This window comes from Vulpes vulpes, chromosome 12 (genome assembly GCF_048418805.1).
Source record: "Vulpes vulpes isolate BD-2025 chromosome 12, VulVul3, whole genome shotgun sequence".
Lineage (NCBI taxonomy): Eukaryota > Metazoa > Chordata > Mammalia > Carnivora > Canidae > Vulpes > Vulpes vulpes.
Window position 1 is genome coordinate 163,243,351 of NC_132791.1, and position 560,272 is coordinate 163,803,622.

A 560,272-nucleotide genomic window follows, 5' to 3' on the forward strand; every position below is an offset into this window, starting at 1 on the left:
TGCCTCCTGTCCGCCTGCACCAAGGAGCTCGCGTCAGCGTCACGAAATGCACTGCTTAGTTTGGTTGCCTTTTTTTTCTCTTGGTAGTAAGACTTCCGGATGAGGAAGCAGTGCGTTGATGTAAGTCTGGGGCCATCTCCACATCTGGCAGCATCTGGACACGCCAAGCAGCCCTGCTGTGCATCTCCTTGGCTCACCTGGGTTCACCGGTAGCTCAGCAGGCAGCTCCCAGCTCCAGCTGCTGGGATTTCCCTAGCACCCTGAGGACTTGCTCTTCCTCCGAACCCTGCGACCACAACGCAGAGCGGTTAATGCCTCCAACCAGAGATCCCTCAGACAGAGGGGACAGGGAGCTGCTAGATAAATGTCCCAGCTGCCATCCTCCTGTAGGACATCATCGGGCTTCTCAGAGGCCCGACAGGACTGAGCCCCCGTGGCCCACGTGGGTGACCTACTTGGGTCATTTACATCTGCATTATTAGTTCTTCTCCTCCCCCTATGTCATTCCTGCTTCCTGGGACCACCTTCCCAGTAAACTAGCAGCTTTTGCAGGCAACAAAACGGACTCACGTGTGGATGTTACAGCGACAGAAAAAACCAGAAAGCAATGGATATAAAGGTCAAAATGGTGATTACGTCTTGGCAGGGGTTGAGAGAAGGGGTAGTGACAGAAGGCACGAAGGGGATTTCTAGGGAACTGGAGAGTCTGCTCCAGACCTGCCTGTGGTAACTCGTGAGTGATAAATCCCTGAGCTGTTAACTTTGTCACATGCGCTTTTCTGTTAGATTTCATGATAAAGTTTACTTTATAAAAATTTACTAATTTGGGACACCTGGGTGGCTCAGTGGTTGAGCGCCTGCCTTCAGCCCAGGCCGTGATCCTGGAGTCCCAAGATCGAGGCCCGCATCAGGCTCCCTGCATGGAGTCTGCTTCCCCCTCTGCCTGTGTCTCTGCCTCTCTCTCTGCGTCTCTCATGAATAAATAAATACACTCTTTTTTTCTTAATTTTCTTTTTTTTTAAATTTTATTTACTTATGATAGTCATCCAGAGAGAGAGAGGCAGAGACACAGGCAGAGGGAGAAGCAGGCTCCATGCACCGGGAGCCCGATGTGGGATTTGATCCCGGGTCTCGAGGATCGCACCCTGGGCCAAAGGCAGGTGCCAAACCGCCGCGCCACCCAGGGATCCCTAAATACACTCTTTAAAAAAAAAAAGTTTACTAATCAATGGACATTCTTAAAATAAAAGATTAAAATAATTTGAAATTTTTATGTTTTAAATGTATTAATTGTATATACAGTGGTTACGTGTTAGAAATTTCCATTCAGGGCAGCCCGGCTGGCTCAGCGGTTTAGCGCCACCTTCGGCCCAGGGCGTGATCCTGGAGTCCCAGGATCAAGTCCCACTTTGGGCTCCCTGCATGGAGCCTGCTTCTCCCTCTACCTGTGTCTCTGCCTCTCTCTCTCTTTCTGTATGTCTCTCATGAATAAATAAATAAAATCATAAAAAAAAAGAAATTTCTATTCAGTAGATTCAAATTTTTAATAAATTGGACAAGCAAATAAGAGATAAAGCACAAAAGCCACTGGAACTTTAAAGATCCCAGAGATGTACTCTCCAGAAGTTTCTTTTCTCAACACCCACCCAGCGGCCGGCTGAGGCTCCTCTGTGAATGCTGGGCTCGCTCTTCTCTCAGGGGAACCACAGCAAACGGAGTTGAGCTTGGCAGAGGAAGGCGTCCAGGCCCCAGAAAGCAACCAGAGCCTTGGGGTCCTGACCGCCTGGCAGCTTCATCGGCCCAGACCCGGGGCTCCCAGAGGTGGCTTCCTCTGCCAGGTGCCCAAAACTGTCCCACCAGGGCTGTGGATGGAACTGAAGTTCAGGGTGCCAAATATTGCCTGGAACACATTTCTGTGTAAAAATTACTATTTACCTGAATTTCAAATTTAACTGGGCATCCTGCATTTTCTCTGGCAACCCTGTGTCCAGATGAGACTCACAGCCACCCTGGGTGCCACTGCCTGGGTCTTGGTTCTGGAGCCTGAGTCCAACACCCTTTGACTCTAGCATGGCCTGGTATCCAGACCCTGGGGTCCTGCTCTGGCTCAGCTCAGACTCTAATTGCAACCCTAGAGTTCTAACACCCCTTTGTCCCGCAGTTTGGACGGTCCCGAACTGGGTTGGGTTCCGAAGGCTCTATAAGGAGGGCGTATCATTTTCCTGCAGAAACAGTAATGATCAAGTTCCCAAGGCAGCCCATAACTGTTTTAACCCATAACATACCGTGTGGACACAGGTTCAACAACACAACTTCCAACTGCCTCCATTGTATGTAGATCAAGTAAATGCATTCAAAGTTCTGCGTGTGGCCCTTTACCAGATGCTTCCGGACTGGACAAAAAGGAATGGGGTTATTCCTAGCATTTGCTTTGCCTTGTAATTAGAGGATGGTCATTTTGTGACTTTTTCTTGATGGAGACAGACCTTCGGAGTTCAAATGCAGTCTCAGGGTGGCTGTTGCCCTCCCGGCAGGAGGAGCTATGGCAACAGGAACTGTGTGTGCACACGCACGTGTGTTCGCCCCTACATGTGTCTTATCAGCATACTTAGCGTGCATACATAGGAGTGTGCATGCACGCAGGCGGTGTAGGTGTTCATGTGCTTGTGTGCAGGCAAGTATGAATCCCTGAGCTTTGTCACATGCACTTTTCTGTTAGATTTCATGATAAAGTTTACTTTATAAAAGTCTACTAATTCGGGACACCTGGGTGGCTAGGCGGTTTAGCACCGCCTTCCGCCCAGGGGGTGATCCTGGAGCCCGGGGATCTAGTTCCCCATCGGGCTCCCTGCATGGAGCCTGCTTCTCCCTCTGCCTGTGTCTCTGCCTCTCTCTTTCCGTGTCTCTCATAAATAAGTAAAATATTTTTTAAAAAAATTAGGATAAGCAGATGAGGTTCAAAATGCACAAAATCCTTAGCGCAGGGCCCGGCACAAGATGTTATTAAAAACAATGATATTCATTTAAAAAAACAAAACAAAACACGTGGCTGTGTGCTCTGCAAGACAAATGCATCACAAAGTAAAAAAGAACAGTTCAGTCTCGGAACCACGAATCCTTGCAAGGTCAGAAAATGCTGGAAAAGACCCATGCATGGCCTCTTCTGTCCACCCGTCCACCCGGTGCGGAGGAGCGCAGGACGCACAGGAGCGCAGGACGGCCGCGGCGGGCTCGTGCCCAGGCCCGCAAAGGTGAGGCTCTTCCACCACCTGGTGGACGCCCGGGGATGGCAGGTGCGCCGCGGGCCGTCGCTGCCCCGAGGCCGGCTCGGGAGCCTCCTCTACCGGCCGCGCCGCAGGCTCGCTCCGCGGGCCCAACCGCCTCGGGGCTGCAGAGGGGCTGGGGTCCCCTCGGTTCTCTCTTCCTGACCTGAGCCCTCTCAAAAGCCGTCACCGACTGTGCGCCGTGAGCAGGGGGGCCAGGGAGGCACCAAGCCGGTGGGACCTGGGGTAACATCGAGTCCAGTGGGCTCCTGTGAACAGTCCCTTTGGGCCTGACCCGGTCACTTGATATGACAGCCCTTGGCGTTGTCCTCACCCGGACCAGGATGCTGATGCTGTTTGGGAAGGGGCGGGGCTCCGTGACCTCCTAGGATGGTGTCCCCACCCCAGACAGTCCCCGGATTTCCCCGTTCAGCTGTGAGGTCCATGGGTGCCCTGCCTGGGCCAGGGGATCCCCTGGGTCTCTCCACTGGTCCCCACCCGCTGCTGGGCGGGCGACCTTCCGCACCGACGTGAAGGGTCGCCCCCTCCGTGGGGACGTTGCCACTTTCAGCTCTGAGCAGAGTGACTGCGCCGCAGCCAGGCTGCTGCCACTGCCGTGCATGGGCCAGCTTGGCCCAGAACAAAATCCTCCAGGACGGGGTGGGGCCCAGCCTTGACCCGCAGGGGGCCCCTGGACCCAAGGCCTCCTGGCTCTGTGCAGGGCCCAGGCGGGTGGGCTTCTCTTGTGCCCCCTCCAAAGATCCCTCCCTCTCCTTCCCTGCAGGCCTCCTGTCTCCACCTCTGACAAGACGGGACATCTCATCCACAGGCAAGAAGACATGCCACCCTGCCATCAGGCCCTGGAGGGTTCTAATCTTGGAAGGTTCTAACTTTGGAAGGTTAAAGATGGTCAAAGGAATCTTTTTAAAGTCCTTTCTTTCTCCACAATGCCTAGATTTCAAGCCTTTTCTCTTGCTGTAAAATCCAATTTTGAACGCCAGAAATGAGCCATTAGCTTTTGTTCTCTTAGGGTCCCTCCCTCCCCTCCCCCACCCCCAGACTGATGGGAGCTAGAGAAGCAGCTGCCCAGCTGCTATCCACACCCACTTCCTCCTCCTCCCTGCAGGGACCACCCATCCTGGCCTCCCTTGCTTGCCGGGTGTGTCACGTCCTGAGTACCCAGACGGTGGCCTGTGAGCGAGCAGAATGTGGGCCTCTGCAAGCCTGTCTCAGGCAGAGCCGACGTAGAAGGAGCCTGGGTCCCTGAGTGACTGCGTGGAGGCCCCCACTCCACCCGGCAGGAGCACCCCTTTGGACCTCCCAGGAGTCCCAGCTAAGCATCTATGGTGCGAAGCCCCTGAGATGTTGAGGGTTTTCAGTGAGGGCTGTGAGCTTTCTGCTAAGGAGCACGTCATTTGGGTATAAAAGCAAAATAGAAAAACACATTGGTATTTTCCCAAACTGTGTCTCCTACTTAGAGGAAAAAATAAGATAGAACCAGATATCTGATGGTTCATTCTCCTCTGCCTGGCTGGAGACTGCTGAGACTCCTCCAGGCCTCAGGGGGACTCTCTCCCCTCCATCTCTCCTGCCCATGGCACCATCCACAGCTTGGCTGCAATTTGCCCCCGTGGGCAGCTGATGCTCCAAGGATCATCTCTGAGCTCCAGACCCCTACCTCTAGTGGCCTGGATGCCTCCTTCTGTCTCAAAACCAACCTGCAACTCTCACCCCATAGGCCAGCCTGCTGTTTTCCCAGTGAGTCAACATTCCTTCATCTGGGTGTTGAGCTGAAAACTTCTTGGCACCTCCCTCCCCCCTTCCCACACCTCCTACCCTCCATCTATCAAGTCCTCTTGCTTTTACCTCCTAGATGCCTAACCAATCTGCATCTCGGTCCCTCCACCATCACTCCCATCTTCTCCCACCTAGACCATTCTATAAGCTCCTACCTGGGGCACCCACTGGTCTCCTGGTCCCCTCCAACCCATTTTCCACTCTGAGCTCCATGATCTTTGCAAAATATGAATACGGTTTATGCCATCCAGTTCCCTGCACCAAACACTTCTAAGCTTCTCCTTGTTCTTAAAATATGACAGCAGCCCACGAGGCCTGCAGGCTGGGCCCAGTCTGCCTCTCCAGCCTCCCCGGCCCCCACTCACCCTGGCCTCTGCATCCCAACCCCACTGGTTCCTCAGTCCTGCGCCCACCATGCCCTCTCCTGTCACAAGAGCTCAGCCCAAGTTGACGCCTGTGCCTGGAACACACTGCCCTCCTCACTCAGCTTTAGTGTGCTTCCCAAATGTCCCTTGTCCTCAACGGACACCTGACCAAGGTGGCCAAATTCTCCCTACTATAAACTTTCATAGGGCCACATGCTTCCCCTTGAAATACTTTCCATACTTTCACTACATGCTATTTGCTCCATCATTATTTGATTCAGCCCACCTCACTTCCACCCCAGGCCCTTTGTTTTGTTTTTTTTAAAGACTTTATTTATTCATGAGAGACACAGAGAGAGAGGCAGAGGGAGACGCAGCCTCCATGCAGGGAACCTAGGACTGGACTCGATCCTGGGACTCTAGGATCACGCCCTGAGCCTGAGGCAGATCCTCAACCGCTGAGCCACTCAGGCATCCCTACCCCAGGCCCTTTGCACTTGCTCTTTCCTCTGCCTGGTATGACTTTCCCCCAGATATCAGCACGACTAGCCCCCTGGCCTCCCAGTCTTTCTTCAAATGTCGCCTTCTCAGTAAGGACTCTTGAACAACCCTATTTAACACTGCAGCCCTAGCTCCTTCTCTGGGGAGCTACTATCTTCAGGCACATCACTAAATCCATGTTATTTGTCTTGTTCAGTGTGCCTCTCCCTCTCTGCTATGCTGTGCCTCCGCGGCAGGAACTTCTGTCTGGTTTGCCCGTGGCTGTACACGCGGTCCCTAACACAGTGACGGGCACAGAGTAGGCCCGGGTACAGGTTAGGGAATACGCGGAGGCAGTAGAAGCGTTCTAGGCAGGGCCAACTTATCCGGACGGTGGGCTCAGGGCCTGGGGCACCCGGTGCTTGCAGCCATTGCCAGAACCTAGCGCATCTCTTGGAATCAGAGGGGAAGGTGAGAACCCTTAGGCCAAGGAAAAGCCTCGAATACGTGGTGCCCTCGCAGTCATCCCTAACCAGCGCGTTCGGAAACCAGCACGGTAGTCTTGGTGGGGTGGGGGGTGCGCCTGGGCCCGGCCGGGGAGGGGCCCTGGCGGCCGCGGGGCGGCGGGGCGGTGCCGCTTTAAGGCCGCGCTGCGGGACCGCCGCGGGCTGCGCGGGATGCAGCGTGACGTCACGGCCCCGCCCCGCGGGGTGATGCTGCAGCCGCAGCGGCGGGCCGGGGGCTGCCGGGCGGGGACCCGGGCTGCGCGCGGGCCAGGCGGGAGCCCGGCCTCGGAAAGGGATGCCTGCTGTCTCGAACCACAGGTACCGCCGTTCTCCGCGCTGGGGCGCCGCGGCTAGGCCCCCGGGAATCCGAGTCCGGGATCCGGACCGAGGCTGGCCCGGAGACCTTTGTTCTTCCCTGATGATGTCTAATTCTGACCCGTACAGGGAGCCCCGGTGGCGCCCCCGGAGTGCGGGACCCTTGGCCCAGGGCCCGGAGGCCGGGAGCGGCGGGGCTGGAATGTGCCCGAGGCCTGGTCCCGGTCACCTGGGCAGGTGTCATCAGCTTCCGGTTCGCCTCCCGCCCGAGGCCGACCCTCCTGGCGGCGGGGGCTCCTCGTAGGACCCCGTGGGCGTCCCAGGATGAAGTTTAGGGTGACTTCATGGCCAGGGCTCCGGCAGGGCTCCTGCAGCAGGAGGCTGTAGCGGTCGGTGCATTCCGACCTCATCAGCCAACACGGAACTTCGCAGGTGGTTTCTGAGGTCACCTGCTGTGCTATGCCATTTGTGTTTCCAGCTTCTTCGGGAAGCAGAGTCAGGGGCTCGCGAAACCCAAGTACACTGTGTGCCTGATTAGGGCTTTCGGGGTCACCCGGTTGTCAGAGAGGGACAGGATTCCGGACAGCAGAAGTGAGGACCCGGCCACAGTCGGTGACCAGCGCATCAAGCTCGCCCCTCGGGCCCTCACGGGCCTCCCCGGCTTGGGACGGTTTCCTCGAAGTAGTGGCTCTGAGCGTTGGTGGCAGCAAGAGTAGGGGAGCCCTGTGGCCTCCCCGGCCGCCAGGTGTAAAGCCCATGTCATGTAAAGAGGAGGAGAGACAAATGAGGAAATGATTCTGCTCATAAAAGGGCCATTTTCAGCATTCAAATTGCATGGGCATTGTTTATTTTTATTGATAATTTGCAGTTTAATCTTCCCATACTAGAGTTGGAGGGATTCGTTACTTGGAACAGCCTCTGTATTCAAGAAACACAGTGGGCACAGCACAGAACCTTTGTGGGGCCAGGGATATATAATAATATAATATAACATAATATAATATAATATAATTTATATTATATATATTTTTTGGACTGAATTAATGCTCATAGAGTGTGATCAGGATGGCCAGATGGTCTGGTAAATATTTGTATTTGTGTATTAAAATTCTATTTCATTATTCTAAATTTCACTTTCATGTTTTCACTCTTCATTTTCACTTTAAATTTCACTTTCATTTTTTTTATAACATTCAAAAATGACTTTTAAGCATTCTTCTTAGAATAACCTTTCATGGATAGCTTTTAATAAATGTGTTCTTGAAATGAAAATAGTAACAATGATCCCCCGATTTGAAAATGAACCCTCAGGGAAGACTTTTTCAAGTCCAGGTTTCATTTCTGGTTTAGCTGCTAGAGGTAAGGCAGCGGTCTGGTCTCATTTTTGCTAGGACAGGCCGCAGGCTGTGTTCTAAAGCCAGGGGGTGGTGGGCAGGTGACAAAGTGAAGCGATCACATCGTAGGCAGAGATATGAGCTATCCACATAATTCATTTTAAGTAAGGTCGAAAAGATTCCCCTTTTCAAAAATATGCTTCCACCATGTGCTGTTTAAATCTGAAATTCATCCAAAGTGGGCCATGGTTCTTCATTACAAAATGAAAGGCAAGGTTTCTAGCGCCCGTGCACTTAGGTTCACGTTATGGGGGTAGAATGGGATAGGAAAAGGTGGCGCCCTGGGCTGCTGGGCTGGAAGAGGGCAAGTAGCAGGGAGTGGGGGTGGGGTTGTGACCGGACAGGTGAGGTCAGGTCAAGCTCTCTCACAGACCTGTGCTAAAGGTCCGCCCTTTAAGGAGATGGTCTTATGCGGTGTTCCAACGGGCACTTTATTTCTGTAGTTTTAATGAATGAGTGAAGATCCAGGGAATGCTAACAGCCACTTGGGTTTTGGGGTTTTGTTCTTGTTTTTTTAAGATTTTATTTATTTGAGAAAGAGAGAGCACAAGCAGGGGGAGTGGCAGAGGGACCAGGAGAAGCAGACTCCCCTCTGAGCAGGGAGCCCGATGTGGGGCTCAATCCCAGGATCCTGGGAGCATGATCCGAGCTAAAGGCAGATGCTTAACCAACTGAGCCACCCAGGTGCCCTCACCTGGGTTTTTAAAGACAAGACTGGCCAAAGGACAGTTTTTTCTGGAGTATTTACTATGGGCTGAGCTAACACAGGAGGGAGAGAATCAAGAAGTTTAGCTTTTAAAAAAAAATAAGTTTCACTTAATCTTCATAAATGAATTCTTAAAAAATTATTTACTTTAGAGAGAGAGCATGGTGGGGTGCAGAGGGAGAGGGAGAGAGAGAATCTTAAGCAGATTCCCTACTGAACATAGACCTCCCCCAACGAGGGACTCTTTTTTTCAAGATTTATTTATTTGTTTATTTATTTTAAAGAGAAAGGGAGCAGGGGAGGGGCAGAAGGAGAGGGAGAGAGAAACTCAAGCAGACTCCTGAGCATGGAGCCCAAGGTGGGGCCCAATCTCATGACCCTGAGATCATGATCTGGGCTGAAATCAAGATTCAGAAGCTTAACCAACTAAGTCAACCCAGTGGTTATGTTTTTAATGAAGTGTTATTTGCCTACACAATTCTTGGGTATCTCTGTTCCTGTTTTAGAGATAGCATGATAGTTTTCTAAAGTCACAAGATAAGTTACAGAAATAAGAGCAGACTGGGTCTCTGGGTATGTCCTTCCCTGGCATCTCCGTATGAAATCCATCTCTCAGCAGGGCCACAGGCCCTTCTTGGTCAGCTAATTCCTTCCTGATGGCTTCCTCTCTCACCTCGCTGACCTGGTGCCCAACTGTTGCACATACAGCTCCTTTACACAGGTAGTTCCCCCTGTGTAGGACACCTTCCCTCTACTTCCCACCCAACTTGGGGGCAGGAACTTTGTCTTTCCTTTATCTTTATGACCTCAGAGACTTGGTACTTAGTGCTCAGCCAAATGGGAGGATAGGTGGACAGGTGGACGGCTGGATGCATGGATGTTTGGAAAGGTGGATGGGTAGACAAGTAGATTAGAAGATGAGTGGGTGGATATGTGTTATGGGTGTGGTTGGATGGGTGGATAAGTAGGTGGAAGGGAGAATGGATGGATAGATGGATGGGTTGGTGGGTTAACACAGTGCTCTGAATCCTGCTAGAGTGTCTCTAAAGAAAATCACTTCCACCACTGGTGTCTTGCAAACAGAAGGAAGACAATCCTTGTGTAGGGTGGGGGGGGGGGGGGGGAATTTAGGATACAAATCTGGAGTGATGAAGCATTTCCTGAGTGCTTCATAAAGAAGTTATGGACTTGTGATAGCGTGATGGAAGGCAGTAAGTTAATATCAGGGATAAGGGCCTCATTTTTAAAGCTTAAAAGTAATTTTGAAAAAAAAAATCCTGTATTATTGATCTTGGTAAATAACAAATGTCCTTATCAGGAAGCCCATCAATGTTGGGCATGTTGTCTTGGGTTTGGGGCCTACTTCTCACGCAGGACTTCAAAGGAAATGTAGGCAATTACTGTTTTGTGAGGCGAATGAGGTGAGCTGTCAGAGGCCAGACTGAATCCTAGAAGGCTCCCCTCTGATGATTTTATCTGCCTCTTTACCTCTGATCTTGGTGGCCTTCCTCTCTCTATGCTTAATAAAATTGACATTGGTTAAAATGCACAGGTCAACATACTAGAATCTGTTCTTTTAATAGTTACAATCTCGATTAATTCCAAAGCAGCGAGAACCAGTTGCACCTGGGGCAGGACTCTGTGTGGCCAATTGCAAACCCCAGGGGGTCTGGGGGCCTGAGGGAGACTAATTCCCCACCCAGGGCCCGGGCATTATGAAAATTGCTCTAAAAAATGATTTGAGGATGGAAGATATCTATTTCTCACCCTCCGTGGTTCTTTTTGTCTCCCTCACTTGTGTGTGTGTGTGTGGAGTGTAAGTGTGTGTGTGTGTGTACAGTATCCCTATTCAGGGAGTCATCTATGGCATGTGGGATTCAAGGTGTTTGGTTTATCTCTTTAAAAGAGAGCATTTTCAAACACAATAAGTCTCAGTTCTCCTGATGACTAAAAAATGTCATTCATCCGTTGGTGCTGTAAGGAAAGGCTTGGAACTAAATGCACGCATCTGCTTTTAGACCAGGGCCCCAGCCTCCCAGGAAGAGGAGACACAAGTTTTAGGCAAGGTGACCGCTGTGACTTTCCATCCCATGAAAGAAGGGTTGTCCCACAGCTGTGCACAGGCGCTCAGGGTACCTGTAGGTGGGTCCTGCCGCAAGCCTGGGCTCCCCACCACTCTGCTCCCCTGAGACCTGAAGGCCAGGGCAGAGTTTGTCCTGAAATGAGCTGTGGGCCCTAAAATAGGCTGGCACCCCCTCAGAACCATGGGGTTCCTGGCCTCCCTCAGTTCCTAGGAGGCTCCTTGCTTGGCCCTCCTCATGGAGCCTCTTTAGGGGAAGGTCCCCTTGAGTTTTAGTGCAGGGACCTGCAGGACCGGGCTCCTCCCTCTGAGCAGGGACAGGGCCCCAGCTGTGGTCTCCTGAGCCACGTCGGACACGGGCCCTGGCGACATCTTCCGCCAGCAGTAGGCCTCCTCTCTGGGGGCACAGCAGTCGCCTCTAAGAACTCACCCCTCCTCATATGAAAAGGAGGAGCAGGTGCCACCAGTCGGGAGGGGGTGGAGGGAGCCACCTGGAAAAGCTGATTCTCACCGTGGAGGCTCCAGTGAGTAACTGCCGCCCCCGGACGGGCTTTCCCCACAGGAACACCCACCGGCCCCCCCTACGATGATCCCCCCGGCGAGCAGCACCCCTCCAGGAGAGGCCCTGTTCCCCAGTTTGGCTCCTCAGGACTTCTGGAGGTCTCAGGTCTCAGGCTACTCGGGGTCCGTTACCCGGCACATCAGCCATCGAGCCAACAACTTCAAACGGCACCCCAAGAGGAGGAAGTGCATTCGTCCTTCCCCGCCCCCGCCCCCCAACACCCCGTGTCCCATCGAGCTGGTGGACTTTGGGGACCTGCACCCCCAGAGGTCCTTCCGGGAGCTGCTCTTCAACGGCTGCATTCTCTTTGGCATCGAGTTCAGCTATGCCATGGAGACAGCGTACGTGACCCCCGTGCTCCTGCAGATGGGCTTGCCTGACCAGCTCTACAGTCTGGTGTGGTTCATCAGCCCCATCCTTGGTGAGCCCCAGCTCAGCCCCGCTGGTGGATGGCCTCCGGAAACCTATGGAAGCTTCCAGAAGCCCGAGTTGAAGCAGCTAGAGGGTCAAGGGAGGAGCAAGAGTTAAGTTCCACTCATTAGTTTGGGGTTGTGGGAAAACACAGGAAGGGTCACCACACCCCGTGTTTTAAGTGACTCCCTCTAAACAGGCCGTAGACCAGGAATTTCACAGACCCCAAGGATCACCACCATCCTCACAGAGCTGTCACTGGAGGATCCAAGCAATGAATTTAGCTTGATGTGGTTTGAGTCTGGGCGGCCCTGGAATTTCTTGGATTGCCAAGGGAGCTCACGGCTGTTTAGTACCTTGTAGGGGCCTAGGTAGAAGATCTGAGCTGTTCCAAGAGTCTGTCTTTTGTTTTTCTAGCTTAGGGTTGTGTGCTCCAAGTTTCATCATCTATTCGTTTGACGCCCTGGGACCTTCCGGTGCAGGTGTTTGAGGGCTGGGACCAGGCTGTCTCTGTCCAGCCAGGTGTGCCCAGGGGACCCCAGCGATGACCTCTGAACTGCTCTCTTTCAGGATTCCTACTGCAGCCACTGTTGGGTGCTTGGAGTGACCGGTGTACCTCAAGGTTTGGAAGGAGACGCCCTTTCATTCTTGTCCTGGCTATAGGTCTGTTGTTTTGGAATTGAAATAAAGTGGAAAAAAAAAAAAAAAAGAAAGAAAGAAAGAAAGAAAGAAAGGCCCCAGCTGCTTCCTCTTAGCAAAATCTGACAGTGTTGACCCAGGTAGTGATGCAGATAATTTCACAGGCGAGGTGGCAGGGAGTGTCCAAAACCTGGCCTGAGTTAACTGCAGCAAGTTATCACTGATTTTTTTAAGAAACAAGTTAATAAAGTTTATGTCATTCCCGCCCTGCTTGACAAAATAAAAACCCTGATCCAAGTGGGGAAAAAAACTCATGGTGAGTCTGCAGGTGACTTTTCCAAAGGGCTCTGCTCGGTGTTTGGTGAAAAAGGCATCCTTGGGGCCTAGAGACTCCCCACTGAAGCGGCGGGTGCAGGGGCAGAGCTGCTCGGCGTTTCCTGGCGGCGTGACTCTGCTTCTCTGTCCGCAGGGGCATTGCTGGGCCTCTCGCTCCTGCTCAACGGCCGGGACCTGGGCACGGCGCTGGCCGACTCGGCCGACGACCACAAGTGGGGCCTCCTCCTGACCGTGTGCGGGGTGGTGCTGATGGACTTCAGCGCTGACTCCGCGGACAACCCCAGCCACGCCTACATGATGGATGTGTGCAGCCCCGCCGACCAGGACCGCGGCCTCAACATCCACGCCCTGCTGGCAGGTAGGTCTCCGGGCCGCGTGTGCACTCCCGCACGCCCTGGTGCAAAAAACAAGTCGATACAACTCCAATATATGGAAGAACGTGGCGTGCTTGAACATATGTATTTCAAACAATATTGTTCAGCAACACTATGGAGTGCTGATCTATGCATGTACGTGTACGAACTATACGTGTAGCCACATATGTGATGTGTAAGTATCCGTGCATGTGGTTATATGCGCGCTTTATCCTCATTGTTCGAGGAGTTAGGTTCTGTAGTCACCATGAGCCCTGAATTAGCCAGTCCTGAGTCACTGCCCCTAGGGAAACTACAGGGTCAGCTTCCTGTGAACCTCTGGTCACATATTCCGTCCCAAGCAACTGGTCCGTACCTAAACTTGTCTTATATGTTTCAGTTTAAAGACACCTTTTGGACGTACACCATAGACTCACTAACAAGGAGCGCATGGCAACAGCACCATAACGCATGCCTAAACAAGGCTTGCCAGACACACGTATTTGCTTCGTAAGACACATCACAGCCTTCTTGGACTTACGAACAAGAGACAGCTGTGCAGGGGCACCTGAGAGGGCTCAGTTGGCTAAGCGTCGGCCTCTGGCTCAGGTGATGATCTCAGTCAGGGTCTTGGGATCAAGCCCCGTGTCAGGCGCCCTGCTCAGTGGAGAGTCTGCTTCTCCCTCTCCCTCTGCCCTTCCCCCTGCTTGTGCTCTCTCTCTCTGTCTCAAATAAATAAATAAAATCTAAAGAGAGAGAGAGAGAGAGAGAGAGAGAGAGAGAGCAGTACATCAGTATTACACGTGGGGGCTGTTTTAAACAGTGATGTCACCAAAAAGGGGGGGGGGCAAAAAATCTGCAGAAACGTGGCACCATATAGACTACAAAAAAGGTTGCTTATTCCCAGTCTTGATGGTTGAAATAGGAAAGCAGAGCATCACCTTGTTTGGCCTCCTCTGGGACCTTGTGTGTCGGGCAACTCGGTTTTCGCTGCTCTGCACGTATCTGAGAGTGATTGTGTATGGAGTGTGGATTGACTAGAGTCACAGGTACATTTTAGTGAGCAGGTAAATTGGCAAATACAGATTCTGCACGTGATGAGGAGTCGCAAACACATGCGTGCCGCGTGCAACGGTGTGTGCTTGAGGCAAACGGGAGAAGGGTGCCCGCGGAGGTCAGGTAGGAGGCGGAATGACCAGGGAGCCCCAGGGCCTGTGCAATTAGAAGGGCTAGGATTAACCTCAGTGACTGCGCAGCACAGAAACCTTCAGGAGAACTGACTGCAGGACACTCCGAGAGTTCAGTGTGATGTCTGCCCGTCAAAGTTTCCTATAAAATTCAGTACTTCCAGCGTTCTTACATAAAACACGTACCTTGTTCAAAATAAAATGCAATAAAGCAATCCCTTTTAAAATAGCATTTGAGAGTATTTCTAAAGGTCAAGGGAAAGATGTAACAAGACCGGGTCTTGGAGGACCTGGGTGCGGAGGCAGGAGGCCCGCACGCGGCTGGAGGCCGGTTCCAGAACCTGGAAGCCTGAATCCATTCTGGGCTTTGCCTCCTGTTCATTGTGTGACATTGGGCAAACTGCTCGGTCTGTCCAGTCCCAGTTGGTTCTTCTAGCAAATGCCACTACCTGCCTCTACTTACACACATGCGTACATCAGGGTCCGGGGAACTTCTGCAGGGGTCTCAGCTGGGCCAGTGCTGGGGTGTGGAGGGTAGCAAGAAGGGTTCTGCTTTTAACCTTATAGTCTTCTGTATTGTGTCTTTTCTTTAAAGATTTCTTTATTTTGGAGAGAGAGAGAGAACACACACAGGTGCCCGGGGGTGGGGGAAGAAGGGAGGGAGAGGGAAGAAGAAGGGAAGAGGGAGGGAGACTCTCCAGCAGACCCCATGCCCAGCACAGAGCCTGACATGGGGCTTGATCTCAGGACCCTGAGATCATAACATGAGCCGAAATCAAGAGTTGCTGCTTAACCAACGGAGCCACTCGGGAGCCCCTCTTTTCTTTTTTTATTGTGCTAAAATACACATAATCTAAAATGTACCATCTTAACCAATTTTAAGTGTACAGTTCGGTGGCATCCAGCACATTCACACTGCGGTGCAGCCATCGCCACCATCCACTCCCACACCTTTCTCATCCTGTAAAACTGAAACTCTGTCCGCTCTGAACCCTGACTCCCCATTCCCCACCTCCAGCCCCCAGGATCCCATCATATACTCTCTCTGTCTCTGTAACTTTGGCAACCTTGAGCACCTTACATGGATGGCATCACACAGTACTTCTCTTTTTGTGACTGGCTGATTTCACTTGGGGTGATCGTCATCCCCGCCGCAGCAGGTGTCAGCATGTCCTTCATATATAAGGCTGAATAACACTCTACTGTGTGTCCAGATCCTATCTTGTTATCCTTTCACCTGCTGGTGGACGCCAGTGGCTCCCACGTTTCAGCTGTTGTGACTCGTGCTGCTACGAATAGGGGTGTGCAGATGTCTCTTCAAGACCCTGCTTTCAGTTCTTTTGGCTAGAAACCCAGAAGTGAAATTACTGGATCATATGGTAATTCTATTCTGTATTTTCTGAGGAGCCTCCCTACTGCGTTCCGTGGCAGCTGCCCCGTCTTACACCCCACCAGCAGTGCACCGGGCTCCTATTTCTCTACATCTTTGCCAACGCTTGTTACGGTTTTTGCTACAACCCATCCTCATGAGTTGAGGTGGGATCTCCTCGTGGTTTGGATTTGCATTTCCCCGCAGGCTAGGGATGCCCTCTGTGTGCTTCTTGGCCCTCGGTATGTCTTCTTTGGAAAAATAGACACTAAATAGATATGTAAGTTCTTTGCCTTGTTTGAATCAGGCCGTTTGTTTTATCGCGGCTGAGTTGTTCACACGATTTCTTTCCTGTGAGAATACATTTGCTTCAGTCATTGTTTTTTATTATTATTTTTTAAACAAGTAATCCTTGTTTTTTCTTTTTCTAAGACCCCATTGATTTATTCATGAGAGACACAGAGCGAGAGAGACAGAGGGAGAAGCAGGCTCCATGCAGGGAGCCCGACATGGGACTCGACTCTGGGTCTCCAGGATCACAACCCCGGCCGAAAGTGGCGCTAAACTGCTGAGCCACCTGGGCTGCCCCAGTCATTGTTTTTTAAAAAGTGATTAATAAAGGTCATCTCACAGCTGATGTTATTTAAGGGCCACAAAATAGCAATTATGTCTTCAAAAGAGGTGGGAAGAAGCTAACTGGGACCATGAACACGGGAAGGTAAGAATAAGAAGAGTCGGGGGCAGCATGAAATTCAAAGGCCCATAAGGACAGCTGGGGACAGATGAAAGGGCCATAGGAGGAAACCATTAAGAAGTAGATTCAGGGCCACATGCCATCTTTAGGGACCTGGAGAAGGATGAGTTTTTCCGTAGAAGTCACAGCTTAAAAGTGGCTGGTTCTCCCCGGAGCAGAAGGTGACCAGATCGCAGCAGCCGGTTGAAGACAGGTTCCTCTCCAGGAGCAGAGTTAAATGGAGAGAACTTGGCCCCCAACCAGGAGACAGGCTCAGAACGTTGCTGAACTCAAAATAAAACAACACACCAGATCCCTGGTGTAGCAGGGAAGGGGGCTGGAGGTGCTGGGGACGTGGGAACTTGGGAGCCGGCGGCGGCGGGGAGACCACACTTCCTGAGCTCAGTAGATGGGGTGCTGCTGGTGGGGTGCGAGGAGGCACCACCCGCGTCTTTACGCGGTGCCGCATGCATCCGTGTGCCGTGCACCTGCTCCCCGAGGCCGAGGCCGTGGGAGGCAGCAAGCAGGAGCAGAGGAAGGGCCCAGATCCCTGCAGCCCTGTTGCTCCCTGATGGCTTGCCGACCTGGAGGGCTAGTCACCGGGGTGGCCATCCTTGGTCACCAGTAGGATGCCGGCATCAGGAGAGTAAGACCGGGGTGGCCACGTGAATCCCCTCTGCCCAACTGTGTCAGAGACCAGATCTTCCATATTTGCCTCCCCCAAGGGGAATGTGACCCAGTGTAGAGACCTTCAGTGTTCCAGCAAGGCCACGTGTAAGTGGGACAGAGGTAGACAGGCAGTCACTGTGCCCCTTGCTCTGGAGCCAGGCAGGCCCAGTAGGTGGCCCTCGAGCGGGAGAGCGGGCACCCCGAGGGGGTCCTCCTGGGAATCCCATTCTCACTCTCCCTTGTGCTGGGGTTTAGGAGGGACCGATGCTGTATCTGGATCCTCGCAGGGATTTGGCCACTTGAGTGAGACTCAGAACCACGACTCTCAAGGGCCCCCCACCGAGGGTCTCCTGCCCCCGCACCACCTGCAGGGGGTCAGCCAGGGGGACTTAATCCTGCTTCTGTCCTCAGGCCTCGGAGGAGGATTCGGCTACGTGGTTGGGGGCATCCACTGGGACAAAACTAGCTTCGGGAGAGCCCTGGGCGGGCAGCTGAGGGTGATCTACATCTTCACCGCGGTCACCCTGAGCGTCACCACCGTCCTGACCCTGCTCAGCATCCCTGAGAGACCCCTGCGGCCCCCTGGCGAGAAGAAGGCCACCATGAAGAGCCCCAGCCTCCCGCTGCCACCGTCCCCGCCCGCGCTGTGCGAGGAAGGCGCGGGCGAGCCCCTGCCTTGTCCCCCGGCCCCCGGCCTGTACGCCGGCCTGTCCAGCCCCATCTCCCCGCTCAGCCCCCTCACGCCCAAGTACGGCAGCTTCACCAGCCGCGACGGCTCCATGACGGGGATCAACGAGTTCGCCTCATCCTTTGCCACGTCCAACATAGACAGCGTGCTCATTGACTGCTTCACGGGCGCCCCCGACAGCGCCCCGCGGCAGGCCCTGAGCGTCAGCTTCCCCCGGGCCCCCGACGGCTTCTACCGCCAGGACCTCGGGGACAGGCGGGAGGCAGCCCTGGTTGGGGGCCCCGACGGGGACGTGCTGAGGGTGGGCTCCCTGGACACCCCCAAGCCCCGCTCGGCCGGGATCCTGAAGAGACCCCAGACCTTGGCCCTCCCGGACGCAGCCGGAGGGGGGGGCCCCGACACCAGCCGCCGGAGGAACGTGACCTTCAGTCAGCAGGTAAAAGCGAGGGTGGGGGTAGGGGCATGGGACGGAGGGCACTGCGTGTTGTCCCCCCTCAGCAGTTAGAGGGAGGGGGATTGTGGCTCTGGAAAGACCCCCCACCCCGAGCTCCTCCCCCGCTGGAGGCGTTGGAAGGTCGGTGGAACTAAGCCAACAAGGCCTGGGCGTGAGGGGTGGTGAGACTGGGCCCACCGCGTCAGAGGGACACTCGTTTGAAACGTGGTCATGTCTGCCCAAAGGCAGGTCAGGCCAGGAGGTTCCCGGGGTGACTCTGTCAGGAGCATCCTTAGTGTCGTCCCCAGTGTCCATGCGCTTGGGCTGTGGTGTCTGGTGCCAGCAGATCTAAGTCTCCCCCAGGGGTGGGCTCCGAACAGAACGTCTGGCAGACGATCCTGGGTCCTCCTGGGCTCCTGGAGGCTGTCAAAGCTCTGGATTCTACAAGGTAGTGCGTGGCACAGTCAGTGCAGGTGAAGAACCTTCCAGAAGGCTGTTGGTGTCGTATTTAGTGTAGGTCAGATGGGCTGAAAGGCCACCAACTGACAGGTGGGCTTTTAAGCAGCATCAGAGTCAGGAGGTCACCTCAAACAAAAGGAAGGTTACCCTGACGCTTGAAGTGGACGTAATGGTCCTGGGGCCCGCCTGCCCTCAGGGGAGTCACAGGGTGAGAGAGGATTCCAGGAGGAATTCGGAGTTTCTTGAAAGGGAGTTCGACCTGCGGGGCCGAGGGAGGCAGCCTGGAGGCCGGGGAGCTCGGAAGCGCGGCCTGCTGACCTGACCCGACCCGACTGGCGGGCGGCGTGGGGCCATGTCTCCCGTGGAGCCGAGCCACGCGGCTGGGCGGGGGCTGGGAGGGCCTCTCCTCGCCGGGGTCTGTGCTCCGGGAAGGGCTGCCTCCCGGGGGGCAGCTGCATTTTCTGTCCCCGGGTCAACCTCAAGCACCTGTGTCTGGTTTGCTCTCCTGTGGGGCGCTGGCGGCTGGCTGGTCGTCATGCCACCTCCACAGCCCCAGGGAGGAACCGTCCTCCTGCGGAGGCACGTGGCATCCTTGTGGGGAAAGCTCGAGAACGCCTCTGGAGCTCAGGACTGGAAAAGGCCTGAAGAAGCGAAAATCGCTGGAAGGCTGGGGGGTCGCTTATGGCCGGAACAGAGGTTCCTCTCAGGCCTCGAACCTCACCCTCCCTCACTGATGACAGGAGGGCTCTCGACCAGGCCTCTTGGCAGCCCTGCGTCATCCAGAGCCGCTTCACCACATCCCACCTGGCTTCGGGATCCAGTTCTGTAGTTGTGGTCGGGGCTGTCGTCGGAATCCTCTCTTCGGGTTCCTTCCCCAGGGGGGCACCATGTAGGAGGCAGCTCCTTGAGGAGAGTCAGTCATGGGCCACAGGCAACGCGGCCGGCCTCGGGCGGGCACAGCGGTGGCCTTTTAGCCTCCTCCTCCTCCGCCGGCAGCCACGGGGACGAGCTCCTGGGTCGTGGCTGCCTGGGGACCCCGTGCCGTGGGCTCTTAGCTGCCCTGCGTGCCCCCGCTGGTGACAGCAGCCCCAGTGCCCCTGTGGAGCCAGGGCAGCGCCGCCCCCCGCCCCCGCCGCTTGCAGAACCGTAGGTCACCTGGCTGGGGTCTGCACCAGCGACCCAGGCGAGCGACCCCGGAGCGGCGCCCCCTTGTCCTGGGGCAGTGAGCAAAGCAAATCAGTGAGCGGGTGTGTGTGTGGGGGGCTCCCGGGCCCCAAAGCAAGCAGCCCCGCGCCCAGGGCCGAGGTAAGTGTGTCTGCTGCCTGCACCTGCTCAGGGCCGCCGCGGCCTCTGTGGGGGTCGGGCCCCCCGGGGGAATTCTGAGCAGATCCCCCAGCCGCCCCCGGGCAGCCCTCTGCGCCTTACTCCGAGCGGGCGGGGCTCTTGGGACATCCAGGTTCGGACTGGCCCTTACTTCCTGTGTTTCCAGTGTCTTTCATGTTCGAGCAGGTAGTCACTGGCGCTCGGCGGCACCCATCTCTCATGCCACCAAAGGGTGGGCGCGTCCTCGGGTGCCCCGTGGCCCAGGGTGCCGCTCGGCGCTGGGCGTTCAGCTGGCACCAGCAGGAGCGCGAGCCCGGCGGGATCTGTGCGGCTTCCTTTTCAGGTGGCCAATATTTTACTGAACGGCGTGAAGTACGAGAGTGAGCTGGCGGGCTCCGGCGAGCCGGCGGGGCAGCCTCTGTCCATGAGGCACCTGTGCTTCACCATCTGCCACATGCCCAAGGCCCTCCGCAATCTCTGCGTCAACCACTTCCTGGGTGAGCTCTCGGCAAACCTCGCCGTGCTCTGCGTGTCCCCACCCCACCCCCGGCTCACGCTTTGCCATGGGGACATGCCGGGGACACGGCTCCCCGACCCCGGGCTCCCTCCCCAGCCGGCCTCCCGGGAAGCCCCGGAGCCCGTCCCGTCCTGGGGTGGGGGCGACATCGCCCATGCGGGTAGACTCCCTAGGTCCCATCGAGGGGAGGACGTGGTGTCGGGTGCCCCGGGGGGCTTCTCTGCAGGGGGCCAGACCGGTAGGTGCCCGGGGCCGCCCGAATGACGCCAGGTGCTCGGGCCGGAGGCACACCCCTTCCCCCGGCCGACACCTGGTCTCCGCAGAGCCCGAATTCTGCTTACCAAGAGCTCTTCGGACAGCTCGCACCTCAGTGACGGACGCCACCGGTGGGGCCTGTACCTTGAGCCCGTCTGGGCCTCACTAGTGTGTTAGAGCCGAGGCGGCCGCACATACAGACACTCGCACGTGCCTGCCCGTGCCCGGCTCTGGCCTCGAGCCCCAGGCCTGACATTCCGATTGCCATTTCATTCCCTTCGGGATCTCCCTGCCGTCAGGTTGTTGAACCTCTGAGGATGATTAGGAATTTGAGATACTCTCGGGCTCTCCAGTACTGTGGGATATAAATCAGGATGTCTTTCTGGAAGGCCATCTGGCAACAGGCAAGAATCTTAAAAATGTCCATAACCTTTATTCCAGTGACCCTACTCGATATTCCATGCAAGGCCATAAACAGAAATGTTATCAAGAATCTATGTGCCAGGTATTAGTCACAGCAGGATGGATAACAGCCAGACGCTGGGAAGCAGGGGTGCGGGGGGGGTGCAGGCCCAACAGCGGGAGAAGGGGTTCAATGTATTAATGTTGTGCCCACTTTGTGCAGCCTCGTGCTGCCGTTAACACGGGCTGTTTGAGAATACTCGCTGGCTTAGGAAGTCGTGCATGGTAACGATTGGGGTTCAAGAGGTCCCACAAGTGCCGTCCTCCCTTCCTCTACCGACGATGGAACTGACGCAGGAGCCCCGCGGTTCCTTCCTCCGAGAAGCCTGTGGGCCTCTGGCACCATTTGCACTTCCTAGCCTGCCGCTCTCGGCTAAGTGCCACCCTGTCATGCCAGCGGCTGCGGCTCCACTGGCATTTTCTTGTCCCCTTGCAGAGAGGCGAGTGGGAGCAGGATGAGGCGGTTAGAAGGAGTGAGGGCTTCGCTCCCTCCGGGCCATAGTGTTCAGAGAAAGAGCAGAACACGATCTCAGGCAACAGAGCCTGTGTTTATGAGGATACACATTTGCTTTAAAAAAGACTGGTAGGGGCCCTGCAACGGTTTAACAGAGGTAAAGTGATCTCTGGGTGTGAGGCTGTAGGTAATTTCTTCGTTAGGTTTTGAAGCCATAAAAACCGTGTATTACTCTGTATTTGGTAAAACCACCTATTGGTGAAAGAAGAGGTGGTGGCAGCGTCTTTGCCGGTGGTCACCAGCCCTTTCCCCTCCCAGGGTGGCTCTCATTTGAGGGGATGCTGCTCTTCTACACGGACTTCATGGGTGAGGTGGTATTTCAGGGAGACCCCAAAGCCCCGCACACGTCAGAAGAATATCGGAAATACAACAGCGGCGTCACCATGGGCTGCTGGGGGATGTGCATCTATGCCTTCAGCGCTGCCTTCTACTCAGGTACCCGCGCCCCAGGGAACAGGTGGGGGTGGGGGGCCCCTTGTGGGAATGACAGCTTTAGTGGGGTCCTTGGAATACTTTGAGTGGAGGGAGGTTTGTGACTTCACGATCGCAGGCAGAGCATCCCAATTTGGGGGACACTGTCATGGGACCACCTGTTGGGGCCAGTGGGGTGGTACTGCCCTGTGCTGGGCGATGGGGACGGGTGTCTATCCAGACCTGAGTAAGCCGGCAGGCAGAAAGGCCAGGCCCATAACTGAGGGCAAAGGGGAGCCCTAGGGACAAACACCGAGGTCACCCCCAGGCCGGTGGGCTGTCTGCCCACCCCCTCCACCCTTCCCACATTGGTTCGTGTGGCAAGTGGTCCAGAAGGAGGGGAGGAGCAGGTGAGAACGGGGTGGGGGGGGGCAGATGGGAGGGCATGTGGGGAGAGCCCAGGCCAGAGGCTGAGCTGACCTCGAGGTCTGTAGGGGGGAGCACAGGGGACACAGGAGGCTGAGCTGGATCCCTGCAGGGTGCCAGCGACCATCCCAGTGGGGACCTGGGTGATGGTGCCACCAGCAACTGTCATCTCAGGGTCAGCCCGCATGTTCCGTCAAGGGCCAGAGAAGGGGCGCTTTCGGCCTCGCAGGCCACATGGCCTCTGGGGAACCCCTGGACCCTGCCCCAGTGGCTCAGAGGCCACCACGGACAAGATGTTTCTGTCTAACAAGTGTGTGCGGTCAAGTCCCAGTAAAACCTCCTTTACGTTCAATAGAAATTGGAATTTCATATAATCTTCATGTGACACAAAATACTTGTCTTCTTTTGATTTTTCAAAACCATCTAAGAATATAAAAACCATCCTTAGCTCCGGGCGGTGTCCAGGCAGTGCTCCGGCCTGCTGGATTTTGCCTCCTGCCCTGTGTCCTGCCCCCCAAGCCTGTTTGGTGTTTTGGACCAAGATCCCTTCACCTGCACCCCTGGGGCCTGCCGTCCCCTGGACCACGCTGGCCTGGGCACCCCTGGAACTGATGCCCCCCGCTCCCTCTCTGCAGGCTTTCTAGTGTGGGGCGAGCCACCTGCCAGACGTAGGCCCAGTCCTGGGGAGGTGGCCCAGGGAAACAGAGTGCCTGGGGCCACCGGGCAGAGCGTGACGCTCACCTTTTCCGGCCCGCAGCTATTCTTGAGAAGCTAGAAGAATACCTCAGCATCCGCACACTGTACTTTATCGCCTACCTGGCCTTTGGCCTGGGGACTGGGCTCGCCACCCTGTCCCGGAACCTCTACGTGGTCCTGTCACTCTGCATCACCTATGGGATTTTATTTTCCACCTTGTGCACCCTGCCCTACTCACTTCTGTGCGATTACTACCAGAACAAAAAGGTAAGTGCTTCCATTTCTCTGCCTCGGGTCCTGAAAAGGCTGGCCAGGACCTGGCCTCCACCCTCCCAGCTGCCTGGAGGAACCCTACCTGAGAAATGGCCCTGGGAGCAGCTCCACGACGGGAATGAGGGGCCCGATCACACACTAAGAATGTCCAAGCTGGGGCCCGCGGAGCAGAAACCCGAGTGGGTTGCTACCTCCGTTGGTGCCCCATTTGTTGGGGAAGTTGGGTGGCGAGGAGGGAGCAAGGGGAGGCTCACCCCTTCGTGTCCCCTGCTGTCAGGCTTCAGGGCCACCTGTTAGCCTCGGGCGAGGTGAGCGAGCCACTCACCTGGGACGCAAAAAAACTCAGTGATCAAGGTCAAGAATAGGTTAGCACAGTATTTCTAAAAAAGAGAATTAGTGCCAAAACTCCGTGCTGAACAAAATATCAGAACTTCAAGACAAGGTTAAATCACATCTCCGTGCCACACCACAGTGCAGATGGAGGCAAAAGGAAAAATCAGGAAAATCCATCCTGTCCTTATACAAAATTTTGACATTTTGCTCAGCATGGATCCTCCTCTGACAGCTTTGCTGAGATAGGAGTCACGGTACAACATCGTACGGTTCACCCATTTCAGGTGTGCAGTGTACTCTGAGTTGTGCGATCACCGCCACAATCGATACAGGACACTTTCGTCACTCCCAAAAGAAACCCCGTACCCATGAGCCATCGCCCTCCCCGTCCTTCCAGCCCAGGCCCCACCACCCCCGCTCCTCTGCACTTGTCTGTCATGGAGACACGTCATGGAGACAAAATCATGCCACATGTGGCCTCCGTGTCTGGCTTCTGTCATGGGTGACCTGTTTCCAAGGAGCATCCACATCGTAGCGTGTCAGGCCTTTGTTCCTTCTTGTGGCCAGTAGTGCTCCTGTCAAAGATTTTTTGCAGTAACTTGGAGATTTAAAGTACTGTATTAAAAGATCACCTTGACACCTGGGTTTCTTGCACCCCCTTTTAATTTGGGGCTCCTGTCGCCTCCCCCAGGCCTGGCCCCAGAGGCATCCTGAGTTGTTTTAGGGGGTTTGGAGTGTCTGATGACTTCAGCAGGGGCCAGCTTGGAGCACAGCATTTTTTTGTGAGATGTCAAATTGGCCTGGAGCCCCTGGGTCCCTGGGTGGTAGCTGTAGCAGTCCCTCCAGACCCTTCTCTGCCAGCAGCTGGACTCCTGGCCCCACGTCAGGCAGGGGTCACGAGGACCGCACTTCCCCCTGGAGGGGACGGGGGACAGAACTATGACTGCTGCACCCCAGGGACCAAGAAGGGGAGGGGACATGAGCAGTGCTACCCCTGCTGGCTGGTGCTGTCTCCCTGTCAGTCCCCTGCAGCCCCAGAAACCCCTCGACTGGGAAGAACAGATGGGCCAGTTCTTGGTAGGAAGGGCCACCCTAACTGAATGTGGTCAGGCCCCTGGAAGCCTTGGGCCTCTTGCTCATAGAGTCTTCTAGACACTCACACTCCTGTGAGTCTCTGTTCAGCTGCAGGCTCAGGGCTGACCTGTGACCACCCCATCACAGCGGCCTTGCTGACTGTGTGCAGACGCAGGGATGGAAGGGGAGGCCAGTCTCTCTGGGACACATGAGGTGTGCATCCACAGAGCCGTCCCCGGGGTGGGGGCCGCACCGGTGTCTGCTGGCCCCCAGGTGGAGAACACACTGTACTTTGTGGGGGTGGCGCCAGCCATAGCTTCGGTGGGTGAGGGGGTCCTGTGCTGGGGAACAGAGTGAGGGGACCCACCCCGCCTCCTGCCACCATTGCTCCTGCAGCCCCGGTGGGGTGTGTGCGTGGCAGGGAGGGAGGGTGATGTGTCCACCCCTCGGGAAAATGGGCCAAGAGACTGTGAGGATATTTCAGAGTGTGTGTGGGCATCGTAGCTGTCAGAGGTCAGGAAAGGGGACGAGCCGGGACGCAGAGTGCCAGCCAGCCTGGCAGGTTGCCTGTCTTTCAGGGGAGAAGGCAGAGAAGTCCAGGCTCCCTAAGCCAGAGAGAGCCTTTGTGCCGCCGAGGCCTGTGGGAACATGGCCCTTCCGCTCCTGTTAGTCATGGATTCTTTTCAGGGCCATCATCTCTCTGAACACAAATATTATTAAACTCTTGGCTGAACTCCCTGCACATGTCAGTGCCGGAGAATGTGAGCCTGCTGCACGCGGGCCTCGTGGGTCCCCAGGCCTGCAGGAAATGTGGGGCTTGGTGGGCACCTTGCTGCCCAGGTGTCCCGCTGATGTGTTTCTCCTTCTGGATCAGTTTGCAGGGTCCAATGCAGACGGCACCAGGCGGGGCATGGGCGTGGACATCTCCCTGCTGAGCTGCCAGTACTTCCTGGCCCAGATTCTGGTCTCCCTGGTGCTGGGGCCTCTGACCTCGGCCGTGGGCAGCGCCAATGGGGTCATGTATTTCTCCAGCCTGGTGTCCTTCCTGGGCTGCTTGTACTCCTCCTTATTTGTCGTTTATGAAATCCCTCCCAGCGATGCCACCGAGGAGGAGCACCGGCCCCTCCTGCTGAACGTCTGACACCCTGGAACCTCAGCTTTGGCCTCGAGCCTGTGCCTGGGGGTCTGGAGCCGTCCAGCCAGTGGGAAACCCAGGGCCTTGGTGGACGCAGGACAGGTCTCCTGTGGAATGTACATATGTGATAAAACAATAAACAGCAGCAGCGAAGCCTATGGTTTCTGGTTGGGGCTCTCCCGAGGGTGGAGAGGTCACCTGGGGAGCGGGCTGCTCTCTATGGGGCCTTGGGGAGGGGGCTGTGAGAATCACTCATTGACAGTAGACGTGTGACTCAATCGTTCTCAACTGGCGGCGATTTTGCAACCCCCTCCCCCCACCGAACCGGAGAAGACACTTGGCAATGTCTGGGATCGTCACAACCTGGGTGGGTGCCTGCTGTCCACAGATGCCTTAAACCTTGTACAGTGCACAGGACAGTCCCCACAATGTAGACTGTTCCAGCCCCTGACGTCAATCGCACTGAGGTGCAGAGAACCTGATCTAACTGTGCGTTGCATCCCAGAATGGAGTTAGAGTATATGATGTGTTTGGGTCAGAAGGCCTTGTATTCATTCACTCATCCATTCTCCCACCCACCCACCCACTCATCCATATATCCATCCATCCATCCACCCACCCACCCACCCACCCTACAGATACCCATCGAGTGCCCTGGGTGTGCAGGCAGTGGTAGGTGCTGGGGTCCAACTGTGAGCAAGTCTCTGCCCTCGTGGAGCTGATGTAGGAAGAGGCAGACAGTACACTGAGGTCTGTGCCTGAAGATGGCGGTAAGTGCTATGAAGGTCACAAGCAGGGCAGGAGGATGGGGTGACGGGCCTGGGGAGTGGGCTCTGCTAGGGAAAAGGGGGCATCCTTTTTGGAGAGATGCTGTTTGAGCAATGCCCTGGTGGAGAGGGGAAGATATTGGAGAACTGAAGTGGGAGTGTGCTTGGTGTGTTCGAGGGATCGTAGGCTCCAAAATGCTTGGGCCATAGTATGCCCAGTAAGGTGAGAACCTCCAGATGGAGATGCCTGGGTGAACGCATACCTACCCTCTGACTTGACCCACTGCCTGCACCCACCATCTTCCGGTGGATGGAACTGGATGAATCTCTGACTTCCTGTGAGTGTCAAGGTCCTTCGCCGGGTGGTTTCTCACCATCTTCCATCACTTGAGGCCCCTTCCCCGTGCCGCCGGGTGGGCTCCTGTCCCCAGACTGTTGAGTGCTGGCTGTGTGGACCGTGAGGGGTGGGTCATGGCCTGTCACTGTTGTGCCTGCCCGTGGCACTGGAACTGGGCCCAGCCCCTGGCACCTTCACTGCATGGTCCCTATATTTTGGGGATATATAGGAGAAACTGATCACAACCCCTCCCCCAAAAGCAATGGGGGTCCTAGGGCCATGGCCAGCCTCTGAGGAGAATCTGGGGTTTATGGGCAATTGACATGTCCCATCATTTTTTTGACAGGTCAGGGACAGTGGGTGTAAAGCCTCCAACCCTCTGCAGAGCACCTTACCTACCTCCCCACGTGGGCCATGGTCTCCCCCAGTGCCATTGCCTGCTGTCCTCCTGGAGCTAAGGTGGCTCCTGCGAGGTCCCTGGAGCCCAGGCACCTCCTCTCTGCCCTCACATCTGGCCAAGGATCTCTGCCCACTTGCCTCCAGTCGACCCTCCCTGTCCAGCCTCCACTCTGCAGCCGGGGGAGCTATGCACGTGCCTGAGCACATCCCTTCCCCTTAACACTTTCTGGGGGCTTCTCAGAGCCTGAGGAACTGGGTCTAAACTCCTCATGCCCATCCCAGGCCCTGCCTGTCTTCCCGAGCCCATGGCCTTCTGCACAGCTCCAGCCTCCAGGACCACAGCCACAGAGCCCCTTCTACCCTGGAAGATGCCCTTCGTGCCTGTGCTCATGCTCTTCCCGCAGATGAAGTCTTTCTACCTCTTCACTGCCCAGCGACTTAGATCCGTCCAAATGCCACATCCTCTGTGCAGCTCGCCCTGGTTGGAACCAGTGAGTCCTCTTTCTGTGCCTTCGTGTCATGCCGTTTTACCCTTGGTGGTTACAAGCTAAGTGAGGCAGGTCTCATCTTCCCTGCTCCACGTGTAGGTGAAGTAGAGAGAATTTAGGTAACTTTTCAAAGTCACACAATTCCTTTGGGCCTCCTGTTAGTCCCATGCTTTTCCTGGGACTGCAGACTACTCCTCCTTGCATTTATATCGTTCACAAGAGCTTTAGATGTTTTAGAAAATGTGGCGTCAGATGGCTGTCACCTGGTCTGGGATGCTTTAGCCCAAAATGGTCAAATCTTTGAGCAGATAAAAGGAGCAGGGAAGCTCCCCTCTCACTCCTGGCTTGCCAAACCTTGGGCCTTCTTCCTAGAACTTTCTAATAAGTAAACAAAGATTGCTCTTACATGTGGGAATCTGCACAGAGTCAGTGGCTGAGCAGAGCCCTGGCCGCCCTCGGGCCTGCACCCAAACGCTGCTCTTGACCTTCATTCAGGTCTGTTCTCAGCAGATGGCAGTGGGAGCAACCACTGGATCCGAAACCGTGAGGCCTGGGACTTGCTGAGAGCCATGCCCGCTTGACTTCCAGATCTCAGAGAATCAGTCTCTTAACAATGGAGCTGTGATGATGATGAGGATGGTGACCACTGCTTGCAGGTCCCCAAGTCCTAGGACAGGCCCTGCAGTGAGCTACATGCCTGTGTAGTCTTCTGGCTTCATCCTCCCGACTAGGAGGAGGAGCCACTATGGCAGGCAGACCTGGATCCCGACACAAGCATACTAAGTGCCTGGCCTAGGTCACACAGGGTCGCACCCTTGAACCAGGGAATCTGACTCCAGACCTCACCCCGCTTAATGTTTCTGGGCAAATGCTGAGCGGCAGGTGTCCTTCCCTGCAACCTGTCTCCACCTGGCCACAATGAGGAAAGGTAAAGGAAGCCTTTGCTTCGTGGGCCCGTGAGGAGGCGGACACTCCCCAAGCCACTAAAACCAGACACTCCTCACGGATGCCACTCCATACTTTCCGCTCAGTAAACCTGGAAAATCAACTCTCGTCCCTTGACGCTGTCTGGGAATGTATACACCACTGCCTCTGCCCGCAGCCCACAGCATCTAGAGCAGACACTGAACATGGCGCCAAGGGGGCCAATCATGAAACCACAGCCTTCGCCGTCTGATTCCTTCTTCCCAGACTGTTAGACTAACACTGGACCCTGGTCTGGGATACAGAGTGGGCAAGGTGGTGTTCTGGACCACAGGTATTGAAGGAATGGAGGTGGCTTCCCTGGAATGTGCCAGAACTGGCAACTGCTAGGGCCCACTGTGTGGTGACATGCTTGGCTTCATATTACGTTCAAGTCATGTTTGCAGGGTCTGTAGGTGTATGCTGTACCCTGTCATAGCTGTGAGCAGGTTGGAGATCACCCGAGGACCCTCTTCCTGGAACTCGGGGGAGGAGAGGAACAGATATCCTGAGATGGAGGCACACTTGGGGCACAGGACCCTTAAGGCAGCGGCAGCTCAGGAGACTCTCCGGGGGGCTTCTGTGGCCAGCATGCTGGACATCATCACTGCTGAGGGGCTCATGGGTGATTGCTACTCAGCAAATGTTTACTGAGCACCTATAATATATGGCCCAGCATGGGGGGATGCAGCTGAAAACAAAAGAGGGGCACCTCCTGTCCTCCCAACAGCCTTTCCCTGCCATAATATCCATGCTGGGCCCTGCCAGTGCCCCTGCAGCCCCCAGGTCCCCCCTTTCCTGCCATCTCTCACCCACACTCCTGCTGTGACCTGTTCCAGTGGCCCTTTGCTCCAAACACTCCACCTCTCATCTCTGGCTGCTTGTGCCCAGGAAACATCTGTTCTTTTACAAAATACATAGCATCAGTCCCACATGCCTCTCCCTTCGTCGCTTGGGTGGGGACTTGGGTCCCTGCACGTGGAGAAGAGTGATGCCAAGACTTTGCAGACACTGCCACCTGGTGGTCAGGACAAGAGTGGTAGCGAGGACCAAGTTCCAAATCTATTCTGTGCCATGACTTGAAACAGAGCTCATGCAAATAAGGGGAGCAGAGGGGACCTGGGAGTGACAACTGATGGACACAGAAGACGCCAGCTCTTAAACACTCTGCCCTCCCCAGGCTGGAAGGGTCTTCTGAGAAGTGCCTTAATGTTCTGTTTTTAATCTAATTCACTACATTGGGTGTCCACGCCCTAGGGGTTTCAACAGAGGCCACCACTGTGATGCAGATCTCCTCTCCCTGCCCAAATATTGAAGAAGAGGGCAGACTAGGGATGGAGCCAGAGGGGCTGTTGAGATCCTAGGGCAGACACAAGTGGTCAGGGGAGGCGGGATTGAAAGTTGAGGGAGAAAGGGGGGATCACTTCAGGTGCCCCAGTAGTGACCAGCTCCCTGGATGGAGCCAGAGGCCCTTCTAGCTGGTCCCCTGTGCCGACGGCTCAACAGCACATCCGGAGGATCCTTCCTCTGCGGGGGCCTGTTCAGTCAGTTAGCAAGTATTTGCAAAGCAAGTGCCTTCCGCACACTGGAACCTGGCACTCAAGGTAGGCAGTCAGGACGCCCACGCAGGTGCAGAGCTGGGTCGGGGTGTGGGGGGGTCAAGGGTACAGCCTCTGCAGCCTGGGTCCTTAATTTTCCAGAAGAAAACAATTACACAAGACTTGGAAGCTGTTCCTGGCAGAGACAGCTACCAGAGGAGCTGCCTTGGGTCAGAGAATCAGAGCCCGAAATGTGGGCTGCAGGCCCCCCCATGGCAGCTGGGAACCCTGTGAGGATCCAGGGAAAGGACACCCCAGATACTGAGTCTTCCAGGGGCCAAGAACACAGGACAGAGAACCCGGTGAGGGTGGGCAAGGCCGGTGGGAAAGCCCGTGCTGCTCCTGGGCCATGGGCTTCACCATGATAGACACCGTAGCTCCGACAGCCCGGCGCCTGCCAGGCTCTGCCTTCCACCGGGAGCTCCAGGACCCCAGAGCTCGCTTTATGCTGCAGCCTGAGGGGTCCAACTGGACAGCCAACCCTGTGGGCTGCCTCCCCCGCGGGCATCTGGCCGATTCTCCCTGGGAGGGGGGAGGAGGGCTGAGGGTCCCTCTGCCTCTTGCTGTCTCCACAGCTCAGGGGACAAGTGCAGGACTGATACTTCTGCTGGTATTGGGGCCTGTAGCTTGACCCCAGGTATCTGGAGTAACTGGTCCTATTCGGATTCCACAGCTTTTGAGTCCAGGAGCCGACTGGCTTGGCCGGGAGAGGGTGATAGCTGAAGTCCGTTTTGGTGCCAGGCCAAAGTGCTCAAGGTGCCACCTTGTGGCTGCCAGGGACTGGCAAGGGGGCGTCTCCCCAAATGTCCCGTGCACTTCCGCAATGAAGTACTCCAGCCGCACTCCAGCCGTCATAGTCATTCATTAGCCCCAGCGTCCGAAACTGGCTCAGCATTCTTGGTATTTGAGTGTCTTCTGTGTCCACGTGGGAGGTCACTGCTGATCGCTCTGTCGTGCATCCTCACCCTGTGGGTAAGGGGCCTCGATTTACACCCGTGGGGCCTGAGGGAGCTGCCCTGACCCCCTGGACTTACCAGACATATGTATCAACACACCAATTCATGCACCAGGCCTGTGAGGGATGTTTTCTTAGCTCATGTTGCAGCAGAACCAGAGGGGCTGCTGGCCAAGCCAGGGATCCATTCACAAGGACTCTAGGGGCAAGAGGCAAGGAGGGCCTGGCTACGGCACCATGGCTGGACAGCAGATGCTTCACCCTCCTCTCCTCATGAATCCAGCCACTGTCTGCTGCTGCAGGCGCTCCACTCAGGAAGGGTGATGGCACTGTGGGGACAGCAGCCACAGTTGTCCACACCTGAGAAACCATCACAGCCTGGATGGCTCTGGGGGGGTCCCTTCTGCAGCAAAGATCTATGTATCTTTTCAGACACTGATGTCTTATCATTCAACCTACTTGGAATTTGTAGTTCAGACATTTGTGCCCACAAAACACTATTTCATAAAAAGCACAGTCTAAGAGACCAGCCAAGAAGGCACCTGGGTTCTGATGGCTCCTCCTTTCCCTCCCTCCCCCTGCCTCTTCCGTCCTGCCTTTTCATCCAAGACCCAGAAGGTCAACTACTTGTACCCCGCCCCCCATGCCTACTCTGCAGACCCCTCAGGTTCGTCTCCCCCAGCTACCCCCAGTCGCTGGACCCATGTCAGAGGACACGGGAACTGTCTCTAGGGCATCTATGTATATGCCACTTGGGACTCTGGTTGGCGAAGCCTTCTCATCCTCAATCAGGTAGTGTTGACACGAGCAGGTCCCCAGCAGGCAGAGTTGGCCTGGTCTGTTTTCCAATAGGGTTGCTTTTGCCCAATCTCCCAGGGCATCTAGAAACCCCTATTCCGGATGGAATGGGATGGTATTGGAATTTTACGAAAATGCCGTGGACAGTCTCTGAGAGCACAGTCTGAACCCGCTGACTGCTGCCCCCTCACAGCCACACCCATATCCCACAGGCCATCTGCTGCACCGCTTGGCCCTCGGGAGCTAGAATGCATCCCCAACACTGGAGGGCGACTCTGAGGGCTGGTTAGCACACTGGCAGGCTTCAGGGAGGTGGCAGAGAGGAACAAATGTAGGAGCCCACTGCAGGGGGTGGGGGGCGACTAAAGACCTCTCCTCTAAGCGGGGAAGGATGTATATGCTCCTTCACCTTGGAGGGGGTCTACAGATTTGAAGTGTGGGTGAGTGGCAGGGGAAGAAAGGAACCTTGAGTGAGGAGAGGGTGTCCCTGGTTCCAGTGTTATCATCCCCCAGGCCCATTCTGCTGCTTGGGTAAGCTCACCACAGGTCCTGATTATCTCAAGCCAGCAGGTTGGGAGCATCCCTGAGAGCATTCACTAGAGAAATCCTTCTTACCAGACATGGCAAAGAAGAATCATTCTGGAAGTTGCTTTGGAAGTTAGGCAAGTGGTGTGCCAGAAACAGCTGAGAACTGAACTCTCCCCTCTGCTCTTTCCCCAACCCCGGGAGACCCAAGTAGAGGTAACTGCCAAGATCCCCACCCACTCCCAGGAATGAGACACAGTCCACTGGTCCACACCCAGCTGCTGTAGTGTAGCTTGGTTTTATTTATGTCCACAAATATTTCAAAAAAATTACAAAATACTCAAATGGAGAGAACACAGAAGTCACGATTTCTGGGTGTCTACTCTGTTTACACTGTGTTATCTCATGGCAAACTACTCATATATACATTTAGCTTCAAGATATATATAAACGTAGCAAATCAGAATGTACACTCTGCTCTGCTGCTGCAGTGAAATGTGAAGCTCAATCTTGACAACATTCAACAAGATACGTACAAAACACAGAAAAGCAAAACCAAACTTCAAACAAAAGGAAGGAAAATCCAAAAGGAAACCAAGGGGTCGGGCTTCAAAGACACTGTGAAGGTCTGGGGCCTCCTAAACACACCGTAGCTGACCAGTGAGGGTTTCAGGTCTTAGGTTCTTAAATGGAAGAATCTCAGTGCTTCACCTTGGGATATGGGGGAAAACCAAAACGTTAAAGAGCAAACACCTTCAGACAGTCTTCAAGTAGAGACTTCCAAGTACTTCACTATGTCTCTTCTTTGGAAAAATGGATACACAGAGAGGCGATCAAGAAGGTCTAACTGAATGGCAGACACTGTGTTCCACCCAAAGGAAAACAAAGATGCAGAGGAGGGGCCTCGGGCAGGAGGGCCACCTGCCTCCAGGGGAGACAAGTGCCTCCTGCCCTTGAGGCCTGGCCCGAGTCTGGACACACGGCTCCTTTGAGTTTGCCTCTCTCTAAGGAGCTAGAGTTAAGGCAGAAATGAACGGGAGAAAATTAAAGAGAAAAACGACAAACATATCCAGAGGATTCCCAGCAGACAAAACAATCCTGTCTGTCCCATCTGAAACCAAACATAGTTTTAATAGAAATGGAAATACCCCTGATGCAAGTGTGAGTCCAGAACCTGAATCTGAGCTAATGCCTGCTGGCTTCTGGCTCAATGTGCGGGCCTCTGGTCCTGGCCACACTGCCGCACCCACTGACCCTTGGGCGCTCTGCCTCATGTTGTAGCAGCTCTCAGATGGGACTTACAACAGCAGGGGTGGCCCTCAAGAGTCTGAGGGGGGAGAAGCAGGAAAGATCACACCCTGACAGAAGGACTGATCTCCAGGTGCACACATCCCCAGGTCCCCCCATCCCTCCACCCTGGAGAAAGCACACCATGCCCTTGGCTTAGAAAGGAGAGGTGGGTCTTCTGCAGAATGGCCAGAGCCCTAGAGTGGCAGCTCCCAGGTGGAAGGAAGCTTGCCTTCTCATCCCACGTCGGCAGCTGCAACTCTCATTCCTACACCCAGAAGGAACAGTGGGACTTAAATGGTATCCCTGTCTGATGTGGGTCACCATGCACGGACCTGTTCCTGGGGGAGATGCACAGGCCACCACCCACAACCATGCCAACTCCTGGGCCTCCCTCGCTCTAAAGTGGCTTCCAGCTATGTGGCCAGGATGGCCTGGCCTTCCCACAGGAAGATCCCGACGATAACACACACAAAAGGGCAGGTTTTTTTGTTTTTGTTTTTGTTTTTTAAACAGATTCCTTTGGCAAGTGTGTGTGCTGTGAATTTTTTTGTAGGGAATCATGTTTTCTTGAATTTTCTAGAATGTTCATGAAATCATAAGAGTACTTAAAAAGGCAGTTCATCCAGAACAACCAAATGTGTGTGCATAGAAATCTGTAAGGAAATCTACAATCAGACACACAGAAACATGTGCTTTCTATCATGCAGAAACAGAACAAAGTGGACATTTAACTCTTGCACTCCTGGTACAAAATAAAAAAGGTTTCATCTAACAGATATCTGGACCTCTGGCAAAGCACAAGCTAGGAAGAGACAGAAGTGAAAATCAAGGCAGCAAATCAAAGAAATGGTCTGTAACATTGTCCCTGCAGACCCCTGGATGCTCACTGCTGTGACCACACCGTGTCCCAAGCCTCTGCCCGTTTGCAATTAGTAACGCCCATCTGTTCCCTTTAATTAAAGGGATAATTATATATAACTTTTTATTAAAAAATCAACTCTGTATTCTGTCAATAGCTGGTAGGAATTCACAATTAGTGACATGGCTGGAAAAAATAGATCAGAATAGTTTGTGGAAGAAAAAAAATGCCATTCTAAAATTATTTATTTACAGACGTAAAAAGCCATGCTGCAGAACTTTCTCAAATTATGAAGATCTCCTACAATGTATTAAAATAAAAGTTTTTTTTTTTTTTTTTTTTTAAAAATTATAGCTCTTGGATTCCAAACTCATATGCCACCTATCTGCAAACCTCGTGGGTTCTGGAACACACATAACTGAGTGTGTCTGCACGCACAGTGAAGGGTGTGAACTGGATTCTAGCACCTACCAAGAAATCAAGGAAGGAAAAGAAAACTAAAGCCAAACCCCAAGATTGCAGGGAAAGTTTTCTGAATGTTCAGTCCAGTCCAGGACTAAGTTTCTGGGGGACTGTCATGCAGGGAGACCCAAACCAGTCTCAAGGAATCCTCTCTACAAACAAACACTATTATGCTGATAACATTTTTAGTTGTGGGGTTTTTAAATATATAAAGAAATCTTTAGAAGATATTCTTTTTCTTTTGTAGCTCATATCGTATGTAAAAAGTCCTGTTTCTCCCCCCAAGAACTGGGGTTTCCACAGCCAGCACTAACAAATAAATAACTTATAACTGCTTGTCACCTTCTTTCTTCAGTCGACTAGAAAGAAAACAAAAGGAGAAAGTATTCAGCACCAGACCTGGGCAGGTGGGACCAGGCATGCAGCTCAAGGGTGCAGATGACCAGAGTGGCCTCCCATGCAGGTGACCCTCCCTTCCTCTCCCTCCCACCAATATGGCTCTGTGGGAGAATCCTCCAGTGCCAAGAGGTCAGGGCCTGCAGAGCCATAGGGAGGAGTCTGGCACTTGCTGATATGGGAGGAGCACTGTGGGCATGGCTAGGAGGGGAGACCATTAGGCAGGGTTAGTGGCCCACAGGTGGGGTCAGACAGCGAGCCCACTCCCTTCTGGACTCTCCCCACCTCACCTGTAATAATCTTCCTGACTTGGTAGGTGGCCACCATGCATGTGGGGGTGTCCATGCAGCCATTGCTGTTCCATGGCCAGTCTCTGCAGCTCTGCCGACTGGGCATGCATGGCCTGCAGCTGGTGGGCTGCAGACATGGGGGGTGGGATGGCCCCGGGCAGGTCTCGGGGGTAGGGAGTACCTGCCAAACACAAAACAGCCTTCGATACAGAAAGGCCAGGGAGTGGCCAGGACGAGGCCGGCAAGAGGTCAGGTCAGGAGATAACCTCCTGAGGGGAGGAGCAAGAGACTACTTACTCTGTAGGGACCCATGGAGCAGAGCCCCCCAGGAGAGAAAGAAGGCCCAAGGTACTGCCCCGTGGATCTCCTGAGCCTGGGGTGGAGGTCAGGGGAAGATAGAATATGCATTCCCTCATCCTCAGGCTCTTCTTCATGGAGGCCCACCCTGAACCCTCAGTGTAAATTCACTGCCTCTGTCACTCCTTTACATCGCATTGTCTTGATCCTGCTCTTATTAGGCATTCAGACCCATCCAGCCCCAGCTCTCTGAGGGCAGGGGTTTGCCTGCCTTGCTCCCCAGTGGACTCCTGGCACACAGGAGGTATTTGCTGAACACATGGATGAATGAATGAATGAACAGACATCAGATACCAAACCCAACTCTCACACTGGAACCCTCCGTCCCCAGGTGCATGCTTACCAAAAACTGGATGACGAAGCATCTCGTGCTCATGGGGGGGCTGTCCAAGCAGAGGGTTGGGGAGGGTGCCAGGGGGATAGGGAAAGCGAGCCAGGTGAGGGCCAGCGGTCAGGGGGTCGACCAGCGGGTGCACTGGGCCTGCTGAACCTAAGAGAGGGGCAGAAGTCCAGATGCAAGTGGTGCAGAGCTCTGGGGTTCTCTGCGTCTGCCCTTGTTGGCCGTTAACTACCAGTGACTTCCTCACCACAGCCAGCTCCTGGCCACCAGGGCCACCAAAAATCCTGACCCCAAGTGGCTGCCCCCACTCCAACCTATAGTAAAGTTCCAGAAAGTAACAGAGAGATAAAGGTACATACTATTTCCTCCTCTTGTTCTTGAGTACCCCTACAGGCAGCATCTTCCCTATGCTGTTTTGTTGATGATGCTTGATCATTAGAACCTGCCTGGCCAAAGCCCTAGACCTTAGACCTGCCCTGTACCTGTCAGCTCCAGAAGGACCCTGGGGCCACTCCAGTCCTGCCATAGACAGTGTTCCTCAACCCAGTTGCTGGCTGGATTGGCAACGCTCCCCAGAGCTGCTTCCCTGGCCCTTCACCCACAGAACCCACAGGAGGGGTTCAGCAGATTGGGGGATGCCAGATGCTGCATGCTGTTGGCAGGGTGCCACTGGCAGGGACAAGGCTTACCAAACCCTGCTCTCTCCTCTCAGCCCCTGTGCCCCAGCCACCCTCCCTCCCTGCACATGTCTCTTCCCACCTTCAAGCCTGCTCCAAAGTTACCTTCTTGATGAGGCTTTCTCATGGCTTTCTAACTGCAACCTTGTGCCCAGCTCCCCTGTTCCCTTTCCCTTGCTAGCTGTCCTCCAGAACACTGACTGCTTTGCTCTCTCCAAGACACACCGACTTCCTGCCTCCAGATTGGGAAGGTGGACAGGGCTGTTGTCATCATCTACTGCTGTGCCTGACACATCACAGATGCTCCATAACTATTTATCAAATGGATGAATGTTGTATGAACGAATAACTCCCTGTCCCCATACAGCATTAAGACATTAAGCATGAAGACACATCCACTGGTTATACTGGGGCTTAGACAGCCCATGCTGGGGGGCATCAAAGCTCCAGGTGTCAAGACCATGGGTGAAAGTGACAGCTCCTTGGCTTCCCCAGAACCAACTGCCTGTATAGAGTCCAGGCTCCCCACATCAGGGTTGGGGGCACAGGTAGGGAGCCAGATGCTGCCTTCTCCACTTCTGGGCCCTGCTCTGTCCCCCTCCTTCCCTGCATGGAGAGAGGTTTGCCCTCAGAAGTCCTGCATGCAGCGTGGGCTGTGCCATGGGGCTCCACGGCAGGCCTGGGTCCCAGGGTGCAGGTACAGCTCCTCCCACCCCTTCTAGCAGGGCTACAGAGCTACAGACAGAGGAGAAACTGTGTCTGTGTCTGCCTTCAGCCTGGTTGGCCAGTCAGCAGGGCTGCGGGAACTCCCATTCTTGGAGTGGACAGGCCAGGGTGGTCCTGTTCCCCAATGGGAATGGGAGGACTGTTGGTTTCTATCACTGGGAGATGCTCTAGAGCCTCCTGGGTGTCCCACTAGCCTCCATTGGGTTCCTTGCCCCTCAGGCCCCACCTTCCACCTTTAACCCAATTCAGTGAGCACAGGCTGCTTCCCACCATCCCCAGCACTGGAGGCACAGGGCCAGGAACACAAGCTTCATCCAGCAAACTGCAAGCAGAGGGCCCCAGGGTGACTCAGCATTCTGGGGACTGGCAGCTCTGGAGGACTGGGGGGCTGGGCAAAGACAGAGGCAGCGGGTGAGTAAAGAAGTGAGAGGATTTCCAGACAGATGTAGACTATTCTCAGATCAAGGATGAGGGATTCCTTTAGGAAAGAACCGTCTCTGCTATTGGATAGTGGCTCTGTCTCTGGCCTGCACCTTATCATAACCAGAGCTCAACCCACAGTGCCCCCTCATAGCCCAGCCTGGAGGGCGGGCACCCACCTTGGTGGAGGGGGTCCTGCTGGTGGAGGTGGAGGTGCGAGTGGATGTGTGAGTGCTGGTGATGGTGCGGAGTCACGTTGAACATCTGCAGGCGGGCCAGAGGGTCGCTGGTCAGCGAGGCCATGCGCTCAGCGTGGATCCGCTCGGCTGCCAGTCTATCAGGGTAGCTCATCTCAGGCCGCAGCTGGGGGCCCGCCAGGGCCAGTCTCTCCCTCTCCAGGGGGTTCAGGCCCGGGTGGAAAGAAGCAAAAGGGTGGGGGCCCGCAGTGGGGGGGATGGTGAGGGCGCTGTGCCGGGCGAAGTGCTCCATGGGGTTGGTGGCTGGGTGCAGGGGGTCCAGCTCTGGGGGCTTCACCTCGAAGCCTGGCTTCATCCTCTCCCGTAGCTCCCGCTCCCGGATCTCCCGCTCCCGGATCTCCCGCTCCCGGAGCTCCCGCTCACGGATGGTGGGGTCCACGTTGTAGAGGCCAGGCATGTGGTAGGCCAGCAGGGGATCAGTGGGGTTGAGGGGCATGTAGAAGGGGTGGTTGCGATTAGTGGGTGACATGACGTGGGGCCGAGCGTACTCGCTCAGAGTCCGAAGGGCAGGTGTGTCGGGCCCGATGTATGGAGGCACCGCAGCAATGGTGGTTGGTGGCGGCTCGAAGGATGGCCGCATGTGGCCAGGACCACTGAGCTGGGGGTCGCTGAGGCGGCCCTCATGGGCTGAGCTGGACGCCTTCTGCTGAAGGAAAGGAAGATGTGAGGGGCATATTCCTAGCTGTCCAGGGGTCTGAGCCTGGCCCTGCTGCCATCCTGCACTGACCAGCAGGAGGACCAGTTGATCCCTCCACCTCGACACCAAGAGCAGGCCCCAACCATGGCCTGGGACAGGCTTGAGCTGCAAGGACTGGTCCAGACCCTGCTAGGACAATCTGCTTTGTGCCTATGACTTCCCCTGTGCCCTAGATAGGGCCGTGTATCTGAGAGACAAAAAGAACACCCACAAGCGTGTGAGTGTGTATCTGAGAGAGTAAGCCACAGTACAGAGCTATAGAGGGACCACCCCCCCACCCCCCGTGGCCTGGCTGACCCCCAACTCACAGCTGCTCTCTCTGCCTCCCGCTCCCGCTCTCGTTCCCGCTCGCGCTCTTTCTCCTTCTCCTTCTCACGTTCCCGTTCCTCTCGTGCTTTCTGCTCAGCCTCCCGTTTGGCCTTTTCGATGGCCTCCTCCCTCTTCTTGGCCAGTTTGGATCCCGCCAGAGGCATGAAATACAGGTCCGTCCGCGCACATGAGTTGTAACCACGGTCCAGGTGTTTGTAGAACCTAAGGAAGGCCACATCTCTCACTGGGGCCCTGCCAGGACTGCAGCCTGCCCCTGATGCCCAGCCTGTCCCTGCCCTGGCCATGTCCACATTCCTGGGAAGCCAGTACCTGGCTGACTGGCTGGCATGGCTGGGGGTATCCACCACGGTAGGCTCAGGGGACGGGCTCCTAGGTGGTGGAGGTGGGCTCTCGGGCTCCTCTGCATCATCCAGAGCCTCTTCCTTGATCTGGACAGTGGGGAGCGGGCAGGCTGTCCCCCCGGGTATGCTGCCTCCCGAAGAAACAGCAGCAGAGCACGGAGGCTGGGCTGAAGGGCCGGGTCCCGCAGGTGGCGTGGAGGTGGAAGAGCAGGTTGGAGGGGTGATGGGTGTCCCCCCAGGGACAAAGGGGTGCTGAGCAAATGAGGGCTGGGGGGGCACCTGGTGGAGGCCTGCTGGGGGGTGAGCAGCAGCAGCAGGGGGCAGGCTCTGGCTCTGGGTCAGCACTGGGGGCTGTGCAGGGGAGGAGGGCAGGGGCTGGCTCTGAGGCATGAGCTGTAGGGGAGGGGGATGGGCAGAAGGGGGATGGTGTGTGGACAGGGAGCTCAGGGGTTTCAGTGCTGGAGGGGGTGGGAGGTTGGCGTTCATGGAGAAGGGTGAGGGCCCCGAGAGATGAGGTGGGTGCTTGTGGGCTTGCGGGGCCGGCAGCTGGGGGATGGGCGTGGTGGGTGGGGGCTTGATGTGAGGCATGGCCAAGGGGGCTGGTGGCAGCGGCTGCTCCCTTGGGGGCTGCTGGGGCTGCAGTGCTGACTGTGAGGCTGTGGGCTGCAGGGAGGCATGAGGGAGAGTTGATGCCTGAGAGGCCTGGGGAGGGAGACTAAAGGGCTGAGGGGGGCCTGGGTGCTGTAGCAGGGGCCCGGCCTGGAGGCTATGAGGGCCACTTGGGCCCTGGCTATGCAGCGGGGGCTGGCTGTGAGGTGGGGCGGAGGTCTGCCCAGCTGGCACGGTCAGAGGTTGGAGTGGGGGATGTGGTGAGGGCAGCCTCTGGGGGTGCAGGGTGGGTGCCTGCTGGATATGAGCGTGGGGACCAGGAGCCGCTGGAGCCTGTGGCTGGCTTGGGGGCTGGGAGGCTGAGGGGGAGCCCTGTGGGGGGCCTGCAGTGGCAGAGGGTGTGGGACCTGGCGTGGGGAGCTGAGAGGTTCCTGGTGGGGCGGTGGAGGGAGCCGGAGGGACCACACTGGAAGCCTGCAAGGCTGGGGGCTGAGCCTGCAGCATCTGCTGCTGGGCCGAAGAGTCCGAGTCACTCTCGTTGTCCTGGGGGCTGGGGATGCTGGGGGACGTGCTGCGATTGTCCTGGTCAATGTCTTTGGGGTCGCTGCTGCCCTCATCGTTGACACTGCGGCTGTCCGAACTCTCTCCCTCGCCTTCCGATGGGGAGTTGGGCCGGCTGATCTCCTAGGGCCAGAGATGGGAGGGATAAAGCTCTAGCAGAGCAGGGGCTCTGGCTGCCCTGCGCGGCTAGCACCTGACACACGACAAAGGTCTGTGCAAATGAGGCATGAGCCTGGCCCCAGGGACTGCAGGTACTCCTTTGACCCTCCTCTGACTCTAGCCACTCCAAGTCCCTCCAGACTGCTGGGCCCCAGAGAGAATCTGGGCTCAGGGCCTCTCAAGGAGCATTAGCTGCCAGCTCCAGTCACAGTGGCTCAGCTGCGCATCTCACCTGGGTTTTTGTCTTCTTGGAGCTGGTCCTGTCAGCCTCCTCTGTATCAGAGGCCACCTTCTCCCGCTGGCGTTTGGTGCTCTTAAGGGGGGATGAGGCTTCCTCCTTCACCTTCTGCAGTGGAAAAGCCCACAAGGGGCATCAGGCCAAGGGAGGGTGTTCCATTAGCCTCAGGGGGTAAATGATGATGGTTTGCTAACACCTTACTCCTGAATTCTGAGCTGCATCTCCAGAAGCAAGAAAGCTCTGGAAGGGACCAGCTGATGCCAGGAAAAAACAAGTATCTGGAGGTGGAAATAACGTGGCTTTGTGGGGAAGGAGCCTTCCCAATCACACCCTAACCTTTGCCCCCGAGCCCTTGGGAAACTCAAGGCAGAGATGGCCCCCAAAGGTCAGTGCTGGAAGCTGCACTGGATCCCCTCTCTCCAGGCCACACTCTGCAGGCCTAGTCCAGGGCAACACTAATACCCAGGGAAGCTCACAGGAATAATGTGCAGCCCTGTGTGTGAGGGAGGTGAACATCAAGTCCACAAACCTGGGGTTTAAGAGGGCAGGGCAAAGCAGGCCTCACTACTTTGGGGGATGGGCACCTCACCTTGGCCGACTTCTTTTTTTTTTTAAATTTAATTTTATTTATTTATGATAGGCACACAGTGAGAGAGAGAGAGAGAGGCAGAGACATAGGCAGAGGGAGAAGCAGGCTCCATGCACCGGGAGCCTGACGTGGGATTCGATCCTGAGTCTCCAGGATCGCGCCCTGGGCCAAAGGCAGGCGCCAAACCGCTGCGCCACCCAGGGATCCCTTATTTTTTATTTTTTTAATTTTATTTTACCTTGGCCGACTTCTTCACTGTCTCTGCTTTACTGTCATTGCTGGAGGTGCTGGCAGCACTGGGCGAGTTCCGGCCACTAGAGCGGATGTCTTCATTGATGGGCGAGGTACGACCATCAGGGCTGGCTGGCTGCTTCTTTCGACCACTGCGCAATGTAGACATCTGCCCACCCAAACCGGATGCTGGTGAGACTAGACCCCACACACACGCAGGAGCCTTAGGAGCAAACCCCACCGCCAGCATTATGGCAAATCCCCGGCCCTGGCCAGCATCAGGCACCTCTGGCTCTTCCTTGCTGTGTGGGAGTCAACATGGAGCTAGGGGAGGAGGGGGTGAATGGGTGGGTTCACATGGAAAAGACAGCAATTCTTAAACTGAAAGCACTCATTTCCAGGGACTGTCTTGGATGTTGTGTGGTAGAAATGAGCGAGACTTTCTGAGCGGCAGAAATCGGCCAGGACCACCTACCTGCGAAGTTCTCTGGAATGACAATCATACACTCTGCTTCAAATCACCTCACCCTTTCTGTTTAAACCACCCACTTCCTCACCCAAACCTAAATCAAACCCCTGCTGATTTCATCTGACAGGATGAGAAGTGACCCAAAGCGAGAAGCTGTCAAATAATATAGCTCAGCTCCTAAAACCACCAAGCACTTAAGCATGTTTCTGCAAAGCCATGGGGCTTAGAAGAGATGGGGGGGACAATGATTCACACTGGTCCACCTGCTGGGTGGCCAGGGCACCGACAGCCTTGACAAAATCACAGAAAGGCGTACAGTACCATCCACATGCCTGAAAGGGCCACTGGGGAGGCCAGCTACAAGGAAGGACGTTGGTGGCATCCCTAGCTCCCAGCCTGGGAAAACCCTTGCTCCTAAAGGTCCCTGCTGCCACATTTGCAACCTGGAAAACAAAACCTCTTTATGAAAAGGGCTATACAGTGAGGAGAAAAATTTACCACAAGTTTCCAAAAACACCTGCAAGTTTTAAGCAGCAGAGAGATGCCACAGTACAGGTGGTGGGCCTAGGGGCCAGAGGAAGGTTGGGGGACTTGGAGAGCCTGCACTGAACCAGACACTGGTACTGAAGAGCTCTCTATAAAAGCAAACTCAAAACATGCATCCCACTGACTCCCCGGGACAACACGAGGGAGGGAGAAAGCAAAGGCTCTTCCCAGATGCACAGACAAAACTAAGTATCTTTGGACCAATCATTCCTTTAAGGGGGCTGGTTCTCTACCTAAAATGAATCACTTCCCAGCCTCCTGGAAGGCACAAGCCTTAGCCTCCTAGAAACCTGCAGTGGCCTCGGTCGCCTGTCCTGGGGACTCACCGAGCCACGACTGCGCCTCGTCCTCATGCTATGCTTCCCACTGAGCCCATCGTCTTCCTCTTTGACAGGTTTGAACATGAATGGGGGAGGGTCCACAGGCTTCTCAATGGGGGGGAGCTCGCCGTATTTCTTGAAGTGGATGCGGCAGTCTGTGCAGAGTAGGATGTTCTCCCTGCCCCCGTGGTGCCAGTCTTTGGAGGCTGTGTGAGAGAAGAGGAGTGCAGGTGGGGAGCCTGGCCCTTCTGTGGCCTTGGACAGACACCCATTACTCACTCTGCTGCTGCCTGCTCTCTTCCAGGGTGGGAGAGGATTTCAGGACCACCTACTCCCTCCCCAATCTAACAGTATCCAGGAGGAGTTGGCAACAGGTTTCCCAGAAACACAGGTGTCCCCACTCCACCACACTGACTGTAATTGGGGGAGTGACAAAATATACAGATTCCATGCAACCAATGACACCCTGGCAGGTCTTCAATTGGATTCAGGAAATGTTCAGAACCTGAAAGTGCCTGAGCCTGTCCTGTCCCAGTGAGTGTCCCCACTGCTCCCTCCTCCCCCCATCCCTACTTACTGGTGGTAAAGCAGTGGCGGCAGGCGTACCCCTTCAGTTCCTGCTCGCTGTCCTCACTGTCAAAGTCATCCTCGCTGGCTGAACTCAGGTCCACTGGGCATGGCGGGAACACAACAGGGGTGGGGGAGACACCATCATGCTTGGGCAAGACTAGGGCCACCTGTGACCTGCCCCATGCTCTGAGCCACCAGTAAGAGTGGCCTGGAAGGCTGAAGTGGAGCAGTGCTCACAAAGGACCACTCTGAATTCCTCAGGGCCAGGGATCAGAATGAAGGACTCGTGTGAGGGATGGTACCCAAGGGGCTGCCCTACCATATTTTGGGGGACTGACATCACACCTATATCCTGGAGTGGCAAGCACTGATGGGAATGTGAACACAGGGGGAATGTGTGGGAATTCACAGCTGGGAATGTGAACAGGTGAAGTACATCCCTATGAATTCCCTGACAGATCCAGAAATCCTGAGGAGCTCCCTCTCCACCAAGTCCTACCCATGCTCCACTCTAGCACTAATGGATTATTTCTTGTTTGCACGTGCAACATAAGCAACCCTCAGGCTGAGTGCACTGAGCTAGGACAGAACCACAAGGCCCACTGCTGTATGCCAGCTTTTAAGGGTTAAGAAGGTATCATATTAGACTGCACATCATGCTGGGATCAAGAAGAGGATCTTGGCAAAGCAGGAGGAAAAAGAAGAAAATATTAATCTGATCTTACTGCTAACACAAAACCAATGCAATGAGAACTCAAACAGTATATCATCCACTAAGTGGACTTCCTCTGAAGTTACTGATAATACCCCAGGGCAGGGCCAAGACTTACATTTTCATGAAAGTTAAAATGATGCTGAGTTTATTTTAAAAATTTAAATGCATGAATAATTAGCATGTAAAACTCTCCTACCAAATCCCCCAAGTCAAGCTACCTTTGGGTGCAGGCTTTGCACAGATGGATTAACACACACAACATCCCCAACCAGCACAGTGATAAGGATGCCTGTGAGGGCAGGCTCAGAGCTTGGACAATGAGTGTTTGGCTACATGGGAGAAGTCCCTCACTTACGGAATTCACTGGAGGGGGGTCTGGAGGGTGTGCTGACGGGTGTGGATGCAGTGCGAGTCTTGATCCTCCTGAACACGGCCTGCCTGCGGTGCCTACGATGGGCCCTGGAGCTGGCTGCTTCGGGGGTTTTCTTCCAGTAGTAATAGAAGGTGATCAGCTCCCCCTGCAGGAGAGAAGGGCTGATGGTGACGGAAACGCTCAGAGGGGCTTGCTTCTCCTTTTCCCCCCAGCACGCCAGCTCTCTTCTGCCAGGAGCAGAAGCTGGTTCCTAACAGCCAGTGCTAGAGATGAGCACAAAGGGCAGTCATGAGAGGAAGAGGGCTTGCTCGAGACATACCCGTGAGCCGCCCACTAACTGGATGAAGGGGCTTGTCTCTTCAGTCCAGCAGAGTAGAATTTCTAGATATCAAGAACATTCGTTCATTCCACAAGTATCTGCTGAGCACCCACCATGTGCTACCATGGAAGTACACCAATGAACAATCAAAAAGAAGGAAAATCTGTGTGTGTGCACAGATGTTTTCTTCACAGCATTCACTGAAATCATACAGGTGTGATTAGACAGACTACTTCAGAAACAAGTAAATGAAACAACTTAGACGGTGGGGAACTGGGGTTAGGAAAAACAGAGACCCCCAAACCCAGGAAAACTGCTCCACAGCCTCTACCCCAATCTCTGAGTGCCCACATTGGGACAAGTTGGTACAGCATCATGAAGGTGAAGACTGGGGCTTGATAGACGAAGATCCTGGGGGACAAACACAGAGGTCCTGATGCAAAGGGGAAGTGCCACAGTTACAAGGCCAGCCTTTACAGGAGAAGGAGCTATTCTTTTCATGGCCCAGCAGAAAGGAAAGCAAGAAATCCTCAAAAAACAAAACAAAACAGCAAGGGGGGTTATGAGCCCCAGGGAAACTTTTAAAAAGGGGCAATTCTGGGGTGCCTAGGTGGCTCAGTCAGTTGAGCATCTGACTCTTGATTCTGGCTCAGGGTTGTGGGACCCAGCTCTGTGATGGGCTCTGAGCTCAGCAGGGAGTCTGCTTGAGAGTCTCTCCCTATGCATTATTCCTACATGCACACGTGTGCTCACACACACACACTCTCTCTCAAACAAAAAAATAAACCTTTAAAAATAAGAAAGAGGCACTTTTGCTACCCTCCCACTCTGGCCCTGGAGCTCAGTAGGCACAGCATACATGCCAACAGGTGAATGACATGTTCAGCTAATCCTGGTTGACCTAAGACAAATTTCTTAAGAAACATCCCAAGATAAAGTTTCTTTACCTGGAATTAAAAAAAAAGGGAGGGGGGAGAGTGCAGAGAAAGCACCTACTTCACATTGATCTTCTCGAACTGAATCAACCTTGTGGACAATCAATTAACATGGCTGAGTACCGTATCCTGGGAAGCCACCCTGTGGGCAACTCGCACCCCAAGGTGGGAGCCACTTGGCCAGAGCACCACACAGCCTCATGAATGGAGGAGCCAAGAGAGAAACAAAGATTTTGTTTTTCAGTGACCTCAGATCTGGCCAGTGCTGGGAAGCTCGAGTGGCCAGTCAGAGGGGTTCCACCAAAACACACGTCAGAAAGCAGTGCCCCCAGAACAAGGAGAAGTGAGTTTGGAGAGAAGTGGACAGATGTTCGGTGGGGAAGTAGCTTCTGCAAAGCAGATGTACTTGTGTGTTGAGTGCTCACTATTCAGAGTTGGATTCTATGCCTGTACGTTTTCTAAGAAGGGGGACCATAGCTGTCGTCAGATCCTTAAAGGTACCTATGATTCAAGAGGAGCTTCTGACCAGCTTCCATGAGCCTATAGCATGTATCTCTTGGAACTGTGACTATGTTTCAGTCTTTCCAAGTGCCACTTAACAAAATGCTAGTGACTGCCAATATTTAACAGATGAAGCATGACTCCAGGCCAAGGAGGAGAGGAGCCAGGCACCAAGAACGAGCACATGCAAGTCTGCAAGTTCACCCCACCCTTTTCAGTTCCATGAGATAGTAACTGAATGGTAAGGGAAAATGTAGGAAATGCCCTTGGATTTCTGAGCTGTTTGTCTATCACATGTTATTCTACAGATGTAGGCTACAATTGACCTATAGCCTGCACTTGTGGTGACCGGAGCATCCTGAGCCCCTAGGTCATGATCCAAAAACCTCCTGGCTCCAGCCTCTTTACTTCCTATTTTCCTGACTTGGAAAGTTACTTTTCTGTACTGATCTTTTGGTGTTGGCTGGCTAGAGGGAACAAACTCATAAATCCACTAGGGGATTAAGAGACCTGTGCTGATATAAAACTGATCTGACTCTGGTTTTCCTATGAGAAAATATGGAACAGAAGCCAAGGCAAGTTCACTGTCACCCTTCAATACTTTGTCAGTGACATGCTCTATCAGTTCAAAAGAACAACCAGTGCAGTAAATCATGGCCCAATCCCAAAGCTAGAAGGAAAAATGTGAAGCCCCAAAGCGGTACCCTTCCACTGCCTCCTCTAGCTAAAGTCATTTTAGGGGCCAACAGATGAAGAGGCCTGGGATCTAAGAGGAAACACGAAGCTACAGGAGACAGAAGGAATAAAAAATGGGAGAGAAAATGAGATGGGAAGGTGCTACCAGTGTCTCTGTTCAAACCTCCACCTGATCGGATGGCTGTTAGAAAGCAGCCATCCCATGGGATGCCTAGGTGGTTCAGCGGTTGGGCGTCTGCCTTTGGCTCAGGGCGTGATCCCGGTCCCGGGGACCAAGTCCAACATCGGGCTCCCTGTGGGGAGCCTGCTTTTCCCTCAGCCTGTGTCTCTGCTTCTCTCTCTGTGTCTCTCATGAATAAATAAATAAAATCGAAAGAAAAGAAGAAAAGAGAAAAGAAAAGAAAAGAAAGAAAAGAAAAGGAAGAGAGAGAGAGAGGCCACCCTGACATCTCTATGCTGCATTGGTCTGTGGCACAGTATTGCCTTATGCAGTTACAAGGGACTGGGGATGAGGGGCACTGACACCCTCCACCACTTGCAGTTAAACATCCAGGTACAACTTCTGACTCCCCTAAAACTTAATCGTCTACTGTCAACCAGAAACCTTATCAATGACATAAATAGTTGATTAACACACATTGTGCATGTTATATGTATTACTTATGGTACTCTTACAATAAACTAAAGAAAATGTTACTAATAAAATCATAAAGAGAAAAAAATATATATATACAGTCCTGGACTACCCTGGGGGAAAAAAAATCTGCTATATTGTAAGTGAACCTGAGCTGTTTTAACCTGTGTTAAGGTCAAATGTATTTCTATTTCCCAAATATGAATGCTTGAGTTTCAAATGGTTTTAAAAGATGGCATAACTCATAGATTAAAACAGGAGAAGCCAGAGTTCAATGAGGCTATGGTACTGGCCCAGTATCAGACACCAGACAGAAAAAGGCTCAGTAAAAAAAGCCCAGGTTCCCAACCTTAACTTCCACTCCTGAACTGCGTATTCCTCAAGAATGTGAGAAGATCAGGACATGACATAGAAACTTAATATCGAAATAAACAGTGACTTTTTGTCAACACTTAAGAAATAATAGCTTTTAGGGTAGCCTGGGTGGCTCAGTTGGTTAAATATCTGCCTTCGGCTCAGGTCATGCTCCCAGGGTCCTGGGATCGAGTCCAATGTTGGGCTCCCTTCTAAGTGGGGAGTCTGTTTCTCCCTCTCCCTCTGTCCCTGCCCCCCCCCCAACTCCTGTGTGTATGTGCTCTCTCAAATAAACAAATAAAATCCTAAAAAAAAAAAAAAAAAAAAAAAGGAGACAAAGAAATAGTAGCTTTTAAACAAGGAAAAGGAGTCCAGAACAAATTCTATTGTCTGAGTACCAAGAATCAAACAACCAAGCCAGAAGGAGTCTCCACTAGAAGTCTATAAATTAGATCAGAAAATCAAAATATGTATTTCAGATTTCAGGAAGATAGGGTAGGGACTAGAACTCTTGTACACTGCCAGTGGGAATATAAAATGGTTCAACTAACTCTGTAAAACTTTGGCAGTTCTTACAAAGCTAAACAAACATTTACTGTATGACCCGACAATTGATCCCACTCCTAGGTGTTTACTCAAAAGAAATAAGAACATATGCTCCTGCAAAGACTTTTACAGATGCTCAAAGAAACTTTACTCTTCATAGCCAAAAGCTGGAAACAATCCAAACTCCCTTCAACAGGAGAATGAATAAGTATTACTGCGTACCCATTTACTAGATACTACGTGGCAATAAAAAGGCACAAGCTACTGATCGACTTGACAACATGGATGAATCTCAAAACATCACATTGAACGTGAGTAGCCAGATAAAAAGAGTACAGACGGTATGATTCTATTCTAGATAAGGCAAGTCTATAATCACAAAAAGTAAATGAGTGATTGTCTAGTCTTGAAGACAAGGAAGTAGAGAACTACCTATGAAAGAACATGAGGAAACCTTTGGGGTGAAGGGAATATCTTATGAATCGACTGCGTTGTTGTTTGCATGGAGGTACAGTTGTCAAACTTATGGAGCTGTGCCCTCGCTGCACTTACAGAGGGTGTACCTTTACGGTATAAATGGTACACATGCCAATTACACATCAATGAGGTTGACTTAAAAAAAAAATCCAGGCCAGGTTTTATTAGCTGCCTCTCAACCACTGTCTATGGAGGGATTAAACACTGGAATGGTGCGAATCTAGGAGGATTAGAAACAGCATACTGGTGACTGCATGGGTGGCTAGGTCTTGAGCGCAAACAAAAGAACATGTCGGGAAAAGCTTTGGTTCTACAAATAGGCAATGAGGCAGCCAGCGGCCTCACCAGGAATAAAGTCAATTGAACTTTAATCAAACATGCATAGTGTGTGCTGCAGAGACCCGCTGCACATAAATTCAGGGAACAAAAGCTGTTGCAGAAATCAATAGCTTGCTGAAACATTAACACAGGCAATCATTGATCAAAAGGCAGCTCCACAAAGGCAGCCTTGCAAATTAGCTCCTGCTTCTGCTTGCAAGCACACACAGAGGCATCGCTGTGGACATGAATGGTCGGAGCCGATCGTTTTGTTCCCGGTGCTCTCACCCACCTCACAACAAGGCCTCCCAGTCAGCGTACCTCACATCTCTGTGCTGTAATTGCACACAGCACGAGCAAGTGACTAAACTGGGTTACTGCCTGGGCAAAAAAAGGAAAGGAGAGGGGGTGAAGTCCTCTCCAATCGATAGCACTATGGGCTGCAGTGCTTGCTGAGAGAGGTGCTTAGAGCCAGTAGTCTATATTTAGCAGATTCTCTCTCTCCCCCAATTATTTGCCTTTTCTTTGGTGTAAGGGGTTGGGGGTGCACTGGATTTTCCCAACGGGTCATATGCAGAAAGCCACTAGCAATAAGGGATATGCTCCTGGATTTGAGCACCAGCTTTCCTCCCTGAGGCAGGATCTCTGCACAGCAGGTCTTCTCTGCAGGCAAACGACTCAGGGGTACAGCACCAGGCCCCATTAGGTTTCTCTGATTTTCAAACAAAATGAAAACACGAGTTGGCGAGTGCCTGGCACAGAAGCAGGAGAGAGTTACATGGTGTTCAGGGCTGTGCTCTATCTGGGTGGGTGGGGGCTGAGAGGAGAGACTGAGAGAGAGAGTCAGGTTAACAAAAGGGTCCAGGCACCAGCAGACAGCTCAATCACAGCCACTCCTGTAATACAGAAGCTTCCTGGACTTGCCACTCAAAATTAGCAGAAGGACTGGCTCCTCCTCCACTGTCACCATTGTACTTCTGTGCCTCCTCAGGTTAGACTATGAGTCCATCAAGCTCATTCAACGCAAAACGTCGGGGTAACCTCCATCCATGCCCACTGCCCCAGACCATCTGAACTGAAGCAACTAGGGGAGGGGATGCCTGGGACTGTTTACTACTACTGGTAGCTTTCAGGTATAAACTCATTTCAGGTAAGTTCTGCTGGTATGTCTGGGCCCAGTTCTGCTTCACCTTGGGAGAACAACAGACTGGCGACATGTTCCAGGGCCCAGGGTAAGCATCCCACTGTGTGTGTGTGTGTGTGTGTGTGTGTGTGTAAGAGCCAAAGCAGGGTCGGAGCCTAGAGGTGGGAGTTCACAGCTCGGCCCAGGAGACAACCTGACCAGGTCTCCTTCCTGTCTTACTAGAAGGTTAATTTACCTGCAGCCACTTGGAGAGCTAAAACAATCCCCACAAACATGAGTGCTATTTAATTTCCTCCAGGAAATTCCTCCTCCAGCACTTCCTCCTGCAGTGCTAAAGGAGGGGAACCTGTAACCTGTCCTGCCTGATTAAAAAGTATTTACACACACACACACACACACAATTATATACTATTTTTAAAGAAAAATAAGCTACATGTCTTCTAAGGGTCCCTGGGAAGGAAGGCACTGATGAGACAAGAAGGCACTGTATACACTGCAGGCCTCAACGGTTCACTTGGTGGGCATGGCTATCTCACTGTCCTGCTCTCCTGCCCTGAGCACAGTAGCAAGTTCCCCACTCCCTGGGTTCTCTGATACCTCAGCCCGGCAAGAAGCACCTCTCTGGGAGGCCACTGTGGAGGCAGGAAAAGGTAGGCAATTATTTTTGTCCCAAGGTAGAAACATAAGGGTATACCTAGGACTGAGTCCTCCCAATTTCTGTGATTATAACATACCGTTACTGCCACAACTATGCAAAGTCGTGACATCCCAGGGTGAGGGTAGTGATGCGGGGGTGGTACGTGGCAGAAAGGAGGTCCAGAGACCCCAGATGTAGACCACAGGGCACCTGCAGGCTGCCATCTACTATTAGGCCAAGGAAGGCCTCAGTCTTCTGGAAATAACCCTCTTTTCACACACTCCTTTCATTCAATTCAGTGTACAGAGTTGTGCTACGTTATCTTCCATTCTCACAGTGGTTCTGTGACCCGCAGAAAAAAAGGGGGAACAACTGCTAGCCTTACAGTTATGTCAAGGAAGGCCATGAGAAACCAGTCCTTGGTCCCTGCATGGAGGGGCAGGGAGGACCTAGGAAACAGTTTCAGAAGGTTTCCAGTAGAAGCCACCCACAAATACTTCCTCCACTGGGGAGGGGGAACTGCTACTCACTACTTCTTCTGCACCAAAGCTTCAACAGGCATCCTCTGGAGCCAAGCACTACTTACTGTGAAAGGGGCAGTAGGGGAGGTTGGAGGGGGTGGAGGGGAGGCCTGGAAGCTGCACATGGATAATGGCATTAGAAACAGAGCTGCTCTCTGAAACTACCTTGCAGGCCCCTCAAGCCCACCTGCCACTGTCAGCTGATGTGATGGGACAGGACCCTCCATGTAGCAGAGCTGATATATGCACACCTTTGCACACAGCTGACATACAGCACTGCAGGGGTTAGGAAGTAAGCATTTAGGATAAATTACTCTAATTCTTTAAGCTGTTTCTTTTTTTTTTTTTTTTTAATATTTTTTTTTTTAATTTTTTTTTATTTATTTATGATAGGCACACAGTGAGAGAGAGAGAGGCAGAGACACAGGCAGAGGGAGAAGCAGGCTCCATGCACCGGGAGCCCGACGTGGGATTCGATCCCGGGTCTCCAGGATCGCGCCCTGGGCCAAAGGCAGGCGCCAAACCGCTGCGCCACCCAGGGATCCCTTTTAAGCCCCATTATTAACTGTTCTGATGCTAAATATTTTACCCTGAACAAGAAGAGAGAGTATACTGTCTTCCACCCAATGCCTTTTTCTGCACACCCAGGTACAATTGGTTAGAATCAGGGTGTTGTTTCCCCACAAAAGCTCTGTCTGAAGGATGCACTTCAGTTACCATACGGCCCCTTCTTTGGGGGCCCAGGTACAGAGGAGTGAGTGCCACTTGTTGAATGGAATGGAGAAATCTAAAGCTCCTCTCGTCCCTGCCTTCCCTTTCCTCCCTCCCTTCCTTCCTCTCTTTTCTTTTTTTAAAGGTGTGTTTTTCCAGAGAGAAGTTCCAGCAAGCAATGAATAGTTACAAAACAGGTCCCAAACCCAGGAGGGGTAGGAAGGAGAAGGAAACATGGCACAAAGCTGCTCCTTAGACTTCATTCCCCAACCCAGGGCCCCAACAGTGGTCAAGGCCCCAGGGGAATGTGGCTCTGGCTCTGGGAGCAGGTCCGGGAAAGCCTGCATGGGCCACATCCCCTGGGAAGCACTCTAACCAAAGGGCTGTGACCTTGTAGCTGAGTTTGGCCCCTCTGGCATCCATGACCACCTCTGCCCGGGAATTATAGCTGCATTTCTTGGCAAAAACTACCAACTCAAGGGTAGTGAGGCAAGTCAGTAAAATTTCCTGGCACAGACTCCATGCAAGTCATTCTTTCCTTTCACTCCCTGAGGATTCAAGGGCTGGAGCTGACAACTGTTGCAAACATCTGAGGTGAGAAGCTGGGCACTGGGCTGAACCATCAGCTATGTTTAGGAGCAGCCACCTTTACAGATCTTTTTCCAGCAGGCAACTGGTTGTCTTCCAGCATCGACTCTGGTAATTAAAGCAGTGCTCTCCTGGGCTCCTTCTTTTGTTAACCAACCGAATCCCCTAATCCCTAAAGGAGCCCTGACACTGTCAGACTGCTCTGCTGCTAATTGTTAAATACCAACTCTGTGGTCTCAGAGTGCATCTGACAGAATGATGATCTGCTTGAAGGCACATGGCCGAATCATACCTTCTGCATGTGAGGGGCTACAAGGGCACCTATTTAACACGTCTGACAGAGGAGGCAGCCTGTTTCTGGGCAACACAACCTCTCCTTCCCACCTCCAGGTCCTCTTCTGCAGAAAGGAGGAAGGGAAGGGAAAGGGAGGAAGAAGATGATTCTGGAAATGCATAAAGGTCTCCTGGGTTTAATAGGTTGTAAAGAAAAGGCCACACTATGACACTCCTAGAGAGGTCCCAGAACCTGGCACTCCCCCAACATCTTTTTAAAACATCCTAGTTGAGGGGCCACCTGGGTGGTTTTGGCTCAGGTCATGATCTCCAGGTCATAATATTGAGCCCCACATTGGGCTCTGCACTTGGTGAGTCTCTCTCCCTCTCTGCACCCCCACACCTGCTCACATTCTCTCTCAAATAAATGAATAAATCTTTTTTTTTTAAATCCTAGTTGAGCAGGTTAAAGAATTTTTTTTTTTTTAAATAATGATTACCGCTATTCGTACACTGTGGAAAAACTAAAACAGGGTTTTTTTTTTTTTTTGTGCCAAAATTGTAATGAGATTTCCTAAACTATATGTTGTTTTAGTTGTTGACCTCAGCCACTTATGGATTCTACCTCTGATCCCACACCACCACTCAAACATCCAGACTTGAGGTCGTAGGCTGCCCTGTCCTTTCCCACAAAGACATGCTCAGCCTTCCCAAAGCCCAGCTCTGACCTTGTCGCTCCCCTCTCCAAATCAATAAGGCTCCTCAAGGCCAACAGAACAAAGACCCAGTTAATTTGCTGCCTCTCTCAGGCCTCTCCCTCTGTCTGCACAAGACCCTTCTACTTCATTCCCTAACTGTCACAGCCCTTGGCTTATGCTAAACACGATGGCCAGTTTGTTGCCCCTCAGTGCTTCCCTTCTGCTTGCAGGCTGCAGCCCCGCAGCCCCACAAACCCCTCACCACTGTCTCCTCACTGGATCTATGTCCTTAGACCTTAGACCTGTGGCTCAGGTCATCACAGATGCTGCCAACTTCTCCTAGAAGCCTTACTTACCCTTCAACCCAACCTCCAAGGTCATCAAGGTGTCTGCACACCTATACTTTCCTACACTTGCCTCTTTCCTGGTATACCCAGGCTCTCTTTCGGACCATAACCATGAATGAACCTGTCCAATGTCCCCAAGCCTGTGTCTACTTCTTTTGCAAGTACCCTAAAGGTTTAGGACAATGTCGTAAATATGAGTATTCAGTAAACATTTGATGGAATGAGTATTTTCTGAGCATTAAAATTCACCTAAAATTAATTCCAAAAAATTAACTTCTGAGAAATAGATAACCAGATTACTGATTTTTTATTTTTTAAAGTACAGTCATCAAAAATAACTGCTTCCTGGGGGCACCTGAGTGGCTCAGTCTGTTAAGCCTCTGCCTTCGGCTCAGGTTGTGATCTTAGGGTCTTGAGATGGAGTCCCACTTTGGGCTCCTGGCTACTCAAGTGGTAGTGTGCTTCTCCCTCTCTCTCTGCCCCTCCCCTTGGCTTGTATGCTCTTGCTCTCTCTCACAAATAAATAAATGAAATCTTTAAAAAAAATAACTGCTTTCTGATCTCACCATTATTTCATAAATGACATTTTATCTCTAAAAAAGAAAAAACACACAATATCTAGGTAAGAAGGGTTCCTTAATTTGACATCAAATGTTATGAAAAATGATTACACTGTTCTTATTTTTGTTTCATTTTCCAGGGGCCAGTGGAGACGTAATCCATGGTGGGCTGACAAGAGAGAGAGGGGGGCTGAGGAATCCAATGCCGCCACTTCCTCGTTGAGCAGACTTATGAATCAACCATCACCCTTCACTGGGTTGTGAAAGCTACAATGATGAGAGCTAAGCACTATAAACAATTGTCTTCCATACCTTAATACATTTAATCTTCATAGCTACCCTAGTAAATAAATATCTTCATTATCCTTGGCTTTACAAATGAGAAATCAAAGAACAGGAAGATGAAGTCATGTATTCAAGCTCACACAGCTTCAAGCAGCAGCCCCAGGGGTTTGGTACCAGATCCTCTGCTCTTAACCATTCTGCTATGAATTGAGGGGAAATATGTGCATTTTTTTTAAGCCAGAGGCTCAAATTTGGGTTATCTTTCATTCACAAAGTATCTTAAACCTCTTCCATGGACCTTGAATAGTTTAGACAGAAGAGCAAAAAAGGGCACTGTGCATCCCTGATAACAATGGGTGGCCAGTCCTCTCCCCTCAGGGTGGAGCCAGCCCCCCCATGCCACACCCAAACGTGGCCAAAGCAAGGGTACCAGGTTCAGAAACACACTTGGGAGGCACAAGTGCACAATCAGAATTACACACAAGCCTAGACAAATGTGTTCTGCTTCCTGCACCAAGAACAAACTCCAAAGACTATATTGGACAGACCCTGGGAGCTCACAGCCATGAGCACCCCCTCACAACCTGCTCGCCATGCCTCAAGCCATCCAATGGCTTATGCTATGGGGGAATCCCCCTGGGCCACTTTTGGCTCCAGGCTACATATGTTGAAGAGATGTGCCACGCAAGACTCTTGACCTGAGAAGGTTGAGAGTCTGATCCGGTGGAGGCCCTCAGGAAATGAAGAAATGACTTCTGAACATGCTACAAAGCATTTTTCCAAATTACCTCCAGCAGGAAGCATCTCTTTAAAATGGTGGCTTCTCGAAGTGTGCTCAAAACTGTGAGGATGACTCGAGGGCCACAGGGTGGATCTCCTGTACCTCCTCTTATTGCCACCTCTTCCAGCAACTCCACTAAAAAACCTATCAATCGAGCAACACATAGAAGATTCTTCCATTTAACCAAAAATAACAATAAAAAATAAATGAGAGATATGGAAATGACGTGTTTGAAGACAGAGGTCACAGCCATCACAAATCCTTCTAGAGCTCAGCCTGGAACAAAGGGCCCTGCCCGCACATGGGGGTGGCACTAGTCTATGGCACAGAAGCCTGGGCAGTCCTGAAGCAGCTGCAAGCCTGGTCTTCGCTTAATGCGGGACCCACTCAGGGGCCTTAGTCTCTGATTTTACTGAGCTGCTGAAGACGACATTTGAAGTACAATTATGCCAACACTGGGAATCTTGTGTTCTCTGTAGGGCCCCCAAACAACTAAGAATTCATTCGCTGAAATCAGTTTTCTTTCCTATAAGCTGAATACTTCGTTATTTCCTGAATTCATTTTATTGGAGTTCAGCAACAGGGCAAGTGGGATTTCACCGCCTTCGGTTCTATTACCACATCACCCTTCTTAATGTTTTCTTGTTCCTGTAACAAAACCACAATTCTACCAGCAAAGGGGGAGAAGAGAAGAGAGGAAAACAGAAAACCATAAAACTGTTAAAAGTGCTATTCTCCATCTCGTAAACATTTTTCTATTTATCAGCCTTTCATTATATGTGCAATATTATTATCCCTGCACAGTATCAAAGTGACATCGTCAGGGTCACCCTATAAAATATACATTGGCAATGTAACATTTAATGACGGGAACAGGACAAAAGATGAAGGATGAGAGAGGGTGGCATGCTGCAGGACGTTTTAAAGGGATCATCAGTTATATCTGTGCATTTCCCGAGGTGATAATTGAATGACAGCGGCTGGAGGGAAATCCATTTTTGAGCTCAGAACGGACAGTTAGGAGAAAAATGTTTTTGTATTGGGAGCATGTAATGACTGCCAGGAAATGAGAACAGCTACTCCAGCAACATTGCTTCTTCTATTTTATGGTTTTTATGGACACACAGCAAATTATCAAGTACAATCCATTTCTGCAAGTTGAATTTTAAAATAAAAGACTGGCTTCCTCATCATAAAGAAAGGAGGGAAAGGATATTTAATTTTGTCATTGAATCACATCTGTTTAATAAAAAGAGCAGAAGCAAAGATCACCCTTCAAAGCACACAGACACAATTACAATTCCACACCCTTCTTAGATGCAGACCTGAAACATGTCCTCTCTTTTGCCCAAATTTTGGATTTAACCTAAGGCAAAGATTTTAGAAAAATCCAGACAGGCTTGCAAACCCAATCTGTGCTCATGTCTTCCACATATGGCTAGTAGTTATTTCGTAGTGGCTTTTAGTAGGAAAGAACTCCAGGAAGGAGGGCGAGGGGGCAACAGCTGCCTTCACAGAAGCTGTTAGGGGCTGAGTTGTGTGTCTCTCCCCTCCCCTCAAATCATAGGCTCAAGTCCTAATGCCCCCAGCACCTCAGAATGTGACAAGGTGAAAAATTAAATGAGGTCATGAGGGTAGTCCTAATCCCATCTGACTGGTGTCCTTACAAGAAGAGGAAATTTAGAACACATGGGCACATAGAGGAGATGGTATGAAGACACAGAGAAGAAACCAACCCTGCTGACACCTCCATCCTCAGCTTTTAGCTCCCAGAACTGTGAAAGAATAAATTTCTATTCTTTAAGCCCCACAGCTTGGGGTCCACTGGTAGTATAGCCCTAGTAGACAAATACACAAGCCTAAGGACAGGGCTTCACAGATTGTAGGAAGGAGGTGCAGAGGTGGCAATGCCCACCAAACAACTCCTCCAGGCTTTGAGAAGAGCCTACAAAGCTGGTTGCCAGCAGCGGACAGGGTATGGTCTTTCCCTGCGTGCTCCATGTGTCCTTAAAAGGTCACACTTGAACATCAGCCAACTCTAACAAAAAGTTGCACAAAGGGAGGGACACTGACAGATGAGCTCTGTATTCTTAGTACTCAAATCCCAGAAACAACTCTAAAAAGTCAACAAACTTTTCATTAATTCAACAGCTTTAAAAAGCTTGAGTTTCCAGTTGCAGGAAGCCTCAGAAACTGGCCTTTATCCAGTTCTGCTTCACTTTCCAAAAGAAGTCAAAACCCTTTGCAGTGAAGGAAAATATAAGGGTAGAGATTCCTCTGTGAGGCGATGCTTCAGACTTGGGCCCGCGCCCAAAGAGCCCTACTGTGCCGACAGAGGAGCCCACGTCAGGGCACAGAGCAGGATTCCCAAAGAGATATCCTTCAGAGGCCTGCTCCTACAAAAGCTGCTCTGCCATCTGCCAGGGCCTTGGTAGCCTCCACCTCCTACTGCATTTACCTTTCGAAAAGGAACTGGGGGCTTTCCCATGTGTACTACCTTCTGGCTTGGTGCAGGCTCTTGGAACATCTCTCCTCTGGTTGCTGCTAGCTCACGCCACCAGCACTACTACACATCTACTGCACTCCTCCTAGCCACCTTTTAGGGCACCTAGTCTACATGCCATCTCATATATACTATCTTTGCTGACCCCAGAGAGCAAATTTCTTATGAGCCTCTCTCCATAAATACCATGTTCTCTCTTGCTTAGCTGTGACCCTTTCATGGCTCCTATGTCACTGAATCTGGGAAAATAGTAATTTATGTCTACTCCTCGATCACCTACTTCTCCTTTTCCCAATTGGACTCTAACTGCATGTGAACAGGGATGCACTCACCCTACAGTCTGTATCCCCAGCAATAATTAGCATAGTGGTTGGCTTGAAAGAGGTGCTCAATAAATGCTCAGTGATTTGTACTGAGCTATATCACAGACATATACATATCAGTATTACACTTTAACGAGGAACATGCAAAACAAAAAAGACCAATGTTCATAAAAACTATATATTCTCAATTTTAGAAATAAGAAATTTGGTGATCTTTCATTGAAGGTTTTCAAACTTGAGATAAACATGAGCAAGATGGGAAACTAGTTATGAGGACTTAAACTCAGGATTATTAAGTTACAGGACTTTGTGTATTATAGGACTTTGTGTATTAAAGTAAAACAAAACACAACCCCAAAAGAGTTCTTCAACCCATTTTTAGGCTAACTCAAAAATGAAAATGATTTTCCTGTCCCAAGGGATATTCAAGTGTGAAATGAGAACAAGCATCCCATGGGTGGTGCTGCTTTATGTGCACACCGATGCATACTCAGAATCCCTCATGTGAGGAGCCACATAAGCTTTGGCCTGACACTGGCCCAGGGGCTCAGCCTTAACTTGAATTAACAAAGGTATCAGCCGATACCTATACCCTGGCCCAAATGAACATTCTGATGGATACTAAAATGGTAACTTCCATTTTTTTAAAGGCTGGCTGTTTCCTTGTTTCATGATGTGAGAATGTTTTGGGCCTATCTTAAGTGCACTGAAGGAGATGGTTATAATTAAATCTTCCTCTCAGAGCTAGTGAAAACAGGCCCCAAATTCTGTTTCAATAGCATAACAGTTTATGACAGGTCTTAAAAATCAGACTGTTAAAAGAGGTAGAACAATTCCAGAATAACACAAGATTCTACAGGGGGAGGCAGATGAAATGAGAAAAGTTTTAGTAAGTTATCTGCACATACTACATTTTCAGTACTTTTACAAAGAAAAAAGATCTGTTTAATTTTAACATTTTGATTGGCTGATTCATGCCCTAATGTGGCTTCAATGTCTGAGTCATTCCTGGCTTAAATTAATACTTGTAGTATTTGTATCATAAAAGTGCCATATATTTTGTCCTGATGACTGTGATGCACTGAGAAGTTAGTTTCTTTCTTCTTCTTTCTCTTTCTTTCTTTTCTTTCTTCTTTCTTTCTTTCTTTCTTTCATTTTGTTTTGGTTTTTTGGTTTTCATTTGTTGTCTTGCTCATGTAGTTTGTACAATCTGGTTAGCCACCCTAAAATGATTTAAAACTTTAGAATGCCATGTGTTTCTTATTTGATAATCTTCATCAATTGTACTGCATTTAATGAATATTAAACAGTGCATATGCCATACAAAAATGGAAATTTTTTTTTTTTTTTTTTTTTTTTTTTTTTTGGCTAATGATAGGGAAACAAGAAACTCAGCAGGTGCCTGAATAACAGGAAGCAGGAAGCCAAAATAGCATCACAATCTCTTTATTATGATTTCCACTGTGCCCAGCCTCTGGGAGCATCAGCTCCTTCAGGAGTGAGGGCTGAGCCATGGGGAGGAGCATGCAGCTGTACTGGTGGGAAGACAGGTCTTGGGGATGTTCCCCTCAGCTTACTGTCAAGTTACCTTCTGCAGAAAAGAACAAAGGAAGGGTATAAGGGGCCAGAGGGCATTGGATCCTCTAGTTATGTGTTCTCAGGAACCCCCTCACAAGCCTGTATTTGGCTAGAAGATAGATCACAGGCTGAAAATGAGTACCACACTCCTTTAGGGTGCTCAGGCACACACAGGCTTCCTACAGGCATATACCAAGAGGCCCTGGGATTACAGTTTCAAATTAGAAGTCCTGATACAGTCTTAAGAAAACAAAACGGGGCAGCCCAGGTGGCTCAGCGGTTTAGCGCCACCTTCAGCCCAGGGCCTGATCCTGGAGACCCCGGTCGAGTCCCACATCGGGCTCCCTGCATGGAGCCTGCTTCTCCTTCTGCCTGTGAATCTGTCTCTGTCTCTCTCTGTGACTCTCATGAATAAATAAATATTAAAAAAAAAAAAAAGAAAGAAAACAACACCAAAAAAGAACAGCCTGCTGGGCTATGGCCTAAAGCACCAGTGGTGGCAAATCATGGCCCATGAAAGTGCCTATGCTTACACCAGCTTGGCTGCAATGATCCTAGGTCCACCTCTATGCCCACAGCTATCACAATGTCAGTAGAACAGGGTGACACACAAAGCTCCCTCCATGTGGATTTAAAAAAAAAAAAAATCACTTTCCATTTTAGGCCTTGGTTTTAAAGGCCTTTTGGTTAATTTTGGTCCAAAGGTACCTGTGTGTATGTGCACGTGGCGGAGGGTGGGAGAGAACAGGCTCTTGAAGAAGAAAAGAGGAGGGGAAACAATGAACAGTTATTGGCTGTCTAGCCTTTCTCATCTGGAATTCCTCACTTGAACAACAGAAACTCACAATGAGAAAGGCAGCCACTGGTTATGCCACTTGGACAGTTTACCTAACCCCTCTTGGCTTCTGCTTCTTCATCTTAAAAACAGAGAAAAGTAACAGCATCCACTCACAGAATTGTGATATTAAGAAGAGCTGATACACCCACTACAGAGGCTGGCATACTGTAAAAAAAAAAAAAAAATCCATAAATGTTGACGTTTATGATTACTTGATGTATGACACTGGAACAAACCAAAAGCCCACAGTGGTGGTGGCTGGCTGCAATGCTACCTCTTTTGCCCGACTGGAAAATAACTGCATCCCAAGCCACAAAAAAAAATCTCCCAAGCAGGAGAAAGCAAACAAACTCAGTATTCCTAGAAATAGCAAATGCATTAAATATTTTAAAACTCTGATTCAAAATGCAGAATTAAACCGAACTGGGCGAAGAGAATACAATTATATTTAAAAAGAAGAAGGATCTGAACAGTTCAAATGCTTACACTGGCCTCAGGGATGAACTGGCTGTATCTCTGGGTTGGCTACATCCATCCCTGGGAGTGACAAACACGCAGTTAAGCCTTAGCAATGCCATAAGCAGGGTGGCCAAAGGAGACCTACACATCCCAGGTCAGCTACAAACATCTTCTGCTACAAATAACTGTTTCTCATCTGTATCTATTAACCTATGTTCAGCATAAACCAAAACACCTATAATGAGCCAGAATCTACTTCTGGAGTCTGATAGGACAACACATAAGGCTTTTCCCACCTGCATCCCTATTTCTGTACTGAATTCTTTCCAGTCCTCCACCTACTAGCTATGTGTCTATAGGAAAGTCAACTAAGCTCTCTAAGATTCTATTTTCTCCTTGGGTGAATGAGAGATGGTTTATAGGGTTGTGGGTAGGATGAAAGTGCTTAACAACAGGGGCCTGGCAATTATGCTTGATGAATGACAATATTATTTTTATTGTTTCCATTTGGGAAAAGGACTAGAAACTCAAAACTAACTTCAACCATTTTATTTTATTTTTTAATTTATTTATTTGAGAGAGGGAAGGAGCAAGCAAGCGAGCGAGTGCACATAAGCAGAGCAGTAAGTGCACATAAGCAGAGCACTGGGAGGGAGAAGCAGACTCCCTGCTGAGCAGGGAGCTTGACGTGGGGCTCAATCTCAGGACCCTAGCTGGGATCATGACCCAAGGTGAAGGCAGACACTTAACTGACTAAGCCACTCAGGAGCTCCAAGAATCATTTTAATTAACTGAATTTAAAAAGGAAATCTCTCAAAGAATAGTCTCTGTAACTGACTGAATTCTTCTATCATGTCTCCTGAAAACTACAGGCACTTCACACACAGAATAAGGGAATGCTAGACATTGTGAATAATAATGGTGTTTGGGGCCAAGTTCACAGGAGGAAGATAGCACAGTTCAGTGATCAGCATTCTCCAGAAGATCCCCAAACAGAAACACTGGGACAATATATACCTACCTAAAGGCCTCACTGAGTAAACTTAAAATTAATTAATTAATTAATTAATTAATTAATTAATTATTTATTTATGATAGTTATACAGAGAGAGAGAGAGAGAGAGGCAGAGACACAGGCAGAGGGAGAAGCAGGCTCGATGCACCGAGAGCCCGACGTGGGATTCGATCCCGGGTCTCCAGGATCGCGCCCTGGGCCAAAGGCAGGCGCCAAACCGCTGCGCCACCCAGGAACCCCTGAGTAAACTTAAAAAGTCCTGTCTGCCCAGGCTCAGCTTCCACTCTCAGGTAATCAGCAAGAGAATCAGAACAGATAGTATCATTAAGCCTTTCAGCAGGAATGAGAACAAAACCAAGTTAATGTACCTGCTAATCTTTAGCAGGCTACCTTGGGGTTTACCAGCTATCCCTACACTTCAAAACAGAATTAGCTCTGATGGACAGATTGGAAAGGTACTGCTAGGGGGACTTGCAACATCCCATTATTTAATTTCATGACACCATAAGTCTACTCTTAAAAAGCATCAAAGAACATACACTTATGTTAACAATGATACCTAATTACGATGAGCTCTATTACTGAACTTTAAAAATATTCTTATGATAATGTGGAACATAGTAGAGCAACACGAACCCCAGACTGAAAATTACTGGCTTAGATCACAAACTCTTTAAGCAGAAAGAAAATGCAGATGACTCTTCAAGAGTTTAAGATATACAGAATCTGCATTTCTGATGCTGAGCTAAGGATGGAAAAAATGTACAACTCACTGAATCACCCCCAAACATCCTGGGGCCTGGGTTCTACAATCTAGTCCACTGTGTGGTTGTCCTCCTGCCCCTCTGTTCTGTGTTGTCAGAGGATGGCATGAGCCTGGGCATTTGTAAAGTTCAGTCTACCCCTGAGTTACATGTGTCTTTCCCTGCAGTCCCACTTTTCCCCTCAGGTCACACTGTCGATTTTGTAACGCTTTCCCTACAGGGATTGTGCTGATGTGTCCAGAAAATTAATGTGCTGCTCTGGATGCACCGACATCCTAACATAGTGTTAATAAGAAGAGTAGGGATCCTCCCCTGGGAACTCAAGCAATCATTTCAACAGTAACTCACATATGGCAGCAAATAAAGAGGCAAGTGTTAGCTGCTAAAGGCAAGAGCAGAGATAAGAGGTGGTATACTAACCCCAGATAAGAGGAAAATTGGTCTGATGAGTAGCACTTAAAAATTCTTGTCACATATGTTCTGGATCAAAGGCTCCGATGCCACAACCAGATGCCCTGAAGGGGTTTCCTATGCTCCTTCTAGCCACAGGAAACAGCATGGTTCTGTACGCTTTCACTCAATTGTTCCAGAAAGTAATTCCAGACTGCTGATAAAGAACTCAAGCTACATTTTTTTTAGTCCCATGACTTAAATCCTAAGAAGTCCTACCTATGTCTCACTCCTGTGGGTAGAACTGAAAATCAAAGTAATTAGTGCTTCTGTGAAACAGGTGAACTGTCCTGGCCATCAACACGTGATTCATGGATCTATTTCTCAATGGATGAAATGGCCAAGATCACTTTCTCAAACAATCTAAAAGTGAACCCAAAGCAGTCTCTGACAAGTCAGTCCCTTTTGCCCAATTCTCCTCCAGGGCCTGCCTGCCCAAGAGCAGATCTGCAGGGCTATTTCTACCAGCCACTGGGATATTGGGTCCTCTCACCTTCCGTTCCTGGAATTCTAGCAAAACTAGGTCAAGTGGACCTACGCTGCTCTTTACAAGAAGCAGAGGGGGAGAACGCAGCCACTGAATTGTTCTAACTGCATTTTAAAATTTAATATGCTCATTGTCTAAAATCAAATCAAAATGGATTATATATATAAATTAATAGTTCAATGAATAATACCAATACCTGCCACAGCATAATGACTGAGTTGACTATTAATGTCTTTAATGATGCCTCTTCGCCCCTCCGAGAGTCTCTGGCTGCCTCCTGCCTCCTTTGCCCTTTGCCTAGACAGAGGGTCAGGTCTAGTCAGGAAGTCTTGATTAAAACATAGCCCCTGATAAGTCGCAAATGATCCAAAGAAAACCTGTTCTAATTCCTAAAGATTGAATAGTACTGGGGTAGGCTATAGCAGAGTTCTAAATACTGCTTTATGTTAATTCACAAAGGAAATACAGAATACCCTGGGTGCCAAAAAGACCTTTAAGAATATCAGATAATCTCATACTTGTAGTTCTCGGTGTCAAAAACAACACAATACAAACAAACTCCAGGCCTAAGAAGGCCTGATCAGCTATTTGGTGAGCTTTTATCTCCTTGAAGGGAAGACTTCTCTGTCATCCCTCCCTCTCCCTGCCCGCCCCCCCCCCCCCAACAACCAGGAGGAGTCAAAGAAAGGCAAAGGAGAACCAGTTTCCAAGCAAAGGAAAATAAATTTCACGAATTTAAGGTGCACTTCTGCCTCACTTGGTCAAAGTACTAGTATATTTAAGAGAAGTTGTGATACTGTGGTTAACTAATCTCTCCTTAAAAATTATCCTTGAGTCAGAAAGACAAAAAAAAAAATTTACTGTTGCGTTTGTATAAATCTTAAGGAGAAAAGAGAGCCAAGAAAACTTCTCAGGAACCTCTCTCATTCCAAGCCAAGAAATACTTCCCACATTTGAGCTTTACTAATAATAAGAGCATTTGTGAGTTCCTATTAGCTCGTGCAGCACTGTCCCATAAAGACATTAAAGACACACAAGCGAGGCTTCCCACTCTACAAAATTAGGCTCTGAAACACAGCCAAGGCCGAATCCCAAAGAGCCAGAGTTTCCTTTCTGGAGGCAGCAAATTGAATAGTGGCCCCAAATTCTTACGGTTGGATTTTCAAACAAAGCTTACCTCAAAAACAGAACACAGAAGACAAAGGTTTTGAAATCTATTCTGTATTCTCTCAAGGGAAGACTGCAACTTGGGATGCAGGAAATAGTGTAGAGAAATATTTCATAACGTGACTCGGAGAGGCTGTCCAAGTAGGAACGGAAGGAATAAGGAAAGACCAAAATTCAATGGACTGGATCTAGAGGTGCAATTTAATGCAACTTCACTTAAAATCCCACTGGTTAGTCTGTAGCACAAGATAGATTGCTTCTAAAAATTTTAAAGAGCAAGGGGCCAATAACCAAAATATTCTTGAAAAAGAAAAAATGAGTGGGAAAGTGCTGCACCAAACATCAACTATTATTCTAATGCTAGACAGTAAAGTGCTGACACACGGGCAGATAAACAGACCAGTGGAACAAAAACAGAGCCTGAACATAGATTCATGAATTTCTGGAAATACCATTTTTGACATATCTGGCAATACAAATTAGTGAAAGAAAGGGTAGATTTCTCAAAAGATGGTATTGGGACACCTGGTTACACACACACACACACACACACACACACACACAAAAATGGTCCTCTACCTCATACCACACACAGTAAACTAATTCCAAGAGACTAAAGACTTAAATAAGAAAAGCAAAATTATAAAACTCTTAAAAGACAAAGAGAAGGGATTGCCTTTACAACCATGAAGGTTCCTTAAACAATACAAATTCAAACCATAAAGACTAATAAATTTAACTACATCAAAATTAAGAAAATGCTAATTCCACCATAAAAAACACAAAAGGTAAGCCACGAATCAGAAGTAGATATTTGCAATATTTAAAATAAGGAGCATCTGGAATTTTTACAAATCAAAAAGAAAAGACAATTCAATTGAAAAATGAGCAAAAGATTTACATAAATCCTTCACGAAAGAGGAAACATATGGCCAATAAATGCATTGCAAGATGTCCAATATCCATAGTAATCAAGGAAATACAAATCAAAACTACTGTGAGATACTTCAAACTCACAATGCTGTTAAACATTTTAATGTGTGACTCTATCAGGTGTTGGCAAGGATGTGATATTATTGGAACCTTTATATACATCTGGAAATAACTGCCTTCATTTAGTAAATTAAAAGATGTGTGTGCCTATAGCCTAAGGAATTGCCCTTATACATGCACCAGGAGACATGTACAGGAACATTTACAGAATTGTTTGCACTAGTGAAACAAAAAAACAAACAAAAAACTGAAATGTCCATCAACAGCAGAAATGAGAAGTAAAATGTATTCTGTTCCCATAATGCTGTGAGTGTGGAACTAACTACCCAACTTAGTTAAATCTCAGGATAAAGATGAGTGAAAAGAACAAGGTACAGAAACTTATTCTTCTCTTTGACTCCCACTTCCATGAAATTCAAAAACGTAAAAGTAAACAATATACTGTGGAAGAATACAAATATTTGAGGCAAAACCAAGAAGGAAAGGAAAGGGTTTATAGCAGAGTATTCAGGATAGTGGTTATCTCTAAGTGGAGAGGACAGGGAATTGGCTCGGGAAGGGAACAATGCATGCAATCTTAAACTTGTGGTAGTACAGAAATTCATTGTTATTTTTATATGAAACACGTATTTTATAAAGATTCTTTTATAATTCCTCAATTATTTACTGAAACAACAAGCCAGAGAAGATTGTCAAATATTCCAATTGTGCCATTGAAAAAAGGTTTCTCATCTTTACCAAGATAGTAACAAGCAAGTACTTCCTGTTCAGAAGCCCACAGGGCAAGGGTTTTACTCTGTCCCTGCTTAACTGTTTTTACACCCCAAATAATTCCTCTTCCACCTGCCCTCACTCTTCCCGATCTCTAGCTGCCTGAGCCCCCCTAGCATAGCCACTGCAGGGCCGCTCACATTTTGGTATCCTGCATCTACCTGTGTTCGAGCTCTTGGAATCCAAACACAGGCCTCGGGTCTGAAACCCTTCCTTCTCTTGCCCGCTCAGTGTTAGGACCACTGTTTTCCTGAATATGGTGATATCTTAAGGGAAGCGTGGTGCTTATAAAATGACAATCCCTTAGAAACCATGTATTTCTGAAAGGGGTGACAAGAAGTGCACCCCCCAGGGTAGTTCTCAAAATTATCCAAATGAACTTAAAATAAGCAGAGTTGTGCTTCCAGATAAGGCCAAAGTGACTATTCTATAGATGTGAACAGGTTCCAAATTAATGTGCAGGAGAAGGCAGCTCAAGTGATACAAAGAATATGCCAAGTCAACCCATGTGTATGTTTGTGTAAAACGTGGAAAACGAAGTATGTACATGAGAAAGAAGGTAAAATTCTCACCCTCAAACATCTGCTGGGTGTGCCATGTCACTGTCCTGCTCTTCACTCACAGCTATTTCAGAAAGCCCTGCCATCCCACTTAAAGATTTTTCCCGTTATTTGGCTCAGTGGATACTCTTACTGTGGTGAAGCCAGAGGTGGGACAAACAAGCACACAAAAGCCAAGGTTGCTGCCTGATTTCTCAACTTCCACTCCTGACCTACTTCAACCCATTTTCTACACTGCATCGTGTGTGTGTGTATGTGTGTGTGTGTGTGTGTGTGTGTGTATAAAACAAAACAAATCTGATATAACTTATCCTGCTTGAAAATTCTTTAATGAAAAAAAAAAAAAAAAGAAAATTCTTTAATGGCTTGTTTTATCATATAAAAACATAATGAGGTGTTTTAGAGTATGGATTCTTTTTTTTCAAGATTTTATTTATTTACTTATTTGAGAGAGAGAGCATGAGCAGAGGGGAGGGGCACTGAGAGAGGGAGAAGCAGGCTCTCTGCTGAGCATAGAGCCTGATGTGGGGCTGGATCCCAGGACACTGGGATCATGACCTAAGCTGAAGGCAGACATTTGATTGAGCCACCCAGGTCCCCCAAGGGTATGACTCTGTGGTCAAATCTTGGCTGCACTACTTTATAAACTCGGGCAAGGTACACAGCCTTCTATCTATGACGCCAACGGATCAATGCATGTAAAGCACCTAGAACAGCGCCTGACACAGGAGAGGCCCTCAGGACATGCTACCAGCGTACTGCCGGCGTTTGCAATGTCACCACAATCTGACTCTTTCCCATTACCTCTACTTCACCCTTCACTAGTCTCCTTTTGCTCAATACACCTCCATACGCTTATTTTCTTTTAGTCCCACCTGAGTTCCAAGGTCATCCTATTCCAGGGCCTCTATTCAGGCTGGTCCCCTGGGATCGGTGCTCTTCTGATTCCATCCTTCCTCTTCAATCTCTGGGGTCATAATTTAAATGAAACATCTTCAGACATTCCTTTATTGAAGTTAGGTCCCTCTGTTACTATCCAGTACTTTTCCTTTTATAGTACTTATCAGAATTTATAACTATACATTTAAGAGATTATTCACTTAATTGGTCTTCTTCACAGATTTAAAATTTCCATGAACGAGGGAATCTATTTCTTGTGGAATGATACACTTCTAGCATTTAACACAATGTTTAGCATTATGCAGACTGTAAATAAATATTTGCAAAGTGAATGAGCATAAGCGAATCTAACACCAACTTGACTCATCTTTTAAGAAGTAACCTAAAAAACCACTTACATGTTCTTGAGATTACAAGTTAAACATAATGCCTCATTCTTTTGAGATAAAAAAAAAAAAATCTTACAAAGGACATTGTAAAAAAATAGCAATCAGCAAAATATCATCCAACCAAAAAATAAAAAAAGTCTACTCTAACCAAATCCTTTTATCTTTTAAGTCTGATATTTTTACCTAACCTGGATACTGAATATACGTAATAAGCTTAGAAAGCACCCCCCCTTTCTCTTCTCCCCTGGGTCTCATTTTTCATTTCTAGCTTCCTAAAAATTCAGCAAAGATAAAACATTTGCTCTTCCCTGTCAACACTGAACACCTGCTTTGAACACAGTCCACATCACCTCCATCCTTCCTTTTAGTGGCTTTAATTATGGTGACAAAGTACTCATGATTCACACTAGTGGTGGAGTCCATCTACAAAGGATTCAGAGACCCTAATGGGGTTGGCCAGCATTCGTGAAGCTGGTGCACACTGAGTAAACATCTGCTGAAAGACTGTGGTGAAAACACTTCCATCAATTAGGCGATCTGGTCTGGAAAATTACAAACCCTGGAGGGATATCTGTGATGAAAGTTTCAGCTACTCGTGAAGCAGCACTTTGATCAAAGCAAGTGACCTGAGCAGAAAGACACAGCTGCAGCAGACGCGATGTGTCATCTCAGTGATTGTTTTCAATGGCCTTTCTTTCACAGAAATAATGTAAGAATTCTCAACTATGTAAAGCATGGTCAAGAATACAGTTTATACTATCCAATGAAGATGTGCACTATAGAAGATAATGAAGCTTATCATGAAGTATGAGAAAGAATGTGGTCAGTTTACTTATGATAAGAAGAAATTGGGACGGGCTCACAATTAGTGACTTCCATACAATTAGTGACCAGGCATTCAACTTATTCAAGACAATACTGCTTTGCCACATATTATCCTATGCTTTGCATTACTTTATATCTTATCTTTCCAGACATTTCTGAGGTTTTCAGTCTTAAGTTCTTCTGGGAGGGCTCAAATATAACAGTTCTTATATCCACCTCCAACTAAATGAAATAAATGTCAAGGAAGATGCAGTGTCCTACTTGGTGAGGCCTGAGCCACAGCATCTGCAACTCTGGGGCTCTTCTAATGGGAACCATAGTACGAAAACAGCAAGCACCAGCTTAGTGGACTTTCTTTCTCTTGGTGACACAATCTAAAAACCTGCTATATTGCTCTGGGTGAACACTTCCCCTTCCTCATGTCTCTTCTAGTTGTACTTATAAAATGGGTTTGATTTCTGGCCCTAAAAGATCAACATGCTTTGATAATGATACAGAATGTTCTGTATTACTGACATACTGGGTTCCCTCTTAACAAAGGAACCTGAGCACAAATAAGATTATTTCTGTTATTAACATCACTTGAACAGCATAGGTCACAGAAAACAATAACCCTCAATTCTGATGCATCCAGAATTGGGCAACTAAAGTAAACTAGAGACAATCAATGAAAAGTCTGGGGACATCAAATTACTTATAGATTTACTAGTATCCTGATAAAAATGACAACTATATAATAAACTAGAGCTTAAGATATCTCAAGAAAATATATTAAAGTTTAAGAATATAATTTTTAAATCCCTTGTTTATAATTTGAAGTGCTATAAGAAGCTTTAGCTAACAGGAGCTCAACGCTGGTCTTCCACACGTTTACTTGCTGATTCTGCAGCACAGGCCAAGGAAAGCCCCTGGTTTCTGTACTAAGAAACCCTGAGAGCTTGAAGACAGCAAGGTGGAGGGATGGGACTGATACATTGGGAAGACCAAATCAACTGAATTTCTTAACATTCTGGAATTCCAAATTTCAACTTCTAATTCCAGTACTCTAACTTTGTAGATAGGACAGAGCCAAATCTGGCATAAATTCATACAATTCATCTTTGGGTTCATAATACTGTTATATGAAGTTTCCTTGGTATTGTTTGAGAAGTGCAAGCAGAAATTTGGATTGTAAGTAAGCTCTCCCCACCCCAAAGTAAGCCATAATATGTATGTATGTATGTATGTATGTATGTATGTATGTGTGTGTATATATATAGTGTATGTAAGTATATATGTATAAAATATGCATATACGTAAATAATTTCAAATTGTAAAATTTTGAATAAGATTCTTTTGCTTTTCAAGTCCTCAAAATACTTTAGCTTTCACAACTACATACAGGTAAGACCATTTGGACCCTCAAGTACAGGCATACCTCAGATATCATGGGTTCAGCTACAGAACACCACAATAAAGTGAGTATTACAATAAAGCAAGTCAAATGAATTTTTTGGTTTCCCAGGGCATATGAAGTTATTACACTGAGACTATACTGTTCTATTAAGTGTGCAATAGCATTATGTCTAAGACAACAAAGTATATATACCTTAATTAAAAATACTTCACTCCTAAAAAGTGTTAATTATCATCTGAGCTGTCAACCAGTTGTAACCTTTTTGCTGGTGCGGAGGTCTTGCCTCAATGCAATGGCTGCAGGCTGCTCAGAGTGGTGGGTGCTGAAGGTTGGGGTGGCCATGGAGATTTCTTACAACAAGACAACAATGAAGTTTGCCACGTTGACTGACTCTTTCACGAACAATTTCTCTGTAGCATGTAACGCTGTTTGAGGGCCTTGTAGCCACAGTAGAACTGCTTTCATAATTGGAGTTAATCCTCTCAAACGCTGCTGTTCTCTATCAGCTGAATCTGTCTCCTATTCTCAATCCTTTGTTGTCATTTCAACAGTCTTCACAGCATCTTCATCAGGAGTACATTCCATCTTAAGAGAACACTGTCCTTTGCTCGTCCATAAGAAGCTAAAAGTTTTATCCTGAGGTTGCAGTGATTTGGTCCCATCTTCAGGCTCCACTTCTAATTCTAGTGCTCTAGCTGTTTCCACCACTTCTGCAGTTTCCTTCCTGCACTGAAGTCTTGAACCTTCAATTTGTAAAAAACAGTATCTGCGAAGCACGATAACACAAGGTACGCGTGTACTCAATCCTCACAAATGTCCTAGGATGTAGGTCATATGATCCCCGTTTTATAGATGAGAAGACTAAAACAGAGCAATTGAGTAACTTGTCCAAGGACAGGGAACGCAGAACAAGAACTCATCCACATTTCTTTTTGCCAGCAATTTTATGTAAGAAGGAAGAAGAGGCTACTGCAGAGCTGACAAACTTATCAGTCATGAGATCTCATGCCAGGAAGAGAAAGGTTTAGTTGCACCCAGTGCTTATGGGGGGATGAGCAAATAAGAGTGATGACAAGTCATAGGTCTGCATCCCAGTGCTTAGCCACAGTCACCTAACTGCTTCAGGAGATTGTCATGAAGAAGAAAGAAGATAAAAACGTGAGAAACTGCTCTGTAAACTGGAAAACCCATTAAAGGGGTCTCTGGTACATCCTCAGTATCTATCTAAAAGGTCTTCTACACAGGAACTCAAATGTCTGTGGAGTGACTGGCTGACTGAATAAATACATATAAATAAAATTAAAAAGAAAAAAACCCACACTTTAAGGGCCAGTCAAAAAGCACTCCTCATGAAAAGTTCATTAACTTAGTAATAATGCTTCAGATATGGTGTCTAGTCTGATTTCCCTTAGTAAGACACTGCATTTTATTCCTCTGCTTCCTCCAAAATAAATCAAGTACTAGGAAACTAAAAATAAACTTAATAATACCAAAGAATGAGCAATTTCCTCTTTGGCCTTGTTTGTACGACAAGTTTAGGGAAAAAAGGAACCTTATTTCCTGCTCAGCTGTGCAGGCATCTGAGGACACTTGGGGCTGGAGGAAGAAAAAGGTGGAGGGGTATTTGACTTAGAAGAGTGGTGTATTTGCTAAGGACTGTGAATAAGGTGCTTTGAGGAAACAATGTCAAACTTGTGTGGATCTTTCTGTAAAATAGGTTTATTTCCAAAATTCTTTTGTGGAGATGTAAGACATCTGTGTTTCTAAACAGGGAGAGAAAAAACTTACCAACCTTCTTCACAAGAAGGCTTGCATGAGAGTGCAGTCAGAATGATGAGGGGCTCGACTCGTTTACAGCTGATGAGGCGTGGCCAGAAGCTGGCAGCAAGGGCACAGAGAAAATGGGGACAAAAACCGAGGAAGGAGTGTTCAAAGTATTACTTTAGCACAAATTATTCTGCTCCAACAAGGCACCAGGGACAGCTACCCCTTCTCTCTGTGCGGCCTAAAGGATGGCCATTCCATTAGCTATTCAGTTAGCAAGAGTCTTCAAGCCCGTACTAAGAGCCAGAATGATTCTCAAGAAGGCACAGAACCACCAGGAAGAGAGAGTCTGAGGGACCCTCGACACCCTCACTCCTGTTCTCAGGGATACAACTCCCATCACAACCTCTCAGTGGGGATTGGGGAGGGGGGGAGTCCATTCTGCGATGGTGTGGTTTCTCCGTGGCACAAGCTTGAATCTCAGCTTCTAGATCTGAATTCAATGTTAGGTCTACCGTCCACACTCAAATTCAAAACTGAACTTAGAAGCTCAGTGCACCCCATCCCAGTAGCTTACCAGAGTCCTTGTCTCAACAACTCCTGGACACAAAAGAGTTGTGTACTTATACTTCATCACTGTAAGTTGGCCAAGGAGTCCTACTGTGAATAAAGAATTTCTATGATAATAAAATCTTACTTTCCTCCTATAAGAAGCAAGCATGGCCCCAATTCCACACACTCACACCACAGAGGCTCTGCTTTTGGCTCACCCTCACTTCTGACCTAGATGGTGCTGGTGCAGAGGGCCCCTTCAGTGTCACTGCGCCTCAGTTTCCTTCCCTGAACTTGTACAAGAACCCTGGCATCCTCACAGGATATCAGGAGAAATGATGAAATGTCTGTAAAGTGTTCTCAACTACAAGGATGAAAAGAGCTATAAATACAAAGTCAAAGCAGTATTAGAAAACTTTTTAAAGCTGCAACCACTTCTTTCTTTTGAAATGGAGAACCACAAGAAAGATCAAAGGAGTGTCACTGTTTGTTGACTGCTGCTCTGGAGGCACCTCCACCTCCTCCCACCAGCTGGCAGAAACCTGAGAGAGAGAGAGAGAGAGAGAGAGAGAGAGAGGTCTACCATGATTTCTAACTTCACAACATCTCAAGACACATTGTACAATGGTTTCCTAGAATGCCCTGAGTAGAAGATGCAGGGGCAAGCTACATAGCCGGCAGGGCTGGTTATACCCTTCCATGAAAGCAGGCATGACCAGAAGGCAGCCTCGGTGAGAAGAAATGCAAGGATGTGTGGAAAGTGGCTTCCCCTCATCTATCACAAAGACCTGGCGCAGTGATTCCATAAGCTTGCAGCAGCTTGCGTAATCAAATACATAACCTTGGCTCAGTTAACCTCCTGAGCCATAAAAGAGGGGAGAGGGGGGAGCAAAATTAAGCTTACGGGAAATAAACCTAATCAAAGCTGAACAGTAACAAAGGGCACCAGAAACATTTCTACTGTATCGCATCCCACGGGCTGGCCAAGAGCCCAGAATTCTCATTACAACTTTTCAAAGAGAGGGAGAAGGGAAAAAATATTTCACAAAACCATTATCAAGGCCCCAACCCTGGATGCCCTGCTGTACAACCAAAATTTGTGAGAGGTCAGCCTGTCAGGGAGTCAAAAACCCAGCATGTGGAAACTGGCAGGCCTTTTATATAGTAGGAGGGGTTCTTAAAACGACTACTGTTTTGCACTGAAGTCTCGGAGCTTCACAGACCATTAAAGGTTTCTGAACCACAGAGAAAGGAGGGCAGAGTTAAGGAAATAAATCAAAAGTTCCTCTGGGATGCACAAATGCCTACTTGGAACAGGCTTTCAGCACGAATATCCTCCACATTAAACAACAAGAAGGACTTTTCAAAATAAAAGCAGAAAAGAGATTCATTTTGTTATAAGCAATGTACTTTCTTTTTGGTTTAAAGGTTATGTGTGCTATAAAAAATGACCCTGGCCGGGAGCACTGGGGGAGGCAAGGGTTGGGCCGAGTGCAGGGGCTGGCAGTGAAAGAAATCAAGTGTAAGGAACAATGATCAAACAGAGAAATGCTGGATTTGGGGGCACCCCCAACAAGTTAAAATGTCTTGGAATATTTTAGGGGCAGGATGTGAGGTGGGGGAATGGCACTAGAAGGGACCTCTACACCACATGTACTCCTTGCCATCTCTGCCAGAGAACTCAATTTTCTCACAGCCAGAAAGAGTTCTTTTGTTTTTCTTTGCAGCACACACAGAGGAAGGCTGGGGGAACCGGACCGTATCCTCATGAATGCAGAGCCATGTGGTCTGAAGGAAGCACCAGTAGTCTCAAGACCAGCAGAGGGAGTATAGCATCTGAGAACAGGAAATGGTCAGCCTGATACCTAAGGATATGTGCTTATGCAAGACAGTGGTTGTGAGGCTCAGTTCTAGACCTTCTGACCTTGCCTGTGTGTTCTCCAGTAATGGTAAGCAGAATGAAAAGCTGGACTACCTACTCTGAAACAACCAGGTGAGGCCACAGGGATGCAAGGGAAGTGCCTTACTTCTGGCAGGGTATGTGTATTATCAACTGCGGTGTTGGGGTACTCTCCCCACCAACCTGAAAGGAGTGGGGAGGGCTCTATAGAGAGGAAAAGCTCAGTGAAAGGCAGAAAAATCCAATTTGGAAAACTGACAGCAAGCACTAGAGCCATGATTTCCCTTAAAATCCAGGGCTCCCAGTTTAGTCCATGAATAGCCCATTTCCCCATTTTTTTGTTTCCGAGTGGGAAGGGAGGAGAACTCTGTTACTCAGGCTTTGCTTTCAACAGCTGGTTGAAACAAAAAAAGCAGCCAACAGATGAAGGCACAGGTCTGCTAAATGACTATCTTCATCTTCGGCCACAGTTTACTAAAACATGTAGGAATGGCTGAAAGACTGCTTTGGTGCCAAGATTATAATAAGCATGCACAAGACTCCTGAAGAGGGTCTGGGGTAGAGATTAAAGCTAATGGTCCTTCCCACTAGGAAAGAGCCCATTGTTTCACGTTTGATTATGCTGTGGTTTGGCACTGGAAATCTTTGCTCAAATATACTTCAAGTGTGAAATGCTCTGATAATTAGTCTGAGTATACACTGCTATATCAGGTAATGTCTTTTATTAAATACTTGTTCACTGTGGGAAATGAATTGGGTTAAAAATGCTAACCCCCTTAAGATGTACTAAACTTAACAAAATAAACAAAACCTAAAATGGGACTTTCTCTTATACCAGAAGCGTGCACTGAGTTAATACATGTGCCTGCCTGCTTTTTGAAGGAGAAAGCCAGGGTGAGAGACAGGTGCTACCTTGGCTCTCTGACACTGCTGGTAGGGCCAAATCACAATGGTCCAGAGAAGCTCACCTAGAATGCATGGTGTGGAATGCAGAAGTCCAGGCAGGAGTGCTGACTACCCTGACCCATCTGAAGAGTCTCTATGAAGGAGAGGCATGGCACAAATATTTCTCTATGTCATCAAAGGACTCAATTTGGACAAAACATGGATGATGAAGGGATTCAGATCCCAGCTTAATAAAAGGAGGACATCTAAAGTAATGGAACTGTCCCAAACCACATCGGTCCCATTTAATGGGTTCAATGTTACCAGGTTCTCAGGAATAGCAGGGCAGCCACTCTGAAGGCACGCGACAGAAGGATTCAGGTATTAGGGAATTCCTCAAGGATACTTCAAGGACTTTCTTTGGCAAAGTATTTCTTTAAAATACCTATTCTTTACATAACTTCCAGATATAAGCGCACATCTTCCAGAATGTTCCTTCAGCCCTTATCTTCAGGTGCTCTGATTCCTATTACCACATAGGGTCAGTGCCCCACAGTTTTACCGTCAGGGTCCTGACACTTGCACTGTGGTAACTGAATAGTCGGAGAGATCCTCAGCTAGTGGAGCCACATCTCATCTGCTCGTTAGACTCAATAAACTCTGGAAGTGCTTGCTGATTGATTGGTATTAGGAATAAACCATACATTCTTCTATTCACACTATCTAAACATCCTGCTACTGATTTCTAGGAAAATTTTTTTGCGAAATGGAAGTATTTATAGACATGCCTGGTAAGGCAATTTAGCATTTGGGCAATCAGTAATGAGAACAGAATATAGGACAAAAGAAAACAGTATGCTTTAGCTTCAATCTGAGACATACATACTGGACAAATGGATGCATATTCCAAGGTGTGAACTTGCACATTTTAATATAAATACAAAGTAACTATGTAAGAAGCATTATATAATGTGGTAGACAGAGAAGCACATAGTCTTTTTACCTGAGTCACCTGACAGGCTGACATGGTCAAAAGAATTAAGAGATTCAAGTTTTTCTTTAAGATTTTATTTAATTATTTTAGAGCGAGAGAGAGCGAGCTCGCACATGTGCGAGAGTGTGCATATGAGGCGGGGGGAGAACAGAGGGAGACAGACAAGCAGACTCTGTGTTGAGAGTGGAGCCTGACACAGGGCTTGATCTCACGACCTTGAGATCATGACCTGAGCCAAAATCAAGAGCCAGACATTCAACCAACTGAGCCACCCAGGCGCCCCAAGAGCTTCAAGTTTTGATAAGCAAATTCAATCCACAGGACAAAGCAAATTTAAAACTTCCTTTTTAAAAATCTTGCTTTGCTTTCTATCCCACCTTCTCCAGAATGTCTATAGGGTTTGCCCACTTCATTTGCTGCCTGCTTTACTTTACTGAAGCTGGCCATGTATACAGATTCACTGGGCCTGTTTCCTTTAGATTTAATTACTCCTCCTGTTGTTCAACACATTCCAGATTCTCCTTCCAAAAGTTAAACACTTCCCTTGACAACTGAAGGCCACAAACCTCTGACCTGCTTCCATGTACTTCATTAGCACATTTCCAAAAGAGAGCATCTGTGGGAAGGAGAACGAAGTTCTGATCGTAGTAGGTGTGTGCCTAAATCAATAATCATCGAGTCCCAAGGGCTTTGGACCTATGCTGTTCCGGCCCTCTAAAATAATCAAATACTCAAAAGTCACCATTACTTGCCAAACTCACAGAAAATCCCAACTCCTACACATGGGGACAAAGAGACAATGGCTGCAGCTGAAAATACATCACCAAAGCATCACAGGAGAAACTTTCAACTTGATATTGTTCAGAACATTATCAGTGGGATTTCATTCATACAGCAAAGACACAGGAGAAGAATTCCTGACTGTTTTCAAGATAATAAAATGGCATATGATGGTGACTCATTAACTGACTAAAAGGGGAAAAAAAATCCTTAAACAGTCACAGGAACCTTGAAAAGCTGCAGAGACCTGGCAACCCTGAACCTCGGTCACTTGGCTCTCACCTCCAGTACACACAATACATACAGCACACACACAGAACAGACATACAAACACACAGACACAAACACACAATAGTTTTGAAGCCAGGCTGCAATTGGCTAATGGCTTGCTCTACTGCTTAAATACAATCTTTTATTCTTGACTTGCTCAATAAACCTGCTGAGAAAAATAAACAATGGGTTTCAATCTTATAAATAATCTAGAAAACAGAATTGCTGTGCAAACAGCAAGGTTGATTTACTGCCCACGATAAGCACGAACAGGAAAAGTCCAAACAAGGCACAGTGACCCCCCTAGCCCCAGTCCTAGTCTTACACTGTCTCAAGACAGGAAAGTTAATAAGGATTTTCTATCTGCTACATAGTCCAAGGCCTAGGATGTGCAAGTTTTAGCTGGTCTTTAAAATAGCAGATCTGAAAGCAGATCATGAAAAACACATGAAGAACAAAAAATGAGGAAAATCTTTCCTTACAAATACTGAGATATTTTAATCTTTTAGGACCAATAACTATATATCTATCTATGGTTACAGTGTATTTCCATCCCATTATTCACACATATGAATATATTCCCACACATATACAGGGCTGTACACCTCATTTTAAACAAATATCAAGGAAGAGTCTGTTGGGCACTACAGGAGATATAAAGAGGTATTACAATGAGAATGGCTGCCCAGAAAGCCTTATATTCTGTATAAATACACAGATGCATATACTTGTGCAGAACAGAAATGCATGGAAGAAAAAAGGAAGCAGTGTCCACAGCCTAGGACTAAAACAAAATAAAGAATAATTTTTCAAGGGCAGAAAATACAATTTTTCTGAGAGAGAAGTTGGGCAATTTGTGTAATTGCCACCAGTGCACAGAGAGGAGAGCTTGTGTGGCTCTCATGAGTGTGCAGTCCAAGCCCTGTAACTGGGCTCTGGACAGTCTCAGTGACTGTCACTCAGCACCTTCCAGAGGAGAACACAAGTCCCACTGGCCTCTTTACCAGTGGATTCCACAAGGGTAAGCACCCTCACACCCACCACAGATACCTCAAGGAGAATACACACCTTGGGTACCAAAGGTTCCCCCAAACAGTTCCCAAAACAGTCTCAATTTTGCCAACGGAGAACCATGGCAATGGTTTAGACACCTCCAAGGCCAAATCCTAGAAATTATGACACCATAATTTAGAGGTTTCAGAAGAAATTAAGACATGTGAACAGGGGATCCCTGGGTGGCTCAGCAGTTTAGCGCCTGCCTTTGGTCCAGGGCGCGATCCTGGAGTCCCGGGATCGAGTCCCACGTCCGGCTCCTGGCATGGAGCCTGCTTCTCCCTCCTCCTGTGTTTCGACCTCTCTCTCTATGTCTATCATGAATAAATAAGTAAATAAATCTTTAAAAAAAAAAAAAGACGTGAACAGAACAAAGAATTGTAAAAATAAAAAAATAATGGAGGTTATTAATATTGAAACTGAATTTAAAATGTAAACATCTCGAAAAAAGAAACTCAGCTTAATGGAATTCTAGTGTCCCAAGACAGTTTTCTTCTGCTTGCTTTTCCCACTTCTATAATACAATTAATGTTTTCCAAATTACATCCAACAGAGTAAAAAGAAAGCTTATGATGGGGAGGTGGGGGTAGGGGGAGGAAGACTGCCTGGGAGGCAGCCATGAGTAAGACAGAACTGAAGGCCTTTACTTTTCCAAACAATACATGTAATTTTTACTCTCCATTCCTTAGTACTACTCAAAGACATAACTTCAAATAAGATTAAAATGAACTGGGGCAGCCCCAGTGGCTCAGCGGTTTAGCACCGCCTACAGCCTGGGGCGTGATCCTGGAGACACAGGATCGAGTCCCACGTGGGGCTCCCTGCATGGAGCCTGCTTTTCCCTCTGCCTGAGTCTCTGCCTCTATGTCTCTCATGAATAAATAAACAAAATCTTAAAAAAAAAGATTAAAATAAACCAAAAACACAAGGATTAGGACTTCAGATATATTTTAAAACTTATTTTTGAAACAAGAGCAAACTGGATTTTCAAAGTTAGGACGGGTTCACCGATCTTATGAAGGCTAAAAAAAAAAATCTATGATATAAGATATGAGCTCCAAGTAAATAAACACATTGAATATAACCACAGTAATCACAGCTTATAAGCCTTCTTAAAGATAATTTCAAACCTTTTACTTGTTTAACTGGCTAGTAAAATGGGGGAATCTACTTAGGCTTCAAAGTCATAAATGTCTCCATCTAAAAAGTCACCAGGTAACCAAGACCCAGTCAAATCATAGGAAAAATACAGGTTAGCAAATACCAACAGCAAATAAAGAACTGATTCTTGTAAGCAGCGGTGTGTTCAGTAACTTTAAAGTCCAAGGTAGTTTCATTTGGAAGCAGTATCTACAAGCAATACATCATACACAACTGAAATACTTTTTTGTTTTTAAAGATTTTTATTTATTTATTCATGAGAGACAGAGAGAGAGAGAGAGAGATAGGGAGGCAGAGACACCGGCAGAGGGAGAAGCAGGCTCCATTGCAGGGAGCCTGATGCGGGATTCGATCCCGGTCCCCAGGATCACATCCTGGGCTGAAGGCGGCCCTAAACCTCTGAGCCACCCAGGCTGCCCCACAACTGAAATACTTTCATGCCTTTCCCTTCAGTTCTGATATGCAGAATAAGGCCAAGGGTAGGCCTAAGACAATTTACAGAGAACAGCAAATATTCGAAGCCCCTTGGTTTAAACAGTCACCCAATTTTTAAAGACCTCCTTATTCCCACCAACATCAGCACCAAATATTTCTTACAAATTTTTTAACTGCTTTACTTACACAAGAGAATCTAAGCCAATCTCATTTAGATTACCTTAGTCAAAACTGGACCACTGCCCAGCCAAATATCCACATAGCTTACACTACCAGATGAAAAGATTCAAGCTTCTGCTTCATTTTAATGCGAACAAACCCCCTGCATGGCAATAACCATAGGATCACAGTACTCACTGCTAAAATGTAGTGGCTTTCTATCGGGTAATCACTATTTTTTTAAGGGTTTTATTTATTCATTTGACACAGAGAAAGCGCACAAGCAGACAGAGGGAGAAACAGGCTCCCTGCTGAGCAGAGAGCCCAACATGGGGCTCTATCCTATGACCCGGAGATCATGACCTGAACCAAAAGCAAGACACTCAACCAACTGAGCCACCCAGATGCCCCTCAGGCAATCACTTCTGGTTTGAATGGAAAATTTCAACTTTATCTGCCCCTACCTGAGGACAAGTTATTAAGAAAAGAGGCATGGCACCAGTCTGGGTCTCTCCTTGGATCCAATCTTGCCAACCTCTCAAAATATGTAGACTTCGTTATCGTATATAAGGGGGTGTCAGGGAAAGAAAGTAAGACCTGAAAACACCACAGTATTAAGTATGTAAATTTCATATAAATAAAAGAATATCATCCTTTCAAACAGAAAAGTTTCTCTTAAATACTTAAGATCTAGGCTAGCCTGACTCACATACAATTAACTGCATGTGGCAAGGAAAGAGGAGGACAACAGTTTTTATATAAAATGTGACAGATGTTACAATTGTGTTTCTAGGAAAAAATGAAAGATAGGAAAAGGGAAGCTATATTAAGAAATTCTATTATTGATAATGAAAATAAGCCCAGATACTGTTCTGTGTATGTGGGATACTTTGTAGTAATTCAAAAAACAAAATTAAGCCCTAACAGTGAAGCAATTTATAACGTTAACAGAATAAAAGCAACCTTATTTTAAGAATGAATGTGAGAGGGGGCCTGGGTGGCTCAGCAGTTGAGTGCCTGCCTTCGGCTCAGGGCATGATCCTGGAGTCCCTGGATCAGGTCTCATGTCAGGCTCCCTGCATGGAGCCTGCTTCTCTATCTCTGCCTATGTCTCTGCCTCTCTCTGTGTCTCTCATGAATAAATAAATAAAATCTTTAGAAAAAAAAAAGAATGAATGAATGTAAGATATGGGTTTAGGATTCTGCATATCCGCACTATTGTCAACAGCACTGCTTTTTAAACTATGCATTCAAATCACCTGGAGAGCTGATTAAAATGCAGATTCTGGTTCAACAGGAGCGGTGCCACAGTAAGGTGATGTGAGAATGCTGTCCAGAAGAGCACCCTGTGAGCGGCAAGGATGCCCAGCACTTGCAGCAGAGGTCTCTGGTTGTGTGGCTATAACACAACTGTGTCCTCAATAGTATCAACCTATTCAGGAAGTCCACACTTTGTTATGTAACATTAGATTAGGCATTAATGAGGCTAAAAAATTGTTTATCTAAGGTTTTAATCTGAAATTAAATAAAACTCCATGCTGAAGGCTCATGCCAAATGCTCGAGTCATTCTTAACCTCTTAATATTAACAGAGTTTGATTACTCAGTCTTAAAACCTTTCTCAGTAGTAGTTATTCTTTGCTGGGGAAATGTGCTTTATGCAAAGGATACTTTGCTTGAAGAAATGAACAATTAATATTCAATAGTTATGTACATATTTAACAGAATTCATTTCCAGAAATGTGGCTGAGAGAGGTGGTTGATTTTCATGTTACTTCTCAAATTAAAATCTTAAATCCCTAGTACTTTTCATACTATCATCCAATGTTTAAAAAAAAAAAGACAAAACCTAAAACATCAAAACCAGCTGCCCCTTCATCCTAGTGAAAAAAAAAAAAAAGAGGGGGACACATTTTCACTGGAGAAAATCAAGATAAAAGACTCTTCCAGTTCCACTAATCACTCTCAACTCCAATTTTGGTCTTACTATGAGACCAAATTGTTACCTCCTTTCTGGTCTGCGCATCTTGTTCCTGCTGCTCAAGAATGCTCCCACAGCTCAGGCAAGACCTCTCCTTTCTCTTCCTAGAAGCTTTCAATGGGTCCCCAAATGTCTTCTCTGAAGAAAGTGTCCTCCACATCTACCCCCAGGCCGTAATTTTGGCCTAAGAAGTCTGACAGCAGCACCCCTGGTGACCTCCTCTCCACCCAGGCTGCTGTACGTGCTGGGGACGGTTTGCAATTTCCTGTCTCCATGCCTTTGCTCATGATATTTCCTACAGCTGGAAAGCTGCTTTTCTTCTACCCTCCCAGCCATGGCCTGACCAAAAACATATCCTTCCTTCAGAGTTCTAACACCACACCCTCCAATTAGTCTTCCAGGAGCCCACCCTCCCTTAGCACCCTGTGTTCGCTTTGTGGGGCCTGAGCCTATGCCAGGGCCCTTAGTACATATGGCCAAACATGGAAAGGATGCATATGGTTCACCTTTCTTGCTGCAATCCAGGGCACGGGTGGCTCCTTGATTCTCAAGCTATAGAATGTTTAGCTCTGAAAATGGAAAGTGTTTTTTAGTATAGAAAATATTCATGCCACCAGCAACTGGGATTACAAACAACCTAAGATTAATCCCTACTGGGCTAGGTGTACAATATAGAGATGAGAAAGACAGTCAAGGTACACACCCTTTTCATCCTCTCCTCCTACAGGCTAATAACATGCTGAAGGTACCTCTCCTCTCTACCAAGCTGAAGCAGATCACATGGTCTTCTCTCTAATGTTAGATGTCTCTGAGATAGGTCACTGAGTAAGCACTCCCTGTCTACAATCCGATGCTGGCTGATTCGTCTTGAATAACAGTAGACAGAGCTATACACAAAGGCCAGCCAGGATTCAAGGGACGATCATCTAGGTGTCAGACATGGAAAGTCTTTGATTCAAATAACACAGACATGTGCTCAGTGTGAAAGAAGATAGGTGTCACTGTCATCAGAGTAGTCCTCTCATGATTTTGAAGAAAATTGCAATGTATGGGGGAAAAAAATTGAACAAAAAATTATTTTTGGAATGCCCATGAATTTTGTATTTTTTGCAACATGGGTTCCCTTCTTGATGATTTAAGGTTCAATTCTATTAGGTCTCCTATTTTCTCAAGCATTATCTTAACATCGAAGGTCATGTAATTCATCGATCCTAAGATTATGTAGCAGTGCTTAGTACCCCAAAGGCCTGACTGACTATCACCTCAGAAGCTCAGCCACTGGGCCACTTGCTCTGATTTACACAAACATACTAAAGCCCAAGACTCTGATGTGGATTAGGCCAAACAGTGTCTTGAGAGAGAAGAGGAATTTGAGATGCTCAGCAAAGATCTTTTACCATATCTTACTACTAATTACACATCTTATAAACGTATTGAAGAAAGGAAGAATGGGAGAAAAGTAGTAACTACAGGATATTTGCACAACCATGACACTAAAGTATTTGACTTGCAGTTATTCTCTTGGGTACCAATGAGGTTAATCTGAAATACCCACTCAACTAAACTTTGATATAATAGTTGATTTTTCACAATCACAGCTACTGTTCTCGGAGAAAAGCCAGATTTAGCTGCTGTGTAATAAACACAGAAGCCAAAAGAACTATGGAAAGCTGTTTATGTCCATGCCCACCAGAAACCTGTCTCCAAAACTACACAGAATAATCCAGCAAGGATGGAAGTCTCCTCAACAAAGCTTTAAAAACAGAGGAAAGACATCCTTTAAACTGGGCACCGCCCCTCAACACCTCCCAGTTTTTCAATGAAAAGAGTTCTTCTCAAGACAGGTGATAAGAAACCAGTCATTTCTTTTTACACAGATCTGGTATATTTACAAGCAGAAAATAATTCTGTACCTTCCACAGCACTTAGTTACTTCAGGTAGCTAGGACCCTTGCCTAGCTGAAAGTATTTGGGGTACATGGGAAAAACCGTCATTTCCAAGTGTTTTTATACACGCTTGGCAGATACCATTCTCATTTAAATTCTCAAAACAATTCTAGAGGGTAGAAGGATTGCCCTATTTCACAGACACAGGCAGTTAAGGACAGGGAGGCTAATAATTTGCTGAAGGTCCCATAGCAGGCAAGTGACAGAGGAGACGAGAGCCACTTTGCTCTCAGGCAGAGCAATAACCAAAGGTCTGCAAACATCTTATTAAGACTGTAGCATCTAGGAACACCAAAGAAACACCATTTTAGAATAGATAATTCTCCAGTCCTTATCAGGATATGACCCTGAACTTCCCAATGAACAGCTCAAAGCATACTGCACAGTTAGAAGAGGTCGTCAAGTACTATAGTTACCAGTAAGGCCAGGAATAGAACACAGGTCTGGTGACCTCCACGCCATGCCCAGTTGGGCATGTTCTTTTGGATGCTGACACCCTTCTGAAGTTACAAGTCAGTTGAGAATAGCAAAGAAATGAGTTAATAATTTTAGTAAATAGAAGAGAATGTGGAGAGTATCTAGATTAGAGGGATCTGACCACATGAAGATTTCTACCAAGGAAGCTCTGAACCAAGGACACTAGTACCTGCAAGTTTTCTCATTTTCTGCAGCAAAAATGAAAAATAACCTTTGCCCTCCCCACCCTAGGAGTTGTGAATGATTAGCCTGGCTATGTCGATAACTAAGGAAAATATAAAATGAGTGCCTTTCTCTCAGATGATTAGAATACTTACAGGTTTACTCTTACCACCAAACTCCTCCAGTTCTAGGCAAAAGACAAGAGAACACTAGGAATGTTTAGCCAACGTCAGCCATAATAAACCCTCCAGTGCTGCAAAAACTCTCCTATTAGCACCAAACGATCGTGCCCTGATGAAGAGGCTGGAAACAGGAAGGCTGCTGGGTGCCAAAAGGGAAAGTGAGGAGAGAAGCAACATAGCTGGAAAACAGGGATGGCAGGGAGTAATGGGGAGGAAGCGTCTTAGGACAGAGGTGCCTAGAAAAGACTGGGGAAACAGCTGGAAATGCTGGTGTATGTATACCAGCAACTTCTCTGTGGGTGAGGAAAGACTACTTATCGAGTTGACATCATCAGTAAGTATAAGGGACAGCCAAGAGCAAGAAAAAAAATAAATAAATAAAAAGGAGTGGAAGATCCTTACCTAGGCTAAAAGTTATTCAGATCCACAATCACAGCTACTGTGATATCTCTAAAGAGATAAAACGGCAGATAAAATTGTCTGGTGTTTCCCAAATGCTGGACGGCAGTTTTCAGATTTGATGTTTAATCTTACTATTATAAATTTATTTTTTAAAACAGAAAGATAAAATAATTGTCAAATCATATCTTGTATCAAATTCTTCATGGTTTGCAACTTCTAGCAGAGCACAGGGAGAGATAAAACTGGAGCTGAGAGATTATAATCTGGCCTGTCACATCAGACCACACCTATTCATGGATCTCATTTTCACTCTAATTTGGCCAAGCCAAAATTCCTACACTTGGGTAAAACATTTTAGTTTCAGAAAAGTACATAGCAAGCTTCAAATAATTGAAATTCACAGAAAACTTAAAGGTATTTCCTTCACTGTGTCACATTAAATACCTCTTTCTAAACTGTTCTGGGAAGACCAAAAAGGGAAAAAAAAAAATTTTGGTTACATAGATCAGTTACAACATATATTTCGGTTTAATGTCTATAAACAATTCCCTCTCTTTTTAAACCATTCTCAAAATGACCCCTCTCACATATTTAGATGTATAATAAATATTAAAAGTTCAATGTAAGTATGAGTGGTTGATGCAAAACGATTTATATAAGCCAGTACTTGAAATCTCAGAACCTTTCTTCCCTATGAGTTACTGCTGTTCACACAAGGTACCCTACAGAAAAAGTGTCTAGAAACAGTTTACTAAAGAAAAAAAGAATAAAACTCAGAATAAAAGAAACCAAACTGAGTAAGAGGAAATCAATCAACAACACTCAATTAGAAAACTAAAAACCAAATCAAACCAAAACAACCCAGCCCTCTCCATAATGGATATTCTCCATCTGTCTTTTCCTCCTTCCACTCAGGGAGGGCGGGGGTGGAATGAAAGCAGCTCAAGGTCTAAATATTCACCCTCCATCCCCAAGGCCTGAGAAGCACTTCCGGTAACTTGGCTCTGTGGAGGCCACAGACACTGGGACTTGCCTGGTCCCACTCCACTCCCAGCCTCCCCATTCCCTGGCTTAGCCAAAAAAAGAATTCCCCAGCCCCCTCCAATTCCACCTGGAGGGAATTCAGTTAAAAGAGACTGAATCTCCTGCTAGCATTCTCTTCCTATAACCTCACTCTGAACTTTCCTTAGCAAACTCTCCTACCCCAAGTTTAGCAAGAGATGGGACTCTTGGCTTTGTGAAATACCAAAGGAATTTGCAAAAGGCTCATTTAAGCAATTACTAAGAATCTCTGTGTATCTGTCCAATGAAAAGTATAAATTTTTATTTAACATTATTTACTTAATCTCTAAACCCGGTGTGGGGCTCGAATTCACAACCTTGAGATCAAGAGTCGCATGCTCTTACCGACTGACTCAGCCAGGTGCTTGGAAAGTCCAAACTTTTAAGGCTGGGAAATCAGAGTTAAAACTACTCTTCAAAATATAAGCAACATTAAAGAAAAAGTCTCCATAGAATTCAAAGTATAGCAAGCCACAGATCTCTTCATTCTATTGTTTGGTTGATGATTTCTGTCAATAACCAAATCCAATTGGTGGTAAATGACATTTCCTATTTCAGCCACTGTATTTACTATTAGATGTTAATGGTTCAACACCCCAGACAACAAACTTTCTGTTGTCAAAGACCTTTCTGTTTTTAAAAGGGAAGTCCATCATCTTGGTGGGGGTAAGCACAATCTGTCACTTCACTATCTAAAATCAGGAGCTAAAACTAAAAGTAAAGGAAGTAAAATGAAGAAGATCCTAAGGACCAGCCAGAGATTGAGCACAGCACAGGGTTAAAGGAAACCATTTCATAAGATCAAATGCGGAGAAGGAGCAGGGGCAAAGAGGGAAAAAAAAAAAAAAAATCAAGTTACATAAAGTCCAATTGTACTCACGGTTTCCTTATTGGGAAGCAGTTCCTTTCTAATTCTGAAGAAGTTCTTGCCGTACTGCCTGAGCCCCTTAACGAAGCGTTTCTGTGATAAAAAGAAACAACAAATGGGATGTAAAAACCAAAAACAAAACAGGATGTCAGCAAAGCAAAGATATCTGCAATCAGCAGAATAACCACCGCAAAAAAGTCTGAGCTAGGGAATACTGACGAGGCTGGGAGACCATTTCAGCAGCACCACTGGGCCCCTCCGGCCAGGGCAGGCCCCAGAGAGCCTTTGTCGGAACCCTGATGGCACACACCACACAGGTTTGGGAGGAGGATATCCTGGGTCTGAGGCTAAGAAGCAACGTGTGCCCTCTGTGCCACGGTCTCCACATCAGTCCACGAAGGTAGAAACAAATATGCTCCTGCTTTCAATAACACAGCACAACTGCTTTCCACCCGAGAACGAAGCTTCCCAGAGTGTTGAGCAGAGGGGGGATAATCAAACCTGGAGACTTTTCTCCAAAAGGTCACTCAGGAGGGGTTAAGAGGCCCTTTGGTCAATCTGAGGACGTGGTCAAGGAGGCACCGATACCGCGGAAGCCCACGGGGAGCCGGCACCCCCGCCGGCCTGCCCCGCCATCGCCTTCACCAAGAGCCTTCGGAGGCACCGAATCATCCTTCGCGCCCCCTCCTCCTTCCCCACGCTCTGCACCACAGCCAGCCCCCGGCAGTCTGGAGACTTTCACTTCGTCCCATTCCCCCGCCCCCGCAACCCCGCCCCGGCCCCGTGGGGGGCAGCTCCCAGCTCCCAGCTCCCCGGCCCGGCCCCGGCCCCCACCTCGAGCCCCGGGCCTGGTCCCGCGCGGCCGACCCCCGCCACACTTCCGCAGCCACAGGTACGCGCGCCGGCCGTCCTCGGTCCGGCGGCGAGAGGCCGCGCCTGTCACCCGGCCGGGGCTCCGGCCAGGGCTGCGGCCAGGGCTCCGGCTCCACAAAGCGCAGGGCGGAGGCGGCCGGGGCGGCTCGGCGTGTGACTGCGGCGGGGCCGCGCGGCGCGGGGCGCGGGGGGCGCGGGGCTGGGGCCGCCACCGCTGCCGGGGGAGGAGGCTGGAGCGCGGCGCGCAGAGCCCGGCGCGGCCGCGGGCGGCTGCAAAAGGCGGCCTGGATCGCCTCGCCGCCCGTCGGCCCCGCGCTCCGTCCCCGCGCTCCGTCCCCGCGCGGCGCCCGGCCCCCGGCCCCCGGCCCCCAGCGCCCAGCGCCCCGCCCGCGGCTCCGCGGCTCCGCGGCCCCGCGGCCAGCGCCTCCGGGACCCCGGCGCTGTTTATGTCGGTGTCCTCCCTCTGCACAGCAGGAGTAAATCCAGGCAGCAAAGCGCAGAAACTTCCTCCCTACCACGGCAAGCGTGAGCAGAGGGCACCCGTGCGGCCGGGGCCGGGCCGCCACTCGGGACCCTGCTCAGGCCGCTCCGGCTCCAGTCCTCCTTCTGGGCCGGCAGAGTCAGCAGCGCGACAGCCGCAGGCCGACCGCCCCTGGACTGCGAAATGGGCGGCTGGCCCCTAAGACCCTCGCGGTCCCTTCCGGCCGGGATTGTGGGCGGCAGCTCCACCCGGCCCAGGCATTAGCCTGCACCTCGCAGGGCGCCGTTTCACAACTAAATCACCGCGGAAGCTTCCCAGCCAATAAATCACCTGCCCACCGGGAGAAGAGTCCCTCCCACTCCCGGTGTTTGAGACCAGTCGGGCAAATTCAGTGAAGAGCCAGACTTGGCCTGCAAGACCGATCTGCAACCTCCTACTCCATTCCTGGAGGCTCTGCATTTTCAGATCTCACCCCCTTTCTAAGATATGACTCATCATTGTCAGTTTCCAATATAATTCAAATAGTTCAAAGGAAAAATCTGTCAAGGCACAAAAAAGCTCTCCTCTACTGTGAAGAGTGACCTTTCTGACTTGAATGATCAACATGCATCCTGAGCTCTGTGCAGAGTGTACCCTCTGGGGATGCTGGAAGGCAATGAGACTTCCCTGCCCTCAAGGCCCTCCAGTCTGGCAGGCAGGCAGGCAGGCAGGTGAAGGGATCAATTTCCTGGCCCTCGGAAAAGCAGTAGAGGGACAAAGGGCTATGAGTCGGACTAGGAGAAGGAAGCAATTTACTCTGCTGATGTCTTGGAGGAAGTGACAAGGAAGAACAAGCCTGCCAGGTGGGCTCCAGCAGGGTTTCCGACACAGGAGTCAGCCAGGAAGGGCATACAGAACATTCTGGGAACTGCAAGGACAGGGTATACAGAATGGAGTGCCAGCAGATAAGACTGAAGAGGCAGGAGAGGATCAGGTTGCAGAAGTCTTTAACCCAGGCTGAAGAGTCATGGTAGTAACTGTAAGCCACAAGAGAAGTTAAAGCATGAGTGGTCCATGGAAAGACTGGGTAAGGGCTGCTCCAGTGGCAGTGTGGTTGGCCTGTGTCATGGATAAGGGACAAACTGGCTGTAACGCAGAGATTAGGTAAGGAGGCTGGTGAGGTAACAAACCGAGGTGTGAGAAGAGAATGGCCAGAACTCCACCTCAGCCATAAGAATGAATGCTTCTTTTTTTTTTTTTTTTTAATTTTTTTTTATTTTACTTATGATAGTCACAGAGAGAGAGAGAGAGGCAGAGACACAGGCAGAGGGAGAAGCAGGCTCCATGCACCAGGAGCCCGATGTGGGATTCGATCCCGGGTCTCCAGGATCGCGCCCTGGGCCAAAGGCAGGCGCCAAACCGCTGTGCCACCCAGGGATCCCAGAATGAATGCTTCTTAACCCACTCTTTAAGTATTTACTGAGCATCTAGCACTGGGAGGGATTTTTTTTCTTAAGGGGGCAGCCATGGACCCTTTATTAAAACTATGATTCATTTTTAGCAGGTAAGATAAATGTGTGTGAAGTCATTATAGAACAATCTGAGACTTCATTCAGCTAAGAATAAAGTAGTGAAGTGTAACTCATCAATGCAGCAGGGGCATAGTAGTCCAGGATACCTTCACCAAGGCAGCAAGATGGGTCAGACCACAAAGAACCAACAGCATTTGCAGAGGTGGAGGGGGGTGGGAAGGCCTTCCATGAAACACAGAGGTGGAGATGGAAGTGGGTTATAGGAGAGAGGCTATACAAAGTTGAGGTGGGTGATCTGGCATGAGTCAGATGGTGGAATGCCAGCACTATGCAATCCGAATATAAGCTTGTGCCAAAGGACACACAACAGGCTCACCAGGAGAGACTGGCACAATGAAGGCAGCCGCTGAGAGACCAAATCTGAAACATCAGGGTAATGTGATAGATTTGGGCAAACTTGAATTCAAGTCCTGGTTCTCCTACTTGTAATGATGTAATCACCAAATATTATGCATTTAACTAGTGGTTATTAAATATGCCTGCTATCTGCTAGGAGCCTCACGTATATTAATTTAAAACCTGCACAACCTTGGAGGAAGTACTATTACTATCTACATTTTCCAGACAAGGAAGCTGAGACACAGATGGTTAAGGAACCAGATCAAGGTCACCTAACTCTTCAGGGCAAGGGCAGAATGCAAAGCAGGATCCAAACTCCCATGTCCTGCAGTGGACATGGAGATAAGAGTCTACAGAGGTTGCCGCTTTTGGTCATGGTACCATTCATTACCTGCGACTGCGCTTTCCTGCTGGCCTCAACATCATGTCACCAAGTCCTCAGCATTCTTCCTAAGAAAGGTCTTTCAAAGCCCTCCTGTCTTACCCATTCCAGTGCTAGTCCCAGGCCAAGCCCTGATCTCTCTCTCCTACAAGTTAGGCTAATAGCTCATCCCCCACATCTGGTCATGTATAAGCTTCTACTAATGAATTCTTCAAACCACACATGTCATTGTGAGTCCCATACTGTCTTGCTCCCAGCCCCGACCTAGGAATAGCTCCTTGACCTCTTTAGAATGATATTTACACCCATTATCTCTTAATTCAAAGACCCTCTAGGATCTTGTCTCTGCCTATCTTTCCAACCAGATATCTAGAAATGGCAACTGGCCCACTGCACCTTCTGTTGAACGCTAGACACTGGGGCATCTTTTCTACTATTTCCACAGACAACCCAAGATACTCTCAGTTTACCTCAAACCTAAGCTCAACCCCCACCCCCTTTGGCAAAACTTCTCTGACCATTCTGCCCCAATCACATGGCATTTGTTTATTTGTATAAGGCCTCACTTACACATAGAATCTGTGAGCCCTGAAAAGACAAGAACTGTATCTTCTATCACTTTGTCTCCCGATAGCATTAGGCAGTCAGAGCTCCTCAGTTTTGGATGCAGAAGTGAAACAAACCATGAGATGACAAGGCCTGGGCTTGAGTGGTCAAGGTGGAAAGAGACTGGTAAAAGTCAAAGGATCTGTCCTGAAACCTAACAACAGAGTTGACCTTGGCTCCATGGCACCAAACTCTCCTGGTTTTCTTCCTATCACCTGGCTTGATTTTTCACTCAAGTTTTAAATGTTAGGGCTCTTTCCACAGCTTTGTTCTAGGCTTTCTGCTTTCCAAACCCCCTCCCAATGTGATCACTGCTCCTCTGGCTTTCAATATCACCCAAGATTCTCCCTACTATTTTTAAAAGCTAAATCTATGGTCCAGGTCTAGCAGGAACACCTGCTTGAATGTCTAATACACATTTCAAACGAACTACTTCCAGAAATTTAAGTTCAACATTGGTAGTAAACACAGACCACCACTGTCAATGTGCATCAATGACTGTGTTATCAAGTGCAAAAGTACCATTGGCCCCACTTAAAAAAAAAAAAAAAAAAAAAAAAAAGGAAGTAAAAGCTTCATGTGGCCTGTACTGTTACTTCTCTATGGAAAGCCACAAGGCCTCAAAACTGGCAAAACATCTGCTTCTCAGAGACCAGCCTTTACCTTGTGGTTTACCAGAAATGTAGAGTAGCCTTTAAAATCGAAACAAAGCCAACCCACTCAGAGCAGTCAATGATGAGAATAGGTCAGTATGTTAAGTGGGTTTCTGAGGCCTTAGACTCCTTCCCTCTATTAATTCATCTCTCTTCAAATGAGGACCCTGAAGGTTTTCAAGCTTTAATTTAATAATTAACACTATTGACTTAAAAACAGATACTATACACTCCTAAATGAAAATTCATAGACACAGTCTGTTTCTTAATAGCCTTCTAGTAGTTGAACTGAAATTCAGCATGTCCAGTGCTGAAATTCAAGCCTTCATGAATTATTTCTATGCCCATTAGCTTTTCTGTCCCTGGCAGTGCACAGATATTAGAATGCTAGGATGCTGGGGGTGAAGGAGAAAGAAGACTGTTCATTTAAGAGGCAGTAACTTTGGCTCAGTCACGGCTCCTGGTGCTTAGCAGCCCTGCTTTTGATACTCCCCAGAGGCTTGCCATCCGGCTACGCTCAAATGTATGAGCTCAGGGTCTTGGGGTATTGGCACTTGTTTCTCTGGAGCTGTTTGTTTCCAATCAACCTGTGTGTTCACCAGGAGCACAAAACAAGTCCTTTTCTATTTTTGAACTCCAAAGCCAGATGAGATCCAAATATAAATATAAATTTATTTATGGCAAGGAGACTGTCCTCTGCTTTGTTTTACAACTTAGCTTATAATAGTGTTCCAGGTTTATTTATGTATTGAAATATATTTTGAGGGGCCTGTAGGTAGCTCAATTGGTTAAGTATCTGCCTTCAGTTCAGGTCATGATCTCAGGGTCCTGGGACTGAGCCCCATATTGGGCTCCTTGCTCAGTGGAGCATCTGCTTCTCCCTCTCCCTCTGCCTCTCCTCCCTGATCTTGGTGTTCTCTCTCTCTCTCAAATAAATACAATCTTAAAGAAAAAAAAAAAAGAAACATTTTAACATGCAACACTGTATACATTTAAGGTATACAACATGTTAATTTGATTAATTTATATGACCTTCATTGTAGTGATAATTGGCACCTCTATTCCGTTACATAATTATACTCCAATTTATAGACAAATTGCTATAGTTTTCTGTTACTATGCTGAAACTTTATATCACCATCAGAAGTCACCTAGTTCCTAGTAGAGACCATTTAAGTCCTGGCTTTTAAAAAGTGAGTTACCTGAACATAGCACTCACTGTTAAACTTGGGTTTTAATAGAATCTGCAAGGCAAAACTTTACACTTCTATTCTTAGTAAATGGAAGAGTAGGAGACCTAAACTCCAAAGTCCTAGGATCTAGTCTTCTCCTTTGTTCCATACAGGAAAATTTGATTAACAGGATATAATTAATAAGAATAAGCATAATTGGGCCCATATGCAATAACATTCTCTTACAATGAAGTAGTATGTTCGAAAGTTCCTCATGCCCTTGCCGCACCTGTCCTACATCCAAGCCTCCTGAGCCCTGTGCACTGGCCTTCCCAGATGTTGACCCTTGCCATCCTTGGAGTGGCAGGGGCCAGGGCAAGCAGCTTCATTGTCATGTGTCCATGACAGGAGAACAGTAGGGAAATACCACCCTACATGAAAATGAAAACGGCTCCACTGAGTGCTCCTACCACATGCCAGGCACTGTCTCAAGTGCTCCTGCTGTGTGGACCTATCTAAGTGCCACAGTGGCCTTATGAGGCAGGGGCTTCTAGCATCTCCATTTCACAGATGGGAAAACTAACTACATGTCAGCAAATCCTTGAACCAGGGTGGGAGTGTCAGGGGCGACATATGTGAACAACTGGAGAACCTCAGGGATGGGGTGAGATCTAAGAATGGAGTCAAGCACAGGGTGCTGGTCAGGGATGTGACAACTATCTCTGGCCTGTATTTGTATGTAAACATTTAAATGTTTCCCCTCTTAATCTATAAATGGACAAGTATAGGCTATATTGTTGTAACTTATTTTTGCCTCAATTTGTTCACCTTTTAAATTGGCCTTATAATACTTGTCCTACCTATCTCAAAACCATGACTCTGCATATCAAATTGGATAGCGCACAGCAGTGTACTGGACTGGAGTAAATCTTCCAAAGGACAAGGTGTGCTCATCTCTCTCGTCTACATGTGAAACTCCCAACATGGCTCATCTCAAGTGCTGGCTCTGACCTGTGTCTGCAGCAAAGAAGCAGGAAGAGCGGGCTATGCTACAAGAATGGCTAAAAGATAACTCTGCATTAACCCCTGGCTGAGAGCTTTCAAAATTAACTCCCTCTGGTGAATTTTAACTAGTGTATCACAGTCAGAGACTCACCAGGATTTCGGAGAAGCCATTTCTACTCAGTCCTCTTACATAACTGTTTGGAAAACACTGTAGGTATTAAAATGATTCCCACTGTGAAAATGGCTCCTTCTGCTCTACCCTGTTTTCTGCACAAAATTTTATGTTAATAACTTACTGATTCTCAGGGGACCAAAGAGCAGGCAGATCTGCAAGTAAGCAAACTACAGTTTCCCTCACCAGAGATCCAAACATCTAAGTCCCTATGCCAGGGAAGAAATAAGAGGAGTCTGTCCATGGCCCTTCTGTAGGTATAAAGCAGCAAAAGAGAATCAAAGAGGTGTCCTAAAGGTGGTCCTGTGTAAATGGCAGGGTAGGATGAAAGAAGAGAACGCTGATGGCAAGCAAAAGAAACGAAAGCCTTTCCAAACGTGTATTACATGATACCTACCAGTTCATCAATGGCTCTTGCTGACCAACCGCAAGATGAGAACCTACTACACTTCGTCCATATGATCCTGTATGTTATAGATTTCTACCACCTCGTATCTAAAACACATTTCCTGCTGCAGACATACTACTAATAATGCTTTGCCAAGCATCATTTGGTTTTTGGTTTTAAATATTTATTAACATATTGATGAAATAGTGACCTAAAGTAAGGCACTACTTTTGCAGTAAATAACATCACAATCAATTTGTCTGGGAGGAGACATGCCAGCAAGCCAGGGTGGGCATTTCTAAGGGCTCTAGGATGTGCTCCTGATTTCTGATTCTACTTTGGAAGTACACTTTGAACTTACTAGCATTTTTTTTTTAATTTTTTTAATTTATTTATGATAGTCACACACAGAGAGAGAGAGGCAGAGACACAGGCAGAGGGAGAAGCAGGCTCCATGCACCGGGAGCCCGACGTGGGATTCGATCCCGGGTCTCCAGGATCGCGCCCTGGGCCAAAGGCAGGCGCCAAACCGCTGCGCCACCCAGGGATCCCCTGAACTTACTAGCATTATTCAAGGATAGCTTATAAATTTCATTAAACTAAACAGCTGGGCAGCCCTGGTGGCACAGCCATTTAGCACCGCCTGCAGCCCAGGGCGTGATCCTGGAGACCTGGGATCGAGTCCCATGTCGGGCTCCCTGCATGGAGCCTGCTTCTCCCTCTGCCTGTGTCTCTGCCCCTCTCTGTCTCTGTGTTGCACATGAATAAATAAATAAGATCTTAAGAAAAAAAAAACTAGTTACAGTTGACCCTTGAACAATGTGGGGGTTAGGGCAGTTGGACGCTCCCCAGCAGTTGAAAATACACATATAACTCCTAACTCCCCCCAAAATTAAGTACTAATAGTCTACTGTTGACCAGAAGCCTTACCAATAACAGTCAATTAACACATATTTTGTATGTTACACATACTATTTACTGTATTCTTACAATAAAGAGGAAAGCAAATGTTATTAAGGAAATCATAAGGGGGCACCTGGGTGGCTCAGTTGGTTAAGTGTCTACCTTTGGCTCACATCATGATCTGGGGAGGGGAGGTCCCTGCTCAGTGAGGAGTCTGCTTTTCCTTCTCCCTCTGCCCTTCCCCCAGTTGTGCTTGCTCTCTCTCTCACATAAATAAAATCTTAAAAAAAAAATCTTTTTTTAAAAAAAAGGAAAGAAAAGAAAATCATAAGGAAAGAAAGAAAAAAAGAAAATGATAAGGAAAAAAATACATTTATAGTACTCTATTTATTGAAAAAGCCCATGTGTAAGTGAATTTCAAACCTGTGTTGTTCAAGGGTCAGCTGTATAGTTTAAAAATAGCCAATGTAAAACAATAATCACATTTTCATGATGATTCTTAAATCTCTCTCTACATCTGACATTTTTTCCCATTTCAGGCTTGCACCTACACTTTCTATTCAGAGTAACATCTTCCAAAGACTCAGGACATCACAATCTCAATGTGGACACTGATGTGCCCCATTCCACATTCTCCTCAACAGGTGTCACTGGGGCCACTCTAGAGATGACGCAGCCGAGGGTCAGGTAAATTAAGTATCCTGCCCGAATCCATACTAAGCAGGAAGAGTGGAGGAGTAAATAAAGTTTCAAAATTGGATTAATTGCTTAGAATCTAGATGCAGAAAACATTCTATTGTACCTACTTATGCCAGAGGAATTAGAGTATTGTAACTTAAAACAAACCTCTAAAAGAAATGTTACATATACATACTTGCTTTTTAAGGCAAAAGCACTTGTCTGAGATTATATGCATATGCCGTGTTAAACATTTTCTCACAAAACAACTTAGCTTAGAGTACATAGCTCTGCCACTCGGTAACTTTATGGCTTGTGAAGGTCACCAACTCTCTCTCAAGGCTTCCGAGCATTCCTGTGTAAGAGGAGCCTTTGGGCCTTCTGCCACTTGTAAAGTCTCTATAGTCAGTGCCTCTAGTTCTCTTCCTCTGAGGGCCACAGTGAGGTAGGTAGCCTGTCTCCTATACAGAAATAAGAGGATGGCTATACTCTCCAAATAAGACTCTGTTAATGCAGGACATGTCTTCTCAACTGTCTTACTTGGACATTCAGAAGATTAGTCAAAGATATCCTTATATTAAATAAATTGTAGTTTTAGCGGCACCTGGGTGGCTCATTTGGTTAAGCACCAGACTCTTGGTTTCAGCTCAGGTCATGATCTTAGGGTTGTGAGATCCAGTTCTGTGCTCAGTGGAGAGTCTGCTTGAAGATTCTCTTCCTCTGCCCCTCCCCATTTATGTGCGCATGCTTGCTCTCTCATAAATAAATACTAGTTTTAACAACAAAAAGATCTGTTTCCCTGCCTTGTGCCATATTGATTTGACAGTACTTACATCAAAAACCCACATCCGAGCATGTTCATGTCTCAGAGAAGTCCTCTCTAGGATCAAATATAGCAGCTGCTTAGCTGTTGCAGAGGCATTCTCTTTCTTGTTCCTTTCCTTTCCTTTTTAATCTTCCAAAGAGCCAAAGAGTACAAGAATGAGAATGGGGGAAGGTAGGTCTAACATGATCCTGCCCTGAAGGAAGGTACTTCATTCACCAGTATCATGATCATGGACAGCTCGTGGTTCCAATCCCTGTTTTATATGTCCCTGTCCCCACAAGATTAGCTACAGAAACAGAACACTAAGGGGACTGAAGTGCCAGGCCCAAAGTCATTTGAAGCCAGCAAGAGAAGTCCAGGAGACCCCTACTTCCCCAGCTGACTCCTGCTCACATGCCCCAGACATCTACAAAAGCTGGGCAGCTGTCAAGTCAGCCCTCACTCCCTGTCACATCTGTAAGAATAGCAGAAGAGAATGTCAGAATTGGAAGGAAGCTTTCTTGCCCAGACTTGTGAGTCAAGCAAACTTCAAGATGACTCCAACCCCATCTACCATCTAACTGCAATCTCATGAAAGCCCCCAAGCCAGAACCACACAGATGAGCCATTCCTAAACTTTGATCCCACAGAAACTGTGACAGATAATAAATGATTACTGCTGTCTTAAGTTGAGGTGATTTTTATTGTTGGGGTAATTTGTTATGCAGGAATAGGAAATCACTACAAGATTCACTATAAAACCACAAAAAACTTTAACCTCCATGTTAGTCAACTATTAAGTGAACCAGTAAACAATTTTCCATCAGACTTCCTAAGACAATCTGCATGCCTTATCATGCTGTATAATCTTACTCTGATTTAACACATAGCACTTATTATCATGTGATATGACATGACATGATATGTAAGATACTGAATACGTAAGAAAATTTGTTCATTACTATGTCCCTGGCAACTAGAACAGCACCTGACACAAATAGCAGATGATCCACAACCACTGATTGAATTAATAAATGAGTGTTATCTGCAGGTGAGCTGGTTTGGTCTCCCCACAATACTATTTGACTTACCAGCCATTTGCTCTCCAGCTTGACTCAATACTTCTTGATCAGTGTTCACTGTTTCCAACTCTCTAATTACTACCTACAAAATGATTTGACACCAACTTTCCTGTATGTTCAAATGTGCAGGTCCCACTACAGAAACCACACCATCCCATCCTGTGATGCCAGTTCAGCACCCAGAGTGAAGCCAATGATTATCAACACACCTGTGTTGGTTAAATCCTTCCCAGGTGATCTCAAATGTCATATGTCAAAGTGGAATCAGTATTCCTTCATTCAAAGACCACATGTCCCATGAGAAAATTACCTCATGTTGGATGGTTTACATAGCAACTGGGCCCACTAGCAAAGACCACTGAGCCAGACTATATAGCTTTGTCCATATGCTCCTCTGAGTCTAGATCACTACACTGAGTATGTGGAAGTCCTTTCATTATTTCAGGCCTAACAAAGCACTGCTACTGGGTGAATATTAGAATGCTTCAATGCACTTTCAAGTCAAAGGAGAACTGGCTAGTTAGGCAGCAGCATTAACAGATGTAGAAACACCGCCAGCTAAATACCTCTTGCCAATTATGGCTGCCCAGCTATGCCCAAATTAAAAATAACCCAACACTAATAACAGAACCCAAATGGGCATCAGAGGCTCCTTCTCTCCCTGCAATATCACCATAAAATTTCCACATAAATGTCTCTGTAAAGTGGCTCATAAATAAGTCATTAAAAAAAAGTAGAGCTCAGCACAGGAGGAAGGAAGAGGAAACTCAAAAAAGAAATGTGGCTTGTCTATAAGTTACAAAGGAAAAAAGAAGTAGAAATGTTTAGTGAGAAAGCATTTTGCAAAAATTATAACTAAAAGAGTCTAGATCTGTGGATGCCCAATAGAAACTGAATGTGAGTCAAATTGTGAGCCAAATAGGTAACTTTAATTTTCTAGTAGTCATATTTTAGAAAGAAACAGGTAAAATTAATTTTAGTAATACATTTTAACTTGATATATCCAAAATATTATCATTTCCAACACATAATCAATACAAAAATATTAATGAAATGTTTTACATTCTCTTTATCTTACTCAGTGTGCAAAATCCAGTGTATATTTTACACTTACAGCACATCTCAACTTGGACTAGCACATTTCAGGTGCTCAATAGCCCCATGTGGCTATTGGGTACTATATCGGCATAGGTCTAGAATGATCCTTCTTTTTTGTAAAACATTAAAACACTCAAAACACTGAAAGTTTTCTATTTGGGAGGTAGAAATACATATACTGTCAGAATTATGGACAATAATATATATACAATCCTAAATGAAACACCATTAATAAAGGCTTGTTATTTCAAATTAAGTGAAATCTGTCTTCCTGAAGAACTCAACCAAATCCAGAAGCTGTTATGATCTGCTCGTCTTCCAAAACAGGGGAAACCAAGGCCCTGACCAGCAGGGGCTCACTTCAATTCTTGTCACAGAAGGGGCTCCTGGACTGTTTTCCCATCATGACAACATGACAAGGGCCAGGGCTCCCCATTGAACTTGTTTACTTTAAAAAATCTCCAAAAGGGGAGGGAGATCAATTATTCCTTTAGAAAATGTAGGGGAGTCAGGGGAGGGAAGAGGAGTGTATTTCAATTACAAAAGGCAAACCTTGGTCATAAGGCAGATCTCTGTCTAGCCAGTGGTTATTGTTTTCTATTAACAGGCATCCCTTTTGGTCTCCTGCCATCGCCAAGCAGGATGGCAACCACAGAGAGTCCCTCAAGGGAGGATCCCACATTAGGGCCTGGTAATGGGCCCCACCACAAGGCTGCTCTGGTGGCTTTTGTTTGCAACAATAGTGCTCCCATGATACCTCACTCTTGCACGAAAATATTGGTATTAAGGGAGCATGAAACAGCTGTGTGTAAATTACACAAACAGATTAGATCTGTATATTTATAAGGAATACAAACACACTAATAGCACATTTACATACACAGTTGGATGCACTGGGCTGAATGCAGAGTGGAATTTGAGTCCCAAAGTGCGTCCTGAAAATTTTACAAAAAGAAATGCTCAGGTTCCTTAAAATTTTATAAAAAGAAATGCTTAAGAAATGCTCAGCCAGCTAAGTCAGGCTGAGACCCTTCTACCCTATACAGAATACGTCCCAAAATGAATTCTTCTTCATCTCCACCTGCAATATTAAGAGTATTTGAGGCTCTAGAAAGGAGAAACCTCAAAAAGAACTTTAAAATTTACTTTTACAGCAAAAATAAATCAATATGGGATAATTTTCACAGTTAAAAGGTTATAATTATAAATGAGGGAGGGGCACAAAAAAAGGCAGTGTAGGCGGAAGCAGAAAGTGAGAAGAATCTGGAAGTTCAGAATTAACTTGTCCTAAAATGACAGCTCTCCCGTCACACATGGATGCAGACACATACAAAGAGGAAGGCCTATTTAAGTACCTATTAACACAGCATATAGTAAGACAAGATCTTTGGATTTTTCAGCTAATTTTGAGAAATGGAAAAGCAATCAGTACTTTATGATTACTGCATCAAATCTCGAACAGAAATAGGCATCAGGAAAGTAAGGCTATAGTTCTATGTATGATTCTATCAAGGCTTCATAGATGACACCTCAAGCAAGCCACTAAGATGGCCTGGGCTGAGTTTCTCAGGGAGAGACTGCATCTCAAGGATCCTAATTTAATAAATAAATAAATGGCACTAACTTTTAAGATGTTGAGTGTTCCAGTAAAAAAAAAAAAAAAAAAAAAAAAAATTTTAAGAGTAATGATCCAACTAAGTAAAAATATTAATCTACACATGTACAGAGAGATACATAACAACAAGCACATTATAGGCCCTAATTTTTATTCTTTAAAAAATCTGCAACAAAACCCTCCAACTGATTTTCTTTTTTCTTGATGTGGTTTGTATAAACTCCTGGTTTAAAAAAGAAAAAAAAAAAGGCCCATTTCTGAGGCGTGGGTTTACCATGCTCACAGTTCCACCAATAAATCATCTTCCGATCTGGGCTTGGAAAAGCACTGGCCACGGTTTGATTGCTCCAGCCCCGGGTTGCCAGGCAACCAACACACGGGGGAAGTCTGAGAACCTGAGAACCGCTGACAGATAGCCAAGTGGCTGAAACAACAGACTTCTCTCTGTCAAAAATGTGTTTCAGAGAGCCACTTCCCCACCTCTGCTCTCTGCTAAACACTACATGATTGTAAAATCACAATCAAAAGGCCACTGTAATAAAAACATACTTCCTGCTCAATTACTAATTGTTAAAAAGCTGTGGGGAGGCCCAGATCACACAGTATATGGCAACAGAAATGTGATATTGTAAATGAGATAAAGTCAGCAGCATGTGAGAAAACTGATCTAAATGCTGCTCTACAGCTTCAAGTGCAGGGACCTGTGCATGGAGCAAATCAACTGCCTAAGAAAGCACCAGGAAGAAAGTAATGATCTTGGAGGAGACTTTAAAGAAGCAAAGCAAAGATTAGCTCGAAAGCCACAGGTCTACATTTCTTAATAACAAAACCAAGAACATTCTCAATTGTGTGAAACGCATTCTGGAGATAACCAAAGTTTTCTCCTTCCACTCACTCTGGCGTGTGTGTGTGTTTGGGTGATTCCCTAATGTCTGACTGTAAACTGGTTACAGCAGATACTAATATCCTTGAGATAATGCCTGATGATACATCTGAGGTCTGACAATCTAACATACTGTGTTTTAAGTAACGCTAGGCTTGAACTCAACCTTGAGATCAAAAGTCACACGCTCCACCAACTGAGCCAGCCAGGTGCACCTACTGCAACATTTTAAATTCCTATCCCTACTGTCTATGCCCCAAGCTTGTAATGTTGCACAACACAGTACTATACCAACCATTTGCTCTATGCAGCATCCTTCCATGAAACCACTTCATTGACTGTCATCTGGGACTCCTTGGTATTTGGACTGTCTGTGGTATTTAGAAGAGACCAGTACTCAGAAGAGGGTTCCTCACTTTTTTTGTGCCATGGGCGCTTCTGGCAGTCTGGAAAAGCCTAACCTCTTCTAAAAAAAGATTTTAAATGCCTAAAATAAAATATATGGGATAACAAATAAAACCAGGCATACTGAAATCTACTTATCAAAACATTAAAAAATGTAAATATACATCCTTTATTAGCATGTTAAATAACAAGGTCACAGAAGGCTTTGTTTTTTTTGTTGGTTTGGAGGGTGCTGTTCTGTTTTGTTTTTTGATATAAGCCAAGATTATAAACTCCCAGAGGGCAAGGACAGTGATTTATTCATCACTCTATTGCTATAGCACCATACATCCTGGGTTGTGGCCCACGGCTGGCCCACTTGTACCCTAGAAGATGTCTGCCAAGCTCCCAGGCTGGCCAGCCCTCTCCCCACACTCAGTCCAGATCCTATGGGGCCTGACTTTCCCTGGGCTTTCCCAGTGCCTAGGACTGGGCCTGGTAGGCAAGATTTGTAGGTTCAGAGTCTATAAACTAGGGTGTACAGACATGAAACAGACCCACATGGTTCTAAGGGAATTCATTTCCAAACCTTCCACTTTCATAGGTTTTCTTTCCTAAATTCACCTGATAACATTCACCTCCCTGAGAGTAATTCCTGTGAGGAAGGTGCCCTTCTTTCACCTCCCCACATAGCACAGCATTCTCCCACCTGGAATGCTATGCAGCAGCACTGCCCCTGGTGCAGAAACTTCAGGGCACCAAACAAAGGATGGATTCAAAACCCTGATTTGCTGTTGACACAGTGACTAACTCTAAGGTCAGGATAAGAAAGTCTTATGCAAGTCAGGTACTTTCCAGTTCTTTGCCTTCAACAAAATTGAAGGAGGATCTGATGGAGGTATCATCTGATAGATTATTACAAACCAAGTCTGATGATCAATTATATTTTTGGCACTCTTATGGAAGGAATTCAAATTACTGAGTGACACGGTGTCAAAACTATTATTCCCATCTGCTTATTCATGCAAACAAAGGTTTCTGAGTGCTAATATCTACAAATACATGAAAAATAAGAACAAAAATTGATGCAGAACATGGCCTCATTCTAACAATAAGTAATGTTTATCAAGAATTAATGTGTCTAAAACACTGAATCCCAAAAAAAATAAAAATAAAAATATAAAATAAAACACTGAATCCATCTTATTTCCAATAAATATTAAACAAAAAGTTAAATTTTATCAACATTTATAATATCTTGTTTTGATCAACTGTACACTAATAATTATTATAACATAACTGGAGAGAATTTCTCTTTTAACACTTAGAGCTTTATTGTTAATGGAAATAACAATATGTACATGTCTTTTGACACACATACTTTTTGTTGCAGGGCACAGCGAAGGGGTGATACGACATGGACTCCCAAGCAGGAAATGCTTTCTTTTCCTTTTAGAGATTTATTTATTTTAATTTGAGAGAGAGAAACTGTAGCAGACTTTGACAATGAACCCAATGAGATGCTCAATACCAGGACTCTGAGATCACAATCTGGACTGAAACCAAGAGTCGGACGCTTAACCAACTGAGCTACCCAGGCACCCCAGGAAATGCTTTATATTAATAATAAAGTCTACAGGGAAGTAGATTGAAGAAAAATTACTAGTTACAGAAGTTAAAGAAGGGGAATAAAAGAATGTAAAATTTCACTGTTAAGGACGAGCCCATTCACATATTTTTAGAATAATAATGGGTAAAAAATCGAGATGGTATTCAAAATGCCCTACATAGATTTAAAAGTGATGCAACAGTCTCATATTCAATGTCACTATTTATATGTTAGAAATTACATCCTTATCAGGAAAAGGTATATGCCAATTTAATCTTGGAAGGAAGCATATGGTTTTTAAAACAAAATTCTTTAGGGGCTTCATGGGAAAGTTATTTAATTTTTTTTAACTTTATTCCTACAAGGAAGATGGAGGAATTCTGGAGAACGCCAAGCATGCTTCCACCTCTCAGCTAGATTTATTAAACTCTGGTTTTACCTAACTGAACCAAACCAGGGTCACTACAAACATTTTCCAGGACTAAGATCATACCACTAAAGACCCTGCACTGTGTAACTGCTATTCCACCAAGGTGAAGACCACTCTTTATCTGAATTCTAAAGAACTGATCATGGCACTTCCCTGCCCAAGACAGATGGAGGGAGAGCTCAAACTCTTTGGTGTGTGTATTGAAATATCTAGGATCTCCATTTTACCACTCTAGCCTCAGCACCTACCACCCTCAAGTGTATGGATTAGAAAATGTGTTAAAATGGAGTTTAACGTTTCATTTCAGCTCCTGGGAAGACAGTGCTATGTGAAATGTGCACAATGAACATAAGAAGGCAGGGGCAGCACTTGTGCTGCATACAGATCCCTAAGAACCTACCATGACTGCCTCCATTTACAGCCAGGCTGCTCCCTGACCATGTCCCACACTCCCCACACCTCAGTAGTTCATCACACAATATTGTATCTGGGGACCCTGTGCAATGTCACTTGGCAGCTATTCTTGGGCTGGAAGCTTTGATTCACTTACCACTGGTATGACCCCAAACAAGTTTATTTACTATCTCACATCTATGTTTTGTCATACTTCTCTGTGCTTCTACCTTTCTGCACACTCAAACATGGAACTTCCCACATCCTACCCAGCGCTAGGTTCTAGGCATCCAAGTCCATCACTGCCAATAGGGTGTCTCTCCTTGAGGTCAGGTGGTCCTATCTGGGTGCATCTATCAGAGACCCTTGCACATGTAAGTCAGGCATTTAATAAGCATTTCTTCAAAGACAATTTCTATTACCAGTACCTGAGCCTTTGGGAGGCCAGCAAAGACTAAATTATCTAATTAATACTCTCATTTCTTAGAGAGAGGATCAAAGACTTGCCCAAGGTATAGCAGCTGGTCTAAAGCACAGATTCAACCAGAAACAGGTTTACCAACACTTTTGTTTGCTACAACCAAACTTTAACTACATCACAAGTAGGTGGTTGTCTCCAGACTTACAAGGAGTTATCTGAGAAAAATATAAGTGAAGAGACAGGGTAGAAAAAAAAAGGAGAAGAAACTAGAGATTCTTGTTTTTGAGCAAATCACAAACTGAAAAGTAACAGGTACAATGGTAGCAAACATTTAGAAGAAACCTGAAGTTTCGATCCCCTGGATGACCTGAGAGGAACCCTCATGACTTTCTCCAAGGCAGGCAGAAGATCCAGACTGCTCTGACTACAAGCCACCAGAATTGGTGGGACCTTTTTTTTTTTTTTTTTTTTTTGTGGTGGGACCTTCTCAACACAGTGTAGGATGGCTAACAGTGGAAGAATTCTTGTGGCCTAATAAAGGATGAAAGAAACATTCTTTACAATGAGGAAATGAATCATCTACCCATCAAGTTCCTTCATGTCTTTTTTTTGAGGCTTTCAAGTCTTTTTGGTAAAAGACATTGAAGAAAACAAAATCATAGTGACATCTACAGGGGACTCTACAGGTTAGAAAGAGCCTCCTTTTGGGTTTACCACAGCTTCTTCCGGCTCTCTTCACTACAGACAATATGCACTCAAAGCTGCTTTTAAGATCATCAGCAAAAGTTTTACAAGAACCAGATCCTTCTCTTCTAATCTGTCCCCCAATCTAAAAATAATGACGAAGGTTTATAGAATCTTTTTGGCATTTAGAAATATTCTATTATCCCATACTTGAAAATGTATGAGAAATGAACAGACTTCTAATTAGTTACATGATTTTATTTCTACAGCAAAGTTCCCACCTGTCCTTTCAAGCAAATTCAGTTCGTTCTAAGCTCTCAAAAGTTCCCAAGTCCTGTAGCCATTTATCTGCTCCTAACAAGGAACAGTTTATAGGCAATTGAGACACGATGCAGAAAATCACCAGATGAGGGCTAAGGAAAAATGATTTACATACTACTTTTGATTAAGTGACTTGAATTATCAGAGATCTCATTTGTCCAGACTTACTCAGAAGAACAGTCATATGGAATGAGAAGCTACTGCTACCCAGAAGAAGGTGGCTCCATGACTACACAGCCAATACCCTACTCAGAGTCTCCTAGAGTGTGACTGACTTGAACTCTTCATAGCATCCATCTGGATTACCTTATTTACATTAAATTGTCTGTGCTCCCTATTAGAATGTAAGTTCCATGAAAACCGTATGTCCAATGTTATTTTTATCTCCAAGCCTTGGACAGTATCTGGTACACAGTTAAATGCCTAACACTCGTGGAGTGATGGAGGAAACAAACAGCAAAATATATTCTGGACCCAAAGTTCCCATCTGAAATTTTAAATTCTAAATATTGTTCTATTAACAAAATCCTGTCTCCTCACCACTTGCCTCCATCTTCAACTTCTACATGTTAATCCAATTCAACTAAGCATTTAGTGAGCCATGCCGAGGAGTTGACACTCTAAGAGATAGATTGGCCCTCAAGAAGCACATCATGTAGCAGAGCAGCACAGAGGGGTCTCAGCCACAGGACCTAAAATAATCATCAATAACCACAGATTTCTCTCCTACCCCTTCCCCGTTATCATATCCCAATGCCTACTTCTGCTAGGGACATCTCACCTTAGCAACCCCACACTGGGCCTGCATACTATGTCCTCTAGAGACCTATTGACTTCTCTCTCACTCCTTCCCTGGTCTCTGTTCTCCAGATGCCCTCATGCCCAAAGTCCTCCCCAATCCCTCAGCGTCCTCATATCATGATCCATCCAACAGAACTTCCCAATTCCTCCAATAAGAGCCAGAGGGGTTTAATTCCATGTGCATTCTTTGATTCCAGTGGTGACAATCCTGTCAGACCACATCATCTACCACCTCCAGCAGCTTTTCCTTATCACAGTATCAGCCAGCCATGCCAGTCCCCCTCACCCCTATTCAGTGATCCTACACCTAGTTAAAAGTCCCTTTCTCTTTCCTTTTTTTTTTTAAGATTTATTTATTTATTCATAAGACACACACACACACACACAGAGAGAGAGAGAGAGAGAGAGAGAGAGAGAGGGAGGGGCAGAGACACAGGCAGAGGCAGAAGCAGGCTCCATGCAAGGAGTCTGACATGGAACTTGATCCCGGGTCTCCAAGATCACACCCTGAGCCGAAGGCAGGCATTAAACTGCTGAGCCACCCAGGGATCCCCCTTTCCTATCTTTTGATGGTACTCTCAGGAACATGAAAAACCTTGCCCAGAGCCCTTCTAATATGGTTTGCATCCACAAACCTTAGTGCCCATTATTCCAACATAGCCACCCACTGGTAGCCATCCCTTATGGTTGGGCATCCCTGAAAATACCCAAGATATAAAACTAGAAACTTTCTTATTTACTACCGTACCACCACCATTAATCCCACAAAACCTCTTCTCTGGATTGTGCCCCACAGCCCCTTGGCTCTTCTACCACCTCTACTTGGTTCCCCAAGTTTGGTATGCAGCCTGGGACTCACTATCAATTATTTAAACAGTGTAATCAATACTACTAGACATGCCTCAGTGTCCTGACCTTGTATCAACTTCCTTCCCCAATCTTTCAATGGAGTTATGCCAAAGATAGCCCCAGTCCTATTATTGCCCATACTAAAAAAAAATACAGTTACTCCTCATATCCTATTGAGTTAAATATAATGTTTTACAAATTAAATAATATAGAGTCCAACCCTTTCTCCAGTCTTTTCTGACTTTGTCACTCTGTCCATTCCTATGCCTCTCAACATAAGAATTCCTCTGAGAGTCTCTTCTCACTCTGCACTGCTGTCCCTGGCAACTCATCAGATCTTGGCTCTTCCCCTTACTAGCTGAGATCCTGAGCAAGCTAATTAACCACTTCAAGCCTGGTTTCCTCAAATGTGAGTTTTCTCTGTAGACCAGAAATCTTTCCTATTATTAAAACTTCATTTCTAATGGCTGGATCCACCTGCATCTTCTTCAATCACTGCAAATTAACATAAACTCTCCCATTCTCTCCTAAAGCAAGTACTTCTCCTGATGCCAGATTTTGTTAGTAATACCACCAGCCTCTGCCCTTGCACCAAAACAAAATCTGAGTTCTATTTCTCCACTCTTTTCTCACTTACCACCTCCAATCAGCTAGGTTTCCCCAGAGACACCATGTGGTACAGCAAGGTAGGAGATGGGCTCTGAAGCCAGGGGGTCAGACTCGAAAGCAGGCTCTATAAATCATTCTGTGATACATGAGTAAATGAGTCAGTTCAGGCTGAGTGCTCAGAACAGCACCTGGCACAGAATAAAGGTCTTATGATTGCTCCATAAGTTGAAGTGACTTGAATTATCAGAGATCTCATTTACCACTTCATTCAATATTAGTTGCTCCTCTCACGTCACCCTTCCTCTACCCCCGTTCTTCTCAACCTCAACTGTATATTAGAACTCAATGCCCTGGTCATATCCTAGATGAATCAAGTCAGAATCTTGGGATGGGGCAGCCAGGTAGTTCAGTCAGTTGGGTGCCAGACTCTTTAATTTTGGCTCAGGTCATGATCTCAGGGTCCTGGGATTGAGCCCCGCATAGGGCTCTATGCTGGCCATGGAATCTGATTAGGATTCCCTCTCCTCCTCGTCCCTGACTCCCTCATGCTCTCACACTCAAAAAAAAAAAAAAAAAAAAAAAAAAAAAAAAAAAATCTTGGAGTGTATCCCAAGTCTCTGTTTTGTATGTGTGTGTGCATGCTAAAGCTTCCATATATGATTCCAGTATGCAACCAAAGTTGAGAATTGCTGCTATAAACTCAGAGCTTTCAATATCTCTCACTAGGACCAGAGTCCTTAGCCTAGAACATGGATGCCTGGGTCCCACCCCCAAGATTCTGATCCAGTGGGTCTGGAGTACAGTCTGAACACTGGGGCATTTTAAAGTTTACCAGGTGATCCTAACATATAGTCGGATTTCAGAACCACTGATATCCTTCTCTATTCACTTTACTGTCCACATTACTGCCAGATTAATCTTCAATGATGGCTCCAGTTGTATCATTCCCCACATTAGAAAATGTGTGATTATTCCTTATTTTCTATTAAACATAAACTTCTCTTCCCATAAAGAGTGGGTGCCTTTGAATCAATCAACTATCTTAGGCAGTCCTCTACCTATAACTTCATTCAAACTGGCCAGTTGGCTATTAACCAACCACACACATTGTTTTATGCCTTTGTTCTTTCATTAACCTTGATCCACTGTGCCTGGCAAAATCCTACCCATCCTTCAAGGTAACAACTCTTCCTCAGAGCCCTTCCTGATCTCCCTGTCCATGAGCAGAAAGCTACATGTGCAGCCCTGCATTCCCCATGGACCCCCAGAACAATGTCAGGAGCAGGAGAAGCACTCAGATTTTCGTTTCCAATTGTGTGGCTGCCATCCCCTCTCTAGGTTGCCTGTGGTGATGACATCTAACTCAAGTGCTCATGTACACCCACTGCCAAAATCAGTCAAGGATGTCACTCTGCCAGGCAATTATCAAGGCCAGTGAGGATTCCTGCAGAGATCTTAGTGGTCAAAGAACAAATGTAATTTTCAAGTCAGTAATAAGCTCCCTTCTTTTTGGATGAGGAACTAATACTATTTTCTAATCTTGTTTCTAAAACATGAAGCTAAACTAACAATAGCAGGAAGAGAAGGCTCTAGAGGATGAATTATGACAGTGAGCAGTGGATAAGGGGGTTCCATAAGATCCAGCAGAACCTTGCAAAGAACAGGTATGGAAAGGCAGTGGAGTTAAGTTCAATAGAAGGGGGGAGGGAACTCCCCAACCAATAATATTTTTTTCCAATAATATTTTTTAAGGAAAATCTAAAGTTGGTTATCCAGAAAAAGATAATAATGCTTGGTTTTGAACTATAAAAATCCATTACTCTTTTTGTCAAGGTACTCCTTTGAAGGAGAGTGCCTTCCTTACAAAGTGAATATCTTCCTAGCAATGGAATTCTGCAGTGCCTGAAATTATTTCAAACTAGTGGAGAATAATATGGTACAATGCTTACTGACACCTCTAAATGTGTGAGCAACTGAATGATCCACCTGAAAGTTTGCCTTTTAAAAGCCAGATAATTTAAGTCGATCCTTGGGATGTTTGACATGGGTTTTAGAGACAGTACTGGCTCACAGGAGAGAATGTGAGCAGATTATAAAGTCAGAGAGTTCTAAGGAGGGAGACACACTACCAGGGTCAGGCTGTTCTGGGGTCAAAAACTTTGAAAGATGACAAAGTTGGGCTGTCTAAAAGGATAATCAGAAAAGAATCTCATTTTCATGGACTGGATTGAGAATTTCATTTTCATGGACTGGACTGAGAGAGGATCCCAAATATTCAGAGTCCATCTCAACTTTAAGCTGCTTTGGGAATCTGGAACAGCTCTGTCTGATGAAATAAGAAGTCCCAAGTGGTGTTCTGCTGGGAACACAGGAATAGGAATTACAGACCAAGAGCCCAGGGCCTTCTGAAGCAAAGCTATTTTATTTTTAGATTATTGTTAGATGGGTTTTGGACCCAGGTTAACTGGCTCCCCAAATCTATGCTTAATAACACCTTGTTAAAATTCATTCTCTAAAAATCCTCTTTCAAAAATGGATAACCAAGCCTGCTTAGCTAGTTATGTTATCCTAATTAATTAGAGGTCCTGGATGGAAAAAGAAAATGACTAATTTAGGCTGATTGTAGTCTGTTTAGAAAGTGGCTTATTAGCAAATGGGTTAACGCCTGCACAGACTTCAGGAATAGCGGCTCCCAGACAAGATTCAGGTTCTCAAAAGGAGAAAAGGGACTGAAGTAACACAGAACAGAACCATTGGTGATGGACTGTCCTTCCCTCTGGCTCTGGGATAGACTGGTATGCTTGTTAACATGCATCTCTGCAGTCCAGAAATCTTATCTTATTACAGCTGATGGGAAAAAATAAAACAATTAGAAAAAGATAAGAAAAATAAATAATCAAAACTGACAAATCAGCTGCAAGGGGAAACTAAGAACTCTTAGTTAGCAGTAGGACACATAAGTGTGTGGGCATACATACTTTCAAGTTTCTTAAACAGAGATGATTTCCTTTGCTATAGAGAAGACATCAGCCCAGTTTTATACCAGGGCAGTGAAAGGCAAGGGTGGCCAGCAGGCAGGGACTGGAATCAGATTCAGGTTTCCTGTCAAACACACCCACTGGCTATCGCAAAATTGGTCCTTTCCCATGTCTTCTCCTTCCTTGTCATTTCCTACACAAGATAATTAAGACCTAAGGTGGGGACCCGACTTCCTTGAGGTCCCAAAGGTAGCTGCCAGCATAAGGACCATTGTCCCGGCCTTGCAAGTCTTGGGTGGTCATTCTCTCTGTACCCTGCCCTACCCCAGCAAGTCTTCCAGAGAGAACAGAGAGGGGTGTGATTTATCCTCTTTCATTCCCCTGGAGCTTAAGTGTGCTGCATTTCAGTAGCATTCTTCATGCCCACGGACAGCAGAGCTAGGCAGGACACTGGACAGTGGCAACAAAGCAGAAAATATTCAGCATGTCCCAGACATGCTAGTATTCTCTTCCTAGTATTAGGAAGACACAGATCTTCCTAGTATTCTCTGGGTCATAATTTCTGAACATTTAATAAAAGGATCCAGACTGACAGAGTATACACTTAAAAAAACCAAACAGGGGAATCTGGGTGGCTCAGTCGGTTAAGTGGCTGCCTTAGGTCATGATCCCAGGGACCTGGGATTGAGTCCCACATCAGGCTCCCTGCTCAAAGGGGAGTCTGTTTCTCCCTCTTCCACTCCTCACTGCTCTTGCCCTCCCTCTCTCTCTCAAATCTTAAAAAAAAAAAAAAAGGCTCAAAACATAAACTTTAATACAGTGTTGTTAGCCTTTTTGGCTCTTAAGGCCAAATGGTGTACTATCAGCCATTTTGCTCCATTCTCTATTTGGTTCTTTTTTTAAAAAAGAAAGACTTTATTTATTTGCAAGAAAGAGAGCACCTGAGTGCATGTGTGAGGGGGAGGGGGAGTAGAGGGAGAGGGACAAGCCGACTCTGCCCTGAGCATAGAGCCTTACCTGGGGCTCAATCCCACAACTCTGAGATCATGACCTGAGCTGAAATCAAGAGTTTGATGCTTAACCAACTCAGCCACCCAGGTGCTCCTGTTTGGTTCTTGTTTTACTTGCAACTTTGCTTTGCCCCTTCCTTAGTTCTTTGGTATATTTTTTTGATAGTTCTTCTGTTTCCTATTGCTTGGATAAACTACATGGGATGTAGCTCTTTAAAAGGGAAGAAAATATCCCAAAAGTGACCAAATAAGGGAAGCACACTAGAGGTTTGGAGGCAACCTGAGAGGAAAGGTCTATTAACCACACACCACAGCCACAAAAAAGATGGCCCCAAACAACCAGACAGCCTTAAGAAAGGTTTACAAATAGGTGGTTCTGCTTTCAAACCTGTGATGGGTCATGAGGGAAAGCTGGTTAGACTAACACCAGGCTATCAACTAAGGCTTCTTCCTTCTCTTCATTGCTCACTCTCCCACAGCAGAACACAGTAACCACACACATCAACAAGTATGAAGTGATGCTGGCAAAAAGTGAGCTTTTCTCTATTGGAGTCTAGAAAATAAAACCAATGACACGTAGAAGGGGTTGGCTGCTGCTTCCAAGGGAAGCTACTGAGAAGAAAAGAATAGGGCGGTGTCCAGTCAATTTTTCAGGAGTTAGAATGAGCACTGGCCCGTGCAGGTGGAGGGAGAGCCCCCTGAGGCAGCAGCACATGAGCTCAGCCAAAGGGGCCAGCCAACTCCACTGATGTGATGTGAGGACCTGGGTGAGGAACCAACATTTATTAAGGTTTCTCTTCTATCCACTCAGTCAAAACAGTCTTTTCAGATTATCTACCACACTCCTGGCCCCAGGCTATGTTCTGGAGCTTTAAGAAGAATTAAACTATTGTCCCTGACCTTGAGACTTCCTAGTCTGATGTGGAAGCTCCCAGACCCAACTTGCCATCATAACCCAGCATGCAGACCCCCCCCCCCCCCCCCCACTCTCCAGCACATGGCTAATGCACTGTGTGTGTTACTTGTTTTGATCTGTCTTCTCCATGAGAACGTCGGTTCCAGGAGCACCGGGATCTCTGCCTTTTTTGTGCGATGCTAGACCACCAGTACATAAGAGGTGCCTGGCAGGCAGAATGCTGTGCTGGTGCTCTATGAACATCTGTGGAATGCCTCAATGCCAATTATCTAAAATTAGAAACTGAATAAGTAACCTGGTAAACAACATGAAGGGTCATCCTATGTTCATGTTCACACAGGGTGGACAGTAATGGAGAATGAGCAAGTAGGCTTGTCATCTGCAAGCCCCAACACCAAATGCAAGAAATACAGAGCCGGACAGACAGATATGGGCCTGAACTCTAAGCTGGTGAGGCCAAATGCACAGACTTTTTCCCTTATGACCACCAAACATACTCTGCTTCCTAACACCTCAGCACTTTGCTTTATATATGTGGAAAATGAACTGGAAGTCCCCCATATTTAGTACTTTGGAAAAATGTCTGAAAGCAAGTTCTGAAACATCAGTCAAAAGTGTCACTTAACAGCATGCAGAGTGGTGGGGGATGAAGAATCACAAAACACTACCAGGACATATCCAAACTGTGCTGGCACTCCAGTGAGGAGGGTAGCTGGGGGGCTACTGAAGCCATTCTTACTTCTCTTTAAGAGACTTTGGGTGTTAAGACACAAGTATGCTAAGGAAGAGCAGACAGTTTAAAATGAGTTACTTCCTCTCATTGTACTGTTTGTTTGTTTTTTAACTTCCTGTTTCCTTCCCCTGACAACTGAACTCTAGTTACCCGCTGATACAGAACGTTTCACCTGTGAAAATGTACGGTTCCAAAGTCATCATACACAGAATGTTCCATGCATACACATTAAAATGGACTCCAGCTCTGTTGCTAAGAAACTGCAATAGGAAAGGGTTTTCTATCCTCTTCATTTATAAAATATCCACTTAGTCTATGGGAGAACAAATGCAATCTCTCAAGTTCCCTTGTGTCTTGTTCTCATTTTTTAAACGCACAGAGAAAGATGATGGAGGGCAGCTGAAAGTGTATGCTATCTCCATTTGTTTTACACGCCCTTGAAAATGAGATGGAAAACATGGTTTCAATAACCCACTGCTGTAGTGTTTATTAATCTTTCAAGCTGAAGATTCTCCCCAGTGCTCTCACACTTCAAGCAAAAATGAAAAATGTCCCATAAAAATTGCTCTTTGATTTTAAAAGATTATCCTAAGCAGCAAGGAATAACTCAGGGAATGCCTCTATTCAGTGTGGGGTTACTTCCCAGGTCTCTGCACTGCTCTGCATCGCCCCAAGGCCTGAACATGGACACAAGCATAAACATGGAACCCAAAGAACAGCACAATTTACTGCTAGATTTAAACAAAAATACCTAATATGGGGGCTGGGGGGGGGGTAAGGAACTTGAGAAACATATGGGTTAAAGAAAATGTGAAAAAAGAATGACCTTGTTTAGAAAAACAGGCATACCACCTTCTTTGACCACAGTTTACAGAGGAAGCCTAGAAAGCAATAAAGCCCTGTATGTAAAAGGCAAGGTGACTGCTGAATTTGTAGATTTAACCCAGAGGCAACTTCTATTGATGCGGGACTCGATCTCGAGACTCCAGGATCATGCCCTGAGCAAAGGCAGATGCTCAACCACTGAGTCACTCAGGTGTCCCTACTAAAGGATTTTAAAATATATTTCTCTTTACAGGTTGTTAAACAGTAGAACCTTCTGCAAACTGACAAAATTGATTGTCTGACACCAACTCTCCTGCACATATAATTGATTTTTAATTCACTGTCTCATTGTTGAATGGACTTGACAATAAACTCCACTCTTCACACTATCGATTTGTTTAAAAAAGGGTTTGATTCAAAGGCTGATGGGCGTCGATCATGGGAAAAATAATCCAATTTCATTAATATTTGAAGCATTATACAAATTTATTTGTATCTAAATTTTTCTCTTTTATTTATTTATTCCTCAAGATTTTATTTTTTAAGTAATCTGTACACCCAATGTGGGGCTCGAATTTACAACCCTGAGATCAAAAGTGGCTTGCTCTTCCAACTGAGCCAGCCAGGCACTCCTACATTTTCCTCGCTTCACACTAAGGAGTGATTTTTGCTATGGACCATAAGAACACATGAACGAGTAATATGTGTATTACGTACGTATAAATAACATGCTAACATTTATACGTCTCTTATCTTTCCTTATATCTCAGAATTAGGTTGTTCATAAGGGATGGTACCAATTATATTAAAATGAGAGGAAGGGTAATCAGTTGAGAGAAAAAGCTACTTCAATTCTATTTAAAATTTATTAAATACCTATTATGTGTTGCACTAAATACAGTGTATCTCTATTTCGGGTTCCAGGTGAACTATAAACATTCTCAGATTAAGATCTCTTACAAAAGTGAGAATTTCAATATAATGATTCAATTTACATAAGTTTACAAATACATAAACCAGTGTAGGTATATGAACAAAGACACGAAGAGAGCATGAAACCAGGAACGTGAGATGGTAGTGAGGTTTCAACCACCCTTTAATGTTTTCACAATGATGTTCTAACAAAGAAAATTCACATAAAATTTATAAAAGAAGAAAAAAAAATGAATGGGTTCATATTAGATGACCAACAGGATCTTCCTATTACCCACATTTTTTGAATGACTATATAATATGCTCAATAACTCTGGAAATCTGACCATTCCTAAAAATCAGTATCATACAACTAAAGCTTCCCCTATATTGAAAATATCCAATCTAAACACCAAGATTAAGGGACATCTTAAACTCAAAGGATTGTCACTGCAGGCTGAGGGCAGGGTGGCTGGCTCTCTTCCCCCTTGTCACTGTCCCCATCTGTGCTTTTGCCTCCACAACCTCCTGCTGCTACAGGACCTTAACTTTGGTTTTGCTGTGATTCCACTTTCTACAGCTGCTACACAAACAGTAAATAAAATTCATTGTATTTTTGCCCCACTAAGCAGCTCTGTCTTCTGCCACATCCAGATGCCTGGCTTAAAAAGAGTGAACAATAAAAACAATGTTTTCTCCAGCAGACATTCCAAAAAGGGCCTGACACAAAGGCATGTGAAGATGCTGTTGGGAGAGACACCATGCAGACAGCTGGTGTGTTCTGTGAAAGTAATTCCTTGACCAGCCAAATGGGTTCATTGGTTTACAAATATTCAGAAAATTAGTTTGCCATGTCATGTCAATTTTAAAGAAGGATTTTCATTTATATTTATGATAATGCTGAGCTTTAAATTGAAGGACAGTTTAGATGTTTTAAAATTTATGAATTTGTAAATCCAAATACATGGCCAATTAAAGTTTACCACCATACCACAGATTAACTAGCTATGAATAAAAATTTTAGAGATTATTTGTATCTAGGTTGTTCACTCAAAGTATTACATCAAAATTGGTATGAAATATTTAAAGGGAAGCATATTTCCAGATAAAAGCTACAGTTACCATGAAATGGAATGCTCTGTGGGAATTTCAAAAGCAACAAAACCTTTACCTTTATGGAACACCTGGAATTTTGCTGAAAGCTACTTCAACATGAAAATAATTTCCAAAACAAACAAAGCCAAGTGGATGGGAAGCAAAGGGTAAAGTGCATAGCTCAGTGGAGTACCCAATCTTACAACCTTGCAAGTCAGGCCAAACTCCACAAGGAAAATGCAGGCCCAGAATTTTAAAAAGAATTCAATTAGCATCCCCAGTATTTCCATAATCAACAGCTGAATGCTAATTAAGAGCACAGCATCAAGCAGCAATGGAATCCCAGTGCAATAAGCAACAGCACAGCAGCAGCAAATGCTACTACCTTCAGCTCGCATGCATAAATAAGCAGAATTAATAACTACCCGAGCATGGAAGGGTGACTTAATCTGTTTCGATTAGGTGCAGTTCAGCCTGGGGCCTTTGTGTTATATTTAAATGTGTTCATCATGTTTAATTAAAAACCTAATAATCTAGAGTTTCTTTTTTTCTTTTTTTTTTTTCTTTTAAGTTCTGATCAGTATTTTTCTCTGGTTCTCTTCGTAAGTTCTACTGATTTAAATGGCTTCCTGAAATGGAACAAAATTTTTAGCATAATGTAAGTGAAACTGGTTAACTGTCCATACAACTCCCAAATGTAGCAGCCAGCCATTTACTTTGGCTCCATCCAACTGACCTAGCATTTCTTCCAAACTGCCTCTCTGATCTGACCCAGTTTATTTAGCCTCAGAGACTGCCTTGAGCTAGCTACCAATGTGTTTCTCAGTCATTCAACTAAAGCAGAGTGCAACTGTCATTCTCTGGCCTGGAATTTGACAGAAATTGCCCCAAATCTGGCATCTGTTCCACAAGATTTAAAGTGTCTCAGCCCCAAAGAAATTTCAGTAAGAAATACCATATCTATATATACACAAGTTGTCAAAGGAAGCACGAAAAGAAAATATAAAATGAAAGGCCTCCCACTGTGTAATTTTGAGGCCTAAAATTTCAAGAATTAGTGATTATCTGAAAGACCTAGGATGAAGAAGTTGGATGGTGTTATCATTAATAATATGGAAATGTTTTTCCAAAAGTAAAACTTCTAAGGTTAGCTTTGGGTGCATGTAAAAGTTTTTCTCTAATGCATAATTATTAACTATTACAAGTTTTAAAATGCTAGATTGAGGACAATCTTAATTATGGTAAAGAATCGTTAAAAACAGTAATCTTGAATAAAGAGTTGTCAATATTCTTCAAGCCTCTCTAAGACAAAGACATTCTCTAGCAGACACTATTCTCACCATCAGTAAGTACTCACTCTTAAGAAGTTTACCAACTAGGAGGGCAATCACTTGAAAATAAAGACTGTGAGGAACAGAGATGGTGATGGTGGAAGAAGAAAGTGAGGGGCAAGCTACCAACAAATATGGCAAGCAGGAGAAGCAGCTCAGAAGAAGGTATGATCACGACAGGCTGGGCCCAGGAACTGTTCTAAACCTTGAGGGGTGGTGAGGGTTTGGTTTGGCAATATCAGGAGAGACTCATCTGGTCAGGGAGCAGTGCACCTGCTGGGATCACAGCACACACAGGCTGCCAGCTTGTAGCATGGTGGGGGGTTCACAATGGCAGGTGCTCATTCTACCAACCCTTGCACACACGTGGAGTACTCAGTTCATATAAACGTAATGGAAAATAACTTCATTGACAGTGCTGCAGTTTGATTAAACTGATATACTGGAGGCAATGATGCTTAAAAATAACTAAAATGTCCAAAGACACAGAAAACTGCGGGGGGGGGAGGGGGGTGTAGGCCCATGTACTTATTTTAGTCACTTGCTTTGCTTACTCCTATGATTCCCAGGGTGAGAAAATGTGGGGAATTTAACAGAAGGGGCCGCATACACACAGCAGGTTATGTTCTCACAGCCAAAACCAGAGGCCCTCGAGTTTCTGTGCCTTCTTGCCACATAAAGCTAGTCAAAGAATTGACTTGGGTAAGTTCATGAGAAGCTCCTTTCAGCCTATCAATGATTCAATCCCTCTTTCTCATTCACCTTTGAGGTTTTAGAAAGTGAAGCTGAACTTCCTATAAATAAGGGAACCGTTTGATCCCTGGGTTCTGCAAAGACTGGATGATTGACAGCACTTTTCTCAAAACCTCCTTAAAACAAGAAGCAAAGATGACAAAAATGAGTCCAAACGACAAGGATTCATTCAGCTAAGGATCATGACCATGTACTCAGAATGTGCAGCATTTTGGAGTCGTGTTTCATTTTTCAAAAGAAAGCCAGGCCTTTCCAACATGTGAGCCTCCCCTTTCCGTCCTGCGGTCTGCTACCAGGCCCCAGGCGACGGCAGTAGCAGCAGGGACACAGTCCACACTGTGCCCAAGAGAAGCAAGTGCTGCAGGGAAAGGAAGGCAGCTGTCTTTTAAGTGGGAGTCCTTAAATCCCAGGGGGAAGGCCAGGCTGCAGGAGAAAGCATGGGAGTTCCCTGGTTGCTGAGGAGCCCGGGGTGCAGGTGAGCAAGGGCCCTGGCTGGGAGGCCCCCGGATAAACAGCCTTTCACACACTCTTTCCATCCTTTCCCCCTACTCATCTTTCTTCCACCAAGGCTGTTTGAGGAATCTTGAATTTTTAATCAATCAAAATTCTCCTTTCCTTCTAACAAAAATGGGTCCACAGTGAGAAACAACATCTGACTTGACAAAACAAACAAATCTCACATTTTTACTCTGTGACTATCTGAACAATAACAAATGTTTAAGAGGTTTCTGACCCTTTACTGATCATATAAAGTTTTTAAATATTTAATTTCAAGACAGGAGCACCAATGTCACACACCTGATCAGCCACAGGTGTCAATGGATTCCTGAAAAGGCTCTCCCCTAAGTAAACCCTCAGGGGCCACTTCAGTCCCTCCCTGCGGCCTCCTGCTCCACACTTTGCCCCTCCCACCTGCCACCCACACACAGCCTTTACTCCAGCAAACCCACTGGCTTCTTGCTCTGGCAGTACACACCCAGGATCTCACCACTTTTCTCCCACACTGCTGCCATGGTCTTCAATCACTGGTCTCTGGCCTGGATGCCCGAAATTGCCCTGGAGGCCCACATTTGACTCAGGCCAAAGTGTGCCCCACCAGCAGATCAAGTTAACCCTCTGCTCAGAATCTGCCGGCACAGAGCAAAGAGCAAGGCGCCATGGGTTCACAGGCCACACGTGACCTACCCTCTGCAGTCTCCCTCCCACTCCAGTCACGTTCCTGTCTACTTCTTGACCATACCAGGGGCCAGATTTCTCTTCCTCTCAACTTAGGGCCCCTGTTCCAAAAGGCGTGCCTCTGCACTATGGTCTCTGCTCAAATGGATCTTAATTAGGCTTTTCCTCAGCCCCTTAAGAAAGATAACACCTCACCCAGTCTATCCCCCACCTTCGTTACCTACTCTACTCTCCTCGGCTCATATATGTACCACCACTTGACATTTACTGATTTGGATGGTCTCTCCTCTTAAAACATAAGCCTCAGGAAGAGGGACCTTTTGTTCTTGATAGTGCTCCTAACAAAGCACCTGGCACACAGTAAGTATGTAACAAATACTACCAGCTGAAAAAACGAAAGAGCAAGATCAGGAAAGCACATAAAGTTTCTAAACACTCTTTCTTAACGTATTTTAAAATATCAGCGACGAACTTATAATCAATGTGTCTATCAGCGCCAGCCTTCATCTTAATTTCTTTCAATGTAAAGGGCAAATGTCAAGTAGTAACACTCAAACACAAGACTGTATTTGCAAAAGCACAAGTAATTTGTAAGTCTTTTATGGCAATACCTTTCAGAAGTCACAAGATGGGAATGTAGCTTAATGAGAATTCGGTCTGCTGGGACAGAAATCCATGAGTATTCAAATCTGTACTTGTGGGCACATATTTTATCTCCCCACCTTCTTTGATAGACCATAATGACATAATGAATATGAAAGATTCACTGTATTTATATAATCAGGTCTATGCTTCCTGCAAGTCACTGGCTCCACTCTAGGTTATCACCTGGTTTACAAATGCTTGTGTCTTAAAATAAGGAGGTATTCAAAAGCTGGCTTGCTAAAACCAGCCAAGCAATACTACCAATCTCATCTCTCTTTCCATGAAACCTGAGAAAATCCTTCCCACTAAGCTTACCAAGATCAAGCCTCCCTGTACAATTATGAGGCTTGAAGGCTCCTTCCTTTGACTAACAGATGCCACGGCCAGTCCCCAGAGAAGCAGAGAGGGCACACATTTAAGAAGCAAACACCCTGATGACCCTGGCCACAAGGCTGCTCCCATCCACACTTACCACTTCATCCTCCGTCCAGCACTTTTCAATCAGTTTGGGCACAGGCTTCTTTACCAGGCGCTGCAGGGCTTTGCCAGCATCATAGCCACTTTCATGTAGCTAAAACAACAACAACAATTTTAGTTAGTTAAGTGTGCCAAATAACAGGTCTGGCAGCCAATCAATAAAAGAGAAGTCCTGCATTTGTTCCAGCAGAAGAATCATGGAATGGGCACATTCATCCGCAAGAGAATTCGTTCTTATCCAATCGCCCTCTGATCCCAGTACCAGCTGTTCTGGGAAAGGGAAGCAGGGAAGGCAGAGCTTAATTTTGGCAAGAACAGGAAGAGGATTCAGAACAACAGTAACAAACACTTAGTGAACATCTGGCCAGGCACAGCGGTGAGTGAGCACATTCTGTGTACACATTATCTTTCTTAATCCTATGAGGAAGGTATTCTCTCATTTAAGCTTATGTGTTAGGAACTATAGTCACCCCATTTTATGGATGAGGAAACTGAGGCATAGAAAGGTCAAACAAACAAACAAACAAACAAAAAGAAAGGTCAAACAAAGGTGCTCACCACACTAACCCAGCAGGTGGTAAAACCAGGACTCCAGCCAAGTGTGATTCCCACCCACTGTTGTCCCATATAAAGCGGTTCACAGAATTATGTTATTTCCCTTTAGCATTTCTGAAGTCTTTCAACTGTAGTAACTTCACTAAAAAAAATTCAGGTACCTGAACTATAAAAGCTTTTTAATGAAACTGTATAACAGTATACTAACTGTTCAGCCTGTGAATGAAGATGCTGGTTTAGCTACACATTCCTTCTAGGACCAGACTTCTCTCTCATCAAAAGTAATAAACTTACTCCACTTCATATCCTTTCCAACCCCAGGCAGTGCCTGACACCACTCGCCTTCTCTATCTTGCAAAGACATTCCTTTCTTGGTTCATGTGACCCCAATCTGCTTTTAGTTCCAGAGTTTCAACTTGCAGATGATGGAATCAAGTAGTAGATAGAAAGATCCTCTTGTTTAATCGACCTTCCCCAACTGTGGCTGTCCATTGAAAATTCTCACCGGAAATCTGGCTTTCCTTTACAGATCTTGTTCTCTGCCACAAGAATCCGTTTCGGTTAAGACCTTATTTCCAGTGCCTAATAGTCCGTAGCATATGTAGATCCAAAAGAACTACTGATTAAATTAATAAATGCCTTTAACTATTGTCCCTACGTAAACTTCACCCAAATCTAAATCACAAGTTGATTTGAATTCATTCAGCCATATATTGACTAAGTGCCTATTGCTTTCTAGGGAATGTACTAGACCCTGGGCATACAGCAGTGACCGAAACAGGCAAAGGCATCCCTGCTCTCATGGAGTGGACCTTCCAATCTTCTCACTATGCTTCAATCCTTTATTTGAACAATTTACCACCATCAGCTGCAACTCAATACAAATAAGGTCCTGGGTGGCTCAGCAGTTGAGCATCTGCCTTTGGCTCAGGGCATGGTTCCGGGGTCCTGGGATCTGAGTCCCACATCAGGCTCTCTGCGAGGAACCTGCTTCTCCATCTGTGTCTCTCTGTGTGTCTCTCACAAATAAATAAATAAAATCTTAAAACAAGTAAGTTCCAAACCTTGGTAGCCCGCGGTTTTTATTTTCATGAAACTCTCAAACTCCTAGGGATGTATTATGGGGACACAATACATATGAGATAACAAGATCAAGGAGACAATAGTTAATTGCTACCATGGAGGTGTAAGTAAAGAGCTACAGATCCACAAAAGGAGACAGTGCTGTTTCTCCCCTCTTTAGTAGAAGACTCATAAGAAGGATGTACAGATTGCCTTCCTAATAACTGCTACAGATCCAGGGCTTGGCATATAGTAAACCTGCAGTAAATATCTGTTGAATAAATTAAAATAATATTTGAAATATTAAGTCTCAAGTCTCTCTTCTAACTATTCATTGCTATTGGAAGGGATATTACAAATATCCATTTTCACTGCTCAGAGAAACAGTATTAAAAATGAAAATTTCCGGGTGCCTGGGTGGCCCAGTCAGGTAAACATTTGCCTTTAGCTCAGGTCATGATCTCAGGACCCTGGGATCTCTGCTCAGCAAGGGTGGGCATGGGGGGAGTCTGCTTCTCCCTCTCCTCTTCCCCCTACTTGTGTACTTTCTCTATCAAATAAATAAATAAAATATTTTTTTAAATTAAAATTTCCTGAATATTCTCAAAGTCTGGAAGACCCCAATTTATTTTAAATCCAGGTCCAAGGAAGATATGTGTCTGTATGTTAACTAAAACAGTAAATCTATCTTAAAACAAAACACCTATGGCAACAATCAATGTTGGATTCTGGTTTTTATTTTTAAAGTTTTTTTTTTTTTTTATTTGACAGAAAGCACAAGCAGGGGGAGTGGCAGGCAGAGGGAGAGGGAGAAGCAGACTCTCCGCTGAGCAGGGAGCCCAATGTGGGGCTCAATCCCAGGACCCTGAGATCATGACCTAAACTGAAGGCAGATGTTTAACCAACTGAACCACCCAGGCACTCCTGGATTCTGTTTTGATTCTGTATTTCTGTGTGTGTGTGTGTGTGTGTGTGTGTAGAGAGAGTATATGCACTGTTATGAATGCTAGATACTGACTTACATGTTTTCATAACATTCATCATTAGACTTTAAAAAAATATTATAAATATCATACTAAATAAATGCTAAAATATTTGAAAGCTGCCCAATCTAAACTTCTTTCAGCAGTATAGAAAGATGAAAATAAAGTTAGATTTTCAAACTTTGCTCCAATATCTAAACCAAGCAGATATAGGTCAAGTTCTATAATATAACAAGAATCTATAATATGAGCTTAATGTCATGGACTGTAACTGAATAAAAGGAAAAACTGAATACCTATTTAATTTTTTTAAAGCACATATTATAGTGATAATTTGAAATCAATTCAAGTTGACCAAATCATAAATTCTTAATAAAAAGCTTATGGAGAATTAACATTTCTTAAGCGGTAATTATAGTATATGGGAGTAATTATGAAGAACATGATGAAAATCCACGGATTCTGGAGCTAAACTACCTGGATTCCAATTCTAGCTCTATTACGTACTAGGTGTAGGAGCTCAGGCAAGTTACTTGTCCTCTCTGGGACTTAATATTGTCATCTTTAAAAATGAGTATAACAACGTCTACTTCTTAGGATATTATGAGGATAACGTTAGAAAACACATGTAAATTGCTAAGAACTGCACCTGGCACATCATATGCTAAATGAGTATTAGTAATTTATTTTTAAAAGGAAAGAGAGGGAAAAAAAAAGGAAGCAGTCTCTACTCAATTTTCATCAATTTTCTAGATTAGATAGTAGCCTTTCCACAGAGAGGGGGTAAAAAACTATTAAGCTATAAACAATACCACTTATGTTTCACATACTCATTTCAATAATTTTTGAAATTTGACTAAAACTCTGGTACAGTACACTGAAAAAAAATTTAAAATTTTAAATCTTATACGGCTGGTAGGAAATTACTCATAAGAACACAGGCCTGGGATCCTTGGGTGGCGCAGCGGTTTGGCGCCTGCCTTTGGCCCAGGGCGCGATCCTGGAGACCCAGGATCGAATCCCACGTCAGGCTCCCGGTGCATGGAGCCTGCTTCTCCCTCTGCCTGTGTCTCTGCCTCTCTCTCTCTCTCTCTCTCTCTCTCTCTCTCTCTCTCTCTGTGTGACTATCATAAATAAATAAAAATTAAAAAAAAAAAAAAAGAACATAAGGCCTGTTCCAAAAGTGAACTGCCAATTGAAATTAAATCAATGTCATTAATCCCTGTGCCATTCCTGACTTTTTGGTGAACTAAGGATGGCTTTGAATGAGTGCTGGAAGAAATGTTCTGAATAATTTGTTGAACTTTTGGTTGTTTGGTTTATTAGAAAAGCCATCCAGGGCATGCAGGACACTCTCAGTTAAATTTCTAGTGTAAGCTGCTTCTTTGTCCCCTAAACATATCCCAGCATTCACACTTCCTTCACAAATCTTTATTTCACATCACACTTTCCCCTCAAGAAGCTGTTGCAATGTATGTGTGGTAACCTGTGCTTCCTTCCGCTACTCTGTTCTCTAAATAATGGCTAACTCCCTCTCTTTTCATTTGATCCATTGTCTGCTTGTCCTCTTAAAATATTCTTGTTCCTGACCTTTCCATGGTATCAGCCCAATAAATATTTAGTGTCTATTTCTCCCACCCCTCTACCAAGACATATTTGAAAAGTCAGAGGTATGGGATTATTTACTAACAGTGATGAAATATTTACTGAACAAATGGAGTTAGGGTATTATTGTTGTACTGTCATCAATAATTCATAAAAGCTAGTCCAACAGCCAGGTCAAGGGGTGGCTGTGCTATGCCCTTTTCCTAAGGGAACCCAGCTACACCTCTCCACACCATCACATTCTTCTGAATGTTATAAACATGTATTTCTACTTTCTAGGAATCTTGTCTGAGAACATTCTGAAAGTTTTACATCTTTATAGAAACACTTTAATTATCCTTTATTAAAGATATACTTTTAACATCTAAAAGTTGTTATGGCCCTCGTAGCTACACAAAAATGAAGATTATGTTTTGAGCACTTTGGGAAAATTACTGGAGCTCAGGACATCCTTCGTTCCTTCCACAGATATTTACCGAGTGCTAACCTGTGCCAGATAGTACTCTAAGTGCCAGGAAGATACACAGATAATGGCCATCAGAAATGTAGGAGTGAGAATGGTGTAACCTGTGAGAGGCTCTGTAAAGTACTAGTCTTGTATAACACGTCTATGTAAATCTCACATTCAAACTCCAGGGGTCCTCACAGGGTGGCTACCACCTTCTTCAGTCTATGTATCAAGCAACATGTAAGCCCTTCTAAAAGAAGGATGGTTTTCTAGATGATTATGAAGATTTTCTATCTTCAGACTGGAGCCAAAATAATGTTTGAGGAAGAGCTAAACTGGGTATTTCAACTGTATTCCTTATGTATATTAGAATTAAATTTACCAAAATATTGGTTGCCTTAAATATCTAAAAATTGTCATTAAAAACATTCCTCTCTAATATAGCATCAAGTTCTAACAAAATAATTTCATTTTGTGGAAAACATTATGTGGGTTTCAAATTTTAAACAACCAATCACAACCATAGGACACATCTGTACAGTCAAGAAATTCAGTGCAAGCTTTACCTCATTATCGCTGAGGTAAAAAGGTCCTTTAATGTGAATAAAATTTTCTACCATTTCCCCAGAGAAGCCTGTCCAAAGAAATTACAATGAAGATGGGGGGTGGGGAACCCTCAAAATGACTTACAGCTTCACTTTGTAGTCTTGGAAAAGCAATTAAAGTAAGAAAAGTAAACCCTTTTGTTCATTTTGCAACCAAGCAGGGTTGGTAAAATCTGGGATTAAATGTGATTTTAATGTAGAGTACAGTAAACTGTACTATTTTGGAGTTGACTGGGAAAGATCATCACAAATTGCAGGAACGAAGATACAACATCATTACTCAACCAGCTTCCAATGTTTACAAGCTATTGATGGGAGAAGCATTTAGTTCTCACACCATTCCCATCACCATGCCAGCCACTAAAGCAGGATGTCATTCAGCAGAAACCACTGTTTTCAAATTCATCATCCCAGGGATGTGTGTGCATATAACCCAATGACCATGGAGGCATATACTTCTAAATCTGCTGCTTCCACATCACTGAACTGGAAGTCTACACTTCTACACAAGCAAAATCTGTCTTCCCCTAAACCACAGGTCAATATCCAGGAAATTTGATAACAAAATGGTAATACTTCATCAGTCCCCCAGCCTTTCAAGTCACTGTCAAGGAACCATCTCTGTTTTGCTGTTTTGCTGTTTTTGCACCAGTTTGGTCTTTGGTGCCCTGGGCTTGTGCCATATAATCTTTAGGCTATGTTTTTTCCTTCACTTTTGGTTTGTTCACTGTGAGGTAGCAAGCAGAACTCTTCCCTTATTAGGTGTGTCTAGCACCCCCTACCACACCATCCAGTGCCCATAAGATCCAGTGGGACGTCTCAGCATCAAACACTGTGGCATAAGTGAACCAGCAGAGTGGACTTGGTGGTGCAATTTGGTGCTAAAAACAAGAACAGCTTGGGTAACACAATCTCCTGGTTTGGTACAAATGAAACCGCTACACTGAATCCACTGAGCCAAAGACTATGATACCACATGTAATTGGATGCATTTAGCCAGTTGCACAATGCATATGTGCCCAGCAGCCCCTTCTATATAAACCATCCCACAGTCAATGCCTTCTTGTTAATACCTAGTGAACACAGCACAGGATTTGAGACAGGAGACGGATTTTGTTATCAGGTTTGTCACAAACTGGCTGAGCTGAGGTTTTCATCTATCAAATGGGCCTAAAACCACTATCCCTCAGCTGTGTCAAAAGACAATGGAAGGGATGAAATCAGATACAATGTGACAAGATATGTGAAATGTCAAAAAGCTACAAACTATACTGGCATCATCACAGGGAATCAAATTTTACACACACATCTCTTAGCAAAGACTACTCAACAACTAGAAGTTCCACAGATCATCTACTATACAGTGCTGGTGAGGATACACCCTCTATGGTCTCGTTAAGCTTCTGACCTCTCCCTGATTAGCAGGAAGAAAGGATCATGCCCGAAGAAGAAAAACACATTTCTGCATAATTGCCCAAGTTAAATGTGCTACTCGCACTTTGCCTGACAAATCATTCTCTGCTTATTACTTTCTATAATTTAATATATATAAGTGCTTTACTGGCAAGCTTCTTGAAAGAATAAATAATACTTAATGACTGCCTACAGTTTAATTAACTCATGATTGAACTTCTCATGGATTGCTATAAACATTAAATTATATCCTTCCTCAAAGCTGCCATAGATGGAGATCCAGTTTCAAGCTTTAGCTCTCCTGCCTTAAACAGTTTTGAAATTTCAGCAAATCTGTATATAGGACAGAGGTGAGAGAATAAACCTTACTGCCTAGTTATAAAGTATGTTATTTTATATAGCAAGGACAAGGTCTTAATTTAATAAGACAGAAAATGTGCACATGTCCAAACACCTCATTTATATTACAGCAATCATTAAGCATCTCAGGATCTCAGGCAGTCTTATTAGCACAAACTCTGTGTATAACCACAAGGCTTCAAGTTTCTGCCCTGGCTTCTCATCTCAGCTGCCGTTTTCCGTCTGCGTGATGTTGCAAATAAATTTTCCTTTTGGCATGGCTCAGCTGTCAGGCACCTCTGTTCTATAATGAACCCATGAATTATATCTCCCTGCTCTGACATCTCTGGTCTCACACATCAAAATATTGTTCTTCAATTGTAATTTATAACTTAATTTAAATGTCCCTTTTACTGTGACCTTTTTAGATCAAATGGCATTGCATCTGGCAGTTTCTCCTACCTCAAAGCATCCTTTTGCAATTACAGCCATCATAATAACTGTAAAAAAAGCCTATCTGAGTTAGAGTGCATTCATGCTAAATACTAAATAATTGCAGTCCATTAAGAACAATATTAGATTTAAAAGTCTTTTGCCATATGAAATATGTTTATTTGCAAGAAACTGCCAAAATAGCTTAGAAAGAGGAAAAAAGTGGGATTTGGAAAAGATGTTAAAGTTCTTTATGAAGTTTTAATTATTTCAACTATTAACATAAATGAGAAAGATCTTGAAGAAATCTAAGACAAAACTTTAAAAAATTTCTTATAATCCATAATTTATAGATATCAATATGTTCCGTTCCATCACCAATGAACTAGTCAAGCTCAAATATGGTACATATATGCATTAAAAAACTAGAATTGAAACTAAGGCACAGTATTTATTTTTGTTTGGCCACTATCATTCCAAATGATGCTTTTAAGCACTAAGAAAGCTAAATTTGTATAAATGTTCTTATGGGAACACATTTTAAAGATAACAGCAAATGGGCACCTGGGTGGCTCAGTTTGGTGAAGTGTCTCCTTTGGCTTAGGTCATGATCTCAGGGTCCTTGGATCAAGCCCCATATCAGGCTTCCTGCTCAGCAGGAAGTCTTCTTCTTCCTCTCCCTCTGCTCCCTTCCCCCTGCTTGTGTGTCTCCCCTCTCTTTCTCCTTCTTTTTTCTCTCTTCTCTCTCTCTCTCTCTCTCTCTCTCTCAGCAGGGATAATGAATAAAATCTTTTAAAAAATAAAAAAATTAAGATAACAACAAAAAGGCAGAATGTAGCTGCTTAAAGTAGGGCTGAGGAGCAGATCTGGTTAATTTTCAGAAGGAAAACACACAGTCGCTAAACCAACTCTCCCTGCAACTCTCCCTGCATAACTACGATGTCCCAGGAACTATGCCAGCCCCTGAAGTCACAGAGAACAGAGGGGCGGCCAAAGTTTGCTGAGCATCGTGTATGTGAGGTGCTGTATTAGATCTTCCTGACTTCATCATTCCTCACACCACTATTTGTGGTAAGGCTACTAAAAATGAGGAAGCAAAACTGAGAGGCTTGATATGTTGCTCAAGGCCACTTCCACCGCTGCAAAAGAACATAAGGCCACATCCAGGAGCTCTAAGAGTCCCTTCCCCAGCGTTTGTTGTGCACCAACTTAGGACCTGGGGGCCTGGTGGTGACCATGGGTTCACTAAATCCTCCAGCAGCAGTAGCACAGGAAGCTCGCTATCTTTTCTTCCCTTGAGGGCGGGGTGGGTAGACAGGAGGGGGAATCAGCAGCTCAGAGAAGAGGAAACATACACACACACATAAAGAAAATAATGAAATAAATGCTATCATAAAAACACAAAGACTGCCAGTGAACACTGACTCTGTCTAGAAAAAAACAAGATGACTTCACGGAGCAGGTTTTCAAAATCAATAATCAGTGCACTATGATTGATAACCTTGTCTTGAAGAGCAACAATCAAATTAAAAACGTTCTAGGAACCAGTAAAAATAGGCAGTAATATGTCTAGGTAACATCTCACAACTGAATTTCCCGTGGCTGATATATACTCCCGTATTTCTCACTCATAATTACTTCCCACATAATAATGTGTCTAGAAATTAGAAGGTCTCCATCTCCTGGCCAGGGTGTTTTTGAAGGTATTCAAAACCCACAGAACAGGAGCCTCAACCAGTAAGCTGATCAGAAAGTAGGCATCAAATGCTGGCATCTACTGAGATCAGGGAACTATTTACAAAATACAAAACAAAACCGGGCAGCCGGGGTGGCTGGGCGGTTTAGTTCCACCTTCAGCCCAGGGCCTGATCCTGGAGACCCGGGATCGAGTCCCATGTCGGGCTCCCTGCATGGGGCCTGCTTCTCCCTCTGCCTGTGTCTCTGCCTCTCTCTTTCTGTGTGTGTGTCTCTCATGAATAAATAAACAAAATCTTAAAAAACAAAAAACTCTGAACGTCTTCACCATTTCTGACCACTCAGCTATTCTGAGGCTCTAATCCAACACCATCTTCATAAACACCTGGAAAAAAGAATCTCCAGAGGTCCTGGAACCAACAATGAACGTGTGGGAGTTCTGCAGAGATGAAGCCCAAAGAAAGGGTTCTGAGCTCTGGCATTCATTCAAACCCCCAACTCTGCCACAGCTCTTGCTGTGTGGTAACAGGCAAGGTATCTCTCTTAACCACAGTTTTCTCAACTGCAGAAAAGGAAAATACAGAACCTATTTGGAGAATAGTTTAGGATGAAAAGATGGATGGTAGTCCCTGAGCAGGATTCCTGGAGCATAGGAAATGTTCCATCTGGGATGGCGGGCTAAAAAAGGGACAGACTGCACAACCATTGCGGGGAAACAGCACCAGTGCTGAGGAAAGCCAACAAGCTTCAGAACGCCACAGGAACAAAGTTTATTCTGCGGTGCTTACAAGACAGGACGTAATGTGGGACTGAGAAGGGAAATCAAGAACCAGGTGACTTGTTGGGAACTAGGAGAAAATCTGAGCCTGGGAACCAGGAAAGTAGCAGCAGGGGCAAAGGGGTTCGGGGTGTCCCTCCTTCACACAGTGACGCAGCCCCTTGGCTTCCTCACCTGTAGCAGAGTGGCCGAAGTAGGTCATTTTTGGAACTTCAAAGTTAAAATTTTTCTTTGTACAGAGATTTCTTTTAAAATTAAATACCAGAGGATGCTATTTTTTGAATAAATAAATGGTAATATTAACACATTCAGTTAGAAAAATAGTAGATTAAACAATATAGCCAATGAACTAGGCCAAACTGCCCAGACCAAATCCTGAATAGCTAGCTGATGCAGAGGCTATACTGACATCCACTGGTTAATATCTTAGTTTTTAGGTTTCTGTGAAAACAGGAATAGTTTATGCCACAGGTGTTTAAAGACTTATTTATTTATTTATTTGAGAGACAGAGAGAGAAAGCATACAAGAGTGGGTAGGGGGAGGGGCAAAAGGAGAGGGAAAGAACCTCAAGCAGACTCCTCGCAGAGCATGGAGCCCAACCTGAGGCTCGATCTATGACCCTGAGACCATGAGTTGAGCTGAAATCAAGAGTCAGACACTTAAACAACTGAGCCACCCAGGCATCTCTGTGCCACAGGTTTTTAAATAAAATTACAGATAATCATCTATACAGCAAACATATATATACCTCACTTCCTAGAAACCAAATCTTTCCTTCTGCTTTTTGCGTGAGTCTAGGCAAAGTACATAAAGAAAGCAAGGCTGCTGTGGATCTAAGCTATGAGCCATGTGATCCTGAGGGAAGGCTGACTCCTTAAGACTCAGCAAACCAATCCCCGAAGGATAAGATACAGCTTAAAGATACAGAATTAGTAGAATTCTGGCCACAGAGAGAAAAACTACTGGCAGATGCATAAATCTAGATTGTTTATGCTGCTTTTGTGAACGATAATTATTTGTCAGTTTGGGAAGATCTATGTGTGATCACAAGTGGAAATAGTTCAGGGCCACAAGTGGAAATTAAAACACTTTTTCATTTACTCCTTAGCATCCTCACAGCCTTGAATACGAAAAACAGTATGTGAGGCTCTAACCTAGAGGGTGACAGGAAAAAAATAAAGTTCTATCTATCTCATGGAAATGTAGGCACTAGTGAACCCATTCATAAAAGCTAAATTGACCCAGAAAGTATATGTGAAAGGCCAGCTCTGAGTCAATTTTATCCAGATTCCTTCAGAAAGTTAATTTGAGAAAATAAATAAAAACAAAAACCTCAAGACCAGGGGTGTCTGGCTGGCTCAGTCAGAAGACCATGTGACTCTTCTTGATCTCAGGGTTGTGAATTCAAACCCCATGTTGGGCGTACAGATTACTTAGAAAACACAACCAAAAACAAACTCTCAAGCAGCTGCAAAATATTAAGCAAAAAACATTTACAGGAACTGTTTTAAGTCCCACTAAGTTGAGCTTAGGTGCATAAATGAATCCCAATCCATGAAGCTCATAAATCTTAACCTCAGTGCTTTTTGACAAGTAATTTTAAGGTTGTTTAAAAAAACAGTACACTTATTCTTTTTGATCACAATGATAAGGTAATGGAACAAGTAAAGTCAAAGAGGCATACACTGAAACATGTGTGACTCCAGAGTAGGGAGAACACTTCTGAGTGACTGCTCTTTTATCTGGAAACCTCAATGATGAACAGAGCTAGTGACAAAGAAAGAAACAAAAAGACTCCAGGCAATGATAGTACTGCTCTCAAGCAATAGCCCTGGAGAATTTAAAAGGCCCTTACTCTGGGCCTTAGAAACTTAGCTTCTGAAATTCTGCTTTCCCCAATCAAACATATGGTCTTAGAAGAACAGATAAGATTATATGATTTCAAAGCAGCAGTCATGGCAGACAGCCTAGCCTGACAATGGAAGATCCCCAAACTTGCAAGGTATTATGCAAACCGGAAGTCACAAATTCTAACAGCTGCACATGATTCTGTGTGATGGCCATATAATAATGACTAAGAGGTAGCAAGTAAAGACAAACTTGATTTAAGAACCCATGAAAATGTACAACTCATTTCTGGAAAAAAAAAAAAAGGAGAAAAATGAGGAGCCAACCATCCTAAAAATGCTTGGGTAACTGACACTCCAAAGTCCTGAGGTGAGCTGGAGTACACAGCTGCACACCAGCTCAACACCTACTATGGACAGGGAGAAGGCAGGCCAACAAACAGGTAGAGCAGCAGGCCCGGCAAGGGCAGGAGGTCCTGTGCAATCACCTTAGAAGCCCAGCAAGTGATCAACCACGGGGGACTGTCCACCTCCTGGTTAAAAAAGATGGCCAGGGCAGCAAAATTTGTCAGAGTCTGGCAGGGCTGAGCTCAGGGCAGGGCTGTAGGGCTACACTAGAAACCAGAACAGGGCAATTATTTTAGTGACAAATTATAATATAATAGTAAAATCCAACTGTGGTATGCTGAAAAATAACCGTCAGAAGATACCCACATAAAATCTCTGGAACAGATGAGACCTTAATTGGAAAAAAGGTCTTTGCAGATAGGATGAAATTAATGATCTGAGATGAGGAGATAATATGGACCCAGAGAGTTCAGGAAGGCAGTGTGAAGACAAGCAGAGAAAGATGTGGCCACAAACCAAGGAATGCCAGCAGCCACAGGAAGCTGGAAGAGGAATGATTCTTCTGAGGAGCCAGAGAGAACATGGTGTGGCTGACACCCTAATTTCATACTTCTGGCTGGCAGCACTGGGAGAGAATGCACTTTTATTGTTTTAAGCCAGAAAGTTTGTGGTAATTTGTTACACCAGCCACAGGAAACACCAAATTTCAAAATCTGAGGGGTAAAAAAATTATCTAGGAGAGCTATAAAAAAGTATTCCAAAGTATATTTTTAAACTAGGATAAGAAATATACATACTATCAAATATAAATTTTAGTGTTCTATAGTATATTTTAGAACTAATGGTAACATATGAGCCTTTTAAAAACTCGGGCGTATTTTATTCTACGATTAATTTTTTTCTTTTAATTTTTTTTTATTTATTTATGATAGTCACAGAGAGAGAGAGAGAGAAAGGCAGAGACACAGGCAGAGGGAGAAGCAGGCTCCATGCACCGGGAGCCTGATGTGGGATTCGATCCCGGGTCTCCAGAATCGCGCCCTGGGCCAAAGGCAGGCGCCAAACCGCTGCGCCACCCAGGGATCCCTTATTCTACGATTAAATGCTTACTTAGATTATCAACACTTTCAACAAATGCATTCCCATACTTTCCAAAGAATAGGAAGTGAATAATGTTTATTATTGAATAAGTAAATGAATGAATGATTTTATTAAAGCTTCTTCTTAACTGTAAAAGAGCTCAGAGCTTTTATCCTGATTTGCTAAATACTTACTGTGTTAATATTAATGCTTACTATAGGTTCACAGATGGGTAAAATTCTGATTGATGTTAAGTGGACATTTTTCAAACATCACGTAATTCTCAAAACACTTTACTATGGGGAAAAAAAGTAATTTGAAAGAGAAGTTTCTTAAAAAAAAAAAAAAAAAAGAAAGAGAAGTTTCTTAAATTTATAAAGGAACTTTCTAAATTTGCCAAATACAAGTAAAAGCCAAGTCAAGTCCCCAGCTCCTGCTGGGTGCCTAGGGGAAAGAATGGAGATGTGCCAAGAGGCTAGAGCATGAAGGACTTCTTTATATTTTATTTATTTAATTTTTAAAGTAGGCTTCATGCTCAATCTAGACCCCGTAGAGGGGCTTGAACTCACGACTCTGAAATCAAGACTGGAGCCGAAACCAAGAGTTGGACACTCAACAGAATGAGCCACCCAGGAACCTCAAACATGAAGGATTTCTAATGGGCTTAAGAGCAAAGCCTCAAAACTGCAGATTCTGGACATTTCAAGAAGTCTGCAATAAGGCACTGGCCTCAACTCTGTTCTATTTTCAAGTTTAAATTATTATGTATATAAATATATATGACAGTGTGCTTATTAATCTGTAGTGATAATCATACTTATAGAATTGTTATAAAGATTAAGGGGTGGCTGGATGGTTTAGTTGATTACTCAGCTGGTTCCTGATTTCAGTTCAAGTCATGATCTCAGGGTCCTGAAATCCAGCCCCATATCGGGCTTTACACTCAGCCGGAAGTCTGCCAAAGATTCTTTCTTCCCCTCCCCGGCCCCTCCCCTCTGCTCACTCTAACTCTCTCTAAAATAAATAAATAAATAAATAAATAAATAAATAAATAAATAAATAAATAAATAAATCTTTAAAAAATTATTATGAAGATTGTTTGTTTTTTAAAGATTTTATTTATTTATTCATGAGAGACACAGGCAGAGACACAGGCAGAGGGAGAATCAGGCTCCATGGAGGAAGCCCAATGCAGGACTTGATCCCAGGACTCCGGGATCATGCCCTGAGCCAAAGGTAGACACTCAACTGCTGAGCCACCCAGGCATCCCTATTATGAAGATTAAATAAATTCATTCATGAAAATGCCTCTACATCTTCGCCTAGCATTTGTTACTAATATTACTATTGTTACTAATAGCAGGCAGCTAACTAATAGTTGATATTCAATAAAATGAAAATAGTTATAAGCTTAAGGTCCTGTGATTGGTTCAAAATTCAGTCAAAATGCTGAGAGTGGGATAGAAATGGCTTAGCAAAGGCCATTTCTAAAGAAGTATAATTTCAGAGAGAAATGAAATGATACAAGACAAATACAAGACAAAAAAATGTGGCAAGCACACATTCATAAAAGCTTAGACTACATTGGGAAGATGAGCTTTTAGGAAAACAGAAGTGTTATTTCTTGGCCACCTTATACTGATCGGATCTGGGGGATGGTGCTTCAGTGTCAGTACCACATTTTTAAAAACTAAGACAAAGCTGACCAGAAGAAGAAATAAAATGGTTATATATATATATAATATGGCTAACATTATTACACCATAGACAAAACTCAAAAATGTTACCCTCAGTGAAAGAAGCCAGTAATAAAAGGCCATATACCATATGATCCCATGTATACAAAATGTCCAGAACAGGCGAATCCATAGAGATGGCAGGCAGAATAGTAACTGCCAAGGGGAGGGAAGGGGAAACTGAAGGGTGATTGCTAATGGGTACAGGTTTCTTTCTGGAATAACAAAAACATGATACAACTAACTGTGGTGACAGGTGCACAAATGTGGGAATATAATAAAAGTCATTAAATGGGTACACTCTAAATGGGTGAAATACATATTGTGTGAATTATATCTCAATAAAGCTATTCTAGTAAAAAAGAAGAATAAAGGGACAGCCCAGGTGGCTTAGCGGTTTAGCGCCGCCTTCGGCCCAGGGTGTGATCCTGGAGACCCTGGATCGAGTCCCATGTCAGGCTCCCTGCATGAAGCCTGCTTCTCCCTCTGCCTGTGTCTCTGCCTCTCTCTTTCTCTGTGTCTCTCATGAATAAATAAATAAAATCTTAAAAAAAAAAAAAAAAGAAGAAGAAGAAAAAAGAGAAAAGAAAAAAGAAAAGAAATGGCTAAAGAAAAACATGAGAGTGATTCATGTTGGAGAAGTCAAGCCAGGCCACAATCATGAAGACTGGCAACAGAAGCACAACAAATGAAAAAAATTAGAGCAATACTTTTCTGTTACAACTATCAAAAAGAGGCATCCGGGTGTCTCAGGTCATGATTGATCCCAGGGTCCTGGGACTGAACCCCATGTCAGGCTCCCTGCTCAGACGGGAATCTGCTTCTCCCTCTTGCCCCTGCTCCCTTGCTCGTACTCTCTTCTGAAACAAATAAATAAAACCTTTTAAAAAGCCTATCAAAAATAAAATCACTGCTGCAGTTAAGTCATAAATGTGCCATTACCAGAGGTTAACTTAAGTGGCCTTTCATGTCCCCATCCACCCCTGAGGGACTTTGAGAATGCTCTGTTGTATTTAGTAAAAGAACAGAGCAGGGCATAATATTCAACTTTGACTAAAGCTACAGATCACCTACAAGGAACAAAATATCAAAGCATTAAAGTAAAAATGTCATCTTCATCCAAATGAGACAGAAGGAATAAATTACATAAACTGTGAAAGTGTTGTTGCCTGGAACTTTTGGGTTTTTTTGTTTTGGTTTTTCAGATTCTCTCAAAAAACAAACAAACAAAAACAGAGAATGGGTGAGTGGGGCAAGGGGCAGATGGGGAGGGAGAGGGAAAGGGATAGAATCTCAAGCAGACTCCTCACTGAGTGTGAAGCCCAAACAGGGCTCCATCTCAGGACCCAGAGACCATGACCTGAGCCAAAACCAAGAGTTGGACCGCTCAACCAACTGAGCCACCCAGGTACACCTGCCTGGAACTTTTGGTATAAAAGTGAATTTATGAAGTTCTCAGCCCAAAGGGAGCCACATGGATAAATTTCTAAACACTTAAAGAAATGATTTTCAAAACAAAAGTCCAAAATGTTTCCAATCAGTCAAAGTACAATTAAAAACCCCTCACCTTTATATATTATTATGCTGATAGTTGAAAAGGTCTTGGTTACACCAGAAAACCTCCATTGTATCTTCATTTATGCTATTATTAACAATGTGATATGCAGTAGACTCCAATATCTTGATATAAATAAAATACTAGCAGATGTGCTTGCCAAGGCTGATTTACATAGGGGGCTGCTCTGAAATTTATTGGATTTCCATAATAAGAAATCATACAGCATATAAACTTTTCCCATTTCTCTTTTCAACAACAAATTAAAAGCTTAGAGGAAAAAAAACCCCATCATCCTACAACTATTTAATACTGACTTATCTGAATGGAGAATGGTAAAAAGAATTTAAGTAAGGGGGGTGGCTCAGTCAGTTAAGCTTCTGCCTTTGGCTCAGGTCATGATCTCAGGATTCTGGGATCAAGCCTCTGTTGGTCTCAGTGGGGAATCTGTTTCTCCTTCTCCCTCTGCCCCTCTCCCCATGCATACATGAACTCTCTCTCTCTCTTTCTCATGAATAAATAAAACATTTTAAAAGATTTTATTTTTATTTATTCATGAGAGACACAGAGAGAGGCAGAGACACAGGTAGAGCAAGAAGCAGGCTTCCTGCAAGGAGCCTGATGTGGGACTTGATCCCAGGACCCCGGGATCATGCCCTGAGCCCAAGACAGACAGATGCTCAACTGCTGAGCCACCCAGGGGTCTCCCCCAACAAAAAAAGAATTTAAGTAGGGATGTGAACATAGCATGAACATCACAAGAATCCTGATCCTAAGCTTTAGACAAGTTGTAATAAAAGGGCTTTCCAGTAATGCCTTATTTAGGAGCTGGGAAACACTCAACATTCATTTAAGTCCTAAGTACCGCAAAGCTAACCCAGGGCCAGATGCTTTACTGAAGTTGTCCATTTATAATGAACAAATAGAAAACCTCCAAGAGAAATTCTATAGACTTAATTTTTTAGAATAAGAGAAAGATGAAAACTCTCTACTAGGCATCGAGCTACGGTTCAGAAAACAAAGATGAATTAATACCCAATGGTTAGCAAATAGTGATACTTATAGAACAGAGATTTAAAAAAAAAAACATTAAGCTATTGGAGGGCTTGCATCCTTTGTTGAAGGAAATGTGGGTATGCATAAATAAATAAGCAAACAAATATATACTCTCTTGAATATGTAAAAAGCTTAATCCAAACATCTAAAAGGCATCCATATTTCAAGGAATAAAACTGTCCAGGCAGAAGTGAAATCTTTGTGGTCTCATTATAAATTTTACTTATATATAGTGTGCATATATATGTTTAGTGTTACTGAGAGAAAGTAAACATAAAAATGCAAATAAGTTCTGAGAAAGAAAAGCCAAAAGAATTTGAATTTTATTAGGAAATGGGAAGGATACCTGAGCCCAACAAAATGAAATCCAATATAAACTTAGTAAAAACAAGTCAGCATGGTATTTTCTAGAAAACCATAGTCTCAAACTAAAGGACTCTGTTACAGTTTCTTTCTTCTCTTTCTTCCTCCCTCCCTCTTCCTTTTCCTTTTCCTTTCCTTCCTCCCTTCCTTTTCCTTTTCCTAAGATTTTACTAACTTATTTGATAAAGAGAAACAGAGCACAGGCACAGGGAGCAGCAGGCTCTATCCCAGGACTCTGGGATCACAACCTGAGCCGAACGCAGACTCAACCAACTGAGCCAACCAGGCACCCTCTGTTACAGTTTCTAAGCATAAATACAAAGATGATTTTGTAAAAGGGCAAATAAATGCAAGCACTAAGAATGGCTGAATCCCATTAGAATAATACAGGCCATCTCTATGTTATATAGCATTATGTTTGCAAATTATATATACACTAAAAGTATGCAGACGAACCTCACAGAAACTGCACATGAAGAAACACAAACCTGAAGAGTACACACACAGAAACATTTCTAAGATCTTCTAGAAGGAACACCATTGCTTTGTCATACTATACCATGTTATTTAACATACTATAAAATTACAAATAGAACAATTTTACATTAATAACTGCTCATAATTTAAAATAGTAAAATACAACATCTTTGCCAACATACATTAAGGAGTTTGCTCCCGTCACTAAAAACACCATCCTCTTCCAACAAGAAAGACCAACATATTTATCACATCATCTTCCTCTACATCAATACACATTTTTTAGTTTTTTGTTTTTTACTTATGAAATAAAAAGATAAATACGTTTTTAACATAAATGATATACCTGTGTGGCTAACTATTCTGCAACTTCACCACTGGACCAAAAGTAGTAAGTCATGGCACCAGGAAAATAAGATACATTCACTACTACTGTGATTCTCCAATGAGAGCTATACCATTAAGAATGTATACATGTGGCTCAAGTTTTATATAATCTGAAGACCATCTATATTAGATTAAAATGGACTAAACACTCTAAACAAAAGGTAAAGCTTGCCAGACTAAATAAAAAGCCAGAAACAACTAAAGATTGGATATTCTTTAAATACAAAGAAAAAGCAAGATTCAAAGTAAGAAGCTAGAAGAAGATGTATCATGTGAATAAGCAGAGAAAGCTAGAGTAGTCCTCTTAATATCAAACAACAAAGAGTTCAAGACAAAGAGAGGGTCACTCCAAAAAGGTAAAAGGGGTAATATACAGAGAAAGGTAGGGGCAGCCTGAGTGGCTTAGCGGTTTGGCACCTAACTTTGGCCCAGGGCCTGATCCTGGAGACCGGGGATCGAGTCCGATGTTGGGCTCCCTGCATGGAGCCTGCTTCTCCCTCTGCCTGTGTCTCTGCCTCTCTCTCTGTGTCTCTATGAATAAATAAAATCTTTAAAAAAAATTTTTTTAATTAAAAAACAACAACAAAAAAATAGGTCCATGTAATTAAAAAGTTCTATTAGAGAGATGCCTGGGTGGCTCAGCGGTTGAGTGTCTGCCTTTGGCTCAGGGAGTGATCCTGAAATCCCAGGATCAAGTCCCACATCGGGCTCTCTGCATGGAGTCTGCTTCTCTTCCCTCTTCCCATGTCTCTGCCTCTCTCTGTGTGTCTCTCATGAATAAACAAATAAAAAAAATTTTTAAAGTTCTATTAGAGATGGCAGTTTTAAAGATCGAAATATTTATTTAAATGCATCTAAATTTAAAGAGTCCTACTCAGATGTTTAACATTATAATGTGGCTGTATTATATAGTTTCATACACTTTAAATTTCTGTACTGTCCTGACAAACAGGAAATAGACACAGGTATATTCTAAGTTGAGAAATGCCTAACTTTGTTTTGACTCTAAGAAAAAAATAAATGCTTCTCACATGACAATGTATTTATCTTTTAATTTTATTACTTTTTTTTTTTAAGATTTTTATTCATTTATCCATGAGAGACATAGAGAGAGAGAAGCAGAGACATAAGCTGAGGGAGAAGCAGGCTCCATGCAGGGAGCCCTACGTGGGACTCAATCTTGGGACTGACTCTGGGGTCACGCCCTGAGCCAAAGGCAAATGCTCAATCACTGAGCCACCCACGTGTCCCGGCTTTCTGACTTCCTGAATAACCCTTTTGGTTATTTATTTTTTTTAAAGATTTTATTTATTTATTCATGGGGGGGGGGGGTGCAGAGACATAGGCAGAGAGAGAAGCAGGCTCCATGCAGGGAGCCCGATACAGGACTCAATCCCGGATCCCAGGATCACGCCCTGAACCAAAGGCGGTCATTCAACCGCTGAGCCACCCAGGCATCCCTAAATTTATTACGTAATGCAGCCTGAAACCACCATTACTCCAAGGAAGTTGAAATAAACATTAACTTCTCATAATATTTTCAATTCACCTCACTTTTCATTAAAGGAAGTACCTACAATTAAAACTGAGCCAGTAAAACAATGAAGTAGACTACTGTAACACTCACTAGACCTTTCCATTCATCACAAAATGTACACACAACTCAGTCCTTTGGTGGCTAAATGCACTTAGATTGCATAACCCAAGACATTTGAGCCATCTTGGACATGCCTAGACAGGAAAATTTCAAATGATGGGAAGGCAACAGAAATAAAAACTCATAAAACCAAAAGCCCTCTGGCAATGCTTAAGAAAATTTCAGAAGAACTTGCTACAAAAGACCATGGGCAAAAATAGCCCAAATCATTTCTATATAAAAGTATGTTCTACAGAATCCTTATAGGGGTTAAAATAAGAAAGAGAACAAATTAGATCAATTCAGTAAAGTGACAAAAATAGACATTTAATTAATATGGCAACATCTTCGTTATTCAAAAATTCAACTGATCAGCATGGACATGAAAGGGGAATTTTTTTCATAAAGTTTTTATGCAAAAAATCCACAGAGAACAAGCTCATATCCAAGTTACTCTGAATAAACATAGACTTTTTAGGGTATTTTGAATTTAGCGACATTCACACCACTCCTAACATTCCCACTGTATACAGATTCACACATCTGCGTCTCTAATTCCTCATCAATAAAATACTCTCACAGGTCCCTTCTAGCTCTATCATGTATACTCAGAATAAAGACTTTATAAAAACAAAAACTCTAAGTATGGAAGAAGTGAGAAAGTAAAAGAAATACATGTATGGGGATATAAAAAAAAAAAATCATTCAGTTCTTTAGCACACGGCCCAATCCCAGCAAGATCTCTCCACCTCTAATGTGTGAGAAGACTACTATCATGTCATGTAATCCTCAAGAAACACAACTAGACCAGGAATACACATCAGCCATATCCACGTGCTTCCCTGAAAGCAAGCTGGAAAGTAGAAGAGTCCCTAAGTTGGGAATCTGGGTTATTTTCTGTCCTCCATTATGAACTTTTTGGATTGCTAGCATTCACAACAATCATGTGGACTTTTCGAGCCTTAGATTCTTATTTAGAGACTGAATTAGTCTGTGTGGTTACTAATGTGAAGTCATCAAATTTGATGAAGTAATAATGGACTTTTATGCATTTCTGATATACTAATAAAGTTATATATATTTACATAGGATTACTGAGCATGAGGCTGAGCAACTCCTGATGACTAACTAAATGTTATTTAAGCACCCTTTTTGTTTTTCATTTTTCTTGAGAGGTCATTGTAGTTGGAGGAGACTTCACACACAGAGAAGAATTATTTCAAGAGACTTTATAAAAAAAATTAAAATTAAAATTAAAAATAAAAAATAAAAATAAAAAAATAAATTAAAAAAAAGAGACTTTAAAATACATTAATTTTCCTACAGAGCCTTATATGATGTATTCCAATGTAAAAAAAAAAAAAGTCCAAAAAAAGTAAACTGGCTTCAGTGATCATATTATTTATAGCAATAGCAATTCGAGTTCTGTTCTTCTGAGCTGTGTGCGTGTGTGTGTGTGTGTGTGTGTGTTACAGGATGAGAAAAGATGAGTAAGCCTGCCAGATGTCATACAACCAACTCAGTACAACTCAGTACACATTAGGCTCACTTGTTACATTTTACTCTAGATTTTTTTAGGATTATTATTTTAAAATTCAATTTTGTTATATAATCATGTGAAATATTTATATGACTCCAAAGCCACATCTATAAAAAACAAATTTGTTCCAGGAAGTCTGGCTTCTTCTCTATTCCCTCCACATACTTTCGAATTCAGTCTCAGAAAAGAAGGCAAAAGGTATGGCCTCTAGATTCACATCTTGAGTGTATGACCTTGGCCTGTGACTTACTCACTCCAAACTAATTTCATCACATCTACAATGGTGATAATAATAAAATCTACTTCAGAGGCACATTGTGAGGATTAAATAAGATCATCTGATAACAGTGGTCAGCTTTGCGGGATCTTGGTGCAGATCAACCACTAGCTTCAGGCTCTCATTTGAGGCTCAACAGAATCCTGGGGTACAGACACAGATAGGAAATGAACCTGGAGGCACCATATCACTGGATCGAGGTCATGGGGCCCATAGCCAAGACCGTAGCCCATCTTTCAATCCCAGCACTACACCACAGTACTCATTAAGATTCCAGGCTCCTTTACATTCCACACTCATCAAATACTCCCTACAGCCAGCACAAGGAAAATGAATTTTGTTCCCACCCAGGGCAACTTCAAAAGACTCACTGTATTCAGCGCATTGAGGGTAGTGTCATCCCGAGATGCTGCAACACAGCCATCTTCTGTGGAACCTCCATCACACATCCCTGCGAATGCTGCCATGCTCCTTGGAGGACAGGAAGGAAAAATATCAGCAAAGAAATTTTAACCCTCAGTTTTCAGAGTACATTTTCAGCCCAAATTCCATTACTACATGTGTGACAAGTTAGAGTGTTCAGTCCTATTTTTGCTTTTGTTTAAAAAAAATTTTTTTAGGGGAGATTGGGTGGCTTAGGAGGTTAAGCAGCCAACTCTTGGTTTTGGCTCAGGTCACGATCTCAGAGTCGTGAGAATGAACCCAGGTTCCACAGCAAGCATGGAGTCTGCTTGAGAGTCTCTCTCTCTCCCTCTGCCCCTCCCCTAACTCGTGTGCTCACACCTACCCCCTCTCAAATAAATAAAAATTTAAAAAAAAAATTTTTTTTAGGGGTGCCTAGGTAGCTCAGTCAGTTAAGTGTCTAACTCTTCATTTTAGCTCAGGTCATGATCTCAGGGCCTTGAGAGTTGGACATGGAGCCTGCTTAAAATTCTCTCTCCCTCTGCCCCTCTCTCCAGCACTCACTTGCTCTCTCAAATTAAAAAAAAAAAAAAAAAAAAAAAGTTAAGATCCTCTACAGTTCACCCTTCACTCACTCACAAAGGAAAATGTTTCATTTACTCTGGTCCAGCTGTGTTATTTCTTCCCATGCTTTACCAGTACTCAGATTAGTTTTGAGGGCATGAATAAGCTAAAACTATTTGCCACAACAGCTGGCTAGAGTACAATCTTTTGAAAGAAAGATCATAATCTTTTCGAAAGAAAAATCTTTTGAAAAAAAATTAAATTATTTGAAACTTTGCTTAATTCTTTTCATGCTATACATCAACTAACCTTAGGTGAGTTAAAAGCGGTAAGGCAGAAGAGAAAAATTCTTAGTGGCCCCATACATACTACACTGAGGCAGCCTCATCTCAGGTATGTGCCTCCACACACAGCACAGCCTACCACAGGATTAAAATCCAGTTACCAGGCCTGCCCTAGTGCACACTGCTGATACTTCAGTTAGTCCCAGAGACCACTGCAGGCTAAGGCAGGTTCTCTGCCCAGACTGTAATATGCAGGGGCAGATTTAAACTTATCTTTTATATTTTAGGCATTTGTAGGCTAGCAAGTCCTCATGTAGTAGGTAAGCCACAAAAACACCAAGGTCAGGCATCAATAAACAGCCTAAAGTAGAGATGGAGTGCGATTTTAAAATGGGCTAAATGACCCAATTACTCTATCTGTATTTCGAAGTTTTGATAATTTCATGTATGGCTTAAGATGATTCCGTTCTGAAGAGTTCTACAATCTGATGTGAGGCAAGCATTGGAAAAAACAAAGTGACTTTACCATGGTAAACTTTTTCTCTGGCATTAAAAATCAGAGTTCTGATTACAGAGGGGTATAACAAAATGTAAAGTCAGAGAATGTTCAATGTATAAATTAAATTTCAGGGGAAAGGAGAAAGTTTATTGCCTCCTAATCAATTCAGATGGCCTAATTCAGAGGGTAGAATGGGGATAATTCCTATTACCTTGCTGCTCTTAAGTACATAAGGAGGTCACAGTCATTAACTCCAGGCATCCAGACCAGTTCCTCATGTTGGGTCACAGTGTCACCATCTGGAGAAGGGAACGGTTGCAATTCAGGAAGTTTGGCCTGTAAGACAGGAATGAAAAAGTCACAATCAAGGAGCATTTAAAGAGCTGCCTCAACAGGCAGGCCCTGGGAACAGATGCAGTAGTTACTGAGCCTCTTTCTTCAGGCAGTACAGAAATAACAAAAAAAGCGTGAGTCACTGAAACCAGCCTATAGCATGTTTCAGGATCATTTCACCATAGAAGATTTCACAATGGACTGCTTAATCTCTACTTAAGGAGCAGCAAACAGTATCAAAATAAACCAGTGCCAGCATGATCCAAAAAGTGAAACAGAAATGGATGCACGTGAATAAAAGAAATTAGAAAAAAAAAAACCCAAAACCCCTTAGGACATAACCAAGTGCCTTTATAAGGGAAAATGTACATTTCCAATTTAACAAGTTTACAAAGAGACATATATAAATAATGAAATCTCACCTAAGAGTATCTGCTAAAAAACCAAATGAGCTATCCTATTAAGTTACTCTCAAGAGAGTCAATAACTACAGTATTATCATGGTAAACATAAAAAGAGACACAGAATTGGAGTTAAATTAAAAACACAGTGGAGAGATGCCTGGGTGGCTCAGTCAGTTAAGCATCTGCCTTCAGCTCGGGTCATGATCTCAGGTACTGGGATGGAGCCCCAAATCAGGGTTCCTTGCTCAGTGGGGAGTCTGCTTCTTCCTCTCACCTTCCCCCTGCTTCTACTCTTTGTCAAAGAGATAAATATAATCTTTTAAAAATTATAAAATAAATAAAAACACAGTTGAACTAAATGATGACAGCAATCAGACCAGCAGTGGCTTCAGGAGAAGCGGACTGCTTATAAAGGGACAGGAAGGAGCTTCTGGAGACAAGAGAAATGTCGCACCTTGATATGAACTATTACAGTAGATTCAACAGTCTACATAAGATATGAATAGTTCACTGTACATCAAGTATACCTCAATAAAATTTTTTAAAAAATATTTGAACAACAGTGCTTAACAACCAACAGTCTAAGTCACCTCTGGGTTAGGGCAGAGCAAGAGTCAGCAGGTACTAATGACCAGCACAACCATCAGAGACTTATAAAGTCAACCATCTACAAAATACACATTTCCTATTGTCTCAGATGACAAACACAGACACATCAGTCGAATATTTTAAATTAAGAGCTATAGTTAAAAAGCTCCAATGTCCAGAGAAACTGCAAAAAGATTGAATGAAACAAGGAAGAGGATAAGGCAGCACTATCCAACAGAAATAAAATGAGAGCTACATATTTGATTTTAAACATTCTATTATCCATATGAAACAAAACATTACCTCCTAGTTTGGACTGGCCACATTTCAAGTGCTCACAGCCACCTGTGGCAGAGGCTCCTGTCCTGGGCACACAAATATGAGGTGCTAAGGAGTGAAGAGAACCAGGGTATAATGGAGAGAGGGCTGCCCTGCCCAGGGAAAGCAACCAAGCAGGAATGAGAACCAATACTTGTATATCCCCTGATTTATTTCCAAAGTCCAGAAATTTTGATATTTTATGAGAGCTAGCACTTAAATGTTTAAAACAATTTTGTGGCAAAACGCAACATTAACAGACCATGTGGCTTCAGGGCTACCAGTCTGCCTCACAGGAAGTTTCTGAGACCTCTAAATGTTTATCAAGCATTGACCTTCTCCAAACAAGGACGCTCCTCTTTAATTTACTACTGGTTTTTATAACATTTAATTGGGTGCCTCAATGAGTTCTGCTTAAGACATGGAGAGCACACTGGAATAAAATTTAAAACACAACAGATATTCACATCAAAAGGCATTTTAAAAATTTATTTTATTTTTTATTTTTTAAAAAGATCTTATTTATTTATTCATGAGAAACACAGAGAGAGAGAGGCAGAGACACAGGCAGAGGGAGAAGCAGGCTCCATGCAGGGAGCCTTCATGGGACTCAATCCCAGGTCTCCAGGATCACACACCAGGCTGCAGGCAGCACTAAACTGCTGTGCCAACAGGGCTGCCCCAAAAGGCATTTTTTCTTACATCTTTAGCAAGTTCTGCTTCCCCAGCACCAAGTATGGTACCTGGCACAGTAGCTCTCCAATGACACCATTTCCCATCTATCAAAATGATATAAATCCCAAAGTGTGACCATATACAAAGGCTGTGGTATTAGTACTTGCATGAGCTGCTAGCACAAATGCAAAAATAGTACGATCTCTACAGAGGGGCATTTGGTTATGTCCTACCCTTTCCATGTGCACGTGCCCTTTATGGCAGCCTTTCCCTTTCTGGGAATATATTCCAAAGACATGTTGGCAGAAATATAAAAATCTGTATATGCAAGATTCACTGCAGCATTACTTATAATAGCACATGATTGGAAGCAACCTAAATGTCCAACAATAGGAACTGGAAGAATAAACTGTTCCATTCCCGCAATGGAGTTCTGAGAAGTGGCAGAAGGAAACAAGGAGGCACGCTACATAAATGCTATGGGGGGAACGGCAGGATACGTTGCTAAAAGATAAAAGAAAGCTGATAAAAGTGTATATATCATGCTACCACTTATCTAAGAACAGAGGGTTGGGAATAAAAAGAAATAAATCCAAACCTTAAGTTTAAAAAACAAAAACAACAATTATCCATCATTAAGAGAAAAAACATGCGGAGGGAACAGAGGTAGCAGACTTTCTGAGCACCATTCTTCCTTTATATGTTTGACTTTGGAGCTATGTGACTAACTTTGAATAATTATATTGGAATCTTTGAAAATGGGATTTGAGACATGGGGAAAACATACAGATATAAAGGAAATAAAGATAGGATTAAACATAAAACCCAGATACAAATTTGAATTGGAATTAGAAGTATTAGAAAGAATCTAAAATATATTTTATCTTCAAAAAAAGGGGGAGGCATATTTCTTGATCTGTTCTCTGAAAAGGCCTAGGAATAGTAACCAACCCAGTAACAATGAACACCCCAGCACCCAGTCAAGAAATGTCACTTCCCAATAAAACAAAAAGGGCTCCTATGAGAAAAGTTTAATTCTAGATCGAGGGCAGGGAATATATAAGATGAGACATTAAAATCATGTGATACCAGTTAAGAGAACCCATCTAAAACCCCTGGGGTCCAACCAGTCAAAAGGGCACAGAAGACAGAAGGAAAGAGGCATCCTACTAGCCCAAGATGGATAATTTAATCATCAGTAAGAATAAGGACAACTGGTTAGCAGATAACAAATAGTTTAAAGTCCACTGGTAACTGCTGGGAGATGTTGGGAAACCAAGCTAGTAATTTTGAAAACTGGTGAACAGAAGGAAGGAATTGGGCATTTATCATCTTGCCTTTCCTATGTGATTCTGGTAATCAAATAGCTGGTGTAAAGGGAAAGCTTCATTTACTCACCTAATAAATGAAGGAATGACAGAATTAGAGTATCACCGTTTTAAAGGGTGGATCCAGTAAGCCATGGCTGTAAATCAGCACTACAAGGACATATATACATACATCCATTTATACAAAGACATATATACACAGCATACCTAGGCCAGGGGCAGAGGACTAACCTAGGAAGATATTAAACTTCTAGATTTAACTACTAATTTTCAAGATACGCCAAGGACCAGGGAACAAGTCTAAAGACAAATAAAGATGCAATCAGCCAAATTCAGACAATGGGAAACCTTACTGGACAAAACACTCACCTTCAATACATACACTGAGAGAAGGGGAAAATTAAGAACAATATACAAATGAAGAGAGATTTAAGAGACTTATCAACCAAATGCAATGTATGGCTCTTATTTAGATTCCAATTTGAACTATTAAAAAAAAAAGAGAGATGTATGGGGAAATCTGGACCGAGGGGGTACTCAAGAAAATGCTAATTTTTATTAGGTGTTACATATTGTGATTTTGTTTTTTGAAAGAGCTCTTATCTTTGGGATATTTACAAGTAAAATGGTAGATTTGTGATTCATTTCAAAATAATGGTTGGAGAGGTGTGAAGGAAAATACAGAAGTTTGACCATACTTGGTATGTGTGAAAGCAGAGTAATACAGATAAGGGGATTTACTTTACTATTTCTTGACTTTTAGATATGTTAATGTTGTACCTAATTTTAAAAAGTTAAAATTTGGGCAGCCTGGGTGGCTCAGTGGTTTAGTGCCACCTTCAGCCCAGGGTCTGATCCTGGGATCGAGTCCCAATTTGGCCTCCCTGCATGGAGCCTGCTTCTCCCTCTGCCTGTGTCTCTGCCTCTCTCTCTCTCTCTCTCTCTGTGTCTCTCATGAATAGATAAAATAAAATCTTAAAAAAAATAGTTAAAATTTTAATAAGGAAAATATTGCCAATGCATTTAAAGTCCTGTTATGTTTAGTGCTCCAAAACATTTTTTTTAAAATAAAGCCTAATAAATATATTTAAAACCTGATATAAAATAAGTGAAAGTATACAATAATCTAAGCATAGTAAATCTGTTCCTTTCCAAGATTTTAAGCATCTTTTACCTAAGAACCCCTTTTTTTTATTATGGCAAGGCAAAAAAAAAAAAGTAAAGTAAAACTTTAGTACTAAGATCTCAGGATACTAGAGACTCAAAACGGAAGAAAGAAATGGGTGGAAAACTACAGTGCAAGATGGCAGAGCAGTGCCAGGTGAGTACTGGATTCCCTGGTTAAGCTGTAACTCCTAAGCTTGCAGGCACAGAAAATAGTCGGTGGTAGTCAGATCCACCTACCAGGCCACATGAAGGCAAGGGTATACTTGAGCAAGGCAGGCATTAAGAGGAGTGTCCTCTTGCAACTTCTTTTTGCCTGTCTCAGTTATAATCCTAGTTCTGTGATGAAATGTGCCTTCTAGAAAATAGATGCCTCTGATGGTTTCTGTGTTTTGATTTTAATATTCCTTCACTTCTTAATTTCCTTCTCATTACAAAGTTCAAATGGGTTGTTAAAAATATAAATGGCGAACAAGAAATGCTCAAAATCCAGACAGAAAAATGAACAACTAAAGACTACTAAAACTTCTATATCCTTACGGTTGCCTATCTCTCGCATCCGTACTATGTGATGGCCACATAGCTCACTCTCAGCCTCCATTCCAACTGAAATGACAGCCCATGCCAATCATGCTAAACTCACTTTTCTTACAGCTTAAAAATGGACAATGATTCAATCTGTGGCAATGAGATACAGGAGAATGCTCCTTGCTCTTAAGGGGAAAAGAAGGGTGATCCTTTCTTCTTCTCAACATCTGCTATATCTCATTCACTGGAAGATCCACTATTATTTTAGTGCATTTAGAAAGGAAAAATGCTGCCAATTAAATTATGCTCACACTCTAGAATGTACAATGAAGTCTGATATCAGAACTAATAAAATGTGAAGGAAAGTAGCACATCTTAGAATCAGTAGAATTCAGCTACTGCCTAAGAAAGAAGGCAGCCCTAGGAGATAGCTGGGCAGCAAGAGAATTATACAGAAGCTGAACACAGCCCTGGCTGGTCCTGTCTGACCAGGATGTGATACTACATGAGACCATCAACAACTATGGGCAGCCAGAGTTTTCTGGTCCTGCCTGTCAAAGTGTCCTGATATATAGATATGGGGGTGGGGGTCGGGGGTGGAACGCCAAACAGGACATTAGGGGTCCTAGTAAACTGAATCGAACGAAAGGTCACAGGTCATGGCATAATAAGCTGCTGTCTGACACAGAGCCAAAGGATCCTGAAGCTCTTCTGAAGTTTTTAAAAAGTTACAATGCAAATATATAGGACCAAACGTACACGAATGAATGAATGAATGAATGTGTAAACAAAATGTGGTAGCCTTTAAAAGAAATTAAATTCTGGTATGTGGGGCACCTGGGTGGCTCAGTGGTTGAGTGTCTGCCTTTGGCTTAGGTTGTAATCCCAAGGTCCTGGGATTAAGTCCTACTGCAGGCTCCCCACGGGGAGCCTGCTTCTCCCTCTGCCTATGTCTCTGCCTCTCTCTCTCTGTGTCTCTCATGAATAAATTTTAAAAATCTTTAAAAAAAATTAAATTCTGGTATGTGATACAACATGGCTGCACCCTGAAGGTTTCATGTAAGTAAAACAGGTCAGACAGTAGTACAAATACTGTGCAAATCCACTGATAGGAAAAACCTAGGTGAGTCAGATTCACGGAGACAACGTCTCAGGGGTGGCCACGGGCTTGAGGAGTTAGTGTTTACTGGGGACAGAGCTTCAGTCTGGGAAGGTAAAAAAAGTTCTGGGGGTGGGTGGGGTGATGTTGTGTTGCACAACAATACAAATGTACTTAGAGCCACTGTACACTTTAAAAATGTTTAGAAAAAAAATGTTAGAATGGTAAATTTTACATTATGTGTATCTTACCACAATTTTTAAAAAGTATGCAGTGATCAGGAAAAAAAAATGTGCATTCATATTAAATTCCCTAAAGCATAACGATTCTCAGTTGCTGCTCCACAGACTAAAGGGCTAGCAGCATAATAAGAAATCAAACCCTATTAGAGAAGCGACTAAAATTTGCTTTACCTGATGGCTAGGACCAACACGAATTTCCCCCTGGGTGCTGTTCAGCCTCCTGTCATGAAAAGAGCAGATTAGGTTAGCACCATATAGTTCTGGCATAAACATTCACACATTTTTTTTCAAGGCATATAATTCACTTGAAATAAATGAGGGATAACACAGGAAGAATTTTTCCCACTATTTCTACTGTTGTCCTATACATGTACCCTACTCCAAAACCCCATACACATCTCTAAAATCTCTTTCTTCTAAAATCTCCTGCCTGCAGCTTCCTGTCATGAGTACCCATACCACAGTTCCTTCACACCTCAGAGATATACATTCTTACAGCACAATCCCAGTAGAGGTTTCTTCTTTTCAAAACATTTCATGTGTCTGACTATAAACCTTATTAAAAGATACACAAGAGAACTATAGTTCCTAGTGCACACACACTAGGTCATTCATTGATTCAATAAATATTTATTAAGTACCTACTATACGCTCACAACTGTCCAAGGTGTTGGGGATAAAGCAATCAGAAATACAATGTCCCTGCCTTACCAGAACTTAAATTCTTATCTGGGTATAAAACAAAGAAACAAGTAGTAGGTCAGATATAAAAGTGCCAAAGAATTAAGGAAATGGTGAACAATGAAATATTTTCACGGTTCTTTATACAGGATAGTCAGAAAAGGCCTTTTACGTTTTTTAGGGGGAGGGGGAGGGACAAAGGGAGAAGGAGAAGGATCACAAGCAGAGTCCACACCAAGTTCAGAACCCAATGACGGGCTCCATCTCACGACCCCAAGACCATGACCTGAGCTGAAATCAAGAGTCAGATGCTTAATCGACTGAGTTACCCAGGCATGCCCCAGAAAAGGCCTTCTTAACAAAGCAAAAAAGGCAGAGATGAAAAAGATGTGTGAGAATGAACCCAGGAGGTCTAGGAGGTGGAAGACTTTGTCTCATTTCTATGTCATTCCTACTGCACCTGCAAAGCTTACCCTCTCTTTGCTTCAAATCCTAGCTATCCAGGTTCCTTTTAGAAGCCACTGTATCTGTAAAGCCTTTCCTGATCTCCTTCCCATTTTACCCCACAATTCCCCAAAGTATAGACTGCCTTCCTTTTTCACTCCTTCACAAAACGCTCATTGACAGTCTGTTCTGTCCCAGGTCCTGCACAGGGTACTCATTGGGTATACGCTGATGCATAAAGAAAGTCACTGCCCTGAATGACTTTCCTGGCTCCCAATTACCCTCAGCTCTATTCCCAACCCCCAATTACCCTCAGCTCTGAGTCATGACTAACTGTGGGCGATCTCAGGACACCATTTCCATGCCCAGAGACATGTCTGTGGTGTTGTACAACCACCTTTGCATTTCCAGGAGAGCCAGGGATGAGAGCTGCAGGTGGTGACAGGTGCTGCGGAGCAGAACACAGTAGCAAAGGCCCAAAGAGGCTGCACGGTCTTGTGTTTGCCCTCCCACAGAGTTGATAATCCCACCATGATGTGTAAAGTTGTTAAAATTAATTCTGAAAAATGATTATTTCCTTCAGGTCTAATGCTTTCTTCTTTCGACCCAACAATTTCGCTCACAAAGAGTCTTATTTGGGGAAAGTGGGGAGTAGACACAACAAAGGAAGTGAAAAGACTAACAGAAAGTAAGGGTGTGTGGCCCACTTCCTAAGGAGCTTCTATTCCAATGATCCAGGGAGGTAGCATCTATCCCTAAAATACCAGGACAGGTCCAATCACTACACTGGTAAGCATAAAACATCTCAGGATAAACAGAATACAAAAATGCCAAAGGAAGTGATCAAAGTTAAGCAGACTTCACAGGGAGACAACAGTGCCTGCAGTGGTTAATATTCAAAGAAACCTCTGAAGGGGACCACATCAGCAAGGCAGAACAGAGGTCTTCCCAAGGGGGAATAAAAACCTGCAGAGGCGGGACATGGTGGGAGAAAAGCTTGCATAAATATTGTCTTTAACATACAAGGCACCTTTGTTTCCTCAGTAGGGGAATGGCATGTTGAAAAACAAGCCAGAAGATAGACTGTTCTAGTAGGTTCATGTAGGAATGTCACACTGTTTTAGGAGGTCTGAGAAGAATCAAACAGGCCAGGAGGTGATTTTAATCATGAGTGCTTTAAGACAAGCATGCAGTCAGTGTTACCATTTCTCTTCGAACTCGCCCCTTTCTGTTTCATAAGTAGCTAAGAGCAAAACTAGCTGCCAAAAGCTCTCCCCTATATTTCTAAATACTTTCCAAATGCTCACCTGCCTACAAGCAGGTCTAGCCAAAATGTGTCATCTGAGAAAGTTTTGGCCACAGCCCATCCAGTAACTTGTACCCAGTTCAACTTCCAGGTTCTTCTAGAAGGTCTATGCCAAGGTTCACAAGTGAATGCCTATGAAAGCATTTCCCCCATCACTGCTACACACACACTAAGTCCTTGATAATTCTAGGATAAACATTCCTGGTTTGTTTTTATTTTAATCTTTTCCCTTTTTTATTTCTTCTGTGGCTTATTTTTTGTTTTTTCTTTTAGTACTTTCATAAGCCAATATTATTATATTTAGCTAAAAATGTGCCACAGTAATAAAATAAACACCAAATATCTTATTGGATAGGACTATATCCTACAGGTCTGTATAAAAGAGGTAAATAACTAATAATAATTATACAAGTGAGACAAATAAGTGTATTAAGGATCTTAAGGGCCTAAATTGGAAACTGTTTGAGAGAGAATCTCAAACGGGCTCCTTGCTGAACACAGGGCCTGACTCGGCTTAATCCCATGACCCTGAGATCATGACCTGAGTCAAAAATCAAGAGTCGGACACTTAACTGAGTTACCCAGGTGCCCTGCAATATGTTACTTTAGTTAGAATACAGGTGCCCTGCAATATGTTACTTTAGTTAGAATATAGGAAGAAAACCTAGCCTCACAAAGATAGTAATAGGGAAAGGGAAGAATATTTTAATAGTCTTTTTGGCAGTTATGAATATTATTTTTGATACTACCCCAAAACTCAACAAAATGATCATTTCTTAAAGGTTTTTACACAATGTGAATCTAAAACCTTATCTATGATCTTTCTGAACTCTTTTACATTAAAAATCTGTTAGTCTTTCTTGGCCTTTCAATGGGTCCTTCTACCCAGACATGATATTTTTAATGTCATGCATGAATTAGGTGGAAAATATTAGATGACAGGTTTATCCTTCAATAAGTAACAAAGATGGTTAGCATGTGAGTACTTCCTACGGTTCTGGGTGCTCTACAGTCTCATTTCTATGTATGAACTCATTTAATTCATATTTTGATATTAATGAAAACATTAATAATGACAGTCACCAAAATATAGATCTTATTCTAATCTTATGTGTAAAACAACACAGTTACTAAAGAGGTTTTTACTTGATGTAAGTGTTGCTTAATTAACATAGTACGTCTGGGCAAAAACAGGACGGCCATCAATTAAGGAAAGAAAATCCAGGCCATCGATGGTGTAAATCTCAGTGAGGTCAGATAAAGGATACTACATACAAAATAAGAAACCAAAGATGGAAGTCATGTCCCAGGATAATGCAGGACAAATCTATGTACACCCTTATACTTGCCTCAGGGTTTTCACCCATGTTATCTTAAATTCAGGATATCTGAGTGACATGACAAACACCAGCAAAATAGTAATATTAGTTATCACTTATTAAGTGCTTTTTGCTCCAGGTATGCATTATTTCATTGTTCCTGTGACAACCCTATGAAGCAATATCTGCACTTTATAGATAACAGTGACAGTACTAATTGTAATATTAATGAAGAAATATATATGGTGAACATTTACTATGTACCAGGCATTTTAAGCTAAGCAAATTCTATATATTTTCTTATCTAATCTTAGGATGACCCTATACGGAAGGTGCTACTATTACCTATCCATAGAAGGAAACTGAAGATAAGAAAGAGTTATGAAACTGCCCAAGATTACAAAGCTAACAAGTGGAAAGGGAAAACCAAGATTCAAACTTGTTTAGTTGACTCAAAAGCCAGAGCTCCTACATGGAATAAAGATTAAATTACTGAACCAAAATTACACAATTACAGATAGAACCAGTATAAGAAACAATGTCTTTATCTTCATTTCAAACACCAAAGCAAGACAGAATCATCAGGAAGAGTTTTAGTTTGAAAATCATGTTAAAAGAGAAAACCGATAGGGACGACTGTGTGGCTCAGTCAGTTAAGTGTCCAACTCTTGATTTCATTTGGCTCAGGTCATGATCTCAGGGTTGTGAGATTAAGCCCCAAGTCCGGCTCAGCGCTGAGTGTTGAGCCTGGAGCCTGCTTAAGATTCTCTCTCTACTTCTCCCTCTTCCCCCCCACCCCCTGCACCTCACAAGTGTGTGTTTTCTCTGTCTTAAAAAAAAAAATTAATGAAAAAACCATCAAAGTTAAAGGCCAATTTATATAACATTGTCAAAATAATAAAATTATAGACACAGAGAACAGATTAGTGGTTGCCAGGTGTTAGGAATGGGGGTAAGGTGAGGAGGAGAGGTGAAGTAAGAGGTTTGTATGGTAACAGGACAGACATGACAATGGCAGTGTTACATAAAGCTACACTGACTACAGACACATTTTACTAATTTCATGTCTGGGTTCTGATGTTATGCTAGAGTCATACACAATGGGGGAAGTGAGTGAAGGGTACACAGGAGCAGTCTGCAGTATCTTGCAACTTTCCGTGAATCTAAAAAAATTAAAGTTTTTAAAAAGTCAAAAGAAGTGCTTGGCTGAATTATGTCTTACAGACTGGAGAGAAGCAAGCTAGATGTGAGAAAAGCTTATCAAATGGCCAACAGATTCCCCTAAGATGTACTATAGATAGCTGAAAAGTCACAGAGAAAAGAATGTCACAGTTCAGAAAGGAGATTCAAGGAATTAACTCAAGTCACATAAATTCTTTTTTTCCTTGTGTTTACTAAGTATTCTGGTCTGAGGTCATCCATTTTGAGACACCCCTATGAATCATATTACAGAAAGAAAAAAGAAAAGAAAGAAAAGAAAAGAAAAATCATCCTCACTAGCAAGGACAAATTTCTCTGTAAGGTTAATGTAAATAATATATGTTTTTCAAAACAGCTGAGGTTCAGTCTCCATTATTCTACAAATCTTTGCTTTGGTCTATGAAAATATAGTCCCAGAAGCCAAATTACAAAAATAATGGCAAGTCATCGTGTTTATTCCTTAAGCAGAGAAAGAATGGGAGGGAGGAGGAGGGGGGAGGGAGAGAGAGGGAGAGAGAGGAGGAGGAGGAGGAGGAGAGAGAGAGAGAGACAGAGAGAGACAGAGAGAGAAAGAGAGAAATTCATTGTATATGAAATCCGATACAAAAGAAATCCGTGTAACAAAGCAGTATCCATGGCAACTACAACTTAATATTTCAGTCCTCTTCAGCTGCAGTGGATTAAATAAAATGACAAGATGTTCCCTTTGAAAAGTAACCTGTTACCATGGAAACGTTTTAGTCTAAGAAGTAAACAGGGAATGGACAGAAAGGGCAGGAAGCCTGTAACTGAATATCAAAAAGGGAGAAGCATCCACGCAAAGGAGATGAGATAGCGGCTGGCCAGATGCAGGCTGGGAGAGGCAAGTATCTGTGAAGGAACATACACTCAAGACACTCAAATAGCTCTACAGGAGTGTAGTAATTGCTTATGACAAGGATTTGGGTCTAAAAAGGAACAAGAGCATGGGGTCCAGGGGAGAAGACATGAGCTGTAGAATACAGAGAGCTGGCATGAGTTCCCATTATAAACCCAGACCTGGTCCCAAATATAAGCCCGGAGCATCACAGCATTCCCATTCCCAAAAGGCTGGACTGCAGAACTCTCTAGTTGGACCCCTTCTCTGTGGCTGGTGTCACCCATCAATGAAATCACTATGCAATCTTCCTTTACCCAATCCTTCATATCACAAGGCTCAGAGAAGATATAATTCTTACTTTTTCCACACAGTGTTCGGTTAAGCAGGAAGACTGACATGAAATCAACACAAAGACTCTAGAAATTCTACACTCAGTCAGAAAATGATCACAGAAATGGACTGTAGGTCCAGGACAAATATACCAAATTTTAGGAAAATTGAAAGGCAATTTATCAGAATCACTTTCTTAAGAATGGTTGTGGGCAGGAGTGAAAACAAGGATGATAGTAAGGAAATCTAGAATAGCATGCTGGGTTTCTCAAATTTCTCCAGCATAAACACATTATTTCCAAAATAGTCTTGATTTTTTTTTTCGAGATTTACTTATTTTAGGGACAGAGAGAGAATCCCAAGCAGACTGACGTGAGGCTTGATGTCACAATCCAAAGGCTCATGACCTGGCTGAAATCAAGAGTCGGACACTCAACTAATTGAGCTACCCAGGTGCCCCCCTCCAAAGGAGTCTTTAACAAGTCTGAAATGTCTTTAAAATCTGACACAGTATCTTAAAAACCCAGGTAAATGTTGTATTCTATTCCATAACATACTCCCATTAGTTCTAGGAGAAAAAAAATTCCCTAAACTTGAGTAAAATCACTGAGCTTTGTATACCCCATCAGATGTCCCAAGATTCTGGCAGCCTGCTACGGGAGGGAGGAGATGTTACATACACCGCAGCCTAGATGCTCAGGTGCAAGGGAAGAGCACAGACTTCAGAGTCAAATGAACCCTGGCTAAAGTTTCAGTACCAAAATTTTATTAGCTTAAATGTGACCTTGAGGACACAATTCAATCTCTCTGAGCCTGTTTCCTCATCTATGAAATGAAGTTCATAATGACTAGTTAGCAAAGTTGCTATAAAAATAAAAGATGATCTACAGAGAGAAGCAGCACTGTCCTGCTGCACAGTGCTCACTGCTATTATTAGCTCTAAGCATTTGCAACAGACTACAACAGGAGCTAATTCCTTTACCAGAAGTTCTCAAAGCACCACCTACCTCTTCTCAACCCTATTACAGGCATGGTTTTTTACTTATTTTGCATGATTTTGTATTTATCTTGTGCAATTATTTCTTCAAGGCCTTGCCTTTAGACTGAAAGCACCATGCAGGTAAGGGACCAACTCTGTTTTTACCTCTCCATTATATCCCAGGGCCCACTGGCACTCACTAAATATACTCCAAATGAATAAATGACTATACTATGTTAATTCAACTATTGTGTAGCTATAGATAGCAACTAAGCACTTTGGTGCAAAATTAAATCAAGTCACTGTGATAGAAGGCTAGTCCTCCTGCTCAGGAAGAAGTGCTTTGAATGAATATTTATTTATTTATTTATTGGATATTGATTTATTAAGAAAGAGAGAGAACCCATCAACAGCTCAAAAAGTTAATGTTCCAAGTTCATACACAAATGCTAAGGTCAAGACAGAAACTCATCAAAATCATAATATTCTACATTTTTTATGATGGAAAGTTTCTTAGAAGCCATGTGATCTAATCTTCTAAGCTTAACAGAAGGAACCAAGGCCTGAGGAGATAAAGGTGCTCTTTCAAGGGGTCACCGGGAGTTGACTACAGAGGAGTCCAGGCCACAAGAAGTAGCTCTACTTCCACAGAGTCGTCCCCTCCCCCCAATATAAGTCAGAGTCCAGAACTAAGAATTTAGGCATTGGCTGAGGAATAAGATGAATTTCCATGCTGACAATAAGATGCAGTAAACGTGGCCTCTATACAAAGTATGTAACATCAGGGGAAAAAATGGTAAAAAAAAAAAAAAAATTTAACACATGAGAAAGGATCTCATTTCAAAGTGGTAATCACAGGCCAACGTAAAGCTATACACACAAAAATGATGCTTCAAAAAACAGACTTATTATTTTAATCCCACTGTGGTTGAAATAATTTATAAAAGCAGCAATATTTGAAGATTAAGCCTATCTCCTAACCAAAAGTGTTGTTGGCTTTCTGCACACTGAAATCAAACTTTATAAAAAAGAAACATAGCACCCCCAGAAAAAGAGGGACATTGAACTGTAATTTAAGTATGTCTTCAATGCATCTGTGAATGTCTCTTTGTTCCCAGTGGGGAGTCTTGAGGAAACACTATGAAAAATATGACCATCGCCTTATGCTTCTTCACTGTGGTGGTTTGAGTATGGGGAGGAGGGGGCAGAGAGGAAGGATGCAGCCTTCATAGCATTCGCATTCACACACACACACACACACACACACACACACACACAACATCACAGAAAGAAGGAAAGAATGTTTAATGCTGAACATAGCAAATGTTTTATATGATATGGAAGTAAAGCTTCTTTTTAAATTTTTTTTATTTTTGGAAGTAAAGCTTCCTAAAAATTTTTTTTTCAGCAAGTATAAAGAAAAACATAGAACACTCAAAGGGCAAGAGAAGAAAGGAAATCAGTAAATGGTGGTTAAACATACTGGCCACTAATTAAATTGCCATAATTCCTAACACAACTCCCGACACTGTCTTTAAAAGATTGACCAAAAACTATAGAATCTGTTAAGATAACCATACCTACGTGAGACTGTAGACTTGGTTTTTGAATTATTAACGATAATACACTGAGAAGCTAAGTGTCAAGCAGTTTCAAACTGTTTTTACCCCATTTTATAACAATGTCAAAAATTATATTTATTTTATCGGAGATATGGTCATATATAGATATGACCCATGAGAAAACTGAGATTCAGAGGAGTGAAGAAATTCATCCAATGTTACTAATTAGGTGGCATTTGAACCATACCATCTAGCTCCAAATCTAGTCTCTTCTCTTACAATAAATGCAACCCATTTATTCAACATATTTATGCTGAAGGCCCCTTTGGGAGGCACTCTAAAATAGACTATGGCTACAAGTACAGATGCAGCCCATACACCAGAAGACAATCAAACAGTGACAAATAAATGTATAATTCAAAGAACTTTGATAGAAATAATGTCTAGGGATCCCTGGGTGGCGCAGCGGTTTAGCGCCTGCCTTTGGCCCAGGGCGTGATTCTGGAGACCCAGGATCAAATCCCACGTCGGGCTCCCGGTGCATAGAGCCTGTTTCTCCCTCTGCCTGTGTCTCTGCCTCTCTCGCTCTCTCTGTGTGACTATCATAAATAATTAAAAATTAAAAAAAAAAAGAAAGAATGTCTAATTGTTCCAATGAATTAAAATGAGCTGTTGTAGTTTAGATCCAAAATATCATAGAATGAACAATATAAGAATAGACTAGTTTTCTTTCAAATCTGCTTTAAAGATATGTTCAGGAACCTGTATCCTCCCCTATCACAAACTGCTCAATATAGATGATCACCACTTTGGGAGGAGACTCATGAATGCACACAAATTCATGAATTTCATTATTTCAAATCTTCCTTTAGCCTGTTTTTTTCTATTTTCTCTCTCATTCTGGATGACATTTTTTTTATAGCTTTAGAATAAATGCCTCTCTGGTGGAAAGACAGCTCAGTTCAGTAATGACCAAAAAGTAAAGTGGAAAATGAAAAATGAATTCAGAAAAAGAAAGGATCAGAAACAATGAATTGGACAATCACAGACATGGCAAACATCAGGTCTTAGGTGAACCAGAGTCTTTCAATTCATAGCTAACACACCAGACAAGAACTTAGGAAGTGGTAAAAAATGGAGCTATGTTATTAGCAGATTCACAGGCTCTGCAAAATTTATGTTTTACATAAAAGGAACACTTTAAATGTAAGCCTCAACTTTGGATTCAGATTCAAGATTCTAACACAATGACAAGAAAAGCTAATAACAGGATAATATTTTGGTGAACTTTTATGTTCTCCTGGAAACATAAGCTGTCCATTTTCACTAACATTTCCTGATACTCTGAGGTATAGCAGGAGGGGAGCCATAAGCCAAAATGAAGCTAACAAGCATCTTTCCAATGCCCAAGCTGCACAGACCCTGGACAACTTTACCAACCAAGAGAATAACCTCCCATGTGCTGTTTCTTCACTAAACTACCATGAGACAAGTATAGAAGACCCAAAGCAGGAGATGGTGGGCCAAAAAGTAACATCCCAAAAATATTTACCTAAGATAGGAAAGTATAGAACAAATGCAAACTACACAAGGAACTACTCTTGTGACTTACTTTACCTGATTCCAACACTGAAATTCGGCCCTAAACAGCCAGCAGTGGTAACTGTAAGTCCTCACCGTCTAAACAGGTGGCTGCAGTCAGGCTCACAAATGCACATCTCTATTAGGCCAGGCTGGCCAGCCAGACCAGTGGGAGGAACCTGCCCAGAGCTGATTCACCAGTAGAGCTTCCCAGTCACACTTTGTTTGCTAAATATACAAAAGTTGAAGAAGTAAAGGCCTGAGAAAAGAAAGGGAGTTCCATAACTATTTTCCGGACGAGTAATGTCCTGACTCAAATAAGGATTTTCTGAAACAAGTCTGGGGTGTTAAGTGCCCCTGGGCCCAGATCCTCTTGTCTGGAGAGAGGATAATTTAAGACTTACAGGAGAAAAGCAGAAAGAACATTCTACATGGAGTGAATTAAAACAAGTTCCAGAAGCAACACTACATGGTAAAGGGAAAAACTGCCCAAAACTCCCAAATGTAATGTTCAAATAAATGCAATCCTAATTGGTCAGATAGACCAATCAATGGAAAGATCAATGGAAAACAAGATTAAAAATAGCAATAAATGATTAGTCCTAAAATTATCCCCGTATAATTCATCTCCTTAATCATAATCCTGAGACTAAACCTTCTGGAAGCCAGATGATACTTCAGTAATATTGTCAGTGGCTAGAATTCACCATTAGCCTTCCTTACAACTTTCTGCCAAAATCAGGGTCCTCCTCCAACAAGAGGTGAGCACACACAGCTCCATATTCATATTACACTATGAAGAGCTTACACTCAGAATCTCTCCCTGTATGTATCATCAATGTCTCATGAACTTCCTCACTATCCTATGAGAATTTTTTCAGCTGCATTCTTCCACATCGTGTACTTCCTCCTTTCAACCTCACAAATGCATAAAACTTAAATGTGACTTCAAAATTTTTTTCGCCTTTCATCAGAAGAAAAAAGGGGAGAGGAAACAAAGAGAAACAACTAATGTAATTCACCAACTTCACTTACCGTTTACTTGGTTAAAAATTCAATTTGTCCTAACCTGGAATATTACAAAGAGTTCCCTATGTTAACCATAGTGAGATCCATCTGTCTGAGCCCAGGCTGCAAAAAAGGACACATAAAAAGCACAACTCCCCCTCACAGAAAAGACTAGTGCTGGGCCCATCAAGCAGAGGGCACAGAATCTGACCTGGTCAGTGCCAACATTCTTAAGTATCAACTGCTCTTTTTACTTCTTTCCTGTAGAACATACAAGTCACACAACAAAATACACATATACCACAATTGCCACCTTCTGCTAAAACAAACAAAATAAATAAACAAAATACCTGGAACTCTAACTTCTATCACAAATGTCACTGCAGACTATTTTTTCTTAATTGTCAAGACATTGTCTACAAACTGGAAAGAATGGAGTTTTCTTTTGAAGCCACAGAAAATGTGACATAACCTTTTATTTCTTAAAAAACCTCCATTTTAAGGTGATAATGTTGCAACCATGATCCACAACTGCTTCCTGCATATGTCAAAATGTACATATTATCTTGTTTCAGACTTCAGAAACAGATCACAAGAAATATAATTTGCTCTGGCAAACAGGCTCTCAATCAAAACAAGTTCCACCCACCTTCAAAGCAACCAATAGCTGCCCACCTACCACCCTTCCTAAAACATCCAAACAGAGCTGCTCTTGGGCCCAGGCACTCCCTACCAGCCACACGGCAACAGAGCAGCCGGCAGGTTTCTTCTGCAGGTGCTTGAAGGCAAACAAGCTCACACCAGGCATCCATGCAGGACTCAGGTTAAAGCTGTACCCGGTGAGAAAAGGGTAAGGGAAACGGGAAAGGGACAGGGACAGCAGAACCCACAACGTTCTCCATTTGCTTAATGCATCTCCAGGCAGACCCCATTCTTAGCTCTGATTTCACGCTTCGCAACACCACCTACATGGCCAGCCAGGGTTGAATTAAAGGCTCTCAGGAACATGCACTATGAATGATGAAATGATTCATAAACATCTTCACAAGTGAGAAAGAGCAGCAAAAACCATCACTGTTTTGGGGAGGCCAGAGGAAGATAGCCTACCTGCAGGGGCTGAATGGATCATCCATGACTAACAGAGGCTCTGGTGAGTCTAAGCTGTGTCCCTGAACCTCTACTTACTGTTAAAACTCTGCCCTTTTCTACTCTAACAACTCAAAATGGAGGCACATGCAGTCTGAGAGACCTCATAGAGCTTTCACTGAGCTTGTGCTATGACCTAAGCCTTCACGCAGAACGCAGAAACTTCCCCCTCACACTGACAGGACTGAGCATGTGCTGTGACCCTCCCTCATCCATACACTGTCTCTCAACGCAATCAATCTCAACCCTGCTGTTTCCGTAAATAAAGCCCAGCCAACAGACTGCAGCTTCTCCCTGCATACCAAGCTAGTGTGCAGGGAAGTGGGGCCTTAGAAAGGGGATCTGAGACAGCCAACACCAGGGAACTCGGCAAGCCACACCAGCCATCTAGAGGCTTCAAAGAACTCAGACGAGACAACAGCAAGTTTTGTTTGTCTTTTCTTTTTTTGTTTAATTGTTGTTTTAAAGATCTTCAAGAAGGAATAATACCAAAAGATACAGATACGAATGACCATACATAGGACTAATGAACAGAAACTACAGCATATCTATAAACATAGCAGTAGCTACTTAAGGCGGAACAACCCCACAGATTTCATTTTGAAAACTTTGTAAACATTTGGGAAAAGGCCACACAAACAATCCTGGCAAAACTGTGGAGTTCTGGGTATTGTCACACTACAAATGTAGTACAGACGGTATACCAAGCAGGGGATCTTAAAGAATACTGTGTTTTATGCAAGGAGCTAATCTCTCTTAAATAAGAAGCTCTAAAATTGCCTAAATAATAAAAACATTTTCCAAAAGACATAATAATCCAGTCAGGCATGTCTAACTTGAAGAATGTATTTCTAACACTAAGAAGGGTAGGAAAGTTCAAATCAGAATGTCAAAGAACACCCTGCCACAAATACTCAAGCATCTAAAAAATCTCATTTGAGATCTCCTGATTCAAAGTTCTAGGCAATTCTTTATAGTACTGCCCATGAAGCTAAATCCATTTAAAATTTAATCAGAAAAGATTTCTAAAGCCACATCAGCAAGGCCACATGCCATGCTAGTCATATTGAGTTCTGTGAAGTATATTGTCCACAGCACCAGCCAAGACACTTTCTGTTAAAATCTTTAAAAACACACTTTATGCGGTCTCCCCACAACCTCCACCTCCAACAAAAAGGCAAAGCGGGCTGGCAGCTACATAAGATATCCTGTTCTGGATGTGTATAGAAGCTTCGTTTCTATTTGCAAACTAAAAGATTCTATGTGTGATTACTTAGTTACAATTAAAAAAGAAAAACAAGACTATGAAACTCCAAAAAATATATAAAGGACAAGACAGAGTAGGAAAGAGCAGTGCTGTGTTTCCCGCAAATGTAACAGTGTGAAGAAATTAAGACCCGCTTAACAGAGTACTCCGTGTCCTCAAGATTCCTAAAATAAATGCAAGATCTCTTCCATTTCCTTAGTATTCCTGTTTTTGCTATCAAATAAACTAAATTCTGAGGCTATAATTTAAAAACTCTAATCATACTGAAAATGTCATTTAAACACAAGAAATGCCAAATACACCTAAAATAAGTTTTGCTTTTGACCCAGCACCTGAAGTATCTACTGGTTGGAAGAACACTTTCCATGTTGGTATCTAAGATAAAATGTCCCCAGATGTGTGAGACCAGAAACAGTCTGAAGAAAAAGACTCTCTAATACAAAAGTGAATTGCCTAGAAGCCAAAGAGTACGAATACGACTATCAAAATATTTCTTTCATAGTGCATTTTTTCAAAACTACCAAATCACATGGAAAATGCTCACTTGGAGAAATCAACTAAAATAATAATTTAACAAATTTATCATTATTCTGAAAAACCACAGGAGCTGTTCCATGAAACATAGCATAAAAATGATTATTACGATAGCAATTCAAGAAGTGTAAATTATAACTTTGGTCCCACCAAATACCTTGAGTGACACTCAAAGGCAAGTCATCAAAACCCTATGACCTCTTCTCCAAACACTTGGTACTCAAAATAGCTACCCCCTTCAGCGCCTTCTTGGTCATCTTTCCTGACCCTCAGCTCATAGCTGTCCTCTCACACCACCTGCTACCTCCCACCCAGCAGACCTCCAGCCCTGTCTCACCCCAGGACTCGCCTCACTCTCCAGTTACTCTTCTCTTGTATGTGGAGAAGTCCCTCACTTGCCCACAATCCCAACCAGCTCCTCTATGGAGAGACCTCCTTATTAGGAAAGCTCAGAGAACTTCGTTCTCCTCATGTCAGCTTTTTCTGGGGTGCCTCACCTCTCTTAACAGATGATAAGCTCTTTAGGGCAGGGACAGTACCAAAATCATCTTTACTGGAACCACTCAAATCTCTTATTTTGTACCAAAACAACAACAAAAAAATACATCTGAAGCACTGAGAAGGGCAAAATAACATTTAGATACTCATTCCCTGGCAGAACTTAACAAAACCTAAATCTAATCATGAGGAAACATCAAACAAACCTGAACTGAAGGATATTCGACAAAACTGGCTTCTAGCTCTTCAAAAATGTTGATGCCATGAGAAAACAAAAAAAAGGCTAGAAAACATCTTATGAAAACAAAGAGAAGCAATGGATATTAAAGAGATCAAACAACTAAATGCCGATGCATGATCACGGGCAAAAAGTACTATGAAGGTCAGTATTAGAAAAACTCGCAAAATTTAAATATGGACTATATTAGATTAAACGGTATTATATCAATGTCACCTTTTCTGATTTTGCTAACCATATAATGATTATGTAAGAGAATGTCTTTGTTCTTGAGAAAAACACACTGAAATATTTAGGGAGAAAGATGTTTGATGCTGCCATTCATTCCAAAATAGTTGAGGGAGGGAAAACACAACAGTGAAGCAAAGATAGTTAATAGAGAATAATCCAGCAAAAACAGAAATAATAAAGCACATCTGTAATAAAATTAAAAAGATATGTAATACATAAAATAAAAGAATAAATTAGTAAAGCAAAAATTGCAAAATGTTAGCTGGTGAACTGGGTGAAAGATATATATGTGGGAGTTATATGTAATAACATCATAACTCTTGAGTTATATATATATAAAATATTAAAATTTTAAATATATACATACATATTAAAGACATCTAGTTTTACTAGTTAGTCTTCAATTATCGGTCCTCGTGGAATCTGGAAACTGGACACATGACTGGCAAGGAGTGACGTGCAGGGCTGTTTCCACAGTGCTCTAATCCTCAGACTGAATCACCTTAACACCAGCTCTGAGTGCAATCCAACCTCAGGATATGAGGTGAGTTCTCTGCCTCACAGAAAATTGAGGAGCCCTGAAACCTAGTGGTTTGGTAATTAAGTAAGTCAATGTATTATTTTAACATAAATTCCAATTCTAGAAATGGGCTCCTTTTCCACAAGCAAGCCCTACCTTACACTGAGGACCACCCTGTAATTCTACTCAGTACTTCCAAGCCCCCAACACCTGGACCTTGTTTCTTCCACGGTTGTCTTGACCACTAGATGTCTGCTTACTGCCTGTGACTATGTCTAGACCTCATTCCTGCTGCATTTCCTTGCCACCTGGCTGCTTGCAGGGATATGCCCACAGGCTGCCCAGGTGCTTCCTTTTGTGGTCTACTGCTAGGTCTTCCCAGAAGTCCTGTGATCCCAACTACTTCTACATTGTCTCTGGATCTCAGACCTTCCTCTCTCCTAGAATTAATCCCTTGGCAAACAACAGGTGAAGGATTAACAATTTTGAATAGATTAAAAGGGAGCTGAGAGGGTGAAAAAAATATACTATATTAACGGATTCTTTCTAAAATTAAAAAGGCTTACTACATAAAAACAGACTGAAAAAACAATTTGGCTACCGTAATACTTAGTTTTTCATGAGCAGAAAATTTACGTGTATCAGATGTAAAGCAAGTTTCCTTACTTCCTAATATGGAAGTTTCCTAGGTTTTAAGAGTTCTACTTACCAGAAATAGAAAAATATTTAAAATATTTTATTTACTAACAACAAATTGTAAAGCAAAAGCAGCAACGAAAACATTCAGGCAACTCTAGAGAAAAACACTTAATGGAAAAAAAATTCTATCTGACTTTTAAGATTTTATTTATTCATTCATGAGAAACACAGAGAGAGGCTGGGACATAGGCAGAGGGAGAAGCAGGCTCCCTGTGAGGAGCTCGATGTGGGACTTGATCCCAGGACCCTGGGATCACGCCCTGAGCAGAAGGCAGATGCTCAACCACTAAGCCACCCAGGTGCCCCTTGACTTTTAATTAGTACTAACTTCACATCAAGAGAAGGGAAGCATTTAAAAACAGTATGTTAAAAAATAAATAAATAAATAAATAAATAAATAAATAAATAAATAAATAAATAAAATAAAAACAGTATGTTTACATTTTATTCTCTAATTGTCCCTCCTGTGTAGAAACGGAACTGAGGGAACCCTGGGTGGCGCAGTGGTTTATGGCCTGCCTTTGGCCCAGGGCGCAATCCTGGAGACCCAGGATTGAATCCCACGTCGGGCTCCCGGTGCATGGAGCCTGCTTCTCCCTCTGCCTATGTCTCTGCCTCTCTCTCTCTCTCTGTGTGACTATCATAAATAAATAAAAATTAAAAAAAAAAAAAAGAAACGGAACTGAGCGTTATATATACTGCTTTGATATCCAGCAAACATGCTGGTATATCATATCAGTTCTAACTATGTGTTCACATGCTTTCTCAGAGTCTCTATGGCAAAAACTATTAAACCATATTAGCCAAGGTTCTGACACATTTTCATGTCATAATGGACATAAGACTCCTATTGTTTCTGATTTTAGAGGGATATTTCCCAACACTCTGACTCTGATTTTTGTTTAATTAATCAGTAACAACAAGGAAGTTTGGTTCTACCCTTACTTTGCTAAGCGTCCCCTCCCCCAACATGGACTAGTTGTTGACTTTCAACACGTGTTTTCTCAAGATCAAGATGAGTATATATTTCTTCATCATGTTAAAGTGGTAAGCTATATTAACAGATAATTTTTTTAATTAATTAATTTATTTATGATAGTCACAGAGAGAGAGAGAGAGAGAGAGAGAGAGGGGCAGAGACACAGGCAGAGGGAGAAGCAGGCTCCATGCACCGGGAGCCTGACGTGGGACTTGATCCTGGGTCTCCAGGATTGCGCTCTGGGCCAAAGGCAGGTGCTAAACCACTGCGCCACCCAGGGATCCCTTAACAGATAAATTTTTAAAGTAGTCTTGGGTTCTATAAACCCAACTTGGATAAGGCAGATTTTTCGTGCTTTGCCAGATTCTATTTTCTAATATTTTATTTAAACATCTTACATGCATGTTTCTAGGACTGACCTATAAATTTCACTTTTTTTTAAAGATTTAATTATTTATTCATGAGAGACACAGAGAGAGACAGAGAGACAGAGAGACAGAGACACAGGCAGAGGGAGAAACAGGCTCCATGCAGGAAGCCTGATGCTGGACTCGATCCTGGGTTTCCAGGATCACGTCTTGGACTGAGGGGGTGCTAAACCGCTGAGCCACCAGGGCTGCCCCTAAATTTCACTTTTTAATCTGGTTTTGGTATAAAGATTTTACCAGCTTCTTAAAAAAGCCCCATTCTAATTTTTTTAAATCTTTGGTCTAATGAGAAGAAAAGGAAATGTCCTATACAAATTATGAAAATGCCCTTGAAGAAGGCATGCATTTTTTACCCACTTCTTCCTTCTTCCAGCCTGAGATCTGGATGTCATGGCTACCATTTGATCGACACCTTGAGTATAAGATAAAAGCTGAAGTTAAAGATAGGTCCCTGATGGTTGTAGAGCCCCACAGCCATCTAGGATTGCTTTTTCTCAAACTCAGCTTACATGAGAGGGAAATAAAGGTTCTATTTTGTTTTAGTCTGTTATATAGTCTTTCTCTGATAGTTCTAGTGTTGAAGTTCTCAGGTACACATCTTACCATTTGTTTTATCTGACTCAGGTTGATGTCACATGGTTTCTTCCAACACGTGTAACTTTTAACAGTGCATTTGGCATTCAAAGATACATTATTTGTAGATATCCTACAAGTTCTTGAATGAGAGCATGTCCCTCTAAAAAAAATTTACATATGCTTCTCCCAATGAAGCTCTCTCACTGAGCCTCTTGGAGGCTCATGGTCCAAGATTACTTTTTACATTATCTTCTCATCCTGGAGTTCTCATATTTTTCAAGAATGTAAATCCATGTCCCAACTGGGGGCAAGGCTCAAAGTTATGAACTATAAGGGAAATTCTCCCTCTATTCCTCTTCTTTTCTGTGCTTCGAGTCCCAGTCCCAAACAAGTTTCTCTATCATTTCCCTCTAGTTTTGGATATACAACCTAGCTCACCCTTTCACTGAAGAACAGAACTTTGATGGCCCAACTTGGTGGAGGGCTCTCAGTTCCAACTCCCTTACCCCCTGAGATCAAGACCCCATCTCCTATACCTGGTGGGTGTTAAAGACAAGACCTTTGGTTAAAGAAAGAATAACTAACCCAACCTCCTCTCATCATGGGCTGATGAAGAATCAGCTTACTGCTTTACTTGACAGTTTCTCTTAATTCCTAACAGGCTCAGCTCTGCATTTAAAAGTTCTGTCTAGGGGCACCTGGGTGGCTCAGTCAGTGAAGCATCTGCCTTCAGCTCAGGTCACAATCTCAGGGTCCTGGGATTAGAGCCCCACATCAGGCTCTCTGCTCAGCAGGGAGTCTGCTTCTCCCTTTCCCTCTGCCTCTCCACCACTCGTGCTCTCTCTTAAAGAAATAAAATCTTTTTAAAAATTTAAAAAATAAAAGTTCTATTTTACTCAGAATTGGTAGATGTTTACTGACAAAAGATTTTTGAAATTATCAAATCTAATTTTTGTTCTATCTTATTAGAGTTCTTATATCCTCAGCAGGGCTGTGTTTCCAAATACACACGAACTCTCAACTGTTTCCAAATATGCCATCTGACATAAACATCGTGAGTTCGACCGTGATGGCAGAGACAATCCAAACAAAAAAACCTGTATACCTAGCTCCAGCTTCTTGTCCTCAAAAGCTATACAAACACCAAGAGCTGTGATGAATAGAGAAGACAACAAACAGAAGATTTTGAAATGTCTAAAATCCAAATTAACTGAAATAAAGATCTAGATTGTTACTTTTCAGCTGAAGTATAAAGATTTATGTTGAAAAAAGATGGTCACAATTTTATTTAGAATAACTAAATATTAGAAAACCATAAAGTTCAACAAAATGGGAAGAGAGAAATTATGAGGCATCCACGTGAAGGTAGATAAGGTGCTCATTACAAATGTTTGTGTAAAACATTTAATGACATGGCAGTATGTTCATAATAAAAGAAAATGAGTAAAGGAATGCATGATTATATATATATATTATGTGTAAGCAATATTTTAATTATAATTTTAATACATACACGTGCACACAGATGTAAACCGAAGGGGAAAAATACAAACATGGCTGATACAATTATGTATTTTTTCAGTTTGCTTCTTTAACTTTTGTATTTGTCAAGTTATTCTCTAGTGAGCACATATTTTTCTCTTTATTAGAAAAGCTTCAAGTTATTTTCCAACACAACCAGAAGAAAGTGAGGTTATATATGAGTTAATCTATGATAAAATCATCAATGTTAAGAGCACAGGCTTTGAGTCCAGTAGGCTAGGGGTTTCCTGTTTAGTAACTGTATGCCTTAGGTAGTTATTTAATATAATGCCAATTTTCTCATTTGTAAAATAAAGGTAACATCAACCTCACTGAGCTCTTACAGTAATTAAACAATCAAGCATAGAGCAAGCATTCACTTCTTGCAAGGAGTTGTTCTCCCATGGATCCTGAAAAGAAGATGTTAAAATTTGATTCTTTAGGTCATACTTTCTTAAGAAATACCAAATGTTAAATCTAGTAAAGATACAGTTCAAGATGTCAAAACCCATCCATGTGTGGAAGAGAGCTGAGTCAATGATAGGAAATCAGAAGTAAAGATATTAAGGATGGTGAAATAAGGCTTCTCACTCTCAAAGATGAGAATTACAAATAAGAAAAAACTAGCAGGAACCCTATGGTATTAGATTAGATGTGGAGAATTTGGTATGAATGCATGGATACACACATACTGATACAGAAATATAGATGTAAAAGTCTGTATACCCTCCCTCTCCCTCTCACTTCCCTTCCCTCCCCCACCTGACACACCAGAGCTGTTTACTCAGAGGCCTGCCAGCAGTGACAAAGTAATAACCACACCTAAGTATCATTCTCCAAAATCTAAGGCAATTTGACCTAAGAATCAAAATGATAGTAAGAGATTATATAAACAACTAAATAAAATAGGAAGCCATTAATCCACCTAGCGTAAATAAATGAATAAAATGAAAGTTTCATGAGGAAGAGGCCATTGATACATAGTCTCAAAGCAACTTTCCATAAAATGGTCATTAATTATAAAAGGAAAAAGAGAAATGCTACAATTGCAAAGTCTAGCAGATAGCACCTTATTCAACTGATCGAAGTGAACATTACCAGCCATGAGACAAACTAAAATTATGATAGGATGCAGAAAAAAAGAACACATGACTTCTGTACTATCCCTGTCAAAGAAACATGATCTAAATCTAGTAAGGAAACATCATAAATGTAAACTAAGGGACAGTCTCCAAAGTTTTGGAGATTTTTCCCTACAACCTTCAAAAGTACCAAGGTCATGAAGTGAAAGACTGAGAAACCATTCCAGACTGACCAAACAGTTGTTAAGACAACTAAATCCATCAAACTGGCTCATTCTACTACAAAAGTCTTTATTGGAAAACTGATAAAATCTGAGTGGGGTCTGTGAATTCAATGGCATTATCTGAACATTAATTTCTTGAGCTGGAGGACTGTATTGTGGTCATGTAAGAAAATGCCCTTGCTCATAAGGAACACTCCAAGTATTAAGGTGTGGTACGGCCTCATGGAGACAACACACTTCTAAATAGTTCAGTTAGAAAAGATCTTCTATGATACTTGCAACTATTCTGCTTCAAAACAAAGTGAATGAATTATGCAAGTAAAACTCAGAGTAGTGCTGGGCACCATAGTGCGCACTAACTATAGCTATTATTATTAACATGGCCACTGTCAGTTGGGGAGAGATTATTTATAATTATTTATAAATCCCTGCAAGTGCCTCAGTTTATGATTGCTGCTAAATATAATGGCAATAATCCTTAAGTTTCAATAAGGCTTTAAGAACTCCTTGGAAAAAGAAAAGGAGAGAAGATCACAGACATTCTCTCCTGGATGAGATCTGAACTCTCAACTTGTTTTCCATCTGCATATTAAGAGAAGACTCATTTTCACAAAGCAAAGAACAAAAAATACAATCAGATGTTTCATGCTACAGAGCAAGTCTCAGAAGAGACCAACACTTTTAAAAGATAGTATGTGGTTGGGGGAAGGGAGGAAGCAACAGATCAGTGACCATCAATTAAAGATGCTATGTTTTATATCTTCTCTTCATTATCCCTACATGCAACTTTAGTGACCTGAAGAACTCTTACCTAGCGAGGGGAAACAAATGGCTGGTTCCTGGGAAAATTTATGCTTCAGAATTTAAGGATAAAGGTATCTCCTTTCCAATGGCCATTACTGAATCTTTCATTCTTGCTGAGACTCTATCATTACTCTTGCCCTTTCTCCCATCCTGACTGGCCTAAAGCAAGAAGGTAGGAGAACTTTTCCAAGGAATGAAAAGTATACCCAAAAGGGCCAGAAAGTACAGTAAAAAAAAGGTACTGGCCAATAGTTTAAAGGATGAGAGGATGGGGTATGAGGATGAGGGGATGGGGAAGAGGACATCCAAAAATTCAATAAAACCTATGTACTATATAGGGGGAGTTCATTAACTATAAAAAGCTCAGATCTATTTATTAAGAAAAAATTTTTTCAATTTTCTCTCAAATTTTTCATTGAAATATTCTAACAATAGAAATGTATTGTTTCACATTAATATCACATATTCATTATAAATGTTCTATCAGTTTCATTAGAGGCAAGAAATTTATCTTTCATTCTTAGCAATTGCTATATATTTTTGAAAAGAATTTTTTTTTTGAAAAGAATTTTATAATCAATATTCCAAGCAGAGTCAAAAATCCCCAGTGTTCAGACTTCTGTAAGCACAATCAACCAGATGGTTAATGGTCTACTTGGTAGAATCAAGACATCTTAGGAAGTAGTTTATGTTTTGCTTTTGGACTTAACATTTTATGGGGTTAAAACAAAACAAAACAAAACCAAAAATCCTTTGATATTTTTCAACTTTTTTTTTTCAAAAGAAAATTTATAATTCTTTTGGCAATTCCCAAGAAGCAACAATAACAAAAAAAAAAAAAACAAAAAACTTCACAGTTTACACAAGCAACCTACAGGATAGCTTTGGCACTCCCACTTTATTGAGGTAGAAACAGAGTCCAGAAGTACCAGCTTTAGCCCTAGACACAAAGATGAAGTGACAGCCCAGAACCAGAACCCAGGCTGCCTGGGTCTAAGAGGGGAGTCAGTCTTATCAACAGATCAGATTAAATGGCTATGAGATACTACATAAATAAAGAAGCAACTAAGGACAGTAAGCAGATGAATGCAGCCATGTCCCTAAGATTACAGATTATAATCACCTCTTTTTATAAGCCAAGACCAACCTAATTTAGTTTAGCCAAAAATACTGGTGGTTGTACAAATTCTTTAAGATCTAACTGGCTTTATGTATTAAGACTTGTGATCTGAAATTTACTGGCTTTATTTTCTAACCAGAGTTTGGATTAGAACCTTCAGAAAGAATGAGAACATAATGGCATTATTATTGCAAAGTATGCTGACTGTAGAATTAAGCTTGGGGTGAATCTTGCTCAGGTAGCCAAGGTGCACATTCCCTGAGTGTAGAAATGTCAAACTCCAGAAGCAAAGCCTGATTACTTAAGGATTCCAAATTCAGGCCTCTCTCATTAGTCAGACCCTTGCTGCTTACATCCTATTTGAAACTGGAAATATCTGCCACCCAATTTTTTACTTAACTTTTATTCCTTAAATGTCATGGCTAGCAAGAATATGGTTATTGCCATCCCTTATCAAAGATCTTAAGGGTCAGAGGATTTTCAGAATTCAGAAGTTTTTGGATTTAGAGAGGTACTATAGCCATATACCATATACTATGTGACACCTCAGCAGTGTCTGAGCAATGACCCCCTACTCTATCACACTAGTACTTCTGCAGTAAAAGTTGTGCAAACTCACTCAAAGTGAACTAACTCAAGAATATAAATAGTCACATCTCAGTTCAGGCCAAGTGTGACCATCCAGTGAGCTTCAGCTCATTTATTTTTAAAAATTTTTCAGAGCTTTCAGGTTTCAGAATTAAGTTTAGGATTTCAGAATTAAATACAGTATTTTAGAATGATAAAGATTCCATGTCAATTACCAAGTAATCCGCCCTCCTTGAACTTTAAAGGCAAAGTACCAAAGAATATAGAAAAGTCTGTTTCCTACTGTCCTAGACATGTTCATTAACGTAACCCCATCAAAACCAAGAAGTCTGGAAAGGTCAGGTCTCTGACAAGATGAAACATTCAGAAATATAATAATGAGGTTAAGGGAAACAATTTGTAAGAAGCCAAACACTGGGGCTTAAAAAAAAAACAAACAAAAAAAAAACAACCTTATTCAATAAACGCGAAAACACATTCCAAACTTTCAGTGCAGGTGACTATGCTAAATAAATTATGGAAACTTACATAAATCAACTTTTACTGTCAGAAAATGTGCTATGAGAAAGAAACAATCCCATTTCAAGTTTCAGTTTCAACTGCTCACTTGTTCCTGAGTTATTTAAGGGCAAGGGAGTAGTCACCAAAGTGACTGTTCTGACATTTGCAGTGGTCTCATCCATATATGCTCTCTCTCCCAGACATACAGCAGGTGATGTTTCTGTCCAAATGACTTGGGGCACCAAGAGCACAGAGCACCCTGTGGCCATGATTACATGACTACACGATTACACAGCTACACGACCACACAATTACATGACTACATGCCAGTCCTGCTCATTCAAATGGCAGAGAAATATAGCAGCAGCTCCTAGCACAACCCCATCCCTCACAGACTTGAAACAAAGACACAGACAGAGGTAAATTCTGCAAGAGTGTGAAGCCTGAGTATTCCAAGGATTAGACCATGGGTAAGCCAGGTGGGGAAAGAAGAATTTTTCTACAATCCTAGTAAATTACATACACTCTCGTGACAATCTGAGCAGCTTTGGGAACTGCATACCCAAACCCAAACTTCAGAGTTATAAAGTATTCAAGGTGAAAACACTGGGAGAGAGCAAATTTTTACACTCACTTTGTGAGAAGTGTGAGATTTGCCACAAGCTTTACTTATAAGCAGACATTCAAAGTCTTTTTTACCATTTCACTTCATCCTCATAAACCTACAACATATCATAGTACAAGCTGGACAAGGAGAACACAAGCATAGAAATGAACAAATAGCCACCAGGAAGTCAAAGCAGTAAAAGAAGTGACTCAGGAGGGGATCCCTGGGTGGCTCAGCGGTTTAGCGCCTGCCTTTGGCCCAGGGTGCGATCCTGGAGTCCTGGGATCGAGTCCCACATCAGGCTCCCAGCATGGAGCCTGCTTCTCCCTCCTCCTGTGTCTCTGCCTCTCTCTCTCTCTGTCTCTGTCTATCATAAATAAATAACTCTTAAAAAAAAAAAAAAAAAGAAGTGACTCAGGATGCAAACCTTATAAATGCACTGCCATGGGCATGTCTCAGGGCTGTTTTATCAGATGAGAGACAAATGTCCTTCTGCTGCATACCTAAGCCACACTTTAACATATAACTGATGGGAAGAATCAGTTGACTAGCAGCAGCATCCAATGAAAAATGAGACCAGAACTTGTGTGAGTCTCTACTTACAGTTAAGTTATATAATACCACCTTCAATAAGCATTCAGCAAAAAGACACTTAACCAAAACTAGTAAACAAAATTTATTTGGTTGCTTCTTATGAAACCAAGAGCTAAACATTTAAAACACAAAAGCTATTTAGTCAATTCGTGGATACCATCTAAGTTGTGCAATATGACAACTCCTGATCAAACAGTTAAATCAACGTGGCATCACTGAAATTATGGACTCCTTTGTATCTAGACAGAAATCCAAGATATGACCAGGCAGTCAATAAATCCATACGTAAAATAAATTCTGAAATATAGGACGTTCTTGAAATATGACCACCAATCAACTTCTTTGTCGCTGGAACAGGGCATACTTTAGAAAAAGAAAATAAAAGCTCAAATTTACTGTTTTCTAAAGGAAATAAAGGTAAGTAATAAAAAGGTGACCATTCATTACACCATTACCCCTATAGCTGCTGTCTACAATATATACAGAGACACTAATATGTATGCACCAATAGACCTTTAGGTAGTCTCTTACAATCGTAACAAAGAATATGTTGCCTTTTATTAACCCTGGAGTGACTCACTAAAAGTAACCTTCTAATTTTTACATATAATTTCTCAGCATCTACTAAGAGAAGGTTTTCTCTAAGACAATACCCATCTTGCAATTACACTGAAAGCAGCTCTTCCACTACCTTCCTTTGGCCAAGCAGCTTTTATTTCTAAGTCCTTATATCTGCAGAGTATGTCTCAGATGTCCCGAACACAGACTACCTGATCATTAGCTACCATTCTTTTTCTTTCTAAATCCTTAATCCATTGTAGTTGCACAATGGATACAGAATAAAAATGAATGCACATAACTCTTAAAGAACTTTTTCCATGTGCTGAGTTAAACTACAATCTACTACAAAGAATTTTTTCAGCTAAATTATTTTGGTTCTATTGTTCCTCATTTAAAAAGTAATTCTACCTGTTACATACATCTTACAGAGATGGCTGAGAACTGAATGTATCCATCTCATACCAGTAATCTTAATGAAAATATTTCTATGAGTGTTTCTGGGGTTTTACAAATGAATAAAACAAATGACTAACCAACAAACTTTCCATAATGTCCTAGTGTTTTCAGGGGCACCTGGGTGGTTCAGTTGGTTAAGTGCCTTTGGCTCAGGTCATGACCTGGGGTCCTGGGATCGAGCCCTGAGTAGGGCTCTCTGCTCATCCGAGAGTCTGCTTCTCCCTCTGTCCCTCTCCCTGTTCATTCTTGTGTGCACTCTCACGCTCATTATCTCTCTCAAATAAAATCTTTTTTTTAAAAAGTCCTAATGTTTTCAATATGGTATCATGGAATGCTTGACACAATGTGCAGTAGGGCAGTAATAAACTGCCCATTCATTAAGTTCAAAACACAGATCAATTAAATGTCCATCTTTGCCTTACCCTCTCAAAACCCAAATTTTCTCATTTTCCTTTTCTTAATAAAAATCAAGAGCAAACAATAAGCTGCTTTAGTTGCCAAAAACATTAATTAGAACTCCTTTCAAAGAGGCTTACTTTGGGTTTTGGAGTTGTCTTTTTAAAATCTTACGCATGCATGCGAGAAAAGCAAAAGTTCGCACTGAGTGGGCCCAACTGACTCACTTACCTTGTCTCAGGGTTGTAGCCTAATATGTAGAAAAATGAATCCACCCGAGCTTTAAACTCTCTAGCAGCAAATATGTCAGAAAAATGGGAGATGTTACACTTCCCTCTGAAAATAAACAAGCATAAAAAATATATTAGTATCACCGTCGACTGCTTTGCAAACCAAGACACTATTGGAGGGATGCAGGTAGGGGAAGACATAACTAAATCCACGTTACTCTAAAAACATGTAGAATATGGCTAAAGATCCCATAACTACCAGTTCAAAAAACTGGGAGTTCCCAAAAGAAAGAAGAAAATGTCCAACAACGTATTTTTCTGTTTCAGGACTGCTTTCACCTACAACTTCACAACTTGACTCCATTTACCTCAGCATTTTAGTCATGGAATAGAATTAATTAAACCACAGAGGTAAATTGAGGGCAGGACTGTGATGAAAGGATATTAAACTAGAAATGACAGGAAAATTTTAATTTAAACCACAGTTAAATTACTTTACAAAAATAAATCCGCCTAAAGCCTAGTTTGTAAATCATCAAAACAAAATGGGCCTTTTCTTCCTCTCACTTTATTGCAGGCAGAATGTATAACTGTCAAATATTTTACTTCTCTTTCAATGTGCAAGAAATAAACTGACTTGGAAATTAAAACCAAGAGACTTTAGCTTTTTAAATACATAGACTGGCTCTAATATATAAACACACACTTCCAAATTTTCAGGTAATGTTAAATGACTGTAAGTTGGAAAACACTTTCTCACAGAAATATTGAAATAAAAAGACTTTCAGGTTCATCTACCAACAAAATTTAAAACACATTATAGCTGAAAACTCTATAATCCTACCAAAGTCCTTAAAACACACACACACACACACACCACACACACACACACACAAAGTTGGGAGAATTTCCACAGTTCCCAATGAGGCAGGGAGGTTTTAAGCAACTCCCTTAGTGGTCGCAGAAGGGAACTCTAACACCAAGCAGAAGCCAAGGGTTAGGAGCACAGCAGATGGAATTGGAGAATCAACAGCACATCAACAGCACATGCGGGATGCTTCCAGGGGAATGAATTTCTATCACTTCAACAGGCATTTCATTCTCATGAGGACTCCATGAGTTGGTGCATTAACAACATATACACCAGCTAACGACCAAGGTGTTTGAGAAAAAAAACTAGCTGAAGGATAGCAACCTGGGGTGATATTCATTTGCCTCCTACCAAGAAATTAAAAAGCAATGTCGTCCTCTTCCACGGAGCTTAAGAACTATGACCAAAGCCACAGCAATGCGCAGAAGCTAAGATGGAGCTCAAACAACCTCCATTTTAAAAATTAAACAAAAATGTTTCTGATTTATTGAGGTTGATTTATTGGGAACTACTGATAACATAATGCAGAGCTCCTGAGCACTTGAAATGTGTCTGGTCCAACTGAAGAGAACTGGATTTTAAATTTTATTTAATCTTAATTAATGTAAATTTAAATAGCCACTTGTGGCTGGTGGCTAACATACTGAACATGGATTTATGGAACATTTCCATCACCACAGAAAGTTCCACTGGAAGCACTGATTTGTAAGTAACAGGACATAACTAAAGGGAAATATGGACTAGGCATCAACTTTGCAGGACCAGGACCTATCTCTAGTACATAGCTGGAACTAAAATGAGCTTCTGGAAAGAAAAGAAAGGCAAGATCACTTTTACACATGAACAAACAATGTACACACTCTGAAACTACCCATCAATATGACATGATGTAGTCCCTGAAACCTAGAAAAAATAGGTAAGTTCCTTTATTAGCTGAACAGAGATAAGAACACCTGTTAGACCCATCTTATATTAAGAAGATCAAATAAGAAATCTATGAAATTTTATATACTACTTGGTGCTACACAAAATAAATTATTTCTATCATTGTAACTAAAGGAAAGTGATCTCTCTTACTAGTCTTCATCATTACTCACATTCAAGTATACCCTTTAAATTATTTTTTAAGATTTTATTTATTTGACAGAGAGAAAACACAAGCAGGGGGAGCAGCAGGCAAAGGGAGAGGGAGAAGCAGGACCCTCGCTGAGCAAGGAGCCCAATGTGGGACTCAATCCAAGGACCCTGGTATCATGACCTGAGCTGAAGGCAGATGCTTAACTAACTGAGCCACCCAGGTGCCCCTCAAGTATACACTTTAACTTGAGTACTTAATCAATGTATTCGTTCAAGGTATAGAATCCCTACGAACCCACAATTCTAAACACAAGCACTGGAAATCAGATGTTTTATTTAGGAAAAGGTTTCTCAGGCTCAGAACTACTGACATTTTAGACTGAATAATTTGTTGTCAGGGGCTATACCCCCATCACACTCACAGTGACAATCAAAAATATCTAAAGACATCGCTAAATGTCCCATGGGGACAGCAACACAACTGGTTTAGGGAAAGCCAGAAGCAGCAGGAACAGAAGTATAATGTCTCATAAATGTCCATGAAACTAATCAATGACCTCATCTACGAGAGTATGTCATCAGTTTACTTTCTTTTTGATTATGTGAAAGCTACTGATTTTTGTATGTTAGCTCTATATCCTGCTACTAGACTGAATTCTTTATTATTTGATACAGTTTAATCATTGGTTTTCTGAGTTTTTCCAGGTATGCTGTTACTTGCAAATAAACATGATTTTACTTCTTTTTTACACTTTATCAAGACTCAAATTGCGGGATCCCTGGGTGGCTCAGCAGTTTAGTGCCTGCCTTTGGCCCAGGGTGTGATCCTGGAATCCCGGGATCAAGTCCCACATCAGGCTCCCTGCATGGAGCCTGCTTCACCCTCTGCCTGTGTCTCTCATGAATAAATAAAATCTTTAAAAAAAAAAAAAAAAAGACTCAAATTGCATAGGCCCTCTCACAGAATATGGAAAGTAATGGGTACCCTTGCCTTGTTCCTGACCTCAGTAGAAATGTCTCTCAGGTATTACTGTTTTTTTTTTTTTTTTCTCAGCTATTACTGTTAAATATGATACTAGTTTTACAAAAAATCGGGCAGCCTGGGTGGCTCAGTGGTTTAGCGCCACCTTCAGCCCAGGGCATGATCCTGGAGACCCAGGATCGAGTCCTACTCAGTCTCCCTGCATGAAGCCTGTTCTCTCTCTCTCTCTCTATCTATCTCATGAATAAATTTAAAAAAAAATAAAAATTAAATAAAAAAAAACAAATATCATAGATTTTGAGATATGGGGTTCCCCCCCCTTAAATGTAAGGATATGGTGTACAATATCAGCATAGTCTCTAACAGGGAGCCTACTTCTTGCACTCCTGGAATAAATCCCAATTGGTCATAATATCATTTTTAATGAGATATTAAATTTTTTAAAGGATCTGATTAATTAGATTTAATGTTTCTTCTCATTAACGTCTGTTCCTATTTTCCTTCTGTGTGCTTTTTTGCTGTCGTTCATAATAGCTTTTATTCATACTGGCATAGAAACAATCCAAATATCCATCAGTAAGGAAATGGGTCAAAAATTATTACATATTTGTAAAATGAAATACTTAAACACTTCACAACAGTAACAAGGAAAGAAGTACTGATACATAGCACATCATGGGGGGGAAGTCTCAAATGTTAAATGCTGAGTTGGGATGCCTGGGTAGCTCAGCAGTTGAGCATCAGCCTTTCACTCAGGTCATGATCCTGGATCTAGGATGGAGTCCCACATTGGGCTCCCTGCAGGGAGCCTGCTTCTCTCTCTGCCTGTGTCTCTGCCTCTGTGTGTCTCCCATGAATAAATAAATAAAAATCTTTTTAAAAATAAATACATACATACATACATACATACCGAGTAAAAATAGCCAGGCACACAAGAAGTATGACTCCCATTTATAATGAATGAATTTCTAGGACAGGCAAAATAATTTATGGTAAAAGAAATCAGAAAAATGGTTGCTTCTAGGTAGATAGATTTATGAAGAGGGTGGGTAGCTTAAGAGAACTTTCTGGGATGATGGGAATATTCTATGCCTTGTTCAGGATCAAACAAATTTATCAAAATTCATGAAAATATAAACTTAAAATGTGTTTTATTATATAAATACTTTTAAGTATTAGGAGAAAATAAAACAGCAAGAGTCCTAGCATGTAACAATGGCTAGTTAATGCTGTTCTTGGGGCACCTTGGTGGCTCAGTCACTTAAGCATCTGACACCCGGTTTTGGCTCATGTCTTTAGAGTGAGTCCCATGTCAAGGCTCCATGCTCAGTGTAGCATCTCCTTATCCCTCCCCTCTACAACCCTGTTCTCGTGCTCTCTCCCTTGCTCCTTCCCTCTCTCTCAAATAAACAAACAAAATCTTTAAAAAATAATAATAATGTTGCTGTTCCTGGCAACTAATGAACCATCTGTACAGAGCCCTGAGTACTAAGCAGAGCTGAAGATGGAGTAGGCAAGCCCACTATGGTTGGTATCCATTTCAAAGTATTTTTCACAGCACCTCTTGCTGAAGAGTAGAGCTTAGAATTTAAAGACTAGAGCTTACATTTAAAAAGTGTATAGGTATCATTTTAAGCATTCATTATTTTTGTTCTCCAAAGCACTCTTTTCATCTACTGTCTCAAAAGCAGTACATTATTTGACAGTGTTTGTGGAATGGAGGAGGAGAGACTGTTAAGAGAAAACTGCCATCATTATCACCTTGGTGAAATATGTGGTTTCAGAACCTCCAAGGTCCTATACACCCCATTTCTAATGGGATACTTCACTGTTAAAAGAAACATGACTAAAGATCGGGAAGCCCCCTATTTTAGGGGCCTCTCATTTATCAGAAAAAGAAGGCCTAATGCTGGACTTGTTTGAGTATCCCTTGGTGTGGGGGCCCACAGTTCCACCCTGGGCGCTACACCGGCCAGTGGGAGGAGGCAACTTGAAGCAGATGAAGGAGCAGGAAGAGAATATAAATGGAAATATGGCCCAGGAATTCATTCCATCAGAGCTGTCTGTAACTGGGAAAGTCTCTGTATATTCCCAGGCACATGCAAACCCCAAAGAAACTTGCAAAGAGGCACACAGGCATGCACAGAATGCTTACAGCAGCAGACGTGCCTATGGCTTTGGTCATCACCCTTGCCTGAGCACAAAGGGAAAGAAAGATCTTGAGACAGAGTCAGCATCTTGTCAACTGTGAGCCATTTGATGAATGACAGGCAAATAATTTTTTTTGTTTGTTTTTCATTCTATTTCTCTTCCCTTCCTAAAGGTTATCTGGACACTTTTTACGATTCACCTTGATTCATTTACAGTGTCTTGAGAACATCACTCCAGTTTCCTAAATAGGTACTGTTTGTGTGACAACTGACATCACTTCCACTTCCATGCCTCTGCCTCCCCACTGTCAAATGGAATGTTTTAAGCATCTCTTCTACATATGCTGAGCTCACTAGCAGTCCATCCTTTAGATTTGGTATTCTTTTTATTATTTAAGGTGGGAACTCAATCCTTTAATTTCATTTGAATTTATGTGCTTAGTGTAACTAGCTTTCCTTTGATCAGTGCTTTAAATGCATGCCACAGATTCTAGTACATAGTATCTTTACTTTTGTTTTCAAAAAAATTCTTTAATGTCATGGGGTGCCTGGGTAGCTCGGTTGGTTAAGCATCTGCTTTCAGCTCATTATCCCAGGGCCCTGGGATATAGAGCCCTACATTAGGCTCCCTGGTCACCTCTCTCTCTTTCACATATTCTCTCTCTCAAATCAATAAAATCTTTAAAATTTTTTTTTTAAATTTCAGGTTTTATTTCCCCTTCTACTCAGGAGTTGTTTAATAGGAAACTTTATTTTTTTTCAAGTTTTTAATTTCAATTTAGCATAGTTAACATGCAGTGTTATATTAGTTTCAGGTACACAATATAGTGAGTCCACAGTTTCATACGTTATTCGGTGCTCAACATGATGAGTGTACTCTAAATCCCCATCACCTCCTTCCCCCCTCCCTTTATTCCTCTCCCCTTTGGTGACCATCAGTGTGTTCTCTATAGTTACGAAATAGGAAGTTTTAAATTTCCCGGTGAAAGGGTCTTTCTATGTTTTCGTTTGTAAAGTACAGTTTTATTTCCTTTTAATCAGATATGTTTTCTCTGTGATCTAACATATGATCAATTTGAGAATACGCCATGGTACATAAAAAAAGTGTGTTCTTTATTAGTAGGGTATGAGGTTCAATATACATAAGATTAAATGCATAGAAATAAATGTAACAAGAATGGGAACACCTCTATGAGGAAAATTCTTAAATAGTTCTAAACAACACAAAGTAAACATGAACAAATGGAAAAATATTCCCTGTTCTCAGATAGGAAAACTCAACATGGCATTTCTTCATAGTCTGATCTATAAATTCAATGCTATCAACTAGCTATTTAATAGAATGAAATATTTTACTATGAAGATTTATAGGAAAAGCCAATAACTCAGAAAGGGGAAACTATCAGTATTACAGTAAAAAAAATACTATAATGCCTCTATAATTACAAGAGCATGTTGGACAGAATAACAAGTCCAGAACACATGGAACATAATCTATGACAAAGGTGGCATTGTGGGCCATTGAAGTGAGGACAGGCTTTTTGGTCTATGTCTGCTAAAAGAAGCACAAGATAGGCTTTTTAATAAATGGTGCTAAGACAACTGGGTGGAACTCTTCTGTAAATCGGGTTTATAGAGAGAGGTTTTCTAACTAGAACTCAAAGGCCTGAGGGAATAAATGAAAAGATTGACAAATTTGACTACATAGAAGTAAGTTTTGCAAAACTTTTTTAAAACCATAAAAGAAAACTGACAAATGGGAGCAAATATTTGCAACATATACAAGAGAAAATGTAAAGAACTTTAAAAAAAATTTTTATTTATTTATTCATGAGAGACACAGAGAGAGGCAGAGACATAGGCAGAAGGAGAAACAGGCTCCCCGCAGGAAGCCCAATGTGGGACTCGATCCCAGGACCCTGGGATCACGACCTGAGCCAAAGGCAGATGCTCAACCACTGAGCCACCCAGGCGTCCCATGCAAAAAACTTTTATAGACAAAAAGACAAATTCCAAAGGAAATGACACGAACAGGTAATTCACACACACACAAAAAGACAAAAATATCCTTCAAACATAATGAAAAAAATGCTCAAACTTACTATTAGCAAAATAAAGTAAAAGAATACTTTTACTAAAGTAAAATGTACTATTTCTCACCTAGCAGACTGGCACAATTTTAAAAAATGAAACCACACATTTCTACTGGGGAAACAGAGCAATAGAAACTGGATATGCTTTCTGGAGGAGAATCACATGTACATGAGCCTTTCAACCCAGCCATCTCTCTCCAATGAATCTACCCTGATTCACAGCCAACAAGAAGGAACTACCTCTGCATGAGGACGTTCAATACAGCACCACTTATAACTGAAACATCCTGGAAAAAACCTCAATGCCCATTCAAAAGAGAGCAGATGAATGAACTATGGTCCAGCCACACAATAGACTTTATGCAGCTGTAAAAGAGAACGAGGAAGATCTGAATGAGCTATATGGAACAATTACCAAAACATACCATTAAGTAAAAAATGCAAACACTAAAGAGTTATCTGTAGGATGCTACCCTTCACATAAGAAAGAAGCGATGAAAACATAGACCTGCATTTGCTCATTTGAAATGAAAACATGAAGGAAGGATAAATTAAGAAGCAGGTGGGTAGGAAGGAGGTGGGGGATGGGTCATGATAAGAGAGTCGACAACTTGGTGTCCATCCACAGCCCTGACCCTCAGAAGCATAGCCACAGTCTACACCCTCACAAGTCTAAAACTTAACAACAGTCTACATCAACCAAGAGGAGCTAGAAGTGGAACACAAGGTCCAGCAGATGAACCTAACTCTATTACAAATGGATAACACAGCCACACCATAAGGAGGTGCGGAAGAACAGAACTGATCGAAGCAACATTGGAAAACGCTGTCTTGCTGACACATCTCAAGACTAAAGACAAAAATTATGCAGTAAATCTATTTCTCACAGGGACATGGGTTACAAATTCTGAAACTATGTGTATTCTTGAAGAAGATAAAAATATTATATTTCAACAACAGGAATGGAATCTTTTACTGCTGAAGAAGAAGTTGCAAAAAGAGGCATGATAAAAAAATGAATCTTGTGGTGCTGGACTGGAAGCTTGCGTTCCCTCTCTATTCTAAGCTATGCAAGGATACAAATCGGCAGTCTGCAAACTAGAAGAGCGATCTCACCAGAACTCAAACACACTGGTACTCTGATCTCAGACATCCAGCTTCCAGAACGATGAGAAATAAATTTCTGTTATTTATAAGCCACCCAGCTGATGTTATTTTGTTATAGCAGTTTTGAATGATTAAGACATTAGTGATCTTCAGAATGGTCTTCAGTTCAACTGTATCAAATTAATGCTAATTTCCTAGTTCTGATAACTGCACTACAGTTCTGTCATTCTGTGCTAACAATGAGGAAGACTGGGGGAAACACAGTACTTACAACTTTTCTGTGTGTCACAAGTAGCTCCGATAAAAGAATTTTTACAAGACTGAGAAGTACTCAAGAGCAGAAAGAGTGTATTGTTCAGGTGGGTGCTCCCAGCACCTCTGAGCTCTTCCCCAACTAGCAGCTCAATGGCGTGTTAAATGATGAATGAGCCAATAAATAAAATGACTGTCAGGTTATGGTGTTTAATGAAGTACAAAGCACGTACAGACAACAATAAAAATGCTGAAGGTAGAGGTTATTTCACATATAAAAACAACAGGTGATTAAAGTCAGGAAATAATCTTGGAACTACAAAGCTAAAAGCTCTGAGGCATCATGAGACTCCTCAGGGAGCTCTCAGGAGCTAAAAGGACCAGTATCAGTGCTAAGAATGGTTGGGGAATTGTACAAAGACATAATTAGTCTGTACCAACTACTACACATACGATCCTATACGCCCATAACAAAGTAAAGAGATTGATTAATTCAGAATGAAAAGGAGGGTTTTAGAAGCTCTGCAGAGCCAGTTTAGGGTTTCTTGGCTCAGAAGGCTGCCAGAAAATTCAGACTAAAATATATCTCCATAAGACAAATCCGTAGTTAAGATGATAGCTTGTTACCTGACCTGAGGATATTTTTTTCCTAAGTGATTCCCTGAAGAAACAGATCATCAGAAAGTTGGGAACCAGCCCTTAAATCATGGAGATATTTATGATACTTGGGAATTCATGGTTACAGGTGCACAGTAAAACACAAAAATTCTGCCAGGTCACACGTCCAGTCACAAAGCAATCTCTGTGGATCCTTTCTTTGATCATCAATAAAACATGATCCTTAGAGTGAAAAAAAGTAACAGAGGAAACAAATTGCAAGCGATAATTTTTATTAAGTGTAATAAAATTTATTTGTTTGTTCTCAGAGCAGGTTTATCTCCTCTTTCGCAGAGCATCTAGGGATGGCTCCTCAAGCTAAACTCTTCCTTCCATACCTGAAGTAATCAAAGTATCCAATCAACTCAGTCAAGAGGCAACAGAAAGATAAATGGATGCTGAGTAATTGTGCTGTCAATAACTTGGTACAGAACTACATTTAATTTTACTTTTTTCTTTTCTTCCTTTGATTTTCTTTTTTTTAAAGATTTATTTATTTATTTACTTACTTACTTATTTATGATAGACACACTTACTTACTTACTTATTTATGATAGAGAGAGAGAGAGAGAGAGAGAGAGAGGGGCAGAGACACAGGAGGAGGGAGAAGCAGGCTCCAGGATCACGCCCTGGGCCAAAGGAGGGCACCAAACCGCTGAGCCACCCAGGGATCCCCTCTTTCTTTTATTTTCTAAGTCCCAATTCAGATTCAGTGACTATAAACACTACTCATGCTACTGTGAGGCACTCTGAGAGACTTTTTCACACCTCTTATCTTACTGGATGTAGAACCAAAAGATGTGTGTTTGGTTTGGGGTTCTGTCATTTAATCACATGGCCTTGAGTAAATCTGTCAAATGAATAACTCAAAAGTAACTCAAAAGTTAATGAATTTGACCCTGATCACAAAACTATGTGGCAGAGCCAGGATTCAAACTGAAGTCTTCTCATTTCAGGGTGCCTGGGATGGCTGTCAGTTAACTGCCTGCCTCTTGGTTTCAGCTGAGGTTCTGATCTCAGGGTCATGAGATGGGGAGCCCTGCATTGGGCTCCACACTGGGTGGGAAGTCTGCAAGAGACCCTCTCCCTCTCTCTGCCCCTCCTACCACTTGTGTGCTTGTTCTCTCTCTCTCAAATAAATAAATCTTTAAACAACAACAACAACAAAAACAGGATGCCTGGTTGGCTCAGTGGTTGAGCATCTGCCTTTGGCTCAGGTTCTGATCCTAGGGTCCTGGGACTGAGTCCTGCGGCACCCTTGCAGGGAGCCTGCTTCTCCCTCTGCCTACATCTCTACCTGTCTGTTTCTCTGTCTTTCATGAATAAATAAATAAAGTCTTTAAAAAATAAATTTAAAAAACAACAACAACAACAACAACAACAACAACACCAGAAGTCTTATTTCACTCTGACATATTTTTTCCTATTTTATCAGCATGACCCCAAAACACTTACATACCAGGGAGTAAGGAGAACTCAAAAATACTTCTCTCAAGATACTAACTTTACTATATGGCTACTGATAAATGTAATGAAGAAAAGAAAACAAACAGCAATAGAATCTTAGCTTGAAAGGCAGGGATGAGGGACAGCCAACGCAAGAATTTAAAAACAGCAGCCAAGCAGCAGTGCTGAATCTGAAGGTTTCTGGAACTCATGGTCCCACAATCTCCCCTGGGAGTGAATTTAGTTTGGGGAGAGAAATACTAGAATATCAACACAGAATAAGCTGAAGAGGAAATCTGTCTTCCATATGATTCATGGAATGTGTGCTCTGTCCTCCCTTACTACAATCCTAGCACCAGCTTAGAAGAGAAAGCTGTGCATCATTATCCTCCTGAAGGAATGCAATGGCAGGAGCCCCCCTCGTAGTCACTGAGTCCCATGAAGTCACACAACTAAGCACTTTGATCTTTGACAAGAAGGGTGCTAAGCACTAACATAATCAGTCTTTCTCTTCTCTTCCCCGTTTTTTTTCCACTATGTTCATTTGATCCTTTTTCATGTGTCTATAGACTATTTTGTTGCTTTCAAAAATCATTTTATTTTTGGCAGAACTGCTTTATATCTATAGAGGAAAAAAAATTCTTTCTGTGGATAGATGGTGAAGGAAAAATTGGAGAAAAAAGTTAAAAGTTGGGGCACCTGGTTGGCTCAGTCGGTTGGGGGTCCTGGCTTCAGCTCAGGCTGTGGTCTCAGGGTGATGGTCTCAAGGTTGTGATGTGAGCCCAAATCAAGCTCTCCCTCTTCTCTGCCCCTCCCCCTGGCTCACATTCTCTTTCTCAAATACATAAATAACATATTTTTTTAAGTTAAAATTTAATTCCACTACCACCTCCTGCCATATTTTAAAATTAAAGTAATCCACGGGTACCTGGGTGGCTCGGCCAATTAAGCTTCTGAGTTTAGCTCAAGTCATTATCTCAGGGTGCTGGGCTGGAGCCCTGCCATCATGTTGGGCTCTGTGCTAAGCAGGTAGTTTGCTTGTCCCTCTGCCCCTCCCTCCAGCTCTTACGTTCTCTCTATCTCAAGTAAATATTATACATAAAATCTTAAAAACAAAATAATCAAATCATCCAAATTTGCTAAGAGAAAAGGAACAAATAGAGATGGGGAGGAGGAACCACCATTCAATGCTGCTTTTATAGGAGATGATCTTATAGTGAGCACTCTGCCACTGAGAACCACGCAAGATTACTAAGTAATGGTAAGAGCCATACAGATTAGCTCAGATGCAGACAAATGTCAATACATGTACAAGCATTTACTGAGCACGTACTAGGCCAGATCATTAAATTATTATGTGACTACTATTATCTGATATCTTTAAAAAAAAAGAATCAAATTGTCAGGATGCACAAAGAGCTAACAAAATCAAATTTAAGATGACAGCTATAATGAAACCACCTCATGGCCACTTCAAAGATAATACCATAAGAAGAAAAAAACCTAATCAGTAAGGGTTCTAATCACATCCACAGTGAAAAGCAGACATGGAATTACCATCAGCATTCCAGACCTTCTGTGCCTAGGAAGAGGCAGTGACAACACAGTTATACATCTCCAGAAAGTGTGTGATTATAAACCTAGTTAAGTACATTCACTGGATCCAGCTGGAATTATGTGGGACAACTGGTTCCTCTAAAAAGCTTAAAATAGAGGCTCCTGGGTGGCTCAGTTGGTCAAGTGTCTGACTTCAGCTCACGTCATGATCTCAGGGTTCTGGGACAGAGAGCCGTAAAGGGCTGCTCCCTGCTCAGCAGGGAGTCTACTTGTTCCTCTCCCTTTGCCCCTCTCCCTGCTCAGGCTCCCTCTGTCTCTGTCTCAAATAGGTAAATAAAATTTAAAATGTTTTTTTGATTTTTTTCAAAAAATAAAAAGAGTAAATAAAGTAGTATAAAATGACTCCACAGAATCTGAAGAGCCATTAATATTTAAATATATTCACTTTAAGCAAATATACCAAAACATATTAAATAACCAGAGTTATGTCTCACATATTTATTTATTTTAACTTCAACTCTACTACACACTGCTTAAAATCATGTACCTTAACCAATGACACATAGAAACGGGAGGGAAAAGGACGCCTGGGTGGCTCAGTGGTTGAGCATCTGCCTTCGGCTCAGCGTGTGATGCCGGTGTCCTGGGATCAAGTCCCACATCTGGCTCCTTACAGGGAGCCTGCTTCTCCCTCTGCCTATGTCTCTGCCTCTCTCTCTCTCTCTCTCTCTGTATCTCCCATGAATAAATAAATAAAATCTTTAAAAAAAAAAAAGAAAGAAAGAAACAGGAGGGAAAGAACATATACAGCAAGAAAAGAAAGAATGCCAGGATCAAGACACTTGGTCTTAACAGTTTAATGGCTCAATACATCCATCCAACCTTCCATTAACTTGCTTTGCTCAGCATCTCAAGTTTAAGACTAGAAAGTTATTGCCACAAAGACATAAAGAACTTGTGGGAATTTTGGAAGACCTTATAAAACATCAGAAGAATTCTTGAAATTTATCTAAAGTCCTGTAAGAAGCCAATCTACCACATATATTCCTTCCTATACAGCAGGGATTGGCAAACTATGACCCCTGAGCCACATCTGGTCTACTGCCTGTTTTTATACAGTGGAGAACTAAGAGTAGTTTTTACATTTTTAAATGGCTAAAAAAGAAATCAAAAGAAGAGCAATATCTCCTGTGGAAATTAAATGAAATTCAAATTTTAGTGTCCATAAATAAAGTTTTATTGGCATATACCACCTCATTTATTTACATATTGTCTAGGACTTTTGCACTATAATGGCTGAGCAGAGTAGCTACACATGGGAGACCATATGAAAGATGATCTGGCCCAAACCTGCCCTAAAGGTTGCTACTAATTTGCCTTGAAATAACTGGCTTTAGTTATGTAGCTTTGCACAAGAGACTCCAGATGGTTTTACCGAATACTATCTGAGCAATATAAAAGAGAAATTATTTTATCTCATTATAGCTAAGCTAAAAGCAAGCAAATCCCTATGACTTTTTTTTTTTCCAACTGTATTCTTTAGAAAAAGAAAGTAGTCTTTCTCCATTTACTCTTTCTAGTTGGGAAAGAGTTAAAAGATTATTCCTTGTCTTACTTCCTCTACCACTTAAGAAGCCCAAAGTCAGGGCACCTGGGTGGCTCGGCTCAGTGGTTGAGTGTCTGTCTGCCTTTCACTCAGGTCATGATCCCAGGGTCCTGGGATCAAGTTCCACATCAAGTTCCCCACAGGGAGCCGGCTTCTTTCTGTGTTTCTCATGAATAAATAAATAAAACCATAAAGCGCAAAGCTTGGTCTCATGGTCACTTTTTCACATAATTACCTAAGGCTACCTGCAATATTAACTCCTTACTCAGAATAAAATCTTCAATATATTCTAACTCCAAGCTTTTTGGTAGGAAATTTTTCATACATACAAAAAAATTGAAAGAATCGGTCAATAAAACTTCCTATACACCTGCCTAGGCTCTCACGTACATGCTACTATGTATGTTTCACCAATTTCTCTGTCTTTTCTAGTAGAAGTAACTGATTCTTTAGAAAATAATCTGGAGATCATCGTAACACTTCATCCTAAATACTTTACCAACCAGTGCCAGGATCCTAGTTTTCAATACCAGCATACTAATAAGGGAACTGAGATGCAAAACTTCCAAGAGGAAATAAAAATTTTTTTTAAGTTTTTTCCCCACACACAGATTAATGAAAATACAAGTAACATCTGAAATCCCAATAATCTACAAAGTTAATTAACCCTGGAGTGTTAGCTTACTGAGACCATAAGAGTAGTCTGATTAACAACAGGATTATCAAAAGAAATCAGGATAGCTCAGACTCACTACCTCCCATGCTCGGTGACTGCTCCTTCGCAGGAAAGACCACGTCTCCGGTACTTACCTAAGGGCAGCAGCATGGTATGTGTCAACGTAATCAGAAATGAAGAGCTCTCGGTTCTTGATAACTGGGTCTGTAATGACAAGTTCTCTTCCAGAGTCTGTCAAAATAATTAATTAAGAGTATATTAAAATTGAGCCTCCCAAAAACAATTAGGAAAAGTTTGCAAAACCTTTCTTTCACGTTCACCTGCCACTAAAGAAAGTACAATAAATAACCAGGTCTGGTCAGGAGGAATAACAATAGGAACAAAGTATCCCATTGAGTGTGTTTTATGCCCTTTACTAAAGTCCTCACATTTTGCTAAAATGCTTTAAGCAATAAAAAAAAGAAGAAAGAAGAAAGAAAACAATCACATTTTAACACACTTGTGAAATGAAATAGTGATCCTGTCCATTTTAATTTCTTATTGCTAAATATTCCAGGATGGAGTGAAATCACACTGTTTCTGTTGAAAATATATAACCAAGTTACTATTTTTAATTAGGAACCATAATTTAACTATTTTAACAGAAATTTTTATAGTTTCAAAGAAGGAAAAAACTAGTGATTACAAAAGAACATCATTCTTTAAAACTGTTTTGATTACTGCTTTGTTGACTCAAAACCCATCACCAAAAACAGTGGAGGTGAGTGGGCAGACTACAGACATCAGGGCTGACCAAGCTGAATTCTGGCCGGGCTGGGACCACTTAGTAGACATGTCACCTGGCAACTCCTTGAGCATCTCTACCGCCTCAATTTCCTCACCTGAAAGTGGGCAGTGACAAACTCTAACTCATATGATTAATGGGTAACAAATGTGAATCAGCTAGCATGAGGCCCAGCACTGCTCAAAAAAAAAAAAAAAAATCAATAAAAATGCACGATTATACAACAAATGCAATACACATTTTATGTGCATATCTCACGTGTTGATAAAATTAGGTAGAAACTACAATTGCAGAGCAAGAAAAAAAATAAAAGATGCTCTGAATTACCTTCCTGATTATTGTGAAAGTCAAGATGCAAATTGAATCCCAAGTCCCTCAAGAAAGCTATGCTTTCAAAACTGAAGTTCACAGCCCTGAATGCAGAAATGCAATCATACAGATTATTGAAAAGGAAAAAATAAATAAATAAAATGTAACCCTAGTGTTTTAAGTATTATTAGCTCATCATTCGGGGAGAAAAAGTAATTTAAAAAATGAAATTACCGTTATTTTCAAAGAAGACCTATCTCTATTCCAAGTTTAAGGGGAAGATGTTATTGGCACATCTCTCTGGTTGTTTGGGGTATTTTAAGGCAAAAATAATGAAAGAACTCAGCAAAAGTAAATAAACATTCCTATAATTTCCTTGGTTATGAAAAGCTTTTTTAGAGACAATTTTTCATAGTGGTCATCTCCATTTAATGAATGTTTTCAGAAACAGCCTTGTCCAAAGCTAACAAGAAAATGTAAAAATCAAACCAGGACATATTTACCATTTTCATTATGCCGATCCTGAACCAAATGCTGGTACACAGAATCTGGAACTTCAGACTGACGGTAGTACCATTTCACGTTCATGAGTAGATGGTCCCTCTTACTCTGAAAAGGAAAATCTAACAGCATTAGGAACAGGATTTCGGGTGCCACTGGTGTATACCATACCCATGATCAAAAGCCCCTGTAAACAGGTGGAGAGGCAGAGAGGGAGACTCACAATTACTATCAGGACCACAAAAATACATTAAGTCAATGATGAGGTCAAAGGTGTTTTTAATCCCAGCCAGAGCACCCTCTAACCCTATCACTCAAAATGCTTTATTCCAGGAAACCAAAAGAGACCAAGCTTGAGCCTATAAATCTCCTCAGTTTAAGCAATTCATTCACTACTATATTCTTTATTTAGCATTAACTACACAAAACTACATGAGCACATCCTTCTATTTTAATTCTTAATCATTCTGCTAAAGAGTTATAAATTTTGTCAGCGCAGTATCAAGGCCATTGAGGACATTGTTAGAAAAAACTTACCCTGCAAGGCCTGGCACAAAGTCATCTCTCTGAGATGCGCCAATCTCCCAGACTGAACTACATCCCCCTCCGTGGGACTGCCACCTGACTTGCAGTAATTGCTACATGGTAAACTAACATACAAACTGTGTGTAGCGGTAAAGGTACTAGCAGTCCATGGAGCAGATTCTACTTTATTCATCTTTGAATTTCCAGAGAATGGAACAATGTGTTCATAAATATTTATGAATACTAAAGTTCTATTATGATCACGGGCCCCTAAATGTTAGTGGAACACTTAGTCATGTTATCCCCAGAAGCTAACTTTGCTCCTAGAGCTCATTCAAGAATAAAGGAGGAAATACTGCCTTTCTAGTTGAAGGCTATGGGGCCACAGCCTGAAGGAGATTGTGTCTGTGCACCTGGCTGTGAGATAGCTGAATATGGCAGTGTACTAGGGTTTCCATGGCCTCATAATATAATTTCTAACCCAAGTGAGGGCCTTAAGAGACCTCCCCAAGGATAATGCAATATCATTCATTCCTCTTAGCTGCATCTACCTTCTCATCACAAGTCAGCAGGTGAGTCAGAAATAAATGAGAGCTAAAATTCAAGACCCGCTTTATGTTTATGGAGATGATCAAGTCCTAAAATATGTCAAAGGAGACTTCTTTATGAAGTAAGATGCTTTCTGCTTAAATAAGAGGTATGTATATGGTCTTCACTTAAATACCAGAAAGCCTCCCCCAAAAAAACCAACAAAAAAACCTTCACTGAAATACTTAAGCCATTTAAATGACTAGAAATAAAAGAATCGCCAAAAGTCTTGATAAACTCAAATGTGAAGAAGTGCTATTCCAATGTGAATATCAACACCAGGGTCTGTACTCTATAATTAACTGTGTCAGACAAGCCTACAAAAACAGGGCATCATTACTGGTTTGCATAAAACAGACTGTACACAAAGAATAAACCTACATACTGGGTACTTTTTAGTTTTTATCTGTTTTGCATTTTTATATTCTACACTTTTATACTAAAGATGAGAAAATGAGGATAAATCAGTGTTAACATAAAAAGTATAAATGTTACATGCAAGAGTTTATACACAAGAGCAATTAATTACTCCCTGCAGAGAGAATTGTGAAGAAGGTAACAACTGACCTGGAGCGGGGGGAAAATGGGAAAGACCTGAGGAAGCCACAAAGAGAGAGAAAGGAGAGAGGAAGCACTAGACATTCCTACTGTCCACCTAAAACATGTCTCCACACATTGCCAAATGTTCCAAAGGGGCAAAATTACCACCCAGATGAAAATCAATAATCCAAGAGTTTCCTTTATAAAGAGAGCTAATGAGAATAAAACTTAGTTTAAGCACAATCAGAAGGGAACATGGAATGTAGTAGGTAAGAACATGGTAACATCTGTCAGAAGTTGGGTTTAAACCCAATCTTCACCACTTCCTAGCTACATGACTACCTGTTACGGGCATGTTAATAAGATATTCCATCTCCTCTTTTCTGTAAAATGGGAATATTGAAACCTATATTGACTGACTGAAAGAACGAAGGCTGGAAAAGCATCTGGAACTGAGTCAATAATACTCTAAAGAGTAGTGTCTTCTGTTAGTAGGTGACCATAAACAGTGCTTCACAGAAAAATTTCAGGAACTTTGTTGAGAGTCATAGGAGTTATTTCTTTATGAGAATATGGCTTCTTTCAAGAGATGACAGAGATCTCCAGTTCCTTAACTACTAACGGATGTCTCAGTTCTCACAGTAATGAACTACTTGTAAGTATTTAATGGAGCCCAAAGGAATTCAGATCTACTAGCAGACTTAGCAACAATGCTGTGAAATCTATACTCCTATATATTTTTTAAACACATCTAAGATGTCGGAAAACCTGAGAGGCAACAGAAATAAGCTTTTAAAAGTAGCATAATTGGCAACCATACAATGTCTATTTTTCAGAACCAAGCCAACAATTCTGATGACCTTTAGAGGTTTAATATCTGTGTTAACTTCTGACTCTAGCACACTTAATGATCTCTCTCTCTCTCTCTCTCTCACACACACACACACACACACACACACACACACAGAAAATTACTGCACTGGTTTATTCGTACCTAGATTTATGATTCCTAAGACAAGAAGCAGTTACAAAGGCAGTTGAAAGCCTATCAGATTTCCTAATGCAGTACTACTTAATCACCAGGGAGTGGCAGCATTGCATTGAAAAAAAGCCTCCAGACTTAATTCCGGTTACAAAAGAACAAAAGGTAGGTAGGTTCAAAGTAAACAAAAGTTTTAAACAAGCATAAGAGCTGTAACAAATATAATCTTCCTAAATAGGCCTGGAAATTAAAGATTAAACATCTATAAAAGGAGGCAATGTGCTGTTTCAGAGGGTACCAGACTAAAATAATCTAGCCTCCTAGTCCTGTCTGCAATCACTAGTTAGCTGGGGATAACCTTTGAGGAGTCACCTGGCCATCTGACAAAGAGGAGAACATGATTTCTAGGGTCGCATTCCATTTTGTATGCTTACATCTAGAGTTCTTCCCCAGACAAATCCAGTAGATAAAGTGGAGTCAACATAATATTATCAGCTCACATTACCACTCTAAAGAGGTTTTACAAATCAAAACACCTTCCCTGGAAGCTGCTGTGCACTGAGGAACAGCAAAAGGAAACACAGCATAGCCCTTCTCAGTAAATGCTCCCAATGCCACGTAAGACACACCTGTGCTGCTCAACATTAACCACAGGACAGCTTCATGTTCTTCCCACTACCCATTGGACAAGGATTTCTGTTCAGAATCACAGAAAATTGAAAGCAAAAGTGAACTTTTGATCATTTGATTTAGCCCAAACCACCTAAGTATGAATCAGTTTTGCAACTGATTTGGGCAAATGACTTCTCCAAGTCTCACTTCTCTCATACGTACATAGAGGGGAAATAATATTCTCTACCACATTCAGTTGTGAGGATTAAATAAATGAATATGAGTGGAATGAATTGGCTCTCAATAACTACTAGATATTACTATCACTGTTTTACGGATGCAGACAGGAATCAAGCTATAAGAGCTTTACTTACATATTTTGCTTTTCTGTAGTTTCAAAATTAAACCAGTAAGAGCAATACAAAAACAAATCATATAGCTAAGTAGAGGGTGGGGGTAGGATCCACTTCTGCAACAATTTGAGAAACATATCAAGTATTTTTAACAAATAGGCCTCATTACCGACTAGTGATATAACTGTACAATTCCATAAAGGCCAAAGTGGTTATAAATGACACATTTTAAATAGAATGCTGAATGAAGAGGGAAGTGGTGAAAGTTTCCCATGTGAAGACACTCTGGGGTATATCTCTGGATACAGAGAAGAACCGACTGAGTAGTAAATAATTCCCCACCATTTTACCTTCAGAGAGAGAAAGATCGGACTCTGCAAGTACCGGAAAGCACCAGCACTAAGAAAGAACCACCACACAGGAGCACCTCCAAGTGCACAGAGTAAGGTTTCCCAGGGTGACTGTGCAAACAGGGAGAGCAGCTGATTCTGGGTTTAGGGATTCTTCCACCACCTGGATCTCTCTGAAAGGAGGGATATGTGTAAATTTAAAGAAATAGTTTAATTGAGGACAAAACCCATCCCTACCTGGGTTTAAAGACAAACAGTCTAATATTGGGTGTTTGGGAACAAACAGGAGGATTTACAGAACTATGAGTGTCAGACAATGGACTGAAAATTAATGAACTAAAAAAGTCAGAACTGAAATTAAACATTCATGATGGGACAGGGGAAAGGCAGATGAGGGGAAAGGGAAGGCAAACAGGAGGCTGTCTGTTGAAGGGACTAGAGCTCGACCATCCCAAATAAACATAAGATCCAGGCCAGGGAGTAAATTGCCCTTCCTAGAGATCTTTCATGATTATTAATATAGCACTTCCATTGATTAAACAGCCAATTTGAATCTTTCCTAGGACCAGTCTTGATATCATCTAGGAAAAAAAAATATTAACATGAAAAAATAAATGATGGGCGCGGGGCTTGAGTTCATAAACGACCAATAAACCAACTGCAGATTCTCTCATACAATGTGGAGGAGCCATCTAACCCAGGATGGGAAAAACAGTAATTTTAAGTTCACCAGCATTATACAGGAAAGACCCTCTTTGTCCCATCAATTACCTACCAGCTCCTAGAAAATACCATCAGGGTTCCCAAAGCCCTCCAAACAAGCCCTGCTATCCCTCCACCATTATTAAATAGGACAGAGGGGTCAGGCCAAAGACAACTAAGCAAGATATAAAGAGTGGCACCATCAAATAAAAAAGTTTGCAAAGTCAAAATAATCTGCTACAGATAATGACTGAGGAATTTCCTTCAAATTTTTAACTGTTTAGTTCTTGAGAGCTTGAATTTTAAATAATGGAAGATCTAAATTCAGAGTCCGGTGAAATCAGACCAAAATTCTTGTTTTCTAAAGCCAAAAGAGCCAATCAAGTTTTTCCAGAAATTTGGGAAGTAGGAACTAATATTTTTATACTACTATATGACTTAAGAAAATATCTTTTGAAGAAACTTTTCATACATTTCCACAACATGGTGATAATAAGGTTAAGAGTTACATGCATATTAAAGGTTTACTGTGGGCAGCCCGGGTGGCTCAGTGGTTTAGCGCCGCCTTCAGCCCACAGGCGTGATCCTGGAGCCCCGGGGATGGAGTCCCATGTCGGGCTTCTGGCATGGAGCCTGCTTCTCCCTCTGCCTGTGTCTCTCTGCCTCTCATAAAATAATAATAATAATAATAATAATAATAATAATAATAATAATAATAAAATAAAAAATAAAATAAAATAAAATAAAATAAAATAAAATAAAATAAATAAAATAAATAAAAGGTTTACTGTAGAATTCAGATAGATCCACACAAACTCGGAATTGGTGTTAGGACACTAAGCCTGCAGAGGAGGGGAAAATGGTCCACCAGAGACATAGCGGCCTCTCTTTTGGTGTTCCACAGAGCCAGTTTAAAGTGCCATTTCAATCCTGCTGGGTCCACCACCTCCACCCACAAAAGATGCCGGTTGGGAAGACTGCCCTCTAAAGATCTTGGGGACAGTCTTACTGGCTCCAATCATTGCTGACTATGAAGGAGGGGGAAAGGGACAGACAATGTGGTCAAGGCCTACTATTATTCTCTAAGGCTAAAGATACGTCCAGGTATATGCACAAAAGAATCCAATGTATAGATAAGCTTTCTATATCAGAGGATTACACTGACCTTTGCAGATAAACATCAGGACTGAGATCAATCAATATGAAATTGGGTAGGAAATATAGTATTTCAAGCCACTGCTCTATTTCTAATATGAGACACTATTCCTAACATGAGACATTCCTGAGGAATGTAACAGTTTCTATATTTATATATAAAAGGCTTTATAGACATCACAGCTCAAAATACCATGAAAGAGTTACAGAAAAACATAACAAGCGCTATCAAGGAAGGCTTGGCCACCAAGGTCTATCCATCTCAGAGTTCTGCTCTGCTCTACCATGATTCTGACTCCAGAATCTTGTTCTCAAAGTAGAAGAAAGGGCTTTGAGTATCTCCTCCTATCAGGCAATCATATATAAATCTTCCAAATGTACTAAGAAGCATTTTGTTTTTTTATTTGAGAGGGTAGAGTAAGGGAAAGTATCTTATTGCCATTGAGTAAACAAAGTACCCACTCTTGTTTTGTCTTAAAATGTCCTTCTTCCAACGTTCTTAAGCGTGCAAGTGGGCCTGAAGGGTGTGGACCTGCAGGGGTCATGCTCTAAACCCACTGCCCAATGGAGACTGAGCACATCTCCCTTCTGGTGGCCATACCACCTGAGTTTCATTGTCCTGTTTAGTGGAATAATGGTTATATAATTTTATGTGTCAACTTGACTGTACTGAGAGGGAAGCCCAGATAGCTAACTGGTAATACATTTCTGAGTGTGTCCAGGAGGGTGTTTCTGGAAGAGATTAGAATTTGATTCAGTAGACTAAGTAAACAGAACTGACTTTAATGTGGGCAGGCATCACCCAATTTGCTTGGGGCTGAACAGGACAAAATAGCAAACAAAAGACACATTCCTGAGCTTGGTCATCCATCTTTTCCAGGTATCAGAGCTCCTGGTTCTGATACCAGTGACTCCAGGTTCTCAGACCTTTAGCCTCAACTGGGAGTTACGATACTGGCTCCCCTGGTTATCAGGCCCTTAGACATGGACTGAACTATATACCACCTGCTTTCTTAGTTCTCTATCTTGCAGACAGCAAATTATGGGACTCCTCTGTCTCCATAACCTTGTGAGATAATTCCTATGGTATATAAACTCTCTAGATATCTCTCCAATTGGTTTTGTTTCTCTAGAGAACTCTAATACAAGTGACTATCATTTACTGGCATTTCCAAATGGACATAATCTGGAACTACATAGGGGTCTACTCAGAACTAGCATAATGAATACTCTCTTTAAAGATAAATATAGGAAAGAAACAGAAACAAAGCATATCCATTTGACCAAGGTGCTACCTGGCTATAGTCAACAGAATCAAGATTGCAAGCTCGTTTTCCAAAACTGTGGCACCTCAATCCAAAAGAATGAGCTCATCAGCAGCTGGATCCTGTAAAAGGATTTAAATCCCCTTGTACCAGATGAATCAGGTGTAGCAAGAAGGTGGAACTCCGGGAGCGCAGAGGACTTTTTACAGTGTCACAACTGAGCTGTGCAAAAAACTGGTTACATACAAATCCCCAGAAAGATGATACAACTAAAAATGTGGTGAAATCTAGGCTCTAATGATCAGAAATCATTTCTAAAGTCACTGTTTCTTGATATCTTTTTTTTTTTTTTAAGATTTTATTTATTTATTCATGAGAGACACAGAGAGAGGCAGAGGGAGAAGCAGGCTCCATGTAGGGAGCCCGACGTGGGACTCAATCCCAGGTCTCCAGGATCAGGCCCTGGGCTGAAGGCAGCACGAAACCGCTGAGCCACCCAGGATTCCCAATGATGTCTTATTTATTAAATTTCTGCCTGTAGGGCACCTGGGTGGCTCAGTAGTTGAGCATCTGCCTTTCACTAAGGTCATGATCCCACGTCCTGGGATTGAGTGCCACATCGGGGTCCCCACAGGAAGCCTGCTTCTCCCTCTGCCTATGTCTCTGCCTCTCTGTCTTTCATGAATAAATAAAATCTTTTTTAAAAAATTCTGCCTTTAATTATTTTTACAGTTTAATCTAGACAAAAGTCAATATTTTGGCAGAACCAAAAATGTAGATGAAAATGAAATCATCTCCCACCTGCTAACTATGGAACCCAAGCTTATTGAGGCATTTTCTATCTAGGACTACACTGTGTAGGCACAATATAAGTTTTAGACAACAGATTCCTTTTATTCCTTTATTAGGTGGCTCAACAGACAACAGTGGAGAGACCGAAACTGAGCACAGGTGCCGGCCTGGGAAAATTCCTACTTCTTGGCCTCCCTTGTAAGATAGGAGGCGGGGTTTCCAGGTAGTGTCCACTGGCACTGTGGAAGATTGTCTTTGTCCTCTTAGACTAAATAACAAGTTCATGTCACATACACATGAATAAGCCTACACTTAAATGGAAACTTTGTACACTGAGACAGGTAACATCAAACTATAGGGCATTCTTGTAATTTACCACATATATCCTGTATGTTATCTTGACAAAAATACTGAATGTCAGATTCAGGATTTAAAAGGTCTCAAGTTTGAGTAGATGGATCAAGTCAGGAAGGTGAAATTTCACAGATATATTAGGACTCTATACTTGAATCCCCAAGATCTGCTGCCCAAACTCAAAATAAATTCCCTCTTACAAGCCAGTATTAAAGCTTTCCAGCAGCTATGGTTTTATCAGATACATTTAAAACCACAAATTTTCTATTTGACTCCAAATAGTTGCCCCATGATGGAGGAAAAAAACAGCTGCTCATAGGCAGCACCATAAGAAATGGCCAAACTGCCTTTAATCCATACTAAATGGAATTAAATAGTCCAGTGAATTTCTTTTTTAAAAAGTCCAGCTCAAATACCATAAAGTTTGACATCTTTGCAATACTTTACTTGTTCTCTGTTGATGGTGGTGACAGCAGCAGCAATTTTACTCACTCTGGGGATTTTACTCACTTTTACATGACCTAGCCAGAAAAGTTAGAGAGCTCTATCACAAACCAATAGCGGAATCAGATGGCGTAGTACTGAAAAGGAAGTTAAAGAAAGGGGATAAAACCTAGGCTATAGGCTTCTAAAATTCTCTAGGATTCTAGTTTCACAAATGAAACTGAAATGATCACTTTAACTTTTAAATAAAAGCTACTAACATGATTAAAGAGCTATATCGCACAGATTTTGCTATTAGAAACATAAGCTGAAATATCTTGAAAAGATTTCACTGAGTCAATACATGCTTTACAGAAGTGGTTCTCAAACCACCTGTTAGACTCGGAATTCCTTACTCTCTTCAAAATTATTTAGGCATTCGGGTATCCCTGGGTGGCTCAGCAGTTTAGGCCTGCCTTTGGCCCAGGGCATGATCCTGGAGTCCCGGGATCAGGTCCCACATCAGACTCCCTGCATGGAGCCTGTTTCTCCCTCTGCTTGTGTCTCTGCCCTCTCTCTCTCTCTCTCTCTCTCTCTCTCTCTCTCTCTCTGTGTGTTTCTCATGAATAAATAAATAAAATCTTTAAAAAAAATTAAGCATTCAAAGAACTTTTGGTTTTGTGGGCTATATCTTATCAATACTTTACAATATTGGAAAATTAAAATTAAAAAATTTCAAGGTATTTTTTACTAATCCATTTAATAATAACCTAACTATATGTTAACATAATTATAACAAGTTACTAAAAATTTTAAAACAAAATTTAGGAAACATGTAATACATATTTTAATATATCTCTTATGTATGACTTAAGATAACAGATTCTCATATCAGATACTTGCATTCAATCTATTGAGATATTACAGACCATTTAGCCATTGGAAAACTTACTGTACACTCATGAAAGGAGAATGAAAAAGGCAAATGCTATCCTAGCATAATTGTGAAAACAGTGAAACTGTGAAAACAGTGTGACCCTGCACACCCATGGACCAAACTTGAGAATAGCTGGCTCTATGGGATGAAGCAAACAAGCTGTAGAACTCTGATAGTCTACACAATGGAAGTAAGCAAGCATGCTGGCCAAATGAAACCATGAATGGAGATCTGAAAGCACACATTCATTTAGAAGTAAGATACTACTAAAGAATAGAAGACTGAGGGTACCTGGGTGACTCCATCTGTTAAGTGTCTGTCTTTGGCTCAGGTTGTGATCTCAGGGTCCTGGGATGGAGCCCATGAGCCCCATGTCCAGCTCACTGCCCAGGGGGTAGTATGCTTCTCCCTCTCCCTCCGTCCCCACCCCACCCCCTTGCTAGCCCACTTGTGCTCTCAAATACATAATTTTTTTAAAGATTTTATTTATTTATTCATGAGAGACAGAGAGGCACAGACATAAGCAGAGGGAGAAGCAGGCTCCCCATGGGGAGCCCGATGTGAAATTCGATCCCAGGACCCGGGGATCAACCCAAAGGCAGGCGCTAAACCAACCCAACCAACCCAAAGGGCCAAAGGCAGGCGCTAAACCGCTGAGCCACCCAGGTACCCCCATACATAAAATATTTAAAAAAAAAGATACAAGATTGTATTTTTATTTATATAATCCAACATTCTGATAGTGGGCAAAAAGTTAAACTCTTGTTAAAGGGAAGAAAATCTAGATAAAAAGTCATTTCAATTTAAAGTATTTTTCCTTCTAAAATTTAAGCTCAGGGGCACCTGCGTGGCTCAGCTGGTTAAGCATCTGCCTTAGGCTCAGGTCCTGATCCCAGGGTCCTGGGATTTGCCCCCCACCAAATCTGGTTCCCTGCTCAGCAGGAAGCCTGCTTCTCCCTCTCCCTGATTCTAGCCCTCTCAACCCCCAGCTGGTGCTTTCTCTCTCTCTCTCTCTCTCTCTCTCTCTCTCTCTAATAAACAAATAACATTTTTTGAAAAAAATTGAGCTCATTATAATAATAAAGAAATATTTAAAGCTTGATTCAAACAAGAATACATAGATCTACACTTTAAAAAAAGGTATACTTTAGAACAGTGAACCTATGAGAGTTGAAAGCATGCATGCATAAAACGAATGGTCTGGATAACTATATGTTAACAATCTGAAATTCCAGGCAACTCTGTGACCATTTCAAAAGTGGTGCTGCTTCCTACTCCAGAAAACTAGCAACATGAAACAACATTAACAATTAAAAAAAGAAAAATAAAGGACTTTTAGTTTACAATACTATATTAAAGCAACAGTTTTTAGTTTTTATAACGATGAACACGTTTATTTTATGTGAGTCATTAATAGCCCTCTCTTTCTGGGTAATAACTTTTTTGTACCATCATTTTCTGAATTAAAGTGCAAAACTAGAGAGCTGGCAATGCAGTAAAACACCTTTTAGCAACACAAAGATGTTTAGAAATAGTATTTGTATTCTCAAGGAGCATTGATCTAGGCTTAGAAATCATTATTGATGTAAATAAAGTCAGCCTGTATAATAGGAAAACAATTACAGCTGGGAAATATTTTCAACTTGAAAATAAATTCAAATAGTCTGGTTAAAAAAGGAAAAATCAGTAGGAACCCTGAGAATTTATGTTTTGCCATTTCATTTTATGTGAACTAGTCTGTCTTGTATTAAATATCTTTATTATTCTTTTCTCCTTTTGACTCAAACCTAAACAAAGACTGTAACCTTTAATACCTGTTAGTCTATTTATAACTGTTCCATCTACAACCATTTTTCTAATACAAACATGCCATGATAGCTTATCTCAGGCCACATGCCAGACAACAAAGGCACACTGGCCTGCTGGAGAGGAGAACTGGAAAGCAGGAAATGAGAAGGCTTAGTTAATCCCCAGATAATCGATCAGTGCAGTGAAGTATGAGCTGAGCTGGGGAAATAATGCAGAGAGAGAGAGAGAGAGAGAGAGAGAGAGAGAGATATCAAAGAACACATGACCAGAGAGCCACAGGTTCATTTTAAAATAGGTTAATTTCAGGAAAAAGATTCCCCATCACGTTCAAGCCCTAATACAACGTATATAAATGTTAATATCTTTTGAACTAAGACATTTTTCTTCAAAACCCTTCATCCTCTATCCTTTTTGAGAAACGAGTTTTAACTTTTGGCTTTTGTTTCAATGTTCTGGTTCATCTTTTTTTCTAAGTCAGCCTAACTGAGGCATAATTTATATACAATAAAATTAACATATTTACAATTTCAATTAGTTTGACAAATGTTTTAACAACCACCACAATCAAGATAGGGAATGTTTCCACTACCACAAAAAGACTACCTTCTTTTATAAGTGATGAATCTGAAAAAGCTTTGTGCCCGTGAAAGCTAGAAAAGAAAACATCCTAATCTAAATTCCTTCCTCTATTTTAACTCACAGAGAAGTAAATGTAAGAAAAACAACACTGAGTTAGCTGTTCCCCTAGTTATTGCTGAAGACCACAGACAACAATCCCACGCTCTTTAAAATAAAATAATTTGCTAGATAAAAGTTTTGGCTGAGACTTTATTTATTTATCTCCTAAAATTTCCAGAACATAGATAACAGTTATAGTGATCACAGTTACAAGAATGAAAATAATTTCAAATTAGTTTTACAGTATGCTTTCCTCAAATCATGTAACCAATATTTAATGAGCTTCTATGAGGTAACAGACATTGTTCAAGAGACAGACACTGAATATTCACATGAGATGACCAGATAAAGTCCAGACTTGACAGAGCTTGGGTTACAATGAAGGAACAAGACCCTTTGCCAATGCAACCCTTCCACCACTAAAAACAAGGCTAAAAAAAAAAGAATGGTTAAGTGTTTCAAACAAAGCCAGGGGCAATGAAATCTGCCACTTAGTAACCATATACCCCTAGGCAAGTAATTTTTTAATACTATATATAGTCTATGGGGTTATTATTTTTCCCCCTGAAACTAGCAGTCTTCCCAAAGGCACCTAAGGATGGTAGGAAAACGTGTACTATGACTTGACTGTTTCATATAACCTTGACAAATCTATACATCAATCTCTCCATCCACAGGAACAAAACAAAAACCCAAATGTGTGTATGTCTGTCTCTCAGCTAAGGTTGAACTTTGTTCATTAAAAACTCCCAAAGGCTGGGGATCCCTGGGTGGCTCAGCGGTTTAGCGCCTGCCTTTGGCCCAGGGCGTGATCCTGGAGTCCAGGGATTGAGTCCCACATCGGGCTCCCTGCATGGAGCCTGCTTCTCCCTCTCTCTCTGTGTCTCTCATGAATAAATTAATAAAATCTTTTTAAAAATTCCCAAAGGTTCTTCTATCTTCTTTCTTTTGAAGAATTTATTATGTAACACTTCACAGGCAGAAAGGGATAAAAATAATTTACTATGTACTAAACATTTTAAGGAATAAGACAGTACCAAACCTGAAGAAGCTGCCTGCACGCTCCACCTAAACAAGGTTCTTTTACTTCCCCAGAGGTTACAACTACCTTGAATTTACTGTTGTTCATTCCTGTTCACTCTTTTATGCTTCTACTTCACACATTTATATAACTAAAAATATGTAAGGTATGGTTTTGCAGTTTTTATACTTTACATAAAAGACATCATACTGATTTCTTCTGCAATCTGTTTATTCAGCATTATGCTTGCATGAGTCACCAATGCCCTAGTTCATTCATTTTAAATAATACATACTACCTTCCAAGTACAACACAGAATTTGCTCATAAATTTTCCTGATGATAAATCATAAACTCCTATTCATGTCTGTGCAAGTTTGTCTAAGGTACATGAAACATTTTTTTTTTGTTTAAGTAATCAATACCCCGAATGTGAACTCAAACTCAGGATACCAAGATTAAAAGTTGCATGCTCTGCTGACTAAGCCAGGCAAGTGCCCCTGAAACTTTTCAATTCAAATTATCTAAATTACTCTGAATGTTTGACACCACAGCTAACTGTCCAAACTTATTAGTATAACATTGTTCATAATGTCCTTCTGATACCTTATTAATGCCTATGGGACCTATAGTATTGTTCCAATTTTATTCTTCATATTGGTAATTTGCTATCTTTATTTTCTTTATCATCTTTACAGGAACTTAAGTTTTATCAGTCATTTCAAAAGAGCAACTTTTGATATCGGGTGATTATCTTTGCTCTCCTTATTAATTCAGTAATTTGCATGCTAATCTTCATTATTCCCTTCTTTTCCTTGGGTTTAATCTTTTTTTTTCCCCCCTTGGGTTTAATCTTAAATTCTTTTAAAATTTCTTAATATAGATACTTAGACCATTGCTTTTATTCAACCTTTTTTACTTTCCTATCTATATTTAAAGCTAAAAATTTACCTCTGAGTACAGCTTTACCTATAACCTACAATTGTGATATGTCCTAAATTCAATAATTGTTAAAGCAAAATATTTTCTAATTTCCATCACGATTTCTTATTTGAGCCTTAGAAATGCATTACTATATGGCACACATTTGTGGATTATCTAGGTACTCATTTTGGTTTTGATTCCTAGCTTAATTCCACTGTGGTCACAGAAAATGTTTTCTATGATTTCAATCCTCTGAAATATGTTAAAGACCTGCTTTAAGATCTAACACATTTGGGAAAGATACAAGAAATTGGTAACGATGGTTGCCTCTAAGGAGTAGTCTGGAACAATTAATTATGCAAGAAAGTAAGAAAGTGCTCAAAAAATAACTAGGACATGTGAAAGACACACAAAAACTATCCAGAAAAAGTTCCCACTGGCTAAATCTGAAAAAAATTTAAAAATCAAAATATATAATGATAATAATGGATTATAATCCACTGAATAAAAATAGGAAACTATATGTCCATGCTGATATATATAAATGAATAAACTAAACAATTACTGAGGAACAGGATATTTTCACAGTCACAAAGTACCTTTTCACAAAATACTAATTACAAAGGATTAAAAAATTCACTTTACAGCAGAGAGGCCTGGTAGACCCAACTATAATCAAGTGATCAAAGTGAACACCAATAATAGAACAAACAGAAATGGAATAATGCCTGCAATGAGATGCAATGAGAAGATCCCTAAATCTGAATCTAATAATGAGGGAACACCATACAAATGCAAATGGAGGAATATTATACAAAATAACAGGCCTGTAAATCTTAAAAAATGTCAAGGTCATGAAAGTCAATGAAACACTGAGGAACCACTTCAAATTGTAAAGAACTACAGAAATATGGCAACTAGACCTAACACAAAATGAACAACTACCTAAACAAGCATGGGGTTTGAGTAACAATGTATGGGAGGCCAGTTTTGATGGCTGATTGTTAAATTGTGGGTTATATAAGAAAATATCTTCTTGGGACACCTGGGTGGCTCAGCGGTTGGGCGACTGCCTTCAGCTCAGGTCATGATCCTGGGATCCGGGATCGAGTCCTGCATCAGGCTCGTGCAAAGAGCCTGCTTCTCCCTCTGCCTATGTCTCTGCCTCTTTCTCTCTGTGTCTCTCATGAATAAATAAATAAATCTTAAAAAAAAGGGAAAGAAAGAAAGAAAGAAAGAAAGAAAGAAAGAGAAAGAAAGAAAGAAAGAAAGAAAGAAGAAAGAAAATATCTTCTTTGTAAGAAATGCACACTCAAGTATCAGGGGTTCGTGGAGCATAACTTGATGACATTCTCAAATGACTAAAAAAAGTTTTTTTACATTGCACTTGCAACTTCTCTGTAAGATTGGGTTTGGTTGGATAAAAGATTAGGGAAATAAGTTTTAGTTCCAATTTAACGGTACATCATCACAGGCAGTAGTCTCTGAAAACCATTCTGACCAATCAATAAACTTAAAGTTGGGTGTGATGTGTAAGAATGAAAGGACAAGCAACTGTAGAGAATAATGCATGCCACTGTCAGTCAGTTAAGAATTATTTTCAGGAATTGAGTTTATGATAAAGATGGCATTTCAGAATAGTAGAGAAAGATAAGCTTTTTAATAATTCTGTTGAGATTAGTGGGATGTCATCTGGAAAAAGAAAAAATTAAGTTACATCCGTACCTTATACTTTAACGCCAAAATAAATTCCAAAATAATAGTACAAAGACTGAAATATGAAAAAAACCATAATAAGAAAAATACAAATTAAAGTTACATCAAGAATATATTGCCCAAATTGGCAAATATCTAAGTTGTTAGCCAGACTGTGGGGAAACAGATTCTCATGTACTTCTTACAAAAATATTAATATATACAGTCCTTATGGAGGGCAATTGGGAAATACGTACCAAAATTATAAATATCTTCACCTGTTTCCCCAGCAATAGTACTGGCTGCAATTTCTTCTAAACATATATTTGCATATACACAAAATAACATGAACAAACAAGTTTATTTAGCATAAACAATGTCCGTTAATCCTCATTAAGGGGACTAACACAAGGGAGTACCACATAGAGAATATATATTTTTAAGGGAGCAGGGAGGGGAGAACAATTCTACACACTGATTGGAAAGATCATCAATGTATATTCTTAAGAGCAAGCTACAGAATAGCGTGCATAATTTGATAGCTGTTATATTTGATTGTACATCATAGAGACCCCTAGGAAGCATACATATGGAACATAATAACAATGACTATCTGCACAGGATGAAGTGTGAAGAAAAAGAACTTAGGCAAATAAAAGCCCAAGGACCGGAGGCAGACTTTTCAGTATACCCTTTAATACTTCCTGATTTCTGAATCATAGAAACATATTACCTAGGCAAACAATTTTTTTTAAGTCACCGATTATCTTATGTCACAGGCCTCTCTTTCTTTCTCCACCTCCCACCCCCTCTGTCCACCCTGGAGTGTTTCTGTGGCTCTCCTTTCCAGGATGCTAGCCGTCCTTAGATGACAATGTCTAACTGAGTTGGAATACATACCACCCAGACTGCTAGAGAACAAAACAAACAGGAACAAGCCTAGTTAATTACAGCTGTTCATGCCAACAGTCAGGCACCCAATGTTTTACACCGAAGGATTCTAAGAATGTTAAGGCAAATAAATATAAAGCAGTCATACATGTTCTCAACTGCTTATAGAAGAAACTCACATACTCCCTTGCCCTCCATGCATACCATACCATCCTTACACAGAGCATCTCACCTCAAAAATGGTCACAATGTTGCTGAATTTAATAAAAAGACAGAGTTAAATAAAATTTTAAAAAAGAAAAAAAAGGGCAGCCCAGGTGGCTCTGCGCTCTGCGGCGCAGGGCGTGATCCTGGAGACCTGGGATCGAATCTCACATCAGGCTCCCTCCATGGAGCCTGCTTCTCCTTCTGCCTGTGTCTCTGCCTCTCTCTCTCTCTCTCTCTCTCTCTGTGTTTCATGAATAAATAAATAAAATCTTTAAAAAATAAAAATAAATAAATAAATAAAAATAAAAAGACGCAGGGTCTTTAAATATAAAATCTAGAGTCTACAATTGAATATAAGATACTCCACTCAATGCTGGCTATAAAACCAGCCCTGAAATGAAACAGAATTACCAACTCCTATTCATCCTGTAATAGACCATGGTGGCTGTATACACACTTAAACATGGAAGATGGATGTTATTAATAAGATGTAACTGAAACCCCACCTGAAAGATAGCAATGAGCACTATTTTTTATCATAATATTTTTTGTCTATGTTTGATATTTCCACAAACTCTTTTTTGATTACAGATCATGTCTTTCTAAGAAGACTACTTGGCAGCAAGCTGCTGACAAAGTACTGATGTCCGTCCTCCTTACACACAGCCTTATTAGCATTTCTATTGCTACACTGCACACACTGGCATTATAAATCACACACACTCACTGTCATGCACAATAACCAAACAGTTACCTAACAGTTACCTAACAACTAAGGGTATTATAAATGCTTTGAACTAATCTTTGAATATATGCTCTGATAATTAAATTCCATTAGAATTCCATTGGTACCTTTAAACCAAAACACAGCAACACTGAAATCGGGTGCCATCCACAGCGCCCTCACATTTGCCATGAAATGTCATTTATATTATATAGTTCATATCCAATTACTGAACACAACCAGTGAGAGCATCTATCACTTACATTAAAACAAGCAGAACCCAGCAGTGGGGCTGTCGGAAGCCATCACATGGCTTAAATGGATTTTTCACCTTTCAAATATCAAGGGGTCCTCTTTCCCAGAACATCTCACTAAGGGATTTGGCCTTTTAACAAAGAGAGCTACCCAAGTTGAAAGAAACATTCAAAAGGCAGGACATGTTGCAAAGCCCAGCTCAGAGCTGGAGACATCTGCCCCTTGTGTTAAAATACAAAATAGTAAAAGATCCTTTATATGAAAAATAAATACACATAAAAAGGAGCTTTTGTCAAGGCTACTAACAAAGAAGCTAAGTTATATTAATATCAATAGAGTCCTTGTTTTTGGCCAGTGTCCCACAGAAATTAGGGAGCCCTCCTGGCCTGAAGATCTATTAATTTCCCAGTTTTTAAGAACAAAGAAACCTTTCCTGAAGTCTTTTTGCCTGAGCCCTAAAGCTAAACTGGCCACCAAGCACAAAGCTATGCTCCCCTGTGTTCCTGTTATTCACGTATAGTCAGTAGGATTAGAGCAAGCTAAACTCCAGATTTGTGCAATTACACATTCAAGCACCTATCACCAATGATGATCTTAAAAAGTAGGATCAAAATAACTTCCCTAATCTGAGTTCAGAAAAGCTTTTACTGTCAAAAGAAAACATTAGTAGCTGACTCCTGGCAATTAACACATAATACAGCCACTACTTACCTATTAACAATATTAGCATATTCTGTCATTTGGGGAAGAACATCATTACGGAGGGAATTGCAGGAAATCATTTTCTAGCTCCACCAATGTTATGTCAGATAGAGAAACTGTCAGAGTTCTAATTGGCAATAAATAATTACTAGGACATAAAATGAAACAATGCCCTAGAAAATTTAATCAGAGCATACAGAAAAGATAGGAGAATCAACTGCCCAGAGAACTTAGGCTACTGCCTCTTTGCATTTATAGAGAAATCAATAAGTGGTAACTACACATCAAATCAGGCTCTAGAACAATGGTTCTTAACCTTTGCTGAGACAATCTCTCTCCAAAGAAAAAAAGAAAAAGAAAAAAGTGCATACCATGCAAACTATTGCATAAAATGTCTGAATGCCCAGAGGCTGCCAGTATACTGTTACATTTGCTATGTACTGTTTGTACCCCCACCAAGCACCCCAAAAGAACCTAAGATCCACAAGGGCAGCAATGTCATTTAGTTTTGTTCCTTGCTATTCCCTGGAGCTAAAATAATGCCTTGCTCATAGCAAACCTTCAACTAATTGGAATGAATGAGTGACTAAATGATGACAATAAAAATCACAAAAATATGATTTAATTACCCCAAACAACAAAACATTCATTAAATTGCCCTAGACGAAAAAGACAACACAGAATTTGAAAATCTTCACTGCATCCTAAACTCATGAATAGTAAGATGCTACTTTGTACCAAATAAAGCTGGCTCCTCACTCATCCACCCATTTGTTTTAACATGTGAATAGGGAGGAAAAAGGTCGTCTAGTGCTCTATCAACATGAGGCCCTACTCTCCAAGCACATGATACCCTAAGCAGTCCATGAAACATGTGCTGACTCCCGCAAAGCTGGTTTTAAATAAACAGTAACTTAAAATAAATCCATTTCTAAACAAAAATATTTTAAGATTTTGCATTTGTGTGCATTATGTGTGAATCTCTCAGTCTATGATACCATACAAATCCAGATTCATCTATTGTACAAAAATTCATGAGTGTGCCTACATTACAAAATAGAGGCACAGAAAATAATAACCAATTATTCATTACAAAGAGAAAATACCAGAACTGTCCTCTTAGTCCCCCCTTTCCCCTAAGTGTCGTAAATGGAATTTTAATATACTTTTAGTAGATTCAACCATAATACTCCAGTATGCAATCTACATCTTGATATACCTTTATATTATGCAGATATAAAATAGCCACAGGGCAGCCCGGGTGGCTCAGCGGTTTAGCGCCACCTTCAGCCCAGGGTGCGATCCTGGGGACCCGGGATCAAGTGCCACATCGGGCTCCCTGCATGGAGCCTGCTTCTCCCTCTGCCTGTGTCTCTGCCTCTCTCTCTCTGTCTGTCTCTCTCTGTCTGTCTCTCATGAATAAGTAAATAATATCTTAATAAAATAAAATAAAATAGCCACAATTAGGGAAAAATCAGGAAACACACTTAAAAAGTGCAAAGAATCAAATTTAATAAGGGTTCATAAGAATTATCATGCTATAGTCAAATCCCACCAAAACAGAAGCTTCATACACAGCAGAAATTGTCTTTTAAAAATCTGGTGACATTGATATGAAAAAAAAAAGCATGGAGGAATTCAAACTGAGTTGTATGTGTAGGAGCCAGCATCTTTTAGAGGTTGACTATAATACAACAAGATAAAAGAGGCTAAAAGCTAACCAAATATAAATAGTAAAATGGAAGGACACTTCAAAAATTAACATTATAGACAGTGTCAAGTAACTTGGCAAGATCTCTTTAAAGTTCATCATCACATCTATCACAGGGCCCTATATAAATAGCCCCTTATGGGAAGTAATGGTAGGCAAATTACTACACACTAGAATTAGATATCCTAAACATCTAGAAAAAAAAACTGACACATAATAACTGAGGTGATTCAAACAGTTCACAGCATAACCAAACAGCCTTTAATTATATTTACCACATTAACTGGTCCATTTACTTTGGAATTCATCTCATGCACTACAGTAAAACCAGCTAGACACCAGTGAGTAAAACCAAATGTGAAACCTTTGATATAAGTTCTAGTTTAATGTACTGCAAATGCAAATAAAATTTGGATTAAACCCCAAAACTAAAGTGTTATAAAACAGCATTACAAGATTTACACTTACTTAACTGTATATTTTTAAATCTGCACTGGATTTTAAAAATTGACATATAACTTACACCAGTGAAATACGGGTACTTTAGGTACACCATTCAATTGGTTTTAATAACTATAGATATATAATATATAGTTATATTATATATCTATAGTTATATTTATATACACACACACTCCTTTATAACAATATATAACTTTAATAACAATATATATACACACTCTCCTTTATAAGTTTAATAACTATACACACATACACACACACACACACACACACACTCCTTTATAACTCAAACCCCAAAAAACATTGCTACCAATGTAGAAAGTTCTCTAGAGCATTTTTACACTCAATCCCTCCCCTATCTGTAGAGGGAACCACTATTCTGATTTCTATCATGGGGAGCAGGATATATATATATATAAAATATCCATATATATATATGGATATATATTTAAATTTGTAAGAAACTGTCAAACTATTCATGTGGTTGTACCATTTTCATTCCCACTAGCGAAATATGTCACTTCCTTGCCAACAATCAGGGTTACAGGTCTTTTCCATTTAGCTATCCTAGTGTCTATGTGGTGGTGTTTACTAGAGCTTAATCTGCATCTTCCTGTAACTAATGATACTGAGCGCTTTTTCACAGGCTTACTCCACCATTTGTGCATCTTCTTTTACAAAGTGTCTTGTTCAAATTTTCATCTGTTTTAGAAAAAACGGAGTTGTCTTATTGTATTTTTTTACTTTCAAATGTATTCTGAATTCAATTCCTTTCTCAGATACATGTTGTAAAGAGTTTGTCACAGCCTGGAGCATCCCTATGAACATTCTCAACAATGTCTTTTGATTAATTCCATTTTTTTCTTTTATGGTTGTACTTTCTATCTTCTCTGTAACAAATCTTTGTCTACATCAAGACTGTAAAGATACTCTCCTGTTTTCTTCTTGAAGGTTTATAATTTTTACGTTTTGTTTAGGGCAATGGTCCAACTCAAATGAATTCTTGGGTATGGGGGTACCTGAGTGGCTCAGCCAGTTAAGCATCTGCCTTTGGCTCAGGTCATGATCCCACGGTCCTGGGATCGAGCCCTGTGTCAGGCTCCCTGCTCAGTGGGGAGCCTGCTTCTCCCTCTCCTTCCTGCTCATTCTCTCTGTATCTCTTGCTCTCTCCAATAAAATAAATAAATCTTAAAAAAAAATTCTTGGGTATGGCATAAGGTGGGTTGTGTGTTGTCTTTTATTTTTGCCATATGAATATCCAGTTGTTTCAGCCTATTTGTTGAAAAGACTTTCCTCCTCCCTTTGAAAATAGCTTGATAGTATACATGTGGATTCATTTAAATTTGCATTTAAGAACTAAAAAGTATATTTTAGCCCATGAGACCAATGGCATTTTAATCTCCCTTTAATCTCACTAATGCTGTATCGTTTCCTCTTATTAGTATACTTTATATTTACATAAAATAGTAATACTGACCTAATGGTTACACATTATGAGATTTTTCCCATTTGAATTATGCAATTATACTTCATAAACATATACTTATTTAATATGTGTACATATACACCAAACTACTGACACATGTAATGGCTAGTGTTCATGTTTACAAACATAAAATTTCAGCTATAACTGCTTGCTGACAAATTAAATCACATGAATGTATATGTCAGAAATAATATTCATACAGAACAAAACATTTCCTTAAATCTCCAACCCCACTCACCAATATGGTTGCTCCCTTGGCTGAAATAGTAATATGTTTTAGTGTCTTCTGTAAGGGATACACCAATAGGGAAAACTTGAAGCTCTAAAACATACTATGGGGAGCTCACATAAGTTCACCACAGTGCCCTGCCAGGACAAGGAGCAGTGAGAGGAGAAGCTACAAGGATTGGAACAATTACAAATTGAACAGAAGAGAAGAGGAGGTTCTGTGAAGTTAAGAGAAACTCCAGTGAACCATACTTCCTTTTGAAAGTTCATGAAAAATTAAATTTGCATAAAAATAAGTAATAGAAAAGTACTTGAGGATAAATTTCATACAATGTTACTAACAGGAAAAAAAAAGGAGGAGCTGAATAACATCCCTACAGTCAATGAAAGCACGTGAAAAAATGCTTTCAGGCACCTGCTTGACAGGCACCTGTCATGCGCACACACACACACACAACATACAGCTAAAACTGTAATGAGCCATTACAAAACAAGCTAAAAGATACCATTAAATAAAGATACAAGACATTAGGGAACAATATCAATCAGACTCAGGAAAACTCAGAAATGAAATGTCAGACAAATTATTTAAGAAATGAAGACTAAACCAAAAGGAATACAAGAGTGAATAAATACAGCTAACAATGTCTTTTGAGGAGAAGAAAAAAGTGAAAACTTTTAAAAGTTAAAAAAAGAAAGAAAAAACATAAAAAGGATCCAGGAGAAAGTGACAAATACTAAAGACAGGCAAGGAACAAATAGCATACAGACAGAGGAGCTCCTGAAAAAGAAAACCAAATTTAAATTTAAGAAGAAATACTAAACACTATAATCCAAAAAAATTTCCCTGAAATAAAAAGATTTGAAACTGTATACTTTAAGAGCACACAGTATACTTAAGCATAGTGGTCCAGAAGACCAACATGCATACTGTACACTGAAATTACTTGATTTTAAGATTTTTATTTTTAAGTAATCCCTACACCCAACGTGGGGCTCCAACTCACAATCCTGAGATTAAGAGTCACATGCTTTACCAAATGAGCCAGCCACGCACTCCTGAAATTAGTGGACTTTAAATGAAAAGGAAGTCTTCAAGCATCTAGGCAAAAAGAATACAGGAATTATGAGAAACACAATTAGATTATCAATAAACTCTGACAGCAAAGCTTTACGCATGAAGAAAATATGTCTTATATTTAAGGAATTTGGGATGAGAAAACACCGTGTTGCAGATTTGAAAGTTACTAAGAGAGTGGATCTTTAAAGTTCTCACTACAAGAATAGAACTTCTGTAACTATATAGTGATGGATCCTAACTAGACTTCATGTGGTGATCATTTCCTACTACATACAAATACTGAATCATTATGTCCATACCCAAAACTAATATAATGTCTTGTGTCAACTACACCTCAGTTTAAAAAAACAAAACATGAACCAGCAAATCTGATCTGCAACTGTAAGAGCACAACCTATTCTAAACACTGAAGAAATCAAGAAAATAGCATCCCTACAAGTTCTTTTCTAAGGAAACTACTAGAAAACAAACTCAGACAACTAAAATGACTAGAGAGACATCTATTTAAGAACTAATGTAAAGATTAAATATATAGAAACTTGGAAAATGCAGACAAAGTGCTATCATTTAAAATGTGGGAGAGAATATATAAAATTATTCTAGCTTAGAAATAAAAATGAAATGGCATATTCAAATTTCATAACAGGGAGAGTACAAACAAAACATTTTTTTAAACTCTTTTCAGTGGGACACCTGGGTGGCTCGGTGGTGGAGTATCTGCCTGTGGCTCAGATCATGATCCAGGGATCCTGGGATCCTGGGGTTGAGTTCTGAATCAGTCTCTCCACAGGGAGCCTGCTTCTCCCTCTGCCTATGTCTCTGCCTTTTTTTCTCATGAATTAATAAAAATTTTTAAATAAATAAAGTCTTCAGTAACCGTAATTGGTGGTGGCAATATTAATATTGTTACTCTGAGGCTACTGTATGGGTAGGGTGAGATAAATAAAATAACTGTGGGATATTTTAATTCTGTCACTCCTGTGTCCCTGAGAACCAGGCATTTCTGTACAAAAGAAATCAGGTACAGATGGAATAAAGATTCAGTTAAATAAAAGCTCTGTAATTCTGAATTTGAAATGAAAAATATCAGTATGGGGTGCACCTGGGTGGTGCAGTTGGTTAACCATCTATTGGTTTTGGCTCATGTTGTGATCTCAGGGTCCTGGAATGGAGCCCAGCATCTGGCTCTGTGCTCAGCAGGGAGCCTGCTTGGGTTTCTTTCTCCTTCTCCCTCTACCCTTTGCCCCGCACGTGCATGTGTGTGCGCTCACTAACTCTCTCTCTCATAATACACACACACACACACACACACACACACACACACACACACCCCTTGGGGTGCCTGGGTGGCTCAGTAGGTTTGGTGTCTGACTTATGGTTTCAGCTCAGGTCGTGATCTCATGGGTCATGGGCTCCATGCTTAGAGGGCAGTCCATCTGAGACTCTCCCTTTGCCCCTCCCCCTACTCTCTCCCCTTCTCTCTCTCTTTGTCGCATGTGTGTATGCTCAAATGAATAAATAAATCTCTAAAAAAAAACTGTATCAGTATAAGGTATAATGGGATATTTCCCAGCTCTGATCACTGAAATTTTAGAAATGTTCACATAATATATAAATCAAAAGACTGAGAACTAATGACCATCTTGGTAATGGTAACAAAAAGATCTAAATGGCCCAGACTGTGCTCTTGAAATATCATTTCTCATTAAAAGAAACTAAGGATTCTAGAAGAAATGCTGATTCCAGGTCTGCTGTGGGAAATTAACAAGATGAAGCTGGAGCACCTAGACATAGAGATAAAAATATGATCCACTAGGATCATATGAAAAGCACTCAAAAGCTAACTGGAAGAGCTCCCACTAGCCAACCACGGAGCAATTCGGGCTTCAAAAAGGATTAAGGGTACCTAATGTATTATTTGAAAGTTGGGGAAATAATGAAGAACATTAAGTCTTTATCCTGTCTTTTCCTATATAAATTGCACAAATGGGTAACCAAGTAGATGACAGGAAGCCCTGCCATATAAAATTATTCAAGCTAATAAATGAAAACAAAATGAGAGAATTAGAACCTCACAATTTTGCAGCTCCCAAGGAATTACCAGATATAGGTAATACTATCAAAAATGAACAAAAAAACAGATGAAACATATAACTGATGACAGTGTATTACACCATCTGTAAACCTGCCCAAATAGATCAGACTAAGTCTGACCAAACCTCTGGATCTAGCTACTAATGTGCAGGAAATATAGAGGAAGGGGCACATCTTTAACTGTACTGTATAACCAATAACATCCAGACTGTGGGAGAATCTCCAGGTCAAATGGCTTGGATTCATCAATAGATGAATGAATGTTAAGAAAATAAAGGGATAATGAGGGAGAATCTATAGATTATAACATATTTAAAAGACATTATCGCAGGCAAAACTAAAACTTCAGTGCCCAGAGATCCACACATGGGAGATAAAACTATAAAAGAACATAAGTAACTACTTTAAAATCAAAGCCATGGTTAATATTGAAGGAAAGGAGGGGACTGTGATTGCAAAGGAACTTGGAAGATGGCTGGCAAAGTCCTATTTCTTGACCTGAGAGGGATTTCCTACATTAAAATAATTAATTAAGCTACACATATGCTTTGTATAGTTGTTTGTATGTGTGTTTTACAGTAAGGATTTTTTTTTTTTTAAGAAAACATTAAAAACACACCTCACCTGCATTCTGTGTAAGAAAAGGTACCAAGCAAAGCTCTAGCAACCAGAGAAAGAAACTCAGGAGAAACAGAGTACACCTAAAGGACAAGTCTCTAATAAAGAAAGGTAGGTGAACTTCAGGCCTCAGACAGACTTCAGCTGGAGACCAGATGCCACAGATCCATCACACACAGCAGATAAAAGATGTATTTTACCAATGTTTCACAAATTTACACATCTCATAATTACGTGGTTGCTACTTAAAAGACAAAAACAGAACCAAACTAAAAGAACTAAATTAGAAAATGTCTGTAAGAAAATAGATAAGCATCTGGAATGGTCACAGGATTCTTAAAAAGGAACAAATAGATATTTTGCATATAATGACAATCTCTGCAGCCTATTTGAGCACAGTGACATCCTTAGAGTAAGAATACAGGCCAGAAAACTAAAATTTAAGAACAATTTTGAAATATAAACAAGTAGAGCAAAACTTATGAGAGAACTAGCACTAAATTATTTTCTCAAAACAATTGCCACAGCTTCTGATGGAGCAAATCCCATCCCAGGTTCTGGGTCTCAAACCCTTTATCACAGAATTTCTCATCTTCTCTCACATACCTTCAGCCAGTCAATGATCAGAGAATCCCTGGACATCCTGACCCCAGCGTCTTTCTCATCTGTCCTCTACAGACTGCTTTATAGGAAAAAAGCACAGGATTTAAAATTATGGAGACCTAGGTTCAAAATCTGGCTGTCAATATATGATGTTAGGAAAAATCACTGAACTTCTCTGAATCTCCATTCAAAATCTGCAAAAAACAGAATCATTTCTACCTACCCTTACAAAAAGCCACTACAAGTCCTCAGTGGATATAATACATAAATCAAATTATGAATTGATTGATACTGAATTCTAAGTATTCCCTGCCTGCAATATAAACTGACTGGTAGCAAGGACATTTGTTTTCACTGCACAACAGATAAATGCTGCTTAATAACTTAAGCAAGGTCCTCCCTTCCCCTCCAACTCTCATGAACAGCATCCAAGATCAGACCACTCACTTCGGTTCATCTGAACTATTTAGCAGCTTTCCAGTGAGTTCCTTCTAATTTAAATTTCTCAAAGCACAGTTCTGGTCATGTACTCATTTCCTAAAAAACCATCCATGATTCTCCATCATCTAACAAATGACATCTAGTTTATCAGCACGGCTTCCAGAGCTAGGCATATCTTTTCAGCTCTATCATCAACCACTGCTATCATCAAGCCAAACTAGGCTCCAATATTCAACAAAAATATTCTGCCTCTATCCTTTGTCTTAAAAAAGCTTCAGTTTAAAGCTCTGGTAACCGGAGATTAGCTGGTTATCAGTCAAATCCTTCTAACCCTTTGAGGCCCAGCTCCAAACACCATTGCTCTGGGTCACCCTTGCGGGAAGTCCTAGCCTTGGGGAAAGGAAAACAAGTAAACAAGACAAACCACCAAAGGATTTCAGATGATGATCAGTTTCATAAGAACCATAAAGACATTAAGATTGGGCAATTATCTTTAAAAAAGGACTAAGGACAAAACAGGATGAGACCATGCATAGGGTAGTCAGAAAAGCCTTCCCGAGGAGGTGACACCAGAGTTGAGACCTGCAGGATGAGGAGCCCCTCCTTTGGAGATAGAGAGCAAATCCACCAAATCCAGAAACAAATAGCCTACAATCCACACAAAACAGTACTAGGGACCATAGAGAATATCAAAAATATTCAAAATACAGCTTGTCCCCTCAAGAAATGTAAAATCCATTTAGGGAGGTAAATTAACTCTTGAAATAAATTTCCTGAAGCCATGCAGAAAACTGAGGAGGAAATGTGACCCACTTTGCAGCCTACAGATCATATTGACTCAAAGGCCAAGGTCATCTATTTGGTATTTTGATTCTGATGCTGCTGGAGAAAAGAACACAAACATGCTTTTAAGCTTTCCAAAGTGAAACCTGAAATTTTCTAATCTTAATTAGTTTGACTTAGAAAAGAAATATTAAGTCACTGCTTCCAGGCAACAGGGTAAACACACCATTAATCTGCTAGTCTGGAAAATCTAGTCTTTAGATTGCATTTCTTCCACTTTTACTTGACTGGCCACTCCCAAAGCCTTCTCAGCAATGCAGATTCACAGCTGCTGCTTCTCTGCCACTGGCCACATGCCAGGGCTCACCCAAAATCCTCTAGCAGTTTCTTTCTCTAGAAACAGTTGAAGTACTGCGGAGTAGAAAAAGCTGCCAACCAATTAGTCTCCAAACTATCCTGACTCAACTGTATCGTTCTGTCAGTATCTGGAGCAGTTGAAAGTTATTCAACTATTTCAGACGTTAAGAACTGAGCATGAGCTTCCCAAATGTTTGCTCACTATAAAGGGGAAAGCCAGCAGACCTCTTCCAACTGAGACTCAGAAGAAAAGGCTGCAAGAGAGTCCTGTGGCGTGGCGTTGTCATCAGATGCACTACATCTTGTACCAACTTCCACAGGGCAACCAGAAAGTAAAGATCAAGCTACCTGTGCTGGCAGATAAGGCAAGTTTTTCTCTACGAATAAGCAGGTGGTGAAGAGGTTTTCCTGGGATAAAACAAGAAGGAAAGGTACATATATTCTTCAAATGGAAGGGTCAAGAAAAAGATGGTCTAAGAGCAAGAACAGTCCTGACTCAATCAGCAGTCGCCAAACATTTGTGACCAAAGTAGGTTTTTCTCAGTGACTATGAACAGCAAATGACCATCAGCATTATCTTCACTGATAAGAGGGAAAAAGAATGCCAATGAATGCCTTTAGATGAAAAGCCAAGCACAATCAATGATTTTCACTGCAAAACTGCCTACAGAAGCTAATTAATAGACACTGCCCTTGATCTTCCCACATTCCAAATCTCATCACTATGACTAAAAGTCATCCACATGATGAGAACTACAGAGAACAAACACCACTCGGAACCAACCAGCAGCTGGTGATAAAAGTTTCTTCAAGTTACCAATCTCTCCCTTCCACTGCCCCTTATCTGTAAAAGCCAACTCCAAACCCACTAGTTCAGTTCATTAGGATGCCTCCTCCTCACCTTACAAATGGACAGGTACAATTATTTTGTGCCTCCTCTCTAATGTACAGACACTATAGCAAATACATTGCTTTGGAGCTACCTTAAAGACATCTACTATGTCCTGTACCTCCCACAAATATTTGCATATGTTGAAGGTAAGAACTTGGATTTTCTCTTAAAGATGCAGCCATCATGGGTAGCCTGGGTGGCTCGGCGGTTTAGCGCTGCCTTCAGCCCAGGGCCTGATCCTGGAGACCTGGGATCGAGTCACGTTGGGCTCCCTGTGTGGAGCCTGCTTCTCCCTCTGCCTGTGTCTCTGCCTCTATGTCTCTCATGAATAAATAAACAAAATCTTAAAAAAAAAAAAAAAAGATGCAGCCATTGTTCATAATCCCTTCCTCTATAGATGCCTCATATCAAACACTACATAATAAAAAGGTTTAATATACGCTGGCTTAACAAAGACTTTGATGGGGTGGGGAATGGCAACGCCAACGTGAAATATTACATTCATGGTGAAGACATTTTACTTTACTTCCTAATACTGGCGAACAATGAAATTAAGATTTGAAAGCAAATAAAATTCAACTAAATCACAAGCTACTGCATTCTTGTTAGACGTATCTCTTAAAAACCTCCCTACAGGGGTACCTGGTTGGCTCAGGCATGACCCTGGGGTCCTGGGATGGAGCCCCACATTTGACTCCCTGCTCAGTGGGGAGTCTGCTTCTTCCTTTCCCCCTGCCTCCTCCCCCCCCCTTCACGTTCTCTCTCTCAATAAATAAAACCTTAAAAAAGAAAAAAAAACCTCCCTACAACTTATACCCTACATGTGCTTACACACAATATACCAAAGAGGATCCAAATAGGATGCCAATTCCAAACCAACAAAAAAGTACCTTTTAAAAGTCATATTTTCAAAGAGCTCTACTTCCATACCTCTTTTTAAGTAAGCTCTACACCCAACATGGAACATGAACTCAGAACCCTGAGATCAAGAGTGGCATGCTCTAATGAATGAGCCAGCCAGGTGCCCCTGTTTCCATACCTTATCCTAGGAGAAGCACACTTAAGCATATTTGCATGAAGCCAATCCATCTTGGTTTAAGATAAGGAACTGTAACTAAATTCACAAATTTATTTTCAAGTTATGAAAATACAAATAAATGTAAAATATATTTAAAATGTTCCTTTCGGGATCCCTGGGTGGCGCAGCGGTTTGGCGCCTGCCTTTGGCCCAGGGCGCGATCCTGGAGACCCGGGATCGAATCCCACATCAGGCTCCCCGTGCATGGAGCCTGCTTCTCCCTCCGCCTGTGTCTCTGCCTCTCTCTCTCTCTGTGACTATCATAAATAAAAAAATAAAAATTAAAAAATTAAAATGTTCCTTTCTACGAAAGGTAACTATATATAGTCTCTTATATTTTACTCTGCTCTTGACATTCTCAGTATGTTTTTCCATCTGAGATATACAGTGGTTCTCCTAGTCCCCATAAATAGCTGCTGCCCCTGGGGTCATTACTACTAAAGAACTGGACAGGGGATTCCCTGGGTGGCTCAGCGGTTTAGTGCCTGCCTTCAGCCCAGGGTGTGATCCTGGAGTCCTGGGATCAAGTCCCGCATCAGGCTCCCTGCATGGAGCCTGCTTCTCCCTCTGCCTGTGTGTCTCTGCCCCTCCACGCCTCTCTCGCTCACTCGCTCTCTCTCATGAATAAATAAATAAAATCTTAAAAAAAAAAAAAAAACTGGACAGCCTTTGTGAATTTGATTCTTTGCTGAATGGCTCTGAGGCTTCAGACCTGTCCAACTGGCGCAGAGACTGCTGGCTGCCTACTCTACTGCCATTCTCTCATTTTCCTTAGTAACAGAACCCTTTCTTTACTGGAACACAGCCAAAACAACTGCAGCCTCCTTGGAAAATCTGTGTAAACTGAAGTTGTTACATGGGGCTACTAGAGACACTCTGGAATGGAGATCTTGGCTTTTGCCTATGTGCCCTCCTCCCTCAGCTGTATGGCTGTAATGGAGAACCACTTGCAGAGTAGTACTCTTATAAAACACAAATACGATGCTGCATCAATGTCAGACAGCTATAAAAATCTCTAAATCGCTACTTTCCATTTCTGTATATATCTCATAATAGACTAGTAACAAATAGTTCATGCCCTGGGCCATGATCTGAATAACACTGGCCTAGAGTGTGTATCTGACAGCTGTGGCTGCAAGGGCCATCTGTGGCCACAAGGAAATCCTGAGAATGGAAATCATGCAATAAGGACAATGCAGCCAACAGTAGGAAACTAGATGCCTGGGAATCACGGTCTTCCTACCAACCTGGGATGGCATACCCCAGAAAACACCTTGCTTTACATGAGAATATAGACTTGTTACCACTGTGATTTAGGTTTTTGTTATATATAGCCAAACCCAATAACAACTGATACTCCTACATTTGTAGATCACTGTAAAATTTTCAAAGCACTATTATTACCTCTCTTTATTCTCATGAGAATAATCTTATAAGTAAGCAGGACAAGTATTACCTTGATAAGACAGATAGATGGAAACTAATGTCATAAAAAATTAAATAACTCACCTAAAGTAAAGCTAGAAGTCTTGATAGTAAGAACTGAAAACAAAAGCCAGCTGGCTACTTTTCCACAAGGGCAATCTACCTCTCGGTGAAATGAAATTACTTAATCATAATTTAGTAAAATAGAATATAAATGATCAGGAGTATGTACCCACAATGAATTACCTGATGTGCGTATGCCACTGGATATAAGGGCATACCAGCTCAAAATAATACAGGAAAGGAAAATGCAATTCCCCAGTAACTCTTTTGTTTGGTCAACTTGTGAAGACAGAGTCGGATTTAAAGACTGCAGTGAGATTCTACATTTTACAGTAGTAACAAAGCATTTGTGGAAAGAACACAAAGAGGCAGAAATCCCAAACAATTTTATAATAATTTAGCCAGAAATGTCCCAACTAAACTAAAAGCAAATAATAGGGATCCCTGGGTGGCGCAGCGGTTTGGCGCCTGCCTTTGGCCCAGGGCGCGATCCTGGAGACCCGGGATCGAATCCCACGTCGGGCTCCCGGTGCATGGAGCCTGCTTCTCCCTCTGCCTGTGTCTCTGCCTCTCTCTATCTCTCTGTGACTATCATAAATAAATAAAAAAAAATTAAAAAAAAAATAAAATAAAATAAAAGCAAATAATACATATGTAACACATTAGTTTAGGTTATAACCCTCAAATCCTACTCTCAAAATCTGAAACATTAATACTCTATCTGGATATGAACAGAATCTGTCAATAAGTAATAACGTTTCTTAAAAATTGTTTGGATAAGGACGCCTAAGTGGCTCAGCAGTTTAGTGCCTGCTTTCAGCCTAGGGCATGGTCCTGGAGTTACGCATCGGGCTTCCTGCATGGAGCCTGCTTCTCCCTCTGCCTGTGTCTCTGCCTGTCTCTCTGTGTCTCTCATGAATGAATGAATAAATAAATAATAAAAATCTTTTTAAAAAATTGTTTGGATAATATTGCCTTGGTTATAATAATACTTCATTTAATATAAAGACTTCTAAGAACCACTGTCAATTAGATGAGCTCTGTGCTGTTCTTTCAATGGTGAATAAAGGCTGGCATGGAGCCATCTCCACTCATTCCCCACAATGCCACTGTGAGCAAAAGTCTATTATTAAAAAGCTGATGGTTAAGATCAGCCATGTCATCTGTGACTATGGGCTAATTTTTATTTGAGCATGTTTTCTTTGCCTATGTGGATATCAAATGTTTTATTTCATCAGCAACAAACACTAAATATACTTATCTGTTAAATACTAAATTAAACAGAAAAGTCATACTTTTCATTAAAAACAGATTTTTTAAAAAGACTTCTGCTGTCCTGAATATTTTGTTGCAACATTAAAAAGAAAAAAAACCCACACAGAAAATTAAGACACAAACTTTAATGTTTTTTATTATACACATTTAATCTTTCAAATTTCTTCTATAGATATAAGCTAACTGCCAAAGGAAAAAATGAACTAAAAAAAAAGCACTATCAATTCTTCCTATATGTAAATCCAAACATATTGTAAAAATCCTCAAGAATCATTAGTGAGAATAAATTCTCACAAGGAATACCTACCTATTAGCGCACTATACAAAAACCATAAGGGGGAGGTGGACTGGTTATTATAGAGAAACAGTAGGCATAGCTTTAAGTATAAGCATGAAAAATACTCACCAGCTCAAAGTCATACAGGAAAGGAAAAAGCAATTCCTCAATAACTGCCAACACACAACCCTCTCAGAGGCATGAGGCCAAGTGAAGAAGGAAAGAGAGCTCTGGAGTGACTCTTTCATGGGAATAATCCTCCACAGTTTATACTAGTCAGCAAACCACAGGCCCACAGGCGATATATATCCCACCATATATTTCTGTAAGTAAAGTTTTACTGGAAAACAGCCATGCTGTCACATATTATCTATGACTAAGGTAAGGAGATACCACAGGGAAGACAAAGCTGAAAACATTTACTATCTGGCCTTTTACAGTAAAAGCTTATTACCACTCCTGAGTGCAAAAAGCATCTGTCAATAAGCAATAATGTTACTAATCAGCTACCTGAGCAGCAGCAAAAAAATAAGATAGATGGCATTTCTCTGGAAATTGGCAAGAATGAGCCTAAGTTGCATAAGCACCCTTGTGTATGTATGTATATGCAGTTTTAGTTCGTGAGATGTAAGATTTGCCTAGGAAAAAAGCAGACCCAAAGATAGAATGTCTCCAACCAGTATGCCAAACAGAAAGCAGCCTATGAAATCTAGTGAACCACACGGATATTTTATCTCCCTTAGAGGGAAAACTCAATTTGAGTGATAAAACAGGTTTCTCTAATGAATTAACCTCAGAGATCTATGATCCAGTGTAACATATCTTTGGAAACAATGCTGACACAGAGTGTGTGACAATGCCCCGCAAAACGAACTGAGAGAAATTCCAAGTTCAATACTCCTAAAGGTCAAAAGCATTATTAAACATGACAGATGCCCAGGGCATGCTCCAGTTAAAAGGGAACTTTCACTGGATCTCACCTCTCACCACTTCCTCTGAGAGTTAAAATAGCAAGTGCTTAACCATTTCATTTGCACCAATGCTAATTTTTAAACAAACGTTTGAATTTTTTTTTTTTTAAGATTTTACTTATTTATTCATGAGAGACACAGAGGCACAGACACAGGCAGAGGGAGATGGAGAGGCAGTCTCCATTCCATGCAGGGAGCCCGACATGGGACTCCATCCCAGGTCTTCAGGACCATACCCTGGGCTGAAGGCGGCGCTAAACCGCTGAGCCACCCAGGCTGCCCTGAATTTTTTTTAAAGATTTTACTTATTTATTCATGAGACACACAGAGAGAGAGGCAGAGATATAGGCAGAGGGAGAAGCAGGCTCCCTGTAGGGAGCCCGATGTGGGACTCAATCCCAGGACCCCAAGATCACAACTGAGCCAAAGGCAGATGCTTAACTACTAAGCCACCCAGGCACCCAAGCATTTGAATTTTCAAAGAAATTCATGTTGCTTCTTGCTTAAACTTGATCTCAAAAATGATAACCCAAACAAAAAAAAACAATGGGAAGAAAAAATACACAAGACTAGAAAACTGGGTAATAAGAACTCCGTGACTACAAGATATAGGTACAAAGGAACTGAGCCTGTGAAGTCCCTGTCCCGAGGGCGTGGAGAGAGGCAAGGCAAGGCTACTGCCTGTAGCACACAGTCTGTCAGAGTTAGATTCAGGGCAGAGTGAGAGACTGAAGTGCACTTATGGATGACCTCATTTGATCTGGACAATAATCAAATCTGTGAAGCAGGGGAGTTTCACTATAATTTTGTAAGTAAATATCTCACTGGATTTCTTTTTTTAATGATTAGTCCTTTTGACAATTTTCTAGTCCATCTTCTAAAAGAACTCATTCCTCTGCTCAACAAAATGCCTGGTTCTCAGCAGTCACTGTTAGGTAATTTTATTTCCTCCAGCAATTGCAGGAAGATATCATTTCATCGACAAAGTGAGACCAAACACTAAGTCTCAGTCCTCTGCCCTTCTCCCCATAATATAAAAGGGTAATAAATCTCTTTCTTTCAGATAAAGCAATATACTCAGAATTCCAACTGCTGCACACCGAGACTATGTTCTCCAGATTTTTTTTAAAGGTTTTTATTTTATTTTATTTTTTTAATTTTTTTTATGATAGTCACAGAGAGAGAGAGAGAGAGAGAGAGGCAGAGACATAGGCAGAGGGAGAAGCAGGCTCCATGCACCGGGAGCCCGATGTGGGATTCGATCCTGGGTCTCCAGGATCGCACCCTGGGCCAAAGGCAGGTGCCAAACTGCTGCGCCACCCAGGGATCCCAATGTTCTCCAGATTACTGTGACATCACACGAGTGTGCATTTTAAAGACTCCTCCACTGGGATTATGAAATCAGCCGGATTTCATGCTGGAGTGCCACCCGTCTTTAGCTCCTGGACCGACCACCACACCCAAGTCCTTTACTTACTCACTCAACCAAAATGACTCAGAAAGGAACGGGGAGCTGTGAATCTGGTCAGGGAAATAGGAAACAATACATAAGACACTGCAAAAAGCAGCTGAGAAGAGATCGTCACTATCTATAGAAAGACAGGTGGTGCTCCCAGGGCATTCCTTGTCTCCCTACGCAGTACATACAGAACCAACAGACCTGGTGTGGGCTGCAATGTTCACGAATAGCATCTCTCTCCCCAAAGACTCTCTCACACTAGAACCCAGCCGGCCTGGGCTCCGCTTCTCCCAGGTGAGCTCTCCCACACCAGAGTCTCTGCATGGCAGCTGGGCACCCACTGTGGCTGGACTCCATGCACATAAGCCACTTCTAATACTGTTACTGAAACCAGTCATCAAAAAGAATTCACAAAGACCTCCCCCTTTTTCTACCCTTACTTCATTACTTGCCCTTCCCTCTCGATCCTGCTCCACACTAGATAAAAGGATTTTTAAATTTGATCAGTCTTCCAGAGAAGCAGAAATGTGATTCTACATTATTCATTAGCCTCACCTCATGGTTCTGTTACAGGGACCAATGTTCTCTTAACATGGCTTTGTCCAGCTGACCATGCTCTTCCTGAGGCTGAACCAAAAAAAAAAAAAAATCCTTTATAGGGGTGTCTGGGTAGTTCAGTCAGCAAAGCAACTGACTCTTGATTTTGGCTCAGGTTATTATCTCGATCCCAGTGTCAGGCTCCATGCTGGATGTGAAGCCTACTTAAGATTCTCTCTTTTTCCCTCTGCCCCCTCCCCAAACGAATGAATGAATGATGTTTATAAACAGTACTCTCTCTACCATAAATGTGTCACACCACCAATTTTGAAACACTGAAGCAGAGTCTCCTCTTTTCTTAGATAGACTGTAGAAAAAGAAAGGCAGAAGTCTTCAAACTTCACCCCAAGGGGCGCCTGGGTGGTTCAGCTGGTTAAATGTCTGCTTTCCACTCAGGTCATGATCTTAGGGTCCCGGGATCAAGCCCCACATCAGGCTCTTTGCTCAGCAGCGAGTCTGCTTCTCCCTCTGTGATCTCTTTGGCTCTCACCCTCTCCCAAATAAATAAAATCTTAAAAAAAAAAAAAAAAAAAAAACCTTCACCCAGAATATTCCAACTGTTTTGGTCCAGTGGACAAGTCCAGTTATGCGTCCACATGGCAATGCATCTCAGGCCAGTGGATAACAGCAAAGGACTGACCCAAAGGCTCTTCCTCCCCTAGCCTTTATGTTATACGGGGACTAGTTACACTACCAGCACTGAAAAAAACACAGTGCTGTTTTCTTTTCTCTCTCCTTGACTCCCATGAGATGAGGTTACTTTGTTTTTCAATTGGTTGGCTGAAATCACATCAACTACCTAACAAATTAACACCATTAAGAGTTATACACACACACACACACACACACACACACACACACACACACACACACAAATTAATACAAATGAAGTCAACTTCTTACAGAATTTTCTTCCTAAGGGAAAAATATGAAACTCAGCATGTACTAATTAATCAATGTGTCAGGTGGATGTAATATGCCAAATGCAATTGATGTTTGCTAAGGGTACTGCTAAAATAATCTGTTAACCACCCACCCACAGCTACAAAAGAGAAAACAAACAAATAAGAAAACAAGATTAAAAAAGTATGTGTATATGCCCAACACTGTTTAATAACGCCAAAAGATACAAGGCCACTTGAGCAAAAGTAAATCACACATCTATTCAAGAGCATTGTTAAATGGAAGGAATTATCAAAAGGGCTCCACTGGCCGACTGAATAATTTTAATACAAAATGCCTAGCAAATCTCCCTATGCTGCCGACAAATCACCAGCTGAGGCAAATCCCAGATAATGAAACACTATAAGAAGGGCTCTTTTTAATAATTTAGCCCATCAAGGAGTATGTATCGATTCTTGTTTTCAGCAGAGGAGAGCGAGTTATCTTGAGCTTTCCAGCTCAATGACAACATCAGGGGATTTAATCACAGTGCCTCTCCTGCCACGCAATCCTTCAACTGTCATCTCGGATTCTTTGTCGTTCTTCATCCATTTCTAAAGAAGCCCTGGTCTCCTGGACGTGTCTTCCCTACTTAACCAACAGTAACCACAGCAGCATTTCAAGTTCTACAGATTAAACATATCTGTCAATTATCATTTGCCAGCTGCATTTCTTTTAAATAAGTTTAACAATGCATCAGATATCTTTGTGCATTCCCATCTTGTTTTTTTAATAAAGCTGCTCAATATCTTAAGAGCAGATTGCAGATTGTCATTCAATCATTATGGTGAGTGTGCCAATCTCTGGACATCTGTGGACATTTTTAATATACACAAGAAGGCGCTACTAAAAAAAAATCAGGGGAAGCTATATAGGTATTATGCATCATTTCTTCATCTGAACACGGAAGGTCAGAAAGTCCCCAAACATTAAAAAAAAAAAAAAATTAACCAAATAGCAAATTTAGCCGTAATATTAAATTTAAGAGTATTCCCAAATTTTATATGCTAGAAACACATTCAAAACAAATTTCTTAGACTGAAATGAAGCCAATGGTCTCTGATTCAAGTACAAATCAAATAGCCCTAACCTCTGACAGAATGTTCTGCACTCCAGTTCCACTACCCTAAAACTCCACTAACATCATTCAATTTCCTTTCTGTTGTTGGGGACAAGCAGCCCCACCCTCCACCAAGTGTGCTGGAATAGGACTTGGGGTCAGCCATCTCTGCCACTAATTTGCCTTTGGATACAATTACAAAGCATCCCTCCACAATCCTTTGGATCAAGGTACCTTACTAATTAATCCCAAGGGTTTCTGGTTCAAGGTCACCACACACACCTACTGCAGGACACTAATGGCATTGTACAGCTGCCTTTTTAGTTCCTTCTATCTTTCCATCCAAACTATAAATTGATACAAGGCCCTGGGGCAGTGCAGCAGCATTCTCCATTCGATTCAGCCTCAAGGAGAACTGTCACTTGTCAAGAGGCTGCAACCAAGGGCAGCAGCCTCACAACCAACAATACAACCCCCACTTTCCTGTTTTAAGAGTTCCCTGTAAGAAAAATTCAAGGGGCAAAAACACTAGCATTAGAGACCAAGACAGCAAATAAATGAAGACAAAAACATAATAAACCAGCTTCAAGTTACCTTAGCTGAAAAACTGATATGCACATGTGTGCAAGGCATTTGTTGTATGAGCTCCACAAGCCCAAGAGAATTCCAACAGGTACAGAATCAAATATTTAAAATAAAAAATTTTTTCTGACTCATATACTAATACCTAATCACTGAAACCATAGCCAGGAATACTCTCCAGGTCCCACACCTCTCTTGTTTCTATGGGAGATAGAAAAGAGGGTGGAAAAACACCAGTCACTTTCCTCTAAAGAAACCTAATATACATGCACACTAGGTTTTTCTGGCTGGTACTGGCAGATCTTCCTCTTGACTGTATTGGATGCTATACTTTGTATTGTTGGTCTCATTTGTCATATTTAACATATTCCTTTAAAAAATCCTCCTTTACCTTATTTATTATATATATATATTTATATATTTATATATAATTTTTCCCCCTGTCCTCTAAATGAAAACAACTACTAATTCAATAATTAAGGAGTGACTTTTCAGAATCAGGAAGTATTCCAGGCACTGTAAACAAGAAGATAAAGAATCACAGCCCCTTCATTAATTCTTACCAAAAAGACAGACTTCAGTAGACCCTTGAACAACACAGGTTTAAAATGAGCAGGCCTGCTTATATACAGATCTGTTATGGTATGGTAATGCAGCAAACGTATTTTCCCTTCCTTATGATTTTCTTAGTATCTTTTTTTCTAGCTTACTTTAAGAATATAGTTTATAATACATATAACACAAAAGTATATGGTAAGTGACTATTCATGTTATTAGTAAGACTTCCTTTAGGCTGTCAAAAGTTTTGGGGGAGCCATGAGTTATACAAATTTTCTACTGCAAAGGGGGGTGTCAGTGCCCCTAAACCCCACATTCCTCAAGGGTCAACTGTATATATAAAATAGCCAAAGCACGATGTCAGGGACACTGGCCAGTTGTCTCTCTCAGGTGGGGAAGTGGGAGAAGGAGAAGGTTCATTTTTCTTTTCATTTAGGTGTATATCAGTGTTTTCAATATATTCATTTCTTAGATTGTCTATTTTATAATTTCAATTAACAGAGTTTAGAGCTCCATGATTTAATTCTGAATAAGTTTACATACAAATAACTAAGTAGTACTACTATAGGAATCACAAACTAAGCAAGTAAATAAGATAAACCCAATGTGCCACACATTAAAGCCACATAAGGACAAAGTCACATCATGGCAAGCTATATTTAATACTTACGGAGGTTTCTCAATTACTATAACAAAAATGAAAGCAAAAGAAGAGCTGAATCATCTTGAGGATTCCGCTAGTGTAACTAAACATGCCATACACCACCCTCTAGCCCCCAATAATCTGGGCCATAAGCAATTAGTAACAAGTGGCTCTTTTATTTCAGCAAAACACAATCACCCATTCCATCAAATTGATGTTGGTAGTTAGAATTTGATTGGTTATTTTAGTGTGATTTGAATTTATAAATTGTCTCTTAAAGCTGTATTAGTGATATAGACATGCAGATTATACCTAATTTGTGTGTTGGGGAAGGCAAGAAATTAAAGTGATAAGGGAGAACCAGAGAAACAACTTTTAAAGAGCATAAGATGCTCAGGTTTGAGAAACATAAGAAGTCCTAGAACTAGTCCATATTCTGCAAAGGACATGATCAAATCTGCATTTACAACAGTCACTGAGGTGGAAGACAGAATTCCATTTGCTGGCTGCCCATCAGAATCTCCTTGGGAGTACTTGTAAATACTATGGACTCCTGGGCCTGGCTACAGAACTATTGAAATAATATTCTGGTTTTACAAGTGAGGAAACTGAGGGGCAGAGAGATTAAGTAACTTGATCACTAGTAAATGTTGCCAACATGAATCAAACCAAGACCACAATTTCAACAGTAAAAATGTACTTTTTAACCATGTCCATGATTCTTTCCTTCTAAGCAACTTTTCTCGCCCCTGGAGCTTAAAGAGGAAACAAACTCTATCACAGGGTTTCCCTCTTTCTATAAAAAAAAAAAAAAAAAAAAAAAATCCGAAAACGTATACAGTCCTTGTTGCTAAAAATGTAAAAAATAAAAAACCCTTAGGGTTCAAACAGGCTCTTCCTTCCCCCCCATCCCTGTACCCTTCTTTGACTTTACTCAAAAATCCCACACTTGAATTAATGGTAGCTGAATTGTGATCTACTTTCCAAAGGCAGAGCAATTTAGCTTGAGGTTTTTTTTGTTTTTTTTAAGTGACATTCCACAATCGCCACAGTGACTCAGGCAAATATAATCACAGAGTGTTAATATTAGGGGGTGAAAATTTGATGAAGAACATAATATTTACTCGGTCTCAAAGTTTCTCCCTACAAATTATTCATTAATTACAAAGGAAAAGTTAGTAACTTATCCAAATGATCAAAGTTAACATCGCTAATAATGCAATAAACTGATACCATATTCTCTCTAATGTAAAGACCTCAGGACACAATACCACTATTATAATAGTCTGGCCTAAAATGTATAACCTAAATCTAATAAGCAGGAAACAGCAAACAATAACAAAAAAAAACTGGACTGTAGGCAGCCCCGGTGGCTCAGTGGTTTAGCAATGCCTTCAGCCCAGGGTGTGATCCTGGAGACCTGGGATCGATCCCACATCGGGCTCCCTGCATGAAGCCTGCTTCTCCCTCTGCCTATGTCTCTGCCTCTCTCTCTGTGTCTCTCATGAATAAATAAATAAAAAATCTTAAAAAAAAAAAAAACTGGACTGAACTTTTTAAAAACACGTCAATGTCATGAAAAGACAAAAAAGGCTAAGATACTGTTTCAGACTAGAGGAGAGTTAAGAGACACGGTAACTAGGTACCAGTGTGATGCTGGTCTGGATACTAGGCCCCAAAAACAAATGGCCATGGAAAGCACTATTGGGACACACAGCAAAACTAATGGGACACACAGCAAAACATGGATGTCTATTGATTAGATTAGGATTGTTATACTGTTAAATTTCCCATTTTTGGTAGTTCTATGGTAGCTATATAAATAAATGTCCTTTATAAAATACACACTTCACTATTTAGAAGTAACCAGTCAAGATGTGTGCATTTTACTCTTGGATTCATAACAATAAGAATAGAGAGCCCTGGAACAGACCCACATAAATCCAGTCAACTGACCTCTGACCAAGGAGCAAAGGCAATACAATGGAGTAAAGACAATGTCTCAACTACTGGTGCTAAACAAATGGACACTCCCAAAAAGAAACCTAGACACAGTCTTTAACACCCTGCACAAAAATCAACTCGAAATAGACCACAGACCTAAAACATAAAATTTAAACTATAAAACTCGTAGAAGATAATGTAAGAAAAAAACTAAATGACTTTGAGTTTGGCAAGACTAAGTTCAACACAAAGCACATAATCTACAGCAGAAAGAGTTGATAAACTAGGCTCTATTAAAATTAAAAACTGTTCTGCAAAAGACACTGTCAAGAAAAGAAAAAGATAAGCCTCTGATTGGGAAAAAAACTTACAAAAGACACATGACAAAGGACTGGTGTCCAAAATACGCAAAGAACCTTTAACACTCAACAATAAGAAAATAAAGAACCTGATTAAAAAACTGAACCAGAGGGACACCTGGGTGGCTCAGCAGTTGAGCGTCCGCCTTTGGTTCAGGGCCTAATCCCAGATTCCTGGGATTCAGTCCCACACAGGGCTCTTTGCAAGGAGCCTGCTTCTCCTCCCTCTGCCTGTGTCTCTACCTCTCTTTCTGTGTCTCTCATGAATAAATAAAACCTTTAAAAAAGAAAAAAAACTGAACCAGAGACCTTAACAGACACCTCACCAAGAAGACAGACAGCAAATAAGCATGTAAAAAAACAAAAACAAAAAAACTCTGTATCTTATGTCTGTCATCAGAGAAATCCAAATTAAAACATCAGTTAGATACCCCTACAGACTTATCAGAATGGCCACAATTTAGAACACTGACAATACCAAATGTTGGCAAGAATGTGGAGCAACAGAAACTCTCAATCATTGGTGGGAATGTAACAGGATACAGCTACTCTGGAACCCAGTTTGGTTGTTTTTTTTTAAAAACTAAACATACTCTTACCATACAATCCAGGAGAAGAGCTCCTTGGTACTTACCCAAAGGAGTTGAAAACTTATATCCACACAAAAACCTGCACAGAGAAGTTAGAGCAGCTTTGTTCATAATTGCTAAAAAATGGAAGAATCAAGACATCCTTCAACAGATAAATGGATAAACTATAGTACATCCAAACAATGAAATATTATTCAGCATGAAAACGAAGTAAGAACTTCAAGCCAGAAAAGGCATGGAGAGGCACGAGGTATTTGGGAAATCTTTGCACTTTCTGCTCAATTTTCTGGTGAAACTAAAGCTGCTCTAAGACTAAAGTCTATTTAAAAAAAACAAAAAAACAAAAAAGCAAGAAATGACAAGTACCCAATATTCAATCTAATCACACAACATGAAATTAAAGACAAAAACAGAAAATGCTCACTCCCAGGCATGAGTCATAATAATTTAGTATAATATTTTCTATAGACCCTGAAAATGACTGATTAACCTTAGGTTATTACTTAAACTTTACTCTGGTTCCTAACAAAAATCTGGTACCCTGTTGAAGGCCATGGTATTTGTACAAGCTGCTGTCACCAAAGTACTATAAGACATCCTAAAATGAGGGGTAACACTAAAAAAAGTTGAGCTAAACAAAACTGCAAGTTCTGCTTCCACGTGCTGAAATTTCTTTTGCAATTTATATACTAATATAAATATAAATATACTAATATAAATTAATTCTGGAGAACTTATAGAACCTGAGAACTGCACATATTTGCTTAGATATTTTTCAAACAATATAAAACAGCCCCAAGAAGGCAAGGTTAAAAGACCAACAGTGCATGTAAGTAATAAAGGGTGATGCAGTAGTATCCCTGAAAGAAAAGCAGCTCATGAAACCTACAAGTAATCTTCACCCTTCATATAGACCTATGGTAACAAAAAGACTACTTAAAATAGTAGGCAGTTTTATAAAACCATAAGGTTATTCAAATCTATGTTCTGTAAATGTGGCTCAATGTCCCTTTTGTCAAAAAATAAAAATAAAAAAGGAGCAGATGAACATGACAGCAAGACAGCCCTTAAGAACAAATCAGCTGAAATTTGCTTTATGGAAGAGCAGGATATGAAAACAACTGTTTCAAGTGAAGAAATTTCTCTGGAAGGAGGACAGAGTACCATTCTAATACTGGTCGGTTGAGTATTTTAGAAATTTTTAGACTTGCTTCATTAAAATTCAATAGCTATTAATCGCCTCTCATTTCAGGTAGTTGAATTAATCCTAGGCATTTGTATCAGCTATTTTTTTAAACCTTGTTGTTTTAACACCTTTAATTACAATCAAATATAAAAGACAATAGTATTTTTAGCATTCTTAATGTCAACTGAGGAAGCCACAGGAAATGCTGAAAAAGCAGGATATCCTGAGAAACTCCTGCTTATCTACACAAGCAATCGGATTAGAGTGCTTTATACAAACTAGGTAAGAAACAGAATCAGCATTGAAAACAGCATTTTATAGTAAATGCTCACTTTTAATTATTAATACTGAAGACCCAAGTATGAAAAAGAAGTTTTAGAAATGACACTTAAAAACAATAAATGCCTTACTTACACAGGCAAGAGATACTAATTTTAACACTGCTATGATATTAAGCAAAGCATTCTTATCTTTTAAAAAAGTAAATGACATATCACAGAGGCTGGATGCAAGACATTCCTTATGGGTCGAGGAGGTAGTAAGGAGCAGTGGAAACAGCACTCACTGACCAGATACAGGCAACCCAGATTCTGGCCTAAGCAGCCCCCCATGAAGCAGATATCTGGCGAAAGCCACTGGGCCCTAGCTTCCTGCTCTGTTAGTGGAGCAAGCTTGTGTAGATCAGTGGAGTGGATTTACTCCAAGAGAAATGTAAATTCCATTTCTTACATGCACGAAGTTTTACCTGAAACAAACACACACAGATTAACAAAACAGACTACAGGAATTATTTTTCAAATGTATGTATATACCATTAAGATAAATGAAAAGGGAACTCAAAGAGTAGTGCTTGTTATTACGCATTTTTTTAATGAAATGATACTAAAAATAGGACTACCACAAGAGCTAAAAGGAAAATAAAATAAATGATACTAAGAAGGGTTCTCACACCACTGTGACCACCAGTGTCCATTCAGTCAAGGTGAGGGCCAGCCTGGGACACTCTCAACGGCAGAAGCCGTCTGCTCTACCAAAGCAAGTGAGCAGCATGCCAGCTCAGGGAACTCTTCAAGTAAAGTGGAGACAAAGGTGTACAGGGACCATCCAGGATGTACAGAAGCCAGCCATGAAAATAGCAGAGACTACACAAGGCCAGGGTGAGCTCCTCATTAAACCTCAGTCCTGACTATTCACTCAAGGCAAGATTTTATACAATTGTAAACCTCAAATTTTCTCATCTGCAAAATGAAATAAATATCACAAAGTAAACTATGTGTAAAGAGTAGCACAATGCCTGGGCACAAAGGAAATGCTCAATGTTAGTTTACTTCCTTAACATACAGCTAGCTGATCTGAGATTTTAAATAACCCACTGCAGGGATCCCTGGGTGGCGCAGCGGCTTGGCGCCTGCCTTTGGCCCAGGGCGCGATCCTGGAGACCCGGGATCGAATCCCACGTCGGGCTCCCGGTGCATGGAGCCTGCTTCTCCCTCTGCCTGTGTCTCTGCCTCTCTCTCTGTGACTATCATAAATAAGTAAAGAAGAGCTCCTTTAAAAAAATAAATAAATAAATAAATAAATAAATAAATAACCCACTGCAAAGACTGTATAAAGCCACAGTTCCTAATTTTAATTTAAAAAAATATTTTTTTAAAGATTTTATTTATTTATTCATGACAGACACACACAGAGAGGGGGGGGGGGGGGCAGAGGGAGAAGCAGGCTCCATGCAGGGAGCCCAACGTGGAACTTAATCCCAGGTCTCCAGGATCAGGCCCTGGGCTGAAGGCGGTGCTAAACCACTGAGCCACCCAGGCTGCCCTAATTTAAAATTTTAAAAAATATTTTAGGAATCTACTGATTAGCATCCATGATTGAAAAGAATAAATTCTCTCCAGAAAAATTCACATAAATATAAGACTCTGCAATCAATTTCAGAAGTTCATAGACTCTTAAACTCAAGTAGTCGTAGGGGCCTATGGATCCCAGATCAAGAATGTCTACAACACTAATAAATTATTTAAAACCTGAATTTGTATAATGAAAAACTATGTGGCAACAGATAATCCTTAATAAATGTTTATTATATGCTTACCATGCTAAGCAATTCAATGAATTATTATGCTTTGCAACAACCCTTGAGGTAGAGCATAGTGCTGTGCCATTTTATTAGTGAGAAAACTAAGTGTTAAGGTTAGTTAATGTGTCTCTTGTTACAAAGGAATGCATCATAAGAAAAACATGTTCTCTAATGCACCAAAAACAAAATTTTTTTCAAAAAAAAAAATGACGTAAATAAAATAGTTCAACCCACTATTACGTCCTGTCTTATCTATCTGTGTTAGTCACTCAGCAGAGTTCTTAAAACATGCAAAAAGATGGACTACAAAATAAAAAGACTAAATAACAAATTATTCTAATCCTTGATCTCCTAGTGAGGAAGGGGTTAGGTGCCCCAACAAGAATTCCAGCCTGCAGAACTGCATCCATGACAACAAAAATGAACGTGCATTTTAAGTTTCCTTTAAATATCAGTACCTTTCAGCTTTGGATTGAGTCTCAGTACTGCCATTGGAACCACCCATTATGGGAGCCGCTGGAGGCAGAGAGGATCATCTCTGCCTGGTCTAGGGAGAATCTGGGCAATGTTTTCTTCCCCTTCTCACTTCCCTCACTAGTCCTGAACCGCCAGTAAACACAGTACTTTTTGCTTTAAAAAAAAAAAAAAAAAAATCCAAGCTATTAGATTTTCCGTAGTAAGTACAAAGGCTGCCTTTCCAGCACAAATATTTTAAATATGAACAGTGAAACTTAATTTTATAAAATTTTAACAAATGAGTTGATGTCATCAGTAGTGTAGAAACACAGATCACATATACCTGAATATACGAACAAAGTTACATTATGATGCAGTCAGCACTACCCTATAAAAACTAAATTAACAAAAATAGTCTATTAGGGAAGACATCTGGTGTATCATGGCAAAAACTGTTAATAATATTGTCTGCAACCCTGTAATCAATTTTTTTCTCCCAGCAGCTCTCTCATTGCACTGTATTAGATCTGTGTGCCTGCAGAATTTATGAGAGCTCCACACATGGGGGATAGCTGTGCCAACTGGATCCAATTCAGATCCAGTTCAAACGACTTTGGCAGCATGAAGCGTTGTTAAAGAACAATCAATACAGTTTGCTTTATGCAGCATCGTCTTGACTCAGAGAAGATTCATTATCTTACTACAGAATCTTCACAAACCTATATATAATGGTATCTGAGTATGCCACCAATCATGAACTTATTTAAATGCCCAGTGAATGCAATACTTTTACTGCTAAAATAAATAAATACTGATCATCACTAATGCTAACACAAAAAGTTTACTAAAGGCAATGTTATTATAGGCAAAATTTTAAACCCATTCAACAAATCCTGATTAGTGAATATTGTGGTAAATGAAATAGTCAATAGACTAGTCAATAGACAATGACATTCACACTAAAAGGAGAATAAAATGAGAAAATACCAGCCTAAAAGATAAAATCATTTTCAGAGACATACAGAAATAAGATGGCACTAGTAAAGGCTGAAGTTTTCGAAGGAGGTAGTAAAGGTGGGACTTTGCTAATCTGTCCCTTAATGAGGTCAGTATATCTCTTAGGGATTAAAATTAGACTTTTATCTACCACATTGGGTTTTATCTTCCATTGTGAACAATTATTATATCAAGAATTCCAAGGATTTCACAATGTGAACCTTTTTTCTGGTCTAATTCTTGATAAATCACACCAGCAACTATTTTAACATTAAAGTGTTATGATGATTATTCCTAGTTTTGTTATGATTATTAATATCCTATATCTCCATTGTCCTGGCCCTCCTCAGTTTATGCATGGGTGACAGCCACCTAACTGCAGCTTCCGCAGTCAGCCCTGACTCCACACTGCTACCCAATCAATCTTCTTAATAAGCAGGCATTTGCAAATCAGCTTGCCTGGAATAAAAAAGCCTATGAAGGATTCTCTCTTCCGCCATCACATAAAATCTTCCTTCATCTCACCTTTACAACACTGCTCCCATGACCCACTAACCTGTACTCTCCGTTGATGTCCTGCGGTCGTGTCTCAACTCCCAGCTTCACCAGGCTCACTGCCTACATGGCTTACAGGGACAGGCAGACATGTACACTTGGAAGGCTAATCCAGCCTGCCTGTCCACATGTCATTGACGTACCAAAACCAAATTCACCTCCTCAAAATCTGCCTACCTTCACAAAACTTTCCCAAGTGATAGAGCTGATTTGCAGCACTCTCTTTTTCTATTTTCAAGATACTGTTTTTCTACACTGCAAATGAACAATTCATTATATATTGCCAGTATCTTGTAATATGCACATGCATACATGATGACTATTCTCTGGTGTTATTTTCTAATTGAGTATACATTTGAACCCCACGGTCAGATTACATACAAGAGAAAGTTCTTCAACTTCTTTAGTGATTAACAGCAGTCAATCAGAACAATAAACACCTGTCTTTCTGAAAATGTTATCATTAAATCCTTATGAAGGGGGAAAAAAGAAAGGTATATATACAACTTTCATAAAAGGTGAGATACATGACACAAATAACCCACACGGATCACTAACACCAGGCACTGTGTTCTATGAGTAAAACACCACAGACACTTCATCTTGCTTCACCTCACATACATCATTACCACCAGGTAACAGAGACATTACCCAGGGCACAGCTGAGAGCACTAGATCTACATCCTTACTCAACCCTTTAGAAGGGTTTAATTCTACATCTGGCATTGCAGAAAAGCCTAGCTACTCCTGAGCAATATTCTACACAAAACGTCACCTGAGAGGACAGCATCCAAAATGTTTAGATTCATGGGCCATGAGTCCCAATGATGCTGGGGAGGTGCACATTCCACACTTGGACTCAAACTTACCCCCTTTTTTTCCCCATTTCAGTTGCCAACATCCATACTCGCCGCTGATTGCCAGCTCCTGCTCCTTGCAGCGGCCCAGCATGCTCTCTGCTGGCACCCAAATACCCTATACCACCAAACCCCACTGACTTCTGGAACTGTCCTAGAGGGGTAAGGTAAGTCCCGTATTTTGCTTCCTCTGTGCATGTACTTGTTACTCCTTTAAAAACACATACAATACAGCACATTTTTAAAGGGGCTCTGGGGAGGGAGGTAATATTCCTATTTTATACCCTATGGGATATAAAATATTGATAGCTTTTAAAAACGGGATTCTCCTTACCCCTACAGGCCCTCTCCCGGCTTCAGAAAGATGTTGTGGTGGCTGTGATGCCACCGGCAGAGAGCATGCTGGGGGGTCACACAAAGCAGGAGTTGGAGATCTGCAGCAGGCCTGGGAGTTGTGGACCTAAAAAAGAAAAGAGCTTTCAGTTAGCATGCCCAACGTCCCCTCCGGCCCTGGTTACTAGGGGCACGCAGCACACAAGCAGGTATGTGCACCATCCTTTAGCAGATGGCCTCTCAGATAATTTGTTCTACTGCTGAAGTTAGCCTCTCTGTTTCAATCAGAGCTGATTCTTTATTTCAGCAGGAACAAACCTACAACCCTTCTGGCTCCACACTATAAACTGGGTCCTGTTGTAAAGCAGTATGGTGTGTGCCCCCAAAATAACCAAGTTAAGATGTGACACAGTGCCAAAGCACAGTGACAGTGGCATGCTTTGCTTAGAATGAAAACAAAAAAGCAATGGTATCAGATAAACACAACTGTAAAATGAACCACAAGTGGACAAGCTGAACTTTCAGAACAGTTTCCAATATGAGATGCTAGAGGCATAAGACAGATACTTTAATAAGAAAATATTCAAGGCATTGGGGGGTCAAAGAAAGACCCTATCATTTTCTCAAAGTCCCAGTTTAATTTTGTAAAGCTAAAGGCAAGGTAAAAGACAAAGGCTTAATACCAGAGGAAAAGAAAGACACCATTCAAATGAGCATTTTCTCATAATGCCCACCTGAACAGGTACAAAACATAAAGCTTAAAAGAGAAAGTATTTCTTTTAGAGGCAAACTGAGTTCTCTGGTATGTATCACATGTCTGTATTACTTTTCTTTTGAACTTTGAAAACATTTAAAAGCAGCAGCAGATCAGAGAGCAACTTTTGAAGGCCAGTACCATCCCTTGTAAGCATTTTTTAAAAAAAAAAAAACCTCAAATAACAGTTTGAGTGTGTTCCCTTTCAAATATTCTAGAGAGTACATAACACTTCCAAAAAACTAACCAATCCAATTTCACGTGGTTTTAAATAAACTAATAAAAACTCCATAAAATCCAGATACTTAAGACTCTCCATTCATAAAGTTCTTTAAAAATGACAGATAAGCAAACTTTTTAATATTAAACCATTTTTAGGGAGCCTTATTACATTTAGTTCCTTTTGAATCACTACCAACTTCCTGTGATCCAAGATTTTAATATCCTCCATTAACTACTTATTTTTCTATGTCTCTTTTAAAATAAACAAAAACACGAATCACAAGAAAGTAAGACTATACTCCGTACAGATCACCCTATAGAGTATACACTCGGTGCTACACAGGACACTTCCTGTGTGGCCAGGTCTCTGACTCCCACTGCCTGGGGGACAACACACAATGACACTAAGTGTTGTCAGCAGCATAACCTTCACCACCACACACCCCGCCTTCCCGTACCAGCACTGCAGATTCCAAATCAAAGAGTCAATTATGCACTAGAATGTACAAGATACTTGATATTTTTTTACCATAATCACCCAATAAAAAGGAATTGCTGGTTAATATTTTGCACTAGGAATTCATCAAACAGATCACTCAAATCTTTATTCATTCAAATCAAGAGTCTTAAATGAAGAAGACACCAAATAAAGCATTTCAAAGCATGTTGGCATTATTTTAAATATGCAGTTCAAGTAATTTTTAAGGTATTTTACATATTAAAAAATACATTTCAAAGCATATCACTGTTCTTATTTATGAATCAGAAGTATCTGTTTCTGATTTTCTTTCAATTCTTCTAATGAGTTTTACTTGGACTATTCTGAGTCAGTTCTTAAACACAAACATCCACATATACATACAAATTACAAATGCCCGTTCTAGGGAATCAAGTTTGAATAGTAAGATTTTACCAATATTCTTGCATAGCAGCTCTCTGCAAATACCAAATTGTCTCAAACTTTCTTAGGTTTCTTTTTTAGAAAGATGAGAATGCCTAGTTTTCCACACTGAAAACATTTCTCATAGAATAGGCTTGATAAATAACATTTTTGACACGTATTTTATACAACAGTATAATTAAGCAAAACTCTTTCAGTGCTTTCTTAGTTCTAAAATCCAAATAAACCAGGAGGAAATGAATTACCCAACTTCACAGTAATTGTGAACCATTAAAACTTTAAATCCCACGTGGCCTATAATGACTGTCAGTCATGAGTGAAAACAGCCTGCTGAGAAGCTGAGTAAATGGGGCCAATAAGATGCTCTTAGATTATTTATTCCCAAAGCCTCACTGTGATTTTTCACTTACATGAATACCATCCCTCCATTTATAAGTTGACATTCGTATCATGCAAAAAGGCAATGGTGATTCACAATAACTTTCAACATGATTGCCCCATAACTGGCAGGAGGAGTATCTAAACACCACCTTGTCCATTAAACTTGGGGCTTTCACCCCCTCTTGCTTTGTAAAGGATTAAATAAAATTATAAACTTCAAATTTACATGTGAAAAGGACATTTCGTTTCTGCACATACATTTATTATTGATGACTTACTCCAAACAAATAGCATGGAGTAAGTCTAATACCCCATTATAGTTTATTATCATGCTTATAGATAGCAACTAAGCAACCATGGCCTTTACTTAAAATGAAGGGAGGAAAAAAAGATGTGGCTGCCAAAAGAATACTCTAGCACCAAATCAAGAATGTGCACCTTTTCTTGACTTAGAAATCAGAAGAGTGGTATAACAGTGACACACTATTAGCAGGTGAGAACAACTAAACTAGCAGAAAGGAACAATTCTGTTGGAAGAATGATTTCAGCTGTACATTCCAGCATGTCTCTAAGTAACACCTGATTACAGACTACAAAGAGTTGATAATAAACTTCATGGGCTTCACTTCAGTATCCAACACTCCCAAGTCGCAAGGCTGTAAAAGCATGGTACTGACCTTTTCGTAGGGAATGAACTATGAGAAAAAGGAAGTATGGAAGGTAATGCTCACTTCGGCAGGCCTAACTTGAGGAACTCTAAGAAGATGAGAAAAAAGCCACCTTTCACACAAAAATGAACCATCACATCATAAGGCATTCTTCCTAGCAGCGTGGCCTTCTCAGGAATGTTTACCTGTAGACCAAGCCCTCATTTATCTTTGCTAAAAGTCAGTACTATTGAAAATTCAAAATAGGTTTTAATGCCTTAAAATTAAATGTTATGACTTTGGGATTTTGGCTACACTCATGTAAATTTCCTGAAGGAAATAAGAAATGAAGTTTTAATATATTTAAAGAATAATTATTTAAATATAAAATACTACACACTGCAAGCTAACCAAAATACTACACATTGTAAACTAAAGGTAAAGAAACAAGTCCTTTTGGTTTGTTTAATAAACAGGTTAATTTGTAGTTAATGCATCATATCAAATTACTACTAAAGTTTTTTTTAAACCTTATGCAATGAATTTTTCCAGTAAAATGTTATTTTATTCAATATTCAATAAACATTTATTGTGGATCTTATATGGGCCAGGCAATGAGCTAAGCACACAGTATACATCAATGAATAACACAGGCATGGTGTCTACCAGAACACCAATGAAACATCGATATCACAACCATGTCATTCCATGGCCCAAGCACTATATACCCACTCTGTAGGCTTGATCTTTTCATCTAAAAACCACCTACCTACAAGGAGGTGCTTTATTTATACCCCAACCTCATAGGTATAAAACAAGGTTAAGAGGGTTAAGTGTCTTGCCCAAGGTCATTAAAGACAGCAACTGAAGAACAGACCAGCTGATGTCAAAGTCAAACTCCCAATACATGCACTCTACCATCCCTCCTCTCAGTCCCCCAAGTTAACACCTCAAATTCTGAATTAGCCACACTCACACTAATGTAGACCTCCCGTCCTACCCCCGGAAAAGTTTTTTTTTTTTTTTTCGGAAAAGTTTTTAATACAAGATTTACCTAACATTAAAATGAATGCCCACTTCTGATTATCTATACACCATACATTCTGTGCTAAGTGGTCACAGCAGCTAAGGTGGAATTAAATAATTGTGGCATATGATGCATAAATGACAAACTCATTGTGTGTATACATAGATATGTGCACAGAGTGCATGTTAAATAAGTATCCTGTATCCTCCATCAGTATCTAGGTTTAGGTCTCTAACAAAAATGAAAAGATAAAATTACTTATCCTCAGTAAGTTTTCATTTTAAAGACAGAAAAGCAGCTTCTTGCTTTTAATCTACTTCTAAGAAACTTGATGTGGTGTAGAGAGGGCAACATCAATGATGCGTGGAAGCTGTGCTGAAGCTAATTTCTCTGCAGCCCCTCTATTGTACTGTGGCAATCAAGTTTTAGTGAAGGATTATAGATACAGACCAGAAATCAGAAATTCCAAATGTTCCTCCCCCGACTGCTCACATATGGCAACAAAACAAAGAAGACGGTGTTAAAGCTTGAATGACATGGCCCCCACATTCATTGCAGTTTTGGAGATGAGTCTTCTCCAAGGTAACTAGTGCTATGTAGCCTCAGCTACCCCACATTGACAATGGACACTTAGAATGGATGCCATCAGGGACATAAATGATACAAAAGCGCACTCATCCATGCAGAGTCAATGAGCCTAACTCAATGAGCCTTAAACAGTAGATTAAAAATACCACAATATCCCTAATGACATATCCCCGACTTCAGGGAATCTCTAAACCAGGTTTAATGTCAAGGACAACTTTTCCACTTGTAATAAACCAAATAGGAGTCAAGGTGAATCAATGGTATTTGCTCAAAATAATATTTGTAATAATTACATATGCTACCTGGAAATTCATTTCATACAACAGTTAAAGAATCAATAAGTATATAACTCTAGGAAACCAAAACTCTACTTTTTTTCTATTGTATGAATGATAGGAACTCATCAGGAATCCACACAGAATGCCTACATAGAATATTAAAAGGAATGGCTTCAATTACTTATCTGTGAGTGAAGAATTAAATATGGTCTATCAGAGGCAGACCAGGTACTCCTCGGTGTTCTATTGCAAGAAAATTACTAAACAATCTTATGAAGCATTTTCAGAACTTACAATTATTTCTAGATAGCAAGTTAACTCTATTATGCTAAAGACCTGGATTTCTATAAAAATGGAATTTTATTGTTTTTTAGTAAAAGCAAGAAGGAAATCTTTCTTTGGGGACCAAAGGCAAACAGATTCCTTCACATTAATCCCACTCAGAGTGCTCTCCAGAGAGGACTGGCATCCAGGGCTGCCACAGCTGCCTGTCCAATTCTAAGGTCACTGAGGGAAGAACTTTCTCTCAAAGACTACAGTCTCCTTCAAGGCACTGCACCCACAGAAGCACACAGAGTAGGCTTCTGCTAAATGCCCATCAAAGGCACCAATCACAACTGAAAAAACATTCCTCACTGCACTCAGTATTATCATGCTCCTTGGTGCTACCGACTCACTCAGGAACAAACTCTGAAAGCAAACTAGGTCACACATGACCTAGGAAAGCTAAGGGAGTGCAGCCAAAGGAAGAGTTGAAGATGTTATCCCAGGCTCTTTCAGTTAATTAATGGAGACCCACTCAAGCTGGCCTGAGACAAGAAGCCTTTACTAGCTAAGGCCTCCCAAGAGCTCAGGGGGAAGGCACACTCGTTCCCATTGGCCTTCTACTGCTCTCTGCACAGTTGCTTGGATCCTCTGTTCTCCCTGCCTTCCTGTCCTATCATGTCAGCTTGCTTGTGACCTGTTTACACCTGCCAACCCTCACTGCATTGAGGCGACTCTTGATTCATCCTTCTGGCTTTGCCTCTCAGCTAACTGCTTCAGCCTCTCAATCTTTTCAAGCAAGGCCACAAAGATCATAGATGGCCATTCCACATTACTATTCTTTCAAAGAACTAAAGATTTTGCCAGCTGCCTTATTATATATTAGTTCAAGAAACCTAAAGTGCAAAGCTGCCTTATTTAACTGACGATCCCAGCCTATTCCTACTTCTAAGCATACACTAACCATAATTCCACCTTACCTCTACTGTCTCAAGCCGCTGCTTTTACTACTTGTTTCACAGAAACTTCTGTCATTATAGTCAAACAAATCCAGTTTGGTCTCCTAGTCTATAAATAAGCCCAACCAAATTAACACTCCCCAAGAGGATGAAAGCTTCCTAACAGAACACATAATTTGCTTCCCTTGAAAATGCTACTTTCAAAAGTAGCCTCAGTTCTGCTAAGAACTCAATTACTTTGCACTGTCAATAGCTTCCACCTATCCCTGTGAAAGTGGGGGCTCTAAATAGATCTACCAATATAGGGTGATAGTAACCTTATGCATTTTGATGGTTAAATGTTAACAAAGCAGAAACCATGGATCCCATCCCCATAGGCAAGATGACCACAGAACACATTTGAGACTGAAAGGGGACACTGTTTAACAGTTTGCCGGGTTTAATGTAATCCTGCACATAGAGACAACTATGTTCCATATCACAGACTCCCGGCTCTATGGGATATAGTAGCAGAGCCTAGAAGACAACCCAGGTCCCCACATACAATCCTAAGACCTTGCTTATCTCTCACAGAACTAGTCCCTGAAATGTTACCCAGAGTCCTAAGTTCAACAAATTGGCATTATGCTAGTTTTGGTTACTGGTCACAGATATTTCCTTATGACCACTTCTTAGTTCCTTAACTTCCACTGTGTCTAACACTGTAATCTTACCTAATATGTACCATAAGGTCATTTGCCCAGTTCTTTTAACAGTCCCAAATATACCATATGTTCAAAAAGTCATCATGGTAAAAGAGTTCATTCTAATTCATGGTGTAAACAAAAGAACACATCCTTCAGTTACAACCCCAAACCAAAAAAAGCTTAAAAAGATAAAATACATAATTAATCAACATTTCAAAGCTATTAGGTTTTTGTTTTCCAGTGCTCCACTTGCCATGCATGGTATTTTCTGTGGGCAAAACCAACTCCAATTTCTTCTTTTTAAAATCTTGCAGAGAAACAAAGCATATTTCCTTCTTTTCATCTTTTCCCCTTATAGCCTGGATAAGCTGAAGGAAAAAAGAGCTATGATTATTCTCATCTATTACATTATCTTTTCATAATAGAATTGCAAACCAAGGGAAGAAGAAAGTGGATATCCACACAATAACGACGTTCCTTCTAGGAATAAGTATTTTATCATCTCAGTTATTCTTGCACAACAACTATGAGTATGTGCTGAACATAGAACTCAAAGAAAAACATGAGGCATAGCAGTGTGCAACTTACATACTGTGCCCATTTCCCATACTGTTTTTGCAGACAGCTTTAATGTGTTGTACCAGACCCATACTAACAACAGAAGCTTCAAGCTTTTATTGCTGTTAATACTCTGAGCAATTACTGTAACTCAGCAGGAACCTCTGCCCCAAACAGCAACTATCAGATTGTAATCAGCATTTCATAAGAGACGCTGTTCAAACATGAAGGCACCTGTTAATGTGCTAAAATTGTAAAAAAAAAAAAAAAAAAAAAAAAATGGGGTCTGAATCTAATAAGTTAAAAAAAAACTTTGTAATTTTGTTTCACAACTATATCTTTTCCATGGTGTACTGGTATTACATTTGGTTTAAAAAAAATCACACACAAAGAGGATGAGCAGGGACAGAGCAGTAGCAATGGCCACAAGCAAAAGAAAAATCATCAGGAAATGAGACCACTGCCCAGATTTTCAGATGTCAATACAGCATCTGCACAAAAAAAATCTTTGGAAGGAAATACAGAATAAATAGCAAAGACCTCGAAAAATGGTAAAACTTCATATTGACATAAAATCTGAAAGAAAGCATTTGATTTACAAAATTGAACTGCAAGGCCTCCTTATAAAACAAGCAGGGAAGTTAAAAGAAGCCTACCAAGAAGAAATAAATCTTATAAGTAAAGGGCACATTTGACTTTTTTTAAAAAAAAACAAAACAGTAAGCCTGTGTTACTTATGCAACAAAACTTTAATAAAAAATAAATGACATGCAATTTTTTAACCAGCTAAGTTGGAATTTACTAATTGGGTATTTGGGGTCATCAAAAATATTAAGAAACAAAGGAGACACAGTGTTAAAGATCTCTCCACACTACATTACCTCATTACCTTTCTTTAGACTGAAGTATCACATACAAAGTGTGAGAATATAAATACTGTCAAGTTACAAAAAGTTTTGGAAATAACAGCATTCACAGATACTGAAACATACCTCTACAGAGCTACAGAATTAGGATTTCTCTATACCTAAGAAGGTAGATAGTGGTTCACAACCTTCAAGTACAAGGATCCCTTTTTAATGTTTCAAAAGATCCCCCAATGATAATACTCTGCTAGTATTTCATGTATCAGTTGTTTGAGGAAAATACATAATACACTGATTCTTAACTCTGTATTGTTATTAAATAAAGTGATTTTTAAAAATCACGCCAGCATATTAATATATTTGAAAAGTAGTTGTACAAACACATGTGAGGCATATTTTCAACTGAGAATGTTTATTTTCAGTCCTTTGTAAAATTCTCTATAGATATCCAGGGATCCAAAGCCCCCAGTATGGGAACCATTAGTCTAAAACCTAGAGACTGGCTAATGGGCCATATCAGCACCTCTAAACTTGGGGAAGGTTTGTAATGAGAAAGTACTATAGACATGCCATCCCCATGCCAGAGTCCTTCCCCCAACCTCCACCACCAGATGACCCCCAGATACACTCCATACTCACTAAAACCTCTAAAGAAATGAATAGCTGCCACCAAAAACTAGTCTCTGCTACATTTATATTCTTTTTTTCCAACTCACCACCAATTCCCAAATTTACTTCAGGGTCTTCAAAATGGCTGAGAAGAAACAAACTACTTCAGAAACTCAAGAAAATCTCTAAAATTATTGTCAAAACAGCTACTCAAGAAATGAAAACTTTGGGAACACTGTTCACAGTACAAGCTTTAAAACTCCAAGTGTTACAAAACCAAAAAGATAGAACTGGTAACTGCCTTACACATGCTATGGCTGCCAGGCAGTCAGTATTCAGAGGTGACCTGGTTATCAAGTCCAGAATCATGAAGAAATAATCAAGAGAGACAGCCAATGGAACTGGAAAGAGAGAAGGCACAGAGGAAAATCAAAAGCACATTAAAAAATGCTTACCAGTTTGAAGTCTTGAATGCTACAGATGAAATACGGCGTGTTTGGCCTCCGACTCTCGATATACACACAGTCTTTAAAAGAAAAAGAAATTTTAAAACAATGGTATTTACCATTAAGGGAACAAAGACAGGGCCTATAAAGCCATTGCATAAATAAACAAATGACAAAGCACATATCTTTAATAGAAAAAAATTTTTCAAAGATGTATTATAAAAGTACAATTAATTTTATGCTAGAGAGACAGCCCTTGGGTTCTTACTGACCACTTTTCTGATAATTTAAAGAACCTGATAAAGCCTCAATTATTGCTTCCAGGGTGCCTGAAGACGAGAGAGAAATCCCATGGGATTAACTATATGTTGATGAGGAAATTTCAATTAAGGGAATTATTTGATTGCAGCTACACAAGACAAAATCTTGAATGTCTTATTCAGAGAGAAGCTCCCATGTCTTCACAAAGAGAAATGACTTTGCCAAGTGCTTCTTTATTTTCAGTAATTTGTGAGGAAATAAATGAAAGATGTAAAAGAAGACTAGCTTGAACATGCTATTATAATCACCTTTCCACCTAAGCCAAGAAACAGAAAGAAATCTAATCTGTTGTGGATAACTTACTATTAAACTTCAACCTAAACATGTTTTATTTTCTAATTATAAATAAAACCAAGACATCCAATCAGAAGTGGGATGCAATAAACCAAACTACACTTTCCTCAAGGGAATAAGAGCACTTTCTTAAATTATATTTGACATGGCAATGGTTGGATAATTATTTCTGATGCTCTCAATAGCTGTAGTCTAAAGGGCTGCTCTTTAAAATGGCAGGTTAAGATACCTTTTTTTTTTTTTTTTTTTTTTTTAAAAAGAAGCAATGATTTTAAGGGAAGCAGTGGCTGGCTATAAATGGACTTTAACACTCCCCACAGGGCAACCCAAGATGATTATAAAGTTTAGGATAAGATCCTCTATGTATTATTTACTGAGAACTAAAGGCATCTGCAGTCAATCAAATTTTCAAGGGATAATGAACATAATACCCACATTCAAAATGCCATTTGTTTTATCCCTCCTCATGACCCTTCATAATGAGTGTATCTCAGGATAACTCAGATGCTTAAAAATACAAGCAGATTCCTCTACTGCCTTATGTTACATATGCAGAGCCAAGAAAAAGAAAAGGACAGAAATCTGGAGCCATCCATCCAGTGGACACTCCAGTACCACCACAGGCACTAGCTGACGCACTAAGAGATAGATGATGAAGAAAGCCCTCACCAAGAACACCTCTTTCCAAGAAACTTTCTGAAAAACGTCGGGATTTCTGTAGCCCAAAATCATTCCAGAAAAAGAAGAAATATGAATGCCAATTATCTAGGCATCCAGAATGTCCCAACTGAATTCTCTACTCAGATATAGACTCAACAACAAAGATTCAATCTCTGAATCCATGTACAATAGCAGCTCAAGAATAAACTGCTGACTGGACTTTCTACTTTATTCCAGGGTCCAGGATGCTATATAACTCTACTTAACATTCAGACAACATCCATTAACATGCCAATCATCTTAAGGAACAAGAGAACTCTCCCTAGTTTGGTAGATATTTGTCTTCGTATCCCTAATTTGGTATTCAAGTAAAAATATTCCCTAGATAAAAAACTCCAGTTCCAACTTGCACAATTTTGGAACACAAATTTGCAAATTAAACAAACTTAATTTCTGTGCCCCAATCCCTGAAGTACCCAGTACAAGTATCTCAAATCTCTAGGTATCAATTATTTACCTGTCTCACTCAACCTGCATACAAATCACAGTTGATAGGCCCTCTTCTTCCCGATCACCTCCTATAGAAAACCTTATCTTCTAAATCTCATAACACTGTCATACCGAGCTATACTGACTTCAACACGAATGAGTCACTTCCTAACTTAGGACTTCCACTTCCTTAAAGTTCATGGGACTAAAATGTGGTGCATACAATGGTCTGGTCCTGCATACATCTCAATCTCCACTGGGCTACAGTATCCAAAATTCCACTACATTGTCCATGCCAAGCCCTCTTTACTCCTTCATTCCACTGGCACCTACTTTATAATAAGTTAGCTTCAAGGGCAGTAAATTCTCATGGCTCCTCTGTAAAGAAATGGCAACATCCCCTTTCTTAAAAAAAAAGCTTTACGTGGGACACCTGGCTGGCTCAGCAATTGAGCATCTGCCTTTGGCTCAGGGCATGATCCCGGGATACCAGGATCAAGTCCCATATCGGGCTCCCTGCGTGGAGTCTGCTTCTCCCTCTGCCTGTGTCTCTGTCTCTGTGTGTGTCTCTCATGAATAAATAAAATCTTTTTTTTAAAAAAAGCTTTACGGGCACCCCCGGTGGCACAGCGGTTTAGCGCCGCCTGCAGCCCGGGGTCTGATCCTGGAGACCCAGGATGGAGTCCCGGGTCTGGCTCCCTGCATGGAGCCCGCTTCTCCCTTTGCCTGTGTCTCTGCCTCTCAGTCTCTCTCTCTCTCTCTCTCTCTGAATAAATAAATTTTTTTTTAAAATGCTTATTTAAAAAAAATAAATAAAAATAAAAAAGCTTTACACATACTTTCATAATCCACAAAATCATAACTATGAACCTTCTAACTCAGAGACTTAAAGTAGCTATTAACTTGTATACAAAAAAGCTTTCCAGAAAAGGAAAATCTATACTCTTTCATTTCTCATTACAAAGTTACATTCATCTGCAAATATACAATGGATGTAACTCTCTTAGACAAGGGAAGAAAGGACTATACTGGGATGTGGAGAGCAACTCCTGGTACCCTGGGCCTAAACGCTTCCTGGCAGTCTTGAAGACAGACTCAAATCTGTTGGCCTGAGGAAAGTTGCCATGAGGAATAAGGCAGTGTGAAAAAGATCCTTAAACCTAATAGGTGGCATTAGCACATTTACTTATTAATGTCTTGTTAAGAAATAAAAAGTCAGGGGATCCCTGGGTGGCTCAGGGTTTAGTGCCTGCCTTTGGCCCAGGGCGCAATCCTGGAGTCCCGGGATGGAGTCCCATGTTGGGCTCCCGGCATGGAGCCTGCTTCTCCCTCCTCCTGTGTCTCCGCCTCTCTGCCTCTCTCTCACTCGCTCGCTCGCTCGCTCTATCATAAATAAATAAATAAATCTTTAAAGAAAGAAAAAGTCAGGGGCACTGGGTGGCTCAGTCAATTAAGCATCTGCCTTCAGCTCAGGTCATGATCTCAGGGTCCTGGGATTGAGTCCCACATGGGGTTCCCTACTCAGCAGGGAGTCTGCTTCTACCTCTCCCTCTGCTGCTTCCCACTGTTTGTGTGTGCATGCTCTCTCTCATTCAAATAAATAAAATCAATTTAAAAAATAGATACAAAGTCACCTCTTTTTGTTTAAAAAGCTACAATGCCAAACCAAATTGATCCAAATTGATATGAGACTAATTACATGACTAATTGATATGTGAGACTATTACATAACTAATAATCTGTAAAACAGGTCACTGTATCAAATAATCTCTATCAGTATCTGGAAACTTATACATGAAAAAGATAAGCTCATTTCATAATTAAATGACAAAATTTTTAATTTTTTTTTTAAGTATTTTATTTGGGATGCGTGGGTAGCTCAGCGGTTGAGAGCATGTGCCTTCGGCTCAGGACATGATCCCAGAGTCCAAGGATGGAATCTCACATCGGACTCCCTGCATGGAGCCTGTTTCTCCTTCTGCCTATGCCTCTGCCTCTCTCTGTGTGTCTCTCATGAATAAATAAATAAAAATAAAATCTTTAAAATAACATCTTTTCTTAAAAAAATTAGGGTGATCCAATTGAAAGAGACTACATCCTAAGGAACAATTTGTAATTCAAGTCTCACAGGAAAAAAATCTACTTATCATTATTCTTAATGATTTTCAAAACAAGGTTAAATAAGGCCAAAAACTCATAGAAAATATTTCCCTCTTGTCTCATTAATTAAACAGCTATTTAAGAAAATAACTTCATATAGATGTTTAAGTGAGCACAAAAATAAAGTGGTTTAATTTGGCAATGGAAAGATGAACACACATAAGTAAAGACCAATGTTAAAATCTCAGTAGGAATATATGCCCAGTAATCTTTTAAAGCCAAAATGATTTGGCAAGAATTTTCATGCAATTTATAAGTGCATAGATTGTCTGAAGCCTGTTATAAAATTGGTTTCAGTCAGTTGGATCAATGATCCTCAACCTGAAAATCTCCTATAGCCAACATAAGTAATAAAGACACCTTTTTTCTAAGAAAGAAAAGAATGAAAAGAAAGCCAGCCTTTTTATTACACTGCTACCAGTTCTGAAAAAAAAAAAAAAAAACTGAGCAAAACTGATGCAATCCATTAAGTAAGTGCATACTGCACATTTTCAAAATTACCCATATGAAAATGCCTATTTACCAGATTGAGCAAACGGCTGCTACAGGGCAAATATATATTTTTTTTAATCTTAAAATCAGCAAGCCTGAAATATGCCAGAGAAATGAGTGAGGCTATTACTATAGATATCAATTATTCCAAACAATACATGGTAATTTATTTTTTTCTTTACTAGGGATGTCTGGAAATAAAACCATGCGTGTAGATTGAGACTTGCTCTCTAACACCAAGCCTCTGCCAGGGAATGATGACACGATTAAGTGACCTCAAATACTGTATCCGTGATCCGTGCAATGATACTGAACAGGGGCGTTTCTGGCTGTATCTCACAACCTAAACATAGCTTTGTGTCCAAGAATCTATTGTACCATCTGCAAACAACAGAGCGTTTGCTAAGCTAGGGAAAGAAGTAAGCCAAAACATGAAGGCCGATTCTCAAGGCAGAGAAAGCCCTTCTCTGCTTTTCAATCCTCAGCAAATCAGCAGGTTTATGTAAATAGAGCAAGAGCATGGTCCTCTCAAGGGTAAAAACCCCAGCCTCAAGCATCAGGCAGTTTGTCAGCCTGAAACACAAAGAACCTGTCAGCATCCTTCCTGACAGCCTCCGCCCGGAGCACAGTGGACACTTACTTCATCAACTAATTGAGCAAGTAGTGCTGTGAGCCCAGCATTATAGCCATGGTCACAATGTGCAGCAATGCTCAGTCTGTGCTGAGCTCTGTAATTTAATCTTTGAAATATCTTAATCTTTAAAATATCTTAATCTTTGATCTTAATCTTTGAAATATCTTCTCATCCCTTTGCAAGGCATGGCAGTGCCACGCTAACATAATTTCCAATGGAAAACCTTCTACTTGAACACCTGGGTGGCTCAGTGGTTGAACATCTGCTTTGACTCAGGTCACCATCCCGGAGTCCCAGGATCAAGTCCCCCAGCAGGCTCCCTATGGAGCTCATGTCTCCCTCTGCCTATGTCTCTGCTTCTCTCTGTGTGTCTCTCATGAATAAAATAAAACCTTTTAAGAAGAAAAATAAAACCTTCTACTTGTTTAAAAAAAGAAAAAGCATGCATGAACAGACTTTCTCACAAATGCATTTCCCAGAAACACACAGCGTGCCACAGTGGTGGACAAGAAGATTGACTCTCAGAACTGCTCTGTCCTTCGTGTTCCATTTCTCTTACACAGGATTCCTCCACCCTGGACATGGAACCATTCAGTGAGTTAACAGCCAACTGGTCTAATGTTACAGAATCAAAAGTCCACAAGTGTCTCACCAGTTAATATGGGTATTTCCAAATGTCCAACATGCAAAAAGGTATGTAGCCACATGAGGCATGTGTAAAACAACACTGAATCCCAATCCACAGTGCATGGCTTCACAACGGGGGAGCCTCTCACCTGTACAACAGTTTCCCCATCTGTACAACAGTCAAATTTATCACAGTTCCTCGCCTCTATCACAATACACTACATTCCAGAGTAAACATTCAAAAAGTATACAAGGAGCAACTGACCTGAACAAAAATGTAAAAACAGAAAAGCAGTTATATGAGATCCTATTGAGAACGCTGCTGTGTACTATCAATGTGAACATAAAGAATGTTGTTTGCTAATAAATACTTCTTTAAGAAATAATTCAATTGCAGGACGATCTACTTTTAGTTTTCTACCAGATTCTTTTGTGGGGAAGGGATACCCACATCGGCTAGGAACATTGGAGAACTAAAAAGGGAAAAAGAAATAAAAATCAGGAAAACAGCACCTCGTTAAGTGAATCCTCTAGTGCTTACTTTTATCCTGAATTCTGAGCCTGAAAACTGTCACCAAAACTGACCTGCAACATCTTAAAGATTCTAAAGTCCATGGGGAAAAAAAAAATCTCAGGTAACAGACGCTTAGTCCCTTCCTTTTTAAACTTCATAAAAATTAAATCCTGCATATTCCAATGTCTACAGATTTCCAACTACCAAGCTAGCATAGGTTTTTATCTAAAGACAGAACACTTTATATTTCCAGCAAATACTCATCTATCTTTATCCTCACTGCTAACAGGAAATTAAATGATGAGAAAAACCAGCTGGGAGTCTGGGGGGAACAGATCATAACAAACTGAAAGAGACTGTTTCAATTTCCCACCTTTTCCTTTTAGTCCTCTAGAAGTCAGAAAAATCTTCTAGGATATCAAAAGCTTAAAGACTGATCCAAAACAGTCTTCTTTCGAACCTGGAAAAAGTGATGCTGGCGTTTTAGAATAACTGCTGCAGTCAGACCCCACCCCCTTCTAAATCAATCATATGCTACATAGATTTGAAAATTCTAGACTGCCAGCAGCAGCAATTTTAGCAGTTACATGAATACGCTAAGGTACTGACCCTGGGTTGGCACTCTTACTCAAGTAGAGTGTCTAAAGCACTCTCACCACCATTTCCTTCTGCAAATGTTCCTTAAAAAGCCCTCCTTGTTGGGTACCTGGGTGGCTCAGTGGTTGAGCAGAACCTGCCTTCAGCTCAGGTTGTGATCCCGGAGTCCTGGGATCTAGTCCCACATCAGGCTCTGCGCAGGGAGCCTGCTTCTCTCTCTGCCTGTATCTCTGCCTCTCTCTCTCTCTCCGTATCTCTCATGAATAAATAAATAAAATCTTTAAAAGAGAGAGAGAGAGAGAGAACACACAGAATCTAGCGTGCAGGGGAAGATTTTTTTAAAAATCATTGGTGGCCATCTGCCTTATGGAAGCAAAACATGTTAGGGTATTAGAGACATGGGGGAGGGGAATTTCCAGCCTACTCTCACCCTTGCTACCCCACTGTACCTATCTTTCTAGTGCTTGAGAAGGTGGGTAACAACCCAATTCCCAAACCAGTGGGTCCTCTGAAAAACTAAATTCTGCTATAAAATCCCTATTAAATAGAGAATGACTGAATGCTTATGAAAACAGTAGGTTCTCACGCAATCATTACAACTGAACATGGCTAAATATGTATACTTAGGACACCAACATTGACAGAGTTCAAACACTTCTAGGAACACTCTGTCCAGTAACCATAAGAAAAAATAACCAGCGACAGGCTGCAGTGAAGATTCCGCTCTCTGCATATGACTGACAACAAACAAATCACTAGGTCTGATCTTCTGGTGTCACACTCTGCAGAGCAGATTTCAAGCAACACCACTGGCTCCTACTCAGAAAACAATGCACTGGGAACTTGGGCTTTACAATAAATGGTTCAACCAATTTGCAGTGCTCACTGGAAATACACAAGAGAATTCACAATGCCTGGGCTATAATTCTTATTTGGCAAATGATTTTATTATAAACTGGTATCATAGTGAATCCATTTTCTTTACGGGTTTTCAGCTAGTGTTTAATGGACTGTCAGGATAATTTAGATTTCATCTATTTAAACTCATTCAAGCCTGGCTCCTGATTGTACAGTAAATGGAACATATTTCTATTCACTGAAATTAATGACAGTTAATTGTAGTCTGCAGTTCTCAATTTTGTAAAAACAACTGTTCCACAGTTCAAGCACCAAGCTACAGAATTTCCCACACCAATTATTTTTTTTTACTTTATAGGCATCTATATCTTGTAAGCCTTTCTTGTAAGACTAATGTATATACTCAAAGAATAGTTCTACCCCTTCAAATATTTATTACGAACTTTTCAGAAAGAATTAGGACTTAAGCATAACTGAAGGCTGGGAAAATGAAAGCTTAGTTATCAGTCTGAACAGACAGATGTTCAATTAATATGGATTTTTTTTTTAGCTAGCAAAACTGAAGATTAAAATTTCCTGCTTTCCATATTTTTTACTATTAGACAATGTTCTTATGTATTTCAAATAAATCACAATGTCAACATTGAGATTTATTAAAAGTAGGCTAAACTTAACATATGGATTTAGATATACAAACAAGATACATGACACATATTATTAAATACTGTACTGAATTGCTTCTGAGTCTGATATTCTGTTTAACAGAAATTTACCTCTGAGTTTTATTTACCAGACAACACAACAATCCCATGAGTGATTTCTCTTCTTGAGTGATTTAGTCTTTCACCTAAGCATCCACACAGCTGTGTGAGAGATGCTTCAAGGAGAAACAGGCATGCAAAAAGGCACCTTAAAAGAAACTTACCAAATCAAGACCCAAATAAGAATAAGGCAAGCATCCAGAATTTGCTGCCCCAAAACTATAACCAAGAGTCATAGGCTGATATATTGCAATTAACACAAAAGTAAGAGAAGTTTTCCATTACTTTTTTGCAAGCTACCCTTTTCGTTCCCTTTTTCAGTGTGCTATTTACATCTACTCAACTGGGCCATGAATCTTCTATACCCATATCATGCCCCTTTCCATGAAATTCCTCATGCTATTGCCCCTAACAGAGATGCTCTGCCTCTACCTGGTCCTACTGCAATTTTGCCCAAACTCCAGGACCTAAATCAAGGTCTTCATGGTCCTTTGAGTCTTCCCCAGTATCACCAACTTAGTCCATCCTCTTCAGTTAGCACTGGCCCACTCACTTCCTATTACTAACAGATGACATTGCTCAAATAAGTGTAATTTCTCCCTATAAAATGAAGGATCAAGGACTAGAATCCTGTCTACTTTTGTATCTTGCCCTAACCTCACCTCCACAAAATGCCTTGCACAAAATTATAGATACACAGGATCGTGTTCTTATGTTACCAGTTCATCAATGTGCCACTAATACTATTGCTGAGTATCTAATATACCCCATTAAATTCTACTAGCTTATTCAAAGACTGTTCCAGGCCTTAAACTTAATTATCTGCTTTATACAATTTGTATAGTTTACATGATTTATATAAACTTCTAAGGGCAAATAAAACCTATTTCCTGACTCTCTTCTTGTATCCGTACCTCTTCCCTCTCACCCTAAATCATTACTGTTTTAATTTGGGTTTTTGTTGTTGTTGTTACTGTTGTTTGGTCAGGTGCTTATTTTAAAATCAAAGTCAAAGACTAAAGATATTTTAAGAATAATTTAAAACTTCTAGTCAATTTCACGTGACTGAATAAATATTAAGATCTCAAATTTTCGGGATCCCTGGGTGGCGCAGTGGTTTAGCGCCTGCCTTTGGCCCAGGGCGCGATCCTGGAGACCCGGGATCGAATCCCACGTCGGGCTCCCAGTGCATGGAGCCTGCTTCTCCCTCTGCCTGTGTCTCTGCCTCTCTCTCTCTCTCTCTCTCTGTGACTATCATAAAAAAATATAAAAAAATAAAATAAAATAAAATCTTTAAAAAAAATTTGTTATAAACCTAAAACTGCTCTAAAATATCATCTTAAAAAAAAAAAGATCTCAAATTTTCATTACAGATCTTCAGCCCACTGTGAATTATAAAATGTCATTTGGGGGACAAAATTCCACCTATCTAATGATTTCCAATGATCTATCTCCTTAGGATTCTACATGTGCTGATTTTGCTATAGAACATCTACATCATTCTCAGGCTAAAAAGTATTCTATTGGGGGGGGGGGGTAGGGGGGAGTAGGTGAGATCTTGTCTGGTAATCTGCCATCCACCACCTGTCACTTTTATTATCAAAATTAGCAAAGATCTACGCAAGGGAAGCAGTATTTAAAATATCTAAATGCCTCTTGATTCCCAAAATGAAATGAGAGATTTAGTTTATTGTTTGAGCCATAAGATGCTCTGGATGCTTTCTACCCGAAACTATACACAACACACTTCAAAAAATGAGTGCAGCTGCTCTGGGCCAATATAACACTTAATGAGACTTTTGCTTTTTGTAATTTGTACCTTGTAAAAATCATGTTTTGAACATCTGCTGAGATGAAATGAATCAGAACTTAGAGGAAAAAATTAGACTTCTCCATTTTAACTGAAGTAGTAACAGGCAAATCCTGTCAAGATTACATTAAAGCTAAATAAAAATGAAGATAAATATATTCTACAAGAAACAGAATCATAAAGTCCTAAAACATTCACACACAGACTTACTGGGCACCAGCTACATACCAGCTAGTGTCAGAGACACTCAGATGAATAAAAATACTGTCCTTCTCTTGACAAGTTCACCATTCTAATATCAGAGCCAGATATGGAAACAAGTAACAAATGTCTGCAATAATTTTAGTTGTACTTGTGTTTTAGTCTCTGTGCAGAGACTGCCAGCTGAGCATAACATTCATTCTCCCCTTCTTCCTTAATAACTGAACATCATATGTCTAGCAGGGCCTATGGCCCCTTAGAATAAAGACCCCATTTCTCAACTTCCCTCATAGTTGGTTTTATATATGACTAAACTCTGGTCAGGGGATATAAACAGAACTACAGTATTTCAACTTCTGCAAACTGATTTCTGAACAGAGGAGGCCCTATTCTCTTTATCCTTCCAGTAAAGCCTAACAGCAAATGTACTGGCTGGAGGTGGAGCATGAAATAGATAAAAAATAACAATGGGAATGGAAGCCACACATGCCAGAGTAACAAAACCTGTGACTGTAGCTAAAGAACCAGACCAAGAATTTACTATTCACAATTTAGGATTTCTGGCCATTATACACAAACATCTTTAAATTATTTTTAAAAGGGGGCACCGAGATGGCTCAGTGGTTGAGTGTCTGCCTTTCGCTCAGGTCATGATCCTGGACTCCTGGGATGAAGTCCCACATCAGGTTCCCCGCAGGGAGCCTGCTTCTCCCTCTGCCTATGTCTCTACCTCTCTTGGTCTCTCATGAATAACTAAATAAAGTCTTTTGAAATAAACAATTTTTTAAATGGGGCAAAATCTTTAAACTACATTCATGAACAAAGTGACATTCCAGAACAATGAGGTGGGGAAAACATTCATTTTTGTTTTTAATAGGAAAAGCTAGAAAGGAACAAATAACCCCTAACAAGCCTATAAAAGCATACTACACAGTGCTCTTGATTCAGAATGACTAAAACAGCTTGAATAGAGAGCACACGCTACCCTCCAGTAGGATTAAGAATCAATTCCTAGAGGCAGATAAAATAAGGCAGAACAAATCCACAGCTGCCTCCCTAAAGAGACTTCACAGCTAAGTCAAGTTTCTACTGTGACTCCATCCCAAGGCTGCACAAGTAAGAATAAGGGACAGCAACTTCTCCTGCAAATTGTCTGGCACGTTGTGTAGAGGGCAGTTTGATGGTGTCCACTGGCACCAGAGGCTCTCCCTTTCTTCTCCACTTCCATGTGGGTTTGATTTGAGGACTTGAGAGACAATATGTGGCTGTTCCTCTAACAAAAATACAGGGACCATTGATAACCAAATTTTCTGGAAGGTTTTATCATTTATGAAGTGATAAAAAAAAGTGAAAGCTGACCAGAATTCATACTGCACTAAATTCTCAGAATATAATCCATATTTTACTTCATACTAGAAAGAAGACATTCTCTCTAATGTCACAACTTTATATCCTCCTTTCCACATCATAACAGTGGATAAAAAAGAGAGCACACAAATGTGTCTGATCCATTCTCTGAAGTGAAGATTTACTATCCAAAGGTGACACAGAGTCTCCTGCTCTACCTAGCAAACACTTCTCCAGTTTCAAAACCACAAATTCAGTCATTTGTAGAGGCCAAAATCCCATGGTACATCAGGGTTAATTGGAAAGAATTACAATGGCAGTACACAAAAAATCTTTGGATGTCCGGACATACCCTAAAAGGTAAAACTCAGTTAATTCTAGTCCTAAGGAGAGTCAGCAGAAATGAATAAATCAATGTTCACCATTGTTGTTCATAAAGAAATATATTTGGAAAGAACCTAAAACTCAACAATATACAACTAGTCACACGATGGTATCTATCCATTAACACAGGTATACCTGATGTTTTTCAGGCCACAGACACCTTTAGTAACCTATACATTAGCTTTTCAAAAGCATTTTTTTTTTGTAAATTCACACACACACACACACACACACAAAAAAAAAACATGTACTATAATACTTATCACAGTATGAGAAAAAACATTTGTAATATATGTACTTCTTTAGTGACTCGTTAAATAATAAAACTTACTAAAGGTTATTCCCTTAATAACCTCCATAATTTCAAAGTAGTGATGAACATAAACATTATTTTCAGATGTTTTTCTCTGTTTTATGTGATATGGGAATATCTGTGGGTTCATACTGGTGTCACAGGTACTATCAATATCACTACAGTTTACTGCCTATCTTCATAACTAAAGCATGACTGAATGCTAAATGTCATTTGAAATGTAACGAAGTAGTGAAAATAACAATACAATTTTTACCCACTCAAGTTCACAGTCTCCTGAATTATATTCACAGTCCCCTGGGTTGACCATGGACTCTTCTAGGTTTATAATGCCAGTATTATTGGTACAGTAAGCAACAATAATGACTCAGATTTGTAATTACTGGCATGGCAATAAACTCAGGACATGTTAACCTCAAAAGTATCTATCATAACCTCACATGTGTTTACTAAGGAAAGTGATCATACAACAAAATATTAACATTAGACTCATGGTTTTGAGATTTTTAATTGTCGCTTATCTGAACATTTCAATTTTCTTCCCTGAAAATGTATTATTTGCTCATCAAAAAAGAATAAGTGCAAGAGAAATAGAGGGGGAAGATACGAATTTTATAAATGCATTCACAGGGCAAAGGCAAAAGGTAACAGGTGAATTCAGAGGCGAGAAGACAGAACGGGACCACCTCTGGTGTACAGAAACAACACTGAAAAGGGAGTTTGAGATCCATGTGTAGCTCTACCAGATGCCACAGTAGTGAGCATCCTAGCAGCTGGGGAGGTAACAGAAGTAAAACAGATGACAAAACTGCTGGTTTCTACAAACAAGTAGCCTCCACCAATCAAGACGGGAATGCCAAAAGCACTGCAACTCCATGATGCCAAATATCTATCTACCTTTTGGATAGTTGCAAACTTCAAAAGCATTCTAGTTCATGAGCCTGAAAGACAGCCCAGGATTTTTCTCCCTCAAAATGCCTTCTAGCCAGTAGAAAGAGCACAAACTGGAAATCAGGTGTCCATTGTCTAGCCTGAAATGTGAAGCATAAAATCCCCTGTAAATAAGCACAATCTCGCCCCCAGTCTGAGTGTTGCTACAGTTAATTCTCAAATATAACCTCAAAATTTAGGTGTATTTTTGCACTATGGAATTGTAATTAAAACACTACTTTTTAGGTTTTTATTGTTCCCAACAATATAAAAACACAGCATAACAGGTGAGGTGTGTTTTTGACATTTCTCTTCAGTCTACTAAAGGAAAAAAAAGGTCTAATAACACAAAGTATTGTTAACATTTCCTCAATCTGGTAATTGTATGCAAGGTACCTATGTTTCACAATACCAGAATAAGAGAATGACAGGACAAGCATGAAAACCAAATGCCACCTAAAAATAGTAACAGCCTGCCTTAGAGCCTACAGTTACGTACAGCTTTACTAATGGAGCACAAATTAAAATGTTAATGTAAAAGCTGAGAATAATGAAAAGTAACATACTGAAATAATATTAAAAATCTATATTATAAACTCACTCTATTTCCCTTTTTAAAAGAACTAAAAGCTATAATCAACCACCCCAACATTTCTTTTTACTATATCTCTATTGATCAGTTTAAAGTGAGCCACTAACATGCCATCTCTCAAGCATCAGTATCTGCCCCGCACACAAAGAAAGCCAGAACAATGCCTACAGCCTTCAGAAGGAATATATAACAACTCTATCTTTGCCTTTTATATTTCAGTTTACACATTTACTAATTATCACAGTGGACATCACTGAAGAGGCATTCCTTATAAAGGCAACCAAATAAGAAAATTTAGGAATATAAGTGAGAAAATAAATTCAGGGGTCAAATGAGTGAACAAATGCAGAATCTCTTTCATATGTAACACACAGTATGCTGCCTAATTCGTTTAAACACGTATTTAATCATGAAATAATGAAAAAGATTTAAAGGTAATGGATATATTTAATGCATACATGATGATAAAGGGTCATCATGTATGAAAAGTAATACACTTGGTAAAGTGACTTTTAGAAGTCTATCCATTCCCAGGCATTTTAAGCATTAACTTAAAAGGACCAAGTAACTTACTTAACTGCTCCCATCTATCTCATGGTACTTAAAAATCTATTACAAAATTTGTGCTAACACAAACATACTCCTTCATAGGAGTAGAAAAGCTATTTTTACTTCTGGTAGTGTTTGCAGTATTCAAATATCTTCAAAGCAAAATTCATTTACACAAGTATCTATTCTATAGTTTTTAAATGTTTTACAAAAGGAAATCATTCTTATATACATACATTTTTTTAATTTCACAACCATAATACCCTGTTCCATCTTTAAATTCACAATGAAAAAAATTAAAAAAAATAAAATAAATAAAATAAATTCACAGACAATGTTTTAATCTTGGAAAGTCTGGTTTTCTCAGCTGGTGAAGCTGTCAGAATAAATAGAAGGCAGCATCTGGAAAGATGACAAACACATGGGTCAGCATCAACTACAAGCCAATCTCTGTCAAGAACGGAGCCAAATTCCTGCATTTCAATTTCAAGGATACTCTCCAACTCAAATACCACCATGCCACTTCAAATCAAAATTGTTTCCTTTCAAAAAGAGCTTTTTACAAAATTGATAGAGTATAACAGATTAAACAACTCCTTCAGCAATTTCCTCAGCCACTACAAAGCAAGGCATCGATGTATACTTATAATAAAGGGAACATTTAACAATTAATTGAGCCAGCAAAAGCTAAACCTCCAGAGCCTAGGAGTTCAAATGCTCACTCACCAAGTTAAAGGGCCAAGGATTTTAACATAACTGCAGAAAATCTCAGTCCAATTAGACTCTAGGTAAATATAAATCTTTTCCGCTATGATTGGGACCCTATTTGTCATGGTCCATTGGGTTGATTTTAGTATCCAGCTTGGAGAACCAAACAAAAGAACCTCTGCTGTATCTTCCCTATACTGTGGTGTTAATCCAATTCCTCCAGGTTCTGTGCTGAACAGAGAAGATCTCTGGAAGGCTGCCAGCTTGCTTTTATAACCATCCAACAAATAAGACACCCAAAACATATCGCAAAACTGTGAGGTGATAACATCTCTGAAAATATTAAAGACTTGTGCCAGTTTATAATGGTGACATGTTAATTAATTTATTCTTTCCTCATTCAGTTTCTATGTAGAGGAGATGTACATACACTCAAAAAGAACAGAAATAAACACACAGGGCTTCAAAGTGGCATCATTTGGGATAAGCAACTACTTCACAGGGATATCTTCTCCATTGGCAAGCTTTATTTTTTTAAGATTTTTTTTAAGTAATCGTCTGCATTCAATGTAGGGCTTGAACTTATGACCTCAAGATCAAGAGATGCATGCTCTATCAATTGAGCCAGCCAGGCATCCCATCTCCCAGCTGAGTAGAATGTTTATTGAGAATAATTTATACTGAATTAATGGGGGAGGACAGGGTCGAGATCGCCACAAGAACTTTATTCATAAGGCATCTTTCTATGTCTTGTAGTGTTTGATGGAAAGCAGGAAAAACTACAACCTAATATCAACAAGTTTCAACAATACAAACAGGTGAAAATTATTTTTAATTTAACTGAACAGATAAAGCAAATTACATTTTTAAAGGTAGTACAAAATACTAAGTAGTGAAAGAATTTTAAGGATTATTATAACAGGAAGAATTGGAGGTTGAGGCAGGCAACTCACAAAGCACAAGACTGGCACCACAGACTACAAGTGGTCAAATCTGACCCAATGCCTGTTTTTGTAAGACCCACAAAGCAAGGAACATTTTTTTACATATTTTAATGGGGGGAGGATAGGAATACTTCTTGATATGTGAAAATAATGTAAAATTCAAACTTCAGTATCCACAGATAAAGTTTTATTGGATCACAGCCATGCCCATTCTTTTATATATCACCGCTCTCATGACACAAGTTCAGAACTGAGTTGTTACAACAAAGACTCAGTCACCTACAGCAAAGCTGAAAATATTTACTTTCTGGTCCTTTACAGCAAATTTACTAGGATGCCTGGGTGGCTCAGGTTTGAGTGTCTGCCATCGGCTCAGGGTGAGATCCCAGAGTCCCAGGATCAAGTCCCACCTTGGGCTCCCCGCAGACAGCCTGCTTCTCCTGCTGCCTATGTCTCTGCCTCTCTCTGTCTCTCTCATGAATGAATAAAATCTTAAAAAAAAAAAAAAGTAAAAGTTTACTGACCACTGCCCTACAAATGCTCTGTAAGTAAGTAAAGTAAGTAAAGTAGCTCAAAGGATAATGTAAACTTTCTATCACAGAAGATTACAATGTAAAAGGGCTTTCATTTGAAAATGACACATTTGCTCAGGAACATTGTTTATAAAATGCTGAGGGTTTTTCTATAGTTTAGTATCGAGTGTACTAGCCTGAAACATACAAAATAAACCTTTTAGCCAATACCTTCACAAAAAGAGTAGAGTGCCTCTAATATCACAAACCCAGGTCCCTTGTCATGTACTTCATCTGGGCTAACAAGTTAGATCACTTGTGAATCTAGATCAGGTATGGCAAATGTTCCCTCCCATACCTACACCCAAGAAAAACAGTCTACTGATCAGAGCACTCCTTCTAAATTTACTACATTCAGCCTCAATCACTTGGGAAAAGAGATGAAATCCGTTTGCCATCTAATTTAGATGATTTATTCTTCTCATCCAGTTTGGTCTTCTTTACTGTTCATTCTTCCTTTATTGTTGTTCTTGTACCATCCTGTGTGAAAACCATATTTGGAACTTGACAGAGAGGATAACCACGTTATCTCAAAATGGAACAGGTAAGCTTGCTCTCTGTTATCTGAGAAGAGGCTATTAACAAGCCAAGCTACATAACATCAATTAAAAAAAATAATAATAATGGGCTTCTAAGTCTTTTTATCAACATGTTGAGTATGAAGGGGCTCTTGATAACCTTGCATCCCACTTTTTTTTTAAACTTCATGTTTTAAATTAGATAGATAAATGCAGGCTCTACTGTGACCCCCAAAAAAGAGCACCTTTCTATGTTCAGCATAATATACTCTAGAAAGGGTCGTCTCAAAAAGTAATAACTTAACTTAGTAACCAATACCATCTAAAGCTATCAACTATGGCAAACTCAAATCATAGCTAGAGGGAAGTCCAATTCAGGTTCAGACATACAGATACACATAACCAGGAATGCCCCATGAGTGACCCACCAGAATGAGGTTCTCAACCGCCAGAGCCTATATTCAATAGGAGCCACATTAACATTGGCAGAGATGTTTGAGAGTAAAGTCTAGAAACTTAGTGACTATTTCTATCTTCCTTTAGTAGGTGTACATATCTGAAAAAGTTGAAAGGTTGAAAAGCTTGTGATTAAAAATTAAGTAATCCAAATTAATCAGGGTAGGAATTATCTCCTTAAATTGATATGCACCCTATATCCCTGTGAAGATTTCGAATTAAGAAAGATTTAAGAAAATCAATATCTTAATGAACATGTTCTGGGTTAATAAAGAAAACAGGATATGTGAGATATTTTTGTTCTTTTTATAGTTAAAAGAACTTGACTTACAACAACAAACCAATTTTGAAAAGTAACACTTACCTAGGACTTTATTATAAGGCTAGCCTTCTAAAGAAGCCCAACAAGTCTGCATGTACACTCACTTAATCGCTAGTACAGCCCTTGAGGTGGGTACCCTAAGCCACATGAAGAAGAAACAAAAGCACAGAGGTTGTTCTTGTCACCTCCACCCATCGTCAGGGGCAGAACTAGCTGGACTGCGCTGGACTGTTTCTGTGTGAAATGGATTCAAACACACAGTCAGGATTGAAACCTAAATCAGTTTATGCCCAGCACTGAAATATCTAAGGCAACTCTTTAGGTTCACTTCATTTATAGGTCTAATTTACTTCACTTATAAGAATAGTTAAATACTTGAGAATAAATAGATTCCTTAAGAATAGAAATCAAATATTAAATTATTTAATAAGTAAGTCTAAATGCTGAAGATATTAACTACTTTATCAATAAGACCAATTATAATTCCAAAAGGCCTCAAAAGTGATTAAAATTCGTTTAATTTACAAAGGGTTGAGGTAAGTAAATTGAATTTTTAAAGTAAAGCAGTATCATTTAATTTTTAACTTTAACAAATTGAATTTAACTTTAACAAATTGAATACTAAAGTCAACTTTTTTGTATATGTATTTGTGTGTATGTATGTGTGTGTGTGTAGTTTTTTCTACACATAAATATCAGCCTTAAAAGTCTCTTCCCAAAAAGTCCTCAGATCAGCTGTTCTATACATGTGTTCAATACCCACATCCTAAAGGAGGCACAACTAAGACAATGCCATTCCAGAGAGGCTGCCCAAGAAACATAGGGTGAACACTCAAATCTGCAGTCACTATTCCTGCCTATGTTAGTAAGTATTTGGGGGAACCAACAATGAAGTGCCTAGAATGTGGGACCCAGAAAACAGAGAGGAGTAGATTGCCAGAAAGCTACATTCCTGAATTTGATGATTCACTGCTCATAAAAATGGTTTCAAAGAATTACCATTTAATATGTTCTTGCCATTATCAAGGGTGACTTTTTAAATGGCCACACATGAAACATTCTTGTTTCTTTTGGAGTACACAGTTTTACAATACATTCTGATTCAGGGTTTCTCACGTAGATAACTTCTGTAATACTCTGTTATGTTGCTGGGAAAACTTCTAGTTCTGCAGAAAATGCTCCTAAAGATTAAAGGGCTTATATAAAATACAGGGAAAGGGGCAGATTCTTCAAAAATTATGCAGCTCAAAAATCAGATTACTACATTCCCTTTAATCAGTAATTATATATCAAGAAAGAAGATAGCCCAAGGAGGCACCCCAGAGTGGCTCAAGGCTGCTATAGGGAATACTAAAAATACATAAAGGCGGGGGGAGGGGAGGGGGCGTGCCAGCTGTCTCAGTCAGTGAAGAGCTGACTCTTGGTTTTAGCTCAGGTCATGATCTCAGGGTTGTGAGATCAAGCCTTGCATTGGGCTCTGCACTGAGCATGGAGTCTGCTTAAGATTCTTTCTCTCCTCCCTGTCTCTCTCACTCTAAAACAAAAAACAAAAACAAAAAACAAAAAACAACAGGCACTGGCTTGAAGGCGCCAAAACAACAATACAGATTAACATGGGGCTCCTGTGAAGGTGAGCAAAACAGGCAAGGCCACCTGCCAGAGTTAAAGTGGGTGAGGCAGAGTGCACCTCTCTAGGGAGAGATCCCTAGGCTGCAGGTGGGTGCTCATTATTTCACTTTATTAGAGATGAAAGGGCTCATACAAGGACAACAGTCAAATTAAAGCTTTAAATTCTCACCCATCTTTTCCTTTTCTGCTAAAATATAATCCTACTATATATATTATATATATATATAATTATGTTATAATCTATGCCCCTCTATTCATACTCCTCTTGCCTGGAAATAATTGCACATGAGCCAGCACAAATTGTATATTCCATTGACATCATTCCTCTATTTACCTATCACACCCACAGCAAAACCAACTACAAACAGCCATATGCTATGACAAGTTCTCCCTGAATCTGTGCTAGTGTAAGAGTCTACTGATGAAGTGGCACAGTGAATAGGGTTCATTTTTCTGGCTGGCTCTCATCTGCTTCCCCTATAGAAAGCTCCCTGATTTCACTGTAGAGAATTACGTTGAGCCCCACCATGTACAGGGTTAGGGGAGAGCAATAAATCAAGGTTTCTGCCTTTTTTTTTTTTTTAATCTAAGACATGCTTTACCAACTGAACTTACTCTACTGTGAATGTGCGTCAACTGAGTGACAGCAAGGACAGAAAAATGCTTAAGGGCACCACCCCAGTGGTAGCACCAAGAAGAATGGTCAGTGACCCAAAATAAGAACTGCCCTCATTCCAGGGAGGTTTCCACCCAATTTGTGGGTCACCCTACCAACAAATTATTTTTGTGTGTGACGTGACCGACGTTCTCCAGCTTTGCATTCAAGAAACTTTAACAAATCTAATAAGCTCACTTTTATTAAATCACAAAAACTATGTATTTCTCTTTCAGTTGCTGAGTTAAGGGTTCCAATCCAGAAACCAGCATTAGCCTAAATATTCTGGAACAATTTACCATCCTGGCTCAGCTTACTTCCCATAATTGTTATACATTTATCTTTTTAACAATCATTCTGTGTGTGTGTGTGTGTGTGTGTGTGTGTATAAGTGAGAAATAATTTCCAAAAGCAGGCAATATGTTAACTAATTTTACGAGCAGGAAAAAAAACAAAGAAATAAAGCAAAGTAATTATATCATTTGCATTTTCCAAGAAATGGGCCTATCTCTTTCTTTCCAAAGGTGTGTTTTTGGCATTATCTTCAGTATTTTATGCAAACGTCCATCTATTCTGGGCTTGAACGATTTTGTCACAGGCCCATGCCACCTTACAAACTAGCTATAGGACACTGGTCTCTGTGCATTCCTCTCCTTATCTGTGTAACAGGGAAACAATGACTAGGCTGTACAGAGACTTTTTAAAGGACCAGCAACAACACACATAAAGTAAAGTAAGCCTAGTGCTGGAAACAGCAGATGCCTTAAATGTGGTAGTTAATTATCCATGGTTACAGCTTCCTCACTCCCTCACGTGTCTGCTTTCACCCAACTTCATAGTCCCTCTGCAATCAAGCACTTTACAAGATCCAAATCATTCCTAAATGACTAGTCAACTGCTCCGTTCCTCCTGAGCCACATGTGCTTTATTTCACATCAAAATCTCAAGCCATGAAAGCTTATCTTCCTCCCTCTCCCCGCCTTTTGTTTGTTTGTTTCTGGATCTGCCTAAACTCTATCCTGCCATAAAAAAGTGACAGGTGTGCCGGGACACTGGTCTCTCAGCCCTTAAGGCAATGCACTCATTTTCTATTCATACATTAACTTGAAGGTACATTAACTTGAAAAAGACAAGGAGGGACACCTGGGTGGCTTAGTGGTTGAGTGTCTGCCTTTGGCCCAGGGCATGATGATCCTGGAGTCCCTGGGATTGAGTCCCGCATCAGGCTCCCTGCACCGGCTTGCTTCTCCCTCTGCCTGTATCTCTGCCCGCCCCCCCTCTCTCTCTCTGTGTCTCTCATGAATAAATAAATAAAATCTTTTTAAAAAATATAATAAAACACCTGGGAATCTTATGAAAACAAAAACTCTGATTCAGCAGATCTGGTGTGGAACCTGAAAGTCTGCATTTCTAAATCAACTCTTGTGGGGTGGCAATCTATGGCCAACACTTGGAGCAGCAAGTATCTAGAGTACATGTTTCACTATATTTAATGACCCTTTCCTTATGAAAAAAAGATAGAATTGATTAGTCTCAAAATTTCCATCATTCTCCATTTCTTTGTTATAGCAACATAGGAAGAAAGTTTCTCTTGTTCCTTCTACAGTCAGAGATAGAGTAATAACTTTTAATGTGCTAAAAAATTCTTTTACATATGCAGAATTTGCTAATTTCCTAATATGCACTAAAAGGCAGTTGCTTCTTGAGGCTCAGAAAAAGATGAAATAAAATTTCAATAGAAACAGGAAAAAGAAAATACAATCTACAACTAAAAGCACACTAGAATGTGATTAAAAACAACAAATACATTTTCACAACTGCTCTAAGGACACCAAACTAAGAGAGCTGGATGTACTCACTCAAACTTGAGTCTAGGTAGCAACAAAAACTCTTCCCACCTGTTATGGACTGAATTCTATCCCCCAAAATTCAGATGTGAAGTCCTAACCCCCAATACCTCAGAATGTGACCTTATAAGAAAAAAGGGTCAATGAAGATATAATGAGTTACAATGAGGTGGATCCTAATGCCATATGTATGCAGCAGGGTGAGGACTCTAATCCACCACGATTGGTATCCTGATACAAAGGAGAAATGTGGGTAGACACCGGGACAGGGTCAGGGACAGGCAGACATGGAGTGCCATATGAAGACTGCTGGTGTGCTAGCAAAGGTCAAGGAACTACCAGAAGCTCAGAAAGGCCTGAAGAAACAGATCCTTTCCTCTCCTTCAGGAGGAGCATGACCCTGTTGACTCCTTGATCTTGAGGTTCTAGCCTCCAAAATTACAAAACAATATATTTCTGTTGTTTAAGCTACTCAGTCTGTGGTACTTTGTTATGGAAGCCCTAGGAAAGGCACACACTGCCTCACTGAACTTCCTCCTCCCAAATAAAAGGTCTAAAGATGATTAGGCAGACATGCAATCACAACTGAGTCTGGCATGCCAATGAAGATTTTGGACTTAATACTACTGACAACAAGGGATCCACTGAAAGGCATTAAGTAGGTTAATATTAGGTTTATTGAGTGCAAACAAACTTTTAACACGTCAAACCACTTTCATTCAAGCTGGACGTAAAGGTTCCTTTATCCAGGTCTTATGTTTCTTATTACACAAAAAATATTCATGCAATCATCAGCAAAATTTGTGCCTCAACCCAAAATAAGAACGCCACAAGAAACATCTTCATTTGCATGCCATGTCTACCTAAAATTCTACAAGTACGAGAGTAGATAAAAAGTTACAGATCAAATGCAGTTGTATTTTCTCCAAAAATTTAAGTACTAAAACACCAAATGGCAGAATTTTATTTTATTTTTGCTTTTATTTCTAATGTTTGTCTTAAAGATTGCTGTAGATAAGCGTTCAATTATTCAGAGAATGAAGACTTTGAAACCAAGGTAGGCTCTTACCAGGTCAGAGAGCTGCCCCTCAGTGAACAATCAGTAGCTAAATGTTCAGACATGCCATTTGTTAAAACACTGGGAACAACTCTCTTCCCTTTTTAACTAGGAACTTGAATCAAAGGGAAATTATCCATTAGGAAAATAGTTGCATGTTTTAACTTTTTAGGTAAACTTTTCATTGAGGTATAATACGTAACACAGATAAGTACAAAGTAAGATAAACTCCCACAATGGGAACAAACCGGTGTAACTGGCAGTGTCACCATGAAAGGGAACATGACCAGGCCCTTGAAGGTCTTCGTGCCTCATTCCAGACACCAGTGCCTGCCGGCCTAACTACCACTTGACTTCGAAACACCAAAGACTGGCCTGGAAACATACAATATTATATTTTTTTTGTGTCTGCTCAATATTATGCTCAATTAATAGTCTAAATTTCGGTAGTTGTTCAAAAATATGCACATTCCATTCTCATTCAAACCAGATTCCTAGGTTTTATTTTGTTTAGATTTTTTCCAGCTTAAATTCCATTTGCATCAAAGGAAATTAACACTTCAACGTTCAATATATAACCAGTTCTAGCTTCTAGGTCTTTTTTCAGTTCAAGTTCCCAATTCCTAATAAAGGGGAGAAATTTGCAAATAAGAGGGGGAAATGTTTTATTTCACCTAAGATTTCACAAACCACAAACTTAAAAGTCGTTTTCTATATATAAAATTTATCTTCATGAAAAATAACACATTTTTTTCATAAAGGCAGAAGGAACACAGATGTAACAAATTTGAAAATCCTGAATCTTGATTTCCTCCCCTCCCATGTATGTGATAAAGATTTCTGTTATTCTAGGAATATACCTAGGGTAAATGGGAAAGTCAAACAAAAATAGCAGTGGATATGACAAAATATAAGAAATGCACAACAAACTTAACAGGCATTTTTTAAGTAACATGTTTCCATATCAAAGTAGCAAGCAAATTGATATGCCAAAATGAAAAAGTATCTCTCAATAATTTGAATTTAATTTTCTGACTGCTTTACCTGATCAGGAATTTTTAAAAATCATAGTTATCAAATAAAAATAAATACACTGTTGGCAAGAATGTAAATGGGTACAGCTCCTCATTACGGACAATGGTTTGGAGATTCTTCAAAAAACTAAAATCAGAACCACTTTTTGGTCCAGCTATTCCACTTCTGGGTATTTAGCTAAAGGAAATGAAATGACTACCCAGAAGAGATATCTATACCCGTATGTTCACTGTAGCATTATTCACAACCTAAGTGGCCACAAATGGATGAATGGATACAGAAAACACGTATATACATACATATTATCCAGCCATAAAAAAAGGAGTGGGGGAGTGGGGGATCTTGACAACATGGATAAACCTTGAAGGCATCATGCTAAGTGAAACAGACAAAAAAGACACTTATATGTGGAATCTAAAAACAGCAAATTTATTGAAACAGAGAACAGATTAGTGGTTGCCATGGGGAGGGAGTGGGCAGGTGGGGGAAATGGCAGGAATGGGGTGGAGGGGATCAAAGGGTACACACTTCCAGTTATAAGATGAAAAAGTTCTGGGGATATTATGTGCAGCATGGTGACTGCAGTTAACCATACTGTACTGTATGTTTGAAAGTTGTTAAGGGAGTAGATTTTAAAAGTTCTCATCACACACACATACACACACTCGCGCAATAGTACTGATGTGTGGTGATGGGTGTGTTAACTAGCCTTACTGTGGTAATCATTTTGCAATACGCACATATTTAAAATCACTACATTGTACGTCTTCAACAACATTAGACGTCAGTTATACCTCAGTAAAGCTGGGGGGAAAGGGGGAAAAAAAGAGGGGGAAGACATTAATATGCCACCCACAGAAACTTTAGAAATCAATATCCTATGCTAAAGAAGCCCATAAGGGAAAGCTGGCTACAACACAGTTGTGTAATACATCAATTTGTTACCATGACAGTCATCTCAAAAGTAGAGTAACAGTTGACAGACAACAAAGAAGTTAGATTACACATAGGGACAATATATAATAGAGCCCCACAAGGTTTTTTGTTTTGATTTTTATAACAAGTCTTTTAAATCATTCATTGGCAAATAAATGATTCAACATAGACTTCCATAAGCATTATTCTAACTTTAACATTAATCAATCAATAAATGTCTGAAAAGTTTTCAGAAATTTATTCAACAAATATTTAAAAATACACACTATGTGTACTCTACTGTCACAGGTGCCAGAAATTCAATGATAAACAAAAAGCAGACTTTCTGCCTTTGTGGAGGAGACAGGTATTAATCCTAAATAACAGAAATAAATGAAAATTTATTAGTTAGAAGTTCTAGAAGAAAAGAAACATAATGCTATGATGGTGTTTATTAAGAAACCTGTATAACTTTGGAGAGAAAAGGCAGTAACACTGAAATGGGGGCACTGAGAAAAGGACAGGAATTAAGTCAGTGTGTGTGTGTGTGTGTGTGTGTGTATGTGTGTGTGTACACACAGGGGAGGTGTTCACTAGCCTGAGGCAAAGCCAACTGCAAATGGCCTAAGGCAGGAGGTAACAGGGGCAATAAGTAACTTCAAGTTCCTCAGGCTGAGCTCCTGAAGACAAAATAAAAATAACTCCAGAGATGAAGAACCGGGGCAAAACAGAGCTATTTGTGACCATGCATGAGATTAACTTTAGCTAGTGACAAATTCTAAATAATATCCATTTTCTCAATAAAATCTCATTCTTCTGAGAATAATCTGAAGGACACTGAGAGGTCAAGGTCAGTCTCCTTACCAAAGAGCCATACATCCACTTAACCTGGCAATGTGCAAACCCTAGGCCACAACACTTACCCATCCGAGTAAAGGGGACACCTCATACAAAGTAGTTATGCTCTGAGTGTCACAGAAAACGTTCATAGCACTTTTGGTTTTCACAGATTCTTTATAATATATTTAAGTTTCAGGAGAGAACATATCTTTTTCATATTTCACAAAGGTCCTCAGACTTACCAAACAATGTCTGCCTTCATAAATTACTCAGCTCAACTCCAAAAGACTTTAAGAACTCACTGTTTGAAAGTAAGCCCGGAGTGATGTCCCTTCACAAACTCTTCCACACTTCAAGCAGGAAGGATTTCTACTATCCAGTAGAAGGTACAAGATGAATATGCAACAACTCCCAAACCCGTTTCTTCAAAACTAGTTTCTCTTGGGGAGTTAATCAGAAGAAACAGGGCACAACAATCCCATAAGTGGGAAAAAACAGCAGATTTAGTATCTTTTTGTAATGTTACAGAAGTTGCCTGAAGTGCAGAACTTCTCAGGGTCATTAACTATGAATCTCTTATGACACCGACAGTATGTGCTGCACTTCCCACACTATGTTTGACTACAAATATTTGAGGAAAGTATCATCACTGACACAGGAGTAACATTCCCTAGAGAAAGATAAGCATTCAGTACTGCAGAAAGGCAGTCAGCCTTTTGACAATAATCCAGACAATCACATTAGCACACTGAATTGTTACGTATTATGAGAAAAGGATAACAAATGAGATCTTTCTTTATTTTTAAGTTATGATACTATAATCTATATCTAAAGGAGTTAATACATTCTCACGATTCAGAATTGAATAGGTCTATAGCATATCACATTTGGTAACTGTAATGAGATATTCTTCAGTGACTCAGAAATTCTTACTGTCCAATGTCTAAGTCTTTTCAATCACAGACACCAACAATATCGCAACCCACATATTACTAGATCTCCACCGCCGAACTCTAGTTTCCCTAAAACCGAATGCTGATACTTTTGTCACATAAATATCTTCTCAGTTAATCATCAATCAATAAATTGTAGCTGTGACTACAAGTTATCTGTATAAGTTCTAATATTAACTATCTTTTGAAATTCAAAACAAATTCCAAAACAGGGGAAAAAAATCTGATACTTTACACAAAGTTCAGAAAAGTTACAGTACTCCTCAGTAAAACAACTGTACCAGGTTAGTCACATAACATAATTTCTTTAACCTCCCTTTCCTAGAAGAACAGCAAACTGGGAGGCTCTTAATCTCTTAATTACATCTCATGAAATTCATGTCACTTCTCAGCATAGTAAGTCATTCAAACAAAATGATTTTATTTTATTTTTTTTTAATTTTTATTTATTTATGATAGTCACAGAGAGAGAGAGAGAGAGGCAGAGACATAGGCAGAGGGAGAAGCAGGCTCCATGCACCGGGAGCCTGACGTGGGATTCGATCCCGGGTCTCCAGGATCGCGCCCTGGGCCAAAGGCAAGCGCCAAACCACTGCGCCACCCAGGGATCCCTACAAAATGATTTTAGCTAGTTTTACTGCCTCTGTAAGAGAAATACCTTAACATACACAACACATGACATGAGAAAAGCAAAGTTTTGTGGGGCACCTGGGTGGCTCAGTTGGTTGAGCCTCTGACTTGTGATTTCAGCTGGCGTCATAATCTTATGGGCCCTGGGATCCAGCCCCGAGGTGGGCTCAGCAGAGAGTAGGCTTGGGAGTCTCTCTCTCTGCTCCCCCCGACTCATGCTCATGTATGCACTTTCTCTCCCGCTCTCTCCTATGCCTCAAATAAATATATGAATCTTTTTCTTTTTTAAAGGAGAAAGTTTTGCAGGTGCTTAGTAGGTTCTCAATCACCCGTTTCCCTATATCTCACCTGAAGGCTGGGTCTGTCTCTCTGAACAATGCTATAAACCTCAACACATTGAGTACATAAGCTACAGTACATTTTCTGGAAAACAAAGCAAATTAGTTGTCTTCATCTATTACCACTGGTTAGAGATTCTGAAGCTCAATTTCTTGGAAAAGGAGGTGATCAGGAGAAATAAAGTTTGGTCTAAAGGCCTTTAAAAATACTTCTTTAACTTCTGGCCACTCCTAAAGCTAATGTGAAACATCCTGTTTATAAGAATCTTAACTAAGGTTTACTTGACCCATCATGTATTCTATTCCGCAGGGTCACCACTGCCTAATGTTGAAGATAAAGAGCAAGGAGGAAATCAAAAGATGAAATCAACTGAGTAGATGGTGAAGATGGTGAAGGGAGAGGAGAAATATCACAGGACATAAGGAAAGAAACAAATGCACAAACTAGAATAGAAGACAAAGTTGAGGCAGATACAAGCAAGAAGCCAACAAATCCAATTGCCCCAAAGTGGGTCAGTGTGTTTCCTACCTTGATTTTTTTTCTACCCAAAACTACTATCTCCTTTTCTGGGCCCCCTCCCTCCCTAATGTGGAGAAAGGCATATCAATGCTGATGCCACTTCTCTACCACAAACACTGCGCTCCTTACCTCCTGGTCTGTAGACAACATCATCCTCAGTTATGTAAGAGGTTATCTCCCCAGTGTCTGTCCTTTCATAACGAGATTTTTTTTTCGGTGGTTTCTTTTTGTTCTTCTTCGTGGACTCCTCTGTGGTGGCACTATTGTTGTCATTATCCTCATCTTCACTGTGGTCACTCTCAGCATAATTTTTGGCTCCTCCTTCCAAGGTGCAGCTCCTGCGTGGTCTTGAATTCTCACCCTCTCTTGCTTTATCTCGTTTATCTCTCTCTCGGTCCCGATCTCGGTCCCGGTCCTTCTCTTTGTCTTTGTCTTTGTCTTTGTCAGCTGTCATGATTCGCCACGTGCCTTCTTCTGTCCTCTCACGGCTAGGCCTCCGTGAAAGGTAGACAGTAAGCCTGGGCTTCAGTCTTCTGAATTTCTCACTCAATTCCAGGGAAAATCCAACCACTCCAACTACCCCAACGTTTCAAAAACGCTAAGCAAGAAAAGAGAGACAAACTTATTTTACTTTGACATTTTCTCATTTGCCTTCCTAAAATAATGTTTTGTTAAATGAAATCTCTTACTTACTCATGTTTTAGCCCCCAAACTTCTGCTGAACCAGAGGAAAAAAGTTAGGACAAGTGACACAGAGCTTAAGAATATAGTTTTTAGCCTCAGCTAGTACATGGTTTGGGATTTACTACCATACCAATATTATGAAAACATCTCAATGCATAATAGTAAACCATAACATCAATTGTTTTCTTCTTTTGAAGGAGAAAGTGTACCCTAATATACAACATATAATGAGCACAATTATACAAAAGGAGCTTCATAACCCTCAATATTAATTTAAAGGAGTAAGAATCTATATACTTAAACTGGGGAAATCTATATTTCCACCTGGGGAAAAAAAAAACTTGGATAGCCTGGGAAAATGTCTCAAGATGTCTCTCACAAGGTAATATCTTCTGAAGACTCCAGCCACGTCTCCAAATTTCTAGAGTTCCTCTCAGGAATAAACACAAGCTTTGACTCTAAAAGTGATGGCCTCAAAGCAAGATTCTTTTGCCTTCAATTACAATTTAGCCCATCTTCTAAGTCTACTAATCTAGTTATTTTCCAGGAAAAATGCGATCTCCAAATTATTTCTGCCTTGACAAAACATAACAGTTTCCAAAAACAACCTTCCATATGTAGGGAATATTAGGTGGTTTTTACATTCTCCCAAATTTCCACTATTAATAACTTCCCTAGTAAACTCCTCTCTAGAACTAAGCCCAACAAGGAAAGACTGAAGCTTTTAAAACTTTTACAAGAGAAGAGAAAATCCTGAATTCCAACCCAACACAATTCTTATGAAAATGTTACAGGGCAAGGGGAGTATGACGAAAGACAGACATGGACTGTTTTCTTTACAAGTAAGTTCTGGAATAGTCATAATTGCCAGTTATTTCTTTTTTGCAGTCCTGTATCATCTTCCCCAACATCTTCTTTCATTTGTTCAACTACCTGTACTAAACACTACCTATGTGCAAGGTGTTTGGAACTGAAGATACAATGAGAGAAAAACTTCAGCATCCTTGTCCTCAATGTTCTAATGTCCCAAAAAAAGCCCCCAAAAAGCATACTGATCAGTGATCAATATGAAAACCATCTGTTTCTTATGTTACCAGAGTCAAAGAGAAAATGACATATGCAAACAAACAAAAGATTGGTCCTCTTTACTAGACAACAACAAACAAATCAGCTTGCAATTACATACCTTAAACACAGAGAAAATTCTCTTTTGGTCATGCCAAAACTATAAAAACTATCATATACTCTCTCTAAAGCTCTTAGGTCAAATCAGACACCCAGAAAAGACCTCTCTATAAGTACCTCAAATATCCTTAGGCATTCAAGAAAATACAAAATATTCACAACCACCTATGGGAGACAGACCTATGAAGGATGTCAGTAATGCTGATAATATAAAGCAAAGTCAGAAGGGGGAAAGCATGTAGCACAGATCTAGATTAATTCCTTCTACATAGGAAATATGCTTCTAGATAGGATTTCAATTTTCTAAACATATTTCAAGAAAATGAGAAATTATCCTAGTGCCTGCAAAACTTCTGCCTAGATGAATCATCTGCTAAACAGACAGTAATATACTTCCAAGTCCCTGTAGGCCACTAGTGTTAGCGACTGAAAATACACAAAGAGACATATCACAAAAAAAAAGAGAGACATATCACTTTCTCCACTGAGCTTAAGTTTAAGCATGAACAAGCCAATCATGCAAGAAAGAAAACTATCACCTAACACCGTTGTTAAAACATTCCTCTCTGACACCAAAAACACACCAACATCTACTGGGAATCTATTAAGAACAAGAAGTTTAGACTGAAAACCTCTCAGAGCTCAGGGCAGACAATTGATGAATTTAAGAAAAATATCACTCTTCAGGGTTAACAAGATGACCAGAAAATTACATAAGATTATTTCAGCACTCAAAAGGAAATGTTAAGTCCAAATTGTACATTCAACACTACTCCCTGTAAAATCATATACTAGCTTCTATTTGCAAAGAAATTTGAGTTATTTCTGCCAAGAGTAAGCAGGAAAGAAAAATTCAAGAAACAGCAGAAAAGGTATCTACAAAATAAAATCCCGTGTGTGTATCCAACTTTCAGGTAACTAAGAACTGTGATAATCCAAAGCAAAAGTCAACCAATTACCATCTACATTTGGCTCTAAAATATAGTGCAACAAGGATGTATTTTTTTTCCTCTACATTTACCATACTAATCAGAATTTTTCTTTTTTTTCTTTTTTTTTTTTATTTTTTTTAGAATTTTTCTAAACCACATTATACAATGACCAACATATAATAATGTGACATTTGAGAAAAGGGACCCAGAGAGAAACCAGATGGCACTGAGAAAGGTAGTTGTCACTTCAATTTGCTAGAAATGATCTAACGATACATTTTTGTTAACAACAAGGGGTTTACAGAGCAGGTTCCTGCCATGATCTCATTCAATTCTTTCTCTCAAGAGCTCAGTGAAGTAAACCAGACAGAAGTCACCAACCCCACTTTATAGACTACAAAAGGGAAACTGAGGAGAAATCATGTGCATGAAGTCATACAGCCAATGATTCTGCCAAAGGTAAATCCCATCCAATCTGCTTACAACCTACTGCTCAGATCATAATCTGTGCCCCCAGGATCACCAGTTCTCCATAAGTGCTAACTTTTCCTGCACGCATCCAGGCTGATAATTTGCACACACACAGATTTAGGAAACACACTCACTTTGCCCTTCCCCCTTCAAAAAAAAATATTTGTCCAGTAACAAAGATATTGAAAGTATTTCTGTCGATCCACTGCTCAACCCAGTTAAACAAAAAACAGTATAAGGTATTTTTTTTATGATTTTAAATTTTTATTTATTTATTTATTTATTTAAATTTTATTTATTTATTTATCTCAATTCTCTATTGAGAACGAGCAAGCGCGAACACGTGCATGTGTGCACACAAGTGCAAGCAGAGTAGGACAGGGGGACAGGGAGAGAGAATCTCAAGAAAACTCCACACTAAGCTCAAAGCCCCATACAGAGCCCAATCCTATGGGCCAGTGGATCACAACCTGAGCCAAAATCAAGAGTTGGACGCTTAACAGACTGAACCACCTAGGCATCCCTATAAGATACTTTAATAACAAAAGAAAATCTAATCTAGAACACACTCATATTCAAAACAATCTTCATCTATTCACTGAACAAATGTCTATTAAATGCCTACTGTGTACTAGTTACTGCTGTAGGTGTGTGGAAAGCAGCAGAGAAACACACACAAACTTCCCTGCCCTCGTGGAGCTAATGTTCCAGGCAGTGGAAAAAGACCATAATCAAAAGAATGATATGAATATAGTACATGAAGAGATCTTAAATGGGGAATCCAATGGGGGGACACAGAGCAGAGAGGATTGAGATTTTATTTATTTATTTTTTTTTAGGATTGAGATTTTAAATGATGGTGAAGGAAGACCTCAGGCTTTGTCCAAGCAAGAGTGTCAGAGAAAAAGCCATGAGGGCACATGAAGGGAGATCATCCCAGCAGAGAGAGAGCAAGTGCAAATGTCCAGAGGCATAAGTGAGTTCAGCACACTCAAGACACAGGAGGCCAAAGGAGCTACAGTGGCATAAGGAAGAGTGAAATGGTGGGAGATGAATTCCTAGAGGTGAAGGGGGGCTAGATCCTACCTTACAGGCTAGTGTCAGGTCTCCGGCATCTTTACTCAAGGGCCACGAAGTGACGTGAATGACACTTCAGCCACTGCAGGGATCTGAGTAACAGAGAAAGACATGGTCTGACTTCTGTTTAAGATCACTCTGGCCATTGAGAAAAGACTTAAAGAGATGCAGGGGTTGCAGCATGAAGACCAGTGAGGGAGGAGGCTTACTGCAACATCCCAGGTAAGACAGGAAGGTAGCTAGGGCGGATCAGTAAGGCAGAAGCAGAGAAGAGTCGTCGTCTTATTTTCTATGTATTTTTAAAGTAAGCATCAAAGAGAATGTGCTGACAAACTGTGAGGTGAGGTGTGAGGTGTCAGGAGCAACTCCAAGTGTTCTGGCACGAGCCACTAGATGATGAAATGGGCATTGTGTGAGTTTTGGAAGAAAGATTAGGAGCTCAGGTACTAACATGCTAAGTTTGAGAATCCTATAAAAACCAAATAAAGATTTTCAGGAGGCAGAGGTCTAGGCTAGAGATAAAAATTTACTTTTTAATTTAATTTTTAAAGCCATGAGATTGAGATCACCAAGGAAGTGAATGTACATAGTTTTTCTGATAAAATTTTTTAAACCCACAAAAACCTTTATTACTCATGCTTGAGTGGAAAGGATATTCAAAACAGACCTACATACATTTCCAAAAGCAACACCTCAAGGACTCATAAAACAAAACAAAACAAAACAAAACAAAACAAAACAAAAAACCAGATATTCCTCTCACTAGTTTCCACATTTATCAGATTGCACTTCATTTTATCTTAACTGGTAAAATCTTGTCAACTAGCCTAGTCATGTTCTCATCTAATCAGAGTCAAAGGCCATCAAGAGTCAATGATCCAGAACTTCTCTTTATAACTTCAGGCTCCTTCACCCTCTGCACATCGTCTGCCTCTTCAAAGTGAAGCCAACAAATGCCCACAAACCCCTCAACACTACTTATCAAAACCAATTCAGATATAAACTGCTAAAATTTCTGTCCTGCTCAGGGCCCAAATCTTACTCTAAGAAAACCATTTCCTGATACTACTGAAGCCGGCCCATGACAGAACTGAGCTGAGAAGCCAAGCCCCAAGTTCTTGGCAATGCCATGTGCTGAATTGCCTTGGACAAATCACTCTACCTCTGTTTCTGAATCAGTTTCTCTGCTGTAGAATAGGGGCAATCACTAACTACTTCACAAGAGCTGCTACAAGAATTAAGTTAATTAACCATACCATACGCATATGCACTTACAGATTGTGAAGTGGTTTACAGATGTAAACTCACTAATAGAAAATACCCCATAGTATATTACACCAAACATCATCTCTATCCTCAAGAACTTAGTATCTCTTGTGGCGCACGTGCGCACAGGTGCGGGGAGGGGGGTGGGGGTGGATATTCTATTGTACAATTTAGAACTAAATCATGTAAAACTGACTACAAATGACAAAAATTCAAAAAGATCCTCTCTGGAATCATGTAAAACTCACTTGTCCATGAAAAATTGCCACTTCCTCCTGAGTTCTCACTCCCTGAATTCTAATCATCTCAGTTACTCAAACCAGATTCTGTAGGACATTTGACTCACCAAACGCAGCTAGTGAAGTAAAATTAATTCTTCCTCATTCAATCAGATCAAGAAATATTTATGTTTGTCAAATGCCCAACCACACACCAGGCATTTTGCTCAGCCCTTAGGGTCTACCAATCACATCCTGAATATCTCTATAATTTATCCATTGCTCCCACTAATTTAGTAAGTCATCATCATCTTTCACACAGATTAATACAACTGCCTTCTAACTGGTCTCTGTGACTAAAATTTTGTTCTTGCCTTCCTTCTGATTCATCCTGCAATGCAGCCAGCCAGCATGTCTGACACTGCATCACTTTTTTTAAACAGCTTTATAGAGATGTAATTCACACCCCTCACAACTCAGCCTTTAAAGTACAATTTACTGTCCACCATTCCTTCCCAAAGACTGCAGAGACCTTCAAATCCTAACTGCCCCCTTTGCTTCTCCAGCCCTATCTCCACCTCTCCTGTGTACTCCAACCATTCCAAAACACGTCCTTGCATCTCAGGAACCCATGTGTTTAGGACACTCATCCCCTCCCCTTGGTCTGCCTAACCTCTGCTCACCTTCAGGGCCTCAGGTATTTCTGTGACCCAACTCCAGGAAGGCTCCCACCATTCCCCATCCTGCCTATAAAAAGGCTACCGTTATCCATTGTTAACCTCTGTCAATTCTCCACTGACAAGGACCAAGTCTATCATACCATGTTCACTGAAACAACTCCCACTAAAGCAATTTCCTATCTGTGTCAAATCCCCTGAAGGGTGTCGACCTCATTATCATTTGCCATTCAGTTTCCCAGAGCTGACCACACACCCTCCTGGAAAGGCTGCTTGCCTTTGGGTTACCTAGCACAGTCCTCTCTTGGGCCTATCTACCTGATCCTCTACCCCCAGTACCCAGACAGTTAGAGCAGGAGTTCTACAGGACACTGTGTGGGGTCCCTTCCTCATCCTCAGCTTCCATCCTCATCAATCCCACACATGTCCATCAGGCCACAGGTAACACACACACACAGGTGATCCACAAATGTACATGTCTACCAAACCTCGGCAGAGTGAAAACTGCACCTGCAGTCTCCTCCTAAAGGTCTCAAAGGTATCCTCAATGTATCCAAACTAAAGGTACACTCTGGCCCCAAATGAGCCCCTCTCCTAAATGGTCTCTCTCAGTGAATGGTGCCACCTTGTTATGGTGGCACCTGCCCATCCTTGTTATGCAAGCTAGACATCTAAGCAGCATCATTAGTGCCTACCTTTCATCCCAGCATCAACAAATCCTGTCTCTGTTACCCTACATTTCTCTCAAGCTCCTCTACTTTGGGCCACCTCCAACACCACAACCTCAGTTAAAGCTCCTAGGATGGCTTTTCTGGACCACTTCAACTGACTTCTCTTCAAATCCACTCCAATGAACCCTTATAATTCTCCTTCTACACTTGAGCCAGGGTGCACCTTTCAAAAGGCTGATGTGATTATGTCAATCCACAGCCTAAAAATGGTCACTCAATGACTTCCCACTTCTATTAGCTAAAAACCCAAATCATAACATAATCTACAAAGCCATTTTGGTTTTTTTTTCTTTTTTTCTTAAATTATATCTAACCCCAGTATGAGGCTTGACCTCAAAATTCCAAGACCAAGAGTTGCATGAGCCAGACAGGCGCTCCAAGCCCCTTCACTTCTTTATCTGACTCATCTCACACCCTACTGGGATTCCTTCCCTTGGTTTCCTGAATACACCACACTTCTTCCTACCCAAAATAAGTACTCTGCTAATATTCTTCCTTTGGTCTGTGATGCTCCTCTCCTTTCTTGGCATCTCCTACTCTTCCTTCACGTCACAGCTCAACAGCAACCTCCTTGAGATGTCCTTTCTGGTCCAAAATGACCAGTTTAAATCCCTTTGCAACACTTTCCACAACTGTAATTTCACATTTATTTGTGTGATTTGATTAACAGCTGTCTATAAGCTAGAAGTTCCATGAGAAGCTGACCCCTGACTGCTTTTGCCCTCTGTTGTATTCTCAGATTCTAACTCTGCCTGGTACATAAGGACAAGCAATAAATTACTTCTTTCTGCCCTCTCTTTCACACATGAGCTAGATAAGTCAGAAGAGCACTAGGATAAGACTTTTATTTGGGAAAGAAAATATTTCACGAGCAAACAAGTGAGGTAGTGTTTGATCTGGATCATACATCATGAAAAGGGGAAGGAGGAGCAAAAGAGAAAACATTCCAGATGCAAAGAAGTTCAGTAAGAAGACTGCTGAGTTAAAATGCCAGCCTTGATGGGAACTACAGGGAAAAACCAGTAGGAAATAAACTTGGGTGGGGGGTGGAGGGATAGCTCAGGGAAGCCCCTAAAATAATAAAGAAGCTAACATTCACTGAGCACTTAACATGCACTAAGCATTTTACACATTAATCCATTTAATCTTCACTAGATTAATAAGTATTCAAGAAAAACGATATGTAAACTAGGTCATATGATCAACCTAACTCTATTCAGTAGGTACTATTGCTACGTACATTTTCGCAATGCAAAAACAAGCACAGAGAACCTGAGCAAATAGACCAAAATCACAAAGGTGTAATTTTGTAATTACACAGGTGTCTGAAGCTGAATTAGGAAAACAGAAGTAACATATCCTGAAAATCTTGATGTTTCCTGGCGAGCCCTGAAGGTTGTTAACAGTAATATTACTCATCAGTGACTTGCCTGATCATAGGGCCAAGAGGATGATTCTGTTATCATACACTTAAAGAGAAAACCTGATGTCCCTAATGTCAAGTACAAGGAAAACCAAATGCCTATGAATCCAAGCCCCTGATATGAAAGGGTATAGAATTCCTAAACTTACTTTCCCAAAGCATGGCTATAAATAGAAAACTAAGCAGATGGATAACTAAAATACTGCACATCCACACAACAGAACATTATTCAGCAATAAAAAGAAGTAAAATATTGATATATGTTACAACATGGATAAAAACTGGAAAACATTATGATACATGAAAAAAAGCCAGGCACAAAAGACCACATATCATATGATCCCATTTATATGAAATACCCAGTAAAGGCAAATCCACAGAGATAGAAAATGCAAATTAGTGATTGGGAGGCTTGGGAGAGGAGGTGCAGGGTCGTGGGACTTCTATGGTTTTGGGGTTTCTTTTAGGAGTGATAAAAATATTCTAGAATTGACCATGGTGGTGGTTACACTTATCTGTGAATATATTAAAAGCCATTAAACAGAATTTAAATGGGTACATTATATGCAAATTATATTTCAATAAAGCTATTAAAACACACAAACAGCAATGTTGCAAACTAATAAGAAAAAGTTCAAGCTTTACTACAGCTAAGAAAAAAGATGCATCTGGCTAAAATAAACATGAGCTTTTACCTCCATGATTGAGTAAAACCACCTCTTAAAGCTGTAAAAGCATAGTTAATTAAACATACAGAACAAGTTTTATTTCACGTAATGCCAGAAAGTAATCTCTCTTTTTTTTTTAAAGACTTTATTTATTCATTCATGACAGACACAGAGAGAGAGGCAGAGACACAGGCAGAGGGAGAAGCAGGTTCCATGCAGGCAGCCTGATGTGGGACTCAATCCCAGGACTCCAGGATCACACCCTGAACTGAGGGCAGACGCCCAACCACTGAGCCACCCAGGCGTCCCACACAATAATCTTTAATACATAGGAATACGTGGTGTGTTTACCACCTCGGCCCAACATATTCACAAGTAGGTAAAGTTGGACAGGGTTGCTTTAAGTCTGCAGAGTAATTCACAACCTGGCAGAAAAGCTCTCAGCATTTGATGAAAGGTAATGAATGACAGGGTGAGTTTTATAGTTAATACAATTACACTTCACACAGATATGAAAAACCAAATGCATTCATAATGCACTTCTAATCCAAGGACAAAAATTATATCAAGGGAAAAATAGAATCCTAAAACTCACTGGAGCAGTCCTTCTACAATACTTAGAATCCAAGTCTTGGATGGAAAGGAAAATAGCCCTCACTAAAAGCATTAGTCTAGGCCCAAACTCAACTGGCTATCTTCTACATGTAAGCTATTCTAACTGGCTGTGATTCTTTCTAGGTTGACCAAATGTATTACCCTGCCATCTTTGTTAGCCTGAGGTCAGTCAGAGAAAAGCAGAAGAGCCACCGAAACCACTCCACTGCAGATGCAGGCAACTAGTGAGTGAGCAGGGAATACTGGAGTCCCAGGGCCTGGACCTCAATACTTAGATGTGGTAGCTGTAACACTGATCATCAAATAAACACAAAGTCCAGAGCAGAGTCTCGGTTACTTCTTCCACGAATTAAGCAAATAGACATGTGTGACCAGAATACACAAAATCTCTAACCTCAGAGAGAGCTAAGAGTTTAGAAAGAGGGAACAGATGACAAACAAACAAGAAAATACATAGTATATTAACCCGTGAGAAGTGCTATGGAGAAAAGCAAAGCTGGGCAAAGGGGATAAAAGGTTGTTTATTTATTTAAGGTAATCACTCATAAGGTGTCATTTGACCTAAAGAAAGTAAGTGAGTAAGCTAAACTGTGTGGTTATCTGGTAGAAAAGCATTCCCAGCAGAGAAAAAGTAGGGACAAGGGCCAGAGGCAGAAGCAGGCCTGGCATATCCAAACAATAGCAAAAGGCCATGGTGGCTAAAGCAGGGAAGGCAAGAAGGAAGCCAGAGATGAAGAGGAAGCTGGGGGCATTTACTAAAATAAGAGAAAAGCCACTGTAGGGTTTTGCACAGAGAAGTAACATCTGAGTTACATTTTAACAGACTCCCTCTGGCTGCTGTAGAGGTATAGGAAACTATGGATTCAGGCAATAGTTCAGTGGTCCTGTGGGTGCTAGCAGAGGTCAGAACGTAGATGGTTGTTCAAGCAAAACCATCACAATCTGTTGTCAGAATGGTTGTAGAATGAGACAAAGAAGAGACCCATATCTGGACCTGAGCAACTGGACAAGTAGAGCTGTCATTTACTGATATGGGGAGGAGACAGTAAACTGGTAATTCTGTTTGGAATATATTAAATTTGAGATGCCTAGTAGGCAGCTAAACAGAGTTGAGAGGTCAGTAAGCTCTGGGCAAGTAAATCTAGGAGTCCTCACCATACAAGTAGTACCAACCACCATAAGACCAGATGGTCAAAGTATGGGGATGAAATATTCAAGGTAGCAAGAAGACATCACAGACAAGCCAAATAAATCTGTGAATGACCAGTGAAGCTGCATTGACAGGATGGTGGAAAAACTATACCAGGAACATGTTCTGAAAATCCTACAATGAAAACATACACTGGTTTACTCACAGAGAAACCCACTACATATATAACAGCTGCCTAGAGACAAATTCCATATTAATAATGATGTTACCAAATGCTGCATTTAATAAAATCTAGGCTGCTATGGTCTTAGTTGGTCTCCACTTTAGGAAGACATCAGATGGCAACACTCCCCCACCCTGCTTCAAAGGGAAAAACACCTGCTGTCCAAATGAAGACTTGCAGGTGGGGTATGCGGTTTGAAAAGTTCTCACCTTGCAAATTAATGTAAGAGAATTGTTTGATTTTTAAAAATTACATTTCTGAGGCCCTAAGTTAAATATTGTAAGGTCCATACGAAAAGAGAAAGAAAACATGCAGTGATGAAGTATATAAATTCAAAACATAAGTTCAATTCCAGAAAAATGAGGTTTAATAGGCTCATTAGTGATGTTTAGTCAGTGTCATAATTTGAATCCTAAAGAACTGGTAACCCAAAGAAGCAGAGGGTAAGCTGTATTATTATCATATCATATACTTAATATGAAAGGTTTAACTAAATTGAAAATCCATGTGCATTATCAAGAAAATTATGACTACAATGATCAAGGAAAGAGTGCCAAATTTAAAAAATCATACTCTGGAAACATAATTTTAAAAGATCAAATTACTAAATTTTGGCTAATGACAAGAAAGGTGTTTCCAACAACTAGAGAAGATGCAATATTCTTCATCATTTGCTACCTCCTCTATAAATAAATTCTTTCATGAATGGCAACCTTCAAAAATTTGAAAATATGTTCATCAAAAAGTCTTTATCAGAAATTGAATGTAATCATTTTATGCCTAGAATCTGAAATAAAAATGTATAGTTCACAGAAGAAGCTCAAATTTTCCATTAGAAATTTGGAAAATACTTTGTTGGATATTTTAGGCAAATTCAATGTTTATTATCTTCCCTCACTGTTATATCCTGTCTTATATTAGAGAATACATAATGAATTTTTCACACAGTACCATATATGCACTCCCAAAATATTTCCAGTTTACAGTATGCTATACAAATATCATTTTCTATGTATGTGAACAGTGGGAAGCCTGAACTCAGGTAATCTGAACAGTGGAAGCACATTCCACAATTGACTGTTTTAGATTCCCTATACTTGTTGGCACCAGAAGACTGATTACATTAACATTCAGAATAAGAATAACCATAAAAGAAGGGGAAGGGTCACTACCCAGTAAGAGAGTTTACATTTCTAAAAATGCATTCTCACAAATAATTATCTCTCTGCCATCATTCATCAGCAATGAAGGCTACACTGCTAATTTTTTCTCAGCACTAAAATCTCCCTCTGACAAAGGGTACCCAAAACACCAAGAGCATTTAAGATATATATGACATACAGCAAGAAGCTAAAAAGCACAACAGTCAAATCATGGGCTCAAGAGCCACATGGTCACTTTCCACTCTGGAACTTGAAAATGAAGAAACTACAAATGGAAAAAAGGAAACTATGGAAGGAGGCATGGTACAGCACAGACCCACAGAGTGTCACCTGAAGTTCCTACTTTAAGCGTCAGCAGTAATCCCTCTGGTTATTCAGATATACCGTACTTGGCTTCGGGCCCCAATACATTAGCACCATTGTATCATCACAGTTTTTAAAGAGTCCTTTTGCAAAATAAAAATAGCTTAAGAATATACCAGTTCCCTTCTATTAGGTATCTAGAAAAAAATCTTAAATACCATTATCTCAGGATCAAATACTAATTCTGTCTACAAAACAAAACAAATGAACAAAAAACACCTTGAATATGTGTCAACAGCAGTATGTAAAATAAACTCATACGGAAGGCAGTTTTTCATTTTCATCCTCCTCTTAATAGGAACAGATACACATTCAAGAACAGTCCCTATTATTATACAAGAGTTTAATTTATTTATTACAACAAACTTTAAAGGATGATATAATAGCCCCATATCACCCATAATATACCGCAGTCCTGCTCAGCTTATAACATATTCTCTAATAAAAAAATCATTTACTTCTTGGATCAGGTCCACCTGAGAATGCAAAGAGAATGCCATCAAGTCTACATTAGGGATTTCCAATGGAAGTATGGCACCTCTCTAAAGCAAGTGTCTGCCAAGATCTAAAAAAGGTGATTATTGAGAAACCCATTAATTTGCAACAAAGGGCTCCAAACAATAAGTCCAAAATGAAAAAAAAAAACAATATATTCCTTAAAGAATGGAGTGAGAAAGCTTAAGGCTGTCAAAAGTCTATGTTAAAACATACACACATTAAATCTACAGCATTATAATTTAAAATGCAAATTTTAGAGGTGCCAGGATGGCTCAGTCGGTTAAGCATCTGCCTTCAGCTCAGGTCATGATCTCAGGGTCCTGGGATCGAGCCTCACATCAGGTTCCCTGCTCAGTGTGGAGTCTGCTTCTCCCTCTGCCCCCAGCTCCCGCTCTCGCTCTGTCTCTCAAATAAATAAAGCCTTTATTTTAATGCAAACTTTATTAAATATTATGTGCAAAACTCCAGGTTTTTTCATAGGCCTCATTCCCATCATGACATTAATAAATTATTAAAGCAGCCCTGTAACTACCACTAGACTAAAAGAGAACCTTTTTGATTTATAGACCTGAACATTATCATCAGAAGGGAAAGCACTACAGAGAGGGAAAAATAAGAAAAGATATTTTTTTAAATATTTTATTTATTTATTCATGAGAGACACAGAGAAAGAGAGAGAGAGAGAGAGAGGCAGAGACACAGGCAGAGGGAGAAGCAGGCTCCATGCAGGGAGCCCGACCTGGAACTCGATCCCGGGTCTCCAGGATCAGGCCCTGGGCGAAAGGCGGCGCTAAACCACTGAGCCACCCGGGCTGCCCAGAAAATCTATTTCTATAGAACTTTTCCAACTAAGTTTTTTTTTTTTTAAATACGAAAAACCAAGTGAAAGGATCACACCTTGGAACAATAATTGTGTTAAAACTGAGTAGGCTGGAGGAGGCAGAGAAAGCATTTCTTCCAGAAGCAAGTACATCTGCTAACAAGACTTCTATTGGTCATATTTTGGCAGGCTAAAGCAATACCACACAGGTATTTTTTTCTATGCTTTCATCCCATATACTCTTAAAAAAAAAAAAAAAAAAGACAGAGCAATTGCCAGATTAAATAAGGTCTGTATCCCAACTGTTCAAAGTCAAGTTCCCTTGACAAATTTCCTCAATTTTGTTGTCAAAGAAAAATTAAACCTACAAGCAAAATACTCATTCCATACTCCACAACCACAAAAATACCAGAAGTTCAGTTTTATTGCCCAACATAAATGTATAGTGAAGAGCTCTAGTCTCTAGTGACCTTTAAGAATACCTGGAAAGCGCAAGCAAGCAATATTCAACACGAGAGAACATAAATCTCAAAAGCAACTGACAAACTCAACCTGGAAGGCTAAACTGTAAATGGAGCAGAGTTACAGCAACATTCTCCAAAGAAATCCTCTCTTTCACTTCAGAACAGAAAAATTTCTTCTCAAATCCTTCCAATAGAAAAACTGCCACTTCTGATTAAAGTCAATTTGATCAAATCTATGAGACCTGAGGGAAATGCACAGGATCCTTTTCTTTACTCTCCTCCCTGCTTCATCTTGCAACTTGCAAATTAACTAACAATATGACTAACCATCTAGAGACATGTGTGCCATTTTCAGCAACTGGTAATTTACAGTTTTGTTTGTTTTTAACCAGCTGGATGTGATGTGTGTTGCCTATTCCCTACAGGTCTGTCACTTTTGATATTTTTTTAAACAAATGACATGATATGAACAAAGTAAGAAGCATTTTTAGACTATTACAGAATCTTAGAACTGTGTAGAAAATGCATTAATAGTAAAAGGCAGCTCTTCTCACCAAAGCAAAACCCACAGAAGTCCCCAATAGTTGAGAAGAAATTTTTATACATCCCCAGAGCCTCATTACCACGTCCAAACTAAGCGAATCCTACTCTGCCAGGATCAAAAAACAGCAGGGTACTATTAACCTTTCTGATAAATTTTAGGCTTAGTAATCAACCAGACTGACTCAAAGACAAACTGAAAATGCTGTCAGGGCTTCTACCTCTAGTTCTCAGCCCATGGGGAGAAGCAGATGATGCGCAAAACTGAATGGAGAAGAGATTTTAATTTTGAAAACTGTCAAGTTTCAGCTGCCTTTTACATAGGCATTCAGACTGAGTTATCTACTGGACAACTGGAAATACAGTCTCAGCTCCATCAAATGCTCAGAAAAAAGACCAAGGCAAGGAAGGTGTCTTCAACACATAGAAAGTTTTCGACATAGAGAAAATACTAAAATACAAAGAATCCAAAGATTTTAATATGAACTAAATGAGATGGCCCAGAAAGACATTAAATGAAGAGCATAGGGCTTAAACACAGACACCACAGGCATTTTCCAAACCAAATTCCTAAAGAAAAACAAAATCTGGACACCCTTAGAGACAGCCCGAAAACAACAACTACCACAATGAAGACTTCTGTTTAAAGTTAGTTGGGGTACCTGAATGGCTAAGTAAGCTGGGCATCTGCCTTTGGCTGGGGTCATGATTCCGGGTCCTGGGATCCAGCCCTGTGTTGGGCTCCCTGCTTGCTCAGAAGGGAGTCTACTTCTCTCTCTGTCCCTCCCCTGCTTCTGTATGCACTCTCCCTCACTCTCTCATAAGTAAAATATTTTAAAAATTAAATTAAAATAAATAAAGTGTGTGACACATTGCTAGTACTCATAAAGTTTATACCATATATTGTCATATTAAAGGGTTGAAGAAGCCTGTAGGTAAGAAAAATGCTCAACAAATTAGTTATCAACAGAATCAAACACCCAGAGTAAATTGCCCAGTGTACTTCATCTCCAAAAAATGATCAATGCCAACTCCTGCTCTTCCTCAGAACAGTATGTGAGTTGTTGACAAAAGTAATTTAAATTCTCCAACTTAACTGCATTTAGCTCATCCTTGAAAGGTCTCATTTGGAATCTGATGCCCCAATTACTTGCCACATCAACTCATGCCTTAACCACTGCTAAGATTATAGAAAAGTACTCCTAACTAGTCAACTAGTCATTTTCTCCTCATGTTAGAGGAGAACCATGTAAAGAATGATTCATTTAAAAAAAAAAAAAAAAAAGGTGGGTGGGAGATCCCTGGGTGGCTCAGCGGTTTAGCTCCTGCCTTCAGCCCAGGACATGATCCTAGAGCCCGGGGATCAAGTCCTGCATCAGGCTCCCTGCATGTCGCCTGCTTCTCCCTCTGCCTGTGTCTCTGCCTCTCTCTCTCTCTGTCTCTCTCATGAATAAATAAACAAATAAATAATCTTTAAAAAAAAATGATTCACTTCACAAAACACTCTTAGAAGGGAAGCTGAAGGACTTTAGTTAGGTATTAAGGAAAAACAGAAGGATTAAAAGGACAGAAGGAAGAGGGGGAAGGCTAGAAGAAAAGATCTGCCAGTCAGAAACATCAACTCCCTCAAGTGGGATATTAAATCAAAATGTTAGGGATCCCTGGGTGGCGCAGCGGTTTGGCGCCTGCCTTTGGCCCAGGGCGCAATCCTGGAGACCCGGGATCGAATCCCACATCGGGCTCCCCGTGCATGGAGCCTGCTTCTCCTTCTGCCTGTGTCTCTGCCTCTCTCTCTCTGTAACTATCATAAATAAATAAATTTTAAAAAAAAAGATTTAAAAAAATAAATAAATAAATCAAAATGTTAACAAACATAAGGAGAATATGGATCTCAAGAAAAAAGAGGCCCTTAACATCTAAAACCACCATAGGATACCAAGGCAGCGGGAGTATCTCTGGCCTTAATGTGCTCTCGCCACAACCCAGGCTCCAAGTCAGGCAAAAGGACAAAACCTCCCTTGTCACCACAGATGATCTATCAATCAAAGTCATCAGCACCACACCACAGGCTGGAAATAACAGCAAGCAGGTAGGTATTACCAGCCACAGTTGTGAACAATATGAATTTGGAGGAAAACTATCAATCTTTTTCTCTATTCCCAGCTCCTCCTTTATTATACTCTCTCTCCATAAACACAAATGACACCTACCTTTTGTCTCAGTTTTGAAGACCCTCATTCAAGAACTGTTGAGGAACATGTTAAAAGTGTGTCACAAGTACAACCTTTCAGTTATAAGATAAATAACTCACGAAAAAAAAAGGAAAAAAAGATAAATAACCCACGGGATATAATATACAGCATAGTGACTATAACCTATATACTGTATCCATATATTTGCAAGTTGCTGAGAGTAAATCTTAAAAGTTCTCAACACAGGGCACCTGGGTATAAGCATCTATTGGTTTCAGCTCAGATCATAATCTCAGGGTCATGGGATCAAGACCCATGTATGGCTCTGCACTCAGCATACAGTCTACTTGAGATTCTCCCTCTACCCCTCCCCCACTGTCTAAAAATGAATAAACAATCTTTTTTTAAAAAAGCTCTCAACACACAAAAAAGGTATAACTGTGTGGTGATAAATGTTAACTACACTTATTATAGTGAACATTTTGCAATACATATCAAATATCAAATCACAGTATTATATCCTATAATATATAATTCATGTGTTATATGTGTCCTGTAACTAACAAATGTGACCTTATATGTCAACTATACCTCCACTTTAAAAACAGAACTTCTGAGGAGAGATTATTGGGTCTAATTTCCTCCTTCAAGAAACCATCTCTCCAGTCCCCACTATTTAATTTTGTTTTCCCACAACTGTCCAATAAAAGCCCTCTATATGTATCCTCCACACTTGGGACTTACTCTCTTTCACTTTGTTCATACTGTCTCAACTGCTAGCTCAGTAAACATTGGTTGAATAACTGTGTATCATTCCAGTCCAATCCAAGGGCTCTGAGAAGTAATCCTTAAGGTCTCCAAACCATTCTTGTCCATCTTTAATTAATTCCTTTTGCAATCACAGTCTGTATCTTACAGCTTAACATTTTAACATATATTACTAATGCAAAATATCTCATTATTTATTTAGTAACTCATGTATTTCATATATTGTCTCCTCTCATCTTTCCCTGTAAGGGTCTACAAACAGAAGAAACACGCCCTGGTCCTTGATCCTTGATAGCTTTAAACCACAAGCAAGTCAACTGATCTGTCTAAACTCTGGTTTCATCATCTATAAAATAAAGATAATAATATAACACATGCCACAGAGTTGTGAAGAATAAGAAAAATAACCCAGGTAAAGTACTAGTCTGCACAATGCCTAGCGGATACAAGATGTTCTGAATGTATGTCAGTTAACACTGGTGATACTAACAGATTATGTTCTACACATCCCTAGAATCCCACAGCACAGAGGAACTCAATGAAGGTTTTGCAGAAGACAGGGACGCAGGGGTGGCTCAGGGCTTGAGCGTCTGCCTTTAGCTCAGGGCATGATCCTGGTCTGGGGATTGACTCCCACATCAGGCTCCCTGTGGGGAGTCTGCTTCTCCCTCTATATCTGCCTCTCTCTGTCTCTCTCAGGAATTAAAAAAAAAAAATCTAAAAAAAAAAAAAAAAAGAGGGGGGTTTTGCAGAAGGAGACAGCATGTTAGAATACTTCGAGCTAATCCTAGGAGTATTATTTCAGTTTGTACTGCCAAATAGGAAGAATTTTCAGTTCTCAGAGAAGCTTGTACTCCTCCCCAAAGACTGCTCCCCAAGCCTTTATAAAGGGCTTTCAGGGCAGCCCCGGTGGCTCAGCGGTTTAGCGCCACCTTCAGCCCAGGGCCTGATTCTGGGGACCTGGGATCGAATCCCACATCAGGCTCCCTGCATGGAGCCTGCTTCTCCCTCTGCCTGTGTCTCTGCCTCTCTCTCTCTCTCTCTCTCTCTCTCTCTCTCTCTCTCTCTGTATCTCTCATTAATAAATAAATTTTTAGAAAAAAAATAAAATAAAGGGCTTTCTCCACACCAACCTACTCCAGCTGTCTAAGTATGGTCTTCTGTTTCTGCTCGGATTCCTAAGAGCAGAAATTAGACCATGTTTAACTTTGAAAGCCATCAAATATTTGATGAATGAACAAAATCCATTTATTAATCAGGCTACATTTTTCATTATCCATTAATATGCTTTCCTCTTATAATCAAAGAGCACAGATTATGAAGGCAGAATAATAAGGTTCTCATCAATGTTTTTCTTAAATACATGAAAATAGGCTACCTCTGGGTTTTTTGTTTTATAACTTAAATTGCAACTCTCCATGTCACATACTAATAGTGCCTTTTTATTTTTTTTTTAATTTTTATTTTTTTTTTTAATTTATGATAGTCCTACAGAGAGAGAGAGAGAGAGAGGCAGAGACACAGGCAGAGGGAGAAGCAGGCTCCATGCACCGGGAGCCTGACGTGGGATTCGATCCCGGGTCTCCAGGATCGCGCCCTGGGCCAAAGGCAGGTGCCAAACCGCTGCGCCACCCAGGGATCCCTGCCTTTTTATTTTATTTTATTTTATTTTATTTTATTTTATTTTATTTTATTTTATTTTATTTATTTATGAGAGACATGGGGATCGAGAGAGAGAGAGAGAGAGAGAGAGAGAGAAGGCAGAGATACAGGCAGAGGGAGAAGCAGGCTCCATGCAGGGAGCCTGATGTGGGACTCGATCCCAGTACTCTGGGATCACGCCCTGAGCCAAAGGCAGATGCCCGACTGCTGAGCCACCCAGGCATCCCTAATAGTGCCTTTATATTCCCTTTTTCATTCCAATTTTCTCTAAAAGAAAATAAATAAAAGCACAAGTCAACAAAATTATAACATGTCTGTACATGAGAGAATGCCCTCAGATGTTATTTATTACACAGCCATGTGAATCACTTATGGGATTTTTTTTTTTAACTTATGGGATTTAATACAGGACTGTGCTGTCCAGTATGGTGGCCAGGAGCCACCTATGACTATTAAAACTAATCAAAAATAAGTAAAATTAAAAATTCAGTTCCTTAGTCTACACAGCCACATTTCAAGTACTCATCAGTCATAAATGGCTAATAGCTACTATGTTGGACAGAGCAGACACAGAACATTTCCAACATCACAGTAAGTGCTATTAGATCTGATTCAGATTAAATGTATATAAATAAAAATATTAAGAATCCCAATTCATTAATAACCTACTCCCTTTTAATTAACTCTAAGAGCTCCAAGTATAAGAATATGCACAAACATGAACCCAGCGGCTTTATTCCTCTCACGAAGACAAGAGATCACAATCCTTCTTAGAAAAGACAGAGTAAGAAAGTCCCATAGCAATATAAGGCTTTATTCCTCTATTCTTTCAGCAATTTACAAAACTTGCAATTTACAAAAGCAAGAAAGCATTTTTCTGCACTATACCTTTTATCCAACAGAGTCACATCTGCCAAGTTTCAGACTCACAGGTTCGTTCCATTATCCTACAGTGTCAGCACTCCTTTGTAAATTCCCTTTCCACACTGATCTCCTTGGACTCACTCAACATATTATGCCATCACTCTATAATCAGGGCCTACAGTCTCCGGCACATAGGCTATACGTAATGACAGTCTGGATAAAATCGTAAGTCTATCTGCTCTTGGAGGATTTTTCCAATCCTCTGCAATTGCTATGTGGGCATGTGGGAGGCTGCACATTTTTCTTCATAATAAAAACAAAATCCCAATTTCTGCAAAGTTGGTAAGTTACCTCTGCATTTATAACACAACATGACAGGCAGACCTGTTTTTCTATAAAATTAGGGCTTTTAAGAGCGTATGTTTTCAATCACTTATTTCTCAATAATGACTGAAATATCTCAAAGCATTCCCTGAGCACTTTGCTAGTTTTATCTGCCACTTGTGTTGATTACCACAGGCTGCTTATACACAGGAAGAGAAGCAGAAGAGGGAAGAACTCATGACTCTGGGCAGGGATATTTTAACATAAGTCCTCTCTAAAATTTGAACCACAAACATCTTTCCATAATTCAACACTATGGTACCAGCTTTAAAACAATAACCCAGGGGAGAGGGTTTTTCTGAGTGATACGCTGGGAAGAGAATGTTATAACATAGGTACATGGCAAGAGATTCAATGTTTTGGAAGAGTGGCAGTCACATGACACCAACACACTTCTCACAGAGACTTGGGGGAACTGGGGAAGGCCAGATGAACTTGTTCAGTAATCATTCCAACTTCTTGGTTATTTCATTACAAGAATGAAGAAGAAGAAGAAAAAAAAAACAAAACAAAACCTTTGTATTTGTATTTCACCCTGCAAGTCCCAAGCACTCATGATCTCTGAGAATAAGATCAGCCATCTTCCTTGAAAAGAGGCCAAAATGTGACCAACTAGTCCTTTCCACTGAAAAAGCAGCTTCTGAATCTGAGAAAGCAAGCAAAAGTAGGGTGGTGGTCTATAAAGCAAATTCTCCCCCAGGAAATTCTGACTTGAAAGCAAAGTATTCCACAGAAAATGTTTCCAGAAGGACTTTGACAACAGGAAGGAGCAATTCAAAAACAAGGACATAAAGTCACATAGATTGGGGGTAAAGTGGGTAAGTCAGGAGGCTGATGGAACAGTCTATAAAAAAAATCTTAGTTCTTAAGGCATCTTGAGAATCAGAATTGAAGACTTCGAGGTAAAAAGCAAAGAGAGACTGTGAAATACAACATCTATGTTTAAATGGGTCCTTGGGAGAAAAGAAAAGCGCTCAGCCAGGATGAAAGAAGAAAGAAAGGGGAAGGGAAGGGGGAAGGGAAGGGGGAAGGGAAGGAGGAAGGGAAGGAGGAAGGGAAGGAGGAAGGGAAGGAGGAAGGGATGGAGGAAGGGACGGAGGAAGGGACGGGAAGGGAAGGGAAGGGAAGGGAAGGGAAGGGAAGGGAAGGGGGAAGGGAAGGGAAGGAGGAAGGGAGGGAAGGGAAGGGAAGGGAAGGGAAGGGAAGGGAAGGGAAGGGAAGGGAAGGGAAGGGAAGGGAAGGGAAGGGAAGGGAGGAAGGGAAGAAAGAAAGAAAGAAAGAAAGAAAGAAAGAAAGAAAGAAAGAAAGAAAGAAAGAAAGAAAGAAAGAAAGAAAGAAAGAAAGAAAAGAAAAGAAAGAAAAGAAAAGAAAAGAAAAGAAAAGAAAAGAAAAGAAAAGAAAAGAAAAGAAAAAAGAAAGAAAACAGAAAAATAAGGCAGGCAAGCAGTATACCACCTTAGTTCCCCACTACAGTATGAAATATTTGATTAACTTAGAAGTGAGAGAACACCATTTCATTGTTCACATCTAGTTCAGATTAAGTATTGCAAATACTATAACCCAGAAAAAAGGATAGAGATAAATAAAAGAATAAGAGAAAACTGCTTCCCACTAATATGGGTCAATTCTGCAGGAATACATGTCAAGAAAACATTACCTTGGGACACCTGGGTGGCTCAGCAGCTGAGCGTCTGCCTTAGCTCAGGGCATTATCCTGGAGTCCCAGGATCGAGTCCCACATCAGGCTCCCTGAGAGGAGCCTGCCTCTCCCTCTATCTATGTCTCTGCCTCTCTGTGTGTGTTTCTCATGAATAAATGAAAAAGAAAAAGAACGAGAAAGAGAAAAAAAAGAAAGAGAAAAGAAAGGAAAGGAAGAAATTACCTTATGTATTCTACAAATTTTAAGTACAGGTCAAAATTTCCAAAAGCCCAACCTGCTAAATGGAGGGAGGGTGAGAGAAAGAAAGTACAAAAGCAGGTAAAATAAAGGAGAGAATGGAAATTTGAAAATTCATCATAAAATAACCATAAACACCAAGAGATAAAAGTGCTAAGAATGGGGAAGGAAGGTCCTTATTAACAAGTCTACTGAGCTTTTAATTTTTAAAACCATGTGTCTTTTCTAACTTACAAAAAAGCTAACAGAAACAACTAGAAAGAAAAATAAATGGTGGGTGAGAAAGGATGTAGCAAGAAGAGATGCGTAACCAACAATAAACTACACTCCTACAATGGTCCAAGTACTTCCGAACCAAACTAGATATGAACCACATATAAAAGCTCACTGTTCACATACTAAATTCTTTACAGTAACTAAGGAGTCTTTTAAAAATATTTTTGTCAGGTGCTTTGAAAATGAGGTTTTGGAAGCCACATCTCACCATCTTAAAAAGGTAAGAAAGCTGGTTCTTTAGTTTAGCTCAGCTTTAATTTCTATAGCAAATATTTGACTTTAGAACATCTAGCACTGTACCAAAGTATAAATATTTGCTTAGCTTAATCATTATATATTTTTCTACTTCCCCTGTAAATATGAAATGTGAGGGGAAATCTAAAATCATTAATGCCTAAATTTGGCTGTAGTTTAAAATATACTATTAAACAAAATCTGAGATTGGGTAGCACTTCAAGTTCTGCATCACAAGCCTTTTATTAAATCAAGAAGACAAAATGGCATTTATCTCTACTACAGATCAGAACAGAAAGAAGTTTCCTGAAATAGATGCTCACATCAACAGCACCAATCTTCACAGATCTCAGTAAAAATAAAGAAACACAGTCCATACTTAGAATTTTAAGGGTAGCCTTAAGGAAGGAAGTCAGGAGTAGGAGGAGAAACAAACTGATTATTTTATATCCTAATATTCATTTTGAGAGATGTGGACAAATACGGTAACTCACTAGGTTTGAGAAGTTAAGCCCTTAAGTACAATAAACTCCATACCAAAAGTATTTTTGTACACTCTGCTCTTATTCAGCATAATCATGCAAAGCCCTAATGAGACTTGAGGCTTATTTTGATCACAAGTCTCATTTACTCTGAATCCTCGCCTATTTTGGCTAAGTGACAAAGACTTTTGCCTTCCTCATCCCCAGGCTGTCCTTTGTGCTGTAGCTCTGTCATATCATGAGATTAAATCTGTCTATTCATGTGTGAAATGGAGACTTGTTCCTTTGTTATACACAGCCTGTACTATAAGGAAAGTCAGGCTCTATACTCTTATAATTTCATGACTACTAATTGCAAGTAAATTACATCTTACTTCCTTTGTAACATTTATAGAATATGATACAATAAATTATGCACATTTCGACATAACCTTGCATGCTTCCTAAACTACACAACTAGTTTCTCTTCTGAGGTAGTTTGAACATTTTATGTAGTTTCTTGGGAGTTTTTTGTTGTTGAAATCAAACTTTCCTCTCTGTGCATTTCTGTTGTACTGACCTTGATAATCTACCCTATTTGAGTATGACCCACCACAGACATTCTCAAAATAACTGTGACCATATCTTTTTTAATGAATATATTTCCTGGTTTCTTTGAGGTCACAATGTTTTACTATGTATTGACAATAAGACTTCCCATGTACAGATGATAAAAGCTAATATTATCTACAAAACAAAGATAACACTATAGTGACTAATGTCTCTACACCCAGGAATGTGAAGCATATAATGATTACTTATGAAATATACTGGCTCTAGTAACAGAAGCTAAAATAAAAACTATGGAGGCAAGTAATGATGTGCATCTCAGAGATACTCCAGCCTCAATCAGGTTTCTTTAACCAAGCCTTTATTAGAAATGACAAGTGATTCTTTCACATGCTTTAATTCAAAGAAACTGAGTCTCAGAAAGATCACAGATTCAGAGTGCCTGGGTGGCACAGTCAGCTAAGCATACTGGCTCTTGATTTCGACTCAGGTCCTGATCTCAGGGTCATGAGACTGAACCCTACATCAGACTCCATGCTGAGTATGGGGTACATCAAGACTTTCTCTCTCAAATAAATAAATAAAATTAAAAAGAAAGAAAGATCACAGGTTCAAAAGTGGGAGATAAAACTACTCAACGCTATGGTTTAGCAGAATGAGCACTGGAGAAGCCCAAAGGCACCAACCAGAAATTAGGCTCTAATATTTACCAACTCTGTGCCTCATTTTCTTCACCTTAAAGAAGGGAAGGTGGGCACCTGGGTGGCTCAGTTAAGCATGGGACTCTTAATTTAGGCTCAGGTCATGATCTCAGGGTTCTGAGATTGAGCCCCACATAAGGCTCTGTGCTGGGCATGGAGCCTACTTAAAATTCTCTCTCTCCCCCTCTGCCCCTCCTCCTCCTTCCCTGTCTCCCACCCCTCTATCCCCCCTCCCCCCAAAAAAGATGAATGGGACTCTAAAGCTCTATTAGAATGATTCATCAAACTTCAACTGAATAACTTTGTAAACCAATGTAACAAATGTTACAAATTATTAATATTTTAGGTGCCAAATATCTGCAGGATTGGGAACACCAAACCTTGCACATCCAAACAGAAAGATGACAGGGGCCCACTGAAGCAAGTGGCATCCCCTCACTACTCCACTTTTCAGGCATTCCACAACTCAATACCACACATATGTACCTCTCTGCCCCTTTGTTTTTCTTTCTTATGCCATTTCTCCCTCCAGGCTTGTTCTTCACTTTTCCCCACATTCTCTGCTTGAGTGACACCAAAGGGCACTATTTAGAGCTAATGATTCTACCTAAGAACTAGAGAAATTAAATTGCTGAACTCTCCTAAAGAGAAAAAAGAGAGACTCTCCTGGAGAGAGAAAAGAGACCTTTCCACAAACCTGTGGTGACACACAGATAGTTGACAGTCTGTCTGCTATAGATGGCCTAGGGGAAAACCATCCCCCAGAGTTACTGGTGCTGCTTGCAAAAGAAAACCAATAAAGGTATAAAACAAAAAATATTCATTTACTGCACAAAATAAAAAAATGCATCCACCCCTCTTAAAGAAAAATCACAACTCTATGGGGCTATTAAACCTAATCTTAATTTAAAAGAATTAAAATCAAACAAGTTTATTTCATAAGCACTCTTTCAAACCTAGATTAACAATACTATTTAATACATTTAAAATGCAAGGTGTTTGTTTTTACAGTTGGCTTTAAATGATCTTAGTAATAAATAAAAGATACTAAATAAAATTTCCTTTAGAGTCAAACGTGCTAAAGGTGACTTAAGTTTTTCATGGTTCAAAGAATGCCAAAAGCCTTCATTTTAAAGCATACTTCAATAATCAAATACGTTTTCAATGAATCAATCTACCAAGTAATACAGTAGGCCTATTAAAACTTCATCATCTTTTAAGTATAGACATGTTTGCTAGAAAACCCAGTGTCATCAAATAAAGAATCATTTCTCATTAAAAAAAAAAATCCAAAAAAAAAAATCCAAGGGCACGGAGCGGGGTGGGGGTGGGGGGATCCTGGGCATAGACAAAAAGTCCGTCCTTTTTTTCACATGATAGAATACTAAAACACACAAGCTTATGAAATCATGTCAAATAGGTATATTAGCACTAGGTGTCAAATTCACAGCAAAAACAAAAACAAAAACAACATATTTCAACTAAACATTTAGAAAACAAACAGGAATGGTCAGTTAAACAATAATCAAGCTAAATAATCATTGTGGCTCCTAAAGAAGACAATCAAGATCAACCACAATCTTATGCCCTCCAATGCCACCTCCCCATGATGACAAGATCCATAAGTTACCACCATCTTGATTCCTGCAACAGCAGTGAACACAGAAGACAAGTTGGTCACCTTCAGAAACTAGCTACCAAAAGTGGATTAGAAATTCCTTTATTAGTACAGATATTTAGAGCTAACTTTCTGAGTTCCAATAGATGATTCACAGATACCTTCAGTTTAAGCAGTTTTCAAGTAAAGTCCTTTTCTTTTAACTATACCTCTTTGGGTTCCAACTGATAAAGAACTACAAATTTGCTTACTAGCTTCTAAGTAAATGTTTACCTATTGTTTCTATTGCTCTGAAAACCAGAACAAATTTTCCATCATTTTTTTCAAATGAGTGTTACAGAAATTAAAGGACATTGAAGTTAGTTAATTCTAAGAGTACCTGAACATCACATGTCAGTATGTAAGATATTATTTTAATCTTGGAAAACATAAGAATAGGAAAAAGGGTAAAACCTGTATAATCAAGCTAGGTCCCCTACTAATAGTAAAAAAAGAAAAAAAGTTTCTTTTTCTACATGCTCATATTTGGCACAATTCAATATGAATTAATGTAGTAATTTATAATCTGTTCTCAGTTAAATTCGTCCACCAAGAACCTGGAAATGATTTATCTGCCAAGAGAATATTAAACAAGTAAAATTAATTCTAGCAGTGTCCAAGCTTTTGCTTCCTTGTGTTCTAGTATTAGATGCTGAAATCTAATTTTTTTAAAGCAGACACTGAACTCTCCCTGGCGCCTTATTTTAAAACTCAACCCACATTAGACCAAACTGAGGTTCTCCTGAGAAACTGAAAAACTGAAATGAGATTTAATGTTTTCATTTCTAAAGACACATTATTGAAAAAAGTCCAGTGAAATTATCTTACATTTAATATACCCTTTACACAAAGAATAAATTAATATTTATAAATATGACCAGAAACAACCTACTGAGGATCTTCTCTAAGGTCAAGGCATCTACTGAAATTAGCGACAAAGTATGAGTTTTCTCTCCCTCCCCCTCTACCTCTACATAATCAATTACATTTGTTCTACAGAAATCTGTCTCCCAGTGGCCCACTGTTGCCCTTTCTTTTTCATCCATTCCAACAAGTCTGGAGGCTGTGAGGTAGAAGAAAGTATTATTCATAGAAATTAAATTAGGTATTGAGAGGCAATGAGTAGAACAACTTGACCTCTCAGCTATTTTCTCCTCTGTTTAATGGGAATTATGGTCCTACCTCAAGAGAGCATGCAGAGGATGAACTTTAGAATATTTTAATGTTACTAAAAGGAAAGATCATATTATCAGACTTGCACACTAAGGGCTGTATCTCTCTCTTCACAGTTCATCACAGATCTACCATATTCTCAACATTTTACAAAGGACTACTAAAAATAGATCCTACATTAATGAACTGTAATGTACTTGATGCATAAAGGAAACACAACTAGTTAAAAAGTCAAAACTTCAGAAAAATTCTTCCATCTTTCCCCATCTACCAAAACCAACAAACTTTTTCACTGACCAACTGGGTTGTCTTGGCAGAGTGTGATCACAATCTCATTTCCTTTATACTAGCACTAGCACTAAATTAAATTAAACAAGATTGTTTTGCTGGTGTACTGGTTTCAAAAAAAGAGAAAACATTATCGTTAAGTTCCTTTGATCTCTTTTATCGTCTAGGGAAATATTATACTAAATTCTGGGGTGTGTGTGTGTGTGTGTGTAAAATAAATCACTAGTAATTTTTCTACCTCATAAGTCTACAGTGTCCAAGCACTGTCCTGTTAAACTAAGATACATTAATCTGCAAAGATAAGATTCTTTAAAGAGTTTTCATGGGCAAGAAATCTAATAATTTACTGGTAATTAGTAAATGTAATTGCCAACTTAAACCCAATTTGAAGAAAGCTATCTCAATATTTATGATGCTGTGTGATCTGATCAGCCTTCAGGGAGGAGATGCCACTAACTCCATGTGTCACTAAAACCCAACATTTTAAGTTTGGATTTTAAGAGGGCAGATTTGATCCTCCCCAAGAAGAACTTTTTAAGTACACGTTTCCTAATTCAGTAGTCTACCCACTACACTTAAAAAGGCTTTGTAGACGGTATTTTCTATTATACTAAGTACATGGCAATTAAAATATTTGTAGATCAAAGTTTCCATAGCAAATATTGATACTTCCTAACTTTGAAAGCTAAAATCGTATTTTCAAGTACCAAATAACAAATTACTAACGGTTGTAGGGAATCCAAAATTTAAAAGTTATTAAAGTCAGTTAAATAATGGACATTGACTTTTCATTGGTAGAATACTGTTTAGAATTCAATGTCCAAAACCTGGACATTGAAAACTGCTTTCAAGGTACCAGATGAAACTAAATGATCTAAGATTGCTCCAATCTATCTCAAGTACTCCAGGTGGTATAATTTTTACACCAAATTAAAATTTTGACAAGTAAAATCCTACTAGATGAAAAAGTACAAAAGTAAAAATCCCACAACTATGTGTTTATCATTTAAAGCCAACTGTAAATAAATAAATAAATAGTAGAAAACATCAGAAAGTTCAATTGGGACATGTTAAGTTTTATTTTTATTTTTTTGGGGGGGGGGGTGGGAGGCATGTTAAGTTTTAGATGCTTAGAAGATATCCAAGTGGAAATGTGAAGTAGGCAGCGGAGTGGGTCTGGACTAGGGATAAAATTTTTAGTTATGTTTATTTAGATCACTTTTAAAGCCCAAGTTCTAGGGCAGGGTGTGTAGAGATTCAATAAATTACTTATCAGACAACTATTATAATAGTGCCAGTCACCGTTCTACATGTTGGAGATATATCAGTGAACTACACAGTTGAAAATCTGACCTTCAGGACTTTACATTCTAGGGGAAGGAACAAGACAATACGCAATGAAAATAAATGCATTAATATTATGTTATGACACTCTAGGGAAAAAAAAACAGAGGGAAGGGGAACTGCAAGCAGAGACCAAGGGTTAGTATAGGCCTCCCAGAAACTTAAGGGTGAGGCCACACAGAAATCTGGGAAAATACATTCCAGACAAAGGAAAACAGGCAGTGCAGAAGACTTAGTAATCTTCACCAGAACAGTCTCTGGCACGATGGATTATGGACCTGAGAGAGGAGAAAAGAACCGGAGACATTAAGCACAGAAAATTCTTGTTGAGATGTTTTGCTGCAAAGAGGAGCAAAGAAATAAGCAAGAGCTGGCAGGGTAAATGGGGCCCAAGAAAGGGGGATTGGAGTTTTTTGTTTTAAGGTAAGAGAAAAGCAACACATGTCTATGCTGTTAGGAATGATCCAGTACAGCCTGAAACATGAATGACATGTGAGGGCAGAGGTGGCCTCTGGAGTGGCAGAAGTGGCGGGATGGGCTGGACTAGCCTGGCCCTTAGAGAGTTTAAGAACAGCTGCTCTGTCTACACACAGCCAGGAAGGCAGAGTCTGCTGCAAGGTAGGTCAATGTGCAGTGGGCATCTGCAAAAGTTTTCTTCTGACTGCACTGATTTTTCTCACTGAAACAGGAAGCCCAGCATGAAGACAAGAGGAAGTATATAAAAGGAGAAAGTACAAAAGAGTCATCTAGGAACCTGGGTGAATAAACTAAGAAAATAAAGTATGACTGCCCAGCAGCCTATAAGGGCCCACTTGAATTTTAGGAACCATCTGGGGATCAACACCAAGATACTCCCCTAATCTGAGACATAAGGACTGGCTGCCTTTCTATTAACAAATGAAAAATTCTTTAATACAAACTGCTTAAAATGGCACATGTCTAACATTTGGAGTGCACCAAATGTAAAACAATGCTCTGGGAAAGTTGCAGTTTCTCCAAATAATATGCTGAGAGAAACTACATTCCATTTTCACATCATATTCATAACTGCTTTATCATACCTTAAAGGAGTCATCAGTCACCAAAGGATTTAATAGCCCTGGGCTGAAGCTAACTTCCCTGTCACACCACTAAACAAAAGCTGGGTTTGAATACCTTCAAGTAAAGCATAGAATTAAGTTATATTCTTACTCATATAAGTATAAATTTATATATAAAAGTTATCTAAGAATATTCAATTAATCACCAGGAAACTGCCACATAAAAATCTATTCTTACTTATATTGTGGTGATGGTTGCACAACCCTAAATACACTAAAAACCACTGATTTGTACACTTTTTCAATTGTCTGTTATGGGAATTTTATCTCTATAAGGTTTTTTAAACTGTATTCCAAGGTTTGAATCTCAAGGGAATCATTTTTATCATCAGGAAATAAAAAATTGGTTTTCTTTCTTAGTTTCTCTGTTAAAATTTAATGGGAAATGGAGCAAATACTGTATGTTCTGACAGGTCATAAATATTAACTTTGTAGGAATCCAGAATTCTTTCAGAATGAAGGGCAGAGTTTGAGTTGGGGCTATGGGTGGGTTTTGTTTTTTTTTTTTTCTTTTTAACTACTGAGAGTTTATAGCTTCTAACACTGCTATTTCATCCCTTTGATCAAGACATTAACTAAATGAACCACCTTAACTAAATGAACACAAGCAACCTTTTAACTAGATAGCTCCAAATAACACCTACATTCTAGACACTCATCAGCAAGACTAAATGCAAACCAATACCTGGACGAAAATAAAAGGCAAATGTCATTAAGTATTATTTCAAGTACTATCACATTTCTTAGAGTTATGATACTTCACAGAAATTTTATACTTCAAACCTAACCAGTAGGCCGAAGAATTCATTAATTCTATTTGTCTCCCTGGGACAGGAAAGATAAATTCAACAATTTCACCACAGATGTTTCAGTTCCCGTGTCAAAATGTAAAAAGCAGGAGTTATCTCTCTCTACTTTGAAAATAATGTTCCTAACAAGGACTAAAAATAAAGGTTATGTTCTTTCTAAGTCAAGAGATTAGAAGATTGGACTGCCAATATTAAAGTGGTCATGGAAGGAACAATGGATAGAGAAGTAAGAAAAAATAGCTACTAAGAGGGTTAGCCACCTCCAAAATGGAAACTGTGAATGCAGGTAACTCAATTAACTTCTCCAGACTTGCTCTCCCATTTCGTAACCTGAGAAGCCAGCATCTGCTCTGCTTCCTTCATAAGATACTGTAAGCACCAAACCAGAGGTCAAGGAAGGCTGTTCTGCAGGTGTAAAGCCTTCTGCAAACAGAAGCATAATCCCCACTTCACTCCAGAAAAGCTCAGTCGCTGTGATAAGCTATTGATCACCTTTTACTCTGCACAGACGAAATTTACTCTGTAGTAGTCTGCTCAGGCTGCTGTAACAGAATACACAAACTGGGTAGCAGAAATTTATTTCCAACAGTTCTGGGGGCCAGGAAGTCCAAAATCAAAGTTCCATCGTATTCCATTCCCTGTATTCTCGCTGTGCCCTCATGACGGTGAGAGTTCAGTGAGAGCTCTGGTCTCTTTTCTCCTTGTAAGGACACTCTTCTTATCATGAGGTGCCATCCTCGTGACTTCACCTGAACCTAATTACCTTCCAAAGGCCTTACCTCCAAATACTGAAACACTGGGGGGTTAGAGCTTCAATGTATGAACTTTGGGAGAACACAATTCAGTCCACAGCACTTTCCTATATAATTTTTTTAAATGACTGTCATCAACCAGAAATTAACCTTTTGTATAAAATATGAACAGGGAGCAGGGAAGATTTAAAGGCTAGCTTACTTTTAAAAGGGCTTACTTAAGGCAGCTTACTGAGATTAATACATTAGAAAATAAAGTTTACAACAGATGAGGGAAGTGAGATAACAAGAAAGCTAAGATTTATTCAGCATTCCCCTGTACAACATACTGCTCTAAGCGCTTTCACTTTACCCTTACAGTAGCCACACAAAGTAGGAATGATTTCTAGAAGAGGACTCCGCACACAGGGGTGAAAGAGGTGCGTGTTCTCAGGTCACACAGCAAATCTCAGAGGTATAGGTGAAGGAGCCTGTGTTCTAACTACACCTCCTACATTGCTTCTCTTTTCCTTGAGACAAAGGAAAATCGCAGGGGGTTGTGCAGAGATGAAAATGATGAAACCATGTATAAGGTGTTCAGGTTCATTTTATACCTTCCTTAGATGTGTCCAAAATTTTAAAGCAAATAGCTTAAAGGAAACAATCAGTCACAAGATTCTAAATCCGTAAGTTAAAAACAAACCATATTGCTCAGGGGGGTCAGTGCCCTCTTATACTAAAAGCTGAGAAAAGTTTCTCCTCTAAATCCTCATAAAGACAGTTTGCTATGGTGAACAAGAGCCTTGTGAACCCCCAGATCAATCAACCACACTCAGGACAGGGATGCAATTCAGGAGTTCCATAACTGTCTATTGTGGATATGTAGCCCAAACATTCACAAACTGTGCTCTGGGGGGAAAAAAATCATTTAACAAGTTTAAAAAAAAAAAAAAAAAGATGAGGTGCTTGGATGGTTCAGTCATTTAAGCAGCCGGTTCTTGATTTCCACTCAGGTCATGATCTCAGGGTCCTGAAATAGAGCCTGGCACACTCAGTAGGGAGTCTAGGGTAATTGAGGATTCTCCCTTTTCCTCTTTTTTTTTTTTTATCTCTCTCTCTCATATAAATAATTAAATCTTTAAAAAAAAAAAAAGGTGAACATTCCACTACTGAATATTCCCCCTTATCTAATCAACATGAGAATTATGCTCTGTGGAACAAGCACAGCCTATGAAAGAAGAGACTAGGGGGATCCCTGGGTGGCTCAGCGGTTTAGCACTTGTCTTCAGCCCAGAGCATGATCCAGTCCATTGTCAAGCTCCTGGCATGGAGCCTATTTCTCCCTCTGCCTATCTCTCTCTCTGTGTGTCTCTCATGAATAAATAAAATCTTAAAAAAAAAAAAAAAAAAAAAGAAGAGGAAAGGAAAGGAAAGGAGGAAGGGAAGGGGAGGGGAGGGGAGGGGAGGGGAGGGGAGGGGAAACTACCTAGTAGATGATCAAAGACTTGGGAAGAAGATAAAAGCAGAGGGTGGGAGGAAAACAAAACAAAGGGGGGGGGGGGATGGGATGGGATGACTGGGCACTGAGGGGGGCACTTGATGGGATGAGCACTGGGTGTTATGCTATATTTTGGCAAATCGAACTCCAATAAAAAAAATACAAAAAATAAACCAAAGAATATATACACAAGTAAAAATTCTTCAGCCCAACTTTCCTAATTATTAAAATATCCACACACAAAAGACAAAATAATGAAATATGTAAAACTAGAAAATTGTTCAAGAAGCTCAAGTTTTAATTAATAAATGTACGTGTCTTTACTAGCCCTCACACATTTAAAATTCCTAAATTCAAACTATTCTCCTGTTTTATATTTAATTTATGCATTACTAAGCAAATAAATAATAGTACATATGGCCCCTCCAAAAAACTAAGATTTAGTAATTTATGTGCTTCAAAAAAACATTTATTAAATCTCTGTAAAAGAAAAAAAACCTTTGTATTGGGGAGTAGATCTGAGTTTTGAAGGGGTTTTATTGCTGTGTTTGTTGGTAATACCAAAAAATACAGAAAGTTCTCTATATAATGTTATATCAGTATAAGGTATCAATGCAATATATTTAACACTTTTAAAAAATTTTAAAAGATAAAAGGATAGTAAAACAACAAAAACATTTAAAAAAAAAAAACATTTTTTAAAGATAATCAAGAGCCATTCTCCATCGTGCTCCTAAAAGACCACATTAAAAAAAGCTGTTTATTTATCTGCTTCTGTATGTAAGTACTCTGGTTGTTTGTAAAACACATAAGCTGGCCCAAATAAGAAATCCTGAAAGCAAGGCAAAAGGAAGTAAGTAATTTCAACTGGCATTCTCTAAAGGCATACAAGTGAAGTCACTAGTCACTACTGCTGTTGAGGTTCAAAACCAGCAGAGACTTGAATATACCACTGTTTCCAACCAGCTATTTTTAAATTATTAGTAGATAATCTGGTGAGCTTGCAGTAAATACAGCTGTGAACACAGCAGTACACACCATCTGGAGGCTTTTGACTTAAGCAATCTTTCAAATGCATAGTATATTCAATCTATTTTGTTCCTTTGAAGCTCAACAGTCACATATAAACTGACCCTTTTTTAAAACCACAACTACAAAAGCTCATTCACTTTATGGAAAATAAGACAGGAGAAAGAGACCTAATTGTTCATCTTTAGAACAAAGTAATTATTTCAAATCTTTGCTGGCATACATACTTTAATTTTATAAATGATTTCCAATGCTTAACCTATGGTATTCTTAAAAACTCTTTACAGGTAACTTCTAACTAATCCTCTGAAATTAAAATGTCTTCTACTTTCTAAAGTGATTCACAGCCATTACCCCATTTTATCCCCAAACCTGAATACAATGGTCATATTAATCATTATAAAATTCTACCTACAGAATGCCATTAGCATTAACCTCTTAAAGTACTGACCAGTTACTGCTATTAACCTGCAGCTCCTTCCAGCCACCTTCTGGCACTTCATTATCTCACTGCCAAACTCAACATTTTCTCAGCAAACCACAAACTAGCTTCTACTCAGCACTGGCCTTCCTTCACCCTCCTGGGCTGTTCTGCTAGCACCCAACTCTCAGGGGTTCCACTCACTCCGGAGGAAAAAAGTATTTTTTCAGTAGTGCTCTCAGTTCACATTCTCCAGTCCAGGACCTCCAATATGTGCTGGTCTTGCAACCTCCTGCTTTGCACTTTCGGCCCTCTGTCCCTCCTTCATACTGCTGTACCTTTCAGATCTCCTTCTCGCAAACTGTTCTTCCATTTCCTCCTCTTGCCAGCATATTGGCTTTTTTGTTCTAATAACTACACGTACATGCACTGCCTCAGCACTAGCTCCTTCTACATGAGAATCCATGAGTATCGTCTGGTTAGTTAGTATAAACACATCTCAAAACCATGTGGGCCACAGCTGTGGGGGAAAAGACCAGAGGAAGCCCTTTTAACAAAGGTCACCTCTTGTAGGATGAGAGTTGGTCAAATTAAGAATAGGAGGTCAGAGTTTGGCTTGGACTATTCAGTAGCTGTGAGGCCTTGACCGCTCTAAACTTCAGCTTCCTTGTGTACAACAGAGGGGTATTTAAACCTACAAGGATTAAATAATGCATGCAAAGACAGAACAATACTAAGGAAATGGAGTTATGCATAATCCCATCATCTAAAGATTAGCACTATTAACGTTTGGACTATTTGTCTAACCTTTCTCCTTAGATTCTGTGAGTACATGTGGGTGTGCATATAGTTTGGAATTAAAATGCATAAGCAGTTCAGCTTCTATGGTTTTGTTCTACTGGACTTTACATTAGGGCTTTTTATATCATGATGATTCTTAATGGCTACATTATATTTCCTTTTATTGATGGGCATGAGTCAACATTCCCCTTCTTCTGTTTGACACTTAAACTGACAAATTACAATCTTTAACTTCTTTGCTTTTCCATTTTCCTTTTTCTTCTTTCCTAGAAAACATCTGTTCTGCCTTCTCTATTTCATCTGTGAGCTAATACATCACCTAGTTGTGTGAGACACATTTTATCAGGGAAGAAAAGAAAGAATGGTGGCTTTAGAAAGTGATGTTAAATTTCTCATATTAAGCTTCTAAAAACCACTGGCATGCCCAAAAGTCCCATCTTTGCACAGATCATCAGGCCCCCTTTAATTTGTTTTGTCTTCTTCCATTGGAATGTAAGTGCTCTAAGGACAGGGCTTCATCTTTTTTTTTTCTTTAGCAATTAAAACAGTACCTAGAGCAGAATTAGTGCTCACTATATTAAATATTAGTTGTTATTATGTGCCAGGCACATTCTAAGAATTTTGCATACCCGCTGAAGTAGACTGATCATTTTCCTCATGGTCACAAAGACGCTAAATAACGTATTAAAGGTCTCACAAGAAATACTCAGTAAAGCTAGGAACAGAACTCAGGCAAGCCCAGCTATCAACCAAGAAGCTGTACTTAATAAATTGATTAATTATACCAGCAGAGCTCCATATACAGCATTAAACACTAAGTACGATTATGCTTTTTCTAATTAAATGTCAACATTATTATTTTGTTTTATTCATTACAAATATATATCAACTATGTCAAGGACTAAACAGATTTGGCACGACAATTCCATGACCCTAATCACCATTAATATTTGGATTCCAAAAATATGGTCTCGGGAAAAAAAAAAAAACTTGTGGACTTTTAAAATAATCTGTTTAGACCTAGGATACTTACTTCTATTTTTCCTTAGATTCAGCAGTTGCTGTTGCCAATCTAAATGTTTTGATTTAATTAGAGAAAACATTTTCTAGATAGACTACAATTGAAATTAACATATTTTCTAGAAAATGCCGCACTTTCTTTCCTCATTCCAGGTTATTTTGAGAAGGACTCACTTCTCCCAAGAGTTTAAAAAAAAAAAAAAAAAAAACAATACTTAAACCTACGTCAACCTCCCTACTCCACCTACCCCACCACAGCAATCCTAATAGCATATCTCCTTGTTCTTCTATCAGTAACTGGAGCTTTGAAAAAGGTTCTATGTATAAACAGATTTCAGTCCATTTTGTGGCTTTTACTCCTTTATAAGAAATGTAGAGGACAATTGTAGAAGCCTGTGGTAGTGAGTGTCCAAATACAGAGGCAGACAGTAAGGAGATCAGACTACCAAGAAAAATGTGTCATTCACATCACAATCTATTTTATGACCCGAAAAAACCTGGCTTTTGTCACAGTCCTATATTCAAACACTCAAAGCCACTCGATCTGAATACTTACTAGTAAGTTGGAGCCAAAAGACTTTTTTAACATTTAAAGGTGCCCACACATGTCCCTGAACAGACATTTCTAAAACCTTCCATCAATCACCCAGTCCTTGGCCAAACTGTTGTTAGTCAATGGCTGGCTCAGTCTCTTTGGTTACAATGTAACAAGAGATAAGAGACTGGGAGAAACAGTTTAGCCATGTTCTCTCATGGAGCTTAACATTCACTTCTGTTTTACAAACTAAGCCTAGAATAGCAAATAAAAAGCAGGTTTGTTTGTTTTGTTTTGTTTTTTAAATACTGGCTTCCTAGGTCATTATAAAATGGATGGTTCCACTGGCTACCCAGACTACACAATAGCAAGCAAAACCCTCTGACCTTGGAAAAGCATAGTCAATGTAATACCTACCAATAAATTACATGGTTTACCAATTTCCTCAAAACCAAAAATAAATCTCTAACAACTATTTCATGAGTAAACAAAAGCTTGTCTTGTTCTATCATTTGCTTAAAGGCAAGCATAGTGGCTATGGGAGAGGGATTAAGAAGCACAGCCAGACAAGTCCATAAAACCTCAGTGTAAGATAAAACCACCCTGCAAGGGCAGCCAATGCAGTCTGACCTAACAGCTGTACACAGTTGCACTAATTAAAATGAAAAGCTAGTCTGCATAACACACAGGCAATTCACTGAACCCTACTGAAAGGGTGACAGGGTTCACCATCCCACTCTTTGCCTCCCCCACAGGCAATGTAAACAATAAATTGGCACATAGCTGATGATACCTGAATTTGGAATATATATACATTCAAGCATTTCAGAAATAATCACAACCATGCAGACTGAAACATATCTTATAGGAACACTGGCTATAAAAAACCATACACACACAAAGGAAGTGGTACAGCTACATTACGTCAGCTCTCGCCTCAATTCATAAATGCAAAACCACAAAAACAAGACAAAAATTTAAATGGCCTTTTTCTAAAACCCTTCTTACAGTGAATGAATGTAGGGTAAGTCTTTAAATAAGTCACTGAACAGTACATTGATGCATCACTCTCAACAGCCAGGGGAAGGAAAAGTGTAACCTTAGTCAATTCTATCATGCAACCAGATCAAATAACATTTCAAGCGCCGCCTGCCAAGCACCAGGGCCTGCCAGAGTACAATGAGCACTCAAGTGCTCTGGACTGAAAACCACCTTTCACTGGTCTCAGAGATCTTTATAAAATGGTTTAAACACTACTAAATTACAGAGTTGGAAAAAACAAATACAAGCTTCTAACTGCTGCTCCCACAGTATTGTGAAGTTGCTGTTAAGCCTCTAAAATGTCTGCCTTGTGTTATTTTACTAAGCAATGTAAATATTCAGAAAGGCAAGTGCCTCTTAGAGCTCAAATCTAACACATGCATAAAAATGTAGAGTTGGTTGTGCATCTGGAAATAATTGCCCACAGATCAACGGGCTTACAGGGGATATTGTTCCCATCTGTAAGGTTTCAAATCATGTCTACTTTACATGTGGAGTTCCTAGCCAAAAAGGAGGAAAATGAGGAGGAGGAGAGAAGGAGGAAGAAAAGAAGGGAAAAAAGCTCAATACATTAATTTTGGCACAGAATTTTAAGGACTTTATCAACTCTTGTTCTCAACTTTCACTCAGTGTCTCAATCTTAAACCACAAAGACACAATTTTCAAAGGGAAAAATTAATCCTTGTTGACCCCTAGGTTCTTTCACATGACACTTTTTAAATTTCCATATGGCTAAGAGGCAGCCTCCAGCCAAACAATGCCCCAAGGAGAGCAGCAGAACATGTGCCCAAGGAAAGCCTAAAAGCTGAGAGTAAAACAAAGTAACCCATTAAACAAGTCTCAGCAAACAGGAAAGTGGTCAAGCAGGTCTCCCCAGAGCCTCAAGGAGAGCCGAGTAAACAAGGGGAAGGAGAGGGGAAGCCGGCACCTCAAACCAAAACAATTTTAACAATTTAAAGTTAAAGCCATCTTTTTCAAAACTATCTCTGCATTTTAGCTAGTCTGGCAAAACAACAGTTTTTTTGGTCCCAGAAACAAATTATATTTGTCACTTATGTAGCCATAATCAAGTCCATCAAATTCATTGTATCTTTAAAATTAAATTTACTCCACAGTAAGCAATGAAGTTTCTAATCAGTGACTAGATTACTTTGCTCATCTTTAATAACATATTCCTTTCAGAAAAGACAAAAACAAACATACACATACACACAAATACACACACACACACACACACACACAAATCTTTTAAAAATAGTGTTTTCTCTGCCCTGAAGGGTGTTTTATAATTGGTTTATTTAGTTGGGATTTCTAGAGTTTGAGTGATTTAAAAAAACCCACTAAACCCAACAAAAATGCAATGAGACACTACAAAAACTGATTCCTGATTCCTGGAAAGCCATTACCATTCTTAATACCAAAGTGGTTCATATTTGCAGGGTCAGCTACAACACTCTCAGTACACCCACCTCCGAGAGCCCCTGTGCCCACACTTGCCCAACTTCCTGACCCGCGACCCGCATCCCCCTTGCAGCATAAGGCTCTGGCCACTTGCCTGCGGCGGGTCGCGGCAGGAGCTGAGCCCGCAGGCCTCGTCCTCCTCCGGCGCAGGGCCCCCAAACTCAGGCCCGCAGGCAGGGGCGGGGCGGGCAGGGGCTGGGGCGTGAAATGCACTTGCTAAACAAAAGGAGGCCCTGGCGGCCACAGGGCAGCGCAGCTCGGGCTCATGTCCCCCAGCTCGGTGGCTTCGGGAGGTGGCGGCCTGGGGCCCCGCCCGTGGCTGGGGGATGCAGCCGCTGCTCCGGCTCGCGCTCCTTCAGCCCGGGCAGCCGGGCCAACACTGCCACATGCCTGTGACCCAGACGCCGGGAGAGAAAGAGCAGCCACCCCACGACAGCGGTGGCGGCGGCGGCGGCGACCGGAAAAACCCGGGCTGGAGCTCGGACTGCTCTGCGCGCACCCTTGCCTGCCTCCACCACGGCGGGCGGGGGCGCGCGCACACACATACACACACGCCACTGCAATTTTATCTCCTTCCGAGCTAGGCTAGCCTCTTCTCTCCCCATGTCTCCCTCCCCTCCCGACAGCCGGAACTAGGAGGCTGCGTGATTGATGGCAGCTCTTAATAGCGTGGTCAGCTAGAAAATGCATCTGCAAGCAAGATATTAAAGAGGCAGCGCATCCCTCTGATCAGCAGTTCACACAACCTAGAGCTGCCTCTGCTTCCGCGAGGAATATTAATGCCAACCACCTCTGACGTCTAACAAAATGCAGATGAAATAACCAATAATCATAGGCATGCAGAACATTTGTTTCAAAGATGCAAATAGAAAGAAGCATTGTTTGAGGTCAACATTTCTGACCCCAATTTTCCTTACAGTTTTTAGGAATTCTCTGTAAATCATTTGTTTAAAAGTCCTATTATCTCTCTGATCCTTTTTCCACAGAAAAATAAAGGTCCCTCTGCTAGACAAGGTTTATCTTAAATTAGGCTTGGTTGAAATCCATCTAATAAGGAAGCAAAATAAATGTCTATTTTTTGCCATGTGGCCTTAAATAAACATATATACTACCCCACACCCCTCATTAACTCTACTTTTTATGTGCATCTAAATAGATTACCCACTATAAATCTCAAGTTAGTTTCTTCCCCTAAAATTTAGTAACATTAAACTGCATTTATACTAGGTATGCCCATAACCCTCAAGATCATTTTGTTCCAATTAAGACAATCCATAGCAAATTTTTAAAAACACATTCCCTACAGCATATGAATTCAAAGTATTAAACTCACTCAATGTCAACCCAAATCTGAAGTTACAAGCTCAAAATTTAAATGATCTCTTTTGCTATCTTCAATAGTACACCTTTTGCCTTCCAGGCAAGTTTCATGGAACTCTGAAATAGCTTTATAAATGTTATTGGACCTTCCAAAGTCCAATAAAGTTGCTGAATTATTAGATACCCCCTTACCAATAGTCAGAGATTTAGATAAAATGATAAAGCCCAAAGACTCTCAAAGGGGGTCAGAGTGGAGAGCATAGAGTACAGGGGTCCTCCTGCCTTGCTGACACAGATAACCAAAGTGATATGTCCATTTGCTATTTAAACATCATTCTGCTGATTTCTCTCAAAGAAAAATCAAGTTATTCTACAGGAGACAGAAATATCTATCTAAAATCACTAACACATGTAGTGAGAGCAAGACCTGATGAAGCATAATGCCTTTGCCATCCTGAAAGGTAGCCTGATCAATACAAATCAGAGGTGGTCTATAGCGCAAGCGTAGCTCTGCTATAAGCTCCACTGAACACCATTCCTCACTGAGATCATCCTGAGAGGATCTGCGGCTTCGAAATCTGCTACGTAACCAAGTGGCACTGAGATCATTCCATATATGTCAGAGATGAAATCCACCCTAAAGCCTAGCTACAAAAGTCACTCTTGTACATGGACACACTTCAAATTTTCTAACCATCTATATCTAGATACATGGCAGAGTATGACAAGGGTTCTGGTTATGTTGGGTGGGTTCTTTGTTTTTTGTTTTGTTTTTGTAGACCCTTTTAAAAATGCTGGTTTACACTGAGTTGTAAAGGGCTGTTAAGAACAACTAAACTGCTCTATTCTGAATTCATGCTGTATCTAGTCTGTCAGGGATTCTAAATGCTTTGACAGCACTTTATGATACTTAATACTCTTGTCTTGCATCCTCTCCTAGTCCTCCACCTTCCAGTTATACCAGTCTTTCAAATTTCCCAAGGTATCAGGATTTCTACCACAGGCCAGCAGCATACTGCTTCTTCCCATTAGAGCAGGACATTCTCCCTGTTAGTCCCAACACACACACACACAGTTTAAAGCCTATACTACTCCTTCATCTCAAGTCAAATATCACTTTGTCAGAGTAACTTCCCTTGAGGCCCCACTCTAGGCTAAGTTCCTTTGTCATAAGTTCCCAGAGATCTGTATTATTTTCCTTAAGAGCACTTACCTCAGTTTGTAATTCATTGATGTGATTATCTGGTTAATGTCCATAGACCCCTCTAGACAGTGAGTTCCATTAGAGAAAGTTCTATATATTTGCTCATTATCAAATACCGGGTGTCATACATACAGATTTGTGGAATAAATAAGTGAACAGAGGAACAACCTTGTTTTACTCATTTTGCATATTCTCTGCACAGTTCTTGGCACAAAAGAGCATCTGTCAAATAAGCAGCATCTATAGGTATTAATAGTATTTATTTTATTAACCTTTAAAAGTCTAGTAAAAGAAGATTTTTATCCCTGCTTTATAGAGATATAAATAATTGTGCCCAGGGTAATTCATTAAAAACACAGAGACCCTAACCAGTTCCTATTTGCAAGGTTCACTTTTCTTTTTTTTTTTTTTAAAGAGTTAACGAAGTACAGAAGCCATCATTAATTTATTCAAACTAAATTCTTCCTACTTACCTGGCATTTAAGAGAGAGGCAAACAGCAGTGGATAAAGTGGACAGACTACTAAATCTTGTACACAGGTAACAATATAAACATAATATAAAAATCTGAAAGCACATGGTACTTTAGTCTGTCTTCAACGCTTCTCTTGGAATGCAAAAGTACCACCAAATTCTGCAAGGGAAGAGGATAATCCTCAGCTCTCTTTCACACTGAACTTTTCTTCCATTTTTTTCTCTAAGAGACCTCTATTTCCCTGACATAAAAGCCTTCATGGAGGCTTTCTTTTGACCTGAGGACATACCAGTCAGTGGTGACAGACCATTCCAAAACCACCCTCCCCAATTCCTCAAACAAGAATTCATTTTAAATCCTATTAAACCTCTTTCTAACTAGGGCCCAGTAGAACAGCTCCTGCAAAGAAGGGTGGTGAGAAGAAGGGCCGTTCTGCCCTCAACAAGGTAGTGACCAGAGAATACACAATCAACATTCACAAATGTATCCATGGAGTGGGTTTCAAGAAGTGTGCCCCTCAGGCACTCAAAGAGATCTGGAAATTTGCCATGAAGGAGATGGGAACTCCAGATGTGCACATTGACACCAAGCTCAACAAAGTTGTCTGGGCCAAAGGAATAAGGAATGTTCCATAACGCATCCGTGTGCGGTTGTCCAGAAAATGTAACGAGGTGAAACGGATGAAGATTCACCGAACAAGCTCTATACGCTGGTTACCTACATACCTGTCACCACTTTCAAAAATCTACAAACTGTTAATGTGGATGAGAACTAATCGCTGATTGTCAAATAAAGGTATGAAACTGCAATAAAATAAAAACTAAAAAATAAATCCTATTAATCTCAGCTTGTAAGTTAGGAGATCTATAGATGAGAAATGCTAGTTTTTGCAATAACAATTTCACAACAAGTTTTACGTTTGAGCATATGAAAAAGTAAAAGAATGTGTGAGAAAAAAAAAAAAAAAGAATGTGTGAGATGAATTAAAAATATTAGATATACCGGACCCTGACCTCCAAATTAATCCTGTTATTTTTAGCATTCCACATGGCCCTTCTTGCTTCCCACAGGATCTTACCCTGGCCTGTCTCTGTTTCCTTTTGTCATGAGTTCCATTCCACTGAAATTCCAGCTCCAGGTTTTAGAAACCCCTACATTTATCAAAACAACCCTGTCAAGTTGAGTACCATTAACAGATAATGAGAGAAGACAACAGATGTGGTTAGAAGCAAAGCACTCCATATTCTACAGGCCTCAGCATGCAGCCTAGTGAGCTGACATCTGACTTTACCCTAACAGTTATAATTAAATACAAAGTCTAGCTAAACTAACATTAAAGCTATGACCAGAAACAGTACACAAGGGAAATGTAAAGTATAACCTTAGCACTAGCTGAACAAGGCCCAAGCTATTTCTGACCCTTAACCTCCAACAACTGCACTGCATTTACTCTCTATGCCACTCTGTTTCTGTCACAGTAAGGAAGACTCTTGGCCACATCTTCTAAAGATGGTGGCCTTGGACTACTCCCCCCAAGACCACCAAAGGAGCTCAGAGACAGTATTTTTTTACATGAAAGTTTAAAGGTAACATGCATCTAACAATAACTTAGTGAGGTCTGCCAAGAGTCTATCAAGTTGAGACAATCAACACATGCTTTCCTATTGCATTATCTAGTAAAATCATCCAGATCCAGTAATTAAGCTCGCCTTTTCCCCCAGTTATCAAAATGTCAAAAACAAACAAAGTCAATCAAGCAAACAGTGATGGACTAAAGGGTTGTGTTAGTAGTTGTTAGCTGTGTTTGCAGAGTGTAGACAGATAGGTTTGTATTACTGAGCAGAATATAGTTCTATTTTTAAGCAGACTGTCTCCTCTTTCTGTTTTCCAACTCACAAAACGGCACCACGTATTAAAACCTCTGGAGTTTTCAAAATTTTCTTTAAAAAAAGAAAAATAACTAGAAATAACATCAGATTCTAAAACATCAGATTCTAAAAACCAAGGAGACTAACCTGTAACTATAATTACACCATAGTGTTAAACCATAAAGAGCACACTCTCCAAAATTATATAGGGACAACATTAAGGTCGGATGTTAATACGACTTTTGTTTTGTTTTACACTTCCTTATAGAGCCTCAAACAAGTATTTCAATGACGGACTGCTAATAAACATTTAAAGGGTTATTCATGAAACAGAAAAATTATCGACATTATTAAAACATTTCTTGGGGGGCAGAGGGGACACAGCTTGCAGCACCAAGTCCCATTTTTATAAGAACAGAGAGCAGAAGTACTAACTCCAGTGGAGACTCACAGCAAACTCTTCCAACATAGTAAGTCCATTGAAGCATGTAGCCCTCTAATGGATGCAGGATGTGAAATAGATCTTAAAGCAATTTGAAAGAGAGACAGAGAGACCTCTAAGATAGCATGTGTTTAAAAAACTTAAAGACATTTTCATCTCTATTTTTAAAACACACTAATGATCTCGGACTGTATAGATGAAATAAATCATAATGTTCCAATAAAACAATACTTGAAAGGGCAAAAATACAGTTAAAAAAGAGAGATTTCTCATTTGAAAAAGTATTACAAAAATTTTTTTAAAAGAGTTTTGTGGAAGAAATTAGCTCAAGGACTTATGACCTTGACAGGGAGTTTAGAATGGGGCTCTTTCCATACTGTCTGAGCTGACAACATATGATAAAACCATATACAAGCAAGTTTACTGGAAGTAATCATAAGAAAACAAATAACTCCAACTGGAATCATTACACCTTGAATTCAAAATACCAGATTTTTGTGCAACTAAAATAATGATTACAAATCCAAACACTGCTTTGCCCTTCTTTAAAACAAAACAAAACAAAAAACTGACGCATGTTCTCTCTGGTAATGTGCCTCTAAATAAACTCCTTTAAAATAAAAATTACAAACATATATTTTCAGAAAAATATGAATTTAAAGGTTTCAAAACATTAAATGAGTACCATTTCCCAGGTTCCTTATCACAGGTAGTATTAACAACCCAGTACTTTTCTGCTTAAAAACCAATCACTTCTCTCTAGAAAATGTCAGAAGACTCTATTTAGTTCAAAATATCCATTCAAACATGCAACACATTGGCTAAGACAAAATCAAAAGCCACAGTCTCAAGAATGTTTGACCTAAACAACACAGGGTGGTTTCTCTTTTTTTCTTTTCTTCCCTTTTTTTTTTGAAGGAAGGAAGGAGAGGTTAGAGGTGAGTGAGATTATTGTGAAGACAAATTCACAACGTCTATTCAAGTTTAATTTTAACTGACTTGAAAAAGCAAATATTTGGACTACAGGAAACACAACTCAGTACAAAGGAAAACATGGGCTAACTTTTAACAATTACATCATTTGATTAATTCTTAACAATAAAACCTAAACACAGATCATCCCCTCCAATCTGCAGAGCAAGCTAACTATACAATGAAAAATATGAGAGCCCTATCAGACTCTGGTATGTTTAAACAGTTACAATGTAAAGCATGTTCTTTCTCACAAGTGAAAGGAAATGACTGCCAAATGCTTCTTTTACAATCTCTCCAGAATAGGGCAGATCCTTTTAATGTGAGATTTTCCTGACATTCCAATTGTAGCAGACCTTGAGCAAACAGAGACGCATTAAAAGCTGACCTGGTTCTATTATCTTTTATTGAAAGCCTAGCAAAGATCAGACATGAGTCCAGTGCTATTTACATTTTTTGGTGCATTAATCACTTTTATACTCAAGGGCTTTAGAAAAATTCAATAGTTGTGTGTGTGTGTGTGTGTGTGTGTGTGTGTGTGTGTTTTAATGACAATAACCACAGGATGTAACCATAGCTGTACTGGTCTTTTCTCAGGAAGGTCAGAAAAGCTTTAAAAACAGGAAGTCTGTGCTATAAGGTTGAAAAATGTTTGTTTTAAGAGTCTAAGGCTTTATGGTTGCAGTTTGCAGTCAAGTATTATGGAGGCCTAGAGTTTATTCTTCCCAGCCAAGGATTAATGTCCCTGGGGAAAAGGCCAAAAAGGTGCCTAAACAACTAGAAAGCCGCATTATCCTAAAATAAGACTTATGAAATCTGAACTATAAATCTTCTGAGCTATCCTTCAACATTAAAAGAGGAGCTAATTTAGTGAGCATAGTAGAAGAACAGTTTATCTCCTGTGATAATTTATAAAGGCTAAAAGAAGAACCATAGTAACGAGTGCTAAAACAGCCATAGAGCAACAATCAACAGCTGGATTAAGATTGATACTTGCCATTTTATACATGTTTTCTATTGATCACCCCATTCATTCTCATTACACTAAATTAAATAGAAATCAAATATAATGACAATACTCCTTGAATGCAAATTTTGCTAAGAAACCAAACCAATGTAGATTAATTTTTTAAAGTTTGTTTATTCTCAACAAAATGACTGATTTCTGCTTTTAAAAAAGGACATACTTTGGGCGTCTGGGTGGCTCAGTGGGTTAAGCATGTGACTCTTGATTTCAGCTCAGGTCATGATCTTAGGGTCCTGGGATCAAGCCCAGAGATGCGCTCCGCACTCAGGGATGAATCTGCTTGAGATTCTCTCTCTTCTTCTTCCTCTGCCCCTCCCCTTCGCACACACACACGCGCGCTCTCTCTCTCTCTATCTCTCAAAAAAAGGGGGGGAGGGTACATAATTTTTTTTTAATTCTACTAGGGTGTGAAAGAAATTCATAACATAGCCAACATGAAAGTTATTTTTAAAAATCTAGTTTCATGGGATCCCTGGGTGGCGCAGCGGTTTGGCGCCTGCCTTTGGCCCAGGGCGCGATCCTGGAGACCCGGGATCGAATCCCATGTCGGGCTCCCGGTGCATGGAGCCTGCTTCTCCCTCTGCCTGTGTCTCTGCCTCTCTCTCTCTCTCTCACTGTGTGCCTATCATAAATAAATAAATAAATAAAATTTAAAAAAAATAAAAATAAAAATAAAAATAAAAAAATAAAAATAAAAATCTAGTTTCATGATTCTATTCTTTATTTAGCCTTTTTAAACAAACAGAAAGAAATGTTTTGTCATTTGTGGACTCTAATTTACATGAAATTAAATGTTATATTACGAAAATTTTAAGGCAAAGAATCCAAATATTATAATATGTATCTTATCAATTTAAAATCCATTGGGAGATATGTTCGTTAGATTACTCCTTTCTGCCCCTGGACGCCGCCGAGTAAGCATCGTTAAAGTCTCCCCTCCCACCACCGTCATGTCTAAGTCAGAGTCTCCCAAAGAGCCTGAGCAGCTGCGGAAGCTCTTCATCGGAGGTTTGAGCTTCAAAACAACCGATGAGAGTCTGAGGAGTCATTTTGAGCAACGGGGGACGCTTACGGACTGTGTAGTAATGAGAGACCCCAACACGAAGAGCTCTAGAGGCTTTGGGTTCGTCACCTACGCTACTGCGGAGAAGGTGGATGCAGCCACGAATGCTCGGCCACACAAGGCGGACAGAAGAGTCGTGGAACCAAAGAGGGCTGTCTCCCGAGAAGATTCTCAAAGACCTGGTGCCCACTTAACTGTGAAAAAGATTTTTGTTGGTGGCATTAAAGAAGACACTGAAGAACATCATGGGATTTTGAATCCCATGGGAAAATTGAAGTAATTGAGATCATGACTGACCGAGGCAGAGGCAAAAAGAGAGGTTTTACTTGTGTGAGCTTTGACGACCATTGTAGACAAGATTGTCATTCAAAAATACCATACTGTGAATGGCCACAACTGTGAAGTAAGGAAAGCCCTATCGAAGCGAGAGATGGCTAGTGCTTCGTCCAGCCAAAGAGGCTAAAGTGGTTCTGGAAACTTTGCTGGTGGTCGTGGAGGTGGTTTTGGTGGGAATGACAACTTTGGTGGTGGAGGGAACTTCAGTGGTCGAGGTGGCTTCGGTGGCAGTCGAGGTGGTGGTGGATACAGTGGCAGTGGGGATGGCTATAATGGATTTGGTAATGATGGAAGCAACTTTGGAGGTGGTGGAAGCTTTAACAATTTTGGCAATTACAACAATCAATCTTCAAATTCTGGACCCATGAAAGGAGGAAATTTTGGAGGCAGAAGCTCTGGCCCCTATGGTGGTGGAGGCCAATACTTTGCCAAACGACGAAACCAAGGTGGCTATGGCAGTTCCAGCAGCAGCAGCTATGGCAGTGGCAGAAGGTTTTAATTACTGCCAGAAAACAAAGCTTAGCAGGAGAAGACAGTCAGAGAAGTAACAGGGAAGTTACAGGTTACAACAGATTTGTGAACTCAGCCAAGCACAGTGGTGGCAGGGCCTAGCTGCTACAAAGAAGACATGTTTTAGACAATACTCATGTGTATGGGCAAAAAACTTGAGGACTATATTTGTGACTAATTGTATAATAGGTTACTTTAGTTTCTGTTCTGTGGAAAGTGTAAAGCATTCCAACATAGGGTTTTAATGTAGATTTTTTTTGTACCCATGCTGTTGATTGCTAAATGTAATAATCTGATCGTGACACTGAATAAATGTGTCTTTTAAAAAAAAATAAAAAATAAAAAAATAAAATCCATTGGATTCTAAAGGGCACTCCTTGGAAAATCATAATATCAAGATAATTTGTTTTAAAATATGAACACAAAAGGGTTATTACCACAAAAATCTGCCATATACCCCAGTGTGTGTGAAGAAAGAAAACAAGGTGGTTTTCTATTTGATGTTCATAGTCACCTTAAAATTTTTGAATGTTTAAAAAAAAAATTTTTTTTGAATGTTTACCTCCACAGTATTCCTACAGGGGTTTGAACTACTTTCATTTAATATATGGGAGTAAAATGATATTCCCTAGGTGTCCATCTTATCTTTTAAAAGGCATCACTCTAACAACAACTAGCCCTAAAAGGGTCCTACTGGTGTTCAGTCTATGTACACTACATAATGGTCAGGCTCCCTTCCTGGATATTGGAAGACAATAAAAAAATGTCTACAAAATTTTAAGGAACACAAGTATCCTACCAAAAATTCTATACTTAGCCAAACTATTAATCAGGTATGAGTATAAAACAGAGACATTTCAGACATTCACAACCTTAAAACATTTACTTTCCATGCACGGTCTTTCAGGAAATCACTCCACAAACGGAGGGAATCAAACAAAAGTCCATGAAAAATTATCTCCAAGGAGATGCTCAAGAGTGATGAAAAGGAAGATCCCTTCTAATAGCAAAGTGACAAATGAAGACATTAAATCAAGACAAGGGCAGCCTGGATAGCTCAATGGTTTAGCGCCACCTTCAGTCCAGGGCGTGATCCTGGAGACCCGGGAACGAGTCCCACGTCAGGCTCCCTGCATGGAGCCTACTTCCCCCTCTGCCTGTGTCTCTGCCTCTGCCTCTCTCTCTCTCTCTCTCTCTCTCTCTCTCTCTCTCTGTGTGTCTCTATAAATAAATAAATAAATAAAGTCTTTTAAAAAAAAATAAATAAATCAAGACAAAAAGTTCCAAGAAGGATACCACCAAAAATGCCTTATAGCATCCTTAACATTTTCTATTACACTGAAAGGCGTTTTACATAGTTCTGTTGGAAATGAAAGGCTGATTCAGAGATAGGAACATACAAAACTAAATGAAGAAATAAACATGAGACAGAGAAAGAAATTATTAACTCCAGGAAAGAAATGGAAGAAGTTGTACAAGAAAGGGAATTAAATCATAGTACCACCATATGTGCTTCAACTATAACAGTATATATACTGGCATAGGAATAGAAAGATTTAATATTGATTTAACACAAACTTTAATATAACTACACTGGGAAGATGGAGGAAAAAGGAGGCGATATAAAAAAGCTAAATCCTCATCTCCCACTAGGCAAAGTCAGCAAATAATGTCTAAAATAGAAAACTGGGGATCTCTGGGTGGCTCAGCGGTTTAGCACCTGCCTTTGGCCCAGGGCGTGATCCTGGAGTCCCGGGATCGAGTCTCACATCAGGCTCCCTGCATGGAACCTGATTCTCCCTCTGCCTGTGTCTCTGCCCCTCTTTCTGTGTCTCTCATGAATAAAAAAATAAAATCTTAAAATAAAAAAGATAACAATATTGCTTAACTACTTCTTTTGAAAAACTCACACATACCATTAGCATTTTATGGTGTGCTTTGATCATCTGGTGAACTGAGAGGTGTAAATTTCAGAACTTCAAATTAAAAAAAAAAGAAAGAAAGAAAGAAAAAACCTAACCAAAGGAACAATCATTTCAGGCACCAGAGCTGAAAGAAATCCTTTTCTTCAGAGAAAATTGAACTCTATTTTGCCACCTGCTGGCAAGACTCTTGAAATCTAGCCACTCCATAATAATAATCCCAATTTTAAAAACGAAAAAGAGGGAGAAAAAATCCAATCACAAGAAATTTTAAAAATAAATGATATAACAGCTCAATTCAAACACAATAACTTTAGTATTCATTAATGAGAAATGTTACCACTAACTAAAGTAACAGCTTTTTAAAAATGCTATAAAAGCAAAAGTACAGATAACATTATCCACCTTCAAAGAACTGAACAGGATTATTTAAACAATGTTCAGTATTTTACTCATTTGTTTATCCAAAGTTATATTCCATAATCAGCGAAATGCTTTTTAAAAAAGAGAGTAAGATGGACCAAATAAAGGAGAATCGAGGACATTCCAAATACCAGTTAGAGGCAGAATCACATGATTATCGTTAGGCTAACAATGGTGGTTTTCAGTGTCTCCCCAAAGCCAAGCCTTGTCTTTGATTGAGAATACACGCTGCTGAATTTTAATGCCATTGTTTTGTCAACAGAGTGCTTGCATCCACTTCACAGGTTCATTAATAATCCTCTAAGAAGACCTAAATTAAAGTTTGGCAAGCAATTTCTCATGAAACAAAATTTGCTTCTGGTCTGTTAGAACTAAATGTGCCAAGTGGCAAATTAAGATGTGGGAACACACTTTTAAAGGTTATGCTTTGAAAGTATTCAATGACTCAAACAGGGTATCATTAGGCAACAGCAAAACAAATACTAGGATGCCTATTTCATTTACAGTCTGTTAGGTTTCAGATGGATAATTTCACGGTGACCAACAAGAACTATTGGGGTAAACTTCGTAAGAAGATAGACATACACTCCCCCAATCTCCATTAAAGAACTGGAAGGAAACCAGAATGGATCCCACTTCCAGCATTAAAAGCGACAGAAAGAGTCCAGTAATTCCCAAAGAACCTGCCATTGTGCCAACTATATTGTGTGTTTATCGTCCGTGGGAATGCTGACATGTGCAGCACTGCAAGTGGTGACTGAAGAGTCAATTAAGTGGTGGGAAAAGGCTTGCAGCAAAAATTTAAACTAAAAATAATCTATTTACAGGAGAGCAGTATAAGAAACGCTGGCTATAAACTATAATCCAAGTCTGTATTCCCAGCTTCAATATAAACACAGTTGTTAAGAGTGGTTAACACACCACACCATAAGTTAATTTCAAGTTAGAAACATCTGTTTGACCAATGGCATCTTTATTATAGCCTCCATTTCTTTGCTTACAGAGTGTGAGAGTAAGAAAAAGAGCAGGTGTGACAAAGAAAGAACAGTCAATTGACTTGAGGGAACATTGGACCTTTCAAAGAATTCCTAAAAGTATAAATTCTAAAGCTAGATTCATATAAAGTTCTAAAGCTATATTTCTAGAAATTTATAAATTTTCTTAAGAAATAAGGTCAGAGGAGAGTATAATCTCTCCCCCACTTAGTCTCCACTAGCTGAGGCAGTATGCCTGACTCCACTCTTCAGAGTGTCAAAATTCAGAAAAATCAAGCAAACCAAAAAGGCAAAGACAGGAATGTCTTACAATTCATGAGAAAAAAAACAATGGTGCAAACCAATGATCTCTGACCTCTAACAAAGCACTAGTCAGCTAGTCCGTCCCCCACCCCCACCCCCCACCCCCCAGTTCTGGAAACAAAACTGTTTCATTTCACCAATGGTGAAGTTTAGGCCTATGTATTTTTCCAGGTCATTTTAAGTGGTGAGTGAGGCACTCTTCATCTGATGCTCCAAGAGCAAGCAGTACCAGCTCATCCCTAGCTCCCCAGCCCCCTAGCTTCTCAGTCTTTGGGCAATTTACCTAATACATAAAAGCACTAGGTCTGGGGAAGCCTGGGTGGCTCAGTGGTTGAGCATCTGCCTTCGGCTCAGGGCGAGCCATGATCCTGGGGTTCCAGGATTGAGTCCCACATCGACTCCCTGCAAGGAGCCTGCTTCTCCCTCTGCCTGTGTCTCTGCCTCTCTCTCTCTCTCTCTCTGTGTGTGTCTCTCATGAATAAATAAATAAATAATCTTTAAAAAATAAAAATAAAAAGCACCAGCTCTGAAGTCAGATGCCAGTTTGCCCTGTTCCAGATTTATTAACAGAGTAACCTTGGAAAGCCTCCATATGCTCCTCTGTAAAATGTGATTAATAATAATAGTACCTAATACATAAGGTTATCGCAGGGATGAGATGAAATGACTTGAAGTAAATCCCTACAGGAGGGTTGAACCTACAACAAATGCCAAGGATTATTAGCACTGTGAGTGTGGTGGACTCCATCTTGCACTCACTGTAAGAAACTGGTTAAAACAGTCACCCTGGGCCTAAGCCACCCGATCAGTCAGGTTAACATTTCACTATCTGTTTACGCAGTACATCGCTGGGCGGGGTGTCAACACTCCGCTTTTTCATTCTTGTTACCACCGCCACTGCATTATTTACATGAACAGAGGAGGATGGTACCTGAAAAGATGCTTAGCTCGGTCAGGCAAGCAGAGCACCTATCACAAGAGGCAGGGGCTATCTCAGCAGCCAGACACTTCCCTAGCCTCCTCCTTCCCCTGCACTACTCATCTCCATGAAAAAGAGTGCAGTGGAGACACACAGTGGCCACATATGCTTTGTGGCCAAGCATTCTCATCATAGGTTCTGATGAAGTAATCCATCACTAAAAGATTCCTTTTCTTCTCAATTTATATCCTTAAAGTATTATTAGAGATCCAAAGGGGCCCAAGGTGTATTAGAGACAAAAGGAATGGGAAAGTAGGGAGGATAGATGTATTTCCAATAGGCATCCCACTATATATTTATCAAAGCAAAACTAATAAACTTATTTTTAAAACACCAATTTATAGGACATAAATATAGAAGGTAAATATGCTGTTTAATTCAAATGAGAGGAAAGACATGTCTATCAAGGAAAGGGTTTCTATAGAGAGTCACAAACTATATTAAATAAGTTTCCTCATTTCTATTTTCTCTAGACCAGTAAAAGTAGGCCTATCTATAGTTAATGGATTAAAAAAAATTTTCAAAACACTTGAAATAGGGACAACAGGTGGCCCAGCAGTTGGGTGTCTGTCCTTGGCTCAGGGCATGATCTCGCAGACCCGGAATCAGGCTCCCTGTGAGGAGCCTGCTTCTCCCTCTATGTCTCTGCCTCTCTGTGTCTCTCATAAATAAATAAAATCTTTAAAAAAAAAAAAAAAAACCTATTTAAAATAACCTACTTAAATGCTTAGTATTTTTTTTTTTTTTTTGCAGGAAACACATTTAATTGACCAGACAATAATAGTCTTTTTTTTTTTTTAATCAGATCATTGTATTTCCAGGAAGCAATCTCCACCCCTACATATCTTAATATAAAGATGTTACTCTTTTTTCTATTTATAGTACTAGGTACATAATGAGTTTTTAACAACTAAATACCCATGGATTGAAAAGTTTGGTTGAAGATAATCCAGTCTTGCTGAGGCATGGAAAAGTAGGGGTGGGGTGGAACAGGAAGAAAGGAACTGGGGACTGGGGCCTGTGCATGGAAAAGCACTTAACTTTCTGGTTAATAGCTTGCCCAGAGAAAAAATACATTTGAAAATTTCCAATTACTCTAATTCTTTAAAAGCAAGGAAAAGTAAAATAGTAATTAATCTTGGTTTTATAAATCTTCCTCATTTCAAAGTCTATCCTACATACGTGCTAGATAAATGAGTTCCAAGTTTATTCAGGTTTCTACACATTTAAGTGTTTTCATTTATTCATCCCTTTCAGATGCATTGATTTTGAAGTGCCTCCACCCCCAGAGAGTTCAGGACACTCTTAATGCCACCTCTCTACCCTCCCACATAATTCTACTGCTATAATTCTCACAGATTTAAAACTACTTTCTTATATGTCAGTCTCACTGTTACATGGAACTACTTCAGGCCACAAAGCATGTTTTATTCATTTTTGTATTTCCAGTTTCCTAAATAATTTATTTACTCATTAAAAAGAAGCCTACTATGTGTCAGATGCTATATTCACTCAATCAAAATGTACTAAACACTGTTCTAATAAACATTTGGAACACATCTGTGAACAAAGTGGCCTCATGGATCTTACATTCTGTAGATGGAAACTAGAAATAACCAACAGACAGAAGTATATCCAAAGGCAGTAAGTGCTAAGGAAAAACAAAAAGTGGATCAAGATAAGGAGGCTTAAGAGTATGCCAGGGGTAGAGCACTAGGGGCAGTTTTTAAATGGGTGATCAAGGTAAGGATTCATAGAAAAATGACATTTTAGCAAACCCCTTAAAGAAGGGAGGAAGTAAGCCAAGACTATAAAGTGGATTTCTAGAAAAGGGTATTCCAGGCAAAGGGATGCACCAGAGAAAATGCTAGTGATTTAGCTATCTTTCAGGAACAGTGGAAAAATGCCAGAGGAGCTGGAATGGGAGGAGTGGAAGGCACTAGTAATCTGGTCAGAGAGGGCCTCACAGGCCATTATAGGGGGTATTCTTATAACTGTATAACTCCAAGAACAAACAAAAAGCACATATATCAAAATACATATTTGCACATGAAAAATATCCAGGAGCTACTTAAAATTTCAAACAGGAGTTTTAGTGTTTCTCTTGCACCCCAATGGAGCAACTTGCACAACTTGTTCTTTGGAGAAGAAATACCCTTCTTCTTTTTGTTTTTTAGGATTTCATTTATTTTAAAACTGAGAGAGAGCCATTAGAGTGGGGTGAGGGGCAGAGGGAGAAGGAGACTCCCCACTGAGCAGGGAGCCCAATTCAGGGCTCTGATTCCCGGATTCCAGGATCATGACCTGAGCCAAAGGCAAATGTTCAACTGACTGAGCCACCCAGGCACCCCAAAACACTCTTCTTTAAAAAAAAAAAAAAGATTGATTGATTATTTGAGTGTGAGCAGGGAAAGGCACAGAGGAAGAGAAAGAATCTCAAGCAGCATCCACACTCAGGATGCAGCACAACACAGGGCTCAATCCCAGGACCCGGAGATCATAACTTGAGCCAAAACCAAGAGTTGGACACTTAGCCAACTAAGCCACCCAGACACCCCAGAAACACCCTTCTCTGAAGCTCATTGCCCTATGCTGTCACAGTTTGGATGGTTATCACTGCATTCTCCTAACAGCTAGGAACAGTACAGCAGGCACTCCTAAGCCCCTCAATGCAGCCTGGAACTTTCTCTGCAGGTATTAGAGAAGATCCTTGGATATGGGAGGGCTGAACCAGAGGGGGTTTGATTTTAGTTTTTCCCCACTCAGAAGTTTCTTAAAACACATTCTGGTAGGACAGAGGTTCCTGACCTGAGCCAAATGGATTTGGTGACTTGGTCCCATACTTGCTTTTTCTCTACTGGAAGAATTGCTAGCCTCTATTAAAATTTTAATTATATTCTGCCAAATATGTTGTCCTTTCTGACTGTTTAAACATATGAAATCAATCTCTCAGCAAAACTAACTCATTTTATTGATGTAAAACCATCCCTGTCTTAACAGACACACATGGAGCTGGATAGTCATCTGCTACAATGCTCATAAACAGCTGTTTCTCACGTTGAGTAATTTATTTTTATAAGTACATTTTTTGTAAATGTAATTTTTTAAAAGTAAATTCTAGGCCCAATACGAGGCTTAAACTCACAACTCCAAGATTAAGAGCTGCATGCTCTACGGACTGAGCCAACCAGGCACCCCTGTAAATATAAATTTTTCTTAAGATTTGACTTTTAAGTAATTTCTGCACCCAACATGGGGTTCAAACTCACAACTCTGAGATCAAGAGTCACAAGCTCTGCTAACTGAGCCAGACAGGCTTCCCTTATAAATATAATTTTTAAAATCTGCTTTGTTTCTATTGCATTTATTTTTTACAGTTACCTTCTACTTATGACAAGTTAACACAGGCTTTTTAATTTTTAGTAGTGAAATAAAGTTTTATTTTAAAACAAATGTATTGGGATGCCTGGGTGGCTCAGTCAGTTGAGCAGCTGGCTCTTGGTTTTGACTCAGGTCATGATCTCAGTCGTGAGACTGAGCCCCATGTTGGGCTCTACATGGAGTCTGCTTGAGACTGTCTCTCCCTCTCCCTCTGCCCCTCCCGTGCATGCTAATTCTCTCACACTCTCTCTGAAATAAATCTTTAAAATAAATGAATGAATGAATAAAACAAATGTGTTTAAGTACAAAGAGTTAGGACTTTTAAAATATTTTATTCTAAAATGTTTAATGCCATGTCAGTGGTACGTACAGAACAAGCAGAAATGATGAGGTTGTAGAGAGTGATTGATTGATGTTGAGGCAACCATGCTGTAGTGGAAAGCTCTAAAGTACAGACACCCTGAGAAACACACCACCTATCCTACTCTCCCAGCACTTGGACTGGCACCCAGTACTCTGCAAACAGTTGTTGAATAAAATGATAGTGGAGCCAGAATTTCAACTTGTATGTGTCTCTCTGGCTCTCTGGTTCACTTCCTTTCTATCCTTCCTAATACCAGTCAGTCCCAATCTTGGCTGCCAAAAGCAGTGGAATGTTTTTTAAATTTATAAAGTTCCTCAGGTGATTCTAAATGTGCCACCATGGGTGCACACCACTGCACCATACAGTGCCACCTTCCTAGTTAAATAAGCAATCAGAGTGCAAAGTGATCGGATTTATGCTGGGGCAAGTACAGCCCCTAGAGCCAAGCACCTTAACCTAGTTAAAAACCCAAGGAATAATTAATTGATACTTGAAAGAATGAGAAGCAACTAGCCAAACGGTATAGTTTAGGGAGAAGGAACAGCAGGTACAAAGGCCCAGAGACAAGAAACTATATGATAAATTCAGAAATTCACATTGTTCCCAACTCTCCAACTTAAGGTGACCGACTGTCCCAGTTTCCCAGAACTGAGAGGTTTCCCATCAACATACAGAACCTTCACAGGACAAATTCGTCATCCTACCTCTCTACTGTGACTGAGAAAAAGAACTGCTAATATATCCACTCTTCTTGAGAGTGACTGAAAGGAAACAATTCCACAACTGGATTCAGTATGGAAATCAAAAAATCCTCTCCAAAAGAGTATTTTATATCTCCTACCTTCAAGGACATAGTACTGCCAAAAAATGCAAATGGCCAGTGTTTGCATACATTTGCCCATTATTTGGTGCACAGTTTTTATTACAATTGAGCTATTTAAAATAAAACATAAAACCTCCTACAATTGTAGGGAGTACTCTAATAGATAAGTTTAGCAAATGGGAGACTTGCTATAAAATTTACTCTTAAAAAATAATAAAATAAAATAAAATTTACTCTTTTTTTCCCTCCTTATGAAAAACAACCAACAAGCAAGTCTTCATGAACACAAACTATACCCAGGCATAGCCAGAGCACATGTACTGAACCACCTGGCTTGTCCCTCCGCAACCCCTTTGCCCACAGCAGAATGAAATAAAAGCCTGGGGAAAGGGACAGCTTGAGCCAATTGTTGTTTTGATTAAGAAGCCAGACAGCTGAGCATAGCCCCAGGGGAGTAGAGTCCTCCCCTCATTCTTCAAGCCTTCTAGGTAATGACTAGAATGCCATCAGGCAGAAGTTAAAACCTAACCTCTAGCCCAACCAATCTGTGGGTCCAGAAGAGAGCTAGTACTGGAAAGTCTTGATTGATCTTGATCAAGCAGTAGTCGCTAGTCCAGGAATTTGGCTAGCCTCAGATGTGAAGATACTGAAGTATCTGATTTGGATGGATTTAGTCAACTTCACTTCCAAAGAGTCATCCCATCCCGTCCTTCCTCGGAAACTCCAGTAACATCTAGATCATGATAAGATGTTAGCATGAGCTTGCCTTGCTATGGAATTAAATGACAAGAAGGCAGCAGTCAGAGAATAAGCTGAGAACCTTTGCCCTCAGGAAATCTTCAAAAACTATCCTCCTTATTTCAGCCAAGAGTTCCACACCATGGCAGAAGAGAAGACATTTCTGTTAAAGAAGGGCTTGCCAAAAGGCAACTGGTAAAAAATCTCCATTAAAAAAATACTAAGTATGGGGGGCAGCCCGGGTGGCTCAGCGGTTTAGTGCCTGCCTTTGTGATCCTGGGTGTGATCCTGGAGACCCGGGATCAAGTCCCACATCAGGCTCCCTGCATGGAGCCTGCTTCTCCCTCTGCCTGTGTCTCTGCCCACCCACCCCCCTCCCCCGTGTATCTCTCATGAATAAATAAATAAAATCTTTTTAAAAAGTAAATAAACCTTTGGAAAAAAATACTAAGTATGATTTAAAAACTACATGTTAAGCCAATATTCAACCTCATTATGAATGTGAAATATTAGGAGAATCTTAAATAAGGCGAAAATTATACACTATTGCTACTTTTATTTAACAATATTTTCAGAAGTTCCAGTTAATTAAGACAAGATAAATAAGAAATGTTTTATAAAGAAATAATTATTTGTAAACAATATGATTGCTTAACTGGGAACAATTTAAGGGAGTAAACTGGGAAAGTATTAGAACTAATAAGAGTTTGGGGCACCTGGGTGGTTCCTCTAGTTGAGCAGCCAACTCTGATTTCAGCTCGGGTCATGATCTCAAGGTCATGTTGGGCTCCGATTTTAGCACAAAATCTGCCTGTCCCTCTCCCTTCCCATATGCACTCACATGCTCTAGTGTGCTCTCTCTCTCTCTCTAAAATAAATAATCTTTAAAATATAGTAAGATTTTAGTAATGTTATTATGAAGTATCAATTGCTTTTCCAAGTACTAACAGTCCATTAGAAATAGGAGAGGATTCACAATATTAAGAATATTAAAATGATACTAAGAATAAATTTTAAGAGAGGGGTGCCTGGGTGGCCCAGTCAGTTAAGCAGCTGCCTTAGGTTCAGGTCGTGATTCCAGGGTCTTGGGATCAAGCCCTGCATCAGGAACCCTGTAGGGAGCCTGGTTCTCATTCTCTCTCTCCCTCTGCCCTTCTCTCCTGCTCATGCTTGCGCTCTCTCCCTCTCTTAAATAAATAAAATTTTTTTTAAAAGTAAGAAAAAACATAAAGATGAATATAAATAAGACCGTATTGTTGTGTCTGTCTTGTAAAAATAATAAATTATATATATTATATACATCAAACTTTATTGAGGTTTGACCAAATCGAAAAATACAATGCTCCTACAAGAAAAGTAAGCCTTGGGCAGCCCCGGTGTCTCAGTGGTTTAGCGCCGCCTTCAGCCCTGGGTGTGATCCTGGAGACCCGGGATCGAGTCCCACATCAGGTTCCCTGTATGGAGCCTGCTTCTCCCTCTGCCTGTGTCTCTGCATCTGTGTGCGTGCGTGCGTGCGTGTGTGTGTGTGTGTTTTGTGTGTGTCATGAATAAATAAAATCTTAAAGAAAGAAAAGTAAGCCTTACTCCTTAAATTAATTAAAACTATTTCTATCAAGATTTCAGTATGTTATTTCATTTGTTTGTTTTTGGAGGTTGCGGGGTTTGGCATAGGCAAATGACAAAATGATTCTAAGTTCTCAGCACAGGTTATCCTCAGCAAAAGAAGCCCTTCCTCTGCATCCCCTTTGACGGTGGCTCTCTGCCTACTCAACTCTCCTGTCACCCTGTCAGTTTTCAATAAGAACTCTAGGCCAGGACGCCTGGGTGGCTCAGTGGTTGAACGTCTGCCTTTGGCCCAGGGCATGATCCTGAAGTCCAGGGATCGAGTCCCATGTCGGGCTCCCTCCATGGAGCCTGCTTCTCCCTCTGCCTGTGTCTCTGCTTCTCTCTATATCTCTCATGGATAAATAAATAAAATCTTTTTTAAGATTTTATTTATTTATTCATAGAGATGCAGCGAGAGAGAGAGAGAGAGAGAGAGAGAGAGAAAGAGAGAGAGAGAGCGGCAGAGACACAAGCAGGCTCCATGCAGAGAGCCTGACGTGGGACTCGATCCAGGGTCTCCAGATCATGCCCTGGGCTGCAGGCGGCGCTAAACCGCTGCGCCACTGGGGCTGCCCAATAAATAAAATCTTAAAAAAAAAAAAAATTCTAGGCCACTGATCTGTTCCTTTTGTCCCAAACTATCACTCCTGGCATGGAAGGAAGAATTCCATTTTCATTCTACTCCTCTTTCCTTATCCCTCAATTTCCTTTGTTCCTATGTCACATCTACCCGAAAACCTTCAAGCCTAAATTGGGGTTAAGAGGCATCCCAGGGCAGCAATAGAGGACTCAGGCTGAGGAGTCAGCCCACCTGGATTCAAATTCTGACCTACTACCTAACTCACTGTGGAAGCTGAGACAAGTTACTTAATTTGTCCAGCCCTCCATTTCCACACCTGTAAGTAATAATAGTACCTAAGTTAGAGTTGTAACGAGGGTCAAATAAGCTAATACATATAAAATCTTGACACTTCATAAGCACTAAAAATATCAGCTCCTATCTAGGGGCCGCTGGGCATTGGCAAAACCATCTGAACGAGGACTGGAAATGCTAGGGATTTATGTCTTCCAGTCTCATTGGTCATCAGCATTGCCCTGCTGAAGGTCTCTGTTCCACAATGCCCCTCTTCTGCCCACCACTGTTAAATCTGAGTATTCCTCGGGGAACCTTTAAATGGACTTCTCATCACACACCATACACTAACTCTAAGTAATTTCCCCTTCCAATGTTTTTAACTCCTGCTTACATAAATGATAATTATCAAATCTGTAGACACAATCTCCCTCTGGAGCAGGTACATATACCCAACTACCTATGTTGGGCCCCTCCCTGAATGTCTAACATGCACTTCCAATTCAACATGTTCCACACACCTTTTCCTCTTTGTATATTTTCAGTGTCAGTTAACGGCATCATCATCCACTCATGCAAAACAATCCTACTCCTCCCACCTCCTCATAGCCAATTGGTTACTAAGAATTACCAGGTCTTCATTTTAAACACCTCACATCTCCTCTTCAGGACCACTACTACTACCTCAGTTCAGAATTTCATGATCTCCCTAGCTGGTTGTGTTACTTTCCTGGGACTTCCCTAACAAAGTACCACAAATGGAGAAGTTTACAATAGAAATTTATTGTCTCAGAGTTCAAGCTAGAAGTCTGAGATCAAGGTATCCACAGTGTTGATTCCAAGGGCTATAAAGAAAAGATATATCCTAGTCCTCTCCTCCCTGGCTTGTTGATGTACATCATCTCCCTATGCCTCTTCACATTGTTTTCCTTCTATGTGTGTCTGTGTGTCTAAATTTCCCCCTTTTAATATGGCCACTGTCACACTGGATTAGGGCCTACCCTAATGACCTCATCTTCACAAAATCCAATGCAATGACTATTTCCAAATAAGGTCTGTGAGAATGAGTTTAAAAAAAACAAACAAACAAACCCTTGGGGCACCTGGGTGGCTCAATCAGTTAAGCCTGGGATCAGGTTATGATCCCAGTGTCCTGGGATAGAGCACTGCATCAGGCTCCCTGCTGAGCAAGGAGTCTGCTTCTCCTTCTTCCTCTGCTGTTCCCCTGCTAGTGCGCGTGCTCTCCCCTACCCCCCATCAAATAAATAAATAAAATCTTATTTTTAAAAAACCCTCACTTAAAATGAAGAGGGAGCTCTCAGGCACATACCACTCACCGCAGCCTACATAACCAGGAGGAAAGAAGATCTCTCCCTATCCTAGCAACAATGCACTAACCACCACTTGTAGCCAATGAAAAATCATCATAATCCCAACTCTTATTCTTCTCCAATGAACTTTTGTTCAAAACAACACCTATTTCCTCCTAAAACCTAAAAAAAGCTAACCCATTCTTTGTCTCTTCAAACTTGTCTTGGTTTTGCCATAATTTGCTTGTCCCAAGTTGCAATTCCTCTACTACTCCTGAACAAATTCAGGTTGCTGAATATGTCAGTTGCTGGCTATTTCAAAGGGTGACAGATCACATTCTGACATACAGAGTTAGGACTTCAACGTGTGAATTTGGGGAAGACACAATTCAACCCCAAACACTGTTTTTTCCACCTCTACATTTGCTCACCTGGGCCTGCATTCATCTTTCCCTTGACTATGAAAGCAGTATTTTTAAAATTCAACCTGGATAATGTCCTTTGCCTGCCTAAAATCCGTATTAGCAGTTTTTCATCCAAGCTGAATGATGATGACGATACAAATATTTACTGAGTGCTTCATACTATTTTAAGTACTTTACGTACACGATACTGATTCCTACAGGATGGGTACTCCATTTTGTAAATGAACAAACCAAGCAACAAAGCTATCATATAACATCTGTTCATCAAAACCGCAGTTATTAAGTTTCAAGTCCAGGATTCAAACTCAGGCTCTATACCTCAAAAATAAAAAGCAATCTGACAAGAAATTTCAATTTACTAGTCAATACAGGCTTCTCCTTTTAAACCTTTACCTATCACAAATAATGCACTGTACAATCCAATTAGAACTTGCTTTAGAGGAAAGGGGTACTAAGCAGGAATGATGCTTTGCCAGAACACAGCTATCATGTCCTGAATGCCTCACAAACATCAAAGCAGCCAATCATTACCAAAATAAGGGGCTGGGGAAGTAGGGGTGAGAAGGCAGAGAAGAATAAAATTGCACAATGACAACAGAGAGGGGGAAAAAATCTAACAACTCAGCCAGAATATATCTCTCACAGTGTCTGAAAGAGCTTTTACTAAGAAAAACATAAGTACAGATCTTCCTTGACTCACGATGGGGTTGTGTCCCAAAAAACCCATTATGCATTGAAATTATCGGAAGTCAAAATTCATTTATTATCATGGCTCACCTACCATAAACGTGCTCAGAACACTTACGTTACAAACCCTATTGGGCAAAATAATCTAATACAATGCTTATTTTATAACCAAGTGTTGAAAATCTCATATAGTTTACTGAAAACTGTACTGAAAGTGAGAAACAATGAGTGTTATGGGTGCAGAATGGCTGTCAGGGGATCAGTGTTTATACCCCTGTGGTCATGTTGCTGACCAGGAGCTGTGGCCACCCAGCAGCATCAGGAGAGCATACCATACCACTAGTCCAGGGATAGTTCAACTCAATGTATAACACTTTCACAACATCATAAAGTGGAAAAATCATTAAGTTGAGCCATTGTAAGCTGAGAACTGTCTATAATTAGACTGAATAAGATTAAGTATAAAATATACAAATATAGGGTTTTTTTTCCTCTAGTTACAACATAGAAGCAACCCCAGAAGTTATTTGAGGGAGCTTTAAAATATATATATATAAAATTGGAAACAAAAAAAATATTTTTAAGTGCTAAACATTTTTTTCCTTTCATTTGTTTTAGAATACTCTCTGACAAAGTCTTTTTTTTTTTTTTTAAGATTTTTTATTTATTTACTAGAGAGAGAGAGAGAGAGAGAGAGAGAGAAGCAGGCTCCATGCTGGGAGCCCGACATGGGATCACACCCTGGGTCTCCAGGATCACACCCTGGGCTGAAGGCGGCGCTAAACCGCTGAGCCACCGGGTCTGCCCTGACAAGGTCTTTAAAGGGTTCACTGTTAATTAAACCATCTTCATGGCCTAATGATTTTGAGTCCTAGTAATTCAGATTGTGTTGTATACATTGATTTTTAGCATAGTAAGAATCAACAGAAGTAACAGTTCTTCAGATTAACCAACTACTCACAATGTTTTGTTTTGATTTTTAAGATTTTATTTATTTATTTATGAGAGAGAGGAAGAGACACAGGCAGAGGGAGAAGCAGGCCCCACGCAGGAAGCCTAACGTGGGACTCTATGCCGGGTCTCCAAGATCACACCCTGGGACTGAAGGTGGCACTAAACCATTGAGCCACCGGGGCTGCCCAACTACTCACAACATTAAGTAGAAAAAAGATATGCTATAAAATATATGGTGTCCCAGCACTATTTAGTGCCCAAAAAAGCTAACAAGTGGGCTGTATTTTTTTAGTTTAAGCAGAAGAAAAGTAATCCCTACTGCAATAGGGATTAAGAACATTTTGGCTCTTTCAATATTTCAGATAAGAAACTAATGCTAGGGTGCCTGGATGGCTCAGTCGGTTAAGTGTTCGACTCTTGATTGTCTTAGGTCATGATCTCAGGGTCCTGGGATCAAGCCCTGCATTTGGCTCCCCATTCAGCAGGGAGTCTGCTTCTCTCTCTGCTTCTGATTCCCCCCCTGGCTCATGCTCATGCTCGCTCTCTTTCGCTCTCTCGTTTTCTGTCTCTCAAAAGAGAATGAGAGATAAATAAATAAAATCTTTTTTTTTTACATCTTAAATAAAATCTTCTAAAAAAAAGAAAAAGATCAAAATTAGAGACAACCTACTTTCCAGCTCTGAATTACCATCATTAGGTTGCACAAATCATCAGGTAGGGACAGAATACACCAAAATAGAAGTCACAAGCTAAAACAGCCTTGAAGGCAGTTCTTTCCCTTAAATGAGGCCTTTATATTAAACAAATCTATACAGCTCCTGTGAATTCTAGCCTTTTGACAATGTGTAAACCAAAGATTTTGTTTCATAATGCTTGGCAATTTTCCACATTTAAGATGTGATGAAGAAAACCAATTTTTTTTTTTTTTTTACAATTTTATTTTTAAGTAATCTCTATACCCAATGTGGGGCTTGAATTCACAAACCTGAGATCAAGAGTCGCATGCTCCACTGAGCCAGCCAAGAGCCCAAGAAAACCAGTATTATCTTTTTTTTTTTTTAAGATTCTATTTATTTGAGATAGTGAACAAGCAGAAGCGGCAGGAAGAGAAAGAAAATGGGAGGGGAGGGGCAAAGAGAGAAGGAGAGAGAGGAGGAGTCTTCAGCAGATTCTGCACTGAGTATGGAGCCTGATTGGGGGTTTGATCCCTGAGATCATGACCTGAGCCAAAATCAAGAGTCAGACACTTAACTGACTGAGCCACCCAGGCACCCCAGAAAACCAACTTTAATCTTCTGTATGACCAGACCCAACTTTAGACTTAACATTAAAAATGGCATTTATATCTTCCATCATATTAAGAAACACATTTATTTTATTTATTATAGTACCAAAAGCAACTCTAGATATGTGAATGAACTAAAGTTGTCAATAAATAACCACTTCCCTGTACCTCCTTCTTTGGGTTATTAGCTCAGGGGTTGGCAAACTATGGGCCAAGGGTAAAAATACAGCCCACTACTTTTGCATGGCCTGTAAGTTTAAGAAGGCTTCTATAGTATTTGTAAATGGTTTTAGGGGAAAACAAATAAAAAAGAAGAAGAATATTTCATAACACATGAGAATGATATGAAATTCAAATTTCAGTGTCCATAAATAAGTTTTATTGGAAAGTCACACCCATTCATTTATATACGGTCTTTGGCCACACTTATGCTACAAAGGCAAGGTTAAGGAGTCGTAACAGAGACTAGTGCCCACAAAACCCAAAATATTTATTATCTGACCCTCTTAAGAAATAGCTTGCCTAACTCTATTCCAGATATTGTCAAAGACTTGCATAACATGTCATTAGGGAGCAATGGACAGCAACAGAACCACAGGAGTATGATCACTGAAAGGAAAGATGCTCTGATGGGTAAATCTAGACATGAAAAGTAAATTCCTGCTAACACTGACAGACAACACCTCCATTTCATGAGCTATCCCATATGTGAAGTTGCTAATAACCGTAACATGTGACTCTCTTAAGTAATATCCAAGACATTTAGACAGACAATTTAAGGCATTTTATAATCAGGCTTGAGAACATTTTTCACTAGAGCAAAAAAAAAAGCTACTGCCATCAAGGAGAACAAAAACAAAAACAAAATCAACAAACTGGACAAACAGGTAAAATGGGGAACTGGGTAAACTGGGGGAAACAAAACACTAGATTTGGGTAAACTGGGATAAATTAGGGGAAAATAGTAACTAAAATTTGCTCCAAAGGAAAGAAATGGAATTGTGTTCACAGGGAAGTTTTCAAAAGTGTGAGAAACTGAATGGCATGTATTGCTACAAAACATAAATTGAAAGAATTAAACTTAAATGGAACATAAATCTTAAGGAAACTTTCTCTTACATATTTCAAAATACCAAGAGACTTTGGCAATGTCCATTTAAAAAAAAAAAAAAAAAAAACTGGGATTCCTGTGTGGCTCGGCGGTTTAGCGCCTGCCTTCAGCCCAGGGCGTGATCCTAGAGTCCCTGGATCGAGTCCCACATCGGGCTCCCTGCGTGGAGCCTGCTTCTCCCTCTGCCTGTGTCTCACCTCTGTGTGTGTGTGTGTGTGTGTGTGTGTGTGTGTGTGTGTGTGTGTGTGTGTGTGTCATGAATAAATAAATAAAGTATTTTTTAAAAAACCCGAGTAGTACTATCTATACCAAAGTAATGTTCTGTCATTTGCTAGAACTAAAACAAACAAGAGAATTAAGAATTCATTAATTAATCAAAATTGAGTACTAAGCTGAGGTGTCTAAAATCCTATGTAAAATCAGAGATTTAGTTGCATTCTGCTTACTATAGTGCTTTAAAATTTTACTTTGTAGGGGCACCTAAGTGGCTCAGTTGTTAAGCATCTGCCTTAGGCTCAGGTCGTGATCCCAGGGTCCTGGGACAGAGTCCTACATCAGGCTCACTGCGGGGAGTCTGCTTCTCCCACTACCTATGCCTCTGCCTCTCTGTGTCTCTCATGAATAAATAATTTTTAATTAATTAATTTATTTATTTATGATAGTCACAGAGAGAGAGAAAAAGAGAGAGAGAGAGAGAGAGAGAGAGAGGCAGAGACACAGGCAGAGGGAGAAGCAGGCTCCATGCACCGGGAGCCCGATGTGGGATTCGATCCCGGGTCTCCAGGATCGCGCCCTGGGCCAAAGGCAGGCGCTAAACCGCTGTGCCACCCAAGGATCCTTCTCATGAATAAATAAATAAAATCATTTTCTTTTTAAATTTACTTTCAAGGGGCACCTGGCTAGCTCAGTTGGTAGAGCCCATAACTCATCTCGGGGTCATGAGTTCAAAACCCCATGCTGGGACTATAGCATACTTAAAAATGTTTGGTTTTTTTTACTTTCTATTTCTAGATATAGTGTAAATGAATGCTTAACCTCAAAACTTCTTTCTACCCCCTCCCAAAGAAGCCTCTCTGTAATTAACTTATTTTTTTCTTAAAACAAAAACTGTTTTATCTACATACCATATCAGTTAATATAAATTTTTAAACACAATTTCAAGTGAAAGCTCAGATGCATGTCATATTTATACACCTGAGTAGGCATTTTATATTACTCTCTGTGATTAGGATAGAAAACAAGATACGTACACAGGTGTTACTGGAGCTGAAGCTAAAACCCAATACCAATAATCAAAGCTTATACACAATATTCATGGCTAGTTCCCAAGTGTGCTTCAGTTTGAACACTACCAAAAAATGTGGGGAACACTGTTTATCATTAAAAGTAATTGACCTGTTTCTTTCCAAAGAAGAAACAGGTCAAAATAACTTTTTTCCAACCTGGGGTGGAAAGTTATGGGGAGACACATAACTAGACAAAACAAGAAGAAGATGCTTTGTCTGGTTCTACAAACCAGTGTGAACACAGAGTGGAAACAGAATCCCCATGTTTCCTAAATCTGCACTATTTGCACTTATCATAAGGCCTTTCATCCAAAACTTTCAAGGTGTTTTCAAACACATTCACTTCCACCATGAAATTACCCTAGATCAGAAAAAGGAAATCAAAATCTTTTTTTCAAAAATATACTTTTTAGGGATCCCTGGGTGGCGCAGCGGTTTGACGCCTGCCTTTGGCCCAGGGCGCGATCCTGGAGACCCGGGATCGAATCCCACATCAGGCTCCCGGTGCATGGAGCCTGCTTCTCCCTCCGCTTGTGTCTCTGCCTCTCTCTCTCTCTCTGTGACTATCATAAATAAATAAAAAATTTAAAAAAAAATTAAAAAAAATATATATATACTTTTTAAACAATAAAATATTACACAACTAGTTTTAAAAAAAAGTACACTTTGTTTAAGATCACTACAATAAGTCCAAATTTTTTAAAAAGCTCAAAATTCCAAATGTCCAACTGTCACACTTAACCACTGGGCATACCAATTTCCACACTGTAACAACACCAGAAAATTCAGTCACAAAAATTGCTCCCTAATTTCTAATTAATAGTTTAAAATCTCAGGATAAAAAAAAATAAAATAAATAAAAATAAAATAAAATAAAATAATAAATAAAATATAAAATAAATAAAATAAAATAAAATAAAATCAAAACAAATCAAATCTCAGGACACCTGGGTAGCTCAGTCTGTTTGTTAGGCATCTCTCTTCAGCTCAGGTCATGATCTCAGGGTCCTGGGACTGAACCCTGTACCAGGCTCTCTGCTCAGTGAAGAGCCTGCTTCTCCTTCTCCCTCTGACCCTCTCTCCTGCTCATGCTCTCGCTCATTCTCTCTCTCAAATGAATAAATATTCTTTAAAAAAAATTGCTTTTATACTTTTTTTCCTTAAAAAGAAAAAGAAATAGTTTAAAATCTCAAATCTAAAATTCTAGGAGAGGGCTCAGTTGGTAAAGTAACTGCCTTTGGCTCAGGCCATGATCTCAGGGTCCTGGGATCCTGCCCGGCATCAGGCTCTCTGCTCAGTGAGGAGTCTGTTAATCTTACTCTCCTTACTCTCCCTCTGTGCTCTCTCACTCAAATAAATAAATAAAATTATTTTTAAAAATTAAAAATAAAATTCTAGGAGATTCATTAGTTTGGCCTTTGTGATAATCCCCACTTTTTACAGGAAGAAAAAAATTTTAAAGGACCCAAAACTCCCTGGACTACAAAATACAAAACAGTTCTTTCTAAGCCACATTTGATGCCTTATGTGTAAATGAGTCAAAAACATACAGATTAGATTTCTGTGAAAATATACAGAAGTTTAAAAATTAGAGGGAAATGGGCAGCCCGGGTGGCTCAGCAGTTTAGCTCCACCTTCAGCCCAGGGCGTGATCCTGGAGACCCGGGATCGAGTCCCACGTCGGGCTCCCTGCATGGAGCCTGCTTCTCCCTCTGCCTGTGTCTCTGCCTCTCTCTCTCTCTCTCTCTCTCTCTCTCTCTGTGTGTGTGTCTTTCGTGAATAAATAAAATCTTTAAAAAATAAAATTAGAAAAAATTATTGGCATATGTTTTGGGTTTTGCTAAATGTAAACATTTAAGTTTTTGAAAAGTTCAACACTGATACAGCTATTCACCAACCAAGCATCTGGTTTCAACTTTTCCACTTTGAAGGGCTGTATAAAAATGTATTGGGAATCAAGGCTCTTCCTGATTGTCTGAATTCTCTAATAGAGGGTACATTTACTTCCTACCCCAAAATATTTAAAAACACAAGATACACCATTCCTATTGCTTAAATGTTCCACAAATGCCTAAAAAACAAACTCAATTCAATTTAGTTGGATCAATAAGACAATTCCAGGTTTCTAAGCTAATATGTTTCAAACCAAGCATGACTATTCCCTAAGGCCAATATTTATGATATATTATCTAAGCAACCTTTCAAAGCCAAATCACAGTACTTCTTTCCAAATCTCACATTCTACCAAATTGACAGGGCAATGGGGAAGAGTTCAGAATAGTTCTAAAGAGTTCTCCAAAGCAAAACTTAAATACCAGACACAAGAACATGCTAGGTTACACTGCCCTCTAGAGTCTCCTTTTGATATTCTCTTTAGTCTGAAATAATTAAATTCTAGTCCTAAGACCCTTCTAATTAAGCAAGCCTTCAGTGTTCCAATATTGTAGACGGACCTGTTTAAAAATGGGCTGGCAGTAATCATTACTAGGACCTATAATATTTCAATCACCTACCATTATTAAAGGTCATTAGTACTTTCCCAACAGACAGAAAACTATCCAAAATGGAATTTTATAATTTGCTTTTTGTTATCTCTGTTTTGTTTTGTTTTTAGTTTTAAATGACTCAAGTTGCAGAGATCGCTGAAATAAAGATAATTTGTAGCACATACTGATTGACCAAGGTAGCCAGGACTTCTCTCTAGCAAAACCCCAAGTTCATACATGTGACCAAACATACAAATATTGGTCCCATATAACCAGTGCTCCTCAGGGTTACTTCTCAACTTGCATCTGTCCTCTGAGCTCCTAGCAGTTCCTGCCTTTTCTCCTGCCAGGCAACCAGAGTCCTAAAGGGACCTTAAAGAGCTAATGAGAAGCCACAGCAACCAAGACCTGTGTTAGCTGCAAAGCACAAACACCAATACCCATTTTTCCTAAGCATTCAGTAAGCAATCTGCTAAGGACTCGAAGTAAATTAAAACCATCTCTCTAATCTAATAACTCCATAGGCACCTATAACACACCATAATTTGAGATTATTATTCTTTAAGATTTATTAAAAGACATCTTTTACCATTCACCACGGATGGTATAGCTTGCCTCAGCTATTATAGTGACTGTCTTTTGTTTGTTTTAATCTAGATTCACACGAGACTAAATAAAGTCTCAACCCTGCTCAAATCTTGGTTAGAGGGGGGAAAAAATCCATATCTCTTTAACAGCAAAAAACCAGGTCTCAAAAAAGAAACCAAAACTAAGATACAATGTTCCACAACAAAGTATCTATTATTACTTTTGAAAGCAATCTAATAAAAGAGATCTTGGGGCTCCAATCTAGTAAATTAAAACAGGACCATCTTTTGAAATATAAAAGTGAAAATAGTATTTCTATAGACCCTAAGACAGGGGCTGTCAAACTTGGGTCCCTGCGTCAAGTGCATGCAGCTTGTTTTTATAAATAAAGTTTTAATGGGACACAACCTCATCCATTTGTTTACATAGTACTAATGGCTAGCTGCTTGCTTACTAAGAGGACAGAGTTGAATGGTTGCTACAGAGACCAAAATGGCTTGCAAAGGCTAAAATATTTACTCTCTGGCCCTTTGCAGAAAAAGTCTGCCAATTCCTGCTCTAGAACAAAGATTGCCGACTTCTCCAGAGATTTAGAAGCATGCCATACACACAAGCACAGGAGGGATGCTGGCTTGAAGAAAAAAAACAAAAGGGCATTACAGCTGCTCTCCAGTCTGTACTAAAACTTAAGGAACTGACATTATGGGAACACATGTGAAGAAGGAAGTGACAGATGCAGCCAATTCATCCCATGTAATGGTTCATACACACTAGGCTTTCCAAAAGACTAAATGAAGAATTCTAAAGGTACTTTAAAATATATCTGTAAGGAATAAATGGGGAAAAATAAAAATTTATTCACAGTCATGCTACAATATGCTACATTTATGCTACAATAAACCCACTTCTGAAGTGGGTTGATGCTCCTATCACAGAGAGAACATTTCAAGTGACCTATGAGATAACTATGACAATAAAAGTATCATTATAACCAGATCCCAGAATGAATCTGAAATAAATACCAAGGATTTAAATCAGTGAAGTATCAAAATAAAGATTATTTTCCACAATCTATAAGATGAAATATAATTAATCACCATGAAAGTAACTGTATGTAAATTAAAAAAAAAACAGTATGAAGATGATCTGGTCAAGAGAACCAGATTCTAATCTAGGTTTAAACTCTGTATAATCTTAGATCATTTGCCCTTGTTAAATTTCAGTGTTCTCATCTGTAAAATAAGGGGACTGGGCTAAATCAGTGGGTCTCAACCATTATCACTTATCAGAATCACCGACAGATTTGTTTAAACAAAGATTATGCAGCATCAGACTTCCAGTTTTAGTTCTGACCCACAGAGTTTAGAAGTTATCACTCTCATCTGCAGAACAAGAAAAAAAAAGAATCCTGAAATCAATCAGAGAATTTGATCAAGGGCAAACCACCACTCCCAAAATCTAGAGAGAAAAGAAAATACTGAGAATCACAGCTGAATTGGTAAGAACACTTAAGTGGTAATTTTGACAAATTTCCAAAGACTTAGACTCATTTGAGAGTTAAAAACTCCTGGAGGTCCAGACTTTTGTGAGACCTGGATGGAAGTTCTACCTTCAGGAGCTCCACCAGATCAGAGAAAAATTCCTAGTGTTTTGGGCAAGGGGAGTGGAGAGTAACCATTTTTAAATAGTTCAGAGCATCCTCCATAAGGAAGGCCTGTCTTCTAACGGCAACTGCTTTGCCAGAGCCTAAATGACCTAAAGAAAGCACAATTAGTCAACTCCAGCCCCCTCTTACCTTCCTGACTCACAGAACACGGGTGGGGGTGGGGGCAGGGGAAGGAGGCTAAAAAATTTCTAAAGATCACAGCCCAGGGACTTATGCCCACTAAAAGACAAGTTTTAATATGATAAAATGTTCCTCCTCCCCAATGCCTTATCACCAAATCAACAGGGCTCCTGTATAAATAACAGTGTAATATCTGAGAGCTGCAAGACAGATCCTACTTAAGGAGGAAATCTTAGGGAAACCCAAAGACAATTTAGGAAGAAAATAACAAGAAAACTACAGGAAGCTGAAGCACCTGGCACCTACATCAAACATTAAATACAGTATGGCTGTTTCTTACAAAGCCAAACATACATTGTTTTACCACACAATCCCACAATTGCACACCTAGATATTTACCCAACTGACTTGAAAACATATACAAAAACCTGCACACAAATATTTACAGCAGCTTTACTCACAATTACCAAAAACAGGAAGCAATCAAGATGTCCTTCAACTGGTAAATCGATAAGCAAACTGTGATACATACATACACTGGAATGTTACTGAGCAATAAAAAGAGAGGAGTTATCAACACACACAAAGAAATGTTAAGTGCACATTGCTAAGTGAAAGCCATTCTGAAGAGGATAAATACAATAAGATTCCAACTACAGTACATTCTGGAAAAGACAAAACTACAGTGTAAAAAGACAACAGGTTGCCAGGTGTTCAGGGGAGAAAGATGGATAGATGAACAGGTGAAGCACAGGGAAGTTTTAGGGCAGTGAAACCACACTGCATGCTAATGTAATGATGGATACATGACATTAGGCATTTGTCAAAACCCACTGAACTTTAAAACACTAAGAATGAATCTTAAAGTATGGACTTTAATAATAAAGTATCAATGCTGGTTCATTAATTATAACAGACCACATTAGTGCAAGATATTAATAATAAGTGAAACCCTGTGTGCCGGTGTTGAATATAAAGGAACTCTACGTACTATCAGCTCAAGGAACTCTATGTACTATCAGCTCAAGTTTTCTATAAATCTAAAACTGTACCAAAACACTAAGTCTGTTAGGGTTTCTTTTTAAGTAACCCTACACCCACATGGGACTCAAACTCACAACCCTGAGATCAAGAGTTGCATACTCCACTGACTGAGCCAGCCAGGTGCCCCTAACATCATTTTTTTTTTATTGCTAGGCATCTCTAAATCTTTATACACCGTGTCATATATTACATTTTAAAAAGTTCTCAAGTGATGCTGATAGTCAAGGGCCACACTTTGAAAACACTAAGCGAGGGCTCCTTCCAGTTCTAAATTTTATTATTCTATTCAGTAATGTTTTTACAGGAGCAATGATAGCCACTCTCCAAATGGCCCCCAGTGGATCTCTGCCTTTTGGTACTCAAACCCTCCTATGGTGTCATCCCACAATTGAACAAGACTAATCTTAGTAATCAATACAATATTGGAAGAAAGACAATGTCTTCCAGACTAGGTTATAAAAATTGTGTTAAGCTACTGCTTTGGGGTAATCTGATATACAACAAATGATAATTATTAATACAGGAACTTAAGCCAAAACATGAGTTTAAAGAGTTCTTCCACTCTTCTAAAAGTATTACAATTATAATTGTACAAATTCTTAGGAACATAAAGGAAATGGATAGAAGGAAGAAAAAGAGGAGCAAGACTTTCATCATCTCCCCCAAGCCATTACTGGATGTCCCAAGGCACAAATCTGAGAGATTCACTCTTTGCTTAAAAATTTTTAATAGCTTCCCAAAGTTTATGGAAGTGAATCCATACACTCTTCTAGATCTGCCCTATTCCTAGCTACTAGTCTCATCAGACGGCATAATGGATACACAAGTACACACAAAAATGGACCTTGTGTGACTAATCTTGGGTAAGTAACTTTATTCACCACTATATATATTATATATTCACCTGTATATTATATGTATGTTATATATATATATATATATATATATATATATATATATATATATATATATAACTGTAGGAGACTGTAAGATAAACACTTTTTATCAGCTTCTTATTTAAGCTTTCTAGAGATATTCTATGCATATACAGCATATATGCATAAATATCCTTTTTTTTCTTATACAAATAAATAGAAGTATACTTCACATACCCTTATGCAACTTTTTTTGTTTACTTCATTTATCTTGGACATTGCTTTAGGCCAATATATATAAAGAGCCTCACTCTTTGCAACTGCTGCATAGAATTCTATTCCCTGGGCATACCATATCCATCTACCTATTCTATACTGTTTATAGCCTTTTGCTAGAGTATAAAATGCTGTAATGATAATCCTTAAACACAAATAAAAGGACAGATAGAGAATACATGATTATAGAGTCGTGCTGACCCCTTTTTTTTTGTAAGATTTTATTTATTTATTCATGAGAGACACAGAGAGAGAGGGGCAGAGGTAGAAGGCAGGGAGCCCAACGCAGGACTTGATCCCTGGACCAAGGATCACTCCCTAAGCCAAAGGCAGACGCTCCACCGCTGAGCCACTCAGGTGTCCCAGTAGCGAAGACCCTTGAACAACATGGGTTTGAACTGTGCAGGTCCACTTATTTTTTGGAGTTTTTTCAATGGATACAGTACGGTACTATAAATCTGTCTTCTCCTCCTTGTGACTATACTTAAGGTGGTGAACACTTCACAATGTATACAATTGCCAAATCACTATATTGCAGACCTGAAACTAATATTAACTATACTTCAATAATTTGAAAAAGAGAATACAAGGATCCCTGGGTGGCTCAGCAGTTTAGTGCCTGCCTTTGGCCCAGGGCGTGATCCTGGCGTCCCGGGATCAAGTCCCACATCAGGCTACCTGCATGGAGCCTGCTTCTCCCTCTGTGTGTGTGTGTGTGTGTGTGTGTGTGTGTCTAATGAATAAATAAATAAAAATCTAAAAAAAAGAAAAAGAAAAAGAGAATACATTATATAATACATATGAAGTAAGTGTTAATCACTGTACGTTATCAGTAAGTCTTCTGGTTAACAACAGGCTATTAGTTAAGTTTGGGGGGAGTCAAAAGTTACACACATGAGGCATCTGGATGACACAGTTAAGTAAGCGTCCAACTCTTGGTTTCAGTGCAGCTTGTGATATCTCAGGATCGTGAGATCAAGCCCAAGTCAGGCTCTGCATCCAGTGTGGAGTCTGTGTGGGGTTCTCTCTCTGCCTCATTCTCTGCCTCTCTCCACCCCATACTCTCCCTAAAATAAATTTTTAAAAAAAATTTTTTAAGTTACACATGGATTTGACTTTAGGGAGGTCTGTACCTCTAACCTCCCCACATTGTGCAAGTATCAACCATTAACTAGTAAATATAGTAATTATATATCATGACAAATATAGTAAAATGTAACTGTGGAATCTGAGTGGGAGGTAGGAGGTGTTCACCATACAATTCTTTCAATTCTTCTCTATTTAAACTGCCAAATTTATTCTTAAAATGCCTATCATGCCTATTCTTAAAATGCCCATCATGTTTTTCTTTCATTTTTCAATAAATCACCAACATGAAATATTTTATCAACCTTCAAAACAACCCAAAAGTTCCAAAAATGTAATAATCCAGCAATGGTTCTCGCCCTTGATTTATAACCCAAACAAACAAAAGAGGCAATTATCAGAAGAATCAGACTTCAATTCCCTTGCCATTTTACATAAGCCATAGTCAAGCAAAGTAAAATCACCCCAAGAGTCTTATTCTTTTGGTTTCTCTACACTGTTTTACATAAACACTTGGTCTTCACCAAAAACAAAGAGTTCCCTATAGGTGTCTGTTACATCTAAGAGAAGCAAAGGGAAAACAAAAACAAAAAAGTTCAGAGGGCCAAAGTTTGACATCTTCCTTCTTAGTTTCCTCCTGTAGAATTCCCAGAAGTTCTACCCAATAAAGAATGGTTTAACTCTTCTTTCTGGGGGGAAAAAATCTTATAATCTTTCTGTAGAGAATATATTCATCCTCCCTCTAAAGATTCAGAAGCAAAACCCTTACAAGAATTTACGGATCAGAGTATACCATTCCAGCCAAGGCACATCCTCAACCAGGATCTTAAGATAACAAACTCAAATGAATGCTTGTTTTGTTCTTGTTCTCTGACTGAAGGGTCCCCAGTGAAAGCCTACTAGCACTACAACAGAGTCATCTCAGTACGGTGCTTTGGTGGGTCGGAAGACTCATAACTCCTAAATATCAGGGAAGGGCTCCACAGAAAATGGATACTTGAGTTGTCTATTTGAGGAGGGGCAGTAGTTTGCTAGGTAGAGAAAAAAGAAAGAACATTTCAATCAGAGAAGAAATCACCCAGTTTTAAAGCTGAATTATTGCTTTTTTTTCTCCAAGGAATCAAAAGTGAATCACACTTTTATTTCCTAAATCTCTAAAATCGTAAGTTCTTAAAAGAACAACCACGGTTTTGAGGAATTCTCCATCTCCTCAGTTGTTGAACTTTCCAAAAAGAATTGCAAGTTGAGGAGAACTCATGTAAACTCTAAGTGTTGGTGCCTCCTGATCCTCCTTGATCCCGCCAGGAGGCACCAACAGTCAGAAGTTCTGAACTTTTTTCTTTTTTTAAGATTTTTATTTATTTATTCATAGAGACAGAGAGAGAGAGAGAGAGAGAGGCAGAGACACAGGCAGAGGGAAAAGCAGGCTCCACGCAAGGAGCCTAACGTGGGTCTTGATCCGGAGCCTCCAGGATCACACCCCAGGCTGCAGGCCGCGCTAAACCGCTGCGCCACAGGGGCTGCCCAGCAGTTCTGAACTTTATCAATGTCCAGGAACTGGGCAAAATTATTCAATGGTGAGGGTAAAACCCAATGAAGCAGCACTAACTGCAGTCCTTCACTTTCCTTCTAGGACTAACTTAAAACACTCAAAGCTCACAGTCCGTGAAAGCCTATGGGAATGTTGGCACTAAGTAAGTTTTATGTAGCTTTAGATTGTTGTGAAGTACACTATGGGACACAGGGGTGTAAAATAAACAACTGTTCTGAGGGTGTGTTCAGATGATATACACCTCTGCCATCACCCCATCCCAATTCCAGGGGTCAGCCATGACTCCACTGCGGGACTACACTGCCCAGCACACTCCAATCCTCTTTCCTGTACCCCTCTAAGATGCAACCCAGCCTTGAGACTCTTCATCAGCACCGCTCAGGCATAAACTTTATTGAGGCCTCTACCATGTACCTGTATTGTCTCACTGAGCCTTTTCCCATCCCCCACACCCACAGGGCAGAAATTGTAGCCCAGATCATCTTTCTGCCCCTATCACCTACCACAATGCCCAGCATTCCAACACCAGGTCACAGTGCAGGTAGGGTTTCTGTACCAGACATTGTGCTCAGTGGTTTGTATACGCTAATCCATTTTACCCATTGCAATCCATTGCAACCATAGGAATAAAATATGATGAACACCACATCACTCTGACCCTGTGCACTCTACACACAGATGAAGAAGCAGGGCACATAGAGCTTCATCAAATATCCAAGACACACAGCTAGTCAATGGTGGAACCTGCATTCTCATCTAAGCAGCCAGGTTCCAGAACCCATGCTACTAGTAGTGGGGACCCAGATACCTGGTAAACTTAACTAAGGGGAATTTCTAGTGGTGTTTCCCAAATAAATATTTTTAAGCTCTTATTTTTGCTACTTGTGACCAATTTCCACTCCTTCTATTACCTGACCTTTAAGTAGCATATATCACTGATAACCTCTTTCTTCAGAAATGCCTAGTTCTCCTGCTATTGTAGCCAATTTCCTTGTACTCTTTAGTAGGCTCCTCTTCAGCTGACCAGACCTCAGGGCAGTGATTTGACAACTCTAGCCTGGGCCCTACTGTTAATTCTTTCCTTAACATTCTCCCTGGGCAATCAACAGTATGTCTTCAGTCCAGAGCTCATTCCAAACCCATATGTATTACATGCTTTTGGCTATCTCTGCATCAGTGTCACTTATGCAAAATTTAGCATATCTCAAATTCACAGTCTATCCGTCTCCCCAAATAAGTTCCTCCTCCTGATCATATCAGAGCACTATACCAGCCTGAGTCTAATAGTAAAGAAAAACCAAATAGCAATTTGAATGAGAAAAGTTTTTAAAATAATTATTAACTACAACAAGAACTGGAGTAATAAGGAATTGGCTAGAAAGAAGTAAAAAGAACCCTAAGATATAAAAAAGAGGAGATGACATAAAATATAACAGCAAATATAATAACACATGGCAAAATATATTACCACTACCCTTAGGGCTGAGACAGAGCACCCAAAGAAGAGTTCTCCCCATCCTAGGACTGAGATCCAGACCTTATTGGAGATGGCTCACATCTGACAGAACTTCTAGAAATCAGCCCTCTGGAATAACAAAGAAAGTAGTTCTGCAGGGAAGTATCTCACTGGAAGCACCCTCCTACAAAACTGCCCAAGGTAGGGGTGGGTGGGAGAGGGCTGCCAGACTCTGCCAGGCAAGCACACAGGAACCAGCAAGTAAAACCCTTTCCTTTCTCCTGCCACTGGCCAAGGGGAAGTATTTAAAGGGTCCACATTCTTTATCAAGTAAAAGGAAGTAAAAAGTAAAGCTGGAAGTAAGAGGCAATAAATCAACAACTGGCATTAGCACCATCATCATTATCACTCTGGCACAAGGAAGAAACCTAGAATCATCCTTGATTCTTCCTTCTCCAGTCCTATAGGTCCTATCTTCCAAGTATTTTTTGAATCCATCCACTTCTCTCCATTCCTACTGCTAATGCCCCAGTCCTGGCTTAAAACAACTCTTGCAAGTATTGCCATCAGAGTCATAGGCCTCCTACCACAGATGTGCCCTCCTTTTCCCCTTCAACTGCAACCACTGTGATCTTTGTAAATGGCAAATCCAATTCTATCAATCTACTATTTCAAATCTCTCAGGCATTTCTCAAGTGTCAATAAGATGGGATTCAAAAATAGAAATGACTTTCAAAGTTCCTTGCAACTTTCCTCCTCAGAATCTATACCCCATGAATGCCTGGCTGGCTTTTAATTTTTTTTTTAATTTTTTAAAATTTTTTTATTTTATTTTTTTTAATTAAGATTTTATTTATTTATTCCTGAGAGACACAGAGAGAGGCAGAGACAGGCAGAGGGAGAAGCATACTCCATGCAGAAAGCCTGATGTGGGACTCGATCCCAGGACGACGAGATCAGGCCCTGAGCCGAGGGCAGATGCTCAACCACTGAGCCACCCAGGCGTCCCTTATGTTTGCTTTTTTTAATTTTGTTTTGCCTCTGGGGCACTGAATAGGGGTTTCTTCCTACTCAGTGGAATGAAATGGGCTTTCATTTTGCTTCTTATTGCCATACCTGTGTGTCAGCTGATTCTTCATCATACTATAGGTTTCAACTCAGATGTCTCTTGTTCCAAGTCAAGTGCCCCTGCTAATTATACCCTCTTCTAAATAGAACCCTCTTCTTCCTTTTAGAACACATACCACACATTACTGTAATTAATAATCTACTTCATCTTCCATACTTTTACCATGAAGAAAAATGTCTTCCTCATCATTGAAACCCAAAGAGATGTCTAGAACAAAGTGGCACTCAAAAAAATATCAGTTTTCAGTTAATGAATGTTAAATGAAGAAGGAAAAAGACTTTATAAAGTGAGTAACAGCTTGAAAGGAACGTATTTTTGTAATGACATTATTCCTGACATGTTGATCAGTGTACATGCAATAAAAAGATTACCCGTACATCACTCAAAAGATGAGGAGAAAATGGCTTTGTTCCATGCTTAACAACTAAGATAAAGTAAAATAAAAAGTCTACTCCTCATAGGGGAAAAAGAAAAAAAACTAATTCAACCAGCTGGTAACATAAATTAGTATGATCATATGGTGTAAGACCAGGAAAAACACTGTTGGTTTTCAAGGTGAACAGGGCCATTCTTATATAGTACGTATACCAAAGGATTCAGTTTATTTACACCCAATAATGAAAATCAAATATTACAACATGACATTCCATAGCACACCATGGTTCCACAGTAGAAAATCAATACATCATATTTGTTTTCAGTAGACTTGTTTACTCAACCATAGTTCTAGAATCATTATGCAATGAAAACAGTCCTCTCAAGCACTCTGAACCCATGTGAAATCAAAACTAGCTCTTATCTGACACCTACTCCAAAAAGGAATCTCTCTCAGGACATCGGGTGGCTCTGTGTTTGAGTGTTTGCCTCTGGCTCAGGGCGTGATCCTGGAGTTTCAGGATCTTGTCCCACACTGGACTCCCTGTGGGGAGCCTGCTTCTCCCTCTGCCTCTGTCTGTGCCTCTCTTTCTGTGTCTCTCATGAATAAATAAAATCTTTAAAAACAAAAAGGACTCTCCCAGGATGTCCTCAGAAATGTAAGGATTAAAAGCTATAAAGCTAAATTGGTATGTAAAGTTATTCTGCCACTATTGAAAGATATGTAGGAATGCTAGTTCAGTACTGGTCCCATTCAACCATGCTGCTTTATTTTATAGTGTCTATTCAGACAACAGTCTGGCCAATCACACCAGAGCACAGTAGCTTGTACTTTTGCTATCTTCCCCAATACTTGGCACGCTACTAATCTAACAGCAAAAGTATAATAAACACAGGCTGACTGCTGAACTCTAATAACAATTACAACTTCCCTTGTAACAATATTCTACAATATAATTACCACGGCTGCCTTACTAAAATTTTCATACACAAACAGCCAGGGGCACATATGTTCACACACTCTACACATATGGTTTTTAAGAATTTATTTTTAAGTAATCTCTACATCCAAATGAGGGGATCAAACTTACAACCCTGAGATCAAGAGTCACATGCTCCACCAACTGAGCCTGCCAGGTGCCCCACTCTACACATATTTTAACTTAACAAGTCCAACATCAAGATGAGAATTCAAGCACCTAACATGTTTATGTGATTATTTCAACTGTTTTTATTCCAACTGATGTATATATTTCATTCTCTGTAAACTTTCTTTGTATATACCTCCATAGCCTCATTAAGGAAAGCCAATCAATAAAATGAAACTCAAAAAAGGCCTCAGAGCTAGCTATTCCCTCCACTAGAGAGTAGTCTCTCCTCAGACATCTGCATGACTCACTTCTTTGTTCTAATGCATCTTCCCCAACCACTCTTAACAAACCCACCATTACCACTCCCCCTCAATCCTGACACTCCTTTTCCCCCTTTCCTGCTTTATTTTCCCCCACAGGACTTATCACCATCTACATGTCTGCACTCCTTTGTTTATTGTCTGTTTTCTCCCACTGGAATGTTTCTCCATGAATTAAGAAATATTGGTTTGTTTTATTCACTGCTACCTCCTCACATCTTAGACTATGTGAGAAACACAGTAAGTACTCAATGGATACGAATGAAGTGAATGAAAATTAGAGTCCCAGAAATTGATCTTAATATGGAGGCTGTGAAATGAAAAGCTCTCCAAGTGGGAGTGGACACATATTTGAGAGATAATTCTCTTTAACTCAAGGCCTAAAGGACTTTATGAAATTAAACTGCTATTCAAGTTACACCCAAAGATCACTAAGGCTGCCCCTGAGTAACTGCTCGAGTACATTTTAACAAAAAGCTAAGAATTCTATGTCCTGTTTCAGCACTGCAGAAAACTCTGCTGTAGAAAACACTTAAGTTTCATACATGGCAAGAGACAAATTTTATATCATACTTCTCATAACATTATGAGGTCCAGACTAACTACAGAGGGAATTCAGTATTTTACCTTTGTAACAGAATTTTCTTCAAGTATAATTCATCCGGTACTACAAATCTTCACAAACACGATAGTAATTCATGGTAGTTGCATCCTAAAATGCTTTTCAAAAAGTCCTGTGCAGGGCAACCCCAGGTGGCTCAGCGGTTTAGCGCCTCCTTCGGTTTAGCGCCTCCTTCGATCCAGGGCCTGATCGTGGGGACCAGGGATTGATTCCCACATCAGGCTCCCTGCATGGAGCCTGCTTCTCCCTCTGCCTATGTCTCTGCCTCTCTCTCTCTCTCTCTCTCTCTGTGTCTCTCATGAATAAATAAATAAAATCTTTAAAATTAAAACAAAAACAAAAAGTCTTATGCAGAGCAACATAACTGATGGGTAAGCTCTCAACCAAGTAACTTGATAGAAAAAATTATACAATCAGGTGTGCCATATAGCCATTAGAACAGAATAGGAATAAGGAACTGATCAAATAGCTCACAGTATAGTATCTATTTGGTCAGGAAGGGATCACATTTAGATTTTAATAAGGCAGTAAAATAAAACAAGGTAAAATAAAACAAGAAAATGTAAAAGTAGAGATGCTGGTTAACAAATAGTCTGCCAAGTGCACAGTTCTATACAGAGTTTCATGGTAAAACACGAAAGAAAACATCACCCCCATACTTAAAGACTCTTAGAATCTAGTTGGGGGGCAGCATCTGGGTAGCTCAGTGGTTGAGTGTCTGCCTTCAGCTCAGGCCATGATCCCAGGGTTCTGGGATTGAGTTCTGCATCAGGCTCCCCACAGAGAGCCTACTTCTCCCTCTGCCTGTGTCTCTGCCTCTCTGCATGTGTCTGTCATGAATAAATACATAAAATCTTTAAAAAAAAAAAAAAAAGAATCTAGTTGAGAAAAAATTAACAGGAATTGCAGAATCATGGAGAAAAATGCCCATGGTCTAAAATGGAAAACTTCATGGGGACATTGGTGGCATAGTCAGTTGAACAATCGGCTCTTGGTTTTGGCTCAAGTCATGATCTCACAGTGGTGAGATGGGGCTGCACTGGGCCCTATGCTCAGTGGGTGGTCTGCTAGAGATTTTCTCCCTCCCCCCCCCCCCCGCCCCTACCCCCACCCCTACCCTGTGCTCACAGTGCTCTCTCCCTTTCTCTCTAAAATAAATACATAAATATTTTTAAAATAAAATAAAATGAAAACTTCAAAATCACCTAGACCCAAATAAACAGATACCACATATAGAACAATTTGATTTTTCTTTGACATCAATAGCGCTGTTGATGCAGCTTATCCCACCTCTAGTCAAGTAGGTCAGTAAGGAGGTGTGTGCTACTCATGCTGGCCACTTTACCCCAGGCTATTTTAATTACTTTCATGGTTACACTTCCTCATTTACTGATATTTGGCATGTCCAGGTATCATTAAGTATTTTCATTTCCATCTCCCAAATGTTTTCCAATCTGTCTTCTCTACCATACCACTGTTGGCCTGGTTCAGCCTTCCTGGTCACCTGGTTAAATCACCACAAAGAGAAGTCTGATGAGCTTACTCTCCTGCTTAAAAACTACTGGATTCCACTGTCCACTGAATGAAGTCTACAGTCCTTGCACTCTAATTTTAAGATTAAACTTTTGGCCTCAGCCCTTCCTTCTCCATGGTCCACCTGCTGAGTCTTGGCAGCACACTTCTCTACCACCACAAGTACATTCCCTTCTTTTCTATCTTACAATATCCTTCTTACTTTTGAAAAGGCCCAGTTTAAATGCCATTGCGATGAAGATTCGTCTGGTCCTCAAAATCAGTATTTGCTTTTGGTTCCTATCAAAGTTTCCTGTTTGTACCTCTATTAAGATATATTGGGATGCCTGGGTGGTCAGTGGTTAAGCATCTGCCTTTGGCTTAGGGCGCAAATCCAGAGTCCCAAAATCAACCCACACAACGGGCTCTGCCTATGCTGGCACTCTCTCTCAAATAACTAAATCAATTTTTTTTTAAATAAATAGATAAATTATAAAACAGAGTAATAAGCAAAGCAAAATCTGAAGGAAGAGCATTCCAGGCTGAGGGTTTCAATAAATATAATATACCTTGAATGAGAGTCAGCTTGTCAGTTCCTCAAACAACAATGTGACTGAAACCAACAAAGCAGGGTAGAGTGGTCAGAGGTTACATCAGAGAGTTGGAAGAGCCAGACTATGGTGGTATATGACCACTGAAAGAAATCTAGACTTTACCCTCACAGGGATGAGGAACTCCTAAAGGGTTTTAAGTAAGAGAATGACGTGATCTATGCTTCACAAAATAAATCACTCCCACTGTGTTAAGAATGGATTTTAGAGAGCCAAATGTAAGGACATCTAGAAAGCAATTGGGTGACTATTATTCTTAGTTCTGTGCCTGGCAGTCAGTAAAAATGTGCTGAATGAGTGAATGCTGCAGCAGCAGAGTAAGAGAAGAGGAGGGCAGGGAGCAGGGTAGTACAGTGCTGTATGGATACAAGCAGCACTGCCTCAATACAAAACCTGTTCGATGTCTTTTAAGGACCAATAGGCATTCTTTTACTGAGCAGTGTCCAGGCTCTTTAAGTGGCTTCTGGTCTATTCACGTCACAGTTAAGGGCTGGACTCTGGAATCAAACTGCCTGGATTCAGATCTCTATTCCATCTTTACCAGCAAGTGGCTTCCCTTCTATGTGCACCATCACCGTCAGCTGTCCTACTCCAAGGTTAGCCTTAATATCCGGTATTCTGTAACTCTGCTATGGCAGTTGATTGGTAAAGATTAGTCTACCAATGTCTAAGATTTCTTGTCAGGAAAGGTACAGTGTGCAATTTTCTCCCAAATAACACTGATAAATTAACTTTTTTTAAGTTTTCACATAAACCAACTCCAGTCCTTTTTAGAACTAATTATTCCAATTAAGGAACCCCTGGGTGGCTCAGCAGTTGGGTGCCTGCCTTTGGCTCAGATCATGGTCCCAGGGTCTGGGGTGGGAGTCAAGTCCCGCATTGGGCTCTCTGCAGGAAGCCTGCTTCTCTGCCTCTCTCTCTCTCTCATGAATAGGTAAATAAATCTTTAAATATATATATATATTATATATATATTGGAAATATATATGTATATTTCCAATTAAACTCTAAAATGTTACATCAGGGGTGCCCGAGTGGCTTAGTGGGTTAAGAGTCTGACTTCGGCTCAGGTCATGATCTCAAGGTCCTGGGATCAAGCCTGGGATCCAGCTGAGCTCAGTGGAGAGTCGGCTTCCCCCTCAGCCCCTTCCATCTTTGCTTGCTCAAATAAATAAATAAAAATCTTAAAGTAAAATAAAATAAAATGTTACATCATTTCATGCCTTCAAAATACCTACTCTCAAAATAAGATTCCCTCCTCAAAAAAGTCAAGGGTTAAAAAAAATCTTTTATTCTATCAGGCATCAAAATAAGAAAACACTCATTAGCTGGGATGCATTAGTCATCTACAAGGAGACATGGTGCCTTAGTGGGTTCTGCCTCTAGTTTGTGTAATTCTAGGTTCTTTTCCCCCTTTTTTGGTCACAAAACTTTTTTTAAAGATTTTATTTTACAGAGAGAGAGAGAAAGAGAGCAAGCACAAGTATGGGGAGGAGCAGAGGGGGAGGGAGAGGAACAAGCAGATTCGGAGCTGAGAGCAGAGCCAGCACTGGGCTCAAACCCACAGCCCTGAGATCATGCCCTGAGCCAAAAGCAAGAATTGGGACACTCAACCGTCCACCCAGGCAGCCCCTGCCATAAAACTTTTTAATTTTAGCCACCAGACATACTCATATTCTTGCCACTGACTAGCCCATATTATATATCACAGATTTTTTTATAACATATAAATAGCACTTTTTAAAACAGAGTTGGAACAAAGATACATTTTACCTATTGCAGGAATCACATCATTTCTTTATATCAAATGCCTGAAGTTGCTACAAACAAATACTGTTGTTAGACACAGAATCTCAGGATACTGTTTTTCTGACAACTGAAGCCATGCAGCTACCAAATAAATAGTAAATGTAGCAAATATTCCTTTGAATAAACTGCCAAGAAAAAGAGTAGAAAATGCTTCAAACTGAGACTACATGATGGGTACAGAACTCTCTAGGCTTCGTGCCACAGCTCGTTCTAACACTCAGGTGGGTGTAATTCATGGCCAGGATCCATCAAAGTCAGTCACCCCAGGGATTTTCCCAGGAAGACTGGATTCTAACAGACATCTTCTGTAACTGTCAAAAGCTGTCCATAGTAGACAGAAAGAAAAACTACTGAGGAAATATCATGCCAATTACCAACAAGGTTTTCCCACTGTGTGATTCTTCTGAAAAAGTGACTAATAATTTAATCAGTATTTTTCAAAAAGTAATTTAAATGCTTCTGATTAATATATGCATATACACATTTCTATTCCCTAATACGTGCATACGTGCATAATAAAACAAATGCTACATTAAAACCCTTTGGTTCCTGATAAAGACATGTATATGTAAAAAAAAAAAAGATCTTAATTTACGCTGAAAGATAGGCTGCTCAGTTGGTAGTGCATGGGACTCTTGATCTAAGAGTGGTGAGTTCAAGCCCCACAATGGGCATGGAGCTTACTTTAATTTAAAAAATAAAAATAATAAAAAAAAAAGAGAAGAAAGAACAGTAACAGAAGGAAAAAACTATAAACTTTTGAAATGGGGGTAGGACCTGAAAATTGGATGCAGAAGAAATACCTTTTCCACGCACCTTTTTTTTTTTTTTTTAATTTATTTATGATAGTCACAGAGAGAGAGAGGCAGAGACACAAGCAGAGGGAGAAGCAGGCTCCATGCACCGGGAGCCCGACGTGGGATTCGATCCCGGGTCCCCAGGATCGTGCCCTGGGCCAAAGGCAGGCGCCAAACTGCTGCGCCACCCAGGGATCCCCCACACACCTTTTCTATAGCATCTGCCAAGGTTCGTAATTCCCCATGTTTTTAGAATTAAGGATTACGTTAAACAGGAAGAATAATAAAGATTTTAGGGACGCCTAGGTGGCTCAGCCATTGAGCACCTGCCTTCAGCACAGGGCATGATCCCAGAGTCCCGGGATCAAGTCCCACATTGGGCTTCCTGCATGGAGCCTGCTTCTCCCTCTTCCTGTGTCTCTGCCTCTCTCTCTCTCTCTGTCTCTCATAAATAAATAAACAAAATATTTTTTAAAAAAGATTTTAATTGTCAAAGAGGAATCTTACTACACGCTTTAGAATTATGAACAATTAGGACGTTAAGGTCTTATTTAACTTGAGAGGTTTCTTTTTATTATTTTTTAAAGTGATCTCTAACCCAAATGGGGCTCGAACCCACAATTCCAAAATTATGAGTCTCACAATCTACTGACTGAGCCAGCCGGGCACCCTGGGAGATTTCTTTTTAAATGCCACCTTTATTTTTAAACGAAAAAAAAGTCACAAATATTAGCTCTGATATTAACCTAAGAGTTTAAAGATCTCCTTTTAAACTATTTAGAGAAAATAATTCTTAAGTACCCAGGAGTAAGAATCAAGACATATTTTACAAAATTGCTTTTCCTAAAAAGGTGTTTTCTCATTCATCTGTAATATGGAGAAATGTATGCTATCTTAAGGTTCATGGCAAAAGCAAACTTTATTATTTAACTGGATAATGGAAAAACTAGTGCTATCACCATATAAAAATCATTTTTCTTCCACATTCTGAATCCCCTTCTCTTGATGTGACGTAAAAATATATATTTCTTTTTTTTTTAAGATTTTATTTATTTATTCATGAGAGAGACAGAGAGAGGCAGAGACACAGGCAGAGAGAGAAGCAGGCTCCACACAACGAGCCCGACCTGGAACTCGATCCCGGGTCTCCAGAATGACACCCCGGGCCAAAGGTGGCACCAAACCGCTGAGCCACCAGGGCTGCCCAAAAATATATATATTTCTATGTGCAAAATTCATCTGCCTTTTTTTCCTATTCTCTCTGAAAATCTCTACTATTTTTCAGCTATGGAAAGTTCCCAGGTTAATAAGATTTTCAGTCACAGTTTGTCTTTCATAGCTTTAAACTACTATAATACTGAACATACCATTTCAAAAGCAATTATTAATCTTGTCTTCAATACGAGATGCTCCAAAATCCTTGAAACACCTTAGGACACTTCCTGAAACAGGTGCTCTTCTCTTGCCCATCATGATGATTTCTCATTAACTCTGAAAGATACTTATTCAAGTAGTCCTTGTTTACAAACACCCACCACCCCCACCTCTGCCCACCTTATCACTACCAAAAAAACAAACAAAAACACACCTAGGACATGCCAGGAATTACACCAAGTACTTTGTATCAGTTCCTTCTTTGCTCTTTCCCTCAGAGTAGGTATTCTTAATGTTGTGCCCATTTTAGAGATAAGGAGACTATGCTTTGAATGGGTTAACTATCTTGCTCAAAATTACAGTCAGAGTTTTTTTAGAAGATTTTTTTTTTTAAAGATTTCTTTGATGGGCACCTGGGTGGCTAAGTTGGTTAAGTGTCTGCCTTTGGCTCAGATCATGATCCCAGGGTCCTGGGACTGAGTCCCACATCAGGCTCCCTGCTCAGTGGGGCGTCTGCTCCTCCCTCTCTGTCTACCCCTCCTCCCCCTACTCATGCTATGTCTCTCTCAAATAAATCTAAAAAAAAATTTTTTTGAGAGAGAGAGTGCATTCATTGGGGGGGGGGGGGGGCAGAGAATCTCAAGCAGACTCCCCACTGAGCATGGAGCCTGCCCATGGGGCTCCATCCCATGACCCATGAGATCATGACCTGAGCTAGAACTAAGAGCTGGACACTTAACAAACGAGGCTACCCAGGTGCCCCTAGATGTTCTTATTTTTAAGTAACCTCTATAGCCAACATGAGGCTCAAACCTAGAACTCCAAGATCAAGAGTTGCATCAATACTCTTAATCCGACTTTTGGGAGAACAGGAAAGAAAGGAATTGTGACAAGCAGGCAAACTATTAAAAAGATGATTTTCAGGCAACACTGGCCACCCTGAATTTGAAGAGGGGGTAGAGAAGGCAAAAATCTCTGTACCTCTCTTCCTACCCTTATGCATGCGCATGCGCATGCACGTGCGCACACACACACACAAACACACAGAGGCATTTCACCTAGACTACCTGGAACTCTCCCAACTGGAAATCCATACACACTGAGAGAGAGGTAGTACAGCACAGTGATTCAGCCTATGATTCAGGCTGTGGATCCTGACTGCCAGGGTCTGAATCCCTGCTCTACCACTTACTACCTGCATAACCTTATTTAAATTACTCTCTCTTCTTTGGTTTCCTCTATAAAATGGAGAAATAACAGTATCTCCTTTATAGCATTATTACAATGATAAATGTCCTTAACCCCACTGTCAAGAAATTTGAAACAGTGTCTGGCACCTAATAAGCATAACATCTACCTATTATTTATTTACACCTTATTTTTATACAAATAATTCTGGGAAACTTATGGGTAAAACATTTTAATGTGTAATCGTTCACTCATATGGCTGATAGCAGGAATACCTAACATCAAAGTCTATTCTCCAGAAGGTGAAATAGGGAAAACAGTTGCATGGAACACTGGAATGATAGGGCAGATATAAGACAAGTGCTGGTTTCTGAGGGGAGGGTATCTGGGCTTGTGGAGGAAGTAAGAAGGTCACATAAAAAGAAGAGGGATGGGACAGCCTGGGTGACTCAGTGGTTTAGGGCCGCCTTCAGCCCAGGTCGTGATCCTGGAGACCCGGGATCAAGTCCCACGTAGGGCTCCCTGCGTGGAGCCTGCTTCTCCCTCTGCCCGTGTCTCTACTTCTCTCTCTCTGTCTCTCATGAATGAATAAATAAAATCTTTAAAAGAAGAAGAAGAAGAAGAAGAAGAAGAAGAAGAAGAAGAAGAAGAAGAAGAAGAGGAGGAGGAGGAGGAGGAGGAGGAGGAGGAGGAGGAGGAGGAGGAGGAGTATCCCCAAAGCAAATTTTACTCATTTCCTAATTCTGCCTGAGGTCAGTACTATTCCCAAGGAAAAGAAACTATTCTCTGTAATACTATACACAAAAGGTTACCAGACATGATTTGGTTTGGGGGGGTGGGGGGACTGAAAGAACATTAATAAAATACTATGGGGATGCCTGGGTGGTTCAGTGGTTGACCATCTGCCTTCAGCTCAGGTTGTGATCCCAGGGTCCTGGGATCAAGTTCCACACCAGGCTCCCTGCAGGGAACCTGCTTCTCCCTCTGCCTATGTCTCTGCCTCTCTGTGTCTCTCATGAATAAATTTTTAAAAATCTTAAATAAAATACTATGAATTCCACAAGAAATAGATTCTTTGATTTTCTATAATATCTTCTCCTTCAGTCATTATAAAGAGGCAAAACAGTAAGAATAAATAATTCTCCTACCCTAGACTATCTAGGGAAGCCACACATCAGCAGGGGAGCCTTCACTGAGCAGAATGGGTCTCAATGTGCTGCCCCTGTCAGGTCTTCACAAATTAGCACCCCAGTATTTCAGAAGCAACCAGCCTGACCACATGTAATTTAATATTTAATTAAAAAATAGTGGAGTCATTTTATCTTCAAATAAATAGCAAAGTCCATGTTTCTGCCAGGGTTCCTAAACGATGCCAAAGTTAAACTTATGCCAACCTGGCTAGTTTTGCTCTACTGATCCCCTCTACAATATCAGGTGAAAGAATGTGTAAAATACACATGGTTTTATTGTCAAGATTTCCAAGGACTGTGCTTATTCCTACAGCAACTAGTAAACTATACAGAATATCGGAGTTAACTCCACAGACTACCTCAGAGAAGACCTTCCTTTGCAGTTTTATATTCTTATATTAAATCTTTAGTTTAGGATCCATTTCATTACAAAAAAAGAATTTCAGGTAGGCAACCATGTTGGAACCCATCTCACTCCTGAGAGCTTTCTCTCTATCCTTGCTTAATAAAATCCTATAGCTTTGCTTTACTCACCATTAATAAATAAAAAATTCAAGTACCTACATTATCAGCATCCTCATCTAGTGATATACAAAACACAAGGAAGTAAAATAAAAAGCAAAGGTAGAAAAAAAACTTAAGTCCAAGAAATTATAATGAATTCCCTCATTTGATTGTATTATAAGAACATCCCCCCAAATAACTTTTCCTTAACCATTGCAAAACAAGTAAAACCAAAGCAAATAATACAAGAACAGCTAAAACTTATATAGCTTCTAGGAGTGACCTATGTAATTTTCACAACAGCCCTTGAAAGGCTACTATTATTAACCCCGTTTTACAGAAAACCGATACAGAGACCAGGATAACCTGCCCACAGGTCACGAGGCCAGCATACGTGGAAGGGGAACTGAATTTGAGCAGACTGCCTCCTAAGCCTGTGCTCCTACTCACTGTAAGTGTGCCACTGTTCAAATGGGAATAAAAAGAAAATTGGCTGTCACCCAAAAGATTGTCATAGTCACTGAACTGTGACTTTGCTTTGTATTTCTAGTCCTTCTACCTGAAAGAAGCACTTGCTTTGCAGGTTTATATTCTTATACTAAATCTTTAACTTAGGAATATTTTCATTTTTAGAAAAGAAGAAGGAAAGCAACACTAAGTACCGTCTTCCAGTTATATTAACATGGGAAGCACTAAACTTCCAGCAACCCCTATGATCCTTGTTCAGAGAGGAGTCTTCAAAATGATACACAACTGTAAAGTGGTAATTCAGAAAACTTCACAGTAACTTTATAGATATTCCATTTTCACAGAGGGACAGATTTTCAAAAGTAAAAACACTGACTACTGACAGGTAATTTGATGCCCTCGTCAGAACAGTGTAAGTGAACCAAGGTTTCTTGAAAGCTACCCAATCTCTTTTCCTATGCTACATTCAATGTTTCAAATAAACCCATTCCCCTTGTAGGAAACTAATGTGACTGAGAGAAATAAAGGAATATACATGAAACCAGAGAATCTATGATGATAACAATTTAAAGTTCCAAACTTTAAGGGCACCTGGCTGGCTCAGTCAGTTGAGCATGTGACTCTTGATCTCAGTGTTTTGTGTTGGAGCCCCACACTGGGTATAGAGATTACTTAGAAATAAAAAATAATAAAAAAGATAAAGTGCCAAACTTTAAAATCATTCATAACATAAAGATTGTTTTCAAAGTAATACTTAACAAAGATAAACATTTTCCAAAAGCATTTTAATCAAAGTCCTATTTAAAGAAACTTCTGATTACAAAGTATTAAACTGTGGGACGCCTGGATGGCTCAATGGTTGAGCATCTACCTTTGGCTGAGGTCATGATCCCAGGGTCCTGGGATAGAATTCTACATCAGGTTCCCCGCAGGGAGCCTACTTCTCCCTCTGCCTATGTCTCTGGCCCTCTCTCTGTGTCTCTCATGAATAAATAAAATCTTTTTAAAAAGAAATAAAATGTTTAACTCTGAGGGGTGCCTGGGTGGCTCAGTAGGTTAAGTGTCTGTCTTCAGCTCAGGTCATGATTCTGGGATCCTGGGATGGAGTCCTGAATCAGGTTCCCCACTGAGCGGGGAGTCTGCTTCTTCCTCTCCCTCTATCCCTCCTGCATGCGCTCTTTCTCTCTCAAATAAATAAACTCTTTTAAAAAAAAATAAACATCATACAACACCAAAAAAAAAAAAAAAAAGGATGACGTGCTATACAGAAAGTGTCAAAAGAAAAATCTCCACTATCTTAGAACTCTGTACCCAATGACCTTATCCTTTTTGTTTGTTTTTTTTTTTTTAATTTTTATTTATTTATGATAGTCACAGAGAGAGAGAGAGAGGCAGAGACACAGGCAGAGGGAGAAGCAGGCTCCATGCACCGGGAGCCCGAAGTGGGATCGTGCCCTGGGCCAAAGGCAGGCGCCAAACCGCTGCGCCACCCAGGGTTCCCTGACCTTATCCTTTTAAAAGTCAAGTAGAAATAAAGAATTTCTCAAACAAATTGAGAATTTCTCAAACAAAAATTAAGGGAATTTTTGTTGCCAGTAGGCATACTTTCCAAGAAGTGTTAAAGTAAGTTGTTCATAGAGAGGAAAACGATATTGGTTAGAACTCAGACCTACAAAGAAAAGAAGAGCATTAAAGAAAGAATAACGAAAAAAGAAAAAAAAAAAAAAAGAAAGAATAACGAGCAACTGATATGCAGTGATACTAAAAAAAACAATACTAAAGAATGTGATGCTGAAGGAAAAAGGCAATTTGCAAAAAGATACTTATAGAATGACACCACTTATATGAATTATAAAAACATATTATACAATGCCTTATATAATATATGGAATACATGTATGGATAACAAATATAAAAAGTCACTATAAAGAGTCAAAAGAGGGGCCCCTGGGTGGCTCAGTCAGTCAGTTAAGGACCTGCCTTTGGCTCAGGCCATGATCCCAGGGTCCTGGGATCAACCCACACAACAAGCCCCTCATTTAGCCCCACACTGGGCTCCCCTGCTCAGTGGGGAGTCTACTTCTCTCTCTTCCTCTCCTTCTGTCCCTCCCCCCACTTCCTGTTCTCTCTCTCTCTCTCTCAAATAAAATCTTTTTTAAAAAATATTAAACTGTGTATATACTGTTAAAAATATTAATAATCTGTCCTGAGCTATTAGAAAGAGATGTATAGCATGTTATTTTAATAGACCTAAACAAGGATCAATATTATTTAATTTTTAAAGGTCTGTTTATGAAATGCAATCATCCTTCATTAAAAATGCAAGCTGTGCTTCAGCAAGAGGTTAGTGTAAATGATTCAGAGAAAGATCTCTCTCTCCAGTATAATCTTCTTCTCCTGGGAGTTTCCTTTGGATGCTTTATCAAACCACTCAAGCTATTATTAAAAATGCTTCTCTGTGATAAGAGGAAAAAAAAAAAACATATCTCCATTCCCATTCACCACTGCCTCTTCCATATGAATGATTTATATCTTTTCCAGTCAAAAGTAAAATTCATTCTTCAAATCTGCACGTTTTTGCAATGATTTTTCACAAGAATTTCAAGATTATTTTATAATAAAAATAAGGACAAGATTTTTAAAAGTCAGAGGCTTTAATTCACTTACCTATCTTGATATTTCAGTATATTGTTGTCTTTCATTGAAATTAAAGGAAATTTACCTAATATTTGATGGATTTTAGAAGATTTTAAAACATTAACTCATCAAAAGCAAGACGCTCCAAATTTAAATTCAATTGTCTTTGATTTAAAAATGCTAATGAAAATGGCTGTTTCAATGCAGTAGCATCTGGCTCATTATAACATTCAGTTTTAACTAATAAATCCTTAATTATTAAACTCTGATTCAATTCCTTTCACATGGATAAGCTAAACACATATTGCTACAATTAGAAATACCTGGGATAAATCAATTACAACAACATATCATGGAAAAGCCTTCCCCTCACTTCTCTGGCTGTTAAATAAGACCCCAAGTATCTTACAAGGGACACACATTTGAAAGACATTTGGGCTCTGGTGCATATAGGTGCTGCATTTATTGCCCAGCAAATACTTAACTGCTGGGTACTCAAGCATAATGCCCTGAGCAATTTGTCTGCTTGTGCAAATGGGCCGGTTTTTTTCCATATGCTTTTTCAGAGAAATATGTCGAAAACTGAATTTAATCATATGCTCTAATTCTGGCTTTACAAAGCTGATTCTGCCTCCATTTATGTGATGTTTTTATTAAGGTGTTCCTGAATATACGTAAGCGAGGCATTATTGCACATCATGATGTCTAGTAAAGGCTGAAATCCCTAAGAGAATGTATTTGCTTTTAAGCCTTAATATATGTTAGGGAGTTTTTCATTTTTCTCTCCCACCCCCCCAATTCTTTTTTTTTCTTTCTTTTTTAATCAGCAACATCAACAGGACTGACTGAATATTTTACAATAGAGTTGCAGAGTATGTGTGTTCAATCCTTTGGCTTCCCAGAAGATTCATTACAGTTACATTAGAAAGTCAGATCAGGCAATTCTGCAGTCTGGTGAAAGCTAGCATATGAAAGGAGGTTAATACAAAAGAATTCCATGTTAAATAGAGGACATTTAGGACTTTAAAAAAAACATTATGATAAAATTTCTAAGATATTTTGTTCTGGCGTTACCACACGCTTTACAGGTCTAATTTCAGAGATGTCTAAATGCTTTTCTAGGGAAAATGAGAGCAAGTATGGGAGGAAATTGTTTGATCTGCAAGGTCTGCCATCTTAATGATCCTCATGTAAGAACACTGCAGATGTATGTTTTACCCTCACTTATGGGGGGGGGGAATCCATGCATTCTCTGACTACACTGATGAAATAGGAATCGGGTAAAAATCAAAGCGTATTCATTTAAATTAATATAAAGGTTTTTTTCAGTGATTTCAATACTTGTCTTTTGAGTATAAAGAAAACCAAGGATCTTCAGATCTTCACATGCATTTATATGACAAAGCCAGTAAGTTAACTGTTTTTTCCATGACTAGTAGTAGCAGATGTAGAAAAATCTTCTCAGGTGTACCTATGTTTAGCTGGCAATTGTGTGTAATGGTTTCCCTCTCACTACACTTCAGGCCTCAATAAACTCCTAACTAATCTTATTTAATTTGTTCCCACTGGTCTGTCGACAAGCAAAAAGTTAAAAATGACCACCTTTTGTGATGAAAAGAAACATGCAAGCCTCTACACCCAGCACAGTAATTTGGAGAATACAAAGTTCAAATATGAAGGCTCACCTTTTCTCTGAGTAATCCAAAAGCCTAAATATCATGGCAAGAAAGAAAGCAGCTAGCAGTGATAACAGGAAAGGCACTGTCTTCTGTGCTACTACCTTTGGCAGCAGTACAGATGGACTTCAGAGACCACTGGCTATGCTTAATTTAATATGAAGCTAAATACAGTCAAAACATCTGGTGCAATACTGATGGTTATCATGATAAATTAAATCTGACATCACACACAAACCCAAATATTCTATTTATATCCTTTTCACCTAGAACACAAAGCTAAAATCTGCATTTACTTTTTCATCTCCTCTAACAGTCTTCTATTTTAGAAAAGGTAGGTTTTGTGGGGTTTAATGTTTACACAATTTTAGGAAATTCTATAAGACTACAAAATTTTGTATATAAAATCCCAAAGGGCTCATGCAAGTGAGGGTCCCTTTAGTTTAAGCTTCATTAGCCCCATGGACAATCTGTCTCTGGGGAGCACTTAAAGGCAGCATAAGGTAAAGACTAAATGGTAGCCCAAGTGGCACATGGAATTGGTATGAAGAATAAAAAAAAAAAAAAAACATAAAAAGCAGGCAGCTTAACTGACAATCTGCAGAGGAGCAAAAAAGATTTTCTGGGAAGGCACATCAGCAAAAATAAGTTCATCTATCTTAGGCTGGATTTATGACATGTGTTCATAAAATGCAAGACCCCAAATCTGTGCCAGACAACTGGAACAAAGTATTACTGTAAAGGAGAATATTAATGAAAGAACCAAATCATCAATTTTATAGCAACTACAGGACAAGGAAAAAATATAACTTTTGTAAGTATTTCATAGCGGCATTAGATAATCTCTAACAATTTGTTCTTTAAAAACGCAGAAGACCACTTGGAACTGGAATAACTACCACCCAGACTGCTATAATCAAATTCCTGCATTTTCTATGGCATTGCTTTAAATGGTAATCGGTGAAAAAAGATTTAATTCCACTGCTACAGAAAAATTAGCCTCACCCACTCTTTCAAACAAAAAGGACATAAACCCAGATTCTACATCTGAAGAAAGGATAACACTTCATATAATAAATTCAGTACAATCAAAATGAGAACCATATTTCTGTTTAACTTTTCTCATCTTGACTCAAGAGCTGTGAAAAAAAGTTATTAAAATTAATGCATCAAAGTATCATAATTCTGTCCTTTTTATTACTGGTAATATTCTTTCTAAAATATTAGTCTGCTATGCTGTACTAGTGTATCTTTTTCAAAGTTCTCTCTGAAGATCAGAATCAGTTTAACATTAAGAGAAAAATATACACTGAAAATAATCTCTTAAATTTCAGTGGGCTTAAATATTTAAAAATAATTCCCTCATTAGAAGCCACTTAGTTTTCTTCACTCTTGCAATGGTGAAAGATAATGAAGGTACTTTCATTCTACATAAAACACACACACATACACACACAGTGTTGACAACTGGCAAATGTCAAATGTAAACATTTTCCTATTCCTGTTAAACAAAATGTATTTTATTTTAAGACTTTATTTATTTTTTTGAGAGAGAGAGAGCATGAGCAGGAGGAGCAGCAGAGAGAGGGAGTAGCAGGCTCCCAGCTCCTAAGGGAGCCTAATGTGGGGCTCGAATCCAAGACTCCAAGATCATGACCCGAGCCAAAGGCAAACGCTCAACTGACTAAGCCATCCAGGCACCCCACAAAGTGTATTTCTAATAACCACTGTCCTGTATAATTTTTCCCTAGGTTAGCAAGTTACTGCTCCAGTACTTCTTCACACTAAATAATTTCTTCTAAAATTAACACTGAAGAAATACCACTGTAAATCCTCACCCTCTACCTATCACTAAGTGAATGAACTACATGGACTATCAAATTTAACTTCTCTTCTGTATTACTAACCTAATATTAAATATGATGCTCCACCAAAAGGGACCAGGAGTTTATAGAATTCCCCGTAAACGGGCAGCCCTGGTGGCACAGTGGTTTAGTGCTGCCTGCGGCCTGGGGTGTGATCCTGGGGACCCAGGATGGAGTCCTGCATCGGGCTTCCTGCATGGGGCCTGCTTCTCCCTCTGCCTCTCTCTCGCTCTCTGAATGAATAAATAAATCAATCTTTAAAATAAAAAAGAATTCCCCATAAACAACAGAGGAACAAATATAAGACAATGGGAAGATGAGGAACAGGATAAGCTGGTCTCTATTTTCCCATTCTCAACTCCCTGCAGGTGATCAAACTCTGGAATTGGATTGAGAGAACTGACAGAAAGTGCTGATACTGACACTAAATAGCTGGACTTCAGCTTTTGCTTTCATTCTAAAGGAGTCCAACCAAAATGCCACCATTTTCTATTTACCAAAGACACTCCCCCCATCATAAAGATGGTAAATATTTAATACTCATATAAAGACACAAAATGGGATTATTCTCTCACACATCAAAGTACTACCTAAGAAGATATTTAATATAGATTGTCAAAAAAAAAAACAAATAGAAGCATGAAATCACTGAAATAATCTTCAGAAAAATTAAGAATTGATATTTTAAGGGTATAGGTGGTGTTTCTGAAAGGAAAAGTGAAAGACTTTTGCATTTTATAGGAGTTAAAACTTTTCAATTGGGAAAGCCTAGATGGCTCAGTCAGTTAAATGTCCAACTCTTGATTTCAGCTCAGGTCATGATCTCAGGGTGGTGAGCTCAAGTCCCATGTCAGGCTCCAAGCTGGGCTGGGCATAGAGTCCACTCAAGATTCTCTCTCTCTCCCCACCTCCCTCATTGGTCCCCGCCTCACCATCTGCCTTTTAAAAAAAAAAAAAAAACAAACAAAACAAAACAAAACAAAACAAAACTCTTCAGATTAGATTCTTCCTGAGGTAAGGAAAGTAAAACCAGAATAGAGACTACAAAATTCTTTATCTTTCCTTCAGAGAACGTAGTTTAGTATTTTTTTTAATCAAACTTGAGATTTGGGGGCACCTGGGTGGTTCAGTGGTTGAGTGTCTGCCTTTGGCTTGGGTCATGACCCGGGGTCCTGGGATCCCATCCCACTCTGGGCTCCCTGCAGGAAGCCTGCTTCTCCCTCTGCCTGTGTGTCTGCCTCTCTCTCTGTTTCTCTCATGAATAAATAAATAAAACTTTAAAAATAAATTTATATTTGGGTTCCAATTCTATCCCAATAACTAAGTTACTCTGCTAATTTGATTGCAGCTTGTGTATAATTATATATATCCTTCAGGCTCCACTGGAAAAGAGCCATAGGGAACTGAGAACATTACCAAATTCAGTACACTCACAACTATAAAATTCAAATGTGAAAAACAATCTTTCTGCTAACACATGGATGATAATTCTTAATTCATATTATACATTTACTGATGATCAATGCACTGTTGCACTGTACAACTCTACTTGATTAAGGCCAATTTTCCATATGGGAAAAGGAAGATTTATCTGAGAAATGATTCCAAATATATTCCCCACAAATAAGGAGACTTAGACCTATTATTTATATTACAGCGGACAAATATATATATCACTTACAATCATTTATGTCAATCACCACAGTCCAGAAAAGTCAGGCTTGGAGTAAGATGCCAAACAAAATCCTAGTTGAATGAAAAGAAAAGGTCCCGGGTCAGTAAAACAGCTTTGTTAGCATGAATCTGGAGAGTATTCGGTAGAGGTAAAAGGCAGATCGCTCCCTAATATAGAAAGCAGTGGCCACCATGTGGAGTGCTGGGGTGCTGGGGGTCATCAGGGAGAGAGGCAGGAAATCCAGGAACAAATAACAAGTTGTATAGGCCTTTGGCAATAGAAGCGTGACTGTTTCTATGTTGGTTTTGAATCTACAACAATTATTCCCTTTTATTCTCTATTAGCACTAAAATTCTTTGCAAAAATTCAGCTGGTCTCAGTTATGCTGAGTGAAAACAAAAAACAAAAAAGTATTTTGTACAAATTCAGATTTAAAAAGAGAAACAGGAAAAATAAATAGATAAAAACAAAAAGAGAAGTAGTGCATCCTTTAAGATCAGAAGCAGTGAAGCCAGCAAGAATCTAGCATTAACGTTAGCCACTGTTTACGGAGCACTTACAAGGTTTCAAGCATCACACTCAATTATTAAATAATTCATAAACAACCCTATAAAAGGTATTACATCCCCATTTTATAGGGGAGGAAACTGAAGCACAAAGAGGTTGTAGGACTCTAACAAGGACATGTGGTGGAAGAGGTGGCAGACCAAGGAAGCAAACCCTATTTTCCTGCTCTCATGCTCAAAACCAGTATGCTGGGATGCCTCGGTGGCTCAGCAGTTGGGCATCTGCCTTCAGCTCAGGGCATGATCCCGGAATGCCTAGATCAAGTCCCGCATTGGGCTCCCTGTGTGGGGCCTGCTTCTCCCTCTGCCTCTCTCTTTCTGTGTCTCTCATGAATAGATACATAAAATCTTCAAAAAAAAAATCACCAGTATGCTTTACGATCCCACCAAAATGAGAATCTAACTGAGAGAGTCCCAAAGAGAAATAAAAACTCTAAGGAACAGCCTGAGTTCTTTCAACAACACCCTCTTCTGGAGCACTCCTATCCTAAAACTGGGGGATTTGGGGGTTTTGCTATGTGACATTCTTGGTAAAGACACATATGATACTAAATCCTCTGGAAATTTCATTCAATCTCAAGGCTTCAACTATAATACTTCAAATACTCAAATACTCATTCTCAGTATTTCTACCTTCAACCCTGACTTTTTCCCAGGTCTACTTAAGTACTTCCATCACCGTAAAGACAAAAATCACCCAGATTTCTCAATGAAAAGTTGTATTTATTATCCTCTTTTCAAATCAGTACCTCTTCTTGTGTTCCCAAATCTTTAATAGTATTTCCATCCTCCTCATTACCTATGCCTAAAAATCCCTCTTTAAAGCTTATGCCTTGCTCTGACAACTGTCAAATCCACGTGGTTCTACCTCTACAAGTCTCACATCTATCACACCCTCTGTTTCCACCACCACTTAGAAAGCTGGGCTTCCCTGGCTTTTCACCCAGTCTCCAAATCTCTGTCTTTGATCACATCTTAGAAACAGCTTTCCTAAAGCAAAACTCCAATCATGTCATTCCTGTACTAGAAAAACCTTCAAAAAAGCTCAGGTGCCATCAGATCAAATACTTCTTTCTCCATGCCACCTTGTCTAATTCCCTCTCCCTCGACAGAAGTTATTGCTTTCCCCCCTCTAAACCTGACAGCCCTTGAGCTCCTGTATTTACATTACATCACATACATGCATCACCTCCTTACTGAAGGACAAGCTCCACAGCAGCAGGACCAAGGTCTAATTCATCTGAGTCTCCTACAGATTCTGGTGTGAATACAGTGCACATTAGGTATTCAATTATTTCTAAATTAACTTTCTGGATGCAACACTAGTTTTGTTAGCAACAGGACTTGTATCCATTTACTTAATTTTTTAGAAACATACAAACATATCTGTGAATTCTGGAATCATAATCATGATTTCCATCAAACCAGCTCTTTAGAAGTTTTATCTGGTTCCTAGAATAGGCAAGGAAAGGTGCTTATTTTATTTGGAGACAAAAAAAAGTCTGTCAACTAAGTCAAGCAATATCTAATCTTCTATTCACTGAGGCCAGGAACTGTCACTTCACTGGGCCCCAGCTTTGGTAGTTCTGGATAAAGCCTCAAGGGAGCTTTCTTCTGACAGTGCACTAAATACATCAAGATGACTACTATTTAAAACACCCTTTTCATTTCCAAAACCTCTCTTCCAAACATCAATATTTCTGCCATAAGGTCTGCTCCTTTTCTGTTTCCCTATATGGCAAGGCCCTAGTGCTATGGCTTATGGAAAAACTAAACCACATAAATGAAGACAGGGAGTTTAAGATGCCTGAATATCCTGGACCATGGATTTTACAGATCATTAATATCTAGCCCTGTACAGTAAAGTTACACCCTTGGGCATAAAGTTAAAGAGTAAAAAACATTATCATGGCCCCACAAACAACAAAAATCTAGGCCAAGGAAGTTGGGGTTTAGAAAGCTGAGAAGAGGGGCGCCTGGGTGGCTCAGTCCATAAAGCCTCAGACTCTTAGTTTTGGCTCCAGGCATATCAGGGTCATGGGACTGGCCCTGCTTTGGACTCTGAGCTCAGTAGGGAGTCTGCTTGTCTCTCTCCCTCACCCTCTGCTCCTTCCCTCACTCATGCACATGTGCTCTCTCTCTCTAAAATAAATAAATCTTAAAAGAAGAAAGAAAGAAAGAAAAGAAAAGAAAAGAAAAGAAAAGAAAAGAAAAGAAAAGAAAAGAAAGAAAAGAAAGAAAAGAAAAGAAAAGAAAAGAAAAGAAAAGAAAAGAAAAGAAAAGAAAAGAAAAGAAAAGAAAAGAAAAAAAGAAAGAAAGCTGAGAAGAGGAAACATCAATCTGCGAAATTTCCCGTCTGCATACTACAGTAGTTATGGAGTAAAAAATGAAAATGGAAGACTATTTCTAGATATTCTGACAGAGAATGATGAGTAAAGTCATCTCAGTAAAATCACAGAGAAACAAATCCAGATTCTGTTTTCACTGTTTTATACAACCTTGTAAAAGCAAAGGTATAATCTACTATTTTAGGCCAGAAATAAGGAGTCCTTGAAAACTAAAAGGAAAAAAAAATCTATCCTTATAACCAGATTTTCCATGTAGTGTGAAAAATGAATATCTGGCCTATAATTCAAGAGCTAAAGGCAGAACTAGGTCACCAGTTGACCGAATATATTTATTCCCATGCAAAAAGCTACCTCAAGGTCAGACCTCTGCCACCTGCTGCAGTGCACCAGTCCTCAGAGGTTGTTACCCTGTGCTCCAGGCTTCTAATCAACTGTGCTTCCCAGTTTCCAGCTTCCCTTCCCCTTATCTTAGCTCTTCCTCTTCCAGGTCAAAAAGTACCCCAGGGCAGACAGGGAACAGCCACTGGAGGGCAGATTGAGCACAGGTTTCGCCTGGCCTTTGTCTAAGCAGAGCAAGAGCTACACACCATTCTTTCTATGATCCTACCCTCTTGTCATCTGTAAAACCATGACGGAAAGCAAGGCATGCACAATAATCATGCAACTGCCTTGGGTCCAATTAGAATTCCAAAACAACTTTAGGGGACGCCTGGGGGCTCAGCAATTGAGCGTCTGCCTTCAGCTCAGTGTGATCCTGGGATCCAGGATCGAGTCCCACATCGGGCTCCTTGCAGGGAGCCCGCTTCTCCCTCTGCCTATGTCTCTGCCTCTCTCTCTGTGCCTCTCATGAATAAATAAAATCTTAAGAAAAAGCATGTCCACACAAAAATTTGTACATCAATGTTCACAGCAGCTTTTTAACAGCCTAAAACTGGGGCCAATCCAAATGTCCCTCAATTAATGTATGAATAAATAAAAGGTACTATTATCCATACAATGGACAATTACTTGACAATAAAAAGGCATAAAGTACTAATGTTTATATAACGAGGATGAGCCTTGAAAACTTCATGCTGGGATCCCTGGGTGGCGCAGTGGTTTGGCGCCTGCCTTTGGCCTAGGGTGTGATGCTGGAGACCCAGGATCGGGTCCCACGTCGGGCTCCCTGTGTAGAGCCTGCTTCTCCCTCTGCCTGTGTTCTCTGCCTCTCTCTCTCTCTCTCTCTCTCTCTCTGTGTGTGTGTGTGTGTGTGACTATCATGAATAAATAAATAAAATCTTTAAAAAAAAAAAAAAAGAAAACATCATGCTAAATTAAAGCACTCATAAAAGAGAGCATGATTCCATTTTTACAGAATGTTCTGAATAGGCAAATCCAGAGAGACAAAAGTAGATGAGTAGTTGCTCACAGTGGGGGGGGGGGGGGGGGGGGGGATGGGGGGGACGAAATGGGGAGTGACTGCCAATGAGCAGAGCGTTTCTTCTAGAGGTGATTAAATGTCTTAAAAATGATGACAGTGATGGCTGCACAACTCTGTGAACATACTAAAAATAACTAAATTGTACATTTTACTGTTTTTAAGATTTTATTTATTTGAGAGAGAGAGAAAGAGAGCACGAGCAGGGGGAGGGGCAGAGGAAGGAGAACAGGTCGACTCCGAGCTCAGAGCCCAGCTCAGCGTGGAGTCCCCTGCAGGGCTTGATCCCAGAACCCTGAGATCATGAACTGAGCTGAAATCAACAGTCGGACAATTAATGGATGGAGCCACCCAGGCGTCCCTAAATTATATCTTTCAAGTGAACAGTATAGTATACAAATTCTATCTCTATAAGGCTATTATAAATTAAAACAAAAGATCAGAAGGACTACAACGAAGAACACACTGGAAGGGCACAGAATCTGAACAGGCGCACTGGCATCAAAATTGAAACTCAGGAGAGAGATGGTGACCTGAACCAGAGTAATGAGACCAGGAAGAGAAAGGGGAAAAGGAAACAGTACTTGGACATAGAAGGGGGCGTGGGTGTCCACGATCTGCAGAGTTGCTGGCTTAGACAACTGAGAAACATTTATGAAAACAGGAAAACAAGGAAAGATATGTTTGGGTGAAGGGAAATTCACTGTATTTTTAAGTTTAATTATATTTACAGAAGTCACATTAAGTACTCAGAAAATGTTTTATTTCAAGAGTTTATTAGCTTTCCCAGTCAGGCATTTACTTATTCAATTTTTTAATGCAACTTAATGTTAGTTGTATTTATATATGGAACTGGGTATTTAAAGGGAATTAAGTCTGCTCAACTTGCATTAATCAACATACATCAAAGTCTATCCTAGAGGGATCCCTGGGTGGCGCAGCGGTTTGGCGCCTGCCTTTGGCCCAGGGCGTGATCCTGGAGACCCAGGATCGAATCCCACGTCGGGCTCCCAGTGCATGGAGCCTGCTTCTCCCTCTGCCTGTGTCTCTGCCTCTTTCTCTCTCTCTCTCTCTCTCTGTGTATGACTCTCATAAATTTAAAAAAAAAAAAAAAAAAGTCTATCCTAGAAATCATTTATCTTATATTTTTATAAAAAAATGTACTGGATACATAAACAGACTAATAAGATTTATAAATTAATTTAGGGCTTAAGAAAACTGGATTTTACATTTTCTAACTTTAAATTGTTGACTTAATTCTGAACACCAGTAACTGTAAGTAGTTGGATATCACTGACATGTAGCATTAGTGGCTAGAAACTGAGAAGCTCCAATTTAATGGCTTCTATTTTCTTTATAAAACAGGAAGTGAGGTCATCTGTGTAAGACATGGAAAGGAAGGATGGGTGGTGGAAGAAAGGGGAACGAGAACCTACTAGGCCTAATGAATAGTTCAAATAAAAATGATAGCAAAATAACAAGCAAACAGGATATACAGAAGGACCAGCTGGAACAATCACAGGCTTGTTTGGAGTGTGGAGAACACAACCTCACAGAGGCACCCATCAGTCAAATGACGCCTTTTCTTCACTTAGTCTGCATGACTTTCTCCAAAATGTTATATGCAGTTGGTTTTTCTGAGGTATAAACAGAATATGTTTCTAGAATTATTTTCAGCCATAATATAAAGATAGAAATAACCAAAAGGAAAATCTATTTACATAACGTACTTAAGAGGAATACTTCTGTGCTCTAATCCTGACCATGGCAAAAAACTATTTCTAGTAAAGAAGTGTAAAACACAGTATCGCTTCTAGAAGATAATAAAAATGTCGTTTACTCATTATACTTTAGTATCATTTCTGTGCCTCTTTTTTTTCCTTGACTCCTAAGTTAAGATCCTAGACCAGTGCTGTCCAACAGAACTTTAAGCAATGTTTAAAATATCCTGTTTCCACACCACCCAGGACAGCAACTACTATGGACAAGTGACTACCGAACATTTTAAATGTGGTTAATGTGAATGAAGAACTTAATTTTTAATTTTAATTAACTTAAAATTTAAGTAGCTGCATGAGGCTAATGATTACCATAAAGGACAGTGCACTAGAGTTGTTGTTTTTTCTTTTTCTTTCCCTTTTTTTTTTTAAGATTTTATTTATGTACTCATGAGAGACACAGAGAGGCAAAGACACAGGCAGAGTGAAAAGCAGGCTCCCCATCAGGAGCCCGATGCGGGACTACATCCTTGAATCCCAGGATCATGTCCTGAGCCGAAGGCAGATGCTTAACTGCTGAGCCACCTAGGCGTTCCTAGAGTTTTCTCTTAAAGAAAATGAAGACATTTATGAGCAAGCTAAGTGAACACTCTTACCTCAGAAGACTACTGTAAAGATTAAATAAGATTTTGTTGCAAGGTACAGTATCTAACACATATCTAAAGGTTATGTGCTGATTTTTTAAAACTACAATTGGGGCAGCCCCAGTGGCTCAGCGGTTTAGCACCGCCTTCGGCCGATCCTGTCCCGGGATCCAGTCCCGCATCGGGTTCCCTGCATGGAGCCTGCTTCTCCCTCTGCTTGTGTCTCTGCCTCTCTCTCTGTGTCTCTCTCATGAATAAATAAATAAAAATATTTATAAATAAATGAACAAACAAACATACAATTGACTCAATCAGTTTAGAGTCCAACCCTTGATTTCTGCTCAGGTCATATCAGACCCATAATATTAAGACCCATGTTGGGCTCCACGCTCAGCGTAGAGTCTGCTTAGGATTCTCTCTCCCGCGCCCTCTGCCCCCCCCCCCCATTCTGTCAAACAAATAAATCAATAAAATCTTTTAGAATAAGTAAATAAATAATAAAAATAAATAAAAATACAATTGACTAGAAGGGCCATTTCCCCACAGATTATGGATAATTAGGGCTTTACTTTTTCATTAACACAAAATTCAAAATCCACTGCTAGTATCATTCAATGTTTTGGTCAAATGTAGACCTAAGAGGAAATGTCACCTAAAGATTAAGAGCACAGGCTTGGAAAGCAGACAGCCTCGGCTGATTTGTAGCCCCACTACTTATTAGCCAAGTGCTCAGTTTTCTCATCTGCAGAAATAACAGGACCTTAAGAATAAGAGAAGGATTACATTGATGTATAACAGTACAATGGCACACCGCAAGCACTCAATAAATTCTGGATTTTTTTTTCTTTTTTTTAAATGCTGGGTTTTAAAAAGCTGTGGCTGATGTACTTACTGCCCATAGGAATGTAAACTGGTACAACCTTTCTGGAGGCTAATTTAACAATTTCTATTAAAATTCAAAATGCACCTAATTTTTGACTGAGTAATTCCACTTTTAGGAATTTATCCTATAAAAGTACTCATGTTGCCAAGGATGATAACTACATACTGTTCACAATAAGAAAAATCAGACAAAACCCTAAATACCCACCAAGAGGGAACTAGCTAAATTACAACATTAACATGCCATACTCTGCAATATAATTATTAAAAATTGATAGGCTATGTGTGTACCACTATGGAAAAATGTTCAGAATTTGTCATTAAGTGAAAAAAGTAAATTACAATACAGTATGTAGAGCATAACACTTTCTATTAATTTAAACAGACATCGGGATGCCTGGGTGGCTTGGCGGTTGGGCGTCTGCCTTCAGCTCAGGGCACAATCCTGGGGTCCCGGGATCAAGTCCCGCGTCGGGCTCCCTGCATGGAGCCTGTTTCTCCCTCTGCCTGTGTTTCTGCCTCTCTCTTGATGTTTCTCATGAATTAATAAATAAAATCTTTAAAAAATAAATAATTTAAACAAATGCAAAAGGTTTATAGTATGTTTTTATAGAAAAAGTTAGAAATAAAGATATACTAACCTACTAACACTTATCATTTTAGAAGCCAGAACTATTAGAGACTTATTTGCTAAACTATACATTTCTATATATATAATTAGTACACATACTTTTTCTAAAGGTTTTATTTGAGAGAGAAAGAGAGAGAGGGAGAGCGAGCACCAGTGGAGGGAGAGACAGACAGGAGGAGAAGCAGGCCCAACACAGAGCTCAATCCCAGGACCCCAGGATCATGACCTGAACTGAAGGGGACACTTAAGAGACTAAGCCACCTAGGCACCCCTACAATTAGCATATATATTTTTATTCTAAGAAAAAAGATGACAGTAGGAAGCTTTTTAAAATAAGGTTTTCAAAGACCTGAGTATTGTGAGAAATCGTTTATGCTGCAAATGCTGTTTTAGGAAAAGATACAAAACTGTATGTATAAAAATGTGATCCCAATTTTCTGATACTATGACTAGAAAAAGAGACTGAAAGAAAAGATATCAAAATGCAAACAGCTGTCATCTCTATAAATTTCAGGAAGGTGGGATCTCTGGGTGGCTTAGCGGTTTAGTGCCTGCCTTCAGCCCTGGGCATGATCCTGGAGTCCTGGGATCAAGTCCCACATCGGGCTCCCTGCATGGAGCCTGCTTCTCCCTCTGCCTGTGTCTCTGCTCTCTCTCTCTCTCTCTCTCTCTTTCTCTCTCTCTCTCATGAATAAATAAATAAAATCTTTAAAAAATAATAAAAATAAATAAATTTCAGGAAGGTGAAGGCTTCAACTGTTTTATATTAAAATAAAAACACTCAGTAACAAATATTTTAATTAAAAAAATACTTCTAGAAATATACAACAATGTAACAATAGTTAACAATGCTTTCTTATTTATTTGAAATTTGCTAATAAGAAGGTTAGATCCTAAGTGTTCTTGCCACAAATCAACAACAATAAAAGTGGTAACTATTTGAGGTGATGGATATGCTAATTAGCTTCAATGTGGTGATGATTTCACAATGTACATGTATATCAAATCAATCATACAGCTTGAATATATACAATTCTTAGTTGTCAACTCTAACTTCCTCTCTCTCCCTGTCTCTCTGTGTACATGGTATAATTTTTTCATATATAACCTACTTCTACATTGGAATGAACCTACTGCTGCTTCAAATAATTTGTTCCTGGGACACCTGGGTGGCTCAGTTGGTTAAGCATCCAACTCTTGGTTTCAGCTCTGGTCACAATCTCAGGGTTGTGGAAATGAACCCCATGTCAGGCAGGCTCTATGCTCAGCATGGAATCTGTTTGAGATTCTCTCTCACTCTCCTTCTGCCCTTCACTCTCTCTCTCTCAAAAAAATTAAGCTTTAAAAAAATATATTTTATTCCTGATATATGATACTGTTTTACCATATCCTCTTGAAGCATCATTAAAAATATAATTTTACAAAATACACTTGAAATTCCATCAAGGAATCACATACCTAACTCAGATCTATTTACACTGAACAAGTGAACATCTGGTCTGCATATTGAATATAATACCAAATAAATTTTTAAAAAAGATTTTACTGACTGAATTTTTTTTAAAGTTTAAAAAAATTGTTAAACTTCAAAAATGTCAGTACTGCTTGACATCTCAGTTTAAAGATCTTCAAGTCAAACATCTGTCTAAACAGAGATGTCTAAGAAATATTCCATTCTTTGAAATGCTATAGCTATAATATGAAATTACATTAAATCATCTCCAGATGGCACATCTTTCATAACAAGTCTCATCCAAAGAAAGCAGTTACTGAATGTAAGTTGCCATTTTTCTGCAACTCACTATTAACTGGAGGCAGAAGAAAGAATACCGTCACTATGAAAGTATAAGCAGAGCATCACAGAATTTCTAACACATTAAATGATGTCCCATTCACATTTTACTTTTATGAATCAAATTTTTCATGTTTTTAAATTTTTTCATGAAGTATTTAAAACACACAGACAAGTATTAGAAAATATAAGGGACACCTTGTACTTACCACCCAGATTTAACAATGTTATTATTTTGCTGGATAGATGCTTCAGCTCTTTTCTCCCATGCAATTAATAAAATATAACAGATATAGTTAGATCCTCTCTTTTTAATATTTAAAAAGGAGGGATTAGAGATGACCAAGTTGCAGAGCTTCTGGATTTCTAAAATATCTATAATAACACATTTGTATCATCTTGGCTAAACACCACTAATTCAATGTGTAAATTTAGCCTGCAGAGAAAAGATATTATTGTTATATGAACCTGTCCATACAAATAACCATTAAAATAAAAAAATATTAAAGATATCCTCAGAAAGACTATGAATACATCTTTGCTGTTACCTATATTATTAGCATTTTGGTTCTCATTTTATTTCTAAGTGATTCCTTAGATCTGCACTGACAGAGTGGATGGACACTAGCCACATGTGGCTATTGAGCTTTTGCAATGTGTTAATACACACTGAGACAGACGTGTAAAGTACACACTGGATTTTAAATACTTAGTATGAAAAATAATGTAAAAAACTCATTAATAATTTTTGTTATTTACATGCTGAAATAGTATTTTGAACATACTGAGTTAAGTAAAATATAATTAATTTCACCCCTTTTACCTTTTTTTTTTTTTTTTTACTGTGGGTACTAGAAAATGTAAATATGTACTCATGGTTAAAGCTCACATTATAATTTCTACTGCACAGTACTGTCCTAGATACATCAAAGTAGCACCAAAATAAGAACCACAATTTCATAATCAAGAAAAACACAGAATGGCTTAAATGGTCAAAATGGTAGAGATGTGGCTGTTACCTAGGTGATTCAGAGAGAAGAAAACTATTTAGGGAAAAGCAGGGCTCCAAGATTATGCTTCTACATCACAAGAACACCCCAGATAAACTCTGTTTCATTTCATTTTATTCATGTTTATCTGGTAAACTACTCTCCTAAAAAAGTCAATTCTTTAGTAATTGAAGTAGTCTGAAAACAGATATAATACAATGTATTCATTTAACAATTTTTATTAACTAGGACTAGGGATACAGTGGTGAATATGAAGTCACGTACACACAATGAACACATTAACAAGTAAAAAAAACTCATTTCAGAGAAGTGCTTTGAACAAGTCATGTGAAAACTCAGCAGTCTTTCCAGTCCAATCCTACTTTAGAATCAGCTTTTAGGACTCCTGGATGCTGTAGTCACTGAAATGTGTTTTAGAGGTGATAAATTAGTTATTTCAGTGTGTTCATACTGCAAGATCATTTTCTGTGTAAATATTTTCAATCAAAGCATTCTGCAAAACACATGTACTGTTCCCAACAACATCACACAAGAAAATGCAAGGCAATTTATGTCATTGTCATGATTTTCGTAACACATAAACGTCCAATTTGGCTTTTAATGCTTAATTAAGGAAAAAAAGTCAGTGATTATTTACCCTTTTTCACTGAAGGAAGGCAAATAAGAATATCTAACTACAAACCTGGGCAAAATGAATTCCATATTGTCAACTCATCCAGCATCTAATATTAATATTCTGGTCCAGGAAATGGCACAGAGAACCAAGCTGACATGGTCAACTTCCTCTACCACAAAAAAAAAAAATTAATTAAAAAATAAAAAACCAATCCCGAGAGTTCATAGTACAAATAAAATGTTAACGTGTGTGGCCATAACTACACGTAGCCAGTTGAATTGGTCTCAATAAATTATATGGTCAGAGGTTAAAAACCATCCTTCACTACTGTCAACTCTAGCACATCAATGCACCAAAACACAATGCAACTGTCATAAACCATATTAATTTAAAGACACGAAACACAATTAGGTAAGCAAAACAGTGGGTGTTTGAAATGCTCAATAACAATTGGATTCAGTCAGCAAAGCATAGCAGATTCTTAGAACACTACGTAGTTATTAAAAATAATCCTGACGGGCACCTAATGGTACAGTCAATTGAGCAGCCGACTCTTGGATTTGGCTCAGGTCATGATCTCAGGGTTGTTTGGCTCAGGGTCATGATCTCAGCCCCACATCATGCTCTGTGCTCAATGCAGAGTATGCTTGAGACTCTTTCCCATTCCTTCTGCCCCTCTCACTGTGCTTACACTCTCTCACTCTCTAAAATACATAAATTTTTAAAAGATACTAATAATTATAATCCTAACAGTATATTAATTGACAATGAATGACATGAAAATACTCATATATTGGGACGCCTGGGTGGCTCAGCAGTTGGGCGCCTGCCTTCAGCCCAGGGTGTGATCCTGGAGTCCCAGGATCAAGTCCCATATTGGGCTCCCTGCATGGAGCCTGCTTCTCTCTCTGTCTCTCACTCTCTCTGTGTCTCTCATGAATAAATAAAATAAAATTTAAAATCTCATATTTAACTGAATATGCAGTAATTGCAAAATGTATCTAATGTGGGGGTGCCTAGCTGGCTCATTTGATGGAGTGCCTGATTCTTGATTTCAAGGATATAAGTTTGAGCCCCACACTGGGTGTAGAGAATACTTAAAACACACACACACACACACACACACACAAATGTGATAACTATTTTTGTGTATTAGATGTTTTACTTCTTTATTTAAATTCAATGAATTAACATACAGTGTATCATTGGTTTCAGAGGCAATACCTTTTTTTTTTTTTAAGTAATCTCTATGGTGGTCATGGAGCCCAACATGGGGCTTGAACTCATGTGAGACCAAGACCTGAGCTGAAATCAAGAGTCAGATGTTTAACAGACTGAGCCACCCAAGCACTCCACTTAAAATGTGTTTCTACTGCCTATAGCAAAAAAGTCTGGAATAGATTGCAAATAGCTAACATTAGTTATCTACAGATGTTGTTTTAGTTTCTTCCTTTTAACCCTATTTTCTGACACTCATACAATGAATCTATCATCTGATATTGTAAAGAAAACATAAAACTTATTTCTAAAGCAAGTTAGTTACAAAACAGTATATACATATGATATCCATGATATTCAAAGATGATATAAAAAGAAATGGGAATCATACAAAAATGCCACAAAATGTGAGAATGATCTCTCGGAGGTCCTTCCCTTTAAGTCCCATAAAGACTTATGAAAAGTCTTTACCATCTACTCTTAGCCTTCCTTCCCACCTGGTCCTACACCACAATCAGGGTGAGGGCAACAAGAAGGTGCCCATCTGACAATTAGCTGTAACAACCAGCTTTCTAGGTACCTCACTTCCAGTGACCTCGACCTTCCCACCACTGAAACCACCAACTTGCACAACTATAACTTGTTCCATCTCTGAAACCATCAGATCACAGGAATTCACCAAACTTACCCTCTGACCACTTGAATACATTTGTCCTCCTGCCTTAACAGAACTTTTCCTCCGTTGATCCTGTTTTCTGTCAGCATCTTTCAGGTTTCACTTCTACTCACTCTGGTTTATACTCATTGCCTCTAGGAATTTCCTATTTCTCCCTTCGTTTTGGTACACTATTTAAAAATTATACCCTGGGATCCCTGGGTGGCGCAGCGGTTTGGCGCCTGCCTTTGGCCCAGGGCGCGATCCTGGAGACCCGGGATCGAATCCCACGTCGGGCTCCCGGTGCATGGAGCCTGCTTCTCCCTCTGCCTGTGTCTCTGCCTCTCTCTATCTCTCTGTGACTATCATAAATAAATAAAAATTTTTTAAAAAAGGTATAAAAAAATAAAATAAAATAAATAAATAAATAAAATAAAAATTATACCCAAGGGGCACCTGGGTGGCTCAATCAGTTAAGCATCTGCCTTTGGCTCAGGTCATAATCTCAGGGTCCTGGAATAGAGTCCTGAGTCAGGCTTCTTGCTCAGTATGGAATCTGCTTCTCCTTCTCCCTCTACCCCTCCCTGCCACTCATGCTCTCTCTAGCTGTCTCTCAAATAAATAAAATCTTTTTTAAAAAATTATACTTTGGCAGCCTGGGTGGCTCAGCAGTTTAGTGCCACCTTGGGCCCAAGGCGTGATCCTGGAGACCGGGATCGAGTCCCACATGGGGCTTCCTGCATGGAGCCTGCTTCTCCCTCTGCCTGTGTCTCTGCTTCTCTCTCTCACTCTGTCTCTCTCATGAATAAAAATTAAAACTTTAAAAAAATATAAATAAATAAATGCTCAGTAACTTTCAGGGAACCTGGGTGGCTCAGTTAGTTAAGCGACTGACTCTTGATTTTGGCTCAGGTCTTGATCCCAGGGTCATGGGACAGAGCCAGGTGTGGGGCTCCCTGCTAGCGGGGAATATGCTTGGGATTCTCTCTCTCCCTCTGCCCCTCCCCCAGCTTAAGTGCAAAGCTCCTTCTCAAATAAATAAATACAAACTTAAAAAAAATAAATAAATGTTCAGTAACTTTAAATTTTTTACTTCACCTTAAGTTATCAGATACTCTCTCCCCCCAAAATGGTCTCATTTTAAGTATGTAATATACAGTTTAACAAATTTTAAAAATAAGTTTTCCAGGCACCTGGGTGGCTCAGTCAGTTAGGCATCTGCCTTCAACTTGGGTCATGATCCCAGAGTCCTAGGGTCAAGCCCTGCATTGGGGTCCCTGCTTGGTGGAGAGCCTGCTTCTCCCTCTACCTCTGTCACTCTCTCTACTTGTGCTCTCTTACAATCTTGGTCAAATAAAGAAATAAAATCCTTAAAAAAAGAAAAAATTTTTTTCCTTTCCCCTCTCTACATACCATCAATATTTGACCTTCCACTTAAGTATGTTCTCTTTTACTGAATGTTAAAATAACATCAAAGTCAAAAATTAGAACTACTTATTCTGAGTGAAGCCAATAAGCACTTCAACCTCTGAAGGAATTCTAACTGGAGCAAGAAAGAAAGTTATCAATATTTCATCTGCTAACATTTACACCGTAACCTACTTAAAACAGTTAAGTTATATGGCTGTTTCAATTTCTGGAAGGCATTGGCTTATCTAAGAAATCCAGATTTTCTCCTTGCCCTCCTAGAAAAAAGCATATTATCCCATGTCAATGAATATTTTTTATGTTTTATAGCATTAAAATTTAATAATGGAACTGTGAAAGGAAGGAGAAAAAAAGAAGGGAAAATGGACAGGAGGAAGGAGGGGAGTAAGGAGAATACAAGAGGGGAAGGGGAGGAGAGTCTGAGAGGAGAAAGAGAAGGAGGAGGAAAGGAGGGGTGGCAGTACCTGGGCTTGTTGGGGAAGATCAGCTTGCAATCCTTGCATTGGTGAGGGATGGGGATGAGGTTGGAGATGCAGGGGAGGGAAGGGGAGGAGACCTGGCTTAGTTCAACTTTTATAACTTCTTGAAGGAAAATATCAATAAAATGGGAAAATAGAAGAGAATGTTTTATTTTCTAAATGAAATTAAAGAAAAATATAGTTTCAGGGATCCCTGGGTGGCGCAGCGGTTTGGCGCCTGCCTTTGGCCCAGGGCGCGATCTTGGAGACCCGGGATCGAATCCCACGTCGGGCTCCCGGTGCATGGAGCCTGCTTCTCCCTCTGCCTTTATCTCTGCCTTGTCTCTGCCTTGTCTCTGCCTCTCTCTCTCTCTCTGTATGACTATCATAAATAAATAATAAAAAAAATTAAAATATATATATATAGTTTCAGACAGATCATTCTAAAACTAAAAAAGTTATATTAAGGAAAGGTGTATGGCATAGTAGAAAAACTTCAACTAGCAAGACATAAGACCTTAGTTTGAACCCCAAATCTGATATCATTAGAAGCGAGTCCTCTCTGAATCACCATTTCCTTCCTTAGAAATCAGTAATGATACCACCTCTCTTAAAGAATGGATAATTAGAAGTAGTTATATTCAATATACTAAGCAAATAGGAAAGAACTGATTCACCTCAAGTATGAACCATTAAATAAAATTTGCTTTATGACTATACATGAGACAGCAAAACGCTTCTTATGGCATCACCCTACACAGACGTATCTTATAGTCTCTCTGTTGTAGTCAGCTACAGAAAGTGGTTTCTTGATGTCAACCACTTTCTTTCAATCTGAGATTTGGGTATAACACTGTAAAGAGGTCTTTCTGTATTACTAAACCTAGGCACACTTCACTGACTCAAAGTTCAAATTGGACATCTCAAGAGTGAACTGGATCACATCTAAGGCAGTACACCCAAGTCCCTAACAGATTTCCAAAAGCCCAGGAAAGCAGAAAGGTGGGAGAATCACACAAAGCAAGGCATGAGAAATTACTAGTTAGCTTTGCAATGTGAAAAATTGACTTTACTATAGCTCTCATCTGTTAAGCTTACAATACATTGACTGAAAAATTTCTCAGCCATGCCAAAAGTCACAAGACCTGTTTATACATTTTAGCTAATTAGTGAAAAAAAAGCAATTAAACAAGTTAATTATCAAGAATTGAGGATACTTAAAACACTTCTTTTAGAGGTCCCCATTTATTTTAATTTTTAAAAACACTTGAGTGTAAGGGGGCAAACACTATACATTTTAATCAAATACTTTAGATGACTTCATTTTTTACATAGTTTTTTTAAAGTGTGTTCAGAAATGCAGTTATTGAACAATTTTATCTGTAATAAAACAAGAACTTAAAAAAAAACAAAAAAATAATTAAAAAAATAAAAAAAACAAGAACTCATTCATACTCTACACTAATTGTAAATGCAAGAAGATACTAATCTGTTATAAAGTCCAAGAGAACAAAGATTATTTTTTTCAACTTATTCATTACCAAATCCTCAGTGTCTAGAACAGTGACACTCAATATTTACTGAATGGAAAAAAAAATCCATACAGTGTTACTTACAATAATAAAAAATTAAATTTAGGAAGTATTATACACTCATTATAATGATAAAAATTATGTTATTGCATGGAAGTAATTATATTTTTTAAAGTAGCCCATTCATTTTTTAAAGCATTAACCACTTGGAAAATTGAGTTCTAACATCAGCTGGGTCACTAATTTGACTTGTGCCTTGAGGTAAATGATAATCTACCTGGGCTCCAGTACCTTCATGTGTGTATTGCTCTTCAGCCCTAGTCCATTCTTGGGTAGAGATTATAGGGAGAATATACTTAAGCTGTATCAAAGCAAACAGAATCTGCACTATCCAACTGGACTAGATCCTTAGTGATATACTCTTCAAGCCACACTGACTTCAGAATCATCTATTTTAACTCTAGGGCCCCAAAGGCATACTTGAACCACTCTACAAAAAAACAGAGCCAGTAATTTAGGTCACACAATCCAACAGAACAATGCCATCCAGGGTACCAACATATCGAGCCCTACTGTCAAAGGAACTAGAAAATAAAGTACAGGTGGAGAGGGAACAATTTCACCTGCTGGAAATAAAGCCATCCAACAGCTTGTACACAATGGAAAAGGATGTTCACTAATCTGCTGGAAGAAAAGCAGCTGTTCTCAAATCCTGAAGATAGGAATCCTCATTTCTTGTGGTCTAATTACTAGGCCATGCAAACTTTTAATATAAAACAGAAATCTTAAGGGAGGAAGTAAGGATGCTGTCCCATGGTCTTACTGACAAGCTAAAGACCAAGAGTTTCGGGCAGCCCCGGTGGCTCAGCGGTTTAGCGCCGCCTTCAGTCCAGGCCGTGATCCTGGAGACCTGGGATCAAGTCCCACATCTGGCTCCCTGCATGGAGCCTGCTTCTCCCTCTGCCTGTGTCTCTCATGAATAAATAAAATCTTAAAAAAAAAAAAAAAAAAAAGACCAAGAGTTTCTAAATTGCAGGTTCACAGACAAGCTAAAGACCAAGAGTTTCTAAACTGCATGGGACCCATTAATCCCATGAAATTAAACAAAATTTTGAGGTAGTAAGATACTTCTGTACTGTTACACCTGGGTGGCTTAGTCGGTTAAGCATATGACTCTTGATTTCAGCTCTTGATCTCAGAGTCCTGAATTCAAGCCCATGTATAGCTCATGTATAGCTTAACACTCGGCATGGAGCCTACTTTACAAAAAAAAAAAAAAAAATTTTTTAAAGCCAACTCTCTAGAGCCCTTTTTTGCTTTTCTCCTTTACAGCAAATATCCTCCAAAAAGGTGCTACCTTCATTCTCTCAAATGCTTTCATTTTCTCTTAAACCCACTCCAATAAGGATTTTGACCCAAACACTCCACTGAAATTAATCTTGTCAAATTCACCTCTGATCTGAATATTGCTAAATCCAATGATCAATTCTCCATCCGAAACTGACCTGATTTAGTAGATTGTTTTTTTTTAACAGTTTCTCCCTTTTTCTTACTTGGCTTCCAAGATGCCATCTTGGTTTTCACTTTATGCTGATCTCTTCTCAGCAGTTTTTGTTGCTGATTGTTCTTCTCTCAGACTTTTTAATGTCCTGAGGGGTTTAGTTCTTGGACCTTTTTTCTCTATTCCTGTTGTGAACTCTTCCAATTTCCCAGCTTTAACTACATTTGCCAAGAACTGGGTGGCTCAGCGGTTTGGTTTAGCGCCGCCTTTGGCCCAGGGCGTGATCCTAAAGACCTGGGATCGAGTCCCGCGTTGGGCTCCCTGTGTGGAGCCTGCTTCTCCCTCTGCCTGTATCTCTGCCTCTGTCTCTCTCATGAATAAATAAATAAAAAAAAAATTTTTTTAAAGTACAACTACTTATTTCCAATCCAGGTTTCTCAACTGAACTCCAGACTACTTCTACAGTCTTAAAACAGTCTACTCACCATCTCCCCTTGGCAATCTACTACTTACTTTAAACTCAGTATCTAAAACTAAGCTCTTGGGGATCCCTAGGTGGCGCAGCGGTTTAGCACCTGCCTTTGGCCCAGGGCGCGATCCTGGAGACCCGGGATCGAATCCCATGTGGGGCTCCCGGTGCATGGAGCCTGCTTCTCCCTCTGCCTATGTCTCTGCCTCTCTCTCTCTCTCTCTCTGTGTGTGTGTGACTATCATAAATAAATAAAAATTTAAAAAAATTTAAAAAAACATAAAATAAAACTAAGCTCTTGATCTTCCCCAAAAAGCCTGCTCTAACCACAGCCTTCCTATTTTGGCTCCTGACAACTACATCTTTCTGGGGTGCTCTTTCTGGGGTGCACCGAGCTTACTCGGTCCCAAACCTTGAAATCATTCTTTTTTTTTTTAATCTTTTAAAAAATGTCAGTCTTTTTTTTTTTTTAAGTAAGTTCTTGTCCAAAGTGGGGCTTGAACATCCCCCAGATCAAGAGTTGCATGCTCTACGAACTGAGCCAGCCAGGTAGCCCACTATGTAATCATTCTCAATCTCTCTTTCACCCGTACCCAACATGAAAATCCATCAGAAAATACTGCTGTTCTACTTCAAAATATATACAGAAGCCAAACACGTCCCACCACCTTCACTACTGTCACCCAGGTCTGACCCACCACCATTTCTCACCTGGATTATTATTACTATAGCCTCTTACCTGTGGTCCTCATCTCCACCCTTTTGCCTCAGTCTGACAGGGCAGTCAGAGCCACTCTTTAAAATGCAAATCATTGTCAAATCTCTGTTCAAAACCTTCTAATGCCTTTCCATTTCAATTTAAGCCAAGGTCCTGAAGAGGACCCCAGAGGCACCGGGGACCTTACTTGCCCCTACCCCCTTACCAGTACATACTACAATTTGTATCTATCTTCGGAGTCAGTACAGATGAATGGTGGTCCTCAAAAGGGGTAAGTCCTACTAGCCCTAGCCCTCAGTTCCTGTGAATGTTACTTTATTGGGGAAAAACAGTGTTTCCAGATGTAATTAAGTTAAGGATCTTGAGATGCGATCATCCTGGATTTATCCAATGACAGGCAGAAGATGAAATACAGGAGATGTGAGGACAATGAGAGTGATGTGTCTACAAGCTGAAGAATGCCAATGACAGCTGGCAGCCACCAGAAGCCAGGAGAGGAGCTTCTGGGGGATCCTTCCTCAGAGCCTCCAGAAAAGAACACATTTCCATTGTTTTGTCACCTAGCCGGCATTCCTTTGTGATCACCCTTTGTTATCACCGCTCCAAGAAACTAACCCACCCACCCTTCCCCTTGCTGGCCTTTGTGCTAGCATTCCCCTCATTTGAGCCCAGAATGTTCAAACTCCAGAGCTCTGCATGGCTAACTGGTGCACCATATTTAACCTTTTCTTCAAATATCACCCTACTAGGCCTATCCTGATTTCTGTATTTAAATCACAACTGCCATTCCTCCCTTCCATATTCTATTTTTTCCACAGCACTTAGCATATTCTAATATACTTAATGTTCTTATCTATTACATTTACTGCTTGATGACTTCACTTCACTACAGAGAAGAGTTTGGAGATTGTTGGGGTTGGGTTTTTCTATTCTGTGCATTATGTATACTAAACATCTATTATCTATGCCTGACAGAGAGTAGCCACCTGATAAAAATATATGCTGAATAAATGTGTTGAATGAATATGTGCATGTCTTTTCCTGGGAAGAGAGTCCACAGCTTTCCTCAGATTAGTAAAGTGATCTGCTACCCCCCAAAAAATCCTAATCTCTGCTCTAAATCTTTAAATGGCCATGGAAAATAAGATTCTAAAATTCTATCATAAAAGACCCAACCCTGGGGCACCTGTCTGGCTCAGACAGTAGAGCAACTCTTGGGTTTTTGGGGTTGTAAGTTCAAGCCCCAAGTTGGGTGTAGAGATTACTTAAAACACACACACACAGGGCACCTGGGTGGCTCAGTAGGTTGAGTGTGCAACTCTTGCTTTTGGCTCAGGTCATGACCTTACAGTCATGAGATCAAACCTTGAGTCAGGCTCCCCTGCTCAGTGGAGAGTCTGCTTCTTTCCCCCTCTTTTTCTCCCTTTGCCCCTCCCCATCCCTCTCATACCTCGCTCTCTCTCCCTAAAATATATCAATAAATCTTTAAAACACATACACCCAACCCTAGAAAAGTCTGACAGAAATCAATAAACCCTCAACATCATGACAATATCCTGCATTTTGCAAACAGCAAATATTGTAAGTTTAAATTTCATACTCCTAAAAGAAACTTTCACCCAAAAAAACACTCCAAGTTAGTGCTTGAGAAATATCTCCACCCACCTTCCACAGGACCTCCTACACTAAGGGATGCCGTTGGCTAAGCTACTGTCTCCCTAAGGCTAAAGCAATAAAGAAGAGTGGTGATCCATGCAAAACATTCACATAAGCCAAGGTAGTTTCAGAAAGCTCAAAAACACTGTCAAATACTTTTCCTCTACCTGGCTAAAATCTTACGCAAAGTAGAAGAGTAGAACCAAAGCAAACCAAACCTGTCTAGCATCCATCATTCCTATGGAATAAACAGATGTTTACTCTGAATACAACATCACCGTTTGTACAGCCTTAGAAACCATTGTGGAATGGATGTCATTTACAACTACAGCTTTGGTATGAACCATAAAGCGTAACAATGAAAAGCAGTCAAGCACAGCAAAACTTGTTAATGGATTTTGATAACAGCAGAAAGGCACCCATTGCGTTCCTTATTATTGCTGCAACATATTTCACAGTTAATACTAAACAGGTCAAGTTGAACACAATCACACTAAGCACCAGAATTCAGTATACAATTTAACCAAGCATAATTCTTCAGACGTACCTTTTATATTAAATAAATGGCCATTGCAGATGAAAATTTGCACATCTGCTTCTATAGAATCTTTCTTGTTCCATCAGCAAATGGATTTACAATACAATCCAGTCCCAGCCCTTACCTTTACAGGTTCCTTTCCTCCACTTAAGCGGCTTAGTAATTTCAAGGATACAAAATCTACCAAATACTCTGAAGAGAAAGGCATTTTGAACACTACTAACTCATTTTCCAAGGTGGTTTTTTGCCTTAAGCTGGGTTTTTTTGTTTTTGTTTTTGTTTTTTTTAAGATAGACTGATTTGAGAAAGAGAGAGAGAGAGCACCAGCAGGGGGAGAAGCAGAGGGAGAAGGAGACTTCTGCCAAGCAGGGAGCCCAATGCAGGGCCTGATCCCAGAACCCCGGCATCATTACCTGAGTTGAAGGCAGGCCACCCACTAACTGAGCCACCCAGGCACCCCTGCCTTAAACTGTTTTTTAACAAGTGGTAAAAACTTCACCTCTCAGGACACAGCATTTCAACAAATCCCAAACCTAAACACTCTCTTCACCTTCACCAGCCTGACTATCCAAGCTACCACCATGCCTCACCGGGATTCCTGCAATGGACTCCTCACCAGCCTCAAACCGGCAGCAGTCTTTTACAGAGCAGCTACAGAGATCATCTTAAAATAGAAATCAGATGCTATCATACCCCTGGATCAAAACCTTCCATTATGCAGAGCATTAAAGGCAGAAACCTTACCATGGTCTAAAGAGACCTGTAAGACCCAGCCTCTCTCTGCCTCTCCCTCTGGCCTCACTCCTATAGCTCGCGGGAGCTATTCCACTGTTCCCAGACCACACCAGCAGGCTCTTACCTTGGGACTTCTGCACTTGGTTATTCTCTCTGCCTAGAATGCTCTATCCCCAGATTTCTGCATGGTTCTTTATCCTGTTCAAGGCCTTGCTCAAATGTCACCTCTTCAAAGAAGCTGTCCTCAAATACCTACTTAAAATAGTACCTCATCACCCCACCAGGTCTCTCCCCTCTTTAAGCATCACAGTTGTTCACTTTATAATTTAATTTGAGTAAGAACAGAGGTATATTTTCCTTGTTCAAAATGAAATCTGGGCAAAACAAATGCTATTTTATAGGCCACTCACTATGAAGACAGACACAATATAAAAATAAACACACATATCTTTTTAAAAATAAATATGGGGTAGCCCGGGTGGCTCAGCGGTTTAGCGCCGCCTTCAGCCCAGGGCGTGATCCTGGAGACTCGGGATCGAGTCCCACATCGGGCACCCTGCATGGAGCCTGCTTCTCCCTCTGCCTGTATCTCCGCCTCTCTCTCTCTCTCTGTGTCTCTCATGGATAAATAAATAAAATCTTCAAAAAAAATTAATTACAATGACAAATAAGTCCAACCTTTACATTGCTTGTATATTTATTACTCTCAAGGCATGGGTCTGACCGGTCCTGGCAGAAGAGGCCTAAACAACTATGAAGCCTAGTCCCTGAGCTGTCTGAGCTCTCACGGTAGCAGAAGCTGAGTGTACAATCACAGTGCAGTATCAGGAGAGATGTCCCAGGACAGACAGTCCAGGTACCACAGGAGAACATAGCTAAGTATGACCCTAAGGAAAGGCTTTCCCGATGAAAGGATGCCTAAACTAAGAACTGAAAAATAAACAGGAAATAGCCAAAAGAAAGGGGTTGGGGAGAGGTTAGGGCAGATGGGTGGATAAAGAGGTATGAAACAGACTGATATCTAGGTAAGAGGCAAGAAAAGAGATAAAACTGAGCCATACATATACTATTTTTTGTGATTTTAAAAAACTGTCCAATGGAAAGGTGCCTGTGTGGGTTGGCACAGTTAAGGATCCAACTCTTGAGTTGAGATCTTAGAGTCATGAGATGGAGTTCCTAGTCAAGCTCCACACTCGGTAGGGAGTCTGCTTGAGATTATCTCGCCCTCTCCCTCTGTCCCTTTCTCCCTTTAAAAAAAAAAAAAAAAAAAACCTGTCCCAATGGAGCACATAAATTAAGTCTACAACATTTATAAAATAACATCTATATTTGGTGGTAGGATTTTTAGTATATTCTTTATTTTTTATGAATTATAATACTAAATAAAATCCAATAGTGATAGTTAACCAACCACTTAGACTTCTAAAAGCCCTATTTTGTCCTGTGGCTCTTCTGTTTCCTTCAGTCTGTCTGGACTTTCTGACTAAATACAAGTAAGGACAGGAAACAATTTATGCAGGAATACAGCACACAAGTGCACAAACACATCCTTCCCAGTTTGGCCAGGGTACCTCCCAACACAGAAGTACTAAGCCAGAAGTACTCAGACCTCCTCCATCTCTTTATTACCTCTACCCCCAACCCAAACACCCCATTCTTCTCAAGTGCCAACAGGAACTCTGTGCTTAGCATTCCAAGCCTCCTGCATTTGGCCCACCAAAAGTATCTCAGTCTATTCCTGCCCACAGATTCTTCAATCCAGCAAGCCTCCTTCTGCTTGACCCTGTACACACCACACTCAGCCTTGCCTCAGGCTGACCCCCTGCTTGGACCTTCAGAACCTGTTCTCCCAGTTCCTATTCAAACAGCACCCACTCTTCAAGGCTGTGCTCTTAGCTTCCCAATAAATACTCAAATTCTTTAAACCATAATAATCTCTAGTTAACCTAAATTTGAACTATATAGGGACACCTGGGTGGCTCAGCAGTTCAGCATCTGCCTTTGACTCAGGGCATGATTCTGGGATCAAATCCTGCATCTGGCTCCCTACAGGGAGCCTGCTTCTCCCTCTGCCTATGTCTCTGCCTCTCTCTCTGTGTGTGTCTCTCATGAATGAATAAATAAATCTTTAAAAAATATTTCAACTATATATTTATATATTTATGTTTATGCTAAACAATATGTAGTGCTGCTATATTCCACTTTTGTTCTAGAAATCTCTAAATGTATTCTTACAAGGCTTGCCTCCTAACTTGTGAGGCCAAAGGTAGGCCAAAACTTTTATTTTACATCTCACTTATATCAATATTAAACTCAGAAAACAAATATCCAATACCTTTTGGCTGGCTGACAGTCCCTGCGTGGAAGGTTAAGCAAGGCAGAATTCAGTGCCAGCTGCTCCTCTCTGGAGCTATAGGTTTAAGCACCATGACTGGGACTTAATTTACATGCTCCATCGGGACAGGAAACAGCATAAATACTGATAATGCAAGACAGTTAAAAGGACAATAACAAAAACACCTAAATAGAAGAAAGATTCATTACTTGATTCCTAAGGTAAGCAAGCATCACCATATTCCAAGTCTCCCCAGCACCTTGTACATTATCTAGTAAATAGTAAATAATAGTACAAATAAATAATAAATCAATCTATCTGTGAATAAATAGATCTAATGCAAGTAAAAGAAATACTAAAGTAATAACTAAAAGCTTAGATTTTAATTGTAAAAGCCCCAAGGTGATCCTTGTGCTATTTTTTCAATGCTAATAAATTTTTTTAATAAATTTATTTTTAAACAATGCTTCAAACCCTCCATAAAACAATATCTTAATTTTTCTGAAAATTCAGTGATCCATTCTCCAGGAAGAAAAAAGGTCAGGCGTTACTTCTTACTTAGGGAGGAAGAAAGGCTGGCAGGAGAATGAATTGAAAAATTAAAATATCATGTCCCTTGCCACCCAAGGAAGAAAACATGCAAAGCAGATCAGCATCTAATTTATTTATAGCACGTGACCAAAAAAAAAAAAATCTGCAGGATTCCAAGGCAGAAGAGAAGGCCAGGGGCAATGCTTAAGTCTTCTCAGTATAGGATATCTTATTCTTTTTTTCTTTTTAAGATCTATTTATTTATTTCAGAGAAAGCACAAGTGGGAGGGGCAGAGGGAGAGAGAGAATCCAAAGCAGATGCTGCACTGAGTGCACAATCCAACATGGGGCTCAATCCCACGATCACGACATGAGCCAAAACCAAGAGTTGGATGCCTGACTATGCCACCCAAGCACCTTGGACACCTTATTCTTTAACTAAAAACAGTTCTCTTTCCAAAAAGGGGACTTGGAAAAAATGAACAAAATTATTTTAAATAAGCTCTGAGAGTATGTTCTCTTTTTTCTTTTTTTTTTAAAGATTTTATTATTTGGCAGAGAGAGCACAAGTACGGGGAACAGCAGGCAGAGGGAGAGGGAGAAGCAGGCTTCCCGCTGAGCAGGGAATCCAATGCAGGGCCTGATCCCAGGACCCCAGGATTGCGAACCAAGCCTAAGGCAACCACACAACCAACCAAGCTACCCTGGTGCCCCTGAAAGTATATTCTTAAAGTAAACAAGACATATAGAAAGGTATTTCAGGTTCAGTGAAAGACAGAGCTAGTGTGCCCAACCTCTTCCTAGCAGAGATTATCCTCTTCTCCCTAGAAACCTTTAGCGACATGAAAAACCTCACCCCAGTTATTTCAGGCCACACAGCCATAATAAAGGTAGCTGCTTTGCGGGGCTGAAGACCCATTTGCTGACACAGGTAAGATGTCCATAAGCACTATGTAAATGTCCACGGTGCATGCACACCACTCACTCTGGGCTGTGGGCCAGCATGATGTTTCTACTTCTCTTACATAATTCTTTTCAGACTGTGTTTCAGTGATTCTTATTCCCATCTATTTCCCCAGGATCTCTGTCAGCACAGGGGCACGTCTTACCCATCTTCGTGCTCAGTGTGTCTAAGAATACTGTACCCTGCAAGAGGCACCAGAAACAGTGATACAGAATGAATGACCCAATGTGTCACGTACCCTCCCTTAACAGCTGACCACCAGAAAAGAGGACACTTGGATGAGAGCAGCCTTCAAACAGAAGTCTGAAATTACAGATCATTTCTATAAAAACCATCATCTCACTTATTAATCACCTATTTGATCATTGCAGAAAAACAACTGATTTTTCATTTTCATGATTAGTATAGGTACACAGACAGTATGATTCTTCCAAAATTTTTTTTTCAAATTAAACACATCATTCCTGGGCCCCCATAAAAACTACAGGAGAAGAAAAGGGAGCATACTCTATGTGAGAAGAAAAAGGAATTAGTTTCAAACCTACAATTTTCTAAAACTCAAGCAAAATAGGAAATATGAAGGGAAAAAAAGCTCTGCAGAAACCTTTTAAGGACAAATAAAGTACATCATCATGATAAACTTAAAACAATATTCTCCCAGAATTTATCATCAACAGAACAGTTGAAGCTTCGTAGAAAAAAGATAAATTAGAAGAGAGCCTTGTTCACTTAATAAAGCACAAGTTACATCTTTTTTATAATCCATTAAGTTTATATAATTGAAAGGGTACCAAGTGTATAACTTCTTCCATGCATCTAAAAACAAATGTCAGTTCAATAATTCCTAGAGTCGCAGGATCAAGTCCCACGTTGGGCTCCCTGCATGGAGCCCTGCTTCTCCCTCTGCCTTTGTCTCTGCCTCTCTCTTTCTGTCTCTGTGTCTCTCATGAATAAATAAAATCTTTTGTAAAAATCATAAAAAGATAATAATAAAGTGAAAAACCAAACCTCAGAAACGCAGCCATACCAACTCCATTATCACTGGAGTTTTCTTAACAAATGTTAAGATGTTAAGATGTTGAGTGCAAACTAGGTCAAACTCCTCCCTCCTTGGTGCTTTAGCAACATTCAAATCTCTAACACTTCCCCCAGAGGTGAGATTCTTTTTAATGCTGTCTTATATGCAGTATTTTCTCTCAATTTTGAGAAAGTTTAAAGAAGCTGGGAGGGGGGCTGAGGAGTACTTTAGAGAAGCAGGGGTCTATTTTTATATTGGGAGCTTAAAGTGAATCATTTTGGAGCAATGCAGACAAAGCTGAGGCCCACCTTGATGACAGCTGTATCAAAGGCCTAAATTTCCGAGGATCATAAATCACTATAGTAAGCATATCAACAGCATGTGGTACTCTGCGAGCACTTTACAATCTTAACATTACCATCCCCTACAGTCCTTTGATATTCTCAAAAGATGTCTTGAATTTCAAAGCCAGCCCCACATCAGCAAGGCTTGCAAATAGCATCCTAGAGAACTGCATGAACATGAGCAAGGCCCAAGGAAAATGAACTTTGGGGACACAAGGAATCTGCCAGCACCTTAATATTTTTAGGGGAGTGACAAAAACATGGTCACACCATTTAAAGGAAACTACCCCAAATATACAAACCAAATGAGAAAACAAATTATATGAGCACCTCAGGAAAGAGGCAACTACCCACAGAACTCTCCCCTGATACAGGACAGTCTCCCCCCTCCAACCCCCCATAAATGACCAATATTAAGATCCAAATTAAGACTAATATTAATTGCTTTAATTCTAATTTACCTCTGACTCCTAAGCAAAAAAAAAAAACTTTAGAGCTTCTTTCTTGAACAATTAGATGACAATAAGCAACTTGGAAGAGAAAAATGGCCTCTAAAATCATTTCAAGAGTCACAAGCTAAATCTAGCTTTTCCTCTCTTTATAATAAAAGTTCCTGGGTCTGGGACGCTGGAGTGGCTCAGCAGTTGAGCATCTGCCTTTGGCTCACGTCATGATCCTGGAGTCCCAGGATGGAGTCCCAGATCAGGCTCCCCACAGAGAGCCTGCTTCTCCCTCTGCCTGTGTCTCTGCCTCTCTCTCGGTGTTTCTCATGAATGAATAAATAAAATATTTTTTAAAATTTAAAATAAAATAAATAAATAAAAGTTTTTGGGTCTGGGGCGCCTGGCTGGCTCAGTCAGAAGAGCATGCAACTCTTGATCTCTGAGTTGTGTTCAAGCCCCACACTAGGGGGAGTGATTACTTAAATAAATAGGGCAGCCCGGTGGCTCAGCGGTTTGGCACTGCCTTCAGCCTATGATGTGATCCTGGAGACTCGGGATCGAGTCCCACATTGGGCACCCTGCATGGAGCCTGCTTCTCCCTCTGCCTGTGTCTCTGCCCTCCCCCTCATGAATTAATAAAATCTTTAAAATAAATAAATATTTGGAAAAAATAATAAATAGGGGTGCCTAGGTGGCACAGTTGGTTGGGTGTCCAATTCTTGGTTTCAGCTTGGGTCATGATCTCTGGGTTGAGGGATTGGTCCAGGCTCCGTGCTCAGCGCAGAGTCTGCTTAAGATTATCTCTCCCTCTCCCTCTGCCCTCCCAGTCGTGCACGTGCATGCTCTTGCTCTCTCTCCCCCCTCTCTAAAATAAATTGATAAACACGGGCACCTGGATGGCTCAGTTGGTTAAGCGTCTGCCTTTGGCTCAGGTCATGATCCCAGAATCCCAGGATCTCCCTGCTCAGTGGAGAGTCTGCTTCTCCCTCTGCCCCACACCCCACTCATGCTCTCTCTTGCTCTCAAATAAATAAAACTTAAAAATAAATAAATTGATAAATAAAAATTTTTAACTAATTAATTTAAGTTCCTAGGCCTGTAATTGAGGTGGTAGGAAAAGCTGATACCTGCTCCCATTCCTAACTCAAATAACCTATTGATGCTATCCCCATTTATTTACCACAAAAAAAGGTATATTTACAGATGTCTAGAATTTAAAAAATAGCTGAGTTTGTTAAAAAAGAAAATGCAATGCATTATCCCACTCATACAATGTCTTTTTGATGTCTCCAGTCATAAAATGAAAACAAAAGTTTTTATTTTAGGACAAAACACCTACAAGCAAACAAGAGTTCTCTACTGCAGATGAAGGCTTACTGAGCAGTTATTAGTACCTGCATAAGAATATTTGTAACAGAGGCAGCCTGGGTGGCTCAGCAGCTTAGCACCACCTCTGGCCCAGGGCGTGATCTTGGAGACCTGGAATCAAATTCCATATCAGGCTCCCTGCATGGAGCCTGCTTCTCCCTCTGCTTGTGTCCTTCCTCTATGTGTGTCTCTCATGAATAAATAAATAAAATCTTTTAAAAAAAAAAGAATATTTGGAACAAATATATCTGCATGTAGTGCTGATATAAGAAAAGCATCAAGATGACAGTGGACTTCTCTAGGTTAACATTACAGAAGATAAATATTGCTAGACTAAGGCAAGATTGTGGGCTACAATAGCCCTGAGTTCCTGGGAAAGAAAAGGAAAACTAAAGTACTTCACACTTACAGGGTAGTTTATATTTTCAAAGTATCTCCTATCTATTTTTTCATTTCAGTGTACATACTACAGTGACCATTTGACAGCTAGGGAAGCAGGGCACTTCATCACACTTGGAGCCCACAGCACAAACAGAATCGGGGTACAGGTCTTCTCATGCTAACTAGAAGACACACATCCAGAGCATTTACAATGCTCATAGGCTATCATGGTTCAGGACTTTTTGGGGAAGCAAGAAAAATCATGAATGACACAGCACATATACAGTGTGTTTAAAAGACCCAATTACTCCCTCCTATCAAATCAATATCCTATCCCTGAGCAAACTATTGTCTCTGGAGTAATATACACTGTTTCTCACATTTCTCACAGTATCTCACATTGATTCAAATGCACATATTACCCAAGAATTTCATTTTTTTATTTTATTTTATTTTTTTAGGACAGTGCTTCTAAGTGAGAAAACAGCCCTCAAGTGGAAATGGAAACGCCCACAAGCTAAGCTGAATGTTATGTTTGAACCACTCAATGTTCACATTAGTCTCATCCTAAGTAATCAGGCCACTGACCCAACTGTCAGTCCACATCAGTATCAAGCTCCATATGAAGAACAAAAGAAAATCTAATTAAAAGCCCAAGAAAAAATCCACTTTAATCAAAGCTGCAACCCAAAGGCCAAGGGACTTTACAGTAGGAAAAAATCCTAAAACACGAAAAACTTAGTAACAAGAAAAGAGATGTCAAAGAGGAAAAAGATGAGAAATTTTAAAGGACTAAAACCAAACTAATCAAAAATAACTTTCCAGGGTAGCCCGGGTGGCGCAGCGGTTTGGCGCCGCCTGCAGCCCAGGGCGTGATCCTGGAGACCCTGGATCAAGTCCCATGTCGGGCTCTCTGCATGGAGCCTGCTTCTCCCTCTGCCTATCTCTCTCTCTCTCTGCATCTCTATGAATAAATAAATAAAATCTTTAATAAATAAATAAATAAACTTTCCAAACAGAGGAAGCATAAAAAGATGGAGAAATAATGGAAAATGGGAGGGTTAAAGTGCAGAGAATCACAATTTTAAGGATATTTTACTAAGAAGAATAGGAAATTAAATGATTATGACTTTATAAAATCAAAAGAAAAAGATGATACATTTGATTCTATCAAAATCAACAGAAAACCATCTATACCATGAGCCTGGGTTGACATCTTTTCCCATGGGGAACAACCACACAGATGAGGGTCCTAGACTTGGCCAATAACAAGGGCCATTAGTCTACAGAGTCCCTGCACAGGAGCTCCCTATTAGATGGGAGCAAAACACATAAGACAAAAAAGGTTTAATTTAAAAAACTCAGTCTTACAAATTACCGGTATGCTTTTCTCCACACAAAAATATCTGTGTGAATTATAATCAGGAACACATACAGGCCAGAACATTACTGTTCTTAATGTGAAACAATGTAATCACCATATCAAAAACACACACATACACACATTAGTAGATGTTAAAAAGTCTCTGAAATAAAAAATGATCAGAGTAACTACAAAGGAGTTGAATCAACTATCTAAAAAAACTTACTAATTTTAAACACCATATTTTAAAAATCTTTTTACCTCAAAAGCTTTATTCATGTCAGAGTTCACGTTTTAAAATTTTTCAGAGAAACTCGAAAATTTGTACCACCTCCAACAGTTGGAAATCAGTTTCAACTATGAGTTATTTAAAAGAAATCACTCACAGCACCGAGATTCCAAAGCAGTTGTCATGCACAATTCCATGTCAGAACCCAACTAGCACGACTGCGCTCCTGGAAAGACGCCTACAGACTAGAAAAATAACAGCAAAAGTTGCATTTCCCATTTCATATTTTGAGCCTAATATGCTGATTAGTTTGGAAAGAAAGAGAAGACCTCAAGTTCAGCCTGACAGTTATTTACTACAAATAATGAAGCAATGGTTGGCACTCAATTTTAAAATAAATAACTAAAACCCACAGGGTATATACTTTAAAATGCATTTTTTTTCAAGATTTTATTTATTTATTCATGAGAGATACAGAGAGAGAGGCAGAGACACAGGTAGAGGGAGAAGCAGGCTCCTCCAGGGAGCCTGATGTGGGACGTGTTCCGGGGACTCCAGGGTTGCACCCTGAGCCAAAGGCAGACACTCAGCCACTGAGCCATCCAGGCGTTCCGGGTGTATACTTTAAAAGGGTAAACTTTATGGTATGAGTTAGATCTCAATAAAGGTTTTTGTTTGGTTGGTTGGTTGGTTGTTTTTTGTTGTTGTTGTTGTTTGGAGAAGAGGGAGAGGGAGGGGTAAAGAAAATCTGGAGCACCTGGATGGTTCAGTCAGTTATCTGCCTTCCGCTCAGGTCATGATCCCAGGATCCTGGGATCCAGCCACCCTGCTGAGCAGGGAGCCTACTTCTCCCTCTCCCACTCCCCTTGCTTGTGCTCTCTCACTCTGTCAAAGAAATAAAATAAGGAGGGAGGGGAAAGGAGGGGAGATCTTAAGCAGGCTCCACACCCACCATGGAACCAACTGCCAGTCTCAACCTCACACCCTGAGATCTCCACCTACGCCAAAATCAAGAGTCAGACTCTGAATCAACAGGGTTACCCAGGCACCCCAAGCCACTGTTTTTTTTTAAATAAATAAATGTTACTTAGAAAGTATTCCATATAATATAAACCACCCGGCTCTATTACTGAACATCCACAAAATGTGTATTTTAGGGGCACCTAGCTGGCTCAGTCGGAAGAGCACGGGGTCTTGAGTTCAAGCCCCACACTGGGTATAGAGATTACTTAAATATAAACTTTTTTTTAATGTGTATTCTAAATTTTGATATATAAAAAGATCATCGGAGACACCTGGATGGCTCAACGGTTGAGCGTCTGCCTTTGGCTCAGGGCATGATCCTGCAGTCCCAGGATCAAGTCCCACATTGGGCTTCCCTGCATGGAGCCTGCTTCTCCCTCTGCCTCCATTTCTGCCTCTCTCTGTGTGTCTCTCATGAATAAATAAAATATTTAAAGAAAAAAAAATTATCAACTTATGATCAAAGAAATGCAAATTAAAATGATATTGTATACTTTTCACCTATCAGGTTAACAAAGATTAAGAACTTTCATAATACCCAGGGTTGGTGAGAAAATAAAGACATTGAACCCTAAAGCACTCTTTGTGCACACTGGCATATCTGGGAGGGCAATTTACTAATAGCTTTCAAAATTAAAAATGTACAGAGGTGCCTGGGTGGCTCAGTCAGTTAAGCAGTTGCGTTCAGCTCAGGTCATGATCTCAGCATCTTGGGATCAAGGCCCACATCAGGCTCCCAGCTTAGTGGGAAATCTGTTTCTCCCTCTTCCTCTTCCCCTCCCCCCCGCCTGTATGTGTGCACATTCTCTCAAATAAATAATTTTTTAATTTTTTTAAAAATTAAAAATGTACATACCTGTGGATTCAGCAATTCCATTTCTAAGAATTTATACTACAGATATGCCTATACAGCTGTACAGGTACAAGAATTAAAAAAAAAAAAAAAACCCTGAACTAATTTAAGTGTCCATTCATGGGAAATTATACACCCACACAATACCCACTATGTTGTCAAAAAAAAAAAAAAAAAAGACCTGAGGTATTACTAGAGGTATTGACTTGAATATGTGGTTGTTGAGCAACTGGGTGGCTCAGTCAGTTAAGTGTCTGCCTTCGGATCAGATTATGCCAGGGTCCTGGGACGAGTCCCATATCCTCCAGCTCCCTGCTCAGTGGGAAGTCTGCTTCTCCTTCTCCCTCTGCCCCTCCCCCAGCTTTTGTTCTCTCTCACTCACTCTCAAATAAATAAATAAAATCTTAAAAAAAAAAAAAAAGTATGTGCTTGAAATTAAATAAAGAAGCAAAATTCACAATAGTATGTATAGTTATGTATACATGTGCTTATGTATGCATAGAAAATGTCTGAAAGAATATTGGGGGAACAAGTATTACTCTTTTTGAACTGTAGGAATGTGATTACAGTGAGCATATATTAAGTTTTATAACTACAATTTGTATTAAATTTGAATGAATCAGGCTCTCAAAGTCTTCCCCTGGTGTTAAATCTCCCCTTGTTATATGACCCCAACTGGTTTTTCCAAAGGTTCATGGTTCCAGGCAAACCAGTCTCTTCTTCCCTTGAGAAATCAGCCCAAAGTACTCCTCTCCAAAATACTCTTAAACTTGGTCTGAACAGCTACAAGCAACAGCTTCAAATATAAATTATTGCAGTTGAAAGAACTACATATGCCTGCATCTGCTACAGAACATTTTAAAAGAATTTTTTAAAAAAAGGAAATCAAAACGCATTTAATAATCCTCATCATAGAAGCAGCCAAAGTACTCCCCACTTCCCATCTTTCCAGTCTTGGTGCCTTTGCTCCATGCAATTTCCTGCCTGAAATCCTCTTAGCTACTTATCACATGTCCAAATCCTAACAATTCTTTAAAACACAGGTTAAATACCTCCTCCTACACCAAATCTTTCCTAATGCCCCCAGCCAAAGTTAATTCTCTTGAGGCTCTTTCCTCTATCAAGTACTCAACTGTGTACTGGTCTTTTTCCTATTGGTGAGAAAACTCATCAAGGGCACATATGTGTCTAGGCCCTGTGTATGCCTCATTTTATACATAAACTGATATTTCACTAAAGCATATAAGAAAATGGCAAGAGTCTAAAAATAAAAAGCACAGGTTTTTCCTATTTATTTTAATTAGATAATATTTATGTACCACAAACAGTAAGAGTATGAAAGGTGAGGATTCCTCTCTATCCCCCTCCCCAGTACCCTGGTATGCCTCCTTAAAAGGCAATCACTACGGGACACCTGGGTGGCTCAGTGGGTTTGAGCATTAGACTGGGTTTCAGCAGAAGTCATGATCTCTGGGTCATGAGATCCAGCCTCCTCTCCCCGCCCCCCTCCTTCTCTCTCTGAAATAAGTTATTAACATTTTTTTTTTTTAAGATTTTATTTATTTATTCACAAGAAACACACGGGGGGGGGGGGGGGGGGCAGAGACACAGGCAGAGGGAGAAGCAGGCCCCATGCAGGGAGCCCGAGGTGGGACTCGATCCGGAACTCCAGGATCAGGCCCTGGGCTAAAGGCGGCACTAAACACTGGTTTAGCCACCCAGGCTGCCCAAATTTTTTTTTTTTAAAGGCTATCACTAGCATCAGTTTCTTACACAGGGTTTCAAGTAGTCCTTAGATACAACTTTATGATGCATTCCCTAACTTTGGGTCTAAGGTGACAAAAATAATTTGTAAACAGCATTTAAAAGTAAATTTATTTATAACAATTACACAATTGCATACAGTGTACCTACATGCTGAGGCAAATAAAATATGACAACCAACAGATGAAAAGATAAACTATGTCCTCTGACTTGCAAAACTAAAGTCACCCTGAGCTCTGGGAGGAAAAATCACTGTTCACTATCAGAATAAATGCAGACTCTTTTCAAGCATACCATCAACCAAATTATTCAAAGTTTTTTTATAGTATAAAACCCACTTAAGAAAAAAAAAAAACCCCACTTAAGGACTCCATTAAGACTCCAAAATTCTCACTAAGCTACGAAAAAGGTGCTAAGTCATTACAAATAAAATATTTAAAAAGAATGTAGGGGCACCTGAGTGGCTCAGTGGTTGAGTGTCTGCCTTTGGCTCAGGGAGTGATCCTGGAGACCCAAGATCGAGTCTCACATCAGGCTTCTGCAGGGAGCCTGCTTCTCCCTCTGCCTGTGTCTCTGCTTCTCTCTCTGTGTGTCTCTCATGAATAAATAAAATCTTCAAAAAAATAAAAAATAAAATAAATAAATAAGAATGTAGAGATTTTGGAAAGCTAGATATCTTAAGAAATATTAGTAGAGTATTAATAAAGCATTTCTCAATATCATAACAAAGTGCACATTTTCTAATTTATAAATAGTAGGAATTAAATGTTTCTAAAAGGTCTTTAATCATAGTATATAAAAACTTAGAAAAAAAATAAAAACTTAGGAAATTTCAGTCATTATTCCTAAAGAATCACACGGGAAAAAAAATACATGGCAGATTATGCTATAAAGATCAGGATGTTCAAGTCAGAAGGAAGTCAGTTGTCTTATTAGAAAATTTACCTAGCAATAAAAATCTGAAGCCATCATTAGATCAAAAAAAGTTTAGTTTAAAATTCTATACTGAATACTAAACTCACTGTAATAGACAGTATTCTTTTAAGATTTTATTTTTAAGTAATCTCTACACCCAACATGGGGCTCAAACTCACAACTCCAAGATCAAGAGTCACATGCTCTACTGACCAAGCCAGCCAAGGACTCCAGAGGATGGTATTCTTAGAAAAAATACTGAAGGGCAAATTACCCAATGTGTTAATACCACGTTATCCCTTGGGATTTGAGGCACAGAGTGCCAGCTGTCTTGCAATATATGGATTTTTCCCTTCTTCCAAACTAGAGGAATCTCCAATTTCTTTTGACTATGCACACAGCCATCTCCAGGAAAGACTACATTTTCAGCTTCCCTTGCAGCTATCTGTGGCCTTGTGCTTTTGTTATAATTAAAGGGAAAGAGCAGAAGAGATGTGTGTAACTTCTGGAAAGATGGGGATGTACCCAGCTTTTACCCTTCCCACCTCCCCCCTGGTGAGAATGCAGAACTGACCACAAAAACTAGAGATGCTCTTTGACTAAAAGGAGAACTCTGGGACTTCTAGTGATCATGAAGTTACCATACTAGCTCAGAGCTGTCCATGGTTTACATGAAAGAAAGGAATCTTCTACCTTGGTCAAGCCATTGTTATTTTGGGTTTCTGCCACTCACTACTATACCTAATCCTACTTAAAACAAGGGAAACCTACAAAGAAAGAATACTATATGTATTTATAACATACTACTTCATTAAACAAATTCTAATACAAATTTTATACTTTCTAGGATTAAAATAAGAACTTTTTTGAGGGGCAGCCTGGATGGCTCAGCGGTTTAGCACCACCTTCAGCCAAGGGGGCAATCGTGGAGACCTAGGATCAAGTCCCACATTAGGCTCCCTGCATGGAGCCTGCTTCCCCCTCTGCCTGTGCCTCTGCCTCTCTCTCTGTGTCTCTCGTTAATAAATAAATAAAATCTTAAAAAAAAAAAAAGAAACACTTTTTTGAGGATTCAAAAAACAAGCACTGAAATGTCTTTCTATACTATATGTGAGATATAAAAATATCTTTATCAAGAATTTGTCCAAAAATAAGCTTCCTTAATATTCTTTGAGGTCAGGATATTAAGCCAGATCTCTTGCATTGTCAACCTCAGTAGACTATACAATAATATTATCCAATCATTCACTTAACAAATGAATACCTACTACATTCTTCACATGCTAGATGCAAAGGATGTAGAGGTGACAAAAGCAGATATGGCCTGTGCCCTCCTAGAGTTAACAGCAATATACCTGAGGTTGCAGAATATGAGGGCAACACTCCAAATGCCTCTCTTCTAGCTTCCAAGTTTATTATCCCCCTTTTGCTACCATGTTCTTGTTTCAGACTGAGTATAACATGATTAGGCTTCAACTCTGCTCTACTAACATAATCATATGTAATCATATTCCTCAAAGATTATACTCCCATTACCAAAATTAAAATCAGCACATTACCAAAATGCCATAGCAGCTATCATATCATTAATGGTGGACCACTTTTCCAAATGGCAAATCTCATTTTCACATAACATTTCTCCTTAATTTCATCTCAAAGAGTAACCTTATCCTTAAATTTAAAAAATACTTTGCAAAAAAAAAAAAAAAATACTTTGCAGTTTGCCCTAACTTCCAGGGAATGTCCTTAAAAAAAAAAAAAAAAAAAAAAAAGTCAGAATGTAGGGCTACTAGACAGATGGCCAATCATAGATGGCCAATCATGTTTAGTTATTCCTCACAGGCTAAACCAAGCTCACTACAGAGCAGAAGCTAGACCAACAAGATGCCTTGCACTCTCTCTTCATCCTTTGCCTTCTTGAACCCCTCTAAGAGGAGGGAATACTAATCTGATTGAGTCAGAGTCCAAAACACTGATTGGACTTGTTTATAAATTTGAAGACTAAAGCATATTAAATGGACACCTCAGTGGCTCAGCAGTTGAGCATCTGCCTTGGGCTCAGGGCATGATCCTGGGATCTGGAATCGAGTCCCACATCGGGCTCCCTGCATGGAGCCTGCTTCTCCCTCTATGTCTCTGCCCCTCTCTCTGTCTCTCATGAATAAATAAAAATAAATAAATGCAAATTAAATATAATACATATATATGAGGGTTTACTATCTTGTACTTGCTTATTTTACTCTCTTTGGGTCTTCTGTAAAGTAGCCAGCCTAAGAATAGTAAGATAGTGGGATTTAGGGACGACTGGGTAGCTCAGTGGTTGAGCATCTGCCTTGGGCTCAGGGTGTGATCCCACAGTCCCAGGACCAAGTCCCACATCGGGCTCCCTGCATGAAGCCTGCTTCTCCCTCTGCCTATGTCTCTGCCTCTCTGTGTGTGTCTGTCATGAATAAATAAAATAAAATCTAAAAAAAAAAAACAAAAAGATAGTGGGATTTAGGAGGAAGGGAGATCCCTTGCCTAGCTTGTAGGTTTAAGCAATATGCTACAACCCAGGATACTAGACAGCTCTGTTTTGGCCAAAAGCCAAACTAATAATAAAATAATACTTTGAACTTCCCACTTGCCATTGTTCTACTTATATAAATCTCCTTCAGGAACATCACAAAAGAAACTAAGCTATGACATTCTGATCATTTACTAATACCCCAAACCTTGCCATTACTCTATGGTCTGTGTCATTCACTTGGTATTTAACCATGTACAATTCTGTAGCATTTCCTATATCCAAGAAATAATAAAAGTTTTAGTTGGTAATTTAGAACTTATGTGAACCCTCAACAGTTGACCCACTGCTCCTATGTATCTCCTGGTTATTGAGTATTGCAGATAACAAAGAAAGCAAACAATGGAAAGTTAGAGCTCTAAGTAACAATCATAACAGTAAATAGTTTTTAAAAGCTAGTACTTATTGAACCCTTGCTATTTCCCAGATATATTTTAAGCATCTTATGTATATTAATTACTTTGGTCCGGACAATAAACTTGTTAGATGAGTACTATTATTATCTTCTACTTTACAGATGAGCAAACTAAGATCCAGAGGGGTTAAGAAAACTTGCCTAAAGTCACAGAGTTATTAAGCAGTAGACTGGGGATTGAGTCTAGAGCTCTTAACTACTTTGTTAAATAGTATGATGGTTAAGAGTGGACAAAAACTGGTAAATTTTGAGGTTCAGTACCCAAAAGCCATCCAAGGAGACAGAGGGCAACATGGATCAGGACCTCAGGAAAGAGATTAGGGTTCTATTTATAAACTTGCAGATTGGACACACCAGATAGAACAAGGTCACACTGGAAAACAGAGCTGAGGGAGAAGTTAATCAACAGAATCGGGATCCCGGGGTGGCTCAGCGGTTTGACATCTGCCTTCAGCCTAGGGCGTGATCCTGGAGTCCAGGGATCCAGTCCCACATCGGGCTCCCGGCATGGAACCTGCTTCTCCCTCTGCCTGTGTCTCTGCCTCTCTCTCTCTCTGTGTCTCTCATGAATAGATAAATAAAATCTTAAAAAAAAAAAAAAATCAACAGAATCATGAGAAACAGCAATATTTAAATACAAAGTATTTAAAGGGTTAAAAGTTGACATTTTTGGCCAAACTAATAATGCAGTAGGGTGGTATTTTTGTATGTTATATACACAAAACATATACTATATTACAAATCAAAATATGTAACAGATACACCTACTCTACAGGAACTAGAACGTAATTTCACTATAACGACTACAGGTTTATGGTAGCATCTCTGTTTTTATTGTACTGTTGGTCATAACTAAATTTTTCATGCTATATCTTTAGGCAAGAACACTACCTACAGAACTGTTCCTATGAGAGAAAATAACCCGCTTTAAGTTCTATCTTGGGGATCCCTGGGTGGCTCAGCAGTTTGGCCCATGCCTTTGCCTCAGGGCATGATCCTGGAGTCCCAGGATGGAGTCCCACATCAGGCTCCCTGCAGGGAGCCTGCTTCTCCTTCTGCCTATATCTCTGCCCGCCCCCTCTCTCTCCATCTCTCATGAATAAATAAATAAAATCGTAAAAAAAAAAAAATCTATCTTCAGGAATTTTTTCCAGGGTATAAATCTGTGAAAATAAAAATGGCCTAAACACATGACCACCTTTCAATGATTTTAAGATGCCCAATGTTTACATTTGTAAAGCACTGGAACTTTACAATTTACAGACAGGTCTCACACGGTTTAATTGTTAGCATTTTTTTTCATTCTTAGCAGCACATAAAATGATGGTACATCTTACTACTGACCACATCTTAGATACAATGAAATGTGTCTTTCAGAATACATTTAATTCCACATATAAACATATATACTGGTGTAATTAAAGGAAAACTTTCTGATTTCATGAGGTTTATGGATCTAATGGAAAGGACATGATTTAACATTAAGTTATAAGAGCAAGTAATAAACATTAACACAAGATATGAATATCTTTTCGCCATTTTTCAATGCTGCCATAATGGTGCACATGAATGTCTTGGCTGATGCTCTCAAGAGCATCACCAGTGCTGAAAAGAGAACAAATGCCAAGTTCTTATTAGGCCATTCTCCAAAGTCGTTGTCCGGTTTCTGTGATGATGAAGCATGGTTACATTACTGAATTTGAAATCACTGATGTTCATGGAGCTGGGAAAATCGCTGTGAACCTCATGGGCAGTTTAAACACATGTGGAGTGATCAGCCCCAGATCTGATGTGCAACTCAAAGATCTAAAAAATGGCATAATAACCTACTCCTATCCCACTAGTTTGGTTTCATTGTACTAACAACCTCAGCTGGCATCATGGACCATGAAGAAGCAAGACAAAATACACAGGAGCAAAAATCCTGGGATTCTTTTTCTCAGAATGTAATACATATATGCAAATAGAATGCCTCAATGAACACCCCCCCCCCACCAAAAAAAGTGTTATTAAAGTAAGTGGACCTGAAGAAAAGAGAAAAGGTACTTAGTTGGTAGGAACTCAGAATGGCCAAGTCAAAAAAACAACAACAAAAAAACAACCTAAGGCAAGTATCTTAACTGATGAAATTAAATCTGGCATGCCTAAGTGGCGCAGTCGGCTAAGCATTCAACTCTTGATTTCAGTTCAGGTCATGATCTCAGGGTCCTAGGATCTAGCCCTGCATCAGGCTCCACACTCAGCAGGGAATCTACTCAGAGATTTATCTTCCTCTCCCTCTTCCCCTCCCTCTCTGTCTCTTCCAAGAAAAAGGAAGAGATTAAATCTGTTCTAAGAACAATAGAAAGAAGGTAGAGAATAAATGATACCTGAACAAGGGTGGAAGGAGATGAGTAACATGAGGTCATGGTCACACTACTCTCCTCTAAGAACAGCAACTACTCTCTAGTCAAAGTAAAGCACTGCTTGAGGATAACTAATCAAAAGGGAAAACATTTTTAAGTCTTCTTTATTTTTCTCCTTTGAATCCCTCTAGTGGTTTTATTTTATTTTTTTAAGCTCTTATTTACTTATTCACGAGATACAGAAAGAGAGAGAGAGAGACATAGGCAGAGAGAGAAGCAGGGTCCCCACGGGGAGCCCAATTCAGAACTTGATCCCAGGACCCCAGGATTACAACCTGAGCCGGAGGCAGATGCTCACCCTCTGAGCTACTCAGGTGCCCCCTCTAGTGGTTTTAAAATAAATCTACAAACCTTTAATACTCCTCTCTTCAAGAGGTGGAGCTTAATTCCCTTCCCTTTACACATGGGCTGGACTTAATGACTTGTTTTAAAGAAATACAATATGATAGAGGTGATGGTGTGTAACTCCTGAGACTAGGTCAGAAAAGGCATTGAGGGAGCAATGCCTGAGGGGCTCAGTCAGTTGAGCATCTAACTCTTGATCTCAGCTCTGGTCACAATCTCAGGGTCGTGGAATCAAGCCCTATTACCACATTGGGCTCTGTGCAGGGAATCTGCTTGGGATTCCCTCTGCCTCTTCTCTGAAATCACTCACACACTTGCTTGCTTTCTCTCTCGCTCAAAAATAAATAAATAATTTTTTAAAAAATAAAAAAAAAAGGAAAAAGGAAGAAAAGGCATTGAAGACTCCTCGTTGCTTCTTTCTCACTCTCCTTCTGATCACTCCTCCTGGGGAAAACCAAACACCACATCATGAGGTCACTCAGGTAACCACACAGACAGCAACTGAGGCTTCTTCCTACAGAGGCCTTCTGCCCAAAGTCAACTGAGTAAGCCATGTGGAAGTAGAGCTTCCAGCCCCAGTCAAACCTTCAGATGACTGCACCCCAGCTGGTATCTTGATTGCAACCTCAAGAGAGATCTGAAGCTAGAACCAGTGAATCTGAGCCACTCCCAAGTGAATGACCTTAGAAACTATAAGATAATAAATATTTACTGTGCTGTCACCAAGTCTTGAGGTAATTTTTTTATACAGCAATACATAACTAATTAGGCAACCCCGGGATCCCTGGGTGGCGCAGCGGTTTGGCGCCTGCCTTTGGCCCAGGGCGCGATCCTGGAGACCTGGGATCGAATCCCACATCGGGCTCCCGGTGCATGGAGCCTGCTTCTCCCTCTGCCTATGTCTCTGCCTCTCTCTCTCTCTCTCTCTCTCTCTCTCTCTCTGTGACTATCATAAATAAATAAATTTTAAAAAAGAAAAAAAAGAATACAAAGTCTTTAAAATAATAATAATAATTAGACAACCCCATGGCACTTTGTGTCTCTAAAGCACTTATGTTTATCTTCTAACAGTTATGTGTACAAAGATAGCCAGTATAGTCATTTCCGGAAAGCTGTTCTCTTCATGTTTATATATCTACAAGGCTAACCTCCATGAACTATACAATCAAGGACTTGAGGTAGCTTTTTTTTTTTTTTTAATATTTGTTCATTCTTGCCAGTGCTTATTATACACTGCAGATATCAAAAATGAGGTGATTGGGCAGCCTGAGTGGCTCAGGGGTTTAGCGCCGCCTTCAGCCCAGGGCATGATCCTGGAGACCCAGGATCAAGTACCACGTCAGGCTCCCTGCATGGAGCCTGCTTCTCCCTCTGCCTGTGTCTCTGCCCCCCTCTCTCTCTCTCTGTCTCTCATGAATAAATAAATAAAATATAAAAAAAAAAAATGAGGTGATTATATCCTGAATAAGGGCACAGCTAGTGGAGTGGGGTAAAAAAGAAAATACTGATTTGACTGATCTGATTTAAAGATGGAATGAGGGATTATAGATATAAAAATAAAAAATAACTCTAGAATGGGGCCCCTGGCTAGATCAGAGAGTAGAGCATGGGACTGCTGATCTCGGGGTCATGAGTCTGAGCTCCACATTGGTGGAGAGATTACTTAAAATATACACATACACAGCCTCCAGAAGGAGGAAAAGGTAGTCATTTTGTATCCCTGGAAGTACATTAATTTTACATGTGTTTCCTCAAATTTTACATGTGTTTCCTCAAATTCTATAGTTCTTATGGGAACTACAGAATATTAGTTCCCATAAAAAGGCCACACATAGGGACGCCTGAGTGGCTCAGTGGTTGAGCATCTGCCTTCAGCTCAGGTCGTGATCCCAGAAATCCAGGATCGAGTCCCACAACGGGCTCCTTGCATGGAGACTGCTTCTCCTTCTGCCTGTGTCTCTGCCTCTCTCTGTGTGTCTCTCATGAATAAATAAAATCTTTAAAAAAAAAAAAAAAGAAGGTCACACATACTCTTTGGGGAAGAAAAAAAATAACAAATGAAACAAATAGACAAACAATAAAAAAAAAAAAGCCCTCTGTAAAGTACAGGATATTTCTGAGCCTTTAAGGTATTAATAAGCATTACAAATTTACTTGAGGGTGAGGAGAAGGGATAATTGGGTGATGGGCATTAAGAAGGGCACTTGATATAACGAGCACTAGGTGTTATATGCAAATGATGAATCATTAAACTCTATCCCTGAAACTAATAATACAGTATATTCTAACTAAAGTGAATTTAAATAAAGGATAAAAAACAATAACAATAAAAATAAATTTACCTGAACTCAAAACACCTGAAATATTTGTGGTATATTAGTATGCCGTGAATAAAGTTTGGGAAACAAGGACTTGGGTAGGCAGGAAGGTAGACCACGTAGGTGGGTAAATTCCCAGGAAAAACACAACAAGACAGATGTAATAATATGATCTCATCTAGAAAAGAAATCTTAACTGACTACCATTTATGACAATGTAGTTTCTTAAAGCAAAATAAACTGTTGGATAAGCTATCAAAAGCAACAACAACAACAACAACAACAAAAAAAAAAAAAAAAAAAAGCAACAACAGCCATACCAGATGTCAGGAAAAATAAAGATTAAAAAAAACATGATAGGATATAACAGTAGAAAAAAATTACCTCCCACAGACTGTCTCAGAATGCCTCTCGAACCCATGTCTCCTACTATGTACCTCAACAGTTACGCACCCTGCCAGGTGAGCACCCTGCCATCTCGGAAGTAGCTGAAGAAGTGGTCTGGCTCCAAACCCTTAACAACAGTCCTATCAGATCTTCTCTTGGGAAACGTTAATTAAATATATAATTAGTCATTAGTAGTGGAAGCGGAAGCAGAAGCAGAGGCATAAAGACACAAAGAAACAGGAGATAAAACAGCTGAGTGAATAGCAGAGGATTAGGTAGGCCAGCCCTAGCTATCTAGTGTCTTGTGCAGAACAATACTTTCCTTCAGTAAAAAAAATTTAAGTTAGGGATGCCTGGGTGGCTCAGTGGTTGAGCGCCTCCCTCCATGGCATGATCCTGGAGTCCCGGGATCGGGATCAAGTCCCACATCAGGCTCCCTACATGGAGCCTGCTTCTCCTTCTGCATGTCTCTGCATCTCTCATGAATAAATAAATAAAATCTTAAAAAAAAAATCAACTTAGTATTTTACTAACTAATCTGAAGAACTTTACATGGTGATCCAACCAGAAAGAACAGGACCACAAACTGATGATACCCCTTCAGTCACTTCAGTGACCCACAGAGAAAGGAAGGAGAGGAGAGGGAAAGAGGAATGAAGGGCAGGGGGACACTAGCACTGGGTTTAATAAGGGTCATCCAGTTTAAATTCACGTCAATAATGTCTTCAAATACCAAACATCTTTTTAACAGTGGCCAGAGTCTTTGCTTCTCATTGGAAGTCAAGCAAAATTGTTGTAGCATGGCTACATCTCCTCAGTACAGCCAGTACAGCCACAGTACAGGTTCTGCCTAGGGAAGGAAAGGTTTCCAGAGCCTCCCCAGGCAGCTGCTCATGTATGAGACACATGCCCACATTCTCACCTGCTCACAATCCTCCCCTCAAACTTAATTCACCCCACATACATTAAATGCCACCACTAGTCCTCTTATCCTGCTCCCCATGCCCAAAAGTAAGGCGGTAGGAATCAGGCCTCTGGGACCTGGCCAACATGTATAGGTGTCAATGAATGTGTACATGCATGCTCTGTTGAGAATGTGTGTGGCCATGTGTGCTAGAATGGGTTTTTGTATGACAGGCTCTCCCCTGCTGCTCCAAGACTCTGTCTACAGATGCTGCATGGTCAGGCTTAGTCCAGGCCCACAATGTAAATAAATACTGTACCCTTTAGAGTGGTGTCCTTATGCTATACACAGCCTGCACAACCATACATAGCCCTGGCACTAGGGTATGTCTCAACAAACTCTTCCCGCTGAGGAGGCGATAGGTAATCTGGTTATTAAAGCTGGGCAGGATCTTTATCCCAAACAGTATTCCAGCATCCATGAGGCCAATCAGAACCTGGGGTTCTTGTTCTTTCTGTGAGGCCTGACTCTCCAGGCTTTCATTTCTGTTCCTCTTTTCTCCAATATGTGAAATGACTTGGAAGACTTTCTATTCTTGCAACCAAATAAGCCTAACCAAACCTTTGCAAATCACATGTACAACTAGTTTTAAATTAGGGCATGGCCAGGAGCTTCAACTTCTGATGCAAAAGCCCAAGACAAATAGGCTGTGAGGATTCCTCAAATACCAAGTGGTCTATGAATTAGAGATCATATCATTTTGTAACATAACCATATAAGGAAGTATTTCACAATTAAACATATTGCTTATGGTTGCTGATACAATGGCAAATTTTACTAAGTGAAAATAATTTTACGCTGACACAAACAGGTCACTTTACAAAAAACTGTTTATATTAGCACCCCTATCTGACCTAGTTACCTAATATACAGACGCATGGTATATCTTACATCACTTGGCACACCAACAAGTTAATCATACAAATCACAATTCCAAGCAAAACCTCATTCTGGTAAATATATTAAGTATTTGAGCATGTTTGAGTAATTTGTGGTCAAATGTTCATTAGAATGGCTTAAGCAATCTTAACTATTTTCTAACACATAAATGCTCATTCTTTTCATTGTTTTAAAAAATATTAGAACTGTTAGACAAGAAACCAAGCACAAGCCAACAGGCTCACCAAAATCACACTAACAGAACAAGCAAAGCTACAAATCTGGAATAACTACTAAGATACTACTAATAATTAACAATCACATAAACATGATTCAAGAGGAGTTCCTAGTTGTTGAAAAATTCTATGATCAGCTACAGCACAGTGTTATCAGAAAGTGATTATGTAAAACAATAGTGTATTGTTTCAGAGTGTGTGTGTCTGTGTGTATGTAATGAAGTTCACAGCTATGTTACACTAATGACTCTAAACATCTGAATTTTCTGCCATCTTAACCTTTAAATCAACTGCAAAAGAAGCTGCCAAAAGCAGTTAGTTGGAAAGCACAGAATTCCCAGAAGAACTCACTATATACAACTTATTTTACTACTTAAATGTTTTTTTGATTACTGGGATTTGAACAAGATGTTAAAGATTCAAAACTAACTTTAACAGTAATGGGTGCTTACTAAATCCATAATATTATTCAACATACACTGGTTTTAGAAAGGCATAGGTCATATTCATATGTGCGTGTGTGTTTTTACAGAACCTGGCATATTTTTTGTTCAAAAGTACATGTTAATTGTTGCAGGACCTGGCAGTGGTTACTGTCCTTTTTAATAATGTTTTGACTGACCACTAAGTCAAAGTTGAAAAAGTAACTGGTACTTTTATTTCTTGATTTGGATTATCTTTATGTTGTAAACCAGTTCTCAACTACTCTAGTTACCTTGGAACAAAACACTGGCAGAGAATATGCTGGATTGAAAGTACCAGACACTATTTTCACTGAATAAATAATACATTTGAACTGTTCACATTTCATTGTAAAAGGTACACAACCCTTGGAGTCTAGGGGTTAGACCCTAACTTTTGAAAGCAAAGTGAATCAGAAATCACATAGAGTAGCCAGTCTGGAACAGAAGATGTTTATTCTATGCTGAGTCTCCTTTGCCTCTGCAAACCTCTCCAACAGTTCACTCCATTAAAACATCGAGATGGGGTAGGATGTGTTGATAATAAAAAACCTTCCAGGGGGATCCCTGGGTGGCGCAGCGGTTTGGCGCCTGCCTTTGGCCCAGGGCGCGATCCTGGAGACCCGGGATCGAATCCCACGTCGGGCTCCCATTGCATGGGGCCTGCTTCTCCCTCTGCCTGTGTCTCTGCCTCTCTCTCTCTCTGTGTGACTATCATAAATAAATAAATAATTTAAAAAAAAAAAAAAAAAAAAAAAAAAAACCTTCCAGGCATTTATCAAGTAGATTATCTCTGAAACTACACCTTGGATTAGAAGCCTTTGACCAGGAATTTGGCCTTCGTGTTAATCTGTGTATACATTCATTTCACATTTTCTCTTGCCTCTGTTGTTCTTTTTTTTAATCTAATCCATAGAATAAATTGTCCTGACTTAATTTTGCTTATGTGACAATTGAAAACAACACTACTGCAGCGTAACACCACTACATCTGCAAAACTGCCAATTTCAGTGAGTTCCTCTTCCACCCACCTCACCCCATCCCCATGAAATCCCAGAAGAAAACCCCTGAGCCAAAGGCTAGGATTTTTCTTTGCTATAGGGTAAGTCTATGTGACTTTTTTTATTAATGATACTGAAAACTTCTTAAAGACTGCTAGTGTACGTACAGTTTCCAACACCAAGAACACAAATAAATCCCTTCATTTTGTTTAGTATTTCAAGACAAACTATGTTTCTCATAAAAGAAGAGTATCGATTCAGAAGAGTCCTTGGAAGTCACTATGTGTAAATACTTCTGACAACAGAACACATTAATGTCAAGACACAGCCAATAACGTAAAAAGCCTCGATGCATCTGTGCCAGTCAAAGGGCATGTGTATTAGCAGCTCAGGGAAGTGGCATTTGCAGGAAGGCACTACAACTGCATTCAAAAGAAAATCATTAGGCCTCAGCCGTTAATCCCCTCCCCCATGCTCCTCATCAGGATCCCTCAAAGCAATTAACCAGTAGAAGGTGCTATTCTGCAACCCACAGTATTCACACCAACCTCCATCCTTGGCCCAGAGCTGGGTTTAACCCAGGTGGAATCGGTCAGCCTATTCCCTGTCCAGTATTCAAGGAAGACTCTACACCAGCCCCCAAAAGAGAAAATCAGATCTGTCTTTATAGCCCCTGTGTACAAAACAAAACAAAAAATGACATCTCAATGGCCAGCATACCTACTATCAGCCATCAGACCACTAATATGTCAAAACATACAGACATTCTTTACTAAATATTAATCTCAAACACGATCTTTTTCATCTTAATTGAGACGATCTACTTCTACCTTGAAAAGGCCCTGGTCACATTCACTACAATAAGAGTCAACTGAACAAATCACTGTCCCCAACAAAGTCAGGGGCAATGAAGAATAGGAAAGCTGACTACAAGGCCACGACACATAAAGAGGGATTTTATCTTTACATACACACAAAAAAAGAGCAGCAGAAACTAGGGCTGCAAAGGAAAGAAGGGAGGTGGAGAAGAGGAGTCTCTGAACATGTTTTTGAGTGTCCTTTAGTTTCCGATATACTCTTCTGCCTCTTTTAAGGTTGAAAAAAAAAAAAAAAAAAAGGCCAGACATGAGATGGGTGAAAGAAAGCTGAAAAAGAAAAGCGTCCACCCTTCCCCCCATCTCCTCTCTCCTCTCTCCCAAAAAAGAGCTGTGTTTGTCTGTGCAAACCTAGTCCCAAATATGGGAGAGAGAGAATGAATGTGTGTATGGAAGAACAATGAGCCCTCAGCCTGGTATTGTGTGTGTGTGTGTGTGTGTGTGTGTGTGTGTCTGCCTCTGCCTCTTTTCCCTTCACCCTCAACAACAACAGGGAGAGCTAGAAGCCAGCTTTCCACCCAGGCCATCAAAATCAAAACTGGTTTATAATTTACAGTGGCATTAACTCAGCAAGGAAATCCATGGAAGGAAACAGCTACCCAAAGATGATTTTATTATTGTATAGATCCATCCTCTCTCCCCTCCCCCAACAGACTGAGACTAAAAGAAACCAGTGTACACCAGACAAAAAAAAGGTCTCTCTTTAAACCGAAAGCAATTATCAAAACAGTTTTGTATCTAAACATAGGGTGCATTAATTTGTGTGACATCAAAATGTTTGTTTTGCAATCCACGAAGTTTCCCTTTTACTAGTTATCTTTTCTGCCTTTAAAAATTTGCTTTGGGGAAGGCTATTTCGGGATTCATACAAAACTACTTTCTAAATGTCCCTTAAAATAGCAACAACACACACTGAAACATTTAAAGCACCCAGTTTCTCAAGGACACGTTTTTAGCTTAAATCAATGTCTGAAGTCTCTAATCCAGAGAAATTGCAAGCAAACCTTGGAAAAGAGGCAGAGGAACATGACAATTCGACAATGAATCATTCTGTTTTCCTTTCAACAACTTCTCAAGCAACCACTTTCAAAGGAAACCAGCAATACTCCCCCCTCCAACACACACACACACACACACACACACACATCTTATGTCAAACTACTACCTCTCTTCTTTCCAAAACCTTCAATAAAAATAAAAATAGAAGCCACTCTCTCTTTCAGAGAGCAGAACTCAAACATGGTAGTAAGAATCCTATTCTGCTGCAAACGATTTGGGGGTTTTCGTAATAATTTAGGAACCACACAGAGACCTGGAGATGTAGAGCACAAAGAGGGAATCTTTCCCTAACGTGAAAATGATACTTTCAGAAGAGTCCTTTCCACCACCACCACCACCACCAAGACCCCCAGACCCACAAACATTCAAGAAAAATGTACAGTCTGGGTCCCTGACTTCCCTTCCTGCCTCCCCACCGCAACCCCCAGTTTCAGCCAATAATTTAGTCACATGAAACAGTTTAACCCCCAGACAAGTCAAACAAGACCATGAATAAGCAGCAAAGAAAGAACAGGGGTCGGCAGGCGAGTGGGACAGTTACCTGGCCCGCACAGGGCCCAGGAAGCCCCGGCCCTTTATTCCCGACACCCCCCCGCCCCCCCCGGCCGCGCGCGGCTCGCTGGCCGCCCCCCCCCCCGGCGGACCCGGGGCGCCCACGCCGACCCCCTGCCGCCCCGCGCCCGCGCCCGCGCCCAGGACGAGGCGCCGGGGGCACGGCAGCAGCCCCACGCCGGCAAGTTGGAGACTCACCTTCCCCGGATGCGCTACACCATCAATGGAGGTGTGTTCGTCCGGCTCCCGGGAAAGTGGGGGACGGGGCGGGGAGGCCGCTGGGCTCGCGCCGACGAGGGGCCGGCCACGGGGACGGGGCCGGGGCCGGGGGGCTGCGGGGGCTTCCCTCCCGTGACCTCGGGGCCGGTCTCCACCAGCCTCCCTGCTGCTCGCTCGGCCAGTCCTTCAGGAGCGGGAGCCCAGGATCATGTCTGGTTTTGTTTTCCTGAGGGCGAGGGGCTCCCTGAGGATGATGCTGATTTTTTTCCCCCTCAACTAGGAGAGAAAAGAAACAGAGTGTGGGAGGCGAGCGAGAGGAAGAGCGGCGGGGAAGCGGAGGTGGGGGCGAGACCCGAGGCGGGCGAGCGTCTAGGGCGTGCGGGAGGAAGAGGAGGCTGGGAGCGCGGGGGGCGGCTCGCGAGCGTCTGTGGGAGTAGCGGCGCCTCGGCGATGGTGGCCGAGCCGCGGCGGGGCTGCTGCACCGACCCGCCGCCCACTCCGCGCTCGGGCCCGGCCCACCTCGCAGTATCGCGCCTCGCCATTGGCGCGTCCCGGCGTGACGCGCGCGGAGGCCGGGCCAATGGGAGGCGGAGGGCGGGTGAAGGGGCGGGGCTTCCTGCGCTCTCTCATTCTCTCCCTCTCTCTCCCTCTTTTTTTTTTTTTTTTTTTTTTTTTTTCTTTCTAATAAAAAAGAGCAGGAGAGAAGGAGGGGAGAGGCTGGTCTGTACCGACGCGGCGGCGGCCCGGGCTCGAGCGCGCGCTCCGGGCGGCGGCTGGCGGTGGGCTCGGCCCCCGACCGCGGCGCGTCTTTGTGCAGGTCCCAGCGGCGCCGCTGGCCGGGGTCACAATTTGCCGTCGCGGCCACTTCGGACGCGGACTCGTGTCCCTGGGAAGGGGGGCGGGGGGAGGAGGGAGGAGGGGGGAGGGGGACTCGGAGTGGGCTCCAGCGATTCGCTGCAGGACTCTTCCGAAATTCTGATTTCAGAAGATTAATTAAGAAAAGGAAAAACGAAATTCGCAGGTCGCGCTGCTTCTTTGAAAAAGAATATAATAAAGAGGCAAAGCCCGGAAAGTCTCATCAAGGAATAAAGAAGGGACTAGAACCCCAGCCGCAGAGGGCATATTAGGGAGAGAGCAGTGTGCACAACTCTATGCCGTAAGTTGGAAAAATAAAATTTAAAAAAAAAAAAAAAAGAAAAGAAAGAAAGGAAAAAAACAAATATCACCTTTTCTTTTGAGAAACCTAGTATTCTGGTAAGGCTGGTAATGACAGGGTCCGCGGTGCTGTAAGGGGAGTGAGGGGCAGGCCAAATGCGCATACTCTTGTTTAATATAATTTATAGGAATGAGAGGTTTGGAAATTTTAATTATGACGAGCAGTTTTTGAAATGCATATCATGCTTATTGAGTTCTTTCACACACCCTGGCACGAATCCAGGGCGAATCATCAACCTATTGTTGGTTTGTTAATATACTGTAAATGCTTATTGGTGTCCTTATACCATACACTCTCCCTGAAGGAGTTCAGATCTGTATATAATAGAATAATTAAGGGATAGAACACAGCGCAAAATAATTCGCTCATCTATTTCAAATAAAGTGATAATTTTCTCTTTGGAATATCTATTCAGATTATAATTTCCATATCCAGCAGTTTCTTTTAAGAATAATTTGGACTGAGCAGATATCATTGGGCTGTGACTCCATAGATTCAGAAACAAAACGGGTCTTTGCCATAACCTCTCTGAGTAACTTTCAGCAAGAAAAACCCTCTCTTGCTGCAATTCCTTCAGCTGTGAAATGGGAAAGGTAGTTAATACCTCATTACATATCTAATAATGTGAGAACTGAAAGTTACAACATAATAAATGGCTCCGGACATCCTAGATGTGAATGGAACTATTCGACCTCAGTTTGAAAATAGTAAAGTGTATTAGATGGCTTCAGTGTCCATCACCATCTACATTTACAAGGACACCCTTTCTAATAAAGGTTCAGCCCTGTGGTGGGCAATAGACAACAGTTTTTCAGAAGATGCCCGTGGATCCTACACCACCATTCAGCAGGGAGGAGAAAAGCTCTCAAGATCAGTTAGCCACATTTATTGTAGTATTAGGGCTTGCCATCACTTTCATTAATTTATAAAAATGTAGATTCAACTCAGTCAGTTGAGCGTCCCAAGCTCTTGATTTCAGCTTGGGTCATGATCTCAGGGTTGTGGGATCGAGCCCCAAAACGGGCCACTGCACTTAGCAGGCAGTCTGCTTGACATTCTTTTTCTCCCTCCGCTTTTCCCTCTCCTCCCCTCCCTCTCTTAAAAAAAAAAAATAAAGTAGATTTAAGGGTGCCTGGATGGTTCAGGTGGAAGAGCATGTGACTTTTGATCTCCAGGTTGTGAGTTCAAGCCCCAGGTTGGGCATAGAGCCTCCTTTTAAAAAAAAAAATACATAGATTTAGAAGTTTCAAGATCTCACATTGTTATGAAGCATAATATTACGGTATTGCACCATATAATTGGAAAACTAGATCTCTTTAACTACAACAATCCCATGCAAGACTTATCGTCCAGCCATAAAGCTGGAGAGAACAGCCTTCCTGAGAGGCTGATAATGTAATAACAATACATCTTAATAAAGACAACTATTAAACGACGGACTGAAAGCTTTTTACGTCCCTAGCGCCATGCAAAGCATGTAGTGCTCCTTGGTCCACTTAGTCCTGACAACAATCCATGAGGTGTATTATTATCTCCATTGTAGAGGTCAAGAAACCGGCTTGGAGAAGTTAAATAGCTTGGTCAAGGTGAAAGGGGTCAAATATCTAGTGGGTTTTTTTCCCACTATGAAATTAGAAAGAATTTCCTTATTCTTTTTTCAGCAAGCTTTAGAAAGGGGATTTAGTTATTGAATTTGGAAAGATCAAGAAGGATTTTTGTTTGTTATTTTATGTGTCTTACTACAGGTAGAAGTGATTTCATTCTGAATACAGAGGTCATATCAGAGATGTAATACCATTATCTAAAAGAAGCCAGGAGGGATCCCTGGGTGGCGCAGCGGTTTGGCGCCTGCCTTTGGCCCGGGGCGCGATCCTGGAGACCCGGGATCGAATCCCACATCGGGCTCCCCGTGCATGGAGCCTGTTTCTCCCTCTGCCTGTGTCTCTGCCTCTCTCTTTCTCTCTCTCTGTGACTATCATGAATAAATAAATAAAATCTTAAAAAAAAAATAAAAAAAATAAAAGAAGCCAGGAGAAAGAGGGATTCTTTAATAAATGACATTGGGACAACTAGATATCTATACAAGAAAACAAAACAAAATACAGGAAAAAAAATTTTTAGGGGTACCTGGGTGGTTTAGTTGGTAAGCATCCAACACTTGATTTCAGCACAGGTCATGATCTCATGGTCATGAGGTCCAGCTCCATGCTGGATGTGAAGCCTGCTTAAGATTCTCTTTCTGGGCACCTGGGTGGCTCAGTGGTTGAGCATCTGCCTTTGGCTTGGGTCGTGATCCTGGAGTCCTCGGATCAAGTCCCACATTAGGCTCTCTGCAGGGAGCCTGCTTCTCCCTCTGCCTGTGTCTCCCTCTCTTTCTGGGTCTCTCATGAATAGATAAATAAAATCTTAAGAAAAAAAAATTTCTCTTTCTCCCTCTCCCTAGGCCCCTTCCTCTGCGCTTGTTCTCTCTCTTTCTCAAATAATAAATAAATCTTAAAAAAAAAAAAAAATTACAGAGACTTTACTGTGGCCTACAGGACCTTGTAAGAGCCACTGAACCACTATTTGTTAGGTTAAGTTTAGAAGTTTATTTTATTACTGTCCTCTGTAACCCACATAGAGGTCAGATATTTTATGATTTTTTAAATGAAAATAATGAGAGGAATACTAAAATTTTTTCAAATCATGGATTGAAGAAGTTTTTTTTAAGCATGACCGGAAACCCAGAAGCCATAAAGGAAAAACACCAATAAATTTTATCTATGTATATTTTACATCTCTATAAGGCACACACACACACACACACACACAAAACAATGCAAGAAACAAACAAATGGAGGAAAAATATTGTAACACCCATAATAAAGTACTAATTTCCTTCTTTCTTTTTTTTTAAGATTTTATTTTTAAGTAATCTCTACACCTAACATAGGGTTTAACTTCACAACCTCAAAATCAAGAGTTGCAGGCTCTACTAACTGAGCCAGCCAGGCACCCCTAAAGTATTAACTTCTTTAATACAAAGAGCTCTTACAGATTCTGTAAGAAAAAAAATCAGAAGAATGGACAAAATATAGGAACAAATTCACAGAGAAATGTGTTCAATAAACATGATTCAATCATAATAAAATAAATGCAAGTTAAAATCATGTCTCACATTAGGGAAAATTTTTAACTTCATAATACCCACTGTCAATGGGGATGTGGGAAAATAAGTACTCTGTAATGTAATCAGTCCCTTTTTTAGAACACAATTTGGCAACCACCTATGGAAAGTTTAGATATCCATACCCTTTGACCCAAAAACTCCACTTCTAGAAAGCCATTCTACAAATAATCTTGCATAAATGTACAAAAATATATACAAACAGATATATAAAAGCAACGATATTTACGATAGTGAAAATCCAGAAAAATCTAAACATCCATCAACAGAGTATTTATATAAATCATAGTACAAACATACAATGGAATACTTTATAGCTTTCAAAAAGGATTAGAGGGATCCCTGGGTGGCTCAGCGGTTGAGCATCTGCCTTCGGCCCAGGGCATGATCCCAGGGTGCTGGGATCAAGTCCCACATTCGGCTCCCTGCATGGAGCCTGCTTCTCCCTCTGCCTGTGTCTCTGCCTCTCTCTCTCGCTCTGTAATGAAAAAATAAGTAAAATCTTAAAAAAAAAGGGGGGGGATTAGATAAATCTGAATTGATATAGAATGATAATCAGGATTCAGAGTTAAAAGAACAAAGCAAGTCACAGAACAATTATCCAAAGTATAATTCTTTTTTTAAGATTTTATTTATTTATTCATGAGAGATGCGGAGAGAGGCAGAGACACAGGTAGAGAGAAAAACAGGCTTCCCACAAGGAGCCCAATGCAGGACTTGACCCCAGGACACCCGAATCATGATCTGAGCCGAAAGCAGATGCTCAACTACTGAGCCACCCAAGGTGCCCCCCCAAAGTATAATTCTATTTGAGTTTTAAGTAGGCTCCATGCCCACCCCGGAGCTTGAACTCACAACCCCCCAGATCAAGAGTCACAGGCTCTACCCAGTGAGCCAGCCAGTCGGCCCCTATTTGTATTTTTAGAAGGACAAATGTAAGTATGCTTCAAAGATGTCTAAAAACATATTCACCAGGAAAACATTTAGAGTGAGTCCACTGGGCATGGAATGAAGAGTAAGGAGGGAAAGACTTTTGATATCATTCTACTCTGTTCTGTTTGATTTTTTCTCTTCATATCAAGCATGTATAATTTTTATAATTAAAAAAAAAGAATTCAAGTTCTTTGAACATGTGACTAGTAGCTAGCCCTCATAATTCACCAGAAGTACCTGAGCTTTAGAACTAGTAAATTATTTTCCTCTAAAATGCCTTCAGCAAAACTGGGGTGTTTTATCAAGCCTGGTAACAGACTGAAGCTTGTTTCTACGCATTTTCTTTGAAACTGCCTTCCAAGTTTCTGCAGTGCAAATGCCAGCCAATATGAGCTTCAGCAACCTCACATTGCACTTTTTCAGGTTGAGCAAGAGCAGAGCTGACTGCTCCCCACTGTGGGGTGTCTGGGACACTCAGCACTCACCTTGGGTTTACCCACAATGGGGTTTCACTTCATAGTTTGTTGTAATCAAATTTGTCCTCCAGTCTTTTCCCTCAGGCCAAGTGAGTAACCCCTGGCAGCCTTTGAAAGTCCCTGTACTGAACTGAAACAGAGAAATGGGTGATGATGGCACCTATTTGGAGGAGGTACATGTCATGCATCCAGACATGTACGAAAGTGAAACAGCTTCCCAAAACTCATAGCCCTTTTCCTTTGTGTGAACGTGACTGATTGTGGATAACAATTAAATTGGTTCTCCATTCAACTCCAGGCTCAGATGAATTTTCTTTCAACCAAAGTAAAGTGGGTCTGTATACCAACACACCTATAGACAAATCTCTAGGAGACCCTGCTCCACTGAACCACATCAGACCCAGCAGAGTGATGCTCTTCTCTGCGTCACACTTAGCCAGCCAATGCCACAGCATGCTATCCGGGGACCTTGGGTGCCTTTGGGATAAGATCTAAACCCAACATCTGACTTCAGACCACATGTGGTCATTGAAAAGTCTCACGGGGCTTCGTGAAAGAATTAAAGGGAGGAGATGCTGATTTTCATTGTCTTGGCCCAATTCCAAGTTTGATCGTTCGCAGTCCTCCTTTGTCTGCCTGCCATCTCACTGAGACGTGCTAGTCCACAGTTCCTGTTATAAACAGCTGTCCACTGTTAACCGAGCGAGCCGGAGAGCCAGCGAATTCCACCCTGGGGGAAGCTGCATTTCAAGATAAACATTTCCTCCGCATCTTTGGTAAATTACTTAGATTTACCTTGGAGGAAAGATATTTTTCTAGCAAGAATAAGGGCATAGTAATGGGGAGTTAAAAATTATCCACAAGCCCTATTTTGTCTCAATGGTGAACAAAGACGACTGGACTTAATCACAAAGGGGCCCTCAGAAGGGAGAGTCCATAGGAAATAAATATCAGATTCTAACATTTTATTTGGGAATCCAGAATTTAACCTTTTTAAATATTTTATTTATTTATTTGAGAGAGAGTGTGAGTGAGAGAAAGAGCATAGGAAGAGGGACAAGCAGACACCGCGCTAAGCATAGAGCCTGACACAGGCTCCCAACACCCCAAGACCATGACTTGAGCTGAAATCAAGAGTCAGACACAACGGACTGAGCCACCCAGGCACCCCCAGAATTTAATCTTCAACATTGATGAAACAGGCGCTATTTGTCACCAAAATGCATTTGTTTACAAACAGAGCAAATGGGCAAGTAACTCTGTAAACCAGAGGAAACAACAAAATTCACCCTCTGCCATCCGAGCTCCAGTGTCTATGTTGGACATGTCTGGGGCACTCAGTTAAATGCCTCCTCCTTTTCATTCAACACTTACGACCTCTCAATTTCAAATTTCAACCCCAAATGTCTCCTCAAATACTCCAACTTCCAGAATAATTACTCTCTTTAATCTTTTTTTTTTAAGATTTTATTTTTTTTTAATTCATGAGAGATACAGAGAGAGAGGCAGAGACACAGGCAGAGGGAGAAGCAGGCTCCACGCAGGGAGCCCACTGCGGCACTCAATCCCGGGTCTCCAGGATCACGCCCTGGGCTGAAGATAGGCATTAAACCGCTGAGCCACCCAGGGATCCCCCCTCTCTTTCATTTTAAAAGAGGGGCAGCCCGGGTGGCTCAGCAGTTTAGCGCTGCCTTCAGCCCAGGGTGTGATCCTGGAGACCCAGGATTGAGTGCCGCAGTGGGCTCCCTGCATGGAGCCTGCTTCTCCCTCTGCCTCTGTGTGTGTGTGTGTGTGTGTGTGTGTGTGTGTGTGTGTGTGTGTCTCATGAATAAATAAATAAATAAAATATTTAAAAAATCTTAAAAGAGCATTTTACCTTGAAAGTATCCAAAATATCCTTCAATAAGTGAATGAATAAACAAGCTATGTCGCATCCATTCAATGGAATATTATTCAGCGCTAAAAGGCACTAAGCTATCAAGCCATAAACAGGCATTAGGGAACCTTACAGGCATTACTAAGTGAAATAAACCAATACGAAAAAAGTCACTGTGTGTTTCCAACTATATGACATTCTGGAAAAGGCAAAACTATGTCTGGAAAAGACATCCTAGAATAGGAAGTAAAAAGATCAGTGGTTGCCAGGGATAAGGGAAAGACAGGCCTGAATAGGTGGATACAGGAGATTTTTCACTATACAGTGAAATAGTTTTCACTATTTCACAAAAGTTCCACTATTCAGTATGATTTTATAAGGGTGGATACATGTCATGATACATTTGCTAAAACCAACAGAATCTATAAAACACAGAGTGAATGGATCCTACTGTAAACAATGGACTTTAGTTAATAAATAATATTTCTATATTGGTTCATCAATTAAACAAATAGACCACACTAACACAAGTCGTTAATAAAAGAAGACTGGAGTAGGGGTGAAAGGGCACATAGGAACTCTACACTTCCTGCTTCAGTTTGCTGTAAACCTAAAACTACTCTGAAAAAGTCTATTAACTTTTTTATAAAGAGCATTTTACCTCTGCTGTTTGTGTTGTAAGACACAGAGACTCAGCATGTCAAGTAACAAGAGACAGGAACCCAGGCAAAGCCGAACCCAGTGACATCAGGAACTATGAGACAAGAAGCAGGGCCCCAGGAAGGTTGGGGCCCCAGGACATCATCACTGCCTCCCCTTCCTTCTCTCTCCCACATGCTGGCTTCCTCAACCTTCACCCTGTACCTCCTTTTCTCTCCAGAGTGTCTGCTTTCTCATCATCTCAGCTCCTCCATGTCTGTGGACATGTCGGCTCCCATGTGGCCTCTAGTGGCTTCTCTAGCTTTTCTGTAGCTTGTGGCTTCTCAGGTAGAGCTGCTTCTGCTGGCCACCTCAGGACTTATTTCCTACATAAAATTCCTGAGACAGGGCTCCTGGGTGGCTCAGTGGTAGAGCATCTGCCTTTTGACTCAGGTCATGATTCTGGAGTTTCAGGATTGAGTCCCCCAGGGGGCTCCCCACAGAGAGTCTGCTTCTCCCTCTGCCTTGTCTCTGCCTCTCTCTCTCTGTGTGTCTCTCATGAATAAATAAATAAAATCTTTTAAAAAAAACAGATAGGGACGCCTGGGTGACTCAGCGGTTGAGCACTTGCCTTTGGCCCAGTGTGTGATCCTGGAGACCTGAGATCGAGTCCCACATCGGGCTCCCTGCATGGAGCCTGCTTCTCTCTCTGCCTGTGTCTCTGCCTCTCTCTCTCCTCTCTGTGTATTCTCATGAATAAATAAATAAAATATTTTTGTTAATTTTTTTGACACAAGCCATTCCAAAGGATACCATCCATGTCAGGCACATCAAGGATACTGCCAACACCAGGGCCTGAATGGCTCTTAAACAGGCCCACTCTAGGGGTGCCTGGGTGGCACAGTCGAATGGGTGTCTCACTCTTGTTTTCGCCTCCAGTCATGATCTCAGGGTCGTGAGATCAGCTCCACACCAGCATGGAGATTCTTATTCTGGATAAGATCTAAACCCAACATCCGATTTCCAACCACATGTGCTCCTTGAAAAGTCTCACAGGGCTTCCAGAAAGAATTAAGGAGATGCTGATTTGTTGAATCACAAAGAAGGGGTGTGGTGGGGATTTAAAGAATGCATGTAAAGCCCTCAGGGTTGACTGTGGACACTGCTTAACTCAATATAAGACTCAGTTCAGTTATAGCCAATGTGAGTATCTAGCAGATGTAAGCTTCGGCATTGACCATTGTCAGGTATAAATCTTTGAAAACTTTTTTTTTTTTAAAGATTCTATTTATTTAGATTTATTCTATTTATTTATTCATGAGAGACACAGAGAGAGAGAGGCAGAGGGAGAAGCAGGCTCCATGCAGGGAGCCCAACATGGGACTCGATCCCGGGACTCCAGGATCACACCCTGGGCTGAAGGAAGATGCTTAACCGCTGAGCCACCAGGCGTCCCAATCTTTGAAAACTTTTGAATGAAGTTGATCATTGGCTTTGGGGAAAATAAACTACTTAAAGTCACTGAAATGTTATCAAATCATTTTTTGTGAGCTAATTTAAAATAATTTATTTAGGGTCTCCTGGGTGGCTCAATAGGTTAAGTATCTGTCTTCAGCTCAAGTCATGATCATAGGGTCCTGAGATCGAGCCTTCCATCAGGCTCTCTGCTTGGTGAGGAGTCTGCTTCTCCCTCTCCCTCTGCCCCTACGCCCCCACTCCTGTTCTCGCACGCTCTGCTCTTTGTCTCTCTCAAATAATAAAAAAAATTAAAATTAAAAATAAAAAACAAGTTATTTGTCCTATAATGTTTATGTTAATTAATGTTAATGCAGATTAAACTAGACCAATATGAAGTAGACAAAGCTACAGGCATTGTTTTAATTTTTTTTGAAGAAATAAGCACTTCAAAAAAAAGAAAGAAGCATTTCTTTTTTTTTTTAAAGATTTATTTATTTATTCATAAGAAACACAGAGAGAAAGGCAGAGACATAGTCAGAGGGAAAAGCAGGCCCCCCACAGGGAGCCCAATTTGGGTCTCATCCAGGATCCTGGGATCATGCCCTGAGCCAAAGGCAGACGCTCCACCACTGAGCCACCCAGGCATCCCGGCATTGTTTTAATCTTAAGGATTTTCTGAGAACCTATGATTGGACCAAACATACATGTGGTGTATATCTGTGTTTGAGAAGTCAGATTCTTGTCTTCTTAAAACAAATCTGAGTCAGTCCTAATACAATATCCCCAGTGACTCGATGACCTCTCTCCTCCATATCTGTTTACATTCTATGATCAAGCACTGTACCCTCTGCCTTGCACACAGAAGCTCAGAAGCTTGTCCTCTCACTTCCTAATATTCTCCGAGTCAAACCACAATCCTGGTGATAATTCCAACATGCTGCCTACTCGACATCTCCACCTGCCCAGCCAAACTCTTTTGGCATCACACTGCCTGATTTTATTTTAAATCCATGACCACAAACCTCAAGTGGACTTTTAATGCCCTTAGCAATCATAGGATACTTACCCAGGTTCATTTCTCCCCCAGTGCTCCAGCCAGTAATCTCACATCCATTCCTCCCTCCTCAAACCTCCAACACCTCCTCCCTTCTTTCCAAGGTCACCGTGATTATTGATGTAATGAGCAGAGAAAGTCCACAGACTGCCCACTCCCCACATCTATCTATCCATTTCTGAACCCACCCTCTGACTTCCTTGCCTGCTATTACAGATGAATCACCAAGGGTCCTGTGGAAGCCCAGCCCTCTGCTTTGACCCTTTCCTTCCCATACTCATGAATATTACTCAGCCTTCTCCAGTCTCTCTGCTACATCATTTTTCTGTCTCTCATGAATAAATAAATAAAATATTTTTAAATATCTATTTGTCTATTATGTCCTATACTTAGCTTGTTAAGAAAAAGTTTTTTTTAATTTTTAAGAAAAATACTAGCTCTGGCGGCTGACTAGCTCAGTCAGTGGATCATGTAACTCTTGATTTTGGGTTTGTATACCCACATTGGGTATGAAGATTACTTAAAAATAAAGTATTTTTTAAAAGAAAAATAATAGCCAAATATCCTCATAATATTACAAAAAGCCACTTTCTCTTTCTCTACCATACATTTTTTTTAAGTAAGCTCTATATCCAACATGGGGCTTAAACTCATGACCCCAAGATCAAGAGTCACATGTTCTTCCAACTGACCCAGCCAAGCGCCCCTTCTACTGTGCATTTTAAGACAAATCCCTGGCACTCAACTTGGATTTTTTTTTTCAGCAGCAGAGTAAAGCTAGCAACAGTAGAGAAATGACAACTGCCCTTTACTCGGTAAACAAAGGTTGCATTTGCTTTCCATAGGATTCCATAGTCTCAAAGCTGAACTGAGGGGTTTAAGATTTAGGAACAACTCTTTGAAATGTAAACCTGTTTAATGTGGAGAAAAAATTTTCATCTGCCCTCAAAAGACTCTGGTGTCGTCGCTTCCCTTTTTTTGGGGTGTGGGAGAGGCCTGAACTCCCGACCCTGAGATCAAGACCTGAGCTCAAATCAAGATGTGAGCCAAGATCAAGAGCTGGACACTTGGGGCACCTGGGTGGCTCAGTCAGTTAAGTGTCCAACTGTTGCTTTTGGCTCAGGTCATGATCTCAGGGTTGTGAGATCAAGCCGGGCATTGAGCTCATGCTGGGTATGAAGCCTGCTTAAGATTCTCTCTCTCCCTTTTCCTCTGCCCCTCCCTTCTCCTCTCTCCCTCTCTTAAAAAAAAAGTGTCAGATGCTTGACCAACTGAGCCATCCAGGCACTCCTGGTGTCTTTGCCTCCAATTACCCTGGAGGAATGATTGACAGTTAATACCCTCAGTTTATAGCACGGTTTTTTAAACAGATATGTTGATCCTTAGAAGAGAAATATAAGCATCTGCAAATCATTAGCATGGTATTCATGGAAGTAACCAAAAAATGATACAGTCCCATTCAGTCAAGGCTACTAGTGCTGTACGAGATCCTTAGGATGGTGTGAAGATACAAATATCAAGAAACCTGAGAGTGAGAAAAATACAAGGTTAGCAGAAGCCAAGTCTGAATCCATTAAAATTTACCTTAACCATTAAAAGACGCTTAGAATCTTTTTTTAATAAAGCAGAATTTATTATTACCATTAAATAGTATAATAAATAAATTTATTGTTACCATTAAAAGACACTTAGAATCTTTTTTTTTTTTTAATAAAGATTTTATTTATCCATTCATGAGAGAGAGAGACAGACTCTCCAAGGGCAAGGAGCCAGATGCAGGATTTAATCCCAGGACCCCGGAATCACAACCTGAGCTGAAGGCAGATGCTTAATTGACTGAGCCACCCAGGTGCCCCTTACCTTTGAATCTTATAATGCTTTATCTGGATAGAACCCCTGAAATCATCTAGTCAGACTCTTCAGTCTCAGGATCTTAAATATTATTTATATTTAATATAATATAATATATGTTATATATATATATAATAAAATCTTTAATTTTACTATTATTCATTTTATTCATTTGAGATATTTTATTCATTTGAGAGAGAGAGAAAACACAAGTGCGGGGGAGGGGCAGAGGGAGAGAGAGAAGCAGGCTCCTTGCTGAGCAAGGAGCCCCACATGGGGCTTGATACCAGGACCCCAGGATCATGACCTAAGTCAAAGGCAGATGCTGAACCAACTGAGCCACCCAAGTGCCCCACGATCTTAAATATTATTAATTACTGTTTAGGTTGAATTATGTCCCTCAAAAAAGATATGTGGAAATCCTAACCTCTAGTCCCTCAGAATGTGACTTTGTTTGGAATAAGGTTGTTGCAGTGGTAATGAGTTAAGATAGTGTCATACTGGAGTAGAGTGGGCCCTAATCCAACATGAAGGATGTCCTCATAAGAAGATAGCCATCTAAAGATGCAGAGACTCAGGGAGATGGCATGTGAAGATGGGGGCAGAGATTTGAGTGATGTGTCTACAAGCTAAGGGACACCGAGTATGGCTGGCAGCCACCAGGAGTGAGGAGGGAGGCCTGCAACAGATTCTCCTTCAGCACCCTCAAAAGGAAGCAGCCCTTTGGGTGTCTGGCTGGCTCAGTTAGGGGCACCTGTGACTCTTGACCTTAGGGTTGTGAGTTGGAGCCTCACACTAGGTATAGAGATTATTGAAAAATAAAATTTTGTAAAAAAAATAAATAGGACACCTGGGTGGCTCAGTGGTTGAGCATCTGCCTTTGGCTCAGGTCATAATCCCAGGGTCCTGGGATCTAATCCCACATCAGGTTCCCCACAGGAAGCCTGCTTCTCCCTCTCCCTCTACCTATGTCTCTGCCTCTCTCTATGTCTCTCAGGAATAAATAAATAAAATCTTTAAAAATAAATAAATAATATAAATAAATAGATAGATAGATAAATAAATAAATAAATAAATAAATAAATAAATAAATAAAGGCATCTGGGTGGCCCAGTCAGTTGGGCATCCAATTCTTTTTTTGAGCGGGGGGCATCCAACTCTTGATTTTGGCTCAGGTCATGGTCTTGGGGAAGTGGGATCAAGCCCTGAGTGGGGCTCTGCACTGGCTGTGGAGCCTGCTTCTCATTCTCTCTCTCTCTCTCCTTCTGACCACCCCCCTCATGTTCGGAAGCACTCTTTCTCCTTCTCTAAAAAAAGATTTGAAAAAAGAAGAAACAACCCTATGAACACCTTGGCTTGGGACTTTTAGCCTCCAGAGATATAAGACAATACATTTCTATTGTCTTAAGCCACCCGGTTTGTGGTACTTTGTTAGAGCTAAGGAAACCAAGAGAATAAGCCAAAGAGCTTTTGTTTCAGTGGGTTTTACCCTCTGACGTGTATCACATTGTCTTTGAAACACAAGAATACACAAACTCACGTTCCGCACACTGTCAGAACAATGACCTCATCACAGGTCACATAGCCTCTGCTAAACCCCACTGTGCACTCGCCATAGTGATTAAGGCAAATAGCATCTTGGTTTGTTGTGAAATGTTTTTGACCTTGCAAACCCCAAAAAAGGGTCCCTTGAGAACTGCTGACTTATCCAAATCCCTTCTTTTCTATAGACGAGGAAACTGAAGACCAAGGGTAGGAAGGACCCTTCCCTTAGTCTTGGGCTAAGCCCCAGCTTCCTGACTCCCTGTGGGGGTTCCTAGAACCACAGAGCCACAGAACAAATGTTTAGGGGAGGGGCAAAATCAAGTAACTAGAGCAAACCAACTAGTTAGTCTACACTAGACACTGCTCTAGACTTAGTTACATTATGAAGTAAAGGTCCTTTATTTATCTTTTTTTTAAAGTAAACTCTCTCCAACATGAGGCTCAAACTCACAACCCTGAGATCAAGAGTTGCATGCTCTACCGACTGAGCCAGCCAGGTGCCCCAAACATAGTTCCTCTAAATTGGCTTGTGCACAACATTCATTTCATTTTTATTTTTTTTAAAGATTTTATTTATTTATTCATGAGAGACACACAGAGAGAGGCAGAGACACAGGCAGAGGGAGAAGCAGGCTCCATGCCGGGAGACTGATGTGGGACTCGATCCTGGGTCTTCAGGATCATGCCCCGGGCTGAAGGCGACACTAAACTGCTAAGCCACCAGGGCTGCCCTTATTTTATTTTTTTAAAAATGTTTTTGTATTTATTCATTTGAGAGAGACAGAGAGTGAGTGAGAGCCTGAGCAGGGGGGAGGGGCAGAGGAAGAGAGAGAAGCAGACTCCCCACTTAGTGGAGAGCCTGATGCTGGGCTGTATTCCAGGACTCCGAGATCATGACCTGAGCCAAAGGCGGATGCTTAACCGACTGAGCCACCCAGCTGCCCCAGCACTCATTATTTTAAAAAGTGATTTAGGGGCACCTGGCTGCTGGCTCAGTCAGTAGAGCATATAACTCTTGATCTCAGAGTCATGAGTTCAAGCCGCACGTTGGACATGGAGCCTACTTTTAAAAAAAAAAGTGATTTATTGGGCAGCCCGGGTGGCTCAGCAGTTTAGCGCCGCCTTCAGCCCAGGGCGTGATCCTGGAGACCCAGGATCAAGTCCCGCGGTCGGGCTCCCTGCACGGAGCCTGCTTCTCCCTCTGCCTGTGTCTCTGCCTCTGTGTGTGTGTGTGTGTGTCTCATGAATAAATAAAATCTTTAAAAAAATTTTTAATTAAAAAAAGTGATATAAAGGGTGTGGCCCATATTTTAAGAGAGCTTTTTCCCCAACATCAAAGGCAACATGTAATTGCAATGCTGAGGAAGTCTAGGGGGCCCATGGCCTCCTGGAGTTGGTATGAAGTAAGCGTGAGTGTGCATGCATACACGCAGAGGTGTGTGTGCACCCGACACATGCACATGTTTCGTGAGAAGGAGCCATAGTGCTCTTCAGGTTTTCAAAGGGGATCCATGACTCCAAGAAGATTGCTAACCCCTGCAAGAGGGAACGGTCATCCCAGGAACGCTGACTTAGAGGCTTTCTCTCTCGGCTATATGTGGACTTTGAAATCAAGCTACTTCTCCCTCTTCTGCCCACAGGACAAGTCTTTCTGCACGACGCTCCGCACATTTGTGGACAGGACCTCTCTCAGCCCTGAGCTTTTCATGCCAATGCCTCATGACCTGAAACCAGATGTGCATGAAACAGCTAATTTATTCAGAAGTCATGTGAAGAATGACCTCCGCCTGCAGTAGTCATCAAATAACAGAATAATTTAGGGCCGTAGGGGCAGGTGGGGGCCACCAAAAGACAGAGACTTTGTGCTTTCACTCTCCATTTTGTCCAGAACAACCAAATGTTCGGATAAATACAAACCTTGTGACAGTGATCTTTAAAATTCTACGTATTTGGGCAGCCCGGGTGGCTCAGCGGTTTAGCGCCGCCTTCGGCCCAGGGTGTGACCCTGGAGCCCTGGATCGAGTCCCTGCATGGAGCCTGCTTCTCCCTCTGCCTGTGTCTCTGCCTCTCTCTCTGTGTCTCTCATGAATAAATAAATAAAATCTTTTAAAATAAATAAATAAAAAATAAAATTCTACATATTTTAACACTTGAACATATATTGGATGGATCTTGGTGGACTAAACTCAGGTCTAGGTAAACAAGGTTTTTCTAATTGGAAATAAACAGCAAAAAATATATATATATATGTGTGTGTGTGTGTGTGTGTGTGTGTGTGTGTATTTTTTCTTTTGAGATAAATAAAGTCTTGTCATGGTTTCACCAACTATCTAAAGTTCAATTTCATAATAACCAAATAGTTCAGTTATTTGCCTTTTCATGGTCATGTTCATTAATCAGCTTCACTGGCCCAAACCACATTATTTTTGGAGGCTTCTGAGCAGAGAAAATTAGCAGATTGATTTGTCATCTAAACACCAAAATATACAGCACAGAAACAATTAAAAAAAAACTTCAGTTGAACAAATGTTGGAAATAACTCATCACTTATTTTTGCATATTTTGTGGGACAACAAAAATATGTCATGGCCATTTCTGGAAAAGGATATTTATCTTCCAAAGATGGTATTGGTGCACCTTCAAATTCACAAATGCTGCAACTGCTTATGGCCAAAGGAGGTCTTCCCCCCACCCCCCAACCCTCCACCTAGTGGGATTTAATTGCATATCCCCCCAGATCCCTATTTATGTATTCTATTTATATCTTGCAGTAAAAAAAAGTAGTTCACTCTTGGTTTTTATCTGGTAAAATATCACAATTTAATTAACTTATTTTGGTCTGAGTCCAAAACAGCCTCTTCACGATGTCATAGAAATTATAGGTTTTCTGATGGATGCCAAGACTATTAAGACGGTACTTACATTACGATCATTATGCATCAATGTATTATGGTCATCTCTATTTTACAGTTCATTATTTAATAGTGCTTGTCTAAAAGGTCAAAGTATTTATAGGATCATTTGGCCCATTTTTAACTTGGCTAATTTACAAATAATTTCACAAATATTTTTGTGTCACCATTATTTGTTGACAAACATCTGATTCAGGATATGGAAGCTTCAGATTATAAACACACTGCCTTAACCAGATACCCTTCAGCATTTCCTCATTCCAAATAATACCAGCTTGTCAAAGAGATATGACCTTCATAATATGGTAAACTGATTTTTAAAAATCATCTTCTTGGGCAGCCCCTGTGGCGCAGTGGTTTAGTGCCACCTGCAGCCTGGGGTGTGATCCTGGAGACCCGGGATCAAGTCCCACTTCGGGCTCCCTGCATGGAGCCTGCTTCTCCCTCTGCCTGTGTCTCTGCCTCTCTCTCTCTCTCTGTGTGTCTCTATGAATAAATAAATAAAAATCTTTAATAAAAATAAAAAATCATCTTCTTTTCATTATAAATCTCAGAAACTAGAAATCTAAGTTGTAGCTGCTTGTCATTAATGCACACCCAAAAGTGCCTTCATTTCTAACGTGGAGTAACATAGCATAGCAACATAGCATAGCATGTTGAAAACCAGTCATTGTCTAGCTAACACATCTCCATTTTTTAGCACAGCATAATCAAATAAAATGTGCTTTAGTTAATGCTGTGTTCTAGCATTGAATAAATAAAACTAGAATTGTAACCCTAATTTTAGTATCAAATAAGTTATCTGACAACTTAATACGTAATTCTTAAATTCTCAAACTGAGAATGCAATCTTTCTCAATAAATATAGATGCAATTTTCCAAAAGAATACCTTCATATAGAAAAAAAGGAAAGATGAAGAAATGGGAAAAATATCAAAAGATATTTTTCATAACAAAATATTTTCTGTTTTTAGTGAAACCAGTCAAAAGCACAAAAATTCTAAGGGGATCATATAAATGCAATAAATCGTTCCAAAGAATAAAATGCATTCAATGTCTATAGGACTGTTCCCTGAACTAAGGAAATGCATTAGGGATGCATTAGCCACATCAGTGTGATTCTGGCCAATGGCCTCTTTGTCAACCTGTCCCTTATGGAGGAACACAAATCGATTTTTTTTTTCACAAATCGATTTTGATGCTTATTAAAAAGAGCAAAGTGATTCCTTCATTCACATCTTGACTCAAAATCTCGACCTTTTTACTTATCCACAAAGGATAAGAGCGTCAGAGCTATCTATAATAATTGGTCCGTTACACAAATATTTGTTCCCTGCCTATGCAAGACTTTTTCCTGGGAGCAGAGCCTCACTTTGGATCCAGCACATACCTTGGAAGGCTCCTTGATGCTCTGCATTTCACTAACTGCCTGGCGTTCCTTTGAGGCTGGTAAGTAGGCTGTCCTGTACGTCTGAGGGCGGGTCTGAATGGGTCGTCTTGTACTGCGATTTTGCCAGTGAAGCCGTGGCTGTATGGTAGAATGGTTAATCAATAATTATTAAGCCAGGGATTAGGCCAGGAAGGGTCCTTCCAGATAAAGTAGTTATCTCCTATGACTGTCTGGGGGACGGAAAGCCAGTGTAGAATCCTATTTCTCATCACACACAAGATAAAACGTTAATTATTTAAAGAGTTAAATGGAACATGGGGTGGGGCGCCTGGTGGGCTCAGTCAGTAGAGCATGCGACTCTAGGTCTTGGTGTCATGAGTTCAAGCCCCACGTTGGATGTAGACATTACTTCAATAGTTTTTTTTTTTTTAAGATTTTATTAAAAAAATAAAAAAATAAAGATTTTATTTATTTATTCATGAGACACACACACACATACACACACACACACACACACACACAGAGGCAGAGACACAGGCAGAGGGAGAAGCAGGCTCCATGCAGGGAGCCCTACGTGGGACTCAATCCCGGCTCTCCAGGATCATGCCCTGGGCTGAAGGCGGCGCTAAACTACTGAGCCACCCGGGCTGCCCCAATAAATAGTTAACTATAGCAAAAATACTTAAACCTGGGGGAAATGTAGGTGACCGTTTCCCCTTTCAGTCTTCCAACTTGCAAATGTACTGCCTCAGGGCCCCGACCTCGGGTTTTTCTCTTCTCTCTCTACATTCAGAGCCTAGGTGCAGCACCTGTACTTATAGCTTGACATGAAAGTACCTGCTGACAACTCCCAGATGGACACTCCAGCCCAGCCCTCTTCCCAGAGCTCCAAACTCAAAGATGGGCAGGCCTTCATGGCATAGTCTCAGCAGCATCTTAAACCAGTTAGGCCCCAAACCAAACTCCTGCTTTCCCTCCCTCAGACATGCTCCTTCCTGGACTTCCTCATCTCAGTTGATGGCAGCTCCATCCTTCCAGGTGTTTGAGCCAAAAACCTCAGAACCATTCTTGATCTGCCTCTTTTTCATACCCCACATTCAACCTGTTGGCCAATCCTGTCTTCAAAATTGATTCAGGCTCTGACCACTTTTCTAACCTCCTGCAGTGGTTCTGCCCTGGTCCAGAGCTTGGTGCTCTCTTCCCTGAATTATATTAGTAGCTTCCTCATCCCCAACCCTCGGTCTATTCTCAGTGGAGCCACCAGAGCAATTGTTTGAAAACTTGAGTTTCAAACAATTTTTCCTTTCTCCCCTCAAACGAATCCACTGGCTTCCAACTCATTCAGAGAGAAACCAGAGGATTTATTAGGGGCCTACAAAGTCCCACATGATCTGGCCCTGTGTTTTCTCTATGGCCTCATTCTCCACTGCTCTCCATCTGGCCCATTTTGCTCCAGCCACACTGGCCTCCTGGCTGTTATTCACACAGATAATAGGCTTGGCACCCTGGAGCATTGGCATTTGTCCTCTTCTGCCTGAAAGGCCCTGTTATGGGTTGGATCATTTCCCCAAAAAAGCTATGTCCAAATCCTAGCCCCTAGGACCTGTGAATGGGACCTGATTTGGAGATGTCATCAAGTTAAAATGAGGTCCTACTGAAATGGGACCTAAATCCAATGACTGGGCTTCTTATAGGAAAAGAGTAATTCAGAGACGCAGAAGAAACACAGAGATAACAGAAGGCCACATGGTGACAAGAGCAGAGATGGGAGTGATGCATCTACATGCTCAGGGATGCCCAGAAATGCTGGAGAAGGTAAGGAAGGAGCTTCCCCTGGAGGCTTCAGACTGAGCACCACCCTGCTGACACCTTGATCTTGGACTCTGGACCCCAGGACTGTGAAAGAATAAATTTTTGTTGTTTTAAGCCACCTAGTTTGTGGTCATTTGTTATGGCAACCATTGGAAACTAACACATCACCCCCCCTCCCACCCCAATATCAGATGCGTCACAGTGTCCCTTGGGTGGGGTTGCTTGCAGGGAGGGCTCCCAGGGCTAACCCATTTTGTACCTCTGCTCTACAACCTCTTCCCAGGTAACCCCCAGCCTCATCCTCCCTCCCTGCCCCAGCCCCTGGGGATTTTCCCATAGTCTGGGCAGAGCCTGGGGGTGCCCCTTCTCTCCTTGTCCTCTTCCCAATTCTCTCAGAGTGACATAAAGCCTGATGCTTCCTTACCTTTTTCCTGCTGAGTCCTCAAAAGGGAGATATTGATTGTTCCTTGGCCTTTACATTCTTACCATACCTCTCATATTCTTGAAACAACGTGGATCCTCTTCCTAAGGGAGGAGCAAAGGGAGTGGGAAAAAGAACAGCACAAATATTAATAGCTCAAGATATTGAAGATATTTTCTTGCTTGATTAACTCGTGGACAAGTCAGGTTCACCTGAGGGCAATATTAGAGAGAATACAAACTTTAACCCATTCATAGCTAGATACCTCCCCCCTCATTCCTTTCTTCCACATCTGACTCTTTCAGCTAATCCTGCATGATTAAGAAGCAAAAATGAGGGCACTTGGCTAGCTCAGTTGATGGAGCGTGTGACTCTTAGTCTCAGGGTCCTGGGTTCAAGCTCCACAATGGATGTAGAGTTTACTTAAAAAAAAAAAAAAAAGGCTTGGGTATGCCAATTATATCTCAAGAAAACTGAAAAAAACATTTTTTTTTTTAATAAAGCAAAAATGGTAGGAACCTGTGATGGCAATGGGATAAGTAGCTATAGGTAATGTACTTATATGGGCTTTCTTTTTTGTAAGATTTTATTTATTTATTTATTTATTTATTTATTCATGAGAGACACAGATTGAGAGAGAGGCAGAGACACAGGCAGAGGGAGAAGCAGGCTCCATGCAGGGAGCCCGATGTGGGACTCAGTCCCCGCTCTCCAGGATCACGCCTGGGCTGAAGGTACCAAATCGCTGAGCCACCCGGGCTGCCCCTATATGGGCTTTCTGCCTTGCAAAGATCTGAGCAAACGCTAATCAGGCTTGCTGCTATAACGGGTCCAGAACATCACGATCCCGGCTCCAACACTCACACGTTGGCGTTTCAGGGGTGGGGCCATGCCTTGCACCCCACCCCAGCCGTGGGCTGATGACTCAGGTGGCAGAGGGTCTGTGGGAGGCAACAGATGGAAAGCCGTGAAGACCAGCAGTCGGAGGGACAGAGGGTTGAGTCCTCTGGGAGGCCGTTATTCCAGAAGAGATATAGAGAGCTCAGCAGAGCAAAAAACCCATTTAATGCCTGGAGACAGACGGGTGGTCAGTTTTTTCCTTTTTGAAAAATGGTTCAGATTCACATGCATTTTCTCTTCCATTCTCTCTCTCTCTTTCTTTTCTTTTTTTTTTTTTTTTAACATTTTATTTATTTATGAGAGACAGAGAGAGAGACACAGAGGGAGAAGCAAGCTCCACGCAGATAGCCTGATGTGGGACTCGATCCCGGGTCTCTGGGATTACGCCCTGGACTGAAGTCGGCGCTAAGCCGCTGAGCCACCCGGGCTGCCCAACTAACTAGAATTTAAACAAAAATTTGAAACAAATCAACAAAGCATTCAGTTCCTCTGGCCCTTATAAGCAAAGGAGGAGGAGGAAAGGAAAGCAACCCCTCTGGCAAAGGCAACCCCCTTTCCCTGAAGGCTCTCAGCAAAGGGAAGAAGGAAGCGGAGCCCCACGAGGAGCCACGGTTCCAGGGCACAGGCAGGCCCGGCAGCCCTGTCGAGGTCCTGGCCCCCGAATTCTCCCTCCGGAGCCCCGGGCAGCCAGGCTGAGCACAGACGGGAGCCTGGCACCTCCATCTGGCCCCTCTGTTCTTGCTGTGAAGTCCTGAGCAAAAGGGTCCCTGCCTGTTTTTGCAGGATCTGGGCAAAGCAGCATGTTGGTTTCAGGGAGCACCCAGCTGCCCCGCACCCCCACCCCGCACAGGCCACTGCTTGCCCGGGCAGCCTGCCTGTGCCCTGGGGGCCAGCCGGTGTGGCTCCCGCCGACCTAGTTATGGGCAAGCTTCTGTGCTGCAGCTCGGCGCGGGCCTGCTGGTTTTGTCCTTGTCCGGCGGAGGTGGGGGTGACCCATCCTTCTGTCCTCCGGGGCTCTGAGCCTGGCGCGGGGAGCAGGGCCCCAGTCCTCCAGGACTCCTCTCAAGGTCTCCGTTTCCTTCCTGGCAACTCGTCCAGGAGGCTCTCTTCCCTGTTATGTTTATTACGGTTTCCTACAGAGCTTTACACGCAGGTGCCCGCAGAGTCATCTTTCCCACCTCCTTGGGAAAGTCATGAGCCACCACACTACGATTGAGAATGAGATTCACGGAGAGAAGCTCCTCCTTGCACCCTGTGCCCCCCGTGCCTCCCCTAGCCCTGCCTCTGACTTCACCCAAGGATGGTGGACGGAGGGCATCCTGCGCACGGGCCAGGGGCTGCCGGAGCTGCGTCCGCAGAAGGTGAGGGGAGGCCGTGCGGCCCTTCAGTGCCGCGGCCAAGCCAGGAGGCCTGGTCCCACAGGCACAGGCAGGTTGAAGCTTTCGTTCGTGCTGACTTTCCTAGGCCCCGCCAGGATTAAACTCAGCTAAAATTCACAGCCCCGACCGCCCCCTGAGGGCTCTTTTCTTAAGATTTTATTTATTCATGAGAGACACGGAGAGAAAGGCAGAGACACACGCAGAGGGAGAAGCAGGCTCCATGCAGAAGCCAGATGCGGGACTCGATCCCGGGACTCCAGGATCATGCCTTGGGCAGAAGGCAAGTGCTCAGCCCCTGAGCCACCCAGGTGTCCCAGGGTCCCTTCCTTATAAGGTTGAGGTAGCTGAGATGTCAGCCCTTGGGGAAAGGGAGTCTGTGAGCACTCATCATGCCAGTGCCATACAGAGCTGGCATGGCACTGGCAAGAGGACAAAGTGCAGAACCTAGAAGGAAACCCTTGTGTGTAAGGTCAATCGACTTTTTTTTTTTTTTTTAAGATTGATTGATTGATTGATTGATTTGAAAGAGAGAGAGAGAGAGAGAGAAGGTGGAGGGAAGGGAAGAGGGAGAGAATCTTTCAGCTGAGTGTGGAGCCACCACTCAGGGCTCCATCGCATGACCCATGAGATCATGACCTGAGCTGAAACCAAGAGTGTGACGTTCAACCAACTGAGCAACCCAGCCTCCCTCCTTTTTTAAGATTTTATTTATTTATTTGAGAGAGAGAGAGATCGAGAGCACGAGTAGGGGGAGGGGCAGCGGAAGAGGGAGAAGCAGGGAGCCCAATGTGGGACTTGATCCCAGGACTCAGAGATCACAACCCAAGCCAAAGGCAGACACTTCCCTGACTGACCCACCCAGGAGCCCCTCAGTTGACTTTTGACAAGGGAGCCAAGACTACTTGCTCAGTGGAGAAAAGATGGTGTTTTCAACAAATGGTACTGGGAAAACTGGACATCTACATGTAAAAGAATGAAGTTGAACCCTTCCCTTACATCATGGATAGAGAGTAACTGAAAATGGACCAGACATCAAAATGTAAGAGTTAGAACCCTAAACTTTTAGGAGAAAACATAGGGACAAAACTTCATAACCTTGGATTTGGCAATGGTTTCTGGACCATCACACCAAAAGCATAAGCAACAAACAAGTTAGACTTCATCAAGATGAGAAACTTTTGTGGGGTGCCTGGATAGCTCAGTTGGTTGAGCGACTTGGTTTTTGGCTCAGGTCATGATCTCAGGGTCCTGAAATCCAGCCCTGCATCAGGCTCTGCACTCAGAGGGGAGTCTCCTTGAGGTTTTTCTCTCTCCCTCTCCCTCGGCCCTTTCCCCCTGCTCTCTCTCAAATAAGCAAGTAAATCTTTAACCAAAAAAAAAAAAAAAAAAGATGAGAAACTTTTGTGCATCAAAGGACACAATCAAAATCAAAAAAGTGAAAAAAAAAACAAACAAACAAACTACAGAATAGGAGGAAATATTTGCAAGACATATATCTGATAGTACCTAGAAAATATAAAGAACTCTAGAACTCAACAAGACAAAGAAATTAAGAAATAGCCAAATCACCTGAAAAGACATTTCACCAAAAAAGATTAACAAATGGTCGACAAGCACATGGGAAGATGCTGGACACTAGTCATGAAGGAAATGCAAATCGAGGCCACAATGAGATCCCACCTACTGAGATGACCCTAATGAAAAAATGGGAGAGAAAAAATGTTGATGAGAACATAGAGGAATGGGAACCATTACAACCATGGGATGTAAAATGGCACAGTTCCCATGGAACATAGTGTGGCAGATGCTCAGAAAGTGACATAGACAGTTCCCCTATGACCCAGCATCCATTGCTCAGTACCTACCCCAAAAGAACTGAAAGCAGGGACTCAGATATTTGCACACCCACGTTCACAGAAGCACTATTCACAATGGTCAAAAGGTAGAAACACCCACTCACCTATTCCATCAGGTGGAACATCAACAGGTGAGTGTCCATCAACAGATGAATAAACAAATATGGTACACCCACAAAATGGAATATTTAAAAAAATACATAATCACTTTATTTCTTTAAGTTTTTATTTATTTACTTACATAAGCTCTATACCCAACATGGGACTCAAACTCACGACCCTCAGATCAAGAGTTGCATGCTCCACCAAATGAGCCAGCCAGGCACCCCCACAAAATGGAGTATTATTCAGCTGTAAAAAGGAATGAAGTGTTGGCACACACTACAACATGTATAAGGCTTGAAAATGTTATGCTAAAAGAAATAAGGCAGATCAAAAAAGATAAAAATTATACAAGTCCGCTTTGATGAGATATCTAAAACAGCAAATTCACAAAGACAGAAAGTAGAATAAATGGAGAAAACGAGGAGTCACTGCTGGACGAGTATAGCATTTCTGTCTGGGACACTGAGAAAGTTCTGGAAATAGATAATGGTGATATACAATGTTTGAGCTATACTTTTTGTTAAGATTTTACTTATTTGAAAAAAAAAGATTTTACTTATTAGAGAGAACAAGCATGAGCATGGGGAGGGGGAGAAGCAGACCTCTGCTGACTGAGCAGGAGCCTGACACAGGGCTCGATCCCAGGGCTCGAAGACAGCTTCGAGCTGACCGAGCCGCCCAGTGGCCCCATGTTTTGGCTATACTTATACCACTGAATTGTACCCATGAAAAGGGCTAAAATGATAAATTCTGTTACATATATTTTGTCACAATAAACAAAAAGATTAGGCACAGCCTTGCACAGCTACATCTCCAGAATAGCACAGGGCGTCCTAAGAAGGGCTGGGAGGCTGGGGAATCTGCCCCCCTTAGACTTGAGGATGCCCCCTTCAAGAAGCCGACTATCATGAGTTAGAAACAGTCTCAGCAGCGGTGGCTGTGACGAGGATGTTGGAGGCTTTTAATTGCTCCTGAATTAATGTGCTTACTTTTCACCCCTGGGGCGTGTGGGTTTAATTACAATCTTAGGTCACATATGCAAATGAGCCTGCTGTCATCCTTGGTCCCGGTGGACAGCAGCCCTCACTCTGCAGCAAGATTGGAGGGAGGAGGCCGGTTGCCCCTGGCCAGGCTGGCCTGCCCTCAGCTGGTGAGTGGGAAGAGGGTAGAGGTATGTCTGGGTCTGGATAAGCTGAGGTGTTCAAGGTGGATCCTGGGGGGTTCTTGGTCCCTGAAAGCACCAGGGATCAGTCGTCAATGGCAGAGAAGCCTTGGAGGACCTGAACTCATAGAGCCCTTGGGGATAGAAGGTTTCCATAGAAGAGGAAGGAACTGGGAAGGTAGCAGCCTGTAGAAGGGACCATGGACCAGGGGATGCACACTGAAAGCTGAGGTGAGCCACACAGGTACGTAAGGGAAGCAGGTGAATGGGACCCTGCTGCCATCAGAAGTGAATGGCGGGGGCACCTGGGTAGCTCAGATCATTGGGCGATTGAGCGAGCGTCTGCCTTCAGCTCAGGTTGTGATTCCAGGGCCCTCGAATTGAGCCCCAGGTCAGGCTCCCTGCTCAGCGGGGGACCTGCTTCTCCCTCTGCCCTCCCCCTGCTTGTGCTCGCTCTCTCTGCCAAATAAATAAAATCTTAAAAAAAAAAAGTGGCCAACTGCTTGCCTTCTACAAATGCAGGCCCAGTGTAGCTAATTTCCCATCCATTAGATCCCAGAAAGTAGAATTTTTACAAGATACCTCCTTTTTAGATTGACAGCTAATTAGAATTTTATTTTTTTAAAAAGATTTTATTCATTCATCCATTCATTTGAGACACAGAGACACAGGCAGAGGGAGAAGCAGGCTCCATGCAGGGAGCCCGACCTGCTACTTTTTTTTTTTTTTTTTAAAGTGATGGAGTGGTAGGTGCTATTTCTTTTTTTTTTTTTTTATTAATTTTTATTGGTGTTCAATTTACCAACATACAGAAAAACACCCAGTGCTCATCCCGTCAAGTGTCCACCTCAGTGCCCGTCACCCATTCCCCTCCAACACCCGCCCTCCTCCCCTTCCACCTGCTACTTGATCCGGGGTCTCTAGGATCAGGCCCTGGGCTGAAGGCGGTGCTAAACTGAGCCACCTGGGCTGCCCTAATTAGAATTTTTAAAAAAAACCTTAGATTGCCTGAGTCCAGGGGATAGGGGTGGGGGTGGAAATTGAGAAGGGGCTCAAGGAAGTCTTGGTACCTGGATAAGGTTACTAAACTGCAGATCAGCTCAGTGGGTGCTCATCCTCTGCCCTGGGTTCCCTGAGCAGCTGACCCCAAACTCTCCCTTTCGGCTTCGTCATGGTTGCAGGTGCTTCATCTGCTCTGAAGGCCCTGCTCCCTTCCTTATGCCCTATACCTCTTCTTAGGGGAGGCTACCCGGCCTGACTGCTTCACTGCAGGGCCGTGTCGACGTAAGCATTGACTGTACTACATGATAACCCTCGGGCCGCCGCTGCTGTATTGTCAGCTCCATTTTACAGATGGGGATGCGGAGCACAACTGTCTGGTAGAAGGGCTACAATCTCAGCCTGTCTGGCTCCATCTGGGTTCTTGGGCACGGCACTGGCTGCGTTGCAGCCACTGTTGAGGGGGAGCGGGCCCGGGGTCCCCCTGGATAGGGTGGGGGATGGGGGAGGAGAGCTGACGGACTGGAATTCAGTCAAGGAGCAGGCCTTGGCTACAGGTCCCACGGCGGGTGCCCACCCTGTGAACGCCATTCCAGCCTTCAGCTGCCGGCTCCAAGCCCCGGAGGCATTTACTGAACATTTCCGGGGAAGCCTGGCCACTGCCCAGTCTCCTGGAAAGGCCGGCATCCTCACCCCGCCTGCTCGGCTGACCCCCAGCCCCCTAGCCACACACCGGTGCTCCCCGAGCCCAGCCGCGCTGCGGGCAGCTGGCAGGCCTCAACACGGGGACCCTCTGGGTCCCACCCAGAGCTTCGACCCAGCCCGGCTGGACAATGGGAGCTTTCCAGGCTCCCCAGGTGTTTCTCCTGTACAGCTGGGTTTGAGAACCAAACCACTTCAAGTTTTCCATCGATTTTGTTCTGGTGTCAGAGTTGCAGAAGTTAGAAGACAACCACAGATGAGAAATAGGGGCAGCCCGGGTGGCTCAGCGGTTTAGCACCACCTTCAGCCCAGGGCCTGATCCTAGAGACCCGGGATCGAGTCTCGCATCCGGCTCCCTGCATGGAGCCTGCTTCTCCCTCTGCCTGTGTCTCTGCCTCTCTGTGTCTCTCATGAATAAATACAATCTTTAAAAAAGAGAAATATATGTTTTGTGGAAAAGCATTTGTAATATGAAGTTTAAAAAAAGGGGGGGGGAGTGCCTGGTGGCTCAGCCAATTAACCTTGACTCTTGACATCAGCTCAGGTCTTGATCTCAGGGTCATGAGTTCAGGACCCAAGTTGGGCTCCATGCCTAGCATGGAGCTAGAAAATTAAAAAAAAAAAAAAAAAAAGCACGTAAAGCCAAATCCAGAAACTACCAAGTGCTAACAAAGCTGCTTAATAAAAAACACTTGAAGTTCCTGTAAACTCATGTGATCCAGAGACAGGTTTCACATCACAGGCCATCAGAAGGCCCAGAGGTGGTTTTCTGGAGACAGAATTAACACTGCCTGTCTTGCTTGATTGGGCTCCTTGGGAAAGGCCCTTTGGCCTCTGGTTTTTCCCAGCTTACACATGCCAACCAATCTCATGCACGTGGTTTGTTTTGGCTGGGTCATAACCTGTCCCAGGGTGGGCATGGCACCCCCAGCAGCTTTCTTCACAGGTGGTGCAGATGTGAAAGGGACACATCCTTTCACCGAAGGGTGGTAAATGCCTTTATCTGCCATTGTTTTAAATCAAAGTTTAGTAAATGACATTAAACCACTTTTGAAAATACTCATGCTAACTTGCTGCTTTCCAGTTGGAATAAACTCTAGGAAGGTTATGAGGCCCAGTTCAAGGATTCCCTTTCCCTCTAGAATCAATTTTCAGATAGAAACCAGTCATCAACACCTAGAGTGGCTTTGGCTGTAGGAGTCATTACACATTAGGTGGAAATAGGACTTTGTCATGGGTTATTTGGAGATTAGGGACGGTTGCTGAGTTGACAATGGGTGGTGGCCTTGCTTGTGGCCTATCAACCTGACTATAGAGTCGTTAATTAAACACTAAATATTACTGTGAAGCTATCTTGCAGACCTAACTAAAACCACTAGTCACATGAGTTTAAACTATCCTGGATCATCTGGATATATGGGTACCCAGGATACCCTCAATCAGGTGGAAAGTCCTAAAAGCAGGGTCTGAGGTTCCCCAAGAAAGTGCACCTGTGAATCAACACTTCACTTGTGCCTGGTCATCTTCCCTTCTGACTGGCTGTCCTTTCTGACTTTGGATTTGCCTAGCCGAGCCCCACAATCTCAGAAGCCAATTCCTTGTGCTAAATCTCATGATACACCTTTTCCTACTTCTGCCTCTTGGGTTAAATCCTGACTGATAAACAGTGAACAAGAACGTCCACAAGGGGGCCTCCTAGTTCTCCAAGTGGGTGTTAAAAGACAATTGCAGACTTGATCAAACTACTTGAAAGGAAAATGCTAATAAAACCCTAGACCCTCAAGGGGCACACAGCAACCATAGTAGCTCACCTCTCCTGTGGAAACCTATGGCTGTGCACGCGGTGCTCACTGCTCAACAGTGCTCTCTGCAATGCTATTTCACATCTGCACCACACAGTACAGTGGGTATCGATCACTACGTGAAACTTTTGAATACTTGAACTAAGATTAGTGAAAATGAGGAATGTAATTAAATTGCAGGAATCTAAAGAGGGTTCCAAAAGTCTCTAGATGCCCTAAGTTCCCTTTTAACCATTCTTTCACCTGCTTCCCCCAGAACCTTTGAAGCCACATTCCAGCTTGCCCAGAATGGTTAGCTGTACTCTGGCAGGCTTTCCGGTTTGCAGGACAGGGTGACATAACCTAGAAGCCACCACCTCCAGGTCATCTGTGACAGCTCTGCATTTGTACCTTCTCCCAAATAAGATGCCTGAACCTTTAGTCAGGCTCCACCCCCAAGACAGACCCTACTTCTGCTGAAGGATACAACAACTTTCTGCCTCACCTGCTTAGCCCAAGGACTTATGAAATGTCCTTAACTCCTCGTCCTCCCCCACCCTCCTTTTTAAAAGATTTTATTTTTAAGTAACTTCTATACCCAACATGGGGCCCAAATTTACAACCCCAAGATCATGAGTCATGTACTAAGGGGTGCCTGGGTGGCTCAGTGGGTAAGCTCAGGTCATGACTGAGTTGGTTTCAGCTCAGGTCATGATCTCAGGGTCAGGAGATTAAGCCACCCCCGCCCCCATGCTCAACAGGGAGTCTGCTGGAGTCTCTCCTCTCCCTGTGCTTCCTGCTTGTGCTCTAAAATAAATTAATCTTGGGGATTCCTGGGTGGCTCAGCGGTTTGGCACCTGCCTTCAGCCCCGGGGGGGTGGTCCTGGAGACCTGGGATCGAGTCCCATATCGGGCTCCCTGTATGGAGCCTGCCTTCTCCCTCTGCCTGTGTCTCTGCATAAATAAAATCTTAAAAAAATAAAATAAAAAATATATAAATAAATAAATCTTAAGAAAAAAAAAAAAAGTGTGAAAAGTGTGTGTCCTACTGAGCCAGCCAGGCACCGCCTGTCCCTTTTAGGGACAACTCTTACAGGCCCAGAGCCCAGTGCAAGACTCACCAAACACCTGCCATGAGGAAAGACTCAGACTGCTTTAAACAAACACACACACACACACAGCATTTCTATGGGTCACTGAGGCCTTTTTATTCTGCACATAAAACCACTGGGGATCTTGCCTGTGGACACCTTGATATTATTACATAGACAGACCTGGCTCCATATGCTTGGTGGAAGTGAGGTGAGAAAACAATGATTTGGACCAATCACATGTTTACAGAGCTAGGGTTCCCAGCAGGGTTCCAGATGGTCAAGTCTGGTTTCTGTAGCAATTCTAAGGAAGCTTTGAGAACATCACGGGGAAGGCAGAGGGCAGCTAACTAGCACAGGGCCCTGCCACTTTGGGCTGGGGGCCTTGAGCTGCCCGGGGAAGCAGAGGTCTAACGAGCCAACTCAGGACCACAGGGTGCGCCACCTGGACCTTACTTGGCAAGGGGGTTTCTGAAGCTTCTGCCGGCGAACTTGGCCTTGCTACCCAGTTCCTCTTCAATTCTTGGGAGGCAGAGGAGAGAGAGGGGGAGGGGGAGGAGGAAAAGAGAAGTCAAACATCTGTCCCCAAGGCCCACATCCCCCACCCAGAGAGCAGGGACCAGCCTCCTCTGGATGTGGCTGCTCAGAGGCGGCAGCAAGAGAGGGGCATTTGGCTCTTGTGTCCACCCAGCTACCCCAGCAAGTGGGCCACCCACCGCTGCTTCTGCTTCCCAACCTCCCCGGCCCCCAGCATTTCCCAAAGACAAAGTAGAAAAAGGGCAGAAGTGCTAGTTCTTGGAAGAGAAAGAAAAATGTTTTTAATGAAAGAACAACCCAGTTTCTTTAGAGGTGGCATAAGGACACACACTCAGCGTGGATGTTACAGAATGACCCTGAATCCCCGGCACTCTCATGGCATGGGGAGAGCAGGTGATTAAAAAGTAAACAAATGTTTCTCGGAGACCTATACTCAGGTATTTACAGGTGAAATCTTAGAACTGGAATGTGCTTCCAGTTCTCCAGTAGAAAAGGAGGAAACGTAGTGTATGAAGACAAGCCCCGTGGGAATGCCGACAGCTGCCCTGTGTGGGTCACAGGGCAGATGTCCCACCAGGCACCATTTAAGCAAAGGGTAATAACCAGGCTGACTCAAGACTGGAAAAAGGAACAAAAAAATAGACAAGTCTCCATGTTCAGGGGCCCCCAAGGACCCATTATGGTAATAAAAAGGGACCAGAACATCCAAAGGCACTGGGTTCCAGTGGGAACCTGCCTGTCCCCCTTCTCTGAGGCCCGGTCTCCTCACCCACAAAACACAGTGCTGGACTAGTCAATCACTAAGGCTTCTTGCTGGCTCTAAAAATTCTAGGATCACATTATCCCAAGGGGGACCTGTTCCTTCTTCCACCACAAGATGGCAGCATGGTCCTCGGCCTCCAGCTCTGGGCCCATGCCTCAGGGGATATAGGCTCTGTGCTGGGGCCGCCCCTAAACCAAGGGCCCCCACCTGCATACCCCCCATAGAACCAGGGCTCCCCCTGGAGGATGGTGCCCACACACTCAGTGCAGGTTGGCTTCCTTTTTACCTGAGGATCTGGTTGTACTTGGCCAAGCGCTCAGATCTGCATGGTGCACCCGTCTTGATCTAGAAGAGAAAAGAAAAGTCACTTGTGTTTGTCATGGATGCTCGATCTTCATGGGCATTTTGGGCAGAAAGGAGGGCATCAAGGGGCATCCAGGATCCCATCCTCCCCCTCCTTCTTGGCATGTTGCTCGAGAAGCTGAGGTCCCAGAAGAGTTAAGCAGCTCTTTACCTGCCCAGTGCAGAGTCCCACCACCAGGTCAGCGATGAAGGTATCTTCGGTCTCCCCGGAGCGATGCGACACCATGACGCCCCACCCATTGGACTGGGCCAGCTTGCACCTACAAGGCAGGAAACCACCGGACGGTTAGGATGGTGTGACTCCCATTTCCTGGGCCCTGCAGTCGCTCTGGCCCTCCTGATGCCAGGCCTCAACACCCCCAGTGGGAGACCAGAGGCAGCTCAGGGCCAGGAGCTGCCATCAAGCCCTAAACCCTGGGGACACGGACGTTCACCTTCCTCCCCCCTCGCAGAGCCCTGAGGACCTTCTCAGTCTTCTAGGTTACTTTTTAAAAGGTGGGTTCAGACTCCTTGAGGGGAGAGGTTTATCTCCCCAGACAGTGCCTATGCCCGATGTTTTCCACCAAAGATCAGGTCATGAGCCTAGAACCAAGACTGGACAGACAGGACTGGGCCACAGCTGCCTGATACCCCAGTCTCCTTGGCGCCACTGCAGATTTCAGAAGCCACTTGCAAGCTCCCATCACAGCTCTAGCCAGGTGCTCTGGCTGACATGCAGTACCTTGTTCGGACAGCTGAGCCCTGAAGGGACTTACGCCTGAAGAGACTCGGTCACAGAGCCAATCTGGTTCACTTTAAGCAGGAGGCAGTTGCACGATTTCTCGCCCACAGCCTTGGAAATCCGCTTTGGGTTGGTCACAGTGAGATCATCCCCCACCACCTGGATTCCAGCGCTGGCAGTGAACTTCTGCCAAGCTTCCCAGTCATCCTGGTCGAAGGGGTCTTCGATAGACACCACTGGGGAAAGGAGAGCCATGTGTGGTCGGTGAGACCCCTGTGCTGACTGCCACCCGAACCTCCTCACTTGGCCTCACCCCTCTCCCGCAGGACAGGACTGGCTCCCCGTGTCCCCACCGACTCCTGTGACAGGGCACCAATGTCACCTGCAACCCTAGGACCCTACAGACGCTAAGTGGGACACTTCCTGTTCAGGGTGGCTTGAGTTTAGTGCCCACGAGAAGAGAAAAGCTGTGGGCTCAGGAGACTGCGAAGCTGGGCTCGCCCTGGCTCCACTCTGAGCACGTTCTCTAACTCTGTTCCAGCAGGGACTCAGATTTCCTGGTCTGATTCTTGCTCCGTCACCTGCTAAGCACCCTCGGGCCGAGTACTAACCCATTCCGTGCCTCAGTTCCCCTCGTGAAACAGCAGGAACAGTCCCTACCCTGCATGCGTGAAGTGACACAGAGCCTAGAGGAGCGCCAGCTCACTGTGTCACCCACAGGCAGTCAGCGGGCTTGAGGCTCGCTCTGCTCACGATGGAGCCAGGACAGCCTTTGCTCAGGAGGCTGTGATAGGGACAGAGGGCTCACACACTCTGGAGACCACCTACCACCTGAGGTCAGTGCTGGCTGGCACCCCAGAACCACCTGACTCCACTGCTCCGCCAGTGCCCGCCTGCCCCACTCACCTGGGTAGTCCCTGATGAAGGACTTGTAGAGGTCAGCCAGCTGGTCAGGCGTGATGTACCTGCTGGGGTCATCAGGGGACTTGAAGTCCAGGTCATACTTCCCAGACCTGAAGAACTCGGAAGCAGCTACGTCCATGCCGATGACCACCTTATCGGTGTAGCCAGCCTTCCCGATGGCATTCTTCAGCAGTTCCAGAGCTGGAAAGAGGTTGGCGACAGGATTGGAAACAGGGCAGGTGGAGAAAAAAGTTTCCTTCAGCAGCTGCCAAATGGGGAGCTCTAACAGAATGACCACGAGGTACTCTGACCCCAATCGTCGCTTTGACGAGTCCAATACTTCTTTCCGCATTGGAGCAAGAAACTCCTGGAAATGGCCCCCAGCAGACAGCCAAATGGAAAATTCAGTCTCTCCTCCCAGAGGGTTTCTTGCTGACACAATGCTCCCAAATTTAGCAGCCAGGAGTGACTGTGCTGGCTGAGACAGTTACAGTGACCAGCTGAGAGCCGCTGTCCTAGGAACCCAAGAGGGCAGCATAAGGGCGAGGCCCGGCCTCTGGGGCCTGTTGTCTCCAGCTCGAGGGCGGCCTCACACGGCAGAGCTGCCCGGACAGAGGCGGACAGAGGCACTCGGCGTCTGTTCCCCACCACAGATCTCCAAGCTATCCCATTAAACCACGTGAAAGGGTCATGTTTTGTAGGTCAAAGTAGCCGAGTCTCAGCATTTTGTATGACTGACCCAAAGAGCAGGATGGATGCGTTTTCCTTTACTAGTTGTCCCTGAGACAACAAAATGTGGTTGAACCCTCCTTTCCTTCTAAAACAAAAAGCTCAGCCGTGAGTTCTCCTCTTAAGACTCTCTGTGCCCTACCCAACTCTTACGTTGAACCCTGTGCCTAAGGGCTCCAGGCAACAAGGCACTGTGTGAACAGCCCTGTAGTGGATGAACTCAGGGGGGTTCCTGGTCACGGGCTGGACAGACATCACCGGGACACAGTGCGGACTTCAAACCTTTGCCCCTTATGAGGTGGTTCAATAGCAAGAGAGCAAGTAGGGGCACCTGGGTGGATTAGCTGGTTAAGTGTTTGCCTTCAGCTCTGGTCCTGATCTGAGCCTTTAGTTCAGGGTCCTGGGCTCAAGTCCCTCATCTGGCTCCCTGCTCAGTAGGGGGTCTGCTTGTTCCTCTCCCTCTGTCCCTCCCCCGTCCATATTCTTTCTCAAATGAATAAAATCTTAAGCAACCAGGCCACTCAGAAATCAAATTAATAAGCAAATTCCTTATTTTAACAAATAAAGTGCTAGCTTCCCCATCTGTTCCCAGAACTCTGCTTGGTGAACAGAAGGTGGAAGGACCAGAGCTCCCTACATCACAGTTACGGCACATCCGCTAAGCGTGCGGGCAGTGCCACGGAATGTGGGAACTCCTCCAGAGACTTTACCTTCTTTGTTCTCCAGGATATTAGGAGCAAATCCACCTTCATCGCCCACATTGGTGGCATCTTTTCCATATTTCTCCTTGATGACATTCTTCAGGTTATGATAAACCTCTGCTCCGATGCGCATGGCCTCCTTGAAGTTCGCTGCACCGACGGGAAGGATCATGAACTCCTGCATGGCCAGCTTGTTGCCAGCATGGGAACCACCGTTGATGACATTGAAAGCCTAGGGAGAGATGGAGAGAAATACAGCCATCTGGCCCAGAGAGCGCCCCCAAGCAGCCTCCTCATGACTGCTTGGCTCACAGTGTGGCTCTGAAATGCTCACCAGGTCTCTCCCGCTAAGAGCAGTGGTCACCACCAGGTGTGCTTAGTGTCCTGAGGACCAGCTATGACCTCAGCGAACATTCACAACCCAGCAAGTATGGTTTTCATTCCCTCATCAGCAGTAAGGGATGTGGGATACAGGGGAGGCTAGTCCTCTACTCAGGGTCATTCTTAGCAAGTGGCAGGTGTCTGCACCCGAGACCTCCAGGGCCTGCACGTGCCCACTGTGCTGGGAGAGTTCCATGTGGAGGACACCAAGATGTGGGAGGTCTTAGGTTCCCACAAAGCAAATACCCACAAGCTCCTCACTTGGAGTTCCAAGCCACTCACCGGAACTGGCAGGATAACTTCAGAATTGCCCGCCAAATCAGCAATGTGGCGGTACAGGGGTACCCCCTTCTCGACAGCCCCTGCCTTGCAGACAGCCAGGGACACTCCCAGAATGGCGTTTGCACCAAATTTAGCTGGAATAGAACAATTCAATTGAGGAATTTCATACTCCCAGCCGGCTTCCTGCTGACCTTCCAGCCTGCACCCCCACACCAGCATATACCATGGCCTGCATCTGGAACCTTTCCTCTCCTGACCACGTCTATTCCCCGAATCCGAACCAGAAACCCAACAGCTCTCCACATGAACTCATCTATCTGCTTTCTCCCAAGAGAAAGCCCTTTCTTTGGTCTGTGGAACTCTGGCAAATTCCACAAAATCTGCGTGCTGCTGTCACCTGGTATTGCTCCTGATACTTAGAAACGTGATTTATTCAGGTGAGGAGGGGGGCCCTGAAAAGCTCCCAGACTGACGCGCAGTCCTCAGTGGGGACCGCACAACCACCCCCAGAGGGTCGGAAGGTATTTGGGAGACACCAGCAGCCTCCACCCCTGACCACTCACATTTATTCTCTGTCCCGTCCATCTCGATCATCAGTTTGTCAATCTTTTCCTGCTCCACAACGTTCACTTTCTGTGGGGAGAGGAGAGGGTCAGTCACGGGGGTGGGGGGTGGGGGTGGCAGCGGCAGTGTCATACCCCTCACAGGACCTTTGCACTCCTGTGACAGAACCCAGATAACTTTGGAACTGTGCAAAGTCCAAATCACTTCTATGTTATGTGTTTGGAAAGCAAAAAAAAGAAGCGGGGGGGGGGGGGGGGGGGGCGGATGGAGAGAAAACAGGAGGCACCAAAGCGCACGTCACTTGCTTTCCTGGCAGCAGGCATTTCTCCAAGGACCAGGGCCAGCAGTAAAATATGTCAGACATGGTCCCGGTGGCACCACATGGAAGCCAGAACTGCCTGGCACATGCTGACGCAGGTCACCACAAAATAGTGTGATGTGGGAATGGTACATAGCAGAACTCTGTTCACGCAAATGAGCTGGGCTCCTCACAGGTTAAGTGACACCACCACCGCTCGGCTATACCCAGTGATGGCACACTTCCCCATCTCGTGGCAAACAGGACTTCTGCAGGCAGCCCAGAATCACTCAGCAAGATGCTTAATGACACCTCTAGATGAGTATTTCTGGTCAGAGTATAAAGCAATAAACTGGTGTCTTAAAGGGGCACCTGACTGACTCAGTCGACAGAGCAGGCAACTCTGGATCTTGGCATTCAGAGTTCAAGCCCCACGTTGGGTAGATTACTCAAAAACAAACAAACCCAAAAAACTGGAGATGCCTGGGTGGCTCAGTCAGTTAAGCACTTGCCTACTGATCTCAGCTCAGGTCTAGATCTCTGGGTCGTGAGTTTAAGCCCCAAATGGGCACCATGCTGGGCATGGAATCTACTAACAAAAACAAGAACCCCAAATCCACCCCTGCAAAAACTGGTGTCTTAAAAACTAACTCATTTATTGAATGTCAGCATTACTTTAAAAACTTCACAATAGATCATAACGTGTACTACTTATTATGTGCTTTATAAAAGACAAAGAAAACCATCCCCAACTCCCATCATGCCACATTAATTTGACATTTGTTTTGACAAAGCACATTTGGCAGAAGTTAGCCACCATCCAGGAATGATGGCTTGGGGCAAATCCTCACTATGAGTTTGAAGATGGTCTCCCCTAGAGGGGAAGAAAAATGTTCCGGAAGGCCCTGGTCATTATGAGTCACGCCAGGCAAGGGCACCAGGCACAAAGATCAGGGTGTGTGGAGGTACCCAGGAGACTGAGTTTGGGGCGTGTGAGCCTGAAGAGCAGCAACGAGAAACCGTCTGGGACCAATTACCGAGTGCCATGAAGGCCGGGCCAAGGTGAGTGAGCCAGGGGGACAGATTTCCACCTGCCACTGGCATACAGGACTTCAGGTAGGGAGGCCAGGGTTGGCCTCAGACCCAGAGAAGGCTCCTCTAGCCAGGGCTTTGCACATCTTCCCCGACCTACACAAATGCCACCCAAGTTATGGAGGGAGGGCCCTGGGGGGGAGGGGCTGTTGGGTTGTTTGGCCCCTCCTCCCTACTTCACCCACAGCAGCTCTCCTATTCTACACACTAAGGCTCCAAGTAAGATTTTTAACCACAGTTCCTGTTTCAAAAACGTCAGTAGAAATATAGTAAATAATTCCATAGTTCATGAAAAATAGTCACCACAGATACTATTATGCTCAATGCCCAAGAGCTGCTCTTAAAATTTCGATTTTAACTTCCCAAAGGTCAAGATAGTTGGAGGGGAAAAAAAAATTAAGGCCATGAGACGGTCTCCCGTCACTGTACTCCAATTCCATGCGCTGTTAGATGGGGACACGCAGGCAGGGGGTGGATGAGAAAAGGTGAGATAATTCTCATGCACGACAGGGAATCCAACTGGCTACTTTAGCTCTCAGAATAAGCTCTTCTATAACCCGGAAAGCCCACTGGCCTGGGAGACGCTCTGAAGGCATTAATACATTAGTTCTCAGGAGGCAGGTCCTACCTTGCTAATCAGGGCAGGTGCAATAGTTTTATTGATGTGCTCAACAGCCTTTGAGACACCTAGAAGGAACAATCATATCAAATTACCGACATTAACGAAAAACAGGCTTGAGCAGCATTGAGCGAACTACCAATGATGTTAACCCAGATATCTGGAAGCCCACCCAAAGACCGTAAACGGGAAAGCTTTCAAATCCCCATTTCTCTGTGCCCCCAGAATCGGGGTACATTCTGGCCCAGTCTGAGTGCTCTTACCTAGGACCCCCAAGGATTAGAGCCACACACAGAGCAACCATCTCAGAATGTCTGAAGGGGGGTTAATTGGCAAGACCATGCACTGAGAACACCAGCCATAGAAACTACAGGATGTCCAATGTGTTACCTGTGTGCACAAGGCTGGTGCCAGGAACTCATTAATATACTTAACGGGTCTGGAGACACCTGACCAGTAGAGATTGACGGAGAAGGAAAAAAGACACTCAGAAGAGAACAGGCTGTGAAGGACAGGGAGTGAGAGAAAGAGAGGAGACAGGAAGGCAAAGCCCTGCTTCAGACCAGAACGTGCCTGGGCTGTGGACAACAGGAACCCTGGAGCAACTGCCTTTCTGTAGCATCATTGCTGCTTCACCAGCCCAGGGCTTCCCCAGCTCACTTCATCACTGCCCCTTCCCTGCAATATCAGATTTTTCCCTAATCACCCTCATCTGAAAATTTAATACCACAGACACATGGTACCTCCATACAGAGACCCTCTGGAGGGCCATATATCATGGGAATATGGTAGGAGATTTCTGCCTCCCCCAGGAACCAATTTCCATCCCTTGGTTGATACTGGTCCTGCTGAGAATGCATGGTCTGGCCCCACCTGCTTTTCTGTAATTCGGCCACATAGATTCTGTCTATAGAAAGGTGAGCACTGCAAAAACAGGAACAAGTCAGTCTGCACTGAGCCCACCAGAGGCTGGCTTTGCCAGACCAGTGCCTCTGTGACTTCATCAACAGAAAGATCAAGCTACTAGGACTGATCTGTAGGTGAGCCAGTGGTTAGACCTTCCAGAACTCTCCTGAGACCACACTCTCAAGAGACTGGGAATGTGGCATGGCTCTACGGTTAGTATTAGTTAACATGTCTTCTTATCCTTAGGTTCCCTGGCCTACCTGGGAGGTTTCCAGATTGGAGACAAACCGCAATAGAAGCAAGCATTAAAACTCTTGCCCACCAACTCTTTTAGGAAGGCTGGAATCCACAGGCCAGCTCTCCCAGCTGTCCTGTATACCTGCCCACCATCAACACTGCACCGGGGTGCCACCCTCAAATACAAGGCACATGGGGAGCAGGCTACAGGCGTGGGAGATGCAGCCACGCTTCACAGACATGGGCTGGGGCTCTGACTCTTACCTTTCCCCATGTAGCGTGTCTTGTCATTGTCCCGGAGCTCGAGGGCCTCGTAGATACCAGTGGAGGCACCACTGGGCACAGCAGCTCTGAAGAGACCTGGATGTGGAGGGAGGGGAGAGAGTCACGATTGAGAAACACAGTTCAGCCCCTGCCCGGGTCCTGCCCCCCTCACAGATGGCATCTCTTCAGAAACATGCCACTTCCTTCCACCAACGGGGAGATTCAGACAGTCGGCTTCCCCTGCCCCGCATGTTGGTACCATTCTCCCCTGCTGGCACCGCCCAACAGAGAGATGATGCAAGCCACTTTGGAGATTTAAGATTTTCTAATAGCTGTGTTGAAGTTACAAAGTAGAACCAAGGAAAATTAGTATTTTTTTGGAAAATTAATTTAATACCTTATTTATTCAAGTATATCCCAGAGATTATCATTTCAAACATATAACTAAGAAAACATGAGATATAAAGACAATAAAAGTAATAATTTAGTAACACTAGAACACAATGAAGTAGTGCATTATGCAGTCCTGCACATATAGAAACCAGCCACTGTGGAGCACAAACACGGCGATTCTTGGAGGTCAGATTCAAGAAGGGTACTGAGTGATCTGGTTACAAGGGCAGGCAGGTTCAGGGCAGCAGGAAGTGAAGGCAGCCTCTAGAAGTTACTTGAAACTGTAAGGGATTTCCCCATCTGACTTAGGCGAAGGCAAATGAACAAAGAGGGAAAAATCTACCAGGTATTATAATCAAATGATGGGTCACCGTGCCTGTGGCATCGCAGGGACCGTGTGCACACAGTAGGACACATGGTTTCCTGACACAGGTCCTGGCTTTCTGTATCCCCATCAGGCATGGACGAGGTGAGGAAGCCATGAAAAGAAAGTGACCCTAACCTAACTATGGACTTTGGGTGATGATGTGTTAATGCAGGTTCAGCTATAACAAATGTCCCAGTCTGGTGGGGAAGGCTGTGCACGTGTGGGAACGTGTATGTACCCATGTGCTCACTCTCTGTCCCTTCTGCTCAATTTTGCTGTGAACCTAAAACTGCTCTAAGAAGTATAATGGAAAAAAAAAAAGAAAAGAAAAAAATAAAGAAGTATAATGAAAAAAATAAGTGATGGAAGGTTAACAAACCCATGACTTCCTGCTTTTGAAAGGCACTAAGAGACACACAAGAGAAAGAGTTCCATTCATTTAAATTTCAAAAGATATTAATTTTGACCCTTTAAAAGTGTTTTAGAGGAAATGCTTCCTTCCCAAAAATCTTCTAATATCTTGAGTTTTTTTTCCACTGTTGGTTAAAGTCCGCTAATTTCCAAATGGAAAGTTCCAGTCTAAGCATGCCAGTCTCATAAGACTAAAGGGAATTCCCAGCATCCTCTGAGAGCCCAAGGTACAAGGCATGAAGCACATGCTCAAAGAAACCCTGCTATGAGAGCACTCACCCAGCGGTGCTGAGCACATAGGCCTGCTGGTCAGAGCTGAGTCACAGGCTGTGCAAACTGCAGCCCTTCCCTTCCGCCCGCCCCTCCCCACCCTGCCTTGCCCTGTCCAGGAAGAAAACCTGGAGTCTAGGCATCACTGAGCAAAACTCTGCCTGTGTTCTGCCCCAGCTGACTTGCTGTGTTTTTGTTTCATGTGAGCAAACTCCTCCAAGGGGGACTTAGAGCCAGGTAAGAAACAAGAGCCTCTGGAATGTGCCAATACTCAAATGTAGGAACAACATCCCCAGTCCTTGGTCTAAGAATGATTTCTAGAAGCAGGAATGAGAATGCTTTGCATATACTTGCACTCTCATCTTTCCTTTCCAAGGAAAAAAGCTCCATCCAACCACACCAGATACGCTTGCTCAGGCAGAGCAAGCTGTGAAGCAAACCAGTGATGGGCCCTTTTAGGGACGAGGTACGATCTTACTTTACCCAACTCTCACTGACCTGGGAGCAAGTTGTTTTAGATACCATACCAAGAAGCAGCAAGACAAGGACCCCATGCCTTGTAACCCTCCCCCACCTCCTCCCATTCAGGAACCACAGCCTAGCACCCGTGCACATCAGAAGGAAAGGCTTTTACAACAGACCTTTCTTGCCCAAGACTCTGTTGTTTAAATTTTAAAAAGATGGGAGTGTGGGAGAGGAAGTCCTGAAACAAAGGTGCACCTACCTTTGGAGGTGTAGAGGTCAACCTCAACAGTGGGGTTCCCGCGAGAGTCAAAGATCTCCCTGGCGTGGATCTTGAGAATAGACATGGTGACTTTCTGTGGGGGAAACACAGTTCATACTTACCATAAACCATAATGCAGCCTTGGGTCATTCATTCAAAGAATCGCTTCTGAGGATTCCTGGACTAGAAAGAATTTGCACTGGATACGGGATGCAAGAAGGCTGCCAAGAGTGGGGAAAGCCTGCTGTGCCCAGCTCTGCAGGGCCTCAAACCCCAGTGGTCTGGTGCTGGTCCTTTAAGCAAAGCAAGCCTGGAAATGTGTTGTCTGCACGCAGGATGGTTAAAGCTGAGACAGTCTGAAGCGGGTTACTGTCAATAGCTCCCACCGAGGGTAGCATGGGAATGGACCAAGGAGACTCGAAGGTCAGAAGCTAACCCTTCCAGGACAAAAAAATGCAAGGTGATACAAGGAGAGAAATCTGGTTTGTAGTAAAATAATGAATTCATAGTTGGGGACATAATTCACCAAGTTAAACTTGAGGTAGCCTTAAGATGTTCAGTCGGTGGATACTGGGATACTTAAGAAATTTTGAGGCCAGAAGTGTCCTTGGTCTGTACAATGTGGTCTTTGCTACTATTGCCAACTTCTGGGCCTTTCACATTTCACAGTATTTGGATCTTTAGCAAGACAGGACACACCAAAAATCACATCTAATTAGTATTACTTTCAACAGGCATTTTACCCATTCAAAAAAATTAATTATGAAATGTCATAATTGAAATCAAACTAGAATAAAGATTCTATCCTCAAATGTGAGGATACTCCAAGGGAGGAGGCTTTCCTTAAAAGCATCTTAAAAAAAAAAAAAAAAAAAAAAAACAGATTTGCAGTTACAAAGAGCAATCACCTTAGTTCTCAAAGAAAGCCTTTCACCTCCCGGCCCCAGGGGCTTCCAAGAAAGAAAGGACCTTGTAGGACTGAAGGCAGCCCAGTGGAATTGGGTTAGTGTTCAGAGCCATTATCTAGCTGGGCTCCTCTCCAGTATCTTGTCTGGAATGTTCTGAGGCAGCAAATGGCATCTTTTTTTTTTAAATAAGTTTCAAAATTAGACAGTGAAATCACTTCGGGTGCATGGGGACTATTTAACAATGAAGTTTCATTCGTTAGCCAATAAAAAGGTAAAAAAAGGTATCTAGTTTTTATTCACTATCCTACAAAACGGCAAATTTGCTTAAATGTATTTTTTAATTATAAGATTTTAGTAACTTTGAGTTTTGGCAAATCATATACCTGTGTCTGATGGCCACCACCTAAAAGTCCCTTTATGCCCTTTGCAGTCAATCCCCCCCCCCCATCCCCAGGCCACCATAGACTTATACTGTGCATTTAGATGCGTTTTAAGCACATCTTTATTACAATACATCCTCTTGCTGTTTTAAGATGTCCTTTTGTTTAATTTAGTAATATTAATACGCAGCGACTTATTTCAAGCTGTGAAAATAAAAGTTCAACTTATTCTTAAATTGGTTAGAAAACTACTCCCGATGTCATTAAGGTTCAGTAAGCAAGGCCAGCAAGAATGGATGGAGTGTTCACGGCTCATCTGCCTGGGATGAACCCCGGACCAGGGGCAGCACGTGTGGACTGGGCAGTCAGGGCCTAGGGGTGTCCCCGGCCCCAATTCACACACCAGACAGGGAATTTTCTTAAAATATGTCCTTTTAACGTCAGGTCGGTGGCCGACTGCCGAGAGCCCGGCCGGGGAGCCGGAGCAGCTCCTGCATGACCTGGGCGAGGTCGCCTGGACCGCTTTCCCAATTACGCAACGGTTCGGCCGCAGTCCGCTGAAGAACAAGCACCCTCTGAAGTTCCATTCATTAGAGGCTGCCCACTCCGTCACCAGCCTCCCGCCTCCCGCCCGCAGGCCGGGCCCCCAGCGGGGCGCAGGGGCTGCTGGTGGGGGAGGGGATCGCGGCTTCCGGGCATCGCGTCCCTGCCCCTCCCTCCACTTTGGGAAAGGCCTGGCTCTAACGAGCCCCCGGGCTTAGGCCCGCACCTCCCCAAGCCCCTGCGGCGTCCGGCCCGCTGTCCCACAAGGCCCGCGCTCCACTCGCGAGCTCCCATTAGCCCTGTGAACCCCTAATCTCAGCCGAATCAGCTCCTGCCCCTGCGGCGAAGCCCGGCCCGCACGTGCCGACCCGCCCCTCCCACGTCCCCACCCCGGACCCACGCGCAGGGCCCCCAGGCTTGGGTGCCGGCTCGGCAGCCCTTCCTGGATTCCCTACCTGGCCGCCGATAGCGCTGCCCGGGGAAAAAGCAGAGGATGCCGCAGGCACCAAGGACGAGCGTTACGCCGGGCGGTCCGCACGCTCCGAGGACCCGAAGCTCGTCTCAGCGCCGCCTGCCCGGACTTCCTGCCCAGCTCCCCGATGCCCCGCCCACTCCCCGCCCCCCAGCCCGCCCCCCGCGGCGCCGCCTCGTCATTGGCCCAGCGCGCCGTCACTCAGGCCTGCGCTTCCCGGGAAGGGGCGGGACTGTAGCGGCCCCCGCGGCCGGGAGGGGGCAGCGAAGACCCGGGGACGTGGAGCGGGGCGGGACTGGGGGGGTCGCGACTCCCCCCGCGGCTGTGTGGGGGTGCGGGCGAGTCCCTGCCCCGGCGCCCTCCATTCTCGGCCCCGGCTGGGACCGCTGGCTGAGCCGGCCTGTGGCGCCAGGGCCCCGGGAAGGGGCGGGGTGGCGCGGCCGGCATGAGGGTTTGGGGCTCCGGCACGTACTCCGAGTCCCGCACGCACGCAGCGTCGCTCCGGCGCCTCACGTCCGGCCCACGACCTTGGCGACGACCTTCGCGGCCCGCCCTCCCGGGCCGGCCCCGCCCCGCAGCGTGGGGCCGGAGACCCCGTCGGCCCGGCGACGTTGGCTCCCAGGCCGGGTCTGCAGCGGGGCCGCGGGGCCGCGTGCCGGGGGCCACGTGCGGCGGCCTGCGCCTGCGCCTGCGCGCTGCGCCCTGCTCGAGCAGCCCCCGCCCCGCCCTCCGCGCGCCGGCCTCCGCGCGCCGGCCGGGCGAGCGAGTCTTTGTGTGTGAGCGTGGGCCGGACAACGGGTATGGGGTTGGGCCCGAGGTGGCGCAGTTAGAGCTGATGCTTTTTGAGCCCTTCCAACGTGCCAGGCACTTCTCCACGTGCGTCTCAGGGTTAATGTTGCACCTGGAAGGCAGACTTCGTGTGCCTCCGTCCCTCCCCCCATCCCTGTGAGCCATGAGTACGGTGATTTGGGACTGGAATTTCCCACAGACCCGAGGCATTTCTCAGAGTTCAAAGCGGGTAGTATTCCACGGTGGTCTGGCAAGGGAGAAACAGGAGAAACGGTGCGGTGATTTCATTCACCTTGCTGGTGGAGAAAACTCCATTTAATGCTAAAATGCATTTTAAACTGCATTTAAAATCAGTTCTGCAGCACATTCTGCGCTCCAAGAAAGGGCTGAGGCGATTACTTCGTTTCCTATAATCGTTAGATTTGTATTTGTCAGCATTCTCCTTGGTCTGGAAATCCGGAAGCTAAAATAATGTCTTATATCTCCGTATTTTCTGCATTGTTTTGCAGAGAGAGAGGGAGAGAGAGAGATTCAAATGTATATTTGAGCAGTTTTTTTTTTAATTTTTATTTATTTATGATAGAGAGAGAGAGAGAGGCAGAGACACAGGCGGAGGGAGAAGCAGGCTCCATGCACCGGGAGCCCGACGTGGGATTCGATCTCGGGTCTCCAGGATCGCGCCCTGGGCCAAAGGCAGGCGCCAAACCGCTGCGCCACCCAGGGATCCCTCAAATGTATATTTGAATTTAGTTATTATTTCTCCTGGTCAGCTGCAAAAACCGCTTTTCTTCCTTCACTGCTAACATTTTTATCTCCTGAGCTACTGGCTTAGGTTTCCAAGGCACTTGGTAAAGGTGGTATTTTGTTTCCTCTTGGCCAAGAAGCAAGAACTTTCGGATTAAATTAAAGCAACAAGGAAATTGTAAAATGTTTCCTAAAGAATTATGTGAATTTTGCAAGCACAGTTTGTGATTTTGCCAGCCATGCTCTGATGTTTCAGACTGCTTAAAGCCAAGATCCCAGCCCCATGACTCAGCAGCTAAACCAGCTTCTAAGCCGTATAACTCTAAGGAAATCAGACACTTAGAGCTCATGTTCAGAGCAGTTTTAAGGTGTGGCCCTGAAAGTGCTCCAAAAGCAATCTTTTATTTTACATTAACATGGTCTGAGTGATAAAAGAAAGAGGAGTCTCTCTGGCCAGACCCAGTGAATTTAGCAGGAAATCAAATGCAGAACCTGGTCTCAGACAGCTGCTGTTGCAACATTTTTGGAGGCCACGGCATAGCATCCTGAGCCAGCATTTGGACCTCAAATTGTAGCTCAAATGTTAATGATTGGTAGAGATGCCCTCAAATCTTTCCTCATATCCACAGGCTGCCAAATGACCTCCCTGCGCCCGAGGCTTTGTTAGCAGGCCATGGAGCTCACATTTGCCTGCTGTCCAGTGCAGGGGCATTTCTCTTGTTACATGGATTTGTAACAGGATGCTTGTGGAGCAATTTTTGCCATGACATTGCAAAAGCAGTCCCCTTCCTGGTGGGCAGGGGTGAGGGGTATGAGTATCCAGTGCTATTATCAGAAGACCACACTGTGAAGCACTGCGTATAGCTCTTGAAAGACATTTGCTGATACCAGGGTTGAGGGAAGGTAAATCTGCAGCAGCCTATACCATCCTGGGTTACTGATTCTGTCTGTGGCACATATATGCACCCCTGGATGAAAACTGCTACAGGGCTGAAAAAGTGACAAACCTCTTTCAGAAGGCGAGTCTCTAGCCTGATAGGAGACTTCAGCGTTGAATAGGGGCCTAAGACTGGTAAGAGATCAGAGAACAGAGGCCAGCAGGGGCTCTAAGTGAATGGCCTCTCCTTGTAACAAACTGGGAAGCTTTTCTGTTTATTTTTTTTTTTTAGATTTTATTTACTCATGAGGGAGAGAGAGAGAGAGAGGCAGAAGGAGAAGCAGGCTCTCTGAGGAGCAGGGAGCCCGATGCAGTACTCGATCCTAGGACCCTGCGATCACAACCTGAGCCGCGGGCAGGTGCTTAACTGACCCCGGCGTTCTGAGGCTTTTGTATTTATTACAAAATATTTCATATATGGGCAGCCTCGGTGGCTCAGCGGTTTAGTGCTGTCTTCAGTCCAGAACGTGGTTCTGGAGACCCGGGATTGAGTCCCATGTCAGGCACCCTGCATGGAGTCTGCTTCTCCCTCTGCCTGTGTCTCTGCCTCTCTCTCTCTCTCTCTCTCTCTCTCCCTCTGTCTCTCATGAATAAATAAATAAAATCTTTTAAAAAATCGCATATACCAAAAACTACATAAAGTGTATCTGATGTAAAGAATAATAATATCTGTGTATCCACCTCCAGCTTAAAACATGGGACATTAGCAGTGCAGTTAACATCCCTGTGTAATCTTCTCTGGCCCCACTATCTTACCCATTGTCAGCTATCCTTGTGCTTATCATTCCCTTCGTTCTCTTTATAGTTATTAAATATTTTTTCAAACTTAATATATGCATGGCATGGCATCATACTGCTTATAGCCTTTTGGTACAATTCTTTTTGACTCAACTAAATGCCTGTAAGCACCATCATAAATGCTTCATTTTCAGGGCTGTGTAATATTCCATTATGTGAACATCACACTTTTTAAAATCGATGTACCTTTGGGTGGTTTCCCGGTTATTTTTTTTTACTAGTACCAGTAGTGCTGATATGAATCCTGTTGCAAATGTCTCTTGAGCACAGGTGCAGGGGTTTCTCTAGGATGCATACCTTGGACATATACCTAGATGTGGGTCCTGGGTGTAAGCATCCTCAACTTTGTTTTCTAAAGTATTTGTACATCCATGCGCTTTCTTTCTTTCTTTCTTTTTTTTTTTTTTTTAAGGATTTTATTTATTTAAGAGAGAGAGGGAGAAGCCAGACTTTTTGCTGAGCAGGAAGTCTGACTCGGGTCCCAGGACCTAGGGATCATGAGCCAAAGGCAGGCACTTAACCAGCTGAGCTACCCATGCGCCCCACCTCCATGCACTTCCACTGGCAACATATATGAGTTCTAATTTTTTAAAATTTATTTATGATAGTCACACACAGAGAGAGAGGCAGAGACACAGGCAGAGGGAGAAGCAGGCTCCATGCAGCGGGAGCACGACGTGGGATTCGATCCCGGGTCTCCAGGATCGCGCCCTGGGCCAAAGGCAGGCGCCAAACCACTGCGACACCCAGGGATCCCCATATATGAGTTCTGACCCAGTATGAAAAGAAAATTCCATTCTTCCTTTGCAATTTTTGCTAGAAATTTGATTGATTCTCAACTTACCACCCTTTCCGGGTCCTTCACTTAACAAAACCCACATGTCTCTCTCTACCCTTATGGTGGCTGTGAGGGCACATTCTAGGGCTTTCTGCTGTCATCACCCCCCTCCTTGGCTTTCTTCAGAGGTGACTTCACAAAGTCAGCTGGAGGAAGTAGGCATTGGGCAAGACATGGATTTAGGAAGATAGAGCACGGTATGGTTTTTAAACAAAGTCACTGCTAGGAGAGTATTTATCTAGGAGTTCCCAGATGAGAAGAGTAAGAATAAGGGGGACTAAAGTTTAAAGAACCCAGGGAAGTCAGGGCAGCAAGGAGCAGGCACCCGTAAGCAGAATTCCCCTTGGAGGAGCTCATGAAGGAGAGCAAGTAGGGACGGCAGGCTTGGTTTGATAGAGCTCTGAGTGGATCCTCTGTGCCTCAACTCCTTTATCTTTGAAATAGGTATGATAATATCCACCTCAGGAGGCAGCCTCGAACTGTAACAGCCCCAGGTAGCTCTTTATCAGTGCAGGAATAATTTCTCAGAGCTAGGGTGAAGACCTGCAAGCTTCAGCAGCCCGTATCTCTAGGAGAAACTGTGACAGGTCCCTGGGGCACTTGTTTTTCCCCTGGGTTGTCACTGGAAGGCCCAGGCAGCTGTAGCCCTGGTAGCCAGAAAACCCTCTTTGTGTGGCCAGCACAGGCTCCAGCCTGTCAGCTGGGTGGGCGGCATTTCTAGAGGCAAGGAGTTCAGGACCCTCAGATGGCCCCACTGCCAAGCTGCCAGTCACTGCAAAGGAAGGAGAGAGGGCAGAGGTTGCAGCATGAGAGTTCCTGATAGAAAGTAGGAGCTGAGTTCCTCCTTCAGAAGGGATTGAGATTGTGATTCCCTGAGAGTAGGGTTTCTACAGGGCCTTCACGGGGATAATGAGAAATTCATCCTCTACGTTTCACAGATCAATGTTACTGAGGCCTTATTACCTGCCAGGTGTAACCCATTTACCTGTCACCAGGAGCATGAACAGGCTCTGTATGATCATCTTTATTCTCAAAGTGAGGAGAGGCTGGCTGACTTGCCCAAGCTCATAGCCAGTGAGTAGAGGCACCAGGAGACCAACACTTCCCCCAACCACTTGGCATCCAGCTCCTCCAAGAGGAAGTCCACAGTGTCCTTGGGTTTCAATGAATGGCCACACACTAAACTTAGTCCAAGGAGCCTTCTTGTAACTAGTGTATCTACCCAACTCCCTCACAGAATTTAACCGTAACAGCTTCAGATTGAGACATAAGACTCATGAAGCCTTCATTGTCTGTTGGATCCTTTAATTCTCTCCAGAGGGATGCCTGGGTGGCCCAGCGGTTGAGCGTCTGCCTTTGACTCAGGGCGTGATCCCAGTTCAGGGATCGAGTCTTATGTCAGGCTCCCTGTGAGGAGCCTGCTTCTCCCTCTGCCTATGTCTCTGCCTCTTCTCTCTCTGTCTCTCATGAATAGATAAATAAAATCTTAAGGAAAAAAAAATTCTCTCCAGAAAGAGTCTGGAGTTGGAAGGAGAAAGCAGCTCGCAGAATCAGAGCAGCTGTTACACTATGTTGCAGATGAGTTCCAATTACAGAAGGTCCCCAACCCCATACTCATGGTGGCATTTGCTGGCATTTCCTAAACAAAAAGATAGAAACTGTCTCTGATTTTCCACAAACCCTTTACAGTCCCCTTGAATAGAGATCCCTGGACCTCCTACACTGGAATTCCCTGGCTACTCTTTTACTCGTTTATTTGATTGCTTCATGATGGTCAGGAAAGTGCTGAGGACAGAATGAATTTCAGCGCAGATTTGTCAGAGCCTGTCAGGATGTTCTTGTAGCTAGTAGGGCAGAGCAGACTGGGTAGGTTTGTAACTGGCTGACTGGATCTCCTAAGAGGCTTATCCCAAACTGAAGGCTCTCTTCTTGATGAGGTTAGCAAGGACATGCAGCTAAAAAGTCACAGGTCATCAGAGCTGGGTGGGACAGCTGTGCTGGTGAATGGCTGACTCAGGGTTTGCCCCAGACAGGCAAGCCAAGAAGCAGGGGTAATGAACTGCCCCCTCCTGAGGAGCTTCTGAGTGCCTCCATGACCACAGTGCCCGTGGAAGGATTTCTCAGATATGGCAGGTGGTTACCAACTTCATGGAGCCAGCTGGATCAAGGATCAGTCCCAGAAGTGGCCAGTGAGATGGCCTGGCCTGAGAACTCTGCCAGGAAGGAGCATGTCATGATGGCCTGGGGGTGACTGGCCAGCCAAGTTTGAATTCAGGATATACAAAGAGAATGATCTGACGGTAGAAACACACAGGGCAGGCCATAAGCAGAAGCCAGGAGGCTGGCCGGGGAATTCCAGTTAGGAGGTCCAGGGACCTCAATTATCATCTTACTTCCCCAGCTTTAGCAGAGGCAAACTCATCAGTGAGTCTTTTCAAAATCTTCTGTGAAATATTCAGTATTATGGTGGCCCATGATGCCCCCAGAGCTCTTGGTGCACTAAGTCCCCAAGCAGGACCACTGCACACGTGCGGTCAGAGTACGCACCACCCAAGCGTGCTGCCTCTAAAAGGACACCATTTCCATCATGGCCATCTTACTTGTTTTGAAATTTTGTATTTTCATTATAATTCTATTGATTCCTGAGATGGAAGCAAAATGTCTCAAGGAACAAGTGTCCTCTGGGCCAAGGCAGCTCTTGCTGCCAAGCTTTTCCCTCCCCTGTGGCTGTTTGCCAGTTCTCTTGACTGCTTGGTACTTATCTTTCTAGTCTTGATTTAGTGCATATTGGTTTTATTGCACAGAGCTTTTCAGATGATCACATGGAACCTGTTCATGGTCCTGTTGACAGGAAAATGGGTTACACCTGGCAGGTAATAAGGCTTCAGTAACATGAATCTGTGAAAGTTGGAGGCAGATGTGGTGGCTAATGCTAAAGCAGTGTAGATTGAAGATTCTTGTCCAGCCCACAGAGGATCCTGCTAGGGAGGCAGTATGGGGGGAAGGCAGGTCCACCCTCACCCACCTCCAGGAGCAGAGCAGACTTTGGGGGACTTGAGAGCTGAAAGAGAGTCTCGGGGAGGCTGGGAGCAGCTGGATGTAGGAGGAAAATAGGAGGAAGCATTTCCAGATGAGTCTTGGTTCCGCCACTGAAGTGCACTGTGTGGGGAGAGTCTGGGGGCTGCAGTGGCTCCCTTGGTGCTGGAAGGCATGTATGTATACATATTTAAGAAGAATTAAAATTAGCTTACTGCCACTTCTTTTGAGATATTTAGAATATGTTTAAGATGATTTATGAACACTTGGGATTAAGAAAAAAAAGAAGAAGAAAACAAATAAAACCCCCAAGGCTGAGAATGAACACCCACCACAGATTCCATTCATAACAAATGGATTTTGGGATCCAGGAAAGACAGAGATGCTTCAGCAAAGACAAAGATGCTTCTGTAACTGCAATTAAAGCGTCCATTTGGATGCCATCCCAGGCCTCGCTAATGCGGTGCTTGTTCACAGACTCCTGGCAGCAGAAGGGCCACCGCTGGTGGTGCCAAGGTCCCTCTCCTGGTTCCATCCTAATGGTGTTCTTGGGCTTACTCTGGACAGAAGCTTTTACTCCTACTGCCAGATATACAGATACCAGCTCCCCAGGCAGGAGCCTACAACTTGGCAGTGCTTTTTGTACTCTGAGTTTAATTTATTTTCATTCACCCGAAGAGTCAATATATATACTATGTCTCATTTACGGCGAAGCGCAGTTTCTTAATCTGGGCAGGAGTCCCATGAAAAAGCCATCAGAGGCTCGAGGAGTGCCTGAAACTGCATGCAGATGTGGTGCGTCTGTGCACATTTTCTGAAGGGAAGGATTCTACTTGAAATTCCTGAAGGGTCTGTGGCCCAGAAAGATGAAAAACCATTGATCCAGAGTGCCCTGAAGAATTTTGTCTTTGTTCATCTGAATCACTTGAGGAAGTGAGTTGACTTCTACGAATTCTGTGTAAACTGTCCCTGTGTTTTCTCAACTAGAGCATCTAGCTATCGACTTGAAGCTCAGGAACTCTGTTTTGTGAACTACAAAGCTCTCAGCACTCACCAAAGGTGCTGGATCAGTATCTCCTCCTTCTTCCCAGCTTCCCAGGAAAATATCTTTGGGAACAGTCAGTCAAGAGACCCCTCACATAGGTCGTCCTGGCTCCCAGCCTTTCCTTGTGAAGATCTTTCTGAAGCAGTGCCAGGCAAATGCTTGTTCCCTATGTACTGAGCATAGGGTACGTACAGAGTACTGGGGGATCTGGAAGTTGAAGGAACATGGGCCTCTCCTATACTTTTTTTTTTTTTTCTCTCTCCTATACTTTTTGATTCTGGCAATTTACCTGAAGTACAAAGTCAGGAGCCTTGCAGGGCAGAGGCAGGGAAGAGGCACCCACATTAGTAGGCACCATTATCCCCTCTGGGAATAATACTTGGGGCCAGAATCTATGATAACTCTGAATCTATGGAGAATCAGAAAGATGGGGCAGGGGGAGGCATCAATTTCTACCACCCAGATTGGTAATTTTTTTTTTACCTTTTAGAGAGGGTTACATACCCTTTTGGAATTTGAGGTTCTTCTCAATAAAAAACTGTGCATTTATGTGTTGATTCAGTTTTGGACGTTCTTTGACTTGGATGAGGAGAGAGAACTAACTTTTTGTTTGCCTTCTGTGTGAGCTATTTTGAAAAGTTCTACATGTAGCGACGTTTATTAAATGGCTTCCAGCCACCACCTCGGTGCTGGGGATTCCAAGGTGAGTCCGATGCAGTTCCTGCCCCTAAGGCAGCTGGGGGCTGGGTGGAGAGAGCATACACAGCTATGATGCAAAATTAAACGTTGAAGGGGTCCTTGATGTGGACCATGGCACGAGAATTATTTTGAGCTGAAGGCATTGAAGAATGGAATGTTTTGTTATTCTCTCTCCTTTGTCTAAAAGCAGAACCTCCTAAAGGAACTCAAATTGTCATAAATCTCTTTCCTAGGAGCAACCAGGGAAGACGGGCACTTATCGGTTGACACTGTCACAAAATTCCCATCTATTCTCCTAAGGGCCCTTCACCCCCTTCCTTCCCCTGTCAAATTTCTGATTTCTGAGTCATGTTTTTCTGTGAACTCCCCTACATACATGAATGAAAATTGGTAAATTGGTCTTTTTTTTTTTTTTAGTTTCAGGTCTATAACATGATGATTAAATTATTACATATGTTACAAAAGTTGTCTTTTCTCTTGCTGATCTGTCCTCTGTCAGTTTAATTTGCAGGTCTCCCCCAGTGACTAAACACAATAGAGTGGAAGAACAGTTTTTTCTCTCTAACAACATCATGCCTCGGGCTGCAACTCCTCTGGTTTCTGATTTGTATTGAAACATGATTCAGATTATGCACCCTAAAGTTACCTTGCTATTCCTCTGCTGGTTGAGGTTCATTCAACAAATATTTATTGAGGGCCTACTATGTGGGTAGGGACTGTTTTAGGAGCCAGCTATGGAATAGAGAGCAAGGTAAAGTTCTTGTTCTCACGGGACTTGTACCTTGATGCAGGGAACAAGCCATACGCAAGTAAGATGAAGATAGTTACTTGGTGGTAAAGGGTATGAAGATCTTTCAAGCAGGTCTCAGGGGGAAGGGAGCACAGGTGGGACATGTATGATCAGTGTGCTATGTGATCCATTTAAATCAATGTATTAATACAAAATTCTAGCAGTTCGTATCTTTAGAGACTTCCAGTTCTTAAAATAAGGGCAGAAAAATAGGCAGTTGAGCTTTTTACTACTTCCTTTTAAAATTCCAAAAGTGGGCAGCCCCAGTGGCTCAGAGGTTTAGTGCCACCTTCAGTCCAGGGCGTGATCTTGGAGACCCGGGATCAAGTCCCAGTCAGGCTCCCTGCATGGAGCCTGCTTCTCCCTCTGCCTGTGTCTGTGCCTCTCTCTCTCTCTCTCTCCCTCTGTATCTCTCATGAATAAATGAATAAAATCTTTTAAAAAAATTCCAGAAGTACTCTATAATAATTAATTAAATAATTCAAGCACCCCAGAAACATATTCATTTCCCATCTCTATTTCACTTGCACTCTTAACAATCTGGTATGTGACCCTCCAGGTGTTTTCTGTGCACGTTTCAAGAAACATGTTCATGTTCATATAGAGATGGATACTTTTTAAAAAGATTAAAATAAAATAATACTAGATATATACCGTGACCATTTGCTTTCCTCTCCACCCCATTATATCGTGTGTATATTTCTCAGTTCATCTATCCTTGCTCTTCTTAAGGCAACATTGAACATCATAGTTTAAATATGACCTGTGATTTAAATAGTGTCCTGCTGGTGGAAGTTTTAGGTTGCCTCCAAATTTTCACTTCTTTTTTTTTTTTAAAGACAGAGGAGGGGAAGAGAGAGAGGGAGAGAGAGAATCTTAAGCAAACTCCACGCCCAGCATGGAGCCCAACCTGGGACTTGATCTCACGACCCTGAGATCATGACCTGAGCCAAAATCAAGAGCCAGTTGCTTAACTGACTGAGCCATCCAGATGCCCCTCCACATTTTCACTCTTATGTGTAGGGCTGCAACATATATCCTGAGTGTGCAAGTGGTTTTTTTCTTTTTCCTTTAAGTAAGCTCCACAACCCACGTGGAGCCCAACATGGGGCTGAACTTGTAATCCTGAGATCAAGTCCTGAGCTGAGGTCAAGTTAGATGCTTAAAGGACTGAGCTCCTCAGGCACCCCTGTGGGGCCAAATTTCTACAATTTGAACTGAAAAAGAATTGGAATTTCTAGAATTTGAACAAATGGCATGTATATATACCATTTTCATAGATACTGCTAAAGTGGCCATACCAATACTATACATTGCTATCCTGTCAGCAGAAGAGAACTTTTGTCTCTGCACCTTTCCCAACATTCAATAACACCGTATTTTAATTGTTGCTAGTCTGAGGTTAAATGCATTAACTTGCTTTAATTTCCATTTTTATGAGTCTCGCCTAACATGAGCTTCTTTTCCTGTCTATTCCTTCAGCCTTCTCTTCCTCTGAGCAGAGAAAGCTGAGGAGATGGTCAAAGAAATTTGAGACTTGCTCTTCTGTTGGCTTCACCTAAGCCAGGAGTTCAGTCTCCAGGGCAGCCTCCCCTTTCACAGGCTTGTGTTCATGGAGATGAGCTTCAAAATGTAAACAAACTCAGTATATTCTCCAGATGCAGATGTGATTTCTCTACATCAGGTCTTCTGAGAAAGAAACGTGGAGCAAGAGGAGAAAGAGAAAGAAACAGCAGATTCTTGGGGCCTGCCGACCACTCAGGGACGTGGCCACAGAATTCCCTCAGGAGGGCTGGGCATCCTACACTCAGCAGGAATTATCCAGGGATGAGGTGTTAGAGAACCACAGGAACCTCCCCTCCTTACATGAGGATAACTTCCTTTCGGGATTCCCAAACTGCACGCAGGGCCAATTTCTTTCCTTTGAAGAAGGTCTCCTGGCAGCTTCTTTGCATGATGAATTCAGATCCATGTGGTCTCACTGTACCTAAGCCAGACCTGGGCACCTTTGTGGAGCTAAAGCATGAGCCTAGGGATGTGAAGTGAAAGAGACAGTGGCTGTCCACCCAGAAAGACACTTGTCCGACACAGTCCTGCCTGTCGGTCCTCTGAAGATTCTCCTTGGTTCTTGTATCTTCCATCATGGTCACCGCCAGGCCTACGGGAACTGAATGTTTTCCCACCGCTTCCTTCTGGGCATCTGGAAGAATCTGTACCCATTGCTGAGGACCTCTGTGTTAAAGCCATTTAAATTCTGGTTTGGCTTCATGTCTGAAGTCTCTGAGGGGTGTGACAATACTGGGATTTGGTTCAGAAATCTCAGGAACACTGGAGACAGATGCCACATGTTTTCTGTTTTATTATCTCCAATCTAATGGGGGCTTCAGACATCACTGTGCAAAATTCAGAGTCCACGATTTCATCAGAGTACAGAACATCTCCCTAAAATGAGCCACCCAAGCGCCTCATCACCTTATTTTTTAATAACTATCATTTTATAATTTCATCTTTAGTATGAAGCTTCCTGGGATTATGTCTTATATGTTTTCACTTTCTGATTGAACTTATGTGAAATTCGTCTATGATTTTAGATCCAAAAGTTCTGATAGAATGTGCTGGAATGTACACATTTTTATAAGTGAGCCAGGGTACTTAGTAGGCACTTCATATTTATTAAAATGTTTGGTTCATAAATGTAGGTTTACTTCAGACAAAAAGTAATTATTGGAATTATCATCCACTTTCTTCGAAATGTATCTGAACTGTGGTGTAACTTAATCTCAAATGTTTATGTATCAGCGATTCTCAGCGTATTTTACAACTTTCATGGTATTCCTTTATTCAGAATGAAGAGGTTTTTTGTTTGTTTAGTCTTTCTTTCTTTCTTTCTTTCTTTCTTTCTTTCTTTCTTTCTTTCTTCTCTCTTTTTTATTTTTTGCATCTAAGGGATGGATTACAGTCTTTACATTCTGTGTAAGAGTAGGAGCAATATTATATTAATAACATAATAAATTTCTCTAATGTAATTTAAATGCTTATTCATTAAACTTCATTAGAGCTTTTATGATTGAGTGTAATGAATTTTCTGCCCAGTTTTACTGCCACATAAACACATGCTAATGATTCAAAACACTTGCTTTTCATGGGCACACAGTCATAATTTAAAATAGTAGTTTTATAGGATCTCTTTGATACTTGATACATCTATGTTTTATTTAGAATTTTGGGGGTTAAATTTTCCCTTTTCTTGTTTTGCAACTCCATAACAATATACTTGTCTTTTAATAGTAGCTTCCACAACATTGGTTAATTGTGGTTTTGTCTTTTACCTATGTACTATGTTTTTTGATGACATTTTTCAACTCAATGCATTTTAAGACAAAATGGGGTTTAATTCAAGTATGAATCAGCCGTATGTCTATTTTCAGTAAAGTTATATATATATTTATCTATATAAATGTTACCCATGCTTTGTTCATGACTTACCTTGTTCGTTTCTTTTGCTGGTTAATGTTATCAATGATTGTGTTATCCTGTCTAGGTGAGTTGTCATAAAAATAGAATTAATTTCATCATCTATTTATTGATAAATTTATATTTTCTGTGTGAGAGAAACACTTTTTTGAATTGAAGGTAATTTTTAAAAACTCTTATACCTCTATTATCAACTTTAATTATTATATTTTATTCTTAACTGTGGTCAAAACACATGACATAAAATTTATCATCTTAACCAAACAAAAGTGAAAACAAAAACAACCCCCCCCAAAAAAAATAAGGGCCACCAAATCACAAGATCACCATTAGTTGGCACTATTAAACCTGCATGCATTTTTAGAATTAGCTAGAATAATGTTACATAAATTTCAAACTAAAAAAAAAAAAATACTATCAAGACATCTATTCAAGTCTTAAGTTCAAATCTCTAAAGTTAGTTCCAAGATAGAAGTGGAGACCTATGTCCCCGGTGAACTTTAGGACAAGTAGAAACGAGATTTTGTGGCAAATAGAGTGTATAATAAGACCCAGTAGGACCTAGATAAGTGTTTGTTAACTGGTATTAAGTGAAAAAAAATTCCCTTGTTTTCTGAAAGCAGTCTGAAGTTAGCAAACCAAGGTCAGAATGACAGGAACAAAGTTGAAATATTAGTATACACAGTCCCTGGAAAACATAACCTTTTAAAAATAGTCCTTCTAGTTTTATAAAAGTAGTCAAATTTAGAAAGTACAGACGGGGCAGCTTGGGTGGCTCAGCGGTTTAGTGCCACCTTCAGCCCAGGGCCTGGTCAGTCCTGGAGACCTGGGATCGAGTCCCACGTTGGGCTCCCTGCGTGGAGCCTGCTTCTCTCTCTCTCCTTCTCTCTCTCTGTGTGTGTCTCTCATGAATGGATAAATAAAGTCTTTTAAAAAAATAAATAAAATGCCTTAAAAAAAAAAGAAAACACAGACAAATGAAAATAAGCAAATAAAACCCATACATATATCCACTCATAAATGAGCCTATAAACAACTTGGAATTTGATTTTTCTTTCCTTCATAGCTTTATTGGTATAAATTTCACATAATATAAAACCCATTCATTTAAACTATACAATTCAGGGATGCCTGGGTGGCTCAGTGGTTGAGCACCTGCCTTTGGCCTAGGGCGTGATCCTGGAGTCCCAGGATCGAGTCCCCCACATAGGGCTCCCTGCTGGAGCCTGCTTCTCCCTCTGCCTGTGTCTCTGCCTCTCTGTGTGCCTCTCATGAATAAATAAATAAAATCTTTTTTTTTAATAAATAAAATATTTTAAAAATAACCTATATAATTCAAAAATGTTTTAGTATGTTCACTGCATTGTGCCACCATCACCGTCTAATTATAGGACATTTTACCCTCCCTTAGCAGATAACTCCTGCTCTCCCCACCCTAAGCATCCACTAATCTATTTCTGTCTCTGACAAAATTTGCCTGTTCTGGATATTTCATAAAAATAGCCTTAAACAACATGTGATGTTTTGTGTTTGGCTCCTTTCACTTACCATAATCTTTCCAAGGATTGTTGTAATATGTGTCAATACTTCACTTTTTGTTTTTACTGAACAATATTTTATTGTGCAGATAAACCACATTTTGTTTATTTATTTTAAGTAATCTCTACCCCCATTGTGGGGCTTGAACCCACAATGCCCAGATCAAGTGTCATGCTCCACCAACTGAGCCAGCCAAGCACCCTAGCACCCACATTTTTTTTTAAGTAGGTGCCCAACACGGAGCCTGCACTCATGACCCCAAGCAAGACCTGGACTGAGATCAAGAGTTGGACACAACTGAGACACCCAGGCGCCCCAGATATACCACATTTTTAATCCATTCAACAGTTGGTGGACATTTGGGTTGTTTCTACCTTTTGGCTGTTATGAATAATACTTCTATGACTGTTTATGTGCATGTTTGTGTGTGGACATATGTTATCATTTCTCTTGCATTTAAAGCTAGAGGTGGAATTCTTGGATCACATTTGTCTTTTTTTGTTTGCTTATGTATTGATAGAGGGCCCTCCTCCCCAGCAAATGGACTAATTTTGAACATACTGTTAAATAGCTTGTTTTTTTTTTCCCTCCCTCTTAAAAACATACTCTGAGACATCTTTTCATATCACTAAGCATTTCTAACCTATAATCTGAAAAATGAATTAGTGTTTTGGGCAAAATACAGCCTACGTCTGGAAAATGATATTTAGGGGGTGGACTTGAGGGCAGTTCTGCAGGTGCACCCACTCCAAACTATCTGTAAGGTTCTAGTATTATTTTAACAATAAAGTCAACACACAGCAGCCTGTGTACATGAAGCAGTGCACAACATTTAAATATTAGTCTAACAATAAGGGATAACAAGGATTCTTTTTTGTTGGGAGTTCAGGCTACTTACTTCCACTTAAATACCTTCAGCCCCAGGATATCCTACCCAACAGAAGCACTGCAGGAAGAGGTTAAGCGTGTAGCTAGTGAGGGGCCACTGTGGGGCTTCACGCTGTCCTCACTCTTGTGTGACCTCTGATCCCCTGCCTGTGGCAGGGACACCTCAACTGGCAACAGCGCAGACTTCCCGAGAAAGATTATAGGGATTTCTCAATTCCATTTGTAAACATGGTCACTTTGAGTATGAAAAAGTCTAACACCAAGTACATAAAAAGTACCACGGGGCACCTGGGTAGCTCAGTGCTTGAGTGTCTGCCTTTAGTTCGGGTCATGATCCCAGAATCCTGGGATCAAGCCTTGCATTGGGCTCAGCTGGGAGTCTGCTTATCCCTCTGTCCTTCCCCCCTCTTGTGCTCTTTCTCTCTCTCTCTCTCTCTCAAATAAATTAATGAAATCTAAAAAAAAAAAAAAGTTACCTAAAATGAAGTTCTGTGATTAAAATAATTAAAAATAAACACATTCTATTGGAGGATAATGCAAGAGACTCATGCTTCCATACCTGCTGGTTTGATCCTGTCCCAAGTGGGTAGGCAAAGACAAGAGATGGAAAGAGGTGGGGAAAGTTATTTGCAGAGACCCAGGCACATGTGTCTTATTTTTCATTGTTTTGAGTAAATTTTGATTAGAAACCAAAATGATATTTTAAAGGTCAGAGATGATTGTGATATATTGAACGCTGGGAGGACCACCTGGCAGGAGAGAAAGCATGGGGCGATTCTTGGTGAGGACCCCTGAATCCCCTCCACCACCATTCCACCCACTCTTTGTCTCCTCCCAGGATCCTGGGATCCTGAGCTGTTTTTAACCTTCCCTTTGCCTTCCTTGAAAGTTGTCTTATAAATATGTGTACTTTCCATTCTAGATTGTATAGTTTACACAACTTTGACCTTTGCAGACATGGAATTGCACTCTGTATTTCTATCAGCCCATTCCTGCCCTGCTCCCCTCACTCTGACATTCTGTTCTTGAGGTTCTAACTGCAGACAACACAACAGTGCCTGTTATAGGAATCCTCCAGTCTTACATTTTTGACTGCCACTGATGCATCTTCTGGGTCCTGCTTCTTGATGTTAATCAAGAGTGGTAATAAATGGGTCTGGTCCACGAGCTTGTCCCTGGGTTTCTCTGGATGACAACCCTCCCATTCTGTCCCTCAGCACATAGTCTTGCTCACCTGCACCGACATGTCATAGCAGATGGTGACCAAATCACTGGAGTTTTCCTCATGCCTTCCACTGCATGTCTGGTTTCTACAGAGGTCTAGCTCGTCTTTCCCCACCTGGGAAAACACAACCCTGGCTTAGTAGCTTGGTTTTCCTTCTGAAGACTAGCTGATGCTTGCTATCAGAGGGTAAACCCCTGAAACTGGGGCTTCCATCCTGGTCCTACCCAGGACACAACTTACAACTTTCCATGCCTCAGGTTCTCTGTTAGATGGGGGAGAAACACCTGTCCTGCCTAACTCAGAAGGCTATCACAAAAAGAAACAGCCAGAAGTTGGCTCCCCACTTGCCACCAACACAATCTGCTGGTGAAACAGAGCAGGATTTACTGCTACCACAGTAAGAGGGAATACGCCTTTGCAAAGTTTCAGCAGGGCCTCCAAGGGGGCAAGGTTAGGTCAGCATTTATTGGGAATTGGAAGTGTGACTTATTTATTATTTTTTAAAGAAGGTTTATTTATTTATTTTAGAGAAGTGAGGAGGGGTAGAGGGAGAGGGAGAGAGAGAGATTCTTAAGCTGACTCCCCACTGAGCATGGAGCCTATGCGGGGATTGCTCTCACAACCCTGAGATCGTGACCTGAGCTGTGAAATCGAGTTGGACGCTCCTCCAACAAAGCCACCTGGTGCCTCTTGGGAATAGGAAGAGTGGTTTAAAGTGGATCTGTCAATCTGGTGACTTGATAAGCTAAGAGTTATACAACAGTCCAGGATTGGTGGGAAGAGGGAGATGGGGATTTCGAGATTAGCCAGTATTTTAAGGGATTCAAAGAATCTTAGGGCACAAGCTGTCTGTGGCTTCCACTGAAGAGTTGATGGGTCTTTCAGGAAGTTCTTGTAATAGTAATAGTCAAAGCCATTTTCCTGGGCAAGAGACTCATGGAAGCATAAAGACATGCAAAGAAGGACAGAGTAAGGGCAGCCTCAGTCAGGTATGGTTCTGGTTCTCAGTGGCCAGCTAATTCCAGCAGAGATGGTTTGTGTTCTCAAAACCAAAGCATGGACTGAAAGGTAGAAAGCTCCATACAAAGTCAAGGAATTGGTGATATTAATGAACATATCCTTAGCTTTCTAGAAAGCATTGATATCTAGGTGTAGAATGGGATGACCCTAGAACCTAGGCCAGGGACCCTGAGGCCAAAGGATAAGGAAGCACATTGTTTCCAACACCTGTGCCCTGTGAGTCCTCCTGCTGGTTAGTGGGGTTGGGGGACATGTGGGGGGTCTGTAACAACTCATGTTTCTTTCTTTTTTTTTTTTTTACAACTCATGTTTCTGAATGTGGGAATCCTTTCACCTAGGATACTGACCCTCCTCTTTGACTGGGTGACCAAAATGACAAAATAACAACATCCCTTATGACGCTTTATATGGTGACAGTACAGAGGACGCTAGAAACCAACTACCTCTTCCTTAGCATTCCATCCCCACACTCCTCCTGGCTCCCAGCCTGTGGACTGGTGCTCCCTGCTCTGAACTCTGGGCTGTCTCTCCCACACCCTCTGACTGCCTGCTCTCCAGGCTGTCTCTTCCATCAGTCTAGGAAGTCCAGGCTGAGACTCCTCAGAGTCACTGCTGTATCCACAGGTCCAACCTAAAGCAAGAGCTTAATACATCTAGTTGGATGGATGAAGAGCTTCTCCACAGTGGATGTTGGATTCCAATATCCAGCTTCCTCAAACTGACCGTCTTGAGTGTCAGATTCCTCTCATTGTCCTTGTCTGTCCATGCTGAGATTTGGTGGCAGCCTTCAGGAATCCACCCGCATGCATGAGATTCTAAAGGAGAAACAGACCCAGCCGTTCTCAGGCATCCAAATCCCCCTTCCCAGTGGAGACTGGAAGTGGGGAATCACAGAAGACACCTACCTCTTCTGGTGGCTCGAGCAGGATCTCCCTGGGCTCTGGCAGCCACAAGGATTACCAGCTAGAAAACTCCCCAGCTTCCCGAGACCAGTGGAATGAACCCAGTTAAAAACTCAGCAAGCTGCTCAAGACGCCATTGAGCCTGGCATCTGTGATATGCAGGTTTTGGCCCTAATCTGTTGTTCAGATAATTTCCCCCCCTGTAATCAGCAATTTATAAGGCACTCAAGCTCCAAACACTGTGTCAGAGGGAGAGGTGGAGCAGGGTAGAAAAACATCAGCTTCAGGTGGGGCTCAGCATCTCCCTAAGAGAGAGGAGATGGGTACTGATTTCTCTGCACCTTATGGACAGAACTTCACTGAGGGCGCTAGTGGAGTGCCTTTATCTCCCCTATAATCTCCATCGGCATGTCCCCCAAGGCATCTCCCCAAATACAATTTAGGTAAGATCAGTCACATGTGTTGTTTTGAGACAAGGCTGCTAGCTCTCTCTTCCAGTCCAGTTGCTGTATTGTACCAAAATCCTGGGGCTACTGCTCACCTTCTATCAGTGATCTCTATATCTAAGTTTTTTTTCTTTTCTTTCTTTCTTTTTTTTTTTTTCCTTGTGAGTTTTGTCCAGTTAACTTAGGAAGGATTCCAAAGTGATTGTATTTGATAGCATTCTGTATGACTGTAGATATCATGTGACTTCATGACATAACCCGTTTCTCTCACTACCTTTAACACCCATTCCAGATCTATTCCCCTTCTCATTTTCTGGGACACTTATGGTTTCCACAATGTCAGACCATGTGGCATTTTATTATATTCTTTCACTGCTTTTCCACTTTGTGGCTGACTGGGCTGCATGTCACTCCTCTCTGGAGGAAAGCACCCTCAACTTAGCCTTCAGGATTGTACCAAGTTCAACTGAGGACAAGCTCAGGAGATATGATTTGCAAACACATAAGGAAACAAGCCATCATGAGTGAGAGTCAGCAGAAACTACGAACAACAGACTTAGGCCAGCGAAAGATTTCAGATGTTGGAGTGATCAGATATAGATAATTAAATACCAATATATGACAAAAAGAAAAGGGAGTTAAAAATTGAACAATCAGAAGAGAATTCCAAAAATGACCAGATAAGGGCACCTGGCTGGCTCAGTCATGAAAGCGACCGACCATTGATATACAGGTTGAAGGAAAAAGTCCATATGATGATCTCAGTATACATGGAAAAGGCGTTTGAGAAAAGGCAACAATAATTTATGGTAAGAATGCTTGCCAAGGTAGGTATAGAAGAGAAATTCCTTAATCTGAGTGTATCAGGACTGCTAGGGCTGCGATCATACAGTACCACAGACTAGGTAACTCACACAACAGAAAAATACATCTTTCCGATTCTGGAGTCTAGAAGTTTGAGATAAGGTGTCAGCAGGGTTGGATCCTTTTGAGACTGTGAGGGAGAATCTGCTCCAAGCCTCTCTCCTTGACTTGTAGACGACCATCTTCTCCCATGCCTTTTCTCATCATATTCCTTCTATGTGGCTACCTTTCCCCTTTTTATAAGGACACCAGTCATATTGGATTAAGGCTCACCCCAATGACCTTATTTAAAAAAATTTGAAGTAATCTTTACCTCCATCATGGGTCTTGAATTCATGATCCTGAGATCAAGAGTCACATGCTCTACTGACTGAGCCAGGTAACCGTATCCCCCAACCAATGACCTTATTTTAATTGAATTATCTCTCGAAAGACCCTGTCCTCAAATTGGTCACATTTGGAGGTTGCCAGGTTTAGGACCTCAACATATGAATGGAGGAAGGAATAATTTAGCCATAACATAAACTAGGAAATTCCTTAATCTGAGAAACCATCCTTTTGATTCAGAAACATAACAAGGACCCTCACCATTACTGATTCTATTTAATATGAGATAGGAGATCTTGGTTAATGCAGTAAGAAAAATAAATGAAATATAGAATTAGAAATCCACTGTCATCATTTAAAGATGGTATGACTGTCTATATCCTTGCTGTCCAACAGAAATATACCATGAGCCACATATACCATTAAGAATTTTTAGTAGGCAAGAAGCAGGTAAAATTAATTTAATAAATTTATTATTATTATTATTTAATATTTAATTTATTTATTCATGAGAGACAGAGAGAGAGAGAGAGGCAGAGATAGAGGCAGAGGGAGAAGCAGGCTCCATACAGGGAGCCCGATATGGGACTCCCGGGTCTCCAGGATCACTCCCTAGACTGAAAGCAGCACTAAACCGCTGAGCCACCCAGGCTGCCTTAACTTATTATTTTTAAAGATTTTATTTATTTATTCATGAGAGACACAGAGAGAGAGGCAAAGACATAGGCAGAGGGAGAAGCAGGCTTCCTGTGGGGAGTCCCTATGCAGGACTCAATCCCAGGACGCCAAGATGATGGCCTGAGCCAAAGGCAGACAGTCAACCACTGAGCCAGCCAAGCACCCCTGAAATTAATTTTAGTACTGTATTTTTATTTAACACAGCAAATCCAAAATGTCATTTTAATATGTAATCAGTATAAAAACTTATTAATCAGATATTTTCATTCCTTTCCTTGGACCAAGTCTTTGAAATTCAGTGTATATCTTAAGCATATGGCACATCTCACTTTATCCACATTTCTGGCACTCAGTAACCATGTGTAGCTCTTTCTTCAGTAAGAAAGTGCTTTAGAAGTGAAGCAGAAGGGCACCTGGGTGGCTCAGTTAGTTGAGCATCCAACTCTTTATTTCAGATCAGACTGTGATCTCAGGGTCATGAGATTGAGCCCAGCATCAGCCTCGAGATTCTCTCCCTCTCTTTTTGCCCTTCCCTCCTATCACCACCCCCTACACTCTCTCTTTTTAACCACCACCACCCCCACCACCAAAACAAAACAAAAAAGTGAAGCGGCAGATGTGTTTCTGCTGGTAAGGTCTGTGTTATGTCAACTCACACATTTTGCTGACTGCTGGCTAACCTTTTTGGAGTGGGGCCACAGGCAAGCCAAGGCAACACCCGCTCCTGCCAGATCTCTCCAGCCAGGCTTGTGTGTGTGGCTCTGGGGGGGAAGGGGCTGACTTCTCTTGCAGGTCACCCACATTGTTGAAATTGGAGACTGAGGCGGTGACAGACCAATGTGGGTCTGGCTTGTCCTTGTGGGTTCCAGTTACACTAACTTTCCCCATTTTACATCCATCTTTCCTGTCCAACTGCTTGCCTACACAGAAGCACAGCCACAGAAGAAATATGTAACCAGCTCCCACAGTTACCCAGGGTCAAATCCACAGAAGAATCCTTTCTTCCATAGTGGATTCCTGGTCATTCTGATGAATTCTAATGGGTACAGGAAGAATAGTAGAAGATGACTGTAGTTAATTCTGACATAGTAAATGTATGACAATCCACAAGTCAATTAAACCCAAGAAGGAAAAGCTAAAAACAAACAACAACAGAACCATTTCATTTGTTACCATTGAAAGTGACTATTATGCACCCTCCCTTCCCTGAGAATTGGTACTTGAAGGAAAAGAATTAGTATTTATCCTTATAGATTATACTCTATATTCTGTAGTAACCAAGTAGCCTCAATTGATGACAGAAAGCTCTAGTTACACAAGAATACCAGCTAATGAATGTAGAATGAATGATAGAATTAGAAAAGAAACATTTTGTGTCCTTGATATATTAACAATTATCCGTGTGCACTAAAGCAGTGAGGTAGGGGTTTGGGAGTGATGTGTGTAGTTGCATGATGTCAAAGTTCCATCCTTTGCAGACCACTTTCTGGATCTGGGTGAGGAATCAGCCTTGGGAATCTTCACCTTGTGATGCATTTCCACATTACAGCACTGAGATCAGCAGACGTGTAAGTCCTCATGACCTGATGTGATAGGAAGTATTGGGGATCAATCTCTGATTCATGCTTCAAAAAACTGAAACTGATGTGTCTGGGTGGCTCTGTCAGTTAAGCATTTGACTCTTGATCTCAGATCTCAGCTCAGATATTGAGCTCAGGGTTGTGAGTTAAAGCCCTACATTGGGTTCCACACTCAGATAGAGCCTACTTAAAGAAAAACAAACAAACAAACAAACAAACAAACAAACCGGAAACTGGATCCAGATCCTCCCTTTCATAGTAAATACAGGAGATTGAAGAACAAGGTAAATCACACCACAAGGGAGCCATCCACACCCCTCAGAGGACAACCCAGTTTATCCCAAATTATAGTTGTAAAAAGATAAATAAGAAGGAAAGAGTGACTGGTATGGGAAAATGGAGACGCAAGGGACCTAACAGCCTAACACAGTGTGGACCTGTTTGGATCTAGATCCAAACACAATAAATGTAAAAAATGCTTTTGAAAAAAAATCCGAGAAACTTAAATATGGGCTGGGTATTAGATGATATTAAGGCATTGCTGTGAATTTTGTTAATTATGATTATGGCATGGTGGTTCTGCTAGGCTGAACAGTGGCCCCCAAAGATATGCCCATGTCCTAATCCAGAATCTGGAATATGTGATTTTATTTGCCAAAGGGGACTTTGCCAATGTGATTATGTTAAGGACATTAAGGGTGCCTGCTCCGTCCCTCTTTTCTCTTTCACGGCCCCACCCCCCACCACCTAATGCATCTCTTGCATTCATAATTCCATCCCAGCATTCGCTTCCTGGAGGACTCAACTGACTCAACCACCTGGGTAGGAGAGGTAGGTAGGGATTGGATCATAGAAATGATAATCAAACAGGAAAGTTTGAATTTCGTTCTGGGTCTAAAGGGAAGCCATTGCATGGTTTAAGGGAGGGAAGTGCAATGAGATTTGCCTTTAGAAGGATTTCCCTGGAGTATGGGGAATGGGACAGAGCCAAGAAGTCTGGTTGTGACTGTTCAGCAGAAAGATTCTGCTTGGGTGGCACAGTCTGTTAGGAATCTGAATCTTCGTTTGGGTTTAGGCAGGTAGTGATCTCAGGGTCATGGGATTAAGCCCCGTGTCAGGCTCCATGCTCAGTGCAGTCTGCTTGAATTCCCTCTCCCTCTCCCTTTATTTCTTCCACTCATGTTCTCTCTCTCTCTCTCTCTCCCTCTCTCTCAAATATATAAATCTTAAAAAAAAAAAAAAAAAGACAAGAAAGATCCTGCTGGGACTAAGATGGTAGCAGAGGAAGCAGTGCACAGTGGTTAGGTTCAGGATGTTTTTGAAGGTAGAGCCAACAGGGCTTCCTGATAGATTGGATGACCTGTGTGAGCTCCAGGAGGGTGGTGGAAACATTACTGAGATGGAGGAGGCTCAGAGGGGTGAACTTGGAGCACTGGGGAGGCACAGGTTGGAGACGTCCATGAGACATCCAGGTGGAGATGCCAAAAAGGTGTTAGAATTACAAGTCTTGAACAGGGAGACAGAAATCTGAGAGACAATATTTCCTTCCTTCCTTCCTTCCTTCCTTCCTTCCTTCCTTCCTTTCCTTTCCTTTCCTTTTTTTCTTGCAGATAAAGGTTTGTTTTATTGAATAACTGTGTAATTGCTGAGGCCAGTATGTACAGACAAAAGAAGGAGAGTTTTATTTCTTGGTCTCTTCCTCCTTGGACAGAGCCTCGATGATTTCCTTCTCCTTGGCCTGATGCTGATCTTTGTGGTGCTTGCATGCTGCCTTGGCCTTAGATCTGTGGGCCTCAGCCTCGTCAGCCAGAAGCTTCTGGGGAGCCTTGTCTGCCTGTAGCTTGTGGACGTGTTCCATGCGAATCTGCTTGTTTTTGAACATGTTGCCCTTCACCTTCAGGGACAGCTGTGACACATGTGGCAGTCAATCTGAAACTCACGGCATCTTTTGAGCAGCCAGCACAGAATTCTCGTCGCCCTCACCCAGGTCACCTTCTTGGACATTCAAGCGTCGGCAGTACCTTTTCTCTTACCAGTGTCCACATACCTGCCCTTCCGATGGGTCAATGTGTTTGTCAGGTTTCCCCAACCTGGGAATGGACAGTCACAGACTTCCAGATGATCAGCCCATCTTGGATCAGTTTCTGGATCTGTGGACGGGAGTTAGTGTTGGCAATTTCACTAGTTTCACTGGGTTCCAACCAGATCTTCCTTTTGCCACAGTGGAGGACACTGGACACAAGCCTCTTCTGAAGCCTGAGCTTCCTAGTGGCTGTGGTCACAGTGGTAAAAGGAAAGGAGAGAGGGTATTTCAAGTAGCTGAGCTGGCTAAGCTTGAGGAGAGGACCTGCCAACGCTGCAAGGGGAAGCAGAAGAAAGGAAATGTGTGCTTTCCTCCTCTGCACCATGTTATGGGGCATCCATGAAGTGGAGTGGGCCTCCAGCATGAACAGAATGATCTACAGTGTATATATGCTGTGGGAAGGTGTGTGTCTACAGTGAAGTGATAGGGAAAAAAATCAGACCCCCAGGCCACACGTGTCACATGAACTCAACTGTGTGTGCATGTGTGCATCTGGGAATATCTGGAAGGACACACACCATATGGCTCACCGTGGCTACCTCTGGGGAGTGGCACTGGGGAGGAAGAAAATGGATTTAGTTTTACTCCTCTGTACACTGCTGGGATATTTTATTTATTCCTTTATTTTATTTATTTCATTTCTTTTCATTTTGTTTTGTTTACAACAAGCATTACTACTTGTGGTGTACAGTTTTGGGAGCCCATACATGTTTGCTTCTGGCTGGGACTCAGATCAGGTATAATAAGGGGTGGTCGGGGCAAGATGGGGTGACATCCTGTGTGTCTTTGGGGCTCACTGAAGGAGGGAATGGCCAGGGAGACGGAGGGTGGGGCAAAGCAGCCAGCGGCTAGATCCAGCTGGGTTTTTCTCTTCACTCCCTCGTCCCTGGGATCCCAAGGGACAAGCTGGATAGATCCCCTCGGTGGGCGCCCCCAGCCCCCAAGCTCCACTGTGGCCCTAGACCATTTCCTTTTCTGTGGGGAAGGACTTGTTTGAAGATTAATTTTCTTGCTGTGTAGAGCTGCCCCTGGGCTCCAAAGGTAAATAAAACCTATCCATTTTCTTCATTCTCTTTTTGCTTTGTCTTCCCTGGTATGGTGTTAAGGATAGGCCAGGGCCTGTTTCCAAAAGTCCCTTTAATTATTTAGAAAAAGTCCTACATAATTTAACTAGAGGGACCCCAGGAATCAAATGCATAGTTGTCACAGGATACATTGACCATAAAGTTCAAATGTAGTGAGCAGGGCTGTTTTGATTTATTAACTGCCTGGATCTCCCGGTGAGGGATTTCTAAAGACACATCCTAGAGGGCCCCTCAGGTCTTAGGTGAGTCTACGTGCTAGGGGGCTGGCAGTGCCAACCCAGGGGACCAAGTGGCCAGGCGATTGGGTCAGGGCTGACTCTCCGGTGCCCACTGGCCTGCTGGCTGTCCAACTTAAGAAGTTTGCTGTTAGAATTTTTGAGGTGGGGCTGAATGAAAGTTGACACAAAGGGGGTGCCTGGGTGGCTCTGTTGGTTAAACATCTGCTCAGGTCATGATCCCAGAATCCAAGTCAGACTCCCTGCTCAGCGGGGAGTCTGCTTCTCCCTCTCCTTTTGCCACTCTCCCTGCTAGTGCTCTGTCAAATAAATAAATAAAATCTGGGGAAAGAAAAGAAAAGAAAAGAAAACAACACAAAGATCCACAGTGACTGAAGTCTCTTGAAGATTCTTGCCATTTTCAATAAGTACTTTAAAGATATGTTTTATTAGTTGGTGGCACTCCTTGGAAACCAAGTCGATGTCATTCTTGTTGATTTGTGTGTCTGCTTCTATGTCTGTGTGCTCTAAAAATGCAGATAGCTTACTTCTCAGCTTGCTTTCCTGATGAGCTCTATTGCCTAGCTCCTAAAGACCGAAGGGTCAGCAATGTAGGGCACCACACCCTCTTTACAGTTAGCCCATAAAGAGGAAGACATTTCTTCTTCTTCTTCTTCTTTTTTTAAGATTTTATTTTTCAAGTAATTTCTACACCCAACATGGGGCTCAAACTTACAACCCCTAGATCAACCCCTACATGCTCTACCCACTGAGCCAACTGGGTGCCCCAAGAGAAGGAAACATCTAAGCAAGGGCTTTGGAGATTGAGTCGAATCCTGGTGTCTTAGACTGGGTCCCTTTGAAACACTGCAGAGGTTGCCTGGGAAGGTCTCTGGGGACAGGTGCCCTGTGGCTGTGAGGAGGGCAGGATCCAGCACCTTCTCCATGGGGAGAAAGTGAGCCCGGTGTGGCTGTAACTGAGGGCTGTTCTGTAAGAAAGCTGAAATTGAGACTGGAGGTCTGGTCCTTTGTATCCCTGCATCAGCAGGTAGAGGATGGGTGCCTGCCACAAAGAGGGGGCCTAAATGTGACTCTATAGCCTACTACCTCTGGCTGCCCCTGACAACTGCATGTCACCTGAGAAAGTTACTTCATATTTCCATGCCTCAGTTTGCTTCTCTGTAAAATGAGTCCAAAATACCTGAGCTTTTCAGGGTTGCTTTAAGGATTAGAGATATAAAATACACATAAAGGTTCTAGCACAGTGCTGGTATGGCTAGTAATATGTAAAATACACATTGGATTTCTGAGACGTAGGACAAGAAAAATAACGTAAAATATCTCAAAGATATTTTAAATATCAATTACATGCTGAAATGATGTCTTGGTTATATTGGATTCAATAAAATGTATTATTCAAATTAATTTCACCTGTTTCTTTTCACTTTTTCAACGTGGCTACTAGAATATTAAAATTAAACAAAGGGCTCATCAGATGTATACACACTGCTCATACATGGGCAAAAGTGTCTTGAGTCTAGATTCTAGACAATATTCTTGGCTATTCCATCATTTCATCAATGAAAAATTATTCTTAGCACCCATTATGCTAATTAGCAAATTATCTGGTGTTGATTGAAGACAAAGAGAGCCAAAGTGGGCTTTCGATGAGTCTTTCAAATGTAAGTTCTAACTACCTCTGGAGTTTTGTATTTCCAATTGAGCAGACCTGGCTGTTCCTGGGAAGTGGACTGAGACTCAGTCACATGTAAAGACCACGCTGAAGAATTTTAGAGTAAATTGCAGGCACTCTAATACCCTTTCCAAGCCCTTTGGTCTTGAGAAGGCCACTGTGTTGTGTAGCTCAAACTGGGCCTGACAAATATGTTCATAATCACGTTCAGAATCTTCTTAGGAGACGGGAAATCTAGTGCTGTTTCAGAAAACATTTCATCCAAAATGGTGAACATATTTATAATGAGAGTTTATGGGAACCTTCATTTAGAACAAGCAGCTCTTTCTTTACTGTAGTTAAATCAGGAATATTTTACCATAGAGGGCGCCAAATACACCTCCTCATTGTTTTCTCCTCTTAAAGAAAACATGACAAATTAGTGACCCGGAAGATTTGAATAAAACACACACAGGGAAATCATTGTTTTGAGAGTTATTTTCAGCTTAATTAATTCACTTTGACTGTCCAAATTCATTTTAGGTCTGCAGGCTATTTTCAAACAAAATGTTATGACACAGCTCATACCAAAGATTTGGGGCATAGGATTTCCGTTTGCTGAACTGTCATCTCAAGCTAAACAAATGTCAACAGAGTATCCGTAGGCAAATTAACTTTCCCCTGAATGGGCTCTTTTATCTTGTCCATTTGCATTCATTCCCATCAGTACTTTCAGGCGGGCCTAACTGAATGATGGAAACTAAAAAAAAAGAAAGAAAGAAAGAAAGAAAAAAGAAAAAAAATCAATGGGTCGTTTGGGAAAAGTTGGTCCTGGTCTAAATAAAATTCTTCCTCTATCAATTTCAAGAAGTCTAAAAAACTATTTCAATTTCTTCTATTGATTTCAAGAAGTCTAACAATTTTTTCTTCAAAGAGTTAAGTAGGATGACCATGGGACCTAGGGATTCCACTTCTAGATATATACCCTAAAGAATTGAAACCAGGTATTGAAACAAATACTTGTATATGTGCTGCTGAAGCGAGCACGAAATAAACACTTGTATACAAATATTCATAACAGCACTATCAGCAGTAGCCAAATGGTGGGAACACCTGAAATGTCCATCAACAGATGATTTGATAAATATGTCAAATGTTATTTATTTATTTACAAAATATTTTATTTATTTATTTGAGAGAGAGTGAGTGACTGAGAGAGCACAAGTGGGAGAGAGAGAAGCAGACTTTCCACTGAGCAGGGAGCCCCACGTGAAGCTTGATCCCAGGACCCTGATATCATGACCTGAGCCGAAGGCAGATGCTTAATTGACTGAGTCACCCGGGAGCTTTCAAATGTGATATTTAAATAATAGAATATTACTCAGGCATAACAAGGAATAAAATGCTAATGCAATGATATAAGTCAATGAACCCCCCCTCCCCAAATTATAAGTTATAGGAACCAGACACAAAAGTCACATATAGGATGATTCCATTTATATGAAATAACCAGAATGGGTAAATCCCTAGAGAAGAAAGCAGACAGGTGGTTGTCAAGGACTGAAGGAAGGAGGGAATGGGGAACGACCGCTTAATGGGCATAGGATTTTCTTGGGGGTGATGAAAATGTTTTGGAACTAGCAGAGATGGTAGTTATACAACATTATGAATGTACTAAATGCCACTGAATTGTATTCTTCAAAAAGGTTAATTTTATGTTATGTAAATTTCACCTCAATTTAAAAAAATTGATCATTCTTTCTGTAACCGCATATTTGATGGTGTGGGGAGCGGGATTTTCTAAATAGCCAAATGACCTTTTATGGGCACCTATCAAATAGGTTTCTGGGGCAGGGGTGGGGTGGTGCTTGGGTAGCTCAGTCAATTCAGTGTCTGCCTTTGGCTCAGGTCATGATCCTGAGGTCCTGGGATCGAGCCCCACATCAGAATCCCTGCTCAGCAGGGGAGCCTGCTTCTCCCTCTCCCTCTGCTGCTCCCCCTGCTTGTGCACGCTTTCTCCCCCTCTCTCTCAAATAAATAGATAAAACCTTAAAAAAAAAAAAGTTTCTCAGATCAGCCTGGGCTCTTGCTGACATTACAGCAGGGAGACACCCAACTCATTCCTGTTTCACTGTGGATCCTTTATGCCTCTACAGACCAGCTGCTTGCAATAGCACCGTGGATTGTGTACGAAACGATAAATAAATAAATAAATAAATAAATAAATAAATAAATACTCTGCACAGTGTTTTTCTGACCACTGGATGTCATGAGCGTACAGTATATACTCCAGCTAGAGAAACTACACACTTGGAGGAGCTCAGTTGCATTCAATATGGCGACAGTCCTCTGTATGTCTGCATAGAGGGCATGAGGCAAGTGATGAGCCATTGAAAGGTTTTGTTTGTGCTAGCGTGACGTTGAGAGGCAAAGGAAGATGAGCAAAAACATAGCACTGGCTTCTTTGTGCTTTCCAGAGTACTTCAATGGATTTCCAGTTATGGGCGAACAGTCAGAATCTAACATAAAGTGTTCTTGGGGCCACTTCTCAAACATTTTGACCAAGAAAAGTGAATGACTTGGTACCTTTTGGCCTTAGGCGGTACAGAGCTTCACTCATTTCACAAATTAAAGTAAGGACAAGTAGGTGCTTGTTGTCATTATCTTATATCCCATTGAATGGTCCTTAAAATTTCATTAAATTTATTTATTAATTTATTTATTTATTAATTCATTTATTCTTTTTGGGTAGGTTCAATGCCTACCACAGGGTTCAAACGCACAACTCTAAAATCAAGAGTGGCATGCTCTACTGACTGAGCCAGCCAGGTGCCCCTCTCATTGAATAGTCCTTAATTCTTCTAGGTAGTAACTTCTATGTAATCATTCTGAATGCAGTTGATCCCCCTTCAGAATTGTACAATCATGGAATTTTCAGATATACTCAGTTTTGGCATCAGTGCTTCCTCATTTATGAAAGTATTCTTGGTCCTCTCTAAGTTGGGGTAGTTAAGGAGGCCTGAGTGTGCCAACTAGCAGCTCTAATTATTCCTCTTGGAAATCATTTGTGTCAATGACATTGCTAACATTTTCTTTTTTTTAAATTAGGGAGGAGGATCAATGAATTAAGTAGGAAGTAAATTTGGGCTCTTGACAGTTTAGGTCTAATACTTCCAAGGACACCAGGTCCCCTACCCGCCGTAGGTAGGGCTGTCTGCAAGTTATATGGATTTGAATCATTTATTAAAAGCCTCTTCGGGTTCATGAAGATGGAAGTGTTGAAATCTGGGCTTAGAGAAACTAGGGAGTTGGAAAAAAAAAGAATATATCCACAAATTTAGATAACTAAAAAAATCTTTTTCTTTCTTTCTTTCTTTCTTTCTTTCTTTCTTTCTTTCTTTCTTTCTTTCTTTCTTTCTTTTTTCTTTCTTTCTTTCTTTCTTTCTTTCTTTCTTTCTTTCTTTCTTTCTTTCTTTCTTTCTTTCAGATTACTTGAGGGAGAGACAGAAAACATGCACAAGTGTGTGTGTGGGGGCAAATAGAGAGAAAGAGAATCCCAAGCAGACTCCTGGTAGAATGTGGAGCTCAAAGAGGGGCTTGATCCTATGACCCATGAGATCATGACCTGAGCCAAAACCACGAGTCAGATGCTTAACTGATTGAGCCACCGAGGTGCCCTTACATTTTCATTTCTATGAGTATTCAACAATAGGTGATGTAAAGAAGCAGTCCAGTACCTGAGCAAATCCAGGAGTGAAGAAAGGGAATGTTTATATTTTAAGAATGTGCTCAAACTTTCTGCATCCTTAATGCCAACAACTTCTAGTATGGAATAAAGATCAGATTCAGAACTTAAAAGGAAAATTTGATCATTCTTTAGAATGACAGTGCAAGAAGAAATAGGAAGGACTGGGAGTGACAGGTGGGTGTTTTAGGATGAATGGGCAGAGTGACCTTCTCTTAAGAGATGTCCCTCTACCAGTAACCTGAATGGGATGAGGGAAGAGTCATGGAATATCTGGGGGAAGAGCCTCCAAGAAGAGAAACAGTGGGTGCAAAGGCCTTGTGGTGAGAGCACATTTGATGGGAGAAGAACAGGAAAAGAGGGCAGGGTGGTAGGAGACGGTACTACCCTGAGTGAAACCAAAGCTGTTGGATGGCTTTGAGCAAGGGTTGCCATGAGCTGGTTCATGTTTTAGAAGGTTCTCTATGCTGCTTAGAGAATAGACTATAATGAAGGACCAGAGTAGAAGCAGAAGACCAGGTAGTGGCCACTACAGGTGTCCAAGCAAGGGGGCTGGTGGCTTAGACCAGACTGGTAGCAATGTCCAGGGGAAAAAAGATGGTCAGAAATATATTGAAAGTAGACTTGACAGGGTCTGTTAATGGATTGGGTGTGGGGGAGGACCCTCACACTTATGTTTCTTCTTGCCTTTGGGTTTTTGCTGATTGCTCTGCCAGGAACACTCCTCCTCAGATCTTTACCTGGCTCTTTCTTCTTGTCAGGCCTCAGTTAAAATGTCACCTCAGAGAGGCCTTCCCTGACCACCATGTCTGGTGGCTTTTCCCTTCCCTCATTCTGTATGCCATTATGCTGCTGTGTCTTAATAAATTTATCCCTATTTGAAATAAATTTTTTAAAGTTAAGAAAACTTACATACCCAGCATGGAACCCAACATGGGGCTTGAACTCATGACCCTGAGATCAAGACCTGAGCTGAGATCAAGAGCCAGGACATTCAACCAACTGAGCCACCCAGGTGACCCTAAGATTTTATTTTTAAGTAATCTCTACACCCAATGTGGGGCTTGAACCCACAATGCTGAGATCAAGAGTCAAATGTTCCACCAACTGAGCCAGCCAGGTGCCTCCATTTTATGTATGTATCTATGTATGTTTAATTATTTAATTTACTTTTATTTTATTTTAAAAAAATATATTTTTAATTTATTTGAGACACACAGAGAGGGAGGCAAAGACACAGGCAGAGGGAGAAGCAGGCTCCATGCAAGGAGCCATGTGGGACTCAACCCCAGATTCCAGGATCACACCCTGGGCCAAAGGCAAGTGCTAAACCACTGAGCCACCAGGGTGTCTCTTTCATTTACTTTTTTTTTTTTTTTTTAACATTTTAAAAAAAATATTTTATTTATTTATTCATAGAGACACAGAGAGAGAGGTGCAGAGACACAGGCCGAGGGAGAAGCAGGCTCCATGCAGGGAGCCTGACATGGGACTCTATCCCGGGTCTCCAGGATCACACCCCAGGCTGCAGGCGGCGCTAAACCGCTGTGCCACAGGGGCTGCCCCTTTCATTTACTTTTAATACTTATTTCCTCTGACCAAAATATAAGCTCTGTTAAAGCATAGCTTAGAAAAGTGACAGAAATACTGTGTATTTGTGGATGTCTTAGGGAAATTTTCACATGCAAGTGAGAGAACTCCCAACTATCAGAGACTCATACAAAAGGGATTATTTCCTTGGATAACAGGAAGTTTAGAGGCAGCTGCTGGCAGTGTGTCAGCTGCTCTATGAAGCCATTGAGGACTCAAATTCTTCCTCTCCTTCTGCTTCGCCATCATTAACATACTGGCTTTTTATCTTCATGGTCACAAGATAGCTGCCACAGCTCCAGGCATCAGACTTGATTTTAGTGCTAAAAAAAGAGGAGGAGGAAACAGTGTTGGCAAGCTTTCCTCTCCTCTTGGACTATTTTTATAAGAAAGCAAGAGTTTTCCCAGAAGTCCCCCCAGCTGATTTCCCTTTAGGTTTCATTGGCTAAAAGTGAGTGATGTGGCTACTATTAGCCATAAGAAAGTCTGAGAAGTAGATGAAGGAAAAGGGATGGTTAGTCAGCAATGGTGTCTTCCACAGTCGAGGAAAAGTGAACTGAAAGGGATCGATCAATAACAAGATGACACTCACTTAAGCACCCAAACAGGCCCAGGGAATACAGACTGAAAGTTCAGGAAGTCTTAGAAGATTGTTCACCTGTTCGTTTGTTCATTCATTCATTCACTCATTCACTCATTCACTCATTCATTCCTGTTCTGTTTAGGATTTTTATATCTAAATTCATGAGTGATAATAAAATTTTTGTCTACTATGCAGTCCTTGTTAGATTTTGGTGCCAAGGATATACTAACCTTATAAAATGAGTTGGAGAGAGTTCTCTTTTATTGACAAATGTTTTCTTTTCCTTAAAAAGATTTTATTTATTCATTTGAGAGAGAGAGAATGAGCGGGGGCGAGGGGGTGGGGAAGCAGGCTTCCCACTCAGCAGGGAGCCCGATTGGGACTCAACCACAGGACCCTGGGATCAGGACCTGAGCCAAAGGCAGACACTTAACTGCCTGAGCCTCCCAGGCATCCCTGGCAAATGTTTTCTGTAGAGGACTAGATAACTGGCTTTGCAGGTTCTTTGGTCTCTGCCGCAACTACTCAGCATGCTAGTTAGCATATGAGAGTGGCCACAGACCATGGGTAGAACAGACATGGCCAGATTCAGCCCACAAACTGTGGTTTATCCCTGTTCTAGGCTATGTTTTGTGTAAGTTTAGAGTCATTTGTGTCTTAAATGTTTGAGAAAACACTCTTGTAATACCTCATGGGCTTGCTTTTGATTTGCGAAGATGTTTTGGAACTGTTGATTCAATTTCTTTAAAAATTATAGGATAATTCTGCTTGTCTCTTTCTAAGAGACATTACATTATATTCTTGTAGAAAGCTGTCCATTTGATCTATGTTTTCACATCAATGGACAAAGAATTGTTAATAATTAACTTGTTAAATTGTGGTTACAAATATATATTATGTATGTAATTTTTAAAAAAGATTTTATTTATTTATTCATGAAAGACACAGAGAGAGAAAGGCAGAGACGTAGGCAGAGGGAGAAGTAGGCTCCAGGCAGGGAGCCTGATGTGGGACTTGATCCTGGGACCGTGGATCACGCCCTGAGCCAGGGGCAGGTGCTCAACTGCTGAGCCACCCAGGCGTCCCTATGTATGTAAATTTTACTATATTTTGCTACTTTCTATAGAGTAAAATTTACCATTCTAGCCATGAAAATTTTTTAAAAATTTAATTGTAATAAAATATTTATGAAATAAAACTTACCATCTTAGCCATTTTAATTTTTAATTTTATTTCTTTATTTTTAAAGATTTATTTATTTGAGAGAGACAGTAAGTGAGGAGGAGGTGGTCGAGGGGGAAGGGTCAGAGGGAGAGGGAGAAGCAGACGCCCCACCTAGCAAGGAGCACGACATAGGGCTTGATCCCAGGACACTGAGATGATGACCTGAGCTGAAGACAAATGTTTAACCGACTGAGCCACCCAGGTGCCCTGCCATTTTAATTTTTAATTGTTAATTATTTTATTTGATTTTTATCATTTTATTTTTCCATCTTCCCAAATAGAAACCATAACGCGCTAAAAACAGCAGTTCCCTGTCCCCAGGCACTGGTAACTTCTACTCTCTTGTGTCTACTCTAGGTACTTCATGTAAGAGGACTCCTACAATATGTGTCATTTTGTGTCTGGTTTCTTTCACTTGGCATATTTTCCAGGTTCATCCTGGTTGTAGGGTGTGTCTGTTGAAATGTCAATCCTAGCTCACACTATGGTGGTAATGATTTTGTGATAGATACATGTATCAAATTAATACACTGTCCATCTTAAGCTTACACAAAGTGTCAATTTTATCTCAATAAAGCTGGAAAAAATAAAAATACTTCCCTTCCTTTTAAAGGCTGAATAATATTGTATCATATATATATATATATATATATAGTTTATATATAAACCACATTTGGTTTATCCATTAATTTGTCAGAGGACATTTGGGCTATTTGCACTTTTTGGCTATTATGAATAATGCTTCTGTGAACACAGGTGTGCAACTATAAATATCTGTGATACTGTGTGAGTATCAGCTTTCAATTCTGGGTATATATCAAGAAATGATATAATGATAATCAGCTTTCAATTCTGGGTATATATCAAGAAATGGAGGGGCTCCTGGCTCAATCAGAGATTGAGGTCTCTGGGTGGTGAGTTCAAGCCCCACATTGGGTTTAGAGATTACTTAAATGAATGAGTAAATAAAAACTTAAAAAAAAAGAAGTGGAATTGCTGGATTGTGTAGTAATTCTATGTTTAGCTTTTTGAGGAATTGCCAAAAGATTTTCCTTCATTATTAACTTAAATTTTTTTACTTATTTATTCATGAGAGACACAGAGAGAGACAGAGACATGGGCAGAGGGAGGAGCAGGTTCCCCACTGGGGGAGCCCAATGCAGGACTTGATCCTAGGACCCTGGGATCATGACCTGAGCCAAAACAAATGCTCAATCACTGAGCCACCCAGGTGCCCCCATTATTAACTTTTTAATAGAAGTTTTACACATTGGTGATTACATGAATCATACATGTACACACTCAATCATCTCAAATCTACACCCAGCCAGAATCCTTACTGGCTCTCCAGAAGACCCTTGTGTTCCTTTCTGGTCACCTCCAACACAAGAGATTAGTTGTGCTTGCTTTGGAGCTTTATATAAATAGAATCATTTTTTGTTTATTCTTCTGTGATTGCCTTCTTTCATTTAACATATTGTGTGATTCCTCTATGTAGTTGCCTGGAGCAGTAGCTAATTCATTCCACTGTATAAATACACCACTGATGGTATATTAATATTTGTATATACCCCCACCACTGGGGCACCTGCCTGGCTTAATCAGTGGAGAGTGGCATCTTGATCTCAGGGTTGTGAGTTTGAGCCTCATGTGAGGTATAGAGTTTAGTTAAAAATGTTTTAGGTTTCATTTTCTGTCTGTTGCTATTATATAGAAATACAATTGCATTCTGTATACTATCCTTGTATACATCAACTTTGTATACTAACTTATTAACTGTAATAATATATGTGTTGATACTTTTGGATTTTCTACCTACCTAGTTATGTCATCTGTGAATAAGACAGTTGTATTTCTGCCTTTTTAATCTCAAAACTTTGCCCTTCTTTATTGCACTGACCTGGACCTCCAGGTAAATTTTAAATTTTAAGTTGGGGTAGCAAATATCCTAGTCTCTTTCTTAATCTCAGAGGAGAACTTCCAATATGTAAGATGCTTGCTGTAGAAGTTTTCATACATATTTTCTATCATATTGAGAAAGTCCCTCTTTTTCTCCTAGTTTCCTAAGAATCTTTTCTTTTTTTTCTTAAAAAAAATTTTTTTTATAGATTTTATTTATTTATTCATGAGAGACACAGAGAGAGAGAGAGAGAGAGGTAGAGACACAGGCAGAAGGAGAAGCAGACTCCACGCAGGGAGCCTGACGTGGGACTCGATCCCAGGTCTCCAGGATCAGGCCCTGGGCTGAAGGCAGCGCTAAACCGCTGAGCCACCCAGGCCGCCCGCTTTTCTTTTCTTTTTTAAAGTCACAAATGGATTTTGATTTTCTCTTTTGGATGGTGAATTTTACTGATTGATATTTTTGCTGCATATGTTGAAATGCTTTTAATATCTTTTTCTCCTATTTTTTTGTTACATTGATTTTCAGATGTTAAACTAACCTTGCATTCCTGGGACAGACCCAACCTCTGGTGACAAATTATCCTATTTATATATCCCTGCCTTGGTGATCTCTTGCTTTCCAAGAGATTTTTCAAAAAACTAATTTTTTTTCTGGGGCACCTGGCTTTCTCAGTAGGAGCAATGTGAGACTCTCGATCTCAAGGTTGTGAGTCCCAGGCCCTCACTGGGAAATTACTTAAAGATAAAATCTTAAAAAAAAAAAAAAATTGTTTCAGCATTTCTAATTTTCTTGGTTGAAGTATTGGAAAAAAAAAAAAGTCAGGCTCCCTTTGCTGAAGTGGAGAAATCTTAAAAGATTTTAGATTTCAGTGTATCTGTTACATTCTGCTTTCTACTCTTAGATCAATATTGCAGAGGTTCATATGGGCACAAGGCAGAGGGCTGTATCTTTCCTATGCAGAGGCTCCCTCTCCATGCCAGACTGTGACTCAGGCCAAAAGGTGACTCTTCCGTCCCCATTGATGCACCAAGGGGTGCTGGTCCTGCCTGCTCCTGGAATATTGACCGTACTGGGTCTTTGACGCCTTCTCCTAAAGTATAACTGGCATTTCTTTCAGACTACTGAGTTGCTGCGCCAGCCCAACCAGCTGACCCTGGTCATTCCATTGTGACCATTAAGAGCTTAGAGAATTGCCCAGCCATAGGGATTCCCTCCCTGGATCAACTCTCGTCCATCTCATTCCTCTACAGCTTCTTCCATTCCTGGTGTGTTTCATGACATTGCTGATTTATTACTCTGTTCTTTCTTTCTTTCTTTCTTTCTTTCTTTCTTTCTTTCTTTCTTTCTTTTTTAAGATTTTATTTATTGATTGATCAGAGACACACACAGAGAGGCAGAGACATAGGCAGAGGGAAAAGCAAGCTTCTCGAAGGGAGCCTGATGCAGGACTCAATCCCAGGACCCCAGGATCACGACCTGAGCCAAAGGCAGACGCTCAACCACTGAGCCACCCAGGTGCCCTATTACTCCATTCTTTAGAGTCTAAATCCACTTTTAAATGGCTCAAAGTTTAATTTAGCTTGGTGGGTCCCTACATCCTTCCTTGTCATAGACTGAATATTGCCCCCTGCCCCAAATGACCATGTCCTATTCCCTGGGACCTGTAAATGTCACAAGAGACTTGCAAGCGTTATTAAGGATCTTGAGATGCGGAGACTATCCTAGGTTTTTGAGGTGGGTCCTAAATGCAATCTTAAGAATCCTCATAAGCGGGAAACAAGTAGATCCAAGGAGGAAATAAGAGGTGTGATGGCTGAAATGAGATTGGAAGGATTTTAGGAGGGAGGCCAGTGGCTACAGAAGCTCGAAAAGGCGAGGGAATGGATTTTCTCCTCAGAGCCTTCACGAATTTGCATGTCATCCTTGCTCAGGGGCCATGCTAATCTTCTCTGTATCGGTCCAATTTTAGTATATGTGCTGCCGAAGTGAGCACTCCCTCAGAGCCTCCAGAAAGAACCAGCCCTGGCAACACCCTGACTGGAGCCCAGATTTTGGATTTCTCACCTCCAGATCTGTAGGAGAAAAAGTTTATGTTGTTATCAGCACCAAGTTTATGGCAGTTTGTTACAGCAGCAATTGGAAACTGATACAATCTACTTACATAACCATCGGCTTGGGTAAGGGAAGTCAGGACTCAGTATAGATTTGTAATTGCTTCCTGACTGGTTTCAGGGTGGAGCTGAAAGACACGTACCTGTCCTACAGAAGTAAGTTGGGGTGGAGGACATAAAAGAGATATAAGCAAGACTGTGGCCTGCTCTAAGAAGTAGAAGTTCCAGCCAGCAGGGGCAAATAGGACAGCCAATTCCAACAGCAGGTCCTATGGTGAGTTTTCACAGATGAGGGGCTCAGAATGTTGATGGTAGACTGGGCTATAAATGTTGTTAGGAATTTGGTTCTGGTTTTGCTAATACCTAAACTAATAACAGAGAAGAGAATTTCCACAAGAGTTTTGGTGTGGGTGTTTTTTTGATGTGGGTTACTGGAAGAAGGGTAGATATGATGGAGGAACTTGCCTGCTGGTGGACGCTCTAAATGCTGAATTCTAGGTAAATGGGTGAGACTGGAGATACCCCACAAGGCTGAGTATCTTCCCAGGGAGGCTGGTGAGAGAAAACATCGGCATCCGCACTGATTGCAGGTGGACATGGCAGGATATTCTGCAAGCAGAGTATTTAATATGACAATTTAGTTATGTTAATGATTCCCTTATATGGACATAGCTGAAAGTCAGAAAGGAAATAAAAAATTTTAGGGTAGTCAAAAAAGATATTTCAAGGCTGCCTGGATGGCTCAGTTGGAGCGTACAACTCTTGACCTGGGGTTGTGAGTTCAAGTGCCATGTTAGGTGTAGAGCTTACTTAAAATATAAAATAAAATAAAATAAAATAAAATAAAATAAAATAAAATAAAATAAAATAAAATAAAATAAAATAAAATTAAAATTAAAAAAAGAAGTTTCAGGGTTCACCTATTTTGGTTTTAGTACTGCCCGAGGGCCCTGAGTTCAACTCTATCCATTCTTCTAGTGCATGTAATTCTAAGATGTGTAGTCATCTGATTTCTGGCCAGATTTTAAAAAAACAAAAAAGTAATTAAGAGGCCAGGAGATGAGGGCAGGCAAACAGACAGCCCCAAGAGGAAACAGTGAGCAGACTGTGTGAGCAATGTTAACTGTCAAAAATAAACATATATACACTGTTACTTCCAGACGCTCTTGCTGCCACCCCTGCTCCAGCCTCACAATCAGCATACAGTCCACCCGCTAAAGGGTTAAACCCTGGCAAAGCAAGGGGCTACCAGACCTTGCTACAGCACCAATCTCATTTCTGTCCTGATTGGTCATGCCCTGCCTTATGGATATTAATAATTAGAATATCACTCAGGAACAACAGTGTATATTGCTTTAATAATTAAGCTAGCTAATTTCCACCCCCCTCAATATCTAAGAAATAAAAAAACATGATAGCTAGGGATTGTTTCATGTAGGGAGAACAGTCTTACGTAGTTGTGGGTGCAGCGGGCATTCATAGATGACAGTGCAGGATAGTTGATTTTCATATCAGTGAGCCTCAGTCATTAAGAAAAGCTGAATTACATTTAGCTTAATGTATTTAAGAGAATAGGCATGAGTGTGATACATTTTAGAAGTTTTTTTTTTTTTTAATTTTTATTTATTTATTTATTTATGATAGTCACAGAGAGAGAGAGAGGCAGAGACACAGGCGGAGGAAGAAGCAGGCTCCATGCACCGGGAGCCCGATGTGGGATTCGATCCCGGGTCTCCAGGATCGCGCCCTGGGCCAAAGGCAGGCGCCAAACCGCTGCGCCACCCAGGGATCCCCACATTTTAGAAGTATTAATCCAAAATAGACTGTGTGTTGGTACTTCTATAGAATTGAGCCTTTAACCATCTAGAAAGTTCACTTGTCCAGAATGACTCATTCTTCAGGATTCCAGATCTAGTGCTCCTGAATGAAACAAAATGATGGCCCTGTCTGTATTACTGCAACCAGAATGTGTATATTCTTGCGTAGCCAGATCCATTCTTCTATGTTAGTCTTATGCAAACCTGAGCATTGGCTCACCGGGCTGACCACCCCTCCCTGCTCACCTGGGCTGACCACCCACCCCTCCCTGCTCACGTGGGTTGATGGTGCTTCCCTGTTTACCTGGGCTGACTGCACATCCTTGCCTCTTTCTTTTCTTTGCCTTGGTGGGTCTCCGTCACGGAGCTGCGGTGACACTGAGGAAGAACAAAGCTCCCTTCTCATTTTTGACATGATGTTATGATTAAAATGGCATACTTGTCAGCTCATCTCAGACAGTCACTCAAGCCATAGGCCTAGAAAAACAGGAGTTTAGAATATGACACAGCCTTGATGAGCCGGAGATGTGGTTGGATGATAGCGGAAATGAGTTCAGAGTCGAATGTAACACACTAACAAAGGAAAATGAAACAAAAACCGAACCAAAACAAGCAACTGTGCTTCACAAATACAAGAAGGAGGAAACTCATGTTCAAAGTTAATGGAAAATTTTATGGTTGAAGAAGACGGTGAGTTAGAAAGTAGGCAACGAAAGGGACCCTGCCTGACTCTGTCCTTTATGTGACTGGAGCCTGCCACGCAGGAGAGGGAAGGACCCTCTTTCTCTAGTAAGGCGCCCTCATGGGCAGGTGGGTCCTGGCTGGTCCAATCACTTGGTTAACTCAGTTTCTCACTCTAACCGCCTGTTGACCACATTACCCAGCTGCACAGATTGCCAGCCTGGTACTCACCTGAGCCAAGGATTCCGAGAAACCAGAGCAAGGCAGATTGATGGATAATGTGCTGCGGAATGGCTCCATGGTGAGGGTGCTAAAATTGCAGACTCACAGAAGTGACCATGTGCTTACTGTGAGGACTCTGTGGGACATTGAAAGTGCCACGGCCCTCTGGGCTTCCCCAAGCCTCAGCGCAGGACAGGGGAACCGGTGGGAAATGGGGCCATGGGTAGTAGCAGACACTCTCCAATTCCCCGAGCAGCGGCCAGGGACTCCTACTCCTGGAGCCCTCCTTTCTCTGAGCATGGGTCCTGTCTCCTCACACTGCCCCGGCCCCCTCCTCCCTCCCTCTCCCTGCAGGCCCCCTCTACCCCTCACTCAGCACCCCCTTCTCCTGCTCCCCTGCTCAGCTCCACGCCCCCAGTTGCCATCAGGCCATGACACCAGGCTCCCTCTGCACGCCCTCCTTCCCTGAATACCACTTCAGATTCCCAAGAAAAAATGCTCAGACGCCTCGGTTTGTGTTTCCCTGCCTGCTGGATGTTGGGGGTCCCCAGCCCGGTCTGTTGGAAGGTCCCTGGCCGTCCTTGCTGTCCTCAGCAGAGGAGGGGTCTCAGGGGATCTAGGAGGGTGCCCTCTCGCAGGGCCAGGGCCCAGCAGGCAGGGCAGGACGCGCTTGGCAGAGGCCAGAGAGTGGGCTTCTGATTTCTGAAAATGTGAAGGAACGTTCCAGGAGGAGAACGAGTCCTTTGTTTTTACCTCTGGCTCCCTCCGGAACAGGCTGAACATGGCTTTTCTTTACAAAGGGAGGGATCTGAATGGGCAATACTGCCATTTGCACAAGTTCTGAGTACTGCACACATGTGTATGGTGGGATCCCCAGGAGAGAGGTACTGTTGTGAAAGCCTACTCAAGGTGGGGACACTGAGGCAGAGAATAGTGTGTGAGTAACTTGCTCTGGATCACACACAGCTCGTCAGTGTAGGGCAGGGACCTGAACCCTGGCAGTCTGGCTTCAGAACCCTGCTTCACCAGGACTCCAGTATCCCCGGACTGATGCTGGGAGAAGGGCACGACGAGCTCGATAGCGGGGGTTAATGCTGCTTTCCAGAACAGTCCTCTGTGTCTGGCCAGTGCTGCAAGGGCCCTGCAGGGACACGGCCTGCCCGGTGCCTTTGCCCTCTCTGAAGGGCATGGGAACCGCTGGCCTGTCAGCAGGTATAAACTCAAAAGTTTCTCCCTCGGCTAGCTTCAAGGACTGTTTACCCAAGTAGACAGGGGAGGATTAGGCACTGCCCTGCTGCAACCCGTCTGGGTGTGACCAAGCGCACTGCAGCTGTCACAACGAATGCATCTTGTGGGGACACAGGATGCCTGCACTAGCTCCATGGCCCCGAGCCATGCACTGGGATGTGTTTCTCAAGCTGGGCCTCCAGGGCCTTCGGTTGATTCAAGAGTGAGGATGAGAGCACAAGGGCCGGGCACCTACCTGCGTGGCTCAGTGGTTGAGCATCTGCCTTTGGCTCAGGGCATGACCCCCAGGGTCCTGGGATCGAGTCCTGCACTGGGCTCCCCATAGGGAGCCTGCTTCTCCCTCTGCCTAGGTCTCTGCCTCTCTCTCTCTATCCATGTCTCTCATGAATAAATAAATATTAAAAAGAAAAAAGGGTACAAGGGCCTCCAGATGGGACCCTCTGGTCCATGTGCAAACACGGTGAGGGGGTGGCCAGGCCATTCCCGAGGCAGCCCAGGTGTGCAGTGGTAGCCTGCATGGGTTGCTCACACGGGCAGGAAATACCACGCAGGATCTGGCGAGGGTTTCCGGGCCCCGGGACGGCCCTCACTCATGCCCTGAGCCCCACTGGCAGGAGCGAGGGCATAGGGAGTGTCATTGTCCCAGGAAATCCTCCCCATCCTGCTCCTCTCTGCCTCGGGCCTTTTCCCTCTCCTGGGGCCACTCGGGCACAAAGGGCGCAGTGTGTGGCCCTTGCAGTGAGTTTTCATAAGCTGGCACGTGGATCAGCCCAAACCGTGGGCTTACCAGACACGGCGATGACGCCAGCGGGGATCGGGCAAGTGCGCGCCACCTGGCCCTGTCACCCCAGTCACAAGGACCATTGTGGGAAGGTGTTATTGTTTTAGTGGGTGCAGCTGAGGGTGGGTCTGTCAGCGAGACTTGGTAAATTGTTATTTACAGTTTCTGAGCTTTTAAAAGAAGAGCAGCCCCAGCATCAGCCTGATTGCAGACCCGCGACACCATGAGGGCTCTGGCGCTGCTGCTGGCTCTGCCCCTCCTGGGGGCCCGGGCCCAGCACGGTTCCCTGTGGACCTACTCAGGTAAGCCCGGCCCAGGGCTGCGAGCTTCCTCGTCGCCCTCACCCCTGCTGGCGCTGCTCTCCGCGGCTGCCGGCTTCCGAAAGCACCGAACCCTGATCAGGACAAGAGGAGTTCCCAGACCCCCGCTTCGCCTGCAGGGTTCTTGTTTTGTTTTGCTTTAGAACCTTTCCTGGCCACAGAGCTGGTTGCAGAGCCCACCCGCCTCTTCTGACCGCAAAGCCCTCTGCTTTCTCGGGCTCTGCACGCGGAGAAGGAGGTGGTCAGAGGGCGCCCTGCGACCTCACAGAGGCTGGGCGGGCTTGTGAGAGCTCTCTTCTTGGAGTGGGAGTTTTACCCAGAGCATCCCGACCTGCCAAGAACCCAGCATCTTTGCACGGCTTCCCCTGCACCCGCCCTATAGCCACGGTCCTGGGGAGACCCAAATCTGCACACCTGGACACGGGGCACCCCTCCCACAGGGCAGTGAAGAGAGCTCCTGCCCCTGGCCCTCTTTTGCTGCGCTGCACCAAGGGATGGGGCTCTGCGGGACACTCAGGGCTGCTGGAGGACCCACTGTCCCCATGGCGCCCCCCCCAACCCCCCGGCTTCGGACACAAGACAAACCAGACATTCAGGGTGGATGTCTGTCCTGTGAAGTCAAGGGCAACAGAATTAGGGACATGCTGGGAGGCTCAGAAAGGCCAGCTGCAGAGGGCAGGACGACCAACTCTGACCAACCTCTCCACTCTGGAGCAGAGGGGCCCACACATGGCCAGTGCATGGAGGCCCAGGGCTTCTGCCTCCTGTGGCTCGTTGGTACCAGGGATGCTTCGGTAGGGTGAGCAAGAGAGGGAATTCCAACAGGCAGGTCTTGCCCTGCCCAGGCTTGGCCCAGCCCCTGAGACCATGGGCCCTCTGAAGAGTCATCAAGGGCCTGGGAACACTCGGGGCGGCTACTTCAAATGCCTTTCAGGAATACTCAAGAAACCCGCAACACCGCCAGGGACACAGGCCAAAGCCTTTTTGATCCACATGGGGCGTGTGCTTGCGGCCTCTGGCCTTGATCCTGGCATCCCACCTCCAGGAAAGAATTGTTTAAATATTGGTGTGTAGCATCAAAGAAGAGCAGAGAAATAAGAAATGGACTTCTCTGTTAATTGCCAAACCGAGAGCTGCGAGGGCCCCCAATACAAATACCTCCCTTAAAATAAGCCCTGGGGTGGCCACACAGCTGCCCCCTAATGGAGAGGTGAGCTTGGATCCCCAACTGTGAATGGGTGGGTGTGAGCAGGACCCACAGGCCATTACAATGGCTAGCTTTCCTCCTTCCCTCCCTAGAAGTGTTACCCACCTTAAAGAAATACATTTCCTCACTTTGATTTTTTTTTTCAACTAATCACTTTGATCATCTTTCCCTTTTGTCCTGAATCCATAGGCGTAGGCACCTAGGTGGTCTTGACCATCCTTGGACCCAACGAAAGGGGCTGGAGCAAGGAGATAGGGGGACAGTCCTGTATTGGTGGAGGGGACTGCATTGTTGTTGGGGGAGGGTAAGGTAAATGGTCCCATTAGGAGGAAATGGGTACAGGACCCCTGAGGATAACACAGCAATACCAAACTGTGGGCGCCTTCCTGTGCATTTATCAGCATATTTCCATTCCAGGGGAAAACTAAAGCTATATATTAAAGATCTTGTTTCCAAACACTGACTCTCCTCTCAGGGGCCAGTGACAGCAACAGGGGAGATGGGAATCCAGGTCAAAGTCCCTGAGATGCTAGGTTCCATGGAACTGACTTCGACACCACCCCCCCTTCTGCCATGAGCTGAGCTCTGAACTCTGACCCCTTGGCTCTCTCGCAGAGGGGGCACTGGACCAAGTGCACTGGCCAAGGGAGTACCCCACCTGCGGGGGGACGAGACAGTCACCCGTTGACCTGCAGAGGAGAAAGGTTCAGTACAACCCCTCCCTGAAGGCTCTGAAGCTGACCGGCTACAGGATCCAGGTGGGCGAGTTCCCCATGATCAACAACGGCCACACAGGTAAGGGCAGGCGGCAGGCTGCTGTCCAGGGGTGCTCAGCAGCAGGGACGGGTGCCAGATGTCAGGATAGCACACAGGACATGTAGAGTGCAGACTGGGAGCTAGAGGCCCAGGTTGGAGGTCACACCCCCTGTCCCAAGCTGCAGGCAGGGCCTCTGTCTTTGGCCTCAATTCCCAGCTGGCTCCATCCTTTCGAGTTAACCTCTCCCCAGGCTCACTCTGACCCAGTCACTGGGAAATCCAGCTGCAGAGGCAGTGCTGCCAAAACCACTGACCTGCCTGCGTGTTCTGTGGATCAATGCCCTGGGCTGATTTTCCCTATTTTCTGTACTGAGTCTGATTGGCTCCAAACGCCTAATAAGCAGGCCCCATATTTCTTGAAGGTGATTTTTGTTTTTTAAGATTTTATTTATTTATTCATGAGAGACACAGAGAAAGAGGCAGAGACATAGGCAGAGGGAGAAGCAGATTCCCTGCGGGGAGCCCGATGGGGACTCCATCCCGGGACCCTAGGATCACAACCTGAGCTGAAGGCAGACGCTCAGCCGCTGAGCCATACAAGTACCCCTTTCTCAAAGGTTTTAAAAAGAAGCTCTTGAGATCTTGAATTGAGTTCTCTTTGGGAGGTTGGACAGGAAAAGGCTGGCCTGGGTCTTGGGGACTTCTGCTTCGGGAAGCCTGGACTGGAACAACTGTAAAATCAGTGCTTTCTGGTTACTGAGCATACTTTTGATTTTCCATGTGGGCCTATTCCTTCTGAGCCCCATGATATCCCCTGCTCCTGGCAGAAAGCATTGTTTGCGGGGGAGGCCAGGGGCCCTGGAGGCCAAAGAACTTAAGGTCATGAGGTCTCTAGTGACTGAGCCAGACCCAGGCCCCGGATGTCTGATTCTTCGACCGTGTTCTCCTGGGACCCCTCCCCATCCCACTTCCACCTGGGCTGGACCATGGGTGCATGGGGGTCACAGGACTTAGTTCTCCTATTTGTACAAGTGAGAAGATAAAACCAGTTGCCCTTGGTGGGGCTGGCAGGCACAGGAGGGAAGAGATCTGTAAAAAGCCTCAGGCACATGTGGTCTGGGTCACTGAACTCCACAAATAATTCATGAAAGCCTCATTTTATCATTAATGGCAAGCTCCAATTTCCAAAGTTACTCTCTGAAGCTTCCAGCAGGTTGGCAGGTTGGAGCTCCCCCTGTTCTGCTTGCCTTTGATGAAGAGAGGCCAAAGGTGGCAGTTGAAGGCAGGGGAGAAGTGTGGTTGACCCCCCCAGGACAGTCAGCCTGAAACGGCAAAGGATTGAAAACCCCCCACTGGTAACAGGGGCTGTTTGTGTTGCGTGCCTGCTGTGTAGGGCTTCATGCTGAGGTCCCTGGTGATGTTAGGAAGATCCCAACTTCCTGGGGCGGGGGGGGGGGGGGGGGGGGGGGGGGGGGGGGGGTGCTTGCAGCAGCTCCTTTTTCCCAGTTTGGAGAGGACCCTGGACCTTCCTCCTATGGGCTGGCTATACTGGGCTCTCTGGATGCTGGAAGACTGTAGGATCCCCAATCTACCACACATCATATCCAATGTATTGGAAAGCAGTCACAGCCCTCATTACTTATGTTTTTTGATGTAAAGTGTTTTGAAAGATTTTTAGAACTCTTTACAATTGGCTTTTCATTGTTAGCAAGCTCTGAGCTTCAAGCATTCTACTGAGGGAAAAAAAAAACCCATCCTAACCAACAAGTTTTCAAATTAATAACATTTGATGAGTAAGCTCAACAATGAAATTGATGTGATGTAATTAAACACTTATTAATCTTGATTTTGCAGGGTTCTTTTTAGATCTTGGAACCTAAGATATATATATTTACATATATATACATATTTTATATACATATACATATTTTAATAGACTTATATACATATTTTTAATAGACTTCATTTTTTAGGGCGGTTTTAGGTTCATAGCAAAAATAAATAGAAAGTGCAGAGATTTCTCATACACCTTCTGCTCCCACTTACATTGTCCCCCCATTATCAATATCACTCAACAGAATGGTATATATTTTTAAAATATTTTATTTATTTATTTAAAGAGTGAGCAGGGAGAGGGGCAGAGAGCAAGGGAGAAAGAATTTCTCTCTTTTATTTAAAGATTTTATTTATTCATGAGACACACAGAGAGAGGCAGAGACACAGGCAGAGGGAGAAGCAGGCTCCATGCAAGGAGCCCAGTGTGGGACTCGATCCCAGGACTCTGGGATCATGCCCTGGGTCAAAGGCAGGCACTAAACCACCACCAGGGATCCCCCCTGGAGAAAGAATTTCAAGCAGATTCTGTGCTAAGCACAGAGCCCAACACAGGGCTCTATCAAACAACCCTGACATCATGACCTGAGCCAAAAATAAGAGCTAGTTGCTTAACTGACTGAGCCACCCAGGCACCCCCGGAATGGTACTTTTTTTTTTTTTTTTTTTTTTTTACGGAGGATGAACCTACCTTGACGCAACATAATCACTAAAAGTCCACAATTTGCCCTAGGCGTCACTCTTGGTGTTAGACATTCTACGGGTTTGAGCAAATGTAGACTGACATATTATCAGTACAGCATCATTCAGAGTATTTTCACGGTCCTAATTTTCCTCTGTGCTCTGGCATTTCATCTCTTCCCCTGATGCCGCCCTGGCAGCCACCGATCCTTTTGCTGTCTCCATGGTTTTGACTTTTCCAGAATGTCACAGGGTTGGAATCGAAGAGTATGCAGCCTTTTCAGAGTGGCTTCATTCATTTGGTAACACATTTAAGTTTCCTCCATGTCTTTTCGTGGCTTGATAGCTCATTTCTTTTTAGCATTGAATAATATTCCATTGTTTGGATAGACCACAGTTTATCCACTCACCTACTGAACGACATCTTGGCTGTCATTCAGTTCATAATTGAGCAAGTATAAATAAAGCTGTCATAAACATCTATGTGCAGATTTTTGTGTGGACCTGTTTTCAGCTCCACTGGGTAAAGACCAAGGAGCATGATTACTGAGTTGTATGGTAAGAATATGTTCAGTTTTGTCTTCCAAAGGGGCCATACCATGTTGTGTTCCCACCAGCAGTGAGTCTGTTCCTGCTGTTCCCCAATTTGGTGTTGTCAGTGTCCTGGATTTTGGCTGTTCTGACAGGTTTGCTGTAGTATCTTATTGTTGTTAATTTTGTATTTCTCTGGCGACATACAATGTGATCTCTCTTTTCAGATGCTTATTTGCCATCTGTATATCTTTGGTGAGGTGTCTGCTAAGGCCTCTGGTCCATGTTTTATTTTATTTTATTTTATTTTTTTAAAGATTTTATTTATTTATTCAGAGAGAGAGAGAGAGGCAGAGACACAGGCAGAGGGAGAATCAGGCTCCATGCAGGGAGCCTGACACCGGATTCGATCCTGGGTCTCCAGGATCACACCCCGGGCAGCAGGCGGCGCTAAACTGCTGCGCTACCGGGGCTGCCCTCTGGTCCATTTTTTAATCAGTTGACTGTTTTCTTATTGTTGAGTGTTAAGGTTTCTTTCTATATTTTGGGTTGGAGTCCTTTATCAGATGTGTCTTTTGCAAATATTTTCTCCTAGTCTGAGGCTTATCTTCTAAGTCTCCTAATAGTGTCTTTCACAGAATAGAACTTTTCATTGTAATGGAATCTAGCTCATCAGTTATTTATCTCATGAATCCCGTCTTTGGTGTTGTGTCTAAAAAAAGGCACCACCCCACCCATGGTCATCTAGGTTTTCTCTTATGTTATATTCTAGGAATTTTATAGCTTTGTATCTTACATTGATGTCTGAAGCCCACTTTGAGTTAATTTTCAGGACGAGTATAAGTTCTGTGTCTAGATTCATTTCTCTGCATGTGGACGTCCAGTTGTTCTAGCGCCATTTGTTGAAAGACTCCATTGTATTATTGTCTTTGCTCCTCTGCCAGAAATCAGTTGAGTATATTCATGTAGGTCTATTTCTGGCCACTCTATTCTGTTCCATCGATCTATTTGTCTATTCTTTTGCTGAAACTACATTGTATTGATCATTGTCACTCAATAATAAGTCTTCAAGCCAAGTAGTATGAATCCTCCAGCCTTGTTCTTTGTCATTATTTCATTGGCTACTCTGGGTCTTTTGCTTCTCCATGTAAGCTTTAGAATCAGTTTGTTGATATCCACAAAATAACTTGCCAGAATTTTGATTGCATTGAATCTACAGATCAAGTTGAGAAGATCTGACACCTTTACAGTATCAACTCTTTCTACCCAGGAGCACAGAATATCTCTCCATTTATTTATTCATTGATTTCTTTCATCAGAATTTTGAACTTTCTTCATGTTGATCTTGTACACACTTTGTTACATTTGTACATAAGCATTTAATTTAGGGGAGTGCTGATATAAATGGTATTGTGCTTTTAATTTCAAATTCTACTTTATATTTACACTTTTATGTGGCCCATTTTTTATTCTTAGAGTCAACTGGTATAAAATTATATTTCAGTAAAAAGAAATCGAAAGCACATTTGGATATTGAGTCAAACTTAAATTGTTACAGAAGTTTCTAAAGCTTATTCTCAATTTCCCTATTTAGTTGTGGACTTGTAACAGTTGGTGGACCAGTACTCATTGATAAATATATATTTATTTTTTTATCCACCCAAAATATATATTCATAGACTCCCAAAGAGTTTAGAGACCTGAGACATTGGACCTCCAGTGTCCAGTGGGAGAAATAGCACTGTTCTCTTAATAGGTACTATCAGCCACTCTGTTTGTTAGGCTCCTTGAAAGGACAGACGATCTCTCATTCATCCTTCTATCTCCGTGCCTGGCACAGAGCCTGACACAGATCAGATGCACTTGAGGGGAAAAGACTTACATGGGAGAAGATAAATCCCACAAGTAGGTGCCCATGAATGATGTAGGGTTCTCAGCAGGTTTTGATCTCTGGCAGCTACAGGAGCAAGGCTAGTTTTGTCTTTAAAACAAACAGGGGTGCCTGGTGGTTCAGCGGTTGAGCCTTTGGCTCAGGCCACAATCCGGGATCCTGGAATCAAATCCTGCATCACACTCCCTGTGGGAGCCTTCTGCCTATGTCTCTGCCTCATGAATAAATAAATAAAATAAAATAAAAAAAATAAAACAAGCAAAAAAACACCCAAAGCCCTTTTCATTCTGAAATAGTTTTAGACTAGAAAAATTACAAAAATAGTACAGAATTCCCATCTACCCTTCTCTTACTTCCCTTAGTATTAACATCCTAACCTTACTACCTTGATACAACATGATCAACTACTTCATGGACCTCCGTGAATTCCATCATGTTCCCATAGATGTCCTCTCTCTGGTCTGAGACCTAATCCAGGACCCCACAATCCATGTGGCTCTCCTTCTCCTTAGTCTCCTCCAACTGGAGTCAGTTTCTCAGTGTTTCCTTGACCTTCACAACCTTGCTGTCATGTCTTGAGCACAGAATATGCTCAGATCCCGTGGATTTCCTGGCCTGATAAGAACATGGTTAAATTAGTTTCAAACAAAGAGGAGCAACTTCTGCTGAAAGTTAAATCAATTTTCAGAATCTGGGAGGTTAAGCAAGTTCATTTTGGGGGACAAGTATTTGGCCTCACATTTTCAAAGGCACAAGAACATGCCCTGAAGCGCTGCCACTTTTCAATCCAGCCTGTGCCATCCTGTCGATAAAACTTGAGCAAAACACTTGGTCTGCAGGAAATTGTGTTTTGGGGAAACATACTGTCAGGAGTTTTGTCATTGCTCGTGCGGAGCTAGCTGTCCAACCAAGAGTCTCTGGCCTGGTGCTCCACTTTTCACTCTCTTGGCACAGATGACTGGCCACATCTTCTTTTAAAGGCTTTTCCTTTGTTTGTTTGTGTGGTTTTTTTTTTTTTTTCATGTGAGCATTGATTTGGAGGCTGGATGCATTTTAAGCACTAAATACAAAGCTCCTGCTCTGCTAAAGAGCATGTTAAAATCTTTGGGGCCAGATTCCTGCTTTACAGCATGAACTTAATCACCGCTCCCTGCTGCTTTCGACACAATGGAAGGGAAGAAAGGGACATTATTGATAGATATCGAATACCTAATACTTACTCTTTAAGAAAATCTACTTGTTTGGGCGCCTGGGTGGCTCAGTGGTTGAGCGTCTGCCTTCAGCTCAGGTCGTGATCCTGGGGTCCCGGGATTGAGTCCCACATCAAGCTCCCTGCAGGGAGCCTGCTTCTCCCTCTGCCTGTGTTTCTGCCTCTCTCTGTGTCTCTCATGAATAAATAAATAATATCTTAAAAAAAAAAAAGAAAGAAAATCCACTTGTTTATAACCATCTTTGATGACTTTAAGTAGAATGACCTGGCTAGCAGAATAAATGCTACCTGTTCCTGTCTGAGTCCTAAATTATGTATCTCCTCCTAGATATTTTCCTTAGTCACTCTCTACTGTCACTGTCCCGTGTCTCTCTTTCGTCTGGCTCATTGCAAAATGCAGAGGTGTCTCCAAGGCCTGAGCCAGTGAAGTGAACAACAGCAGCTAGGTGACCAGAGTGACCTCCCTGGGGAAGTCTGTAGGGCATGGGGCAGGAGGAAGTGGGGAGAGTAGCTTGTTGTTCCGTTGGCAAGAACCCAAGACTTGAATGCATTCATTGATAACCAGATCATGTTAAACCCCAGGCCAGGAGTTCATGTGTTTCCTGAATGCTGTAGAATTTGGTCTCTTGTCTTTTGAAGACAAGTGGAGGCCTGTAATGGTGGCATCCTGCCCCTGCCATGCCCCATTCTTGGCCTCATCTGCCCTCCCCACTCCCGTGACCTGTGTGCCTATGAGCAAGTCTTTCCTTTCCAACTCCCCAGGCTGACTTCCTTGTCCACAAAATAGAAGTGCTGAAGCCTTACAGGGATGCTCCCTTCTATGGAGTGGGTAGGTTATCAGTTGGGCTATTTCTAAAAGGCTATCCAGGATGACTGCGTTAAACACTTTATCTTGGTCTCATAAGCAGTACCCTGGAGTAAAAGTCATCAAACTAGTCCCAAGAGGGCCTCCTTCCTGTTCCCTACACTGTGGGCAAATTATGAAATTGGCCAGAAGTGGAGAGTAGAATTCTGTTGTCCACACCCACTGGCCAAATCTGTTAGGGCATCCTCCTTCCCTAGGGCTGGCAAGCTGGCCCTGCCACTCATGGTCTTGCCCATGACCTCCCATTCTGGGTAGGAAGGTGTGTGCCCTACAAGGGGTGCCTGCCCAGCCCAGCTCACCCACGGCCTGATCTCCCATCCTGCCCTGTGTGCCAGTCACCTCCTCCCCGTGGGCACCCGTGCTTATGGAGTTCTAAGCCAGTGTAGTCCTGGCTGGCCCCATATGGAGCTGTCTGGTCAATGGACCTAAGCCGTCCATATGCGTCTGCAGTGCTTGCAGTCCTTGCTCGTCTTCTCCTCCAGTGCAGATCAGCCTGCCCCCGACCATGCGCATGACGGCCTCTGATGGCACCGAGTACATAGCTCAACAGATGCACTTCCACTGGGGTGGCGCGTCCTCAGAGATCAGCGGCTCGGAGCACACCATCGATGGGATCAGATTTGTGGCTGAGGTACTTTGAGGACCCCGGCCAGGTCCTCTTTTCTTCAAACCCTACAGTCTCTTTCCTTATCAAAACAGCCAAAAAACACTGCAATGGTAACAGTCAAGTCACCCCAAGGTTGATTTTTTTTTTCATTCATTCACAACTATGTATTGGTCCCTGCTATGTGCCAGGGGTTCAAGCAGGGTCTCCCCTCTCACAGAACGCACAGCAACCAGGAGTTTACAGCCCATAGAATGGGGAAAGCCCTCTCTGGTTTAAGCTGAATTTCTATATGTTAGATTTGCAGAGTTCTCTCCTGCAGAGGTCTATCCTTAGGGTAGCTACAGTTTACAGTGTCCTCCAGGGCAACGTGATTCATGCCACACCTGTGAGACCTCAGGAGAACCCAGTGTCCTCATATGATGAGCCCTGCAGACATTGCCAGCTTGTCTACCTAGAGGGAGGTGGGGTCAGGGAAAAGCACTTAAATTACCATCCCAGAATCCCACTCATGCTCTTTCCATTCTTGGGAGAACTTTCTGGTCTTGATAGATCTCATACCCAGATGGAAGGCAGTCAGAGTTGTTTAGGAGGGATACGCTGAGGCCTTGGGTGGAGCATCTTTCTCTTCACTCTTCCCTGAAAATCCAAAGCTTTTGAAGTCCAAATGTACTGCTATTGTTTTATCTTTCTTGCTCCCACAGATTCACATCGTTCACTACAATTCTAAATACAAGAGCTACGATATAGCCCAACATGAACCGGATGGTTTGGCTGTGCTGGCAGCCCTTGTTAAGGTAGGCTGAAACTATACATGTGAAGTCACAGACTGGTGTCCGAGGTATTAAATGTAGACAAAGGGTCTTCCTTCCTCTCCCCCCTCATCTGTTTCTGAGCTCACCATTCTTGAAAACAGACTCGGTGAAACCCTTGCTCATAGTCACTGTGTTCCTTCTGTGATACCAATCTTGGGGACCTTGGATAAGTTGGACAACCGACCTAAAAGAGCTAGGATCACAGCACGGTTGACCAAACATAAACCAGTCTGAGGGGTGGGGGAAGTCAGCAACCTGCCAGATGAAGGCAACACCTCTGCTTTTCTCAGAGAGTCTGGAGGGTAGAAGTTGCGGCAAGGTGGCAAGACGTGGTCAGTGAATTCAATTTCCTTCAAACAAGTGTTAAGTTGGATAAAATTGCCAAAAACAACCATATCCCTGCTCTGGAAATGGAACAAAGGCAGACAAATGGAGGCTTTTATTTGCGAAAGGTGGCTAGAATTTTGAGTAAGAACAATGGGGCTCTTCCTATCCCCACCCTCTAGTTTGGTCAGCAAGGTAGTTTTACTAGGGCAGGCTGGGCAGGAAAACCAGTAGCTTCACTGCCTGGGGGTGGGGGGTGCACTTGATCTGGAGTGTGAGTTGAAAACCAGTACCCCAGACACTATCAGTAAAAGTGACAAGCTTGACACAAAAGGCTGAAAACAGAGGGAAAATTTACAGCTCTGATAATCTGAGGCTGCAATCCTACCTGAGGAGAGTGTTAAGTGGCAGACCAATCAGAAATTTAATGAGAGATCCTGCAAATGAGAGACCCGCAGAAGGGCTGTGTAAGCTTCCCAAGATGGCCTGATGGAAAGGAAAAGCTGTGGCTGACCTGGTAACTGGCCGGACTCTGAATGTGCTTCTCAACTCATATAGACCCATCAGCGGAGGGTGCAAATCTTATGGACTCCTGGGGTTTGAGCACAACCTCTCCTGAAATCATTGACTGATCACAAAGCTATGCTGCCCTACATGGTTCCTAGAATCCCCTCGGAATCCAAGCTAAAAATAAGATTTAAGAACAGAGCAGAGACATCAGCTTGTGTACATGGCTGGGGGAACACATCTTGCAGGTGAAAGAGAGGCAAATTATTAAACAGATACACAAACAAACAAACAAAACTCTCAGGACAATTTCCAAAAAGTCAGAACTCATATTTACTAACATATATTATCTAAGATGTCAAGTTTTCAAAAAAAGTTGGGCATGCAAAGAAATAGAAAAATATGATCCATCTTTAGGAGAAAAAAAATACAGTCAACAGATAATGACTCTGGGTGGACTCTGTGATTTAGCAGACAGAGCTTTCAAACAACTATCATAAACATGATAGTTTATGATACATGATAATTAATGTTCAAGGAATTGAAAAGAAACTGTTGTTCAAAGAATTAAAGGAAAATATAATGACAATGACTCAAAAAAAAAAGGAAATCTCAATAGAGAAACAGAAATTATAAAAATGCACCAAATGGAAAGTCTAAAGTTGAAAAGTTTAACAAATAAAATGAAAACTTCAAACATGGTCTCAAAGTAGATACAAGGCAGCAGAAAAATGAGTCAGTATATTTGGAGACAGATCAAAGCAACTATTCAATCTGAGTAAAAAGAAATAAAGGATTGAAGAAAAATGAACAAAGCCTTAGAGACACATGGGAATAAGATCACACAGCCCAACATAAGGGTAATGGGAGTCTTGGAGAGGAGAAAGAGAAAGTGATAGAAAAAATACTGAAGAATCAATGGCCCCAGATTTCCCAAATTTGATGCAAAAAATAATTTACTAACCCATGAAACTGAACAAAGCACATGTCTGATCAGAGTCAAAGTCAAACTGTTGACATCAACAAGAGAAAAAGAATTTTTCTTTTTCTCATAGGGACCAACTTCTCATTAGATACAAGTCATCAGACTGTGGAATGACTGTCCATCAGGGATCCTTTATCTGACTAAACACCCTTCAACAATGAGGTGAAACAAAGGCATTCCCAGATAAAGAAAAACTGAGATAATTGCTAACAGATCTGTCTTACAAGAAATATTACAGCAAATCCTTCTGGCTGAAAGGAAATGACATTAGACAGTGACTCAAATACACAGAAAGAAATGAAGAATGCTGGAAATCGTAAATATAGAAGACTATATACATATATTTTTGTTTTGTCTTCAAAAAAAACATAAGGTTCTTTAAAGCAATCATTAAACCACTTATTGTTGGGTTTACAATACACGTGGATATGATATCAATGACAAAAGTAGGAAAAAAGGCAGGAAAGAAGTACAGCCTAGCTTAGAGCAAAGTTGCTCTATTTTATTGGAATTAAGTTAGTATTAACATGACGTGGGTTGTGACAAGTTGTATGTTGTGCAGTAGCCCTTCCCTTCTCCTTGGTTTCACATTCTGAAGTTTTGGTCATCTGAGGTCAAGTGCAGTCCAGAAACAGATGTTCCTCCTAGCGATGTATTCCAGTAGCCTAACACTAGGTCCCAGCACCCATGTCCTTCCCCTCCTTCATCTCGTCATGTAGGCATTTTATCATCACACATCATCACAGGAAGGGTGAATGCAGTACAAGATGTTTTGAGAGAGAAAGACCACATTCACATAACTTTTATTGCAGTATCTTGTTATAATTGTTCTATTTTATTATTAGTTATTGTTGTTAGCCTCTTACCGTGTCTAATTCATACACTAACTCTTATCACAGGTGTGTATAGGAAACAATGTGGTGTTTTTATGGTTTGGTGCTACCCATGGTTTCAGGCATCCATTGGGGGTATTGGAATGTATTCCCTTTGGATAAGGGGAACTCCTGTAATCGCTGGAGCAACCATTATAACTAAAAATGGTTAAATGGGACACGAAAAGTATTTGTTTGACCCAAAGGTGGAACAGGAACAAGAAACCACGAGGCACCTAGAAAACAAATAGTGAGTGGTCATAAATCCAAGAAATTGGAATTCATATACAGGGAAAGAATTGGATCAACACCACCACTGTTGGAAAAGAACCATTGAAAATTCACCTTTTTCACCAAAAGCAATTTTTCTGACTTCTAAAAAGTCAATGCTCATATGAAAAAAAAAATAGGGACCTGGCAGTGGACAGAGTTGGAGCAGTTTTGCCTTGGACAGATGGCTGTCCTCAGCTCAGTCACGAGTCCTAAGGATAAAGAAGGGAGCGCAGGAGACCAAGCCCCCTCATCACAGTGAGTCCACCCTGTCCACAGTCCCTGGGGCTATCGTAACAGTGACTTTTGGCCATGTCCTGAGGACCTCACCTGTCACCTCTGAGAAAGCTTTCCCTGGAAGCTGCCAAAAGGCTTCAGTCTTGTCTCCCTGGAACAGACTAGTGGGGCCAGGTAGTTGGTGGCCAAGAACAGCCAGGCGATCTCTCCCCGCACAGCAGGGACACCAAACAGCTGGATTAGCGGAGACAGTACCAGATGGAGGTCCCTTTTCCATTCGGTTAACTGCTCTGTGTTTCTCCTACAGGTCGAAGATTATGGTGAGAACACTTACTACAGCAACTTCATTTCTCACTTGAACAACATCAAGTATCCAGGTGAGTAAAGTGCACAGCAGCCGCAGGAGTGTGGGGTGGGAACAGGGGGCCGAGAGGGTGATGTCGGCAGAGAAGGTGGCATACGGGCCCTGCCTGGGGAGTTCCCCACTCCCTGGGCAAGGACTTTTGTTCTAGCAATTCCTGCTGTTGGCTCAGGCTGTGACCCTCTGGGAAACCTGTTCACAAACACCATCTGTGATGCCCACAATTGGAAGCTCTGGAAGGCCGGGGCACTACCGCCTGGGGATAGCTTTACTTCAGTGGCTCCAGCAAGTAGTGAGGACCGTGGGCACCAGAGGGAGATGTCCTCCTTAGCTTTAGGCCGAGAAAAGCCTCACGCCTGAAGCTCCTCCTCCCTGGGCCTGGACAGGGCTGCTCTCCCTTTTCTGTGCCTCCAGGAAGCCGAATTCTTGTCTGAGTGGCTGCCTACCTCTACCACCTGGGACCTGAGCAACAACCACATCCGCTTTGGCTACCTCTCCAGACTCCAGCTCCCTGACTTCAGTTCCCACCCCTCTGGGGAGTGCCTTGACCTCTGACCCATGGGCCTCCTGCTCTCACCCCTGGTCATGCCCCCAGGCTTCCATCTCTCTTTGCCCAGCTGAGACTTTTTGGCCTTCTGCTGACACACTCTGCATCCCCCTCCCCCCATCCCTCCACGAGCTCATCTGACAAAGCTCCAGACAATTCTCACCTACTCAGAGCCTAAAGCCAAATGGCTGGATGTAGCTGGACAGACACACAGATGTCTGACTGCTGTTATTTTTATTCATGGCTCCAAATATGAACACATATTAGCACTGCCTGGAAATCCTAAAATACCCTCCAGGCATTTGCTTTTCCCCTTTCCAGAATTTTTATTTCACATTCTCTCCTCTCCCTGGAAGCCCCTCTGCCCTGACCCCAGCTTCCCCCCTGGAGCAGATTAGATGCCTTGCTCCCACTTCACCGAGAAGGCTGTCAGATGCTCGCTCATCTTCCTAACCCATGTGCACCTGACTAGCTCCATGTCCCCTCCTGTGTCACAGTGGGTGAGAATCCCTGCTCCTGACCAAGACGACCCCTCCACACCAGCACCCACCACCCCTCTCTCCTAGCGCCCTTCCTCCTGCCCGCCTCTCTTCTGTCCACATCACCGATTTCTTACTGTTCATCCATCATTCCACTCAGCACACAAATCTGTGCTCTAGTACCTCCTGGTTCAAAACACAAACCAACACACGTATCTTTTGACCCAGCCACTTCCCCGCTGTCACCCCATCTTCTACCCCATTTGAAGCTCCCTTGAAAATGTTGCATGACGGTCCTTGTTCTCTTTCCTCATCCACCCTCGGCTGGCCCTGGAACACCACCATACCTTTCAGATCCCCTGTGTTAGATCGCCTGGCCACTTCTCTTTTTCTTAATTGACCTGGAAACAAGCATCCACCACACCTGGCTTTTGTTCTGGTCACACTCTGGCTCACCCCCAGCTCTGCTGTCTCTGTTCTTGCTATAATGATGCGGGGCACCAGCTCTGCCTTCCCTGGGGACCTCATTCAGTCTCATGGCCTGGATTGCCCTCTCTGGGCCATGGACTCCAAAAATCTGTATCTGGTCCTCCATGCAGGGACAGTATCAGGCAGGACAGATGAGGCAAAGCAGACGCAAGAACCAGCTGGCTATTTTCCGGATAGTTAACAACGCCAGGAGGAGAAACCATAGGCCTGGGGTATAAATGAGGCTTTTCCCTGACTGCGCTGACTTTAGATATTGTTTCTACAAACCAGATACATTTCCTTTTCCAATCCGATAAATTCCACTTCTGATCCCTACTGCCTACAGCACTGGGCTCCCTCTCAGCTCTGGATTCCTTTATCCAACTGCTTACTTGATATCACCCTATGGATCTAAAACTTAATATGAACGTGGCCTAAACATAACTGAGCTCCTTACCACCCTCCCCCCAAGGCTTGTCCTTAAACCGACTTTCTCATCTCAGCAAAGGGCATCATAATGTATTCCATTGTTTAAGCCCCAAATCCCAGAATCACTCTTTTTTAAAAAATTGTTTTTAAGTAGGATCCACCCCCAACATGGGGCTTGAACTCATGACACTGAGATCTAGAGTCTCAAGCTCTACTAGTTGAGCCAGCCAGGCGCCCCTCCCAGGATCATTCTTGATTTTCCTCTTTCCATTATCCCTCACATCCAAACCATCAGCAGGTCTTATTGTTTTTACCTCCCTGCTTTCCACACTCTTGTGTGTAAGCTGAGAAGTAGAATTGCTGGATCATGTGGTAATTCTATGTTTAATTTTTAAAGTAGTGTCATATGGTTTTCCATAGTGGCTGCACTGTGGTTCGGAAATTCTTGATTCACTTAAATATATAACAATGATGAAACCAAACCTATGCACTAGAGCCCTTTAGAAGGTTGTATCTTGAAGTCTTTCCAATAACACTAACATTTAGAATTCTTTTTTTTAAAATTTTTATTTATTTATGATAGTCACAGAGAGAGAGAGAGAGAGAGAGGCAGAGACATAGGCAGAGGGAGAAGCAGGCTCCATGCACTGGGAGCCCGACGTGGGATTTGATCCCGGGTCTCCAGGATCACACCCTGGGCCAAAGGCAGGCGCTAAACCACTGCGCCACCCAGGGATCCCTAGAATTCTTTTGCCTATTCATGGGAGTATGTACTACTAGATTCTGATGCCTTGGTTTAGTGAGCCTATTTATGTCTACATAAAACCTGTAACCTCTTTGCCATTAGAAAAATGCAAAGTTCTTAGGGAAAGTGAAATAAAATTCAACTCAACTCTGTATTTTTTGATAGTGTCATGCTGAGTTCAGGGGCTCAGTGTCATGACATGAAAGGAAGAGAGATTCTCTTGATGCACTGCCAGAAGTCTCTGGACATCCTGCAGAAGCCCCTCTCCCCACACCCACACCTGGCTGAGCTTGGTTCCCAGGGTCATGGCAGGATGAGTTCAGGACCGGGTGCCTGGACCCCTGCTTGGTTCTGATTCTGCCTTTCTAATCTCTATCCATTCATTTCTAAGTGAGCCCAAACCAAGGAATTTTGTTCATTCTTTGGGAGATCTTACCAAGAAGCCCCTGGCAGTCATAATTAATTTCTTTCATTTATCATAAAGCGTATCCTCTGCCCAGCAGCTGTGATGATGACAGTTTTGCTCATGAATATGTTCCTATGCGCGAGGTCAAAGGCCAGACTTTATAAGCACACCCCCCTTCATTCTCACGGCAATCCTATTGAACATTACCTTTCACAGATGAGGGAGCAGCCTTTGAGGAGTGAGCACTCAGCCAAGAGGAGGTATCTGAGTGGGTCTCTCCCCATAGTCTTTGCTCTTAACCCCTTCTAGGAAGCAACAAACTGGGGAAATGTTTCTAATGATCAGCTTCTATGTTCTGGTGAATCAGGAGATTCAAACATGAAGCGGCTGTCCTAAGCCTGAGCTGTCCTAAGGAGCAGCAGTGGTCCCTAACATTCCTTTGTCTTTTGTCACCTCTGTTAGGACAAAGCACAGTTCTAAGTGGCCTTGACATTGAAGACATGCTGCCTGAGAACACCCACCACTACTATACCTACCGTGGGTCCCTCACTACTCCTCCCTGTACTGAGAACGTCCATTGGTTTGTGCTGGTACATCATGTCCGGCTCTCCAGCATACAGGTAATACAGCATCACCTCACCAAAGTCTCCCCTTTTGATTGCCTGGGTGACAAGAATATGCCCCTCCATCTCACCTAATGCCAACACCTGGGCTCCCGGGGTGCCTTCCATGCACAGGCTCCTGGGCCTCACCTCTATCACCATGGGCGATCATACTAGTACTATGGCAAAGATGAGTAAATTGAGGCATCAGGGAATCCAAAGAACCACAGCCAATGTAGCAAAAAGACTGGGACCTGACCCCAGTCAGAGGAGAGGGACTGCATGATGAAGGCAAATATTTACTGAGCACTGCTTCCACCAGGTACTGTTCTAGGCCCTTGATGGACAGAAGCCCTGTCCTCATGGAGCTTACATTCTAACTTCATAAATGGCTCTATGCAAGGACAGTGTCCTTGCTCTTTACCATGCTAGCACGCCTGCAGCCCATTGAGGAGAAGAGTTGGGTCAGCTACCTTTTGTTCCCCAGCATAGCAGGGCGCATAATAAACAGTTTGTTGGGTTAATTAAAGGACGAATGTTATTGAGGTTGCAGAGGCAAGGCTGGCATTTCCTTCTGGGTGATGATTTTCTTCAGGAACAAACATATCTTTCTTAAACTTTTCATTTCCCCAATGGAGGAAAAGGTGGAAAGATCCCTATTCAAGGATACACACACACAAATCTGTTTGCTTCTTTCTCTCCTTTCTACTGGTGATCAAATACTCATAGAAAACAATTAGAAGAGATGGTTGAAAGGATGGATGGATGGATGGATGGATGCTCTGCCTGCCACATAGCAGAACTAAGATCTTCTAATACCTGCTTTATCGGGGTTATAAAAATAAACCCAAGCTCTAGTTCAATGGCTAATTACACTCCTTTAAACCAGCCAGTACTCCTTCCCTCCATAATTTACTTCATGTGGCCTGTAGACTTGGAAGCTTGAGAATTCCATATTGGATCACCAGAATAAGACCCTCCACAGTGACTACCGCAGGATCCAGCCCCTGAATGGCAGAGTGGTGGAAACCAACTTTGTGAATCTCCCTAGTCAGGGTAAGATCACCTCTTGTTTATCCTTTGCAATTTTTTGAGTCCTGTTTTCTTCCTTCTCTGGGTGGACCCGTATCTTCTGGCAGTAGTAGGGGAGGGAGAGTCATCTAAAGGACAAGAGCCCAGATGGGCCATTCTGTATAGGGAGTGTGTGGACAGAGGAGATGGCTCATCTTCCCAGTCCAGGCAGTCATGCCAGTGAGTAGAACACAGACCATAGGGATGGACAGTTACATGATTCATTATCTACTTGGTCTTGGCCAGACACAATAGGAGAAGGGAGAGATGCTCAGCAACATCCTGATGCTCCCATAAAAGTTTAGGCTCAAGGTAACCTCATTAAATACAACTCAGATTATTTCCCTCACACTTTTATGTTGGTCTGTTCAAGCCCATCCCCAACTCCCACACATTCCCTCAAGGTGGGGTTAACTAGAATATTGTTTACTGCCTTTTCTTGGGGATCATGCCCCAGACACCAGGGTGCTAGAAGTACGCATGACCCGTCCAGCCTCCCTGGGGCCCTCTAATGCCCTGGGTCAGGCTTTTTGGCTCACTTCATTGTTGTGGTTGCAAGAATGTAAATGTTGGGGCAGCCCGGGTGGCTCAGCGGTTTAGCGCCACCTTCGGCAGAGGGAGAAGCAGGTTCCTTGCAGGGATCTTGATGTGGGACTCGATCCCTGGACCTGGGATCATGCCCTGAGCTGAAGGCAGAGGCTCAACTGCTGAGCCACCCAGGTATCCCTCACCCCAACTTTATATGCATCTTTCAAAACTTTTAAATCTCCGGGCATGCTTCCCCTCCCCACCAACAAAGGCCCATTTGCGATTTTCTTCCCATCTTTCCTTCCTGGTGCATTGATTGTTTTCCCTTGCATTTGTTTGCTTCTCCAACAATATTAACAGAAGAAAAAGGACACCAGTTATAATGATCATTTCCCCATATTATACTATATATGATATTAACTACAAATTCCTTTTCCAAAGGGTGACATCCTCCTAAGCAGGTCCAAATGCTAGCTGGCTAAGCCAAAGGGCACAGAGACCCACTGATCTGCCTCCTTATATTCTAATTTTGCCACGTCCCCATCTTCCCTAATAAGTTACAGTAGGCACATGAAATTGCATAGTTTCTCATATGCTAAATCTGCTCATTCCACAAGGCAGGAGTGTCGCTCCAATTCACCCTCAGGAGAAAGCTTAGGTGTTTTAGATATCCGCCTCTCTGACCAAGATGCCCCACACTGCAGTTTGCCTATATGTCCATTTAGCTCACCCTTCTGAGACTCACTGTTTAGGATTATTAGGATTATTACTTCAGCTCCTAGTAGATAGTGAGAAGGCTTTGCCCCCCAACCCAGCCAGGGGGCCTGAACAACGGCCTCTCTTTGCTGTTAAGAGAATAGAACTGGGCATCTTCTTGCCCCACCTGCCCTCAGACCCAGACTTCTACATGGCAGCTAGGTTCCCAGTCAGCCTGGTTTGTATCACCCACCCGATGCCTCAGAGTTCCATCGAATTCCACCCCCAATGGCTTAATACTATCAATCAACCCATCAATAAGGAATGACCCAACAAAGGTGTTCGGTTACAAAAGCAAGAAAATGGCCAAATATAGATGTCTTGCAATTCATTTATTAGAAAACACCTATGTCTTCTTAAGGTAAGGGCTACTGAGCATCACATGAGAAACCAAGGACCACGAGTAGAACCACCTTTGACATATCAGCCCTTGGACTCTGGCAGCTTACACGCTGAAACTCAGACACAGTGAAGGTGCTTGAAGCCAATGGGATGGGAACATGCAGGCATCCTAAGGAACCTGAAGTCCTTCCCTCCAGTACAGGTGTGGGGAATAGTGTCTGGCTGCCCCACATTCTGTTTTCACGAGGACCACCAAAGTCTTGACCTTCCTGTATTAACTCTTCTTTTTATCGCATATAATCTAGGTTCTGAGTTCCAGTTTTACGTAAATAAGCTCAACAATAAGATTGAATACTTGAGAAGACTTCTCGAAAAGACGAAAGTGGAAAAAAAACTGCACAGACACCAAGCTTGAAGGGAGAGATGTGTAGGAGGAAGAGGTGGCCCTCCCCCAGCTCTGAGAAATCCTACATCGGGATCTCAGCCTTCCCCTAGGCTCCTGTTTAGTTTCTGATTAAGACCATCATCCGTGAGCAGAAGTGAGATGGTTTAAGGGTATGAGAAGGGGTTTGTGAGATGACAATAATGGGAATTGATTGGAATAGAAATTTAAAGGAAATGGAGCCCTGCTTACCTTCCTATCGAATCATGCATGTTCATCTATGTAAATTAAAAGCAGCCCAGACTGTGGGATTTTGGGTGTAATAAAATATCTTTGGGAATTTTTCATTGGAAAATTTCTCTTTTCTATTCCTTTGTACTACTTTGAATTTGTCTTCTTTGCCCTGCCCTCAGGGACACAGGTGATGGGACAGAGATCAAGGTGGGAGGGGCTCCAGTTCAGAAAAAAGGAAAGAGAGTCTGTGTTGGGAGCTTATTAGTGGGGAGGTCTGGAGCCCCGGCCACGCTGTGTGAGCGAAAGGGAAATGAAAGAGCAGGAACATAGGGTGCCAGGAGAGATGGGAAAGAGAGAGGATCTGGAGGGAGGACTGCCCTGCAGATCCTAAATCAGGTGGTGGCTGGGACTCGTCGCTGGAGCCCCATTCAAGTGTCAGTTCTGCTACTGTGTCATGATTGCACACTGTGATAATCACCTTTCAGGCCGTGGCTTGAGGAAATTTTTTTAAAAATATTTTATTTATTTATCCATGAAAGACACACAGAGAGGCAGAGACACAGGCAGAGGGAGAAGCAGGCTCCATGCAGGGAGCCTGATGCGGGACTCGATCCTGGTACTCTAGGATCATGCCCTGGGCCTAAGGCAGCTGCTCAACCACTGAGCCACCCAGGCGTCCCTGGCTTGAGGAAATTGATACATGTTCTGCACTGAGGCCCCCTTCTTACCGCTGGTCCCTTGACCCCCCATCTCCGACCTGGCCCCTAACATTCCTCCCGGTTCCTTTGTCTGCCTTTGTTTCACCATCTCTGACTTCATTTACCACTCAGGGCTGTCCTCACTGAAGCCTCATTTCCCCAGTTTAGTGAATCAGAAGCCAAGATGCAGGACAGCCAGCTGACTTGGCCACCATCTCCCGGGTAGAAGACGGTAGAGCCAGGGTCTGAATCCGGGTCTTTTCTATCCATGTTGTGTTAGTTACCTAAAGCTTCCCTTCCATGTGTACAAGCTTTGTAAAGCACCTTCCACGTACCAAGCATGGGGCCGAGGACTGGGGCACAGAGATGGGGCGGGAGGGATAGTTCCTACACTGGGAGCTCAAGTCCAGAGACCAGGACGCATTTAACGAAGCAGTCACCCTCTCCTGGGAGAGCAATCGTTTGTGACCTCCGCAGAGGGGCTGGTGCTTGGCCTGGTTCAAGCGGTTCACCCCGCGCCCAGCTGGAAGGTGAGGGGCACCCCAGGGCAGGCCTGGGGAGATCCTGCTGAAGAGAAAACACATGGGAGGGAGAGTGGGGAAGGAGAGTGTGGTGTGGCCAGAGGAGCAGGTTCAAGGGAGCTGGCAGGGAAAGGGGCCCGAGCCGGGAGGTCAGGCACGTGAGGACCTCTGTGCCACTAAAGGGTTTTGGATTTTCTGCTGCAGGTGATGGGCAGCTGCTGCAGGATGTTCAGCAAGGGAATGGCATGAAGCTTTGCTAAGATTCATCCTTCCACTGGAAAGGAGGGTCTGCGATGAACTGGAGAGGAGGCTGAGCAGCACAGCCCAGGGGTTTGCATAAATAAGGAAATGAAGATGTAAACAAACAAGATGACACATGCCTGTTTGCGCTTGAAAACAAGGGGGAAAGGAACAAAAAATTAACTATAATGGTTTCTGAAAAGGGGAGGCAGAAGAAGAGTGGGAGATAGGACTGCACATAGGGTTTTTCTGAGTGCATCCTGTTCAGGAGTTTTAACTTTGGAACCTTCCATTTTAAGTCATTATAAAACAAAATTAAAATTTAAAGATCTTTTTAAATCCCTAAAACTTAACTTAAAATGTAAAAACATGGGACACCTGGATGGCTCAGCGGTTTAGCGCCCACCTTCAGCCCAGGGCGTGATCCTGGAGTCTCAGGATTGAGTCTCGCATCAGGCTCCCCGCATGGAGCCTGCTTCTCCCTCTGCTGTGTCTCTGCCTCTCTCTCTCTGTGTGTCTCTCATGAATAAAAAAATAAAATCTTAAAATATATATATATAAAAACATAGTAAAATGATTGAATAATTATACATTCAGTTGGTTTTCAGGGGAGGAAGTGGGAGCATCAATAAAGACATGAACACGCTCACTCTCACTAATAACTAAGGTGATGAAAAAAATTTTTTTTAAGGTGATGAAAATTAAAACCACAACAAGGTAGTGTTTGACACCCTCAGACTGGCAAAAACTTTAAAAAGTCTGACAATTATCAAGTACCCTGAGGATGAGGGGTGATCGTCATCCTGTGCTGGTAAGAGTGTCCATGAAACAACCACCCAAAAGCAGTTTGGAAATACGTATGACTTGGAACATGTGCTTATTCTATGACCCAGAAATCCCACTCGTAGTTATTTACCCTAGAGAAGCTTGCATGTGTACATGAGAAATAAAAATGCTCACACTAGAATTACCTGTGGTTGAAACATATGGGGAATTTCCTAAATGTCTGCTAACAGGATAATGCACCATAATCATCTGGGTAGTAGTAAAAATGAAGGAACCACAATCACACCAATCAACATGGTAGAGACTCACAAGCATAATGAGCCACAAAATCAAGTAGCAGGAAAACCATATAGCACAATATTATTTATAAAAACTCGAGCAGTCACAGGGGTGCCTGGCTGGTTCAGTTTTGATCTCAGGGTCGTGAGTTTGAGCCCCATGTTGGGTGGAGAGATGACTTAAAAATAAAATCTTAAGAAAATAAAGTTGAACAATAGCAAAATAATTATACATGTATATAATCTTAAGGTGGCATAATACACAGTAAAGGTGGTTCATAAGAAAAACATCAAATTCAGAACAGTGGTGGTGTTCATTACGGGGAGAAAGGAAGGGAGACACAGACTTCACTTGTGTCTGTGATGATATATTGCTTAAAGTGGGTGGTGGATACATGGGTGTTCATTACTCTTTATTAATTAGTATTTATTCCTTAAAAAATATGAATCTAATCATATCACTTTCCTACTCAAAACCCTCCAACAGTTTCCCATTACACTTCAACAAAGTACCAAGGCCCTAATTGTGGTCTATACCATTTGGCCCCTGACTGCTTTCTGTACATCATCTCTCCCTTTTGCTCATTGAGCTCAGACCATAGTGTTCTTCAGATATACCAAATATATTCCAACCACAGGGCCCTTGCACATACTGTTCTCACTGCATTGAATATAGGACACAGGCTTCTGTTCTTTCTTGCCATGCTTCTACACCCACATCACCACAAAAGCCACCAGGCCATCTTTGGTTCTATCCTAGAGATTGACAATGAGCTTGAGATGACCCTGGCTGTCCCAGGTAACACGGTGATGGGCTGCTTCTTCACCATTCTGTCCTGCACTGCGATCCCAGGCTGGGCCCATTGCTGTGTGATCCTGTTTGGGGCCTGGTCATCTGTGAATTGGGAGAAAAACTCGCAGGAAGGTTGCCCTAGGAAGGTTGTGTTGTGGAGGAGCCAGGGACTGTTGTCCCAGGTAGAATCATAGTGGTCTCCAGAATCCTCTCCAGTGGATTCCTGGGCTGATGAGCCATGTGCTTCCTCCAGCCTCCCTGGGCCATTGGTAGATGCAGACAACGGCCCAGAGCACAGCTCCAAGTGCAGGTAATGAGGCTGGTGGGGGTTCTGTCCCCTTGGAGGTAACAGAAAGGAGAGGGAGAAAGCCACCAGGAAGTGGCTGTCCACTTTTCTTTAACTAGCTAAGTACAGAACATAATAGACAATGAGATTTTTCTTTTTCTTTCTTTCTTTTTACATTTTATTTACTTATTCATGAGAGACAGAGAGAGAGGCAGAGACATAGGCAGAGGGAGAAGCAGGCTCCGCATGGGGAGCCCAATGTGGGACTCGATCCCAGGACCCCAGGATCACACCCTGAGCCAAGGGCTGATGCTCAACCACTGAGCCCTCCAGGCCTCCCCCAAGGATTTAAATAATAGAGTCTTCTTGGGTGGGTTAGAGTATGACATTTTCTTGCCTCGTGAACAAGCATTACCTCTGTGATGAGAAAAAATAATATATTACAAACAATAAGATGAAACAAAATGAAAGAAGGAAAAATCTGGAATCTTCTAGAATGACCTTTTTTTTTTTTTACTTTTTTGTAGTCAACCACATTGTTTTAATTTTATTGAAAGTTTGAAAGTGAAGGTCTTCAATCATCCCCGGCATTTTTACAACTTTTCTGGAAACTATAAATATTATTGTTTAATTGTGTTACTGGTTACTGTTGATTTATGATTCCAACTGTTCACAATTACAAACTATTTTAGTTTAAAAACTAAAACAAAAACACCCAAGAAAACCCTTAAAAGACTTCAGGCGGTAATTAATTTTGGGTTAATCTTATTTCCCTCAGATTGTCATTGCGGACACTGTTTAAGCTAAATTGCTGGGGTCAATTTTGTTTCCTCTCAGTTTTCTCCAGGCAGCCGCAGAGGCTCTGAGGGCACCTTGCATCCCAGGGACAGCAGCCACCATCTGCTCCTCCAGCAGCCACAGGCCAGCTGCACGGCAGCGGCAGACAGTCCCCCTCGGCCAGGACCGGGCCTGTCTGGGAGCAGAAGCGGGGAGACCCCCTGGCCAGGCCCAGGCCCCCACTGCTCAGTAGGGGTTTCCGAGCTTCCAAGGTGCTAGAAAGCGGTGGCGAGTAACCCCGTGTCCCTCGGACACAGCCCGTTAGCTGTTCCCTGGGGCTCTCAGTGGGTGTCTCTCACCAGTGCCAGAATTTTCCACAAGGCCTTCTGTGGTGGTGCCATTTTGTGGAAACAAAGGAAAACAAAGGTTTTGCTGAAGATGGATGGGAGGGCTGAGCAGGTGGGCTGTGTTTGCAGAGGAGGTGCTGCCCCCCAGTGGCTGCTGCGAGGACGGCGGGGCCCCTTGGAGCTCTTCCTCCCATTTTTCATATCGGTAAACTGAGGTACATGGAGCCCAGAAAGGTCTCGTGGTGAGATACAGGCACATCAGCGACACACAGCACAGCGCCTGTCCCCGAGCTGCTCCTCCTTCTCACACAGGAAGGCGCGCCATTGCCCTGGGCTGCGGGCCCTCCCTAGGCCTCCTCGGCCGCCTCTCAGGGTATCAGGGCCCCTTCCTGCTGGGCTGAGAGATGCCCAACTCTTCCTATCCAGCCTCTTGTCACCAGGGGCTGCCTCTCCCCAGCTGAAGGGACGGTCCGCCATTGAGGCCTCTCTAGAGCCCCGCTGACATCTGGGTGCCAAGGCCATACGGAGGGAGCCAGCACGCCACCCCGGGTCCCACACAAGTGGACGCTGGGACTGCAGACACCAGGTCCTTCTAGGGACAGCTGCTGTCCAGAGAGAGGAAGGGTCAGTGTGGCTGGGGGTTGTGGGCAACGAGCTGCCGGTGACGGCTGGACCTGCGGGACTCCTGCCCTCGGCTTCCACAGAAATTCCCCACAGGCCTCAATGGAGCAGATTTAATTGCATTTCTGCTCTTCATAAACACACACTCTCCAACTAGGACACAACACACCTTTTCTTTTGTTTGAGTCTCGGAAGCAACCAGGGAGGCTAGAGGGCCTGGTTTGGAACCTGGGACCAGGGAGCAACACACAGCCTCTTAGGGGACAAGTGGGAATTATGAGCCCTCACTGGGGAGCCTCACTGACGGAGACCTCTGGGTTGAGTTTTAGGATGTTGGGACCTAAGCATCTTCCAAATTAGTGTTAGATGCCCTGTTGGCCCTGCCTCTGGCAGCACAACAGGCACCTGTGGGTAGAAGCTGAGGTCAGAGGCCACCCCCAACTGCTCCAGTTCGGGCCACTCAAGTGTTGGCCTCTCTTTCAGTGCAGAAATGAGAAAAGCCTGCTGATACATGTCCTTCTTAAAAAAAAAAAAAAAAAAAAAAAGATTTTATTTTTAAGTGATCTCTACACCCAAATGAGGCTTGAATCTACAACCCTGAGATCAAGAGTCAAATTCTCTACCGACTGAGCCAGCCAGGCACCTCTGAGGCACACCCATCCTAGAAGCAGACAAAGATGGGCAAACAGAGCCCTGGACCAGGAAAGAAGGAATATCAGATGGGACCGCCAGCCCTTGTCAAGAATAAAACGCCCCACATTCACTGAGGGGGCCTCTGAGGCAGTGCCCCTCGGCTCATGTGCAAAAACAAGCGCGCCATATGTTCTTCTCACTCTGTCCCACTGGGCCCGGGTCTACCTGGTGAGCTCCAGTTCATCCTTCAGGACGTGGTATCCTCACCCATGAGATAGTCACAGCACCCATATGATGCACATTTAAGAATAAGGAACAAAGGAAGTTAAGTGACTTCCTCCAGGTGTCTCAGGTATGAAAGGGCAAAGCAAGATCTAGATCCCAGGTCTTCTGTTTCTTAGGCTGGTCATCTCTCTACTATATTTCCCACTTAAGCAGACCTCATAGGGCTCCTATCAGAAGTTCACCACCAGAGATTAAAAATCCTTTATGGTTGGGGTGCCTGGGTGGCTCAGTTGGTTAAGTGTCTGACTCTTGATTTCAGTTCAGATCTTGATCTCAGAGTTGTGAGTTTAAGCCCTGAATTAAATCCTTGGGGCCCCTGGATGACTCAGTTGGTTAAGCATCTGCCTTCAGCTCCAGTCATGATCCCAGAGTCCTGGGATCGAGCCCCATATTGAGCTCTCTGCTCAGTGGAGAGTCTGCTACTCCCTCTCCTTTCACCTGTCACTTTGCCTACTTGTGCTCACTCTCTCTCTCTCTCAAAAGGAAAAAAAATGCTCTGTGGTCAACAAGCTTCTTTGGGAAAATGAAAACACTAGGAGGGGAAGTTAATATGGTAGGTCTAAATCTCTAGCTGGCTCTGACTTGCTTTATTCTTTAAGGAACTATTTTATTCAAGACTATTTGTTTTCAGAGACAGAAAATCCAGATCAAACAGGTTTTAGCAACAAAGGAAGTCTATTGGTTTACCCTACTAAAAACTTCAGATGATGTCTGGCTTCCATCACAGCTGATCCCAGTGCTCACGCCATGTCATCAACACAGAGTTCTTTGTCGCTCTGCTCTGCCCTCTGCTGGTCGAGTTCTCATGTAAACCTTCCCCCCCATGGTGGGTCCCAGCAGCTCCAGGATTCCCTGCTCTTGGTGCCACAGCCAAGGGGGGAGAACTGGAATAAAGACCCTATCCAAAGTGGGACCCTGGAGAGAGTATCTTCAGCAAAAGGAAGGGCAGGAAAGAAGTCCACCCAGTAACAGGAAATGATGAGGAAGCCTGACGATCCAGGTGTCAGGCATTGGGGGAGGGTAAAGACATAGGCCTTGGGCTTTCAGAAGCATGGGCCAGCCTTCCACTGGCTTCAGGGTTCAAATACACATGATGTGCACATTAAGAGAACACAAAAATAAAAACAACTGGGGGGGGGGGGAGGTAAACCAAAAACTTGATAACTCCAGGTGCCTATAAAAAAATAAAACAAACAAACAAACCAAAAAACAACTCCATGTGCCTGACCAGAGCAAACACAAAAATGTGTTGGGCACAACTGCAGATATTTAATAATGACCGGGAATATTAGGTGACGTTAAGAAGTTCTGTCGAGGGGCCCTGGGTGGCTCGGTCGGTCAAGCGTCTGCCTTGGGCTCTCAGGTCATGGTCCCAGGGTCCTGGGATCAAGCCCCTCCTCAGGTTCCCTGCTCAGTGAGGAATCCGCTTCTCCCTCTTCCTCTGCCTACTTGTACTCTCTCTTTCTCAAATAAGTAAATAAAATCTTTTTTTTTAAAAAGTTATTTTGAATTTTGGTATGTGAAATAGAGGTATAAAAACAAGGTTTTTTTTTAAGATTTGTTTTTTTTCGGGGGGGGAGGAGGTGAAGGAGTAGGGAGAGAATCTCAAGCAAGCCTCACACCCGGTGTGGAGCCCGACATGGGGTTTGATCTTATGATCCTGAGATCACAACCTGAGCCAAAATCAACAGTCAGAGGCTTAACCAACTGCTTAACTGAGCCACCCAGGCACCCCAACCAGGCTTTAGTTTTTAAAAATACATAATATATTTAAGGATGAAATGTCATGATGTCTGAAATTTACCCTTAAATATTTCAGCAAAGGAGGAGTGAGAGAGGAAATATGGCAAATTTACAAGTTGGTGTTTGTTTTTTTAAGAATCATTACCAGAAAAAAAGAAAAAAGGATCATTATGAGGATGTGTCTAGGGGTCACAGGTGAGAACCTGTGAGACTGAGAACAGGAATGGGAGACTGCAGGATGTAGAAAGCAGAATGAGACGTGGGGACCAGGGCCCTCATCGTTGGTCCCCTTCTGTCCCCACCCAGGAAGCAAACAGGCTACTTGCAAAGTCCGGTAAATTGGCAGGAGCCCTGCCCCCTGCTCACGCCTGCTTCCAGCCTTGGCCAACAGTGCTGACCTGTCCCTCTCAGGAAGCAAAGCACCCATGTCCTTCCCTGACACTGGGGTCCCCGAGACTGGGCCAGGGGACGATGGTGAAGACCTTATTCATCATGGGGCTCCCTTTCCACCAGGACATGGGCTGGGGGCTTTTTTTTTTTTTTCCATGTATTTTGGTTTTATTCCAACTACTTACAAGGGGCAAGGACATGAATAGCTACACATGTTATTTTAATTATAAGTTAATAAAAGCCTACATCAAATGCATTATCTTACAAAATACCAAGCTATGAGAGTATATAGACTCTGGGACAGAAGATGCTGAGATGGCAGGTTCTCTCGGACAGACAGACACCATACCTGAATGACAAAGGGGGGTGTTGGGTCTGCGCCTGCCCCCACAGAGGCACCGAGCAGGTGTCCAGGACAGGACCTCAGGACGGGGCCACACAGAGGTGGGGACGCAGGGCCAAGCTCCAAGCAGGAAGGCTGGGGACCCACTTGGGAAGGACATTCCACCGGTGAAGCTGCCGCAGTGACCACTCACTCCGAATAGCACGTGCGCGGGCTGGGCGCTGCGGGCTGCACTGTATGAGCCCGCCTCGCTGGCTTCCCCAGAAGCAGAGCCTGAGTCAAGGATTCCAGAGCAAGTAGCTACTTTGGAAAGTGGAAGAAGACACTGGTAGGGAGGGGAGAAATGAGCCAGAGCAAGAAAGCAGCCAAGAAAGGATGTGTCATGGAACCAGCTGCCAACAGGCATCTGCTGCTTCATCCCTTGGAGTCGCTCAGACAGGGCGCCACCCGACTGTCCCACTGTCGGGCGAGGGCCCCGGGGCACGTGCACAGTAACTCCCTGGGCCAGTGGTACGGGGTGCTGCGCGGGCGGTCCCCCAGCCCTCTGGGTCACCCTGGGCTCAGAAGAACATCTTTGGGGAAAGAGGGGAGCAAAGCCAGACACTCAGAGTCTCGGCCAGGCCTCACCGGAGGGGGTCTGCCCCCCTGCCAGCCCACGGACACGCGGAATCTTCTCAACAATGCAACCAGGTAGATACAAAGACTATTATTCTTCCAGTTTTTCAGATTGGAAAGTGAGACAGAGAAGTTCGGTAACTTACCCAAGAGGCCGAGCCAGGATGGAAAGCCATGCCGTAAGTGGCTCCAGAGCCCAGGCTGGAATGGGCTGTGTTTGGAGGGGAGAACTGCTCATCGATGAAGGCATTCAAGCAGAGGCTGAGGGGACAGGGCTAAGAGATAAAGGTCCTTTCGGTGCTGAAATCCATGATCTTTTGAATGGACAGGGGCGCAAATACATCCCGACTCGCTGGGCAATGAACACGCAGGCTGGTTTCTAGCAGACTGGTCACCAAGCAGGCAGTGACGACCTACCTGGGAAACACCTGGCCACACACCTAGGGCTCATCAGAGCCCAAACCTCGCTCACTGTGCCATCAGGCCACCCTAAGACCTCTCTCCGAGTCCTTCCTGAGGCCCAAGAGCCGTGTTAGCCTCCGGGAAGCTCAGGGCTGCCTAGATCCCACGGGGACAGGCTGGCTCCCCCCGCACCGCCTGGGCTCAGGGTCCTCATCTGAGGGCAGTGATGAGACCATCACTGAGGTCCCAAGGTCTGGGGCTGTGGGGTTTAGGCAAGAGAGTGGTGGCCAAGCCTGGGCTTCTAGAACAGCCCAATCACTGTTGGTGAAACTGAGAACAGCACAGTCTGAATTACAAAGAAGCCTGTGTTGTGAATCATTCCAATATGCTGAATGTTTTCTTCATTCAAATGCACAACATCTGGCAGATTGTTAATCAAGTACTTAGAACCCTGAGACCTCGGCTCACACCCTTCCTTCTGGGAACCTTGACCTCAGCATCCTTCCTTATCTGCAGAGTCATGTCCTTGCAGCACCCGGGCTTGGGCATGAAGATTGCTGGGTAAACCAAGCAAAGTACAAAGAACTATATTCTTCTTTCTTGCACAAGGCACGAGACAGGAGCATGTGCAGTGACTCAGTCTGAACCCCAAACCTCAGAACAACAGTGGTGCCGAGGCCACCCAGGGAGGGGCTGCAGCTGTTATAACCTGGAGCCCTGGGTCACCTGGCTGTAACTAAACCCAGTGAACAAGCAAAGCACTTACTGCACTGCTGAGGCATATGCTAAGTGCCATCAAGCAATCTTCTTTCAAAGGCTGTGCCACCTCCATGGGGTGGACGATGGAAGGAATGCTGTTCTGTGCAGTGGACATGGGAAGAAATTCCGAGAAATTCAGGGGCTTGCTTCCAGGGCATGGCGTCTGTGGCCAAGTGGGGACTAGACTTCAGGCCTCTTGAATTCCAAGATCACACCAACTCCCCACAGCAGGCACAATCTAGAGACAGTGTGGTTTACCAATGTGAATTTTTAAAAATATTTTTATTAATCATTTCTTTTATTTAAAATGTACAATTTGAGGGGTATCTGCATGGCTCAGTCAGTTAAGCTTCTAGCTTTGGCTCAGGTCATGATCTCAGGGTCCTGGGATTGAGCCCCATATCACGCTCCCCTGCTCAGTGGGGAGTCTGCTTCTCCCTCTCTCTCTGCTGCTCCTCCTGCTTGTGCTCTCTTGCTCAGGCTCTCTCTCAAATAAATAAATAAAATCTTTAAAAAACTGAAATGTACAATTTGATATTTGGACATATGCATACATCATGGTATTACCACCGCAATCAAGATAATGAATATTTCTATTATTCCAAAAGTTACCCCCCAGGTAGCCACTGGTCTGTTTTCTGTAACTTTAGAATAGTTTACATTTTTAAAAAATTATTTATTTATTTATTTATTTATTTATTTATTTATTTATTTGGGAGAGAGAGAGAAGGAGGGGCAGAGGGAGAGGGAGAGAGAATCCAAACAGACTCCCTGCTGAGCGTGGAGCCTGATGCAGGGCTTGATCTCATGACCCTGAGATCATGACCTGAGTTGAAATCAAGAGTCAAACCTTAAATGACTGAGCCACCCAGGTGCCTCAATTAATTTACATTTTCTACAATTTTATATAATTGAAAAAATACAGTATGTACTTCTTTTTTGGGGGGCTGGCTTCTTTCACTCATCAGAATTACTTTGGGATTCATTCATATTACAGCACTTGTCCATCATTCGTATCTGTTTATTGCTGAGCGGTACTCTCTTGTATGGATATACCACAACTTCTTTAACCACACATCTAGGAATGTACTTTTACATTGTTTCCAGCTTGGGGCCATTACAAATAAACCTGCTATGGACATTTGCCTGTGTATGGACAAACACTCTACTTTCTTTAGGTAAATACCTAGGAGTGGAATGCTGGCTCACTCGCAGATGTACTGTTAACTTTTTAAGAGACCAGCAAACTGGTTTTGAAAGTGGCTGTACCATCTTACAATCCTGGCAGCAGTGCACAGGTGTCCCTGTCTCTCCATTCCCCATCCTGTCAACACTTGATGTTGGTGAGTTCAGACATTCTAACAGGTGTGTTGAAGTAGCTCATTGTGTTTTTAATTTGCATTTCTCTAATTAATAATACTGAGCACCTTTTCCATGCTTATTTATTATCTATTTCTTTTTTTTTATATTTCACTTATTTATTCATGAGAGACACAGAGAGAGAGGCAGAGACATAGGCAGAGGGAAAAGCAGGCTCCCCATGGGGGGCCCGATGTGGGACTCAATCCCAAGAGCCCGGGATCACACCCTGAGCCAAAGGCAGATAGTCAACCACTGAGCCACCCAGGTGCCTCTAAATCTTTTGCCCATTTTTTTTATTGGGTTGTAAGCTCTCTTATTATGGAGTTTTGAGGGTTCTTTATACTTTAAAATATCTAGATGATTTCTCAGCTATATGATTTTCAAATATTTCCTGCTGGTCTGCTTTTCTTTCATTATCATAGCAGTCTGATGTATCAATATTTACTTGTAGGAATTGTGCTTTTGGTGTTTCTTTGTGTGTAACTCAAGTTCACAAGTATTTATCTCTCATGTTCTATAAGTTTTAGAGTTTAAGATTTTAATTTAGGCCTATCATCCATTTGGAGTTAATCTTTATATATGATGTGAAGTATGGATAGAAGATTTTTTTTTTTTTTGCATGTGGATATAATCACCCAGCACATTTGTCAGAAATACTATCCTGGGGGCGCCTGGGTGGCTCAGTTGGTTAAGTGTCTAACTCTTGGTTCTAGCTCAGGTTGTGATCTCATGGTCCTGAGATTGAGCCCTAGGTGGGGCTCTGCACTCAGCATGGAGTTTGCTTGTTCCTCTCCCTCTGTTCCTCCTCTGCTCTCCCTCTCTCTCTCTCAAATAAATAAATAAATAAAATCTTTAAAAAAGAAAGGAAACACTCTCCTGTCATGGGGCTACTGGGTTGCACAATGGGTTGAGCACTGGACTCTTGGTTTTGGCTTAGGTTATGATCTCAGGGCCATGAGATCGAGCCCCAAGTTGGGTTCCTCCCTCAGCATTGAGTCTGCTTGGGTTTCTCTCCCTCTCCCTCTAAGCCTCCCACTCATGGACTCCTTCTCTCTCTCCCTCAAATAAATAAAAATAAATCTTAAAAAAAAAAAGAACTATTATCCTGTCACTATTCAAGTTTTTTTTTGTCAAAAATCTGTTGTTTATGTAAGTGTGACTTTATTTCCAGATTCTTTATTGTGTTCTAGTCATCTATTTGCTGCATTGTACTGTTTTGATTACAGTAGCTTTATAGTGAGTCTTGACATTGGTCATACAGTCATCCAGCTGCATCTTTTTCAGAGTTCTTTTGGTTACTATAGGTTATTTGCATTTCGACATAAATTGTAGAGTCAGCTAGTCAATTTCTAACCAACCCTAAAAATGCCTGCTGAGACTTTGATTGGAATTGTGTTGAATTTATAGATCAATTTGGGGAGGATTAAGCCAATCTTGCATTTCTAGAATAAGCTCCAGTTGGTCATGATATTGTATTATATTTGTAACATTACAGCCCCCTGCCACAGAGTGAGGGGAAACCACCTCCCCCAGGAAGGCAGTGGAGTCTAGAGGCTTGGCCTCTAGCTCCTTCAGTTCTCTAACCAATGCCTTGATCAGGATTCAGGCTTCCACATCAGTCAGTGAACTGGAAACATTGTACTTTGAAGAAGTGCATCCATATATCATTTGGGTTTTGGTGTTAATGTAGAATCAGAGAATGGAGTTCTGATTGGCCAACCACTTCTCTACTAAATCAAGGAGTAAAGTTTCCAAAGTCTTCTGCCAAGGTAGTATAACCAAAACCTCAGAGCTCTTACTGTCCCTCAAGGCCTGGGGCAGAGCTCCCAGATAAGGAAGCCTTGAATGCATCACCTGGGGACACATGTTTCTTTGGCAAACAGAAATAGTGTGTGAGGCCCAACATCTGTGATTTGTCCTCATGTCTCAAGAAAACACTCTGCTTCTCTTTTTTTTTTTTTTAATTAATTTTTATTGGTGTTCAATTTACCAACATACAGAAAAACACCCAGTGCTCATCCCATCAAGTGTCCACCTCAGTGCCCGTCACCCATTCCCCTCCAACACCCGCCCTCCTCCCCTTCCACCACCCCTAGTTCGTTTCCCCGAGTTAGGAGTCTTTATGTTCTGTCTCCCTTCCTGATATTTCCCAACATTTCTTTTCCCTTCCTTTATATTCCCTTTCACTATTATTCATATTCCCCAAATGAATGAGAACATACACTGTTTGTCCTTCTCCGATTGACTTATTTCACTCAGCATAATACCCTCCAGTTCCATCCACGTTGAAGCAAACACTCTGCTTCTCTTGGCAAAAATTCAGTTTCTCTCCATAAATGTTTGGCCTTTGGTCTCAGGAATGACCATATCCACGTAAATAGTGGTGAGGAAACAAATTCCGGCCAAGAATGAAACTGTAGTTGCCAATGACCTTCCAAGCCAAGGGGCAGGAGAATGGGAGAAAGGAGGAGGAAAGAAGGGACAGGGACAGTTCTGGGAGAGGCCTTTGTGAGTCACAGAGGAATTTCTTGGTGGCCAGCTGGAAAATTAGGTCCCACCCTCATGTCAAAGAGGACTTCTTAGCCTTCTAACGGTGGGGACATGATGTCCTCCAGGATGATGTGCACACCCTTAGGACAGGGAAAGAGGCTGGGGTGGGCTACCTGTTCCCTTGGTTACAGCAGGCTTTCTATTGCCTTTGAACTTGGCAGCCCAGAGGCCCTAAGTAATTGCTTCTCCATCATCTGAGTGAGGGAGTTCCCTTCAGTAGGTAGGACACCGGCTTATTTACAGAGCTTGAAGTGGTACCACGTGTGCTTTATGGGCCTTGAAAGTGTCTGTGAGCTGCCCCCTTGTTGAATAAGTAGAAGGGGAAGCACTTATTTCCTGGAGCCCCTGCTCCCTCG

At 42.1% G+C, this 560,272-nt stretch overlaps 4 protein-coding genes, 1 long non-coding RNA gene and 2 pseudogenes across 26 annotated transcripts; 3 read left to right on the plus strand and 4 right to left on the minus strand.

Moving 5' to 3' along the window:
- Positions 1-6,578: 6,578 nt before the first annotated feature.
- Positions 6,579-26,317, plus strand: SLC45A1 (solute carrier family 45 member 1). Of its 5 annotated transcripts, none has more exons than XM_072731217.1 (9): positions 6,579-6,729; positions 11,469-11,991; positions 12,450-12,542; positions 12,988-13,212; positions 17,577-18,289; positions 20,412-20,565; positions 22,075-22,251; positions 23,411-23,616; positions 25,904-26,317. In XM_072731217.1, the coding sequence occupies exons 1-9, from the start codon at positions 6,583-6,585 to the stop codon at positions 26,168-26,170; spliced, it is 2,505 nt and encodes an 834-aa protein (XP_072587318.1). In that variant the 5' UTR covers positions 6,579-6,582; the 3' UTR covers positions 26,171-26,317. The 5 variants fall into 5 exon arrangements, with proteins under 5 accessions (XP_072587318.1, XP_025860867.2, XP_072587319.1 ...); XM_026005082.2 differs by having other exon boundaries at positions 11,469-11,889; XM_072731219.1 differs by having other exon boundaries at positions 6,643-6,729; positions 11,469-11,889; positions 12,450-12,501.
- A 485-nt stretch (positions 26,318-26,802) lies between these two features.
- LOC140594773 (uncharacterized) lies at positions 26,803-30,052 on the plus strand. Its single transcript, XR_011996040.1, has 3 exons — positions 26,803-26,934; positions 27,950-28,158; positions 28,651-30,052. It is a non-coding gene; the product is annotated as an uncharacterized lncRNA (long non-coding RNA).
- Positions 30,053-33,276: 3,224 nt separating this feature from the next.
- RERE (arginine-glutamic acid dipeptide repeats) lies at positions 33,277-436,615 on the minus strand. 16 transcript variants are annotated; one of them, XM_072731205.1, is made up of 24 exons: positions 436,078-436,615; positions 385,360-385,424; positions 284,746-285,214; positions 256,154-256,224; positions 246,960-247,085; positions 197,436-197,541; positions 195,974-196,070; positions 181,367-181,471; positions 154,468-154,516; positions 147,829-147,953; positions 146,240-146,339; positions 123,646-123,744; positions 89,605-89,685; positions 45,799-45,961; positions 44,736-44,828; positions 44,165-44,364; positions 42,831-42,992; positions 41,998-42,111; positions 40,405-41,729; positions 40,074-40,296; positions 38,991-39,714; positions 36,992-37,138; positions 36,292-36,472; positions 33,277-35,964 (listed from the first exon to the last, which is right to left on the minus strand). In XM_072731205.1, exons 3-24 carry the CDS (start codon positions 285,068-285,070, stop codon positions 35,931-35,933), a joined length of 4,650 nt encoding a protein of 1,549 aa, XP_072587306.1. In that variant the 5' UTR covers positions 285,071-285,214; positions 385,360-385,424; positions 436,078-436,615; the 3' UTR covers positions 33,277-35,930. The 16 variants fall into 16 exon arrangements, with proteins under 16 accessions (XP_072587306.1, XP_072587309.1, XP_025860863.1 ...); XM_072731208.1 differs by having other exon boundaries at positions 38,991-39,711; positions 436,078-436,173; XM_026005078.2 differs by lacking the exon at positions 385,360-385,424 and having other exon boundaries at positions 38,991-39,711.
- Positions 436,616-466,914: 30,299 nt separating this feature from the next.
- ENO1 (enolase 1) lies at positions 466,915-481,311 on the minus strand. 3 transcript variants are annotated; one of them, XM_072731222.1, is made up of 12 exons: positions 481,123-481,311; positions 478,348-478,441; positions 476,183-476,278; positions 474,785-474,843; positions 472,766-472,835; positions 472,203-472,336; positions 471,549-471,771; positions 470,113-470,310; positions 469,241-469,442; positions 468,637-468,745; positions 468,409-468,467; positions 466,915-467,344 (listed from the first exon to the last, which is right to left on the minus strand). In XM_072731222.1, the coding sequence occupies exons 2-12, from the start codon at positions 478,430-478,432 to the stop codon at positions 467,275-467,277; spliced, it is 1,305 nt and encodes a 434-aa protein (XP_072587323.1). In that variant the 5' UTR covers positions 478,433-478,441; positions 481,123-481,311; the 3' UTR covers positions 466,915-467,274. The 3 variants fall into 3 exon arrangements, with proteins under 3 accessions (XP_072587323.1, XP_025860859.1, XP_072587322.1); XM_026005074.2 differs by lacking the exon at positions 481,123-481,311 and adding an exon at positions 480,634-481,103; XM_072731221.1 differs by lacking the exons at positions 474,785-474,843; positions 481,123-481,311 and adding exons at positions 475,166-475,224; positions 480,634-481,103.
- A 23,639-nt stretch (positions 481,312-504,950) lies between these two features.
- LOC112924554 (large ribosomal subunit protein eL19-like) lies at positions 504,951-505,677 on the minus strand (annotated as a pseudogene).
- A 13,572-nt stretch (positions 505,678-519,249) lies between these two features.
- On the minus strand, positions 519,250-519,362 carry LOC112924725 (U6 spliceosomal RNA; annotated as a pseudogene).
- A 7,014-nt stretch (positions 519,363-526,376) lies between these two features.
- Positions 526,377-545,598, plus strand: CA6 (carbonic anhydrase 6). Its single transcript, XM_026004896.2, has 7 exons — positions 526,377-526,551; positions 534,006-534,154; positions 534,832-534,924; positions 538,445-538,514; positions 542,035-542,192; positions 543,107-543,230; positions 545,177-545,598. Exons 1-7 carry the CDS (start codon positions 526,530-526,532, stop codon positions 545,284-545,286), a joined length of 726 nt encoding a protein of 241 aa, XP_025860681.2. The 5' UTR covers positions 526,377-526,529; the 3' UTR covers positions 545,287-545,598.
- The last annotated feature ends 14,674 nt before the right edge of the window (positions 545,599-560,272 follow it).

Bases quoted from the DNA above. Each gene is read 5' to 3' on its own strand.
- SLC45A1 (XM_072731217.1), top strand. From the start codon at position 6,583: ATGCAGCGTGACGTCACGGCCCCGCCCCGCGGGGTGATGCTGCAGCCG. The intron at 12,543-12,987 runs GTCTGTTGTTTT...CTCTGTCCGCAG, and splicing joins CATTCTTGTCCTGGCTATAG to GGGCATTGCTGGGCCTCTCG. The intron at 23,617-25,903 runs GTAAGTGCTTCC...CTTCTGGATCAG, and splicing joins ATTACTACCAGAACAAAAAG to TTTGCAGGGTCCAATGCAGA.
- RERE (XM_072731205.1), bottom strand. From the start codon at position 285,070: ATGACAGCTGACAAAGACAAAGACAAAGACAAAGAGAAGGACCGGGAC. The intron at 89,686-123,645 runs GTAAGTGTGGAT...TTTTTATCACAG, and splicing joins GCTGGACGGAGGATGAAGTG to AAACGCTTCGTTAAGGGGCT. The intron at 45,962-89,604 runs GTGAGTACAATT...TCTCTCCTGCAG, and splicing joins TGCTTCCCAATAAGGAAACC to GGGGAGCTGATCACCTTCTA.
- ENO1 (XM_072731222.1), bottom strand. From the start codon at position 478,432: ATGTCTATTCTCAAGATCCACGCCAGGGAGATCTTTGACTCTCGCGGG. The intron at 471,772-472,202 runs GTGAGTGGCTTG...ATCTCTCCCTAG, and splicing joins AAGTTATCCTGCCAGTTCCG to GCTTTCAATGTCATCAACGG. The intron at 470,311-471,548 runs GTAAAGTCTCTG...ACCTCTTTCCAG, and splicing joins TATCCTGGAGAACAAAGAAG to CTCTGGAACTGCTGAAGAAT.
- CA6 (XM_026004896.2), top strand. From the start codon at position 526,530: ATGATCAACAACGGCCACACAG. The intron at 526,552-534,005 runs GTAAGGGCAGGC...CTTCTCCTCCAG, and splicing joins GATCAACAACGGCCACACAG to TGCAGATCAGCCTGCCCCCG. The intron at 543,231-545,176 runs GTAAGATCACCT...CATATAATCTAG, and splicing joins TGTGAATCTCCCTAGTCAGG to GTTCTGAGTTCCAGTTTTAC.